General features: G+C 37.5%; 3 protein-coding genes, 3 long non-coding RNA genes and 1 pseudogene across 16 annotated transcripts in view; 4 read left to right on the top strand and 3 right to left on the bottom strand.

Annotated features, from left to right (window-relative positions):
• Positions 1-135,022: 135,022 nt before the first annotated feature.
• On the bottom strand, positions 135,023-506,892 carry LOC140522432 (uncharacterized). Its single transcript, XR_011973335.1, has 4 exons — positions 505,726-506,892; positions 269,324-269,372; positions 202,692-202,769; positions 135,023-137,511 (listed from the first exon to the last, which is right to left on the bottom strand). It is a non-coding gene; the product is annotated as an uncharacterized lncRNA (long non-coding RNA).
• On the top strand, positions 165,252-166,193 carry LOC140529139 (galectin-3-like). Its single transcript, XM_072647562.1, has one exon. The coding sequence runs from the start codon at positions 165,309-165,311 to the stop codon at positions 166,008-166,010; it is 702 nt and encodes a 233-aa protein (XP_072503663.1). The 5' UTR covers positions 165,252-165,308; the 3' UTR covers positions 166,011-166,193.
• On the top strand, positions 230,315-231,327 carry LOC140524095 (kallikrein-14 pseudogene; annotated as a pseudogene).
• A 13,452-nt stretch (positions 506,893-520,344) lies between the features above and the next one.
• Positions 520,345-526,604, top strand: ZP4 (zona pellucida glycoprotein 4). The gene is made up of 12 exons (XM_072637861.1): positions 520,345-520,570; positions 520,869-520,990; positions 521,070-521,172; positions 521,748-521,900; positions 522,742-522,929; positions 523,349-523,446; positions 523,693-523,823; positions 524,322-524,511; positions 524,592-524,739; positions 525,314-525,392; positions 525,864-525,968; positions 526,469-526,604. The coding sequence occupies exons 1-12, from the start codon at positions 520,405-520,407 to the stop codon at positions 526,567-526,569; spliced, it is 1,584 nt and encodes a 527-aa protein (XP_072493962.1). The 5' UTR covers positions 520,345-520,404; the 3' UTR covers positions 526,570-526,604.
• A 13,230-nt stretch (positions 526,605-539,834) lies between these two features.
• On the top strand, positions 539,835-565,434 carry LOC140522433 (uncharacterized). The gene is made up of 2 exons (XR_011973336.1): positions 539,835-540,009; positions 564,587-565,434. It is a non-coding gene; the product is annotated as an uncharacterized lncRNA (long non-coding RNA).
• LOC140522431 (uncharacterized) lies at positions 540,120-552,674 on the bottom strand. The gene is made up of 2 exons (XR_011973334.1): positions 552,156-552,674; positions 540,120-544,003 (listed from the first exon to the last, which is right to left on the bottom strand). It is a non-coding gene; the product is annotated as an uncharacterized lncRNA (long non-coding RNA).
• A 2,547-nt stretch (positions 565,435-567,981) lies between the features above and the next one.
• RYR2 (ryanodine receptor 2) overlaps positions 567,982-576,716 on the bottom strand; it is an 826,096-nt gene continuing 817,361 nt past the window's right edge. For all 11 annotated transcript variants that reach the window (XM_072637850.1, XM_072637853.1, XM_072637851.1 and 8 more), the window contains 5 exons: positions 576,341-576,497; positions 572,697-572,761; positions 571,683-571,783; positions 570,718-570,769; positions 567,982-569,350 (listed from right to left, as the gene is read on the bottom strand). In XM_072637850.1, coding sequence (XP_072493951.1) covers positions 569,255-569,350; positions 570,718-570,769; positions 571,683-571,783; positions 572,697-572,761; positions 576,341-576,497 — 471 coding nt within the window. In that variant the 3' untranslated portion in view covers positions 567,982-569,254. The remainder of the gene's footprint in view (positions 569,351-570,717; positions 570,770-571,682; positions 571,784-572,696; positions 572,762-576,340; positions 576,498-576,716) is intronic.

The following is a 576,716-nucleotide window of genomic DNA, read 5'->3' as shown; positions in this document are numbered from 1 at the left end:
AGCTGACCTCTGAAGAAATTCACTTGCAAAAATAGGAGTACCTTGTAACCACAGAGTTACCATTATCATTAATTTCCAGAGTTATCCTATTTAATCCAGAGGTCAAGCTATAGATATCAGCTCTCAAAGTTATCTTGTTACAGACATAACAGACCAAAAACACACCACTGAGAAACCCATTCCCCTGTTTCCAGTAGTGAATGAGGCCAAAGACCGAGGTTGTGAGTTATCACCAAACTAGCATATCTACCAGATAATCCATTACTTTCCAGGTATAAGCTTTAGTGTGATTCCTGTTAAACTGAAAGTTCTTTAAGGAGCTCTGCCCACTGTAACAGCATAACAATAAGCCTTTATTAATGACTTAAATATTGCTTGAACTAGTGAATTCATTCCAAATGATCCTCTGTCCCACGTCCTTGTGGGGTCCCTGAACCTCTCACTTTACTTTGAATATCTCTTTATTATTTATATGTCAAAATACATTTTGTGGTTCTTCACCTTTAATCCGTGATAAAACTTCAATTCATAGTTCTTACAAAATAAATGTTTTATTAAAAATTAATGTAATATACACCAGCAGGATATTTACATAATATGGGAAAATTTAGACCATTATTTGTCTGCCTAAGGGCTCCATCAACTAAGAGCTGTGAAATATCTCTTTGTTTCTATAGTTTCTCTAAGGGTAAGCCCACTTTCTCTTGGACTCTATAAGTTAATTGTGAGAAAGTACATCATATGTAGACTTCAGGGTGGATGTTTTGTGACAAATGTTAATATACTACCTCTGTAAGTACCCTTTACTAAGAACTGGTTAAGTCTATGTGACTAAATTATTCTTAACAGATAATCTATGGGGAACACACCAGTGGGGGCTTGAGTAAGTGGCATTATTCACCCCCCAGATTCCAAGTGACCCCTCTAGAACACTGAGGGGAAGATGTAGGGATGTGAAACTCATCTATGAGAGTGGGAAATGGAATAAGGACCCTCAGAGCTTACATGGGTTACAATCGGAATGGAATGGAATTGCAGTGGTAAAACCTACACCCAATGGTAGAGGAAGATTTACTCTAGTAGACAGATTGCTTATGGCTAGGAAACAATGCTGGTGTTGCCCATTAGGAGCTATGTGGAATTACAGGAGGATCCATGTAAGAGAGCAAAAACTGATTTCACTGCAGGGTACCATTCAAAAGTGCAAGAGTCATCGTTATGGAGTTCAATGCCTGACATTTTTAGAGTCAATGGGGAGCTGTGAGCGATAACACCTGCTAGGAGCAGCAGGAGAGAAATTTGTCTATTTGTGGCTGTGAAGATGCGTGTAGATCTTTGGGAGTAGAGTGCTCACTGGAGGATATCATTCTTTTCTGAAAGCTCTCCTGTGAGTTGTAATTTGTTTTCTTTGATCTTTCAATTAAACATACCTATTGGGTGCCTGCAAAGGATGAATATGGCGGAATGGCATTTGAACACTAGATGGTGTCACACAATGAGTTTTCAAAATGTGGGGCTATAAGACTATGAAAAGGCATGGAGACAAGAATGGAAACTTACTTGGGAAGAACAGTGAGAAGGCCATTTTGGTTGCACCATATAGTATGTGAATGGGAGTCATGTGTATTAAGACTAGAAAAACAGGTTAGACCCAGAATTTAAAGATTCTAAGTAACAAAGAGAGGCATTCAGACTTGATTCTTAAGAAAATAAGAATCTACTAGAACCTACTAGGAATATTACTTTGGCAGATATGTAGATAAATACTAGTTTTTGTAACTCTTTCATGCACTCTGTGTTCTAGATAACTTACTTTTCTTGATGTTCTCTGTACTGGACATTCTTTCGTTCTCTTCCAAATTTTTGCGTAGGCCACCCTTCCTTGACCAAAATGCATTCCTTCCTCACCTCTCCCCCTTAGAATCCCAAGCTCTTTTTGAAACAAAACTCAAGCAACTCCTACACAAAGTCTTTCCCAATTCCCTCAGCTTTTAGTACTGTCCTACACATACATAAATACACATACGCACACACTCCATAACTTTATAATTATCTTGCCTATGTTTTTATTTATCTGTATATGAGTTGTTGTTCAACATATTTTGCAGAAGCTAACCACTAGCTTGAGACTAAACCCAGCCCTTGGCCTGGTTCACCAGAAGACTTAAACGCAGAAGAAATTCTTTAGACAGTACAAAGGTGAGGTGAAATATGACATGCTAAGCCTGAAAGATCAACCTGCTTCATGTTTTGATAATCAATTTCTAACCTTTTGAGAAAGCATAACAATACTCCTAAGTCTTTCTTAATATATACTTGTGAATCTTCTATGTCAAGCATTTCTTTCATGTGGAGGGAATCAATAGTTATGCTATATCTAATTCCCACTGAGTACCTTTTTATTCCTTCCACTTAGGAAAAATCTAGACATTAGCTAAAACTAAACTTAAAGTCATTTTTCTCAGAGCTGTGGGGTAACAGATATATAGAGCCATAGAGTCCAAGACAGAAAGCCAGATACCTCACTTCAAAAAGACTCTATTCTCCAGGATTGAATGCTTGACTGACTCCAAAATATATGGTTCTCTAGTTAAACAGAGAAGGCCTAGTTCAGCGTCTGGTGCCCCATAAATGCTTGACAAATATTTGTTCCTTGAGGGTTTGATTTTAAACTAGCTGAGATGATCATCCAAAACAATAGCTGTTCTGAGGGACTAGTGAGCAGGAGGGAAGAGATATTATTTGACAGAATAGGGCACTCCTGGGTAGAAAAAAGCCAAATAAATCACCAAGAATTAAAATTACAAACACAATTAAATATCATAACAATACAAAAACAGTGCTTAGGGGCTGCTTTAGTTGTGTGTGTTGCACAGAATGGTTCCCTCTGATGGCTGAAAAAGTGTTACACAGATTTTAGCTAACAGACAAGCTGTTTCTGTGATCAAAGTTACAGTGCTCATTATCTTACATCTTCCTTCATGAGTCACAATCATGGTGGTGAAGGGAAATTCTATACCAGGGAAACTGAGTAGTGTTTTGGGAGAGGGGAACATTTTGAGAAGCCCCATCCAGTTTAGCCCATTTACAAATAATTAGAAGCAATATCTTTTTGTAACCAATTACGCTGATACCCTTTTAGATTAAGAGAGAGTTTACACTTTGGCAAGAGGTTTGGGAAGTTGAAGAAAACGCTGCAGTGAGCTTCCTTCTGGCTCCACCAGCTTCAAGATCAAGCCCCAGCTTTTCAAGACTTTCTGTTGACTTCCAAGTGTCTTGTAAACTCACTGCTCACGTCATAATGGATAAACAATGAATAAGAGAAGCAGATTTAGCACAATTCCTCTGGCTGGACTCCTATGCCAATGAAATGTTACACTCCTACATGAGTTATAAACTCTGTGGCACTGAGTTTGCAGAAGGAAATAAAAGAAGGAGATTTAATTTGCCTGAAGGCTCCTACAAGCTTGGTTCCCTTAAGAGTTTCTCAGAAGCCAGAAACAGTGAATATCACCTTAACCTTGGACTCTCCCTATGGCATTCATCACTTCATATAATTACTCTTGATTATATAAAATTTCTGGACTTTAAAAGCAATGAGGGGCCCATAAAACTGAGATGCACATAAAATGCAAAGGGGGATGAAATAAATGTAATTTGTAAGATAAAGTAGAAAAGTAATATTGTGGGATTTCAAAAAGATTTTGATTTCTTTCAAGGTTCTGGAACTTCAGGACAAGTCTCTATTCTAACCAGGTATGGCTTTTTGCAGAACCGTCCAAATCAACACCCACAAACAGTGTGCTCTTAAAATGTCAAAATGAATAAGCCACCACATTAAAAAATCAGACTTTCACTTAATTGAAATTTTCTTTACTTCTATACTAAGAAGCTTCTAAGTCTACTCCCATTCATTTTTAGAGAACTGATTTAAAACCTAAATCTAACTGAATTTTCAGAGAAGATTAAAGTAAATCATGATGGTTTAACCGGAATTATGCAATGCCCAGAAGCCACACAGAATTACTCAGTGTCTTACCTTCTTATACAAATGACCAGAATTAGCATTCTGAAGAACAATTCAAGCTTTCAGAAAACACAAAGATTCTAACTGATGGACAGCATTACATTTGTAAGCCTGTGAACCCAGAAACATTCCAGATTTGAGATTAAACTATAAAGGTTATCATCATTCCCATGTGAATCCTACATAAATGTCATCTACTCCTAACCTAGCCCCTCAGAAATCAATTCAAATGCTATTGTTTATAATACCAACCACTGAGGGAATAATGGAAAATAGATAAAAAAGTCTGTAGAAATATCTCCCTGAAACCTCCAAGGGTTTCAGAAACTTTGCACTATGGGGCTATGTGTGCAAATAGAAGTGTCTTTTTCAATAATTCCTTCAGGAAACCTCAAAGTGTGTTTCTCCAAATTATTTCTGGTTTTTGTTTCAGTTTCAGGATGGAGCAGCAACTGTCTTTTCATCATCAATGTGCACTGTCAGAGTTTCAAATAGAGGAATTAGTCTATAATTCTATTGGTACATGTAAGTCAGAGAACCTGACCCAAAAACATGATGGCAGCTCAACTTAGGGTGAAATCAGAAATGAGACCAAAGATATGGGGAGCCACACTGAGATGAACCATCTCTCTATTATGCCCTCAATTGTATCTCCTGACATAAAATTGACCTGGCCTGAACTATTATTCCCTTAACTGGTGTGTCCTCTGTTCACAAGCTCTTTTGTTTTGGTGCTCTGCAGAAACCCTCTTATCAGTGTGGTCTGGCCTTTTGTTCTGTGAATGTGGTAGGAAAACATACTCCACTAGGCTTAGAGTAATAGGACCCTAGGGTTTGAAACTAGCTTTGATGCTTACTCAACTTAATACTTGAATGTGACCTTGGGCAAGTCACTTAACTTTTCTTGGTTTCAGTTTCCTAGATTCAAGAAAGGATGAGAATAGACTGAACTCAAAAGTCTCTTCTAACACTTGAAACTGAATTTCTCAGGGTTGAGGAACCTGTGGCCTAGAGGTCACATGTGTTCCTCTAGGTCCTCAACTGCAGCCCTTTGAATATATCTAAACAGATTTATTCTTTGAAGTTTGGATTTAGTCAAAGGGCCACACTTGAGAATCTAGAGGGCTACATGTAGTCTCGAGACCACAGGTTCCTCATTCCTGGTGTAAATCCTAATTCAGACCCTAACTAAGAGGTTACCACACATCATTTTTGATGATTTCACTCACGATTAACAAATACCCTACTACTAGTGAGCTATGACATAACTAACTGTGTCCCTAAACAGACTACATTCAGCCAATAGTGACTAAGATGAAACATAAGTCAACAACATGCATGAGGATGCAGAGACAATAATTTTTTTTTCTAATAGATGGCTCACAATTCATGAGAAATGGATTGTCTTGATGCATTTGCTACTCAGGAGATAAACTGTTACCCTAGGCAGGAGGAAACAGGCATCCAGGACCAGAGACAGCACCTGGTCCCTCTCAGATTCTTTGACCAAATGAGAACAAGACATTTTGGAAACCCTGATGTAACATCAGCTGTTTATAGTCCTTTGTTTCTGAGGATTCTCCACAGCCTACACAGTACTACTACACTATACCCGCTTACCTGACCACTGTGGAGCCCTTCGTCCGTTACATGATCACTCAACTATCTTGACCCTGATTATGTTTAAGTTATTTATACTGCAGGGCAAATGATGATTGAAACTGAGGTGTTTTTTTTGAGGGGTCTACAATCACTTTAATCAAGTATCATTCACTTAGTTCAGGGGGAAAAATCAACACTCTGAACTTCAAAGAAAATACAGAGAAATCAAGATCAACATACATGGTTTCCAGCTGTCTAAAATAAGGAATATATATATATATATATATATTATAAAATGACAACTGTTTGACCATTACATACATACATAGTTACCAGAGAGAGAAGCACCACACACACACACACGTATGTATGTATGTATATGTATACATACACACACACACATATATATATAATATATGAGAGATCAATATTTATGTGCCTATACTAAGGATTTAGTGTCTACTAAGTTCTAGGCACTGTGTTAAGATCTGAAAATACAAAGAGAAAAATAATTCTTTCCCTCAAGGAACTTAAATTCTATCAGGACATATATACACAAGTTATATGTAAAATATATACAAAGAAGACAGCAATAGAATAATTAGTACTTTACGGAGAATATAGTGCTTTAATTTAGCTTTGAGAGAAACTAAGGATTTTAAGAAGAGCACCAAGCTTCTCGTAATCTTTGTATAGTCTCATAGTTCTAGAGATGATTAAAACCTTCCAGCCATTCTGCCCTGCCAAATGAAAACTGTGTGCTCTAAGAACACATCTCAGGAAGCTGACAGTATCATATCTGATTTGAAACACAGTTTTAGTAAGCTGATCATGAAGAAATGAAAAAGGAGATGTAGGTATGTGCTTTTGGTGGCAAACTACAGTCAACATCATAATTCCCACCTTGCCACAGGAATGCCACTGGAGTCTAATATCTACACTTCCCATTTGCAATTTTTAGAGATGGACAGTATAATGTTAGTTTCTCTGTATAGTGCAAATATAGACTATAATCTACACAAGAGCAAGAAAGATGTCTTACTTGTTGGTGCATCTCCTTCAATGTTTAACATAATGCTCTGCACATAGCATGTACCGCATAAATGTGTGTTGAATTGAGTATGACAAGATTTCTCTTGAAGAAGAAATCAGGGTGCAGATTACTGGACTATTTGTGTCTTCTTACAACACCATTCTGGATAACATTCCCTAGCATTATTTGTAAAGAGAATTTAGAATAAAGCATGAATGTCAACTTTCTTCACTCTTACTTCATACAGTTCTAGAAACAGAAGAAGTAAGATAAGAGAAAAACATTAAAAGGATCACTGGCAAAGAGGGCTTAAAAAAGTATGCTTGCTTAATGACATGATGGTTTACTTAGAAAACTACAGGGGGGCGGAGCCAAGATGGCGGAGTGAAAGCAACGACTCACCTAAGCTCCTGGAAAAACTCCTCTGGATATATCTGGGGGGAGAGTCTGACCAGACTTTGGAGGTGTAGAATCCAGTGGGAGACTTTGACAGATTCGGAGCCCAGGCTGGACTGGAAGGTCCACGGGAGGGATCTGTTCCGTGGGGGTAAGACCCCGGCGCACAGCGCAGCATGGTCGGCGCGGCAGGGCGGAGGGGACCAGAGGGGCCCGAGAGTGGCGGGCGAGACCAGCGGAGCAGGAGATAAGCCAGGCCGAGCCAACGATATCAGCGCAACAGCCTTTGAAATCTTCAGCCTAAAGACGGGACTTCAGTGGGTCACTACTTGAACATCCAGAAGCTGGGATGCCGGAGTGATCAGTAAGTGCTCTCCCCTCCCCCCCGATGACCGTGAGGGAACCATAAAATTCTTCCCCAGATTGATCCTGGATCAGTGGGAGCAGCAGAAGGGGGCGGGTGGTCTCATAACACCAGAGGCTGGAGAGGTGGCAAAGGGGAATTCTTCCTACCGTGGTGGAGGCTATCTGGAGGGACAGACGACCCAGGGCAGAGAAAAATTCCCACTGAGACCCAGGCAAGCCGCAGCCCGGGAGACGAGCCCCAGGAGGGGCGGGAACACGCATTAGCCTCTAGGCGTGTCCCAGCCCTCCAGGGGAAAAGGGAAGACAATAGGGAAGCTGGGATCACCATCCCTGGACCTTGCCTTTGCCTCAGGCCAGCTGAGGAGATATCCTGAGACCAGACCACACCTTCCACACACCTATCAAGCTAACTCCAGGGTTGATCTGGGAAACAACAACAACAACAACAACAACAAAAAAGCCTGCTTTTAGCCTAGACAAACATCAACTCAACTTAAAAGATCTGTATCTTCTGACTGAAAGAACCAAAAGCTACAACACTCAGCCAACATCATGAATAGGAAAAAGCAGACGAAAAGTGAAAAAACCATAGAATCTTTCTATGGGGATAAGGACCAAAACACAAACACCAAAGAGGTCAGAGCTGAGACTGTACTTCCATCTGAAACCTCAGATGGGACTATGAATTTCTCGCAAGCACAACTAGATTACCTGGAACGTCTGAAGAAGGATATAAAAGAAAAACTGGCCAATGATTTTAAAACCATAAAAAAAGAATTCACTGATGAGAACATCAATCTGAAAAAGAAAATTGAAGAAATGGAAAAGGAAGTTCAAAAATTAACTGGAGAGAATAATTCCCTAAAAGGAAGAGTTAATCAAACGGAAAAGGAAACTCAAAACCTAATAGGGAAAATTGATCAGATGGAAAAGGAAACCCAAAACCTAACTGGGAAAATTGGTCGAATGGAAAAAGAAGTACAAAAATTAAATGGAGAAAATAGCTCCTTAAAGGGAAAAATTGGCCAGATGGAAAAGGAGATGCGAAAGCTAACTGAAGAAAACAATACGATCAAGATTAGAATTGGGCAAGTAGAAACTAATGACTCAATGAGGCAACAAGAATCAGTCAAACAAAATCTAAAGAATGAAAAGATAGAAGAAAATCTAAAATATTTAATTGGAAAAACAACTGACCTGGAAAATAGATCCAGGAGAGAAAATCTAAGAATTATTGGCCTGCCAGAAACCCATGATGAAGAAAAGAGTCTGGACAATATCTTCCAGGAAATCATCAAGGAAAACTGCCCAGAAGTACTAGACTCAGAGGGCAAAATAGTCATCGAAAGAATCCACCGTTCCCCACCGGAAAGGGATCCCAAACTCAAAACCCCAAGAAATATAGTTGCCAAATTCCAGAGCTATCAAGTGAAGGAGAAAATACTACAAGCAGCCAGAAAGAAACAATTTAAATATCAAGGTCACACAGTCAGGATCACACAGGACCTTGCAGCTTCTACATTAAAAGATCGAAAGAATTGGAACCCAATATTCCGTAAGGCAAAGGAGTTGGGACTCCAACCGAGGATCAACTACCCAGCAAAGTTCAGCATAACATTTCAGGCAAGGAGAAAGTCATTCAACGAAATAAGGGATTTCCAGAGCTTCCTGACCAAAACACCAGAACTCAATAGACAATTTGATCTTCAAATGCAGGTCTCCAGAGAATCATAAAAAGGTAAACAGAGGGGCAAAAACAAAAACAAAAACTTGCAACTCAATCAGGGCAATCTGTTTACCTCCCTGTAAGGGAAGATGATACCTGTTAATCTTGAGAACTGTGCAGCTATTATGATAAAAGGGATATATGTAGAGGGAACGGGCATAAAGTAAATGATGTCATGTCAAAAATATGATTTAAGTATGAGAAGGGAATGTAATAGGAGGTGTGGAAAGGGGGAAGCAGAAAATGGCAAATTATATCACAGGAAGAAGTACAAAACCATAGTAGAGGGAAGGAGGGGAGGGAGATGAGCATTGTTTGAGAGGTACTCTCATCTGATTTGTTCAAAGGAGGGAACAATAACCTTAAGCAGATAATCCTAACTAGCTCTATAGGTAGTAGGAGGGGAAGGGGGAAGAAAGGGGAGGGTGGCTAAAAGGAAGGAAAGAAGCAATAAGAGTAAAGGGGAGTAAAGGGAGGGGGGCTAAAAGAAGGAGGGGAAGGCTGCAGGAGGAGGGGGAGAAAAGTGAATACTATTGAGGAGGGGAAGGGAGACGGGAGAGTTAAAAGCACAAATGGTGGGAAAGAGGGTGAAGGGAAATACACAGATTGTAATCATAACTGTGAATGTGAATGGGATGAACTCTCCCATAAAACGGAGACGGATAGCAGAATGGATTAAAAGCCATAATCCAACAATATGCTGCTTACAAGAAACACATTTGAAACGGGGGGATACACATAGGATAAAGGTCAAAGGATGGAGCAGAATATATTGTGCTTCAGCTCATGTAAGAAAGGCAGGAGTAGCAATCCTAATCTCAGACAAAGCAAAAGCAGAAATAGATCTAATCAAAAGGGATAAGGATGGAAACTATATCCTACTAAAAGGCACCATAGACAATGAAGCAATATCATTACTAAACATGTATGCTCCAAGTGGTATAGCATCCAGATTCTTAGAGGAGAGGTTGGGGGAGTTGAAGGAAGAAATTGATAGCAAAACTATACTAGTGGGGGACCTCAACCTCCCCCTCTCTGAACTAGATAAATCCAACCTTAAAATAAACAAAAAAGAGGTTAAGGAGGTAAATAAAACTCTGGATAAGGTAGATATGATAGATCTTTGGAGAAAATTAAATGGGAATAGAAAGGAATATACCTTTTTCTCAGCGGTACATGGAACATTTACAAAAATTGACCATGTACTGGGACATAAAAATCTCACAATCCAGTGCAGAAAGGTAGAGATAATCAATGCATCCTTTTCAGATCATAATGCATTAAAAATTACATGTAATAAAAGGCCATGGAAAGAGAAACCAAAAATCAATTGGAAACTAAATAATCTAATTCTAAAGAAGGATTGGGTTAAAGAAGAAATCATAGAAACAATCAACAACTTCATTCAAGAGAATGACAATAGTGAGACAACGTACCAAAACTTATGGGATACTGCAAAAGCAGTTATTAGGGGAAGTTTTATATCTCTGAATGCTTACATAAATAAAATAGAGAAAGAGGAGATCAATGACTTAGGCTTGCAGTTGAAAAAGCTAGAAAAAGAACAAATTGAAAATCCCCAAGTAAATACCAAATTAGAAATACTGAAAACCAAAGGAGAGATGAATAAAATTGAAATTAAGAAAACTATTGAATTAATAAATAAAAGCAATAGTTGGTTTTATGAAAAAACTAATAAAATTGATAAACCTTTGGTTAATCTGATCAAAAAAAAAGAAAGAAGAAAACCAAATTACTAACATTAAAAATGAAAGGGGTGAACTCACCTCCAATGAGGAGGAAATTAAAACAATAATTAGAAACTACTTTGCCCAACTTTATGCCCACAAATTCGACAATCTAAACGAGATGGATGAATATTTTAAAAAATACAAATTGCCCAGATTAACAGAAGAGGAAGTTGAATACTTAAACAACCCCATCTCAGAAAAAGAAATTGAACAAGCCATCAATGAACTCCCTAGGAAAAAATCTCCAGGGCCAGATGGATTCACAAGTGAATTCTATCAAACATTTAAAGAACAGTTAATTCCAATACTACATACACTATTCTTGAAAATTGGGGAAGAAGGAGTCCTCCCAAATTCTTTCTATGATACAAATATGGTTTTGATACCCAAACCAGGAAGAGACAAAACAGAGAAAGAAAATTATAGACCAATTTCCCTAATGAATATAGATGCAAAAATTTTAAATAAGATTCTAGCAAAACGAATACAGCATCTTATCACGAGATTAATACATTATGATCAGGTAGGATTCATACCAGGACTACAGGGCTGGTTCAATATTAGGAAAACTATTAGCATTATCGATCACATCAACAACAAAGCTAACAAAAACCACATGATTATCTCAATAGATGCAGAAAAAGCTTTTGACAAAATACAACATCCATTCCTACTAAAAACATTGGAGAATGTAGGAATAAAGGGAACTTTCCATAAAATAATAAGCAGTATCTATCTAAAACCTTCAGCAAGCATTATATGCAATAGGGATAAGCTAGATGCATTCCCAATAAGATCAGGGGTGAAACAAGGTTGTCCGTTATCACCACTATTATTCAATATGGTACTAGAAATGTTAGCTGTAGCAATTAGACAAGATAAAGATATTCAAGGAATTAGAATAGCCAAAGAAGAAACTAAGTTATCACTCTTTGCAGATGATATGATGATTTACCTAGAGAATCCCAGAGATTCAAGTAAAAAATTACTTGAATTAATAAACAACTTTGGCAAAGTTGCAGGGTACAAAATAAACCCACACAAATCCTCTGCATTCCTATATATTAGCAACAAAGTTCAACAGCAAGAGATAGAAAGAGAAATCCCATTTAAAGTTAGGGTAGACAGTATAAAATACTTAGGAGTCTACCTGCCAAAACAAACCCAGGGACTATATGAACACAATTACAAGACACTTTTTGCACAAATAAAGTCAGATTTAAGTAAGTGGAAAAACATTAGTTGCTCATGGGTAGGCTGGGCTAATATAATAAAAATGACAATTCTACCCAAATTAATATACTTATTTAGTGCCATACCAATTAAGCTATCAGACAATTACTTTCTAGAGCTGGATAAAATAATATCAAAATTCATTTGGAAAAACAAAAGGTCCAGAATATCAAAGGGACTAATGAAAAGAAATGCTTGGGAAGGTGGCCTAGCGCTACCAGACCTTAAACTGTACTATAAAGCAGCAATTATCAAAACCACTTGGTATTGGCTAAGAAACAGAGAGGTAGACAAGTGGAATAGACTTGGCACTCAAGATGCAGTAGGCAAGGAATATAGCAACCTTCTGTTTGATAAACCCAAGGACCCCAGCTTCTGGGATAAGAACTCATTGTTTGACAAAAATTGCTGGGAAAACTGGATAACAGTGTGGCGGAAATTAGACATAGACCCATACCTGACACCGTACACAAGAATAAAGTCCAAATGGGTACATGATTTAGGTATAAAGATTGATACCATGAATAAACTGGAGAAGCAAGGAATAGTGTATTTATCAGATCTATGGAGAAGGGAAGAATTCTTTACCAAAGGAGAGATAGAATGCATTATGAAATGCAAAATGGATAACTTTGAGTACATTAAACTGAGAAGTTTTTGCACAACCAAACCCAATGCAACCAAAATCCGGAGGGATGTAGTAAATTGGGAAAAAATTTTTACAGCTAAGCTTGGGGATAAAGGCCTCATTTCTAGAATATATAGAGAACTGACCCAAATGTATAATCATACAAGTCATTCCCCAATTGATAAATGGTCAAAGGATATGAACAGGCAATTTTCAGAGGAAGAAATTAAAGCTATCTATAATCATATGAAAAAATGCTCTAAATCACTATTGGTTAGAGAGATGCAAATCAAAACAACTCTGAGGTACCACATCACACCTATAAGATTGGCAAACATGACAGAACAAGAAAATGATAAATGCTGGAGAGGATGTGGGAGAGTTGGAATACTAATTCATTGTTGGTGGAGCCCACAGGGCTACAAAAATGTGCATACCCTTTGACCCAGCAATATCGCTACTAGGACTATATCCCCAAGAGATCATAAAAATGGGAAAGGGTCCCACATGTACAAAAATATTTATAGCAGCACTCTATGTAGTTGCCAAAAACTGGAAGTCAAGGGGATGTCCATCAATTGGGGAATGGCTGAATAAATTATGGTATATGAATGTAATGGAGTACTATTGTGCCATAAGAAATGATGAACAAGAAGACTTCAGAGAGGCCTGGAAGGACTTATATGACCTGATGCTGAGTGAAAGGAGCAGAACCAGGAGAACTTTATGCACAGCAACAACCACAGTGTGTGAGAGTTTTTTCTGGTAGACTTAGATTTTTGTAATAACACAAGAACTTCTGAAAAAAAAAAAAAATCCCAATGGTGGACCTCAAGGCAAAATGCCTTCCACACTCAGAGAGAGAAGTATGGAAGTCACTCACATAATGTAGCAGATCATGTTTGTGTATGTGTATCTGTTTGTGTATCATGTTCTGATTTGTTATACGGATTCTTTCATTTATCTTAGTCTGACTACATAGCATGACTATAGTGAAAATATACTCAATAGGAAAGTATATGTAGAATCTATACAGAATTGTATGCAGTCGTGGGGAGGGAGGGAGGTAGTGGGGGGTGGGTGGGGAGGGATAAAATCGCAATTGTATGGCAGTGATTGTTAAACATTAAAAAAATAAAAAAATTAAAAAAAAAAAAAAAGAAAACTACAAATATTTAGTAGATAAATAAACTGAAGCAACCTCAACACAATGCAAAATAATTCATAAAAAACCAGGGTTTTCATATAGCAATAACAAAGCCCCCCAAAAAGAGAAAGGGAAACACCTTTCAAAAAATTGCAAAATGACTACACAAACCACACAACATGAATGTAAGGAAATATTTTTGTTAAGCAAGAAAAGAAGAACATAAAGAATTCAGAGAAACATGGCAAGACTGCTACGAAGTGATCAAGCAGATATAGGAAAACAACACACACAATGAATATCACAACATAAATTGAAAGAACAATTGTAAGAATAAAACCTTGATTATAATAACTAACCTTGGCCATAGATAAGAGGAAAAAAATTAATCTGATTTCTTCACAAAGGTGAGGAACTATCAGTGTGGAATACTGTATATACAACTTTAGTCTCCCTCTTTTCAGAGCCAATAATATGTCTAAAGATATTCTTACAACCCTTCATCGATCCAGTCTAGGACAAAAGATACTTTGCTTAATAAAGGCTTAGTTTTAAGGTACTCATCGTTTCAAAGCAGAAGGAAAACATTCCTGAGGACAAAATATTCAGAAAAAGAATTTTTGTATGACTTTTCTTCTTTAAATGTGTGTGTGGTAGAAGGATATATGAAGAAAATAAGATATCAAAGTCTCTACTACCATTTTAGATATCAGGACTGCATTTGGATTATTCGATATGTGTCTCTGAACAGTGACCTGTGAACCACATTTAGTAACATCTTAAATAGATCTCCCCCCTTTAACAGTACCTATATTAATTTGGGCAAGTCACTTAACTTCATAGGGTCTCAGTTTCCACACCTGTAAAATGAAGTGGGCTAGGTGACATTTGAGGTTCCATCCAATTCACTTCTTCACCCATTGTCACCTCAACATAATTCTATTTTAGGCTACAACAAATAGCAGAATGCTGCACTTGGAGTCAGGAAGGCTGAAATTCAAATTGGGGTTTAAATATTACCCCAAATACTTGCCAGCTCTGTGCCACAAGACAAGTCATTTATCCTCTCTGGCTCTGTTTCTTCATCTATAAAATGAGGAGTTGGACTAAATGATCTCTAGGACAGATAAAAGTCCAAAATAATTATTTGTTCACTGATTTCAAGCAAGAAGCAGAGTAGACTTTCTTAGTATTTTCTCTGAACTAATTATTTTAACTGGTACAAAAATCTAAGCATTAAAAAAAGAGAGGGAAAATATACCAGTACACTCATTAATAAATCTACTATTTTTAGTTCTGTTAGGAAGAATAATCCTTTTGCTATCAATTAAAAGACTGAGACTTATTGGGCACCAAAGTGATAAACTCTGTATAAATTCCACTTAGGAAACACATGAGTATACAGTTCACAAAATTTGTGAAATTCAGATGTTTTATCTCTCCCCAATAGTGAGTAGTGATAGTTATAAACTAAGAAGTACAATTTAAACAAGAAAAAATATCATTAGAGTTTACAGGAGAACGGTAATTACTGCCCTTAACTAATGAATTTAACAAATTGTTCTCTTCTAGCAAACATTGGCCCATGTTCAGCCTACAGTCTGTTTACTATTATGGCTCTGTCACTTGTATTTAACTGGTATATATTGGGTTTACATTAATTCTTCTCCATTTCAGCAAATTTTTATCAGAAATTTGGTTTTCTGAAGAACCAAGACTAGGTAAAAAATAGATTCTAGACAAGTCTTCCTCTATGCCACATATGGAGATTGGCACAAAATAAACACAGGGCATTTTATTCACTGAGTGAACCTCCTCTTATCAGCTCCTTACTTTCTAACACAAAATCTCCTATTTGAAATCCAACTTTAAGAAACTCCTGTTTCTACCCATATGTAGCTAAATAGAATCAGTGTGTCAAGCTGCTTGTTTGATCCAGGCTCCTTATTATAACTGGTATTGATGCATTCAGTTCCAGGAAATGATCATGCTTTATTCACAGAGTCTGAAGACTTGACCAGATACCCTAGATGAAATAATATAAATATACTGACACTCTGGTCTGTTATATTCACAGCAAAGTGAAAATATCATTATATGGAGCATGTTATAAATCCTTCCAGAGCTCAATTTTGTACCTAACATAATAACTGCATTTTAAACATGGGAAAAACTGCTTTTTTTCATTTTAAGCCCCTAGAATCAATAATCATTGTAGAAAAACTGTAAAAAGAATAATAAGCCATCATACATTTCTAAAATGATTTTAGTGATATCTTCTCAAGTCACAAATCTATTCTTCCGTATTTCTGACTTGATTTTAATATTCAGTAGCAAGTAAATGTTAGAGATAGAGTAAGGAAGACCTGTGTTCATGTCTAAATGCTAATACATGTTGACTCTGTGACCCTGGGTACATCACTTTGCCTCCAGAGGCCCCTATATTACATTACCTTTGTAGATCTCTACTGGAAGAATTCCTTCTACCAAAGAAATGATAGGTCCAGACCACAAAAATATTAGCAGTAGAGTAAATCACATATTACAAAAACCATTACAATATTTTACCTATGGATTCACAAGGACTCCCTAGCTGTACTATTAGTCTTTGTCTTATATCAGCCTAAATTTAGGTACTTATTTGACTCCTGAGAAAAAAAGAAGCCTAAGAGGATAGAATATAATTCTGTGTTCTGGGAGAGAAACAGAGACATGCTGAATCCTAAATAATCACCAGATCATTGATATTTGTCTCTAAAATGAGTTTTAGTAATCACACTCCGAAAAAAGAGCATTCCCAGTTTATGAGAATTCCTAAAATTTGTAAGAATAATAATGAGGCAATATTGAGAAGAATACAGACAAAAAAAGAGAGAGAGGAAAAAATAAAATTTCCAAGCTGTCCTACACTTCTTTATCCTGCCTCCATAGACCTCATTTCATACCTCAGGTGCAGGTAAGTAACATTACATTTAAATATGAGTGAAAAGTATCAGCTGAACAAGTGAATATATTTGGCTTATACTTAGCCAAGCAGATCAAATAGTCTTTTGAATTAAATTTGAGGGAACACGGGAAAAAGTTCAGAAAAACAGCAACAAGTATAAAATGGAATACTCTCAAAGGCAAGTAGTATGAGACAAAAATGAGGATTACTGTGGAGGAAGGGCCCAGTAGTTCTCAGGAGAGAAAAAAAAGGAAGAGATTCAAAAACAATGCTTATAGTTTCTGGGAGCCAACATGGCAGTGTAAGAAGTAAATTGTCGACACTCTTCCATATTGACCTTGAAACAACCGTTAAAAAAGTGCCCCAAAACAAATCCTAGGAGAGCAGAACCAGCAAAAAATGGGGTAAAAAATCTTTGAGCCCAAGAAACTTGTAAAATTGTCAGGAAAGGTCAGTCTCACTGGGTAAAAGGAGAGTATAGTCCAAGAAAGGAAGCATCCCAGCAGGCCAGCAGCAAGTCTCACCTCAGCAAACTAATGGTAGATCCTGAGCCTCATTGCTTTGGAGTATGCAAACACCAACACCAGGACCCACACACACACACACACACACACACACACACACACACACACACACTCCTATGTGCTTCAGCATAGCCAGGGGAATGGGCAGACTCTTGCTCAGAGAACCTTGCTTCAACATATCCCTGAGGAAAGAGGCCACCTCCTAAGGTCAACCCTTTGTATGATTCAGCATAGTCCTAGGCAAACAGGTAAATACCAATCCTAGGGGTGCCTAAGCAAGTTCACAGCAGTCAACACTGGGCTCCTGCCATCTGTTTCAGCATGCCCCTGGGGCAAAGAGGCAACCACCAGCAGGCAAATAGTCATTCTTTGTAGCCCCAGAGAAACACAGAAACACCTCACAGGCCTCAGCACATGCCAGACACCACCACTAGGACCCCAGGCTCAGCACAAGGTAAGCTGCAGGACCCCTTTGGCCTCAAGTAGCAGCAGCCACCACTATAGCACCCCCTCAACACAGCACACAGAGGACAGTACCCCTTCCACCCCGGGAGTAGATCACAAATTTAAAAGACAGGGAAAAGAACAAAACAGATGAGCAAAACACAACACAAAAAGCAATCCAAACCAAAGGAAGATCAGAGAAGATCAAGACACAAACTCAAAAGAGAACAGCAATGTCAAAACACCTATGGGCAACACCCCAAAGCAAAAATGGAAAAATAAAGAAAGAATTCATGGAAGAACTCAAAAAGGAGATTAAAAAATCATACAAGAGCTGCAGAAGAAAAATTGGGGAAAGAAATGAGAGTGATACAAGAGAATTAGGGGGATAAGGAGTCAATAGTTTAGAAAAAGAAAATAACTGCTTAAAAAGTAGAATTATCCAAATAGAAAAGGAGATAGAGAAATTCACTGAAGAAATCAGTGACTTAAAGAGCACAGGTGGTCAAGTGGAAAAGAAAGTACAAATGTTAATTTAAAAACAATTCCTTGAATGTTAGAATTGGGTAAGTGGAAGTTAATGACTATGAGACATCAAGAGTCAACCAAACAAATTCAAAAGAATGAAAATATGGAAGAAAATGTAAAATACTCCATGAGGAAAAATAACTGATCTGGAAAATAGATCCTGGAGAGACAATGTCAAAATCATTGGACCAACTGAATCATTGGACTGCATGAAAGCCATTAATAAAAAGCTGGGTCTACATAGCATCATTCAAGAAATTATTAAGGAAAACTGTCCTGGTGTCCAAGAACCAGAGGGCAAAATACACATTGAAAAAATCCTCTGATCACCTCAAGCAAAAGAGAGCCTGAAACAAAAACCCCAAAGAAATTTTAGAACTATCACGTCAAAGAAAAAGTACTGCAAGTGGCCAGAAAGAAACAAAAATATTGGGGACCCACAATCAGGATTACACAGGATTTGGGAGCTGCAACATTAAAAGATTGGAAATCATAGAACATAATATTTCAGAAGGCACAGGAGGTAGGACTACAATCAAGAATCACTTAACTCGCAAAATTAAGCATAATACATCAAGGGAAAAAAAATGGGCATTTAACAAAATGAAAGGATTTTAAGCTCTCATAAGAAGACCAGAATTAAACCAAAAATGTGATCTCCAATATCAATATCCAAGAGAAGCGACAGAAGTAAAAGGGAGGAAAAACATAAGAGATTCAATGGAACTAAACTGTTTACATACCTACATGGGAATATGATACTTGTAATTCTTAAAAACTGAATCACTAATAATGCAGCTAAAAGGCTATATATGGATATAAGGTGAATCTGAAGGAATGACAAGAAAAATTAAGGGATGAGAAAGAGGAGTTACACTTGGCACAGAAGGAAGGGAAAGGTAGAATGGGGTAAATTATTTCACACATGTAGAGGCACAAAAGACCTAGTACAGTGAAGGGGAAGATGGGGCGGGGGAGGAGGTGATGGAAATCATTTGAACCTTACTCTCACCAGTATTGGTTCAAAGGGGGAATAATATGCATAATCAGTTGAATATAGAAATCTATCTTACCTGACAGGGCAGTAAGAGGGAAGGAAATTAAGTAAATTATATTACAATCCCTTTTCATCCCTTAATTAGTTTTTTTTTAATCATCACATCAAAGTCAACTTAAACCCACATGCTCTGTCTATGTGTATCACTTCTCACTGTCATAATAAAGATATAGTTCTCAAGAATTACAAGTTATCATCTTCTCATGTATGGATGTAAACAGTTTGCCCTTATTAATATGTGCTTTTTTTTTCCTTTCCTGTTTACCTTTTTATGCCTCTCTTGAGTCTAGTATTTGAAGATCAAATTTTCTTTTGAGCTCTGATCTGGAAGTCCCCTATTTCATTGAATATTCACCTTCTCCCCTAAAATATTACGTTCACTCTTGCTGGGTAGGTGATCCTTGGTTATAATCCAAGCTCCTTTGCCTTATGGAGTATTGTATTCCATGCCCTCAAGTCTTTTAATGTAGAAGCTGGAAGGTCCTGTGTAATCTTGACTTTGGTTCCACAATATTTGAATTGTTTCTTTCTGGCTGCTTGCAGTATTTTCTGCTTGACCCAATAGTTCTAGAATTTGCCCACAGTATTCTTTGGCTTGGGGGATCTCTTTGGGAGGTGATAGGTGGATTCTTTTGACGGCTATTTTAACCCACTGATTCTAGAACTTCAGAGCAGTTTTCCTTAATGATTTTTTGAAAGATGAGGTCCAGAATTTTTTTTTTGATCATAGCTTTTAAGTAGACCAATAATTCTTAAATTATGTCTCCTGGATCTATTGTCCAGGTTAGTTGTTTGTTCAATGAGTTATACATTTTGTTCTATTTTTTCATTATTTTGATTTTGTTTCACTGATTCTTGATGTTCCATAGGGTCATGAGCTTCCACTTCCCCAATCCTAATTGTTAACAAATTGTTTTCTGCAATTAGCCTTTGTACCTCCTTTTCCATTTGAACAATCCTACTTTTTAAGTAGTAGTTTTCTTCAGTGTATTTTTTTCCCAATTTTGTCAACTGTATTCTGAAATGAATTTTTTGGCTTTTCTTCTACTTCTCTTATCTGACTTTTTAAATCATTCTTGACCTCTTCCAAGAAGGCTTTTTGGGCTTAAGACAAGTTCATATTCCCCTTTGAGGTTTTGGACGTGGGTATAATGACAATCTTGTCCTCTCCTAAATTTCTGTTTTGATCTGCCCTGTCACCGTAATCTATCTCAAAGGTGATTGTTTTATTTTGCTGCTTTTTCCTTATGGAATTTGACTTTTTCCTGGTTTTTAAAGTTGATCTCTGCTTCTGGGCACAGGGGGTACTGTCCCATACTTCTTGTGTTGGCAACTAGGGACTCATTACTGGTTTTGTGTGCTAGGGCCTCAGGGGCTGGAAGCTGGAAGCTATAGAGATCTGGTAGCTTACCTGGTGCTGAGCTGGAGCCGATGATGGTGGTTGGTGTGTGCCAAGGTGAGGTTTTTTTTTTTTTTTACATTTCCACAGGTTTACACTGAAGCTTGTGGGAAGTGGGGGTGGAGCTGGTCTGGCCACTGAAAGTTACCGCTTCACTGGGGACTTCACTTGAACATAGGTAAGTTCAATTCCTAGTAGATACCTATCCACTAGTTCTTGTGGTGGTTCTCCTTGCTGGTGTCTACCAATTCCCCTGGTTGTACCAAGGGACTTGGGGGGGGGGGGGAGGGACAGTGTCCTAGTATTGACACTTGTCAGATCCACCACCCTGGGGCTCAGGAACTTCTGCTGGTTTTCTGGGGTGAAGCTTGCCACTGGCTTGCCCAAATGCCTTTCATGGTATACTAGTCCCTTTCAGCCACAGCAAAAGGGACCTTTCCTATTACTCTTCCCTAGCCTCCCTAGCTAAAAGACTGATGCACCCCACTTTCTGCTGGCTCCACTGCTCCAAGATTTTTCCAGGGGTGATACTTTCTGGGTTTTCAAGGTCAATAAGGGAGATTGAAAGTGACTTATAGCTTACTCTGCCATCTCGACTCCTGGAAGTCAAAATAGGTGACTTTCAAACACTTGGGTCTGAGAGCTCCAGAAGTTATTACTGCTTCCAATTCAGTCATTGTCAACGCCTGCTGCAACCAGGTCTGTGCTGGCCTGGCCTGGACTGGACTGCACTCCTCCCCCACCTAGGACCAAGGGACTCCTCTTGCTGACCTTCTAAGGTGTCTTTGAAGTTTGTGGACTGAGAAGGTTGGAAATCCACAACTACTTCCAATGATTCAGTCCCTGGAAGCCTGCTCCTACTTTGCTGGGGCAGGGTCTGCATTGGCACAGCCTGTGTTATAACACACTCTTCTCTCAACCTGGTGCAACAGACCTTTCTGGTCAAACTTTCAGGTTGTCTTGGACTGGAAATTTGTTTTACTCTGTATTTCCATGGGTTGTGCTGTTGTAAAATTTGTTCAGTCATTTTTTAAAAGTTTGTAAGAAGGAGGTTGAGGGAGAGCTGAGATGAGTCCCTGTCTTTATTCTGCCATCTTGGCTCCACCCCTAAAAATGACAATTCTGCTGAAATTTATTTACTTATCCAGTGCCATACCAAACTTCCAAGAAAAATTTTATAGAGCTATAAATTTTTTTTAAATTGATCTAGAAGAATAAAAAGTCAAGAATATCAAGGGAAATAATGAAAAAAAAATACAAAGGAAATACCCTAGCAATACCAGATCTCAAACTATATTATAAAGCACTAATCATCAAAACTATCTAGTACTGTCTAAGAAATAGAGTGGTGGATAAATGGAGTAGATTAGGTACACAAGACACAGCAGTCAGTGACCATAGTAACCTAATGTTTGGTAAACCCAAAGACCCCAGCTTTGTAGATAAGAACTCATTATTTGACAAAAACTGCTGGTAAAACTGGAAAAGAGTATGGTAGAAACCAGGTACAGACCAACAACTCACACCAAATATCAAGATAAAGTGAAAATAGGTACATGATTTAGACATAAAGGGTGACATCATAAGCAAATTAGGAAAACAAGGAATAGTCTCCCTAACAGATCTATGGAGAAAAGAAGAATTCATGAGCAAGCAAGTCAAAAAGATCATTACAAAATGTAAAACAGATAATTTTGATTACATTAAATTGAAAAGCTTTTGTACAAACAAAATCAATGCGACCAAGATTAGGAGGAAAGCATAAAGCTAGAAAACAATTTTTATAGCCAGTGTCTCTGATAATGCCTTCATTTCTCAAATACATAGAGAACTAACTTAAACTTATAAGAAAACAAGCCATTCCACAATTGATAAATGGCCAAAGGATATGAATAGGCAGTTTTCAGATGAAGAAATCAAAGTTATATAGAGGCATATGAGAAGGAATCTAAATCACTTTTGATTAGAGAAATGTTGAGATATCACCTTCCATCTCTCAGCTAGACTAGCATGACAAAAAAAGGAGAATGATGAATGTTGAAGGGTACGTGGGAGAATTTGGACTCTAATGCATTGTTGGTGAGGTTGTGAATTGATCCAACCATTCTGAAGAGCAATTTGGAATTATGCCCAAAGGGCTACCAAACTGTACATACCCTTTGATCCAAAAATACCACTACTAGTTCTGTATCCAAAAGAGATGATAAAAAAGGGAAAGGAACCTACATGTGCAGCAATATTTATAGCAACTCTTTTTGTGATGGCAAAATATTCAAAACTTAGGGAATGCCCATCAATTAAGGAATGGCTGAACAAGTTGTGGTATATGAATGTAATGAAATACTGTTGGGCAATAAGAAATGATGAACAGGCACATTTCAAAAAACCTGGAAAGACTTAAACAAACTGATGCTAAAGAAATGAGCAGAACCAGAAAAACATTGTACACGGTATCAGCAACATTGTGTGATAATCAACTATGAACGTCTCAGCTCTTCTCAGCAAGACAATTATCCAAGATAAGTTCAAAGAATTCACAAAGGAAAATGCTATCCCCACTCAGATAAAGAACTGATAGGCTCTGAATACAGATTAAAACATATTTTTTCACTTTATAATTTTTCATGTTTTATCACTTTTGATCTTTTTCTTCTTTCACAACTGTGACTAACAAGGAAATATTTTACATGATAGCTCATGTACAACCTACATCAAACTGCCTACCATTTTCAGAATAGGAGAGGGGAAGGAGGAAGGGAAAATATTTGGAACTCAAAATCTTTGAAAAATGAATGCTAAAAATTGTCTGGACTTGTAATTGGGGGAAAATACTATTTTTTTAAAAATGCTCATAATAGCCGGTAACTATATCAATGATATATGGTAATAAAGGTAACTTTACAAACCTTAGAGTACTATAGAAACATCAGCTGCCATTATCATCATTATTGACACAAAATAACAAATATATTACTTTACATATTGTATAGATATTATTTTTAATTATTTTTTCAAGGAATAAACATGTATTTTCTCCCTCCACCTGCCACCACTTCCTCTCCCTCAAAAAAAGGGTAATTTTTTTAACAAATATGTGTAGTCAATCAAAACAAATTCCCACATTTGTCATGTCCAAAAATGTGCATCTTATTCTGAATATTTAGTCCACACCGTTTCATCAGTCCATCAGTAGGTGGGAAGCAAGCTTCATCACAAGATTCAAAGAAAACTGGGAAGACCAGATCATTTCTGAATGCCCTTTAAGGGATGTCTATAAAGTGTTCAATTAACATTTCAAAGCAGCTGGTGAAAATTTTTTTTAAATGACAAATCTTTGTACTATTCTGAAAAATGCATGACACATTATTCAAAGAAGATGCATTTATGCAGTCTAGTTTAAAATGGTGTGTTGCACGTGGTACATATCTGGCAAATTTATTTTTCTAAAGAATCATTCCTTGTAGTCCATTGTATACTTGTGTTATGTTTCTTGCATTTCCAGTGCTTTGGTCAATTGCATTTTCACATTAACACCATCCAATAATGTATGTATAAATAACGTGTACCATCCTTTTACTATAAATCTTTTCTTTAGAATGAATAAAATATATAAAATCTATTTTTTATTGAAACTCTTCCATCAGCAAAATTAATGCACAGAGCTGTAAATAGTGGTTCACTGTGCTTGAAGTAAATTCATTTGGGATTGGGAGGGTTAAGACCAGCCCAGTATTGACAGAAGTAAAAACATTGCAACCACTGATCCAGTAGGGCCATAACATGGGGCAGCCTATCTCCTACAGAGTGAGATCATTTCCTCCATGGGGATTGGGAAAGAAAGTAGCCCTAGGAAATGTGATGTGTGTCTGGACACTGGTATAGGAGCCCTAATTTGTTCCATAGCATTCCCCAAGCAGTATACTGAATACAAAGAAGGAAGTGCACTCCTCCCCACCTTCCATCCCCAAAATAATGCAAAACTCTGTTTGCTCTAAGCCACTATGACTTTGTTACCATGACTAATTGTTTGACTCATATGTTCTTAATTGACACTATTGGGGTACAGTAGAACAACAATGGAGAATATTTTGCTTTTTAAATTTCTAAAATTCTTTTGCCTTAAACTGTGTTGTCCAGTAAGTCAATAAATCAATCTTTTGTTTTGTTTTTTTTTTTCTGAACAAATAGTTTAATTTGTTGCTCTTTGGAATTTTTTTTTACATTATTGAATGGTTACTGGTTTGATTTATAACATTAAGAATTATTGTAACATTCAGGGATTCAATATTATCATGGAAACTCCCATGTTAAGGAAGGAGGGCAATGGGTTTGACCTGCAGATAGAAAAAACTGGTTTAAAATCTTACATCTTTTTTAAAAAAAAAAATTATCTCTTTTAGCAACATTTTCTTTATCCATAAGATGGAAATTATAAGACATCCATTTCACAGGGTTATTGTGAAGTTCAGATTAGATCATGTATTAAGGACACTACTTTGCAAACGCTAAAGGACTATGTAATGTCATCTATTATCATTGAACACCAGATTAAATTTTTATACAAAAAGAGAAAAGATTGAAAAATAAATTTGGGAATCCTCACCATTTTCCTTGGTAATCTAATAATTAAATTTCATCATAAACAACATGGTCTACTCTCCCACAAGTGATATCCAAAACAATTACTGATTCCATGCATAAACATTCTTTCCATACACTTAAAGGCTTTGACATTACTTTTATTTTCCCCAACAAAATAAAACTAAGTAAAATTAAGATTCAATTACACCACTGAATCCTAGCAAATGATGACTGTCATCTATTAGCATGTTTTATGATAAGCTAATAACCTTTAAACAGCAATAAATATAAAGAAATATTATTATATAATAACATAGAACTAAAGAAATCAAACTATGAGGATCTCTATGAACTGAGGGAGAGGGAAATCAACAGAGTCAAGGAGGAAAAAATTTATAATATAACATTGTTAAAATGAACAACTTTGAAAGGCTTAAGAATTCTGATCAACATAATGACTGACAATTATTTCAGAGAAAAATTGATGAAGAATGCTATTTCCTGATAGAGATGTAATTGATTAGTTATGCATAAGGAAACAAGGACTTTTGGAAATGGGTTTTGAGACTATACATAACTGTTATAAGTGTTTTGGGTCTGTATGGTCCACCCTCCCCTCTACCAGCAGAGGTTGAGTAAGGAGTGCATAGGTGGGGAGGGTGGGGAGGAGAAAATATAAATGCTTGAAAAAATAAAATGTAACTTATTTTTAAAGTAAAGCCCTTGTGAATTCAGCATGTATGCCCAATTCAAGACCAGGCTGTTCCACTGAAGAAGAATTAACTTGGTTAATAAGATTTTGACCAAGATTGAATGTTACAAATTTACAGACTTTTTGAATTTTGAACTTGAAACAGACTGAAGGTATGTTACTAGGTATGCGACCCTGGGCAAGTCACTTACCCTATTTGCCTTAGTTTCCTCATCTGTAAAAATGAGCTAGAGAAGGAAATGGCAAACCATTCCGGTATGTTTGCCAAGAAAATTTCAAATGACATCACAAAGAGTCAGACACTACAGAAAAAACTGTTGAATAGCAACAACAAACTTACCAGTTGTTGTCAGTATTTTCAATTAAAGGAAGTTGTGTTCGTTTTAATTAAAGACAGGTTGTGTTATAAACAAAACTTCAGAATGGGCATTTAAATTTTTGTTATCAAAAATGGATTCTGGTTTTAGTAGAGAAAAAATGTTTACATCCATACTTAAACATTACTGCCAATGACTCTAAGACTTCTGAATGCCTTTTCTAGCACCACATTCACTTTAAATTCAACTCTGGGTAGTCATTTTGATGTCATTTTAAACACAGTACAAATAGTTATATGAAATAAAAAAGAAAAACGACATTTCTCCTCTCTTCGTCTATTTTATAAATAATTCAGAAGTCAACAATTTATCAAGAACTCAATGTATCATGATTTAGCACACCCCCCTCAACTCCCATCAGAATCTATGAACAGAGATGCTATTCATCATCTGATAGTGAGAAGCAAGTATTTGGACTTATTTTCACCTCTGGATAACTTTCACTCAATCTTACTGAACAATCAGTGTCATTAAATCAAGTATAAATTTAGAACAGGACTAAGTTTCTTAATTATTTGGTACTTACTCACTGATGGCCAGTGTTTAAAGATAGTAGATACCAATATCTTCAGTATTTCATATCAATATCTGCAGATAGCAGAAGGCAGCTTAATACAGAGGTAAAATTATAAAAGCTTGCTCATTTAATTATAGTAAGGCACAGAGTCTCACTTCACTATAGTCTACTGCAGAAGTATCAAATACCTGGTGCAGTGTGAACTGTAGTACTCTATGGTGCTCCCGCAACCAGATTAAAATATAATTGTGAAACATTTAACAAAGTAAATAAATACAATATGATGTAGATAATGTCAATATGTAGTTTCTAAGTCAATCTGCAGTCCAGAAAAATCCCTTTCTATTTCAGTTTGACACCATTGTTCTACTGAACTATAATAAGTATAATTTCATGATATATAATTTTATATAATATAATCATAATTTATATATTTAATTATAGATGATTTAATTTATGTACATCTTTAATTTATCAAAGTTTTTGAATCAGTTTATTTGTACCAAGACCCTTTATGTATAGACAAAGAACCTTCTCAATAAATTCTGTTTCATTATTACACACCTGAAATAAAGTATATTGCCCATCAGAGGGTTTGACTTTTCGTCCTCACTTATATACCTTAATGTACCACAAAGTCATGAAAGTCATATATCATGTCACAAAGTCATGTCATGAAGGAGAGAATTTTCTTCCATGGAAATATACATGTTCATTTTTACAAGTAGCTTTTAAGTCTTTTACTTGTAACCCCACTGTCTTGAAACTTAGCTGCCATCTTCTGTGCCTAGCCAAGCTATAGCTCTTCTCTGATGCATCCAAACAGCACACACTAAATGACAAGTAAAGATAGAAATGACAAGATTTAGCAACTGTCTGAATGGATGGAAGAGAGTGAGAGTGGAAGAATGATATTGACTTGGAGGACTGGGGAATGATGATACCCTAGAAGATGACAGTCACATTTGGATGAAGGGTGAGTTTGAGACAGGGAGAGAGGGAAGGTAGTAAGTTCTGATTTGGATGTTGAGTTTGAGCTATCTGTAGTACTTTCGATCCAAAATGTGGGCAGAAGCTAAAGAAAGAGGGAAAAGCCAGATTTTTTAGATCTGAGAATCATCTGCACAGAGATAATAATTGAAAGCCTGTGGGAGCTAATGAGATCACCAAGAGAGATAATGGAGAGGGAGAGTGAGGGGGTAGAGAGAAAGGAAAGGGGGAGGGAGAGGAAGAGAAGAGAGGAATGGGAAAGATGGAGAGAGGGGGGAGAGGTGAGACAGAGAAAAAGAGAGAAGAGAGGGAGAGAGACAGAGAAAGGGGAGAGAGAGGAAGGAAGGGAGGGCAGGCCAGAGGGTAGGGGAGGACAGAAGGGAGGGAAGACTTAGAGGATAACCAGAGGGCAATCCAGGAAATTTAACATCTTTAACCTTTTCTAGATATGGTAGAACATTCAATATTCACTAGCTGTGGATCTGTTCCAAGTAGAGTTTCAAATTTTTTTTTTAGATTTCAGCAGAATGAAAGTCATGTAAGGGCATGGGTGGTTTCGTTTTCATCATTGTGTCTCCAGTACCTATCATAGTGACTGGCATTTAGTAGATGCTTCATATATGTATATAAAGTGAAAAGGAATTTAGCCAAGTAAAACAAGCAATATTAAAATGAGGAAAGTATTTAAAGAAGTCAAGGGAAGTGGATTTGTTAAATATATATAGTGCTATTGAAAAAAAAATCTATAGACCCTATCTTCTCTCTCTCTCTCTTTGTAGCATGTTGCCTGGGACTCAGGTAACCTCTCCATCAGAGTAGGAGAGTGGGTGGAGAGTGGAAAAGAGCTGCCCCCCACCCTTAACACTGCCAGTAATATCAAATGCTCATTCATTTGCCAGATCAGATTTCTCACTTTCTGTGGGCATAATCATTTCCTGTACCTTCCTATGTACCATACAAAGCCTTGGGCTGTGATATCATAACTCCATCAAAATTTATTTAAAGTCTTCCTTAGTAGATTACATCTGCATGTTCCCATTTCTTAATTTTTCTTCTTGGCTAAACTCCTTGAAAATTCAATCCATATTTGTTGTTCAGTTGTTTTCAATCATGTCTGACTCTGTGTAACCCCATTCAGAGTTTTCTTGGCAAAGATACTGGAGTGGTTTGCCATTCTCCAGTTTATTTTACAGTTGGGGAAACTGAGGCAAACAGGATTAAGTAACTTTCCCAGGGTTACACAGCTAGTAAGCTGTGTGTAAGTAAGAAGAGTTCCTGATTCTCCAGGCCTTGTACTTTATCCACTGCACCACCTAGCGGCTCCCCATTCTACATTAAATGTCCCCATTTCCTCTCTCCTCACTCTGTTCTAAACTTGCAATTTGATTTCTAACCTCTATGTCAAACCAAAACAGCTCTCTCTAAAGATACTAAAGAGCTCTTAATTGTCAAACCTAATGACCTTTTCTCCTTTCTCATCCCGCTTGACCTCTCTGTAGTGTTTGACACTATTTTTAATACATTCTCCTTCTGGGTACTCTCTGCTTTTTAGATTTTCAGGGCTTTTCATTTTTGCTTTTTTTCCCCTACCTATCTGACGGTACCTTCTGGGTCTCCTTTGCTTGATCTTCACTCAAAACACCCTTAGTAACTATGGGTGTCCTAAATGGCTTTATACTGGGCCCTCTTCTCCTTCTTGACATTGCCTTACTTGGTGCTTTCATCAGCATACCTGGGCTCAAGTATTTCTCTGCTGATAATTCCTAGATCTCTACACTCCATATAGCCATCCCTGAGCTCAAGTCTTCCATTATAACTCCCTAATGGACAATTCAAACTGGGGTTCAATAAGCATATTAAACTCAATATGTCTAAAACAAAACTCAGTATCTTACTCCACAAGTCTGTGCCATTAAACTTCTGTTATCACTGGACACATCCTTACCTACAGTATACACACCTGAGACAGCTAGAGTATTCAGGTCTACAACATAATAAATAGAGCCAGAGACTCCCAGCAGGGGTAGAAGCAATCAATGAAATTAAAGAAAGGCTAAGAATTTCATGTCAAAGTACAAGCATTCAGCTAAAAATAACAGGACTTCTCTACTAGAATTTATGGCCCTAAAGTCCCTGGCTGTCACTTTTCTTTTGTGTCTTTTCCTTAAGCACAGGTGACTGACCAAACAGTAATTGTGGAATGGCTGCTTCTGGCCTTGAAACCTGTCTCGTTTAAGAGTTTGGGAGCTTCTAAGTGCAAACTGGCAGTAGAAAGGTGCTTTCTGGAACTTTACTCCTTCTCAGATGGAAAGGTGAGCATTTTATGGGACAATAAACCAGCATTTCTGGCTAGCTAAAAGATATGAACCTTGAATGACATACTCAGTACAGATCTGAGGTGAATGCGAGTGTTTGTTCAATGGTCCCGTAAATCTCCTGGAAGACTTTCCCATCTCCTCAGAGAATGGCGTGGGAGTGATGAATTACCATCTTATATTTTGAGAATTTGTCAGTACACATTTATGAGCCTTTCCTGTTTAGTCATTTCTTTTGTAGTAAAAGAAATAAATGGCTGTATTATGGGGCGGGGGGGGGGGGGAGAGGGAGAGAAACCATGGACTAGATACTAATGGGAGGGTCATCATTAGTTTTTCAAACTTTACCATTTGTCATCAGAATGACTTAAAGGCAGCAATTGCTGGACTTACCCTATAAACACAACACTATTTTTCCTATGTTATAGGGAGTAACTTTTATTTCTGTGTCTTCTTTCCCTCAGAAAAACTGTGGAGTTAATATCCATGAGACAGCTGCAGTGTTCTGGCCTACAAGATAATAGAGCCAGAGAATCCAAGCAGGGGTAGAAGCAATCAATGCAATTAAAGAAAGGCTAAGAATTTGTGTCAAAGTAGAGAGCAACAAGCCTTCAGCTAAAAATAACAGGACTTCTCTACTAGTATTTATGGCCCTAAGTTCCCTAAATGAGCCTTGTTATTTCTAGAAAGTATCCTGCAATTAAAGTCAATTGAGAATTTGGAACTGGGAAAGACTTGGGTAATAAGAGGCTAAGAGAGTCATAGCGGATATGAAAGGAATGGTGCTACAAATAGAAAATGAAGGCTAGGAAGAATCTCTTTGTTTCTTTAGATAGTACATCATCCTTATGGTAGAAAACCTGCTCCCAAATTAAGCCACACTGATTTTTGAGCCTTTTCCTACACTTGACTCTCCCAAAATAATCATTTATCATTTTTATAGTATTTCTCTTCAACGTGCCTCTTTATACTGCCTGGATTTTATCCTTGATAGGAAGAAATAGATCAAGTCATGGTGTCTTACAATTATCTCTTTTTATGTTCCTTTTTTCAATTACTTCAACTTTTGCAAAGCAAAATAGTTTATATTGATTTTCATATTCAAATGGATCATCTAGCAGAGCAATCATATTTATTTTCTATGTCCAGTGTTTTTGCTAATTCTCTGCCAGGGCTTCCTTTGAATTAATTTTAATTAACCAATATTATACTTATATTGCTTCATTCCTAACACTAATACTACTATTTCTTGAATCTATTATAATTCTCTGATGTCCCCACTCTTTCCCCATGATGATGGACCATTGTCTTTTAGAGTAATCCAACCAAGGGGCCCACCTATACGTAGCATCAGTGGACCAGGCTTGGTGACATGAAAGATATGCTGATAAAGATGGAGCTGGTCTTAGATCCAAGGGTAACATGCTTGTTTGTGATTCTGTAGTTGTAGGTTTTTACTAAAGACCCTGACCTGAGACAAGCAAAATAATATGAAGTGTTAACTTATATACATCCAGGCTTCATCTAGAACAATAGTCTTCAGGACAAAGTGGTCCCCAATGGTTCAGGTTAACCATATTAAGGGGATAACTTCCTACTGCTGAGCACAGCAAAGGCTTCCCTGGAGAAGGGGATCATACCTATGCTGACCATGGCAGAGTTTGGAATGTAGAAAACACAATTTTACTTCAAGCTCTCAAGAAAGCTGATTTGGAAGGAAGACTCTCATAAGAAATATGATGAGGAACAGATGTCCTGGCTGCAAAGGAAACACTTGACAGGGATCCAAGAGCAGGTTTTCCGGAATCTTTCTCTCAAATTTGCTCTCTTTCCTTCTGGTTGAATAGAAGAGCAAAAGTCTATCTCTGCTCTCACACGAACCATTCTCTACCTGGATGATAAAACAGGGATCCTCTTTGTTTCTGTTCTGTATTTCCTTCTCTCCTTGAAGACAACAAATTAAAGAGCTTTGTGGAAGTTCAGTCTCTGTCTGTACAGCAGAAATTCTTCTCATGACAGAAGAAAAAACATCTTTCTTTTTTTCTCTTTTCCCATGTCAGGATTTGGAAAGTTCATATGACCTCATGAGAAGCTATGCCTAACTGTGGCTAAGAATTATCCACTGCCATCCTCCTTTCAAAATTCAATGAATGCCTTATATTTACTTGGAATTCTACACTTATTATATAGGACTTATTTTTAATAGACTTGAATCTTTCAATCAATCAATTAAAAAGTGCTTGTTATGCACTAGTCTGTGCTAGGCACTGTGTTAAGTGCGAGGGATACCAAAAAAAAAAAGGAAAAATGCAAAGGAATATATTTTTATAAAGCCTAGAGATTCCCCCCTATAGTTTAAATATTTAACAGTTTGCCTAATCGTGGGATCATTGAGTTAGAGTTGAAGAAGACTTCAGAGGCCATCTAGTACAACTTTATAGATAGGAAAAGTGAGGGACAGGGAGGATAATTAACATTCCTGTGGTGAATATAAACCCCTCTCTCTAAAGAAAATTTGTTCATGTTTATTTAGTAGGTTGTAGATAACCAGGTATTCTTTGCCAGCACAATGGCTGGCAAAGATCCCTGGGCAAAAAGGAGCATTAGGTGCCACATTGATATCACCAAGGCATTTAAAGAAAAATAAAAAGACCACTAACATATCGCATATAGTTCCTTTATGTTGAATATGTAAAAAGACCCAGTCAAATATCATGCAGAATTTAAAAAACTGAGGAAGGATTGCATTCTGTGTCAACATATGGAATATAAACCCTGTGGAAAATAGCAAAATATTTTGCATTTATGATCTATGGTTTATTTGTTTGCTACTCTAAAAATAAATATTATTTCTTTCATTGGATTAGTTTTTAAAGCTTATTGATTTAAAAGTACAATTTTACTATGTTAGAGTGGAATCTCCCTCCCCATACCAATCAAGGAAATCTTCCACTTTATTACAGGATTTAGAACTGAAAGGAACATTAAAGAATTAGAGCCAACTCACTCACTTTACATACACACACACACACACACACACACACACACACACAAAATAAAACAATTCCTAAAGATAAGTGAATTGCCCAGGATCACCCAGTTAGCAAGTAACAGGATTGTGCTTTGAAATCAAGTCCCACAACATGAAATCTAGTGGTTTTGCCACTTCATGATAGTAGCTTACAAGTTAGTAGTTCTGCATGGGTTTGGCCTCCAGAAAAAAAAAAAAAAGCTTTCCCTTTAACTTTTCAGGAATAGTTCTATTTTAGAGTATTTAGAATAAAAACACTAATTAATTTGTACTCCAAGGCTGAATAATAGAATCTGCTTTTTTGCTCAAACATGATTTGGTTTTGGGCCAGACTGAAGTTCTGTATCTGAAAGCACTTACATTATGCCTTTGCAGGGACAATAAGATATCTCATATATAGTCTTTTAATGAAGTAGGAGGTGGATTCTAACAGAGGACTCATTTTATCATGGACGGGTTTCTTTGATCATTGGAATACCACAGAAACAGCATGGTACTTTGGGCTCCCACAGGTATTGCTAACCTGGGCCTTTCTCTTATCACCTTCTCTTCCAGAGTTATTTCAAAAATGGGGGTATGCTACAGCTTGACAATTTGAGCATGCGTGATACCCATCTAATGAGTATCCTTTCCAACAGAATGTAAACTTTAAATTCATAGCCAGAGTCTGAAAGAACTTCGTCTCCACAGTTCCCTTTAATAGAAAATGGCAGGACAAAACCTTTTGTAATGAGGTTCTGGATTGCCATTACTGCCTAAGTATAAAGGACATGGTTATTGTCGTTCAGCGGCAGTGCGCTAAATATGTGCTAAGAATTGATAAGACCCAAATACGAAAAGTACTGTCAGGGTAAATTGAAAGAGGATAATCAGACACAAGGCAGCAAAAAGAAATGGTTTAAGAACACATGGTAGCACAATTTAGACCAAGGTGACCTGAACATCAATAATGGGGAAAATCAGAGGGCTGTGCACTCAATGCTCACAACGCAATCAGAGCCGAAGGGACTCATTTAGAGTCAAAAGGCTTTGCTCCACATGAGGCTAAGATGCAGTGACTGAACAGCAAAAGCCTCAGAATTTGAGTGTCCAAAATGACTAGCTCATGGGCAGAGGAAAAAACAAAACCCTTATCATTAGAGGAAGCCTTTGGGACTGCAGAGGACAAGGTTTCTGTGTTTTTTGGTGGGTGGGGAGGTTTTTTGGTAAGCTTCATAACACCCCAGTGAGCAAGATAAGTATAATTTTACAGATGGATAAACTCAAACTCAGCTGGATAAACCAACCATCTTAATGCTTAGGGTGAGTCACTGGTTGGATTGAGAATACAACTCCGGGAATAGAGCTGAGAACTCATTTACATTTTGCAGCTTCATCTACCAAATAGTACTCCTCTTCTTCCCCTGATTGCCACCTTGATCTCAAACAGGGAGACATTTTCTGAGAAGATTAAGGATCTAGGCCCAGCCTCCCCTCCTGGTTTTCTGTTAAGGGTTGTGCTCACAAAGCCTTTCCCTGGTGAAAGGGGAAAACTTGTGTAATTGTCCCAATGGTCCCTGGTGTCCAAGATAGACAACAGTCTTCTATGTCCTTCCTCACTCACTATTTTGGACTGAAGCATCTTTGAGTGTAATGGGACCTTCATCACCATTAAATTGATAACATCTGAATCTGGATTCGTTAATCACTTTGTACGAATTTGTCACCTCTTTCTGTCCTCTAAAATTCCAAATGTTTTTATTGTTGTTTCTCTGTTTTCTTAAGGTAAATAAGTCCCATAGGCAGTAAGAGCAAAAACACATTGTAAACCAAAAAGATTTTATTTTTCTCCATCATTCAGTTTTCTCATAATGGCAGAGCTACTGTAACATAGGCTAGGGACAGACCCACACATTCCTATGGGAAACAGACCTGTGAGTTTTATCGATATAGAAAATACCCAGAAAAGAAACTTCCTCTACCAATGCAAGCCAGCATATCTATCATCTTAAAGAGAACGGCCTATAGCTCAGAGAGGTTAAGTCACTCACCCAGGATCACACAGACAATATGTGTCAGAGAGGAGACATTAATATAGGTCTTCTTGGATCTGAGGCCAATTCTCTATGCCTCACTTCCTCACTAATTTAACGTGTGTACATGTCTGTGTATATATGTGTATCTACATAGACACATATTTACCATTACATATATATGTGTATTTCAAATACACACATGCTAATTTAATGTGTATATACGTGTGTGTAAACACACATACATACACATATGGATGTTTATATACCCATACCACACAATGCAAACAATGAGTGTATATACATATATGTATACAAAATATTATATTGCCTATACCATACTGTTACATTATGTTACTATCATATTATATTGTGACATGTTAACTAGACTTATGATTTCATCAGTTAATCCGTATTGGTAACTCTTTCCATTCCTGTAGATCAGCAAATATCTGTAACTTGTAGCCCTCCATAGCAGCCTGGGGGCACCAAAAGGATAAGTGACTTTCTTGTGGACACCAAGTTAATATGTGTCAGAGACACCAGGACTTTAACACTTGACTTCCTGATGCCAAGGAAAGCTCCCATCTAGTATACTATGTTGCCTTGCTAGTTGTTTTTATCCACAGGGATGTTTAAAGTCACTTTGAGGAATTCATTTTTTCATGACTTCTTTTTACAGTGTCAACACTGAAAATTAGCACCCTGGTCTTATTGCACACCAATTCTTGCTCTTTCTCTATTATCCCTTTCTAATTTAAAATGAAAAACAAAACAACTGCATGTCATTTGACTATGTGTGTCATTTGCATGCTTTTTAAAGAAAGGTGAACAAACCTTATTTAAACTTAAATCCCATGATTTAAATGAACAATTCAATTTCTAAAGCAACTAGAAATACAAACTTCAGAAATAGGTGTTAAAATAGATCAGTGAAGTGGTTAAACATGCAGCTCACTGGCCTGGAAATAACACTCAATTCATTTTAGAAAGCTATGGTTCAACTCCAAATAATCATTTTAGATGTTCAGGAGCTGAAATAATGGGATGAATCACATTTATTAGAAGCCAAGTTGCTTAAATCACATACAGCGGAAGGAAATGTCCTTATATATTTTGCCTATCTTGTATTATTTAATTCCATAAACATTGATTAATCACCTACTATGTGGACAGCATAGTATTAATTGCTAGAGATGCAAAGATAAAACATGACATGATCATTATACTGAAGGAATTTACATTCTAGTGGGGAAAATGATATCCTAATAAATAAGTATCATACAAAGAGTATGATAAAAACAAAAGAGGAATTAAGATAAAATTTTCTGGGAAAATTTGAAGAGGAAGAGATCACTTTCAGTAAGTGAGGAAAGAGAAGGATTCATAGAGATGGTATATGAAATGGACTGTGAAGAAAGAGAAGGATTTTAACAGACAGATGAGAAGAGAGTGTGTTTCAGGCAAAGGAGATGATCTGCACAAATATAGAAGGCAAAAAAAAGGCAGAACCAGGTTGCTAAATAGCTAGTTAAGCAGTTTAATTTGGCTGAAATGTGGTGTTAAAAAGGGAATATATAAAATAAGACCCAAAAAAGTAGATGGGAGACAGATGACAAAATGCATTAAATGTCAAGCTAGGCAAATTATATTTGATCTTATTTAAAAGAGGGGACAGTGAAGGGCTGCTGAAGTTATGTATGTGAGCATGTATATATATGCATGTTAGAAAGGTAAGTAACACAATCAGAGTTTTATATTTTTGAGATTATTTGTGCAAGTACACAAAGGATGAAATATAAATGAGTAAATAGTACAGGCAGTAGATAATTAGAGCCTAAACTGGGGTAGTAGCAATGCTAGTGAAGGACAGGGGATAAGTGTAGGAGATATGCCTATGTAAGGGAAATGGCATTTGGAGGCTGATTGGATGTGGAAGGAAATGGAGAGAAAAGTACAAGATGACCAAGATTTAAAGCTTGGATGACTGGGAGGACAAGTAAGATTTGCACAAGATGCTCAGTTTTAGACATACTTTTCCCCTCCATATTAGCAAATGACTTCATCTCATAATTTATTGAAAAAATGAGACCATCCATTATGAGTTCACTCCTCTTCACATTGCCTAAAATCCCCTCAACATTATCCTCATTTAGTGTCTCACCCTTAGCTCCAATTTCAGAAGTGATAGCCTTTCTCCTCACTCAGATTAACCCTTCTGTTTTAGCCCCATCTTCTCCTATACCACCTGAGAACTTGCTCTTTCAATTATTCCTTCTCCCCATATTTTAAAATCTCTCCTTATCTAGTAGGCTTTTTTGCTGCTGCTAACAAACATGTCCAGATCTCTTTGAAACTTAAAAAAATAACTTCACATGATTCCACCATCCCTTCAAGCTATCATCCAAGAGCAGAGGTCGTTTCATTTTGTCTTTGTATCTTCAGTGCCTGGGAAATAACAGATGTTTAATAAATTCTTGTTGGATTGCATGCAGAGTTCAGTATGCTGGTGGGATATGCAAATGGCGCTATGAAACAAACAATGAAAGGAGAGACTGGAGCTCAGGGGGGAGAGATCAGAGCTCATTGTGAACAGGTTAAGTCATTTGCATAGAACACAATAATCACAGATGACAATAGAATTATTGATTGGGTGATTAATTGAAATCAACAAGCATTTATTGAAAACTTACTATGTGCTAGGTTCTGTGCTAAGCATTGGTGAAATAAAGGTCAAAAGAAAAAGAAGTTATAAAAAAAAAAACACAGAAGTGGATAAAATTACCAAAGAAAAAGGTATAGGGACATAAAAGACAAGGACCACAAGCAATGGAATATCCACTAGACTTAATAGGGATAGCCAGTAAGAGGAATATGAACCAGAGTGGGCCAGAGAGTTCAGATACTATGAGGAAACTTATGGAAAGCAATGGTCACTGAGAAGATGCCAGTGTCATAGATATATGACATTACAAATCAACGATTTGTAAAATAAGCAATAAAAGGAAATGAGGGATTTTGAATACCTGTCTGGCATGTTCTTAGATCTTCCATCTTCTTTTATACCAACTCATCTCTGTCACAAAATTCATCAGTAAATAGTGTTTCCAGCTATCAAAGACTTTGGTTGCTAGGTGAATGTTGCTATTTGAAGTTTTGCCACAGCTTTATATCTATGTTTAATAACCTTCCCAACATGATTTAAACTCCAAGCACAAGCACAAAGAGAAATTGGTAATTTGCTTTCTGGGGTGTGTAAATGGAAGCTAAGACCTCCCAACTGAACAGATTTCAAATACCAACTTCTATTCATGTTCAGTATCTTTAGATATTCCACTTTTTATGGGCTGGTCACAAAAATTCATTTCCTTGAATAAGTTAACCTGAAGCACAGGAAATCAAAGCTAATGATATAAGTATGCTTGAACAGGTCTCTAACTAGAGATAAAACTGTAACACATGCATAACTACCTAAAATAAAACCATTAATGAGAGTGACCTCTCACACAATGGAATTCATTCTCAGAAAAATTTTTATCTTTCACATTCTCATCTTATCAGAGAAAAAGAATCTCTGCTGCTCCCACAATTTCCTAGCAACTATTTTTTTTTTACCTTTTAAATGTTTCTTTTGTTATTATGAACTTAACAAACACATGCATTCAATATGCAAAGAACAAGAAAGAGGACTGTTTGCGAAATGTTCAACTTTTGTTGCAAAGTGCAAATTTACAAAAAAAACCTAATCTCCTTATCTTTCCTCTTGTGAACAAGAAAGGGCTTCAGCTATTATTGTGGCAAAGAGGACCACACATCACAAGGTGTTAATAAGCAGTTTGTCCCTTTTCTAAGTAAATTCAATAAAAAAGTTGCCATTACAACAATTATTAAACGTAAATATATATATTTGCTATAAATTTACTTAGCCATCATAGTTACGGGTTTTGCAACCTCCCATAGTGCCAATTTACCCTTACTGACTGCTAATTAAAAACAGGCTTTTGAATTCTCTTAAGTAGACTTAAAAAAAAAATCCCCAAATGGAATGTTAGGGGGAATAATCACACTCAGCAAATATAGTTAAATAGAGTATAGATTTAACTGAACCTCATCTTACTTCATGTCTTAAATTTTTCAGCATTTTTAAAGGATAAGGGAGAATCCTTTTTGTTCATAAGAGTTCATCTGCTACTTTACTTTTAAAATCTACTATGCAAAGTTTTTTTTGGTAACTACTTTTTTTAAAAAAGAAAAGCATCTATTTGCCTATTAATGAGTGGTTGAAATTATTAAGACAACTACTGAGCATCCAGCTTCATATCATAACCTTTAACAATAATTATATTATACGCAGACTGCCTTTGCTATTCTTATGCAACACTAGGATTAAAAAATGTAAGAATGTCCAATTAATTGAACATTTTTCTATAAATGGAAAGAGAGGAAAGAAGACAGCTTAAACCACACTGTCCAAAATGTAGGCAGCATCTAAGTTAAAAATGATTTTTATTAGAAAATTTTATTTGTTAATTGTGGAATTTAGAAAAATTATGTAACATGAAATAATATAATTAGGATCTCTAGTGAACCCACTATGTAGGAACCACCCTGAAACCCAGCATGTACTTTGGAGTAGATTATTTATTTTGCCATTTCAACTGCACATGGGAATAGGAGTAGGCACGTGATTTCCACTGACACAGGGAACTCCTAAAAAGGAAAGTCCCTCTGGCAATGAAGATTAGCACCTTCTCTCCTTCTAAGAAGAGTAAACATTGTGGAGGAAAGTCTACCAACTCGACCTCTCACTAACATGCCTAAGGAAGGCTAGGTATACTCACTGCAACAATAAAATATGCTGAGAAAGAGACAGGAGTTATATGCCAGGCAGGTCAAACCACCACCACTACCTCTCCTCAGATCTCAGTGGAGACAGGCTGGAACTCAGAGCCCAAGAGTCTTGGGAATAACAGTGACTCCCTATCTTGTTCTCTTCCAGACAACTGTAGGAACAGCCCACTCCGGATAATTAGTCTTATTTACAGGGGCTTTTTTTGTAAGTTAGATGCTTATAATTCTGCGTTAATATATATCCTATTCCTCTCTAGCTAAATATATAGTATTTAATAGAACAATTTAATTTATCCATATTAAATTTTATTTTATAGTTTCAAATGGTTACTCTGACCAGTCAAGGTCCTTCCATTTAACATGCTACCTATATCTCTCAACTTTATGGGATAAGCAAAGTTGATAAGCATATGAGCTATGCTTTTATTCAAGTCACTGATAAAAAAAAATATTAAGCATTATTGGACCAAACAGAAATTTCTAATACACTTCACTAGAAAACTTCCTCAGAGAGGACCTTGATTTATTAAACACTACTTTTGGAAACTGTCATTCAACAAATTTCAAATCCATATCACCACACACATCTTGAGAAAAATCTAGAACTTTTAAAGAGCTTTCTGTGAGACTAAAAGATACATTAAAACAAAATCAAATACTGAAAAAATAGAAGAATGTGAAATGTACTTATTGTCAAAAATAACCTATGTGAACTGATCTAACCATTCTGGAGAGCAATTTGAAACAATATCCAAAAAGCTATAAAATTGTAAATACTCTTTGATCTAGCAATACCACTACTAGGTCTGTATCTCAAAATAGATTTTTAAAAGGTCAGGTGGGAGAGGGGAACCTATTTGTATGAAAGTATTTACAACAGCTCTTTTTGTGGCAGTAAGGAATTGGAAACTGATGTTTGTTCATCAATTGGGAAATGGCTGAACAAGTTGTGGTATACGATCATAATGAAATACTATGGTATAAGAAATAACTAGCAGGATGATTTCAGAAAAACCTGAAAAGACTTACATGAATTGATGCAAAGTGAAGTCAGCAGAACCAAGAGAACAGTGTATACAGTAACAGTAATATTGTATGATGATCAATTGTGAATGCCTTAGCTATTCTGAATATTGCAAAGATCTATGACAATACCAAAGGACTCATCATGACAAATGATATCTATCTCCAGAGAAAGAACTGAAGGAATCTGAATGAGGATTGAAATATACCATTTTTTCACTTCATTTTTTTATGTTTTCTTTCACAACATGAATAATATGCATATATATATATATATGTTTTGCATGATTGAACATGTATAATCTATACCAAATTGTTTACCATCTCAGGCTGAAGGAAGAAGGAGAGAAATAATTTGGGACTACAATTTTTTAAATAAACATTAAAATTGTTTTTACATGTAATTGGGGAAAATATCCAAAAAAATAACTACCCTGGAAAATGGATCAAATAAAGATAATTTAAGAATCAACACTTTCCCTTAAACTATGATCAAAATCACCCCAAACAAACCTTAGGTACCATATATCAAAAAATCATACAAGAAAATTGCCTAGATATCTTAGAACTGGAGGTTAAAGTAAATATACCAAGAATCTACCAAATGTATGACAAAAAAAATGAAAATACCCAGAAAGTCACAATCAAAATTTAGAGTTTCTAGACCAAAGGAAAAAAAAACTGCAAACAAAAATGAAACAGTTCAAATAACAGGGAACTATGGTCAGGATCACATAGGACTTATGTGCTATAACTACTATAAAGGAGAAAACATCTTGGAATAAAACATATCAAAACACGAAAGACAAAAATTCACTGTCAAGGATAATTTCCCCTAGCAACTGTATAATATTCCAAGGGGGAAAAACACCTTTAAAAAGAGTAAAGACTTTCAAGCCTTATTAATAAGAAGACAAGAACTGAGAAGAATCTTTGAAATGCAAACTCAAGAAACAAGAGAAATCTAGAAAGGTAAATCTACGTGAGCAACTGGAAGGGGCTAAATGAGGAAGTGCTTACGTTTTAATAAAGCGAAAAGGGAGAGACAAGTGTCCTTTTTGGTCTTAGAGTCACAAAGGGAGAAAAGAAACATAAACAGAACTTATGGATTTCATTCCTCACCCCTATTATGTCAGTTTTAAGAGAGGAAAGAAAAAGGAAAAGAAAGGGAATAGACTAGGAAAAGTGAAAAAGAGAAAGGAACTTTTTAAAACCATTGTTGGGGTATATTATAGTAAAAGTATAAAACATGAAAGGTTTAAGGATATGGGCACTCATGAACCTCACTCATATGACCAAGCAAAGCATGACTAAATTTACACACTTGAAGGGCTTGGTTTAAGAATATATAAAATTCAACAGGGAAATAGGTGGTGCTACTTCAGCTGCTACTGTCACTGAGGAGGAGCAGGGGGAGGAACAGAAGGAGGATGAGGAGGAGGAGGGAGTGGTGGTGGTGATGGAGAAGGAGAAGGGGGAAAAAGAATTATCTATATTTCTTGTCTCTACTGTCCCTACTTTTGCTCATTCCTCATCCCTTTGCAATCTTGCTTCTGACTTCATAACTCAACTGCAATTTTTCCCTCCAATGTTACCAATGATCTCTTAGTTGTAAAAGGCAATAGTCTTTTCCTCAAGCTTCATGACCTCTCAGCTGCATCTGACATTACTGACCCACTCATTCCTCTTGATACTTGTTTTATGGCCCCACTCTGTGTTGGTTCCCCTGCTTGTGTTGCCATTCCTTCACTGTCCTCCTCAGTTTCATTATCCATATCCTCTCCCTAACTGTAGATGTCTCCCCCAGGCTCTGTCCTGATACTTCTTTTCTCTATACTCTCTGGGTTACTTAATCTGTTCCCATGGACTAAATTACCATCTCTCTGCAGACTCCTCAGAAGTCTATATATCCAGTCCCAGTTTCTCAAGCTTTAGGTCCATGTTACCAGTTCTCTAATGGACATTTCAAAGTGGATGTCTTAAAGCCCTCTCAAAATAAGCATGAACAAAATAGATCTTTTTTTATCTTTTCTCTCAAACCTACCCCTCTTCCAAATGTCCTTATTTCTCACAAAGAAACTACCATTCTTCCAGCTTCAAAGCCTCAGGATTATCTACTTTTTACTTTCTCTCCCCCCACAAATACAATCAGTTGCCAGTTCTCTCTCTTTGTATCCGAAGCACCTAACACAGTACCTGGAACATAGTAGGTCTTTCATAAATGCTTGTTTAGTAATGAATAATCCATTTTAGAGAACCATGACACTAAATTTTGTTTCCATGATGCCCAGAAGCTGAGTTAAATCTGTGACCAGATTTAATGAACCAGTTTGATTTTAACATTCAGAATGCATCAAGTTTAGATGCTAACTAAGTCTGGCTGCTAAGCTTGAAAAGCCAATTAGAGATATAATGCTCATTTCAATCACATATCAGTCTTCCAAGAGCCTGAGGCGAAAGACCTTCATGCAAAGCATTTGATCATTTGTACTTTAGCATCATTGCCAAACTCAGCTTTTATTTAATAGTGCGATAAAAATATCAAATGTTTAGTGACCCCCACTGTTATTCAACAATAATTAACATGTGTTCCTCCACTAAAGTCCTACTCCATTGCCTCATCTAGATATGGTGATGAGCCTGGGTCCTTCAATGCTAGGCCACTGGAAAATGAGAGCTCTGTTAAGCCTTGCCTCATCAGAAAGTCTTCAAGTGTAAACCCAAGGAGGGATTGTGTTGTTACGATCTCTACTGTTCAGAGAGGACCTTAAACAAAAAGTGGCCTATTTTCTTCCCCTCACAGCAATTAATAAACTTTGTATGCTAAAACATACAAAAGAGTTTTGGTCTGAATAAATGGATTAAATAAAATCACCAATAAGATAAAGGATATTGCATGAAATAGAAATAGAAATATTACTGCCATTTCTCTTGTCATCTTATTTGATTAACTGAGAAGGAAAGGGAAAAGTGATTCAAAGAACAATGCCTACTTTTATAACTTCAAGCTTCTCATTCAGCATTTAACATCTATAATAGTTAGCATTTACATACCACTTCTACATGTGCCAAAGAGGGGCAATAGATAGGGCTAAGCACGTTAAAATTTTCTCATTTGATCCTCACAACAACTCAGGGAAGTAGATGCTACTATTATCCTCATTTTACAAATAAAAAAGCTAAGGTGGGCAGAGGTTATATGACTTGACCAGAGTGGCAAAGCTAGAAAATTTCACCTCAGGGTAAAATTTGAACTCAGGTCTTCCTGACTCCATGCTTAATACTATAGCTGCTGTATAACACTCAAAGTTTTTCCATTTGTGCGTGGGGGGGGGGGGAGAGACATTTTATGCATATATATACACACATATGTGTATACATATATATATATTACATACATATATATCTCATCTATATCTATATATGTGTATATACAAATGTGCAACAGTTTCTAAAATTTAATCTCACTTATTGAGGTATTTCTGGGGGTTAATTGGAAGAACTTTCCAACTAATTTGGGCTAATGGAAAAAGACAGTTTTTAGAATGGTTGGATTAAAAAATAATGCTAAGGACAAAATGGAAATACTACCTAGAATTAAGACAAGGTTAATCTGGACAACAGGAAAAAATAGAAACTGAGGCAAGATGTAATTGTAATGTAAGTGTGTTGAAATATTCAACTATATTATCAGCTTGAAGATGAATGTATATGGAAAAGAGGGATTAGAGAATGTGAGTGCTGAATGGTTGCCTGAATAACTGATACATGTGTGAAATATATTTGGAGGGGAAATCACTTTGTAATTCTTGACAAGATTTTTGGAGCAGAAACTGAGAACAGTGTTCTGGTCTTTTTGGCAATTTTAGTTACTACTCCTCACGTCAACCTTCAACAAAAGTATAAACTGATGGACACCCCCCCCCTTCCTTTCTCCTTTTATCGAACTCCCCTCTCCCTTTTTTTACACATAGCACAGAAAACAGGACAATTTATCTCTGGACTAGGAAGACAGTAGCTGGTCCCAGTAACCTTGACAAGGGCACAATGTCTCTTCACCTCTGAGGATGCCTAGAACCAGACAATAAAATCAAAGCTAAACTATACTTTTGAGTTTGTGTTTCTGAACTGTCCCTAAGTTCAGAACTAAACAAAACTAACTGTGCTATTGTGACAAAGATTAAGAGAGAAAGAGAATCATATGGGACATCTATGTGGCAGAGCAAGGCTGTTCTGGGAAGTCTCTTGAGCCTGGTGACCTTTCCCTTTGTTTTGCTATGTGTGTTTCCTGTATTATTTATTTCCCTGGGGAGTCTTGGGTAGTGATGACACTATGTCACTAGTTTAGTAACGATTCTGTCCTTGATAACACCATCTGTATCCTTTCTTGTTCTCTAGGGAATGCTTGAGTTAGAGACTCCAAGGTTATGGAACCTTCACAATGTTCATCAGTCTTCTCTCTTTCCATGCTTCAAAGTCTAACAAGCTGGATTGTGCGAAAAAAAAAGGGGGGGAAGGTGTGGCTGACCCTTTTCCAGTTTTGTAGATTTTTTTATTACCTCTTTAAACATTGACAAGACTCTGTAATGTTAAAAAATGATCCATAATTCTGCTCAAAATTGTGTGATGACAAGAGTTGGCATACTATCATACCATATATAATCTTTGGCCTTGTTATATAATTAATAGACCAAAAAGTTGTGAATAGGAAATTCATATGAGAGAATTATAGAAATCGAACTGTAGAGATTTTGAAGAGGTTAACTAGCCATAATGTTAATCATGGTTCTAAACACATATCTGTGATTGAAGTAAAATGTAACATTTTAGCTTAATGTTCCCCATTAGACAATAGTTGGTTCAATAGAAAATGCACCAGGGGAGTAGAAAAGACACACATACGGAGGCTGCACCCACACAGTCCATAAAACACCTGTAGAGAGGGACTCTCCACAAATTTTGGAGCAGCAAAAGTGGAGAACAACAGAGTGAAGGAGATTTCCAGCCCAGGGTGACCTGAAAGACCCACAGGAAAGGTCAGTTGCACCAGGCACAGAGTGGAGCTTGGAGTGTGGAGCCCAGTCCAGCTTTGGCTACAAGCACAGTGGTGAACAGCCCTCTGGGGCGGAATCTCCAGTCGCGGAATCCCCAGTCCCAGCAGCAGAGGGTCTGCAGATCCCTCAACTCACAGGCGCCAAAGGTCAGTGTTGGGGTTTATTCAGCTGGCCAGGAAGGGAGAAGTGTCTTCACATCAGGCAAGCGGCAGGAGTTCTCAGGGCAGCCCCTACAGCAGCCTGAGACCATAGCTGGATCGTAAAAACCCCTGGGGGCACTGAAGAGCTGAGTCTTACCTCAGCTCTGTGTAGACACTCTGAGGCAGCTGGTCTTTGTCTCGCACTGAATGGAGGCTCTGCCCCAGCAGCTTGACTGAATCCCACCCCCCCAGTGCTAGCTTGGCAGAACTGAAGGTCAGGTGCCTGTGGAGAGGAAACGCTGCTAAGATTCTGGGCACAAAAATCCTTTCCTGCGCCCAGACCAGTACACACTTGATTGTGCCACCTTGGAGGAACTGATATCTTACAAGTCCCCAGAGTATGCCCTACTCTTGACAAAGGACCCAAAAATCAAGTAACTGGTTGGGAAAATGCCCCAAAAAGGGAAAAAAAAGTAAGACTATAGAAAGTTACTTTCTTGGTGAACAGATATCGCCTCCTATCCTTTCAGATGAGGAAGAAAAGGCACCAGATTTGAAGATGGAGTTTAACTCATTGCCTGAGCTAAAAATTCTAACACTTCCAGTTACTACCTATGCAAGGTTGGGCAACTCACATACCTTCTCTGGTCTTTGAAGATTTCACGTGTAAAGTGAGAGGGTCAGAGTAGATGACCTCTGAAATCCCTTCCTGCTGTAAATTTATCACATAGATACTATATTTTCAATTTACCAAAATGAATTTTGACTGCCCATGAGGGCGAACATCAATTGTTTAATATATTTCTAGCTGAGACTATCACTTGTAAAACAATTAGCCAAATATAAAATCCCGAACCTCTCCATTAGAAACACATATTTTTTCCCTTAATAATAGCATTTATGTAATGAAGAATTATATTAGTACCCATAACTTGTAAAATAAAGTGTTTTTGGTAAGTCAAGTAACCTGATATTGTATTCTTTGCCCATGAAATGTGACACATGATAGACTAATTCAACAAATAATTATACAGGGAAATAATCATGACTAACTGCTAGGTTTGTTTTCAGAAGATGAATTTTACTTTTTATTACAACTGTAGGGAGAAAAATAATAGAACTCATTCCTTGATTTGTTTTTCTTATTCCATTTGTCAAACCTGATTGGCTTAATTAGGACATTTCTAATTATACACATCAACATCTGTCTACCTCTCCCCCTTCCCCAATTTCCCATGCCAGTTTAAAAGACTATGTAAGTAAGGATTAATTAGGCTAGGGATTAATTAGATTTTGGATGAAGTACATTTGCTACTTAATGATGATGAGAAAGTAATGAGGCATCAAAAAAAAACAAAGGAATCCATACAGATCACTGGGTGTTTATTATCATGGAACATTTCCCATAGCTTTGGTTCATTTTCCATTAAAATCTAACTCTTGGAATATTGCGACTTTATCTTTGCTCTTCACAAGTTCTCAGTTATATAAATCTATATTAAAAGATCGGTGAGTCAGTCAAAGTTCATGGTACCCCCAATCTAATTTATTTCAAAAACCATTTATTATACTATACCACGCATACAGTGGGGTAATATTTAAACTACCATATAAATAAGAGGTAATGCATTATGTTGTAGCCTAGACTTGTCCAAAATACTTTTGCTTAGTTCCAGGAACTCAGATCTCTGTTTCTGAGTAGTTAATTCATAGAGTCATATATGGATTTTTAAAAAATTATTAATTTATTTGTTTTCAGTTTTCTACAATTATTTCCATAAGTCTTTAAATTTTCTCCCCCTCCCCCATTCCCTCCCAAGACAGCATGCAATCCTATATGGGCTCTACACATACATTTTCATTAAACAAATTTTTACATTAGTCATGTTGCATGGAAGAATTAAAATGAATGGGAAAAACCAAAACAAAACAAAATATAACATAAGAGAAAATATTCTGCTTCATTCTGCGTTCCAGTTCCATAGTTCTTTCTCTGGATGTGGATGGCATTTTGCCTCAAGAGTGCCTTGGGAATGTTTTAGGTCCTTGTATTTCTGTGAAGGGCTAAGTCTACCAGAAAAATTCCTCACACACTACAGTTGTTACTTTATACAATGTTCTTCTGGTTCTGTTCTTTTCATTCAGCATCAGTTCATTTAAGTTCTTTTAGGCCTCTCTGAAGTCTTCCTGTTCATCATTTCTCATAGCACAACAGTGTTCCATTACATTCACATACCACAACTTGTTCTGCTATTCTCCAATTTGTTGGGCATCCCCTCGATTTCCAGTTCTTGGCCACCACAAAGAGAGCCCCTATAAATGTTTTTGTACATGTGGGACCCTTTCCCATTTTTATATCTTGGAGAATACAGTCCTAGAAACAATATTTCTGGGTCAAAGAATATGCACATTTTTGTAACCCTTTGAGCATACTTCCAAATTGCTCTCCAGAATGGTTGGATGAGCTCACAGCTCCACCAACAACAGATTAGTGTTTCAACTCTCCAACATCTTCTCTTACATTTATCATCTTCCTGTTTTGTCATGTTAGACAATCTGATAGGTGTGATGTGGTACCTCAGAGTTGCTTTGATTTGCATCTCTCTAATCAATAGTGATTTAGAGCATTTTTTCATATGACCATAGATAGCTTTAATTTCTTCCTCTGAAAATTGCCTGTTCATATCCTTTGACCATTTATGAATTAGGGAATGACTTATACTCTTGTAAATTTGACTCAGTTCTCTATATATTTTAGAAATGAGCCCCTTATCACAGATACTAGTTGCAAAAATTCTTTCCCAATTTTCTGCTTACCTCCTAATCTTGGTTGCATTGGGTTTGTTTATGCAAAAGCTTTTCAGTTTAATATAATCAAAATCATCCGTGTTGTACTTCATAATGTTCTCTATCTCTTGCTTGTTGTCATATGTGAATTTTGAGCTGTATTGCCATCTAGTCCATACCCCTCATTTTACAGATAACCACCCTGGGTCCCATGATATAAAGTGACTTGCCTATGTTCACAGAGATGGGAACAGAGATAGGATTTGAACTCAAGTTCTCTGACTCCAAAGCCAATGTTCCTTCCAATGTACTGGACTGACTCTAATTCAATTGAATTGAACTATCTGCTATACCCTCAGAACAAAGACCATGTTCTACAGCAGAAGTGGCAAGCTCAAGGTAGGCCATAAGCTTCTGGACTACAAAAACACAAGTGCAAATGTTTAACAAAATAAATGAAAAGGCAAGACAACAAAGACAAAGCTAATTTTTAGTTTCCTGAGTTGATATGCTGCTACAGAGATTTGTTTCTATTTGAGCTTGACCTCATTTCCTTAGAGGACTCAATCCTTTTAGGTCTAGACTTCTTGGTCTGGAACCAATCATGTCCAAACTGGTGAATTTCCCATGTGCCTCTTTATATCTAAGCAGCCCCAGCCATTCTTCACTCTACTTCCCGTCCACAAGCTCTCCAACCACTTTGTTTCTTCTGCCATTCATATGAACACCCAGATTTCCATTTCTGGAAATTTTATCACATTAGTATCACCTACTGCTTTTCTAGTACTACTAGAAAAAGTATTCAAATCTGTTCCCTTATGACATCACACATTATTAAAACCCCCAAAACCTAAAATACCCCTCAAAGATACTATTCCCCTACACATGCTATTTCTTCCATTAGAATGCAAGATCTTTGGAGGCAAAAGGCTGCCTCTGCTTTTGCATTGTATCTCTAGTACTGAGCAAATAGCTTGGTATATAGTAAACATTTAACTAAGCATTTTTCATTCAATCAATCATTCATTCACTTACTCAAACATTCATTGATTCATGCTATATATAAGGCACGCTGCCAAGAGCTGGGGTTACAAAGACAAAAATGAAACAGGCCATGCCTTTCAGGAGCTTATAGTGTACCTTATCTCATCAACAAACAAAGATAAGGATATGATGTCATTTTCTCAGCAACATTGAGCCCTTTTTCTATAAATTACTTCTTTTTGTCATCCCTTATAGGCTAAGTTATAATTCTTATTCATGTCTATGTTGAGCTGACAGTTGATATCCTTTCCAACTCAGATTTTGTGCTTCTCTAATACGAAGAGACAGAAACCAAGATAAGGGTAGGCATTTGAAAAATGTTTGGTCCAACTCAAAGCAGACTCTCTCTTTAGAGCCTATAAAAGTACAAAACTACCAAGACTGAATTTCTTTTTTTAAAAAGTAATTTGGAATATAAGCTGCTTTGTTCTTTATGAAGTACTGGTTGATAAACTTTCCATATAATCCTCTGCTGTATTTATAATCTTTTCTTTATTACTTCAAAAAACTAATTAAAAATAGCTCAGAAGCAAACTAGCATAGATTTCCTATTAGTTTATTATAAACCATAGTATTTTTAAAGAAAATCTCTAAAGCCTGGGCATCATTTGGTGGAAATGTTGACATTTCTTAAGTGCTTTGGAAAACACCTTACTGGGTATTCCCAAAGGGCAAAAATGCCGAATGAAAATTCCACAGCCACGTAACTTCTGGCTTTACCTCTCTACACTCTTGAATTTCATATTGCAGAGCTTAAAAGCAGCTCTCTTTATTCACTGGATTAGTAGTAAATAACCTGTCTTACTGCTTCCTCTACCTTTCTGACAAGCCAAGTCAATAAACATTTCTTAAGTGCCTCCAACATATTAGATACCATGCAAAGACCTAGGGATAGATAGATAGAAAGGAAAAAAAGAAAAACAAAACAATCCTTGAACATATGTCTATTTTTAGTTTGATACTGTATCTGTTATGTTGGAGTTGTGACATTCAATTCCAATGATTTCTGATGCCAATTGTGACTTTTAGTTAGAAGAGTTTCTGAAGAGCCTCCAGAGTTTGCATTACAACTTTCTGGATTAGATTGGTCCTAGGTCTTCCTGGAAACCACAAATTACTCCTTGGTTGCACCTAGATATGTGTTGACTAGATTTTACAAATGGGAAATAGTGTGACACACAATAGGGAAAGTATTAGTTTGGGTTATCTCTTGTACTTATATAAATTTAATGTTCAGAAGTCTCAATTTCCTTATATTTAAAAAGAAAGAGTTGGACTAGATGATCTCTGAGTTTCCTTCCAGTTTCTAGATTTGGAATCTAAATCAGAAAACAGGATAATATGTCGAACAGAGACTAATCATTGAGTAAAACATTGGTAAAAATATACTCATTTTCCTGAAATCAGTATCATCTTGAAGAATCCGGGACTCTGATGTATATACAAAGCAATCTTTCACATTATCTTTTCAGTGTTTTGTCTGTTTAATTATCTTTGGAAACATTAAATCTATTAGAACTTATCACAGAAGCAAAAAATGACCAAGTCAAAATTGGAGAGGTCCTCAATGACCATCAGTTCCAACACCTTCCTGAAAAGGAGCATTTTCTATAAAAGCCATTCATGGCTGCCAGTGAGGAGAAAATCACTATGTCTTGAGACAGCCCATTGAATGTGTGTGTTGATATTATAGAGCATTAAGAAGGGTTTTGTTTTATCACAAAATCAAGCCTAAATATGTTTCTTTGGAGCATCAAACCATTATCTCTAGTTATATTCTCTGGAACCAAACAGAATGGTTCTAATATCTCTTCTAACTGACAGCCCTTCCCATATTTGAAGACAGCTACTATGCACCCCCTGAGGAAACTGAGATTAGGATAGCAAGTAGTTAATGGTAGGAATTGAATGAACTACATTGACTCTATCTTGGGACTCAAATCTGGAGCTGGCTCAGTTCCCTTTCTATTCCACTATGGATCTAGACCAAATTTTGTCTTGTGAGAAACCTTTATTCAGTTGTAGGAATTGGGGGGGGGGGGGGAATATATTACATTATTCGAATCTAGTCCTAAATGATTGGAGAAATGGACCACTTCTATCTACTACTTAGAGAACCTTAACCAAGGATCTAGGTTATGCCGATCAGAAACCTGGTCAGATCCAAAGACTGTTGTAAGGAGTTTTCTCATAATTGTCCATCTCAAGCAATCCTTAAGTCTTACCTGAAAACTGACCCATACCAATCAATCAGTTTTTTTCCTTGTACCTTTGATTGTTCACAAACCCTCTGGGCAGTCGGACACCTCTTTTTCTAAATTCAAGTAAGGGAACTTGTTCACTCTCTCTTCCTCCCAAACTTGGAGAGCCCCTAATCTTTCATCCAATTAGAAATCAGATTACTTGATGTTGCATATTGTTTCCCTTTAATTAATAATTATTTTAATGTATAAAAGTTTGTCTCCCCTAGGCTTAATAAATCCTTATACTTGGAAGATTGAACTTCTGTTTCCTAAATCATTTCATCTTTCACCTGCCACACTCCCAAGTCCTCTCCTTTCCAGGATAAATACTTTCCGTTCCTTCAACAAACCACTATAAGTCATCTTGAGTGACATACTCTGAAACAAAAGCTTTATCAATGTCTTTCCTAAAATAACTATTTGGAGTGAGGCCCTAATAATGCGGCCATGCAAATGTACACACACATACCCTTTACTTTGTTGGATCCGTTATCTAGTCAAAGTGATCAATCCTTTCAACAGTGCAAATGACAATCCATTCTCATCTTTTCATATCTTATATGACTGTCTATATCTTACATCTCTCTCTCCCTCTCCTTCCCTTCCTCTCTTCCTCTCTCTCTCTCTCTCTCTCTCTCTCTCTGTCTCTCTCTCTCTCTCTCTCTCTCTCACACACACACACACACACACACACACACACACACACACACACACACATCTTCTACTTTTTGCTTACTCAACATGATGAGGTCTGTTTTTTAGATCACAGATTTAGAATTACAAGGGACCTCAGAGGCCAGCTAGTCCAACCCTCTGATCACATGCATGCATGGGCATACACTGACACTTTTATAGATGAGAAAATTGAGACTCACAGAAGTTAAATGACTTCTGTAGTGAGCAAAATCAGTACAAGGATTTTAACCTAGATCTTCTGACTCTAGAGCCGCTGTGCCTTATAATGCACCATATTCATCTTGACTTTGTACATATACCAGAGAAATATATGGGCTGTTCATTAGTTATCCATTGTGCCCAATAAATCACTAGCTTGTGCCAGTCACATATTTTTCTGATAAAATCTTTTATGTCACTTTTACAGCAAAATTCATTGTTGGTAATAAGTTATAGCCCACGTATGCTCAATTTCCACCTCTCTATTGCATTACTGAAAAGCTATTGATATGTTTAAACAAGTGTTTTCAGTAAAAGATTAAGGTCATAATTCTATGATTATGTAGTCCTGATGCAGTCCTTCTTATGGTCTTACTTTTATTCAATAGTAGTCTTTTTTTCTTGTTATCATCGTCATCATCATAGCCAGCACTTACAAAATGGTCTTACAAAGGGCTCTAAAAATGTTATCTCATTTGATCATTAAAACAACCTTAGAAGGTAATTTTTTTTAATTTCCATTTTATAGATAAGGAAACAATCTCAGAGAGGTTAAGTGACTTGCCCAGGGTCATATGGAAAACACATGTGTAAGGCAGGATTTGAACCTATATTCCTGACTGTTGTTCAGTCATTTCAGACATGTCTAATTCTTCATGACTCCGTTTGGGGTTTTCTTGGCAAAGTTTCTAGAATCCATTGCCATTTCCTTTCCCAGCTCATTTTACAAATGAGGGTACTGAGACAAACAAGGTTAGGTGACCTGCCCAGGGTTGACAGTTAGTAAGCATCTGGGGCTGAATTTGAACTCAGGTACATGGGTCTTCCTGACCCAGTACTCTATCCACTGCACCACTAAGTTGCCCCTCTTCCTGACTACAAGTCCAGAATCTAGCACTCTATCCCATATACCATATATCTATAATATCTGTTCAACTATATATGCTTATGGACCAGATCAAAAAGGTAAAAGACCAAAACCATACATTATCCATCTGAAATCATAATCTAGACAATAAGCATTCCTCATCTATTTGATTCTTCCTCTGTGGGTACTTTAGGTCAAACTTTTTTAAGTAACTGTGGATCTCATTTAGAAGTCTTTGTGGTATTTTAAAATTAAATATAGTTAGCACAGTATCATCCACAAACAGCACAATCTGAAAGACCTCTTCAGCCGTAAGGAATGTGTCTCTCATTTAGACTGTATCAAACATCCTCCATGACAGCAGCAAACTCCTTTACCGAAATTATAACTCTGCATTTCATTTCTACCTCACTGAGATAATGGATCCAATCATGAAAAGCAAAAGTTGAGAATTAAATCTAAAGATGAAAATGACTGGATGACTATTTTGAAGCTATTAATATCATTCTTGGTTTTGAAGGCTTTATATTATATTTATGTCTTACTGGTTTTTCTCTCCTATCTCAGCTTTGAGAAATTGTCCATGCAGCTATCCTGTTACCATTCAACTAAATTTTTAGTTAAATCTAGGTGGGCATCTTCTCATTTATTTAAGTCTTATGGAAATAGTGGCAAACATTTAAATTCTTATTTCCCAAATTAAAAAAAAAATAACTCCCTGTGTAGCAGAGGGAAACTCATTCAGTCTTCTGTGGCTTCTAATTGCCATATAAAATGGTTTGAGCAGAATTTATGCTGTTTAATGGAGACATTTTCTGATATTTCATCATGGGCAGACTAAACATGTCACTACACTGAACTTGACAACTTGGACTTTTTTTCGCCTACATTAATTTTAATTGTCAAAATTTCATAGAAAAGAAACACTTATATTAGATGGATTTTTTAATACCTAGAAAAATTTTTAAATGAGATCTATGTTATGATATAGAAAGGGAAAGTCAAACTGCCTTTCAAAATGTAAACGAATTGTGTTACTTTTAAAAATACCCCTACCTTTGTTAAATGCTAAATAGATTAACTGAAGTTTAATTTGAACGTTCACTGATGTGTGGGTATACATATATGTTTTTGATGACCTAACAAGATAATACAACTGGAGAAGCTTTGTACAAGATGAACTTTGGGGGAAAAGGGGAAGGGAGTGTGGGGAGAGTATTTATAATAGCAGCAAAAGGATGACAATGCTAATGTTATTAAGATTACAATTTTACCTTTTAGGATTCAGAGCACAAGAGTTTTTCTCCTCACAGCCATAGGATTTAGCCTTCTCATCAACCTTTTCCCCTTCTTTCTTACAGTATGTCTCAAGAAAAAGTCAGAGTCTCCTAATAATTCAAAAGATTTAGTTTCTGGGGAAATCTCTGAGCCAATTAGGATTTCGTAAGATCTGATTCAGATCTTAGTTTGAATTAAAGAATCCAAAGGTTTGACATGTCTATTTGATGTAGGCTTCATGACTGAAAGCAAGTCCAGACAGACTATTAATGGTTCTTTATCCTATTCCTACTACTAAAAACTAACACTGGTCAAACATCAGATCATAGTGGTGGGTTCAGAAAAAAAAAAAGGTACCAAAGTTTATACAAGCATTCACTAACCATCTGGGAAATAGCATGGCAACCAAATCAGGAACATATCTATCTAGTATAGCCTAATATACTTCAGGAAAGTAATGGGTTGAGAAGTCAGAACAAAAACATACTACTTTGTATGTATATATTCTATGCACTAGTCCCACTGGCCTTCCCTCCTATCCTCTTACATTTTTAATGTATACCTACGGCTTTGTAGATTCATTCACAAACTTTCCATTTGAGATGTGAGTCCATTGGAGAGGGTTAACAAATATGCATGATCAACTTTGAAATCAACTGTTTAAGTTAGACAAAAGAGGATGCTACAGACATGCCTGATGAATGAAATGTGAAGTCTGCTTTCTAGCTACCTATGCAATTTATGTGGAGATAGTAAAACAAATAGAGCTCAGTTTTGATTTATGTGCACGTTACTTTCTAAAATTGCCATACAGATGGATGACAATTGGACCCTGAATCAGACATAAGTCACAACTTCCAACAAAAGCACTTTTGGTTGACTTCACAAATGGAATATGAATCTGAAAAGATGTTCTAGAGATTTCACTCATATTACAACTCTGTCCTGTGGATGGCTTAGATTGGTATCTCAATGAATAAGGTTGAGTTAAGAGATAGCAAGAAATAAATTGTGGAAACTTGGGTTTTAATGTATTCTTTATTATGCAAAGGAAGCTGTTTTGATGAAAAACATTCAAATTATTCCAACTGCAGGGCATAATAAAGAGAAAAGTTTTCTCTCTCTTAAAAAAACGTGCTTATATTAATTACTTTCAAGAGTTGCTTAAATTAGGTTTCAAAGAGACATTCTACTGTTTTTTACAAATACTGCTATTAACAGTCTTTATGTGGTCTACTCTAATCTCATAAATTACTAGCAACTATAATGATATAATAAAAACACTGTATAATTGCTTTCTCAACCTTTATAGCTGAAATCCAAGCAATTATAATTATATGATAATATAATTAAAATTGAATGATTGACTAGTGAACAATGATGTTAATTCTCTCCACCATTCCAGAATCATTCAATTGAAGTGTTATTATTAAGTCACAGAAGTGATCATTATCTCGTTGTCGTTGTAGGGGCTTTACCCCACCCTTGAAATGAATTCCTTTCTTACCTTCATCTCTTGGAATCCCTAGATCCTTCCAAATGTACCTCAAGCGTCACCTTCTACACAATGATCCTCACCATCACCCTCAATGCTAGTGTCTTCCTTCTCTAGTTCAAAAATTGCCTTGTATGTATTATTTTATTGGTTCTGATATTTGTACATGTTGTCTAAACAGAGGGAATGGAAACATTTATATTCCGAGTACATAACAGAGTATCTGGTACAGAACAGGTGCTTAATAAATGTTCTTTTAAGGATTAATGATTGACAGCTACAGAGGAGTCTTTTTCCTCTCTTCCTTCAAACAGTCCAGACAAACATCGGAAAAAATAGAACTCTAAAGAATTTATTCTCCTGAACTATTGGCAACTAATTCCAATGATCAACAACTCTTACTATCAGGAAATGTTTCTTTGTAACTTAACTGCTTTCTTTAGGTAGCAGATCATCCACTTTTAATGTGTCCAATTAAAATGGATACCCACTGGCCATCATTCCTTGCATAAATATATTTTCTGTACTGAAGGATCACTATCATATCAATAGGGCAGCTAGGTGGTAGAGTGGATACAGCACCAGGCCTGGAGTCAGAAAAATTCATCTTTCTGAGTTCAAATCTGACTTCAGATACTTGCTAGCTATATGGCCTTGGGCAAGTCATTCAACTGTGTTTGCCTCATTTCCTCATCTGTAAAATGATCTGGAGAAGGAAATGGCAAACCACTCAGTACCTTGCCATGAAAATCCCCAAGATGATCACAAAGAGTCAGACATAACTGAAATGAGTGAACAACATATTATATCAGCATTAACTCTTATATTTTCATGAATAATAATGTCCTTTATTTTACCTTTTCCTCACTCACAGTATATATGGTAAGTCTAGATCAGGTGTTCTTTCCCTTTCCCACTGGAGTCACTGGGGAAAATAAAAGCATAAAACCCAAGAGATATGCATGATCTTCTGAGTGGCTAGTAATTAAGACTGAAGGATACAAGGAAAAGAGCCTGGGCAGAGAAAGCATTGGCCACCCAGAAAGGAGAGAAGGACCAATGATATGCCATCTTGCATCTATCCTAGGGAAGCCCCACCCAGACACAGAAAACAAAGATTTGGTAACCAACCATCGAGGAACAATAGGAAGAAGGAAAGATAAAAAGAGAGGAAGACCACCAAGGCCCACCTTCTCACTATGAGTAGCAGAAAACAGCCTGGGAGCAACAGGTCAAACTGGGGAACATGAGGAAAAGTCTCTGCCAAAGAAGCCCTCAGAAATGACCCGAGAGGCATATATTTCATATGTCTTTGAGATGATTGGCTGCTTGTTTGTTGTAGAGGGGGCCAACTCTAAATCTAGTACTCTTCCCACACACCCTTAGCAGATGAGCAGAAATTTAAATAAGAAGACCAGTTTTCTAACCTGAAAAACGTGGACTATAGAAATGATAGAAATTAGAAAGAATGCCCAATTGAGAAGGGAAGTGACTTCAATATTAGTTTTCTTATTTCTTTCCATTCCTCTCTTCATATACTGTCATACACTCTTTATAGGATGACAGCGCCATGGTGTTAGAACTGGAAGGGGCCTTAGAAGGTCAGGTATCAAGTGTAACACTCTCTTTTTACAGATGAGGAACCTAGGGCACAGAGACACAAAGTAACTTGTCCAGGGCCACACAGCTAGGAAAGAAGGAAGGAAGGAAGGAAGGAAAAAAGGAAGGAAGGAAGGAAGAAGTGAAGGAAGGAAGGAATTAAAGAATTCTCTAATTACCATGTCTAAAAAATGTGTCTCATTTTGTGCAGTTAATTCATCACACTCTGTCACTAGGTAGGCAGCATTTTTCATCAGTCCTTTGGAATTAAGCTTCATCATTGCATTAAAACGTTATTGCTATGGCACAAACTGTTCTCCTGATTATGTTTATTTCCATCTGAATCAATTCATGCAAGTCTTCCCAGGTTTCTGTTTTCATTGCACTAATATATCATAATTTCTTCAGTAATTACCTAAATATTGGACACTCTTCTGTTCCCAGTTCTTTGTCACCACCAAAAAAGCTGCCATAATTTTTCCCCTTTATTTGCCCCTTTTCTTTGGTCTCTTTGGACCATAGGCCTCACAATAGTATTGCTGGTTCAAAGGGTTTGAACAACGTCATAACTTGGTACTGTGAACTAGTATAGACATTCTAGAAGGCAATGCAGAACTGTCATGATGATTTTCGATGTTCAGCAATTGTTTAGGTGAGAGTTTGTTAAAGAGAACATGACTGAGTAAAGATCCTAAAAATTGAGATTATCAAACATTGTCAAACAAGACTCCAACAATTGGTTATAAATTACCTATCAGAGGTCTCCAAGGAAAGGCTATGTGACATTTTCATAAGGATAAATATTAGATTATATACTGGATTCCATTTTGACATTTTGTGTTTCTTGGAACGAATCAAAATTATCATTCACTATTCCCCTATATGTATTTTCCACTCTTATTAGGAAAGTATTGTCACTTTCCCTAAGTTCCCACAGCAATGGTAGGCATGGTTCTAACATACTCCTAGTAACATGCTTAATAGGCACAGCATGTTCTTTGTCAGGATAGCAGCCAGTTCAATATCACAAGAGAACAATGTTATAACCCAATGTCAGGGACCATGTATTATTCATCTTTGTTTCCTCCAACACAGAAAAGAAATTTGATAAATGTCACTGAATTTTATTGAGTTAAATTGAATAATAGCCAAGTTGGTTTTATCCAAACAAAAAGAAAATTATTCTATTGAAGTGAGATACCCTGAACATAGAAGAGGAAGACAAAGCAAAGAGGAAAGGAAGGTATTGGAAGCAGTAAGAGGAGGATTAGTAGTAGTAGTCGTCGTCGTCGTCACATAATAGTATTATTTATAAAGCATTCTAAGATCTGCAAACATTTTTGTATAAATTATTTCAGTGGATCCTCACAACAACCCTGTAAGACAGGTGCTACTATTATCTGCAAACTAACATTGGACCTCATCATTCAACTCGCAGAGGTCTTTCTGAAGTTCCCAGTCATCTTTTTATTATTATTATCAAATCTAATAGCTTCTTCTCAGTCCATATTCTTCTTGACCTGTCTACATTACAGCACTGTTTTCTTTCTAGACACTCTCCCCTCTCTGAGTTTTGTTGACTGCACTCTCTTGGTTTTCCTCCTATCCATCTGACCTCTCTTTATATTTTTTACTGTATCTTCATTCATGTTATTTTCACCAACTGGATTTCCCACAAATTTCTAGCCAGACCTTTCTTCTCTTTTCTCTATATACTCCATCATTCAATCATCTCACTAGCTCCCGTGGCCTTAAATATCATCTCTATACAGATCATTCCCAGATCTATACATCTAGCCCTAACCTCTCTCCAGAGCTTCACATTTATGGCAGCTTCACTGCCTTTCAGACATTTCAAACTGGATATTGCATTAGTATCTTAAAGTTAACAGGTCCAAGCCAGCATTAATTGTTTTCTATCCCTAAACTCTCCTCTCTTCTGAACTTGCCTATAATGATTAATAAAACCATTATCTCTCCAATCACACAGGTTTGCAACTTTTCTGTCATCCTCACTCCTCTCTCCTGTTCACCCCTTATAAGGAATCAGTTGTAAAATCTTTTCATTTCTTTCTCTATAAAGTCTTTCACGTATGTCCCTCTCTCTACTCATACAGTAACCACCCAAGTTTAGCCTATAATCCCCTACTGATTGGACTATTACAAATGCTTTATAATTTTTCTCCCTGACTCTAAATTTCTCTCCACTAAGCTATCTTCCAGTTGATTGCCAAAGTGATTTTCCTTATAATCCCCTGCTTAATAAATTTCAGTAAATTCCTATTCTGAAGTTACTACTGTGAAGCACATAGATTGAACCACAACAGGTGCCTGCTCAAGTTCCACTTAAAGGCTGTGTTTTGGGCCCTCCTGGCTTCCAGAGAATGTTAGTGGTAACTGTTTCTCTTTAGAAAAGCAACCCTGAGGGTCATCCCCTCACAGCTTGATTTTTTTTCTTTTTCTAATTAAAGGGTCCATCCCTTGACTCACTTCTTAAAGAGGCCTATTCACTGAATGGGCATTACCTCACTCTAAGCGAGTGCCTGTAAAGGCCTTAGCCTAAAAGGGCTCCAGCGTCAAATAAAAAGTCCTTTGGCATTTAAAGCTTCTTACTATGCGATACTTCTTACTTTTCCAATTTTCATACATTCTACTCCCCTCCACACAATCTAGCTATATTGGTCTACTTGTTGTTCCTTGAATATAACACTTTTCCTAAATATATCTCTTTTCACTAGCTGCTTCCAATGACTAGAAGGCTCTCCCACCCAAATTCTGACTCATACAATCCTTAGTTTACCTTAATGTGAGGAGGCTCAAGATCCACATCCTCCAGGAATACTGGTACCCTCAGCTGCTAAGGCCATCCCTTGAAAGATTACCTTCACTTTACTTGGTACTCATATGTTGTCTCAGCCATGAAAATGTAAGCCCTCTTAGGAGCAGGGGCTACTTTTGCATTTTCTGTGTATCTCTAGTACTTAGCTCAATTCTTGTCATATAATGATTGCTTAATAAATACTTGGTGATACAGGTAGCAATTTTCTGAGGCAGGATTCGAATTCAGTTTGTTTTGATGTTAAGTCCAATATTCTATCCACAATTCTACTTAGTTATCCAGGAAGCCAGTTGTTTTATATGTCACAATAGATAACATAGTGCTGTGTACATAGTACTCAGTAAGGAATTAGTTTTCATAGTGAGAAAGAATGACCACTGAGTACTAACTGTATAGAATTGTGTCAAAATCTTGATGTTGTAGAAAATGGTCATATCATTTTTAAAAGATAATGATTCATATTTACAAAATGTATAGATTAATTTATTCTTACAGTTTCAAGCATCAAAGGATTCCTTTAAACTGAAGCTCCTTTGTGTTTGAAGTGCTTGAAGACTGTAATGGTAAGAGAATTCCACACACTGACAAAGGTAACAATTTTTTGTGCCTTTTATCTGTCATGGCTCTTGTTCATCTTTTATCATAAGTCCTCTATACTAGGTTTACTGAGGTAACCCATGACCCTCCTTTTGCTTTTTGTTAAATCCAGTGGTAGCAGTATAACATCCAAGTTGTCTGTATCTTGTCTCTCATTTTTATTATGGAAGAAGATTACCTCATTTACAGTCATACATTTCCTCTAAAAAGTCTTTAGCACCAGTTCTTGAATTCAAGTTTTCCTTGGTACTTGTGTTTGTCCATTTCTGAAGAGGACCCAGAGGAAAATGATGACATGGCTTGCAGTTGACTTTGATTTGAGTGAGGGAGAGCTGTGCAAGGTCAAAAGCCTCACTTTATCCTCCAGAGTCATCTGGACCCAGTGAACAGGTATTCATGAAGATAACTGGAGATGGCCCAGTATGCAATGGGAGTCCATGGCCCTTTTAGGCTAAGGCCTTTAAGATACTCACTTAGAGTGACATAATGGTCATTCAGTGAATAGACCTCTTTAAGAAGTGAGTCAAGGGATGGACTCTTTAATTAGAAAAAGAAAAAAATCAAGCTGTGAGGGGAAGATCCTCAGAGTTGCTGTTCCAAAGAGAAACAGTAACACTAACATTTGCTGGAAGCCAGAAGGGCCCAAAACACTACCATTAAGTGGAGCTTGAGCAGTGACCTGCTGTGGCTCAATCTACATGCTTCAGAGTGAACTGGGTTAAAGATTTGTGGAGGAGAGGAGAGAAGAGGAGAGGGAAAGGGAGGGGAAGGGAGGTAGGGGAGAGGGGTGAGGAATCACAGACTCTCAGAGTTGGGAGGGAACTTGGAGGACATCTGGTCAAAACAACATGTCAACAAGTTTCTCCACTATAATATACCTGAGAGATTGGCATTCATTCTTTGTTAGATTGACCTCTAATGGAGAGAAACCCATCGCTGGTCAAAACAGTCCACTCTTCTTTCAAACATTTCTGTTAGGAAGTGTACTTTACTTCAAGATTAATTTACCTCCATATATTTGAAGACAGTCTGCATGCTTCCTTACCTCCAGTCTCTTCTGCAGGCACAAAAACATTACAATTTATTCAATCAACTTTTATTATGACATTGTCAGCAATCTGATCTCATTGAATAGAGACTCCAGTTCAAATATGGCCTTTTAAAAACATGGCACCAAAATATGAACACAAAACTCCATGTGTTATATGACCAGGACAGAGTATAATGGTACTTTCACCTTAATTACAAAAAGTATTTCTCAATGTACCTTAAGAGTATATTATCTTTTTGAGCTACCAAGTCAAACAGTTGATTCATGTTAATATCACTACTGACTAAAATTACCAGATAATTTTCAGATAAGCTGCTGTGTACCTTGTACATGCTAAGAAAGTGTCATTTCCAGCTTTTAAAACCTGATAGATTGAGATTGTGGCAGTGTAGACTTCACCATAGCAAAGCTGAGCAGAAAGCCCCAGACAATCTAAAGCAACAGCAGAACTGTGGATTCTCAAACATATCAGCCCACAGTGGGAGTGCAGTGTGAGTGGGATAGACTTAGTGAAGACTCCTCAGATTGTAATTTTTCTCCCAGGGGTGAGGTAAGGCCTAAAGGCTCAAGGTTACAATATTTTTAGAATAGAATAGTTCCATATAAGGATATAAAACTGTGTAGTGTATTAGGGTCTCAATGATTGGACAAAACTCACATAATTCCTCGATGTCTTCATTTCAAAAGGGATTGGTTAGATTTCGTGTCTAGAATGTAAGACCATATTCTTAGCTAATGAGGATAATGGTCAGTGGGGGGAGGAGGGACTTGCATTAGGGTCTATATAAATCACTGTCCTGTTCTTTGTCTTCAGCTTCCCTACTCCTACAGGTGAGCCCCGCTTCTCGAGAATCGAATAAATCACTTTTCTGTCATCATTTTGAGAGGCCTCTGAGTAATTGATTTATGTAGGGACCTGAGCCATCCCACACAAGTGGAATTGAGAGAGAGAGAGCTCCGGAACCTCAGGTAATAGCAACAACCATTCCTAAGACTATCAGCCTGCAGATTAAATGTCTATAAATCACCTACTTGAACTTCCAGGAAGCAAGATGGTGGAGTACTGTGTAAATGCTCTACCTCTCCCCTTGTTGACCTTAAAAAAATCAAGAGAATATTTCCCCAGGAAAAATACTGGACCAGTGGAATGAGCCAAAGGGGTAAACAGTCTCTTAGCCCATGAGGCCAAGAAAATCTCAAAGCAGGTAGCAGGGGGTCCCTCTTACTGTGACTAAAGGGTACCAGTATAAGACTGGAGCTATCCCAGACAGCCCTGCCTCAGAGAACCAGGGGGTGATCCTGACCCCCAGGGAGGTAGAGCCTGAAATTGCCAACACCAGGACTCCAGGCATGCCTCAGCACAGCCAGGGGAATCAGAAAGACACCAGCACAGAGGGGGTTCACCAACCGCTGAGCTTGCCTACAGAGTAGTTCAGGAGAGGAGACCTCCTGTGGTCTCCTGTGGGTGAGGCCTCTCCCCCACACTTAACACAGCAAGCTCCAGGGTAACTCCTGGGAAACTCAGAAAGACTTTAGCTGGCCTCTGCTTAGGCACACCAGCCAGCTCAGCACCAGGTAAGCTGCAGCATTTTAGCTTCTAGCTGAAAGAACGAGAGGCCACAATATACAAAGACTCAAGTTCTAAGCACAAGAACCGTGGGACAGAGCTCCTGTGTCCCAGAAGCAGAGATCCACTTTAAAAGGCAGGAAAGGAGTGATCGTCATGAGCAAGAAGCCAATCAGAAAAGAAAAAACCATAGAATCTTTCTATGGGGACAAGGATCAAAACACAAATACCAAAGAGGTCAGCACTGAGACTGTATTCCCATCTGAAAGTTTAGAAGGGAATATGAATTGGTCTCAATCCAAAAGAGCATTCTTAGAAGGGCTCAAGAAGAATCTTAAAAGCCAAATTAGGAAAGTAGAAGAAAAACTGATCAATGATTTTTAAAATATGAAAAAAGGAATCATGGAAGAAATTAAAAGGAAAATTGGACAAATGGAAAAGGAAGAATAAAAAGTAACTGGAGAAAATAACTCCTGAAAAAGGAAAAATTGGACAAATGGAAAAGGAGATGCAAAAGTTAAGAAGAAAACAATCTATTAAAAATTAGAATTTTGCAAGTAGAAGCTAATGACTATGAGACATCAAGAATCTGTCAAACAGAATCTAAAGAATAAAAAAATGGAAGAAAATGTAAACTATCTCATTGGAAAAACAACTAACCTGGAAAAATAGATCTAGGAGAGAAAATCTAAGAATTATTGGTCTACCAGAAGGCCTAAATGAAAAAAGAGCCTGGAAAATATCTTCCAAAAAATCATCAAGGAAAACTGTCCAGAAGGCCTAGATCCAGAGAGCAAAATAGTCACTGAAAGAATTCACCATTCACCTCCTGAAAGGGATCTCAGATGAAAACACCAAGGAATACCATTGGTAAATTCTGGAACTATGAAGTGAAGGAGAAAATACTGCAGACAGTCAGAAAGAAACAATTCAAATATCAAGGAACTACAGTCAGGATCACACAGGACCTTGCAGCTTCTACATTAAAAGACTGAAGGGATTGGAATATGATATTCCATAAGGCAAAGGACCTTGGACCACAACCAAGGATCAGCAAAATGGAGCATAATATTTCAGACAAGGAGATGGACATTTAATGAAATAAAGGATTCCCAGACCTTCCTAATGAAAAGTCCAGAGCTCAGTAGAGAATTTGATCTTCAAACACAAGTCTCAAGAGATGAATAAAAAGTTAAACAGGGTGAAAAATTGTTTTATCCAATATGGGCAAACTGTTTACATCCCTACAAGGGAAGATGACACTTGTTAATCTTGACAATTGTATATTTACTGTGATATTTAAAAGGAATACAAATAGATAGCAGAAGTGGGTACAAATTAAATGATGTGATGATAAAAATGTGACTTAAGAGTACATAGGGCTCATAATAGGAGATGTGAAAAGAGAGAGACATAAAAAAGTAAATTACAAAACAGTAAGAGGCACAAAAACACATTATAGCAAAGGGAAAGAGGAGAGAGAGACATGAGCATGTTTTGAGTTACTCTCATCTGATTGGGTTCAAGGAAGGAACAACAAACTCAGTTAAGTATGGAAATATAACTAACTCTATAGGCAGTAGGAGGGGAAAGGGGAAAAAAGGGAGGGGAGGCTAAAAGGGAGGGAAGAAGTAGTAAGAGGAAAGGACAGCAAAAAGGGAGGGGGGCTGAAAGAAGGAAGAGAAGACTGAGGGAGGCGATAGTCAAAATTAAAACTCTATTGTGGAAGTGAAAGGAGAAGGGAGAACTAAAAACATAAACAGGAGGAAAGAGGATGGAGGGAAAGACAGAGCTAGCAATCATAACTGTGAATGTGAATGGAATGAACTCTTCCATAAAATGGAGGTAGATAGTAGAATGGATTAAAAACCCTAATTCAACAATATGTTGTTTATAAGAAACACATCTGAAACAGGGGAATACACACAGGATAAAGGTAAAAGGTTGGAGCAGAATATATTATGCATCAATCAGCTAATGTTAAAAAAAAATCAGGGGTAGCAATCCTAATCTCAGACAAAGCAAAAGCAGAAATAGATCTAATCAAAAGAGAAAAGGAAGGAAACTATATCCTGCTAAAGGCACCATAAATAATGAAGCAATATCATGATTAAACATATATGCTTCAAGTGGCATAGCATTCAAATTCTTAGAGAAGTTAAGGGAGTTACAGGAAGAAATAGACAGCAAAACTATACTAGTGAGGAACCTCAAGTGCCCCCTTTCTTAACTTGATAAATTTAACCTCAAACAAGAAGGAAATTAAGGAGCTGAATAAAACTCTGGATAAGGTAGATATGCTAGATCTCTGGAGAAAACTGAATGGGGATAGAAAGAAATATACCTTTTTCTCAGTGGTACATGGCACATATACAAAATCGACCATGTATTAGGGCATAAAAACCTCACAATCCAGTACAGAAAGACAGAGATAGGCAATGTATCCTTCTCAGATCATAATGCAATAAAAATTATATGTAATAAAAGGCTGTGGAAAGATAGATCAAAGATTAATTGGAAACTAAAGAATGAGTGGGTTAAACAACAAATCTTAGAAACAATCAACAACTTTATTCAAGAGAATGACAATAATGAGACAACCTACCAAAACTTATTGGATACTGCAAAAGCAGTTCTGAGGGGAAGTTTTAAGTCATTGAACACTTATATGAATAACATAGAGAAAGAGGAGATCAATGAATTAGGCATGCAGCTGAAAAAACTAGAAAAAGAACAAACTGAAAATCCTCAAGTAAATACCCAATTTACCAAAGGAGAGATTAATAAAACTGAAATTAAGAAAATTATTGAACTAATAAATAAATCTGAGAGTTGATTTCATGAAAAAACCAATAAAATTGATAATACTTTGGTCAATTTGATTAAAAAAACCAGATAGTTCTTCTACTTACCATTATGTTTTCATACCTGTTTTGGAATCTATGCAGCCCACTTGCAAGTTATGATGTATTCAATTTGGGATTTGCTTAATAGATTTTTTTAAAATTTCATTTATATTTTTAAGGACAAAGTTTTTTAGCTTGTATTTGCAAAATTAATGAAAGTTGATTCTACCTTGACTTGTTCTTTTTTCAGCCATTCTTTTCTTCTTATAGTTACTACTTTCTTTTTCTAAAAATTCACTAACTTTTTCTTTACAATATGTTCTAGAATACTACCAGGAAGCCAAAGTTAAGTTCACTGACCCATAATTCTCTTTTCTTTTTTGAAAATTGGGAGACACTCACCCTCCCACAACATTCCAGATCTCTGTGGCTTCAAAGTTCATTGACACATTGACAGTGTTAAAATTATGGTTATCTGCTAATTCTTTCAGTACCCAAGAATATATTTCATCTGTGTCTGGTGACTTTAAGTCATCATGAAAAACTAAGTGTTCCCTTACTGATTCTTACTCATTAGCTCCCTACTTACCATTTTGCTCTGTTCTGTCTAAAGACAATACTACTTAGTAGAGAAAACAGAAGCAAAAATTAATTGAGAATCTCTATCTTCTATTTTCAACAAGTATTAGTATCTTTCCATCCATCTAAGCAATGGGTGGTACAGGAAAATGGTAGACATGGAAGCAGAAACATGTGGGTTCAAATCTAGCCTCAGATATTTACTAGCTGTGTAATACTGGAAAAGTCACTTAACTTCTATCTGTCTCAGTTTCCTCACCTATAAAATGGAGATAAATAATATTACCACCACCACCCAGATCTGTGGTGAGTATAAATGAGATAATATTTGTAAATCACTCTGCAGTCTTAACATATTGAAAGATGTTGGCAATGTTTTGATCTCCTTCTGATCATTGATAATAGCTAACCATCAAAACAAAGTATTTTAATAATCTGTAGCTTTCTTCAGCTCATTTTGAGATTTAGCATTTCTGACATGATTCTTATACAACTATGATATGCTTCGGTGCTTTTCATCCTCAGTACATGTCCTTATTTTTTTTTAAATTGAAGTCAGTTGATGAACTCCCTATAAGTTCACATCCAGTTCTTTATCCCATTCCCTTTTTCCTCTTAGACAGCAAAACTTCTCTTGGTATCTTCATAATGTCTTTCCATGCAAACATTCATGAGTTAACTTTCCACTACAGAATTTCAGGCCCTGGAAACCTATCTGTCATTTCTATGAACCCTCTGAAATTTTCTGTCTCCAAATCTAGGGTAAATATCAAACAATCCCTGGCTTTTCACTCTTCTAATATAAATTTTATATGGAGTGATTGTTTCCCTCCAAAGGTACTGACACATATCAAGATTCCCTTCTGTCAGCTCCAATTCATCTTCCTTCTTTTGTTTCTACAATGAAACCAATGTTCCTCCTCTAACCAATGCCAGGACTGATGTGAAAGATTCCATTTAAAATATTCAATTTATATGCAACTTTTAAGAAACTTATCAATTGCCCAATTCAAGCTATACCTGTAGAGTTTTGTTTTGTTTTGGTAAAATTTTACTCAAATTTTACAAAGTAACTTGGACAAAACACTCAATATCCCTACAAATTCTGTTTTTCCATACAGAAACAGAGTTTATTAAGGCCTGTCATTCAACTATCAAATAGCAAGCAACTCCGTATTTTTTTTCTAATAAAAACACTGGTCACTTGAAACTTATTTTTGCATTATGATTACAAAAACATATTTATTTGACAACAATCTGATTATTCAATTTAATTTGTTTGTCACCTTTAATATAATTAGGTAATCATAGTGGTCTTCCCAGTAATTCTGTGAATCGTCTAATCATTTCCCATAACTTTTAACTCCATTAAAGTACAAAATTATATCTAATTTTATAATACAAGATGTGCTGATTTCTATCATTTGATTGACTGATTTAATGTTTTATGAGTTGTTTTGTGATTTTTTTTTAAATCAAGAATAAATTGACTCTCTCTTTTGGCCATATGTTTCAATCATTTCATTCTTGCTTTTCCTCTAGATTTCAATGAAATTCTCTAGATTTTAGGAAAAGGAATGAAGTTAGTTAGGAAAAACCTAGATTAAGATAATTTATTCTCTCATTCAGCCTCTATTTCTGATTTCTGAATTTTTCTCTTCACCAAATGTCTTATTTAATTATATCACTATGACTATCATTGTATTTCCTTCCAGATTGCTAATTCAGAAAATATCATCTATATGCCTGCCTCTCTCTGCCTGCCTGTCTGTCTGTCTGTCTGTCTGTCTGTCTGTCTCTCTCTCTCTCTCTCTCTCTCTCTCTCTCTCTCTCTCTCTCTCTGTCTCATTCACTCTTTTCTTCTCTTGGTTCATCACTCTTTCTACTTAATTCCACAGGGCTTATGAATTTCGGTGGCAGATCTTTGGGGGTCAGGAGTCATTCTTTCTCCTATTTCAAACAAATTACATATAATTTGTTGACTCTAATAAAAGTCAGATCTATGATAACAGAACTACATTAATAAGAACAAAAATTATTCCCCGATCATGAATGATGACTCATTATTTCAAGCATTTGTTAGTATAGGTTATTAGTATGTCAAGTCCTTGCCATAAAAATAAATAATAATAGTACAGATAAAACTGTTGTATACAGCCCTTTGACATTTGTTTTAAGAACTTTGATTTAGGATTAAGTAACAATTGATTGGGTGAAGGAACTGGGAATATTTTGCCTAGAGGAGAGAAGACTTAAGGGGATGATGTTAGCTGTACTCAAGTATTTGAAGAGATGACATATAGGAAAAGGACAGCATGTGTCCTGCTAGATTTTATAAGACAAAACTTAGAGCAATGGATAGTTGTGGAAGCAAGGAATATTTTAATTCAATGTAAATAAAAACTTCCCAATATTTAGAGTTATCCAAAAGGAAAATCATTTTGTTAAGTAGTAGACATTCTCTCACTGGAAGTTTTCAAGGGAAGCCGCAAAGCCACTTACTAAGGATGCTGTAGAGAGGGATTCTTTTTCAGGTATGGGCTGGAGTAGATAACTTCTGAGATTTCTTCCACATCTGTGATTCTTTTAACTGATCCTTCTCTCTGGTTTCTTTTTCCCCATCCAAATCAATACCAATACAATGTCACTTTATCAAACAAGCATTTTGCAGAATTTCACCTTTTCATCACTTTGTTGCTTATACTTTGTTTAAGAACTAAATAATTCAAGGCTGGAAAATGATATCTTAAAGTCCATCAGTAGTGCTTATTTGCTCATCTCATCAAATACAAATAGCTGTGGTCATTCCACTGATGATTAAGCCAACCATCTAAATCTCAGGGATAACAATGATACTATCTTTACCATGCTGTTTTAAAATCTCAAATGTTGTAAGGATTTGCATTTGGAAAATGAATTGGTTTATTCTGTGTAACTCTGGAGGGCACAAAAAAATGAAAAATTCCAAGATAATATATATTGAGATTCACATAAAAATATTTTAAAGACTAGAGCCTTCTAGAAATGAAACAATCTCAGAGATAAATTTTCATCCCTAAACTTGTTCAGCTACTTGTCATGGATGGTAATTACGAATTAGACAGATAATGTGCTTAGAAAACTTCCAAAGTCCATTCAAAATCTAAAATTTTATGATTCCAAGACTTCCAATTACTTCACTACCTCACTATATACAAAATTCCACTTTCTCATTACCTTTTCACAGGATGCAGGATTTTGCCCTTTGTTTGCTGTGCTCGGATAGATGAACTTAGTCATTTTATCTTTCCTCGTACCAGGCATCTGTATCATTTCTTGGTCATTTCCAAATCATACTGTTGTATAACCACACACACCATCCTCTGCTGAGAAGTAGGGATAGAATGTGTGAGAAATATAAAATGTATTCTGATAGGGAACTTATAGTGACTGAAACAGGGTTGTGATACTTTATAAGTTGATATTATTTAATTTCTATACAAATGTCCTTAATTTTTTTCTTTTCATATTCAATGCTGAGTTTTTAAGAAAGTGTTTTCTAAAATCTTAAACACTTTTTAAATTTTGAGTTCCAAATTCTCTCCTCTCATGCCCCAACCCCCTGCTTGAAAAAGCAAGCAATTTGATTGTAATTATACATGTAAGTCTGGTAAAACATATTTCAATATTAGCCATGTTGTAAAATAAAACAGACAAAAATATCAAGTAAAATAAACTTTTAAAAGTATGTTTCCCTCTGATTCAGAGTTCATCAGCTCTCTCTCTCTCTGAAGATTGATAACATTTTTTGTCAGGGATCCTTTGGAATTGTCTTACATCATTTTCCTGTTCAGAGTAACTAAACTGACATCTTTACAATACTGCTGTTACTTTATATAATGTTCTCCTGCTTCTGTTCACTTCAACTTGCATGAGTTCATATAAGTCTTCCCATGTTTTTCTGAAACCACTCCACTCATCATCTTTAAAGCACAATAATATTCCTTCACAATCACATACTAAACTTGTTCAGCCATTCCCCAACTAATAGGCATCCCCATGATTTCTATTTCTTTGCTACCACAAAAAGAGCTGCTATAAATATTTCTGTACAAATAGGCCCTTTCCTCTTTTCTTTGATCTCTTTGAGATATAAGCCTAGTAGTAGTGTTGCTGGATCAAAGGATATGCAATTTTACACTCTTTTGGGTATAGTTTCAAATTATTCTCCAGAATGGTGGTAATAGCTCACAACTCCACCAGCAGTGCATTAGTGCCCTGGTTTTTCGACATTACCTCTAGTTGCTTGTCATTTTCCTTTTCTGTCATGTTAGCCAATATGAGTGACATGAGAAAATAACCTCAGTTATTTTAATTTTTATTTCTCTAATCAGTAGTGATTTAAGCATTTTTATGTGACTATAAATAGCTTTGATTTCATCTGAAAATCACCTGTTCCTATTGATCATTTATCAGTTAGGGAATGGCTTTTTTTTTTTACAAATTCATCTCAGTTCCCTATATATTTGAGTAATAAAGTGTTTATCAGACAAAATTAGTGTAAAAAAAATTTACCAGTTTCCTATTTTACTTCTGATTTTGGATGTAGTTTTTGTGCAAAAGCTTTTTAATTTCATGCAATCACAATGAACCGTTTTATTTCCCATTGAGTGGGATAGGTTTAGTGAAGACTTCTCAGATTGTAATTCTTCTCCCAGGGGTGAGGTAAGGCCTAAAGGCTTGAGGTTACAATATTTTTAGAATAGAATAGTTCCATATAAGGATATAAAACTGTGTAGTGTATTAGGGTCTCAATGACTGGACAAAACTCACATAATTCCTCGATGTCTTCATTTCAAAAGGGATTGGTTAGATTTCGTGTCTAGAATGTAAGATCATATTCTCAGCTAATGAGGATAATGGTCAGTGGGGGGAGGAGGGACTTGCGTTAGGGTCTATATAAATCACTGTCCTGTTCTTTGTCTTCAGCTTCCCTACTCCTACAGGTGAGCCCCGCTTCTCGAGAATTGAATAAATCACTTTTCTGTCATCACTTTGAGAGGCCTCTGAGTAATTGATTTATGCAGGGACCTGAGCCATACCACACACCATGATCCTCTCTATCTCTTCTTTGATCATAAGCTCTTCCCCTATCCATACATCTGACAGGTATATTTTTTCATGCTCTCTTAATTTACTTACTTATTTTCAGACTTCTGATTCCCCCTCATAAAAACCTCAGAATCATAATCACTGTTATGTAGTGATACATCACCAAAAAGCCCCAATTTGATCTCTTTTAGACAGTCACTTCATTTTCTTTTTGCAGCTAAGAATTTCCCTTTAGGAAAACACTTCAGTAGGGTTACTCTGGGACCACTAGTGTGAAAAGTGTCCAATCCCTTTTCCCTCTTCTGATTAACACCTAATAATAATCACATCCTTATTTTGAATTCTTCCATGAAAAAGTCCACTTGAAAATTCTACTCATTTGCTTATGAAAATATTGCCTGAAGTTCCCTGAATTGGAAACTTCAATTCTGCAAAGGAAGGGGGCTCAGAGAACAGATGCAAATCCAAAAAATTTTATGGGGAGACTGTACCTCTTTTTTGTACTACTAAAGGAAATTCAAGTAATTCTCTCCAGGGAAATCTCACAGCAATAGAATATTATATACTTCCTTCTTAGAGGGATATGGGCTGTCATTTATTCTTCTGGTAGGAAAACTAGGAAGGACATCCTTATTCCCAAGCTCTGAAAACAATAACAATGAGAAAACAGAGCAGACTGAGTGTACAGATAACCATTCAACTATCCATTTACCACAACCAATCTGTTTGTTTGATGTCATGTAAATTAGTGCCAAACATCTGCCTGTGATTAAAACTTACTATTCATTCTGTTTTGATAACATCATATAGATAGATAGAGCTAAAGACAAATGAGAAAAATGTATTCTGGAAAAAAATTTTTAAACCATATTGACAAGTGTCTCTTATCATTGTTAAGGCCCAGGTCAATTTAATCATCACAAGGGGTTGCTCCTGTGTAATACGCTCCATGAGAATCTTCAGAAAAGCCTAGGGCTAACTTTCACGACAGTTAATATCTTGTGGGTTCCTCTTCCTTGCCTAGTACATTGGTGTCAAAGTTTAACACAAATAGGGACCACCAGTCTATACACAAGGATTCCAGCAGGCTCCAAATTGATTTAATTTTAAAGCAATACGATCCATATTTTATTGCATTTTCATTTATTTTGTTAAATATTTCCCAATTGCATTTTAATATGATTCAGGTCAGAGCATATTGTGAGCCATGTGTTTGATATCTTTAGCCTGGTACAAGCCTTGAAAAAAGGTGCTTAATGAATATTTTTAAAATATTTCCCAAATACCTAAGGAATTCTGGAGCAATAGAAAGTATGGTGAGCCCTTGGTTTGTTGATTTGTCATAAAGGATATCGCCTAAGAGATTCTCTGAGCTGTTAGCAATCATATTGATGCCAAGTATAATGCATCGTGTCCCTCCGTTGCTGTCTCAAGGTTTAAGTGATGCCAGCTATGAATAATGTAAAGCATGAGTGAAAGAAAAAAAATCACTCCCCCCTCCATTCAGAGAACCTCGTGAGATATCAAGTAAATGTTAGACAATGATTTTAAATGATTTTCATTTTAAACAGGAATTGATATTTGTGTGAAGATTAGAGAAGACTGCTAACTTCTGAAATAACAATATTTGACTTACAATTTAAAATTTCTTTAAGCTGTAGAATAGGATAGAGGATCATAACAATACAAGTTTGGAGCTAGAATGGAATTTAGCAGCCATCCAATCCAACACTCATTTTAAAGCTCAGAAATCTGAGAAACTAAGAGGTTAAGGGAGAAACTTGGAGTGACACATCTAATGTCATCATCAAGATGTACCTCGTTAAAAACTTAGCCCGTCACAGCAAAGCAAGGACCGAAAACTTTTCCAAAGGACTCATGATGCAAAATGCCATCCACATTCGGAGAAATAAGTATGGAGCCTGAACGCAGAATGGAATAGACTACTTTCTCCTTTGTTATGTTTCTTGTTTTTCTCATGGTTTCTCCCATTCATTTTAATTCTTCTATGCAACATGACTAATGTGAAAATGTGTTTAATAAGAATGTATGTGTGGAGCCCATATAAGACAGCATGCTATCTCAGTGAGGGAGGGGGAGAAAATTTAAAACTCAAGGAAGTGATTGTTGAAAACTGAAAACAAATAAATTAATAAACTTTGGGAAAAAAGAAAAAAAAGATGTACCCTATTATCATTTTGGTGAATTTTCTAATCTCTTAATTTTTACCCATTCTAAAATCTCAACAAAATGTCTTATAGTTTCCTTTAAGAAGTCATGGACAGATAAGAACTGTCTTTGTGAGTTCAAATCTTGCTTCAGACGTTTACTAGCTGTGTGACCTTAAACCAGTCTTTTTAACCCTGTTTTCTCACCTGTAAAATAAACTGGAGGAGGAAATGGCAAACCACTCCAGTATCTCTACCAAGAAAACCCCAAATGAGGTCACCAAGGGTCAGACAGGACTGAAAGAACTGAACAGCTAGGAAGTCACAGGCAACAGAGGTAAAAGTTAACTAAAGTCATTTCATTAATTGCTGACTATCAATTGTCTCCCTCTAAATGCACATTTCCACCCTCAGTAAAGTACTCTAGGTATAGTTTTTATCAGTTGGACTAGATAAAAGATTAAAGGTAGTCTTGCCACAGATTCTTAGGTTCCTCTAATAGCTCATTATGCCTTTTGGCCATTAATTCTTTCCTGAACCTCTACATCTATGCCTCTTTAACAATCTTTTTTCTGGGCAACCTTTTCCTCTAAGTTTACCCAATTCATTAGGGATGTAGCAATCAGGTCTGTCCCCCAGGGTTGTTTCTTAAGCCTCCCCAGCTGTGCTGCTCTGCTCAAGGCTGTTTAGGTGGATCCCTAAAGCATTTCCTCCAGACTGTAATTACCTGACTTTAGCTCATTATATATAATAGCTGCTGTACTATCCAGCATTCATCCATTCTTTATCTGTGTCCACCCAAAAGAGTTGTGCTATAACAAGCATTACTATGATGCTGACTGATTAAGTTCCAGGACTACATGCTTGGTGATATTGTCCTTCCAGTCACTAAACAGCCAATCAAATATTTATTGCATGCTTATTATTTGCCAGATATGGTGCCAGTTGTTGTGCCACTTTAGGTCTGAGATATGGAATGGCTCTTTGATCCTCTGCTAAAAGTCTCATTTTAATCACCTTCTAAAAGAATAACTAAAAAGCACAGTTAATTATTTGAAAAATAGGAAATCTCATAAATGGTGCATGTAGACCTTGAACTTCTACTAAACCACTGTAATAAATTTCATTTCAATATCTTAGAAGACTTGGGGACTGAGAGTTGCTGGCGGGGAGCAGCCTGGTGCTGCCATTTGTAAAGAAGAAAGAAAAGTTCTTGCTGCTACAGGAGGAACCGAGAAGGGGGGCTGCTGATCACACTTCCAACGTAAAATTTAGAGTGCCAGGGAGGAGGAATGATGTTGATATGAAAATGGTTTGTGGATACCGATTCAAGTCACAGTCCAAGATCAGGGTTAGTCCATAAGTTCAGGGTTATAGATGTAGGAGGCGGGATTGAGAAAGAAGTAGAGGCAGAGAGCAAGGTCAGTTTATCTCATCAAGAAACATGGATAGAATGGGGAGATGGAAGGCAAACAATGTAATTTGAAAATAGAGTCCAAGCCTGAACTATGGTTTTTGTGTTTCTACCAGATGCATCGAAGTGACTTGTCATTATATACCCATCTACCCACAATAGCTAAAGTACATGTTTTATGTATGCTTATATTTATATATTTTGTCTCTTCTCAGAGAATGTAAGCACTTTGAAGGCATGAACTGTTTCACTCTGTAATGCTACTGGTTATCGTTCAGTCATTTTTCAGTCATGTCTGACTTCATGACCTCACACAGCATTTTCTTGACAAAGATAACGGAGTACTTTGCCATTTCCTTCTCCAGCTCATTTTACAGATGGGGAAACTGAGGCAAACAGGATTGAGTAACTTGCCCAGGGTCACATAGCTAGTAAGTATCTGAGGCTGGATTTGAACTCCTGACTCTAGGCCAAAAACTGTCCTCTGTGCCACCTAGCTGCTCATATCTCCAGTGCTTGGCACATAATAAATTTTTATTTATTAATTATTTTGGCAACAATGTGAAGGATGGATATGAAAAGTGATAGGGAGTCAAATGAGTTTATTGAGTAGGGTACTGACATGGTTAGATCTCCAGTGTAGGAAAAGTAACTTGACAGCTGAGTAGAGGATGACCTAGAATGAGAAGAGTCTTGAGGAAGGGAGACCAGTCAGCAAAATATTGCAATAGTTCAGGCATGAGGTGAGGAAAGACTGACACAAGATGGTGGCAATATCAAAGAAGAGAATGGAGCATATACAAGAAATTTTATGGAGGTAAAATCTGTAGTACTCAGCAAAGGATTGGTTATGAGAGGGAATAGGTGAATATGACATTCAGGTTTCCTTCCTGAGTGACTAGGAAGATAGTGATGCTTTTGATAGTAACAGAGAAGTCTGAAAGAGGAGAGAATGTGAGGGGAAAGCTAATTTTGGACATGTTGCATGTAAAGACTCTACAAAACATCCATTTTGAGATGTCTTCGAGGCAGGTGGAGATATGAGTGTGGAGATTATGAATGGGTTAATATCAGTCAGCATAGAGATGATAACCATACAAGCCAAGTGAAACAGTATAAAGAGAGAAGAGTAGAGGGCCCAGGACAAGAGAAGAAACCCTGGGACAGTAGATGAGGGTCAAAGAAATATGAGAAGTGGAAGATTCAGAGAAGTTCTGAGAGGAAAAGAAAGGATTGAGTGATTCCTGCTCAGAGCAGAGATTGCAATTGGAGCTCTAGTCCTCCCTGAGAAGTCTCCTGGAAGGACATCAAAGGAAAAGGCAATAAACAGTGTTTACCTCCACTTGGTCAACCAAGCAGAGATGTTTCAGAACTCCCAAAGACAAACTGAAGAAAGAAGTGAGAAAGTTATGGAAGTGAGAGAGAAGGAAGGAGGATTACAGAAAGAGGAGGAATCAAGAAACCAGCCTAGAGATGATGAATCTCCATGTTGACCATAGGTGCCACTGTGACAGTTCCCCATGACCCAGAGAACAATGGGAGGGAACAGAATGCTGATGAAGAATTCACTCTGCTTTCTTGACCCCCTCAGTTTCTCCCAGGACTTCATGAAGACCTTAAAGATGCCCTTCTGGGTGCTGAGTTCCAACCTGTCTACCAGAGTGACAGCTCTGATGTTAATGATGGTGATGATTCTGATGAAAGCAATGAAAAGCATGGCAGCAGCCGTGACCCCAGTGACCATCAGAGCCATGATGATCAGGCCAATGATGTCTATGGCAATAACTATGTCAAAATTCAAGAACAAGGAATGCACACTGGTGACTTCCACCTTCACCACATGCAAGCTGAATTAGAAGACACATACACAAATGGTATAGAGAGAAGTGGAAAAGCTGGAGAAGTGCAAGAGGAAGACAAAGAAGAGCACAAAGAGAATGAAGCAATAGAAAGATCAGGAAGCCCTACTGCCAGGCTGCACTTCAGATGATGGTATGTCTACTTCAACTGACCCAGAGAGCAATGAATATGAAGGGAGTTTTGAGGAAGAATTTTCTGTGGCTACTTTGTCCCTCTCATTTGTTCCAGGACAATTAGATGATTCTGAAGATGACCTTACACATCCCAGTCACCAACCTGGCTACCAGGAGTCATTCTTTGGATGTATGAGGCCAGGAAGGTGTCCCAGCTGCTTCTGCCCTTTTGATCTTTCCCTTTGTAGGTTGAGCAGAGGGACTCCAAGTGCCACTTTCCAGTTCCAGTAGGAAACCCCAGACAGCCAATGTGCATTCAGTCTCAAGAGCCAGCCAGTGACCAGAGATGCTGCAAGAGGAGGATGGGGCATTTCCTCAGACTCTCTCCCTCTTTCTTTTCGGCTTTTCTTTCTCTCCAGTGGCTAGATGGGCATAAGGGAAGTCTTCACTCTAGGGAAGTCAGTGTAGCATAGTGCATCTGCCTATCCTCTCACTTCCTGAGGCAGCTTTTAAGACTATTAAAAATCCCATCTCACAACTGGGCAGAAATGAGAGGTTTGGGGCTTTATGTTGGTGGGGTTTTTGGTTTTCTTTTTGTTTTTGTTTTATTGTTGGCACTGTTGTAGTTATTGTGTGTGTGTGTTGGTCATTTGTGCTGACTTCTCTTTCACCCCTTAAAGAAAAAATCATTGGTAATCTGAGATGGCTCTCTGGGAGAGGATGGAGGAGGAATGTGGGGTAATAATCCTGGTGATGGAGAGAAACACTTCAATAAAATTTATTTAAAAAAAAACAAAAAGAAAAGAAAGGATTACGAGGAAGTTGACATGAGATGAAGTACAGTATAAATATAATATACATATATAATGTACATTATATATGTATATAGAGCATGTATATATAGATGTGTGTGTGCGTGTGTGTGTGTGTGTATATTCCCAAAAGGGAGTCAGTAATTTTGGGTGAATAGTAGCAGAACAATGGCCAATAACTGTATCAATCCTTTCTCCCAGACCTCTGAACCAGGGGGAGTAGGATAAGGAGCAGCATCCTCCATAGGACAGAGCTATAAGAGAACTGATGCTGTCACAGAAGAAATAAACTGCAGTAAAGGTGAAGAGATAAAAGAAGCATTCAAAGGAAAGTTCAACAATAAGAGGGAGTTCATTTGAAATAGAATGGAAGTTTTCTGGGACAATAAAAGGGTTTGGAAGGATAAAAGAGGTAGTGCATAAGGAGTATGACGGATAAACTGCATGGGCTGTGTTTAACATAAACTGTACACAGTGCATTGTTTATGGACCACTTACATGGCATAGTGGATAGAGTGTCTGGTCTGCAGTCAGGAAGATTCTCTTCTTTCTGAGTTCAAATCTGACCTCAGACACTTACAAGGTGTGTGGCCCTGAGTGAGTCACAGGTTAATCTTGTTTGCCTCAGTTTTCTCATCTGTAAAAATAAAAAAAGCTGGAAAAGGAATTGTGAAAGCAACCCAGAATCTTTGACAAGAAAGTCCCAAATGGGGTCAGAAAAAGAGTCAGACACAACTGAACAACAACTCAAAAAAGTATATAAAAGTTTAGGTGGAGAAAATAGGGTAATCATTGTGACACACATGGATGAAGTAGGTAGGAGGTTGGGAGATAAACTGGGAGAAAAATGTTAGTTTTTGGAAATGAGAGGATGGCATGAGCAGTGTTGAGTAGACCGAGTTTTAAAATTGGTAAGTATGAGATATAGAACAAATTAACCACATTAGTCCAGCTTGTAATTCTTGGGGTTTTTTTGGTGTGGGTTGACTCAAAACTTTAAATCCAGGTGGTATTGTGAATGAAGTAGTGATTTCTTTTGCAAAAGAATAACTAACCATAGCTCCCACAGATGGCTTACACTTCTTTGTCTCAGATCAACAAGCAATCAAAAAATTAAAAATGTCCTTCAAAAGGAAGTTGTCATTTTAAGCTTTAATTGAAAAAATATAGCACCTGGAGAACAAGGACAAGTGTGGTTTACTTTTTTGCTAGATTCTTCACATTATCAAGGAAAGAGGGGAGCTGGAGGAAGAGTTGAATCAAACAATTACATCCTTGTGAGGAGGTCAAGGAAAGGGTGTGGACAGTACAATGATCACTATACATGCTAAGGAAGCCAAGACTACTTCTGAAGTAGGGCAGAAACAAATAGCTTAGTGAAGACCAGTATCAGGAAATTACGATAATCTGGTTAGAAACTGTACTGAATCAGTATGTATAGTCTGACCACTCAACATGAATTAATTTTCTTTTTTCTACCAAGAAAAACAGTCTCAGGCCTCAGACGGATCTAAGGAAAATACTATTGAAAACTCATTAAAGTAAATGAAGAGGTGGAAAGAGGATTCGAAGTGCTCCTAACTAGGATTGGAGGAAATACATTCTAGGATAATGGCAAAATGCAACTATTTGATTGCCAAGGTACTGTTAATGATTGTTGAGAAATGATGGCTAATGGGTATGGGACGGAGAATAAAGAGATACAGATTAAAAGGATATAGGATATAGGATAAAAAAATATGTATCTCAAACAAGATAGTTTATGTGGAAAGACTAGAATAGTTCCTGGTACAGAGTAGGCATTATATAAATGCTTATTCTCTTCTTTTTCCTATCCTCTTCCTCTAAAGAGCACTGAATTGGGCGTCTGAGAACCTGAGTTAAAATGCCAACTCTTTCACTTGGCATAATAATTCATTCCCTTATATGAATGGTTAGAAGATGTATACATTGGGGGAAAAACATAAATATTATATACTTATATTTTGGCAGCATATCATACAAAATTTCTCAAGTTACTCTTGTGGACAAGATGAAAAATATATGTTTTTAAGCGTAGGCTTTTGCTGAAAAGAAGCAAGAGAGGAAGTAGTATAGAATATCTGAGGAGAGAAAGAAGACTTGAAAAAGCCACTGTGTGAGACAATCAAGGAAGAATAAAAGGATTATGATATGATGACGGTGGTGATAGTGGTGATGGTGATGATGCTGGTGTTGATGGTGATGGAATTAACAATGATAACATTTATAGAGGATTTTAAGGTTAAGAAAGTGCTTTAAAATATTATTTCATTTTACATTCACAATGATCCTGGGAGGTAGATTGTATGATCATTCTCATTTTCCACTTGAGGAAACTGGAGCAGACAGAGGTTAAGACGGTCACATAGCTAGTAAGTATTTGAGGTCAAATTTGAACTCAGGTTTTCCTGAATCTAGGACCAGTAGTATATGAATATGGAACTGACTGATGATTAGACTAAAAGAATAATAAGTAATAGATCAATATTAACCTGGAAGGATGATTCTATCTGAATATTCAATGGATCTTTTCTTTGGTCAACATTATGAGTAGCAATATGAAAGAAAACATCTGGAATTCTTTTCAAATTTATCAGTTCAAGATTTGTCGAGCATCAGCTTTATGGCTCTGGGCTAAGTGCTGGATAAAATGCAGAAACAAAACTTTTGCTCTCACAGGACTTACATTCTAATGGAGAGGTAAACAATTGGAAAATAAAAGGAGATATAACTTATACAAAAGTAAGCAAGGATACATAACAGAAGAGTAAAAAGTAATTTTAGAAGGGAGAAGGATCTAATAACTAGAAAGTCTAGAAAAGACTTGAGGTGTGATGTGAGGGAAGGTAGAGATTCTATTATTTGGAGGTGAAGAGAAAATACAGTCCAGACAATGGAATGACTTAAGCTAGATATAGATTTTGTCTTTGGGGGATAGTTAGCAGATGTATTCAACCAGAACAGAGTGGAAGAAATAGAATCTTATAAGAAACAAAACTAGAAATAGGAGAGGGAGCCAAATTGTGAAAGTCTTTAAATGACAGGCTGAGGATTTTGTATTTTCTCACCGAAACACTAGGGAGCAACTGAAGATGTTTTAGTAAGTGACATTCCAGTTGCATTTTAGGAATACCAATTCAGAAACTGCGTGAAAGACTGAGTGCAAAAAAAAAGAAAACTGTAGGAAGGGAGACTAACTAAGAGGTTATAGCAATACTCAAAATAAAAGATGATGGGAACCTGACAGGTTATAGGCTATGAGAAAACAGAAGAGGAAGGATACTTGAAAATATATAGAAATAAGATTGACCAACCTTAGTAGATGTTTAGATATTGCTACTAATGGAAAGTAAAGAGCCAAGAATATATCCAAATCTGAATGGTAGATAAGGGAAGTCATCAAAAAACTGGGGAATTCTGAAGGAGGAATGAGTTTGGGGAAAACCATGAGTTTAATTTTGGACATGTTGAATTTAAGATGCCTACACCCTATACAAGGGCAGATGTTCATGTGCCAGTTGATAATGAGGAAATGAATTTAAGGAGTGTATTAATTCTGAATAAGTAGATCAGAGAGTCATCTTCATAAACATAATAATGGAACTCGTAAGAACTGATCAGATTACCAAGGAATAAGTTGTAGAGAGAGAAGGGAAGAGGGTTCAGAACAGAAACATTTGTAATATTCATTATAAAGAATTATATAAAGAATCAGCTGAAGGATAAAAGGATTTTCTTGCAGTAGTGATGGACCAGTTGGAATTATATAAGATACACTTTAATCTAGTTGGCATGGTTGCATGAGAAAATCATGCAAAGCTGAGGTGAAATGGCTAGCACAAGGAACAATAAATCATAATTCAAAAAATACTTTGGTAGATTAAAATAATAGGCATGAACATTTCCCAGTTAATTTTAATCTACTTCTACCAGTCACCTCCTTCAAACATTGAGGTTAAGTGACTCAAAGGGTTATACTTAGAATCTCCTACAGTTTCCTAGAGCACTGAGTGATTTGCTTGTATATAGTACACCAAAGAAAGGAGTTAAACCCAGGTCTAACTGGGTTTAAGGCAACCTCACCATCTATTGCATCACACTGCTTCAGGGTGACCTGATAGAGCAAAATGCTAATTCAATCTTAGGCTGCATTAACAAAAATATGTTGTCAAGAATAAGGGAAGTGAGGATTGTTTTGTACTCTTGATCGTTCTGATCAAACAAATTCTGGAGTACTATAGTCAGTTCCAGGCTTGATGTTTTAGAAAGAACACCGAAAAAAGAGAGTTTATTTAGAGTGCAACCACAATGGCAAGGAGACTGATAACACCATACAAGGATCCATTGATGTATTTCCTGGAGCAAAGAAGATTGTTAGTGGGTAATGATGCCTGGCCTCAAGTATTTGAAGAGGTACATGTGGAAGGGTTTATATTTGCTCTAATATAGGAGGCAGAACTAATAGTGATGGGTAGAAATTATAAAGGAGATTTAGATTCAATATAAAGAAAGAAAAACCTTCTTAGCAATTAAAGCTATTCAGTCATGTAATGAAATTCTACCTCACTGAACCTCTGCAAACAGAGCTTGGATCAGATTATCTTCAAGGTCTCTTCAGGTGGTGCAATGAAGAGAGTGGAAGCTGGAGACAGAAAGCATTGTGTTCAAATTTAAACTCGGATACTTAATTGCTGTTTGACCGTAGACTTCTCATTTAATCCTCAACCTGCCTCAGTTTTCTTATCTGTAAAATGTGGATGATAATAATAAACTCTCTCTCTCTCTCTCTCTCTCTCTCTCTCTCTCTCTCTCTCTCTCTCTCTCTCTTTCTCTCTCTCTCTCTCTCTCTCTCTCTCTCGTTTGCAGAGAGGATAAATGAGATGATATTTGTAAAGCTCTTTGCAAAACTTAAACCACTATATAAACGCTAGGTACTAGTTATTCCAAGTCTGAGATTCTGAGGTTCTGCAAATGACATTATAATGCCTGAATCATGCTTTGACTTATTTTAGTTTTCTTGGCAGAGTAGTCCCATTTAAATACAAGTTGTCTAATTTAAACACAGATAGAAGATGCTTGGCTGTTAGAATACTTAGAATCACACTGACCAAAAATAAATATATTCTCAGGTATACTCAATCACTCCTTAACGAGTTAATATGATAAGAGACTTAATTGGCTTGCTCCATGCTGTGTTTCCTGAATTAGGAAAATAGTTCCTATTGTCAAATGCTCCTTGGTTTGTGCTCTGCATACAACCAGTTTGGCTGTCTAATTGTAGCAATACCCATTTCTTACTTATATGACCTTAAGATTTTGAGTGATTTGAATGGTTGGAAGAAAACAACAAACTAAAGTCAGCTGTCTATAATCCAAACTAATTGGAAGTGGAGTTATTAGGATAGAGTTCATTAATAATATATGAAATTTGTCTTGGTCCAAAGTAGGAAGAGAATTTAGAGTTACAAAAAATCTTAGAGATAATCTAGCCAGACACCATCATTTGACACGTGGGGAAATTATTAGGTAGGTCATAGGTTCATAAATGGAAAGCTGGATGGAACATTTATCTTGTTTAACTCCCTATTTTTCTAGAGGAAGAAACTGAGACTCAAAAAGGTTAGGCAATTTACCTGAAGTCACAGCAGGGAATAGGTAGCAGAGCACAAAAGTGGATCTAGATGCTCTGAGAACTCAGGGCCCCTAGCTGGCACATTACATAGAGTACTGGGCCTGGGGTCAGAAAGGTTGATTCTGGGCAAGTCCCTTAACCCTATTTACCTCAGTTTCCTTATCTGTAAAATGAGTTGGAGAAGGTAATGGAAAATGATCCCTAGTATCTTTGCCAAGCAAACTTCAAATGGGGTCACAAAACGTCAGACATGACTGAAAAATAACTAAACAATTTCTGATTAACTTTAAATCTGGTATTCTTTCCACTACAACAAAGTTGTTGAGAACCCAATCTTCCTGATTTGCAATCCACTGATTTTCCATGACACCAAACTGCCTCCTTCCTATAGCATTCTTCCATCAGAAGTACCAAAAATTATATCAAATTTACAGATTTTCCTTCCTCTGAAATTCTTTTATGGAAATGCAAGGTGGCAATAGAATAACCAATATGATAGAAACAATGAGAACAAATAACTCCACCAAGGCACAGGAAAAATAAATAACTAAATAATTGGCCTATGAATCAAGAGGTCTAATATCAGAGGAAAGGTGAGAGGAAGCAAATTAAATAATATGCAAAATGTTTAATCAGTTATTCTACAAATTTAAAAAACAGATCCTAATAATGCTCACCATTCTCATTTACAAACATGGAAATTATATCTGGCTGACTTATCCAACAGACAGGAAAGCAAAGAGAAAAAATAGTGTTTTTATTATTAAATACATGCTTAGGGTGACTAAGCAGCAAGGAAATATGATTCTCCAAGGAGATGACAGAGAAAACTTGGGCAATTCACAAATGATTTCTATGCTTTAATTTCCTTATCTATTAAAAAAATGAGGATAATAATTTTCCCTGTCCTACTAAAACACTTCAAAAGCCTTGTAGTTTCATTGGGGTAGATACTCCTTTCCTTGAAAATTAAAGCAGCCCCTTTCTATCTGAGTAGATGATAAAGGGTTTCAGTGCATTAAAAACAAAATTCAACAATTGATAAATGGTAAAAGGATATGAACAGGAAGTTTTCAGAAAAAGAAATCAAAGCTATCCATGGGCATATGCAAAGTGCTTTAAGTCACTTTTGATTAGAGAAATGCAAATTAAAACACCTCTTAAATACCACCTCACATCTATCATTGGACTGGCTAATATGACAAAAAAAAGGAAAATGCTAAATGTTGGAGAGGTTGTGGAAAATTTGGGACACTAAATACATTGTTGGTTGAGTTGTGAACTGATTTAACAATTCTGGAGAGCAATTTGGAACTATGCCAAAGGGTACCCAAACCATGCATATCCTTTGATCCCTCAATACAACTGCTAGGTCTATATCCCAAAGAGCTCATAAAAAGGGGGAAGTACCTACATGTGCAAAACTACTTATAACTACCCCTTTTCATGGTGGCAGAAATTGAGGGAATGCCCATCAGTTGGGGAATGACTGAACAAGCTGTAGTATATAGATGTAATGAAATACAATTGTGCAATAAAAAATGTCAAACAGGCAGATTTCAGATAAACCTGAAAAGACTTACACAAACTGATGTAAAGTGAAATGAGGAGAACCAGGAAAACATTGTATATAATGTCAGCAACATTATATGATGATCAACTACAAATGACTCAGCTCTTCTCAGCAGCACAAAGATCCAAGACAAATAATATGAATCACAAAGGAAAATGCTGTCTATATCCAGATAAAGAACAGATGGACCTTGAATACAGATTAAATATATTTTTTTTACTTTATTCATTTTTGTGGCTTTTTTCCCTTGTGATCTGTTTTTTTTCTTTCACAACTGTGACTAATATGGAAATATGTTTTACATGATGGCACATGTACAACCTATTTCAAATTGTCTACCATCTTCAGAAGAGGGGAGGGTTTGGAGGGGGGAGAAAATTTGAAACTCAAAATCATGTAAAAATGAAACCTAAAAATTGTTTGGACATGTAATTGGGGAAAAATAAAATATTGTTAAAAAGATAAAGACAAAATAGAAACAATTATCATCCAATAGGCAATCATTCAGAGATGAACTTGTCTGAGCTTGACTAGTCTGGTCTTGGATGACAGTCTTCACTGGAAGTAAAAAAGGAAGCATTTGTTATATAAAGAGTATTGACCTTGGAACATGAATGCAAAGGTTCTTATCCAAGCTTGGCACTTAATAAATATGTAACCTGAGCAAGAAAATTTAAGTCCTCTGAATCTTAGTTCCCAGATCTGCTAAAAATATGGATAATAATATTTGTATGGCATTACTCTTACATGGTATTGATTTAAGGAAAGTGCCTTGTAAACTATAACATACAACGGTAGTATGAGCTGAGTTATGAACTATCATACTTGAAGCCTTTCTGATTTGGTAGGCATTAATTCAGTCACTGTTTGTGTTACCGTGGGAATGTATGGTTCAAGCACTGGAGCCTATCAGAGACAGCCTTAGGCAAAACAATGAAATAGTTCAAGCTTATTGTCTGATCTTCCCAAATTCCCATCTCTGGCTCTTATCTTCAACCTCCATGATACATCAAGTCACCTTAGGATCATGGTCTCACTGTCAGACAACAAGTTAGCAGCTACTTAATGTTAAAGCATCGTGTGTGTTCCTCCTTCATTGCCAAAAAAGACCATGCCATCAGAAAAATGATTTGTGACTTGCACTTGACTTTGTTTTGAGAAGGGGAGGGCTGTGCAGGTCACCAGCCTCACTTCTCCAGAGCCATCTGAATCCAATGACCAGATGTTCATCAGGATGACTGGAGATGACTCAGGATGAGGTAATTGAGGTTAAGTGACTTGCCCAAGGTCACACAGCTTGGGAGTGTCAAGTATCTAAGGTGAGATTTGAACTCAGGTCCTCCTGACTCCTGCACTGGTGCTCTGTCTCCTGCACCACCTAGCTGCTCAATGTTAAAGTATAATTTCATATAGAAGGTGTTAGTTTGTTGGGAAAAGTAACCCATGAGTCCTTCAAAAGGGTACAGGAAGAAAAGTTACATGAGGGTAATTGCCAAGTTATTTTTTTGGTGACACCAAGCTATTTTTTGACATCTTCTTTTCCCTTCGTTTGCTAGTAAATGTTACTCTGTAAATGTAAAAGCATAAGTAACTAGGAGGAAGGAGCTGGGTGGCAATAGCTCTAATCATGCCAGAATAGTTAGCACAGACTCATGGGTAGGCAGGTGAAGAATATAAGAAAAAGAGGTCATTGTGCCCTAATGGCCACTCTGTAGGAGTGGCAAAGGAAGACCATGTCCCAAAACTAGAGAGGGAACTGGGAAGGGCAGAAAAGAGTATAAAAAAGAGCCCAAGGAAGAGACTTATATTCCTCAATATGGATACTAGCAGCTCGTCAGTTCAGGAAATGCCATCACAAAACTAGTCATTAACTTATAAGGGTTTAACAAATTAAGAGAGCTTTTGAATATAGAAGAATCATCAAAACTGAAAAGAATGTAACAGTAGAAAGATAGGCCTGAGAGTGACATCTCATAAGTATTTGTACTTCCAAATTAACGTGCAAAAGACCTAGGCTGACCTAGTGATTGGTACAAGGTTTTCAATGAAAATGTACAAAATCATTGAGCTTGAAAGCACTTTAAAACACCATCTAGTTGACTTTCTGTCTTCAGGCGGGTTAATGTGAGAATAGTGCAGGCAGTTCTAAGAATCTTTTCAATAGTTTGGATTGGATCATATTCAACAAAACAGACAGAAACATTAAGACAAAAAAGAATAAGGTATTTAATGTGGACTAGTAAGAACACTGCCTTTCAGAGAAAGTTCTAGCTCAATGTAAACAGGCAAATCAGTTAAAGGTAATTGTAGAAACAATCCTAACACCATAGAGGCATAAGCATTCCTGAACACATGGTGAAAGCAAATTACTTTTCCTGGATCTACTCGAGTTTTCTTACTTAATGCAAGAACATTGGCCTACTAGCTTCAAACTGTGGAGAAGAAGTGGTCAAAGAAAGCTACTGTAACCATGTGTTTTTCCAAGAAAGATGAGAACTACTGAAAGAGAATTCTTCCCAAAAGATCAATGGCCCCCAAAGAAAGCTGTGGCCTCTTGTATGGAGAAGGAAGGAAGGAAGGAAGGAAGGAAGGAAGGAAGGAAGGAAGGAAGGAAGGAAGGAAGGAAGGAAGGAAGGAAGGAAGGAAGGAAGGAAGGAAAGGGGGAAGGGAGGAAGGAGGGATGGAGGGAAAGGAAGTATGAAGAAGGAAGTAGGAAGCATTGATCTGCCAGTCAAAAAATATTTGGCCAGAGCAGTTTTTGTATGTTTCCTCTCTACTTGGTATCCCAAACGTCATAGTGTAGCATGACGCTACTAAAACTGCACTGAGGCAGGCTTTTTGGACAGCCTGTGTTTTCTGTGTAGGTAGGCCATATGAATGGCTCAATCTCTGTAATTAGCTCCTTGGCACCCCCTCATGATTGAATGTAAAAATTAAGCGTGCTGCATTGTAAGCTCTATGCTATCTTTCAGCAATCATTAGGGATGTTGCCCCTTTTTAAAAGTCACAGATTTTTGTGAAAAAGAAGACTTCCAACCCTGTAAACAACAGAGATTCATCTTCTCAATCCAGTCACAAAATCCATTTTTCTACTCACTTTGTCAAAATATGTTCTGGTGAAAATTGATGAGAACAGGTACAGGTAAAGAGATATTGATCCACAGTAAAAATGTATCCAAGTATAAATAAGCAAAGGCAGGAACCTGACTATATCTAAAGCATCTATGTCAGAGAAATGTTGATTTACTTCTTAAGTATCTCCTGACCTCACTCATCCTATCAGTGTCACCACCATGAACTTCATCTCCTATGTTCAAAACTTTATGTTTGACTCCTCCCTTTTTGTCACCTATCAATCAATTGCTAAAGTCTAGTCCATGATATACAAGCAATGTTTCTTAAATCTGTTCCCTGGCCTTCTTGCTGTTTTTTGAACATGACACTCTATCCAATTACTCTGAACAGTTTCACTGGCTATTACCACACCTGGAATGCTCTCTCCAGATCTCTGCTTCCTGGCTTCCATCAAGTCTCATCTAAAGTCTCACCTTCTACAAGAATAGTTTCCAGTCCTCCTTCATCTTAGTGCCTACCCTCTAAAACCACACCTAATGTATCCTGTCTATAATTTGTTTGTATATTGTTGTTCACATGTTAACTACTCCACTGAACCTGTGAGCTCCTTAATGGCAGAAACTTTTTTTTTTTGCCATTCTTTATATCCTCAGTTCTTAGCACATAACTAGTGTTTAATAAATATTACTTGACTCACTGACTGACAACTACCACAATACAGATTTGGGGGATGTTGAAAATGGGATTCACCACTTGAACAGGAGATCAACTGCATAGCTTTGGTTGTTTCTTTTCCATCTAAATATGTGATTCATTAAGCTCGCCATAAACATCCCAAACCCTACCCATCTTGCACCGTCCACTTCAAAATTTGGCTCTTCCTTGAGGCTGTCCTAGATTTACTAGCCCACAACGAGTCAACTTGCTGTCAACTCAGAGCACTTACCTTGAGTGACAGTTCTCAAATTGTGTTCCATAAAACTTTACCATCCTGGGCAATGTTAGTAGGAGTTCCGTGACAAAAATTAGACACTAGCAATATTTGCCCCCTTTAAAATGTTACCAATATTGTGTATTTATCAAAATAATTATCCTACTTGACCATTTTCAGTATTAAAAGTTGATACAATTTTCTCTATATTCATTCAAAATTTCCACTAGCCTTTTCTTTATTTCTAAGGTTCTTCATACGCTTAGATTCCTCAGATGAGCATTTCTGGGTTCCTCATATTTTCTAACCTAAAAGTCTTTTGCAGCCAAATTAGTGCAGGAAACATAGATAGGTACCATTTATTTGGTAATAAACCAAATGCTACCTTGTGATATCTTAAATATTACTGTCCTTATTGTTATTAGTAAATTCTTCCTGTGTCTATTGTGTCAATTGGTGGTGCAGCGGATAGAGCATTGGGCTTGGAATTAGGAAGGTGCATTTTCATGAGTTCATATCCAGTCTCAGACACTTATTATCTGTGTAAGCCTAGGCAAATCATTTGTTTGCCTCAATTTTCTCACCTGTAAAATGAGCTGGAGAAGGAAATGGCAAACCACTGTAGTGTCTCTACTAAAAAAAACACCAAACAGGGTCAGAAAAAGTTAGACATGACTGAAACGACTCAACAGCAACCCAACTGGATAGCAGCTTTCTTCAAGGAACTATCTATAATATATCTCATATCTGTTCCATATCATCAAGAGTAATTCCTCACATGTAGTCACCTCATGAGACATATCTTCTGAGTAACCTTAACTAGTGAAGGATCAATTTCCTAGAAAATTCACTTCTCAAGGCCCTTTTCTTTCCTTCATTTCCTGAACTATTTTGAGAGTCTAAGTACATTGATTATAAAGGCAGTAAGAAGAATTTTAATTTTCCTAGGCTACAAGAGAAAGAAACCATGAAGTTTGTGGAAAATTCTTTTCAAAGAACAAATAAATATGTCATTCCTATTCCTATCCACCTACTTCTTCTCCCTTAGAAAGTTCCTAAAGAATTGCAAAGGATTAGAATTTGCTTACATAGATACTTTTTTCAAAAATTTCCATAAAAGGGTGGTAGCTAAATATAGTTAATGAAGTCATTCTTTTTTGTCAAAATACATGCAGGCTTCCTACTGTACTCCCTTGTCAGTAAAAATGCCACAAAGCAATTAAACTTACCCCATATTAATTTTGATGTCAAATGATTTATAGCAAAATCATTCTGATTCTCAAAAATTAACAAAGGAAAAATAAAAACCAGCAAAATGTGCAATCATTCCTCCAAGCATTTTCATTGATCTAGTCTGCGTAGAGCTGGCTTGTTTAGGGAGCAAAAAGGGTTTGTTGAAACGGGAGGAACTGACTTTTTGACCTTAATCACCACTTGTCTATTCTCCTTACTAGAGAAAACAAATTGTATTGTCAAATTATTTTCTTCTGATGCTGGCAACATTCTCAAAAGACCCAAATTGGACATTTTTTAAAATTTCCTATTAAAGGTGTATTGCTGCTGAATAGAGCTGAGTTTCATATTAGCACATCTGTGCTATTATCTAAAGCTATAATCAAAGCCACAACTAGACTGGAGTCATCAGGGCTCAGTTCCAGGGCACATAAATTTAGAGAATGCTGACATTTTAAGTACAGCAGAAAGTCCATCCTAAGTTACCAGCAACAGAAACAGAGTGTAACATGTAATTGGGAAGAATAATTACTTAAAATAGGAAGCCATAGTAGTTTTAGAATGTATAGTCTGAGTATAGATTTGTTCCACTTCTGTCTTTGTAGCCCCACAATCTTCCATAGTATCTGACACATAAAAGATATATGCTTCCTTGCTTGACTGACTGACTGACTGACTGGCTGGCTGATAGCCCACACTACAGGTGAATTCCCCTTCCCCTGGGGAAAACTCCCCAGCATCGTTTGAGAACAGATTCTCAAATATGTTCTGAACTATGCATCCAGGCACAAAATTGGCTCTGACTGTAACAGAACTCACTATTCCCTACCCTCTCTCTAGCCTTTCCTTCTTCCTAACTTTCCTACTGATGTTAAGGGCCTGTAACTTCAACATCATCATCAAATCCTTATTCGAATTCACCTCACATATTTGATCTGTTGTCAGATTTTGTCACTCTTACCTTCAAAACATTTTTCAAGTACATTCCCTTCCCTCCATTCAGTCACCACAAGACTTGTGGTGTACAAGACTTGTACAAGACTTCACCATCTTTCTCTTAGCCTATTGAAAGAGTCAACTCATTGGTCTTTCTGCCCTCTTCCCCCTATCCCAATTCATCCTTCACTCAGTTGCCAGAATGATTTTCCTAAATGAACTTGATCATGTTACTTCTCCACACGTTCAATAAATTCAAGTTTGAGGACAGAAGGTACCAGTAAGGAGATATTGATTTGCAATGATAATTCTCCCAAGGATAAAGAAGCAGAGTCAGGATCCCCCATTCAGGTTGGATGAATGTCATTTATCTTTTTCAATATCTCCTTACTTCATCCATCTGATCAGTGTCATCACCATATCCCATGCTCAAAACTTTGTCATGGTTAATTCTTCCCTTTTCCTAATTATAGTCAATCAATTACTAAAATCTTGTCAATGATTTATTTGTTATTTTGTTGTTCAGTCATTTCAGTTGTATCTGATTCTTTATGGATTTTCTTGGTAGAGATGCAGGAGTGGTTTGTCATTTTCTTCTCCAATTCATTTTACAGATGAGGAAACTGAGGCAAACAGAATCAAGTAACTTGCTCAGTGTCACACAGCTAGTAAGTATCTGAGGCTGGATTTTAAAACTCATGAAGATGCATGCTTTTGATTCCAAGCCCAAAGTTCTATCCAGTGCACCACCTAGCTGGCCCTTGTCAATGATACATAGATAATATTTCTGATATTGTCCACTAACTTCCTTGCTGTTCCTGAAACATACCACTCCATCCCCTGACTGTGCGCATTTTCTCTGACTGCTTCCCACACTTGGAATGCTCTTTTTTCCCTTCACACACAAGAACCCTATTATGCCCAGGAACAAATATAAAGTCCTGTTTATCATTTGAAGACCTTCATGATCTGGTCCCTTCGTAACTTTGGAGTCACCTTTCACTTTGCTGCCCTCAGTGCATTCCACTGACACTGACTTACCTGCTAGTTCTCCCACTCAATACTCCATCTCCTGATTCTTTTGTGCTTGTGCACTGACTGAGCTGCATGTCTGGGATGCTCTCCCTCTTCATCACCATCTTTTTACTCCCTGACTTCCTTCAAGCCCTCCTTCCCACCTCAAATTCCACATTCCAAAGGAGGCCTTTCCTTTTCTCCTTTACTTCTGAGGCATCCCCTCTGAGGAAACCTTTCAGCTCCTCTGGCCATATCTTATATGTACATCATTATTTACATGTCTTCTTCATTTTCTAATGAGCTACTCTAGGGTAGGGAACATATTCTTTTGCCCTTCTTTGTATCTCTAGTGCTTAGCTCAGTTCCTATTACATAGTAAGTGCTTAATAAATTCTTTGGATTGACTGTTTTTATTATTATAGAATTACAGAGATAGAAGAGTACTCAGAAGTCACCTTGTCCCCTCCCAACCTAAAGCCTGACTCCTGTCTACAATATTCACAGTATTTGATTCCCCATTGTCAACTGAAAGACTTGTAGTGACGGGGAATGCATTACCCCTGAGTTGTGCTGCTTCATTTTTAGACAGCTCTCATTCTATACTCAATGTTGGGCTAATTCTCATACCCCATGCTGATTTCCAAGTTGAATTAGTCAAAACACATTCTCCCATTAGAAACAATGGAATTCTCCTTTGTTTTACTATTAAATGACTCCATTCTGGAAAATCAGTATGTTGTTTAGGAAGCATAAATTTAGCTACTTGACATTAGCATCCTATATTTTCTCTGCAACAGTTTGCATTGAGGATAATAATTGACAGGGTTCAATATAACTAATGGCTTTCTCTGAAAGTACTGTCTTTCTCCAGCAAATACATGAATCATACATTTCTTATAAATACTAGACTCAAAAGACTAAGTGAGTCCCTTTTCCAGGAGGCCTTTGCTAACCATCATCTTCCCTTTTCTCAAGCTGGTAATGACTTTCGGAATGGATAAAGAGATTCAGAATGGTATAGCAAAGTTGGGCTTTGGAGTCAGAAAGATCTGAGTTCCAATCCTCCCTTATATGTAGTAGCTGTGTAGCCCTGGGCAAGTCACTTCGTCTCTCTCAGCTTCAGTTTTTTCAGCTGTACAATGGGGATAATAATATCCAAAGTACTGATCTCACAAAGAACTAATGTTGACAGAGGCTGTATCTTATCCAAGGTTATGCAGATAATTAACATTAGAGCATGAATATAAAAGTACTCTATAAAACTCAGCACTTTGCTGACATTCTCCCGATGAGCTTATTATTGGCCAGTTTGGAGGGTTATGTTTTATATTATACATTATATTTAGGCATCTAGGATTCCCAATGGATAGAGTGCTTGAGCTGGAGTCAGGAAGATCTAAGATCAAATCTAGCCTTGGATATACACTTGTGTGGCCCTGAGTAAGTCACTTAACTTCTCCAGCCTGTTTCCACATGTATAAAATGAAAATTATAATAGCACTTATCTCAAAGAGTTGTTCTGCAAATTAAATAATATATTTGTTAAGCGGTTTGCAAAAATTTAAAGGGCCATATAAATGCTAGGTTTTATTAAGATTATAGTCATCATACCCTACTCCTATACTCTAATCTGTATGAAAATGACATCACTCAAACTAGTACAATTGCTGAGCATACAGTAGGTCTTAAACTAAATGTTCATTGAATGGAACTGCTCTTAAACTAAGCTTTTTTTTAAACTAAGGCAAATGACTGGATTAACAGTACTTTCCATTAGGCAGTCAGGAGTTCTTTAAGGTGATCTCAATATTTAAATTACACTAGTGTTGCATAGTAAAGAAGAAAGGGCACCCAGTTCAGTATCAGAGAACTAGGTTTAAATCTTCTGGCAGGCACTGACTGTCTATATGTCACCAGGAAGTTAGCTTTTTCTCTACAGAACTCAATTGCTTCATCTTTAAAATGAGGAATGAAAAGATAAGCCATCTGACCTCTAAGTTTTTTCTGAGATCTAAATATTATGAGGAAAGAAACAAATATTTATTAAGCACCAACTAAGTGCCAAAGCAGGTAGGTGGCACAGCAGGTAGAATGCTGAGTTCAAATCTGACATAAAATACTTACTGACTCTGTGACCCTGGACAGGTCACTTAACCCTATTTGCTTCAGTTTACTCATCTGTGAAATGAGCTGGAGAAGGAAATGGTAAACTGCTCCAGTATTTTTGCCAAGAAAACCCCAAATGGGGTCATGCAGAGTTGAAGAGGCCTATAAAACAACTGAACAAATGTCTAAGGTACTGTGCTAAGCACTTTACAGTTATTATCTCATTTGAGCTTCAAAAAAGTTGCTGTTATTAGCCCCACTTTACAATTGAGGGGAATAAAGTCAGAGGCTGTGATTTACCCAGAGTCATATAGCTAGGAAGTATGAATACTGGGTTTGAACTTCTCTTTCTAACTCCAGGTTCAGTGTTTTATCCACTAGGCCATGTTGGCACATCTCTATCTGACTTGTCTTATACTGTCCAGGCAAGGTATCCTAAGTAGCTAATTTTGATTTCTAGAAATTAGTTAATGGAATAATGATGGAGGTATGAGTATATACAGATACACAATGAATAATGTGGATAGGAGAAGGCAAGGGAGTGTGATACTTATTGCTGCTGCCAACTAACCTGTCCTCCTTGCTAAATTTCTAGCCACCCCCCAACAAAGGAAAAACAATATAGTAACTAGGGCACTTCTCCACATACCAGGAATCCCTGTGAGCCACTGGAAAAGGGTATAGTGGTCTGTTTCAACATAGATTGAGTAAGGCTCCAAAATCTTTTGGTCCATGGCAACTGACTTGCTGGACAGAGTCCTGTCCTAAAATCTCCTGGCTTTATAACTGTTTCCCATGTGATGACCTGTCATATGCACTCTTAAAAGGTCTTGGGACTAGATGCTCAGGGACAAACTGACATAGTCAGCAATAAACCACAGAGAGCAAGAAGTAGTTCTAGCATATCAGAGAAAGGCAGTGTGGGGTCATGAATAGAATTAGAAATGGACTTGCAGTTGAAATCAAATGGTATGTCAGTTCCTGACTGGTGCTTTGTGACTTAAAGGGAAAGAAGCAAAATTTTTGTATTCAGCAAGAAATGTTTAAATTTTCATGGAGCTGTGAAAAGAACATGCATTTAAAATAGGCAGAGTCAAGATAAGATGCCACAGGGCGTATCTTTCACACCCTACCCTTCATTAACCTCTGGAAGCCTCAGATTGCTCAAAATAGAAATAATTCATGTCCTATCTACCTCTCAGGGTTGCTAAGACAATCAAATGTGATATATTCATAACTGAACTTTGTTACCATAAATGTAAGCTATTATTATATGAGCTATAAACAGGGCAAAACAGAGGGCAGGTTCACATTATACTCTGAAGACCCTGTGAAATCAAAAAACTGAATTAGGAGCAAATCAAGAATTATAGGAATATCTCTACCACCCACTCAATTCATCCTGGTTCTGTTTCATCCCCACACCTTAATTTTCCACTGTCTCTGCTGTCCCAAAACCCAAACATTTAGTACCTAGAAATTCAAATTTTGGGGTGCCATGGGATTTTCTTTTCAATAAGACAATCTGAAATACATCTATTTTTCATCTTTATTTTCAATCTTCATAACAATAATAATAGTTAGCATTTATACAGCACTTTAAGGTTTACAAATCACTTTATAAATGTTATCTTATTTGAGTTTCAAGACAATCCTCTGATGTAAGCCCTATTATTATCCTCATTCCATAGAAGAAGAAACCAAAATTAATGGAAATTAAGTGGCAGAGGTGGCATTTGAATTTGAACTCTATTCTTGCTATTTCCAAGTCCAGTATTCTATCCACTAAGTCACATACCCTCCTACCTTTGAAAAAAGTTAGACTTACATACAGGAAAGATAGACAGTGAACCATATCAAATGGAGGTAATGTGATACATAGAACAAAGGATTTGGAAATTCATGACTTGGATTCCAATCCCACCTTTGCAATTTACTAATCTTATGACCCCCAATTACCTTTCTGTGCTTTAGTTTCATCTGTAAAATGAGAGGAATGGGCTAGATGGTCTCCCAAATCTCCCCCCGTTCCAAATCTGTGATCATTTGATTTGAGGTGGCTGAAGAACGTTTGCTGGTGGCTACCGTCTTCCTGACCTTTCTAAACTTAATATTTTAATAGAGTTGTGTGGGTCATGTTTAGAGTAGATTTTAGAGTAGGGCCTTAGATTTGGTTGCAATATTTTGCTTCAGTTTGGAGAGCAGAGATGTGCAGTCCTTGTTAGGGAAGAAACTGGAATATTTTAATTAAATGATAACATCATACTTCTTTGGGCTAAGCATTATCTTCTCCCTGAGGTCTACTTTTAAAATGCAAATTTCTTAGGAGGAGCACTACTCTAGCAGAGAGATTGCACGTGCTATAGAAAGACTAACTTCTTTAACTAATTTCCAGAGTTCTGTCCCTGTCATTTCAAAACTGTCTGGATGACCTTGAACTAGTGACTTACCTATTTTGAATCCAAATATCATAGCTACTTGACTGAATTATTGAGGATCAAAAGAAATAGTGAAAAAAGCATTCTTTAACTGTAAAGTGATAATGAATATGATCGGGGAAGGACCTGTGATTTCTGAGAGTGGAAAACCCTTCTGGGCAGTCAACAATATTTTTTGTGACTTACAGGATGAATGCATGCATAAATAAACCATAAAAATAATAACAAAATAAAAAATGGCCCTTATCCTCAAGGAGCTTGGATTCTAAAAGAGGGAGATAACGTACAATAGGGATGGTAGCCAATGAGGGATATTTTGATTCAGAAAGGTACTGGGGAATATAGTGACATAACCTTTCCAGTAACAATGGCTGACCACCATTGTCGCAGAATTTCTCAGTCAGGGAGGTCTCTGGGAGGATCTCACCTACCAGCACATCAGCAGACTAGAGGTCAAACAAACTGAGAAGTTATACTAAAGAGAAAAGACTTATTAGTGTACTAAGGATGAAAAGAAGCATGAGCTTCCTCAGAAAATGCTAGTTGGGTCTATAGCTGTATATCAGAGCAAGTTTTACATTATACAACAAGTAAATAGCTTCTCTCTCCATCTAAGAAAGCTAATTATTAGACCCAGCTTAGGTTTCTGCAATGGGAGGTGCAACACTTTGTTTTATCATAACCCTTAGCAGACAAAATGATGAAATACTTAAAATGTTAGATAGTCAACTAAAAAAAACTAGTTGACACAATTAACAACTTTAGCAAAGTAGCAGGATATAAAATAAACATGTTAATCATAAGCATTTCTATATATTAACAACAAAGCCCAATTGAAGAGACAAAAATGAAATTCCATTTAAAATACCTATAAAGAAGAGCCAAGAAGTAAAGAAAAGGTAGGGACTTGTCTGAGTTCTTCCCAAAACTCCTCTGAAAACTTTAAATAATGCCTCAAAACAAATTCTAGAACAAAAAAATTCACGAAATAACAGTGTGAAATAATTTTCCAGCCAAAGACAACTTACAGAGTCAGCAAAAAAGGTCTGTGGAACCAGGATAAGAGTGCAGCCAAGTTCAGCACAGGCTGCACCAGAATGGACTGGGCCCCCAAATCCAGCAGCAGGCCTTGGAAAATATTGAATCCATGCAGGCAGTAAGTGGTTTCAGGACCTCTCAGCCCACAGATGATAAAGGAATCAGGCAGCTGGTCAGAAGGAGATTATAGAGGTCCCTTTGCTGGGACTGGGAGAAGGACCCTGTTGCATTGTCCATATTTGGATATAGGTTATAATCTTGGGTTCTCAGTTCCAGGGCAAGGAGTAGCACTAGCACACTAGAACTTGTGACTACAGTGGAGCTATGACATTTGTCAGAGTTCCAATAAGGAAAAAGTGCTTTTGGTCACTCACAAACTAGAGCACAGGACAGGAGAGTAATAAACACCTCTCCTTAGATCATACCACCTTGGAAAAACCAAAAGAATTATACGTCTCCAGAATTATCTCTGAAAACAGTGTCACAAAACTCCTGAAGCTTGGGACAGTGTCCCCTCCACTGAGAAACAAAGCTGCAGTTTAGCATAGTTAAAAGTAAAAAAACAAAACAAAACAAAACAAAAACTGGAAAAAAGATTCTTATTATAGAAAGTTACTATGGTGATAGGGAAAAATCAAAACACAAATTCAGAAGACAACAAAGTAAAAATTGCTACATCAAAAGTCTCAAAATTATTTGAATTGGTCTCAAGCCATGAAAGAGTTCAAAAAGGATTTTTAAAATGAAGAGAGATAGAGGAAAAATTGGAGAAAGAAATTAGATTGATGCAAGAAAATCATGAAAAAAGAATCAAAAACTTTGTAAAGAAGGCAGAAAAAATACTGAAGAAAATTAAACCTTAAAAAACCAAAATGGACCAAATGGTAAAACATGCACAAAATCCCAATGTAGAGAAGAATGCTTTGAAAAGCAAAATTATCCAAATGGAAAAAAGGTATACAAAATTTAACTGAAAAGAAGAATTCCTTATAAAGCAGAATTGGTCAAGTGGGAAAATCTCACTGAAGAAAATAATTCCATAAAAATTAGATTTATGCAAGAGGAAACTAATGACTTTATGACATATCAAAAAAATAATAAAAAATTAAAAAGATGAAAAATAGAATAAAATGTAAAATATCTCATTGGAAAAACAAGTGACCTGGAAATAGATCTAAGAGAAATAGTTTAAAAATTATTGTACTACCTGAAAGTCATAATCAGAAAAAGAGCCTAGACCTCATTTTCTTGTTTTCCATTCTGAATTTAAGAAATAAAGAAATATAACACAGTAGAATAGAAAAAAGATGATTGTATGTGAAACTGCAAATTTTTTATGTATAACTTGCTATTCCTTTTAATATATAAAAGTTATCATGTAACTTTCCTTCATTTACATTTTTTCCATTAGTCCCTTTGATATTCTTGACTTTTTGTTCTTCCAAATGGATTTTGTTATTTTTTCTAATACAGTTAAAAAAATGGTAATTTAAATGAGATGTCATTGAATATATAAATTAATTTAAGCAAAATTCTCATTTTTATTTTATTGACCCTATCTACCCATGAATAATTAATATATCTGGAATTATTTAAATTTTATTTTATTTGTATAAAAAGGTTTTTTTAATAATTTTGTTCATTTAGTTCCTGGGTTTGTTTTGGTAGGTTTACTCCCAGGCATTTTATACTGTCAACAGTCATTTTAAATGGGATATCTCTTACTCTCTCTTCTTTCAAGGTTTTGCTTGTGATATATAGGAATGTTGATGATTTATTTGAATCAAACATCATCTTTCAAGAAATTATCAAGGAGAATAGCCCTGATATTCCAGAGTAGGGGATAAAATAGAAATTGAAGAATTCACCTATCACCTCCTGAAAGAGATCCTAAAATTAAAACTCCCAGGAATATTATAGCTAAATTTCAGAACTCCTAGTTCAAGGAGAAAATATTATAAACAGTCAAAAAGAAACAATTCAAATATTGTGAGACTACAATTAGGATAACACAAGATTTAGTAGTCTACATTAAAGGATAGGAAGGGTTGGAATATGATACTCCAGGGGTAAAAGAACTAGGATTACAGCCAAGAATTACCTACCCAGCAAAACTGAGTATAATGCTTCAGGAAGGGAGAGAATGGACATTCAATGAAATTGAAGTTTTCTAAACATAATGAAAAGTCCAGAGATGAATAGAAAATTTGATTTCCAAATACAAGAGTCAAGCAAAGCAGAAAAAGATAAACAGAAAGGAGAAATCAAAAGGGATTCAAAAACATTAAACTGTTTACATTCCTACATGGGAAAATATCATGTGTAATTCTTAAAAACTTTCTCATTGTTATGGCAGTTAAGAGCATACAGAGACAGAGTGCATATGTGTGTGTTGAATATGATGGGATAATTATCTTAAAAAATAAAATTAAGAGGTGAGAAAGAGGAATGCATTAGGAGAAGGGGAAAGGAGAAGAATGTGGTAAATTATCTGACATAAAAGAGGTACAAAAGTGTTTTACAGTGGAGGGAAAGGGGAAGGAGTGTGTGAACCTTACTCTCATTGGAATTGGCTCAAAGAAGAAATACCACAGTTGTGTATAGAAATCTATCTTACCCTACCAAAAAGTAGGAGAGGAAGGGCATAAGAGAAGAGGACAGGACTGATAAAAGGGACAATGGATTGGAGGAGGCAAAAGTCAGAGGAAAAATATTTTTCGGGATGAGCAGTGTGAAATTTGAGAAGGGATAGGATAAATGGGGAAAATCGGTTGGAATAAAATACATAGTAATCATAACTGTGTAAAAACTTTACGGTAATTTCTCTGATAAAGATCTTATTTCTCAAATATTAGAGAACTGTGTCAATTTATAGAAATAAGAACTATTACTCGATTAATAAATGGTCAAAGGATACAGACAGTTTTCAGATTAAGTGATCAAAGCTGTCTATAGTCATATAAAAAAGTGCTCTAAATCACTACTGATTAAAGAAATGCAAATTAAAACAACTCAGAGCTACCTCCCCATAGCTACCAGATTCACAGAAAATGAAAATGACAAATGTTGGAGGGGATGTGGGGAAAACTGATATATTAATGTACTGTTGGTGAAATTGCATATGGATTCAACCATTTTGGAGAGCAATTTTGAACTATCCCCAAAGGGCTATAAAACTATGCATATCCTTCGATCAAGCAATACTATGACCAAGTCTGTATCCAAAAGAGGTAAAAAAAAAAAATTTAAGAAAAGGAAAAATATCTATATGTATAAAAGCAGAACCAGGAGAACATTGTATATAGTAACAGCAATATTTTATGATTAACAATGGTGAATAACTTAGCTATTCATAGCAATACAATGATCCAAGACAATTCTAAACAACTTGTGATGAAAATGTTATCTATCTCAACAGAGCTCTTGACACTACCACATTCACTGTTCTACATGACAACTGCATTCCTAGATAGAAAGAAAGACAAAAAAATGAATGAATAACTAACATTTATATGGCACTTATTGGGTACTAAGTACATTACAATTATTATCTCATCTGATCCTCACAACAATCCTGGGAGGTAGGTATTATTATTTTCCCCATTTTTATAGGTGAAGAAACTGAGACAGAAGTTACACAATTTACCCAGGTTGACAGATCTAGGAAATGTTTAAAGCTGTCTCTGTACTCAGGTCTTTCTGACTCCAGGTCCAATGATTTATCCACTAGGACACACAGTTACCTGAGTTTCCTTATTTATAAAAAGGGGATGATATCACATGTAGGGCCGACCTCAAAGAGTTGTTGTGAAGATCAAATGAGGTAATCTATGTAAAGAACTTGGCATTTTTCTTCAATTTTTAACATTTTTATCTAAAGTTTTTAACTCCAAATTCTATCCATCCCTCTCTTCCTACCCTCCCCCCTCCCTGAGATGGTGAACAATTAAATATAGGTTATAGATGTGCAATTATGTAAAACATTTACATATTAGCCATTTTGTACAAGAAGACTTGAATTAAAAAAAAAAAGTTAAAAAACAGCATGCTTCAGTCTGTATTCAATCAATACCAGTTCTTACTCTGGGGAACAGACAGTATGCTTCATTGTTAGGCCCTTAATATTGTCTTAGCTCATTGTATTGCTGAGAATAGCTAAGTCATTCACAATTCTTTATCAAACAGTATTGCTGTTACTGTGTACAACATTCTCTTGGTTCTCTTCATTTCATTATGTATCAGTTCATATAAGTCTTTTCAGGTTTTTCTGAAACCATTCTGCTTGTCATTTTTTATAGAACAATAATATTCCATTACAATAATATACCACAGCTTGTTTAGCCATTCTCTAATTGATGATCACGCCTTCAATTTCAATTCTTAGCCGTCATTAAAAGAGGGGCTATAAATATTTTTGTACAAATATGTCTTTCCCCACATTTTTGGGAGGAATATAGACCTAATCAGGGACATAGACCTAATAGTCATCAGGGATATAGACCTTTGGGATGTAGACCTAATAATCAAATTGCTGGATCTAAGTTTGTGCACAGTTTTATAGCCCTTTGGGAGGAGTCAACTCTTAATAACCAGACAAAGAACTCTGTTGTCTGAAAACATTCAAATAGCAATACATAACTTCTCTGTTTTCAAAAATTTGTGATGAATGTTGAGGTATTTCCCCTTTCCTTACTCTCCCTTGAAAAGACTTGGGAAAATGAATGGTGTCTGCCAGAAAGCACAGCTGGCTGATGAGATAGTTAACTGGGACAGAACAAAACCTAAAAGGAAAGATCCAGAGGGAATAAAGTGGGGACATTAGGACAGAAAGAAAATTCTACAGGTGTTGTCCTTCCTTTGCCCAGGGGATAATGGCATTAAGCACTGAAGCATATTAGAGATGGGCACTTGAGTTACCAAAGAAGCTGTATGGAAAGAGAGGCATTGTGAGACAATGACAAGAAACACCAAGAATCTAAAGAGAAAGAATGAGAAAAAGAAAAAATGCCATCATCTCACCTCTCACTCTCCAAAATTAGCAGGCAAAGACAGAACTTTTAAGTTCCCTGGGAGGTGAGGGGTGAGAGAAAGGAAAGGATTCAGCCAGAGCAGCTCTTATATTTAGGACTAAAGGACTTATATTTAGGACTAAACTAAGAATTTTCATTGATTTTTGGGACTATTGGTTACTCATTCAATTAGCTCTACTTTGTTTCACTTCATTTAATAAAACTTTTTTTTTTTTTTTTGGTAACAGCATAAGCTACATGCTTACGAATGGGAAGTAGGTTGTACTACAAGGGGGTATTACTATGTGTAGAATTTGCTACATTTTTTTTTCCTATATGGGCTATTGGCCAAAGAAGTGAGAAAATTCCCAAAGTATAGGGCTGGATTTAAGAAAATCCAGTTTCAAATTCCAGCTATATTACCTACAAACCTGAGCAAGCCTCTTAACCTGTCTGGGCCTCAGTTTTGTCTTCTGTAAAACTGGAGGGGGTGACCTAGATGACCTCTAGAATCATGTCAGCTTCAAATCTAAGATCTTAAGCTATTTTTAAATGTGGATATGTTGTGTAACAGATGGACTGATTGCTTTTATAGTAAAGAAGGGCCGAGCTTATCAGGGTTCAGAGAACAGAATTACAGTACATACACTCTATTGTTAGCTATACACATGTTACTTAAATTCTCTAACTTGGTAACTAGTATTCCAAATTTAGAAGACAGTTTATAAATGAGAACAATGATAACTCTTCTATGCAACAGTTATTAAAAAGCTCAATCTGATTCCTGATTCAAGAAACAACAAGGGGTAATTTGGTAGACATTAATAAAATGAAGGAGTTCTCAAATTTAGATTCAGGGGACTGCATTGTGGAGCTTGTGGCTATTCATGCTACAAAGTATGAATCAGAACAGGACATGAAACAATTTCTTATGAATTTTCCAACCCTTCTGGTTGGACCTCCCAAATGTCATTAGAACTTCTCCAGCTGCTCAAAAGTCACTGAAAACATTTGGTGGTGGGACATCTGAACACTTAAACAGCATTGTTTGAACAAATCTCCCTGAATAGACAAGATGGCCCAGAAAGCAAACTGACAATTTCCAGGAGGCACCAATCACAGAGCTCACCCTCAGTCCTTATGGCAATAAATCCACAAAGAAACAAAGACCAATAAGGAAGGATTTTCCAAAGCTGACTTAAAAACAAAGATGTTATGAGACTTTGGAGTGACATAACCTGGGAAAAGAGGAGGTGGAATTGGCTAATCCCTTTATATGACTTCAGTATCAAATAAAATGTCTTACTTAAAAATGGCAATAGATGAAATAATGCAATGATTTGAAATGGATGGCTAAGGAAATGATATGGTTTATGGATAATATAGACCTTTTTTTTTCTTTGTTGCTGTTTTCACTGTAAGCAATGTTTTATTTTATAGGTAATATATAGCATTCTCTTAACTTTTATGTCCTTGTTGATAACTCCACACAAAGTGGAAGACTGATAGAACCATTTATAATGATAATGGAATAAGTAAAGAATTAGGCATTTCATGCCCATCTGGGGTCATGATAAACCTCTTGATAGGATAGATTGAATAGGATAAAGGTATGATGTCGGCACTCTTCACTTATTTACCCCTTCCCATTCAGACTACTGACCCAGAGAGAGATGAGAGAGTGGTTATGGGAAGTAGAAACCATATGGAACAGTACAGATATCACTACCAACTCCATTCAGAAGCAAAGTCTGTCAGCTAACATGACTCATGTACCTGCCAGTGCCATGAGCTACTGAGGATATCAGTCTAGTCAAAAGGTTCCTCCAAGCAAATAGGAAGCCAGGAATATAGAGCCTGTGAAAGCTGCAGAGTGGCAAGAACCATTTCTATCCACTGGGAGCAGGAAAACTGTAGTCATGAAACAGAAATAGCAAAAGCTCCTTCTGCTTTTATGAGTTTTCCACATATTCAAAAAATCTAAGAAGAAAATAAAAAGAAGAGTAGTCCTGCAGAGAACGTTAAGCCTAATTTTCTTTTCACTATATTCTATATAATCAAAGCATACTAAGTCTTTATACTGTTGAATTCAGGGAAAAGTAGCCTGAGAGAGTGAAATATTTGATGGGGTGGGGGCTCATTCAAATTTCATGCAACAGATTTCACATTTTTAAATTTTTAACAATATTCCATTTCGTTTCTCAGATTAAGTTGGAACCTAAACAAGAGTTTAATAGACATCCCTTTCACACTAACTGTGACATGTCAGCTGTCTATTTTGTGGAGAACAATCTTTTACTTTGTAGACTGGCTGCCCTCTAGTGGTCATCAGGAACACTACAGTCCATTATGAGTGGTCACTCCCTTAATCAAGCATATGACAGAGAGTAATTGAGAAAGATCTGACTGGTAGCTCAAGTAGGTGCCCCCGCTGGTAAGTAATGCAGATGTTCCATCCATTTAATTAAATTCTCACAGCATGTGAATAGGATCATAGATCTAAATCTTGAAACATCTTCAGAGGGCATCTAATCCTACTCCTAGCATCTTGTCTTCTTAAAAACTTAAGGAAGGAAACACTCAAGCTACACTCAGACTGTTACATATAAACTTATTTGCTCAACAAAAATTTTATAAAAGAATAGGAAATCATCCCCATCTTAAAATAACCATGTAATCAGAATTATTTTTAGTAAAAATATAATGTCTTTTGTTCAGTCATGTTCTACTCTTTGTAAAACCATTTTGGGTTTTCTTGGTAAGCATACTAGAATGGTTTACATTTCCTTCTCCAGCTCATTTTGCAGATGAGGAAACTGAGGCTGAGTTAAGTGACCTGCCCAAGACTACATGGCTAATAAGTGTCTCAATCCAGATTTAAACTCAGGAAGATGAATCTTCCTGATGCCAGGTCCAACTTTCTATCAATTATACCACTACCCTATTCATTCCAGGTTCTCTTTCATCCTTCATATGTTTGTTCTTTATCAATGGCATTTGTCTAAAAGTCTGTTAATATTATGGTTTTTTTTTTTACATCACCAGTCAATATATTTGTATTCATCTGACAATTCAGCTTTCTTCATTTTGCCTGAAATACTTCCCATATCTTTATACATGTATCAAATTTGCCACTTTTAAGGATACAGAGACATACCATTATACTGTTACAGCACAGCTTTTTCAGTCATTCCCTGACTGTTAGATATGTAGATATTTTTCCAGTTTTTCATTATTGTCAATGGGAAAGTTATAAATATACTTTCATACAAACTGGTCTTTTAAAAAATGCAACTGTAGGGTAAGATCCCAGTATAGGTTCATTGTACAAGAAGGGTTAGTCATTTTTTTTTCACTTGACACATACTGCCAGATTCCTCACCAAAAATTTACACCAGTTTTCAGTTCTCCTAGAAAGATACTAACATACCACAAAAATTAAATTACACTTTTAATTTGTCTTGCCAGTTTTTTGGGTACGTAGTACTATAATAGGTTATTTTAATTTGTTTTTTTGGTTATTAAAAACAGAATAGTTTTCCAAATTATTATTTACAATTTCTGCTTCTCCTTCCATAAACTGCCTTTTTAGACAAAAGGCAGCAGCAAGCATTTATTATCTACTAACTGTAGATGTTGTGTTATGATGCACTAGAGAGACAAATACAAGCGAAAAGAAAAATAGTCCCTTCCCTCCAAGACCTTAAATTATAATAGAGGAAGACAATGTGTAGAAAGGAGCCAACAAGCAGAAGAGTTATGTCATATAAAAACAGAGTGGCAAAGCCCAGAGACTCTGAAGCACAGGTGGGAGGAGAATGAAGTGAGGTTAGCCTGGGCCCATCCACAGAATGGTGTCCCCAGAAGGATTTCACCAGTGAGGAAAGGGGAATCAGCATGGCAGAAGGTGTTCTAGAAGGCCCCAGGGAGATGAGGGAAGTTCCTAAGAAAGGGGGCAGTTGAGTCAAGGTGGCAAAGTCTTTAGACTCAAAAGCAGAACTGGGAGGAGACTGAAACTTGGCTTGTCTGGACCTGTCTACAAATTAAAACTTCAGAAAGAATTCACCCATGGGAGAAGACTGGTCTAGTCATATCCTTAGACTAGAGAGTGTATGTTAACCTTGTAAATTTATATTAACTCCTTACAACAAATTTGTGGGAAATTTAGGGGCATGCTGCTTCTCACCCCCTTCCCCCATTGAGATATGAAATACTGTAGTAGGAGGAGGAGGGGGAGGAGAGGGAGGTTAAAGCAGTGGATTAAAGTATGTTTGCAAGCAAATGAAGTCCTTCTGGTTTACTTTCCCCAATCTCACACTTTCACTTGTGGTTTGGGATCCTCAGGAGGAGGCTGATTACTATTCCAGCTCCTTTGAGAGCAAGGGGTAATCTTTCAGGGCTATGCTTCCATCACTGTGGCTCCAAAGTCTCTACTGGTATGATCTGCACCAAAATCAGCTGGCTGTTGATTTAACAAATATTAGCTAAATCAATTAACTTTTAGCAAAAAGCATTTACTCAGATGATAGAGGGTCTTCTGCCCAAAAGAAGGTAAAGTTTGATGACTGAAAACCATCCTGAAATCCTAGGGCTTACTGGCTACACTTCTTTCTTAAGGAAAATGCCTTAGACCCAATTCACTCTAGCTCTCATTGATTGGACAACAATAGGTCGCTGTGCAAGTACCACTTAATGGTTATTCTTTGAGCCCAGATAGTTCAGAGTGAATGTAAATAGGTACTATTTCTCTTCTGTCCAGAAACCCTGAGGATTTTCCTCTCCCAGTTTGATTTTTTTTAATTAAAAGAGGTCATTCCTTGGTTCACTTCTTAAGCAGCCCTAATCACTGTAGTCAAAGTGAGAACTCAGAAAGACCTTAGTTTAAAAAGGCAAAGTCTCCCACTGCATCCTGGGCCATCTCTTCAGTCATCCTGATTTGTATCTGACTCCTGGACCCAGATGATGCTGGAGGAGAAAGTGAGACTGTTGACTTTGCACAGCCCTCTCTCACTTAAATCCAAGTCACTTGCAAGTCATGACATCATCTTCCTGATCTCATGGTCCTGTTTGAGAAAGGACCAACCACAAAAGAATGGAAAATTCCACATTTCACCGTATAGTCATAGCAGATTTTATGCCAATTTTTTTTTCAGAAAAGTGGGGTGCGACCATTATGTAAAGTTTTGTTTGTTTGTTTTAAAAATGTGCCAGTATTACTTAAATATCATTTATTACTAAACTGTATTGCTGGCAGATGAACTGTACAGGTTAGCTAACGCAGGAAGATGCAAGTCTCATCATATCATGTGACTTACTCATGGCATCTTCATTGAGTTGAGGGACAATACCATTAATATAGCAGCACTCTAAATAAACCATGCAAGTTGGCTTTCAAAAATATACTGACAATGTGCGTGCACTGAGAATTCTAGGCTCACAGCTCATAATGCATAAGAGATAAATACACATCCATATGCCATTGGTGAATACATTGTTGCCTTGTTTACCTTTTAAGGAACATGATGAACAAATTATACCATGTGATGAAAGGTTATAAATCAAATTTTAGCCTGGATAAGGTGTATCTAAAAGTGCATCTCTCAGGAACACTCCAGTGCCAAATAAGAATGTGCTTGGGTAAGAAACGGTTGCAGACCCATTCCAGGGTACCAGGCAGGGTGTGGGAACAGGTACCAACTGGTGCCAGTTTTATCACCCACTACCCAGTTCCAGGTCACAGATCCAAGGCAGACCAAGGAGGGCATCTGTACCCAAAGGAGACAAAAGAAATACTTGTGGGCCATGGGCAAGTTCAGAAGCAAGCAGCAACAATGCGATTCAAACCCCAGAAGCAGAATAGAGTTTCATTTCCAGCTACTAGCTGACTGTGAAACCCGTGTGTGTTCGTCCTTCGTTGCCAAAGAAGATCATGCCATCAGAGAAGTAATGACATGATTTACTTGACTTAGTTTTGAGTGAGGGAGAGCTGTGCAGGTCACCAGCCTCACTTCTCCTCCAGAGCCATTTGGATCCAGTGACCAGATATTCATCAGAATGACTGGAGATGACCCAGGATGAGCCAATTGGAGGTTAACTGACTTGCCCAAGATCACACAGCTAGTGAGTGTCAAACATCTGAGGTGAGATTTGAACTCAGGTCCTCCTGACTCCTGCACTAGTACTCTATCCACAGTACCACCTAGCTGCCCCACATGAAGCCCCTAGAGGAACAACAAGGTCAGGAATCCTAGAACAAAGGGAAGCCTACATCTCTGTTATTCTGACCCAGCCAATCTTTTCAGCTGGTTGACACAGGCTAAATCCAAAAACACTGTATTGTTACTTGGACCAAACCCCATGTCAGGAATCTGCAGAACTCATACCAGGGTGGCCAGCATTCAGACTTTGCCTTGGATTACACTATTTTAGGAGTGCTGAAAGGTGCTGAGCTGGCCCTTAAATTTTAGAATAACATAACAGTAAATAACCCAAAAAGGCAGCAATAGGACCAACCCAGACTTTACCTCCAAAGTTTATAAACTCCAGCCCTAAAATCAAGTATGAAAGTAAGAAGTAGGCTGGGAGAATGAGTAAACCAAAAAAAAAAAAAAATACTATTTTGATTACAGGAGTCCTCAAGACACCAACCCAAAAGAAAACAATGGCCCCAAAACATCTATAAGCAACGCCTCAAAGGAAAAAACAAAAAAAAACATAGCTTGGGCAAACATTCAACCAGAATTCCTGGAAGAGAAGAGGGAGCTGGAAGGAAGGAAGGAAGGAAGAAATTTAACAATTCTTTATAAATGGAATGAAGCTAAAGGAAAAAAAATTGAAAAGAAATGAAAGCTATGGAAGAAAAAAGTTGAAATGTAAATTAACTGCCTTACATGAGATATAAGACCTTGTCCTAACAACAAATTCCCTGCAAATTAGAATAGATCAAATAGAAGTCAATGAATCCGTGAGATAATCAGAATCAAAAAAGAAAAATATAAGAAAATATAAGTTATCTCACAGAAAAACAACTGAACTGGAAAGCAAATTAAAGAGAAAAAATTAAAAATTCCTGAACTATCTAAATGCCATGACCAAAAAAAGAAATTTTTGAAATACTGAAAAGAAATATATAAGAAATTTTCAAAGATAACTGCCCAGATAGCTTAGAAGCAGAGGGCAAAGCGGAAACAGAATACACTGGTCACCTCCTAAAAAGAACCCCAAAATGAAAACTCTCATGAACTTTATAGCCAAAATCAGAACTTCCAGATCAAAATAAAATACTCCAAGCAGCTGGAAAGTAATAAGGAGTCAGGATCACACATGGTTTAACAGTCACCACTAAGGGGAAGAAAGCTGGGAATACAATATTCAAGAAAGCAAAAGTATAACTTATCCAGGTAAAATCCTAGAGGGACAAAATGTAGCTTTGATGAAATAGCAGATTTCCAAGCATTCCTGATGAAAACACAAGAGATATATGTAAATTCTGAAGGTTAAAAAAAGAAGTTTAATGACAAGGGACTAAACAAGGGAAAACTGCTCACATTCTAATATGGGGAAAAGATAAGCTATATCCCATCTGAACATCATTAGGAGTTCGACAGGAAGTCAAATAAGACAAGACCTAGAAGCAGTGGATATTTGTGGAGCACAGTTCTGCCCACACCATGAAGAATTTTCAGGAACTCCTCACTGCCTTCTAGATGAAATACCTAAATTCCTCTGCTTAGCATTTATTTTACCATCCTGGATCCAGTCTGTCTTTTAAAATTGACTTCATATTACTTCTTCCTCACATAGCGGGATAACGGAAACTTGTAGAATAACTACAAGTTGTGGTAAAGAGGAAGAAAAGTTTTAGAAGGAAGTGGATGAAGAGATAGGAGGATTTGAATTCATTAACAATGAGAATTTCAGAGTTCTGGATCATGGAAGTAGGAAGGTTATCAGAGATAGTGATAACTAAGGTATGACCATTGTTGTCACAGGGTGTGGTAGACTCAAGATAAGTAATGACTTGAGTTTTGTTTTGTTTTTTTTAATTTGGAGACCATTGGTTGGGGAGACATTGCATCGATTTATCTCTATGTCAGTAGACAGATAGATACCTAGATGAACATTTAAGTTGTTTTTAATGAGATAAGACAAATAGAAAGAGATTTCTTTTTTTGTACATGAAATTGCAAATCTACTATGTATAATTTGCTATTCCTGTTAAATATATATATATATATGTATATAATAAAATTATCATGTAACTTTGGTGGTGATTGCTGCCATTCAGACGTTGCTATCTAAAAATATGAGAGTAGAAATAGGGGTAGGGATACAAAGGAAGACACTGAACCAGCCAGTCAATAAATATTTATTAGTGACATGCTATGTGTTAGGCTCTACCCTGAACCAGGTAGTTGGGGACTGAGTTCAACACTGCTTCAGACACTGGCTGTGTGACCCTGAGTAAATTACCTAAGCTATCTCAGTCTCACTTTCTTCATTTGTAAAGTGGAAACTTGTTATTTAATATGGGCAAACTACATCCCTATATGGGCATTACCTCCCTCCAAATGAGTACCTGAAAAGGCCAGCCTAAAAAGGCCAAGGTCTTCCACTGCATCCTGGGCCATCTCCAGTCATCCTGATGGATTGATGAATATCTGGTCCCTGGACCCAGATGGCTCAGGAGGAGAAAGTGAGGTTGGTGACCTTGCACAGCCCTCCCTCACTCAAATTAAAGTCAAGTACAAGTCATGCCATCATTTCTCTGATGTTGGGGTCTTCTTCAAAAATGAAGGATGAACACAGACTGTGAGTAGACCAAGCTTCCTGTGTGGGGATCCAGTTAGCTCATCCTCTCCCTTCTGTCTCCCTCTTGCCTTCCTTTGGGGCTTTGGGGTTTACGGGCTAGATGTCTTTCCTCTCCCCTCCCCTCCCCTCCCCTCCTCTCCCTCCCTCCCTCTCTTCCTTCCTCCCTCCTTTTCCTTCTCAAAACCTTAAACCCAATGCACTCTGAAGCCCATGAGACAGACAACAGTAGGTCCCTGCCCAAGCTCCATTTAATGGCTAGCTTAGAGTGATTGTCACTAGTAATAGTATCTGTTGATTTAGTTATTTTTCTTTTGTTCATTAAAAGGGCCATTCCTTACTTCTTAAAGAGGCCTATTCACTCAACGGGTGTTACCTACTCCCTTAAGTGAGTACCTGAAAAGGTCCACATAAAAAGGCCAAGGTCTCTCATTGCATCCTGGGCCACCTCCAGTCATCCTGGTCTGATCACTGTCTGATCACTGGACCCAGATGGCTCAGGAGGAGAAAGTGAAGTTGGTGACCCTGCACAGCCTTCCCTCACTCAAAACAAAGTTGAATGCAAGTCATGTCATCATTTCTCTGATGTCATGGTCTTCTTTGAAAATGAAGGACAAACACATAGGTAATAATTGTATCTACTTCACAAGGTTACTGTGAGGATCAAACAGGATAATATATGTAAAGTGCTCTGTAAATTTTAAAGCACAAAATAAATGTTACTTATTCTCATTGTTATCCATGGAGACTTGTAGAATATAGCAAAATTCTAGGCTAGACCACAGAAGGAGTGAACCTCAAAAGAAAAGAATTGTTGAGTTGAAGTAGCACAGGGTGGGACTGGAAGTGGTTGGAGAAGCAAAAAGTAGGTCTGCTTTTCCTCTTGGCCTTGTGCTCTGGGGAATATGAAAGGAATGTCCACTATTGACTGGAGAGATTAGAGGCAATGTGTGGTCAGGGGCAATTCCCCTTTTCTTATAGGACAACCAGATGAAAGGATGTAAGGGGAATAGCTATAGTTCCAATAAAGGAGAGTTAGTTGATGAGGTAGTTCTTTGATGGTCACAAAATCTTATTGATATCAGGAATATAGCCAGGTAAAGGGAAGCTGAGGAACTTCTACTTGGGGCTTAGTTTTGTTTTTGTGTGATTTTTCTCACTTGGAAGAGAAATGTGTTTCTCTGAAACTGATATGCCTTCTTCCTAGTTCTGTTCTCTGGAACAACGAAGAATATGACTAGCTCATCTTCTATATAACAACCTTCAAATTGGAAGGCAACTTTTCTCCCCTCTTCTCTGTTCCCAATATCCCATGAAGCTTTTATTCTCCTGGCTAAATATCTCCAGTTTTTTAATAGATGAATTGCTGATATGCTCCCAAGTTCTATGACTGTTCTAGCCACCTTCCAGGCTGTCCATGTCCTTCTTATGTGGTGCCTAAAAATTAAAAAATTGGTTTCTCTAGTTATAAGGACCACCACTAACCTGACCACTTTTTCTATATTTCTATGTGTCTAAGTGAAAAGGTTCAAAATCATGAATAATAAATGACCATCTCTTGTATATTGCTTTAAGATTTGTAAAAAATGTTAAATGTTATTTCACTTGATACTCACAAACTTAAAAGGTTGGTGCTGTTATAGATGAGGAAATTGAAACTCAAGTTAAATAATTTGTCCAATCATCCAGGGAAATTTGCCTGAAGCAAGATCTGAACCTCAGATCTTCCTACATTAAGTCCACTGCACTACCTATTAGAAATGGAGGAGAAAGTGAGGCTGGTGCCCTTACATAGCCCTCCCTCACTCAAAACAAAGTCAAGTGCAAGTCATGTCATCATTTCTCTGAGGTCATGGTCCTCTTTGAAAACAAAGGACGAACACAACCTGTGAGTAGACTGAGCTTCCTGAGTGGGACCCAGCTAGCTGGTTAGCCCAGTTTATACTCTCGATTCTGTCTCTCCTTCCCCTTCTTTTGGGGTTTACTGGCTAGATGTCCCTTCTCCCTTCTTCCCCCAAACCTTAAACCCAGCACACTCTGAAGCCCATAGGCTGGACAACAATAGGTCCCTGCCCAAGCTCCACTTAATGGCTGTCTTAAAATGATTATCAATAGTGACAGTTTTGGTTTCCCTCCTAGCTTGATTTAGTTATGTTTTCTTTTGTTCATTACAAGGGCCATTCCCAGACTACTTCTTAAAGGGATCTATTCACTCAATGGGCTTTACCTCCCTCTAAGTGAGTACCTGAAAAGTTCAGCCTAAAAAGGCCAAGGTCTCCCATTGCATCCTGGACTGTCTCCACTCATTGTGATAAATATCTGGTCACTGGACTCAGATGGCTCAGGAAGAGTAAGTGAGGCTGGTGACTTTGCACAGCCCTCCCTCACTCAAAACAAAGTTGAGTGAAAGTCATGTCTTTATTTTTCTGATGTCATGGTCTTCTTCAAAAATGAAGGATGAACACAATAATAACCTATTAGAGTAGACTGAATATTTTTCCCAATTCATAGTAATGCCATATTTTACTGGCCAGTTTTATTCTCTCCTCCCTTTCCTGTTATCTTCTCCCTATCTCTTGCTTTCCCCCCTTCTCTATCCCAGTCTATATAATGGCAGAATCTTTCTAGTAAGTTATTCATCTACACTCTTAATTTGGAACACCCCTTTCAAGGAAGTTTATTCTCTTCTTTGTTCCTTCTTCCTTCTGAAACAGTCTAAAATCTAATGTCTTATTTATAGGCTTTATACATATACACATATAAATTATTTATTCTATGACCCTTATGCAAGTAGGTTTTCTGAAAGATAAAAGCCTTGCTCTCAAAAACAAAATCCAGCCCTGACATACACACATAGGCACATATATATATATATATACACACACACACACACACACACACACACACACACACATATGTGTATTGTATGTGTGGTTTCATATTATACTCACAACAATCCCAACCCTTTGAAGTCTATTGGATAGGAATTAGTCCCATTTTACAGGTGAGGAAAGTGAAGGTCAGAAAGGTTTATTGTCTTGAAAATGGTCTCACAGGAAATAGTGGAAATAGGATTTGAATTCAGGTGCCTGACAACAGATCTAGCTAGCATTCCATCCACTCCATAGCTTGTTATCTACTTCTGTTCTATCCAGTCCGTTGGATTAAGGAATTAGTATAGTTCTTTCCCATACTTCTTCATATTTTGCTTGATGGACCCTCTGAGAAATCTTATTCCCAGAAATATTAGATCGATGTAGAATTATTCAAGGAGCTCCACATGCCTAATCAGGAAGACTGGGTTGAAACCAGGCCTTTTCATTTTCTACATGTTCATCCTAAGGCCTACATACATCATCCTTCTGGACCTATATCCCTATCTGTCTTCCCTGTCTAGAACTCCCCAAGAACTAAGACCTCTGGTAGAGTGGAACTGATCTTGACAACATCTCTGCCAAAAGAAGAGGGCCTCCTGGATCCCAACGCTCTCTGCCCACTTCCTATCCAAACCCACATCCATTCTGAGGCTCCCTGGCATATTCCCATCTCTAGAAAAATGTGACAGACAAACTAAAGTAATCCCCTTGAGTTGGTAGGACCCACTAGTCTCTTCTCCCACTGGTCAACCTCCAGTGCTCTTTCCCTGCTCTCTCAAAGCCCTTTAGGCAAAAGAAATACATGAAAGATCACACAAGTCCCTTCTTCAGAAACCGAGGTCAGTCAGGACCAAATTTCGAGATCATCATATCCTACTCTTCCTCTATACAAAAAGATTTCCTTCTATGCTTTCCCACTTGCCAAAATGTCATTTCTCTAACGGGGGAACATTGGTTCAAGCCCAAGAAATGTTAATTCAATTTTTTCCCCTCTTTTGTCTCGTCTGAGTCGCTCTCTGGTTCACTTTCAATTTCAGTGGAAATTGTAGACCAGGAATCATTTTCAAAGTTCTTTTCAGTTGTCTGTACATTCCTTGCTTGTTGGAGAGAATGCTGTGATGGAGGGTTATTTTGATTTTGGGACTGAGATTTAAGTTCACTTTGGGACTTAGACAACAGAGGCATACATTCATTTGGGAGCTTCATACTCTGGACTCTATGATGGTCACCAGTACCTGCTTTCTTGCTTGAGGCAATCAGAGCATTCAGAGTCTCAATGGAAACTGCACACAATTCATTATCCTTAAAGAGTTTTAAAAGAGTCCTAAGTCTCCTGGTGCAGCGAATTATTTGAGCCCTAGAAGATTCAGGAAAGGAAGATTTAGGTAAGACAGATTTGCCAGACAAAGATGGATTTGACCTTTGGAGCTTCTCAGTTGCAAAGAGTCCCAATGAAATAAAGTTTATGTTAAACACGAAGATGGTGAAAGAGGCTACAGTGCCATAGATAGATACAGCACAGAAAATAGCCAACGTAGTGACCTCCAATGGAAGAGGCAAAGGCTTCCAGTTAACTAAAAAGTAACTGACACTCATTATTTCCATGAAAAAAGTCAAAAGCACCAGGAATTTATTTACATCAGTGCCTAATATGATGAAGAAGATATTGATGATCAGGAAGGTTAAAGTCCCTAGTGTGATCCCTTTTGTGTTCCCAGTATCATTGAGGGATGCTGAAAATTGAAGCCAGGTCCAGGTTGCCCAGATAGCAGCATAGCAGAATGGCAAGAGTGATGAAAACCTTCTCCCTTTGTGGGCTTGGATACTGCACACATATAACTGAAACACTGCTCCAGGAGTCATGACAGAAGGGATTCTGACAGAATGTTTGGTGGAATGAATCAATGAACCCTGAATAGATGAGAGGGCAGCCAGGCCATTGCAGACATACAATGAGGTATTCAAAATATGGGAGCTGGTGGTTTCTGGGAATCCATTTGATTGGATAGACTGAATGATGAGGTTTTGAAAAGGCTTAAGGATCTCCTGAACTTTGGATGTCATTTGGGCCCCAGTGGGCATTAAATCCTCTTCCCTATCTGAGTTTGCTATACTAGTGCAAACAGCATAGAGGGAAATAAGAGCATAAAGGAAACAGATAATCCCAAAGAAAAAGTAATCTTCCTCGTTGGATAATTGGTGAATAGTAGTGAAAGTGAGAACAACAAAGAAAACATTTTGAATCAATTCTAAGAGACTCATACTGAGGGATATCAGGACCAAAATACAGGCAATAATGCAGCAAAACAACTTCCCAATCATTCCTTCCCTGGTCTTATTCACATTTTCTGATCCGATGATTATTGTCATCACGAACTGTTCCCAAGCTTGTATCTGCCAAAAGAGGCTATGGAAGCCAAATTTGGTGGTATGATAAGCATCATTATTCAAATAGTCAAAAAAGGAGGAGAAGAGCTGGCCAATGGAACAAGTAATGACCCACAAAGTGCCCCAATAGAATATATCCTTGGAGCCAAAGACATAGGAGGCCATAACCATAGATGAAATGGTGTCAAACAAATTGGCTAGATCCATTGGTTCAGCATACTTTATTTCTTCATCCCTTTTATTTAGTTTCTTAGAAGAGTTGTTGTTACTAGATCTAAAGACTAAGGTGTTAAACAGGGGATTCTGAAGCCTTCAATACAAGAAATTATCTCATTCATCAGGTAGATATCCAACTCTGGATCTCAGACATAACTAGAACCCCAACGGGCCAACCAATCCCATGGCTTCAACCAGAAGGGGAATTATGATGGTAACAAACACAAAGGGGATGACGTAATTCACAGTGACTGGGCACAAGGCCAAAACTACCCACATAAAGATATGGGCAACCAAGGCTGGTATCGATCATGAACTGGAGGAATAATAGGGGAGTTAACTAAAAGAAATACATGTCTTCATTGCCATTAGCAAGAAGAGAATAGGTTCTTGAAATCAAGTGGTCTCTCCATAGTTACTCCATACAGTGGCAAAAGTTAAAAAGGTCATTCTTCCTGGGTGATCACACCTCCAAAATGGAACAAGCTTTGTCAGTCTTTGGTCAGAATAAAATGAACTCTTTTTTGTTACTTTAAACTTCTGATTATTTCCTCCATCTAGGTGGCATCTGCTCCACCAAACATTAAACCTTGATAGGTGGCCAGGACTCTGTCTACCCTGTCGCAGTAGACCCTAAGACATTCAGACATCTGGAGAAAGATACTCTAGGATCTATCTCCTCACAAAAAGATTTTCCCTAAATATGCCTAAGCTTGTTTCTTCTACTTTTGGTGGCGGTCAAGTGTTCAGTCACATCCAGTTCTCTGACTCCAGAGACCATACTGTCCTTGGAGTTTTCTTGGCAAGGATACGGAAGTAGCTTGCCATTTCCTTCTCCAGTAGATTAAGGCAAATGGAGGTTAAGCGATATACCCATGGTCAAACAGCAAGTAAGTGTCTGAGGTCCGGTCTGAATTCAGACCTGTCTGATTCCAGCACTCTGTTCACTCTGTCCACTGAGCCACCCAGCTGCCTCCTTTTTTCTACTATAGGTGCCAGTCTCAGTGACTTAAGTTCTTTGTGTGTTTTTTCTCATTATTTTCTCCCATAACTTCCTTGTATCCAGGTATTCCTTTAGTCCTGTCATGGATTTTGAGTTGAATTCATTTTTTCATCTGAATTTTTAAGCTTCCACCACTTTGGAAGAATCTTTTTCGTTTTAAAAATCGTTGTCAGTGTTGCTTATATAATAGTTTTCTTTCAGGGTTTCTTGCGTGGGTCTCAGCGCTGCTTTTTGAGTTTGCTTTTACTGGTTGCTTTTCAGAGTCAGCTAGGTGATAACAGTAGATACAATGCTGGACCTGGAGTTAGGAAGACCTGAGTTTAAAACTAACCTTGAAACTTACTATCCATATGAAACTGGGCAAATAATTTAATCTCTTAGCTTCAGTTTTCTAAAGATTAGAGATCATAATAACACTTATTTTATCAGATTTAGAGTGGAGATCTGAGTTAAAATCCTGCCCCAAGTATTGACTTAGCTGTGTGACCCTGAGGTCTATTTGCATTAAAAGCAGAATGTAAATAATAATAATAGCTAGTTCCCAAAAATGTTGTATTAAATGAGATAGTAATTATAAAGTGCTTAGCACAGTGCTATTATATAGTATATAAGAGATGTTATATAAATATTAGCTATTACCATTATTACTACGTATCACTTCGCAGAGTACCTGGAACATACTAAGGATTTAATAAAAGCCTGTTCCCTGCCCTGCTGCGCATTTTTCCTGCTATTTTTCCCCTCTTTCTCTTAGATCATAATTTTTCAGAATGACATTTTGCTTATTTTGCTTATTGACTTTGGACCGAATTTTATGTTTCTTGCTTAATTTTCTATGCATTTGGGGGTTTGGGGGGCTATTTCTGTTGTTATTTTGAAAGGGGAGAATGGGAAAAAAACCCAAATGGGATCACAAGAAGTCAAATATGACTGAGAAAACTACTGAACAGAAAAACCCTCTAATCAGAGGGACTGAAGATGGTAATGATGGTAATAAAGAGTACCAAGGCTTATAGAATCTTGCGAGAGGATGATATGGTTTTCCCAATAAGCTTTCTGGCGTAGTGTAGCCAGGTCAGAAATGAGATACCTCAGCTTCTTAAATGGAGTTTCTGTTCTCAAGGTGTTTACAGTCAACTTGAGAATATACCCTGAGAAGAGCTAGAAGTAACGTACCCAACGAGACTGGTAGCAGCTGCCCAGCGGCAAAGAGTCCCAGATTGACCCCATTCAGTAAGCCCTACTTTGTAACACAGTCCCAGTCAAGCCCTATTCAGCAGTCACCATAAAGCATAGCCTGCCTGGTACTGTCTGGCACCAGCTGCCCAACCCAATACAGCAGCAGTGGAATCTGGGATGGAGTCGGTAGAAGTATCAAGATTCCTACTCTCTACTTGATTCAGACCAGCAACAGATCAGCCCTTCTCTGTGAGAATGTCCCTGGAATGAAAAACTCAGCCACAATACAAGTCCAGTCCGATGAAGACCCTATACTTGTGAAGAGTAAACTTTGTGAGGAGTCAGACTATTTAAACTGTGTACCTACTCATAAGGAGATGTGTGAGAACCATCTAAAAAGAGCAAGGATCTTGAGGACAGGTAGTTAAATAGTTGTGTGGCACCTTGGCAACCTATGTTCCCTCATGTATCTGATTACCATTGTGCTTTCAATTCAGGCTCTCTTTGCCCTGGTACTCTGGGTATGTTTGTGAGAGTGTGCCCCAGATATTTGGGGAATATCCTTTATAACTACAGTCCTTGCTATGCCATTTTAGTAAATGCCTCTCCTAAAGAATTGAGTTTACTATCTTATTAAGGGAAAGTATATGTAGCAGGGCAGTTAGGTGGCTCAGTGGATAGAGTGGTAGGCCTATAGTCAGAAAGATTCATTTTCCTGAGTTCAAATATGGCCTCAGACACTTATAGCTGTGTGACCGTGGGCAAGTCACTTAACCTTGTTTATCTCAGTTTTTCTTCTGTAAAATGAACTGGAAGAAGAAATAGCACACCACTCCAGTATCTTTGCCAAGGAAACCCCAAATGGGGTCAGAAAAAGAGTCAAAAACAATTGAAAATATACTGGGGGGCCCGGGTGACTGGTGTTAAGGAAGACTGATACCCACAGAACTACTTCTCCTAAAACTACAGAAGTAGTTAACAACCACCCCTCTGGGGACTCAATCTACCAATGGAAGTATGAAGTCAGCTAGTGATCCCTAGGGGTCTTTACAAAAAGATGAAATTAGATCATTTATTTTAAGCACTATATAAATGCCAGTTAATACAGACTCTTTCATAATGTGATACTGACAGATTCTAGAAAATCATCACAGATAAGATACCCGTCTCAGGAATAGGGACATGTTGTCTTTTAAAGGTTCTAGCTATATTTCTAAGTGCACTTTTTAGAGAGAAAGGACAAAGACATTGAATCAGAGACATCATAAAAAGGAATGGTGAAAATCTTGGGAGATATAACATCCAGATCATATTCAAGGTGAGTTTATCAGATTGTCAGAAAAGCACATAGAATAGCTGTTTTCGCCCTATAAAAAGTCAATCCAAGTGAAAGAGAAAAAAATAATACAAAAAAGAAACTCAGCCTATTGAACTAGATTCCGGTGCCATAACCTGAATGTTATCTTTGACAGGTCTCAAAATCTTTATCTACACCAATATCACTATACTGCCCTTCTGCAGTCTTTTCAGCTTTGAATCAGAAAATAAACACTTTTCAGTTCCTTCTTGCATTCTCTCACAGCTAAACTATTTTCCTGTGACCAGATCCATAGAAGACATAAAAATTCAGATTTGCTTTGTAATTTTAAAAAACCCTCCACAAATGAATAGCATGGAGTATGGTAATTATTTACAGGTGGTGTTCATTCTTCATTTTCAAAGGGAACCCATAATATCACAATGTTAATAGTAAAATAGTGGATAATGGGGGTTGTTTAGACTTGCATGTGAATTGGACTGAAGTGAGGCAGAGTTTTACAAAGTCATTAGCCTCACTCTCTCTTCCAGAGTCATCAAAGTCCAGTGGCGAGACACAAGTCAGGACAACTGTCCATGGCCCAGGATGCAGCGGATGATTCTGGTGTCTTCAATGTCTAACCAAGATCTAAGCCCTCCACAGTGTCTGCTTCAGCTACCTTCATGGCATTGGAACAAATTGTTCCCTTCCATCCATTTTGCCAGGGAAAGTCTTTCTATATTTGAGGTAAACATCTCCCTATCTCACCAAAGGGGTTGAAGCCTGTTGGTTAACCATATTCAGCTTATCAGCTGAAATGGTTTTACCCTGGGGAGTGGCTGTTGTATGTGCTCCAGCTTCTTGGAGCCATAGGTGAGAGTTGGGGAACCAACAGACACCAAAGGTGGATGAGCAGCCCTGAAAAGAATTTGGCAAGTCCTCACTCTAGAGGTACTAGTCCAGACCACTTCTAAATAACATAAGGGTTATCTTATTCACCAGATGCCTGACCAAACCATTCAAGTGATTACAAATGCTTTTTCATTTTATGAGTAATTTGAATCATAATTATGTTTCCCTTCCAAGTAAAAATTGGCAAAGGGAAATAAAATCAATGCTTCCTAGAAAAATGTCACAACAACTAGAATTCAAAATGTATGGCCATTTTTTGTCATGTATAAATGGTCACATAGTTATTATTGCCCAAATCATTGAATATTACAATAAAGAAATGTGTATATATGCTTATTTCAATTATTCTGTCATTAATTCCTTATCTCTAATGGAAATTTACATCAACTGAAAGATTCTAGGAAATCAACCCAAAACATATTACTGTAAAAGGCTACAGGATATAGCTGTTTTCAAAGTTTGGTCTGTGACTCCTGGGAATGACCAAATGTGACCAGAATCACCTCTGCAATACACATCTGTTGTTTGCTTCATAGTGCTATTTCAGTCTGTTCTGTCTACCAGACTTTAGTCCATTTGGCCATGGAGGCAACCTGGCATATGCAAACTGAAGACATAAGAAAAGGAAATGACTCAAATGAAGTTGGGCAGCAGAACTGAGGAGGTGGAGGGACAGAGCAGAAAAGTGCTGATTTTTCATCCATGAACTATATGCCTCTCCTAATTCTTGGGGCAGTAAGGTGGTATAGTGAATAGAGCGCTACACTTGGAGTCAGGAAGACCTGAGTTTAAATTCTACCTCGGATGCTTACTGGTTGTATGATCCTGGGTAAGCTACTTAATCTCTACTTGCCTCAGTTTCCTCAACTGTAAAATGGAAATAATGACAGCACTTAATTCACATGGTTGCTGTAAAGATCAAATGAGATAATATTTATAAAGCACTTGGCACAGTGCCTAGCACATAATTGGTATTATCAAAATGCCAGTTCCCTTCCTTTCCCCTTACTGTCCCCTGACTGGACAGGAGGTACATGCCCAAGAATTACAGAAACATGCTGAAACATTCCTCTCCCATCCCCTTTGCCTTACTACCAAAGACTCACATAGATAAGATGAGATAATTTTCTGAAGTCTTTATTTTCTAAAGAGAGATGATATCTCCCATCCATTGCCACTTGGAAAAAAAAGGGAGTAGTTATTTTATTTACAAAAATAATTTATCATTTATTTATTTACAAATAATTATTTACAAATCTGTTTCCTGCTTCTCAGGATCAATGTACCCTCATTCTACTTCTGACTATTTAATATCCCTCTTTTCCATTATTTCCACTCTTTAAGGGATCCCACCCTCAAAAATTACTTTGTCCCCTCAATCAAAATGCCCCTTCTCTCAGTGTATGTCAGGTGGCAGAATTTTCCCTAGTGGCTAGGAGACCCAGGTGGAACCTTAGACTCACAATTTCCAGCACAAATTAAAGAAGACTAACTTGGGGCCAGTTCTTAGCAGTGGGTAAATTGACCAGCTGTGGCCCTACTCCTACATTGAGACTGGGAATTTGCTTCTCAACGTCTCTGAGATCACACACTAAATGACATTTGGATTACGGCCCTTAACCACACTTCCCCAAGAAGCAATATCAATTAGCATTGGAGAACTCATGAAGGACATGATATTTAGTAAGTACTCGATCACAAGCTAGTCTTTACATTATACAAACTCATGGTAAAGGGGGGAAAAGATTAAGGAGTGTAAAACTCGTTATAAAATACATATAATCCACTGGTTTCTTACCCATGACAAACCCTGCCTTTACCTTCTTGATGATGTCATCTGGTCTGCTTAAACCTTTGGTTCACATTATTTAATGATTCACTGGGATCTAGAGGATAGAAGATTTTTTTATGTATGAACATAGAACTTAATGCAATGCTTAATAATAACAATAGCTTGCATTTATGTAGCTAGCTTTAAGGTTTGCAAGCACCTTTCAAGTATTCACTGACACAGGCAGTGGTTAAGTGGCCTACCCAGTTATACAGTTTGTGTCTGAGGTGGGATTTGAACTTGGGTCTTCCTGACTTCAAGTCCAATGCTGTATCCACTACACTACTATGAATGAGATAAAAGTTTTTCAAATGGATGACTCTCCTCCTCTCTTTGTACACACAACCAGGTCACCTGTACTCTTTACAAGACAAAGTATAATACCAGTCCATTTCTAAAATGTTGTCATGGGGCAGGGGGTTACATACACATCACAAAAAAGTAGAGTCTAGTCATTAGACATAAAATATTAGAATTCTTCAGAAGAACAATATAAATGTGTTTACTGGTGTTATTTCTCTTAGAGACACTGCTCTATAACTAGCTAGGAGAGGAAGCATGGTATGTAGGGCTATACTTAGAGTCAAGAACATCTGGATTCCAATCCAGCCTCAGACACTTACAAGTTGTGTGATCCTGGGCAAGTCACTTAACCTCTATCCACCTCAGTTCCTCAGCTGTAAATTGAGATGGTTGGATTTAATGATCTCTGAGGTACCTTCTAGTTCTAACCCCATGATCCTACAATAATTCCCAGCAAAGTCAGTAAATGGTCAAGTCAAGATTCATTACAGAGGCAAAGTCTGCTCAATTTTACAGTCAGGCAGCTTAGCCACCTCTGCATGAGAGGAGTAGTTACAGCTACAGGCAATGGAAAATTGCTCATAAGCTTTGATTCTTTGGTTCAAGAATATGACTTTTCCTACCACTGGGCAATCCACTTAAGACTATGACATTTCCACATCACTATCATTCCTTTTGGATTATAAGGAAAGCAAAATATGATTCTAATTATTCACATTCAGGAATAACTGCTGATGCTCCATCGACTCCTGCTGGAAAGAGATAAATTTCTGAGGAAGATAAGGAGAGGAGGGGAAGGGGGCAGGGAAGGCAAGGAGGAACTTAAAATATTCTAGTTAAAGAGAACATCTAATCTAATCTTCTCATTTCACGTTGGATAGTGTTGTATCACAGAAGTGACATGGTTGACCATGGCCATGTAATGGTAATATATTGTGTGTATATATGTATATGTATATGAATGTACACATATAGCATATGAGTATATACCCATATGTATGTGCGTGCATATGTGTGAAGGTGTGGGTGTGAGATGTGTGTATGTGTAGTTTGTGTCAGAATGATCAGACCATATAGAACCGGCACTTGCTGAGACAGTTCCATCCATCCTCCTTAAGTCTCCTCATTTTGCTACCAGATTTACAAAATTAAACTTCCCTCCCACCTACCTTCCAGGCTGCAATAAAAATTGTCCCCTCCCCTTTTTTTTCCTCTCCCCAGCTCATCTCTACGTTCAGAGTTATGAAATTTTTCACTGTGGAAATTGGCCTTTTCTTCTTCCTTCTCATCCTGGTACTGAGGCATATATGGGAGAAAGAGATTCCCCAAATATTTCTTATCAGTCCAAAAGCCCTAAATCTCCTCTTTTATTATTTAGGAAACTGAAAGAAAAACCATAATAACAAAAGCATTGTTAATATGAATAATATTAGCAGAATCCCAATACCGCAGTGAAGTAGACCATGAATTTGGCTTGCCAGTGGCCTTGTAGGTTTAGGTTGTCTCACTTATAAGAATACAAGCTCCTAGCAGACAGTGACTGTTCTACCTCTGTCTTGTTATTCTCTGTAGAGAGCACTTACTATCTAGTGATATATAGTGATCCTTAATGAATGTTTGTTCATTGGTTTGGGGTTATATCTATTAAATAGACAAGGAAACCGAAGCCCAGAGAGGTTGTTACTTGTCTAAGACAACACAGCTAGTAATTCCAGAGCTAAGAACAGAAAAGTAGTATGGTGTCTGGGATAGAATGCCAGACATGGAGTCAGGAAGACTTGGGTTTGGTTCTTGCCTCAGAAATTTACTAGCTATGTAACCCTGGACACAGGACCTGTTTCCTTATTTGTTGGACTCAGTGACTGTCAAGTTCCATTTCACCATTAAACTATGATGCTATGTTCTTCCCTTTGCCTAATACTAAGGTAAAATTATCATCTGCTCACAAGCTAATAGTAGCAGTGGTGGTGGTGGCAGCTACAGTAGGAACAGTAACATCAGTTTCAAATTACAGAAAAAGGACCATCCCTTCCCCTTTGAGATACTCCTTTTCATTTAAAAAAATTAGATTCACTGAATTATCTATAAAACACAGACTTTCATGGAAAAATAATCATGTAATAAAGAATGAAAGAAGAAAATCATTCCACAGTCTCTGTTCCCTCCCTAATGTTGGACTTGAAACAGGTTTCCATCATGATATTCTCTTACATTAAATGACTGCAAACAGAAAGCCAGATTTCCTCTTCCCTAAAATGCTGTGGTTCCTTAAAGATGATATTAATAAGGTAAAAGAATTGATTTTCCATATTTCAAAATGTCATATCATTTGTTTGGTGGTGACTGAAATTCTTCTTTGCTTAAGTAAAATGTTATTAGACAAGGATTACGCCTTATCTTATTTTACTGTTCACCTCCTAGAAAAAGAAGCCCTAATTAGTAGACAAACTATGCATGTGATAGCCAGGCCAGCTGGGAAGAGGGTTCTTGAGTGATTGAGTGATAACTATAAAGGGGCGTGTGTGGGGTTCAAGGAGAAAGCTGTGTGAAATGTGGGACTGTAGTCTAAATTCTGCCTTTTCTGCTGCTTCATAATGGTCAAGTTATTAATTAGGTACTGAACTCTGAGAGTACTGGAAATAAACCTAGCATCCACAGAGCTGCTTGGCCTCTACTGCCCAAGAAGATCAAGATTATATCCATTTATCCATATTTTAGTCAATCCTTTATCACATGGCTGAGTCAGAATGATATCATAGCAAAAGCTCTACACTAGGCATTTGGAGAAGTAAGGAGACCATGCACAGGTTTGAGCAAATCACTCCCTTGCTCAATAATTACCAATGGTTCCCTATTATATCTAGGGCATAATATAACCTCCCCTGGCATTTGAAGCCTTTCACAACCTTGGCTCTATAGAACAGCCAGAAGGTCATTCTTCTTGTTCACACAGGACACTCTAGCTCCCATTTCTGGCTTTTTGCCAACTGTTCTTCATGCCTGGAGTGTATTTCCTCCTCAACTTTCTGTCAAGGTGCAGCTCAAGTTATACCTTCTACATGGAGCCTTTCCTGAAAATACTTTCATCACTTCTACATCAGGTGATCAAATGTGAGCTCCCATGACTTCATGACAGCTTTTTTCTCCTCAGTGGGAAGTGGGTTTGAACAAATCAAACTGAAAATTTTCTGAATGGAAGATATTACATGGGTGGGCTTGTCTGCCAAGAAAACTGTAGTTTAGGGCTCAATTGCTTTCTTTTTCTTTTTTATGTTTGTTTTTGAGACTAAATCTCCCAATCTTGCCCAAGGTGGAAGTGCACCAAATAACAGTCCCGATCTCATTACTGATTGGCCCTGGAGCTTTAACCTATTCCTTCTTTCTATCCTAAACTGGTTTGTGTCTCCTTAGACAGCCTGGACCCCTTCTTCCCACTCCTCTCTGGGGTGAAGACACTGGAAGAGGGTTGACCTATCACAGATAACTCAGAAATCCTCAGATCCTCAGGTCAAGTGTTCTACCACCTTTAGTAACTCTCAGAATTACAAGTGTACATCACCATGCCTAACTGGAGTGAAATTTCAAGGAGTAACTATAGGAGTCCTTACGTATGGTCTTCCTTAGAATATGGAGCTAGATGCCCAGAGAACTGGATTCCAATCTTGGCACTGCATAACTCAATCCTTGTGCGATCTTAGGTAAACTGTATTCTACGGTGCTTCAATTTACTGACCTATGAACTGACTATGAACAGCTACCACAGTTCCTTTTAGAATTTTTGTATCATACAACTGCGCTTGGAAAAAAGCTATGTAAGTAGAAGATAACAACCCTTTTTATAAATGTCACTTAAAAACACCTTAGTTGATTATTACTGAAAATAATTACTGACTTAGAGGTTTTGAAAGAGGTAAATCTTTAATACACTTTCATGTTTTTAGCTGAATGCAAAATGTTAATTTCTCTTAGAATGGAAACTGATGATTTTCTGAGCTCTCCTAATTATTTACAGTTAGTAGTATTAAAATAGATATTTGAGTCTTTGGGGGGAAGAAAGAAAAGGTCAATCTTCCACCTCAGTGAGAAAACACAATGAATTAGCTCTAAGTATTGTGATCTGAATCTATTCTCACTTATACCATTAACCTTATCTTCTGTCCGTAAAGGACAAGGATGAGGAGAAAGGGGGGAAAAGTTCAATAAAGAAATAAAATTGTGAGAGTGTATGGCTCATTGGTGTGACCTCAGTACTGCTGAGCTTCCAATTATTTCAAGAAATGGATATTTGTCCATTTCTTTGTCGCCCCAAAGCCTCATATGTTGCTAATAAGAGAATGTGCCTCAAAACTCTCTGGGCCACATGGAAAAATGGGTGATTATTACAGCAGGAGTCTCCAAGGAAATAAAGCAGAAAGAGATTTCATCAAGGTGATTTGAAACCAAAAGAGTACAATTAAAACTCATCTACTTCTAGAAGATCTTATTTTAAAATTAGGTATCTTTATCCGACATGCTATTAGTCTAGGGAATTCACCTTGATATAAACATGCCACTGAGCAGATTCAACAGCTAATTTAAATACACTGATGCAATCAAAAGAATTTTTTTTAACCAAACTGATTTCATCTGTGTAGGGAGCTCTGGGTTAGGAGTTTAACTTATCAATTCCAATCAGTGGGACTTAAGTCTTAGAAATGTGCTTTGGACACAGAAGAATACTGAGTGGGGGTCAGAGGTCACGTAGCCAACCTGAAGCAAAGGTAAGACTGGAACAAGAATCCTTTTGATTTGCAGGCCTGCCCTCTTTCTACTACTCCATGGAGACTCTCGAGATTAAAAGTATCAAAAGACACATTTGCTTATTCAAAGTTTTCGGTCCAACTGCTGCCAGAAGAGATCAATCATAAGTCTACACTTTTCTATCAAGCGTTTAGTGGGCAAGTAGGTAGCTCAGTGGATAAAGTGCTGGACCTGGGGTCAAGAAGATCTGAGTTCAGATTTGGCCTCAGATACTTACTAACTGTGTGACCCTGTGCAAGTCAGTTAATCCCCATTTGCCTTAATACACTGGAGAAGGAAATGGCAAACCACTTCATTATCTTTGCCACGTCAAAAAAATGCTACAGACAGTATGACCCATGGGGTCACAAAGAATCAGAAATAACTAAAGACCAAAAGACAATTATATTCTTTTTTAAAATTAATTTTATTTATTTTCAGTGTTCTACAATCACTACTATATAACTTAGATTTTTTTCCCCTTCCATCTCCCCACCTTCACCCTCCCTCCTCGAGATGGCATACAATTTTATATAGGTTCTACACATACATTCCTATTAAATATATTTTCACTATGATCATGCTGTGTAGAAGAATTAAAATGCTTGAGAGAAATCATGTGGCAAACCAAAACGTAATACCAAAGAAAATGATCTATTACATTCTGCGATTGAATTCCATAGTTCTTTCTCTGTATGTGGAAGGCACTTTGCCTTAAAAGACCATTGGGGATTTTTTTAAGTCCTTGCATTGCAATGAAGTTCCAAGTCTACCAGAAAAAAACTCTTGCACACTGTGGTCATTGCTATGTATAAAGTTCACCTGGTTCTGCTCCTTTAACTCATCATCAGATCATATAAGTCTTCCCAGGCCTCTCTGAAGTCTTCCTGTTCATCATTTCTTATAGCACAATAGTATTCCATTACATTCATATACCATAATTTATTCAGCCCATTCCCCAGTTGATGGACATCCCCTTAATTTCCAGTTTTTGACCACCACAAAGAGTGCTGCTATAAATATTTTTGTACATGTGGGACCTTTTCTCATTTTTATGGTCTCTTGGGAATACAGTCCTAGAAGCAACATTGCCGCATCAAAGAGTATGCATATTTTTGTAGCCCTTTGGGTATAGTTCCAAATTGCTATACAGAATGATTGGATCAGCTCACAGATCCACCAACAATGAATTAGTGTTCCAACTCTCCCACATCCTCTCCAACATTTATCATCTTCCTGTTCTGTCATATTTACCAATCTGATAGGTGTGATGTGGTACCCCAGAGTTGTTTTGATTTGCATCTCTCTAATTAATAGTGATTTAGAGCATTTTTTTCATATAACTATATATATCTTTAATTTCTTCCTCTTAAAACTGCCTGTTCATATCCTTTGACCATTTATCAACTGGGGAATGACTTGTATTTTTGTACATTTGACTCAGTTCCCTATATATTTTAGAAATGATACCTTTATCATAGACACTAGCTGCAAAAATTCTTTCCCAGTTTTCTGTATCCCTCTGATTCTTGGTTGCATTGAGTTTGGTTGTGCAAAAACTTTTCCGTTTAATGTAATCAAAATTATCCATCTTACACTTCATAATGCTTTCTATCTCTTCTTTAGTCAAAAATTTTTCCCTTTTCCATAAATCTGATAAATACACTATTCCTTGCTCCACCAATTTGTCCATAGTATCTATCTTTATACCTAGATTGTGTACCCATTTGGACTTTATTCTTGTGTATGGTGTCAGGTATTGTTCTATGCCTAGTTTTCACCACACTATTATCCAGTTTTCCCAGCAATTTTTGTCAAACAGTGAGTTCTTATCGAAAAAGCTGGGGTCCTTGGGTTTAAACAGTTATATTCTTGGAGCTCCTGCATGTCTTATATATTTAGGTTTCACAGCATGTCTTACAACCAGCATGTTACTAGAGGAAGAATATAGGTAACAAAGAAAAAAGACAACCAGTGGGTGGGAGAGGACCTTATTTTTCTTTTCCAAATATATATTTAACATTAAAATTTGTTTTAAAAAAAGATAATCACTTCTCCTCATCACCATTTCAATGGATTTATATCTTAAGAGAAGAGCTAATGTAGATTCAATCAGACATCTCTATAATTTAGGCATACTAATTAAGAACTCCAAATACAAATTTTCATTGAGTTAAAAAGTTGGAAATAACTTTTTCTCCAAAGAATTTTTAGTATACTTGTTCACAAGTAACAGTAATCTAGTTTCAAAAATAAATTACCTTTTCAATTTAAGGGCTCAAGAAATCAAGGATTTGTTCAACTCTTTGGTCTAGTAATAAATTCATTCTTGTTTCAGATGAGTTATATTTTGCCAGGCCTAGTGGCCTGTGGGCTACCCGAGTCTTCCCTTACCTCTATCGGAGGTCTTCGGTTGGCCAAACCGGATGCTCGTATGAGAGAAAGGACGTTCCAGAGTCGAACAAGGGTTGAGCTTTATTTCAGGGTCTAGTTACAAGTGCAGGGGAATTCTTCCTTAGGAGGGAGCGAAGAATCTCCCAAGGAGGCAAAGATCTTACAATAAGAGATTGGAAGTAGAAGTGTAAGTGGGGAGAGAGGGCGAGGGGAGAAAAGAAAGAGGGAAAGCGGAGCCTTGTGTCCTGTCCGCTCCGCGCCCCTCCGCCCAAGAGAACTTTCAGGCTTTCCTGATCCTACTTAAACTCTCCAGCAGCATATTTTGCATCTGAATACCGTGCTGTTAGATAACAATAGTGTGCCCAGATCCGGGACAATCTCGAGGGCGGGGAGAACTCTCTCCCATCACGTTTCTCACGGAAAGAGGCGGAAATACACGAGATAGCTCGGTTCACCTTGATTCCCAGTCGTTTCCTGGGGGGTCTCGTGAGAACTCTAAGATTTAGAAGTTCCCACCTTTACCCGCCCGAGACTGTCCACCTGGAATTGAGCTTCCATCCCCAGCAATATTTATTATACATTATTGTGAAGTCTTGTTTGATTATTCAAAGCCTCTGTCTCTGAGTAGAACCAAGAAAAACGTTTATTTTCACTATTGTTACTTAGGCACAGTGTTACCACTCCACTCAATACCTGCTGCTTTGCCTGGCTCCAACTCCACAGAATAAGATGCCTCATCACCATCCTGCTAACTCTAGCCTTCACCAATACAACCTCCCTTAGCCTCCTCTCCCCTCTGACTGGACAGTTAGAGGGTTTATTACCAAACTCCTTCCAATGTCTTCCTCAATAAAAGATCTAAATTGATGTTTTCAGCTCATTCCACTGTGTATTTGCTGCTCTGCTTGGTTTCCCTCCTCCCACTCATTCCTGCCTGTTTGCAATTGTCTCTCCCCACCCTCCAATCAGCTTGTAACTTCCTTGAGGTCAAGGACTATTTTCCTTTTTATTATATCTCTATCCATTTAGTATGGAGCTTGGCAGTTAGTAGGAGTTCTTAAATATTTATTGGATTGGATTTATAGGACTTATGCAGATGAGCAGCATTACTCTACTATCTCAATTACTCAATTGTGGGAGGCACTGAATTCTTTTTTTTTTTTAATTAATTTATTTGGTTTCAGTTTTGAAGCACTGAATTCTTTAGTCTCTTTCTCATAAATGGAAATGACTGGATATCAAGTTCTAGAAGAAAGAGGTAAGGTAACTAGGATGGTGAAAATACTCAAATTTTTGTCATACAAGAACTCATTGGAAGAACTGCAAAAGTTTAGTCTGCAGAAGAGAAGAGCATTAGTGGGCGCCTCAATATTTTTGAAGATTTGTTCTATGAAGATGACTTAGACATGAAATCACAAAGGCAAAGACATTAGCGAAGTATAAATAGATCAGACTAAAATGGAAAATTTGAATTGAAGGAAAGTGGAGTATAAGGGTAGAAACATCCTTGGAACAAGACAATGCATATCCTCTGTTGCCAGACTAAGGCATTTGTACTTCAGGTGATGAGAAGACATTGATATCCATAGAAAGGTAATAGAGAATAACATTCATCACACAAACAGTTATTAAGCTTCTAGGTTGTGCAATGAAATGAGTTACGTACAAAGAAAGTTATAGATATCTAACGAGCTAATCACCTTTACCTATTTCTTCTCCATTGTTCTCCAGTCTTGTACGACATCCTGCAAAATCTTTCTTCACAATATCTATAACATCTATCCCTTCTATTTCAGTCTCACTGCTACTACAATTTACTACCTCATGCTTGAATAATTCCAGAAGTCTCTTAATTGACGTCTGCAGTCAAATTTCCATCTTCAATCATCCTGATGATTTTCTTTACTTAGACCTTTACCAGATTTTAAGTTCCTTCAGGGAAGAAACTGCAAGTACTAGTGTTGTCCTTGCTCATTGTTCTTCTCCTCCTCCTCCTCTTCCTCCTATTTTTCTGTTTCTCTCTTTTTTTCTAATACAGATTTATCTCTTTATATCTGAATATATAATCTCTATACATTAACTGTGTCACCTATATATTTAGATACGCATCTATATATTGCTCTGCCTAGATCCTTCCTCCCTTTTTCCTCCCCTACTTCCTTTCTTCCTTGTTTCCTTTCTATTCCTTTCTGAAAGCAAGCATTCCCTTCCTTTCCATTCCCTTCCTTTTACCTCACATTCTGAAAATTGGCAAAGGTGACAAAAAGTGGAGGCAGTCCATATTGGATAGACTCTGAGTAGTCAGGCATACAGAACAGGGGAACAATACATACATACTAAGAAATAATGTATATATGTATATATATATATGTATACACACACACACATATATATATGTATATATTAAAGAAGCATAATTTTTTTTTTTATGTTTAAGGAGAGAGCACTAACAATGGATAGAGGTAGGGGGTTGAGGAGATAAGTCTTGATACAAGCCAGGAATTCCAAGAGCCAAAATCACAAGATCATTTTGAAAGTAATACATAAATAATTAATTATTTTGAAAATAATATTTAAATTCACACTTTCGCTTTTGGGATATTTTCGTTTTTGTTTTTTTAACTTCTTGATTAATCTCTTGGTCACTTTCGCTGAATTAAAAATGTGTTATGGAAAATAGCTCTTTTATTTTTTTCCCCTGCACCATCAAGCAGTCACTCATACTTAAAATCCTGGTGCTACCTGTGGGCCTGTGACACTTTGTATGTCTAGACTAACTTTTACGTTCTAAGATGGTCAAGGGGGTAGATCCTCAAACCTCTAAAGCCTCTATGTATGGGTTAAAATAGAGGCTAGCAAGCAAGAAGTTACCACCACTGATTCTCTTTTTGATCCCCAGAACTGCTTCCATTTCTCACCAGCCCGGCACAGAGTGATGAAAACCAACACAAAAGTTCTGCTGTGATATTTTAAAAGTTCAAGATATATAGTTTCTAGGTAATTAGCTATTTTATTAATAATACTGGCATATTACCAATAGAATGGGTCAGTGACATTCTCAGATGCCAAAGATAAATCATGGTAGTGGGCTCACAGTTTATATGGCCTTGGAAGAATGGATGTTCCTGAGGGTGGCAATCAACCCTGATGGGTTAACAATTAATAAAAGAATATTATAATAAGAGGTGGGCTTATTCCAATGAGGATCTTAATCTACATGAAACTGAGCAACTAAATCTTTGTCAAAGAGATTTATCAATTTCCATATCACCCTTCTGACAAAAGGAAGAACCCACATTTTCCCAGACCTAAGTAAACACAATCAGCAGGAATCTACTCATTCACCCAAACTTAGTTTCTTTACTATCTTTGATTAGATCTTAGATTTGCGGGCTGAGTAAATCTTTGTGCAAGATTTCCCATGCTCGCTGATTTCTGGATGAGGAAATAGAAAGGAGGGGTGGGAATGCAATAGTTAGTTATTAAATACAAAAGAGAAATAATCATTTCTCTCTCTGGGGTACAGAGAATTTATGAATGGCTACAATGAGAAATACAAACACATATGTACATGTGTGCATGCATACGTGTGCACACACACACATACTCCATGAATGGTTATCAAACAAGACAAGGTGACAACTCTTTTTAAGTTTGACCCCATCAGTAGCTTGCTTTTAATAAAGACACTTAGAATCTTCCATAAGAAAACTGTTAAGAAGAACCAGCAGAGTCCCCTAATTCTCACAAGTTCTCATAGCACTGGATATGTTAGGCAGCTTCTGCAGTGTAGCCTCAACTAATTAATTTCAAATGTAAAGTTCCTGTCTGCAATGCCTATGTGATTTCAGTTGCTGGATAGCTCCTCATTTCCTGATCAGCTTATAGTCTATTTTACCTGCCTAATTCTCCCTATTCTTCTGCTAGAAAACTTGTACAGCCATCTACTGTCTAATGTATAAAGTTCAACTCTTGTAGCATGTCATTCAAGAATCTCTACAGACTAGCACTTCTTACTTTTGAAGTCATATCTCAGTAATGCACATTTCGAGATATGAACTGTACTTGAGAATCAGCATACAGCTTGAGAGAGCAACAAAGAAGGACACTTATGTGGCTGCCAGCTCATACCTCTGGAGAGCTTCCTTTTGTTGAATTGCAACATACTCACCACCTGCCTCCCTGTAATGCAAAGAGGAATGTGGTGCCATTGACCAAGAGGGAACATGGGAAGTCACTTATCTGGATGAATGCCCAAATATATCCACCCCAACAAACTATGTTCATCTATTGTTGAGGGCAGACGTCACAAAACAGATGATACAAGAAGTTTATCAAGAGACCTGATAATGTATTTATTTTAATATTTAATTTTTTTTCCAAACAATGAAGTTGTAAATGTTTGTTGTACCCTTAGAAAATCATGTCCCATTCTTACTAAACTTGCAATTATTTTATTTCTTACATGCAAATGCATAGTAAACTCTAGAATTTATTTCCTTACATAAGGAGTATGGGGTATGGAAAGCTTTAACAAAAGCCAAGGAGTTCATTGGTAAAAAGTGATTGGAAAACCTTAACTTTTGAGAAAGCAATGCGAGCATATAACAGAGCCATCTTTTCATTCTGTGAATATCAAAAAAACAAATGAGAAGTGACAGAGAGAGGAGGCAGAAAGGATTCTGGTTGCAGCTCAGCTGCAGTGGTAAACAGATCTGACTGTCACTGTGGGTATCAAGATGCTCTGATGTTGATCTTCCTAGAAAGGCAGTCAGGAAAGTAACTGGTTCTTAGGAATCTATAACCAATTTGCCACATCCAGATTGAACAAAAACTACTTACCTGGGAGTTACAGCATGGAGGATATATAGTCAGAAGAGCTAGGGTTAAATTCTGGCACTGATTCTTGTATTTGTGTAAACCTGGATAAAATGCAGTCTCTCTGCATCATTCTTCTCATCTATAAAATAAGAGAATTGGGCCACTGTAGTTCAATTCTAAAATTGCTTCCCACTCCTAAATCCTATGACTTAAGATCTTAGTGTCCAGATCAATGGAATCTGGGGACTGAACACATGGGATCCAAACAAGTTCAGAAAATAATGTAGATCCATTGATACCCTTAGAACTATCCATTCTGAGTTATGCAAAGTAAATAGAAGCCTTGACTATGTGGAAATTAGATGTAATGTCTCTATTTGCCTTTCGTGACATCAAATCGAATTTCACAATGTCTGAATTTTCATAATTATCTTCACTTCATTGTTGTTATTTTGAAATACATTTAGGGTAAGAACTGTCATGGAATAGCAGAGAGAATGCTGCAGTTAGGAAGTCTTGTATCAAAACTCATTGACAGGTAACACTATATCATACCACACTGATGAAATCACAAGTGCTTCAAACAGACGCATGATTAGGGTAGGAGATCCTTACCAATAGATCTCTCTCAGAGTATGTTGGTATTTTTTGAATGGCTCTAAATTTTATTTCATTTGCCTGAGTTTGAGCAGGATCAGTCTTACCATTCACATATCTTTGTTTGCAAACATAGATTACTAAATGGTACCCAATTCACACCTATTAATTTTTTGAAGTGTGTTTAATTGATTTTTTTCACTTCTCACCAGTTGCTTTGGAATTAAAAAGATGTACCCTACACTTATCTCAATTAGGCCTCATTAACTTTGTTTGTGGCCCTTTTCACTAATGAATTCTTATTTAAACCAAAATCCAAAGAATTAGCCCTTTAGCTCAGTGCCATTAGTGAATAAAATTGAGTAGACTCTCAATTCTTTACTTCATATTATTAATGAAAAGCCATATGGCTATGGTCCTGGGAGGTGATAGTTGTGGAACACCACTTGTTCCATGCTATGAGTATTAATGATTAAAAACCATTTGTTGCTTTCTAGAGGGTGACAAGGTATAATTCAGAATGTTGGGAGAATTCCCTAAATTGGGTAACTTAGTGTGTCCTGGGACTTTTATGATAAAGTTGCTGATTGCAAACAGAGAATAAATGCTTTGTTATCCAGCTCTTGTCTAGCTAGTGTGAGCTGTTCAGTTAAAAAAAGAAAAACCAATCATATTTTTCCTTACTGTAAAGTGTATTGAATATAGACATGAATGATGACCACTTTCTGCCCTAATAAGAGGAATCTAGTTTTAGAAAGTATTACTTTCTATCTCTCCAGATTTCTGAAGAACAGGCTACCATTAGGGGGTTTTTCAACAATGATTTTGCTGTTAGTATTTGATGGTTCTGAAGGTCACTGTCGAGTAAGACTCCTTTCCCTGGGCATTCTCCAAGAGAAGTCATCAATGACAGGTCTCCAATCTAGCTTCCAAAGTCTCATGACAAGAGAGGCAATAGATCAATGAACAATGCAAGTAAACAGAGCTTTTTAATCTCTTAAATTTAGAAGTGATAATTTTCTAAAGCATTAAGAAAAAATTAAGGGAGCCTCATTCTCCCTAGAGACTATATATAGCACCATCCAGTTCATGTGTATGACAGAATGATTGCATATCAATTGAAATGATAATTTTCCATAATGTTCTCAAGAGTTTTCATTGTATAGAAAATTGATCTCTTCCCATTCTCCACAAACTCTATTTTTAACAGGGAGAGAAGTGTAAGCATCATCCTATCTTGTAACCACCACATATTTCAGTTGTAAGAAGTTACCCTAAGATATATTTTACGAGAATTCTTTGCTTTATAAATAGTGTTGATTATTCTGTCACTCATGATTTAACTGCTCCAAATTGAGAGGTTGGAGATTTAATGGTTATTTGCATTATGTCTGTGATACTGAGATATTCCTAATGAAAAGACCATGTTTTCATGGAATTCAAAGATAAGCAATAAATATGCATCCAACAAAAGCAAATCACCCTTTAAGTGGGAGTAAAAAGCTGAACAGAAAATTCATTCATTTTTGTCCTCACCAAAAACTAACCATTTTGAAGAATAAAATAAGAGGTTGGATACAAAAGTTGGAGCTACACACAGCTGGGAAAATCCAGATGTTCCTTGCATTCAACAATTCACTTGAACAAACACCAATAAGCACCTGCTCTAGGCAAGACAAAACAGATGAGGACATAAAGTTAAAAAATAAACTGTTCCTTTCTTCAAAGGAAAAACATATGCACCAATAAGAAAATATGAGATAATTTTAAGAGGGAGAACAAACACTTAGAACTTGGTGTAGAAAAGGCTTCCTGTGGGAGGTGGTACTTAAGCTGAGTCATGAAAGAAGCCAAGGATTCAAATAGATGGAGGTGGGGAGAGAGTGCATTTCAGGCATGGAGAACAGCCTGCAGAAGTGTGGGAGAGAGAAGGCCAAGTTTGGGGAAGAGTACAAGTAGGCTAGATTGACTGAAAGAGTACATGAAGAGGAATAATGTGAAATAGATCTTATTTCTTCTGACATAGAATGTCATTTGCAAAAACCATCCTAATCCTTTCTTATACCTTTATTAAGAATGCCCTCAAAATGCAAAAAAAGATTATTTTCCTTTTTTTTTTTTTTTTTTTTTGCAAATATAGGAAAGTAAGCTTATATAGGTGGGCATTAATTATCTCTGTCAACTGCTCAGTAACAATAAAATTTAGGATATTTCCGAAGCCTTTGTTTGATTATTAATAACAATAACCATTCACATTTATATCATGTTTTAGAGTTTGCAAAATGTTTTATATATGTGTGTGGGATGGCGAGACCCCTACTCATCAGAGGTATCTCAAAGTATAAACAAAAAATCCTTTATTCGGTTCTTGCAAGAACCAGACTTCACCCTCCTCCAAGCAGATTGGAAGAGGGCAAGCATTTTACAGAAACAGATGCAAGGTTATATAGAAGAAAACCACAAAATCTCCCTTACCCTTTTGGTCAAGAGCCTTAGTGAGCAGTCTTTATTTTCAGAAATAAGGAAATGGGAGTTAGGGAAACTGGGGAGAGGGGTGACAGATGGTTTCACAACTTCAAGTTTCCCCATATCTTATGATTTTGATAAACTGAAATGCAGGCCTTATGTCTGCTTTAGTTTAGACTTAGGTCCCTGAGAAGTCTTCACTGACTTATCACATTCATATGTTATCTTATCTGAGTCTCAAAGCAACCCTGCAAGGTAGTTTTTATTATTTTCCCCATTTTATAGATGTGAAAAGTGGAAACAAAGAAGTCTGGCTTGCTCAGTCACATAGCTAGGTAAGTATCTGCAGTAGGATTTGAACTTGGCTCCAGGTCTAACACTCTATACCACCTAGGAGCCTTAGCAGAACCCACTACTTTTACAGATATTTTGAGAATAGATTTCTGCATGATCTGACAATTGTGTTTTCTACAGCACTGGCACCCTCAGTATATAGTTGATCTAATCTAACTCCTCTTCCTATCCTTGTTTTCTCTAGGATAGTTCTTACTCCATCAGTCAGTCAACTAGCATTATTAACCACTTACTATGTTTCATGCACTGTGCTAACTGCTAAGGATACAAAGAAAGGCAAAAGATTGTATCTGCTCTTAAAGAGATTACAGTCTAATGAGCAAGACAACAAGCCAACAGCTATGTACTTCCTCACAAAAGATAACAACCTCTTAAAGCAAAAAGGCACAGATAGCTACAAATAGTATATATACCCAATCCTGGAGATTTGGAATGTTTTTGTTCTGTAGGAGATGGACCTAAACAAATATTATTAGGAGTTGGAAAGATAGATAGTGGCTTAACATAGGCAATGATTGTAAATTAAATTGTGAATCTCACTGTTAATGAGATTCTGTCTGAAAAAATCAGTAAACGGAAGGCTGTAGATGGCTCAGTAACAAAATGATTCCATTATTTTGAAAACTGAAGCTCTGCCGCCTAGATTTATACAGGAACAGAAAATATCATCACTGTCCTTAAAATATCATGACATGTAGAATAAGACAGAGAAGAAAGCATAGGATGGGGGGGAAAGTGGACAGACACACTAGTTTGGAGACAAAGAGCCTGAGTTCAAATCCTGTCTCTGTAATGTTCTACCTGGGTGGTCAAAGGCACAGAGGTAGTCAAGGTCAGAGGTAGGAGCCGAACCCTAATTATGTAACATATGAAACCCTGTACTATGAAACCATGAATCTTATCTAATGTAAGTGAATTCTGATCTGACATGAGAAGTCGCTATTTTCTTCCCATGGTAAAAATTGACCCTCACCATTGTTGTTCTTTCAATATAATTCCATTGTTTCTTTAGAAACAAAAGTGCAGGGGAACTAATGTTTATTTAAACTGAGTACAAAATTGGGTTGTAATTCAGGGATTTCTCATGAGCAAGAGACTTCTCCTCCCATGGTCAAGCAAGATGAGTTAAAATTCCATTCTCATAAGGACATTTAAAATGGATGGTCAAAACGATATTAAAAAATGAAAGTCAAAATAAGCATAATACTGATTTCACTTCTTTAAAACTTCTTTCAGAAGTCAGTCATAAAGAAGATATATTCATTCCTTAACTAATATATCTAATTTACCTATGGTTTGCGGGGAGGCAAGAGAAGTTGATCCTACAATTGATTTTATTAGTTTATTATTTAGAGTGAATTCTTATTTCTACCATATTCTTACTTATATTAACCAAGCACCTCATCATTAGTTCATTTTTCCCCATCCAAATTTTTTTTCTATCAAATTTCTATTTTAAATATTTGAGAAATTTTATTTTATTTTATCCCCATTAAAAAAAAGTTATTTTTCAGTGAGATGCTGCTCTCCCTCTGTCCTTGAACTTCCATCCCAGGGAGACAAAAAATAGATCCCATCGCACTACCAAAAGTGGTATTAATCATTTGGGACATGAACATTCCTCATGATGCTCACCTTCATTCAATGAACTGTGGCATACTCCTATACAAAGAGCTGTCATAACATAAATATCTGCAATCAGCCCTTTGCATCCAGAAGGGGGGTAGGGTGGCTTTTTCGCTTAGGCCTAATATATTGTATGAGGTCAAGAAGATATTAAAAGTGATTTCACTTCCATTCATCCTGGTAAGTGTGGCAAAATGAAATGTGACAGGACTAATAAAGGCAAAGGATAAAATGCAATCACACTCAGCGAGGTCGACAAACCTCATCTGTATTTCTTTTTGACAGAGAACTGAAAATAACAGGTTGTATTGTTTCTCTAACAAGGTAGAACAGTAATTAAATGGATCCCTCCTGGTTTGCATTCAGTTTGTCAACGCTAAAATGAATTTCTTTTATGAATTTATTTTATGTGAGTGACCCATCTTAACACCTTAGGGCAGCGGAGTGTATACTGTAACTAGAGCAGTAGGCCTAGAATCTAAGAGATCTGATTTCAAATTTGCCCTCACATCCTTTCTAGCTGTGTGACCCTGGGCAATTCACTTTAGTTTCTATTTGCCTCAGTGTCTTCAACTGCAAAATGGGTATAATACCAGCACCTACCTACCTCAAAGGGTTGTTGTGAGAAAAATAATAAAAATAGCAGCTAGCATTTATATAACATCAACTAAGAATTTATTTATTTAGCACCTTCAGGCAATGAGCTATGTAGTTTATAATTTGTATTTAATTTGGCCCTCACAAACATCTTTGGAAATAGGTGCTTTTATTACCTCTATTTTACAATCAAGAAAACTAAGGTAGTTTACTTAACATTAAGTAAATGTTAAGTAACTTGCCCAAGATCACACAGCTAGAAAGTATCAGAGGCTGGATTTAATGATTCCATTATAAGCTGTGGCCACAAGGCATTAGGTAGATATAGTCTGGCACCCACATGACAAGTACATGCAGAAACAGATAAAATCATCACTCTGTAGACCATGGTCTTGATTAGCTGGAATGCCTGGGGAATGCAAAATGCTGATTAAATTGGACTTTCCAGTTAGTTAAGGATCTCACTTGCTCCAAATGTTTTGAGGAAAGCTTTATGAAACATATCTTCTCTTAGTGACATTCTTGACTTAGTAAAACAATCATTCTATCCCCTTGTCATCAACTTTGACCTAGAAATTATATCAAGAAGTCAGTGTAGTTCTCATTAGTATGTGAAAAGAGGGGAGAGAGGGGAGAAGAATGAAAGCCACAATAAACTAATAGGGGAGAGGGTAAGGAAGAATTTGGAGGGTTCTAAAAAAGGCAGGATAAAAGTCAAGTGATTTCAAAAAAGATCACTGAATACATAACTAATTCTCTTTAAGACCAAGATTCATTTATAGCAAGCACTTTAATTTTGCATAATAATCAAAACCGAAGGGTATTCTAAATAATCTAAAATATGTATTATAGCAAGAAATTGGCATTACATAGACATTTCGATTCTTGGGAGTTATGGTTCATACTAGCCATTGTCATTCAGCTAGTTTCCAGTTAAGAAAGTCTTAAGAAGATAGGATATACAAAAGGAGCCACTTCTGTCACTGGGTAGAAAACACATCCTTTACCTTTCATATATGTGTATATGTGTGTGTGTGTGTGTGTGTGTGTGTGTGTGTGTGTGTGTGTGTGTGTGTGTGTGTGTTTCCTTGAAAGATTAGGATAAGGTTTTGTAGACTTTAAAAATGCTTGGTCTTAAGAGACATATCCTACTTTTAAAAAAGCCAGAGACCCTAACCAATAGATTAGGCTTGATGAAAACATCTCAAAATCTTATCTGGTAAATTTCAAATCTGCAAATCTGCTAATTGCCAACATACTTTATCCCAGTATGGTTTACAAATTCACAGAATCTTCCCACACTTATCAAAAAAAATGGACAATGTTGATACTAAATGGTTTACTATACATCCCTCCTTTTACTGGTAAATTTCTTTATTTTTAAATTTTTTTATTAATATTATTTATTTTCAGTGTTCTACAATCACTACCATATAACTTAGATTTTTTTTTTACCCCTACCTCCCCACCCCCTCCCCAAGATGGCATACAATTTTATATAGGATCTACACATGCATTCCTATTAAATACATTTTCACTATAGTCATGCTGTGTAGAAGAATTATAATGAATGGGAGAAATCATATAACAAACCAAAACATAATACACACACAAAAAAATGATCTGCTATATTCTGCAGTTGAATTCCATAGTTCTTTCTCTGGATGTTGAAGAACTGGCAAATTTCTGAAGTATAAAAAGACATATGTGATAAAACTACTATATACTCCCAAAATAGAATAGGCCTAAGCCCTTCCTTTTCCCCTCCTCCAACAGAATTAGCTTCCCCTTAAAGGAGACAAAGTTTTTCCTGGGTCAGGTTCTAGCTTCCCTTGATGAATTTTCCTGATCACATAAATGCATTAATAAGTCCCAGCCATGTAGCGTCTAAGCCTCTCAGATTTGGAGGGTATCTATGACTACACACAAATGGTCATACCATGATGACTTGTCAAGCAGATACCTTTCCATGAGGAGGTGAAGCTTTCCTTATCTACCAAAGTTGAAGATAAGCACCACTGTATCTTTGTTACCTATCTTTGCTATGTTAGGGCAAAGTAAGCCTTTTTGTCAACTGTTCAATGACTTCTGATATGAGGGCAGCCTTTTATAATAAGTCATTCACAATCACCATGGGGTCATTTTGTCTGTTTAGGAAATATACATGGAGTATTAAGTGGCTTTTGGTCAGTGTGTGTTGTATCAAAACAAAATGTATCATTTCAAATTATTATCATTTTTTTAAAGCAACAAGATATAGTTAGAGTATCCACAGTGAATTCCACAATGAACACACAATGCTAAAGGATTTATGTGATAGTATTCAAGATATCTGTCTATATATTTTGATACTCAATAACCACCTTTCACTTCTTTCAGTACAGCTCAAACTCACAATTTCTTGCCTCTCTTTTCAATACATGAAGTTGGTTTTGTTTTTATTTTCCCTAAGTATGTGTTCATGTAATTATTGCATACTAAGTAGCATGCAAAATCAGAATGAGTAGTTTTTGTGTTACAAGTGCTCTCAAAAGGAAGCCTATTAAATATAATTCTACAATTTAATTTGTATGTGGCCTTAAAAGTTATAAATGGTCAACGGATTGGTTGGGGGATTGGGGAGGCACTTCATTTGCAACAGAATGCAAAAAAATTACCTTTTTGAGGGGGCAGAGTTTGGATTGTCTACCAACCTGTGAATAATTCAGAGCTTTCTTGCTCCTAACACAATGTCCTCCTGTGCCATGTGTATGCTTGTATATTTATGAGTAACCAAATCCTCCTTGCCACAGATCCTAAGTTTCTTCTTTGCATAGAAACAGCACATAATGAATAAAAAGCTGAACTTGATGTCAGGGAGACATGACTTTATATCCCTATTTTGAATGAATTAATGAACGACTAAAACTTTTATCAAGAATTTTCTATGTGCAAAGCACCGTGCTGAGTGCTAGGAAATACTAATGGAAAAGTAAGATGGTCTACACTTTCCAGAATCACATTTTAAAGGAGAAAACAACACATAGGTAAGGTTTCAACTGTGAGTCAGATGGAAAGGTCCCCTAGGGTTCAACAGAAAAGATGTTACTGTCTTTTTTTGAGTGTCATTTGCAATAATAAAATCATATCATTTTCTGATGCTGAATCATTTTGGAAGGACATTGGTGTCAAGAACTGTCTTTTCTGGGTCTTCAGTAACTGTGGCTGTAGCATTGGCATGAGTGATTGTAAGGCTTCTTCCCAAAGAGGCTGCTTCCCAGAATGATGACTGCAGGTACTAGGCTGGAAGCCTTGATTTATTTCCAAGGCTTTGGGGTTCAAGGTCATGAACAAGTACTAGCTGAGTGACTCTAATCAGGAAGGTCAATTAACCTCAATTTGATGACCTCTAAGCTTTAAGAATCTTTGCTCCTATGGATGATGACAGCTAGATAAATTTCAATAGAATTCCATGTCTGAGACAAGTTCAGTAAATCATACATGGAAGGGAGTTTCCATAGAAACACTTAATTCAACATATTTTGAGTATAAGTATTCTTTCTTTACTATCCCCCAAAGAGGATGAACCTTTTGTCTTATCTTGCCAGGTTGGAATAGACCTCCATGCCACTCTGCTCACCATTCCCCAACACAAGGATTCTCCCCCCTCTTCCAACACTCTTTTGTCTGTTGTCTTTCCCTATGCCCCATGTGAATATAAGTTGTTTGAAGGTAGAAACTGCCTTACTTCTACTTGCATCCCCGGTGCTTATCACAGTGCCTCTTCCTAAACTATAGTGATCACTTAACAAATGCTGCTACTCCGCAACAATAGCTAAATTAGTTAACCTCTCCTGGTCTTATTTCCCTCATCTGTAAAATGAGGAGGGTGGACTAGATTATTTCTGAGGCCCTTTCAAGCTTTGGATCTATATTTTACAGCCAAAGTTCTTAGCATGAGAGTCTATAAGATTTTTGTAACTATTTCAAATAATCAGTTTCCTTGGTAATCCTATGCACTTTATTTTATGCATTTAAAAACATTAATCTGAGAAAGGGTTTGTCAGAATGCCAAAGGAATCTATGACACAAAAAAGGTTAAGAAACCATGATCTACAGTAAATATGGCCTTTCAAGTGTCTAGTTTGAAAGTAGCAAGTACTGAGAATCTTTCTCCTCATTCCAATTTTGTTCCTAGCCAAGAGTCCTAAGAGAATACACAGGAGCTCATGGTGAGTCTGTAGCCTCCCTACTGAATCCCTCCATTTTGGGCCTGGCAAAAAACACTCCTAGATGATTTGCATAATCACATTCAGCTGCCTCATCAAGATTCTTTCGGAAGTAAAAAGAAAAGAAAAAGAAATAATCAAGGGAAATTTGAGCACCTTGTCAGTTTTGAACAACACAAGAGTGCTCACTCAGGTGGAAACACATCTCCCATGTGTCAGAAGGTAGCAGATAGAGATTTGTAGTTACTACCTCTAAACATGAGAATATCTGAATCTCTGAATTTGTGGTTGATACAACTGCTTTCTTGCAGGAAGGGAGTTTGCCAGAGTCCTCTCAAAGAAAATAGCCCAAGGGGAGAGGTCACCAGGTAGGCCCTTTATAGCCAACATTATGACTCACAAATAATTCTATCTTCTACCAGACCTGAAAACTCTGGAGGACTGTCCCTTTGCAAGTGGGCGAGTACTACCTATAAAATCAAAGGGAAACGAAAAGAACCGTGGAGAAGACATAGCAGAGAAATAATTGCTGCTGTGTTTAAGTTTTTGAATTGGCAAGCTCCTAGGTCAGAAAACCAAAGCTCAGAGAATTAAAAATCTTGCCTATGTTCATGTAGCTATGAAACAGAAGAGTCCACACTTACATTTTTAGTTTCTTATGTTCTGTACAACCATATGACATTGTCTCCTTGGTTAGCACCAGTAAGGGATAGAATGAAGAAACAGATTTCAAAAAAAGTAGGTTGATCTCTTTAGAGTTGGAACCTGTAAATAACAAAATGCTAAGAGAGAGAAAAGAAAATTTGGGAGGAGAAGATTGGAAAGTCCATATAAATCTGAATTTTTATTTAAGAAGCATCTTGGAGCAGTGGCTAGTGGTATAAGGAGGAAGAAATTCCCCATCCCTTGATCTTAGTGTAAATAACAACATGTTCTATGTTCTGATCAATCAAAGATATAAACTAGATATGATCAAAGTTTAACCATCTCCACAGAATTGGTTGAAAGGCCTCTATACATGAGAGGAGACATTCCAGCAAGAAAAGCTTTATGAGTGACTTGAAAGGCAGGTATTTTGTGTCTATGCCAGAAGAAAGCAAGAGAAGAGGGAAAGAAAGGCTGGAAGAAATGCCACATTCCAACCCCCATGCCCAGAAGATGACCTAGTGAACTTCAGAAGGTGGGTACAATTCACCATGGCCCATAGAACCCCTCATTCCTGTTAGTGGCTGACAATAGTATCTGTATCAATAACCCAGATACACACTGAGGACCAACTGGACACATTGAAGAAATGCAGCTTCAGAACCCAGCAGAATCCAGAAAGTCACACCTAAGTGGCACTTCACTAGGGTCCCACGAAGGGAGATAAGGACTGTAAGAAGCAAAAGCTGTGAGTTTATCCCTTTGCCACATGAGCCCCAGGACTGTATATAGGAGAATGCACTCCTCATTTGGGGAGATGTTTTTGTAGGAACTTTCCTTACATTAGTAAACAGTCTTTTCTAAAAGCTAATTGTCAGTCTGAAAATCTTTAGAAAACTCTCTAGTAGAAGTCAGTCATTAAACACTGATTAAGCACCTACTCTCTGTCAGGCACTAAGCTAAGCTTTAAGGATACAAAAACAGGCAAGAGACAATTCCTGCCTTCAAAAAGCTTGTAGTCTAACAGGAGAGTACATTTGTAAATATGTACAAGCAAACAATATACAAGATAAATAGGAAATAATTAATAGAGGGAAGTCGCTAAAGGTGGGGGGGGGGGGTTAGGAAAGGCTTCATGTAAAAGATGGGATTTTAGTTAAGACTTCAGGAAAGCCAGTAGGCAGACAAGAGGAGGGAAAGTGTTCTAGGCATGAGAGACAGACAGAGAAAATGCCTGAAGCTGGATGACATGGTCGGACCTGTGCTTTAGGAAAATCACTTTGGTGGCTGAATAGAGGATAAGTTGGAATGGGAAGAGACTTGAGGTAGGCAGACCCACCAGCAGGCAATTATTATAGGACAAGTATGATGTGATGAGGATAAGCTAGGGGCAGTATCAAATGGGAGAAGGGGACATATTTGATGGATATTTCAAAGGTAAAATCAACAGTCCTTGGTAACAGATTGGATGTAGGGAGTGAGGAGATAGTGAGGAGGCCAGGTTAACACTAGGTTTTGAGCCTGAGAAACTGGAAGGACAATGGTTTCCCCTGCAATTATACAAAAGATAGGAAGTGGGGGGGGGGGGGGAACTAGAAGGAAAGATAATGAGTTTGGTTTCATATATGTTGAGTTTAAAGTGTCTACTGGACATCCAGTTTGAGATATCTGAGAGGTTGGGGCAGGAAAGACATTTAAGAATCATCAGCATACAGAGGTGCTCTTGGATGAAAGCATTGGAAACCTTAGCTCCACAGGGTTACTCCTAGAACCCCGAGAGTAGTAGAAGTGGCCCTCTGGGTAGTAACCAGCTAATGTGATTTCAGACTGAACCCAGAATTCTTGCCTCAGAAAGCTATTCCAGAAAGGAGAAGGACCTAGATTCAAATCAGATACCGACTAGTTATATGGCCCTCATCAATTTATTTCTCAGTACCACCCAATAACTCTTTCAGACTAGATTTTTCTCATAGCAAGATATTTATATACTTGAAGTTAGATTATACAACAACCCTGATAACAATGACTTCATAATCAACATCCTCAATGACTGGTTTGTTCTGCTGACTCCTACCATCACACACACACACACACAGCAGAGAAGTGATCCTACTAAAAATAGAGCACAGCCACCTCAGGAGTCTTCCAACCAATCCAGATTGCAGGCATGCACTCCAAAGGGAGGACTGTCTAGAGGTGAAAGTGAGTTTGTTTCTAGCTGTTAGTGGTTATAAAAATGGAAATGAAAGGTTCCATGGTCCTTTTAAAAAAGCATATTGCCTTTTGATAAAATAAGTTAAAAGATTTAAAAAAATAGAGCACTTGAAAGAGTATTCTAATTTGTGAAATGATTTGAAAGGGAATGCCTACAAGAGAAACCAGAGGGTCTCTAAGAATTCCTACTTTAACTCAATTTGATTCAATTCAATCAACATTTATTAAGCACCTACCATATGTCAGGTCCTGTGCTAAGTGCTGCAGACACAAAAAGAGGCAAAAGACAGTCTCTGACCTCAAGGAGGTTACAATCTAATGGGGAAGACAACACGCGAATGCATATATATACAAAGCAAACTACATAGAGGATAAATAGGAAATAATTGAAAGACAGAAAGCACTGCGATTAAGAAGGGTTAGGGAAGATTTCCTGTAGAAGGGATCTTTTTAGTTATGACCTGTGATCCCAGAAATATAAAAGCCAACAGTAAAAGAAACCAAGGGATCACACAAACCAAAGATCAAAGGATCTGATTAGAGATCACAAATTAAAAAGATCTTCAAAGGCTATCTAATCAAAACATTCATTTTATCAATGAAGAAACTGAGTACTCAGCCAGTGTGACCTAGGTCACAACAATGATGTTATCAAAGGCAGGATTTGAATCCACACCCTCTGACTCAAATGTTCATGCTCTTTTTGTACCACTTTGCTTAGAGATCTAAAGAATACAAATCATAACTCGAATTTGTTTTGCTCTTAAAAGTTGTTTTCCTGACAACCTCTGGAAGAAACTAGAGAATCAGGAACCCCCAAACAAAATATGTAATCTTGAAAAAAGTATTCTGAACATCAATAATGGGGTAATTTGGAATATTATATTTTTGGTTCAACACAATTTCATTAATATAGCTTGAGATACAAAATTTAATACCCCAAATTGGAATTTCTTCAAAATCATGGGGAAGGTTATTTTTCAATTAATATTATTAATTTCAAATTAATTCGGCTGACTTCATCTGAGACTCCAAAATAAATGGTGTGGCTTAAAATTGTGTTTACATTTGAAAGAGAAATGATGGTTTCTCAAAACCTTTGGGCCATTTTAAACAGGGAATGAGTACAATTATACCCAAAGAAAGTAGGCAGCAACATTGGTTATAGACTTTAGTTAGAACAATAGTTAAATCTCTTACGTTCTCTCAAGGTGCCTGGAATCTAAATATGCAATATGCAAGAGAGTTTTTGCCTTCTTTAAAACCACTTTTAAAATTCCTCAGTCTCCAACTTTTCAATCAACATGTCAGAATTCATATTCCTCCTTGATTTTGAGATTCTGTTGATTAAGGCTAATTTAACCTTTCAGAAAATTCTTATTTTAGAGACAATCATGCCGTTAATATATAAATATTTGGGAAAGCTTGAAAGCAAAAATCATATTGCCAGAACTTTCTCTAAATCACCTTTGGAATTTATGATGGCTATTGCAGTATGTATTTTTTTCTTCTTTCTGCCTTTAATTTATATGCTAATATTTATGTTGTTACATATTCATAAATGCCTCGCTGAAATCCTCCCTTTTGCCATTAGTTTAAATGACTGCTTACTAAATTTGTTAAATTGATCCAAATCCTTCCCACACTTTATTTCATATGCATTTTCTTTAATTCTTGTGCTTTTTTGCATATGTATTGTATATATTATATTTAAATCTTAATTAAGTATTAGATTTCCATTTCCTGATGTCAGGTCTTTGCAAACACAAATGAATTGTTTGGGCCCAAGATATTTAGCCCATTCAGTTCTCAGTGACATTTATTCAGGTGTGGCAGATACTCAGTGGAGATCCCAAAGTACTCATCTAACTGCATCATTATGGATGGATCCACTGTCCCAAAAGCAGAACTGGAATGGATGAAAAATTCCATCTATAAATAACAAAAAATACATTTCCTTCCTTTCAGAAGGCTATCCTATCAAACTTCATTTACCTTCTAATCATGTGATTTATCACCATGTCTCACTTTACTTTCCACACAGAAATATTATTCAATACCTTGGCTTGGGTCTTTTCATCCTGGAACATCTTTCCTCCCTGCTGGCAACCTTCTCCCATGGTGAGTTCCTTTTAGCAGCCTCCATTTTAGGGACTGGTCCAGGCCAGTCATGCTTCATTTCCTTTTCAGATGTGCTTCTGACCACAGACTTCTCCACCATGCCCCCACAGGTGTATCTTCTTACCTTTTAGTGTCATGTACCCTCATTAGAATATAAAAATATGGTCCTTCTCTTTGCTTGTATTTGTATCCCCATTACTTATAACAGGGTCTCTCTTAGTTCTTGTTCAATTGTGTCCAACTCTTCATGACCTCATGGACCATAGCACAACACTGTCTCTGATGTTTTGTAAGCAAAGATACTACAGTGGATTAAGGCAAAAGCAAAGGTTAAGAATACAAGTCATTCTGCAATTGATAAATGGTTAAAGGATATGAACAGACAGTTTTCAGAGAAAGAAATTAAAGCTAGCTAGTCATATAAAAAAATGTTCAAAATCATATTGATTAGAGACATTCAAAACAACTCTGAGGTACCACATCACAACCATCAGATTGGCTAACATGAAAAAACAAGAAAATGATAAATGTTAGAGAAGATGTGGGAGAGTTGGAACACTAATTGATTGTTGATGGAGCTATGAACTGATTCAACAATTCTGGAGAGCAGTTTGGAACTATGCCCAAAGGTTTATAAAAATGTGCATACCCTTTGACCCAGCAATATTGCTTCTAGGTTGTATCCCAAAGAGATCATAAAAATGGGAAAAGGTCCCACATGTACAAAAATATTTATAGCAGCTCACTTTGTGGTGGCCAACAACTAGAAATCGAGGCTATGTCCATCAATTGGGGAATGGCTGAACAAGTTGGGGTATGTGAATGTAATGGAATACTATTGTGCTGTAAGAAATAATGAACAGACAGACTTCACAAAAACCTGGAAAGACTTATATAAACTGATGCTGAGTGAAAGGAGCAGAACCAAGAGAACGTTATACACAGTAACAGCCACAGTGTGCAAGGACTAATTAATGCAAGGACCTAAAACATTTCCAAAGGACTCACGATACAAAATGCCATCCACATCCAGAGAAAGAACTAGGGAGTTCAAATGCAGAATGAAGCAGACTATTTTCTTTTTTGTTATGTTTTGTTTTGTCTTTCTCATGGTTTCTCCCATTTGTTATAATCCTTCTATGCGATATGACTAGTGTGAAAACATTTTATAGGAATGTATGTGTAGAGCATATGTAAGATTGCATACTGTTTTGGGGAGAAAGGAGGGAGGAAGGGAGGAAAATTTAAAACTTATGGAAGTGAAGGTTGAAAACTGAAAACAAATAATAAATTTGGGGAAAAAAATGTAAAAAAAGAAGAAAAAACCACAGGTCAAGTGACTTACCCAGGGTCACATAACTAATAACTATCTGAAACTGGATTTGAACTTGGGTCTTCTTGACTCCAGATCCAGCCTTCTAACCACTGAACCATCCAGCTGCCTCCTCTGGCAGGTAGCAAGTGCTTAATAAATGCTTGTGGTCTTATGGCCAACCTCACAACTCTAACTGCCTTCCAGACATCTCAAATTAGATCAACATCATAAATTCAATATGTCCAAAATAGAATTCATCTTTCCCTCTAACCCGTCACCCCATCCCCACACACACCTTCTATCTTCCCTACTATTGTAGCAGGCAAAACTATCCCTCTAATCCCTCATGGTTACAACCTGCGAGTGATCCTGGTTTTCTCTTTCTCACATCCCAATACTCAATCTGTTGCCAAGGCATGTTGCTTTCACCTTGGCCATAAATAAATAAATCACTGCTTTGATATTACAACTACTCTGCTGCAGGTCCTGATCACTGGCCTCTTTGCTGTTCCTCAAAGAGGACACTCCAACTCTCACTTCTGGACATTTCCTCTGACTGTCGCTCATGCCTGGAATGCTCTCTCTCTTCTCATCTTTGCTTATTGGCTTTCTTGCTTTCCTTTAAGTCTCATCTTCTTGAGAAAGTCTTTTCCAACCCTTCTTAATTTTAATGCCTTCTCTCTCTTAATTATTCCCTATTTATCCTATTCATAACTTATTTTGTATATATTTGTTTGTATGTTATCTCTCCCAATAGATTGTAAGCTCCAAGGAAGGAACTATCTTTTTCCTCTTTTTTCCTTCCCAGTTCTTAGCACAATGTCTGGCACGTAACTTGCACTTAATAAATGTTTATTGATTGATTAATTGATTGAAGAAGAGAAATCATTTAAAGGTGGGTCATTTTGACTACAGTGAATCCAATTTCTCTTTTCTAAGCTTGCTTCCTTCTGCTGTACCACCTTCACATTATAGACTCAGTTGTTCTCTCTCCCTTTCTGACCATAAACTACTCTTAGGATATGGTTTTATATCAGTCATTTACACCCTAGTGAGAATTTGTGGCCAGGTCACATCTTCTAAGCATATTTGCATTTTAAAACTTATCTCTACTTGCTGTGTGTGGATTCTTAAACCTTACTAAATGCTTGTTGATTGATTAAGAAACTTTAGACAGAAGAAGAGAAATAGTACAAGTATTTACAGGACAGCAGGATACCTTCTTGACATAAATAAAGTCACAAAGCCCACCCAAAAGACTGGCCCCCTTGTTAAGTGACGCTTCCCTGTCTTGGGGCTATGGACAAAGTCTGAGTCCTGCCAGGTTTATATTACCTATGATTCAGGCCAATCCCCAATACTGTGATGAGAACATTCAAATCTTTTCAACATTCTGCTTTTACTTTAGTACATTCACTCTCTTTTCCTCCCCCTGCCCCTTAAGAAAATAAGCTCCTTGGAAAATATAAGCATTCCTAAATTCTCAGTGCACAAAGGAGGTGCTTCATAAATATTTATTGAATGGTATGTAGGTAGAACTGAATATGCATAGATCCACGCCGGAGATGAGGAGTCCAAACAACTATGAGAGGATGACTCACTGGATGGCTGGATGGAAAAAAGCATTTATTAAGCACTCACAGTCTACAAAGGTCTATACCAAGTGCAGAGGAAACAAAGAGATGTATAAGACAGTCCCTACGCTCAAGGAACATTCTAATGGGGAAAATAATACGTATGAAAAGTTTCTGTGGCAAGTCAGAAATATCCTATGGTCTTTAAGGTGCAGCAGCAAAGCAGAAAGATTTAAAATCATCTTTAAAGGCATTTCCACAGATGAAATCCTATAGTTTCTGATGTGGAACCATTTGAGAGCAGCAAGAATTTGGTTCTTTTCTGGGCGGTTGACTTGCAGAACTCACAGAAGCAATCGACAACCCTTTGGTTTCATAGCCCTGAACTGGCTCCAGCTGCTGGAGGTGGTGCTGGTCAGGGTTTGACCTGACTGACCCAGGTTGCCTCCTGCCTCTTCAGCTCTAATGGGGTTCCCTATAATTTCGAGAATTAAATATAAAAGCCTCTGATTTTTAAAGTCATTCACAATCTGACCCTTTCCTCCCTTTCTAGTCTCTTTATATTTTGTGTTCTTCCTATGGTTGCTGTAGTATGATTGTTTCAACCATATCTGACTGTGACCCCATTAGGAGTTTTCTTGGCAAAGACGCTGGAGTGATTTTGCCATTTCCTTCTCCAGTTCATTGTACAGAAGAGTAAACCGAGGCAAACAAGATTAAGTGACTTGCCCAGTTTCTGAGGCCAGATTTGAACTCAGGAAGGATGGGTCTTCCTGACTCCAGGCCTGGTGATCTATCCATTGAAGCATTAGCTGCCCTCACATATTTTACCATTTACAAAATTACAAAGATCCAGTCCTATCAATTCTAGCTTCAAAACCTCTCTAATATGGGTCCCCATTCTTTCTTCTGACACTGCCACCACCTTGGTGTAGGATCAAATCACCTTGTGTCAATTCTATTAAAACTGCTTTCTACCTGGTCTCCTCCTCCCAAATATCTCCTTATTCCGGTTCAACATCAACTCAACCATCAAAGTGATCTTCCTAAAACTCAAGTCTGACCATGATGCCTCCTATTCAACCAATTCCAATTTGGAGCAGCTAGGTGGCACAGAGGATAGAGTTTCAGGCCTGAAATCAGGAAGACCTGAGTACAAACTCAGCCTCCAACACTTACTAGTTTTGTGACCCTGGGCAAGGTACTGACCCTCTGTCTGCCTGTTTTCTCATCTATAAAATGGGGATAATAATAGCACCTACCTCCAAAAGTTGTTGTGAAGATCAAGTGAGAAAATAATTGTAGTTAGCATAGTGCCTAGCACATAAATAAAAAATATGTAAATGTTAATGATGATAATGATGACGATGATGATGAAGATGTTTGGCTTTTAAAGCCCTTCACAATCTGGCCCCTTCCTACCTTTCAAAGCTTTCCACACTTTCCAACCATTCTTTTTTCCCACCAGCTACTCTGCGTGGTTTCAACTCCTCCAACATCTTGCTTCATCCAGGATAATGTTTCCTCAGAAATATCATCATCATGGTGATTGCTTTACTGTTGGTACTCAACACTTCCTCAGTTGCTTCCCTCTTTGACTACAGGGCAGAACAAAAATCATCTCCCAAAACCACTCTTTAGAAGGCTCAAATTTCCAAGTCTTCATTTCCTGCCATATACTCTGTCTGTTTTTGACTCTAGCAACGTCCTATCTCCATGGTGGTTGCCTTCTGGCAAATTATCTGCCCAACGGGCATTTCCAGTTTTCTTTTGTGTATTGTTTTCTCCCATTAGATTATAATCTTCTTGAGGGCGGAGACTGCATTTGTTTCTTTATTTGTATCCCTACTCTTAGCATAGTACCTGATACACAGTAGGTCCTTAATAAATATCTTATTATTGATTGCCTCTTGACACTTTAGCTCCCTCCAGATACTCTGCCATGCAGCTACACTGGCCTACTTGCCCCTCCTCTCACAGAACCCTCCACCTCCCAAGTCCATACCTTTTCGTTGCTTTTCCTCATGCTCAGAGTACATTCTCTCCTTACCTCCACCTCCCATCTTTCTTCAGATCTTAGTAAAATCTCACTTTTTGAAAGTAGCCTTTCCCAGTTCTACTTAATACTAGTGCCTTCCCCTCAAGATTACCTACAAGTTAACCATTACATAGTTCATATCCCATATATACATATATATATATATGTACGTATATATAGTTGATTCATTGTTACACTGTATGGGCTAGGATAGTATAAACCTTTTAATTTTGTATTCCCAGTGCTTGACACAGTATCTGACACATAGTGAAAATTTAATAAATAACTCTTTGTTGACTTGCCTTGAATAATCTTGGTCCCAAAGAAGAGAAATGAAAAGAAACCTCCTGGGAGGTCAACAGATATGGAAGATTGCACATATATTCAGATTTTTCAATGTATTGGTGAGTTTTGCTGATTTGTTTTTTTCTTTTTCTTCTTTTCTTTTTCAAAAACATTGATCTCACAGGGAGGAATGGAAAAGAATATAGTTGGAAGTTTGAATAATATGAAAGCAAAGAGATAATAATGAGAAGATACTTCCTATGAGGTTGACATGTATGGACAACTGCACATATTTTCAGATATTTTTCAATGTGTTGATTGCCTTTGCTAATTTTTTTCTCCTTTCAAAAAATTATATGAGACAGATCTCAGAGAGGGAGAGGAAGGGGAAAATTTAAGTAAAAACAAAAAGAATCAATAATTTTTTTAAAAGAAAATTGTGTTTTCGTTGATACAAAACCTCATGCTGCTATTTTAAAATTACACTTCCACACAAGGAAGTAATCCAAAATACATTCACTCTCCCACTCTTCTTCACATCATCAGCTTTCGTTGCTTTTTTTCCCCCTCTCACGGATGACAGCAGAGTTTTTACAATGTCGTGTTCGTCAAACTGAACACGTTCTATCCTCCATCTCTTTTGCCTGCCAAAGCAAATAAAAAAGTGTCCTCCAAAATCAGATATGAGGACAAGGATGGTCTGAAGACCTGTGAATTAGCTGGATAAGGGAGAAGCTCTTAATGGCGACCCTGTAAATTTATATACATTTTTATAAAATCAGAAGGTTAGAGATCAATGGAACCTCAAAAATTATCTAATCTTATCCCTCCCTTTTTCTTTTTTTAACAAAAACAAGGACATTAAGCCCTAGGAAAGTAAAATCAATATTCAAGGTCACACAGAAAGTGAACAAGAAGGACAAAGATTCTTACTGGGACATTATGAATCCTAATCTCATGTTCTTTCTACTCTATCATATAATTTTTTTATTTTTAAATTTTTTTCCCACTTATATTACTTGATTTTCTTCTTTTTTAGGCCTAATTCTTCATAAAAATACTCCCCCCCCCCTCAACAATACTGAGGATTTATAAGGAGTAATGAGCATTATTTTAGTCAACTCATCTTGCAACCAATACAAGCACAATTAGCCCTTCCACATCACAACTTTACCCACTGAGGTTTCAATATATCATGGACTGGCAAAAGAAATGAAATGGGAACTTTTGGGAAGTTTTGCCAAAGCTATAGATGCCATCAAAGGTCTGTAGATGATATAGAATAAGTTTCAGGAAAAGCCTCCAATAGAAAGTGGGATTTGAGCTGGATCTTCAAGGAAGCCAGGGAAACTGAGGCAAAAGTGATGAGACAGAGCATCTCAGTTGTGGAAAACAGCCATTGCAAATTCACTGAGAGGGAAGGTGAAGCATTGTGTTCCACAAGTAGGCCTTCCTTCCTGAATCACACAATGTGTGAAGGATAATAAAGCATAAGAAGACCAGAAGAGAGGCATAATGAGGCAATTTGAATTCACTCCTGGGATTTGCTAATTAGATGCCCAAAGCTATTCATATACTACTTTGGACAAATCTGCTATTTCTACCTACATTGCCCATATAGAGAAATAGTCACATCAGGGTCCCATTTGTCATCACTTTCTTTTTTTGCCCTTTTCCCTCTAAAATTTAGAGACTATTGGGATTGCTCCATTATCTGAACTTTTCCAAGGTTCTGTTCTCTTTTTTGCTTCCTTCACCTTCATCCTCAAAAGATTGACCCCTTCAGACAGATGTAACCAATTTGTTTTGGCTGTAGTAACTCACACAGAACTGTGTACCAACATGTGGATGTTTGCAGTCTGCCCCAGTGGAGTGATTGCCCACAAGAATGAAATCCAAGATATTCTGAAAGATTGAAGTACTCTTATAAAGAACTTTGCTGACAGCTCCTTCAGGATATCTACTCAGCCACAGCACGCAAACAGCACTTACCCTACATCCATATGGTTGTGCCACATACTGGGAAGTCATCGATAAATATTTGCTGTTGTTAAGAACAAACTGCTGATACCCAATTTGGTCATTTTTTCTTTTTTCCTCTTTTTGGAACAGTGCCTGCTGCATCTGAAAGACACTCTCATGCAATGGTACTTTTGTTTAATGCTGCTTTCATGCAGTCACGTCTAAAATTGGCCAAAATGCTTGAAAACAACATTAGAAACAATCTGGTCCTGGCATAAAGAATGGCCCACATGTACACTTTCCCCAGCACATATGTCCTTTCCAGAGTATACATCTCTTATTAAAGTCAATCAGAGAACTGAGAATTGGATTCTATTATTTTACATAATATTTCCTTTAAATCCTGTAAGCATAAAAATGCCAATATAGATCAGTCAATATTTTTGTGAACATATTCTGTTAGTGTAAGTGCTACCCTAGACAAACCTAAGATGTAATAAATTGCTTTTCAGTACTCATATAGGTAGGAATAACGGTAAAAGTAGACCTACAAAGCAGAAGCATATGTCCACATGAAGTACAGAATTTCCCAAACAAACAGAAATGATCCTGAGAAGTTAATCTACTAGTGAATGTAATAAAAAGTGAGTTTGCCAAGTTCTTTCTGAATTCATAGCCTGATTTATTTTATATCTGCTAATAAGATCAGAGTTGGGAACCTGGAGATTGTCTACTCTGCCCGACTTACTTTATGAATGAAGAAACAGAGACCCATAAGGGCCTGTCCAAAGTCACAAACAAGGATACCCAGGAATCAAACCCAGATCCTCAGACTCCAAAGCCAGTGTTCTTTCCAATAGATCCCTAAGCTTTTTCAATGCCTGCTAACATTCATTTTGTATTAATTTGGATATAAAGATGGAATTATGTTAATTATGAATTCCATAATAACAATGTTCCTATTTCTAGTAGTCCAGGCTAGCTCTGTGCCCAGATTAAGAAATCTCTTATGTGACTTCTAAGACTGGCAGGGTCCATTTAAAGATTTCCCCTGGATTGGTTCTATCAGTCCATAGAATCACAGAATTTGAGAATTGGAAAGGATAGTATTGCCACTGATCCACATAACGCATGAAAGGAATCCCTACTATAACACTAACAGACAAAAGGTCATTCGGTATCTGCTTTAAGACTGCATGAGCAGGGATTCATCACCTCTCAAAGCAGCCCTTTCCACTGTGGAAAACTCTAATTGTTAGGAAAGTTTTCTTGACATCAGGTCTACATTGAACTCCTTTCACACATCTGTTAGAGTCAAACAGACCGAGTTAAATCCTTCTTCCACATGACAGTCCTTCAAATACCTGGAGACAGCTACCACGTGCCCCCTGAATTTTCTGTTCTAAATGTTGTTGAATCATGTCTGACTCTTTATGACCCCATTTGGGGAATTCTTGGCAAAGATACTGGAGCAGTTTGCCATTTCCTTCTATAAATAAGGAAACTAAGGAAAGCAGGGATAAGTGACTTGCTCAAGGTCATAGAGATAGCAAGTGTGTGAGGCCAGATTTAAACTCAGGAAGATGAGGAGAGAGAGAAAAGAGAGACTGGGGGAGAAAAAGGGAGAGGGAGAGAGAAATTTTGTCTTTCTGTTGACTTATTTTGAAATGACTTCTCAAGGGCAAAGACAACATTGTTCACATTGACAAATTTGGAACACTGGAGGTAAATGAACAGTATTTGATTTGCTTCTACTTTAGAACATATCTAAGCAGGTTAAGAGAGTCATTAAGGCACCTCAATCTTTCCTCATAGATTTCTTCATTTTTTTAACCCCTAACATCATCTTTTTGTTCCTCTATATGCCACCAATTTATCATTCAGTAATCAATGCCAGCATCCAAGAGCACCAACTCATAAGTCACTGCTGTCTCAGTGCCTGTGCCTCTACCACTGAAATGCACTACCTCTTCACTTCCATTTCAAAAATTTCCTCTTTTACTTCAATATGTAGTTCACTCATCACCTACTAGATAAAGTCATTCCTGCTCCCCACCAACTACTAGAGCCCTCTCTCCCTAACAACCTTGTCTTTAACTATTTTGTATTTATTCTGTATGTACATATATATATATATCCTTCTTGTCTATGCCATTAGAATGCAAACTCCTTGTAACAACTGTTCATTCTTTCTATAGTACTAAAACAATACCTAGCACATATCATAGCCACTTAATAAAAGCTTATTCAGTGACAAACCTGTACAGGTCAATGCTCATAAGGATTAACCTACCTTAATAGAAAGGGTCCCAAAAGTATTAGCACAGTTATAAACTTCCATAAACTTTTCAGATGCATGTTGCAAATACCTAAAAATATAACTTAAAAGTTCAATTATATATTAATTTATCTTGTACGTATTTAGTTTGGGGAATTATATATATTTTTTTATTTTAACTAGAGAAGGCACCTTCCTGTTATGCATAGCATGTGCAACAGTTTCTGGATGAGATTGTCTCAGGCTTGTAAATCAATTGAGAAAAGTCTTTTGGGGTGGCTACCTCAGTGATCTAATCTGACTCCATTAGACTGTTTCTTGTAAGGTCACATCAAAAGTGTTATGTATGCATCAAAACCTCTTTCTTTGCATGAACTTAAGGCTAAGAATACAAATATAGTTCTTTCAGTCACTGAAAAGCAGTTGATGGTTTTTACAAAGTTCAAAAAATCATCTAAAGAGATATAAAGCACAAGATGGTAGCTATGTTTAATTTTATTAAGAAATATCAGCATTTTAATATTGTGAATAATTAACTTTTCAAGTGATTTCTGTAAGCTTGCAACATTTATGTTTATGACATTAGGAAAGCTTTAAAATGCACTAAGACTCTTGGGACACTCTATTTACAAAAGATGATTACAGGGCTGAAAATATATTTCTTTATTGTTTTTTTGTTTGATGTTTACAAAATACCTTAGCACAATCAAACAAAAATCCTTTGAGGGGGGAAAGGAATCCTTTGGGGGAGCTAAAGAGATAGTATTACTTGATGAACCAAGATAATGTTTAACTGAGGATTCAGGGACAGTGACCAAAGAGAGTTTTGTGACTGGCATTCAGGTCTTCAAAATGACAGCTAAGTAATGGCACACTTTCCAGTTGATTAATTTTTGCTAGCTGTGACATCTGCTGTCATTTGAAAACTGTCCAGCCTGAACATCTGAAGCAGATGGGAGCAGCATGGAAGGTGTCAATTTGGTCTATAATTAATAAATATTTTCTCATCTCTTGTAAAAAAGGATCTCTGAGAGAAAGGTTTCCATTTCTTCTTGAAACGGTGCAACTCTGGATGGTGGTCATTCACCAACTGAATAACTTTCTCAAACCAAATACCCCATTTTTATTAGAATGTAAGTTCCTTGAAGGCAAGACCTATCCTCACTTTTGCTTGTGTATTTCTAGCACTTAGCACAGGGCTTGACACACAGGTAGGTACTTAACAAGCACTTTTTCATTCATTCATCTATTCATAATGATTTGAAGTTCCCTCCTCTGGGTCATGTTCCAATTTATCACTGTGTTTGTAATCCTGACAATTGATGACAGAAGAAAGCAGTTTACAGGCATACTAACAGCATGAGAAAGCCATTCTGGTATTAAATATCTGGCATGTATACGTAATCCATGAAATCTACCTGTGTTGTGAATGTCAGACATATTAACACGTTCAGTCTAAAGTATGGAACAAATGCAGAATAAAGTAGACTGTTTTCTCTGTGGTATGTTTTGTTTGGTTTTTCTCATGGTTTCTCCCATTCATTTTAATTCTTCTATGCATAATGACTAATGTGAAAATGTGTTTAATAAGAATGTATGTATAGAACCCATATAAGATTGTATGCCATCTTGGGGAGGGAGGGGGAAGAAAGGGAGAGAAAATTTAAGACGTGTGGAAGTGATTGTTGAAAACTGAAAACAAATAAATTAATTAAAAAATAAAAAAAGTATGGAACAAATAGTCAAGTTCTGCAATTGAAACATGGAAAACAAAAATATCTCCCCTTTGCTCTGTGTCTGAAATTTGTCATTTAATTTTGTTTTATGGGGTTAGAGCACTATGGTTTTTCAGTATTATATAGAACCTTTTTTAAAAAATTGATCATGTGACAAGGTTAAATGAGAGAATAGAAAAAAGGGGGACAGGGTAGGATAGGGGACAATATAGTTAGTCTTACACAACATGACTATTATGGAAGTCTTTTGCAAAATGACACATATATAGTCCGTATTGAACTGCTTGCCTTCTCAGTGGGGATGGGTGGGGAGGGAGGGAGGGAGAGAAGTTGGAATTCAAAGTATTAAAAAGGAATGTGGAGAATTGTTATTCATATAACTGGGAAATAAGAAATACAGGTAATGGGGTATAGAAATTCATCTTGCCCTACAAGAAAAGAGAAAAGATGGGGATAAGGGAAGGGTGGGGTGTGATAGAAGGGAGGACACATTGAGGGAAGGAGTGATCACAATGCAAAGTGTTACGGGGTGGGGGAAGGGGAGAGATGGAGAGAAAAATTGGAACTCAAAATTTTGTGGAAATGAATGTTGAAATCTAAAAATAAATAAATAAAACTATTTCTAAAAATCTATCATGTGCTAGGGAATAAAGAACTCAGAAATGAATACAGGAAGACAGTTGTTCAAAATGGAATGGGATGCCCTGGAGGCAAGATCCCTTATCAGTGGAGGAAAGGCTAGATGATCATTTGTGAATCATTGTTAAAGGAGCTAATTTTTCAGATAAATGGTCAATGAGACTCCTCATAACTCTGACATTCTATGACTCTGAGTTTCTTATAATATTAAGACAATCATAGAGCTAGAAGAATCACAATTTTCTCATTTTACAGATAGGGAGACTGAGGCCCAGAGAGCTTAAGTGATCATCAGTTCAAGGTCATATACCTAGTAACTGGAAGGGCCAGGATTCAAATTTTGAATGACTTCAAGTTCATGTACCAAGATACCTCCTGTTAATTCAACGTTTCTCAAATCTAACTTGGCAATTGAACATATTGGGGCTTGAAACCAAGGATGCTGGTCTGGGGAATACTCTCAGGCTAAATGGGGCAGCAGGTGGCTCAGTTGATAGAGTGGCAGGTCTGGAGTCAGAAAGACTCAAGTATGTGAGTTAAAATCCAAGCTCAAACACTTACTAGCTATGTGACACCAGGCAAATCATTTAAACCTGTTTGCCTCTGTTCCTCATGTAAAATGGACTGGAGAAAGAAATGGCAAAGAAAACCCCATATGAAGAGTCAGACATGACTGAAATGACTAAACAAATAGAACAAAAATAGGATTAATGAAAGAGAAGTCAGGGGAAAAATTTATACCAAATTGTACAGATGACTACTTTTTGATACACATATAATTACATCTTTCAAATTTTAGGTTAAAATAATCAGAAGACAGAAATCATCTCTTGGAACTCCTAGTCACATTCTCCAGAACACTGAGTTCCTTAAAACACATTTTAGGGAATGTTATGTTATTATCAGCAACTGATCACTTCATATGAACTCATTTGACTTTCCTATAGACAATTTATTCAAGTTTTGATGGAAATGAGGAAGAAGAAAGTGGTCAAAAATTGCTCTAAGATAGCAGAACTGAGTGTGACACTACAGTGAGCGGAACCAAGTACTCAAGCCAGGGAGGCAAGAAAGGGGACAAGAATGAGCCCCAAAGATCAACTTACTTAATGTCAAATGTTTCCTAGGACCATGAATATATGTTAAGAAAGCTGTGTATTATCAATACTTCTGGATGAGCACTTATGGAATGGCATATTATTAGAAACAGGACAGCCGAGACCTAGCCAGTGACCGCTCCAGCCACTTCGGGACAGAGATCGAAGCCGCTACACCAGGAAAATGGCTGATGGATTTTCTCTTAATGATGCCTTATACGGGTCTAGAAATCCAAACCCACAAGGTTGGCCACAAGGTTCGCCACAAGGTTCTTGGGGAAACCAACCCGCTGGTGCTGGAGCCTACCCAGGATATCCTGGGGCCTACCCTGGTGCAGGAACACCTGGGGCCTACCCTGGATCAGCAGCACCTGGAGCCTACCCTGGTGCAGGACAACCGAGTGCTCCTGGAGCTTATCCTTCAGGGCCCATGACTACTCCTAGTGGACTAATACCCTATGCGGGAGGCCCACTGACAGTGCCTTACGATCTTCCCTTGCCAGGAGGCATTGTTCCTCGCATGCTGATTACCATTATAGGCACAACAAAACCCAACGCAAACAAAATTGCTTTAGATTTCAAGAAAGGGAATGATGTGGCTTTCCACTTCAATCCTCACTTCAATAAGAACAACAGACGAGTAATTGTTTGTAATTCAAAATTCAACAATGCCTGGGGAAAGGAGGAAAGACACGCTATGTTCCCGTTTGATGCTGGTAAACCATTCAAAATTCAAGTTCTCATTGAGGCTGATAGTTTCAAGGTTGCTGTCAATGATGCCCACTTGTTGCAGTACAATCATCTAATGAGAAACTTCAATGAGATCAACAGGCTGGGCATTTCTGGTGATATTAACCTTACCAGTACCTCACATACCATGATATAAATTTAGAGGATCAGAAATATAAAAATATTGACAGGAATTTTCCTGTAAAACATATACTTAAGTGCTTCCTGCTTGTTATGGGAGAAATCTTAAAGGTACTCATACTCCATTTACTCTCTTTGTCATAGCCACACCAAATCTAATAAATGTTCTTTAAGTACAAAAAAAAAAAAAAAAAAGAAACAGGACAGCCTCAAACTCTTGGTATCAAATGATATCCAGACAACTCAATACCAAAGAACAAAGGGAGATGATCTATGGTGTGTGTGTTCATCCTTCATTGCCGAAGAAGACCATGCCATCAGAGAAATGACGACATGACTTGCACTTGACTTTGTTTTGAGTGAGGGAGGGTTGTGCAGGTCACTAGACTCACTTCTTCTCCAGAGTCATCTGATTCCAGTGACCAGATATTCATCAGGATGACTGGAGATGATCCAGGATGAGGCAATTGGGGTTAAGTGATTTGCCCAAGGTCACAAGCTAGTGAGTGTCAAGTGTCTGAGGTGAGAGTTGAACTCAGGTCCTCTTGACTCCTGCACTGGTACTCTATGCACTGCACCACCTACCTGCCCCCTGGTCTATGGTGCTGAGGTCATTAAAGTAATACCCAAGTCCAATCTACTTAATAATGTTTCAGATTTTATTGCAGAGATTTTGGGGTGATCCAGGATTCAATAAAATTAGGAGAATGGCATCTGCAAGTAGGAGGACTTGGCAAGCCTCACTACTGACAGGGAATATTAGTTTTGGGGGAACTTTATGTAGGATCTGTTCAATGATACTGGCAAACATATACCTCCTTATTTAACATCTCATGAATGTCAATTTTCAGCAATCTGTTAGACAATGATCTCCACAGTCATGTCTAGTAGAGAGTACATATTAATGTATGTACAGTATATACTTTGAGATTATTCAAGACTATATTATTTTTGTCTTCTGCCTCAAATATTTCATTACTTCAAATGAGAACAAGCTTCTTATTCTTGGAAGTATGCAAGCAGAAGTTAGACAACTACAAGACAGGGAAACTACCATGAACATGATTCATGCATTATTCAATAGGTTAGACTTGGTTTCTGTCCTTTGTGCTCAAAGAGGATCAAAATGACATTGCCATGTTGGGAGTCAAGGTGCAGTGTGTCCAGTTGTGGCTAATGAGATCTACATGAGCTTGGAAGGCTCTACCATAGACTAGAAACAAAAAGAGGACACAAACATTTGGATTGGAGTTTTCTCTAAATTTCCTCATCTTATGTTTATGTTGAGTTAAAGCAATTCTGCAATGCTCACAGAGCACAGCACTTTCTTTGATGCAGGCATGACATGATGGACAATCCTGTGCCATTGTCTCTCAGATCTCACTATCAATTCCAAATATCTTCAGAGAGACTTTGAGAGTGTTCTTGTACTGTTCCTTCAAATCTCCATATGAACACTTGCTTTGTGTGAGCTCTCCATAAATTAGTATTTTAGGAAAATGTGCAGTTGCCATTCAAACAAGACAGCCAGTCTATCAGAATTATGCTTTCTGCAATAGGGTTTGAATACTTAGCAGCTCTGCTCAAGAAAGGATATCAGTGTCTGGTACCTTATCTTGACAGGCGATCTTCAGAATCTTCCTAAGACAATTCAAAGAGAAGCAATTCAGTTTCCTGGCATGCTTTTGGTAGAGTCTCCAAGTTTCACAGGCAAACAACAAATGAGACCATCACAAATGCTCTGTAGACCTTTGGTTTGCCAGGCAGTCTAATACTGCTTCTCTTTCACACTTTCCTTCAGAGCCTCCCAACTGAATTAGCTCTGGCAAGGCATGAGTCAATCTCACTGTCTATTCATACATCCCTGGAAAGGAAACTGCAGAGGTAAGCGAACTTATAAGCAGCATTCAGGTTGAACAAAATGGCATCTAAATCCATTCTTCAATGCCTAGAGATCATAACTAAACACAAACAGTCTGTGCAATGTTTATGAAGTGTAAGAAAGGAAATAGTTTGGAATGAAATAAGAAAGCACCGTTACAAAAGCCAATCAATGCATTCTTTGCTTCTTTGAATTAGATTCAACAAATATTTGTGAAGCACCTGTTTATATGTGCTGGGTATTTGACATAGAAAGATAAAAAGTGATAGGTGCCTAAAGGAGCTTATAGTTTAAACAGGGAAGACATAACAGGGACACATTTCAGTATGATATAATTCAATAAGATAGAATGTGATGAGATTGGGGAGGGGAAAAATGCTCTACGAATATCTAAAGAAAGAAGGTCACTTCAGGAAGTCTTCTTGGATGAAGTGGCATGTTTCACTGCACTTTAAGGAATAAAAGAATTTCAAAATGTGAAGATAAGAATGAAGTGTGTTCCAGGTATAGGAGAATAATCCAAGTCAAAGCGTAGAATGGGGAGAGAACAGAATGAGACTGAAGAGCAGTTACTAGTCAAATCTTAGAGCAACAAAGAGAATTAGTAAGGAAACTAGAATGAATTAAGGCCGAAAAGTTAGATGTTGATGGGCCTGAGATGTAAAGATAAAGAATGACCATTTTTATCTCATAGACAAAAAATTAATATTTAATTTATATTACTATTTCTATTGATATATTATATATAACAAATATTAATGAATTAATATTTAATTTATAAATAAGGGAAGGATATGATCAGATCTTTCCACTAGGAAGTACCAGACAGGTTGGATTTTATTTTATTGTTTCATTAATAGTACAGAACGTTTGAAAAAGAAAGGAAGAATACATTCATTTTCTTTGAGGAAGATAGAAGCAGAAAGAAACAACAAAATGAAAACTGGTGTATATCTGTAGTTACAAAATGATAAATTATCCCTTAATAAGAGAAATCTTTACTAACATTTTCTCCTTATCTAAAATGCCCTGGTACAGGTAATTTAGCATGCTATAGCACAATTGCCAGTGTAACTATACCCTGTTTTCACCCTTCAACTTCCTATTCTTCAGATTTTGAAGTCTCCAAAATGTTATTTCCTATTGGTGTTCTTCATTCTGTTTACTGGTTAATGGGTTCATCTTTTCATCTCAGTGAATGATTTCATGGGGGAGTGCTGCTCTGTCTTTGAACTGGCCAGACAGAAGATGCCAAGGGTTTATGGGATGACATCACCTAGCCATTTCCCTAGGATATAGAAAATTTGGTCTAAGAGAAACTTCCATTCAGCCCCTTCTCCAGCTGACATACACATACATACAAGCATGCAAACATGTATGTACATACTAATCAGGACTTAAATGTTACTATATGTATATTACATATATAAACATGTGTGGGTATGCACATATATGAAATGTCTAAGTTTACTTCTCTATGATATACAATTCACAGTAAGAGTGATCTTGATTTGCTTCCCATCTGACTTTCTGAATATATCTGAAAGCATAGAGACTGGCTGTTTCTGTCCTTAAAAAAAGGAAAAGAAAGCTTCTCTGAAGGAGGTAAGAGGAGTTGGGAGAGAGAACAACTCAGAACAGTGAGTCATCCATGTAAATCACTCTACTAAGAGTACAGCCCATAAGAATATTGAGAATATTCATATAACAGTGCTGAAAAATAAAGAGATACTCGTCATTGTCTCATATCAAAGTCTTACTTCATTTTAATAGCCTTTTCCCATTCAATTTTCTCCTTTCTAAGAGCTAGGTAATAGCATAGCATTGGTCAGTGGAAGATTTTTAGCTTCTCATTGTATTATACAACCACCACATACTGAACTGAATGGCAAGCTGGAGAGGAAGATAAACAAGGCTGTAAGACCACCTTCAGAGAGGAGTCTTCAACATTCACTACAAGGAAGAACAGAAACCATCTCCTATTGTTCATTACATCAAGACTGAATTATCCCTCTGAACTGTTACTGCTGTAATGAGCTGAACATTGTACTTCAACTTCATTTATTTCAATGATACATCATGACTTCCAACAATATGATTTATTTTCATGAGGGGAAAGAAGGGAGAAAGATATGATTAATAAATTATTCCACTCCTCCCAAACCTAGAGCAAAGGATAGAATAATTGCTAGTGCAAAAATGGTCTCAGTTCAAATATCGTTGATACCTTTTGAAAATGGCTTAAAGACAATATAAAAAGGAATATACTTTTGAAAATGCGCCACAAAGCTATAGCTTCAACTTATGTATGCAAATTTAACCAAGAAATGAATTCAAAGATTTAAATGAAATTGGATCATTATCATGCTAATTCTGTGCAAATGAGCAGGGCTAACTCAGCCATGAACATCTGGTGCAATGATTCTTATACTGTTGTACTGCATATGCCTGTTTCTTTACCACTGAGTCATGGCATACCTGGTTGAAAAGTGCAAAATTCATTCAAACTGTTTATGTTCTACACCACAATTGCTGATAATTTGCTAACTGATTCAGTCCTCTGCAGTCTCTCCTTCCTATCAGCTTCAGCATCATTGGTTGCCTCTAAATTCACCTGGCACTTCCCAGTCAGTTTCAAATCATGCTGCCTCTATTCTGGCCCTGTTCTTCCCACCAGAACTCCGAAACCAAACTGGGTCAGAGAATCATTTGTAAACCATACTAATTCCACCTACCACCTACTCTCCCTGGTCCCTTAACTCTGTGTCTCCTACATGTGAACTTCTGAGTTCAAGCAAGGACTGTGGGGACATTACAAAAATCTTGGTACTCATAGGTATGTCTGTGGCCATCCTACAATTACCATTGCCAGTGGCCATCCTCACACTCAGAAAATGAAGCTAATATTATTCATCCCCTAGTTGAATTAACAACCTCTCTCTCCCACTCCTGCGTATTGCCTTTACTGGGTCATAGATTTCATCACATAGATACACTAAATAATTAGCAATTATAAAATAATGCACGGGGCATACCAACATGATAAATAAAACTATGGTCTATTGACTTTTCCTTGAAGAAAATTTCCAAAGGTTTTATTTCCACTGGAACCCTGAATTCGATAGGAACTACTAGGGTACTGAATATTGAAAAACTAAATCATGGACATCAAAATGCAGTCTCCATTTCTATATTATTTCTCTCAGTGGTTAGGTAAAGGGCAAGTAATCTGTCTTCATGCTTTTCCTTCCCCATGTGCCGTATAAAACTGGGGAATAGATAAAGGTAAAGATTTCATGCAGAACCAAGCTATTATTTAAGAATCCTGTTTATCTTACTTGAAAAGGCACCAAAGAGGAATTCTGGGGTCATTTGAGAGTAGATGTCATCAGGAGACCCCTATGTTGCCAACACAACGTACCCTTTGTATTCTGAATAATTACAGGACATTATAGCATGGAGGCTGCCTATGTCAATCCCCTTCATTTTACAGAAAACATTGAAAAGAGGTGAAATGACTTGTCTAAATCATAGCTAAAAAATAGCAAAACAAGGACTGAATCTCAGGTCTTTGGAGTTCATGAGTAAAATCCTTTTCATTACATCCATTTTCTCCTCCTCTAGCATTTTCCAAAATAGAATTATGTTGCAGAAAGTTAGCGTTAGAAGGGACCCCAAAGATCAGTTAGTAACCCACTCCCTTCATTTTACAGAGAACCAAACTGAGACTTAGAGAAGGTTATTAATAATTTGTACAAGGTCACAGAAGAGTAAAGTTATCTTCCTTCTTCCTTTCCTGTTATGACATCTACTCTTGAATAAGCCATATTTTTAGACTGCTATAACATTACTATAATTCCAATCATTTTTCAAATTTCATGTAGAATACTGAAAAAAATATTCTATTAAAAAAAGAAACATCTAACCAGTAAAACTTCATGTATAAGAAAGAATTCGAGGGTTGTTAGTACACCAAAAAAAATGCACAGTAGAACCTTAAAGAAAAGTACTTGACTTAAGAGGAAAAGCTAAAGGCTAAAAAAAAAAAAAAGTGCTATTTTATATACATTGAAACGGATTATTTTAAATGCAAATGGTTATTAAACAAATATAATTGAATTGTTTCTTAAGGTTTCCTATAGGGAAAGGGATTGGATCTGTGACTCCATCATATGGAGAACTTCCAGTGTGAAAATTCTTTACACTGATGCATATTAACACCTGCTCAGCAACTTATTGACTTAGAAAGTTGCCCAGGACACTGAGAGGTTAAGTAACTTGTCCAACTCACCTAGACAGTATATGTCAGTGGTAGGACTTGAACCCTAGGCCTCCTGACTCCGAAGACAGCTCACATATGCCCTTTATCATGCTTACTCTTAATGCAAATAAAACATTTAATTTTTTAGAAAAAAATGTTCATTCTTGATGTCATATTACGTTTTTTCATTCCCTAACACATCATATCCTAACATTGGACTTGGATTGGACATCCATAGAAAGGGCTATTTGATATATAAATCTCTGCACTTATGCTTAGACACATGAATGATGACATTAACATGGAATCTCAAAAACAAAGATCAAGGTCAACAGAACAGAGGGACACAGAAAGGTGGCTAGGTGATTGAAACTACTATCAAAATTCTGTACTAAGCCAATTTGGAAAATGTAGCATTAGTCTCTTATTATCTTATAAATAAAAGTCTGAACTTAAAGTAGCAAGAAAATCACTACAAAGATAATTCTTCTGGGGAAAATGGGAATCAGGGCCTTGATTAAATAGGAAGGGAGGTCATGTATAAATTGTATTTTGGTAACTTTGTTCTGCTTTTAATGAATTCAAGATTTTCTCTGAAACTATAACTTATCTTTGTTTAAAACACATTTTTCCAATGATATTTTATAGCTGAGCTATGGAATACCACAGTTGACAAAGAATTAAGTACATGAGTTACGGAAAAGGCAATGGAGAGGCAAATGGTAGGCATGAATAGCATATGATATATTACCAATGCAGAACTACATGGGATAATACCCATAAGATGCAATTAAAAATCTATGACTGGAAAAGGAGGCATAGAGAGAGTAATACATAAACAATGGACAACTCAAATACTGACACTGTCTACAGACAATGGATGACTTTGTGCAAATGTGTCTCATTTAAATCCCATTCACTTGCAAGACAGGACAAGACATCATGGCATAAGGTCACTGCTCCTCTTTGAAAATGAAAGATGAACAACAAGAGATCTAGAAGAAGTTCTCTAGGATGTGAAGTGGACCTCTCATGGAGACTTTATGGAAATAAATGGACAAGAATTTCATAGAAAGAAAACACAGATGAATCAAAATATAAAAGGAAAAATATATAAAATAAATTTTTAAGTGTGAACCAGCTCAGTGCTAGTGCAGATCCTTCAAAACTCCTTGAAAATTTATTTTCTTGTGCTCATGGAGGCATTAAAAAATATGCTTGATAAATTGGTAGTAATTGGTATACATAGCAATTTGCAGAGGTAGTGTCCCTAAGGCATTCTGTGGCAATTATATAGCTGAATTAAGGAGATGTCAAGTATAAAAAAACATAACAAACCATGACCTATTCCTCATCCTCCTACCTGATGTTTGCATGTCAATAACCTGTTCAAGCATTAGAAACACTAATCAGTTCAACTCAGCAATTAAAAACAGTTGAAATTATGAAGTGTGTTGTTGGGGAATAAGTGAATGATATGCCAGATTTTCAGCTTGGGTAACTCTCTTCAAGAATTCCCAAAATAGCTACATTTAGTCTGGTTTGAGAGGGAATATTTATAAAAATGAGTCTGCCTGTATATCCTCTGGTGATGAGCTAAGCACCTGGAGGTATTTGTGTATGTATGTCTGTATGTGTGTGTGCATGCACACGCATATGTGTATATACATGTGCGTACACATATACATGCATATACATATATAGGTATATATACACACATATAAATTACATTTCTGCTTTATAATTCCTTTATTCAATTCCATTTTGCTAGCATTTTTATGTGCTACTATGTGCCATTTAACAAATTAGGAATTATGGATACAGAGATAAAATAAGTGAAACAATTCTTTCCCTAAAGCAGCTTATATCATGATGAGAGGAAATACATTGAAAGACAAATAAATTTTAACTTTTATAACCTTAAAACTGCAGTGAGACTTTTGGGACATATACAAAATGAGTGCCAAGTAATTTTGAGGGGACCCACTGGGTTTCCAGTAGGTAAAAGTGAAGAAGGAGAACATTACAGTCATTTGTGAAATCAATAAACATATATAAAGTGCCTATTTATATTCCAGATGCTGCTAAGTACTGGGTGTACAAAAAGAAGCACAAGACAGTCCCTGCCTTTGAGGAACTTACAATCTAATGGGGAAGACAACATATGTGTATGTATGTATATGCATTATATATGTATATACCTACATATATATATATATGATACACATAGAGAGCTATAGACAGGATAAATAGGAGATAATTAAAAGAAAAATCACTGAAATTAAGAGGGGTTAAGGAAGAACTTCTATATAAGGTGAGATTTTAGTTGGGACTTAAAGGAAGCCAGGGGGATCAGTAGTTGGAGTAAAGGAGGGAGAACATTCTAGCTATGAGATACAACCAGAGAAAATTCATGGAACCAAGAGATGGGACCTCTTGTTTGTGGAACAGGCAAGCATCTGTGCAAAGGCAAAAATGCAGAAGGTTGAGTGTCATGTGTAGCAGGTGGGCACAGTAGCTGGAAAGTAAAATGATTGAAGGGAACAAATGAGGGGTCAGTGTGGAAATAGAGATTAGTGATAGAGACTGAAGGGCTTTAAATGCTGAATAGAAGTTTGTATTTTATCTTAAAGGCAAAGGGGAGTATATGATCTCTTTTGATCAGAGAAGTGACATAGTCAAACCTGTAATTTGAGAATATCAGTCTGGTAGCCATGAGGAAAATGAATTGGAAAGGGCAAAAATTGGAAGCATAAAAAACAATTAGGAGGCTACCACAATAATCCAGGTGAGAGATGATATGGACCTAAATTGAAATAATGGCAGTGTCAACAAGAGCAGGAAATGGATTTTGAGATATGCCATGAAGATAAAAACCAAGAAGTATTGGTGACTGACTCAATATTGAAGATGAAAGAAAAGGGAAAATTAAAGATGACTCCCAAGTTATAAAGCTTGGAAGACTTAAAGAATGATATTGCTCTCAACAGAAATCTAAGAGTTAGGAAAAAGTTATAGGCTTTAGCTTGGTTGAGCTGGATGGTTTCCTAACTTTTTACTCTTGAATCTATTTTCATGGTAGTTAAGCTAGTTATATCCAAGGGAATGTGATCAGAAGTGTTTTACGAAGACATGACAGGCTTAATTTCCTTTTCCTATACATTTGGGTCAGAGGATGTAATGGTAATTTAAAGAATGTAATGGTAATCTAAAGGGGAAGATCTTTCCCATTCATTAATAGGCCCATGTGACCTGTCTGTGTCACAGGGAAGTCTGAGTCACATGGAGCCTGTGGTGGGAGGAGCTTGCTGAATGGATAAAAAAGAAAAGGGTGGAGCAGGAAGAGGATAAGCTGGAACAGAGCTGAGAGGAAGTTGGTTAGACTAGTCAGAGATGGGAAAGACAGAGAAAGAAGGCATCTGGAGCAGCATCTAGCATGACTGGGAGAACTTGTTTGTGATTTTGCTTAAGGGAACCTGTTTAGGATTTGTTTAAGGGAGCTAGTTTGTGGGAAGTCTAACAGAGGGAAGGCTTGGGAATGGTGTTGTCCTCAGCATTATTACTGTGTATAGATTTTTTTTGTTGCTGAGATAGATTTGGCTTTTGGTGTTGGGATTCAGCTTTCTGGTGTTTGAATAAATATTTTGGTACCGTCTTCCGTGTGGAAAGTCTGTTATATTTTGGGATTCAGAACTGTGCTGGCATATCAAGTCAAATCTCCTATTGATTACCTCTTCTCCTTTAGACTTTTTAGTCAGTCAACAGCAATAGTGGCCTTTGTCTAAGCACGATTTATCCCACCAGGAGGAATTTACTTGGTAACTGAACATCAAAAGGAGAGGAACTGTCCATCAGCATAAATAAATTCTGGATAAGTAGGGGGTTTGTGGCTGCATTATGAGTAACTCCTATCCAAATCCATAGATATATCATTAGCTTTTACATGGCACTTAATGCCAAGGAACAGCACTGTACAGTATATGTATGAGAATGATGGTACCCAACCTTAGCTCTCCTATACTCTCTTCCTTCTAACTCCATCTTTCACATAAAAAAAGTCCAAATAGCCTAAAACAGCCACCACCACCCCAAACACTTCATTCTCTATTTCCAGAAAATTTACCAGAAGAATGATGCTCAGTAACAGCTACCATTTATATAATTCTTTTAGGATTGCAAAGTGCTTTACATATGTTATCTCATTTGAACCTCAGTATTTCCCCTACATGTAACTGATCTTCAGAAAATAAGAAGTGACCAACAGACTAAGAGAATGAAATCCAAACTTAATAATAGGATTTAGAGAATTTTATAAAGCTTCTTCCATACTCTGGACTTATATCCTGAAAGAAGTAACTTTATTAATCTTCTTCACAATCTCTCAAATAATGAAAATATCCACCTCACAGAGAGGCACTGTGTCCTTCCAAGGACTAATATTCAATTACAAACAGCTTCACAAATATGAAATACTAACTCAATCTTAATTTTTACTCATTCCTTTCTATCACAAAGATATCCATAGCCGTAACAATAAATTGGTTGCTACATAAGAAGATGCCTCCTTTCTTATGTGAGTAAGTGTTCAGGACTTTGATAAAGGTTTCAACACTCAGCATGATTAATTCAACCATTCTTGGAAAGTAGGAAAAAAAGTGAAAATTATTAATAATCAAACAACATATCTTGGCAAGATAATCTTATCTTGTGCCATGTCCTTGACCTATGACCCTAGAGAAGTGACTTGAGCTTCCCTTTGCTTTAAAATATGGAGAGATTCATTTTTCCTAGATAATCTAGACACATAGCTACTTGTAGGGAAGAGGATAAGCTGTGTAATATCTATAGACCCTTTTCCAGTCTAAAGTTCTATGATTTTAATGAATAATAAGGAATTTTCTTATAAGAGCTTTTATCTGACAAATACAATATGATTACTGGGTCCTAGAAATTTTGCTAAAGCAAAATGATATTGAATATATAATTGACCATTAATTTCTGTAGTCAATTCAACAGGCATTGGTCAGGGACTAGGCAACAGTTCAGAATTGCATAGAAACATGACATAGAAAACAGGTACTTCTCTATGAATTAAAAAAAATAGCAAGTCAATGTTTTAGGTAACAGGATATGTCATCCTTAATTGGATTTGAAATTTCAAATAATTAATGAGTATATATTAAGCACCTATGTGCCAGGCATACACCAGTACAAAGTATATAATAAATCTTACTCATAAGTTTATACTCTCATGAGGGAGAATATAATTTTAGGCATTTCTTCAGAAAACTACTATGTCATCCTATACTTTAAATATGTCCTATCCTTTATGTGAGTGTTAGTAGTTAGGAACTGAGCTCAGTTCTTTTGAATCCAGTAACAAACAATTATTAAGTTCTTACTACATGCAAGGCATTATGCTTAAACACATGGAACACAAAGAGAGATAAAAAACATGGTGCCTACCTTCAAGGAACTCACATTCTAATGGGAGGCACAAGAAGCAAACAACTATAGTAAATGCAAAAAAGATATATATTTACTGCGAAACAGAAGGTAATCTCACAGTCAAGACATTATCAGGATGGGGGCTGGGGAGAGACTGGGAAAGGCCATTTTAAAAAAGTAAAATTAGAGATGAATCTTGAAAGAAGGAGTAGCAAACGTGAGGTGGGAGAGCAATCAAGCCATTTGGAACAGCCAGTGAGGGATTTCAACATGATGGTAGTGGATTAATAATGAGATCAAGGTCTTCATATGGAAAGACCACAGACTAATATCCATTACTCTTCTCTTGGCCCTGACCCCGGGATGTGAAATAGTGATGATACCATGAATTCAAGGGAGATTTCGGCTAAGTCAGTCTGAATGTGTAGCACAGCCTCCTCAGAATACTTTCGGGATGAAAATATGAGACTACCTCTATAACAAAAGCAGGACCTCCTTAGGTGACCACAGATTCTTGAAATCTAAACTAGAGGTTCTTTCTCCCAAAAGGAACTACTTGTTAAAGCTCTAAACTTCACATATAAAGACACAATTCATTTGGGAAGTTTTCATTAGCACAAAGCCTCTTGGTAGCGATCCCAGATATATTCAACCCAGACACTGATTTAATTATTGACCATACATCTCTTTGATCTTTTCTCATACCCAATAATGGTTCAGAAGTATTACTTCTTTTCTGCCAAAAACTGCTCTGGATAATGAGTATCCATTTCCCAATTCTGCCTGAATTTCACAGTTACCGTAATATCTCCCAATATTCATGCATCTTCTACATGACCAAGTATCTCCACATTCAGGAGCCAGCCTGTACACTAACCCCAAATGTCCTGCTAACATAATTCACTTCTTACTAAAGAAATCTTTCTCTCTTTTCCCTTTCTAAGTTGCAGAGTATAGGCTTAAGTCCAGTTAATCATTTCCCAAAAGTATGTCATTTGTCACAAGGGGATCCAGAAAGAAAAATATTTATATGTCTCAGGAAAGTCTGCTTCTGTTACTAGAGAATCAATTCAGAACACACATTCTTGTGGTAGGAGACCAATAATATCATTTTAGCATTCAAAGGAGAATGCAAAAGTTAAATTAGGTAATCATCCATAGCAAATGATTTAAAAATAGGAGAAAACCTCAGAATGTGAAGATTTATCTGAATACTTACCAATGTAAATTTCAGAGTTTAATGGTTGTACAAATACCTCCCCTAGGACAAAAAGTAAATGGTGATAGTGTTAATCTTCCTCTCTTTAAAACTAAATAAGGCCACAGTCCAATACCTTGATCCATAGCTCCAGGAGTTGGAAAGTTGAACGAGACAATGAGAAGCCTGGGGACTCAGAAGACTGTATGTCCCTTCCAAATCCAGCTTCCATTCACTCTGAGAAAAAAGAACTCTTGTGCCTGATCTGAAAGGGTCCCTGGTCCAAAAAACCCCAAAGCACTATGCCTCAGAATGTCAGGACTGTACACTATCACATTTTCCCCTCCTTAGCAAAGTCTTATTAAAACTGAGAAACTTTTCCCCACTCAGGATTGACTTCTTTCTTCTTAAATAACAGCCTTTGACAATAAGTACTACATATATCATAACATTCTACCCCTCTTAAATAGATCACAATCTTTATCTTGAATTGATCTCAGTCCTTGTCATTTCATTTTCTTGGCCTCTGTGGTTGAGATGAAAACCTGGTAATAACACGTTTGTGCCAATATGATCCCCACGCCAGCTATGCCCAATGACCAAAGAACCTTCCAATCTATTTCTGCCATGGTCATCCAGTTCGGACAGAACCACCCAACATCTGTCCTCGGTCAGATCCCTCCTCCTCGAATCCTGCCCACGTTACTAAAAATGTTTCTTCTTCTTTTCCTGTAATTAGCCAATTCAGGTATCTCTCCCCTGACAAACATTCCGGTAATAACCGATATTATTCCTCTATCCTACTTGTCTGTCAGGTTTAACTGGCAGTTGTCCCTTGTTAAGGGCCATGCTCATGAATAAATCCTGGAAAGTTTTCCTAAGCAGTCACAAATAGACACTGTAGTTGCCTATAACAAACATAAGTATTTTTTTGCTGTACTGATTTGTAGTGAATGAAGTTCTATCATCTACTTGGTTACCAAGAGAATTACCCTCTTTTACCTTCCCTTCCCAGTCCTGGAACCATAAACAAAACAGTACTCTCTTTGCTACTTTGAAAAATGTGCCCATCTACTTCCCTTGGACTCAACAAGTTAAACCAGAGACTTTCTCAATGAAAGCACCCCTTTTTCCAGGTACCACTCCCCATTAAGTGTTGTTTCTCCCAATTAGAATGTTTAATAGAATATTTTTGTTTTATAAGAAAGGATAAATATGAAGAATTCAGAAAAGCATGGAAAGATACATGATCTGATGCAGAGTGAAATAAGCAGACCAGGAAAATATTACACACAATGACAATAAGCTTCTGGAGGGCAGGATCTTGTTTCATTTTGAATTTGTATCCCCAGGACTTAGAGTAATAAGTACTTAAGGAATGCTGCTTTTTATCTGTTCATTCTGACAACACTGTGCCCCCTCTGATTCCACAGAGGACTAAAATTCTGATAACAAAAGCAAAAGTAATGTTGATGAAAAAAACAGTTATATATACTCATTATATAAAATAACAAGAGAAATATTTTTGAATAAATTTTGCACCATTTATGGGCAGAATATTTGACTATAAATTAAGGAACACTTCAATTTATCCTATTAGTTCATAAAATATCAGTAAAAGCATAAGATTTCTTTGCTATACTTTTTTTACTTTTAAAAATGTTTAATCTTAATTGATACCTTTCACTTTCGTAACTGAATAGATCTCTCCCTTCCCCTACTCAGTCAACTCTGGCACACAAAGGAAAAAGAAACAAAGGAGGGGAAAAGAAAGCAGTTCAAGAAAACTAATGAACTTATCAAATGAATGTCAGAGTATATGTAATGTTCTGCAACCATACTCTCCTAACTTGGCAAAGAAGGCAAATAAATGCATTTTCCCCATCATTTTCAAGGGCAAATTTAGTTTTAATTAGCATTCCATTTCTTTTTTTTTAATCTCTGTTGTTACAATTATTGTGCATATTATTTTTCTGGCCTGCTTATTTCAGTGTGCATCAGTCCATACATCTTTCCATGCTTCTCTGAATTTTTCATATTTATCCTTCTTATAAAACAGTAATATTCTATTAAATTCATGTACCCCAATCTGCTTAGCATTTCTCCAATCAATAAACATCTATTTGATTTATACTCCTGATTCCAAAAATAAGATACCTTGTGAAAAATCATAACACAAGTATCAACTTTCGGTCTTTGACCTCCTAGATTTATAAAGTACACAGCAGTGAATCAAAAGGAATGAATATTTTAATTCCTTTCTTACCATAATTTCGATTTGTTTTCCAGAATGGATGGACCAATTTATAGCTTCCAGCAGCAGGGTATCAGAGTGCCTGTCTTTCTTGCCTCTTTACCATGACTTTTAAGACACACACAAAAGAGAGATGCAAGAAGAGGTAGCAGAATGAATACAAAATAGCACAATCCTAGAAGAACATCAGAATGCTAAAGCTCAGAAGTTGGAAATGAATGTAAAAAGAAAAAAGTTTCAAAAAATCCCACTTTATTTGGGGTAAGGAGAAAATCAACGCCTTTTCTCTCCTCACAGAATCCAGATAGATCCTCATCACCATTCTGTGGAGTACTGGTAGCTGCCTGTTTATTATTTCTGAGACTCACAAATCTTACCCTACGGTGATAGGTCAGTCTTAGCACATTCTGCTTGCACTAGTAACAGGGCTGGAGTTGTGGGCAGACAAGCTGGTTTTGATACCTGCCTTTGCTAGTTACTACTTAGATAAATCATTTGATCTCTCTGGGTCTTAGTTGTTTCATGGGTAAAATGATGAAATGGTCCTAGATCACCTCTAAGGTCAAATTATGCCCTCAATCTATGAGGTAAAAACAATGACAATTTCAGAAGTGCAGCATATATTGTATCCTAAGGCAATGTGAGCTCCTTGAAACCATTAGAGTCAGCCTAATTTTTTCAGCAGTAATCACTAGCCACCCTTTCACTCACTCATTAAATATCCCAGTTACTGCTGCATTTCCACAACAATAATAATGTTAGGATAGTACTTGCAATACCCTCCCTGCCCCAGAGGGGCTTGTGGAAATACAATGCTAACCTTACTCTTCAAGAATTCATGACTATGGGGTCAGAGCCAAGAAGGTGGAATAAAAGCAGGGACTTCCCTGAGCTTGCCCCCAAATCCCTTCAAATACCTGTAAAAATGACTGTAAATAAATTCTAGAGCTACAGAACCTGCTAACGACAGAGTGAAACAAATCACCAGCCCAAGAAAAAGTAGAAAGTCTACAGGAAAGGTCTACCACACCAGGCAGGGAGTAGAGCACAGTACACTGTTGGTCACACTAGCACAGATGGGTCAAACCAGGCCTCAGACTGAATCATTGGCAGCTGTGGCAGTTTCCAGATTTCTCAGCACACAAATGCTAAAAAGGTTAATGGGAAAACTCTGTGGGGCCTGGGTGAAAGAGGAGCATGTCATCTGGCCAGGTTCAGTCGCAAACCCCAGGGTGGTGGGGGTGAGGGCAGTGGAGGTGGTGACAGCCATAGCAGTAGCTGCTTCTGGAGCTCTGGGTCCACAGGTGGTGGGGGATTGAACAGCTAATAGAAAATCCCTAAAGCCTGGCACAGTACACCCATACCCATCCCAATAGAAGCAGAGTACTACCTTGACAAAGAGTTAGAAAGTCAAATATTTGACTGGGAAGATGAGTAAACATTGTAAATGAACTCAGACTATAGAATCTTATTTTGGAGATAAAGAAGGTCAAAGCATACATCCAGAAGAAGACAACAAAGTCAAAGGTCCTACATCCAAAACCTCCAAGAAAAATATGAATTGGGTACAGCTCATGGAAAGCTTCAAAAGGATTTTGAAAATCAAGGAGGAGAAGTAGAGGAAAAATTGAGAAGAGAAATGAAAGTGATGCAAGAAAATTGTAAAAACTAAGTGAACAGTTTGCTAGAGACCCCAAAAAAATACCAAAGAAAATAACATCTTAAGAAATAGACTAACCCAAATGGCAAAAGAAATTCAAAAAGCCAATGAGGAGAAGAATACCTTAAAAAGCAGAATTGGCCAAATGGAAAAGGAGGTCCAAAAGCTCACTGAAGAAAATAATTCCTTCAAATAGGAGAAAATATTGTAAGCAGTCAGAAAGAAACAATTTGAGTATTATGGAAATGCAATCAGGATAACACAAGAACTAGCAGCTTGTATATTAAGGGTTCAAAGGGCTTGGAATATGATATTCTGGAGATCAGAGGAGCTAGGATTAAAACTAAGAATTCACCTACCCAGCAAAATTGACTATAATCATTCAGGGGAAAAAGTGGACATTCAATGAAATAGAGAACTTACAAGCATTCTTGATGAAAAGACAAGAGCTGAGTAGAAATTTTGACTTTCAGATACAAGAATCAAAAGAAGCATGAAAAGGTAAATAGGAAAGATAAATCATAAGAGACTTATTAAAGTTGGACTGTTTACATTCCTACATGGAAAGATGCTATTTGTAACTCATGAGACCTTTCTCAGTATTAAGATAGTTGGAAGAGACAGACAGATAGACAGACAGATAGATAGATGGCACAGGGTGAATCGAATATGAAGGGATGGTATCTAAAAATAAAATTAAAGGATGAGAGAGGAATATATTTGGAGAAGGAGAAAAGGAGAGATAGAATGGGGTAAACTGTTTCACATAAAAGAGGCAAGAAAAAGGTTTCACAACAGAGGCGAAGATGGGATAGGTGAGAAGGAATGAGTGAACTTTACTCTCATCAGATTTAACTTAAGGAGGGAATAACAAACACACTCAATTGGGCATCTTACCCTGTAGGAAAGTAGGGGAGAAATGGAAAAGATGGGGGGATGATAGAAGGGTTGGCAGATTGGTAGTCAGAAGCAAACACTTTTGAAAAGGTACAAAGTCAAAGGAGAAAATAAAATAATTGGGGGGTGGGATAGATTGGAGGGAAATATAGTTAGTCTTTTACAACATGTCTATTATGGAAATGTTTTGCACAACTATACATCTATAACCTGTATTAAATTGCTTGCCTTCTCAATGGGGTGGGGGGGAAGAAGGGAGAGAATTTGGAACTCAAAGTTTTAAAAGCAAATGTTAAAAATTTGTTTTGACATGCAACTGGGAAATAAGATATACAGACAATGTGATATAGAAATCTATCTTGCCCTTCAATAAGGAAAGGGGAAGAGACTAAGGAGGGGGATAATAAAAGGGAAGCCAAACTGGAAGAAGAGTTAATTAGAATGCATGCCATCTTGGGGTGGGGGGAAGGGAGAGATGGGGAAAAAATTTGGAACTCAAAATCTTGTGGAAATGAATATTGAAAACTAAAAATAAATTAATTTTAAAAAAAGAATCCAGAACTTCTAGGCTTTATTCACTGAATGGATGTTGCCTTAGATAAACTAAGACCTGGGAAAGACCTTAGCTTAAAAAGGCCAAGATCTCCCACTGCATCTAGGGCCATCGCCAATTGTCCTGACCTATGTCTTGCCATTGGACTCCCATGACTCTGGAAGTGAGAGTGAAGCTGATGACTTTGCACAGCTCTGCCTCCCTTAAATCTAATTCACTTTCAAGTCAAGACATCACCTTCCTGGTGTCATTGATCCTCTTCAGCATGAAGGATGAGCCACAGCAATTCTTACCAGGAGCCTCAAACACAAAGCAAAGCTTCAGTAGTTAAGTGGTTCTCCTGTTTCTTATGTGCCACTACTTTTTCTTCTCTCAACATCCTGACACAGATCCTGATCCATCTTATCCCCTTATATTCTGACTTGTTTCCTCTTAAAGACTATTTTCAGACAGATTTGAGAGATGCATCTCCTCTAGGAGGCAGACAAACATATACTTTTTTGCACATATACTTGCTACTTGGCACTGGAAAATATAGAAACATAATGCAGGTCACTTGATATCCATGACCATGAAAAAGAAATTATCAGTTCTTTATCACTCTTGTTGCAAACTAGCACAAAAATTACTGGTTGTGGCCTGGGTGCTATATAGGAAACTCCAAAGCAAAAATAGACACACACACACACACATATACATACATATACATACACACACACACATATATGTATATGCACATACTTGCAATGGAGAGAAATAAGATATACATACAATGGGGTATATAGCAATCTATCTTGTCCTTCAAGAAAGTAAAGGGGAAGGGGACAAGGGGAGGAAACACATACAGTACCCATGCCATATGTATATGTAAATATGTAAATATCCTCTAGGTTTTCAGGCTTCTTCCTGGTCTTTTTCCCTTTGCCTGGCAGCCAAATTATCCAGCAATACCTGCCCAGGTACCATGTGATCTTGCAATGGCAAGTAAAATAGGATCTTTTGCTATTTTTGTTTTTGTATAATCAAGAAGTAAAATGCCTCTATTTGAGTGTGATTGAGGAGGATCTTTCTCACCCATTGTTGGGCCTGGGAAGATTTTTAAGAAGGTCCTTGCCTTTTGCTAATGAGACCCTGATTCTCAAGCAATGTGATGCCTTGGCTCTAAAAAGTGTACAAAGACTCTGAGGGTAAGGTTTTACTTTGGGGCTTAGTTTTGCTAAGAAGGTTTGAGTGCCAGATGAGGACTCTGGGAAGCTGCTCAGGAGCCCAGACTTTGAGAGCCCAGATGTAGTACTTCCCTCTCTGGTTATTGTGGTCAGATATCTGTACCTGTCTGTTGAATTATGATCAGGCAAAGGAAGCCATGTCTGTTGATTACTTTGGGGTTCAGGATGTTGACTACCCTGAACTGAGTAATATATGTACTTGACTAAATACATGTGCTTGATTAAAGTGATTGTTAACCCCTCAAAAGTTGCCTTTCCTTTTATGAGTGCATATTTAAGAACCTGTGATAGCTGGTGTATGTTGGGGTGCTTACTGATACAGACCTGAAATTAACATGTTTTCTCAGTGCCTTAATTGAAGTCTGTAACTGGCCTCCACTATAGAGTTTTCCTTAAGAAATCCAGTAGCTCATGATTTCTTGCTTCTTTTTTCCCCCTTCCTATCATGACTGATAAGACATCATCAGATGCTCTCAACTTGAACCTTCTTTTCTTACTGAGACAATCTGGAAGTAAGTCCTCTGGATTTAAAATTTGAGGACCTTGACTGAAAACTTCGGGCTCTAACACTTTGGGTCATTTAACCTCAATGGACATCAACTGATTCATCTGTGAAATGGGGAAGTGAACTAAATAATTTATGACGATCCTTTCACATCCAGAGCTACTATCATGTGATTATCTTCTGACACTAAGTAGTCACCCCTGAGCAAGGTGTGTGCATATGATTTTTTAAGCAGGTTTTTCTCCCTTTTTCAAATGCAGTAGCTTTTTTCTTCTAAATTAAAAAAATGCATATTTTGTGTTAATGCTACACTAAAGTGCCAAACTCCTTTACAAAGTAAATCTCCCAAATAAAAGTTTGACCATCAGAAAGTAGGCATGAGTCCACCTTTTTTTCATTAGTTGACATTTTTTTTCTCTGCCTTTATCTAGGAGTAATTTTGTCTGCCATTACCCTATAATGGATTTTTTAAATGATAGAGTGTTCCTTATCCTACTTAAAGGCAAACTCTTTTCATGATTTTTGAAGGCAAATGGATGCAATTAATTGCAACAGAATCAATTCAGTTCATTAAGGTAGAAGAGACAAGACATTTACATGGGAAGGCTCTGTTAGCAGCCTGAGTACATTTGTGCACTTTAAAACTGTGAAATGATATTTCATTAAAAATATTCTGTACTTCAGACTCTTTACTGATCCCAAATGGCCTTTCCCTGAGTTAGTCCAATTAGTGAGGTTTTATTATATTATGACAAAGAAATGACTTTTGGATAATGATACTGGGCATGATTCTCTTCCAGCCTAACCATCCAGCTTAACCATCTGGAGTGAGGAGCAGCTGGCAGGAGAAGTCACCATCTCTAGATAGTCTCTCTTGGCACTGCTAAAAAGGTAACAAACAAGGCATCTGGTGGATCACAAGATCCAGCTGTTACCGACATGTCACCTCTTGCCTTCAAAAGCAATTTATTCTCTGAAGGTGCCAGACTTATATTTGTACAGATGTAAAGAGGGTGGAAATGAAGAAAAAGTCACCAAGAATGATTCCAGAAAATGAACTAGCACAGGGAAGGGAGTTATAATTATTGACTCAAACATTCCCATTATGGAAGATGGTGGTGGGAAGTGGGAACATTTCTGATGCAAGGGAGATCTAAATTCAAATTCCTCATCTTCCAATAGACTATTTGTACGAACACAGAGGAAGTCACAGAAGAAGTTAGGCGTCACAGGGGATAGAGCACAGGACCTGGAGTCCCAGAAGACCTGATTTCAAATCCAGCCTCAGACATAACCAACTGTACAACCATAAGCAAGTTGTTTTTAAGTTTTGTTTGTCTCTGTTTCTTCAGCCTTAAAATGGGGACTATAGAAGCAAACATCTCCCAGAGTTGTTATGAGGATCAAATAAGGCAATTATTAAATGCTTAGCAGGATGGTTGGCATATAATAGTGCTTTGTAAATGCTTTACTGTTATTATTCACATGGCCTTTCTGAACTTCAGTTTTTTCATCTGTTAATTGAGGATAATAATAGCATCCATTCTGAGGTTGTGAGGTAACATACAAAAAGTGTTTTGTAATCCTTAGAAACCTAAGCACAAAAATGATGAGGAATAATTGGGTTCTTCTGAAATGAGGCACACATGCATTTCTGCACAACTTCTTACCCTACTAAGGGTAATGTTAAAATGTTAAAATTGTCTTACATGGAAGAAAAAGGACCAAGGGTGACCCTGACAGGGTCAGGAAAATCCATCAAAGGGAGTTATGAGTTTTATCAACATGGCCTGAGGATGATGCTATTTTGGTAACCAGGCAAACCAGAATTCTTTTGGTGGTGGAAGAAGGAAGCCTAGGCACCAAGCAGTAACAGAGGACAAGCCTGGATCCAAAGAAAAATAAACAAGAGCATTCAGCATAGACTGGAATCGCAGTCAAGGTGATAGAACCAGGAAACAATCTGAGGAAGGGATGGGGAAGACAAATACCCAGTACACAAGGCAAACTTTTTTGTATGTTCTTGTTAACAGAGAGACTCTGTGCCAACCATGTTTTCTAAAATGACCTGCCAGTCTCCCAGGATTCCAAGGATTGGACATCATCCTCTCATAATCTGGTTCTGCAGAAGTTTGAGGCTGATTTCATAGCTATTTAAATATTACTAAATTCCCTTATATCGAGTTTAATTGCATGTTTGTGTTCCTAAGAAAGCACTACTGTTGATGAGTACTAATCACTTGTTGGATGAGACAGACCTGATGCAACTCATTAATAGGCTTCATATTTTAATGCACACATTTCAAATTTTTGTTATTGTTCAGTCATCATCAGCCATGTGTGACTTCTTGATTTAATTTAGGACTTTCTTGGCAAAATTACTAGAGTGGTTTGCCATTTCCTTCTCCAGCTCATTTTACAGATAAGGAAACTGAGGCAAACAGGGTTAAGTTTTTATTGCTGTTGTTTAATGTAAAAGTCATTCAAAAGCAGCTTTGAAAGAGAAGTTTTGTTATGTTACTTAAAAAACTAGTGACTGAATATGGACAAACTGGCATTATGGAGCATGACTGTGACTTATACATTACCTCTCTGACCGTCTATATCTAATCTGTTGGCAAGGCTTGTCAGTTTCACCATTGCAACATCTCTCAAATATGTTACCTTCTCTCCTCTAATAGTGCCACCATTCTGTTGCAGTCTTGTTAACTAATACTTGAACTATTACAACAGCTTGCTATTGTGTCTGCCTACCTCATCCTCCTTTCAGCCACTAAGTGATCTGATCATGTCACCCCACATCCCCTAACTCAAACTTCAGTGGTTCCTAATTGCCTCCAGGACCAAACGCAAGATGCCATTCGAAGCCTTTCATAATGTAGCAGCCCACTACCTTTCCAATCTTCTTACACCTTATTCTCTGCCCCATATTCTTTGATACAGTAACACTAGTCTCTTCATAGTTCCTCAAACATGACATACCAATCTTTGGTTCCAGACATTTTCTCTGGATGTCTTTCAGACCTGGACCATTCTCCCACCCCATCTCCTCCTCCTTCCTTCCCTAGCTTCCCTTATTCCTTAATTAAAATTCTATCTTCTACAGGAAGCATTTCCCAGCCCCTCTTAATTCAAGTACCTTGCTTCTTTTACTCATTTCCAATTATTTCTGTAAATGGCTTCTTTGTCCACAAGTCCGCCTGCTCTCTACCCTTGTGAACTCTTTGAGGTCACTATCTTTTGCTTCTCTTTGCATCCCCAGAGCTTACTTAGCACAGTGTTGGGGTATAATAAATGTTTACTGACACGTTAAAACACTATCAAACAATTTCTTATATCTAGATTGCCAAAATGCAATCTTACTTGTATATTAGGAACCACAAGAACAATAGTTATTTTGCTGAAAATCTCTGTCACTGGTGACTCTTGGAAGAAAAACAATAAGAAAACACAGGGCTACAAATTCTTTCCTTCTAAATATGTCTTTCACAATAAGTGGGCACATTCCTTTCACTTCTCTCTTCAAATATGCAACATGTTGTATTTAGAATAAGAGAGAATATCATAGTTATTTTTCTTATGCGTGATATCTTTTCCTTCAAAAGCTTGTACTTTAGAAGTCATGAGAAAAAGGCATTTGATTTTTTGGCATTGATAAATTTTGTTTTAACCTTAGCTAATGTGTCCATGTATTCATATTATATGTGTTTGTAAATATTCTTAGAGTTCCATAACTAAGGAAGGGTGACTGAAAATTTTCATCAAAATTTAGGGGTTACTGATAACATTGACCCTCCTTGAACATGTTAGGGGAAAAAACTGCTTATAGCACCTAGTTAATGAGAATAATTGATTAAAATCATCAGTTAATCAGTTACAAAAAGTCCAGATGGCTGCTGGACTCCCCTTCTTTCACATACTGGTCTTGCTACAACCCAGGATCTCTGTATCGCTGCCCCCAACTGAATTTATCCTTAAAAGTTGATCTGAGGGCACTATTTAAGCTTCTTCCTCAAGATGTGGCTTCTGAAGTTTAATTCCAAGAGATAAAAATGCTAGTTATGGTTCTTTATATACATATATATTAAAAGCATAGCTAGGAAAAGAGTATAAAGGAGGCAGAGCCATTTGCATAACCAAGCCATCATGGTGACAGTGCCAAGCTAACAATCGCTGGCTGCTGCCTTCCCATATGCATCATTTATATTTAAAGATGTGATTTCTAAAGGGATGATTTTGAGCAGCTAATGATGGTGTTTCATGACTTGGGATGAGGCTCTTTAAATAACTAAAAATTTGCAAAGTCTAAAGTGGTTTATCTTTTTTTAAAAAAGAGTAATTCTGTTGAGTTGACTTCTTTTTCTTTTCTTCCCCCCACCCAACATTTTTAACATATGTGTTAAAGGTTAGACAGCAAAGCAATAGAAAATGAAAAAAAAAAATAAACCTATTTCATAGCAATTAAATAGGTAACTATTTCAAGATGACCACAAAACACCTTCCTAACATCTCTCCTCTGTGCTTCCTTCTCTCCTCTGACACTGCTACCATCCTGGTACAGGTGCTCAGCACCTCATGCCTGGACTGGTCCAGTAGCCTGCTGGTTGGGCTCACTGCCACAAGAATCTCCCCTCTCCAGTTCATTCTCCAATCAGATGCCAAAATGATTTTCCTAAAGTGAAGGTCTGACCATGTCACCCACATACATACACACTCAATACACTGCAGTGTCTTATTGCCTCCAGGACCAAATAATAATATCCTCTGTTTGGCATTCAAAATCTCTCCAACCTTTCCACCTTCCAAACTTCTTACACCTTATTCCTTCTCTCCCTCACCATTCTTCCCCCCCCCCTCCAACTCCCCACAACCCCACCTACCCTGAAATCCACTTACATTGGCCTCTTTACTATTTTTCCCACACACACAAGAATTTCCATATCTGACTCCAAGAATTTTCACTCCCCCATTCCTCAAATGCCATTATGCCTCCATGTCAACATTCTAACTTTCCTGGAATTCTTCAGGACGTAGCTAATTCCCACCTTGTACAAAATGCTTTTCTAAAATCTCCTTGATGTTAGTGACTTCCCTTTGAGATTATCTTAAATTTATCCTATAAATAGGTTTCCCATGCAGTTGTTTGTAAGCTGTCTCACCCCTTTCACAGTTGTATTGTGAGAGCAGGGACTGTCTTTTTCTTTGTACCCTCAATACTTAGCACTTGAACACAATTACAAAACACTTATTGCACAAATAAAGTCAGACCTAAGTAAGCAGAAAAACATCAGTTGCTCATGGGTACGCAGAGTTAATATAATAAAAATGATAATTCTACCTAAATTAATTTACTTATTCAGTGCCATACCAATCAAACTACCAGATAATTATTTTCTAGAGCTAGAAAAAGTAATATCAAAATTCATCTGAAAGAACAAAAGGTCCAGAATATCAAGGGAACTAATGAAAAGAAATGCTAGGGAAGGTGGCAGCCTATCTATCCCTAGCAGATCTCAAATTGTAATATAAAGCAGCAGTCATCAAAACCATTTGGTTCTGGGTAAGAAACATAGGGGTAGACCAGTGGATTATATTAGGTACTCAAGACACAGTAGTCAATGAATATAACAATCTACTGTTCGATAAACCCAAGTACCCCAGCTTCTGGGATAAGAACTCACAGTTTGACAAAAATTGCTGGGAAAACTGGATAACAGTGTGGTGGAAACTGGGCATAAACCAATGCTTGACACCATACACAAGAAAAAAATCCAAATGGATACATGACGTAGGTATAAATATTGATACTATAAACAAATTAGGGGAGCAAGAAATAGCGTATTTGTCAGATTTATGGAGAATTGAGAAATGTTTGACTAAACAAAAGATAGAGAACATCATAAAGTGCAAAATGCACAATTTTGATTACATTAAATTGAAAAGTCTTTACATAAACAAACCCAATGCAACCTAGATTAGGAAGGAAGTAGAAAACTGGGAAAGAATTTTTGCAACTAGTGTCTGTGATAAAGGCCTCATTTCTGAAATATATAGAGAAATGGGTCAATACAAGTCACTCCTCAGTTGATAAATGGTCAAAGGATATGAACAGGCAAGTTTCAGAGGAAGAAATTAAAGTTACCTATAGTCATATGAAAAAATGCTCTAAATCACTATTGATTAGAGAGATGTAAATCAAAACAACTCTGAGGTACCACATTATACCTCTCAGATTGGCTAACATGACAAAACATGAAGATGACAAATATTGGAGAAGATGTGGGAGAGTTGGAACACTAATTCATTGTTGGTGGAGCTGTGAGCTGATCCAACTATTCTGGAGAACAATTTGGAACTATGCCTAAAAGGCTATAAAAATGTGCATACCCTTTGACCCAGCAATATAGCTTCTAGGACTATATCCCAAAGAGATCATAAATATGGGAAAGGGTCCCACATGTACAAAAATATTTATAGCAGCTCTCTTTCTGATGGCCAAAAACTGGAAATTAAGGGGATGCCCATTAATTGAGGAATGGCTAAACAATGGAATACTTTTGTGCTATAAGAAATGATGAACAGACGGCTTCAGAAAAACCTGGAAAGACTTATATAGACTGATTGCTGAGTGAAAGGAGCAGAACCAGGAGAACTTTGTTCACAGCAACAACCACAGTGTGTGAGGAATTTTTGTGGTAGACTTAGTCTTTCATAGCAATGCAAGGACCTAAAAAATTCCCAATGGACTTTTAAGGCAAAATGCCTTCCACATCCAGAGAAAGAACTATGGAATTGGGTCGCAGAATGAAGCAGACCATTTTCTTTTGTATTATGCTTTGTTTTGTTGTGTTGTGTTTTATGATTTCTCCCATTCATTTTAATTCTTCTATTCAATATGACTAAGGTGAAAATGTATTTAATAGGAATGTATGTGTAGAACCTATATAAGATTGCACACTGTCTCAGGGAGGGAGGGGGGAAGGAGGGAGAAGTAGGAGGAAAAATCTTAAGATCTATGGAAGTGACTGTAGAACACTGAAAACAAATAAAATAATTTTAAAAAAGAAAATGAAGGACAAACACGACAACAACAACAAATGAGTAAGAAAATGTTACTTTTGACATTGGCATCTTACTCTCAATAAAAGAACATGACAATGACAAAAAAAACACTTAGCACAGTGCTGAAGCACAGTAAGTGTTTAATAAATGTTAATTGACTGATGAATGATTTAAATCTAATTATCGCTACTAGTCAACCTTCCAAAAAGGTCTCTTCCAATGCTTTCTTCCGAGTTGTTGAAGATTATGTTGGCAGAGCACAAGTTCTGGCAAATTCCACTAAGCTAATGAATGAGATTTTAAGGAAAGGCCCCAAAATGAGTTGTATATCTATCGTTAAGGACCAAGTTAGTTAACTTTGAAGAGGACTCCCACCAGAGAGCTAGCCAATGAATGACCACCTTTGGGGGCTATGGTGAATCATGAATCTACTTATAAAGGTATAGACAGCAACAAGCACAAGTGGAAGAATTCCATCCCCTGATGAAATCACTAATCCTTGAGGCAATGAAGCCAAAAAGAAAAAAAGCCTTATGATTTCATGATATATTTGAAATGAATTATTTGCTGCCAAAGAAGTTAGAAAAGATCTTTTCTGTTCAGCTTTAGAAAATTAGGGTCCAATCACATTTTACAAAAGTTACTTAAGAGTTTGACTGAAAAAAAAATTGAAGATCTTAGCAGTCTGGGAGTAAATGTGCCTAGGTTTAACTGCTGCTGTTCTCACAAATTTGTGCATGATTGTTGAGTTACAAAACTTTCTCTTCTTTTAACATATCATAGAAGGGTGTTATCACCTGTAATGCAGCCATACCTGAGTCAGTCACTTAGAATTTAAATAAATAACAATACCATGAACAATTATAAATAATAATAAAAGTGCCAGGCACCAGTGAAGGGGATAAAAAGAAAAGAAAAAAGAGATTAGCCTGTGCTCTCAGGAAACTCAAAATCTAATAAAAAAGAATAAAACAAAAAACAGGAAAGAGCCAGAAGGCGTTGTCAAGTATGCAGCTTGATCATACCACACATATCTGTCACTCGTGTGAACACTTCGTGTACAATGAACCTAAAACACCTCACCACCAAGCCCAAGTCTTCCCAGGAGGATACAGTGTACTGGAATATAAACAGACATACAAGGAAAGCTGCCCAGTTGACCAGACTCCCCAGAGCTTCATGGATATGCCACAAAGCAATCTCACCTTGCTCTCTACTATTCTTTCTTTCGATAGATGTAACTCATACTTACTAAGAGTATCTAATCCAGTGCCAGTTTAGAGAACACCAGCCTGAGGGCTGTCTGCCCCATTCCACTACGTCTCCACACGCTGTCTTTCACCCTCTGAGATGTTGCCTTCCTTCTCCACATCTGGATCATCAGCATCTGAACTGGGTTTCTAGGAACAAAGACCCGGATCCAGGGGAACGTCAACCCCAGAATGACACCCCCACTTTACCACCAGCTGTCTTGATGAGTAAATGAGTAATTACAAACACTCCTAGCCAACTATATTTAGCCATACTAAACCACGTATTCTTTTCTACACCTCATCCTGCTGTTTCATGTATTCCCTTCCTCCTCCTCTTGCTCTGGGCATAGTAAACAAATCAATACTACCACTGATTCAGGAAAAGGCCTTTATACTAACTGCCCTATGACTGTGAGTCCTCAGAACAAAGCACCCCTCCCTGGTCACCACTAGGAATAAGACCCTTCATGAAAAAGATTGTCTTACTTTTGTACTTGTATTTTGTACTCCCCAGGATATAAGGCCTGATATAAAGTAAGTGCATAATAAATGATTTTTTTCATACATTCATGCCACTGGAGCACAGGGTGAAAAAGAGGTTTTGGTCTTTGTAGCAATATTGGCATCAGCTGTAAATTCCTGAGTTTACAGCTCAACTATTCTCCCCCTCTGAATGTGCTTAATAGTGACAGATTTCTCTCAATTCTTCTTTCCTGTCTCTTTCTGTCTGGGCCAAGAGGACTATGGTCTATCTTTCTAAATGTACCTGAGGGGAATTTGGCTCATCCCAACAAGACTGTGGACATTTGGCTCCTGTGGGAGTTACTCACACACTGAATGTTTTGGGTTGATCACAGTCCCTCCTGTGAGCTACATAGTTTAACAAAAAGCCCTGTCTCCTCTAGAATTATGGGAACAGTGGCGTTGATGTTGCAGTCAGGGTACCCTAATCTCTATTTTCAAAAGTCCTACAAAAACAGGCTTATGTACACACTAAAACTAAGTGGCACAGTGGATAGAGGACTGGATCTGGAGCCAGGGAAATTATCCTTCCTGAGTTCAAATCTGGCCTCAGACACTTACTGGCTGTGAGACTCTGGGCAAGTCACTTAACCCTGTTACCTCAGTTCCCTTCTCTGTCAAATGAGCTGCAGAAGGAAATGGTAGACCACTCCAGTATTTTTGTCATGAAAACCCCAAATGAAGTCAGGAAAGACTGGGCATGACTAAAATGACTAAATGAATAAAAGATACCCTAGAGCATAGATAACCTTTTTTTCCTATCATGGAACCCTTACCCAGTCTCATGAAACCTATGCATCCTTTCTCAGAATAATGTTTATAAATACATAAAATACATAAGATTGTAAAGGAAATAAATTACATTGAATTAAGACAGATATCCTTTTTTTTTTAAGTTCATGGATTCTATGTCATGAAGCCCTGCTCTGGAAAATGGACATCTTAAAAGACACTGTCAAACATAGTGCTGGAAGAAAAAAAAAAAGATATTTAGACTTCATTTGTAAGAAAAGGATACACCAGCAAGCAGTAGAAGGAGTGACTGTATCTGGAGTGAGATGACCTAGGTTTGGGCTCAAGCTCTGCCACACACACCTATGGGATCTTGGGCAAGTCATTTAACACCTCAAACCTCTATGTACAAACCAGCTTATACAGGATGAACTGAAAATAATCAACAGGGGAAAGGCACTGGATTAAAAAGGACAGGACAAAACTTCCTGTACAAAATGATATTTTCAGTAGGGTTCGAAGGAAGCCAGGAGGTAGAGATGAGAATAAAGAGCATTCCATGCATGGAAGGACAATCAGTGAAAATGCCCGGTCAGGAGATGAAATGTTTTGTAAGAAGAATAGCAAAGAGACCAGTGTCATTGGAGCTCAGAATACTTGGAAGGAGCATTGTAAGATGTAAAAGATGGCAAAATGGAGGTGGGGGAAGGGCAAACTGTGCCTAACAGTAGTAGCAACCATTGGAGGGGGATATGAGCCCAGGTCGGCTGACTCTAAATACAACAATCTCAATAATACCAAAGGGTATCTCTAATTCTGTTCTCCTACAAGCCTCATGCCTTCTTGACGTAGCTGTAATATACATAGAGTAGACCAATGGGATGGGCCACTGAGATTTAAGAGAGTCTGTTGTGGCTGTTTGTCCTTCATTCTTGGAGAGGACCATGATGTCAGGAAGATGATTTCATGACTTGCAAGTGAATTGGATTTAAGTGAGGGAGGGCTGTGCAAAGCCACCAGCCTCACTTTATCCTCCTAAGCCATCTAGGTCCAGTAGCAAGATAGAGATGAGGACAATTGCAGGTGGCCCTTTAAGGCAGACTGACACACAGTCAGATCAACAAAACTCTCCAAGGATACTTGCAACACAAGCAGACACAAACATATAGGGAAGGCACCCAGTTGTCAATCTATCAGTGCTGCATATCTCTGCCACAATAAGGTTTCACCTGGATCTCTTACACTGTTTCCTGTCAAGAAATTAACTCTTCAGAGTCAGCATTAAAGTCAATTTAGAGGTCCAGAGGTCTAGGATCTCATATTCAATCTCATGGTAGGAGAGAGAGACTCCTGTCTTTATTAGTAATGCAGGCTTCAATCCCTGCCTTCCTATTCTCACAGCTCAACTGTCCTGACTTCTGGACTATGGTCATTGGTCATTATAGGGTTCAAGTTGACATTGACTTTCATCCAGAACAGTGGAATAATTTAGTTCCTACAACAGACTCGTTATATCAATCAAGATACCAAATAATACCCTCTTTTCACAACATGACTGTTATGGAAGTGTTTTGCATGACTACACATGTATAACCTATATCTAATTGCTTGCCTTCTTAATGAGGGTGGGTGAGAAGGGAGGAAGGAAGAGAATGTGGAACTTCAAGTTTTAAAAGTAAAGGTTAAAAATTGTTTTTATCTTTAACTGAGAAATAAGGTACATAGGCAATGAGGTATAGAAACTTATCTTGCCAATAGAAGGGAAGGGGACAAGAGAAGAGAGGGTGATAGAATGGAGGACAGATTGGGGAAGGGAAAATCAGAATACATGCTCTCTTTGGGGGGGAGGGGAGAGATGGGGAGAAAATTTGGAGCTCAAAATCTTGTGGAAGTATGTTGCAAACTAAAAACAAATTAATAAAATAGAAGGGGGAAAATCATCCTCTCGTTTCTCTCTTCCTCATAAATATTTCAGGCATTCTGAGGTCAGAAATGCATTTTTAACCTAATCCAATCTACAAAACTGCTTCTACTAAAGCCAATTTGTTTCACCAAGATATTTATTTTAGAATGATAATGGGACAATTGTGATGAAGAAAAAAAGAAAAGTGGGAGTTTCAATGTTTTAACCTCAAACTTAGAAATGAATAGAATTAAAGATCAGATAAATATATTGAATATTTATACTCCTTAGTACAGCTAGACAGCACTGTGGATGAAGCTTTAGACTTGATGTCTGAAAGATGTAGCCTCAGGACTTGCCCTCAGCTCTGGTCTCAGATACACTTACCAGCTGTATGACCCTAGATAAGTCACTTAACCTCTATCTACCTCAGTTTCCTCAATGATGAAATAGGGATTATAATAGCATAACAGCATAATGGCATCACAAGTTTGTTGCAAAGATCATATGAGATGTCTGTAAAGTGTTTAGCACATTTCCTGGCACATAGTAGGTACTTTAAAAATGCCCATTACTTTCCCTTCCTACCTTAGTACTTGGCCTTTAAGCATTCTTTTCTACATGACTATGTAAAAATATATTTACAAGTTGTGGACTTGTAATGCCCAATGCACCCCTGAGGACTACTGCTATGAATGATTTTATGGGTCTAATCACATAGTAATGAATTCTCTGTTCAGCAATAAACTAAACATTGTTCAGTAAAGTGAAGTATAACGTCCATAGCAACATCGTTAAGCAAAACATATCATCTAATACATATAGGTGTCTCATAATACTCAATATGCCATATGGGGCATAGCATATATCATTGCATCTCCAAAGTCAGGGGGTTCCAGGCTAGCATGATGCATCCTTAAGGGGTAGCAGAAAATACCACACCCTCTGCCCCTAATTCACTGTAGGAATAATCTCCTTTATCAATACACACAACCCAAGTAAAATTCTCATCTTGACTGACTTCCAAACCCCTCTGCTCCTCCTCCGTGGGCTCCTTCTCCATGGGCCCACCACTCCCAGCACTTGCCTTCATTCGCACACAGTCAGCTCTCTGCTCTTATTCCTTGTCTCAGCTCATGGGGAATGTTCCACTCCAAACTTGTCCCCAAACTCTTCTGCCCACTTCTCTCTCTCAGCTGTGCTTCTGACTGCTCTCTCTACTATAGATGATAGATAGATAGATAGATAAATAGATAGATAGATAGATAGATAGATAGATAGATAGATAGATAGATAGATAGATACTGTTTTTAATCAACAACTCGATTGATTCAATCAAAAACAAGACTCAATCAAAGGCAGTTGATTGGCTAAAACTCAATCCAGAAAAACATCACAAAATCCTACTTTGCTTAATGTTACAGGGCTCTTTCATTCTAGTTTCCATCATCAATTTTTTAATTCCAGCCATGCATTGTTTCTTGTTTAATGAAGACTGAGAGCAATGGTAATTACCCTAAACCTGCTCAAACCAATGAACAAAATCTCCAGACAGTTAAAACCTTAGGACAAAGAGACAAGGAGGCAAGAGGGATACACTGGAAGGATATTAAAAAAAAAAAAATAGTGTGCATTGCTACCACTTTATTTAAAGTGGATAATAAATTCACAAACTTAAAACAAATTCACACTTAAAGATTACTGGTAGTGCAGTCTTGAATATTCATGCAGAAGTCCAGTTTATCAAATTTATAACTGAATTGAAGACACTGATGAAAAGTCATTCATCAAATATATCCTATAGAAAATCTTTCCCCTTCAATAGTTGAATCATCATTTCACAACTTTTGCATTTACCAGAAATCGTTTACATACAATGAAAGGCATAAAGGATAGCAAGAATATGAATGGTTGGAAAAGTAGGTGGGGTGGGCAAGATGCAAAAGAAAGAGGTAAAAGATGGCGATAGCATTACACTGAAAACTTGGTCTTTGATCGCATCATTTTGAATGTTCCCACCAAGAATGAGGCCCATAAACCTATCCATTCCTGTCCATCCCATCCAATTTCTGATCCATATTCTTCCATAAATACAAACGAGAGGGGCAACCAAATATTCCAGATGCTTTCTTCATAAATACACACACACACACACATATACTTATCAGGGCTCTTTCATAATTCTAAACTCTTTGAGAATCAAGGCCCATCTTTTTAATGTCAATAATCTGCTAGTAGTACATGACCATTGAGTGTGAAAGTTTCTGAATAATTAAAAATGAACATCACACAAAGAAAAGATATTTGTGTATAAACACGTGTGTGTAAATATGTGTATATTTGATTGTACATATTTACATATGTGTATGTATATATACATATATATTTGTGCATGGTTACATAATAAATCAATAAACATTTATTAAATCTCTAGCCTGTGGCAGATACTGGCCTGTGCATATGATATTACAAAATTTAAAGTACCATAAAAATGACTACTATTATCATTATCTTCTGTTTTCTCCTTTATCCTTGTTTCTCTGAGAATCTTCACCAGAGTCACAGTTGGGAAAGTTATCTCTCTCCCTTCTTGTCTAATTTGCGTATGATATGACCTTTTACATTTAGGTCACATATCCTTTTGAATCTCATTATGATTTATAATGCGATCTGGTCCAACCTAATTTTCATCACTATTTATAAACATTTTAGAGATGGAGATTCTAAGGAACAAAATTAGTAACTATCTTGCCACAATACTTGAAGGAAATTAAGGAAAACATCAACTTGAACTAGCAAACTTTTATTGAGTACTATATACAAAACTCCCCATTAATGTCTTATTATAGAGCCTTTTCATGTCTGTGGCATACTTTTTCAGACTTTACCATGATGGAACAACTGCAAGTGAGGGTATATGATAAGTTATCACTTGTCCTTCATTCAGTAGCCAAGCTAGCTAAGTGGGAACAAGCTCAGCCCTGCAATCATGGTTATTAGGAGATGATTTTGCAGAAGGGTCAATCTAATTTAAAAAAAGAACATTTTCTAAGAGTTCTAGTCTGCTCTGCTAGAGAAAGCCCCCATACAAATGAAGTCATGAATTGCTGACATAGGGAAGCATGTGCTGGAGATCATACAGATGACAAAGACACAATCTCTGCTTCATGGAGCTTAGAATCTGCAAGAGGGAGATAACGTACACACAAAGGACTTACACAAAATAGAATTGCAGAAGGTCATCGTTAGAAGGGCCTAAAGAGGCCTATCGGATCCAACTGATACCTGAAAAAGAAACCCCATGTACAACTGACAGGAGGCATCCCTTCATAACCCCATTTGGGGTTTTCTTGGCAAAGATACTGGAGTGGTTGGCCATTTGTTTCTCTAGCTCATTTTACAGATGAAGAAACTGAGGTCAAAGTCACTTACCTAGGGTCACATAGCTAGTAAGCATCTGAGGCTGTATCTGAACTCAGGTCTTCCTGGTGCTGGGTCCACTGTACCACCTAGATGCCCTATGAACTATCTGATGTGATATTATTATTAGTCAGGCACTTATTAGGGAACTGTGACCCTCTCCACCTCCCAGTCCAAAGTGCTACTAATATATGGATTTTTTTCTTCAGAAATGAGATCTAGGGATAAACCGAGTGGGATTGGATCCATTCATCACTCATTTTGGACTAAAACTACAAATGAAAATCCCATTTGGGAGACATTCCTTTTCCTCAAGGATCATTTGTTCTAATCTTTCTTGTTGTATTTGAAGTGTAGCCACTTTTATAATCTCTAATTTTCATGCTAAAATATAAAAAGCTAGGATTTTTCCCTCTTTAAAAGTTATTACTAAAAGAAAACTTACTGGAAAACTTGCCCCCACTCAAAACAACTTTAGTTTCTTCCAGTCATTATTAAAATAATTATTAACAACTAGATTTGGTAGGCTGTGTATCCTAAAATAATGGCTTCTTCCCCAGGTTACCTGGGAAGTGTCTTAGATTAATTATGAGAAACTGCTCTCTGCAGACCTAATTTCTAGATAATGATAACCTGTGTTTGAGCCTACTGAAGATACTGAATGTGTGCCAAGACTGAATTTTCCCAAAAGACTCATCCACAATCCCATCCATATGTACCATGGTATTCCCAAACCCTTTAGATCAGATTGTAGGGCAAGACTTTGCTGACATGTCAAAAACCGAGCTTTGTTCTGTCTCTTTTTTTTCAACATAAGCATGAACTTTTTTGTCGAACATTCATCCTGCATCCCTCACACAGATGCTGTTACATGCATCAGTGTGTCAATGACTAATGTACGGTCTGGAAAGCTGCAGCCTTGGAGGAACATGCTCCTCACCTAGTAGTATGTGAGGAGTTCTTGGAAGTTTTCACCTCCTAGTCTTTATCTATTCATCCGTGATCCAGCTGGATCTAGAATATCCTTCAATAAATCCTGAGAAGACTATACATTTGTCCTATACTAAATTTTGTTGTCATTTCTCAGTAGCCCTGTGGAATACAATTCACCTCTATGAGCTTCCTCATCTGGAAATGATGGGGTTGCATTGGATAAAAGCTAAGGTCCTTTCTAGCTCTAAATCTCTGATTCTATGACCCAGGAGTCACTTTGACAACCTATCTCTTAAAATAGAAAGCATTTTCTACCATTTGTAAAAGAGGCTGATCAACTCTCCAACCTGTAGACTTATTCCCTCAAACTCGAGACAAGTGGACTCTCAAACTTCCATTTAAGACCTCTAGTGAGAGTAAACCCCCTACCTTCTGAGGCAACCCATTCTTTGGGAAGAGATATAATAGCTTTGGGGAGTTAGCAGTTTGAAGATGTTTTCCTTACAATAGGTCTAAATTTGATTTTTTAAGGCTTGTATTCATTGTTCCTAGTTCTATCCCCTGTAGCCAAGCAGAACATGTATAATGCATGTTCCAAATGAGTCCTATCAAATACTCGAAGATAGCTTTCATGTTCCCCAAGCCCTCTTTTCTCCAGGCTAAACATGCCCAGTTCTTTCCACTGAATCATATATTGCTAGACTCAAGGACCTTCTCTGTCCTCTACATAATCTTTAGCTTAACAGCATTCAATGTCAAATTCAATGTCAAAAATTGTCCACATTCTCACAAATGATATTTAGCCAGGGCAGAGATGTTTGTAATTTTCTTGCCTATAACAGAAGGATTTAAAGTTTCTTGTAGTTCTAAATTCTATGAACTAATTTATCTGTTTTTGTTTTATTTTAGAATGAAACACATCTATTCATTTAATTGATTCTTTTTTTTGGTTTCAATTAAATTCAACAGACATTTATTGAGTACATACCATATGTACATCTAACACCCCAATGTGGTATTAAAATCCATGGGTGGTTGATATTTTTCCTTTCGTTTTCTGACGTCTCTGAGAAAGAGAGAAAAGAAGGTAAGTTGAAATGTCCAAGACTTTTAACATTCAGGGAGCTGTTTAAGTTAGCTTAATGACATGATGAATAGGCACATTTAAAAAACAAAAACAGTGGCTGGTTTTATGGGAAATGATTCAGAAGCTGCCGGAGGAGAGCACAGGGTCAAATGACAGACGTGAAACTCAACATGGATGATGTGACTGTAGCATTATATGTGGTGGGAATTACCCTTCCTATGAGGTAAATGACCTCCTCCCACCCAGGGTCAGGGTCAACATTGGAGGACGTCAGAGACACTGGAAACACCTTCATCATAAGACTGTATGGGTGAGTCCTCAGACTATTGAACTTTTATCAGGAAATTAGCAAATGGCAGCCCTATGGGAGTCAGGGTCAAGGCCTGTCATCCAATTCATGAGAGTTTCAGTTTTCCCCCTTTACTAACTTTAAAATTGGTAGGGATGTTTGATGACCCTCATCTAAGAAATGAGCCCTGGAAAGATCTAGACCCTTGAGGAATGTGAACTAGAAAATACAGATGTTAGCAGAAGTAGATACATCCACTGAGAAAACTATATCCATTCTTTCCAAGAGCAGCTGGTTCAGCTGTTCTAAAGTTTTCATGTTGTGTCTTTTGGCTGTATTCAATAAATGTACTCAACTATAAAATGCTTTGTAGTCCTATTGGTCACATGAAGTAGGAAATATCAGAATCCCAGTGGAATGAAAGCACATGAGAACTCTTGATCAGCGATGGCCTTGCTTTTTCATCCCCTACCCTAGACAGAGAACCTGAGCAAGGCACCAAAAAGGGAAGCTCTATCCCTGGTGAAAGAACATTGTAGTTTAGGACTTTGTAGCGCCACTTGATGGCTTAGTCAGAGATTGCATGCACCACCCCTGGAAGGAGCATGGTTATTGGTATCCCTTCACCTACCAGCCTTTTCTCTCTGCTGCCAATGGAAAAAAAGATGATCCTTTGGAGGGATAGAGATAGGAGATCCTGCCTTTCCTACATATATCATTGTTCTTTGGATTTTGATACAATGTTAGGTCTGGAATAATGAGGAAAGACCTGAGTTCAAATACACCTCAAATACTTCTTAGCTATATGACCCTTGACAAGTCATTTAACCTCTCCTTCAGTTTCCTCATATGTAAAATGGAAATATAATCTACCTCACCAGGCTGTTGTGTAGCTGAAATGAGATAATATTTATAAAGTGCTTAACACGGTGTCTGGCACATAATAGGTACTTAATAAATGCTTTTTCCTGTCTCTTGATAACACCTTCCTATATATATATATATGTATATATATATATATATATATGTATGTATATGTATATACACACACATATACATACATATGTACATATGTGAGTGGGCTGTTCTTTGGATTTTGATTATTGACATAAAGATTTAATATTGTAAGTACAGGACTAAGAAGATTAATCATAGAACAAACTTCCTACATGAACACCTTCAAAGTGTTGTTCTTTCACCCAAACAAGACAGCAAACCATGGCAACATTATGTAGGAAAACCTAAAGGGAAAGTGCTATTTACAGAAAATGCAGGATACTTCGTGTTGTTGGAAAAGAGAACTGGGCTGGAAATCAGGACACCTGAGTTCTAACAGGTAATTCACCACTGAACATATGTGACTTTGGGCAAATTATCTAATCATCTAAAGTTCATTTTCTCATCTATAAAATGAAGTTTTTCAACCTGGTGATTGTTAATGTCCCTTCTAGATCTAATTTCTATGATCTATGATCTATGTATAGGAAATGATCTTATTTTTAAAGCAACAAGAGGATGAGAAAAAAACTGAAACTAGAAATCAAAAAACAAAGCAACTTAAAGAAAAGCAAGAGTTTTCTCTTATGGTTTTTTAAGATGACTAGAGGGAAAACAGCTGTTAAGAAACACAAAATGCTAATTATAATGTTTAGTTAAGAGGAATGATTATCAGAGAAAGTAAAAAAAAAATGGGGGAAGATTATAGCAATTTAAATTGAGTCACACAATGCTGGCATTCAGCAAAATCCAGTTTATCTTGTTTGCAGCAATCAGGGGGGTAAATAGAGAGAAAAGAAAATTGCTACCATGTTAGAAAACAAAACAGAAATGAAGAGTGTACTCAGCTATTGGCTCAAGAAAAGGTGGGCTGGGCCAGGTAAAATCAGTAAAACTTAAGTCTGTCTCCATTGCTCTACATAAGCACCTAAGTTCTTTGTGGTGAGTAATTTTTAATCATGTGGAAAACTAAAAAGCAAATCCTTTGGAAGACACTCATTAATAGGGGATGATAACTCATTTTTACAATGTAAGCACCATTTAGACATATTTTGTTACACAGGATTCTGAACTATAGGGATGGAAAAGTAACATCCTGCCTACTTAGCTGGACTCCCCTAGTTACTATTATCATCATTGATTTAGATCTTAGCACTTTCTAGTTATGTGGAATGGAGGGCAGAGTAGCAGGGTGTGATGAAGTTGTGTTATTGCAGATGGGTGGAACTAGAAACAAACAGATAATTGAATGATCATAATCATGATTATAATAATATCTAACATTTATAGAACCTAAGTGCCTGGTAGTATGTTAAGTGCTTTATGAATATTATTTCATATGAATCTCACAACATGAAAAAGTAGAGTCTATTATTAACTCCATTTTACAAAGGAGGAAACTGAGGCAAAGATTAAATAATTTGCCCAGGGTTATGCTTCTAGTGTCTGAAGCTATATTTGAACTCAGGTCTTTCTGACTCAAGAACAGGAAGAGGGGGAGGAAGAAGGGGGAAGAGGGGAAGGAGGGGGAGGAGAAGTTACTATTTTGAGAGGTCTACAATTTCATCAATGCAGGGAAACTACAAGTATGGAAACTCCTTCTACTTAGGCAGTCTGACAACTTATCTATAAACTACAGCCTTTAAAAGTTCTCTGGGGCACTAAGAGGTTCAGTGGCTTCTCTTCCCATGTTAAGCCACTTGGTACTTATCAGAGATAGCTTTAAAATCCAGGTCTGTCTGACAAGGCTACCTTCCATATACTGTGCCACGTTACCTCTTCATCATTATCATCATAAGTTACCCACCTTCACATACTGCTGAAAGTTTATAAAGTACTTCCCTCGAATCAATTCTATTAGGTAGACAGTATCAATTAGCATCACTATTTTATATGTAATAGTTGTGTGAGGACTGAAGGGCATTCTAGGATTTGTATTTTCAGAGGGGCAAGCATTCCCTTCTCATCACTGAGTATGACTTAAGACCATAGGAAACCTTGAACCAGAAGGTGGGAACTGAGTCACACCAAGGAGTTCTTATAGTGACACACATACATAATCTTCAAGAAATAGACCAAGAGGAATGACTTAGTACCTCAAGAGCTAAGCAGCAACAGCGGGGGACAGCCTCCCCAGCCTTGCTCAGTTCTTAATAAAGCTAAGCTGGAAAAAATTGATGGCAGCAATAAAAGGAGACCAGAAAGGAGAGATTTCAAGGAGTAGATCAAAGGATGACTGATGTGTGACAGAAGGCAAAGAATCAGAGACTTGTGGAATCCCTCCCCCTAATCCCCACAGGCATTCTAGATTTTCTTAGACTGGAGCTACCATTTATATCTACTTCTTACAGCACTGATAGAAGTCCTCCCCAAAAAATATGCTTTTCCCATTTTTTCCTCCTTGTACCTATGCAGTACCAGATGCTATACTGCCTGATTCTTAGCTAAATGCTTCCTATAATCTCATTTTTGCCTCAAATATAAAGAGGTCAGAGATTTCTGTCATTCTACAGTTGTATCCAACTCTTTGTAAGCAAATTTGGGATACTCCAGGCAAAGGTACTAGAGTGGTTAGCCATTTCCTTCTCCATTTCATTTTACAGATAAGGAAACTGGGACAAATAGGGTTAAGTGACTTACCCAGAGTCACACAGCTTGTAAGTATCTGAGGTCAAATTTAAACTGAGGCCTTACTAACTCCAAGACAGAAGGGTCTCCATCCACTTCACTACCTAGCTGCCCATCATATGTAGGCTAAAAAAGTGACCTGATTACTGGAAGAAGTCTTATTAAATCTACAGAGATATATGGGCTAGGTTTGAGAAGGGAGTGAAAAGTACCAACTAGTCATCTGTACTGGGTACAGTGATCCCCACAACTACCAATATTACAACTAGAGGAACAATCCGAGACTGGGAAGTGGTAAGTGATTTGTCTGGAGGTTAAAGAGCTAGTAAACCATACTGAAAAATTCAGAAGATTTATATACCAAAGAAATCTTAAAGTTTCCCTAGTCCCCCTTCATTTTACAAATGAAGAAACAGAAACCACAAAGCAGTGAAATTAGTAGCAGTCAGGAATCAAACCAAGATCCACTGACTACATGCCCAGTGTTTTGTTTTTCTGCTTCTCATGATATTGTCTCTAAGAAAAAGGGACATATGACTACAGATGGTGAGGATAGAATTCTGTTGCAACCTGGGCCTAACCTTCACAATTTCAAACTAGCCTCTTTTTCAAAGGAGCAGCACCTTAAAGCAGAGTCAGTGACTATTAAGATCTGGTACAGAACTCACAAGGCAACATTTGCAATTTTGCCTCTAACCCTGAAAAAAATAAACAAATTGATGAGCAGAATATAGAGAACCCAGCAAAGGGAAAATATTTTTGGGGGGGGAGGGGGTTCCAGAATTACTTACATGTGAGCTATAGACCTGAAGAAATAATGAGTATACACAGTGTATGGAATAACAATAATAGCAAGTACTTATGTAGTGAATTAAGATTTGCAAAGTGCTTTCCATATGTAGTCTCATTTGATTCTCACAATAACCCTGTAAGGCAAGTATTATCATTAACACCATTTTACAAAAGAAGAAAATAGGTTCAGAGAGATTTGTTTAATTACCTCTGCCAGAGCTCAGGTTTGAAACCAAATCTCACTTGTCCTCAAATGGTGAAGTGAAAAAAATAATGGTTCTGGAGTCAGTGGACTTAGATTCAAATAGCTCCTCTAATGTTTGTTATTGGTGTGACTTGGGGCAAGTTATTGCTTCACCTCAGTTTGTTCACTTGTAAATGAATTGGTTTTGTTTGGGGCGTTTTTGTTTTTTTTTTTTTAATTTAGGTCATTTAAAAATCCAGCAAATGCCATCACTCTCTCTGCCCTCTGCCTCTTTTTCCTTCTCTTCTCCCCCAACCAATATTCTCACATTCTCACATTCTCACATTCTCATTCATTCTCTCTCTCTCTCTCTCTCTCTCTCTCTCTCTCTCTCTCTCTCTCTCTCTCTCTCTCTCTCTCTCTCTCTCTGAGTGGAATAGTCCTAAATTCATCACCCCTTTCTTTCAAGCAATTAATTTTCCCAATTAGCCCTTATCCTATCTCACATTCCTCCCAAAAGGAAGAGGAAAATTTGTATGACCTTAGTAAACCTGAATTCCATCTGAATTTGGCTTTTTTCTTTCCACATACGGTTTAGCAAATATAATCTTTTACTTTTCTGCAGCTGAAAAGCATTTCTACTGATCAGAGTAGTGCTGAATACTAAGATGGCTGAGAAGGTAAAGAAATTGGAATTCTTTCTAGAAAGCTTCACATTTTCACCCAGAGAATGTTGCTGTGGTTACAACTTCTGTATGCAGCTTTGGGCACTGACATTGACGAATGAGCTGCTTTGTTACTTCAGGAAGACAGGCTATAAAGTTAAAAAGAAGATCCTGAACATTAGTCAACCCCTGAGCTTGGCTGTAACACTTTAATGTCCATATGATGTGCTTTCTGACTAAAAGGCCACACCATTAATTATGGTGGTCTTGCCCAGAGTTGTGTTTTCTACTACACTGTAAAATTTCTTTTGACATATGGACCATAACAGTTGGGAATAAAGTTGGGCTCTAACATATTTGGAGAAGGATATTTTTTCTAGCATCCCACATACCTTGTCTTGCAATATCAACTCTTAATTATCCTCTGTACTGGTGGTTTTGATGGAAATTGCAGGCTTTCCTGAATTCTACAAATACTCTAAGTTCTCATTTATCAGAAATCCAAATAACTGGAAATCTCAATTACTAGGACCTTCTTTTCTTAAGATTCAACAAAATTCTCTCTCAAGAAACAAATGACAACTAAACAAGGTATCAAAGATTTATTTTTAAGCTATTTATAAACTATGGTCAATAAAGTTTCAACAATCAGTGTGAAATTTGGAGTCAGTATATACAAATCTATCTATATAACTTTGTGTAAGACACTTCATCTCTCTGTCTCTGCTTCCTTATCTGTAAAATAAGGTGATAAAACTACATGACTTTTGAAGTCCATTCATGCAGCTGATTTACTATCATTTAAGAATACTGACAGCCCCATACAAAGAGAATTTATGCTCACTATTATGACTATGAAACACTACAAAATCCTGGAGTATGCCTTTATTCATCAAAGAACAAATAGAGTTCTGATCAGTGTAAAAGTTTGCATTAAGCATAAGTGATCCAAACCTAATCCTTGGGAAATTAGTAATCCATGTATGGTCACTTTCATTTAGCCAAAACAGTCTGTTTAATTAGAAGACCAGACCAAAATAGGCATACTGTACACAGAACCTCCAGAGGAGGTCCAATATGATGGACCTTGAGTTTAGCCTGTATAAGGAATGATTGAAGCAACAGGAGATGCTTATTTGTAATAATGGCTCACATATGAAGAATGACTTCAATTTTTAAAAGTGGCTTTCTCATGAGACCTCTAGGATTTAGGTAGTGCAAGTATTATTATCCCCATTATATAGATGAGAAAACTGAGATGATGAAAGCTTAGGAAACCATGACCATAAGTTAAAAAATTCCTGAAGTAGGAATATAATCCCATTCTCCTAACCACAAGTCTACAGTCCTGTGCACATTGTTTACAGATTAGATGATTTATAGTTATTTTCAGGATTATCATGAAAAAGATGGATTAGATTTGTTCCCCTTGGACAGAACTAAGAAAAATGAGTGGGAGGTTTCAGAGAGAAAAAAATGAAATTTAATGCTAAAAACAAAACTCTGCAAACAATCTGATGTATCCAAAAATGGAAAGGGCTGTCTCAGGTGGTAGCATTCTGATCACAAATATGTAACAAAATAATAGCAGATTAACCCTAAGAAGATAGGGCCAGTTCAGGGAAAAGGAAGAAGGAAAAAGAGAGAGAGAAAGGAAGGAAGGAAGGAAAAATGGAAAGAAGGAAGGAAAGTACATGGTAAATTCATTATATATTTAAAAGGAATAGCAAGTTGTACATATCAGATTTGTAGTTTCATATGCAATCATTTTTTATTATTCTACTTTGTTATGGAAATGTTTATTTTATTGCACAAATTAAAAATTAAATTAAAAAAAGAAGAGAAAAGAGACCCAGTAACAAAAGTCAACATGTAAAGAGTGGGATGGCAACAAAACTCATAACCTCAACTGTCTATACACAAATGTGTAGGATATGAGTAATAAGTAGACATCTTAATGCAAGCAGATAGACAGATACCTTGACTGGCCACAGGGTGTAATGGATAGAGGATTGACCAAGAAGTAAAGAAGGCATAAGCTCAAATTTTGCCTCTCCCACAACTAGTTATGTGATCAAGAGCAAGTCACTTAATTTCTCAGGGATGGGAACTAAGACTAAACTGACAGGTTAGTGGTGAATCAGATTAGGTGAAGGGAATTTACACCACAAGAGTAACCTACGTTGATAAAATCACAAGTCTGGACCAAACAAAAGAATGATTGAGAAGTGATGAAAGCAATTATGAAAAGGGTGGGTAGGAAGAATCCTAGGTCCTATATGAACTAATGCAGAGTTGAAGGGAAAAGAACTAGAACAATATCTTAGTAACAACAACACCGTAAAGAAAAACATCTCTGAATGAATTAATAACTCTAATCAACACAATGGTCAACCAAGAATCCAGAGGATTGTCTACTCACCTCCTTAGCACAACTCCTGGCAAATAGTAAATGTTCGATAAATGACTACTGACTTGTTACCATGCCCCCTGACAGAGGCAATGAACTCAAGGTGCAGAAGAAGATACAAGTTTCTGGAAATGGCACATGTGTGAATTTGTTTTGTTTGATTGTGCTTTATCTTTCACAATGGTCATGCATTTCTTTTTTTTTTTTTTTTTTTTTGCCTAATTGGGCAAGGGGAATAAAAGGGAAAGGAAGGAGAGAATTATTAATAACATTGTTTAGAAAAAAGGAAGAAAGAAAGAGTTACTGAATTTTTTTAAATGTGCAGAAGTGAACAGAAGAAAGTTAGGAAGGTAACAGAAGCAGGCCAGCTTTGAAAATAACATGTTGAATTTATTATCTCATTTTTTTTTTATTTTAAAGCAAGCTATTTGCAACAGGTTTTGCAGTTTCAAATATGATCCTCTTCTTCTGTTCTACTTTGTATATGAAAATGATCGTTTTTTTTATTGGTGTTTGTTAAGTTCATAAGTTAAGGTTATTTTTCAAAGAAAATCAGACAATTAATCAAGGCAATTAATGCCTTCAGTAACATAGTGGGACACAAAACAAATCCTTCCCTTCTCCCCATTTATCAGTATTTCTACATAGCAAAAATAAAAACAAGTAGGGAATGACAGATGACAGAAAGAGTGAGTCTATTCAAGATACATGCAAAATGCATACACTAATGGTTGTCAATTTACCAAGTTACATTCATAAATTAGAGATAATCTCAGATAGGCACTAACATTAAAAAAGTTTTAGGAAGGTTTCTTGTTAGAAGGGAGGATTTTAGGTGAGACCAGAAGGAATCCAAGGAAGGCAGGAGGAAGATGTGAAGAATGATGGAAGTTTAGGTATGGGAAACAACTTGCAAAAATATAGAAGCAAAAATATAGAATCCAGAGACAGAGTGTCTTTCGTAAGAAACAGCAAAAAGGGCCAGAATCATTGGATCATAGATTATATGGAATAGAATAAGGTGTAGGAAGATTTGAAAAGTAAGAAAGGACCAGGTTATAAGAGGCTTTGAGCCAGGAAGGATTCACGGAAGCAGGCAGTTGGCTAGTGTGAGTGAAAGAGCTAATTTATGATTTTGTTTAAGGGAACTGGTTTATGGGAAGCCCAGCATGGGGAAGGCGTGGGGATCGTGTTCTCTTCATTATTATTGTGTATAGATTTTTTTGTTACTATGATGGATTCGGTTCTCTGATGTCTGAATGAATGTTTTGGTTCTGTCTTCCCTTAGGACAGTCTGTTGTATTTCTCAATTCAGAATTGTGCCTGCATGTTCATGGCCACAACAGGTGCTGTGAATATAGCATTGCTGCTACAAAAAGAAGGAACAAAGGAAGGAAGGAAGCATTTATTATTTGCCTACTATGTGCCAGGCACTGCACTAAGAATTTTATAAAATATCAACTCATTTGATCCTCACAATAACCCCTGGAGGCAGGTATTATCATTATTGTCATTTTACAGTTGAAGAAATGAGGCAAACAGGTTAAATTACTTGTCTAGACTCACATAGCTGTTAAGGGTCTGAAGTTAAATTTGAACTCAGGTCAACCTGACTTCAAGCCAAGTGCTCCACCCACTGTTCCACTTAAGGGCTTAGTTATCTGAATAATTGGGAACAATTATCCATGGGAATTGATGAGATCAACAAATGAAAAGAGTGTAGAATGAAATGTCCAAATTTGTTGACATATTAAGTGCAGGACTTTAACAGTATCATCTTTTAGGATTTTAAATAGCTCAGCTGGAATTCCATCATCTCCACTAACCTTATTGTTAGCAATGTTTCCTAAAACTCATTTGACTTCATTCTCTAGGGTGTCTGGCTGTGGTTCAGTAACTACACCATCTTGGTTATCAGTGAGGTTAAGGTCCTTCTTATATAGCTCTTCTCTATATTCTTGCCATCTCCTCTTTATCTCCTCAATGTCTGTTAAGTCCCTACCATTTTTGTCTTTTATCATGCCCATTGTTTGATATCCCTAATTTTCTAGAAGAGATATCTTTTCTTCCCTATTCTACTGTTTTCTTCCATTTTTTTGTATTGTTCATTTAAGAAAACTTTATCTCTTCTTGCTCTGGAATTCAGCATTCAGTTGGGTATATCATTTTCTTTCTCCTTTGCCTTTTACTTTCCTTCTTTCCTCAGCTATTTGTAAAGCCTCATCAGACAGACATTTTGCTTTCTTATTCTTCTTTTTCTTTGAAATTTTTGTTATTGTTGTTGCCTCCAGTACAATAATCCTATAAACCTCTTTCCATATTTCTTCAGGCACTTTACCAGATATAATAACTTAAATCTATTCATTACTTCCACTTCATATTCATAAAGGATGTTATTTAGGTCATACCTGTATGGTCTGATGGCTTCCCCTTCTTTCTTTAATTTAATTCTGAATTTTGCAATAACTCATGATCTGAGCTACAGTCAGTTCCAGGTCTTGTCTTAATTGACTGTATACAGAATTTTTTCACCTTTGGCTGCAAAGTATGTAATCAGTCTGATTTTGATACTGATCATCTGGTGATGTCTACATGTAAAATCATCTTTTGGACTGTTGAAAAAGAATGTTTGCTATGACCAATGAGTTACCTTGACAAAACTCTAGTAGTCTCCACGCCAGTCATTTTGTATTCCAAGGACAAATTGGCCTGTTATTCCAATTATCTTTTGATTTTCTACTTCAGTATTCCAATTCCCTATGATGAAAGTGACATCTTTTTTTATGTTATTTCTAGAAAATGGAAAGCCTTTAGAGAACTGATCAACTTTGGCCTCTTAGATATCAGTAGTTGGAATACAGATTGCATTACTCTAATGTTGAATGGCTTGCCTTGGATTTGAACACACATCATTCTGTCATTTTTTAATATTGTACTTTAGTGCTGCTTTTCTCACCCTTTTATTGACTATTAGGACTACTTCATTTCTTCTAAGAGATTCTTGTCCACAGTAGTACATGTAATGATCACATGAATCAAATTCATTCCCATTCATTTATATTCAGTGATACCCAAGATGTTGATATTAAATCTTTCCATCTCCTGTTTGACCACTTCTAGCTTACCTTGGTTCCTAGATCTTTGTAATGGCAAGCAAAGTAGGGTCATTTGCTGTTTTTGTTTTAGTATCATCAAGTTCCTCTGATTGAATAATGTGATTAAAGAAGATCTTCCCCACCCATTAATGAGCCTGGGAAGATTTCTGAGAAGGCCTATACCTTTTGTTAATGAGGCCCTGGTTCTCAAGGTTTGTGATGCCCTGTGACTCTGAAAAATGCATAAGTACTCTGAAGTGATGTTTTACTTGGGGGCTTACTCATTAGAAATGTTTGTTTGGCCAGAGGAGACTCTGGGTAGTTGCTAAGGAGCCCCCTGACTTTGAAAACCCAAATGGTGATTCTCTCTTTGGTAACTATGTATGTACGGTCAGACATTTGCATCTGTCTGTTGATCTATGATGTATATATTGCTTATATCAGACAGTTGGAAGCCATGTCTATTTTCTCTGAAGTTCAGGGAGCTGACTTTTATCCCAGAACTAAGTGAATGATGTATGTGCTTGATTGAAGTGATTGTTGACCTCTTCAAAAGTTGCTTTCCTTTTAGAAAAGAAGATCTAAGAATCTGTACAGCAGACCTTCCTGTGTATGTCAAGGGGCTTGCTATTACAATTTTACATTCCAGATTCCTATGCAATGTTGATCTTTACAGCATCAGATTTTCCTTTTTTCACCAGAAACATTCACAGCTAAGCTTCCTTTTGGCTGTGGCTGAGCTGCTTTATTAGTACTTTAGCTACTTGGAGTTATTTTCTGCTCCTCCTCAATAGAATGTGGAACACCTTCCAACCTGAGGGGAGCATCTCCCAGTGTCATATTCTTTATCATTCCAACAAAGCTATTTTTTCTTTTTTTAAATTTTAGACAAATACTAAAACTTAAATACATAAAAAGAAAAGAAAAAGAAACATTATAAACTTAAATATGAAATAAGAAAAAAAATCATATGCACAGAACACAGAAGATTGAAAATATATAACAATGGCTTATCATTTCACATACATACATACATATATAAAAATATACTTTCCCTAAGAGATTCTACTCCTAATCTTGTTTTTATGTTTGTGCATCTTTTTCCTATCTCTCCTAACTCCTTTACTTTACTTCTACCTGCTACTTTACATTCCTATTACTTAATCTACCCCTACTCCAGCAATCCTTTCCTTATCTTCCCATTCCCCTAAATCTAAACACCCTTCTATACCCCTTCTTTTAACCTATTCCCTCACCCTCCCCTCTAAGGATCCTTCTTTTATCCTCTCCCCCCTCCCTATCTCCTTAGAGTTTTCTTTTTAAATTTAGAAGACTGTTATACTCTTCTGCATGTATATGTATTTTCCTCTCAAACCCATTTCCAGTAAAAGTAGGTTTCCAGAACTAAGAGCACCCTCCCCATCAAATTCCTCAGTATTGGTTCTTCCTTTTGTACCTCATTTGTATAAGATAATTACTCTTTCAGCTGTTTTTGAATGGTTTTACTTTTTAAAAGTCATATCATACTCAGGTCTAGCCCAATCTTTCTCATGAGCTACCTAATTACTAGTAGTCATCACAGACATAGGTTTTACATTTTCCATGCATAAAAGGTAAATATTCTATCTTTATTTAGCCCCTTTTGATTGGTCATTGGTATATACCTTATATTTCTCTAGGCTCATGTATGTCAAATCTTCTATTGAGTTCAGGATTTGGGGGGTTTTTTTGTTTTTTTTTTAACAGATCCCTGAAAGTTTGACAGTTGATCAAATCTCCATTTTTTCCTATTCAAAGCTATGCTTAGCTTTGCTGGGTGTGATATTTTTAGCCAGAACCCTAATGCTTTTGCTCTTCAATATACAGTGTTCTAAAACCTGTTATCCCCAATGCTAGGTCTTGTGTGATTCTAATTGTAGTACCATCATATGTAACTTGCTTTTTTCTTGTTGCTCATAATATTTTGTTCTTGTTTCAGAATTTCTTATATTCCTGTGGTTTTCCTTACAGGATGTCTTTCAGGTGGTGATCAGTGAATTTTTTCTATTTCTACTTTCCCCTCTTGTTCTAATGCTTCAGGACAATTTTCTTTAATTGTTTCTCATGGTATTATATCAAGATTCTTTTTTTTAAATCAGAACTTTCAGGTAGTCCAATTATTCCTATGTTTTCTTTTTTGATCTGTTCTCTACATTCATTGTTTTTCTTATGAGATGTTTCACATTCTCTTCCATTTGTTCATTCTTTCTGTGTGTGTGTGTGTGTGTACATACATATTTTGTTTCTTCATCCCTTAAAATTTTCTTGACTTCCCCTTACCAGTTCTAATTTTCAAGAACTGCTTTTCTTCCCTAAGATTATGAATCCCCTTTTCTAATTGGCTGACTTTCTTGTCATAATCTTATTTTCTTGTATAATTCCTATTTTTCTTTTTAATTTTTCTTCAATCTCTCTCATCTGATTTTTAAAGGCTTTTTTTAAGTTCTTCAATGAATTCTTTTTGGGCAGGTTACCATTTGACACTACTCTTTGAGCGGAAGAGGGTTTCTTTTCTTTAGTATCCTCCTCTAAAGGCACACTCCTATCTTATCTATTCCCATAATAACTTTCTGTGGTTGGATTCTTTCTCCGTTGTCTGTTCATTTTTTTTTTTTTGGAATAATTTAGTTTTTACAATCACCTCTAGTCCTGGGGTATGGAGGATGGTGCCTCTGGTGTCTGATCATGTTCAGCTCTCCCCTCTGACCTTGAACTCAAACCAAAACCTCCTGTCCCCTGTAAGTACCTACAGCAAGCAGCATCCCTGCCCTACTGCTTCTGTACTCACTAGTCATGTGCTGGTTCCTTCTCACCCCTGTTGCTCTCTGCAGCACAGCAGAGGTTCCCTAGCTCTTTCCCAGGTAAGATGCCCAACTCCCCTGACTCTCATGGGGGTAGAAGTTCTTATGATGGTCAAGGTACCTTCTCAAACCTGGTAAGCCCAGGGTGTGGCACTTGTTGCTTAAGCAGTTTGTCCTTCATTGTTAAAGCAGACCCTAGTCTGGAAGTTTTTTACTCTTATTATTTTTCTTCAGGTCTTCTCTGATTATCCCAAGAGAACCCTTATTTTGCCCCTACTCTTATTTGTTTTCACTGCTCTCTGTTTTCCTAGAGGCACTATTTTGTCTCTTTTGTGGAGGGAAATTTTGAGAGCTTGAAATTTTCTGACTTACTGCCATCTTCCCAGCTGAGCTATTTAAAAATCTCAAAAGGTGATGCTGTCAAAAGTGCTGAATTCAATATGCTAGCCACTTGGGAAACTTAACAGTGGCTAACAGATTGGAAAAAATCAATTTGCATCCCAATCCTAAAGAAAGACAATGTCAGAGAATGTTCAAATTACCAAACAACTGTACTCATTTCATATACCAATAATACTTAAAATTCTCCTATCTAGATTTCAGCAATATGTGAGCTGAGAATTACCAAAAGAATAATCCAGTTTTCTAAGAAGCAGAGGAACTAGAAACCAAATTATCAACATTTGCTGGATAATAAAGAAAGCAAGGGAGTTCCATAAAAAAACATGTACTTTTTCACAGACTACACTTAAACCCTTTACTCTGTGTGTCACAACAAAATGCTGCAAGTCCTCAGTAATGAGAGTATCAGATCACCTTACTTGTCATCTCCTGAGTAATTTGTATGCAAGCCAAGAACCAACAGTTAGAACCCAACACAGAACAACTTATTGGTTTATGATTGGAAAAGGAGTAAAACAAGACTGTATATTGTCACATCGTTTATTTAACTTATATGTGTACATCATGTGAAACACCAGTCAGGACAAATCAAAAAACTGAATTAAGGTAGCCAGGAGAAATATTAAGAATCTCTAACATGCAGACAATACTACTCTGATGGCAGAAAGTGCAGAATTAAGAAGCCTCTTGATAAGGGTAAAAGAGGAGAATATAAAGGCTGACTTGAAGCTACTTCAAAAAAACTAAGATCTTGGCAACTAGTCCCTTCACTGTCTCACAAATAGAGGGAGAAGAAATGGAAGCAGTGTCAGATTTTATATTCTTTGACTCAAAGATCGCTGCAGACTATGACTATAGCCATGGAATTAAAAAAGATGCTTGCTCCTTGGAAGGAAAAGTGTGGCAAATCTGGACAGCATACTAAAAAACAAAGATATCACCTTGCCAACAAAAGTCCCCATAGTCAAAATTATGTGTCTTTTTTTTTTCCAGTAGCAATGTATAGCTGTGAAAGTTGGCCTATAAGGGAAGCTGAGCTCCATAGAATCAAAGTTATCAAATTGTGGTGCTGGAGAAGACTTTTGAGAGTCCTTTGAATAGCAAGGAGACAAAATCAATCAATACTTAAAGAAATTAATTGAGGGTATTCATTGGAAGGTCAAATACTGAAGCTTAGATACTTTAGCCATATAATGAGATGGGACTCACTGGAAAAGACCCTGATTTTGGGAATGACTGAAGGCAAAAGGGAAGGCAGAAGATGAGATGGATAGATAATGTCATGGAAACAATGAACATGAGCTTGGACAGAGTTCAGGACCTAATGGAGGATAGTCATGAAATGTCAGAATGTCTGAAGAACAGTAAATGAAAATAGAAGAGGGTCCAGAACAAAGCCTTGAGGACCACCCATAGTTAGTAGTTGTGATCTGGATAAAGATCCAGCAAAGGAGCCTGAGAAAGAGCAGTTGAATAGATAGGAAAAAACCAGGGCAAAGCAGTGTCACAAAAAACTGTAGAAAAGAGAGTATCAAAGAGAAGAAATAATTGACAGTGTCATTGATTACATAGAGGTTAGAAAGGATAAGAATTGAGAAAAGGCATTTAGATTTGATATTAAGAAATCACTGGTAACTTTGAGGAGATCAATTTCATATGAAGTTGGAAACTAGATTACAAAGTTAAAAAGAAAATGAGAGGAAAGGAAGTAGAGTCACCTATTTGTAGATGGTCTTATGAATGAATTTAGGCACAAAAAAGAAGAGGTAAGATGATAGTCTGCAAGGATAGATGAGTCAAGAGAGGGTTTTTTTGAGAATTCAGGAGACATAGACATGTTTATAGGCAGCACAGAAGCAACCATTAGGCAGGGAGAAATTAAAGAGTAGTTCAAGAAAAGGGATGATAAAGTGAGCAGTGATGAGGAGAAGACAGGATAGAATGTGATCACTCATTCATGTAAAAGTCAGATGATAGTAGATTATGAGCAAATAAAGGAATTTTAGGGTGCCTGATCTAAGAAGTGGATCATTTGGGTGATGAAAAGATCAAGGCTATTACCATCTCTATGTGTGGCTGCAGTGAGGTAGAGTAGATCGCAGTAATAAGTTGAGGAACTTGGAAGTTAAGGTACTTACAGGAATTCTAATATGTGTATTTACATAAAGAGATACTGCTGTCATTGAAGAGTAAAATGTATGTATTGACATGGTTAACTTCTTATATTCACAGCCTTACTCCATGTACAGATAACCAACTAGAAATCACAAAATGAATCTATCTCAATTAGCACAAATACTGACAGATGTAAACGAAGTTCAAAATGAAAAAAAAAAAGAATGCTTAATATTGTACAGATAACTTTACTGTTAACTGACCAACTATTCCACATTTCCATAAGCTATTTTGGCTATTTGAGATTGCATATGCCCAATCTCATTATATTATCATAATTCATTTTTCTCAGGCCAGCACCTATACTCTTCACAACAAAATAATCAGAAGACAAATAGTAAGAAAAGTAGAAATTAAGAATGGATAGCAGAGTTGTAAATTATGATGCTTTAATCACTGTGCTGTCTGAATGTATATTCTTCTCCCTTAGTTATCGCTTCTTCTTCCTCAGTTGTTTCACTACAGTTACTGTACAATAAGCTAACCATAGTTCTAAGGTTGGTGTCTTTCTTCAGGCCTGAGGTTCTCAAAACTTTTAGTCTCAGGACTTCAACACTGAAAATTAATGATGATCTCAAATAGATTTTGTCCATGTGGGTTATATCTATCAATGTTTACCATATTAGAAATCAAAACATCTTAGGATTATTTTGTAAACAGTTTTGACCTTAGACTTCCTAAAAAGGTCTCAGAAAATCCCAGATGTCTTTGGTCACACTTTCAGAATCACTATTTTTGACTTTGAAACATATATTTACCTTTTGTTGCATAAGTCCCATTTGGCATTGCATTCCACAGCATTTTTCCTTCCTATTCTCAAAATAAATGACCATTTGGCTTCATAGGGCCACATTTAAAGTTATATAAGTAATGACAGTCCATTTAAAATAACTAGAAGTATAAGCACTTTTAGAGACAAATGAGAAAAATGCAGAGATAGAACTAAGGAAAACAAACAAACAAAAAATCCACCTCACTTTTAACTCTAAATTATTTACTCCAGAGTTCTGATAGTGCTTTTTGGGCTCATTTACTTGATTTTTAATACTAAATCATATTCCCCTGCCAAGACAATAATATGTTCTGAATAATCTAGATTCCCAGAACAATGGATATTTCTCACATTGATTAAAGACTCTCTTGTTTCATTCCTAATTAGATCCCAATGTGAAATCTTAAGGAAAATGATTCATAAACTTCACATGAAAGGTAAGGTTGAACTATAAATAGGAATTTTACTTATACTATTATTCTGTGAGTTTTTATGAATCAAAAGCACCTCCTTAAAGTATACAATGTGTCTAAATTCCTTCTTCTTCTTCCCTCTCCTCTTTATGTACTCAGAATTATAAAAATATATTATGTATGATATTTGATGTTGGAGTCTTCCACTTATCTTGGTTAGAACTTTGTTTAAAATAATTATTAAATATTATCTATTCATTATTCTTGAATCTGAATGCAGTATAACATATTTCATTCTGGAGTTTAATAAAAAAAATTTTAACAGAATTAATTTAGAAACAATAGAACAGAGTTTTTTGTAGCTTTAGCTGTTGATCATGTTTGGGGTTTTATGTACAGATTAACACACACACCACAGACATACACACACCACCTCTTTGACCTCACTTTAGCCCATTTATAGCAGAATGTAAGCTAATTGCAGGTATGGACTTCTTGCATTTCTGTTTGTAAATTCCCAGTGGTTAATACTAAATGAATGTCTACTGAGCTAAATTTGTTGTTGAATTGGCAAAAAGTAGATAATAGTTCCAGTTACCTACCAAATTATTTCATTTTACAGAAATACAAGTTTTCACTTGTACTGAGTTGGTTGGAATAATCATTAAATAGCATTTATGTAGCACTTTAAGATTTTCAAAATGATTTATAAGTATTATCTCATTTTACCCTCACATCCACCTTGGGAAGTAGATATTATTATTATCCCCAGGGGTTAAATGATTCATCCAGGGTCATAGAACTAGTAAATGTCTGAAGTAGATTTTGAACTCAGTTTTTCCTGACTCCAAGTATAACTATTCACTGTGACACCTAGTGAGACCTGACCTCACTAATTCACCTTAGACAAATGAGGATCTGTCCTTAGGAGAAAGAGATGCCACCTGCTCTTTGGCTATTTGCTGCTTCACACTTCATTACTATCTATGTAATTCAAAGTGGATGGGTTTTTGAGGGAGAGAATCAAATTGCAAAATGCTCCTCTCCCTTTTTTTTTGAGGATAGCACATTTCAGGTACAGACTAGGGATGACATCATTCTGGGTGTGGAGTATTCCACTTCCTCCTGTTCTCATCCTTCCCATAAACAACCAGGTCACACCTGAAAGTGCCAAGAAAGAAGTCCAACCAAACTGGAAATGCTGGTGGAAAGGTCCTTCTAATTAAAAGAGATATGGGGAAGAAGGAAGGTAATGCTGAAAACTCTCATTTGGGATGGCAGCAACAACAATAAAAAATAGTGAAAAGGAGAAGGGGAAGAAGAGAAGAAGGAGGGCAAAGGGAAGGACAAAGAGGAGGATGGAAAAAAGAAGACAGAGAATAAGTTGCTATATAAATAGGCACAGATATTAGGATCACCATCCTCAAAGTAAGATTTTAAATTCTTCCTCAAGAAGTGAAGATAAAAGGTGCGATAGAAAAGCAAGAAAGAGTTCACCATAATTATCTCTTATCCTAGTAGAATCTAACCAGAGCCATGAACCAATAAGGTAAGCAAGAGAGATAATTTGGATGGAGACAAAATACCGTCTGGTAAAAATATTCCCCCAGAAGAAAAATAAGAATAAAAGCATTGCTAGAATTATAGAAAGGCCAGACTGAAGTAGGTGATCAACAGGCTATGGAAATATACTTCTGCATTTCATATTCCTATATTACATATTTTCTTAAAAATTGGTAATTCAACAAATAGAATTTTAAAAATCTTCAGAAATACTGAAAGATGGCAGAGAGCCAGAGTTCCAGATTTCAAGTCCAAGATGAAGTGCTACAGACAAACTGATTTTCTGATTTAAAGCAAAAAGTTCTAACTTTTAAGATGACCTATACAGAACCCAAGGCTAAGTCACAATAGTATTCTTGATTAATATGGGCCACAGTTTCAAAATGATCAGAAAATTCATGCATTTTCCCATCTCTTGATAGAGAAATAACCAATAAAATGTGCTTAATGAGCCATGGACAATGGTTTGTATGGCTGTACTATTTTGTTACAAGAGAAGACTTCTTTCATTGAGGTGGAAGTTATGGGTAGTGATAGCAATAATACAGAAAAATAAAAACATTTGTGAATAATTTTCAAATATACAGAACAAAAAAGTTCAGAAAGAGACACAGAAATGTGAAGCAGTTATAACTACCACATTAAATTTGAAAAGTAGTTTTAAAACTAACTATATGTAGTCAAGATTTACCATTTCATATGCAGTCTTTCTTTCTATTCTTATTTATATAGGGAAACAGAGACAAAGAAATTTTAATTAAGAAATTACTATGCACCAGGCATTGTGCTAAGTATTAGGGATGCAAATCAAAGCAACCAAAGGCATTCTCAGCTCTCAAGGAGATTGCATGCTAATGGAAGACAATACAGAAAGGGAAGCTAGAAGAGGGGGCAAGAAACCATTGTGATGGCATGGTGTATAAATAGAGATGATTAGGAAGTCTAGGTCCCAGGAAGAATGAATGAATGAATGAAGTATCTATTAAGTACTTCATACATACAAAGTGCTAGAAATACAAACAGAAGAATTAGACAGTTTCTCCTCTCAATTCTAATGAATCAGAAAACATAGATAGAAGGTTTGAGCTGCAAGTTAATTGGGAAGATCCCATGGTCATCAGGGTGCAGCAGCAAAGTGGTAATAATGTCTCTGTGTTAATATCATTTCTATTGAAAAAAAATTATATCACTTTCTGATGTTGAATCCCTTGGCAGTGCCAAGCATGTGGGTGGCCAAAGCTCATTTAAGAAACTCCAGGATCTCAGGGACACAATCTGAGATTCTGGTGCTAAAGGAAGGAGGAAGATGAATAGGATGGCTGGAGAGCAGGTAGAATGAAGTAGAAATTGTTGGGATGTGTGCATGTTTGTTGATGTTTATCAAGATCATAAAAGGCATTTTTTATATTTTATGAATATGCCCTTTATAGTCTGTACTTCCCTACTTTTTTAGTCTTACTTTATACTTCTTTCTTACAACTTACTGTAAGATGCAGCCCAAGCAGATTAATTAGGGCAACCCAAAGAAAAAGTCTTGAAGATGCAGAAGCTGCAAAGATAAGGCTGAATATCATGAAAAACTTCCTCATCATTAGAACTAACCAAAAGTGGAATAGGTTGCCATTGAAGGTCTTGAAATAGAGGGTGGAAAAAAAATGCTCATTAAGTTTGTTGTAAATAAGGGGTTCTTGTCAATGGACTCCTCCTCAGAGTGTCCTTTTTAAATAAATAAAACACATGGGATTGTAGAAGAAACCCATCTTGTTTTAATAAAGTTAGAATTACAGTTTAAATACAGTTATCAAAAAAACCCTGTAAGTCATAGACTCCACCCCCACCCCAAAAGCTAAGAAGTTTTGTTGCAGAGGAAAGTCTGATTTGAATACTCAGAGCTCCTTTACAACGCTAAAATTCCAAGACTGTAGGTTAGGCCTACTCAACTATACAAGTGGTCCACCCAAGGAATTCCCAAGGCTGGTGGAAAATGTAAGGTTGTCACGGAGAAATCTTCTGCTTGTCACATGACCCACAGCAACCAACCATCATCAGTCTGTCTTCCAGTCTAATCTATCTGTGGCCCATAGAAGTTTACAAGTTGTGCAGATCTGCTCCAGATGATTCTATTATCTTTCTAATTGGAAATGATTGACCTTTTCCCATATTTTAAGTAATGCACTCTTTGTACTTTCCTTAAGTACTTATATTTAATTTTGTACTATAGGTATCAAGGGAGCTGTCCTTTTCTCCCTTGCTAGACCGTTACTACTTGCATGCAGGGATTATGCCTTATTTAACTTTATATCACCAGCTCCCTCCCCTAAGTTCCCAGAATTTGCACAATGATTTGTACTTCTTGTTGCTCAGTCCTGCCTGACTCTTCATGACCCCATTTGGGGTTTTCTTGGCAAAGATACTGGAGTGGTTTGCCATTTTCTTCTCCAGCTCATTTTATAGATGAGCAACTGAGGCAAACAGGATGAAAGGACTTGCCCAAGGGCACATAGTTAATACTGTCTAAGGCCAAATTTGAACTTAGAAAGATGAGTCTTCCTGACTCCAGGCCCAGCACTCTATCCACTAGCTTCCTGCTGCCTTATATTTAGCATAATTTAATAAAGAATCTTTGACTTGGGAAAATTCTAATACAGGGATGATACATTGCCAAGGTTGTACAACAAATTGAGCTAGCCAATATCTGCTACGGTTCTTAGTATCTCAAAACAAAACCCAAAAGTAGACCCCAAAATTAAGCAGATCAAGCATATTTTGGTTGATTCATAACAGAAATGGGAGAAAAAAATAAAACTTTTTAAGGGAAAAATGGGTATAATTATGAGAAATCTGTAATCATAATTGGGTTACTTTTTATCATGGTAAAATCTCTGCTAACCTCTTGTATCAGTAAGCACCCCAACAGACACAGGGGGACCTGCTACCACAGGTTCTTAGATATGCATTCATAAAAGGAAAGGCAACTTTTAAGGGGTTAACCGTCAGTTTAATCAAGCACAACACTCTGAACTTCAAAGAAAATACAGAGAAATTAAAAGTCAACAGACATGCTTCCAAAATGTCTGACCATTATTCAACAGGAGGTACAGCTGTCTGACCACAATTACCAGAGATGAAAGCACAAAATCTGAGTTCTCAAAGTTGGGGGGGGGGGGGAACCTCCCTGGTGGCTTCCCAGAGTCCTCATCTGGCACTCAAACCTTCTTACCAAAACTAAGCCCCCAAGGAAAACCTCAACTCAGAGTATTTATACCATTTTTAGAGCAAGAGGGTATCACAACCCTTTGACCCAGTGCTTCAATAGAAAAAACAAAAGGCACTTGGGACCCTCCTACAAAACAATTCCCCTAATCAGGCTTCCCAGAAGGGCAGGCCCATCAATGGGTGAGAATGATCTTTAATCACATTAAAATAGTTAACAATACAAAAACACTTTCTAGTTAAAGAAACTCTTGTTTCTACACTTTACTCCTTGTGAAGATGTTTGATTGATAAAAGGCAGGATTCAATCAGTGTCACTTGATCATACTAAAACTAAAACAGCAAAAGATCCTGTTTTGATTGCCATCATACCTCTGATGGGGTTCAGACTCCAGGAGCCTCCTTGAGCTCCCCTTGAATCTTCCCACTTAATCTGGCCTTTGTTACTCAAATCTAATCTTCCAATTTGTTCCAGAAGTCTCAGGAAGCCCACGGGCTTTTCATTATCATTCTAATCAGGTCTCTGTTGCACCCCCCACCTTTGATCCCATCAAAACCCCATTCCCCAGGCTACCGACCACTCCCATCAAGACCTGGATCCATCCACATACTGCCCCTATCAAGATCTCTGGATTGCCCCACCTGTTTCCCACCTAGGTGCCCCCTAGTCTGTCTTGTGATAGCCTGTGATAGCCTCCAGCTGTTTCCAGTCTTTGACCCTCCTTGGATTCCCTCCTTGGACTTCTCCTCAAGACCCTTCCTAAACCCCTCCTCCCATCACCCTGGACTACCAGACACCCCCCCTCCCCCATCCCTCCTATACTCTTTTCTGTATTTAAGTTCCATCTTGCCTCCATGAAGGCGCTCAGATCCAATCCAGCTCAGACCCTGTCTAGCTGGGATTCTATCTGGCCCGCTTGTGAATACAAGCGTTACAAATACTTAGGCTCCTTAAGAGGCAACCCAATTTGGCGAATCTTTAATGAACTTTGTTTTCTTTGGCTTTAAGAAGGCTTGAGTCAAATTCATTCGAGCACGACCCGGACTGTCGGTATTTTGGGGTCCCCTATCACCCCTGAACCTCTTCACCTCCTGACTATAGTTTTGTGCTGCTTATTGGGAAACAATTTTTAAATTTTACTATTGCTTTTCAAATTTGATGTTCATTTCTGATTTACTCCACCTTCCTTCCCTTTTTCTTCCAGTGAGAATAAATAAAAGGTTTCAACTAAATTAACTAAATCTACAGTCTTTAATGTCCTCCACCTCAGGTTGTCTTAGCATTCTAACAAGTGAAGGGCGTGAAGGAAGCAATGACAATATTTATTCCTTTCTGGCAACTGCCAAGGTGGTATTTAGCATTTTCAATGTTCATTTCCAGCAGTCAATGGTTTTCATTGCCAGGGATTTTTTGTCTTTGCAAAATGGAAAGAAGTTTGATAACTCAAGGCCCGTTGTTGCCAAGAAAAGAGATCAAGAGAGATAAGCCCCTATGAAATTAAATCACTGGCTTTCACCTCTGCTAAACCCTTCATCTGGATTCTCAGAAACAATTTTGAGGAATTTCTTCTGCAGATATCTGTCTAAAATGAGATTAAGCGGTAGAGGCTCCTGACAATTATTTACCCCCAACAGCTGTTTTCTCTTTGTCGGATTCAGACACTTGCACCTGTTTTTGGAAGATGAAAATTAATCCAGTAAAAGGCATAGTTAGAGGTCTCAGTTCCTGGTAAGAAGCTTTCACCTGAGAAACAAAAAGTCATTTATTTTTGCTTTTCTGATTTATCCCCATATCCCTAGGGAGGGATATAAATACTCAGAGAAATCTCAGTTTAAAGGAACATCTAGAGGGCATGATCTTCCACCTAGATTTGACACTATCTCTACCCACCAGCCAGTAAACAACAAAAGACTCTATTGCTTTAGTCCTCTGAGCCTTAGGTGTTTGAATTTCCCCATATGTAAAGTAGAGATAATAACACCTGTCCATTAACTGGTTGACAGATGAATTTTTATCAGGAATCAGTCCACTTCTCCCTTTCAGGCTTAGGAAAGCATGATTAAACTCTTGAATATGGAGAGGAAGTGAACATCTGTATAACACCTTCCTATGGAGGCAATACTCTTCCTTCCACCTAGACTGAAGGATCCTTCCACACTGACTGCTTCTAGGCAACAACGCTCAGACTCTGAGGATTCTCTCCTAAAAGAGATATTTGCTGAATGCTGGGCAAAGGAGTAACTACTACTCCAGAAGGTGATGTCTTTGGAGGATGCAGAGGGTGGAAACGGGATTGGGCATGGGGTACTGGGGTTGTGTATGAGGGGAGAGTAACCTGATGATCTGCCTTACCCATAAAATATTTAAAACCAGACTAACGAGTCCCCCATCACCAATTTATTTGAACAACATAACTCTCCCCTCTCAAGTGTGGACCTGCTAACTGATTCCTTTTGAGAGATACAGATAACTTGAGTAGCTTGAGCTGCCCTTAAAATGATTTGTTTGCTAAAGAAGAGGATGGATTCTAATCAGAACCTTATGTATTGGCCTATTAAAAAAAAAAAAAATTACAGGTCACCTTCAGCTTTTTTTTTTTAATTTTATTTACATCACTATTAAGGGGACAGACCAGAACACAGCAGAGCAGACCTGGCTTAGGGGTGGAGTGGAGAGGGTTAGGGTATAAAGTCGATGCAATTATATGTTTAATTATATGTCCTGAAAGGGAAACTGTTGGGCAGCGTATACTGCCAGAGACAATGTATACCCAACCTAGATTAAAACACTTTTATTTCCCATTGTTACCCCCTTTTGGCCTTCCTTTCACTTGTCAAATTTTTACAAAAAAGCTCTTTTACATACCTCTATTTTCTCGACTACTCTTTAACTCTCAAAGATCATAGGATGTTGGTTCTAAGACTGAGATACCTAAGAGGTCAGCTAATCCAACCAACTCATTTTACAGGTAAGGAACCTGAGGCCCAGAGAAATTATGTGACTTGTCCATGCTTACACATCTGGTAGGCAGAAGAGATGGAATTTGAACCCAAGACCTCTGAATCCAGGGTGAGTACTTTATCCATTCTTCCATGTGGCCCTCTCAATTTCTGGTCTCTCATTTTGCTAAAATTTAACTCTCAGAGGTCATCAGTAATCTCCTAATTACCAAATACAAAGGCCTATTCTCAGTCCTCATTCTCCTTGACCTATTTGAACTACTTTATACTATTAAACATTCCTCATTCTTGAAAATCTTTATGTATTACATTATTCTGGTTCTCCTCTGAATACTCTGATGTACTTTTTTTTTCTTCTTCTCTAATTCCTATTCATCTTGACCCTCACTAAATGTGAATATTTTCCACGATTTTGTATAAGTATTCTCTCTTCTCTTTGATCTTTTCTTTCTTCACAGTTTCTCCCTCAAAGATTCTATCCACTCTAAATTTCATTACAACATCTTTGCAGATGAGATCTATACATACATATATATGTATATATATGATGTTACATATATATTTATATAAGATATATATTATATATTATAATAATGGGATTTTTGAGTTATCATTTCCAGTTCCTCTTGGAAATTGGATATTTCCTCTTCATCCTATTCCCAATAAGAACTGTTTCTAAAACCCTGTTTCAAAACTAATAGTCTTGCCTGCTTTTCCCAAATAACCTCTACCACCCTAAAGTTTTCCTACTTTTGTTAGTACAGCCATTGTTTTGAAATGTCCATCACCATTGGCTTCTCCCTCTTCCTCACATTTCATAGCCAATACCAAGTCCTGATATCATTTTGTTCAAAATGTTTCTCATAGTTATTACCATATCTTGAACATGTTCCACATTTTCTCACCTTCATATTGTTGTTCATACTATTCTCCATATCAGAAATGCACTTCCCTTACTTTTAGTCTATACGATTCCTAGCCCTAGTTGAAAGCCAAAATCAAATTGCACTTCTTTATGGAAGATTTCTCTGCCACCACCTTAGCTGGAAAAGACCTCTTCCTCTTCTGAACACATTGTACAATTTTTAGAATCTTAAAATCATCAACTTGTATAACTTTAAAAAAAAAGATCTTAGAAGTTATCGAGTTCTACTTTATGTTCCGGTCAGAATTTCTTTGGCAGCATTACCGAGGGAGATCCAGCTTCTTTTTGAATTCCTCTTCCTTTCTTTTCAAGACAGGCCATTCTATTTATAAACAGCTCTTGTTGACCCCAAGCTTCCCTTGGAAGCAAAGGCTGTTTTTAGCATAAGTATTTTATCAGTGTGTGGTTATATTTACTCTATTGCCTCCAAAAAACTAAAGATAAGAATCACACAGAAGGAACCTATGGGAAATGTGAGCAAGCTGCCATACACAGCCAAAGAGGAAGTCCAGAGAAGAGGAGTAAAGAACATCACCAAGAAATTTTCTGAGAGAAAAAGAAGATGGGTGGATGGGTAGGTGACAAGAAAAAGTAATTGACAAGAACAAGTAATGATTTATGAACAGCCAGAGTGATCCACTAGGACTCCTGCTTGTCAAGTGAAAGGAAGGAGGCCATGAGCTCATTGAATGGAATCCCTACGGTGAACTTTTGGGAGGATATAGACAAGTCACACAGGGTAGATAAATGTGGATAGGTTGTGTTCTATTTCACTGATAACTACTGAATCAATAATACCCCAGAACCCTTTGAATTCTAATTGGCAGAAAATAGTGCTTTATGATCTAGGATCATTTGATAATTTGATAATCATCTGATAATATGATCTTTATTGTTTTCATTTTGGTCAGGGTTTATGCCTTCCCTCTTTGACTCTTAAGAGATTTCAGGGAAAAAATCCTGCCTTATGTGTTTACATTTCCCTCTCCCCAAGAGCCTAGCACAATACCTTGAACTTAATAAATATTTGATAAATAAACCAATCAATAAAACATTTATTACATGCCATTTTTGAGAAAAGCACTGTGCTAAGAGGCAAAAAAGATTCCATGCCGTCAAGAAGCATGCGATCTGAGACAAGAGGAAGATACCTTCTCCTGGACCAGTCCTTCTGCCCTTTCTCCCTGTGGGGACTTCGGGCTCTCGACCACCTCTTATCTGCTTGTACTTCGTTCTTCATTCAGCCTCCACATCCTCTATCCTGTTAGGGGCACTATCTGTCTGCCTGTGGTACTCTGTCTATCTCACTCCATCGATTTCTGTATCTGCATTTCTGAGTAGAATTGTTTCTGTTAGCCAATTTTTTTTTTTTATCTACTTGTCCTCAGACCTTCCCAACCCCAATTAGACAACTCTTAAGAAATGTTCTTTTTCTTCTTAACACTGCCTCTTCTGTGGGTCACTGCCACAGCCAATGCAGAGAGGAATGAAGAAAAAATCATTGGTGGTTATACGTGTATTCCCAACTCCCAGCCCTGGCAGGCGGCACTCTTAGCCAATCGGCAATTCCGCTGTGGGGGTGTCCTGCTGTCCAATGATTGGGTCCTCACCGCAGCTCACTGTAACCACTGGAACCTTCGCGTGGTCTTGGGAAAGCACAATATTAGACGCCTGGAGCCCTCTCAGCAGTCAGTTGGGGTGGAGCGTCGAGTTCCCCACCCCTCCTATAGCCCCAGAACCAGCAACAATGACCTCATGCTCCTCTATCTAGAGAAGCCAGTGAAGTTGACCAACCAAGTAAAACCCATTCAGCTGGCAAAAAATTGTGCCAATCCTGGCACAGACTGCCTGGTGTCCAGCTGGGGTACTGTGTCCAGTCCTTTCGCCAAATATCCCAGCACCCTCCAGTGTCTAAAGATCAGTATCTTTTCTGAGGAAAGCTGCAAAAATGCTTACTACGGAAAAGCCATCACTCCTGGTATGGTGTGTGCTGGGGACAAGAAAGGTGGCAAGGATTCCTGCCAGGGTGACTCTGGAGGCCCCTTGGTGTGCAATGGGGTCTTGCAGGGTCTGGTATCTTGGGGCATGGAACACTGCACCCTGCCTGGGTATCCTGGTGTTTATACCAACCTGTGCCGTTACCGGACCTGGATCTTAAATGAAATGCAGAAGAATTGATGAGCTGCCTCAGCCCCACACCCCTACAATGTAACCTCCCCCTCCCCCAAGGACAGGACTTAGCCTGCCTGATTTCCCTACCATGGGCCTCTAGAAGACCCAGATTTCCTAGACCCATTTCTAGTCTAGATTTGGATGGATGGGAAGAGAATCAAAAGGATTTAGAGATGTAAATAACCTGAAATAGCAGGTCTGAAAAGGACCTTTTAGAAAAACCATATACTTGAATTTTTACAAATGGGGAAACTGAGGGTAAGAGTGACTTCCTAATGTCATATAGCTGGGGTGTAACAATTCAAGACTAGTGTTCTCTGCCTGATCTTGGGGTCTGAAGGCAGATCTATCCTCAACTTCCCAGGTATCCTGGCTCCTTTCATGAATCCACTGCCTTGCTCAGGTATCGAGAGTGATAGGTAACTTAGCAGGTCCCTCTTGGTCACTCCTCCCCCAACAATTTTAGATTAATAAAACCTATGAGACTTTCATGATTGGAATGTGAAAAAAAAAAAAGAAGCATGCGATCTAATTGTAATCTAATTGATTACCAATCTAACTGTTGGGTGATTTGAAAACTGGGTTAGAGAATAGTTTTTAATAATTTAATAATAAGTTTTAATAATGATTTTATATTGCATGGAGCCAAGATGAGAGTATAGGCAAAAACAAAGCTGAACTCTACCAACATTTCCCTCCAAACACTTTTAAAATAACTCCTTAAATCAAATTCTGGAACAGAAGAACCAAAAGCACAAAGGTCAGAATGGGACATTTTTCCAGCCAAAGACAATTTGGGAAATTAGCAGGAGAGATCTATGACACCAAGTTGGGAAATATCCCAGAACTCAGCAGCAGTTCCACTGGTAGGCCTGGAGATTGCAGTATCAGTGTTAGCAGAAGCAGCTTTGGGAACTCTTAGCCCAGAGACAGTAACAGAGTCTGAAAGAGACTTCTAGGGGACCCTTTTCTGGTAACCCCCTTTGGGTGCAGCTGGTGCTTACTGGCAGTTCTAGGCCATAGTTCCAGAGTGGAGATGACTGCTTGTAGTGGGTCATAATAAAGTAGGGACCCTGGGCTCAGTTCCAAGGCATAGAGGAGTAGTGTTTGCAATTCCAGGAGAGCAGGGGCTCTTCCTGGGTAAAGGCTAGAGAACAGCACTAGGAAAGCAGTGACCATACCTCTCCCCAGATCACACCACCTTGGAAACACTGACAACTTGCACACCCTCAGAACTATATACCCTTAGAAAATAGTAGCATGGAAAGACCTGAAGCTTGGAATAGTGTCTCCTCATCCCCAGAAGAGCAGACTCCAACTTAACCATACAGTTCATAGTTAATAGATAGGCTAGAAAAATGAGCAAGCAACAAACAAAGAACTTAACCATAGAAAGTTGCTATGGTGGTAAAAAAGATGAAGACAAAGAAGACAACAAAGGGAGAACAGCTACAAACATATCCTCACAGGAAAATGCTAATTGGACTCAAGTGCAACAATAATTCCTGGAAGAGTTAAAGAAAGAGATAGTTCTAGCTAGGGGGAAAAATGAGAAAAGAAATGAGAGTGATGCAATAAAATTATGAGAAGACAATTAACGTCACAGCAAAAGAGACACAAAAAATACTGAAGAAAATTACACCTTAAAAAACAAAAATGGCAATAGAGGAACAAAAATTCACTGAAGAAAAGAAATCCTTAAAAAGCAGAATAGGCCAAATGGAAAAAGAGATATAAAAGCTCAATGAAGAAAACAATTTGTTAAAAACCAGAACTGGTCAAGTGGAAGATAATGACTTCATAGGCTATCAAGAAACAATAAAATAAAGGGAAAAGAATGAGAAGAAATGGAAGAAAATGTGAAATATCTTTTTGGAAAGACAACTGATAGGGAGCAAAATAGATGAAGGAGACATTAATAGACTACCTGAAAGCCATGGCAAAAAAAGAGCTGGGACATCATATTTCAAGAAATTATCAAGGAAAACTGCCTTGATATCTTAGATTCATAGGGTAAAATAGAAATTTAAAGAATCCATTGATTATCTCCTGAAAGAGATCCCAAAATTAAAACTTCCAGGAATATTATAGCCAAATTTCAGAGCTCACTGGTCAAGGAGAAAATATTTCAAGCAACCAGAAAGGAACAAATCAAATATTGTGGAACCACAAGATTTATCAACTTCCATGTTAGAGGAGCAGCAAAGGAGCTAGGATTACAACCAAGAATAACGTACCCAGAAAAACTGAATATAATCCTGAAGACTTTCAAGCATTCCAGATAAAAAAAGACCAGAGTTAAATAGAAAATTCAACATTCAAACAGAAGACACAAGAGAAGTATGAAAAGGTAAACATGAAAGAGTAATCATAAGGGACTCAATAAGGTTAAACCACATACGTTCCTGCAAGAGAAGCTGATATATGTAACTCCTAAGACCTTTATCATTAGTAGGGCAGTTAAAAAAAAGAAACTACATAGAAAGAGGACATGAGTGTGAATAGATTATTTTGTTTTAAATTTATTTATTTATTTAACTTTTAACATTCATTTTCACAAAATTTTGGGTTCCAAATTTTCTCCCCTTTTGTCCCCTCCCCCCACCCCAAAACACCAAACGTTCTAATTGCCCCTGTCTGCCAATCTGCCCTCCCTCCCTTTGGAAGGCAAGCAATTCAATATAGGCCAAATCTGTGTAGTTTTGCAAATGACTTCCATAATAGTAGTGTTATGTAAGAACTAATTATATTTCCCTCCATCCTATCCTGTCCCCCATTACTTCTGTTCTCTCTTTTGATCCTGTCTCTCCCCATGAGTGTTGATCTCAAATTGCTCCGTCCTCCCCATGCTCTCCCTTCCATCATCTCCCCCACCCTGCTTATCCCCTTATCCCCCATTTTCCTGTATTGTAAGATAGGTTTACATACCAAAATGAGTGTGCATTTTATTCCTTCCTTTAGTGGAATGTGATGAGACTAAACTTCATGTTTTTCTCTCACCTCCTCTCTTTATCCCTCCACTAATAAATCTTTTGCTTGCCTCTTTTATGAGCGATAATTTGCCCCATTCCATTTCTCCCTTTCTCCTCCCAATATATTTCTCTCTCGCTGCTTGATTTCATTTTTTTAAGATATGATCCCATCCTCTTCAATTCACTCTGTGCACTCTGTCTCTATGTGTGTGTGCATGTGCGTGTGCATGTGTGTGTGTGTAATCCCACCCAGTACCCAGATACTGAATAGTTTCAAGAGTTACAAATATTGTCTTTCCATGTAGGAATGTAAACAGTTCAACTTTAGTAAAGTCCCTTATGACTTCTCTTTGCAATTTACTTTTTCATGCTTCTCTTCATTCTTGTGTTTAAAAGTCAAATTTTCTTTTCAGCTCTGGTCTTTTCATCAAGAATGCTTGAAAGTCCTCTATTTCATTGCAAGACCAATTTTTCCCCTGAAGTATTATACTCAGTTTTGCTGGGTAGGTGATTCTTGGTTTTAGTCCTAGTTCCTTTGACTTCTGGAATATCCTATTCCATGCCCTTCGATCCCTTAATGTGGAAGCTGCTAGATCTTGTGTTATCCTGATTGTATTTCCACAATACTTGAATTGTTTCTTTCTAGCTGCTTGCAATATTTTCTCCTTGACTTGGGAACTCTGGAATTTGGCCACATTGCTCCTAGGAGTTTCTCTTTTTGGATCTCTTTCAGGCGGTGTTCTGTGGATTCCTTGAATACTTATTTTGCCCTCTGGTTCTAGAATCTCAGGGCTGTTTTCCTTGATAATTTCATGAAAGATGATGTCTAGGTTTTTTTTTGATCATGGCTTTCAGGTAGTCCCATAATTTTTAAATTGTCTCTCCTGGATCTATTCTCCAGGTCAGTTGTTTTTCCAATGAGATATTTCACATTATCTTCCATTTTTTCATTCTTTTGGTTTTGTTTTGTGATTTCTTGGTTTCTCATAAAGTCATTAGCCTCCATCTGTTCGATTCTAATTTTGAAAGAACTATTTTCTTCAGTGAGCTTTTGAATCTCCTTTTCCATTTGGCTAATTCTGCTTTTGAAAGCATTCTTCTCCTCATTGGCTTTTTGAACCTCTTTTGCCAATTGAGTTAGCCTATCTTTCAAGGTGTTATTTTCTTCAGCATTTTTTTTGGGTCTCCTTTAGCAGGGTGTTTACTTGTTTTTCATGCTTTGCTTGCATGTCACTCAATTCTCTTCCCAGTTTTTCCTTCACCTCTCTAACCTGATTTTCAAAATCCTTTTTGAGCTCTTCCATGGCCTGAGCCCATTGGGTGGGCTGGGATACAGAAGCCTTGACTTCTGCGGTTTTTCCTGATGGTAAGCATTGTTCTTCCTCATCAGAAAGGAAGGGAGGAAATGCCTATTCACCAAGAAAGTAGCCTTCTATAGTCTTATTTTTTTTCCCTTTTCTGGGCATTTTCCCAGCCAGTGACTTGACTTCTGAGTGTCCTCTCCACCCCCACCTTGCCTCCAGATCCACCCAGTCAGCACTTGGGGTCTGAGAATCAAATGCTGCTTCCCAGCCTCAGGGCTTTGGGCGGGGGCAGGGCTGCTGTTCAGTGTGAGATTAAGTTCAGGTGCTCAGGTCAGGGCAGGGCTGCCTCATGGCTCCGTTCCCTCAGGGGGTTTATGCAGAGACCTTCAACAATGGATCCAGGCTCCTGCCTGCTTGGGGAGCCCTGGTCTACTCCCGCCTCTGCCACTGCCCCCCGAGGGGGCCCGAGTCATGTGGGCACCCCACTCCCCTCTCAACCCGCCAAAGAGACCCTCTCACCGACCCCCGTCACCTGTGGGTGGAGGGACCCGCGTGGCTGCTGGAGATTCTGTCCCTGAAGCCTGCTCGTATCTTCTCCCCTCGGCGCTGCGCCGCCGAGGCAGGGCTGGGCTCCGCTCTGGTCCGGGGCACAAGGGACCCTCTGCAAGAGGTTTTACGGCTCTCTGGAGCAGAAATCTCATCCGCTCCCTTCTGTGGCTTCTGTTGCTCCAGAATTCACCAGTGGTTCTTTTCTTCACAGGTATTTTATGGGCAGTGGGTTCGGAGGTAGCGTATGTGCGTCTTTCTACTCTGCCATCTTGGCTCCGCCCCGTGTGAATGGATTATGTTGGCATGATCTCTTTTTTAAAACATGAAGTGGTGAGAAAAAGAGATGAACTGGAAAAGACAGAGGTAGAATGGGAATTTTTTTACACATGGAAGAAATACATAAAGAAATTTTATAGTATAAAGGAAAATGAGGAGTTGGGCAATGTTCTAAGCTCACTCTCATCATAATTGGCTCAAAGAGGGAACAATACACACGCACACATACACACACACACACACACACACACACACACACACACTTCATTTAAGTGGAGACATTTATTTCACCCAATAAGGAAATAGGAGGGTAAGATAGTAAGTGATATCACAAGGAGATGAAAAAAGGTAGTGCAGATTAAGGAAAAGAGTAGTCAGAATCAAAACAGACTTTTGAGGAGGGACAGGATAAAGATAGAGAGGGAAGAATAAACAGAAGAAAATAGGATAGAGGGAAATACACAATTAGTAATTGTAACTCTGAATTTGAATGGGATAAGCTCACTCATAAAATGGAAGCAGATATCTGAATGGATTAGAAACCAGAATCCAACAATGTTATTTACAAGAGACACATATAAAAAGGAAAAACACAGAGTTAAAAATAAAATGCTGGAGCAGAATCTATTATGCTTCAGTTGAAGTAAAAAAATGGGAGAGGGGGCAGATATGAGCTCAGATAAAGTAAAAATTAATTTAATTAAAAGAGATAATCTGGAAAACTACCTTTTGCTAAAAGATACCATAGATAATGAATATCAAAAATTTTAAGGATAATTTTTCTGATCAAACCTCTATTTTTCAAACATATAGGGAACTGAGTTAAATTTATAAAAATAAGAGGCATCCCCCAATTGACAAATGGTCATAAGATATGGACAAGCAGCTTTCAAAAGAAGAAATCAAAACTATCTGTAGCCATATGAAAAATCACTATTGATCAGAGAAATGCAAATTAAAATAACTCAAAAATGCTAAATGCTGGAGAGGATGGTATACTAATGAACTGTTGGTGGAGTTGTGAACTGGTTCAGCCACTCTGGAAAACTATTTGTAACTGTGCCCAAAGGGCTATGAAACGATGCATATTCTAAGATCCAGCAATACCACTACTAGGTCTGTACCCTAAAGAAATCAAAGAAAAAGAAAAAAATGACATATATCATAGCAGTCCTTTCTGCTGTGACAAAGAACTGGAAGTTGAAGGGATACTCTTCAATTGAGGAATGGCTGGACAAGTTATGGAATATGGAGTCCTATTGTACTATAAGAAATGACTGGAGGGAGTGCTTTCAGAAAAAAAATGAGAAGACCTATATGAACTGAAGTAAAATGAAGTGAAAAGAAATGGGAGATTACTATGCCAATAACAGTAAAGTTGGTAATGAAGATCAACATTGAAAGATGATGTAATGCAAATCAATCAATACTGATCTATACAATAATCCAAGACAACTCCAAAGGGCTCATGATGGAAAAAATGCTATCTACATCCAGGGAGAAAATTGATGAATTATGAGTGCAAATTGGCATATAATTTTCTCACTTTATTTTGCTTTTTTGTGAAATGGAAATATGTTTGAAATGGAGGGGGAAAGACCTATTTTGGCTTTTTAAATATATAACCCCTTTGCTGGCTCAAAGATAAAAATAAATCATGTGAAACAATAGCAATTTATGTGAAACTAGAGCAATTTCACTGTGAACAGGCTTTGTAAAGGCATGATTTCCTGTGGAATCATTGAAGCTGGCCTTAGAGTCACAAACAGCTGACCTAATTGGCATTACATTGTCCCTCTGAAATCCATTAGCTGGAAAGATTCATTTCTAAATGTGTTTGTAGACGTTTACTATACCTAAGTGTGGAGTTTTCCACTATCTTCAGATTCACCATTTTCCTTTTATTGTACTAATAAAAGTCACCATTAGAACTTTATGGTCAAATAAATGATGTAGAAATCCTGGCATTTGTTTACTTAAGAGAGCCTATAGAAACTGAGGTTATTAGAAACTGTTAACAGTTTAAGTAACTCTACTTAAATACCGTAAAGTAAATACTGTGTTCTGGGACCTTTTTCGTAGGACCGTAAAAGTATTTTGCTGAAAATATTTTTTCTCAACTTTATTTTTTACTCTATTACTGCCCTATTATAATGATCATATTCCTAACTTGACCTCCCTAGAAAATGTCAGACCAAAAGATGCAATAATTTGTCCAAGGTCACAAAGCAGGTTGCTGATTTTCACCAGGAATTCTGAACCCTTAAAAAATAAAGAAATTCTGGGTGCTGTTTTTTTTTTTTTCCACCCATTGACAAGCAGTAGTCATGCAAGTGACAGCTTGGAAACACAATCATTTGCAAAGGTCCCCTCCCTCTCTTTTTCATGCAATTTGCATGATCATTTGCATAGAGACATGAATTATGCATCAGTCAATTCTCTTTGTATGCTCACATATATTTGTACTTCAAATAGCTGGTCTATCTGTTCATCTGCTCACCATTTCAGGATTTTTCCCTCTCTACCTGTATACATGTCTTTTCTGTCCTCTTATTATTTCTCCTGAAATACCTATCTCTCTCCTGGTATATCCCTCAGCACAGAAGCAAATTACAGGGGACCTTGTACCATATTTTCTAGTGTTTCATCTTCTTAAAGGAAAGAACATTTTAATGAAATGTTATGCAAACATTGCAAAATGCCATTATAGTCCAGAATCATCATCTGTCTAGTCTGTTCCTGATAGCAGAAGCAAGGACACAAGGGTAACCATCATCTCTAAAGATTGAGCTAAAAAGGTGAGCAATGCACTGACCCATCCTGAACTTCCCTTAAAAACCAATAATACACATATCACCTGTTCATTATTTGAAGCTTCTTGAATGCATTGTGTTTGGATTTTTAATAATTATTGTGCTCCATGGTTACAGCGCTTCTGAACCACAGGTGGATTGATAAAATAAGTATTATGAAGCATGTCCAATTAAGCATGAAGGAATGGGTGAACTAGTCTGTTCAATCTATTCTTTATCACTAGAACATGGTCTCCTTTGATAATGATAGGGTGTCCACTGGTAATCAAACACTAAATTCAAGGGGTTTTTGTTGAAATAAACTATATTTTACTTTAGTAAAAAAACAAAAAACAAAAAAAAAACATAAATCTGAGTTCTTTGGAATTTTTCAAAGCACTAAATGAGAATTAAGTTGATGTCAAATGCAATGTATGCTTATATACACCTCCTTTAATAGGAATCTTTACCCCAGTTACTGCAAGGTAATGAAGCAGATCTCTCTCCAAGTAGTAGGAGTAGTACTTTGAGCAGTGTGGATGATTGTTGTGTGTCTGTGGAAAGGGGACCTGGGGGCACACTCCCAGAATTATTTCTTTGATTGGCAATTATGTTTAGTGCAACCCTCTGTTATAAATGGCTCATTTTGAGCATGAAAATAAAATAATGACCCTGTAGATCCACATAGTTCCCTCCTCTGCTGTTTATGGGAATTTATGTTAAATGAAACATTAAGAGTAAGTACACTCATAAATACTCTGAGTCCCCCAGTTAGGAAAATTAGTAAGATTTCAGGGAATTTAACTGCCTGCCTTAATTTTCATTCAGATTTTTCTCTAGTTAATCCCTGACCTTTACATGATTGAGGCAAAATTCAGTCCAGTTGAAACTTTGAGGTAAAGAAGCAAGTACAGAAGCCAATATAGTACAATGTCTATTAATAGAAAGGAGCATTCAGGAAAGATCTGACTGTTTCTTGAACTTCCCTCAGTCCTTGGGAAAATGGGTAGAGTTAGTGGCATGAATTATCTTCTCCAAAATACCTACAGGGTAAAGAGACATCCTCAATCTCTCTTTTTTCTGCCAGAGTTCAGTCCTATTTTCTCTTTCTCCTTTTGCTGACTGCTTCTGCGCTTCCAATGATTTCCATACCATCTCTTGATGTTCCCTGCTGAACCCTACAGATTTCTTTGGCTCATATTGGATGCATATCTTATAGGTGACCTACAAGATGTGATTAAACTGATGTGACCCTCAGCCAACCTGAACACACCTATTGAGTAATAGAGCTATCTAGGAATTGCTTATACTTAGTCTAAAGTCTATGACTATGACAGATTGATCTGGAAAGATATTTTCTCCCCTAGATTACCTATTGGGTATAGCATCACTTGCCTTAAGTGGGGTGAGACAATTCACTTACTGATTCAATTACTTCATTCTTAACACTAGAAAGCATAAACCTGCATGTGAAGACTCTCAGAGTTCACTTCATGTGTGTGCACAGGAAAACCAAGTACAGATCTTTTGCGTACAACTAGAAACAGATAAGTAAATAATGAATCCCTATAGGGATCATATGTATTTAAATATTCACTATTCAAAATGATAATTATGTAAAATATGACAGTTGGTTCCAGCATAATAAAATATACAGTGTGAATTCAAATTGTGAAACCATTTCTCAGATTCATCATTTTTCATTTGCACTAATCAGGACCAAGCTGTAAGTCAGATTTTTGTTTGTTTGTTTGTTTTGGTTTGGTTTTTTTATTGCATTTCTTTTTTTATTTCTTTTTTAGTTTTCAACACTCATTTCCACAAGATTTTGAGTTTCAAATTTTCTCCCCATCTCTCCCCTCTACCCACCCAGAGATGGCATTCATTCTTACTGCCTCTTCCCTGAATTTGTCCTCCCTTTTGTCATCCCCCCTTGTCCCCTTCCCCTTTACTTTCTTGAAGGGCAAAATAGATTTCTATACCCCACTGCCTGTATGTCTTATTTCCCAGTTACATGTAAAAACAATTTTTTAACATTTGTTTTTAAAACTTTGAGTACCAAATTATCTCTCTCTTCTTTCCTCCACACCCACCCTTGTTGAGAAAGCAAGCAATTCAATATAGGTTTATGCATGTGTCGTTATGCAAAAACTTCCATAATAGGTATGTTTTGAAAGACTAATTATATTTCCCTCCATCTATCTCACCCCCAGTTGTTCAACTCATTCTTTCTCACTTCTCCCCCTCTTCCTCTCCATTGTGAAACCTTTTTCTTGCCTCTTTTATGGAAGATAATTTACCGCATTCTATCTCTTGATTTCTCCTTCTCTCAATATATTCCTCTCTCACCCATTATTTTTTAAATATCATCCCTTTATATTCAACTCACCCTGTGTCCTCTATCTATCTATCTCCTCCAACTACCCCAATACTGAGAAAGGTCTCATTAGTTACAAATATCATCTTTCTAAGTAGGAATATAAACAGTTCAACTTTAATAAGTCTCTTAGGATTTCTCTTTCCTGTTTACCTTTTCATACTTCTCTTGATTCTTGTATTTGAAAGTCAAATTTTCTATTCATTTCTGGTCTTTTCATCAAGAATGCTTGAAAGCTGAACAGCATGCACTTTCTAGAGCACTGCTGTCAAGGCGAGACCTGTAAAAAGTGGCTGTAAACAAATTCTGGAGCTGCAGAACTCACAGAATGATGGAGTGAAGCAAATCTCCTGCCCAAGACAGCCTAGAAGGTCACCAGGAAGTGTCTTGTGCCACACAAGGAGCAGTCCTGTGTGGGGTGGGCCAACACAGACAGGACCTGAGCCAGCTTTGGGAAGACTGAATCTGTCACACCTGTAGCAGTTTCCAGACTTCAGTTCCCCAAAACACCAAGGAAAAATTGGAAGGTGAGCGGAAAAGGCCTGTGGTACCAGTGTGGGAGAGTGGAGTGGTCCAGCCCCAGGGCAGCAGAGAGGGGAGGGAGCTGAGGAACCCACAGCAGCCACAGCAGCAGCAGCAGGGGCAGAGACTGGGACTCTTTCTGGAGTTCTAGGTCCATAGATTGTGGGGGAATTGAGCAACTGTCAGTATATCCCCCAGCCCCATCAGAAGTAGAGATCTACCTTTACAAAGAGGTCAAAAGTCAAGGAGATGGCTGGGGAAGTGAGCAAAAACCAAAAAAAGAATCAGACTATAGAATCTTACTTTGGTGACAAAAAAGGCCAAAAGATGCAAACAGAAGACAACAAAGTCAAAGCTCCTCCATCCAAAGCCTCCAAGAAAAATATGAATTGGTCTCAGGCCATGGAAGAGCTCTAAAAAGATTTTGAAAATCAAGTAAGAGAAGTAGAGCAAAAATTAGGAAGAGAAGTAATAGTGATGCAAGAAATTATGAAAAATGAGTCAACTGCTTGCTAAAGGAGACATAAAAAAATGCTGAAGAAAATACCACTACAAAAAACAGACTAACTCAAATGACAAAAGAGATCCAAAAAGTCAATGAGGAGAAGAATACTCTAAAAAGCAGAATTGCCCAGATGGAAAAGGAAGTCCCAAAGCTCACTGAAGAAAATAATTCCTTAAAGATTAGAATGGAGCAGGTGGAAGCTGATGACTATGAAAAATCAAGAAATTATAAAACAAAACCAAAGGAATAAAAAAATAGCAGACAATGTGAAATATATCATTGTAAAAAAAAAAGGACCTGGAAAATAGATCCAGGAGAGACAATTTAAAAATTATGGAACTACCTGAAAGCCATGATAAAAAAAAAAAAGCCTAGACATCATCTTTCAAGAAATTATCAAGGAAAACTGCCATGATATTCTAGAACCAAAGAGTAAAATAAATATTGAAAGAATCCACCAATCACTTCCTGAAAGAGATCCCAAAAGGCAAATTCCTAGGGATATTGTAGTCATATTTCAAAGTTTCCAGATCAAGAAGAAAATATTGCAAGCAGCCAAAAAGGAACAATTCGAGTATTGTGGAAATACAATCAGGATAACACATGATCTAGCAGCTTCTACATTAAGGTATCAAAGGGCTTGGAATACGATATCCCAGAAGTCAAAGGAACTAGGATTAAAACCAAGAATCACCTACCCAGCAAAACTGAGTATAATATTTCAGGGGGGGAAATGATCATTCAATGAAATAGAGGATTTTCAAGAATTCTTAATGAAAGGACCAGAGCTGAATAGAAAATTTGTTTTTCAAACACAAGAATCAAGAGAAACATGAAAACATTAACAGGAAAGAGAAATCATAAGAGACTTAATAAAGTTGAACTGTTTAAATTCCTACATGGAAAGATAATATTTATAACTCTTGAGACTTTTCTCAATACTAGGGTAGTTGGAGGGATTATATACATATGGACAGAGGGCACAAGGTGAGTTGAATAGAAAGGGATGATGTCTAAAAAATAAAATTGAAGGGTGAGAGAGGAATATATTGGGAGGAGAAAGGGAAAATAGAATGAAGCAAATTATCTCACATAAAAGAGGCAAGAAAAAGCTTTTTCAATGGAAGGGAAGAGCGGGGAGATGAGAGAGAAAAAGTGAACCTTACTCAACACATTTGGTTTAAGGAGGGAATAACATGCATTCTCAATTTGCTATGAAACTCTGTCTTACACTATAGGAAAGTAGGGGAGAAGGGGAGAAGCAGGTGATGGGCTGATGATACAAGGGAGGGCAAATTGGAGGAGGCTGTAATTAGAAGTAAATACTTTTGAAGAGGGATAGGGTCAAAAGAAAGAATAGAATAAATAGGGGCAGGATAGGATGGAGGTAAATATAGCTAGTCTTCCACAACATGACTTTTATGGAAATCTTTTGCATATGTTTAACATATATCAAATTGCTTGCCTTCTCAATGGGGATGGGTGAGGAGGTAGGAAGGGAAAGAAGATGGAACTCAGGGTTTTAAAAACAAATGTTAAAAATTGTTTTTACATGCCACTGGGAAATAAGATACACAGGCAATGGGATATAGAAATCTATCTTGTCCTCCAACAAAATAGAAGGTATGGGGATAAGAGAAAGGAGGGGTATGAAAGAAGGGAGGGAAGATTGGGGTAAGGGGTAATTAGAATGCACAGTGACTTGGGGTGGGTGGAAGGAAGAGATCGGGAGAAAATTTGGAACTCAAAATCTTGCAGAAATGAATGTTGAAAACCAAAAATAAATAAATTAGGGGGGTGGAGCCAAGATGGCAGAGTGAAAGCAACAACTCACCTAAGCTCCTGGACAAACTCCCCTGGATACCTCTGAAAGGAGAATCTGACCAAACTTTGGAGGTGCGGAATCCAGTGGGTGACAGACTTTGACGGATTCAGAGCCCAAGTTAGACTGGAAGGTCCACAGGAAGGATCTGTTCCGCGGGGGTCAGCCCCCAGCAGCACAGCGCAGCGTGGTCAGCACAGCAGGGCGGAAGGGACCTGAGAAGCCTGAGAGCGGTGGGCAGGACCAGCGGAGCAGGAGACAAGCCAAACCAAGCCGGTGAGAGCCGCTGAGCACCAGATATCAGCGCAGCAGCCCTTGAAACCTTCAGCCTGAAGACTAAACTTCACTAAGTCACCTACTTGAACTTCCGGGAGCCAGGATGGTGGAGTGATCAGTAAATGCTCTCTCCTCCCCCCTGATGACCATGAAAGAACCATAAAATATTTCCCCAGAAAAATCCTGGATCAGCGGGAACAGCAGAAGGGGGCAAATAGTCTCATAACACCAGAGGCTAGGAAAATAGCAAAGGGGGATTCTTCCTACTGTGGCGGAGGTGATCCAGAAGGACAGAGGACCCAGGGCAGAGAAAATTTGCACTGAGACCCAGGCAAGCCTCAGCACCAGGAGAGGAGCCCCAGGAGGGGTGGGAACACGCATTAGCATCTAACGTGTGCCTCAGCACTCCAGGGGAAATGGGAAGACAATAAGGAAGCTGGGATCACCATCCCCTAAGCTTGCCTTTCCTTCAATTCAGCTGAGAAGATCTCCTGTGACCAGACCATTCCTCCCACACACTTAACAAGCTAACCCCAGGGTTGATCTGGGAAACAAAAAACAAAAACCTGCTTTTAGCTTTTTCACACATCAGCTCAACACAAAGTTCTGTACCTTCTGACTGAAAGAACCAGAAGCTACAACACTCAGCCAACATCATGAATAGGAAAAAGCAGACAAAAAGTGAAAAAACCACAGAATCTTTCTATGGGGATAAAGACCAAAACACAAACACCAAAGAGGTCAGAGCTGAGACTGTACTTCCATCTGAAACTTCAGAAGGGACTATGAACCTCTTGCAAGCACAACTAGCTTTCCTGGAACAGCTGAAGAAGGAAATAGAAGAAAAACTGGCCAATGATTTTAAAATTATAAAAAAAGAATTAAAAATAAATAAATTAGTTTTAAAAAAAAAAGAATGCTGGAAAGTCCTCTATTTCAATGAATATCCATTTTTTCCCTTGAATGATTATACTCAGTGTTGCTGGGTAGGTGATTTTTGGTTTTAATTCTAGCTCCTCTGATGTCCGGGATATCATATTCTAACCCCTTCAATCCCTTAATGTAGAAGCTGCTCGATTTTTTTGTTATCCTGATTGTGTTTCCACAATATTCAAATTGTTTCTTTCTGGTAGCTTACAATATTTTCCACTTGACCTGAGAACTCTGGAATTTGGCTACAATATTCCTAGGAGCTTTCTTTTTGGGATATCTTTCCAGAGGTGATCAGCAGATTCTTCTCATTTCTATTTTACCTTCTGGTTCTAGAATATCAGGGCAGTTTTCCTTGATAATTTCTTGAAAGATGATGTCTAGGGTTTTTTTGATCATGGCTTTCAGGTAGTCCCATAATTTTTGGATTTTATCTCTCCTGGATCTATTTTCCAGATCAGTGGTTTTTCCAATGAAATATTTCACATTATCTTCTTTTTTTTTTCATTCTTTTGGTTCTCTTTTATAATTTCATGATTTCTCATAAAGTATTTAGCTTCCATTTGTTCCATTCTGAACTATTTTCTTCAGTGAGCATTTGGACCTCCTTTTCCATATGTCATTTGGGCAATTCTGCTTTTTATGGCATTTTTCTCCTCACTGGCTATTTTGCCATTTGGGTTAGTCTATTTTTTTAAGGTGTTAATTTATTCAGTATTTTTTGGGGTCTCTGTTAGCAAGCTGTTGATTCGGTTTTCATGATTTTCTTGCATCCCTTTCATTTCTCTTCCCAATTTTTCCTCTACTTCTCTTACTTGATTTTCCAAATCCTTTTTGAGCTCCTCCATGACCTGGAAAGAATTTGTAGTTTTGTTGGAGGCTTTGGATGTAGGAGCTTTGACTTTGTCTTCTTTTGGTTGTATATTTTGATCTTCTTGGTCATCAAAGTAAATTCTATAGTTTGATTTCTTTTACAATGTTTAGTCATCTTCTCAACCAAATACCTGACTTTCTAACTCTCTGTTAAGGTACAACTGTACTTCCAGTGGCAGTGGGAGTATGGATGAGTATACTGTCCCAAGTTTCAGGAATTTTGTATGAGCTGCTCAATCTCCCACAGTCTGTGGGCCCAGAACTCTGGAAGCAGCCTCTGCTGCTGTTGCTTCTTCACCACTGCTGGCACCCCCACTGCCCTGGAGCTGAGGCCAGACCCGACCAGAAGGCTCCTTTCACCCAGGTCCCACAGAATTTTCCCACTGACTTTTTTTGTGTTTGTGGGTTGAGAAGTTTAGGAATTTCCACAGCTGCCAATGATTCAGTCCCTTGAGACCTGTTCCAGCTCATCTGTGTTGGTGCTGCCCACTCCAGACTTTGCTCTCATCCCTGCCTGGTGCAATAGACCCTTCCTGTCAACTTTCCTGTCATTTTGTGGGTTCTGTAGCTCTAGAATTTGTTTAGAGTCATTTTTACAGGTATTCCAAGGGCTTTGAGGAAGAACTTAGGGAAGTCCCCATTTTTACTCTACCATCTTAGCTCCACTACCTGTAAGTCAATTTTTAATAGTGAATGGAGAGCATATCCTTGACCTGGGTTCTGGTCCTGATGCCCATAAAGCAATATCAACATCTTCATGGACTGGGAAGGTGCTAAATCCTGAACAGATTTTGTATCTGTGTCATCAAAGTGTTCCAATTATGTCTCACAAGAAACAGAATATTTAAGAAGTTCGAAGCACCCAGAGCTGGGAGAATATTGGAGAAAATAAATTATATTGTGGAAGTATCTATGTTCACAAAAACTTTAACATTTTATTGTTCTCAGGTATCAATTCATAAGAATTTACAATATTGCCATGACTTTCTTAAAAATTGTAAAACCATAACTATCTCTATTTTTAGCAACTATTCCAGAAAAAGGTACTATATTCATTTTGACATTCCAGATGATTTAATAATTCAGATTTACACTGAAATTTCAAAACTGAGCAACGTATATATTTTAAAGAAACCACTTTTGTTCTTTTTTAAAAAAAAATATATGATCAGAGGTTATCTGTTATTGTCAGTTGAACTCAGAAGTAAGCCTCAGTTTGACTGGACCTATTTCCATATTCAGCTACAGCACTGAGTATTTCAAACAGTAAGTAGCATGATATTGTAACCTGGGTATAGACTCCTGGGCAATCTGTAAAGTGTCATTTCACCAAAAGGGAGTTAAACATAACTATAAGAAGTTACACTTGAAAGTTAATACCAAGTGAATGACTAATCTACTGCACAATTACTAGCATTGAGTGTATGATAATTTTAACTACAGGTCTAAGCTGGTTAAGCAGCAAGCAAGGATAATTACAGATATCCAGAGTAGTTGCATAGCCAGTTAAAGAAAGAAAAAATATGCAAATGAAAGGAAAACCAAGTACCCCAGGTCCTCTGTCAAGTTGTAAGGGAAGACAGGAAATTGTCAAGAGGGGTCATAAATGGTTCTTAGTAATAGCAGAAAGACTGGAGTTCAGACAACAAATGCAGCATTACACCAAAACTTCCTAGAAAGGTAAAGGGTTGGAGGATGGAGGGAGGGGCAGGATAGAAGTGATAATCCCCGAAGATAATGGGATACAATAAGATAGAGTCCAGGGGTGGGGAATGTGTGGTCACATGTGGCCTTCTAGGTCCTCAAGTACAGCCTTTTGACTGAATCTGAAATTTACAGAACAAATCCCCACCCTGGATAGACTATGGCAGTGCCCACACAAGACTATGATAACTGGTTAATGAGGAAAACACTGAGTCAACCATTTTGTTTTGCACTTTATGACAAGCACCTGAATCTTTATTATTATATAAATATCATTTATATTTATTATATTATTATTATGTAAACATTACTATATAAATATCATTTCAATATGTTAATGTTATGGAAGAAACTGTAAATGAATACTGTCAGATACAAAAAGAATCATGCATTATTCAAGTGAGTAATCCTGGGCATTAGAAAAACAAAGTCATTTTTATTTTCAGTGACCACATACTCTTAGTGAAAAGTAGAGATGGTTGGAGTAAGCTATCTATACTTATAATTTTAACAAAAAATAGTTTTCTCATCACTAACTTTCCATCTGAGATTTTTCTTTTGAATTCTAAGGGATAAATTCACAACTTGTTTAACCCATTTAATAGAGAGTAGCAATGGTGTAAAACACTAAAAAATGTGACTGTTGAAATTGAAGGGCTACTGAAGTAATTTCTGAGATAGAAGAATGAAAAAGAATAAATTTGCCAAAGATAAGTGGAGGAAAAAAACATTAAAAGTGCTTATGGAATTCATTTCGAAAAGCACTTAAATACCAAAATTATACTTAGCACTGGAGACCCAGTGATAAAAATATAACAGTCTTTGTTCTCAATGAACATATATTCTATTAGAGGAAAAGAACATATATATAGTAAATTAAATAGAAAAACAAATATGCAGAAAAATTTCTGCAGGAGGGGACTAGCAAGTGGGTAGATTAGGATGTTTCCTACAAGAGAAGGCAATTTAATTGAAGGAAGACCAGGATTCTAAAATATGGAAGTGAGGAAGGAGGGCATTCCAGGAATGAGAAATAGCCTTGTAAGGCACAGAGATATGATACATGATGGGATGTTATGTATGGGGAATAGCAAACAGACCAGTTTGGCTAGAATGCAGAATTCTTGGAGAGCACTTTGCAGTAAGCTTAGAAAGGTAGTCCTGAAATACCTTTTCATCAAGAAATCCAAAATGTCTGAGACAATTATTTTAATCATTTTGTTAATGTCTCTTATATTATGGATGAATGACAAAGGGTAACTGCAGAAAATGGTACAGAATAACAATGCCTTCTCTTTTATAGAGAAGACCAACTAACTATTGTAACTCTATGACATATCACATTAAAATGTGAAACTGAAAAATAAAAGGTAGTGTTCATACTTTAATTAATTTTTTTAAAATTCACCTCTAAGGGTAATTTATAGTTAACATTTCAATTAACAAGGAAAATTCAATGTAAGAACACCAGAGCTAAAACAATAATTTTAAGAGTCTCTCAGTGGACCATTAGACATTAATGGGGTTTATGTGAGTGCTTAAGAATCTCATGCTTTGTGCTGAATGGAGAACAAAATATACCAGGAATTGGCTGGAGTGGACATAGTCATTCACAAAGTGGCAAGACCACAGATTCTGAAGTTCACAGAATCAAGACTTCTTTTAGAAAGATTGAGCTAATCATAGACCACAGGATTCACATGACAGATCCATGTGAGTTGTTGCTACCATAGGCAATCCAAAGTTATATTGCTGACATACTAAGACTTCACTCATGAAGACAAGGCTATGTTCTCTCACTGGATGTGGGTCTCAATAAGAGAAGTTCCTATCGTCCTAGAGTTCAGCTAGGTCACTTTCTAATAGATTGGTAAGGGACCCTTCAACCTCTTCTTTTGGGCCCCAACCTCCTTTTTCTTCATTTCAGTTTTCTGCGAGGAATTACTTGGAATGTATCTATTAAGCTGTCAAACTGAGCAATCCTGAAATATTTTGAGCAAACGTTCATGAAATGCAAACAAAAAGCTTGAGAGGGACTTTTGTGATTTTTAAAAGTCACTTTTATGAAGTATATCCAATAGTGATGTAAGAGGCTGGAGAATATGCAGCAAACAGAAAATCTGGGTTAAAATCCTGCCTCAGAAACTCACTAGTTAGCTGGCCACGTCACTTAAGATCCCTTTGACTCAATTTCTTCCTCTACAAAGTAAAGAGGTTAGACTTGATGGCTTCTAATGCCCTTTCAAGGTCGAAGTCTGTCATTTTTCTGATCATTTCTATGGAAATGCATCTAATCCTGTGGATAAAATCTATTTTTGTTCATAAGTCAAGTTAATTTGTTTCAGAGACATAATTGGCAATTGAGTATCAATTGGAGATATTATTTTAGGTCATCAAAATTGGAAAACAATGACACAATATGAATATGTAAATCTTTATGCATAATAAGAATGGAGAGGGAAGGGATCTGCGATTTCATTGGTATAGGGAACTCCTAGTAAGTGAAAACCCTCTAGCAATGCATATCAAGCCCCTTTTCAATTTAGCTTATCCAGTGCCTGGAGAGATTAAGAGTTTAAGAGACTTACGGTTATTAAACCTGAATGTGTCAGAAATGGAATTTGAACCCATTTTCTTGATGCTGAAGCCAGTTCTCTATCCATTATGCTAAGCTGCTGATGTAATTTTATTTTCTATAAATACACCCATATGTTCTTAGAAACTATATGATGACAATACTAAATACAAGAGACAAAAGAGAATGTGCCATTTATTATACAGCAAAAGCTAAAGCTATTGAAAATTTTCCAACTATAAGTTTGAAAGTCATTTGCAGGCTTTTTAATAAAGATGCAGATGTGCTCTTGTCCTTAATATCATGAACACTCCCCCAGTTCTTTTAGATTCACATTAAATAGACCTTTTTTTTAAAGGAATCATTCTGATATAGCACTTCTGTTTACAAAATCAAAGTTGTTAAAGTGTACTATTAGAAAGGCAACATTCCTGTATATTTACTATTGAACAGTAAATTATTTAGAATTTCAGTTATCAGACTTGGGTGGAAAAAAGTAAAATAATTCAACTTTAGGAGGAAAATCAGCCTTGTTCCAACTTTGACAATAGAATCTTCACATGCCACTGAGTTTCAAAAATATGATAATTTTAAGGGTGTAACAATGAAACTTTGACAATGGAAATAATGCTGGGTTGAGGAGAGGAGGGCTCATTAAACTTCCGGATTCACCACACTCTGAATCTTTATTATTTAAGTTAGAATAATTTTACCTACAGTACATCAAATACCTGTTTTTATTTTTTTATACAGGGTTCTGTGGTTTGGGGAAGCTCTTTCATTGTCATGGAAGAATTACTGAGTAAAGGATTTGAGAGACAGTCAGCCAAGATATAGTGGGATCTATTCATCAATATTCAAATGAATCTGTAATTTCATTGATTCAGGAGTTTATGTCCTATTTAATCCTATTTTTTCTATTGTAATTTGTATATGGAAATCCTTATTTTATTGGATTTTTAATAAGTTCAGAATTCTTTAATTGAAAAACACCATAGCTCTTAAAAATAACCACGGTAAATCATGCACTTAATGCTTAGTTTGATTTCTGCATCACGACATCCTCATAACTCAAATGCTACAAAATAGGGAACCAATGTACAGAGGCAGAGAGTCTTATAATTGCTCTGTAGATTCACTTAAGAAGTAATATTAAATCCAGTTTTCAAACATCAAGAAATTAGATAGAATGGTGGATGCAATCTAATATAGAGGATGATGGCTAGAAAAAAATTAGGGCAATGAAAGAAATCAAGATATTCCACTAGGTTCTTTAAATATGTGTGAGAAGGGTCTCACTTTAATTGTTAACAAAGAATTAGGAAACATAGTTAAACTCACTTTTCACCTACAGTACATTTACATATTATGACTTGCTGTTTAAATAGCTGTCAATCTCAGAAATAGAATAATATCAAGTCACTTGATTGATATAGCTGCATAGATCTTTGTTCTACCACTTCCACCAAGTGGGCATTCTTATTAAAAAATCTGCCAATTTTAGCTAAGAACTAGTACGTTTTAATAAAAGACCTGTCAGGTCCAAGATGAGATTGATCAATTCTAACAAAAATCAGTTAATTACAAGGGAAGATTGTTCAATGATAAGGAAACACTAGTACATAATTCACAAGGCCTTGTCACTTTTAATGGTGGACCAATTACTTCCACGCTCCAGAACTTTTCTGTTTTGAAAAGCTCAATGTAGTACTAATTGTCAGGTGTAAAGCTTTTTATTAACTCATATATAGTCCAAAGTACAGATCCTAATGAAATAAAGTCCAGATGACTAAGGTTAGTAGTGACATAGATCTTATTTCATTCTTTATCACAACATAAGCAATTAAATGAATTATCTATTTGTGTTCTTCCTGTACAGTCTACTCCATTTCCTATGGCTATTCTTTTTGCTAGCTGTTTGTCTGGCTAACTATTTGCATAGATTGCATTTTGATCTGAACTTTAGTGAGCTCTTACTTTTAATTCAATACTCTTAATTTCTAAAGTTTACCTGGTCTCTGATTATCCTTATCCCGGATTTAGGAAGGGTATATAGATGATGGACTCATCATAAGCAAGGGATTTAAGAGAATGGTTTAAGACAAGGTCAGCATCACTGCTCATATCTGAACACAACTTCCTTTGGTTTAGCATGCCCCTCAGTTCTCAGGATTCAGAAACACACACACACACAATCCAATGTGATATGAAGTACTAATCAATTACAGTGAGGAATAATTATTTGTGATAAAGGACAAGCAGGAATTGGGGGGGGGGGGTTAAACCAATTCAAGTTAGTTATTAATAGCAGAGACTAAATCAGTTCAACATTAAATTCAAGAAGACAATTTAATCATGTCTTCATGATTATGTAATTATAACACCAATGAGAATACAAAGAGGTTTAGAAAGAAATACAAACAGGATAGTTGGTTAGTGCCAGTTAGATTTAATATATACTTCTTTTTAAAAAATGAGTAATAAATTCTATTTTGCATATAATCCTATTTTATGTTCTTTGTATAATGAAATGTCCACCTTTGTCAAGTTCATGATAAAATTTAATTATAAAGAAACAGAATTAGTTACAATAGAAGACAAGGCTATGACAAGGAGAAAGGGAAATGTGCAATCAATCAGTTAAGTGTGGAGTAATTGGAAGAGCATAGATTTAGAAATCAAAAACTCTTGGTTCTGGATGAAGTTGTGTCAATTACTTGTGTGACCTTGGGAGACATACAACTTCTCCAGGTGTCAATCATTTGGTTTTTGGCTTCCTCTGGCTTCCTCTTTTGATCTATAAAATGAGTGATTAAAGGTCCCTTTCCATTTTTTCCTTTCCAAATTCCATTATGGAATAGAATAACAGTCTCAATGACCTCAAGGACAAAGAAGGTTAAAATGAATGCAGATCTTTTTTGGTTATTATCAATCAACAAGTATTTGAGCACCACTAGGTACTAAACACTGTTCTATGAACCATGAATGAAAAGAGAAAAAAATGAAATAATCCTAAGTCTCAAGGGGATTACACTCTGAAAAGGGAAGATAACCTGTACATGGATTATATACACAAAATAAATCCAAGGTCCTCACAGAAACGGAGCACCAACATCTTTGTGTACAAGACCTACATCATGAAAGAAGACTGGGATTCTATGACACAGAGTTTAGGACAGAATGCACTTCAGGAGTGGGGGATAGCCAGAATGAAGGCATGAAGACAGGCAAAAGGATGCTTCAAGAGAGGAACAGAGAGAAAGCCAGTTTAGGTTGACCATAATAGGAAGAGTAATATTGCATAAATAAGTTGAAAATATTCCAATATATATATTGGAATCGGGTTTTGAAGGGATTTAAAAGCCAAACAGACAGTTTTAACCCTATCCTAGAAGTGATAGGAAGAAACCAAGTTTACTGTGTAGGGGAATAAAAAGGAGATCATTTTTTAATAGACAACAAGTACTTAAATACCCTCTTAAATGAATCTATGATGCAGAATATAATCCAGCCACACCTGCCCACTATATGTTATCTTTGTCCATGTCATTCTAAAAGATAGCACAGAGGGTCCATCCAATATTCTAGAGGCCTTCCTTACTTTCTCCCTCATATTCTGGGGTTACCAGTTAGTAATGATTGTCCACCTGTAATCCTTCACTCTTAGAGCATGACCAGCCTAACATCTCTTCCTGCCATATAATTCCTTGCTGACACTCTTTATTCCTCTTCCTCCTCCTCTAATTCTTCTTCTTCTAATTCTAATTGTTCTCCTTCAATTTCTTCTTCTTCCTTACTTATTAGTTATGTTACAACCTGCTTATCCCCACCATATGGCTCTCCACTGTCCTCTGTGTGATTCTATTTTTTAGTTCTTTAGAAGCTATTGTATTCCATGACTAGCTTCCATATACTGGAATAAGACAGGAAAAGTGTATTGAAAACATGGACCTTTGCCTTCAAGGGAAGCACTATGCCAGACATCTTGGTAAGTAAGCATTATATAATGAATTGAGGTTACAAAGACCAAATGAAATAGTCCCTGCTTTCAAAGATCTTCTGTTCAATCAAGGGAAAGAAAATATGACTAACTTTGCACAAATACAAATTGGAATTTAATCCCGGACAAGAGTTGCATGCATAATGAAGAAAATTGGCCTGATCCGAGCTTTGGCAACCAGACTAAGAACTGGCCTGAGGTCAACATAAATTTCATTGAAACTTATGGATCTTTCAATTAGCATTTACCAACTTTGGCATGAAACTAAGCTTGAGTCTGGCTAGAACCTCAGAATGCAAGGTGAGTACATTAAAATGGAAAAGGGATGCTTGAAGGCAAGGAGGTGTTCATCTCATAGTGATGTTTTATTCTTGTGTGCCAATTTGCAGTCAGTAATTTGGTCAATCTAAAGAAGCTCCCCATGACATAGATGAGCATAACTGTCAAGAAAAGAGAAAACTGGAACATGCTTAATATCACCCAACATTAGTCAGAATGAGTCCACCCTCTCTTCATTCAACTGCATTCCATTACCTCCAAGTGTTAGAGTGTAATTGGAATGTGATTGAAATTATATATAATACAGTCACCAACTGCAAAGTCTAAATTTCATCTAGATTTTTTTCTACTTCTTTCTCAAATTGAGAAACATTTACTAGTCACTTACTATCCACTCTTTTATCCCAATTTCAAAGGTAGTTAGATCTATAGATCTCTCCTATGAGCTTTCTAAGCAATCCAATTGCCTTAAAGTACCTTGAAAGGTTTAACTAGCAGAAATCTCTTTCTCTTTTTAAAAATAAATTCTTATTTGTATCTTTTGTTTTGGTATTCATTTATCAATGCATTTTTTCCCTTCTACCCTCCCAGAGACCTATCTTTTATAATTAAGGATAAGAAAGAAGAAAAAAACACAATTCTACATAAAGTTCACCAAAAAAGTCTGACATTTGCCATATCTGATGACATTTTCTAAATATTCATTCTTCTTGAATGTCTGCAGCCTTAGTCACTGTCACTCATCCTTTTCTCCTGAACACTCTCCTCTCTAGGTTTTCATGAAACTGTTTTGTTATCTTAGAATAATAATTTATTAAGACATTATTAACCATTAAAATGGAAGATCAAATGCATGAAGATTAGTAAAACAGACCTTGAAGAAAAGAGCACCAGAATGAGTCATTATTGATAAGGGGGGAAAAGGATAAAGAAAAGTCAAGAGAATCAGGTGATGCCTAGAAAGACATACCTCAGTATATGCCACAATTTAGGTCACAGGCATACAGGGTCCACATAAAATAGTAGTCTGAAGAGGAACAACACATGGGAAAAGGAGGATATGAAAGACAGAATAAAGGGACACCATAGTTACTTATTTTCCAACTTCTTTGTTTTGTCTATGCATACAATAGTTCCAACTGGGAGCTACATTAAATTGTAGACCAGTTAATGAAATTTTAGCAAGTTAGCTATAAAGTGAAACCTTCATTATTCTAGGATCCAAGAAAGAATCAGTAGAGATTCCAAGACAGATGCTAACAGAATTTTGTTTTCCTTCTTATGTTTGGAAGAATCTGAAAAGTTCTACATTTCCAACTTATCAAATTTCTTTTGAAGAGTCAACTTTTGAACAATTTTTAGATATGTCTTCCCATTTCTTCAATGAAAAAATATTATCCTGAAGATGGTGGAGTAGAAAGAAGCACATACTCTAGCTCTTCCCCTATAGCCCATAAAATATCTGTAAAGAATGACTCTCAATAAATTCTAGAGCTGCAGAAGCCACAGAATGATGAACTGGAGGAGATTTCCAGCCCAGGGTGACCTGGAAGGCCAATGTGAAAGGTCTGTCACACTGGATGCAGAACACAGCACAGCACAGCCTGGGCACCAGGAGGAGCAATATCAGAACAGGCCTTGGGGGCAGAATCGCCAGCAGCAGTGGAAGTTCTCAGATCTCTCAACCCACAGGTGACAAAGGCAGCTTCAAGGGTCAGTGAGAGGGCTTTTTTACCTCAGTGACAAGGGAGCAGGGTCCTCCCCTAGACCCAGCCCCAGGTGGCTGCAGTGATGACAGCAGGCAGCAGCCATCCTCCATTGTTAGAGCACTCAGAAAGCCCCTAGGGGAATTAAACAGCTGATCTGAATCACAAACATGAGCCAGGCCAGGGAGTAAATGCCTCTCCCTTGATTGTGACACCTTGGAGGAACTGAGAACCTACAGGTACCCAGAGTATACCTTACTCTTGACAAAGGACCCAAAAATCAAGTAGCTGGTTGGGAAAATGCCAAGAAAAGGGAAAAAAAATAAGACTATTGAAGATTACTTTCTTGGTATATAGGTATTTTCTCCCATCCTTTCAGATGAGGAAGAACAATGCTCTCAGGGGAAGACATAAAAGTCAAGGCTTCTGCTTCCCAAAGATCCAAAATAAACATGCAATGGTCTCAGGCCATGGAAGAGCTCAAAAAGGATTTTGAAAATCAAGTAAGAGATGTGGAGGAAAATTGGGAAGAGAAATGAGAGAGATGCAAGAAAATCATGAAAAGCAAGTCAACAGCTTGCTGAAGAAGACCCCAAAAAATGCTGAAGAAAATAACACCTTTAAAAATAGGCTAACTCAACTGGCAAAAGAGATCCAAAAAGCCAATGAGGAGAAGAATGCTTTAAAAAGCAGACTTAGCCAAATGGAAAAAGAGTTTCAAAAGCTCATTGAAGAAAATATTTCTTTAAAAATTAGGATGGAACAAATGGAAGCTAATGACTTTATGAGAAACCAAGAAATTATAAAACAAAACCAAAATAATGAAAAAACATAAGATAATGTGAAATATCTCACTGGAAAAACAACTGACCTGGAAAATAGATCCAGGAGAGACAATTTAAAAATTATGGGGCTACCTGAAAGCCATGATCAAAAAAAGAACCTAGACATCATCTTTCATGAAATTATCAAGGAAAACTGCCCTGATATTCTAGAACCAGAAACCAAAATAAATACTGAAAAAATCTACCAATCACCTCTTGAAAGAGATCCAAAAAGAGAAACTCCTAGGAACATTGTAGCCAGATTCCAGAGTTCCCAGGTCAAGGAGAAAATATTGAAATCAGCTAAAAAGGAACAACTTGAGTATTGTGGAAATACAGTCAGGATAACACAATCAGGATATATCCTACACTGAATTGCTTGCCTTCTCAGTGGTGATGGGTGAGAAGGGAGGGAGGAAAAGAAGTTGGAACTCAAAGTTTTAGGAACAAATGTTGAGAATTGTTTTTGCATACAACTGGGAAATAAGAAATACAGATAATAAAGTATAGAAATTTATCCTGCCTACAGGACAAGAGAGAAGATGAGGATAAGCGAAAGGAGGAATCTTAGAAAGGAGGGAAGACTGGTGGAAGGGGTAATCAGAATGCAAGGCATTTTGGGGTGAGGGGAGAAGAGAGGGAACAAAATTTGGAACTCAAAAATTCATGGAAGTAAATGTTAACAACTTTAAATAAGAAAAAGAAAGAAAAGATATTATCCTAAAGGAGAAATGCTAGAAACCTCAAGTAAAACCAAGTAGATTAATCACAAAATATTTAATAAAGAAGTGGGTCAATTTAATAGTCAACAGTGACATGCTTTCCAAAAACAGTTTTGGGAGACTGGTCAATTGCCTTAATGGGCATATGACATTTCTACAGTATGATTAATTCCCTTTTTGTTCTGAAGTGCCATACTCAAGTAAATATCAATGACTTCAATTAATCTTCTGGTTATTAGTAGCATGTGCATTTTTGAAGTCATATATACTACATATCTATATTAACTTTGCTTCCTAATTTTTATAATGCGGTTAAATACTAGAAGATTCCCCACAAACTAATGTTTCAATTTTATTTTACCGCAGTAACAAATCATGATTAAGATCTCATTACTGGAAAATGGAGCCAGCCTGTCTCTAATCCTAGAAGTATTGAAGCCTAAGTAAATACAATGATATATGTACTGCCATTAATTGTGGGACACTTTTTCTTCAAACTCCTTAAAATTTAGGGAAACTGAGAGTAAAATATTTCCCATTTTTGTTTCAGCTTCACTTCCCAGAAAACTAGGCCAGGTCACCAATCTGTCTGCCATCTTTGACCTCTTCAACACCTGAACCAGCACCCTTCACACTAGATCTGTGACCTGAATCTCCATATTGTGGCTTTCTGATCCTTAGTTCCTTAGTCTCTGGAGGGAAGATCATTCAATTCACCTTTGGATATTTTGCCCTGGAGTCCAACTCAATGAACTGGTGCCTGAGTCTACACAAAGTAGTCCATTTGGTCTCTATACACTAACTAGTCATAGACAGTTTAGCTTAAACTATTGACTAAAATCCTTTTACTGTTCTCCCACTCTTTTTTCTTTATCATCTGCCAGATAATATTACCCCCACCTTCTTATCAGAAAAACATCCCTGTCCCTGATCACCAATTTCTCACATTAGAATATATGGTTTTTGAGGGTAGGTCCTCTCTGATTTAAAAAAAAAAAAATGTGTGCCCAAAACTTAGTACAGTACCTACCTCATAGTAACCATTTAACAGATGTTTCTTTTCATTTATTCTTATATTATTCATTAGTTCATCATGGATTTTACTTACTAATGATAAATTACTAACAATTATTATAAATTTTTTAAAATAATAAATTTTCTAAAATGATGGGAAAACGAAGGTAACAAATATTGAAGAGGATCATTGACTTAAGCAGGAAGAAACCTTAGAGTCATGATTAAATAACAGAACAGAAATTTTTAAAATCAGAGATCAACAAAATTGAACAAATAGATTTAATTAATCAATAAAATTAGAAGTTTTAAAAAATTTATAAAATAAACCATTAGCTAAGGAAAGAAGAAAGCCAAATACCCTATTTCAAGTATAAAAAATGAGGATTCACACATAAAAAAAGAGGATTAAAGGAAGTGATTAAAATTATTTTTCTCAATTATATGTTTAATAACATTGACAATTTAAATTAAATGAATAGATACTTGCAAAAATATAAAATGCACAAAATAACAGAACAAGAGAAAGAAAAATTGACCAAGTCTTAGGGGGAAAAGAAATTGAAAAACCCACATATGAGCTTTCAAAGAGAAAAAAATTTAGGACCAAATGCATTTACAAATAATTCTAAGACACCTAAAGAATAACTGCAATAAATAATAATAAAGAATTGACTTCCAGGAGTCATAATAGCAGACTAAACTGTAAGGACTCTCACTCTCCCCTTGTTTACTTTGAAAAACACAGAGAATATTGCCTCAGGAAAAATCCTAGAATAGTGAAATCAGCCGAAGGGCACAGCAGTCTATCAGTTCAGGAGACTAGGAAGATCTATGAGAAGAGTACCTCATGCTGTGGCTGAAGGGGTCCAGTGCAAGACTGGAGGCAACCTAGCAAGCTTCACCTCAGTGGATCAGGAGGACATCCTGAGCCCCAGGAGGATGGAGCTGGTAAGCACCAACACCAGGACCACCTTAGTACAACCTGGGGAATTGGGTAAATACCAGCCCAGACAGAGGTTCACTAGCCACTGAGCCTGCCTGTGCTGTAGCTCAGCCCTAGGGGAGGAGGAGAACGCCTGCAGCCAGACCAATCCTCTCCCACACCTCAAAGAGTGATCTTCAGCATAACCCTGGGAAAACTCAGACTTCACCTGGCATCTGCCTTGGCACACTCCAGCCACCTCAGCACCAAGCTGCAGCAGTATATAGCTTCAAGGTAAAAGAAACACAGGCCACAACAAAGCCAGTAACCAGGCCTCAAGTTCTCAGCACAAGAAATGTGGGATAGAGTTCCCTGTGACCCAGAAGCAGAGCTCCACTTTAAAAGCCAGAAAAAAAAACAATCACCATGAGCAAGAAGCAAATAAGAAAAGCATAGAAACTTAATATGGGGACAGAGAAGACCACAATAAAAAATTAAGAAGAGGACAGCACTGGCGATATACCCCCATCTAAACCTCAAAAGGGAATATGAACTGATCTCAAACCCAAAAATCATTCTTGGAACAATTCAAGAAGGATTTTAAAAGCTAAATTAGAGAGGTAGAAGAAAAATTGGCAAATGATTTTAAAAATACAATTGCCAAAATGAAAAACAGAATTCACTGAAGAGAAGAGCTCCTTAAAGAGGAAAATTGGTCAAATTGATAAAGAAGCACAAAACCTAACTGGGAAAATTAGTCAGATAGAAAAGGGAGTACAAAAGTTAACTGAAGAAAGCAATTTGTTAAAAATTAGAATTGGGCAAGTAGAAGCTAATGACTCCATGAGACATCAAGAATCAGTCAAACACAATCAAAGGAATGAAAAAAATAGAAGAAAATGCAAAATATCTCATTGGAAAAACCACTGACCTGGAAAATAGATCCAGGAGAGAAAACCTAAGAATCATTGGTCTCCCAGAAATCCATGATGAAGAAAAAGAGCCTGGGCAATATCTTCCAAGAAATCATCAGAGAAAACTGCCCTGAGGTCCTAGATCCAAAGGGCAAAATAGTCATCAAAAGAATCCACTGATCACTTCCTGAAAGAGATCCCAAATTGAAAATGTCAAGGAATATTGTTGCCAAATTCCAGAACTATATAGGTAAGGAGAAAATAATGCAAGCAGAAAGAAAGAAACAATTCAAATATTGAGAAACTACAGTCAGGATCACACAGGATCTAGCAGTTTCTATATTAAAAGATTGGAGAATTGGGAATATGATATTTTGTAAGGCAAAGGAATTTGGACTACAATCAAGGATCAATTACCCAGAAAAACTGAACATAATCTTTGAGACAAGGAGATGGACATTCAATGAAATAAGGAATTTCCATACCTTCCTGATGAAAAGGCCAGAATTCAATAGAAAACTTGATCTTCAAATACAAGACTCAAGAAAGGCATAAAAAGGTAAACAGGAGAAAAAAATTAAGTAAAAGAACATGATATTCAGTGTGGGCAAACTGTTTACATCTCCATATGGGAGGATGTTTCTTGCTAATCTGGAGAATTGTATATTTATTATGACATTTAAACAGGATATACATAGATAGAGGGAATGAGTATAAATTAATTGAAGTGATGATAAAAAAGTAATTAAAAGGTATGAAGGGATTGTCACAGGAGAAGAGAAAAAAGGAGGCAAAAAAAGGTAAATAACATTACATGAAGAGGCACAAAAACATACTATAGTAGAGGGAAAAAGGGGAGGGAGAGGAACATTGTTTGAGCTTTACTCTCATCAGATTTGGTTTGAGGAGGGAACAATATACTCAGTTAAGTATAGAAATCCAACTTGCCCTATAAGCAGTAGGAGGCGAAAGGGGAAAGAAAAGGGGGAGGAGGTCAAATAAAGGAATAAGTAGTAAGGGAAAAGGGAAATAAAAGGGATGGAGATAAAAGGGAGGGAAGATTGAGGGAGGTGGTGGTTAAAAGTAAAACTTGTTTGAGGAGTGGAAGGGAGAAATAAAAGCATTAATGGGGGGAGGAAACAGGATGGAGAGAAAGACAGAGATAGTAATCATAACTTTGAATGATGGCAGATTGGAGTACAAACCATAATCCTATAATATATTATTTACAAGAAACACACTTTAAACAGAGAAATACACACAGGGTAAAGGTAAAAGGTTGGAGCAGAATATATTATGGTCCAGCTAATGTAAAAAAAGGAGGGGTAGTGATCCTAATCTCAGATAAAGCAAAAATAGATCTAATCAAAACACATAAGGAAGAATACTACATCCTGCTAAAAGGCGCCATAAACAATGAAGTAATATCATTACTAAACAAAAATGCACCAAGTGGTATAACATCCAAATTCTTAGAGAAGAAGTTAAGGAAGAAATAGACAGCAAACCAAACTAGTAGGGGACCTCAACCTCCCTCCTCTGAACTTGATAAACCTAACCTCAGAATAAACAATAAACAAGTTAAGGAGGTGAATAGAATTCTGAATAAGGTAGATATGATAGGCGTCTGGAGAAAATTGAATGGGAATTAAAAGGAATATACCCTTTTCTCAGTAGTATATGACACATACACAAAAACTGACCATGTACTAGGGCATAAAATCCTTACAATCCAATGCAGAATGGCAGTGATAGTCAATGCATCCTTTTCAGATTATGATGCAATAAAAACTATATGTAATATGGGGCCATGGAAAGACAGACCAAAAGTTAACTAGAAACTAAATAATCTAATCCTAAAGAATGAGTGAGTCAAACAAAAAATCATAGAAATAATCAACAACTCCATTCAAGAGAATGACAATAATGAGACAACTTACTAAAACTTATAGGATGCTACAAAAGCAGTTCTTAGGGAAAGTCTTATATTTTTGAATGCTTACATGAATAAAAGAGAAAGAGTAGATCAGTGAATTGGGCATGCAACTGAAAAAGCTAGAAAAAAAAATTGAAAATCCCCAAATAAATACCAAATTAGAAATACTGAAAACCAAAAGAGAGATTAAGAAAATAGAAATTAAGAAAACTATTGAACTAATAAATGAAATTGAGTTGGCTTTTGAAAAAAACAATAAAATACATAAACCTTTTGTCAATTTAATTTTAAAAAGGAAGAAAACCAAATTATCAATATCAAAAATGAAAAGGGTGAACTCGCTTTCAATAAAGAGGAAATTAAAACAATAATTAGAAATTTCTTTGCCCAACTGCATGCCCATAAATTTGACAATCTAAGTGAATATTTTTAAAATCATAAACTGCCCAGATTAACAGAAGAGGAAGTTAAATAACCCCATCTCAAAAAAGAAATTGAACAAACTCCCTATAAAAAAATCTCCAGAGCCAGATGGATTTACAAGTGAATTATATCAAACATGTAAAGAACAGTTAATTCCAATTTGGGGAAATTGGCAAAGAAGAAATCCTATCAAATTCTTTTTATGATACAAATATGGTTTTTATTCCTAATCTGGGAAGAGCCAAAACAGAGAAAGATAATTATAGACCAATTTCCCTAAGGAATATAGAAGCAAAAAATTTAAATAAGATGTTACCAAAAAGATTACAGCAACTTATCAAGAGAAAAATACAATATGATCAGGTAGGATTTACACTAGGAATGCAGGGCTGGTTCAATATTAGGAAAACATCAGCATTACTGATCATATTAACAACAAAACAAACAGAAACCATATGATTATCTTAATAAATACAGCAAAAGCTTTTGACAAAATACAACACCCATTCCTTTTGAAAGCACTGTGGAACACAGGAATAAATGGAGCTTTCCTTAAAATGATAAGTACTACCTACCTATAACCATCAAGAAGCATTATATGTAATGGGGATGAGCTAAATGCATTTCTAAAACAACCAACAGTGAAACAAGGATGTCCATTATCACCAATGTTATTCAATATGGAACTAGATATGTTAGCTTTAGCAATAAAAGAAAAAAATTGAAGGAATTAGAATAGGCAAAGAAGAAACTAAGTTATAGAGATATACTAGAGAAAAAAGTAAAAAACTACTTGAAATAACAAATGTTGGCAAAGTTGCAGGATACAAAATAAACCCACATAAATCACCTGCATTTCTATATATATTACTAAAAAAAAAAAAAAAAAAAAAAAAAAAAAAAAGCCCAACAGCAAGAGATAGAGAAATCCTATTTAAAGTTACAGTAGACACTTTAAAATATTTGGGAATTGACCTGCCAAAACAAATTCAAGGATTATATGAACACAATTAAACAGATAAACTCAGATCCAAGTTTTTGGAAAAACATCAGTTGCTCTTGAGTAGGCTGAGTTAATATAAAAATGACAATTCTACCTAAATTAATTTACTTATTCAGTGCCACACCAAAGTACCGGATAATTATTTCCTGGAGCTAGAAAAAATAATATCAAAATTCATCTGGAAGAACAAATGGTCTAGAATATCAAGGGAATTAATAAAAAGAAATAATAGGGAAAATGGACTAGCCATATTAGATCTCAAATTGTATTATAAAGCAGCAATCCTCCAAACCAGTTGAGACTGGCTAAGAAATAGAGGTGTAGATCAGTGGAATAGGTTAGGTACACAAGACTCAGTAGTCAGAGATGATAGCAGTCTACTGTTTGATAAACCCATGTACCCCAGCTTCTAATAAAAGAACTCACTGACAAAACCTGCTGAGAAAACTGGAAAATAGTGTGGTGGAAGCTAGGCATAGACCAATTCCTGACACCATACAACAGAATAAAGCCCAAATGGGTATACGATCTAGGTATAAAGGCTGACACTATAAACAAATTAGGGGATCAAGGAATAGTTTTTGTCAGATTTATGGAGAATGGAGAAATTTATGACCAAACAAGTGATAGAGAACATTATGAAATGCAAAATGGATAATTTTGATTACATTAAATTGAAAAGGTTTTGCACAAACAAAGGCAATGCAAACAACATTAGGAGGGAAGCAGAAAAGTGGGAAAGAATTTTTATAACTAGTTTCTATGATAAAAGCCTCATTTCAAAAATATATAAAGAACTGAGTCACATTTACAAGAATTCAAGTATTTTCCCAATTGATAAATGTTCAAAGGATATGAACAGGCAGTTTTCAGAGGAAGAAACTAAAGATTTCTATAGTCCTATGAAAAAATGCTCTAAATCACTATTTATTAGAAAAATGCAAATCAAAACAACTCTGAGGTACCACATCACACCTATCACATTGGCTAACACGACAAAATAGGAAGATGATAAAAGATAGAAGATGTGGGAGAGTTAGAACACTAATTCCTCATTGATGGAGCTATGAGATGATCTAACCATCCTGGAGAGCAATTTGGAAATATGCCCAAAGGGCTATAAGAATATTCATACCCCTTCACCCAGCAATACCACTACTAGGTCTGTGTCCCAAAAAGATTATGAAAATGGGAAAAGGTCCCACATGTACAAAAACATTTGTAGCTGTTCTTTTTGTGGTGACCAAGAACCAGAAATAAAGGGAATGCCCATCAATTGGGGAATACGTGAACAAGTTGTGTCATATGAATTTAATGGAATACTATTGTGCTATAAGAAATGACAAACAGGAGGACTTCACAAAAATCTGGAGACTTATATGAACTGATACTGCATCAAATGCACAGAATCAGAAGAATATTATACACAGTAACAGCCATAGTGTATGAGAACTGTTTCTGATAGACTTAGCCTTTCACAGCAATGTAATAGCCCAAAACATTTCCAAAGCACTCTTGATGCAAAATACCATCCACATCTAGAGAAAGAGCTATAGAACTGGAATGCAGAAGGAAGTGGAATATTTTCTTTTCTGTTATGTTTTGTTTTGTTTGAGTTTTTCTCATGGTTTCTCCCATTCATTTTAATTCTTCTATGCAACATTACCAATGTTAAGATACCTTTAATAAGAATGCATGTGTAGAAAAACCATAAAAGATTGCATGCCATCTTTTAGATGGAAAAGGGAGAGGGGGAAGAAGGAGAGAGGGGGAGAAAATTTAGACCATATGGAAGAGATTGTTGAAAACTGAAAACAAATGAATAAATAAAAAAGAATAATTTATTTTAATGTTAAGCCACTTGAAAAATAGGAAAGGAAAGGATTCTACAAAGTTCCTTCTACAATACAAATATTATCTAGATATCTAAGCAGGGGAGAATAAAAACAGGGAGAAGCAAATTATACAATATCCCTAATGTATATTGATAAAAAAAATTTAAAGAAAATGTTACCCAAGGAGCTATAGCAACATATTATGAAAATTATAAACAGACCAGATTCGATTTATACCAGGAATGCAGTGCTGGTTCAATAATAGGGAAAAATAGACATATATCATATTAATAAAAAAAGGAATCTCACATTATTATATTAATAGATATGAGGAAAGCTTTTAACAAGATACACACCCATTCTGATTTTTAAAAAATAATATTAACATATTTGAATAAATTGATTTTCCCTTAATATAATTAGTATCCATTTAAAACCAAGAGTTATGATTACGTGAAATGGGCATAGACTATACTACCTTCCAATAAGGTTCAAATAAGTAAAGCTAGAATCTGCATTATTACTGCTACTATTGGATATCATATTAGAATCCTGGTTATAGAAATAAAGGTAAGAAAAGATAATTGAGGAAATCAGCACAAGCAAATGAGAATACAAATCACTGCTTTTGGGTAGGCCGCGCTAATATAATAAAAATGACAATTCTACCCAAATTAATATACTTATTTAGTGCCATACCAATTAAACTATCAGACAATTACTTTCTAGAGCTGGACAAAATAATATCAAAATTCATTTGGAAAAACAAAAGGTCCAGAATATCAAAGGGACTAATGAAAAGAAATGCTTGGGAAGGTGGCCTAGTGCTACCAGACCTCAAACTGTACTATAAAGCAGCAATTATCAAAACCACTTGGTATTGGCTAAGAAACAGAGAGGTAGACAAGTGGAATAGACTTGGCACTCAAGACACAGTGGGCAAGGAATATAGCAACCTTCTGTTTGATAAACCCAAGGACCCCAGCTTCTGGGATAAGAACTCATTGTTTGACAAAAATTGCTGGGAAAACTGGATAACAGTGTGGTGGAAATTAGGCATAGACCCATACCTGACACCGTACACAAGAATAAAGTCCAAATGGGTACATGATTTAGGTATAAAGATTGATACCATGAATAAACTGGAGAAGCAAGGAATAGTGTATTTATCAGATCTATGGAGAAGGGAAGAATTCTTTACTAAAGGAGAGATAGAATGCATTATGAAATGCAAAATGGATAACTTTGATTACATTAAACTGAGAAGTTTTTGCACAACCAAACCCAATGCAACCAAAATCCGGAGGGATGTAGTAAATTGGGAAAGAATTTTTACAGCTAAGCTCGGGGATAAAGGCCTCATTTCTAGAATATATAGAGAACTGATCCAAATGTATAATCATACAAGTCATTCCCCAATTGATAAATGGTCAAAGGATATGAACAGGCAATTTTCAGAGGAAGAAATTAAAGATATCTATAATCATATGAAAAAATGCTCTAAATCACTATTGGTTAGAGAGATGCAAATCAAAACAACTCTGAGGTACCACATCACACCTATAAGATTGGCAAACATGACAGAACAAGAAAATGATAAATGCTGGAGAGGATGTGAGAAAGTTGGAACACTAATTCATTGTTGGTGGAGCTGCGAGCGCATCCAACCATTCTGGAGAGCAATTTGGAACTATGCCCAAAGGGCTACAAAAATGTGCATACCCTTTGACCCAGCAATATCGCTACTAGGACTATATCCCCAAGAGATCATAAAAATGGGAAAGGGTCCCACATGTACAAAAATATTTATAGCAGCACTCTATGTAGTTGCCAAAAACTGGAAGTCAAGGGGATGTCCATCAATTGGGGAATGGCTGAATAAATTATGGTATATGAATGTAATGGAGTATTATTGTGCCATAAGAAATGATGAACAAGAAGACTTCAGAGAGGCCTGGAAGGACTTATATGACCTGATGCTGAGTGAAAGCAGCAGAACCAGGAGAACTCTGTGCACAGCAACGACCACAGTGTGCGAGAGTTTTTTCTGGTAGACTTGGAATTTTGTAATAACGCAAAAACTTCTTATAAAAAAAAAAAAATCCCAAAGGTGGTTCTCAAGGCAAAATACCTTCCACACTCAGAGAAAGAAATATGGAAGTCATTCGCAAAATGTAGCAGATCATGTTTGTGTATGTGTATGTGTTTGTGTATCATGTTTTGATTTGTTATATGATTTCTTTCATTTATTTTAGTCTGACTACATAGCATGACTATAGTGAAAATATACTCAATAGGAAAGTATATGTAGAACCTATACAGAATTGTATGCAGTTGTGGGGAGGGAGGGGGATAGTGGGAGGTAGGTGTGGGGGGGATAAAATCTCAATTGTATGGCAGTGATTGTTAAACATTAAAAAATAATAATAAAATAAATAAATAAATAAATAAATGAAAAAAGAGAAAAAATTTTTGAATGCTACCAACAAAACCCATTAAAATGATAAATTTCACTTAAAATAATTACAGACTATATAAAACATTCAGGAGTTTACTAAGATACACAAAAAAGCTATATTAATGTAAATATAAAGCATTCTATAGGATTAAAGGAAGATCTAAATAATTAGGGAAACATTAACTTTTCATACGTGAGCTGAGCCAATATAATAAAAGTTACAAGGTTACAAAAATTAATTTACCTGTTCAAAACCATGCCAATCAAACCACTAAATAATTACTTTATGTAGCCCAAAACAACCAAAACAAGACAAAATTCATCTCGAATAACAAAAGATAAAAAATCTTAGGGAAATAAAGGGGGGTTGGGGGGGTGAGAAGGAAAAGCTAACAGTACTAGGTCTCAAACTATATTATCAAGCAATACATCAAAATGATTTGGTATTTGTTAGGTGATAGAGAAGGTGATCATTGTAACACCTTGGGTATATAATATTCAAAAGCCTATGAACAGACTCACCTGATGCTTGAAAAGCTTGACCAGAGGTAGTTGCGTAAGACCTTACTCTCTAAAAAAAAAAAAAATTGCAGGGTTAACAGGTCAACAATTGGGCAGAAACTAAACAAAAATCATCCCATAATTTACAAGCTCTAAATGGACATGTGACTTGAAAACAAAGAGTAACATCATAAAGAAATTAGAGGAGTAAGGAAGAAATTACCTTTCAGATGCACAGACAGGGGAAATGTAACTAATCAAACCAGGGAAACAAAAGATTACCAAAGATAACGAGACCAATTATGATTGCATAAAATTGAGGTTTTCACTCCAACAAAATCAATGCAGCTATAATCAGAAGGAAAAAGGGAAAAAGGAAAAAAAAACTTTCACAGCAAATTTCTTTATTAAAATTTTCATTTCTAAGACACACACTTATAAGATATATCTCATTTATAAGGTATTTAAGATAACGTTCTAATTTATAAGAGACATATATATTTATAACAGTAAGAATCATTACCAAATCAATAAATGTTCAAGCAATTTTCAAAGAAATCCAAGCTATCAATAGTCACATTTTTTAAAGTCTCAGATCACAGAGAAATTAAAATTATGGCAATTCTAAAACTTTACTCACAATCATTAGACTGTCAAAACTGACAATAAAGGGAAATCACTGGTGGGTTTGTGAAAAAACAAGCACATTAATAAATGATTGGTAGAACAGTGAATTGTCATAGCAACTCTGCAAAGCAATTTAGATCTATGTGCAAAAAGCCACTACATTGTGTGTACTCTTTGATCCAGGGTTACCACTACTCAGCCTTCATTTGCAAGTAAAAAGGAAAGGATTCACATATATAAAAATTATCAACAACTATTTTTATAATAGCAAAGAAACAGGGATAAAGGAATGGGTGTCCATTAGTTGTGGAATAACTGAATAAATTATATGGATATAATTAAATACTACTATGCCATAAAAATATGGAAATGGAGGGTTTCCATGAAACCTCGAAAGTTTGCATGAACTGATACAAAATGGATCAAACAAAACTAGAATAATTTATGCAATATAAATATACAATACAAAAATAGGCAACTCTGAAAGACTTGAGAACTGCAAACCATGCACAGCCTTGGATCTAGCAATGGCACTTCTAGGTCTGTATTTCAAAGAGTTCATAAAAAAGGTAAAAGGACCCACATATATAAAAATATTTATAGCAACTCTTTTGGTGGTGGTGAAGAATTAGAAATTGAAGGGATGCCCTTCAATTGGGGAATAGCTGAACAAGTTGTGGTATATGAATATAATAGAATGCTATTGTTCCATAAGAAATGGTGAACAGGCAGACTTCAGCGAAACCTGGAAAGACTTGCATGAACTGATGCTAAGTGAAGTGAGCAGATCCAGAACCCTGCACAGTAAGAGCAACATTCTGGAATGACCGACTTAGACTTAACTCTTCTGAGCATTGCAATGATCTAAGACATTTCCAAGAGATTCATGATGGGAAATGCTATCCACATCCAACGAAGGAACTATGGAGTCTGAATACATATCGAAGCACATGATTTTCTCTTTTGTTGTTTTTTGCTTTTTCCTTCTTATGGTTTTTCCCTTTGTTCTGATTCTTTCACAATATAACTAATGTGGAAATATGTTTAATATGAGCATACATGGATAGCCTATATCAGATTGCCTGTCTTCTTGGAGATGGGGGAATGGAGGGAGGGGGTAAAAATTTAGAAGTCAAAACCTTATAAAAGTGAATGCTGAAAACTAAAAATTAATTAATTAATTAAAAAGGAAAAAGAAAGATTTAATTACCTGCCCAAGGGCACAGAAAGAATAAGTGGCAAAGCTAGCACTTTACTTGGTGGCCTGTTGTGAAAGCTTTCCAGTAGATTTCCCTGCCTCAAAAACTCTCTTTACTCCAGTGCATCCTCCACTGAGCTATCAAGCTGAATTCTTCAAATGCATGTCTGATCAGATCATACTTACTTCCCCTCCATTCAATAAACACCAGGAGTTCCCTATTATCTCTGAGATCAAACTGCTTTAAAACCCATTCTCTACCATGATCCTGCACTGGATGCCTTCATCTCTTCCCTCCTCTGTCTTTTCAGTTTCTTGTGTCATGTTGTCCCAAGGGAGCCTGTCCCTTTCAGCTCCTTGAAGGCAGGGACTTTCTAGAATTCTTTTTATGTTTGCATTCTCAGTCTGCAGCACTTGTGCAAATTTGTTATTGTTCAGTCATTTCAGTTGTCCAACTCTTCATGACCCCATTTGGGTTTTTCCTGACAATGGTACTGGAGTGGTTGGCCATTTCCTTCTCTAGCTCATTTTACAGATGAGAGAACAGACAAACAGGATTAAGTGACTTGCCCAGGGTCACACAGCTGGTAAGTGTCTGAGGCCAGATTTGAACTCACTGAAATGAGTTTTCCTGACTCCAGGACCAGCACTCTATCTATTGCACCACCTAGCTATCCTATATAAAGGATAGAGTGTAGAGTGATATTAACTAATTTTCTGAAGATATGTCTAGAATTACATCCTCTCTCATCAGAATATAAGCTTCTAGTGAATAGGAGTTGCTTTATGCTTTGTACTTGTATGTACCTGGCACACAGTAAGGGCATAATAAATTCTTGATGACTTGACTATCACTTTCTGACTATTCCTTCCTACCTTTCCAGTCTCCATATGCTATGTTCCCTTCCACATATTTCTCAGTTCAGATGCACTGGTTTCCTTGATGTTCATCACATATACTCCATGTCTCAACTCCAGACATTTTCACTGGCTGTCCCCTCTGTCTGGAATGTCATTCCTTATGATCTCTTGCTCCTGACTTCATGTCCGAGTTAAAATTGTACTTCGTGTAGAAAGTCTTAATTAATTCACCTTAATGCTAGTATCTTCCCTGTATAATTAACTCCTATAGATACACACATACATATATACATTTTATATGGTTTGTACAAAGTCATTTACACATTATCTTCCTCTATTAGACTGTAAGATCCTTGAGGTCAAGTAGTATTCCTTTATTTGCATCCTCAGGACTTAGCACAGTACCTGACACAGTCATATACATAGTCATAATAACTGCTTGGTGACTTGACTGACTCCAAATACAGTGTTATTTTTGACAATGCCACAAAATGTCTTAGACATATAGTAAAAAAATTAATTTAGAAACACATATAACTATATAATTTACTTTTTACAGTAACATACCTTCTAGAATTTTTAGTAAAATTGATTTCATATTTATATTTACATCTTTTATCTGACCTCATTCTGTTTCTACTTCTTAATCATCCATCTCTAACAAAATCTTCTGAAGAAATTGACAATACTGTGACATTTTTAGAATAGTGCTTTAGGGAGGATTCAATGAATATAATTATATTACCTTTGTGCCTTCAAGATTGAACATTTCAAGGGGATATTTTAGCTTATTATTCTGCAAGTATAATTAATTCCAATAACACTGAAGTCAAAATTCTTGCTGAAAGTCTGAACCTTTTATTTCATTTTCATTGTAGTTCTCAGTATCTTTTTTATTGTATCATTCTTTTCCAATTTAAATGAAAAATGAAGTCAAATATTGTCTTAGGATATTCATTCACAAAATTGACCTGATTATCTGAGGGCAGAGATTGTGCAACTAATTTATGGAGGAATTGCACATGTTAATTGAGGGCAGACTCTGGCCCTTCTCATATTCATATTCCTTTATGCTCATGGTACAGGTAGCCTAGTCACTGGAAAGATTTATACTTACTAGTTCTTAGGAAGAAAAGAAAAACTGACTTCTATTGATCCCATTTAGAATCTTGTAACTATAGAAAAGAATCTTTTGTAAACCATTTTCACCCTTATTTATTGTGTGATCAGTCTCTTCTCATCCTTCATCACCCCAAGGAGCTTAGAACCTCCAAAGCCTGTATCTCTCTCCCCCATAACACACACACACACACACACACACACACACACACACACACACACACACTATACAATTTATTTCTTCTGAATTCCCCATTATGGTAGAGAGCATTACAATCTCTCTAGCCACCTAGGCTAGAAACCTCAATGTCTTCCTTGGCTCTTCATTCTCACCCCATAGATGCAAACTGTTGCCAGATCTTATGATATCTACCTTGACAACATCTATCATCTGTGCCCCCTTCTCTCCAGTCACATAACCATCAAGCTATGTCAGGACCTCATATTTCTCCCTTGTACTATTATAATAGCCTTCTGATTTGTCTCTCTATTTTATCTCTCCCCACTGCAATCCATCTTCCTCTCAGCTGCCAAGATGATTGTTCTAAAGCATAGATCTGACTGTGTCAAATCCCTGCTCAATGAGTTCCTGGGACTCTGTATTACCTCCAAGATCAAATATCAGTCCTTTTGTTGGGTATTTAAAGTCCTTCATAACCTGATCACCTTCCAGTCTCCTTTTTCCCTTTAGCCTCCTCCATTCACTCTATAATTCAGGCACACTGGAAGTTTCTTGAATGAGACACTCAGTCTCCAGTCTCTGTGCCTTTACCTTGCCTGTCCCTTATGCTGGGGAGGCTCTTCCCCTTGACCTTTGTTCCTTGATTTTTTCTGGCTTCCTTTAAGACTCATCATGTTTCACCTTTTTTCAGGAAGTTTTTTCATCTTTCCTCTATTCCCCAAGCTGCTACTGATTTCTCTCTGAGATAACCTTCCATATTCTCTGTATATATCTCATATGCAACTAGCTATTTTGTAAAAATAGCTTTGCCTTCTCCTCCATTAGAATGTAAGTTCCTTCAGGGCAAGGACCGCTTTCATCTTTCTTTGTGTTCCCCAAATTTGAATACTGCCTGGCACAGAGTAAATACTTGACAAATATTTCTTACTGGTGTTGCAATTTATCACTTTCTTTATACTGGTAAAGAGCACTTAAAAGTTAGAACAAAGAGACAAAGCAGTTGGAGGTATGTGGTTCATCTCTTTCATGTAGACTGCTATTATGCACCAGTATTTAAAAGAAACTCATTAAATAATGCTCTTGAAGAACATAAATTATGAGATGTCACATAATTCAAAGATTTATACAAATAAAGATAGATGTAAAGCAATAATAGGGGACCCTATAAAGAAGAAAATCAATAACATTCCATTACTTTACTTTTAGAACATATCATTGCAACTGATTTATAGCTCCCAGCATCACACTGGTACTCACTGGTCAAGCTGGAATTCCAATCCAGGTCCTCTGAGTTAAAGCAAACATCACTTTTACTCTGGTCATATGCAAAGGATAGTGATTTTTCCTCCTTTAGCCAATTCTTAAGGATGGGCTACATAATTAGAAGTATCAGGAAGGAAAAGTAGAGAAACACCATAAACTTTTAACTTTATATCAAAAAAGAATCAACCTTTTCCTAGAGATGATCCAAGCTCTTCTTGTGATTCACAAAGAACCAGAAACTTCTCACTTTCTGGAATCTAAAATCAAAATTCCAACTATCTCAGCTAAACTTTCAATCTCCTCAGTTTTCATCAATGCCCTTCCTGAACTCAGATCCATCTTAAGTAAAACTGTTCTTCAGGCCTAGAATTATATGCACATAGGTTGTCTCCATATATCATCAGTATATGTATCTTTTAATAGTAGTTTGCCCAGGTTCTGTAGAGTGGACAATGTTCTCATGCCTTCCCAGTCACCAGTGGAGTGAAACAGGGCTGTGTGCTTGCTCTCATGCTTTTAAGCACGATATTTTCAGCCATGTTGTCAAATGCTTTCAGTGAGGATGAACATGGCATCAAGATCAACTACTGTACTGATGGTGAGCTCTTCAATTCGAAAAGGCCAAGACCAAAGTGGAGGGAGTGCTGGTGCATGATTTTCTGTTTGCAGATGATTGTGTTCTCAATGCAGCCTCTGAAGCTGAGATGCAACAAAGTAGGGATCAATTCTCTGCTGCCTGTGCTAATCTTGGTCTAATAATTACTCCGCGAAAACACGGTGCTCCGTCAGCCACTACTACACCATCCATACATGGAACCATCAGTTACAACAAATGGAGAAGTTTTGAATGCTGTGGATATATTTGCTTATCTTGGTACCGTACTTTTCAGGGATGTCTACATTGACAATAAGGTTGGCACATGCATTGTCAGAGCTAGCTCAGTGTTTGAGAGGCTCTGAAGAAAAGAAGAGGTTGGGAAAGAAGAGATATTAGACTGATTACCAAACTGAAGGCCTACAGAGCCATTGTGCTGACCTCATTGTTGTATGCCTGTGAAACATGGACAGTGTACAAGTGCCATGCCAGGAAACTGAATCGCTTCTATTTGGACTGTCTTAGGAAGATTCTGAAGATGACCTGGAAGGATAAGGTACCAGACACTGAGGTCCTTGTTCAGACTAAACTGCCAATATTCAAACTATGCTTCAGAGAGTTCAGCTTCAATGGGCTGGCCATACTTTTTAAATGCAAAATGTATGTTTGCCAAAAAGACTAATTTATGTAGAACGCACATGGGGCAGGAGATCACATGGTGGTCAGAAGGAGCAATACAAGGACACTCTCAAGGTCTTTCTCAAGAACTTTGGATTTGACTGTGTGACATAGGAGACAGTGGCACAGGACCACTCAGCATGACATGCCTACATCAGAAAAGGTACTGTGCTCTATGAGAAAAGCAAAATTGAAACAGCACAAAGGAAACACAGAATTGCACAAATTTGGAGTAACCACTCCAAATGTTCACACAAACTATCTGTGCCCAATCCATGGTAGAGCTCATATTGGTCTGATCAGCCACAGTCGCACACAGTGAAACTTCACATTATCATGGTGATGTCACTGTGGTCCTCTTCGAGAACAAAGGACAACAACCAACCAGCAATTAAAAACTATGTCATTGTGATACACACTTTGCAAATAATATTTCATTTGATCTTCACAACCACCCTGGGAAATAGGTGCTATTATTATCTCCATTTTCCAAGTGAAGAAATTGAGGCAAACAGAGGTTAAGTGACTTGCCCAGGGTCACACAGTTCTTAAGCATTTGAGGTCAAATTTGAACTCTTGTCTTCTTGACTCTCCTTCTATCCACTGTGCCACCTCACTGCATGTACTTTGAATTCTACCATTAGAGAGTCATTCCTTTGTGTGTGTGTGTGTGTGTGTGTGTGTATGTGTGTGTGTGTATTCATCCTTCATTGCCAAAGAAGATCATGCCATCAGAGAAATAGTGACATGACTTGCACTTGATTTTGTTTTGAGTGAGGGAGGGCTGTGCAGGTCACCAGCCTCACCTCTCCTCCAGAGCCATCTGAATCCAGTGACCAGATATTCATCAGGATGACTGGAAATGACCCAGGATGAGGCAATTGGGGTTAAGTGACTTGCCCAAGGTCACAGGCTAGTGAGTGTCGTGTCTGAGGTGAGATTTGAACTCAGGTCCTCCTGACTCCTGCACTGCTGCTTTATCCACTGTACCTCCTAGCTGCCCTCATTCCTTTGTATTTAAGAGCAAGAGGTCTCTAGAGTGCCCCTATTAAAATACAACGTGCTCCTCAGGATCATAACACCCTAAGCTATTATTAAATCAACTAATCACTTATGAGTATTTAGTGGAGTTCTAGCTTAGGATAAAACACTGCAGGAACTACATTCTCTAGTTCGGAAGAGAAGGCAGGAAGGAGAGACAGATAAAATGGATGAAAGTCAAAAGCACATCACATGCATTTTGTCTGTTGGGTCCTGGTACTTAGCCAGAGTGCTTTGCAGACCATAAACACACAATAGATATTTGTTTGGAAATGGAAAAATCTAAACAAAAGATGAAGAAAGCAAAATTATCTTGATAGGATTCTATAAAGCCCCTGTTTTTTTGACTAATGCTGAAAAGTGAAATCAGTAACCCTGATGCAGTCAGATCTCAGTTGGTGGTGCTAAGTATTTAAAAATGTTGCATTCTGAAATGACAAAAAAGGAACAGTACTTTTTAAAAACCATATGGAGTAATTCAATTCCCAGATGCTTTCTGGATACCTTTTCCCTTTCTCCCACATGTCAGCCCCAGAATTTTGCTTCTTTTAATCCGATTGCCTAATTCAGGAAATTAAGGCTGCAAGTAAAGAGATTAACTCAGAATTTAGAACCTTCTGAAATACAATTCCTACATAGTATTTACAAGTGATTTTACAAGATCATAAAGATATATTTCACTGTCCTTGAATGAACTTTAATATTTAACTAAATAACACATTTTGAAATATATCCTGACTTAACAGACTACTACTTTGTTTCCTAAATACTTGTTATAGTTAGTGTCAAGTATATGAGATCACATAAACCCTTAGAGAGTTCAGACACTTTTTTTTTCAGGATTGAATTCAACAAATATTTATTAAATACTTGCTATGTGCAAGGCATTGTGCTTGAAACCATCGCATTAATTTTTAAAGTTCCTATTGGATTTTTAAAAAGTGATATTATTTGCTAACTTTATTTTTGAACTCCAGAAACTCCCCCCACGTATGAACTTCATTGTATCCTGAGCCCCAAATCATGCTCTTCCACCAGAAGCCTTTCCCAACCCATCCTAATTCTTGTGTCTTCCCTCTTAGTCATTTCCTGTTTCTCCAGTCTATATCTGGGTTTTTGTATAGTTGTGTGAATGTTGTCTCCCTAACTAGATGAGGGCAGGAAATTTTTGTCTGTTTGTTTGACTTTCTCTGCATCCCCAACATTAAGCACAGGGCCTGACACATAGCAGAAGCCCGATAATCCTTACTGAACAATTGACTATTCTCAGTGTGGGGGAAGCTCTTATTGGCTAGTTTGCAAATGGACCTTAATAAATGTATATGAAAATGTGTTTCTCTTCATTCATATACAGATGAGTCTCTTGGCTCATTGTCACTGTCATAGCCAAGACTATTTGAATCATGGAGGCCATGGGGTCAAAGACATTTTAAAGAGTATAAGGGCCAACACTCTTCTTCTACAAATGGGGCAAAGTTATAGAAAGATCATATCTCCAATAAAATTTTAATGATAGCAGTATTCTTGACTCATTCAACCTAAGCAATATTGGCATACCTTGCATAAAGTTGTCCAGACTAATGTCATTTTCTGAAGGCATCATTAATATAGTATTCTCAAACTCTACCAAATAGTAGCAAAAACTTGTTTTAACATTATTTATCTAATTACCCATCCATTCATGACCTTCATATGGAATGAACCCCCTATAATATCTATTCACCTTGATTTTTTTGTAACCACTTAGTAGCAGTAGGTAGGACATGCTTGTACTATTTTACAAGCTGTTGTTACATGGAATCTGAGAAACTTCCCCTGTCCCAGTGCTTCTTTCCCCCTCCCCATATATACTCACCTAGGTGGTATGAAATAGTAGGTAGAATACCAAACATGGTATCAGGAAATAAGGGGTTCAAATCCTGCCTCATCTACTTATAAGCTATGTGACTGTAGGCAAAAACTTTAACTTCTCTATGCCTCAGTTTCCTCATTTATAAAATAAGAGGATTTCAATCAATGGCCTTTGTATCCCTTATAACTCTAAATCTCTTACACTATGATACTATGACCATACCTATTCCTCTATGTCCACCATGTCTGTAAAACTCCAGCTGAACTGGTGAAGACAAAATCTCCTCAATTCACCTCTGGAATTCCTACCTGTCTCACCTCTATCACCTCCTTCAAGTCTTAAACTTGCATCTATCACTGAACCCTATATATGAGAAACTTTATTGATTCAATATTCAGGTGCTTTCCATCCAATGGAACAACATCTAACAAGCTTGTTGTTAGCATATTCTTCAATCTCTCTTCTGCCCTCATTTTGATTTTCAAAGGATTACAATAAACCTGACATAAAACAACTTAATTAACCAGCTTATTTCTCTCAAAATTCCTGTTGTGACCAGCGACACTGTTCTTTCCTTATCAACAAGAAGGCAATGGAATATAATTTGTTCTACCAGTTGGCACGCAATTTACCTCAAATAGAAACTCTCATTTCAATGTTCCTTGAAGGTTCTTCCAATTTTTGTTTTGGAAGAATTTGTTGTGAAATACTTTAGCACAGTCAGAATTTTTCAAGATGAATGTCAGTTTTCAAATTAACAATTTCCCAAAGAACACTGTGGCTTTGTTAAAAATTTAAGTTGGTTACTTTAAAATAGACCCACTCCTGTCAAAATGCTCTTGTGAGAGGCGAGGAGGAAAACTGAAGTGGGAAAGAGTGTATTTTAAAGTGACAGCTTCACAGTGCCTCAGTGCTTTAACTGGAATGATTAATTGGAGATTCAAACCTGCTGTAATCTAGGCATATTCTTATATAACTCTCTAAGCAACTTGTTCCCATATCTCCCATTCCCTTAGGCTACATGAATCCAGAAAAATTCGATTAGGTATTAGTTGGAAAGAAAACCTAGACTGTCCACAGAATTTTTATCACATGAAATTCCTCCTATTTTAAAACTATAATAGGACTGTGGGTTTTTTTAAGGTCAAAACATGGTTTTTGCAATAAGCATGTTGAAATGACTCCCAGTATTTTGTGAAGATCACTATCCTGGAGGTTAGGGCACCTGACTTCTAGGAACCTACCTCACCACTACATAATCCTCAGTAAAATTAAATTCAACATGTATTCATTATGCAAGTACTTGGTCAGTTCAATTTGCCCTGTGACTCAGTTGGTAGTTTGGTCTATATAAATGCTAAGGTCCTTGGTATAATGTAACTTCTTGATCTCTCCCAGAGCCTTGGATATAATAGCTACCTAATAAAGTTTGTTGACTGAATGAAAGAATAAATCATGCCATTTTAGAAAATTAGTTTCTTATTTTAATGATTCATGAGTTATCAGTCTATTATTCCATTGACATTTCACCAAATATAACCTTCTACTTCTAACCTTTACATCTTGTCCTGTTCAGTCTTTTAAGTCTTGTCCAAGGCATGATTCCATTTAGGGTTTTCTTGGCAAAGGCATTGGAATGGTTTGCATTTTATTCTCCAGGTTTTTTTATAGATGAAGAAACTGAGGTAAACAGGGTTAAGTGACTTGCCCAGGGTCACACAGCTAGTACATGTCAGAGGCCAGATTTGAACTCAGGTCTTCCTGACTTCAGGCCCGGCACTCTATTCTCTGTGGCACCTAGCCACCCTGCCCTTTAGATATTCCTGCCAATAATTTTTTTTTCCACTCTAGGGCATATGAGTATCTACAGTGAAATATCACAAATCTGAGATTTACAAGGCAGAGGTCCACTGCTCATACAAAAGCTGAGTAAAATTTTTCAGATTATATGGCAAGAGGAAGTTATTCCCTGGGAGTTCAAAGAATCCTCCTTAATAGATTGATCCGTCACCTGGAATGTGATCATCTACCTGAGAGCCAGTGAGTTCAACCCCCTCATTTTACAGATGGGGAAGTTGAGACACAGAAAACTCAACTGATATGCCTGGATCACACAGCTTATAAGTATTTGAGGTGATATTTGATCTCCAATTCCACTGTCCATTCCACTACATCATGTAAGTTTATAATCCACTACAGAGACTTATAAACTCTCTGCACATGGTTGGCAATTAACAAAGAGTTTTGATTTTGAATTTTTTGGATACGTAGCATGTTATCCAAAAAGAGTATACTCTCAGTTAAATAATTCATTCCTTCAAAGTCCTACTACTTTCCCAGCATTTCTAGGAACTAGAATATATATTAGGATGAGTAGAAATCACTTAACCTATCTAAGCTTCATTTTCCTCACCTGTAAAATGATGGGGTTAGAACACATGATATATAAAGGTTCCTTCTTGGACAGAACATTTTTTGATCTTGGGATTCTTTCAGTCTAATGTTGTACACAGAAACGTTACAACAATAGAAGGTAGAATGTAAATTGTAATAGAGCTATCAAGAACTTTAGCAGGTTAGGAGAGAGTAATGTGTTTTTGTAGGTACATACATATAGACACACATATGTGCGTATATGTATACGTGTCCCTATGAATATAAGTATGCCCAAACGATTATGCAAATATGCATGTCTGTAGAGGTTTATCTGGTGATATTTGGTCACATAATTTCTAAAAATCTTTATCTATCTGCTTTCTAAGGTCTAGTAGATCTTTTAATATTTCTCAAGATAGAATATCTTCCTTAAGAATGATAATCAATACAATAACAAGCCACAGTTCCAGAGGACTCATGATGAAACATGCTTCCCACCCCCTGATGGGGAGGTGATAGACTCTGGATGTAGACAGACACATAAGCATTTTTTTAACATGGCCAATGAGAAAATCAGTTTTGCTTTACTATGCATACTTGTTATAAGTTTTGTTTTCCTTTTTCCCAAGGGTTGAGAGGGAGAGAAAACTAAAAATTTTTGTTTGATGAAAAAAAATTGATTTAATTTTTTAAAATATAGAATGTATGCATCTAAGTGTACTACTTTTATGAGAAATCACATTGATATGTGAGGCTCATCGCCTCATTTTAAAAAATTAACAAGAAAAGCTATTGATAAGTGCTAAATGAATTTATTATGGGAATGAATATAACATTAATATTTGTGACTGAGAGGAAAAGGAGAAGGGAAAACACAAGAAAGGAGTGTCATGGGTAGTTAGAGGAAATATAGAAACGTAAAGAAAGACAGAAGGGTAGAAGAGATGGTAAGGAGGGAAGGCAAAAGAAAGTCAATCAACAAACATGTATTAATTGGTTTCTATGTGCCAGGTACTAAACACTAGGAATAGCCTGCCCTCAAGGAGTTTGCTTTCTGTTGAGGGGATTCTACATATGCATGGATAAGAAAAAATATGACATATCAAAAAATAAATACAAGATGATTTCTGAGGGTGGATAGAAACTAAGATTGGGGAATCAGGAAAGGTCTCTTGAAGAAGGTAGTGTAACACTTAATTTATGAGTTCCTAAAAAGAGGATGGAAGAATTTCCAAAACAAGTTTCATCTATTTCATCTTCATTCAAGAAATGACTTTGCACAGAAATGGAATTCTAACATAGGAAAATTATTTCCCTATTAAGATTAGAGATTAGATTTCTCATCTCTAATATTTAAAGGTTGATCTAGAGGTTCTCAAATTTCAAAATTATAGTATTATGAATGATATGTGTTAATAGAAGAGAGGCATTATTCATAATAGTGGTTCCCAAACTTTGTCTCAGATCTCCTTTATATTCTTAACAATTATTGAGGACTCCAAAGAGTTTTTGTTTATGTGAGTTATGTTTATGAATATTTGCTCTATTAAAAATTAAAGCTTAACAATTTTAAAAATATTTGTTTTTTAATTCATTACAAAGCAGTAATAGATCAATTGTGTGCTAGCCCAAATAGCATATTTTACAACAAATAACTAATTTTCCAAAACAAAAAAAAAAATCAGTGAGAACAGGGGAACTGTTTTAGATTCTTTCAAATCTCTTTAATATTTGAACCTAAAAGAAGACAACACATTTTGGTTGAAGTATATCAAGAAAATTCAGTCTGACACAGATATGTAGTTGGGAAAGGGAAGAGTGTTTTAACAGCCTTCCCAAATAATTGTTGACATTATTTTTAAATACTACACCAAAATTCAACAAGTCATAGTTTTTCAAAGGTTAGTTGCAATGCAAAAATCTGAAACCATATAAACGTTTTGTACTTTGTTACATTGAAATTGACTGTTGTATCTTGCTCTTTGACTGAATCCTTTACCTTTGCATAATTCTTTAATATCATCCAGCAGTCATTTGGAAAATATTGGTTCACTGAGGAATTGACTAGATACCTTCTGAGGTTCCTTACAACTGCAAATTTATGCTCCTATGGCATTTCTCTTTCATAAGGCTTCAAATATTTTAGGGTAGTTGGCTGTTGTCTTTTGTTCTCGAAGAGGACCAATATGACATCACTATTGGAGTCAAGGTATAATGTGCTTGACTATGTTCACATCAAAGAAAGCACTACGCTCAATGAGCAAAGCAGAATTCCAGTAGTTCAAAAGAAACACGAGATGCATAAACTTAGAATCATCTTCACTCCAAATGTTTAAGTAGACGATTTATGCTTGATCTGTAGTAAAGGCTTCCAAGTTCATACTGGTCTGATCAGTCACAGCTAGACACACTGTACCTTGACTCCAACACAATGATGTCATTTTTGGTCCTCTTTGAGAAAAAAGGACAACAACCAGCCAATCCAATGTTCAAAGCCTTATGAAAGAAAAAGACTATAAGAACGTAAATTTAATCATTGACATTTCTATATAGTAAAACAAATCCCAGTAGCAAGAGACAGAGAGATTCTTTTTAAAGTAACCGTAGACAATATAAAATATTCAGGAGTCTACCTGCCAAGACAAACTCAGGAACTATATGAACACAATTACAAAACACTTTTCATGCTAATAAAGTCAGATCTAAATAATTGGAAAAATATCAGTAGCTCATGGGTAGACCAAGCTAATATGATAGACATAACAGTTATAGCTAAATTAATTTACTTATTTGGTGCCATGCCTATCAAACTAAGAAAAATTACTTTACAGAACTAGAAAAAATAATAACAAAATTCATTTGGAAGAATAAAGTTACAGAAATTCAAGGGAATTAATGAAAAGAAATGCAAGGGAAGGTGACCTAGTCATACCAGATCTAAAACTGCACTATAAAATAGCCATCATCAAAACTACTTGGTACTAGCTAAGACAGTCATGGATCAGTAGAATAGGTTAGGTACACAAAACAAAGTAGTCAATGACTATAGTAATCTACTGGTTGATAAACCCAAAGACTCCAACTTCGGGGATAAGAACTCACTATTGGACAAAAATTGCAGGGAAAACTGGAAAAAAGTAAGGCAGAAACTAGGCGTAGACCAACATCTTACACTACATACCAAGATAAGGTCAAAATGGCTTAGCAATTTAGACATAAAGGGTGAAACTATAAGCAAATTAGAAAAGCAAAGAATAGTTTACCTGTCAGATCTATAAAGAAGGGAAGAATTTATTACCAAACAAGAGAGAGAGAACATTAGGAAATGCAAAATGAATAATTTAGATTCCATTAAATTTAAAAGGTTTTGCCCAAACAAAGTCATTGCAACCAAGATTAGAAGGGAAGCAGAAAACTGGAAAACATGTTTTTATAGCCAGTGTCTCTGATAAAGGCCTCATTTCTAAAATGTATAGAAAAATGAGTCAAATTTATAAGAATACAAGTAATTTCCCAATTGATAAATGGTCAAAGGAAATGAACAGGAAGTTTTCAGAGGAAGAAATTAAAACTATCCATAGTCACATGAAAAAATGTTCTAAATCATTACTAATCAGATAAATGCAAATTAAATCAACTCTGAAACAAATTAAACAACCTCATACCTATCAGATTGGTTAATGTGATGGAAAAGTAAGATGATAGATGTTAGAGAAGATGTGGGAAAATTGGAACACTAACATATTGTTGGTGGAGTTGTGAACTGATCCAACCATTCTGGAGAACAATTTGGAACCATGCCCAAAGGGCTATAAAACTGTGCATAGCCTTTGATCCAGCAATATCACTACTAGGTCTATATTCCAAAGAGATCATAAAAATAGGAAAAGGACTCATATGTACAAAAATATTTATAGAAGGTTTTTTTGTGGTAGCAAAATATTGGAAATTGAAGGGATGCCCATCATTTGGGGAATGGCTTATCATGTTGTGGTATATGAGTGTAATAGAATACTACTGTTCTACAAGAAATGGTACAGGTGTATATCAGAAAAATCTGGAAAGGTTTATATGAACTAATGGTGAGTGAAGTGAGCAGTAGCAGGAGAATATTGTACATAGCAGCGACATTGTGAGACAACCAACTTTGTTCAGCTTAATTCTTCTGAGCAATGCAATGACCTAAGACAATTTAAAGAACTGTGATGTCTGAATGCAGATCAATGCATAGTATTTTCTCTTTTTTTTGTTGCTTTTATTTTTTCTTTCTCATGGTTTTTTTCCCTTTTGTTTTGATACTTCTTTCACAATATGACTAATGTGGAAATTTATTTAATATGATCATACATGTATAGCCTATATCAGATTGTATATTGTCTTGGGGAGAGAGGAGAGAAAGGAGAGGGGAGAATTTAGAACTCAAAATCTTGTAAAAGTGAAGTTGAAAACTAAAAAATAAATATTTAAAAAGAACATACATTTAAAATTGTAAGGAACCTCAGAGGGTACCTAGTTCACTCCTCCTATTTACAGAGAAGGAAAATGGGACACATATAGCTCTAAGTGACTTGCCCAATATCACACAGGTAGCAAGTGTCAGTTATAGGATCTGAACCCAGGTCCTCTTACTCTGTATCCATACTCTTCTCTCATAAAATGCTATTCATTACAGAAATATTCAGTAGAAAAGTTCATTATAAAATTACACCTAATCTACATGGTTTACCTCCCCTCCCCTCAAGGACCACACAGCTTCCTATTACAAACTATTTACTGTGACATTAAAAACTTCATAACACCTTTCAATTTATTTTCTACATTCTTATTCTTCCTTAATTTTTAACTTGTGCCACCTTGAAATCTTGGAAGATTTGTTTAAAAAAACTTTTTAAAAGACAATTTTTATAACAATGTTTAAAATAACAGAGTGTTTAAAGTATTTAGTTGTTGCACATCAGTCAACATGTGTATATGTACGTGTGGAACAGTAATGATGTTTCTTTGTGGAGTTTTATTTGCTTAAATAAAGTCGAGCTTGGTACGTTCAGCTAAACTTAAGTAGTTGTTTGTTTGCTTGCTTAATTTAACCTATTTTCAACTTCAAATTACCTGCCTACTTTGCAAATGGTTCAGCCTGAAAGATGAAATTCAAAATGCATGCACAGACTGCAAGGAAAAATTTTTAAATAAATTTCTATGTTTTATTTGCAGTTCCAAATTCTGTCCCTTCCTTCACAAGAAATGACACCCATTATTCATAGGAACTCATGCAAAATATTTCCATATTAACCATGCTACAAAAAGAAAAGCAAGAGAAATAAAATTAAAAAAAATGTTTCAATCCATACTCTGAGTTCATCAGTATAGGAAAAAAAACAATTTTAAACCTCTCTCTGATTCTGCCAACAGCAATATAGAAATTGTCTTTAATTCTCTTCAGTTCCATAAATGCTTTACTATATACAAGAGACTGTGCAATAATAATGAACAAGGCAAGTGAATCTAGGAAAAATCACCTGTGCGCCCTAGGTAAGGTTTGAAAATTGTTACCCCTTGCTGCAAGCTGATACAACCATTCCAGAGTGCAATTTGAAACTATGCCCAAAGAGCTATAAAAATGTGCATACCCTTTGATCTAGCAATGCCACTTCCAGGGCTGTATCTCAAAGAGATTATAGAAATGGGAAAAGGACCCACATGTACAAAAATGGTTGTAGCAGCTCTTTTTGTGGTGACCAAGAAAATCAAGGGGATGCCCACCAATTGGGGAATGGCTGAACAAATTTTGGTATATGGATGTAATGGAGTACTATTGTGCTATAAGAAATGATGAGCAGGCTGACTTCAGAAAAACTTGGAAAGACTTATATGAACGATGTTGAGTGAAGTGAGCAGAGCCAGGAGAACATCATATACAGTAACAGCCACATTGTACCATGACTGACTTTGATAGACTTAGCTCTTCTCAGCAACACTGAGAATTCCAAAAGACTCATGATGGAAAATGCCATCCATATATAGACAAAAAAAAATGGAGTCCGAATGCAGATAGAGGCATACAATTTGCTCTTGTTTTGTTTTGTTTTTTTCTTTCTTTTGGTTCCTCCCATACATTCTAATTCTCCTATACAACATGACGAATGTGAAAGTGTGTTTAATAAGAATGAATATGTAGAGCCTATACTGGATTGCACTCTGTCTTGGGGAGGGGGTAAGGTAGGAAGAAGGAGAGGGAGGCAAAGAAAATTTAAAACTTAGAGTAGTAAATCTTGCAAATTAAAAATAAATAAATAGATTTGTAATAAAAAAAAAGAAAGAAAAGAAAGACAACATGTTCCACCTGTATCCACCTGAGAAATAAATGAAGGCATGTTGGGTTCATCTCCCGTGCCAAATTTATAGGTGATACATAGGTAAGAAATATGCAGTATGGGCAACGATGGAAGGGATGTTATCAGCATCAGAGGAAACTTGCAAACTGATAGAACTGCAAATCAATTTGAGTATTTGAGCCCCCAAAAATCACTTTTATAGAAAGTAGTATTGATAAGCATTTTATTTCCCCCCATTCCCAAATATATAGCATATTTTAGAAAGCTGTCTACTTTGCTCACCCTAGTCCTGATTATGAAGGCATGGTTCCCCCATAGGAATTTCCAATCTAGTATAAAAGATAAGGTATATGCACAAACAAATACAGACCTCAGAGAGATCAAAGAAAGACTTAAAGGACCTACAAGTAAACTAATATTTACAATGGATCTTTTTTTGTAGTGACAAAGAACTAGAAACTAAGGAGGTTGCTGCCCATCAATTGAGGAACTGTAGAACAAATTATGACACATGAGAAATATATTTGATGATGAAAGGGACAGTTTTATTAAAACTTGGAAAGATTTGCATAAACCGATACAGAGTAAAGTAAGCAGAACCAAGAGAATAATTTATACAATAACAAAACTAAAAACAAACAATTTTGAAGACTTAAGAACTCTGATCAACACAATGACTAAGCATGATCCTGAGGATCACTGTCATCCACTTGTTGTCAAAGAGATAATAGATTCAGGACATGGGAAGACACATACATTTGAGGGGCATGGTCAATGTGGGAATTTATTTGGCTTGACTGTCAATGCATATCTGTTGAAAGTGTGTGTGTTTTTTTCTTTTTTTCCCAATGGAGGGCAAAAGTCAGAGGAAGAGAAAATAGATTTTTGTTCATTAAAAAATCAATTTAAGAATCAGCCAAGTAGTTTTCAAGTATAAGACAGAATGCCACAACTGTTACAGCAAATGTACAAGATAGGTGTTTTGGAAACCTTAGAAAGGGGTGAAATTCCAATTATGATGAAATCTTAGGTAACATTTGAGTTGAGTCTCAAAAGATAACATGATTCCTTTAGGCAAAGATTGGTGGAAGTAAGGGAATATTAAGAAGAAAATAATGGTGGGCAAAAGGATGGAAATGTAGAAATATGATATATGAAATGGCAGATTGCCATTCCACTGGGCTAACATACAGCATGAATGAAGGAGCATATCTGTAAAGTTCCTTTGATACAAAGCAGACCATTGAAATCTAATGTCAGTGGAATACATTTGCCAAATCATTGCATGGAAAGGATTAACCATACACATATCTGTGGGCTTAGAGTCAATTAAGTAGACTTAGTCTATCCTGTATTCTGATCAAATGTGAAATGAACAGATTTCTGATACCTTAATACAACATACATGAGGAGATTCAAGTGAAAGTTATAATTAAATTTAGGGGCTTAGAGAAGTAAGGGATAGCTGTTCGATGGCAAATTTGAACATTAAAGTTGGAGGTTAGGGCAATGAGCATATGAAAGGTAAGTAACATCAGAACATGGTAATATATATATGTATATGTGTGTATATGTATATATATATATGTACGTACGTATGTATGTATATGTATATATATGTACGTACGTATGTATGTATGTATGTATTTATATAAAACTTCAGCCTTGCAACAATTTGTGCCTTCTCTCCCCAGCTACACTACAGAATTGTAAATATTGGGAGCCCCATCTTCTGTTTCTTTCATGTACCCCATGTTGATCATCACAATGCTAAGCACAAAAACGGGCTGAGCTATTGATTGTTGAATTGAGTTGAGTAGTGTGGCCAAAGAGGAAAGGACCAGTTTGAAAACAAAAATTGGGCCAGCCATGAAATTCTCCTGGAGAAGGAAGGCACAAAAGAGACAAGGCAAGTAAAATCCCACTTTCTATAAGAAGCATTCCCAAGTCTCCCTCAATACTAGTGCCTTCTCTCAAAAACTGTCCCTTACCCAACATATGTTTGCATATGTATACTTACTTGCATGCTATTTCCCACATAAGACCTCATGTTTCTTGAGGCCAGGGAATATTAGAGCCTGGCACAGAGACTTTGGTGAATATTGACTTGATTTAGTTAGTATATACATGAATCTTCCTGACCAAAGGAAAGAGTCTACCTTTCTCTTCTCCTTTCTTACCTTTACTCATGTAGTTATATTTTCTAGCTAACCTAAAACATTTTTTTTTTATTTTTCTACTTTCTGGGAGAACTTCATGACTTGTCAAACTCCCTCTTTAAATGGGTCCTTCTCTCTCTGGTCACACCTGACTATTCAATTCATCAATTAGACAGAAAGAGAGGTAGAAAGAGGGGAACAGAATCTAACAAGGAATAAAATTTGGAAAAATATTAAGGGTCAGACTATTGAAATTCAGGTCTTCCCTGACTAATAGATAAACTCCCTATTCTGACTCAGTCTTCTGACCTCTTCCTGACATAAATTTCAGTAACTGTGGGTCTAGCAGATGAATTCTAATTAACTATAGGAAACAATCTTGGTTCCAGAGAACTGAATGGAAAACACATTTACCTCTTCTCAGAAATACAGTATAGGACTCTAGATGTGGAACTTGGTATATGCCCTTTAGACAAAGTAATTATTTTGGCTGGTTTGAATTACATGTTTCTCTTGTTATGAAAGACATTTTGAATTTGGAGAGAATGGGTAGGTTTAAATTCAAATCACTGAAGTATCAGAAAAAAAAAGGAAACCCTAAAACTTTTAAAAATAATAACAGCTGTGGACTTAGGATTCTCTCTCCTGACACCATCCAAGAGCAAATGCAAAATATTGTTTGGCTTTCAAAACCCTTCACAACCTAACCCTCCTTTCTTTCTGGTAGACAAGACTTCCTCACACCAACATGATTCTCATGAAAGACTTTCTGCACCCATATCTTCCAAGGAGAAGTGGAAAGACAAAACGTACCTGAGGCAGAGTCTAAATTCCTACTGCACGGAAGTCAAGAGCCCAAGCTGCTATAAAATCACCGCTGTCCAACCATGAACAAACTGATTCTCTATGTTGAATGGGCCATAGTACACCATCAGCCTCTGGGAGAAAAGGCAAGACTTAGAGAAGGATGCTCCTTCACATGGAAGCAGCCCTAAGGATGGAATCAAAATGAAGGAGGACCTATAAAGAATGAAACAAATTTGATACAGAAAAAAGAGCACTTCACCTCGTGTTACCTTTCCAGTCCTTCTCACTCTGATTACTAACCTCCTTGGCTTCTTTTAAGCCTCAAGTAAAACCCTACCTTCTGCAGGAAGGCTTCCCCAATCTTTCCTAATTCCAGTGTCTTCCCTCTGTTAATAATGTTCTATTTATCCTGAATATAGCTTGCTTTGTAGACATTGGTTAGCATGCTGTCTCCTCCATTAGACTATAAGCTCCTTGAGAGTAGGAACTGTCTTCTGCCTCTTTTTGTGTATACCATCAGAAAGAAAACACACACACACACACACACACACACACACACACACACTAATTTCGTGCAAATGAATTTGTTGGGTTTTTTGTATCTCCACTGCTTCTTAGCTCAGTGCTTGGCACATAGTGGGCATTTAATAAATATTCACTGATTGATTGCTATCAAGTGCAGCAGGTATTTTAAAAGTGGTTCATTGAACTAAATGCAAAATTTTTGAAATGTCCAAGATTCAAGTTCATACACAATCTCCACCTCTCTTGAGACTTTAGCTTGAGGGGAATGTTATCAGACTGCTAAAATGAATCTCTCCAAAAATGTTCTAGTTTTGGCTTGCTATTCATTTTCCTCATAATGCTTTGCTGAGTTGTGTGCTACCTAAACAGCAGAGTTGCTTAGGAGCTACAATTACTAGTACATCTCTTAGAAAAAGCTAGAAGCAAACAGCGGGGAGAAAGGATAGGGTTATTCCTTCCAATTGGTCTTAAGATGAAAGTCTGCCCCAGCTACCAGCATAAAACATGACGGAGAAAATTTCATGAGACAAAAGTGAGCTGAATTGTCCCACAACTGGCACATAGAAACAGGAAGACAACAGGGCAAACTTCATGGAGTTCCCCAACACAATGTCCAAAATACATGTCAGACATTCTCATACAGGGACTGTCTCCCTTTTTCTTATTTGAATCCCCATTGCTCAGTACAGGGCCTGGCACATAGGTGGCACTTGAAAACTATTTACTGAATTGACTGATGCTTGGTGATTATTTCAGCTAGTCAATAAGTTTTCTTAAGTGCCTCTGATGTTCCTGGCACTGTTCTAAGAGCTACAGGAGATACAGGAGGCACTGAATGGTGTAGGGTCAATATGTATCAGAAGCAGAATTTGAACTAGAGTCTTCTTAATTTGAAGGTAGGTTCCTTACCCACTACACCAGCCAATGCAACCGATTCAACAAAGAACACAGACCTGCGGAACTAGCTTAGACAAATGGCTTAACAGAAAGGAAAATTGTTCTGCTAAACGTCAAGCCTAACAGATAGAATATCATCTAGAAATTATGCAAAGGATCTAAAAGAAAGGCAGCTGTATATACCTTACTTTCCATTCTATTTCCTAAAGAATCTGTTACTGGGAAATTGTTCGTTGTGAACATTGTCCTAAGGTCTTTTCAAACATAATTTCTTTTATCCTCACAACAATCTTGCAAGGTAGGTGCCTTTATTATCTCTATGTTACGCTTATGGCTGAAGTTAAATGACTTGCCCAGGGTCACATAACTAGTAAGTATCTGAGACCAAATGAAACTTGAGGCTTTCTTATCATAGTGCCTGACACATAGTAGGTGCTTAATAAATACATATTGATTGACAACTGATTGATTCTTGACTCCAGGTATAGTGCTCTGTCCATTGTCCCACCTAAATGCCTTACTAGACCCCTCAGTTTAATAATATGGAGAATAGGTAAATCTACAGCAAGGTTCCAATCAGTGAGAATAATTTGCAGTGCACATTTCCATTGGACTGCAATCAATTACCAAATCTTACATAATTGTAACTTTGAATAGTACCAGTTCTAATAATGTGACCACTTCAGGAGACTCATATTTACATTAATCAGAACCTAAATGTACAAAAATTAAGAAGTAGAATTGCACAACAGTTTTAATGGACAGATTGTTCCAAAAGTTTTAGTATAATTTTACACTATACTGATATTGTTAATAACAGCAACAGCAGAAATAGTGTTTTTTCTGTATTGTGTATGCCTAATAAAAAAGGTAGAAGCTAAAAAGTTACTCTCTGATTTTGTGACGATAAATAATAATTATAACCTAACTTGATCTTGGTCCAGATGTAAACAGCTCTGAAGAGTTTCCTCCCTTTCTCATCTCCTGGAGTAATACCACACCCTTCCTACAAAGAGAGAGTATATGTGTTGCCTTTATACTGTAATTAGACTTAAGAAAATCAAGCTCTCATATCAAAACATATCCCTCCTGAGCACAATCAAAGAACAATTAAGTTAAAAGCTTAACTATAGCTCATCAGACACATGAAACCAGCACAGAAAGGAATCTCATTGGCAAACAGTCCCAATGACTGGTCTTTTCATTGTTCCTCCACTCCAAGGTCTATGTAACATACTGCCTACCATTAATGGGATTTCTAATTTTTCTACTTCTTAGAAATATATGGGAGTCAAGCAATTACCAAAAGGATAATTTAAGTGTGTGTGTGTGTGTGTGTGTGTGTATGTGATCTTTTAAAGATACAGACTGGATCATATGATAATTATTGCTACTCTGTCTTTAGCTGTCCCCCTGTCCTCTGATACTGGAAAGATTCCAGCCATTTCAGAGGATCACAGATTTAGAATTGAAAGGGTTCCTAAAGGTTAACTAGGGCAACCCCTTTACTTTAGAGATAAAGAAACTGAAAGCAAGTTTAGGGGAAGAAAGTGGCCAAAAGCAACATAGGCAATCAAAGGATTTAAACCCAGATTCTTTGACTCCAGAGCCAGTGGTCTTTCTGCTGTTTTACACTTTCAATTACTCACAGACATTGGGATTATAATAGATACAAGGTTCAGAAGCCATCTAGTCCAACACCTTCATTTTACAGATGAGAGGATGGAGGAGCAGAGAAGGTTAAATGATTTTCCCAAAGTGACACAGGTATTAAGTATTAAAGGGAAGATCTGAACCCAGGGCCCTTGACTCAAGTCAGTACAGCACCTTCCACCATTCCATATCAAGATGTTCATGATCTGCCTTGAAATGAGTTTTTTAAAAAACTACCGATGTGATTTAGCATTCTCAACCAATTTTCTTTTCTACCACTTTCATTGTACAACAGGGATGAAAATTGTTATCTAGACACTGTGAGTAGCAGCTAGTTCAACACCTTGTGACTAATAAAGGATGGGACCCAGGAACACTAAATTTGATGAGAGTCCAAAAAAGTTGGTGAGTTAGTCACTATTTGCCCAATGCTTTGCAATGCTAAGGTCACTTCTGTTGAGACCACAACTAGTCCTCTACCTCTTACGTTACATGAAACTAGTAAGAAGTTGTTAGCCTGTTGTCTTTGTTTCACAATTGATAAGCAGTATAGAATTTAAGCATCTTTGATTTGTAAGTAATGTGAACCTAGATGCGAGCACTTTCCCATCTTAGCCTGTGTCCAAGCTATTCATCTAGTTCCTTTATAAGCCTCATTACTAATATATGAAAGACAATGTGATCCAGGGGACAGACCAGTGTATCTGGAGGACAAGATCTGGGTTCAAATCCTGACTCTGCCTCTTACTACCTGAGAGCCATTGGGGGAAGTCACTTCTCTACACCTCAGACTCTTCATCTGGAAATAGCAATAATTAGTTGCCTATCTCATAAGGTTATAAGATCTTTATAAATTTCAAAATTATGGGCAAATCAGAATTATTATGACAATGTATATTTTTTATTAATACTGACTAGTCCATGCAAATATCAATAGAGATTCCAAAAAAGTAGTCCTGAGCAAGAAATTGAACAAACATAGCCATCTACGCTTGCCTGTAGTAGAAAGCAAGACTGTGGCACCAATGAGACACTCATGTTATGCTGCATCTTCTTTATGTAAATTATCCATTCTGTCCTAATATAAAATGCAAACATTCACATTGTCTTTTAAGATAGTTGAAATAAACACATTTTCTTTACTTGAAGTCTGTTCACTATTTATACAGGCATGGTCTAGGAACTATGTTAAGAAAGTAACTAAGGAAATAAGAAAGATCTAGCTGCTAAGCTTATAACCCAAGAATATCAGAGATAGAAAGGTTCTCCATATCAAAATATTTCTCAGAATATTTTGGGGGACAAGGAAATGACTAAATGATTTATGTTGCACGACTATAATGGAAATATTAATGTGCCATAAGAAACAATAAATATGAAGATTACGGAGAAGCATTGGGAGAGTTACATGAACTGATTCAGATTCAAGGAAAGAGAACCAGGAATATATGACTACATGAATGCAGGAATACATAGCTACAATAATATAAATGGAAAGAACAGGAAAAAATTAATGCCGTATAATAATGACCAAGTAATACTGAAAAAAGAGAATGTCTCCCTTCTTTGCAAAGGTGCACTAGGAGGGTAGAGGATTGAACATGCTGTCAAAATGTTTTGATATGTTGATTATATTTGCTGAATTGCTTTTTTTCTCTCTCTTTTTAGGTTGTTTGTTAAAAGGGATCATTCTGTGGGGAGAGAAAGGAAGAAGGAGGAACATATTTGGAAATTAGGATGACAGGAAAGGAAAAGGTATCAAATTTTCATCAAGGAAAAGAAAAGGCCCCTGTACTGGGGGTAAAATATGATATTTTTAAAGCAGTAAAATATGATATTTTTAAAGACTTAGAAGTATACTTTCAGTAAGGCTTCTTTTCAGGTCTTAAATATATATATATGTGTGTGTGTGTGTGTGTGTGTGCACACACACCTCAGACTCTTCTTCATCTGTAAAATGGAAATAACAATAATTAGTTGCCTATCTCATAAGGTTGCAAGAACTTTATAAATTTCAAAATTTGGGGTAAATGAATTATTATGACAATGTAAATTTTATATATATAAAATGTATACACACACACCTCCAAACTGGTATATTTTCAACATTCAGGGGCTGTTCAAGATATTACCTTTGTGTGTTGAAATTTCAGTAAAAATAAAATGATACTATTTAACAGACAATGAGTGATTGAGTCAAAATATTTGACTTCAGCTCTGTATGTTTTTGGAAAAAATTTTACAGAATCTAAAATTATAACTGTCTGAATCAGGAACCAACCTGAGAGAGAAAAAAAGAAATACTGTTCTGCCCCCTCCCTCCCTTAGAAAAACAGCCCCACCTCTGTCCCAAAGGAGTTTAAATACTGATAGATCTGAATCTGGTTTCAAAGATTAATGCAATGGGCATTTGCATGGGAAATATTTAACTCTGACAAAAGAACACAGGATGCAGAATGCAGGAAGTAACCTGACTCACAGAATTCATTTTCTTATCTGGAAACATTAACCTTAAAAATAAACATCTATTAAGAGCAGCAGGCATTTTCCCATGAGTAAGCATATGACAAAAGGGAATCATTTCCAAGGTAATCATAAATATCCATGAATGTGCTAGATTCAGTTCATACCAGATCAGAGAGCAGATTGTTAAAATTTCAGACTGAGCATTTATACCCTAAAAATCAAAAAACACTAAAAATCAGGGTTTAACTTACTGATCTGCTGACATAAACTTAATAAAGTGATGAGAAAACATTAATAATGAAGATAAAACTAGAAAGTTTGTCTTGTTTTTCAGAGAGATGGCTGTTAAACATTTTCTAGCATACAATTGCAAATATTTGACGTTAGATGTTCACAACTAAAACTTCTGTTTTATGATCTTCAAAGCTGTCAAGAAATCATAAAGGTGTATATGACTCCCATCCCCATGTTCCCTTACACAAACTTTTGATGATTATTTTTTATGACTTTGTACTTCTAATACAGCAAGATTTAGTCCTATCACTATTCTACTCAAGCCTCATGAATCTATATGCCTTCTTCCTTCTTTGAGGGGAGACTATGGGAGATGTCACTTCATTAGTTTTATGGGTGGGAGTGGGGAAGTGAAGAGCGGGCAAGTGGAAAGGTTGAATTTTAAATCCACCTTGATTATTTTAAAAGATGCCACTCCTACTGTTTGACAAAAACAGCTGGAAAAACTGTAAAACAATAGGGCAAAAATTAGGTATAGATCAACATCTCATATCATACACCAAGATAATGTCAAAATGAGTATATGATTTAGACATAAAGGGTGACACCATAAGCAAATTAGAAGAGCAAAGAATAGTCTACCTGTCAGATCAATGGAGAAGGGAAGAATTCATGACCATGCAAGAGTAAGAGAGCATTACAAAATGTAAAATAGATATTTTTGATTATATTAACTTAAAAAGTTTTTATACAACCAAAACCAATGCAAGATTAGAAGGAAAGGAGAAAGTTGGGAAACAATCTTTACAGCAAGTGTCGCTGATAAAAGTCTCCTTTCTCAAATATATAGAGAATTGAATCAAATTTATAAGAATATAAGCCATTCTCCAAATGAGAAATGATCAAAGGATATGAGCAGGTAGTTTTCAGAAGAAATCAAAGTTATCTAAAGACAAATGAAGAAGTACTCTAAATCACTTTTGATTAGAGAAATGCAACTTGAAATAACTCTCAGGTACCATCTCACACCTATCAGATTGGCTAATAAGACAAAAAAGAAAAATGATAAAAGTTGGAAGAGGATCTGAAAAAATTGGGACACTAATGCACTGTTGGTGGAGTTGTGAATTGATTGTGAATTGGAAAGCAATTTGGAACTATGCACAAAAGGGCTATAAAATAGTATATTTGATCCAACAATATCACTACTAGGTCTGTATCCCAAAGAGATCATTTAAAAGGGATGAAGACTTACATGTGCAAAAATATTTATAACAGTATTTTTTGTGGTGGCAAAATATTGGAAATTGAGAAAGTGGAAATTAATTGACCTATAAAAAATTGTTCTTACAACCACCATGACAAAGAACAACTACGATTGTTATTGGGGAGATTAGTCCTAACAATTAGTAGGACTTAATCTGTGCCAGTTAACCATTTCATTAATGTTTATGCCCATCTACATTTTTACCTCAAAAGGGAAATTATTTATCCATTCTTAATAAATAAGGTAAATAAAAGTCAGACATTTTATAAAAGGAACAGTAAGTCAATAGATGGGTCAATTAGAGTGTATTTGTATCTAGTCTCTGAAAATAGACTGTTCATTAACACTCCTAAGGAAAGTCCAAATCAGATTAAAATGTAATGGAGAAATATTTAACAAAATAAATAAAAATATGATAGAATATAGACAAATGTTAATATGTGATTTTCTAAGTCAATATGTGTCTGTAGGGATCCTTACATAATTTGAGTTTAACACCACTGTTGTAGAAGGTATGATCATGCTCAATACCAGTTACAGAATAATGGCATTTTGATTGGTCTAGAAAGAAGACAGTGGAAAACTCTCAGCGCTAACAGTTGGGTATAGAAGGAGAAAATCAATATAGTCCTGGCTTTCTATGAACTTACTCTCTAATAAAGGGAGAAAATAAACAAAATTCAGGTAGAAAGGCCCAATGCTCCTTTTTGCCAAAGAAGGTGGTAACCCATCTTCTTTAATATTAATGCCATTGTTCAAATTGTAACAATTTCTGATGTCAACCCATGTGAAAGAACCAAGGACTTTGGTAGCAAGACTTTGTTTTCTGATTCTTCAGTAGCTATGGCTGCTGACAAGGTGGGAACTTCAGCTCCTGCAGAGGCTGCTACAAGGATAATGGTATTAGGGACTAGGCTGTTAATAGGGCTGATGACCTGGGTGACATCTCAGTTGCTGAGTTGTTTGGTTAAGCTTTCCATCAGGGGCAGCAGGTCAGCAATTACTGCTGGTGGCTATGGAAGGCACTTTCTTCACAAAGTCTTCTCCCTTTGATAAGGGCTATCAAGATAGAACTGGAAACAGAACTGAGAAACAAGGGGTGAGAAAACACTATGACTAGTGCTCTTGAACTCTGGGCTGTCTTATGTAGACTTCTACATGGTAAGTTCATAGTGAACAAATTATGGGGATTCTGCTTTTGATGTGGAGGAGGAAAAGGAAGGGTCTTCCCTTCCCAGATCGATTCTTTTGTGAAGGCAACCTAGGTCATCTTTTGCCTTAATTCATACCTAGCCTTTAATCAGTTAATGGTCCTTGCCTCAGACAAACTGAGACCTCCAAAAGCCCTTAGTTTAAAAAGGTCAAGGTGTCCCACTGTACCCTGGGCCACTTGTCTTGACCTATGTCTCGCCACTCCAATGACTCTGAGGCTGATGACATGGTGCAGCTCTGCTTCACTTAAATCCAGTTCATTTACAAGTCAAGATATCACCCTACTGGAGTCATTGAAGGATGAACAACAACTTTTTTATACTTATTTCACAGAAGCAAGCTACTAGACTACTACTAAACATCCCCTGGTGGCACTGTCAGAGATGAAATGCTCAGCTATTTGGAACATCAATCTAGTCACACAATGATAGATTTAGAGGTAGAAAAGATATTAGAAGCCATCCAGTCCAACCTCCGTATTTTATATATGAGGAGGCTAAGGCACAGACAGGTTAAATGTTGTGCAAAAGGTCACAAGGGTATAGAAATCGAAGAGTCAGGATTTGAACCCATCTTTTACTTCGACACCAGCACGCCTTCCATTGCATCACATTGTCTTCCAAATGCCTGGTCTGATGCACCGTGGCATTTGTTAAGTTTCTGTGTTCTGACATATGGGCCATATTGCTTGCCTTTTAAAAATGCTGCATGCTTACTGAAAAAAAAAAATACTTATTTTCCTCTCTCAATCTGCCACTGATTGAGGACGATTAGTTAAAATGTCATGTTGGCTCTAACTGCTGCACAGTTTTATACTTAAAATCTCCAGAAAATAAATGTGCTAAAGGTATCAATTATGGGGATTGATTATGCCTTCTTGGACAATAGGAATTCATTTCCAAAGTTGAAATGGCAGACGGTGAGATACCAGGCAGGATAAGAAAGATAGATTCAGCTTTCCCATGCATTTTAAAATGTACTTAAAAGGTTTTTAGATGACTGAATTTAGCCATCTTTCTGATCAAGCAATTTTTTTAAAAGTCAGGGAAAAGAAATAAGCACCTTTCAACAATCTTGTTCTGAAATATTATTTCACAACTCAGTTCACAACCTACTGATTCCTGCAGGCTAGGGTGATGCCAGTATGTTGGCCCACGACGTTGACTGAAGAAAGTGTCAGAACCACTTATTATGTCAGCAAATCAAAAGCTAAGTTAAGCAAACCCCATCAAATTCCCCATAGCAATGACAAAGTTGTGATTATCCACATGAGACTATCCTTCAACTTCTACAACCTTTCCCTACAATCTCTAAATAAAACTGATTCACCTTCAGGTGCACAGAATATAACATCTGGGACGGTTCAGGGAAGAGAACAGGGATTCTTTCCTCCCAGTGCTTTCTTTGTGGAAAGGAAGGTTAAATGCTTTTCTTAAGACAAAATGCTGCTTCCAACAAGAGCAAAGTGTGTACCCAAATGTTGATAATCATCAACATTTTAAAATTCTGGCATCATCCCAGAGGCTTTTGCTACTTAAACAAAACAGCAGCTAAGGTTAGTAGGGTCTTTCATTAGAACAAGGTTAATGTGTCAAAACAAAGGGGAGGAATTTGTATGATGGGGGGATAGACTTGCCTATCAGGATAGAAGTCAGTATCTGAAAGACTTCTCAGAAAAGTCCATTAAAGCAAGAATTCTTAACCTGTGGACCATGTACATGATTTCAGGGGATCTGTGAAGTTAGATGAGGAAGAATAAATTTTACATCTTTATTTTCATTAACCTCTAACTGAAACCTAAATTACTTAAAAAACATTACTCTGAGAAGAGGACTATAGGCTTCACCAGATTGCCAAATGTATCAAATACACACACACACACACACACACACACACACACACACCTCTGCATTAATGTTTACATGTGGAACATTTTTATCAAGCATATGCTATTTGTTCTCACTAGGAGCCCAGAAGAGTTTTGGTGAGCTCTAAGATATACACGTTAATAAAACTCACCTGGAATGGAGACTACAGAATAATAGACTTCTAGAAGGGAGAAAAACCTGAAAAGTCATTTTACAAACCAATCTAAGAGATTAAGTAGCTTTGTTAAGGTCACATAAGTATTTGATAGAAGAGCCAAGACAAGAAACTAAGTTTTCTGACTTCTACTCAGCGTTCTTTCTACTGAGTGATTGTTGTTGTTCATTTGATTCAGTTGTGTCTGACTATTGCTGATCTCATTTTGGGTTTTCTTAACAAAAATATTGAAGTAATTTTGCACTTCCTTCTTCAGTTTATTTTATAGATGAGGAAACTAAGGAACAGGGAGGTTAAATGACTTATCTAAGGTCATACAGTGTGAAAAGTTAATGCACCTAAGGTTTGGAGAACTAACTATGGGGCTAGAATAATTTTAGCCCAGCTGATGAAACCACTAACCTTAAAATGATTGGAAATAATACTTTAAAATAACATACTCTATTTTTAAAGTTTTTTTATACCTTGGAATATTTTATATGTAACCAACTTCTTAGATCCCCGGTGCAATTTTCCCACCATTGATACAGTACCCATCAAATCTACTTCTTCTCATCAGAAGTATAAACAATCTTTTTTATTTATTTTAACCATTCTAAATACTTTTCACCATTATCTTTGACCCATAAGCTCTCAGTTCTTCCTTTCTCACTGACTTTAGTACTAGCTTGTATGTTTAAACTCTACCTCATCTTCTACAATTTTTGACAATTTTAATACCTATGCGAATGATCTGACTTCATAGTTCTTTCCCTTTTCCAGTTCTACTATTTTTTATCTCTCTTCCACATCAGTCACCCACCAAGTCCAACCTGTACTTTATCATCATATGGAATTTCCCATGACCTGTGAGACTTTGAACTAATTATCCCAAGACTCCCACTACACAATTCTCATCCTCACCCCTTCCACTCTCCATCACTCATTGGAATTGCTTTCTCTTCACTGGGGTCTTGAAATTTTGAACTCCTTTCAGTTTTTTGTCACATTACCATTTCAGTGACATGGCCAGCACTTCAATATGGCCCTCACAAAATCAGAAAATATCAGAGCTGGAAAGGACCTTGTTCAACCCATATCTGAACAAGGAGCCTTTATCCAATGTAATCCATAAGCAGTAATCTGGGTTTTTCATGAAAACTTCCAATGAAGGAGAACTCACTCTCTCCAAAAGTAGCCCATTTGACTTTATAGCTACATATTATATGATATATATGTTATATATATTTAATAATTACAGCTACATATTATATGTTACAGTTACATATTATATGACATATATTATATAATATGTAGCTATCATTATTTAACTATTCCTTCCTTAACCACTACCAACCACTTACACCATCTACATTATACCATCAAACACAAATTTTCCTTCTTGCAATTTCCACAAATCAGTCTTAGTTTTGATCCATATGGTTAAATAGACCACTCTTCTGTGGAACAACCATTCAAATTTTTGAAGATAGCTATCGCATCCCTGACCCCTGGTCTGCTCTTCAACACGATAACCACCCCAATTCCTTCAGCAAATATTTTTATGGTATAAAGTAAAAGCCTTCATCCCATGCTAACTGCCCTTCTCTGGATAGTTCCCAACTTACCTATCAATGCTCTTCCTAATAGGTCATGCCAAAAATTGATTAAATTATTTTGGATACTATTTTAAACCTTCACTTTCCTTAAGGCCCTGAATTCATCCAAATGTTCCCACTTCTGGAGATGACCTTACCTCCTCCTTTCCTCAGAGGATAAATCTAGCATGAGGGCCCCATTTGCCAACTTACTATTTTAAAATAGTTCTCTATATACCCATCACCTATCCTCTCTTGATTCCATTATGTTTCCTCCCCACAGCCTTAGACCATATTTGTATATTTTTTTTTTTATTTTACAGGATTCCTAGCAAAATGATAGATGCCTGGCCATCTGCACTGGAGAGACAGAAAGACAGATTTAAATATGTTCACATTTTAGAAATGTAATGAACAGTTTGCATACCTGTGTTTGGAAAGTAAAATTGATAGTCTTATGCAGAATTTTTAAATGCTCAGTTGTTAATAGTTTCCTTTGAGATTTTCCCTTAACTATGATATCTTCAACAACTCAATTGCACATCAATGTGGGTTGAAATGTTGCCATTCCATGTTCACTGACTTGAAATGTACTGGGTTCAGGGGAAAATATTTAACAGGCTCACACAAAAGCTTCAGTTATTCTAGGGACTCTCCATCAGCTAAAGGGGATATCCCTTGGTACTCACAGATATAGTTCTTGAACACCAGCAGACAGGCTATTATGCTTGCTGACAAAAGAGAAAACTAGAATTCTATTTTATTCTAAACAGTTTTAATTAGGCTTTTTTTCATTAAATATTTTCATTGTGGATTTTTAGTTTGGCATTAAGATACTGCCAGCAATGCTCATAGGCACTAGTTTATTCTCTGCCAAAATATAAAACTGAAATTGATTTAGACACTGTGTAATGTATATAGATTATGTATATCAATCAATCTAATTAGACAATAATTTTTCTAGAAACTGACCAATGCAAATATATGTGTGTATATGCATAGATGTATATATACATCTATGTATATATGTACATATACATAATATAAATCAAATACTTAAGTTGAATATATGCATTCTGATAACTTCTTCTCTAAATAGAATGATCCTGGGTCATAACCATCATATAATAATAAATTAACATCTTACCAAAAGTAATGAATGAATCATGACATGAAAGGCACTCAATAAAATCCAACAACTCGATGAACATTTTCTGAGCACATACTAAGTACAAGGCACTAAGCTTTATTTCAGAATACTCTCCATTTTATACTGTATTACAAATGGACCATTCACATTTCCCTGATTCCATACTTTTAGTCACATTATTCTTTTCCTCTAGATTATGCCCATTTTCCCCATCTTCACATATTGGTATCCTGTCATCCTTTTGCTTTTCCTGGTCCAACTCCCCAAAACAGTAATAAAAATTCTAAAATTTTCTCATATTTTGTAACTTTCCTCTGTATTTATAATATTATAATCTTTATATAACAACTTATGTATAGAATTTCAAAAAGAAGTTTAACCAATGAAAATCAATTACCATAACAAGGAGACCAAAAGAGCCTATAAAACATTTTGAATCAGTAACCAATTAACTTATTTGACAAGCAGAGAGATATGAAAACAAAAAAGGACCTCAATTCAACATATAAACACATTTGTAAAATCTTATGAAGAGGGATAATGGATAATTTTGAGTCGTTAAACAAGGAGATTCAGCGGAGAGTAAAACAATTCAAAGAAAATTTGACAAGAGACTCAAGTGAGCAAAGCCATCCCACAATCACTTAAAGATAAAAAAGAAAGAACAATGAAAATGGAGAAAAAATAAACATGATCTGCTAAGATTTCTACCTAGAAAGACTATGAGCTGGTCATGTGGTCAGAACAGGGGAGGGATATTTTCTGGACAGCTCCTGTGGTCAACTATTATCTTTGCATGTCAAGAGAAATCAAAGAAGACCTGCAGAGCAATCAGCGCTGATGAATGTATGGGAAAATACGAATAAAAGAATAGTTTATATGCCCTGAGGGAGCAGTTCAACTCCAACTACTTACCATGTATTTTTATCACTTTGATGTTTTCTGTGTAAGTGAAAAGGGCCAAACAATTTGATGAGCATATTACTCCCCCTATAGAGTATGAAAAGGGTACAAAAATAATGCCTGATTGGTTTCCAGCGACTAGTCTGAGAACTGAGAATTTGGCCAAGAGGACTAGCTGTTTGAGATTCCTGGGAAGATAGTCTTTTATGGAAAGAGTTGTCCCCTTTGCCCTACGATTCAAAGGTAAGATAACAGATCGGTCCATTCCTGTTTTGCTCATCCTGTGTTTAGAGGATAGACAAGAATGCAGCAGGATAGACCTGGGCTCTGGTGGGAAGAGAGAAGAAGTATGTACATGCACCCAGCTTTCTCTTCCCCTATTCCTCCAAGAACAGGTAATGACTGTCCTGGAGAAAAATCATAAAGTTACACATGCTTTTCCACTGCTTTCTCACCCCATTGATCTAAGATAATAGTTCTTGATAGTGGACTTTCTCAGTCCTAAAAATCGTAGCATAAAGGACAAATATGCAGTATCTTGCCCAAAGCACACAGAGAAGTAGCCATATTACCTGAGAGAAAATGTTCTTGAACCCCAGTTTCTTGTGTAGAAGAGGAGATTTTTATTTCCCGGGTAGCATCAACCCAGAATCTAGCCCCATGGCCAGAGAAGAGGAACTTCTAGGAGAAAGCCTTAAGAATAATCCTCTGAAGTCAAGAGTTTAAGGAGACAGAAGGGAATATCCTGAATAAAATCCCCTTGGGAAAAAAGGAACAAAATCCACCAAATGAGGCAGAAGATGACCTGTATTTCCCTCCTTTCTATTACTGTGAAAGATTCAGTCACTGAAGGTCTTATTGGGAGGGGACTGCCTGTTCAACAACTTCTAAGAGTGTTTGCTTTGGAGCAGTAGGGAAGTTTGGAACTGTGTGTCACAAGTCTTGGAGGAGTTGTATAAGACTGCCCAGCAAGCAGCCCTGAGCTCAGTTCCCTTACAAAGAAATCTTACTAAACACTAAATGAGTTCTTTTTAGTATGCGCATTAGTTTTCTCTGAGTCTTTTCAAACGTACTACACTCTCTGGGGATAAAATAAAAGAAGGCTGCCCCACATCCCATATTCACTTGCTATCTCGAGTACTTATGGAGCAGTTAGGTACCCTGTTATCCACATTTGTGACCCAAACTTGGGTTCAGAATATCCCAGAGTAAAATCTGAGTGAGATCACTAAGCCAAAGAGAGAGTGTCCTTTTTTGAAGAGGCCTCAAGAATCAATCCTAATTCATGTCAGCCAAATCTTAGGAAGTCTTGAGCTATGTGCTACATCTATTACTATTACCTAAATGTTTATTTTATTTTGTTGCTATTAGCATTATTTTGGCTTGAAAATAAATATAAAAATTCAGGGATGTTGTGAGATTCAAATGTATTTTAAGTACAAGTCCTGTATATGACAACAGATCACATGTATGTAATGTTTTTCATTTCATAAAGCATTTTCTTGATATCTATCCACTACTTCCCTTTTACAGATAAGAAAAGTGAGGCTCAAAGTGGTTAAATGAATTATCTCATCATATACCAAGAAACCACTGAGTCAGTACTAGAATTCCAACCCTATCCCTAACTCCTTGTTTTAGATTCTTTCCATTTGTGAGTAATCATTATCAATTTAAGAAATCAATCTCACTTCAGGTAACATACTAAACTAGAAAAATGTGGCTTCTATATTTTTAATATTTATTCTGAAGCACAAGGCTTAAAACAATAAGATCAGGTTCTGCAAATTACATTGAACTAGCAAGTCATAATCACAGAAATAAAGGAAATGACGCACTATGGTTACTGTGTTCCTCATCCAAACTAATTCCTTAGCAATGAAATGCTAATAGCTTAAGTGTACTTCATTAGAACTGGGTTGTTGACTGTCTACAATGGAGTCATTGAATTATAGAACCAAAATAACTCCTTATCAAAAAGGACACAAGGTAGACAAGCAATTCCCAGGAAAGCTTAACTCATGAGCAATATGTTGTTAAAGTAGAAACACAACTGTCTGAGGAACCAGGGCTGCTTTTAAGTAACTGCCATTATGGAATTGACTTATTTCGCTAGGATATTAACCAAAATGGTACCCTAAATTTTGGGGTAGAGGACCAATAGTCATGTATAACTCAATCTTCACTTCTAAAATATTAAGATGGCAAGAAAAAATGAGAGCCTTTCCTAAGGCAATAATTGTAATAGCAGATAGAGGAATATATTATTCCCTTCTCTCAGAAAGACAATAAAACAAAGAGTGAGAATGTGAGTTCTAAGGCTATCAAAATCCTGTTTAGAGTCAATCATCTATACAGTTTTTATTTAAACTAATGATTTAGTTTTAAAAATGCTTTATTCCCTTACAGGATTAGCATCCACACTCATTTTTCAGTATTTCTTCTCTACCTACTCTGTCATTTATCCTACCCTCAAGGTAGAGATTGCTATCATATTTTGGCAGAAAGAGTCGTAAAAGACATCAGTGGCTGAAACATGCTATGTACCAAATGCAAAATACAAGAGCACAGTATAAATGCATTCTAACAATAGGCATGGAGAAAGCATGGGTTGACTTTGAGATTTTGCAGGAAGGTAGAATCATGACCTTTCATTATGGGACAATTCAGATGAAAGCAGAGTTCTTCTAAGAGCCCTAGAATATATTTTTTAAAGCCCTCTATTCTTAAAGGGGTGGTAAGGTTAGGGAGAGGTGCCAAGTCTGGGTGGGACAAGGGAAAATTCTAAGAATGTTTAAGTCAGGAACTGGTATGAAGAAGACTCAAAAGAAAACAAGGAAATCAACAGAAATAGGACCTCTGGGTCAGGAAGACCTTTACAAGGAGAAAAATAAAGCTCAAGAGAGTTACAGAGGAATTCTGGGGACCAGGCTAAGTGAAGGATGATTTCCTATCTGGTGGGCTTAATGTTGTTCTGATCCACAAAACTTGCTCGTGCCTTCGACCTTTGTTATAAGCAACAGAGGTGAAGTCGGATGGAAAAATCAGTCTATGAATGAGGAAGTTTCTCTTATTCTTACCAAATATTTAATTCTTTTTCTGAAACATTAATATTTCAAAACATATCCAGTTACTGGCTCTTCTGGCCACTTTTTCTTTTGACCCCTTAAACACTTTTTACTTTTAATATTTCTATTATCCCAGGGCATCTTTACCTTCTAGATAGCAAGGCTTGGTTTTCTCTCTTTATCTTTTTCTTTTAATAAGACCTCATAAATAGGAAAGAATAGGTTTGCCTGACTGTCTATTTATAAAACATTTTTTAAAAGAACATGGAATTTATAACTAAAAGTATGGTAAATTTTGAGGTAAAGATACATTAAAGACAATCTAGTCTTATCTTCTCAGTTTAGAGATGAAAAATATAGTCCTAAGTCCAAATACAGTATACTTTCCATAATACCATGGCCCAAGAGACTACCTACTCTCTCTCTCTGTCTCTCTCTGTCTGTCTCTGTCTGTCTGTCTGTCTGTCTCTCTCTCTCTCTCTCTCTCTCTCTCTCTCTCTCTCTCTCTCTCTCTCACACACACACACACACACACACACACACACACACACACACACACATACACACATACACACCCCTACTCGAATTCTATCAACCCACCCCAGACCCAGATAGATTAAGTGATCATTTTGATTTGAGGGGACCTGGAAAACCTAATTCACCCCATTATCACCAGGGAACTCTCCCATTTGAATCTGAAATTCTATCATAAGAGATTAGTTTATTTTGGTTGCATCACCAGTCCCTTGTTAAAATGAAAGTACTTTCTGGGGGATTTTCACTTTCCCAAGAGACTTCTGTATAAGATCCTAATCAAATAAAAACATTATCAAGTATTAACATTTTAATGAGAATGAATTTAGCATAGGATTTAAAGATGAAAAAAACTTCAACATCCAACCCTCACAGAAAAGGAAGTAGAGAACACTGAAAGTGAAATGATTTCCTCAAAGGTACACAGGTGGCAGGCAGATCTGAACTTCAAGTCAATGTTCTTTGTCAACAAATTCATTGCCTTTCCCCTTACATTGTTCTCCCACATGGAAGCTAGGGGAGAGATGGACCCTAAAGAAACAGTGTGCAATTAAGTTTTGCTAGGGCACACTGACCAGAACAGGCAGACCAAGGTTAGTTGGCTCTGGGAGGAGCCCTGGGCAGCAGGATGAACCTTGAAAGTATGGTCTGGAAGTTCTCACAAAGCCATAGAGGAAGCAGAATTCACTGAAGACAAATCACCTACTTCACAGTTTTATGCAGGAGCCAGCTATGAGTCTGAGTTCACTTTCTCTGTTCCCACTCATTTATTTTTAAATCAAGGTAGGATGGAGGGCAATGTAACAAAGAGAAACAAAATAGCAAGGTAAGGGAGAACAGGCATGATGCCATTCTGCATGGCCTTGTTCTACCCTGTTTTCATTCCAAGTTCAGACCAACTAAGGAAGAAGGTGACAATATACTTCTGTTTTCTTAATCATGAATCTACAATAATGAGAAAAGGCTTTTTCTTCACCTCAGAGCTTGGAAGCAGAAGGGAACTTGATGTATTTCAAATGATACTCCTCTGATCTTCCTGATGGAGGAGAACAGCTAAGGAGCCAGTCTAGGAGAGGAACACCAAGTCTTGTTTCAAACTTTTCCTGGCTCAGGGCCTCTGTGTAGATCACTTAACCTTTCAGCCTTTCTGGCTCTAAGACCAGGAAACACTGAAGATCTACATTAGCATATGAAATTTCCTCACTAGGAATTCACTACACCAAACAAACAAATATTTAAAACAAAGAAATATTGAAAATAAGAAGTGTTTAAAGGGTTAGTTCACTATATCATAGGTCCAGATTTAAAACAAACAAAATTCTTCAGATGAGTGACTGTTTCTATGTTGATATTTTCTATTTTTTTCCTATGCCTCTTTGGTAGTTCACGTATTGACAAGGATTATAAAAGAGAGATTTAAAATCCCTTTTCTTTACTTGTCACATCAGATGTTTTAAGAGACAGTGTAAATGTGGCATCCTTTGTGTTACTACTGACCACTCAGTTGGTGCTGCAGTGAATGACCCTCACCCTTGTGAAGTCTGACCTCAATCCATAAATTTCAACTTAAAAAAAGCACATCACCCATTGAGAATTACCAAATTAATGAGATGCACAAGTGACAAAATCTTCGTCATCCCAAGGGCTACAGCAGGTTTAATGAGACAAAATGTATCACTGGAAACTACACAACACTCTTCCCTCCTCTCCCTCCTTCCTTTCTTCAAAATTTATATTTATAGACTATGTCATAAAAATATAGTGATTTTTTACCAGTGCATCATAGGAGTAATGCCTTTTTTCCCACTGTGTATTACTGTGAAATTAAATTATATTGGGTTTGATATAAATGGGGATCTCTGTTAGTTAATAAGATCTGAGCACTTTGGAATCTCAGAGGCGAAAGGCACCTTGAAGATTCATCTTTCCATCCTCCAGACTTTACATATCTTTGGTCATTGTTTGTAATTGGACTTGTGATTTCAAAACTATAAGGAGCTCCTGGAATAATATAGATCAATACTTTCTCTGAAACTGGCATAATGCCATATGATATTAGATCAGTTCTCTCCAAAGACTGAGAAGTTAAGTGACCATTCCAGCCAGTGTGTGCCCAAGATGGGACTTGAACCCTGGTCAACTTGACCACAAGACCAGCTTCCTATTCAATACAGCACAGATGTCTACACAATAACGATAGCTTATATTTGTGTAGCCTTTCAAGGTTTATAAGCCCCTTTACACACAATATCTTACTTGATTCTCACAACAGCCTCACAAGGGAAGGGCTACCCCACTTGATAAAAGAAGGGCTGAAAGCTCAAAGCAGTTATATGACCTACCCAGTGTTACACAGCTAACAAGTGGTTAAGGCAGAATTGGAACTCAGGTCTTCCTTATACTAACTCCAGAGTTCTATCTATTGTGCCAAGATAATCACAGATAAGAAATGATGCCATTAAAATTTTTTTTTGTTTTTTTTTCAGTGAGAGTTCACATTCAGTTTCATCCCTGTGGAATAGGAAAAGGGTTTCTGAGGGACCTACATTGATGTGAGTTCAAATTAACTTTCACTGCATCCCAATATTCAACTCCAGTCCCACCATAGAAACCAGAGGCTATTTCAACTCCTGCTTTAACAAGCACTCCATTTCTACCACAGGAGTCCCTAGAGGTTATCCAGCTATTGTTTAAAGACATCTAGTGACAGGGGGCTTACTATGTACAGAAAAGCCCATTCCGTGAGTACATAGCCCTAATATTAGGAAATTTATCCTTGCCTCAAGCTGGAATTTGCCTGTTTATCCCTTCTGTCCCTTGAGTCTGGTTTTTGGCCCTGTGATTGACAGAACGAGTCTATTTCTTTAAATTCCTGTCAGTATCATCTATAGTTACAAGCACTCATTTGTACAACTGGTTCAGTAAATGCAAAGTGGTATTTCAAGGAGGAAATTGCAAATGTTTTATAATCATTCAGTCAGTCAGCTACAAATATTTATTGGGCAAAAATTATGCATGAATCACCAGAAAAGCACAGATTTAGAAGGGAACTTATAGCTCATCTAGTTCAACCAAACGATATTACAGATGAGAAAACTGAGGCTAGGGGGGAATCAAATAACTTGCCAAAGGTCACATAGTACTAAGTAGGATTCAGATTTAAGTCTTCTGATTCCAAATGCACTGTGCCAGTTTGCTTCCAATGTTAAGCTGCATAAAAAATTAAAAAGAAATATAAAGTATGTAGACTATTGCTCCTGACCCATTACATTCTGATTAGGATAAAAGATGTGTGAGCTGGCAAACTGATAGAATACGCATGACAAAATACATTAAAAGGTCCATTTTGTGGCGGATATTTATACAACTTTACCCTTCCCCACCACTGAGACCAACCAATGGATAATCAATTCTCTGGTTTTCAACTTCCAGGCTTTGGACAAGCTTAATGTAGAGAAGCACTAGCTTTATTATAAGAAGTTTGCGTAACTATCACATCCAGTGTTTTCTATTGTCAGCCCTTTTTAATTTCCATCTTCCTTTTCTTTTCACATAATTATTTCATCTGTGAATATTTGATGGCATTTTGCAAGAAGCCATTTTCAAAAGTACTTGCAAAATATTCCTCTGAGTTTAATAACCTTAATGGCACTGGGCTATTTTTTTAATACAGAATGACACACAGCTCCACTACTAATCTAAAGCAGATTTATTTATTTATTTAGCTTCATCCCTTGAGATTTATGTAAGAAGAATCTCATAAATGTCTGTCACTTTCATATGCTTTAAATAATTCAAACAGCTCAATTTAACTCAGAAAGCCCAGGCAGTGGTTGAAATAGGTTTTCCCCCACTGTGATATCTTTGCCACTTTTAATTTATTGAATATCTTCATAAAGAATGGCATGATATTACACAAAGACATTATTTTAAAATATATGATAATTGTTTTACATGTGTACTCACCTATCAATGAAGAGACTATTCCCCTGGGAAATTGTTCTTTTTTATAGATGAACCCCTTCTTTTAGGACGTAATTCTAGTAAAGTCCTATCATATGAGCATTTAACATGTTAATTTATGGTGAATAAGGAAGAAGCAGACATGCTAACATACATAGTTGCACACACAGAACCATCTGACACCAGCACCAGAATGGGGAAGTGGGTGTGCCATCTACTATATGTCAAAGCCGGTGCTTTTGCTCTACACAGCTATGGGGTAATTCCTGTGAAAGGTCCTTTGTGAGTCCTAGGTCCATTTAGTCCTCAGACCTTAATATTTTATCCCAGCTTCACTGGGCAGGTAGAGCTAGGGAATAATAAGGAAGGTGCAGGGAAGCTCCCAGGCCCACTTCACAGGAGAGAAACAAATTTCACCTTATGGGCTTACTTTAGAACCTAACTTTTCTTCCTCTCCCTCCGCGCGCGTGCACACACACACACACACACACACACACACCTCTTTGAAAGATATGATCCTACTATATGAAGTTTTTCTTTAGTGAATTTCTCATTTAAAAGGATAAAGCATCTCCATGAGTGAATAAATTATTCCTAGGTAGCAATTTCTTCCCCAAGAGAAATTTTTCAATGAAAGTTTGTATTAAGTACCTAAAATATGACTCAAGAACTGAAAGGAACATATGCATAATATCAGAAGATAAGTGCATTTGAGAGAAGCTAATTCCAGCTCTACCACTTAGTGCCTTGTATGGAAAATAGTCAAGTCACCTCAACTCTCTAGGACTCAGTTTGTTCATCTGTCAAATGAAAAGATTAGATTAGATGAGCTCTAAGTTCTCTTAGGGCAGTTAGGTGGTGCAGCAGAAAGAGTGTCAGGACTGAAGAGGAGTGTTCCTGAGTTCAAATCTAGCCTCAGAGACTTACCAACAGTACTGTAATCCTGGACAAATTTACTCTGTTTGCCTCAGTTTTGTCAGCCATAAAATGAAATGAAGAAGAATATGTCAAACTACTCCAGAATCTTTGCCAAGGAAACCCCACACAGATTCACAAAAATTCAGACATGACAAATAGCTCCAAGGGCAAGGGCAAGCAAAGTAGGATCTTTTTGCAAATTTTTGCTTATACCAAGAAGTATAATGCCTCTGAATAATGTGATTAAGGAGGATCTTTCCTACTCATTGATGGGCCTGCCCATTGAGGGAAGCTTGATTAGAGGAGTTGTTTTGTAGGAGGGTTCCAAGTACCTTTTGTTTTTTTTTAGTGAGGCACTGGATCAGAGGGTTATGCCCTCTGGCTTAGAAAAGCGTATAAATACTCTGGGGGTGAGGTTTTACTTTGGGGCTTAGTTTTTGGAAGAAGGTTTGTGTGCCAGATGAGATTCTGGGAAGCCATTAAGCAGACTCCCCCTCTTCTCCCCCTTTGAAAATCCAGATGTTGGTGCTTCCCTCTCTGATAAAGATGTATGTACATTAATGGTCAGGCAGTTTGGAAGTGCTGTCTGATGATTTTTGATTTCTCTGAAATTTTGATTTTGATTTTCTCTGATACCTGTGCTTGATTAAAGTGATTGTTAACCCCTCAAAAGTTGCCTTTCCTTTTAGAGAAACAGATCAAAAAACCTGTGATAGTAGGACCCCCTCTGGATGTTGGGGTGCTTACTGATACAACTTCCCAGGCTGAGAGTAAACAGGGAGGAAAACTGTGGTTGAAATTGTGGTTCACTCAAAGAAGGGCCAGAAGCATGCAGTCAGTTGTAATAGAATATGAGCTCAGTTACCATGGATACAGATTTCTGAGCCAATGGGCCACAAGTGGGAAACAGTATTTGGACCAGATGTACAAATCAGCACCATAGTCTAGCATGCAAATGGAAGAAGTAATTAATCTGAAATGCAAGCACAGAGGTTCAACTAAACTGCCTGTTAATATAATAAGCTTTATGAGCTTGGGCATGTCACAATCTCTCTGTCTGTTTTCTCAACTGTAAAATGAGAGTTAGAAGAGATGGTCTCTGTGGTCCTGTCCATATCTAGATCTATAGCACTATGGCCCTAAGTTATGGCCTTTGGTCAGAAAAAGGGTACCTTCCAGAGAGTTATCTCTTAAAATAATGAAACAAAAAGGGATAGAAAAAAAAAAAGTCCAGCAAAATCAACACATGAATAGTTGAAAGGTCAATCCATTATATTTATGTACCACAAGTTACTTAGCCATTCCGAATCAATGTGCATTTATTCTGTTTCTTGGTTTTTGTTGTTACAAAAAGGCTGCTGTAAATATTTTGGTGTAGATGGGAGCTTTCTTTCCATCCTCCTAGGGGTAAATGATGTCTGGCCATGAAATCCCTAAGTGAAAGAATATGTACATCCTACTCACTTTCTTAACATAATTTCATTATCCAAAAGGACAACATAGAAGTGTGTGGTGAGTCTGAAAATTTTGCAATACATGATAAACAAGGAAATATGGTCCAGAGAAGACACTCTCTCCTAAGACTCTCTGGACTCAGGTCAAAAGCTGCTGGTATATAAAATGGATAGACAGAAGTCTTCCTCAAGTTTTCCAAATGAAGAAAGAAATATTTGTAAAAAGAAATTCTGAAGAATGAAAATAAAGGATATAATCAAAGAAATGCATGAGCAAAAGAGAACTGGAGTTGGTCAAATGGCAAGAATGAGAAATTGATGATGGAAAGCCTGTGTGCTCCAGTGATATCCTTACTGTGAAGGAGGGCCACCATCAAAGTGGATGAACTCTCTGTGGTGAAATTTATCAAAGGACAGAAAAAATTTGAATAGAATGGGCAGCCATAGATTGTTGGTTTAAACCTATGTAGTGAGAGGGACTACTCACTAGAATGACATCACAGAACTACTTACATATTTCAATTCAAAAAAATTTTTTTCAGTATAAGAGTAATATGTTGTCCACCCTTCTCCATATATACTGTATTCATGACAATCATAATAAAAATTAATAATAGTAATAATTATTATTAAATACTTTTAAACAGTTTCAGGTTATTATCATAACTACAGGATAATCATCTTGGTGTTTTTGCCAACTTCCAATGAAACATCCATAGTTACCATCAAATCCAAGAGTCAGCCTCCAAGGAAAAGAATAGTCTTTTGTGAACTAAAAGAGTGTGTTTAATTGAATTATTCTAATTTGGGAAAGGAATGAGAACATTATCAATACCAGTTGCATTTCCTTGATGAGAAAGAAGGGAATAGTTAGAACTGAAGGATTACATAAGAGAAGGAAAGGGAATAAGCATTTATATAGTGCCTCCTATGTGCCAAATGATTGTTACAATAACCCTGGAAGGTAGGTATTATGCCCATTTTACAGCTGAGGAAACCTAGGCAAAGAGGTTAAGTGACTTGCCAAAGGTCACACAGCTAAGAAGTGTGTGAGGCTAGCTTTGAACCCAGATCTTCCTGACTCCATGCCAAACATTCTATCCACTGAGCCACCTGTAATGATATGGACAGACTCTCTGAGGCTGAAAGTTGCAGAGTAAGTTTGGACTTGCCTTGGTAGAAAATGATTCCTACATCCAGGAATTCCCAATACCAATAAAATCACAGGCCTAGTTGCTATCATTATTCCTAGAGAAAGACTCCCCCTCAATCTACCATTCAGAAAGCAGGTTTTCTGATTGGTTGAAAGGGATCTTGCAGCTCCAAAATAAACTAATGAGGTATCTGAGACTGGGAAGATTTCTAATTAACTTATCATTTCTATATCATGTTATATCTGTATTTCTCCAATCTCCTTTACCTTGTGGAAGGGTGAGGATCTAGAAAATACATCTGTATTCACTACAATATGAGAAGACAAAAGGAAGGAAAGAAACAGACATGGACACCAAGTTATTGTAGCAGTAGTAGAAGAAAGATGTCTAGGGTTTGGATGCAAAAGATATCTAAACAAAAGGAATAAAACTGAGAGGTAGAGGGGACTCAGTATAGTGAAAAAAAGGTTCACTGATAAGGAAGGTGATATACCATGGGCTTTTAACTTTTTTTTTGTCTTATGAACCCTTTTGGTAGTCCTGTGAAGCCTACAGACCACTTTTCAAAATGTGATTTTTAAATGCATAAAACACATAAGAAAAGAAACACATTGAAATACAGTTATGAAAATTTTTTGTATAAAGATCACAGAACCAATAAACCTTGTTTTATAAAATAAAGGCAAAAACCCTGAGGCTGAAGGTAAAATCTCTTAGATATAGGGCCAATAGAGAAAAGACTTTGTGCCCTCATAATGCTAAGCTAGGCTAAGACTCAGTGCTAGATTTTTGCACAGCCTCTTCCCACAGCTACAATTCAGTGATCCAAAAGGGGACCCACACCATGCTCAATAAAGAAGAAAATGATTGTAAGAGCTAAAGAATAAGATATAGCACTTTTCAGCATGATACATGTGAGTCAGCAAGGCAAAGAGCTGCTAAAAAGCTTTCTCATAAAAGCAACACACAGCAAGAGAATAACTTGTAAAGCCTTTTTATTTTATTTTTATTTCCTAACATAAAAAAATCAATCTCTTTTTTAAAAAGTCCTTTATAGTGAACAAAAAAGTCTTTATCAGAACAACACACTTTCAGCAGAAGTTCAAAACAAACCTGTGCCAACATGATAACAAAAAAAAAAGCAAAAAAAGAAAGAAGCATCCAAGAAAACATTTTGGGTGGGTTGGGTTTTGTTGGGTATTTTGTTTGTTTGTTTCATTCAATTGCACTGATGTATGTCCAAATAAAGCCCTGAATTTCTAGTCAGCATAGCTTTTGAAGTCCTTAACATTATTAACTGTGATACTGTTGGTCACAGTTTAGGGATAAATCTTTTCTTCCAAGTTAACAGGGTAAATTAAACTCTAAAGAGTCATTCCCAGAATCAGATCATATCATCCAGCACTTGGTTTATGTGCTCTATCTGACATTCTATCTCCTTTTACTTTTTTAATAAAGCAAAAAGCTCAGCCTCCGCAGGGAAATATTGCTGTAATCCAGTGAAAAGGACTTACAAATCTTTTACCTTGCTCCTGTTTTCTATAGATAGTTTCATTTGTTTTTTTCAGGAACACTCAAATTCCCTCAAGCAACTCACAGTAGTATAAGTTCACCTATCCAGTTGTCTTCAAGTCTTAAGATAGCATTGTAAGTAGTTCCATATCAACAGGCATGCTGTCATCAAAACCACAGGCACCTGATTCTCCCAAAACTGGTTGACCAAATGCAATGGTAATTTAAATGGGAAGATCTTTCCCATTGAGTGGGATAGGTTTAGTGAAGACTTCTCAGATTATAATTCTTCTCCCAGGGGTGAGGTAAGACCTAGAGGCTCAAAGTTACAATATTTTTAGAATAGAATAGTTCCATATAAGGATATAAAACTGTGTAGTGTATTAGAGTCTCAATGATTGGATAAAACTTACATAATTCCTCAATGTCTTCATTTCAAAAGGGATTGGTTAGATTTCGTGTCTAGAATGTAAGATCATATTCTCAGCTAATGAGGTTAATGGTCAGTGGAGGAGGAGGGACTTGCGTTAGGGTCTATATAAATCACTGCCTTTTCTTTGTCTTTGTCTTTCCTACTCCTACAGGATAGCCCCGCTTCTCGAGAATCAAATAGGTCACTTTTCTGTCATCACTTTGAGAGGCCTCTGAGTAACTGATTTATGTAGGGACCTGAGCCATCCCACACACCATCCATTAATAGACCCATGTGACCTGCCTGTGTCACATGGAAGCCTGAGTCACATAAGATTGTGGTGGCAGGAGCTTGCTGAATGGGTGGAACAGGAAGAGTGGAATAGGAAGAGGTGGAGCTAGAGCAGAGCTGGCTTTCTCTTGTCTGAATAAATATTTTGGTTCTGTCTTTTATGTGGAGAGTCTGTTGCACCAGGATATTCAAGGTCGCAGTAGGCCCTGTAAATATCGTGATGGTGCTACATCAAGAACAACTACGAGTCAACCAGATGTCCAGTGGATAGAGAGGACTAGATTTGGAGTCAGGAAGCTCTGAGTTCAAATCCAACTTCAGATACTTATTAGCTAGGAAAGACACACTCTGTCTGCCTTAGTTGTCACATTTATAAAGTGGGGATAATAAATAACACTTTCCTCCCAGGGTTGATGTGAATATAAAATGAGATATTTGTAAAGTACTTTGCAAACTATAAAAACAAATAATGGCTGGATAGTTAAGTTCTTTTTTTTAACCAGACTTGTAATTTTATTAATATAGGAAGCTATTAGTGAGGACCTTCCTCTACCAATACAGACTAGCACCTTCTCTGGAATTTATGCTCTTAGAGAATAGCCAAGAACACTGGAAAGTTAAGTGACTTATCTAAGGTCACACAGTAAATATATGTCAGAGGCAGGTCTCAAAACTAGTTCTTTATCCCCATAAGGACAGCTCACTATCTATACCACACTGCTTCTCAATACCTAGCTAATATTAAGAAATACATTCCTACATTCTGAGGAGAAAACAGTTAAGGTAAAAAATGTTTCTGAACCAGCAAATTTGTCCCTTACCATCATAATCATGAGCAATAAGTCATTTATAAAAATGATGAAATTGAGAGGAAAGATGGTCAATGCCTAAAGCTCTGGATTCATAGCTCTCCTTTTTGGTCACCAAACTAAGGAGGTCTAATCAGTTTTGAAGACCTTAAGATCAAATAACTCTGAATAGATGACCTTTCCCTCCAGCTAAAACTAGGAATAAACTACTATGATGAAAAAGGAGAGGGCAAGGGATGGTTAATGGGGGGGGAGCAAAGAAAGAGAAAGGGAGAGGGAAGGGAGAGAGAAGAAAAGAAAAACAGGGAGGAGGAGGGAGGAAGAGGCAGATAGGAGAGGGAGGGAGAGGGAAAGAGAAGGAGAAAAGGAGGAAAAAAGAGAGAGAAGACAAAGACAGAAACAGAGAGCAAAAGAGAGACAGAGGATGGGGAGATAGGAAAGAGGGAAGAAAGAAAGAGAAAAAGGAAGGGAAGACAGAAGAAGCAGAAAAAGGATGACAAGGAGAATAAGGAGAGCAAGAACAGAAAGATTTAAAGATCTCATGATAATATAAATGCAGGATAAGTTGAGATCTATTGAACACATGGAATGCTAGGGGAAATTCCTAACTCAAGAGAAACAAGAAAATATGTAAAAGTGACTCCTATATGATGAAAATAAAATCCTTAGCCATAATCCTAAAAAGTTAAGATACACAATTATTCTCGAAAAGATGGCACAATATCAATAAGCAATAGCTCTTGTAGGACCATCTTCACATAATCCCACCTGCCCTACTCAATTCCTAGACCAAAAAGAGAAAAAAGGAAAAAAGAAAGGGTAATACCTGTTGTTCAATTTCAACCCAACAGAATAAAACTATTTACTCCTGTCCACAAAAAAAATGAACAGTCCATCATACCCTTCATTTACATATCCTTCTTAAGTGAGATAAGAAAAAAGAGAACTCTGGCTGTCTGCTTGATCTGAGCAAAAGAGAAGCCAAGAGGCTGCCATTCTCTGTTCCAACTTGAAAGGATAAGAACAAGGTCATAATAAAAATTTCCAAAGACATGGATCTTGAAAACCTATCTATTACTGGTCAAGTCAATAATGTTTATAGTCAGTCTCAAAAGATGACAGATTTAATGATGAAAGATAACTCAAAAGTCAACTAGTCCAACCACCTCACTTTCACAGGAACACAATGAGCTGAGAAAGGTGAGGCAGCTTCCCCATAGTAGTACAGTTAGAGGGAAAGGGGTGATTTGAAACCAAGTCCTCTGACTCCAAAGCCACTGTTCTTCCCCCAAGGGTAAGACAGTATCTTATCTCCTGCATCCCAAGTTCTGTTCATTGGACATGGTGTCCTTTATACAAAGAAAGTATTTGTTTTGAAAGTAAGGGGGTACAATTCTATTATCAGTCTAATCCAGATGACTCTTTGTGGATCACTCCTTTGCAGGCTGGTATAAATTAAAGGGTAAGTAATTCTACACTACCTTTCCTCTGGCTCATTCAAACATCTATAAAGAGCCATCCATAAAAGTAGCTTTGCCAATGCAAAGGAAACCTGAAATGAGGAATTGTCATGCCATAGGGAACGCTTTCAAATATTTTTAATGCCTGGGTTTTTTTTTTAAATGGTACAAAATTCCATTTGTGATATTTCATCACTGATGTCAAGACATGTTTTCTATAGTCAAACACAAAACCTCCTCTATGTCAATAATACACACAAGGGGTGTGATTTTCAAATGTGGGTTGGAAAGTGCTTTTCAAACCCTGCCTGGAGCTGATAAATGTTTCAGGCTTGACATAGAAATATAAATAATCCTTTATAGATAGAAGCAATATTTTTACAATCTTAGAAATGTACTTTCCATGATCATGGACAAAGTCCTACCTGCAGAGGAAATGTCAAAATTCCCTCTGTTTGGACTTTGTACTTCTTTCTAAGAAGTTGCCAATTTAGTCAGTCTTGAAGAACTGTGATAATCCCCTATAGCTACACAGCTTTGCAAGCAAGAAGAGATCTTTGGGGATGGTTCTCAAAGCACTGAAAAGTGCCACCTTTCATAGACACTGCTGGTTCGTACTCCTGTAATTCACTATGAGACGAAAGGGCAAGAAAGATCATTGGGACAGCTATTGTAGCATTTCTCTGCATGCCATCACCGACAGGATACTTTCTAGATAAACTCTGGTGTAATAGAGTCAACTTCAGAAGCCTGAGTCCAGAAGTCATAGATGAAAATAATTTTTATCACTTTTAGAAATACCAGGTATGTTCCCAAGCTGTAATATTTAGCACCATAGGCTCACTCCCTCTACCTTAGTCAACTGGAGAAAAGTGAATAGAATTACTTTAAGATAACTGCATCATCTGTCTCATCCATCTAATTTACATAATAATTCCAGAATTACGCCCCTCCCTCTGGTTAAAGTACTAGAGGTAAGACCTTGAACAAGTCACTTGACTCTCTGAGGCACAATTTACTCAGCTGTAAAAGTAGGGATAATACTTGCATGACTTAGCTAGTATCATAAGATAATTATCCTTTTAAAGAATCTTAGTCCAGAGGTATCAAACACTGCTACAATACTCTTAAGTGTGGCCCAAAGCAGATTGAAATGCAATTTGAAAATACTTAATAAAATAGATAAAAATATAATAAAACATGGATAATATTACATATAAAAACTGTCAAAATGTGATCCACACAGATCCTTACATACAGTTTAATGGCCTCTATTTGTGCTTGACACCACTGATCTAATCCCACCCTCTCATTTTATAAATGAAGAAACTAAGCTGAAGTGACATGCACAAGGTCAAAGAAAAGAGCCAGGATTCAAGTCCATGTTTTTGTTTTTTTTAAAAAAGCTTATTCAGTTTAATTCCATTTTCAGTTCCAAATTCCTTCCCTTACTCTTTCCCCCAGCCATTAGGGTAAAAAATATAATACCCTTATATATATGAAGTCATGCAGAACATTTCCACATTAGCCATGTTCAAAAAAAAGAAAAGAAAAAGAGGGAAATAATGTCACTTAAACTGCACTCTGAGTCCATCACTTCTCTGCCTGGAATAGATGACATTTTTGATCATGAGCCCTTTAAAATTGTGGCAGATTATTATGTTGATCAGAGGTACTAAGTTTTTCACAATTATCTTTATAATATTGCTGTTAACTGTGTGAATTCTCCTGGTTCTGCTCACCTTACTTTGGATCAGTTCATGTAAGTCTTTCCAAGTTTTATCATTGCTAATAGCATAATGGTATTCCATCACCTTCATATACAATAAACTGTTTATCCATTTCCCAATTGATAGATATCCCCTCAGTTTCCAATTATTTGTCACCACAAAAAGAATTACTATGAATATTTTTGTACATATAAACCTGTTTCCTTTTTTCTTTAATTTCTTTGGGGTATAGATATATCAGTGATATTGCTAACCAAGTATATGTTTTTCAATTAAAAACCGACTGCTCGTTCAAACCCTCACAAATGTAGTTGTAGGGAAAGAAAGAAAGGGAAGGAGGAAGAAACTATATACTAGCAAGACAAACTTCCAACTTAAAGAGCACTGGACATGAAATCAGAGGACCTAGATTAGAATCCTGGTTCAGCAAGTCACTGAAATTCTCTAGGCCTGTTTCTCTGAATGTAAAAATAAGATAGGTTGGCTCTCTGATCTACATCATCCCTTTTAGGTCTAGATCTATGATCTTAAAAATACCTTCCTTCTCTTAGTAAATAGATGAATGAGTACAGAAACAGAATATGGTATACACTATTAAAAGGTGGCTAAGTCATTAATAAAACAGAAGAGAAAGTAGGTAAAGGAGAAATATCTGGTTTTCAAACTGATGACTCCAATTAAACTTTTAAATGAATACATTTAATTATTTAATCTAAAATCTCGGACTCGAAGAGTTCAGTGTAGCCCCAAATTGGGAGGGTCATATGTAATCAGAAACTAAGACAGTAAATTCACAAACTAAGAGCTGAAAAGGACCTTAGAGGCTAACTAAAGTCAACCCTCTTATATTATAGATAAGGAAGGTGAAACTCAAGAGATTGTACAAAGTTCACACAGGAAATAAGCATTAGAGGTTAGAAACCTTTTGATTCCAGAGTCAATACTTTCTCCACTATGTAATACTGATCACCCCTTCACTTCATATTTTATGCTAGACATCAGGAAATTCTTTGACTAAGCTTGTTTCCTCATTACTTTGCAATAATCCTATGAGTAAATTCCAAGGAAATTTCTTATATATTAATTCTCTTTACCTAATCTAGAACTCTTTAGTTTATTTTAATTAGGCCAAATACTTCTTAATTTAATGCTAATCACCATTTACTCTTTATTTAGCTATTCATTGATAATCACATTTCTGTCATCTTTTCATTTCACTGAAACTTATTTTACCTCCTTCTTCTTCTTCTTCTCTTCCTGTCCTTGTACACATGTGCACAAAATAGAAAATAGATCATTATCATAAATGGACTGCCATCTTCAAAACAGTAAGAAGTTTGAAAGCAGTTGTGTTTGTCCTTCGTTTTTGAAGAGGACCATGACATCAACGAAATGATGACATGACTTGCACTTGACTTTGATTTGAGGGAGTGAGGGCTGTGCAAGGTCACCACTCTTACTTTCCCCTCCAGAGTCATCTGGATCCAGTGACCAGATATTCATCGGGATGACTAGAGATGGCTCAAGATCCAATGGGAGACCCTGGGTCTTTCTGGCTAAGGCCTTTTCAGGTACTGACTTAGAGTGAGGTAATGCTCATTCAGTGAATAGACTTCTTTAAGGAGTAGTCAAGGGATGGCCCCTTTAATTAGAAAAACCAAAAAATTAAGCTGGGAGGGCAAGATCCTCAGGGTTACTGTTCCAAAGAGAAATAGTTACCAATGATATTCTAAGCCAGGAGAGCCCAAAAAAAGCCATCAAGTGGAGCTTGGGCAAGGAAGGAAGGAAGGAAGGAAGGAAGGAAGGAAGGAAGGAAGGAAGGAAGGAAGGAAGGAAGGAAGGAAGGAAGGAAGGAAGGAAGGAAGGAAGGAAAGAAGGAAGGAAGGAAGGAAATCTAACCAGTAAACCCTACGTTAACTGGGCAGCTTCTGGCCATGAAAATTTATGTTTCTCAAACTTTTTTAAACATCACACAACATAGTCACGAACTCATTTTTCTGAAACAATTTCTGTTGCAGAAAGTCCTTCCTTTATTTTCAGAGGCTTCCCTCTCTCACCATCCCTCATCTGAAGAGAATGACCCACTCAGAGATATATGAAATTGGCCAACTGCCTCTTTCTTTCCTTTTGAAAATACACAAAACATACCAACTGGATTTGAAGATCTAGTTTTTTCTCTCTCCTCAGACTAACAGAATCTATGGAAATACAGAAACAAATTTGGAAACAAAAGTGGGATAGACACTGAGCTTAGGGTTAGATTGGAATACACCATTGCTAGGAAGTCCCGTGGAAGTTAGGCTGCTCAAGAAGCAAGAAAGATACTAACCTGGCAAGACAGGACTAAGGACTCTAGACACCTTGAAGCAATTCTACAATACTTAGTCCAAGCCCAGGAGATTTGCAACTGACAGAAGATATGAAGAACCTGATTATGTGAACCTGGAACAAAGAAGGATCACTTAAATTTTTGAAGGAAAGTAGTATGATGGTATTAGTGAGTACCTCCATTTTCACTGAGGCTTACAAATCATCAAAATGTCAACAAGATCAATAAGAAATTCAGTATGTACTCCTTGACCTTAGGGATTTGGGGACACTCCTTCCAGGAAAGTTCTATAGAGGCACTGAAAATAAGGGTAGGGAACTATCTAAAAATGGTTTTACTACAATTATTCACATAAATTAATCAATTTTGAAAGCATTTATTAAGCCCTTCTATAACTGACAGCTTTCTTCCATCTTATATATCAATGTTACATGTTGTTTCAGTCATGTCCAACTCCTTATGACTCTATTTGGGGTTTTCTTGGAAAAGAGAATGGAATAGTTTGCCCTTTCCTTCTGCTGCTCATTTCACAGACAAGGAAACTGAGGTAAGCAGGGCTAAGTGATTTGGTCAGGGTCACGGAGATAATAAGTGTCTGAGGGTGGATTTGAACTGAGGAATAAGAGTCTTCCTGACTTCAGGCCAGAACTCTATCCACTGTGCCACCTAGCTGTGCTCTATGTTACATGACAGGGATACAAAGCAATGAAATATTTCTTGTTTTCACCAAATTTGTCATCTATCTGTGGAAAGAATGTTTATACATAAGATGATAATAAAATATATACAGCAAATTCAAGGAATTGGAGTGAGAGAGTGTTCCCAAGAGCATAGGTGAAGAGGTGTGTGAAAATCAGGAAAGGCCTCATGTGGGAGGTGGTGATTCAGCTAAGTTTTGAAAGAGTTTAGGGACTATAAGAGATAGAAGTAAAGAGGAAAAACATTCCACACATAGGGGAGTCAGATGTCTAAAGACAGGAGAGGGAATGAACAAGCATTCTCTCAACATTTGTTCAGATTCTGAGCTTAAATTGGATGCCATCAATCATTTGGGTAGCTCCAATTTGTCCTAGTTTGCGAAGGCTGCTTTTTAAGTGGCAGGGACCACTGCTTCCATGTTCCCCAATGCTTGTAGAATTATAAAGCTTGTTTGAGGTACATCAGACAGACTGAGGCTGGTTGCTCTGTTTAATCTTGAAGCACTATTGTGAATTCAATTTATAATACCAAAAAAAACAAGTGGGATCTAATAGACCTGCCCTTGAGAGTGCGTACACACACACTAATAGACCAATATTCCCATACAGATATATGACAAAATTATCCCTCTAAAATCTAAAAACCTGCTGCCTCTTCACTAATGGTAAGATACCCTTTAGTCACTGAAGGCTAAATGACAAAACAAAGATACTTCCTAAAATGAGAAGAACATCCTAACCTGCTGCTTCTCAAATTAAAGTGGTGAGAAGACACTACAGACAAAAAATGTCCTCCTGTGAACTGAGAAGCAAACTGGAACTGCTGTTTATTTTAAATTTGTTTTCAATGGATTACAGGCAAATATTCAGCAGCAGGCAATGGGAGAAAAAGGACATTTTCTTCTCAGTTCAAGTCCTCTATAATACAGATCCTTAAACTGAGGCCCATACCCCAAAGGGTCTGTAAAAAGATTTCAGAGAGTCTCTAAACTGTGATGGGACCAAAAAAAAAATCTTTATGTAACACAGACCACTCTGACCCCTACCGTCAATCAACCAGTTATGTTACATTTCACTCCTCCTCCGAAGTTCTCTACTACTCATAAAGGGAATTTGGGTGGACCTAGACCAGAGGTGGGAAACCTGCTGCCTGGGGGCCTCACATGGCATTCTAGGTCCTCACGTGGTCTTGTGACTGAGTCTAAGTTTTACAAAACTAATCCTTTTATTAAGGGGATGCATTCTGTGAAGTTTGGATTCAGGCAAAGGGCTGTACTTGAGGACCTAAAGGGCTACAGGTGAACTTGAGGCTGCAAGTTCACCACCCCTGGTCTAGACTCCATGCAAATGTCTCCAAGCACTACTAACTGTTCCCTCAAATAATGGAGGAGGCTTCTCTATATCCCCTGATTCCATATAACCACTGATTTTTTTTAATTAGCTTTTACAAAGAAATGTTTATTTCAAGAGGTTTAATCAAAATTATTTGTTACAGAATATGTGGGAGGCAGAATTACACCCCACCCTACTTAGTACCAGCTCAGTCTCTGTGGTGGGCATTAGATTCATAGTTTAGTTGGGTTCTATTGAATGAAACCATCAGAAGGTTATCTGATCTTGACCACATGGTTGCAGCAAGTTTGAACCAGGTGGGCATAGTCTTGTGGGATCTCTGAAAAGCCCCAACTCCCTCCAAGCTGGAGCCCACTGTTTTGACTAGATATCACCACTCCCAAAGCCTCCCCAGCCTGCTAGATGAACTTTTGTTATGTAACAGAGTCCAGAGGCTGGGCATGCCAAAGAGACTTCCTCCAGGTTGAAGAATATTTAAACCCTGCCCACTCTGTCCCTCGCACTGCAGTACTTCTGCAAGGTGTCTTAAATCACTATTCCCTTCCCTCCATTAAAGACCCCTGTGGGAACTTTGGTAATCCTCTTTATTTAGAGTAGACAGTTCCCATAGGGCACAGCTGCAGTTCCAATGTCAAACTCCCCTTCAGGCTTGGGTCCCAGGCACCCTGGTGTTTCAGGCTTCACTGCTGAATTAATTGACTGCTCTATCCCACCTATAATCCTGGCTTCAGAGTTGTCCTGGCTCAAACTCCTGATCCATGAAGATCACCTCCAGAACCTGAAACTGAGGAAGACAAATACAAAATAGAAACCAACACACCCCCCCTACATTTTTCAGAGCAAAGATGAAAGAGAGGGAGCAACTGAAGGACACACTTCAATATTTCAGTTCATGCATGGTGTCTATGCAGTAGGTGTCTAGGATATTCACCCTTCAGACACAGATAAGAGTGTGACACACACACACACACACACACACACACACACACACACACACACACACACACACACACACACACACACACACACACCAGAAAGAGGGTTGGGGAGAGGGAAAGAGGGACCAAATGGATCTCACCAGTATTAAAGACTGAGACAGTCAGTCAAAGGAGGCTCTCCCCCACCTAGCCAGTTGAAGACAAAGAGGCCTCCAAGTTAGACAATCTGGAAATGCTTAAAAGGCCCCTCAAGGATGCCTCCATATAAGGACTAGCATGCCTTCAAAAACCAATATTACATTTATTTTCACCAACTTCTATCTGAAATTTAACACTTTTTTCCATTATTTAAAAACATTATTTTAATATGCACCAGGCAGCTAAAGAAATCCATGACATTAAAAATATAAGAACCTCAGCTCTAAAGTTACTGCTAAATAACACAGAATTCATATTTCAAGGCACCACTTAAAAAAAAATATTGCAGCATTAGAGTATTTCATTCAGTCCCCAATTATTCCTCTGCAAATCCTGCATGACTTCAGTTTTAAGAGCATTGGTAACAATCCATAGGGATGAATAACACAAAAACTATTTTCAGTATTTAACATTTAATAACATACTTCCATAAGCATTCACAGAACAAAGGCCATAGGTAGATTTGGCTATTTAAAAACCTGACACATAATTTGCTTGAAAAATAGTCATTTACTGCTCATTTCATTGGATGTTTTGATAATATTTGCAAGCTAGAAAACTGAAAAATCATGATTTTCATAATGATTCCTCTACATTTTTCTTCACTGGAGGCAATATTTAGTTAGCAGTGGCCCTTACTATCCTCAGGCAAGTACTGCTGCTCAGGAGTAAAATGGGAAACATGATATTTTTTTCCTCTTCAACTCTAAAGGACAATATATATGGATGATTACTTTGTCTCTCATAATAAAAGCATTTATTAAAAATAACTAGAATGTAATAATAATAATAGCTAGTATTTGTGTACTTCTTGAAGGTTTGTAAAGCACTTTGTATGTATTATCACACTTGACCCACATACTACAACTTTGTGAGACAAGTGCTACTGTTAACTTGATTTAAGGGATGAGTAAAATGAGCCTGGGAAGGATTAAGTGACTTTTCCTAGTCACACAGCTGTGGTGTTTGTCCTTTGTTCTCAAAGAGGACCATGACCTGCAGTTGACTTTGATTTGAGTGGGGGAGGGCTGTGCAAGGTCACCAACCTCACTTTCTTCTCTTGAGCCACTTGGGTCCACTGGCCAGATATTTATCAGGATAACTGGAGGTGGCCCAGGATGCAAAGTGAGACCCTGGTCCTTTCAGGCTGAGGTCTTACCACATTCTCACTTTGAGTGAGATACACCCATTCAATGAACAGGACTCTTTATGTAGTCGCTCAAGTAGTTACCCCTTTAATCCAAAATAATAATTAATAATAATCAAAGTGGGAGGGGAAGACCTTCAGAGTTGCTGGGTAAAAGAGAAGTCGTTATTATTTAGTAATTACACAGCTATTTACTGTTTGAAGCAGCATTCAAACTGAAGTCTTCCTGACTCCAAATCCAGCTTTCTAATACTGTGCCACCTAGAAGCTATGTGAGAAGCCAGTTTTAGGTTTCTAAAAAGCTTGATAACCTCAAATCCCTTAAAATAATCATGGTTAGGGTTGTTAAAGGCAGCTAGGCAGCCAGATAGAGTGATGGATAGAATAACAGACCCAGAGTTAGGAAGACTTGAGTTCAAATCTAATCTGAGATACTGTGAGGCCAAGCAAAGTAGGATCTTTGGCTGTTTTTGTTTTACTAAGTATAATGCCTCTATTTGAATGTGATTAAAGAAGATCTCCCATTGAGGGAAGCTTGATTAGGGAAGCTGTTTTGTAGGAGGGTCCCAAGTACCTTTTGTTTTTTCTATTGAGGCACTGGGTCAGGGGGTCATGCCCTCTGGCTCTGAAAAGTGTACAAATACCCTGAGGGTGATGTTTTACTTTGGGGCTTACTGAATAGAAGTATTTGTTTGACCAGAAGAGAATTCTGGGAAGACACTAAGGAGCCCCTTGCCTTGGAAAACCTAGATGTCCATGCTTCCCTCTCTGGTAACTCTGGTCAGACCTGTCTGTTGAATTGTGATGTATGCATTGATTATGGTCAGACACAGGAAGTCATGTCTGTTGATCTTTGATTTCTCTGTATTTTCTCTGAAGTTCAGGCTGCTGACTTTTTCTCCTGAACTAACTGAATGATGCATGTGCTTGATTAAAGTGATTGTTAACCCCTCAAAAGTTGCCTTTTCTTCTAGAGAAGCAGATAAAAGAACCTGTGATAGCAGGTCCCCCTGTGTATGTTGGGGTGCTTACTCTTACATACCATTATTAGCTGATGACATTAGGCAAGTCACTTAACCTCCTTTTGCTTCAGTCTCTTCATCTGTAAAATGGTGCTAAAAATACCACTTTTCTTCCAGAGTTGCGAAGATAAAATGAGTCCATATTTGTAAAGTGCTTCACAAACCTAAAGGTTCTGTACAAATGTCAGCTGTGCTATTGTTGTATTTTTTGTTGCTAAAAAGTAAAATGAGCTGTGAACCCCTTTTTTGGAGGTCTTTGGGGGAAAAACTGGATGACATCTTGTCAGGTACTTTGTAGTAGAAAAGCCAGGGTATATTGGACTAGATGACTGCCAAAGCCCATTCTAACCCTCAGATTCTGTTATAATCAAACAGAATTCCAGCTATTTGTATATTACAATCACATGCTTTCATGGAAAGAGTAACATATCTGGAATTGGAGAACCTGTATCTCAGGCAGCTAGTGGCATAGTGGTTAGAGTACAGCACCTGGAGTAAGGAGGACTTGAATTCAAATCTGACTTCCAACACTACTAGCTGAGCAAGTCACTTAGCCCTGTTTGCCTTAGTTTCTTCATCCGTAAAAATGAGCTGGAGAAGAAAATGGCAAACCACCCCAGTATCTTTGCCAAGAAAATTCTATATGGGACTCATGAAGAGTCTGAAAGGACTGAAACAACAGAACGACAACAATGAACCTGTACCTAAATCCACTACTTGCTACTGGTGAGTAATACCTACAAGGAAAATAACTTAAACCTTTCTGGCCCTCAGTTTCCTCATCTATAAAATGAAAGTGTTCTACTAAATGACCTCTAAGGTTGAGTCTAAAAATATAATCCTATGTTCTGACTACAAGGAGCATAATTTCCTGGATGGGACACCCAATCTAAAGTCAGGAAACTGGCTTCCCATACTGCCTGAGACATTTACTAGCTCTCCAGGCTGCATCTCTTTCTCTCTCTCTCTCTCTCTCTCTCTCTCTCTCTCTCTCTCTCTCTCTCTCTCTGAGTTTCTCTACAGTGCCCCAGAAACCTCTTCAACCTAGAAGATAATTCTACCCCTAGACTTCATAAACAGTAAAGTACCCTCTATTCTCCTCTGATGGGCTGCTTTCTCCCAGAACCTCCATTTTAAGAAGGAGGGACACATAATAGACTTCTAGGAGCCAAGATGGCAGAGTAAACAGTAAATTTCTGTCGCTCTCCGTATTCACCTTGAAATAACCATAAAATAATGCCCCAGAGCAAATCCTGGAATAGCAGAACCAGCAGGAAGATTAGATGGAGCAGTCTTTTAGCCCAGGAGACTTGGAGGATCAGGAAGAAAGATTCATCTTACATAGGTACAAAGGGAGTGCATTCTAGGACAGGAAGCATCCCAGTAAGTCAGCAGCAAGCCCCACCTCAAACCAGTGGGAAATCCTGAGTGGTGGATCAGGCAAATGCCTGGGCATACCCAAGAGAACTAGCAGACTCCAGCTCAGAGAACCATCATGTTCTTTTGTATAACCCTGGATGGGTAGGTGTCCAGCTGCAGCCAAAACTCCATGTGTCTCAGCATAGCCCAAAGCAGATGAACATCTTCCTGTGGCTAGATGTCTGCGTGCTTCAGCATTGTCTAGGGCAAACAGGCATGCTCTAGAAGCCAGACCTCTACATGCTATAGTGTAGGCCAAGGAAATGCAGAAAAACCCCACCTGGCCTCAGAACACAGCAGATACTACCACTAGGACCCCAGTACAGCACCAGGTAACCTTCCAGACCCCTAGAGCCTCCATCAGCACAAGCCACCCCCAACCATACCCTTCAACACAGCACCAGACACAAGGGTCCCCTGTGGGCCTCAGGGAAATAATCCCAGCAGCAGGTTAACAGCCAGGCTCTAGAACTACTGGCACAAGAAGCCTGAGATAGAGCCCCTTCCATCCTGGGAACAGATATCAAATTTAAAAGAAAGGGGAAAGGCCAAAAAAAAAAAAAAGATGAGCAAAAAGGAACAAAAAAGAATCTGACAACAGAAAGCTACTATGGTGACAGAGAAGACCAAGACACAACCCCAGAAGAGGAAAACAATGTCAAAACATGTATGGACTAAACCCCAAGATAAATAGAAGTAGTCTCAAGCCCCAGATTAATTCATGGAAGAGTTCAAAAAAAGAAAACTTAAAAATCATATAAGAGAAGTAGAAGAAAAATTGGGGAAAGAAATGAGAGTGATACAAGAGAATTACCAAAAAAAAAAAAAAAAGACAACAACTTGGAAAAGTGGTGAAAAAGTAGAATTGGCCAAATGGAACAGGGGATACAAAAAGGCACTCAACAAAACAGCTCCTTAAAGAGTACAATTGGCCAAATGGAAAAGAAAATACAAAAGCTAATTGAGGAAAACAAAACCTTAAAGTTAAGAGTTGGCAAGTGGAAGCTAATGACTCTATGAGACATCACAAATCAATCAAATTCAAAAGAATGAAAAAAATGTAAAATAATTCATGAGAAAAACAACTGACCTAGAAAATAGATCCAGGAGAGACAATATCAGAATCATATGACTGAAAGTCATAATTGAAACAAAGACCTGGACAACATCTTTCAAGAAATTATCAAGGAAAACTTCCCTGCTGTTCTGGAATCCACCAATCACCCCAGGAAAGAGACACCAAAATAAAAACCCCAAAGAACATTATAGCCAAATTTCAGAACTATCAGGTCAAGGAAAGCATTTTACAAATGGCCAGAAAGAAACAATTCAAATATTGGGCTGTCAGAATCAGGATCACGCAGTACTTGACAGTTACAGATTAAAGAATCAGAGGTCATAGGACATGATATTCCAGACGGTAAAGAAGCAAGGAGTATAATCAAGAATCACTTGCCTGGCAAAATTAAGCATAATACATCAAAGGTTGAAATGGTCACTCAATACAATAGGATTTCAAGCATTCATAAAGAGAAGAGCATAACTCAACCAAAAATTTTACTTCTAATATCAAGACTCAAGAGAAGCATAAACAGGTAAAAAAGGGGAAAGAAAACATAAGGGGATTCAGGAGAGCAAAACTGTTTACATACCTACATGGGAAGATGATACTTGTAACTAAAAATTGTTTCGCTAACAGTACATATAGAAGGAATATACATAGACAGAGTGTGTAAGATGAATCCAAGGGAATGACATAAAAAAAATAAGGGATGACAAAGAGGAGTACTGAAGGAAGGGAGTACAGAATGGGTACAGAAGGAAGGGAGAGGTAGAATGGGGTAAATAATCTCACATGAAGAGGAGAGAAAAACCTATTGCAGTGGAAGGGAAGATGGGAGGGTGCGTGATGGCCATTGCTTGACCCTTACTTTCATCAGTACTGTCTTAAAGAGGGAATAAAATGGACAATCTGTTGAATATAAAATCTATCTTACGCAATGGAGAAGTAGGAGGAGAAGAGATTGAGTAAAGGGGTGTGGGAGAGGAGACTGACAGAAGGGAGAGCAGATCGGGGAGGTGGTAGACAGAAGCAAAACACTAGTGGAGAGGGAAAGGGTGAAAGGAGAGAGAAGATAGACAGGAGAAAGAACAGGATGGAAGGAAATAAATAGGTAGCAATCATAACTGTGATTGTGAATGGGATGAACTCTCCCATAAAACAGAAACAGATAGCAGAGTGGATCAACAGCCAGAATCCAACAATATGTTACTTACAAGAAACACACTTGAAGCAGAGAGACACACAGAGTCAAGGCAAGGGGATGCTGGAACAGAATCTATTATGCTGCAGCTGAAGTGAAAAAAAAAAAGCGGGGATAGAAATCCCGTTAGACAAAGTAAAAGCAAAAATAGACCCAATTAAAAGAGATAAGGAAGGAAACTAACATTTTGTTTAAAAGGTACCATAGACAATGAAGCAATCAAATTAGAAAAGCAAGGAATAGTCTACTTGTCAGATCTTTGGGGAGAGGAAGAACTCATGACCATACAAGAGATAGAGAGAATTACAAAATTTAAAATAGATCATTTTAATCATATTATATTGAAAAGCTTCTGTACAAACAAAACCAATGCAACCAAGATTAGAAGGAAAGTTGGGAAACAATCTTTACAGCAAGCATCTCTGATAAAGGCTTCATTTCTCAAATATATAGAGAACTGAGTCAAATTTATAAGAATACAAGCCATTCCCCAATTGAGAAATAGTAAAGGGATATGAACAGGAAGTTTTCAGATGAAGAAATCAAAGTTAGCTATAGACATATGAAGAAGTGCTTTAAATCACTTTTAATTAGAGAAATGCAACTTGAAAAAATTCTGAGACACCACCTCCTTTCTATCAGATTGGCTAATACGACAAAAAGGGAAAATGATAAATGTTGGAGAGGATGTGAGGAAATCAGGAGAATAACGCACATTAGTAGAGTTGAGAAACCATCCAACTATTCTGGAGAGCAATTTGGAAATGTCCAAAGGACAACCAAACTGTGTATACTCTTTGATCCAGCAACACCACTACTAGGTCTGTATTCCCCAACAAAGGAAAAGAATTTACATGTGCAAAGTTATTTATAGCAACCCTTTTCATGGTGACAAAATATCAGAAATTGAGAGGATGCCCATCAATTGGGAAATGACTGAAAAAGCTATGGTATATGATTGTAATGGAATACTATTGTACAATAAGAAATGATGAACAGGAAGATTTCAGAAAAACCTGGAAAGACTTATACAAACTGATGCAAAGTGAAATGAGCAGAACCAGGAAAACATTGTACACATTGTCAACAAAAATGTGTGATCATCAACTATGAATGATTCAGCTTTTCTCAGCAACACAATAATCTAAGACAAGTACAAAGGATTCAGGAAGGAAAATGCTATACATAAAGAGCAAATGAACTCTGAATGTAGATCGAAGCATATTTTTTCACTTATTTTTTTCTTTCTCATGTTTTTTTTCCTTTTGATCTGTTTCTTCTTCCACAACACTGATGAATATGGAAATATGTTTTACATGATAGCATATGTATAAACTAAATCAAACTGCCTACCATTTTCGGAAGAGAGGAGGAGAGAGAGGGGAAAACATTTGGAACTCAAAATCTTGTAAAAGTGAATGCTAAAAATTTTCTTGAAATGCAATTGTAGGAAAAAATAAAATACTATTTAAAGAATAAAAAAATAAGGAGGGACAAGTCAACGATATCTTCATTCCTCTCCAGTTTGCACTTCTGATTCTGCTTAACTTTCTCCACAATGACCCTGCCCAAACTACTTTTATTTCACCCTCCTCTCATTTTCAGCTCCCTTCTACATGTGCTTTCCTTCATGAGAATATAATCCCTTTCTGCCTATTTTTATATATTTATATATAAATCTGTTTATATATACATGCACATATATACACATAATTTATGTAGATATATATAAATCTATTTTGCATATAAAATCTATCTATACATTCTTTATGCCTCTATTTATATTTCTGCTGCTTAACACAGTGTCTACCACATAGTATGTGCTTTAATAGGTACTTGTAAACTTGTCCTCTTCTTTATCTCACCTTCCTCATTGGAAAATGGTGGTCTGTAACTTCCTTTCATGCTCTAAATCTAAGACCCTATGATCCCATGATAATATGACCTTTCGGCTCCTTTTCCTTGATTATCATCCCACCTAGAAGAAGTGAATCTACCTTTCTGAGACACAATGAACAATATAATTCAGGGGGCTGCTATCTCTTCCTGTTGCTCCCTGTCACAAAGTTCTTTCTTTTTCTAAAGGTCTTTATTGCTTCCAATTGTTAAGATGCATTTTTGAAATTATTTCAGTAAAGGTGCTAAATATAGCAATTTCATTAAGCAAGAAAGAGTGACTTCTATTAAAAAATGCTTAAATTTATTAACTCCAATATTCAGTTAGAGATAGAATTTAGAGCCCTAGGCTAATGCTATACAAAAATTACTTTAGAGGCAAACAAAAAAGGATAACAAATATAATAAGAGCTTTTTCCTCCATAATTTTGACTAGGTTCAGTTGGAGGTTTTCTTTCCTTTTTTCCCCCTGCCACTACCGTAAGCTTCATTTTCAATCAAGATAAGGTCAGATTGAAGTACCTAAGAAAGAGAGAAAAAGATAAAACATTTGAAAATTGATACTGCAGATCGAAAGGCTAAAAGAAGGAACCATATTAATGAAAACTAAAAAGGACAGAGATGGTATCAACAAGCAGTGAAAGGAAGATATGATGAGCTGTGTGGGGTTTGCAGGGATCAGATGATGAGGGCAGAAAGCAAATTGGGTTCACTTTCAAAAAGAGCAGATTGAACCAGTGATTGCTAGAGTGTGATGTGCATTAATGAGATAAAAGCTCCTGAATCATTTCACAACACTCAGAGAAGAGTCATGAGAAAGGAGGAAAAATTGAATTCAATTCAACAAATACCAACTGAGAATCCACTAAGCTTAAGGACCTGTGCCAGGCACTGGAGATACAAAGATGAAAAATAATGGTCCCTATCCTAGTTGACCTTGAAATCTAGAGATGGGGTCAGGGTGGGGGACCAGGGTTACTCTAGTGAATTTGGAGTGCTGAACTTGGGCTCATAGGACCTGAATCTAAATCTTACCTCTGCCCATGTGACCTTGGGCAAGGCATCAGATTTCCCTTTCAACTCTAGTATGGTCCTGCTAGGCTATGAAAAGGTAAATAACTACAATACAAACTAGGACATGTTTAAGCACATAGGATAAATTCTACACAACAGTGTGAACCATTACAAAATCCTAGAATCGGATAACAGAAAGGGGCTTCATCAGACATCTAATCTAGCTCAAACCTGAAAAATATTTCCACTGTAGCCTTTAAGGAGGGAGAACCCATCATTTCTCAAGGTAGCCTGTTACACTTTAAGACACTTTTTAATTTTTAGGAATTTTTTTTCTCCCTAATATCAAGCTTAAATTGATATCTTTTTTTTTTTAATTTTTAACATTTATTTTCACACAATTTTGGGTTACAAATTTTCTCCCCTTTTATCCCCTCCCCCCCCCAAACCCAAGCTTTCTAATTGCCCCTGTGACCTATCTGCTCTCTCCTCTATCCTCCTTCCCTGCCCTTGTCTCCATCTTCTCTTTTGTCCTGTAGGACCAGATAGCTTTCTTTACCCCTTAACCTGTATTTCTTGTTACCCAGTGGTAAGAACATTACATTTGGTCCTAACACTTTGAGTTCTAACCTCTTTAGCTCCCTCCCTCTCCACCCCTTCCCCTTGGAAGACAGGCAGTTCACTATAGGCCATATCTGTTTAGTTTTGCAAATGATTTCCATACTAGTTGTGTTGTATAGGACTAATTATATTTCCCTCCATCCTATCCTGTCCCCCTTTACTTCTATTCTCTTATGATCCTTTCCCTCCCCATGAGTGTCGACCTCGGATTGCATTCTCCTCCCCATGCCCTCTCCTCCATCCTCCCCCCCACCCTGCTTGTGCCCCTGTCCCCCACTCTCCTGTATTATGAGATAGGTTTTCCTATCAAAATGAGTGTGCATTATATTCTTTCCTTTAGTGGAATGTGATGAGAGTAGACCTCATATTTTTCTCTTGCCTCCCCTCTTTATCCCACCACTAATAAGTCTTTTGCTTGCCTCTTTTATGAGAGATAATTTGCCCCATATAACTTCTCCCTTTCTCCTCCCAATATTTCTCTCTCACTGCTTGATTTCATTTTTTTTTTAATATATGATCCCATCCTCTTCAATTCACTCTGTGCACTCTGTCTCTATGTATGTGTGCGTGTGTGCATGTGTGTGTGTGTGTACTCCCACCCAGTCCCCAGATACTGAAATGTTTCAAGAGTTATAAATATTGTCTTTCCATGTAGGAATGTAAACAGTTTAACTTTAGTAAGTCCCTTATGATTTCTCTTTGCTGTTTGCCTTTTCATGGTTCTCTTCATTCTTGTGTTAGAAAGTCAAATTTTCTTTCCAGCTCTGGTCTTTTCATCAGGAAAATTTGAAAGTCTTCTATTTCATTGAAAGACCATTTTTTCTCCTGAAGTATTATACTCAGTTTTGCTAGGTAGGTGATTCTTGGCTTCAGTCCTAGTTCCTTTGACTTCCGGAATATCCTATTCCATTCCCTTCTATCCCTCAATGTAGAGGGTGCCAGATCTTGTGCTATCCTGATTGTATTTCCACAATACTTGAATTGTTTCTTTCTAGCTGCTTGCAATATTTTCTCTTTCACCTGGGAATTCTGGAATTTGGCCACAATGCTCCTAAGAGTTTCTCTTTTTGGATCTCTTTCATGCAGTGTTCTGCGGATTCCTTGAATATTTATTTTGCCTTCTGGTTCTAGAATCTCAGGGCAGTTTTCCTTGATAATTTCATGGAAGATGATGTCTAGGCTCTTCTTTTGATCATGGTTTTCAGGTAGTCCCAGAATTTTTACATTGTCTCTCCTGATTCTATTTTCCAGGTCAGTTGTTTTTCCAATAAGATATTTCATATTATCTTCCATTTTTCGAATCTGCGCGGTATGTTCTGAGATATCTGTCTTTCTCGAAAAGTCCTTAGCGTCCATCCGTACCATTCCAGTTTTGAAAGATATTTTCTTCAGTGAGCTTTTCAATCTCCTTTTCCATTTGGTTAATTCTGCTTTTGAAAGCATTCTTCTCCTAATTGGCCCCTTGCACCCCCCCCCTTGCCAGCTGAGTTAGGCTAGTTCTCAAGGTGCCAATTTCTTCAAGATTTTTTTGGTTCTCCTTTAGCAGGGAGCTGATCTGCTTTTCATGCTTCTCCGTCATCCCTCTCATTTCCCTTCCCAGTCTTTCCTCCACCTCTCTAACTTGATTTTCAAAATTCCTCTTGAGCTCTTCCATGGCCCGAGCCCATTGGGTGGGCTGGGACACAGAATCCTTGATTTCTGTGTCTTTGCCTGATGGCAAGCATTGTTCCTCCCCATCAGAAAGGAAGGGAGGAAGTGTCTTTTCTCCGGTAAAGTACCCTTCAATAGTTTTATTTCTTTTCCCTTTTCTTGGCATTTTCTCCAACCAGTGGCCTGACCTCTGAATGTTCTCCTCACACCCACCTCGCCTCCTGGTCCTCCCAGCCAGCGTTTGGGGACTGAGATTCAAATGCTGCTTCCCGCCTTAGGATTTTTGGCGGGGGCAGGGCTGCTATTCAGTGTGAGAATTAAGTTCAGGTGGTCAGGGGCAGGGCCGCCTCTCAGGCATAGTTCCCTCTGGGGGTTTATGCACAGACCTTCCACAATGGATCCAGGCTCCTGCCCGTTTGGGGAGCCCCTGTCCGCAGCCGCCTCTCAGCCCCCACCTCCCGGGGGGGCCCGAGCCTTGGGGGCACCCCACTCCCCTCTCAACCCACCAAAGAGACTCTCTCGCCCACCCCCGTCAGTCACCTGTTGTTGGGGGGGCCCGTGCCGCCGCTGAAGATCCCGCCTCCGGAGCCCTCTCAGATCTGTGCCTCTTGGAACCGTGGCCGCCGCCGCCGCCGCCACAGGTCCGGGCTGGGCTCCGCGTCTGCAGCGCGAGGGACCTTTTGCGAGAGGTTTGCAGTTTCCTCTGTGGGTAGGGGGACCCGCGTGGCCGCTGGAGATCCCGTCCCCGTAGCCCTCTCGGATCTCCTCCCCTCAGTGTCACGGCCGCGGCAGGGCTGCACTCCGCTCCCCGTCCTGGCGCCCAGTCCGTGGAGCGAAGGACCCCCCGCGAGAGGTCTGCAGGTCTCTCTGGGGCAGGAATCTCCCTCGCTCCAATACTCCGTGGTCTCTGGGTGTAGAATTCGCCCTGGCTTGGTCCCCTGTAGCCGTTCTGTGGTTTGTGTGTTTGGAGCTATGTGTATGTGCGTCTTTCTACTTCGCCATCTTGGCTCCGCCCCTTAAATTGATATCTTTGCAACTTTTACCCATTGCCCCTGGTTCTGTGCCCTTGGACCAAACAGACCTTAACAATCCCTCTTCCACATGACCTTCAAATACTTGAAGATAGCTACTATGCATCATGCTGGGTTGTCGTCTTCTCTTCCTTCAGCTAAACATTCCTGCTTCCTTCAAGCTCACAATCTAAGGCACAGGGATGGGGGAACCAACATGTAAACAACATTTTTTGGTTACCACACCTCACCACTGAGGTTTGTTGAGCTTGCAATGCATTAAAACCCCAAGGTCTCTTTCAAAACTGCCATCAAACCATTCCTTCCATCTATCTGTACCTGTGAAGCTGAGGTTTTGGCACTTCAGTTTAAAGCTTTATATTTATCATTATTGAATTTCATCTGATTCGATTCAGAAAAATATGCTGGCCTTTCTCTCCCTCTCCCTCAACTGCTAGTTCCTTCTCTCTAAGAAAAAACCATCTATTTATTATATATCTAACTCTATATCTATGGAGAAATAGAAATGGGTTTTATAGATATAGATGTACATATACATATAATATATATGACAGAAATAGAGATAGGGAGAGGAAGAAAGAAAAGGAGATAGATACCTATGTATATAGATATAGATAGATAGATAGATATAGATATAGACATATTATATACACATAATTGTTTACATGTTGTCTTCCCCCACTAGAAACTGAGCTACTTGAGAATAAGGACAATTTTTTTTGTCTTTATTTGAATTCCTAATGCTTGGCATAGTGTCTGATACACAGCAAACACTTAATAAATGCTTGTTGACCTGAATGAATATTTGAAATATAAAAACATTAAGTGGCTACAAAGTGCAAAGCACTGGAAATACAAATAGAAAAGCAAGGCAGTCCCCATTCTCAAATACCTAACTTGCCAATAACAGGAACCCACATATATGGTGTCAGGTTCTCATTTTGAGTTTCTATGTGGGCATGACCTGCTACTCCATTTAAACATTAAGCTTCTTGGATGAGAGACTAGGGTTAGATCTAACACTACTTACATACTTGCCAAAGTGTTTACCATAGATCTGGGCATATAGTAGGCATTCACTATAAAGTCACTGAAGAAAAACTAGTTCAATTGAATTGTTTACTGAGAATACAAATACTGATAACTTGACCCAGGTTCTCAGAAATACAGTTATATGAGTAAATGTATTATTTTCAAAGTGTCAGCAATAATATCTTTTTTTAAAAAATAATCATAAATAAGAAGCAGAACCAAGATGGCAGACTGGTAGGAAGTTATATAATTGAACTCTACTCCACAAAATTCCTAAAAACAAATCTAGAAAATTTCCCAGGATGAATCCTGTTGGGGAAATCCAGAAAGGTCATAGTAACTAATTTGTCCTACCACTTCAACAAAACAAAACTGACCGACATGTTTTGGAGTAGAGATGGAGATGAGGTAAGAGTAGAAGCTCACTGGGCACATAGCACTCTAGCCAGAGAGAGGCTGTGTATATGAGTATGAGGAGGTCCCCAAACCATACCAGAGCACCACCAGACCTATATGAGAGCACAACAGAGACAGGTACAAACTGGCAGCTTTGCAGTACATTACTCAGTTCTAGGAAATATAGCCAAGTTAGCCTAAGAAGCAAACCTGTATCCAGGATAGTTTCTCAGATAGGGTGGCCTTGGATGGTATACCAAAAAAGGAGAAAGTTCAGAGAAAGGAGCAGGTTGTGCATCCAAGTTCAGGAGGACAATAGAGTTTCAGTTTCAGCATCTAGCCCAGACCACATAGAAGTAACCAGGGCAGGAATCCCAGACTAAAAAAAAAGTCTACAGTTCTATCACTCTGAACCAAGAAACTTTTCTAGCTGCTTGATAGGGGCCAAGTCCAGTAGCAATATGTTATTGTCCAAGCTGAAACCCAGGTCCGAAACTTGCAAAGCTCAGATGGGGGTGGGGGGTGGGTAGGGAAGCAATCAGGCTTTGCCCTAGATTAGATCATTTTGGAAGCACAAAAAAGTTTGCAGGTTCCCAGCTTCTCTCTGAGACTGTGGAATAACACAATATTCACTACCTCAAAGAAAGCAGGAAAAAGACTAGCCCAGACTTTCCCTCCAGAATTTCCAGAGTCCAGCCTGAATATCAAGTCTGAAATCAGGAAGAAGCTTGGAAGAAGGGGGAGGGGGGAAATTCCACCATAAAGAGTTATTATGGTGCCAGGGAAGCTCCAGGTACAAAACCAGAAGACAGGAATGGCTCAAACTATCTACAAGCAAAGCACAAACAAAAATTCAACTAGAATTCTTGAAAGAGATGAAGAATTTTTAAGAGATAACTTTTTTTTATAAATGAAATGAGAGTGCTGAAAGAATAATGGGAGGGAAAATAAGAGCTGTAGAAGAAATGGAAAGGGAATTAATAACTTGGCATAAGTACAAAACTACGCCTAAGTAACAAATGCCTAAAAACCAGAATGGACCAAAGAAAAATGACTCTCTAAAACAACAAAAAAATTAAAAACAAAGTGAAAAGACTGAAAAATAAATAAGAGGAAATGTAAAGTATCTCACAGAAAAAACAACTTGACCTAGAAAAGACAATGAAGAGAAAAAAACCTAAAAATTATTGAACTATCTGAATGGTGCATGAAAGAGAGAGAGAGGGGAAGGAGGAAGGGAGAGAGAATAATCCAGCTATCTTAGTTCAAGAAATCTTCTATGAAAACTGCCCAGATCTTGTAGAATCTCAGGGCAAGGTAGAAATAAAAAAATTCCACCAGTCAGCCCTAGAAAGAAATCTCAAAATGAAAACTTCCAGGACCATTATAAACAAAACCTAGAGTTTCAAGGTCAATGAAAAAATATTACAAGGAGTCAAACCAAGTACCAAGGAACTACAGTAAGTATCACATGTGATTTAGTACCCACCACAATAAAAGAGTGGAGAACTTGGAATATGATATTCAGGAAGGCAAAGTACATATTCTTACAGCCAAAAATAATTTACTTGGCAAAACCGAGTACAATATTATTTGGTGGGGTAGGGGTAGGTGGAATGAATCACTGATGCAATAGAGGACTTCCACACAATCCTCTTGAAAAGAATAGAGTGAGAGAGGATTCTGGGAAGATGGTAGAGGAGGTCAGAAAATTCCAGGCTTTCAAGATTTCCCCCACAAAAGAGTTAAAATAGTACCGTAGGGAGAGCAAAGTGTGGGTGAGACAAATAAGAATGTGGGCACAACCTGGGTCTTCCTGGGACAATTTGAGAAGATACAAAGAAAAACCCCAGGACTAGGTTTGGTCTCTGTGAAGAATAAATACCTCAAGGCTAGGTTCCATTTTAACTATTAAGTGGCAAAGTCTAGGGGTTAGCTGGTTTGAGAGGCTGCCTCACCCCCAGCTAGAGGAACTTTCACCCCTGGAGATAGTGAAGAGAGTTGGGTGTTTGAGGTCCAGGAATATTGAGGAAACCTCTGCTGATAAGGAATGCCCAAACCAGTTGTGCTGTGGACAGCAGGGGGTGGGGAGGAGAACAAGAAGCAACCAGCACATGCCAGGTGGGTGCAGAAGCAGGGGGCAGAAACCCCCTAGCTGCAGGTACTTACAGAAAGTTGGAGGTTTGGCTTTGGTTCCAGGCAGGTGGGGAGAACTGAAGATCTGGGGCAAGAAGCACCATTTCCCATAACCCAGGGCTAGAGGTGATTACAAAAATTAAGCTATTACCACAAAAAAAAAAAAAAAAAAAAAGCACAGGCAAAGGAGAATGAATCCAACCATAGAAAGCTATTATGGCAATACAGATGACCAGGGTTCATCTTCAGAGGAGGATATTGATGTAAAGAAACCCCCAAAGAGTAACATCAAATGGTCACTTGCCCAAAAAGAATTCTTAGAAGATCATCAAAAAGAGTTTAAAGACCAAATGACAGAGATGGAGGAAAAACTAAAGAAAAAATAAGTATAATCCAAGAAAACAAGAAGGTTATAAAAGGAAAGTCAACCAGCTAGAAAAGGAAATTCAGAATCTTAAGGAAGAAAATGACACCTTGAAAATTAGAATTTGGTAACGTGAAACCAGTGAAATTATAAGAAATAAAGAAATAATTAACCAAAATATGAATAATGAAAAAATAGATGACAAAATGAAGTATCTTATAAGAAAAACAACAGATTTGGAGAATAGATCAAGAAGAGAAAATATAAAAATCATTGAACTAACTGAGTTATGATAAAAAAGAAGAATCTTGAAATAATTAAAGAAAATTGTCCTGAAGCATTACAGCAGGTGGGGGGGAGGGAGGGGTAGAAATAGAAAAAATCCATCAATCACCGCTTAAAAGAAAACCTGTAAGGAAAAACTCATAGGAATATCATAGTTAAATTCTGAAATGCCCAGTTAAAAGATAAAATATTAAAAGCATCAAGATTAAAACAATTTAAATATGGTGGTGCCACAATTAGACTCACACAAGACCTAGCAGCAGAGACATTAAAGGACCACAGGTCTTATAACATAATATGTTAAAGAGAGAAAGAATTGGGGCTCCAGCCAAAAATATCACCCTACAAGGTTAAGTATGAAATGAAAAATAAATTTGGACATTTGATAAACTCTCAGACTTTCAAGACTTTATTTTTAAAAATCCTGAATTTAATTGAAGATTTGACATACAAGAACCAAGAGAATTATAAGGCATATACCAAAGACTGAGTATAAGGGATTCATGAGGACAGACTGTTAACTTAAACTTTTTATATATAAAATGTAAAATATATGTCTAAGATTCTTATTAATAATAGGGTAAAGCACATAAGTAATATTGGGAAAAACCTGAGTAGGATATGAATTTGAAAAGTAAAACCATTTAGGAATAGCTAAAAAGAGTAATTATTTTATACAAATGAGGTACAAGAGGAAGAATTGATACAGAGCGGGGGAGGAGAGCAGGTGATTCTGTTCATGACCTTGATAATGAGAGGGTTCAGAGGGGACACACATATCAACCTACATTCATTGGGAATAGGTTTAAGAGGGAATAATACACATCTATATTTAGAAGAGTACAAAAGTCTTCTAAATTCAGAAGAAATAAAACAGTAGGGATAAAAAGAGAGGGGAGAGGACAAGGTAGAGATCTTTAGAGGGGAGGGGCAGGGAATAGATAAAAGGGGGTATAGAAGGGTGTTTAGATTTATGGGAATGGGAGAATAGGGGAGGGATTCTTGGAGGGGGGTAGATAAATAATAGGAGAGCAAAGTAGGGGGTAGAAGTAAAATAGAGGTGGGAGGAGGAATAGGATACAAGAGATATGCACAAACATAAAAAACAAGATCAAGAGTAGACTTATGTTTGGGAAAGTATATGTGTGTGTGTGTATATGTATATACATGTATGTATATATATATACAGTTATAGAGAACCATATCTAAACTTTATTACAGCCTTCTAGGGGGTTGGAAGGAGGGGAAAAATAACAAAGTAAAAAAAGTGCACAGCAGAGAAAGAACTTAGAAGGAAGCAAAGAAAAGATGAGCAGTTTTCAACAAAGCATTGTTTATCACACAGGCTTTCTTGAAATAAAAAATTATTGTTACACAATTTGAATCCTCTCTTATGTTCTGCTATGCACATGAAATGCTTTTTTCTTTGTATTTAAATTCCAGTATTTAAGTCTATAATATGTTTTTGGCTCTTTTGTCTATTCTATATTTGTGTTCCTGGGTTAGAGTCTAAAATAATTTTTTTTTTTTAAAGAAAGAAAAGAATACAGAGAAACTTTGAAGTTCGAACACAGGAGTGAAGAGAAATATAAAAAGATAAACATGAATACACAATAATAAAGGACTAAACAAGGGCACATTACTTACATTAAATATTAAAATATGGAGAGATGATATATGTGTCCCCTCTGAAGTCTATCATCATGAAGGTCATCAACAGAATCTAATTAGATGAGGCCTGGGATGAGTGGTTCTCTTATATCTCGAAGTTTTTATAAAAATGTGTGTGTATACAAATATATACATATATATATATATATATATTCCCCAGTTACATATTAAAACAATATTTAGTATTTTTAAAGTTTTGAGTTCCAAATTCTATCCCTGCTTCCCCTTTCCTTCCTCTTCCCCCAACCTGACACACTATGTTTTGATGATCTTAAGACTGGAAAAAGAAGGGAGGAAGAATACACAGTAGGGAAAGAGAAAGTGAAAGAAGAGATAGAGAAAATCATCTCACACAATCAGGGTATAAAGTGAGAGACATCTATGTAAATAGAGATGCCCTAGGGGGTGGTGATAGTGACTGATACTTGAATCTCCCTTTCATCTAAACTGGTGAAAAGAATGAAGAACAAACACAAACACATGGAGTTGGGTACAGAAAGACATTTCACTCAACAGGGAAATAAGAGGGAAAGAGAATAAGGGGAAAGTGAGAGGCAAAAAGGGTGGGTATATTCAGAAAGTGACTAATCTTAAGCAGAACAAACTCTAAAGATGTACAAAATATTTATAGCAGCTCTTTTTGAGGGGTCAAAGAATGGGTATCTGAGCAGCATCCATAAACTGGGAAACAAATGAGCAAGTTAGGGTATGTAAATGTGACAGATTACTATTGTGTTATAAAAAATTATGAAGGATGGGTTTCAGAGAAACCTAAAGAAGACTTCTATGAACTGATACAAAGTGAAATAAACAGTATCAGGAGAACAGTTTATAGAAGGAAAATAATACAAAGTAAGCAATTTTACAAGAATTAGGAACTCTCATCAGAAAAATGGCAAGACAATTCCAGACTAGCTTTGATGAAACATGCTACCCACCTACCTTCTGAAACAGATGTGAAGCACTCAGAGTGCAGAGTCCAAACATTGTTTTGGACATGGCCAATATGAAAATTTGTTTTGATTTATGATATATGTAATCAATGATAGGTTTTTTTATTCTTAGTTGAAGAGGGAATGAGAAGGTAAGAAAGTAAATATTTGCTGATGGAAACAAACAAAATATTTTTTTAAAAAAATCTAGCTTGAGGCTTTAAAGACCAGAAAAGAATTGTCATGATTTTTCAGTGGTTCTCTTTTGAGTCACCAAGAGCCTATCACTAGGGAAATGGTGAGTATGAACCATTTAATTCGGTATCATAATACTTTATTCTGCATTTTTAAGGCATCTTGATTAGTTAATCACTGGAATACAAGGCTCTTCTGCAGCACAAAACTAGTTTCCACTAGAGAAAACTACATGATCAACAGTGATATTATGGTGCAGATATTGCTAGAGAGAGCAGGACCAAATAAGCACTCCACTTATATGTAGACCGCTAGATCCCCAACAACTGATTAGATAAATGTCAGAATCCAATGGAAAGCTTCTTTACTTTCTAAGTACTTGTTGTTCACTTGTTTCGATTGTATCAGACTCTTTGTGACCCCATTTGGGTTTTTCTTGGCAAACATACTAGAATGGTTTGTTATTTCCTTCTCCATTCTACAGATGAGGAAACTGAGGCAAATGGGATTAAGTGACTTGACCAGGATCAAACAGCTAGTAAGTGTCAGACTAGATTTAAACTCAGGAAGATAAGTATTCCTGACTCCAGGTCTGGTGATCTATCCACTATACCACTGAGCTGCCTCCAAGTATAATATAGTCAAAATGCTGGTAAATAGTCATATTTCAACAGTAAAGACATTGAGTACTGAGATAGAAATCAAATATTTCTATAGAATGCATATCTAGTCCCAAAATAAGTATTTTCAAAGATCCTACTAACTAGCCCCAAAATGCAGAACCCCATGTCAATTTCCCATTCTAACAGACTATGTAGTCATTTACATGTTGTGCAGTCTATTAGAATGGGAGCACCTTGAGGACAGGGACAATTTGTTTTGCCTTTTGATATCCTCAGCATACATTAGTTCTTGTCACATAATAAATACTTAAATGTTTGTTGATTAAATAGTATAACTGAATTAACAATCTAAATAACACTTTCCCCACTCCCCACCTTCCCTAAAAACTCTTCATTGGTATCAAAGGAATTTTATATGGGAACCTGCATTTTGGGGCTAGTTAGTAGGAAAGTTGCATGAAAAAATGGGAATGATAAAGACAAAAATGGTAGGGACTTAACAGAAGTAGAAGAGATTAAGAAGAGGTAGTAAGAATACACAGAAGAAATATACAATAAAGATATGAACATCACAGATCTAAATAGAGCCAGACATCCTGGAGAATGAAATCAAGTGGACCTTAGGAAGCACTGCTAACAGTATGGCTAGTGGAGGTGGTGGAATTCTATCTGAGCTGTTTAAAACCTTAAAAGATGATGCTGTTAAAGTGCTGCACTCAATATGCCAGCGAATTTAGAAAACTGGACAGTGGTCACCAGACTTGGAAAAGATCAGTTTACATTCCAATCCTAATGAAGGGCAATGTCAAAAAATGTTCAAATTCCTGAACTGTGCTCATTTTACATGCCAGGAAAGTTATGCTTAAGATTCTGCAAGTTAGGCTAGAATTAATAGAAGAGCAGGCTGGTTTTCAAAGAGAGGGAGGAAATTGCCAGTGTTTACTGGATTATGGAGAAAGCAAGAGAGTTCCAGAAAAACAGCTACTTCTGCTTCATTAACTACACTAAGGCCTTGGACTGTGTGGATCACAACAAAATGTGGCAAGTGCTCAAAGAGATGGGAGTACTAGATCATCTTACTGTCTCGTGAGGAACCTTTGCAGGGCAAGAAGCAGTAATTAGAATGAAACATGGAACAACTGATTGATTTAACATTGGAAAAGTAGTAAGAGAAGGCTGTATGTTGTCACCTTATTCATTTAACTTGTATGAAATGCCAGTCTGGTAGAATTCCTTATTTACCTATTATTACAAATAATTTATTTAATATTATAATTAATTGATCTTTAAACGTACACCTGTAAAAACAAACACAGGAACTATAGAAACAAAAGTGTACAAACAAAATCAGATTTAAATAACTGGAGAAATATTAGTTGTTCATGAGTAGGCAGGGTCAATGTAATAAAAATGACAATTTTACCTGAACTAATTTACATATTCAATGATATCCCAATTAAGTTTTTAAAAAATTTACTGAATTAGAAAAAATACTAACAAAATGCATTTAGAAAAACAAAAAGTCAAGCATATCAAAGGAAAAATGAAAAAAAGTGTGAAGGAAGGAGATTTAGTAGTATCAGATCTCAAATTGAATTATAATACAGTAATTATCAAAATATCTGGTGCTGGCTAAAAACAAAAAGATAGATCAGTGAAATAAAATGGACGTACAATTTATAGCAGCAAATAAACATTTAAAAAGCCTTATATTTGACATGTGTAAAGACAAGATTTTGGGATAAGAATTCATTATTTGGTTAAAAAAAAAAAAAAACATTGAGAAAACTAGAAAGCAACATGACAGAACCTGGACATGGACTAGTGTCTCCCATCATTTACCAATATAAGATAAAAATGCATACATGATCTAGATATAAAGACAGATTTTACAGGAAAATGAGAACACAGAACATGTCATTTATCAGACTTATGGATAGATGGACAATTTATGAATAAACATGAGACAGAAAGCAAAATTAGTTGTAATTTTAATTACATTTAACACAAAATTTGTACAAATAAAACAAATAAAGCCAAGATTAGAAGGAAAGCAGAAAATTGGGGGATTATTTTATAGAGAGTTTATCAGACAAAGGTCTCATATCTAAACTATATAAAGAATTTTGCCAAATCTATAAGAATAAGAATCATTCTTCAATTAATAAATGATTATAAAGTAACTTATAGTCATATAAATGCTCTAAATCATTACTGAATAGAGAAATATAGATTAAAATAACCTTGAGATATTTTGCACCTACCAGATTGGCTAAAACAATTGAAGAGGAAAGTGACAATTGTTGGAGAGGATATGGAAAAATTGGAACACTAATGTATTGATGGTAGAATTGTAAAATGATTCAACTATTTTAGAGAATGATCTGGAATTATCACCAAAGAGTTATTAAACTACCTATGGCCTTTTTGACTCAACAACACCACTATTTAGTCTTGCTAATCGAGGGTTTCACTGTAGATAAGAGCATTCACAAGAAACCCAACGGAGCAACCAGTTTCCCCAGAAATGCTACACATAGAAGAGGATATTAGGGTCCCAATGTATCAAAGTTGTGTGTTACTTTGGTCATAGTGAGTCCTCATATGAATGTCTCACTCTCATAATATTCCAAGTTTGTGCCTACTTTTTCATAGGCCCTCTGTGTATATGTGGGACTCACTAAACTTAGGTTTAGGGGGAAGAGGAGAATGTTTTGTAGCTATTGTTCTAACTGTGCCACCTTAATAAATGGCTTTGCTAAAAACTCATCATACTGATTGATAATTAATGGGATATATACAAGTCTGGAATCATGAGCTATAATTTTAGCAGTAATCATCCACAGGGAAGCATAGATCCTTGAGACTAGGAGCTGTCCTCTGGCGAAGGAGTACTGCACAGAAACATTCTTTCTACATCACTCACTGCTTGATTCTCTGAAATGCTAGACAAAGTTGTTGGTGAGTGAGAAGAATTCCGACCTGTAATCACCAGCAGCAACATTTATATATTCATTCATATTTACATATCAGGGACTGACTATGTTTACACAGGATGTTATATAAAAAAGACTAGACCCTTCATATAGGTATTATTTTAGTAAAAAGCAATATAAAATAGAAATAAAATTCCTCCAGGTTCATAAGTTCTAACCTTGAAAATGATTACTTCATTATTTTTATAAATCCCAAATTCTCATTTTTTTTTCTTTTTCCCTAAGAATGAAACTCTAGATTTAGCTGCTTCTATCTCATCTCTCTATTAGGGAGGGGAAAAAAGTTTTCCCTTTATTCCACACCAGCAGCAAACTTTGTTCCAGATGGCAGTGTCTAAGCTAAGGAAACAGTGTATTTAATGAATTTTAAAATTAAACTGGAGAGATGTGCTTTGACAGTTGTAGCAGGAGAATATAATTCTGAAAATGTATTTTTTCCACTAGAAGTTTCTATTACTTAATATAATTTTTATTTACCATGTCAAACTTTTCCGTTTTCATTTTCCACAAGGAAAAGAAAACTATTTTTTTCTTCTTTCTGTCTGCAGTATTTTAAATATGAAAAGCTTCAGTCACATTAAGTTTAGTGATGGGTGCTATCCACCACAGTTCCAATGCAGCGTGCATGACACAAAACATGACTACTTATACCTTTTTTATTGATGTCTATGAATCCATCCCTGTAAGAAGTATTGCCAGGTTTTTCCATATTTCTTTGAGGAATCACTATAGAAAGAAATTATAGGAAGAAGAGGAAGTTTTTCAACCAAATTAAGGAAGAAGTATTGAAAGAGATGAGGATTGCCATGCCATCCTCAAATGAGTGGGGCTGGGTATGAGAAGGGGTGGAATGGGAAAGTCCTGCTCAGACACTGGACTTGAATAACCTATTTCCCCCTCTTCTCCTACACCTCTAAGAAGAGGAAGACTAATGGGTTCTGCCCATTCTTCCCACTTCCTTTGTTATCTTTTTCCTCTACCCCACTGATATTCAATACTCTCAATTGACTCTAGTTGAATAAAACCACCTGTTTTATTCCTTTACCCATTCTTAACCTTTTCTGCAGTAACCCAAGTTGCACGATTTCCTCTCCTATCCCCTTCCCCTCTCAATGTAACACAGGGCTGATGCTTTATACCTAGGAGGGAGATCTACAGCCTAAATTAATGTCTAATCGTGTTATTAAAATCAAGGATGCCCTCTCTTTCTACCTCCCATTCCACTTCTACTTTATATGGATAAAGAAAATATTTCAGAACACATTTCTTAGACAGAATCCTAGCAGCCAAATCTTATTCCAGTCAAAATATTAACCCAAAATAAGTCCCTAAGGACTCATAATTCCCAATAACATATACAGAAAGCTAATCTCTACAGGACATAGACAAGACTAGAGAATTCTGTCCTGTACTAGCAACCATAGCCCCTGACCTAAAATAAAGGTCATGCAATCCCTTACCACCTGCAGGGAAATCATCCCACAAATGACAGACCTGAAAAATTCCCACATGCTGCCAAACACCCACAGAAAAGATGTTCTGAGAAATCTAAACATACAGAAGAGGCGAGTTTGCAGAACGATAGCCAGCAAGTCATTGAACCATAACTTTAAATATGGGTCAGATTCATTTTTCCATGTTTTATTGGATTACATTTCTAAATAGTCCATACTGAGTCTTCACAGTGGGTTCCTCATATAGAATGGGCATCCATTCACATTTTTACAAATTAAATATAAACTATAAATTAGGAAGCACTACTGTCTACAAGAAGTAAAAAACAAAACTAGAGAATGGATAAACACAAAAAAATGAGAAATATGGACCTTAACCTAAAACCTAGCCATGTTTAAATATCAACGGTTCATTGATCTCATCCAGCACTGTCCTGCCTTAATACTTTTGCTCAGACTTGACATCTATGCCTGGAATCCCCTCCATCTCATTCTTTCCAACCTGAATAGGTCCATGCCTTCTCTACTCTGACCATCCTCATTATAAGTACCTTCTCCCTATAAGTAACTTGGATTCTGCCCCTGGTCCCTGGCTATGATAGTGAGTTTTTGTCTTGTCTTACTAGGGCCTAGGCCTCCACACCACTTCCAGATCTGCTCCATCCTCACTACTCACCATCTCCCCTTTGTTTTTTTTTTCTCCTACTACTAGAAAATAAACTTCTTTCAACTATCTTGCATGCTTTTACTTATATCCATAGAGTTTAGCACAGTGTCTAGCAGAGAGTAAGTACTCAATGAATATTTTGTCTGTCTAGCTAGCTAGCTAGCTAGTTATTTGTCCTGCTACTGAAATCCTACTCTTCCTTTAAGGCCAAGATCAGAAGCCACAAGCTTTGGGTAGCCTCCTTTCCTCCTCTGAGTTCAAAATATTGTCTCAAGTTTTCTTTGAGTACTTTGTCTAGTTCTTACTTTTGATCTCTTTCCATTCTAGTTTGTAGCATACTTATTTGTTCATACTTAACACCTCTCCCATAAGATTTTACTTTCCTCAAAGACAGGGACTAGGTTATTAAAAAAAATTATTGTGTGGTAAGACTTAGCACAAGGTCTTGCCCATAGCAGTTGCATTCTTGAGTCTTGATTGGGTTGAATTGAACTGAGTTGAATCATTGTAAAAACGAAGCAGATTCAGTGTTCTGGGTATAAGGGGAAAAAAGCATCAGCAGCACCTTGACTTTGCATTGCTATAGCAAGTAGAAAGCAAGAAAAAAGTAGGCATGGTCTGAGCCACACCCAGTAAATGAGAAAGAAGCTGTTCTATAATTCCCAGAGTCATAAATATTAGAATGGGAGAAAAATTCAAGGACTTCTGTGTGTAAAAAGTTACATCATAAATCAAAATTAGAGAAACATAGAAAAAAATATCTATTACTCTATGGATAAAAGAAAAGTTCATGACCAGACAAAGAATATAGAGGATCACAGAAGATAAAATGGACAGTTATGACTACAAAAAAAATTTAAAATTTTGCACAATTAAATCTGATAAATCTAAGATTAAAAGAGAAATAAATAAATGATTTTTAAAAAGTTCAGCCAGTCTCTCTGGTAAAGGTGTCATTTCTCACGTACATAAAGGAACTGATTTAAATATATAAGAAGAAAAGCCATTACCCAACTGATAAATGCTGTAAGGATATGAACAGGTAGTTGTCAAGGGAAGGAATTCAGGCTATCTAGTGTCAAACGATAAAAAAGTTCCAAATCACTACTAATTAATCAATCCTGAGATTACAACTCATGCCTATTAGAGGAATGAAGCTGATAAAGAGGGAAAATGGTAAATGTGGGAAAAGTCACATTGTTACAAAGTATATGTGTACATTGTATAATATGTACGTATGTTTGTGTAATAGCCTGTTTGATTTATGTATACATGTTATATGTGTGCTGTGGGTAGTTATGTATGTATATATATATGTGTGTGTGTGTGTGTGTGTGTGTGTGTGTGTGTGTGTGTGTGTGTGTATTTTGGGGAAGGCGGGGAATATGTCCCAGGATTATAGGAGGAAATATTCCTGACCTCCAAAAAGTCATTATACAAAACTACTTAAACGCATTCAAATTATCGAGTCGTATAGCTAATACCCTAGTAAATACTATTTCAACTGAAGACAAGTTTAACATTCAAGTAGAAACTACACAACCTGTGAGTAGACCAAGTTGCTTAAATGGGGACCTAGTTAGCTGGGTAACTTCTTTGCTTTTCCTTTTCCCTTTCCTTTTCTTGGCTCCTCTACAGCCTTGGATCCCTTGCACTCTGAAGCCCATGGATTGAACAGGGAAGGGTCCCTGCCCAACCTCCACTCAATGTTTGGTTTTGGACCCTCCTGGCTTAGAATGAACATCAATAGTAACAATTTCTCTTCGAAACAACAACCTGAGATTCCTGCCCCTCCCGGAGTGATTTATCCATTTATTTTCTTTTCTGTTAAAGGGGCCATTCCCCTGACTACCTTTTAAAGAGGCCTATTCACTGAACAGGCATTATCTCACTTTAAGTGAGTACCTGAAAAGGCCTTAGCGTAAAAAGTCAAGCTCTCCCGTTGTACCCTGGGCTGGCTCCAGTCATCCTGATGAATATCTGGTCACTGGATCCAGATGACTCAGGAGGAAAAAGTGACCTTGCACAGTCCTCCCTCACTGAAAACAAAGTCAAGTGCAAGTCAAGTCATCATTTCTCTGATGTCAATAATGGTCCTCTTCAAAAAAGAAGGACCCACACACAGCACACAACCTCTTCTTTTACAATGACTATCCTTATCACCTCATACTTTCTCTTCATGTTTAGATTGATGGGTATCTTGGTGAATTAATGAATACATTTCCCCTCAAATCGTACTTGACAATGAAAATACATCTAAGCATATGTGCCATCTTAGCCACTTAAAAGATCCTCAGAAATAATCAACTTTGCATTCAGGCCTTGCTATTGTCACTGACAGCACAGTATATAATGAATGCTTAACTTCCTGTCCTATCAGTCAGCATAATGTTACCTTACTCCACATGATCCAGTCTTTCTTTTACTGTTTCTCATTCCCTCAAATTTTAGTGTATGCCACCTGCAGAAATAATTATTCTTATAGGTCTTGGTTTTAAAAGAAAACCAAATTAGTTCTCTGAGGTAAGCAACTTGAAAGAAGTTTGACTTCCTCCTATTTCCAGCTAAGAAAAGAAGTAACTCTAGTAATCAATGCAACCACTGAACAGAGGGATCCAGAAGACAGATAGTGTATCCTGTAGAGCTCTAAAGGTAACTTTTTAGAAGACCTGTAAATATCTTCTGGAAGAAGGTGAGTTTGCTTTAACTGGCCAAATAGAACCAGAAGAATAAAGATAAGGTCACCTGGTCTCCTTTGACAAAAGAGGATATTGTCTTCATGTTAATTTCCATACATATGCATACTGCAATAGTTTTAACTGTCGTATATACATATTTATACACACTTTGCAGACCCTTTACCCACCCTTCCAGAGTTGGATTATAATTTCACTCTTAATATTTTCTAGTCAACTCTTCATTTTAGATCAGCAACTCCACTTGGTTTCAATTCCAGGGATCATCATGCCTCCCCCAGGACAAGTTTATCATCTAAAATCTCATCACCATGCAGATTGACTCAGTTTTTGATACTCAAAACCTTCTCTACTCCCTCAGATGTCTCTCATCTCTGAATGAAGGGCTGGAAAGTGGAGCAATAAACTCCTCCAAAGCTTCCATTTTCCATCTGTGGTTCTGCTTGGTTTCTATTCCACAAAACATCTTGTCCTCAAGATAGTCACCCTTTGGTCCCTTTCTCCTTTGAACTACCCTTGGTGTACTGTCTTCCCCCAATAGATTGTAAATTATTTGAAGACAGAGACTTTCTTTTTCTTATTTGTATCTCCAACACAAAATGGGTCCTTAATAAATGTTTATTGAATTAAATTGGTTATTATATACTGGAAGCAGGGATAATAGACTTGTCCCAGATGTAAGAATCAGAAAAAAATTAGTCTCAGATTCATCATCTAAATAGCTATAAAATCATTGGCATTTGCTTAACTTCTCTGAGCCTCACTTTATTCATTTGTAAAAATGGGCTTATTTAATAATACTTGAACCTACCTTACAAATCTGTCACCATTTCAGAGTCATAGATACTAACTCCAAGTTTTAACCTTGCTTGAGTTAAGACTATCAGCAACCAGCCTTCAGGAAAGGGTGGTCCTGCAGGAGTAGGTGGTCACCAAAAGCCCCCAGCACTAATATTATCTCCCTAGTGCAAATCTCATCTCTCTATGATGCTGTAATAGGGAAGGATCTGAGGTGGCACTAACCCCATCTCCTCATTGACATGTGTACCAATTGGGACCATCTTGCCTTTATATGGAAATTGTTACTCCTGTCCATAAAAGTGGCATGCAGTTTGAATTTTCAGTGGCAACATCCAACACAGATACCCAGTGCTACCTTTTGTCTTATTTTCCTGAGTTTGTCTTTTTACTCAGAGAAAAGCCAAAGATTTTATTTTAACATAAAGCTATTATGAGAAAAGTATTGAAAGCATTATAAATGTGGAACTTAGTTAACTATAAGCTTCCTATTTTTCATTTTCCTATTAACAGAATAACATTTCTAAGTCACTGTCAATTTAATCACCCTGATCATTTTGCAGACAGAAGTTGCCTTTAGGTAAGGTATTTCTTACTCATTTTTGTATAGCTCAGAGCCTTATGCAGTTACCTTAAACTTGGTAGAAGCTCATTTAATGTCTGTTGAATTAATTCAATTCAAAACAAAAAATGATTCAGTTCTTTTCCTCATGTTTGCAAATAATGCACAGTCCACAGGGCGGCTGCCATTAAAGTTGCCATAAGTGCTCAACCATAATTGTTTTGGAGAAACAGGAGACATTAGACATATTCTCATCTTTTTCCCACTTTCTCTTTTTAATTGACTTGTTTTGTTTTTATATTACAAACATTTATAAATTATTCTCACTTATGAGAGTTCTCTTATAACGAAGTAAAACAGTTAGACAAAACTAATAATACAGTGACCTAAACTGAAAGTTAATGCGATGTTTCACATCAGTAGAAACCTTCACCTCTCTATTAAAAATAATAATAATAATAAATCAAATTTCTCTCACTCCTCTCATCCCACATTAGAAAAATCTAATTTCTTATAAATTATATGGCTGAGCAAAAAAAAATCTTCCTGATTGCTATACCCAAAAATTTGTGTCTCATTCCATACTCTAAATTCACCACCTCCCTGTAATATATGTCATGTTTTATCATTGGTCCTCTGGAAACACAAATGGTCATTCATCATAGTTCTTACAGCTTTTTTAAGCTGTTTATTTTTAATGTTGTTATAGTATACATTGTGCTACTTTTTAAAACCATTTTCATACAGTAAATAGGTGAAAACAAAGCAAAGATAAGATCAATGAACTAAATTGTAGAAGTGGAAATAGATCTAAGGACTAAATGACAATCCATGCTTCTGTATAATATCACTTATTCTAAATCTCTCTGGGCTTCTGTTTCTCCAGCTGTAAAAATTGAATTAGTTGTCTTTATGGCATATTCCAGTTCTAAATATTATGATCCCATATTTCACCTTCACAGAATCACAGACTTTCAGTTAGAAGGGGTCTCTGTAGCAATCTTGCCCAACCCACACCCAAAAAGGACTCTACCCTACAACACACCCAACATGAATATAGGACCAAAATACTAAAATTTATAGCATTGCTAAAAATTAGAAGACTAGTAGGTTATATCACCTTCAGAGGTATGGATAATTAATTCTTAACTAAATACCTTAGCTTAATAATTCTTAACTAAATAAAGAATTAGAGGCCATCAAACATATAAAACAGATCATTCTGATTACACAAAATTGAAAAGCTTTTGCTGATCAAAACAGATGAAAACAGGATAAGAAGGAAAGAGGTTGACTGGGGAAAAAACTTCCTGATATCTGCTCTCTCTGATAAGGGTCTGATATCCCAGATTAATAGACAACTAATAGGTATATATCAGACCAAAAGTTATTTTGACCGATAAATAAAAGCTCAAAGGTGATGAACAAATATCTCAAAACCAGAATTGCAAACCACTACCACGTGAAAGAGTATTCTAGATCACTAATAGTAAGAGAAATTCAAGTGACATTATAGCCCATAACTTGGCAATGTTAAATCAATGTTAAAAAAGTTGTGGAAATATAGAAAGACTGCTATGTTTTGGAGGGAGATGTGACTTAGGAAAAACTTCTGTGAAAAACAATTTGAAATGGTGCAAAGTGGCTAAAATGTCCATGCATTTTAACCCAGAGATTCCACTATGAGACATACTCCCAATAGGTGATCAAAGGCAAAAAAAATAAAACCATACATATACCTCAAAATATCAATATCAACAGTTTCTGTAGTTACAATGAAATGGAAACAAAGTAGCTGTCTATTAATTAAGGAGTGTTTAAACAAACCGAAGCACAATAATGTAATGAAATATTACTGTGCTGTAAGAAACAGCGAACATGAATACGAGAAGCATGGAAAGACATATATGAATTGATACAAAGTGAATGCAAACAGAACCAGAAAAGAGATGAGAAAAGTAACTTTTACCCAGCATCACAAAGGAATGAGCAGAGTTGGAACTCAAACCCATGTTTTTTGTTTTTAACCCCAAAGTCTTTGTGGCCTTTGTTGTGGTTCAGTCATGTCTAACTCTTCATGACCGCTGTTGGACTTTTCTTGGCAAAAATACTGGAGTGGTTTGCCATTTTCTTCTCCAGCTCATTTTACAAATGAGGAACTGAGGCAAACAGGGTTAAGTGACTTGCCCAAGCTCACATGAATAGCAAGTGTCTGAGGCCAGATCTGAACTCAGGAAAATGAGTCTTTCTGATTCACGGCCCTGCTCTATCTACTGTGCCACCTAGCTGTCCCAAAATAGTAGGAAAATCATAATAACCAACATGCATATGGTACTTTAAGATTTGCAAAGTACTTTACAGATATTATTTCATGCAATATTCACAACAACCCTGAGAAACAGGGTTATTATACCCATTTACAGATAGAGAAGAGTTAAATGACTTGGAGCATTCCAGAGTCAATAATTGCCTGAAATCAGATTCAATCCAGAGTTTCTTGACTCTACACCATGCTACCACCTAAAATGGTTTGGCTCTTCTGAGACCTCAGCCAAAGGCTAAAATAATCAATCAATCAAAAAACAAACATTCATTAGCGTGCCAGGTACTGTGCATGCAAAAAGAAGTGAAAGACAATACCTACCCTGAAAGACCTCACGAAAGCTAGAAGAACTTCAAGTCAGAGATTTTTACTGTATGTAGACAAGAAACACTTTAGAAAGGGATGGGAGTGGGTTCAGGGAACGTATGAAGAAGGAGAAATGGGAAGCTACCTCTGTCACCTAGGAAACTGGATCCAGATTGAAAAGAATATGTCACAGCTTCTTTCTGATCTGACTACAGAGAAAAGAGGAAGTGAAAAGCCAAGGCCCCTTGAGAGAGACTGGGAAGGAGGAAACAGTGACACACTTAGATGGTTCAAATCCCTTTATGCCCTTTGTTAGAATGAATGCAGAAGGGTGAAGGCTGTGACCTGTGTCCTCCCATGCTTCTAAGAACCAAAAGCAGCCTGAGGATTTATGAACACAAAGCTTTCTAAAGCCTGCAGGGTAACAATGAGGTGTTTTTTTCTCATTTGGAACTTCGGGTAGGTGAGCAAGAATTAAAACTGTGGGCTAGATAAAGCTAAGCAGTGATGGATACAAAAGTATTACTCAAAGCATGAAACATTTATTTTTGAGCCTATTGAAATACAGAGGACTATTCTAATAGTAAATAGTATTTATATGTCACTTTAAGGTTTGCAAAGCATTTTACATATGTCAGTGTCTCATTTGATCCTCACTACAACTGTGAGGGAGATAGCATTATTTCCATTTTACAGATAAATAAATTGAGATTGGGCACTTAGGTGGTACAGTGGATGGAGTGCCTGCACTGGAGTGAGGAAGACTCATCTTCCTGAGTTCAAAACTGGTCTCAGACACTTCCCAGCTGTGTGACCCTGGGCAAGTCACTTAATTCTGCTTGCCTTAATTTCCTCATCTGTAAAATGAGCTAGAGAAGGAAATGGCAAACCACTACAGTATTTTTGCCAAAAAAATTCCAAATGTGGTCATGAAGAGTCTCACACACACCCATACACACACAACACACACACACACACACACACACACACACACACACACACACACACACACACACACACACAGAGGAAGAGTACACACAACTGGAAAACAACTGCCCAACAAACATAAACTGAGTTTGAGAGATGTTAAGTGATTTCCCCAGGGTCATAGAGCTAATAAGTGACTGAAGCAGGATATAAACTTAAGTCTTTCTGACTCCAAATGCAATACTTCATTCACTGTGCCATCTTCGTAGGATATACAAATGTGAGAGCTACAATTCTAGCTTCCTTGCGCTGACTTCCCTTTGCACTAACCCTCTTCCATAACTTCATTTACCCATCTGTGACCTCTTAGGAAAGTTTCCTGGAAGATGTAGTATTTCACCTGGATTTTAAAACATGGTCAAAAAGTCAACAGCTAAAGAGGAGGGATATTCCAGGCTAAGGTAATGCCTGAGCAAAGGTACAGAGATCTGAGAATATGAATTTGAGGGCATATAGTTATCCAGGTGGGTTATTTTAGAGTCTCTAGATAGTATATGATAAAGCTTGAAGGGTAGGACACTATCTTATGGTATTGAATACCAAGCACAGGAATTTTTTTTTTTTTTCACTTTATTCAGTAGATAATAGGGAGCCAACTGTAAAATTTTAATTGGAGGTATAACTTGATCACATCTTTTCAAGGGTAATATTTACCAGAAAGACAAAAAATTGTAATGATAATTTGAAGTAGAAAATCTTTCCTATTCATTAATAGGCCCATTAAGTCACATGGAGCCTGTGGTAGGAGGAGTTTGCTGAATGGGTGGAGCAGGGAGAGGCAGAGCTACAGAAGAGCTGAAAGTCAGTCTTGAGAGCAGTCAGAACTAGAAAGGATGCAGGCCCCTGGGTAGTGTGAGTGATTTGGGGATTGTTTGTGATTTTGTTGAAGAGAGCCTGCTTGTGATGAGTGTAACGGACCTGGTTCATGGGAAGCCTACGAGGGGGAAGGCTTGGGGATGGTGTCGTCCTCTGCATTGTTATTGTGTATAGATTTTTGTTGCTGTGAGGGATTGGGGTCTGAATAAATGTTTTGGTTCTGCCTTCAATGTGGAGAGTCTGTGGTACTTTGTGATGCTGAATTATGATTCTGAATTGCACAGTGACATTCATGGCTGCTGTGGGCGCTGTGAATATTGCATTGGCACTACAATTAGACAAAAGGAAGTTAAGGCTCAGCTGAAGAGCTACCTCCTCCTTGAAGTCTCTACTGCTCCCAACCCCCACAGTCCTTAACCAAAAGTATTTTCTCCCTCTTCCAATTTTGCTAGAGCATTGTGTGGTTGCCTACTTTGTCCCCACCATGCCCTAACATAAATTATACTTATATATTTTATTTCCCTCTAACTGCTAGTAGAAAGTACAATTATTATCCTTTCCGCATCACAGGGCATTAGATTAGGGGAGAGGTGCCCCTAAGATCTGGAAAAGTCACATAAAAATCTTTGATTTTCCCTTCATATCAGAGAAGTCTGAATTTTTTTTTTCTTTTTCTTTTATGGAGGGTTTATAGTACCTTATTGTAAAATTTGGCTTAAGTATTTGGTCATAGGCATTCTTTTCACAAACTTTTAACTTTTTACTTATATTAACTTTTAAAAGAAATTATGTATATTTATGGTATTAAAACATAAAATATGTTGACACTATACAATACTATACATATATTTTATACATTTCTGAATTGTTTCTAGACTTTTTCTGTGTCATTTGTTAGCCTTTGCATGTTGCCTGCAGTTTCTGCAAAACTCCCCAAAATTCCCAGTTAATTTCTTATGACAACCTGACAATATCTCAAAATCATGATGGAAAAAGTTGTGATGTGGAAGGGATAATTGTAAACTTCTTAAGGACCAGAATTGTGCCATTCTTATCTTTAATCAACAGATACTGTGTCAAGAACAGTTCCTTCCCCACAGTAGGCATTTATTAAGTATCCCTTGAATTTACTGTTCTCTTTCATATGATTCTCTTTTTAATGGAAATTCATCACACAATAGATAACTCTTCTGCTGGTTCCTGAAGGTGGTATTTGTCACAAGATCAGAGATGAAGAGCTCTAATATGGAAGAACATTTTGTAAACTTTGAAATATTAGTTCCCTGTCCTTTACCAGCCTGAGGGAGAGCACGTCTTACAATTCTGGAGTTGAAAGAGTACTGGATTTGGAGTCCAGGGACCTGGGTTCAAAGCCTATCTCCACTACTTAATCTTTGACTATAGAGGAATCCCAGTTTCTTTATCTGTAAAACATGGAGGTCTACAATCCTGTGATCTTACTTCTAATGTAGTCAGAATTACAGACCAAAAAATACCTAGTAAAAGTCAGGTAGCAGTTGATTGAGAGTTTGACAACTATAGGTTCAGACAAATTTTATTATCTTGCCAATAGTTTTGAAAAATGAATGGTCAGAGTAGCTGCGATCATAATCTTAAATTTTCTTCTTGATGACAATATGAAATACGGATGGAAGAAGAACTGGAAATGGAATAAATACTGAAATCTCACAAGAATAACAATGATGATGAAGATGATGAAGATAATGATGATGATAAGCATTAATATAGTGCTTTAAGATTTGCAAGCACTTTACAAGTATGATCTTATTTTTAACCTCATAACAGCCCTGGGAGGAAGGTACCATTTTTGTCATCATTTTACAGATAGGGAAACTGAGGCAGGTAGAGATTAAATGACTTACTCAGGGTCACACACCTAGTGAATAAGATTATATTTCAACTCAGATCATCTAGGCTCCAAGTCCAGTGCTCTATCCACTATGTCACCTTCCTGCCTATCATATATTCATATACTTATAATTCTCTCCCCCTTCTCCTGTTCTTCCCCCATCCTTACTCCCCTCTTTTCTCTCTCTTCTTCTCTTGACAGAGAGAGAGAGAGAGAGAGAGAGAGAGAGAGAGAGAGAGTGTGTGTGTGTGTGTGTGTGTGTGTGTGTGTGTGTGTGTGTGTGTGTGTAGTGCTTGGATAAGTGCCTTAACTGCCTTTCTCTTTGAAAATTTAATCAGAGAAGGAATTAGGTCTAGGGACTTCATCATTCTTATGGCTTACCTTTTCTAGGTGGACTAGAAATTGAAGAGCTGAAAAGTGCTAAACTCGTAAATGGAGTTATAGTTTGAACCCCCAAATGAAGCATCTAGTATAGAAACAATCATTTCCTTCATATCCTCATGCATACATAACAGTCACTCACAATCAATAACTTCATTTTCCAATCAAATACCTATATGGTTTCAAATGCAGTTTATACTTTCTTCCCAAATCTGTTCTCAACAAAACCTGAAGACAACTTATATCTAGTGTTATTTTTTTTTATTTTATTTTTTTTAATGTTCTACAATCACTACCATAAAATTAAGATTTTAACTCCTCCACACCTACCCCCCACAACCCCCCTCCCTCCCCAAGACGGCTTATAATTCTGTATAGGTTCTACATATACTTTCCTATTGAATACATTTTCACTATAGTCATGCTATGTAGACGAACTAAAATAAATGGAAGAAATCATATAACAAATCAAAACATAATACACAAACACACACACACACACACACACACACACAAACATGATCCGCTACATGCTGTGAATGAATTCCATAGTCCTTTCCCTGAGTGTGGAAGGCATTTTGCCTTAGAAAACCATTGGGATTTTTTTTTTTTTTAAGTTCTTGCATTATTACAAAGTTCCAAGTCTACCAGAAAAAACTTTCACACGCTGTGGTCGTTGCTGTGCACAAAGTTCTCCTGGTTCTGCCCCTTTCACTCAGCATCAGATCATATAAGTCCTTCCAGGCCTCCCTGAAGTCTTCGTGCTCATCATTTCTTATGGTGCAATAGTACTCCATTACATTCATATACCATAATTTATTCAGCCATTCCCCAATTAATGGGCATCCCCTTGACTTCCAGTTTTTGGCAACTACAAAGAGTGCTGCTATAAATATTTTTGTGCATGTGGGACCCTTTCCCATTTTTATGATCTCTTGGGGGAAACAGTCCTAGTAGCGATATTGCTGAGTCAAAGGGTATGCACATTTTTGTAGTCCTTTGGGCATAGTTCAAAACCGCTCTCCAGAATGGTTGGATGAGCTCACAGCTCCACCAACAATGAATTAGTGTTCTAACTCTCCCACGTCCTCTCCAGCATTTATCATTTTCTTGTTCTGTCATGTTTGCCAATCTTATAGGTATGATGTGGTACCTCAGAGTTGTTTTGATTTGCATCTCTCTAATCAAAAGTGATTTAGAGCATTTTTTCATATGATTATAGATATCTTTAATTTCTTCCTCTGAAAATTATCTGTTCATATCTTTGACCATTGATCAATTGGGGAAACTAGTATTATTTTTCAGTGGGTATTAAATATGTTTTTTCTTTCAAAGATATCTCCTGTCAAGACTTCATCTGTTACTAAGAGATAAAGTATGCTCTTGACCAACACAGTATATGTATCTCTCTTCTGGGAATAGATGCAATTCAAAATATTTGATTAGAAAGTGAACCTCTAAAAGCAAACTGTACTGTTCCATGAATTCTACCATTAAATCAAAAAGTATTTCACGTCTCAGCTCCCACTAGTAACCCCATCAAAAAAATCTACCAAAAGTAGCTGAAAATTTTTGTTGGAGATGAAAACACAGGACAAAATAATGCAGTTGAGAGTCCTGGATTTGCAGTCAAAACCTGGATTTGAATCAGGACATTGCCATTTACTTACTGGGTAAACTTGGACAAATCACAAACTCTCTGGGTCCCACTGGTCTCCTCTGTAAAATAAGGAAATAGTACTAAATATTCATTAAGCTACCTTCCAGCTCTAAATAAACGAATCTAATGGGAGAACTGCCTTTGCCTGCCCTCAACTCAGAAGAAGCTTCTTGTAGACTCCATCTTCTTTGATTCTCATTGGAAGGTAGGTTTCTCCTCAAGACTGGCTCTTGCCTGAACTCATTCCCACTAACTTCCTGTCATATTGTTCCATATGCTTTTAAGAGTCACTTAGTAGCAAATAATTTCTTGGGCAATGGTGATTATTTCTGATTGTGCTACTTTCTGTAGTCTCCTTTCCATGGACCCATTCTCAGACCATTACACCCAAATGAAATCTTGCACTCCATCCCTGACTCAGACTAGTAAGTCTTTTTCCATTATCTTGTCTGGAAACTAGACCTCCAAGCCCCAGAGATAGTCTCTTCATACTTGTACCCCACAAAGGTTGATTCTCTCACTCCCTTCCCCACACCCACTTACACATACTCTTCCCCATTTCAAAAATAAGCTTCTTGAGATCAAGGGATGTTATGGCTGCTTTTATTTTTAATACCAATGTTTATCACAATGCCAGAAATGTAATAAACATTTTTTAAAATGTTCTATCTAAAACTCAACCCAGTTCAATCAAAGAATCTGTTCCACTTCATGAAGGGATCATCAGGTGACTTTCCATTTTTATATTTAAAAATACTAATTATCAGATTTTTGGTTTCAATAAGTAGGTCCCCAGTTTTCAAAGACCAAGTCTCTTATACTAAAGTGACTATAATCTCATAGGAAACAGGATACTACAGCACCTAACTAAGGTTTGCCTGCGGAACAGTATAGTTTCTACCCAAACTCTGGGTTTTCTTCAACACTTATTTTCCTGACTTCTGATAACTACTAAACATACTGTCCCTCCTTCTACCACCTGTAGCAGCAAGCACCCAGACACATGTAGGATGGCCTGATAGCACAGGTTCTTAGATCTGCTTTTCTATAAGGAAAGCAACTTTAATTACACATACCTGCCCCCAAAGAAGATGGCCCTGAGAGTGGCCTCGTCTCTGTGAGCAACGACCAGGCCTGAGGCCCCCAGGTCCCTGGCCTGGCTCACAGCTGCCCCCATGCCCCTGCCTAGGCTCCCCTCCTTTACTCATGGCTGCTGCCTCCAGAGCCTCTGCACCAGCGCCCAGCAACTCACAGTTCAAAAATTCACAGACTCGCATGAATGGATAACAACTGAAAATGGTATTGGAACAGTGGGAATCAGCAATTTTGGGAGATATAGTTTACTGTAGTCTTCCAGAAGTTGGAACAAAATTGAACAAACAAGATAAGTTTGGAGCTTTGGAAAGTGTGAAAGCTGCTAGTGAACTTTATTCTCCTCTCTCAGGAGAAATAACTGAAATTAATGTAGCTCTTGCAGAAGACCCAGGACTTGTCAACACATCTTGTTATGAAGATGACTCTGAGCAACCCTTCAGAACTTGATGAACTGATGAGTGAGGATGCATATGAGAGATACATAAAATCTACTGAGGATTGAACACTGGACCCCCAAATAAATTAACATAAGAATACAGCCCAGTATAGTTTTGTTCTAAATTAGGGATATATGGAAGATTAGCAACTTTAGCACTTCTGAAACAACACCATGGCATGGAAAAAGATCTTAACTACTCAAAAATGACTGGATAAAAATGCCTTTTACTATTTGCACCTTTTGCACAACTTTTTCCTTGTAATTTCAAATTAGTGTCTGTCTAGTTCTGAATTCATTGCATCATGTGTGGCAAAAATGAATTCTAAGACCATGTCCTTCAGAGCTAGAATTTTATCTGTAAAAAGCCTTGAATTAGTAATGGTATAATGGCCAACTCCATCTACCACCAGTTTTGTTCAAAATACATTTGGTTTTCTATCCATGGGAATAATTTACTGAGATTGGTTAGCTGGCTAGTGTCAAAAGCAGTACAATATCAACTTAATTTTAATAAACTGTTTGGCTGAAGCTATTTTATACAGATGAGGCTTCAACTTTGCAGCAAAATAGGTAATGAAATGTAATAAACTTTTTAAAAACCTTAAAAAAATAATTACACATACCAATAGAGAAAAAATAAGCAGAAGAAATAAAAACCAACAGATAGGGCTTCTAACTGTCTAACCATAAGCAATACATATATCACAGATCAACAGACAGTTCCAACTGCCTGACCATTACATACATACATACAAAGTTACCAAAGAGAGAAGCACCAGCATCTGGATTTTCAAAGTGAGGGGTGGGGGTGTTGGCAAACAGACAAACTCCTTAATGGCTACCCAGAGTCTCATCTGGCCCACAAACCTTCTTCCAAAAAGTAAGCCCCCAAAGTAAAACCTCATCTCAGAGGATATATACACTTTTCAGAGCTGAAGGGCATGACCCTTGTGATCTAGTGCCTCATTGGCAATTAAGAAAAGGTATGGACCTTCCTACAAAACAAGCCCCCCCCAATCAAGCTTCCTTTAATGGGCTCCATCTCAGGCCTATTAATGGGCAGGGAAGATCTTTTAATTCCCATTAACATTATATCCCCTTCTCTCTGAGACCATGAAGATCTCTTTCAGAATAGAAAATCTCCTGATTGTATATTCATTGTTTTTAGAACTCTTTGTTGTTGTTGTTGAATCATTTCAATCAAGTCTAACTAGTGTTTGTGACAGCATTTGGATTTTCTTGTCAGAGATACTGGATAGTGTGTGTGTGTGTGTGTGTGTGTGTGCGTGTGTATACACATGTCACTTCAGCACTGACCACCTGAGGAGACTTCCAGAGAAGCCATTTAAGTATATTTCTGTCTTTCCTTTGCTGTTTGCAAGCACAATAACTGCAACAGTGCAAGTAAAATCGATATGGAGAAGCAATGCTTCTCTGGACAAATATAATGGATGGTGTTAGCAATATACCATAAAAGTTAAAGCATGCACTCCTCACTTTTTGTGAATCATCAATAAATTAACTTTTTTGAGGGGAAGATATTTTGAACAGAGTCTTGTTTTAGTGTTTATTATGAAGTGATTGTTGTTTCAAAACAAAATATACCAATGAAACAAGAGAAGTAGCCAACCTTGAATCCCATGCATTGTTCTCATTGAAACTTGATGAACCTGTTTCCCAGGATGCATCATGGTGGGCCCTATCTCTGATTACCATGCTACTAACTAGAGTTACTTTTTTGGCATGATAACTAGGGTAACCAAGGGAACTATATTAAGGTAGGGAGCAGGTAAGGTGACCTCACAAGTGATTGCAATAGAATGAGATATAATTTAAGGTACTTTTAAAAGGTCAGTAATGACTGCCTCTATATGTAATCTAACTGCAGAACCCTAAAACTTTGAGATATATCTTGATTAGCACAGAGAGGGATAGGCCCAAATGAACCTAGAGTACACAAAGAAGAGTACATTCACAATTGTTTGGGTTACATGGGTTTTGTGTGTGTGTGTGTGTGTGTGTGCCTGTCACTTGTGCACTGACCACCTGAGAAGACAGCCAGAGAAGCCATATAAGTATATCTCTATCTTGCTTCTTTTACAAATCTGGCATACTGTTGATTTACTTGGTATCTATCCAAGAAATGGGATTCTGGTCCCTATCTTTGAGATGATATAATACAAATTCAGCCTTGGACCATATATCTATAAATGTACTATGAAGCTTCTTTCTCTTGACGCCAGAATTTCTGACTTTACAGCTACATTTTTTTGTATTTTTTTCATCAGATCTGTAATTTCTTTGACATGGGGAACTCCCAAAAGGAAAATTCCCTCTACTAATACAAAGTAGTACCAAGTCTGCAATGTATAGAGTTGCTTAGGACACTGAAAGGTTAAGTGACAGTTGCCAAGATTCACACTGTGGAATTTGGATCCATTTCTTCCTAATTCCAAGGAATCTTGGAATTCTATTTACTATGCTACTGTGATTTCTACCATGAAAATCAATCTCTTCCCTTATCACTCTAGAGGGATTGGTACGTTTCAGAAGGTTGTGGAACAGACATATAAGCTGCCAACTGAGGGTTTTAATGGACTGGAAGTTCAATATCATTCAGCACCGTGATACGGCAGCCAAAAAGAGCTAATGCAACTTTGGACTACACATTAGGAGGTATAGGGCTTCCAGAAAAATTGAGATGGCCATCCCACCATATTTTGCCCTTGTCATGTTTATCTGGAGTTTTATGCTCAATTCTAGGTATCAGAATTTAACTAAAGTTTCCAGAAGAGGACAACCAGGAGGGTGTGGGACCTTCTGTTTGTGCCATATGAGGATTGTTTGAAAGCACTGGACGTACTTAGCCTGGGGAAAATAAGACTCTGGAGAAACATGACAGCTATGTATTTAAAGGGTTATCACACAGAGGATATATTAAATTTGTTGGTGCGACCCCACAAGAAAGGACAGAGAGCAATGGATGGAAAGTTTCAAAGAGAATAATTTAGGCTTGATGTCAGGAAATCTTTGTGATGTTCAGAGCTATCCAAAGGTGAATGGCTTTTCTTGCAAAGTAGTGGCTTGTTCCTCTTAAGTTGATACTGGATGATTACCCGTTAGGTATGCAGGGATTCTTCCATTTAGTGACTGAGCTACACAGTCACTGGATTCCCTTCCAACTTTCCAATTCCACTATTTCTGAGAAAAAGGTAATAGCTATCACACGACAAGGATAGCCTACTCATCTACCTGTGCTTTTGCCACAGGCCTATCTGGTCCCAACCTTGCCTGGGCCAGAAATAGGATTCCCACCTATCTTTAAATACCAAAGATGTCTATCTTCCTTGGTCAATGCAAACTCATTCACATTTAAACTCATTCAACCTGATCGTTTTAAGGCACAAATGGCTTATGCTTAGCACAGTGCCTAGCACATAATAGATATTTAATAAATGTTTAGTAACTGATTGATTAATGTTATGTTATGCTATGGGAAAGTTGAGAGAAATGGAACTATTCCTGTTTAGATGACTCGAATACTGGAATGAATGAATGAATGAGTGAATGAATGAATGAATGAATGAAACAATGTATTAAGTCCTTACTATTGAAAGAAGAGAACCTGATTTTGGGAGGTTACATGCATTTTATTTTATTTTTTATTTTTATTTTTTTTTATTAATTTATTTAACTTTTAACATTCATTTTCACAAAATTTTGGGTTCCACATTTTCTCCCCATTTGTCCCCTCCCCCCACCCCAAAACACCGAGCATTCTAATTGCCTCTGTCTGCCAATCTGCCCTCCCTCCCTTCCCACCCCTTCCCTTTGGAAGGCAAGCAATTCAATATAGGCCAGATCTGTGTAGTTTTGCAAATGACTTCCATAATAGTCGTGTTGTGTAAGAACTAATTATATTTCCCTCCATCCTATCCTGTCCCCCATTACTTCTGTTCTCTCTTTTGATCCTGACCCTCCCCATGAGTGTTGACCTCAAATTGCTCCCTCCTCCCCGTGCCCTCCCTTCCATCATCCCCCCCACCCTGCTTATCCCCTTATCCCTCACTTTCCTGTATTGTAAGATAGATTTTCATACCAAAATGACTGTGCATTTTATTCCTTCCTTTAGTGGAACGTGATGGGAGTAAACTTCATGTTTTTCTCTCACCTCCCCTCTTTTTCCCTTCACTAAAAAGTCTTTTGCTTGCCTCTTTTATGAGAGATAATTTGCCCCACTCCATTTCTCCCTTTCTCCTCCCAATATATTTCTCTCTCACTGCTTGATTTCATTTTTTTTTTAAGATATGATCCCCTCCTCTTCAGCTCACTCTGTGCACTCTGTCTCTATGTGTGTGTGCGTGTGCGTGTGCATGTGTGTGTGTGTTATCCCACCCTGTACCCAGATGCTGAATAGTTTCAAGAGTTACAAATATTGTCTTTCCATGTAGGAATGTAAACAGCCCAACTTTTGTAAAGTCCCCTATGACTTCCCTTTGCTATTTACTTTTTCATGCTTCTCTTCATTCCTGTGTTTGAAAGTCAAATTTTCTTTTCAGCTCTGGTCTTTTCATCAAGAATGCTCGAAAGTCCTCCACCTCATTGAAAGACCAATTTTTCCCCTGAAGTATTATATTCAGTTTTGCTGGGTAGGTGATTCCTGGTTTTAGTCCTAGTTCCTTTGACTTCTGGAATATCCTATTCTACGCCCTTCGATCCCTTAATGTTGAAGCTGCTAGATCTTGTGTTATCCTGATTGTACCTCCACAATACTTGAATTGTTTCTCTCCAGCTGCTTGCAATATTTTCTCCTTGATCTGGGAACTCCGGAATTTGGCCACAATGTTCCCAGGAGTTTCTCTTTTTGGATCTCTTTCAGGCGGTGATCTGTGGATTCCTTGAATACTTATTTTGCCCTCTGGTTCTAGAATCTCAGGGCAGTCCTCCTTGATAATTTCATGAAAGATGATGTCCAGGCTCTTTTCCTGATCCTGGCTTTCAGGTAGTCCCACAATTTTTAAATTGTCTCTCCTGGATCTATTCTCCAGGTCAGTTGTTTTTCCCATGAGATATTTCACATGATCTTCCATCTTTTCATTCTTTTGGTTTTGTTTTGTGATTTCTTGGTTTCTCATAAAGTCATTAGCCTCCATCTGTTCCATTCTAATTTTGAAAGAATTATTTTCTTCAGTGAGCTTTTGAATCTCCTTTTCCATCTGGCTAATTCTGCTTTTGAAAGCATTCTTCTCCTCATTGGCTTCTTGAACCTCTTTTGCCAATTGAGTTAGCCTATTTTTCAAGGTGTTATTTTCTTCAGCATTTTTTTGGGTCTCCTTTAGCAGGGAGCTGATCTGCTGTTCATGCTTTTCTTTCATCTCTCTCATTTCTCTTCCCAGTTTTTTTTCCACCTCTCTAACTTGATTTTGTATGAGCCCTTCTATGGCCTGAGCCCATTGAGTGGGCTGGGATATAGAGGCCTTGACTTCTGTGTCTTTGCCTGATAGTAAGCATTGTTCTTCCTCATCAGAAAGGATGGGAGGAAATGCCTGTTCACCAAGAAAGTAACCTTCTATAGTCTTATTTCTTTTCCCTTTTCTGGGCATTTTCCCAGCCAGTGATTTGACTTCTGAATATTCTCTTCACACCCACTTCACCTCCGGATCCTCCCAGCCAGCTCTTGGGGTTTGAGATTCAAATGCTGCTTGCCAGCCTCAGGGCTTTTGGCGGGGGCAGGGCTGCTATTCAGTGTGTGATTAAGTTCAGGTGCTCAGGTTGGGGCAGGACCACCTCACGGGCTCAGTTCCCTCAGGGGGTTTATGCAGAGACCTTCAACAATGGATCCAGGCTCCTGCCTGCTTGGGGAGCCCCGTCTGCTCCCGTCTCCGCTGTTGCCTCCCGAGGGGTCCTGAGTTATGGGGGCACCCCACTCCCCTCTCGACCCACCAAAGAGACCCTCTCACCGACCCCTGTCACCTGTGGGTGGAGGGACCTGCGTGGCCGCTGGAGATTCCGTCCCTGAAGCCCGCTCGGATCTTTTCCTCTCAGTGCCGCGGCCGCGGCAGGGCTGTACTCAGCTCCCAGTCCTGGCGCCCAGTCCGCAGCGTGAAGGACCTTTTGCAAGAGGTTTGCAGGTCTCTCTGGAACAGAAATCTCCCTCGCTCCAATGTTCTGTGGCCTCTGGATGCAGAATTCGCCGTGAGTTACTTTTTTGTAGATGTTCTATGGGTTGTGGGTTCGGAGCTATGTGTATGTGTGTCTTTCTACTCCACCATCTTGGCTCCGCCCCGGTTACATGCATTTTAAAGAAGTGGGATTAGATTGGTTCTGTTTGACCTGAAAGGACAGAACCAGGAACAATGAAAGAAAATTGCCAGAGAAGTAAACTCAGGTTTGAGTATGGGAAAATAAAGTTCCAGAAATACAATTAACTAAAAGTAGTCTGCCTTCAGAGATGATAGACACTCCCTCCTTGGAGGTCATTCAGCAGAAGTTAGGTAAGCACTTAACAAGTATGTCATAGAGGGGATTACTTTTGAATATGGGTTTGACTAAATTGCCTCTAATATATCTTCCTGCTTGCAAATTCATGATTCCAATTCTGTGATCCCGTGTCTCATACTTCAAGCCGGCAAGTTCTCCTTGAATTTCTTCTTACCAGCAATAAGAATGGTACATATCCATGAAGGTGAATCCTGAGATGATAAAATTGAGGAAGATGTTGGATTATAGGTAGAAATGGAAACAATGGTGCTATTTAGTAGATTGGAAGAGTCATGGGCCCAAAGACTGCACATCAATCAAGGAGCAAGCATTTATAAAGCCCTTACTATCATAGGTATTGAGGATACAAAGAAAAACAGAAAATAATTCCTGTCCTCAAGATTTCATTCTATCAGAAAAAATCACATATACATAAATTCATAAATAATAATATACAGAATACATAGAAAGTAAAGGTAAAATTATTTTAACATAATTGGGGAAAAATAAAATATTTTTAATAAATAAATACAGGTTAAAGTAGGAAAACAAAGGTAGATAATCTGAGGAAAATCTAGGAGCTGTGTAAACAAGGGAAAGCATCATGTAAAAGGTGGTGCTTATACTGAATTTTTAAAGGATTCCAGGAAGAGAGAAAGGAGTGCATTCAAGTCACAGAAACAGTAAGTATAAGGGCAGGGAAATTAGAGAATCAAGTATTAGGTATGTGGAACAGTAAGAAGGCCAGAAAGGCTGGACAAGAGAGTATTTATAGGGAAATAATATATAGAAAAAAAAATGTAGCAGTGAATAACTTTAATATCAAAGAGAAGATTTTATTTTGGTTCCCAGAAGTAATAGGGAGTCACTAGAGGTTATTTAGGAGGGGCGAATGATATGATCAGAATTATCCCTCTAGAAATCACTTTGGCAATTGTATGGAGGATGAATTGGAAAAGGGAGTTTTAAGTCAGGGAGAACAAATTGAAATTATTGTAAGTGTCTAGGTGAGAGGTGATGAAGGCCTGAATTATCATGGTTGTCATGTGAATAAAGTCCTGGACAGATTCAAAAGGTGTTGTGGAGGTAGAAATGCCAAGATGTGACAACTGATTAGACAAATGCCTTGAAAAAGGAACAGGGAAATGCTAACACTAGGTTGCAAATCTCAGGGATTAGAAGGGTAGTGATATTCTTGACAAAAATAGGGAAGTTCAGAAAAATGGTAGGGATTGGTCAGAAAGGTAATGAGCTCTGTTTGGGTCATTTTTGGATATTAATTAGTTTGAGATATCTATGAGAATCAAGTTTGAAATGCCTAACAGATGGCTAGCTAGTGATGTGGAAAGGGACTGGGACTAGGTATGTACACATGTATGTACATACATACACACACACAAAATGCCCAAAGTCCTAGAGCATATTAGTAGAATATGGAAGATGTTGACAGGGAATTTTAAGATGGAGAAAGCCATGAGAAAGAAGGAAATTCATGGTGAATGGCCTCTATTTTCTCAATAAAATATGAGGCAAAATCCTCAGCTAAATGGATGGAGATGGGGTAGGGGGGAATGGAGGAACCTTGAGAAAAGAAGAGAAGGTATGGAACAGTTTTGGCGGAGAGTGGGATAGCAAATATTACAGAGTAATAGAAACATTGAAATTGACTAAGAATGTCCAAGCCATTGCCCCAGTTGGACTCCAACAAAAGTACCCAGAGGAACCTTGGGAGGAATATACTATTTACCTATTACATTACCGGGCTGATTGCAATTGGTGTCACTGACATTCCTAACATCTGGAGGCTGCATTTAGCTATAATACTTAAGACAGTAAGGGGCTAATTATCATCACCTGTATAGTCAGGTTAGCCAAAAACTTGCAGCCTTGAGGAAATGTTCAAATTAGCGATGAGAGAAGGATAGATTTCAAAAAAAATATATTTAACAATTTAGGAAGTTTTTCACTGAAGTTGTTTGGGGTAACTGTCACTTTTCTATTCTTTTATTAGTGTACTCTACCTGTGCATTGATCTCTTGTGAAGACAACTGGGACAGGTGGGGAGGGGAGCACCATGACTCTGGCTATATCTCTTCTATTTTGTGTATCTGGAGTACACCCTGTTGTGCTCCCTGTTAGTTAGCTTACCAGAAGGGCAAATCCATGATAAAACTACAATTTAGGTTTAACTGTAAGCTGTGCATCTGAATAAGAATTTCTTACCTCCCCATAGACATTTGCCTGAGAGAAAACCAGATGTTAAACATTTGTATTTAAATATATTATCTTCCCTACCAGATTTTCTACTCTTTGAGGGCATGGACCATGTATATGGAACATTACACATAGTAGGTATTTTTAAAAAGCTGTCACTTATCTCAAGTCTCTCTCTCTCTCTCTCTCTCGCTCTCTCGCTCTCTCTCTGCCTTTTAAAATAGAAGCATGTCCCAGCTCCTGACAGAGATTAATATGCAGAATGAGACATATTTTGGGGGGCATGGCCAATTTGGAAATGTCTTGCTTAACATATTTATTATTATAAGGATTTTGTTCCTCTCCCTGCCCCCTTTTTTTCTCCAGGTAGGAGGGGGTTGAGGTGAAAGATAGAAACAATAAATGCTTGATAATTGATTTTTTTAATTCAAAAAATATAGTCATCAAAAGGAAAAAGTAGATGCACAACTAAAAAACAAAAGAGTCAGTTATGAAGATCATCAATAACATAATCCACTGAGTAAGTTACGGTGTCAAAGAATCTAATTTTCCCCTTTCCTTCAGGAAAGGCATTAATCATCATACTTTCCTAGAGAGAAACGCAAGGAAAATTTCCCTCTTTCCCTGTCCTAAATTTTCTTTTTAAAGCAAGGATTATTTCCTGCAAGCTAGCATTTCTGAAGTATCCAGTAAAGGGTCTTCATTGCACTAATTCAAAATAAATCCCAGAGCAGTCAGAGTATGCCAGAGGAGAGATAGCAAGGCATTGCCAAAACAGCATTGGACTTGGGAGTCAGAAAACTCTGACAGGAGATCTGGCTTTGCAATATTGTAACTGTGTCATCTTCAATTAAGTGTTTAGAAGGTGTCAAGCACTGTGCCTGGTGCTAGGGATACAAAGACAAAAATAAATCAGTTCCTTCCCCCAAAGCTTACATTCTATCAAGGAAGATAATGTATAAATACATACATACATACAAAACAAAGACAAGGTAAGATATGTGTGTTTATGTATTTTATTTTTGAGAGGCAATAGCAACTTGAAAGAACTAGAAAAAGTTTCCTTTTCTAAGCTTTGAAGGAAACTAGAGAGTCTATGAAGTTGAGATAAGAAAAGAAAGTGTATTTCAAGGATGGGGCAGAGTTTGTACAAAGGCACCAAGGACAGAGATGGAGTATTGTGTCAGAGGAACTTCAAAGCCAGTTTGATTGGACTGAAGAGAGAACGACAAGGAGTAATGTATAATAGGGCTGGAAGGTAAATGGAAGGCAGATTTTGAGGAGTTTTAAAATGCTAAACAGAGATTTCATATTTTACCATTAGAGGTAATAGGGAACTACAGGAGTTTTTGGAGTAAGGGAATGACATGGTCACTAGGAAAATCAATCAGTAAACACTTATTAAGCACCTACTATGTGTCAAGCAATGTGCTAAGCACCAGGGATTAAAAATTTTTTAAAAGAAGCAACTCAGTTGCTACCCTCAAAGAGCTTGCAATTGAATGGGGAAGATAATAGGCAAACAAACACGTACAAAAAAACCTATGTAAAAAGGATAAATAGATATAATTAAAAGAGAAAACATTAGAATTAAGAGGGGTTAGGAAAAGTTTCCTGTGGTGATATTTTAGTTGGGAGGCAAAGAAAGCTGGAAGGTCTGTAATCAGAGCAAAGGAGGGAGAACATTTCAGTTATGGGGGTCAGCCCCTAGCTAAGAGACAAGACTCTCTTGCTTATGAAAAAGCCAGGAGGCCAATTTTACTGAACTGAAGAGTATGTGGTGGGGAGTAAGGTGTAAAAAGACTGGAAAGCTACTAAGGGGTTATGTATGAACCTTAAATTAGTGAGGAGATAAAAACTTGAACAAATTACTTCTCTGAGTCTCAATTCTTTTACATGTAAAATGAGGATGATAATACTGGCCCTTTTCCTACTCTGCAGGACTGCTTTTAAGACATTTCTATGTAAATGAATATTATTATCATAAACAGTGCCATAAAGAGTCAGTCATACCCATTCCCAACTTCTGCCCACAACCTGTTTGTTGAAGAGATAGAGGAGCCTCTGTCAAAACTACTCCAAAGGCAGTGGAGCTATTTCACACTTTATTCAAGAATATGCCAGCTGCCCAACAGGAAGTGATGTAGGAGGGCTCCTTTTCCAAAAGGAAGTGGAGATTGGGCCTCATTTAACCCTGCATTTTATTCTTTCTCATTTGCACTTCCCCTCAGCAAGTTGAAGTGTAAACATCCTTAATGATGTTAGTGGATAAATGGAATCTGGCATATATACTGACAAAAAAAAATCCCACCAGAACATAACGCATTCTATTGTTTTCTAAAGATAACATTTATTTTCCCACCAGGAATAATAATAGCAAGCATCCAAATGTTTGTTTCAATGAAGAGTTGCACTCCTCATTGAATCCTCGGCTACATGAAAAAAATTACATATACAGTATTACATTACACACGCTACATGTAGCATTCTCTGTGAAACAAAGTGCGGTTACCCAGCTGCATAATTCTTGATGGGAAGAATTGTTTATATGTAATATAACTGCCTATGAATAATCCCATTGCCCATGGGGAATGAACTTTACCATTATTACTATTATTATTCTTGCTCTAATGTTGAATATTTATTTCTGAATTTAGTTAATAGCCATCAAAAATACTTCCTTGGAAATATGCAGGATTTATTCCAGCATGTCTCAACTGAATGCATCCTGGACCTCTGTCTCATTTCCAGTCACTCTACATTAAGCAATGGTGAAATATTTGAGGCTTTGAAGTGACAGCAGATCCCAGCAGAGGAAGCTAGGAATACATTACAAACAATTCTCTATCCCTTTCAAAAGGAAAATCTTAATAAACAAATCTATTGCTTTATTCAATGAGGATTTATTAAGCACCTACAATATGAGGCAGCCCCAGTCTTACAGTTCACATGCATTAGTCTTTTGCAGACAAGAACTGAATCTTATTTCTTCTCTTTCCTCTAAAAATGTGCAGCCCAGTGTTGGACCCAGGGTAAGTACCCAAACATTTTATAAGGGAGAGTAAGAAATTCTCAGATCTTCCCATCCTCAAATCTCCAAAACATCTTCCCAAGCTTGAGTGTCACATACCAACATAATGATACTTTGGTGTTTACTATATATCTTTATCTTTGCAAGTGTGAGTTGCCTTTTTATTATTTGTATAGCTCAGTGTAATGGTAATTTAAATGGGGAGATCTTGCCCATTCATTAATAGGCCCATGTGACCTTACTTGGGTCACATGGAGCCTATGGTAGAAGGAGTTTGCTGAATGGGTGGGGCATGAAGAGGCACAGCTAGAGCAGAGCTGAGAGAAAATTTGGTCAGAACAGTCAGAACTGAAGGATGCATGACAGCAGGCAGCTGGCTAGCATGAGTGAGAGAGCTTGTTTGTGATTTTGTTTCAGAGAGCTGGTTTGTGGGAAGCCCAGCAGGGGGAAAGCTTGAGAATGGTGTTGTCCTCTGCATTGTTACTGTGTATAGATGTTTTTGTTACTATTATGAATGTGGCTTTCTGGTGTCTGAATAAATGTTTTGGATCTGTTTTCCATGTGGAGAGTCTGTGGTATTTTGTGATTCAGAACTGTGCCAGGATATTCTAGGCACTGTGAATATTGCATTGGCACTAAACTAAGCACCTAGCACACAGATGCTTAATAAATGTTTGTTGTTTGATCTTATCCTCTTAGGGTGTCAACTGCTCCATGAGAGTCACTATGGAATATTGCAAAGAGAACTGGAAATAGGATAGATCTTGGTTTGAATGTGGTTGTTTGTCCTTCCTTCCTGAACGGGATCAAAGACATTATGAGGGTGAAGTTTTGACTTGGGTGTGAATTGGATTTAAGTGTAAAGTTGTCAGCCTCATTCTGTTCTTCAGAATTCCCAAAGTCCAGTGACAAGACAAAAATCAAGACAGTAGGTGACGATCCAGAATGCAGTAGATATCCTGCTTCCTCCATTACTTACCTGTGTAACCTCAAGTAAGCTACTTAATCTCTCCAAACCTGTTTCCTTATTAGTACAATAAGGTGGCTGGTGTAGATGACTTCTGAAGTCACTGCTAGGAGGGCTACCTAGAAGCCTATGCTCTCTCTTCCAGTGACACCTTACTAGATTTCTGACCATGGACCAGCGACCTAATCTCTCTGAGCCCCAATTTCCTAATCTGTATAATGGAGGTAATAATACTTTTAGTACCTACTTCACAAGATTAGAAAAATCAAATTATATACTATGCTTAAACTATCCTATAAATGTCAGGTACTATTTTAATTCCCTGACCACTTTTTATTATTATTTAGTATCACCAGTTATTATACACTTTTTATTTGCAAAGAGCTAGGCTAGGTATTAGTGAAAATATAAAGAGGAGCAAGCTAGGTTTGTGTCCTCAGGGAGCTTATACCTTATTTGGACTCAGGAGATATGGACACAGATAACTACAATTAAAAAATAGAATGCAATAAATACTATAGGAATGGTTCAGATAAGATGATCCAAGAGCTCAGGGAAGGGATAAGATGCCTTTCAACTCAGAGGACTCAATAAAGTTTTGTGAAAGTAGTTTTTGAGGAAATACTTGAAGGATGACCAAGATTTCAACAGATAAACCATGAAAGAAAAGAATTGTTCCATTTTATGGAATGAAGTGAACAAATGAATCAGTGTTGGGAAAATGTCATATGACATTAGAGAAAGGAAAGGTTGGCTAGAGCAAAAAATACATCAGTAATAGGAAATAAAACCAGAAAGATAGATCAGTACACAATTATTGTAGGCCTTGTGAGCCATTCTAGCCAATCTAAATATTTAGATTTCATCCTGTTGGCCAAAGAGGAATCACTGAAGGTTACTGAGCAGAACTTTGCATTTAGGAAGGTCATTCAGTCACACTGGTTTAGAGATAAGTGGGAGAAATGTTCATTTTCTAAGAAGCTCAGTTAATTCTTTGGAGAAAATAAAAACATGGGGAGTGAAATCTAGTGCTATTGGCAAAGAATTAATTCATTTTGGCAGATGGTTTGTGATTTCTCTGTCAGGAATAGATTTATGAATAGGAAAAGTAGACATCTTCCTGCACAGTGATTTAATGGGCACTGAAAAAAAACTTGCCCACCATGGTTCCTTCCTAATTACATGTGCATTAGAAGAGGTACAGTAGAAAGAACAATTGATTTAGGGTATCAGAGATTTGGGGTTGAAACCACATCTTTATTTTTTACTGCATATTTTATACTGGGTAGTCACTTCATTTTCTGGGTTTCTTTCCTCATATATTAAATGAGAATATTGGACTAATTGATTTTCAGTGTCTCAGATCTAAATCCTAAGGATTTCTTACTACTAGAACTTCTCCTTTAGGTTGGCAAAGAAAGGATGTAGTGCTATCTACTTTTGAATTGTACATGCCTTAATTAGGAGCTCTCCTCAAATCTTCTTTCTTGAGCATATTACCTAAAAGCTTATTTATCAGAATATATAAGTTAATGGGAGGGCTTAGTCCTTAGAGCAAGAGTTCTTAGGTTTTTTTTTTTTTTAATTTTTTTATTTTTTTAATGTTTAACAATCACTGCCATACAATTGCGATTTTATCCCTCCCCACCCACCCCCCACTACCTCCCTCCCTCCCCACGACTGCATACAATTCTGTATAGATTCTACATATACTTTCCTATTGAGTATATTTTCACTATAGTCATGCTATGTAGTCAGACTAAGATAAATGAAAGAGTCCGTATAACAAATCAGAACATGATACACAAACAGATACACATACACAAACATGATCTGCTACATTATGTGAGAAACTTCCATATTTCTCTCTCTGAGTGTGGAAGGCATTTTGCCTTGAGGTCCACCATTGGGATTTTTTTTTTTTTTCAGAAGTTCTTGTGTTATTACAAAAATCTAAGTCTACCAGAAAAAACTCTCACACACTGTGGTTGTTGCTGTGCATAAAGTTCTCCTGGTTCTGCTCCTTTCACTCAGCATCAGGTCATATAAGTCCTTCCAGGCCTCTCTGAAGTCTTCTTGTTCATCATTTCTTATGGCACAATAGTACTCCATTACATTCATATACCATAATTTATTCAGCCATTCCCCAATTGATGGACATCCCCCTGACTTCCAGTTTTTGGCAACTACATAGAGTGCTGCTATAAATATTTTTGTACGTGTGGGACCCTTTCCCATTTTTATGATCTCTTGGGGATATAGTCCTAGTAGCGATATTGCTGGGTCAAAGGGTATGCACATTTTTGTAGCCCTTTGGGCATAGTTCCAAATTGCTCTCCAGAATGGTTGGATGCGCTCACAGCTCCACCAACAATGAATTAGTGTTCCAACTCTCCCACATCCTCTCCAGCATTTATCATTTTCTTGTTCTGTCACGTTTGCCAATCTTATAGGTGTGATGTGGTACCTCAGAGTTGTTTTGATTTGCATCTCTCTAACCAATAGTGATTTAGAGCATTTTTTCATATGATTATAGATAGCTTTAATTTCTTCCTCTGAAAATTGCCTGTTCATATCCTTTGACCATTTATCAATTGGGGAATGACTTGTATGATTATACATTTGGGTCAGTTCTCTATATATTCTAGAAATGAGGCCTTTATCCCCGAGCTTAGCTGTAAAAATTTTTTCCCAATTTACTACATCCCTCCGGATTTTGGTTGCATTGGGTTTGGTTGTGCAAAAACTTCTCAGTTTAATGTAATCAAAGTTATCCATTTTGCATTTCATAATGCATTCTATCTCTCCTTTAGTAAAGAATTCTTCCCTTCTCCATAGATCTGATAAATACACTATTCCTTGCTTCTCCAGTTTATTCATGGTATCAATCTTTATACCTAAATCATGTACCCATTTGGACTTTATTCTTGTGTACGGTGTCAGGTATGGGTCTATGCCTAATTTCCACCACACTGTTATCCAGTTTTCCCAGCAATTTTTATCAAACAATGAGTTCTTATCCCAGAAGCTGGGGTCCTTGGGTTTATCAAACAGAAGGTTGCTATATTCCTTGCCTACTGCATCTTGAGTGCCAAGTCTATTCCACTTGTCTACCTCTCTGTTTCTTAGCCAATACCAAGTGGTTTTGATAATTGCTGCTTTATAGTACAGTTTAAGGTCTGGTAGCGCTAGGCCACCTTCCCAGGCATTTCTTTTCATTAGTCCCTTTGATATTCTGGACCTTTTGTTTTTCCAAATGAATTTTGATATTATTTTATCCAGCTCTAGAAAGTAATTGTCTGATAGTTTAATTGGTATGGCACTAAATAAGTATAATAATTTGGGTAGAATTGTCATTTTTATTATATTAGCACGGCCTACCCATGAGCAACTAATGTTTTTCCACTTACTTAAATCTGACTTTATTTGTGCAAAAAGTGTCTTGTAATTGTGTTCATATAGTCCCTGGGTTTGTTTTGGCAGGTAGACTCCTAAGTATTTTATACTGTCTACCCTAACTTTAAATGGGATTTCTCTTTCTATCTCTTGCTGTTGAACTTTGTTGCTAATATATAGGAATGTAGAAGATTTGTGTGGGTTTATTTTGTACCCTGCAACTTTGCCAAAGTTGTTTATTAATTCAAGTAATTTTTTACTTGAATCTCTGGGATTCTCTAGGTAAATCATCATATCATCTGCAAAGAGTGATAACTTAGTTTCTTCTTTGGCTATTCTAATTCCTTGAATATCTTTATCTTGTCTAATTGCTACAGCTAACATTTCTAGTACCATATTGAATAATAGTGGTGATAATGGACAACCTTGTTTCACCCCTGATCTTATTGGGAATGCATCTAGCTTATCCCCATTGCATATAATGCTTGCTGAAGGTTTTAGATAGATACTGCTTATTATTTTATGGAAAGTTCCCTTTATTCCTACGTTCTCCAATGTTTTTAGTAGGAATGGATGTTGTATTTTGTCAAAAGCTTTTTCTGCATCTATTGAGATAATCATGTGGTTTTTGTTAGCTTTGTTGTTGATGTGATCGATAATGCTAATAGTTTTCCTAATATTGAACCAGCCCTCTAGTCCTGGTGTGAATCCTACCTGATCATAATGTATTAATCTCGTGATAAGATGCTGTATTCGTTTTGCTAAAATCTTATTTAAAATTTTTGCATCTATATTCATTAGGGAAATTGGTCTATAATTTTCTTTCTCTGTTTTGTCTCTTCCTGGTTTGGGTATCAAAACCATATTTGTATCATAGAAAGAATTTGGGAGGACTCCTTCTTCCCCAATTTTCAAGAATAGTGTATGTAGTATTGGAATTAACTGTTCTTTAAATGTTTGATAGAATTCACTTGTGAATCCATCTGGCCCTGGAGATTTTTTCCTAGGGAGTTCATTGATGGCTTGTTCAATTTCTTTTTCTGAGATGGGGTTGTTTAAGTATTCAACTTCCTCTTCTGTTAATCTGGGCAATTTGTATTTTTTAAAATATTCATCCATCTCATTTAGATTGTCGAATTTGTGGGCATAAAGTTGGGCAAAGTAGTTTCTAATTATTGTTTTAATTTCCTCCTCATTGGAGGTGAGTTCACCCCTTTCATTTTTAATGTTAGTAATTTGGTTTTCTTCTTTCTTTTTTTTGATCAGATTAACCAAAGGTTTATCAATTTTATTAGTTTTTTCATAAAACCAACTATTGGTTTTATTTATTAATTCAATAGTTTTCTTTATTTCAATTTTATTAATCTCTCCTTTGGTTTTCAGTATTTCTAATTTGGTATTTACTTGGGGATTTTCAATTTGTTCTTTTTCTAGCTTTTTCAACTGCAAGCCTAAGTCATTGATCTCCTCTTTCTCTATTTTATTTATGTAAGCATTCAGAGATATAAAACTTCCCCTAATAACTGCTTTTGCAGTGTCCCATAAGTTTTGGTATGTTGTCTCACTATTGTCATTCTCTTGAATGAAGTTGTTGATTGTTTCTATGATTTCTTCTTTAACCCAATCCTTCTTTAGAATTAGATTATTTAGTTTCCAATTGATTTTTGGTTTCTCTTTCCATGGCCTTTTATTACATGTAATTTTTAATGCATTATGATCTGAAAAGGATGCATTGATTATCTCTACCTTTCTGCACTGGATTGTGAGATTTTTATGTCCTAGTACATGGTCAATTTTTGTAAATGTTCCATGTACCGCTGAGAAAAAGGTATATTCCTTTCTATTCCCATTTAATTTTCTCCAAAGATCTATCATATCTACCTTATCCAGAGTTTTATTTACCTCCTTAACCTCTTTCTTGTTTATTTTGAGGTTGGATTTATCTAGTTCAGAGAGGGGGAGGTTGAGGTCCCCCACTAGTATAGTTTTGCTATCAATTTCTTCCTTCAACTCCCCCAACCTCTCCTCTAAGAATCTGGATGCTATACCACTTGGAGCATACATGTTTAGTAATGATATTGCTTCATTGTCTATGGTGCCTTTTAGTAGGATATAGTTTCCATCCTTATCCCTTTTGATTAGATCTATTTCTGCTTTTGCTTTGTCTGAGATTAGGATTGCTACTCCTGCCTTTCTTACATGAGCTGAGGCACAATATATTCTGCTCCATCCTTTGACCTTTATCCTATGTGTATCCCCCCGTTTCAAATGTGTTTCTTGTAAGCAGCATATTGTTGGATTATGGCTTTTAATCCATTCTGCTATCCGTCTCCGTTTTATGGGAGAGTTCATCCCATTCACATTCACAGTTATGATTACAATCTGTGTATTTCCCTCCACCCTCTTTCCCACCATTTGTGCTTTTAACTCTCCCGTCTCCCTTCCCCTCCTCAATAGTATTCACTTTTCTCCCCCTCCTCCTGCAGCCTTCCCCTCCTTCTTTTAGCCCCCCTCCCTTTTAGTCCCCTTTACTCTTATTGCTTCTTTCCTCCCTTTTAGCCACCCTCCCCTTTCTTCCCCCTTCCCCTCCTACTACCTATAGAGCTAGTTAGGATTATCTGCTTAAGATTATTGTTCCCTCCTTTGAACAAATCAGATGAGAGTACCTCTCAAACAATGCTCATCTCCCTCCCCTCCTTCCCTCTACTATAGTTTTGTGCTTCTTCCTGTGATATAATTTGCCATTTTCTGCTTCCCCCTTTCCACACCTCCTATTACATTCCCTTCTCATACTTAAATCATATTTTTGACATGACATCATTTACTTTATGCCCGTTCCCTCTACATATATCCCTTTTATCATAATAGCTGCACAGTTCTCAAGATTAACAGGTATCATCTTCCCTTATAGGGAGGTAAACAGATTGCCCTAATTGAGTTGCAAGTTTTTGTTTTTGTTTTTTCCCCCTCTGTTTACCTTTTTATGATTCTCTGGAGACCTGCATTTGAAGATCAAATTGTCTATTGAGTTCTGGTGTTTTGGTCAGGAAGCTCTGGAAATCCCTTATTTCGTTGAATGACTTTCTCCTTGCCTGAAATGTTATGCTGAACTTTGCTGGGTAGTTGATCCTTGGTTGGAGTCCCAACTCCTTTGCCTTACGCAATATTGGGTTCCAATTCTTTCGATCTTTTAATGTAGAAGCTGCAAGGTCCTGTGTGATCCTGACTGTGTGACCTTGATATTTAAATTGTTTCTTTCTGGCTGCTTGTAGTATTTTCTCCTTCGCTTGATAGCTCTGGAATTTGGCAACTATATTTCTTGGGGTTTTGAGTTTGGGATCCCTTTCCGGTGGGGAACGGTGGATTCTTTCGATGACTATTTTGCCCTCTGAGTCTAGTACTTCTGGGCAGTTTTCCTTGATGATTTCCTGGAAGATATTGTCCAGACTCTTTTCTTCATCATGGGTTTCTGGCAGGCCAATAATTCTTAGATTTTCTCTCCTGGATCTATTTTCCAGGTCAGTTGTTTTTCCAATTAAATATTTTAGATTTTCTTCTATCTTTTCATTCTTTAGATTTTGTTTGACTGATTCTTGTTGCCTCATTGAGTCATTAGTTTCTACTTGCCCAATTCTAATCTTGATCGTATTGTTTTCTTCAGTTAGCTTTCGCATCTCCTTTTCCATCTGGCCAATTTTTCCCTTTAAGGAGCTATTTTCTCCATTTAATTTTTGTACTTCTTTTTCCATTCGACCAATTTTCCCAGTTAGGTTTTGGGTTTCCTTTTCCATCTGATCAATTTTCCCTATTAGGTTTTGAGTTTCCTTTTCCGTTTGATTAACTCTTCCTTTTAGGGAATTATTCTCTCCAGTTAATTTTTGAACTTCCTTTTCCATTTCTTCAATTTTCTTTTTCAGATTGATGTTCTCATCAGTGAATTCTTTTTTTATAGTTTTAAAATCATTGGCCAGTTTTTCTTTTATATCCTTCTTCAGACGTTCCAGGTAATCTAGTTGTGCTTGCGAGAAATTCATAGTCCCATCTGAGGTTTCAGATGGAAGTACAGTCTCAGCTCTGACCTCTTTGGTGTTTGTGTTTTGGTCCTTATCCCCATAGAAAGATTCTATGGTTTTTTCACTTTTCGTCTGCTTTTTCCGATTCATGATGTTGGCTGAGTGTTGTAGCTTTTGGTTCTTTCAGTCAGAAGATACAGATCTTTTAAGTTGAGTTGATGTTTGTCTAGGCTAAAAGCAGGCTTTTTTGTTGTTGTTGTTGTTGTTGTTGTTGTTGTTTCCCAGATCAACCCTGGGGTTAGCTTGATAGGTGTGTGGGAGGTGTGGTCTGGTCTCAGGCTATCTCCTCAGCTGGCCTGAGGCAAAGGCAAGGTCCGGGGATGGTGATCCCAGCTTCCCTATTGTCTTCCCTTTCCCCTGGAGGGCTGGGGCACGCCTAGAGGCTAATGCGTGTTCCCGCCCCTCCTGGGGCTCGTCTCCCAGGCTGAGGCTTGCTTGGGTCTCAGTGCGAATTTTCTCTGCCCTGGGTCGTCTGTCCCTCCAGATAGCCTCCACCACGGTGGGAAGAATCCCCCTTTGCCACTTTTCCAGCCTGTGGTGTTATGAGACCACCCGCCCCCTTCTGCTGTTCCCACTGATCCAGGATTAATCTGGGGAAGAATTTTATGGTTCCCTCACGGTCATCGGGGGGGAGGGGAGAGCACTTACTGATCACTCCGGCATCCCAGCTCCTGGATGTTCAAGTAGTGACCCACTGAAGTCCCGTCTTTAGGCTGAAGATTTCAAAGGCTGTTGCGCTGATATCGTTGGCTCGGCCTGGCTTATCTCCTGCTCCGCTGGTCTCGCCCGCCACTCTCGGGCCCCTCGGGTCGCCTCCGCCCTGCCGCGCCGACCGCGCTGCGCTGTGCGCCGGGGTCTTACCCCCGCGGAACAGATCCCTCCCGTGGACCTTCCAGTCCAGCCTGGGCTCCGAATCTGTCAAAGTCCGTCTCCCACTGGATTCTACACCTCCAAAGTCTGGTCAGACTCTCCCCCCAGAGATATCCAAAGGAGTTTTTCCAGGAGCTTAGGTGAGTCGTTGCTTTCACTCCGCCATCTTGGCTCCGCCAAGAGTTCTTAGGTTTTTTGTGTTATGAACCTTTTGGGTTTTTGGTGAAGTCCATGAACCCCTTCTCAGAATAATGCTACTGAATTCATAAAATAAAGTATATTAGATCATGAAGGAAACCAACTATATTGAAACATAGCTATCAAAATAGTTTTAAAACCACAATCAATCAATCCATAAACATATATTAAGCACCTACTATGTGCCAGGCACTGTGCTAAAGTTCACAGACCTTGGGTAAAGAATTCCTGCTAGAGCATATTTCATTTAACCTTTATAGGTGGGTTATACAGAGCATACTCAGATATTGTCCATTTCCAATTCAGTCCATTGAACTTTGGGTAATCCATTTCAAGTTAGGGATGAATAAGGAGTCCACATGAAGGTGAAAAAACATCTAATTATATTAGAAGCTAGAAGGATGGTTAACTCAATAGAGGCAGAGTGTGAATATATAAAGCTTGAAAGTTCACCATCTTGTGAACTCTCTTCCCTAGTGGATTTGAGTGAGAAAGAACTGCTGTAATTCAACAGATTAAAGGAAGAGTAGATGATGGCTGAGTTTTTCCTCACTTCATCCAAATTTAATTTGCCACATTCCTATCAAAATGTACAATACTCAGTTATACAAGTGATTTCTTTTTCTCAGATTGTTTCACTCTAAAATGTAGACAGGTAAAAAAAATAGAGTGACTTTGTGAGTTCTGGTCAGCAAAGTTATTTGGAATCTGCCTCAGTGATGTCTTATTGAATAGTAAAATCCTTTTCCTAGACTATATATTTGCATGAGAGAGAAGGATAAAAAGCACCATCAAGACTTTTTAAAGGTTTCTTTTGACAGGGAGCCAAGATGGTGGAGTGGAAGGACAAACCTGTAGAAGCTCTCCCCCTATAGCCCATAAAATAACTGTAAAAAATGACTCTAAACAAATTCTACAGCAGCAGAAGCCATAAAATGGAAGAGTGAAAGAGATTTCCAGTCCAAGACAACCTAGAAGGCCAACAGGAAAGGTCTATCAAACCTGACTCGGAGCAGAGTGCAGCCCAGCCTTGGCCTCACAGCACAGCATGGACAGGACTGGAGCAGGCTTCAGGGCACAGAATCATGGGTAGCAGCTGTGGTTCTCAGATTTCTCAACCCTCAAATGCCAAAGACAGCTTCAAACATCCTGAGCAGAAAAGCTTCAATAGCTCCCAGACCAGAGAGCAGGCCAGGAGAGGGGTAAACTCCTCTAACTGGATTGTGCCACCTTGGAGTAACCAAGAACTTACAAGTTCCCAGAGTATACCTTGCTCTTGACAAAGGACTCAAAAGTCAAGTAACTGGCTGGGAAAATGCCCAAAAAGGGGGAAAAATAAGAGTACTTTCTTGGTGAACAGATATTTTCTTCCATCCTTTCCTATGAGGAAGAACAATGCTTACCATCAAAGGAAGACCTAAAGGTCAAGGCTTCTGCAACTAAAACCTCCAAAATAAATAAGCAATGGTCTCAAACCATGGAAGAGCTCAAAAAGGATTTTGAAAGTCAAGTAAGAGATGTGGAGGAAAAATTGGGAAGAGAAATGAGAGCGATGTAAGAAAACCATGAAAAGTGAGTCAACAGCTTGCTAAAGAAGACCCCCCCCCCCAAAAAAAAGTGCTGAAGAAAATAACACCTTTAGATTAAATAGACTAACCAAAATGGCAAGAGAAGTCCAAAAAAGCCAATGAGGAGAAGAATGCTTTAAAAAGCAGAATTAGCCAAATAGAAAAGGAGGTTCAAAAGCTCACTGAAGAAAATAGCTCTTCAAAAATTAGAATGGAGCAGATGGAAGCTAATGACTTTAATGAGAAACCAAGAAATTACTAAACAAAACCAAAAGAATGAAAAATAGAAGACAATGTGAAATATCTCATTGGAAAAACAACTGACCTGGAAAACAGATCCAGAAGAAACAATTTAAATATTATGGGAATACCTGAAAGCCATGATCAAAAAAAGAGCCTAGACATTCTCTTTCATAAAATAATCAAGGAAAACTGCCCTGATATTCTAGAACCAGAAAGTAAAATAAATATTGAAAGAATCCGCTGATCATCTCCTGAAAGAGATCCAAAAAGAAAAACTTCTTGAAATGTTGTAGCCAAATTCCAGAGTTCCCATGTCAAGGACAAAATATTGCAAGCTGCCAGAAAGAAACAATTTGAGTACTGTGGAAATACAATCAGGATAACAGAAGATCTATCAGCTTCTATATTAAGGGTTCAAAGGGCTTGGAATATGATATTCTAGAAGTCAAAGGAACTAGGATTAAAACCAAGAATCACCTACCTAGAAAAAGTGAGTATAATACTTCAGGGGGAAAAAATGGTCATTCAATGAAATAGAGGACTTTCAAGCATTCCTGAAGAAAAGATCAGAGTTGAATAGAAAATTTGACTTCCAAACACAAGAATCAAGAGAAGCACAAAAAGGTAAACAGGAAAGAAAAATCATAAGAGATTTACTAAAGCTGAACTGTTCATATTCCTACATGGAAAGAAAATATTTGTAGCTCTTGAAACTTTTCTCACTATTTGGGTAACTGGAGAGATTATATATCTACATACATACATACATATATATATATATATGTAGACAGAGGGCACAGAGTGAGTTGAAAAGAAGGGATGATATCTAAAAAAAAGAAAATTAAGGGGTGGAGGAGAAAGGGAGAAATGGAATGGGGCAAATTATCTCTCATAAAAGAGGCAAGAAAAAGTTTTTTCAATGGATGGGAAAAGGGGGGAGGAGAAAGGGGAAAAGTGAAGCTTACTCTCATCACCTTTGACTTAAGAGAGAATAACATGCATACTCAATTTGGTATGAAAATCTATCTTACACTACAGGAAAGTAAGGGAGAAGGGGATCAGTGGGGTGTGGGGGGGGATGATAAAAGGGAGGGCAAATGGGAGGAGGGAACAATTAGAAGTAAAAACTTTTGGGGGGGACAAGGTCAAAAGAGAGAATAAAGGGGGGGCAGGATAGGATGGAGGGAAATATAGTTAGTCTCTCACAACATGACTATTAGGGAAGTGTATTGCATAACTATACATGTATCGCCTATATTGATTTGCTTGTCTTCTCAGTGGGGATGGTTGGGGAGGGAGGAAGAGAGAGACTTTGGACCTCAAAATTTTAGGAATGAATATTGAGAATTGTTTTTGCATGCAACTAGGAAATAAGAAATACAGGTAATGAGGTATGGAAATCTATCTTGCCCTACAAGAAAGGAGAGAGGATGTTATAAGGGAAGGGAGGGGTATGATAGAAGGGAGGGTAGATTGGTGGAAGGGGTAATCAGAATGCATGGTGTCTTGGGGTGGAGGGAGGGGAGAGATGGGGAGAAAATTTAGAACTCAAAATCTTGTGGAAATGAATGTTGAAAACTAAAAATAAACAAAAGGAATTAGTTATAAAAAAAAATAAAGGTTTTTTTCCAAACATCTCTACCATTTACCACTTTCTTTCCATTCCCATTGTAACTGCCTCCGTCTATATTCATATCATTCCTTCTTCCAGACAGCCTCCCTGATTTCATCTAACTTTTCCAATTCATCTCATATACTATTGCCATATTTTTCTCAAAGTAGACCTTTCATCATTTTATATATCTCAAAAAATTCAACTGACTTTCTCTTTCTAGCTATAAAAAGTCTAAACTCCTCTGACCTGACTTTCAAGGTACTCCAAACTCTGGTCTTGTCTTGTTATCTTTATCCTACCCAACTCTATCATACTAGCTGTGTGCACTAGTTAGCTGGTCTTTTTACTATTCAATGGATGTAGTATGACCTAGGTACCTTCTGTTGTGTTATTCTTCTTCTCAGAATTGTTTTTTTCCCTAGAAATAGTGTTCATATGTTCAAGTTATGAAGAGATCCATTCAAGATGTAGCTGTAATTAGTATCTTTCATAGATCCTGACTATATTTGCTCATATGACGTCTCCATATTCAGGGCTAGAAAGCCATCGCTCCATACCAATAGTTTTATCAGTCTTTCATACCTGATATTTGTTATATCAGCTTTACATACCTGATAAGCGTATCATACCTTTCATACCTTCAGAAGGCAGCTGATGGTGCAGTGGATATGAACCAGAAAGACCTGAGTTCTAATCAAAAGCCTCAGATACCAGTTGTATGATTATGGGCAAGTCACAAATTCTGTTTGCCTCAGTTTCCTGAATGATAAAATGGGAATAATAATAGCAGCACCTACCTTGCATGGTTGTTGTGAAGATCAGTGCCTGGCATATATTTACTATTCAGTCATGTTCAACTCTTCATGACCCCATTTGGGGTTTTCTTGGCAAAGACACTGGAATAGTTTGCTATTTCCTTCTCTAGTTCATTTTACAGATGAGGAAATTGAGGCACACAGGGTTAAACTCAAGGTCACACAGCTAGTAAATGTCTAAGGCCAGATTTGAACTCATGTCCTCACCTGCAGGTCCAGCACTCTATCCACTTTTAGTAGCTGTCCCTTAGCATATGGTAGGCAAAATATTAGAGCTTATTCCCTTCCCTTTTCTGAGAACTCAACTTCAATAACTAAATGTGGGGTAGAAAAGTTAAACAATTGCTGTGCCTGCAACCTCCCTCCCTGCTTCTCTCTAGAAAGTCTAGACACTACCACTTCTTCAGAAAATCCACTCAGGGCACCATTTACCCTGCCCTCCCTCTTGAACTTTGCACCCACTATTCATGACAAGACATCTAGAACTAAAAGAGACTTTAGAGTCCCTATAGACCAAGCCCCTCATTTTACACAAGGAAACAGACCCAGGAAAGTTCAATAACCTGCCCAAGGTCACACAGGTTCTGTGACTGTAGAACCAGTACTCTTCCCACTTTTAACACACTACAGATATTCTGCACCTGCCTTCAAAAGCAGTATGCAATGTCTTTTCTTTGCTTCACTTATTAAAGTCTCTGATATATTTTTTGGCTCATCCAATATCTCCATCAAAATTGGAGTGTTATTACCATTTGTGGTGCTGAGTCTAGATAGCACTCTCTGCAAGCACAATTAGACTTTGAGCCTGTTGGGTTTTCTTCTGTGAGAGGTCTTGGCAAAATGGGAAACTCAGGTAATTTTTTTTCGGTTGTCAAAGGACTGACTCATTAGGATGCTTGTTGATTGATTGATGAATGCATACCTATACCAAACACTTGGGTTGTGGAAATGACTGTTAAAGAGTCATAATAAGCTCACTGAAAAGTCCAGACAGGTACAGAACACTGGGTCAAAAGTTCAGGAGGGTAGTCAGTGCAATGGTGCCCAGTGAGAGTTTTCTGAGGTAATGAAATCTTCCAGATTTCCTAGAGAAATATCAGGGAAGGGAGATGCATAGAAAGTAATCACAAATTCTCTCTACCTCAGACACTTGTTACTGTCCCTATGGACAGGAGGAAAAAGAATTTTTACAGGAGAAAGGTAGAATTTTATCAGTTGTGGCAAAAACATATAAAGTAGTAGAATGTTCCTTTTTTCCCCAATCATAGTCATGTCATCGCAAGTATGGACAGAGATCCCAAGCCCCTACCTAGGACATATCCTAATTTCAACTGCACTACCTAAGTGCAGTTATATTACTCTATATATTACTATATAAGTAGATCCTTTATATAGGAAGTTATCTGCATTCTTAGGAGATACTGTTGCACTAGAAGGAGAGTAGAAATTGAACCCTGGGCTATAATAGGTTACTAAAGAGCTTCAAAGACATATACTTGATAGATTTCATATATTTAAAAATGGGAAATCTGTCTGCTACAATGCATGAATGCTACTGTAGAACCACTTTGTGAGTACAGAATGCTGCTAAGGACCCTCCACCTAAAGTTTTAAATTATAAGCTGAGGAAAGGTGAGAAGTGTTCAGCAAGGGACAGTAGCAAGAGAAATATATATATTATGGAAAATGCAGTTTAAAGGCACTATAACTTTAAAGTACATGGACCCTGTTCTGATTGCTCAAGAGCTCAATGGGACCTAAGATGATAAACTGTTATTGGCACAACTGCAGCTGTCGGAGCAGCAGGACCAGCCTCTCATTTACTCAGAATTGATCAAATTGATCAGAGAAGAATAATAGAACATACATTCTCTCATTCTCTCTCTCTCTCTCTCTCTCTCTCTCTCTCTCTCTCTCTCTCTCTCTCTCTCACACACACACACACACACACACACACACACACACACACACACACACACACACACACTACACCACCACCACCATATTCAATCTGTTGCCAAGGCTTGCTGATTTCACCTCTGCCATATCTCTCTTGTTCTATCCTCTGAAACCACTACCACTGTGGTGCAGGCCCTCTTTACCTCATCTCTGGATTACTACAACAGTCTTCTGGTGGGAGTGCCTGACTCAAGTATCTCTCCACCCTAATCTATCCCCCATTCATCCACCAAAGGGATTTATCTAAATCACAGACACAACCAGAAGTTGAACCCTCTCTGCTTGGTCATCTGTAAAATGAGAAAATTGGATCAGATGATCTCTAAAATCCCTTCTAGCACTAACAAACATTCTGTGATTCTCTGCTAAGTTTATACTGTAAGAGATTGAAGTCAGAAAGAATTCTGAACCTTTCATAAAGAAGACACTGTATAGATCTGTCCAAACTAAACCCAGCATAAATCAACAGATACACAAGCAAAAGGGACTCTTGTCATTTCATCCCCCTCTCTTTATTGTGTCCAAATTCCCCTTCCTATAAATCAGTGACAATATTAGTCACTGACCAAAATAATCAGAAAAATCAATTTAACAGGGCTTAAAGTTTTGTTGTTCTTGGTCTTTTGTAAAAGGGAAAATGCCTGTGGGGAGTTGGGGACAGATTTGTTTCACATCTTAAACATTGCCCTGAATTCTCAGATTAGTACAGACTATCGTATACATTTGAAAGGGTGGTTTACTCATTTATTCATTGAAAAACAATCTAAAATATTATGAAATACATGGTATTCACCAATTTTGCATTAGTATTTTACTTTAGACTTTTACAGAGGGAAAATAATATATCAAAGAGTCCTCTAGACAGTACTGTAACTCTCAACTCTCCCCAAAAGGTAGTTGTCTATCTTACTGTTGCAGCTCTCCAGGGAAGAAATTCTACAATCCCTCTTCATAAGAGCCTTGTCAGTCTGAGCTCAATTTTCTTTTCCTTTACAGTAAAAAGTCACCAAAAGTAACACAGCAGAGCTGACGAGTTTAACTACAAGATGTGGCAAATCATAGATTGGCCAGATGCCTGTCTTTTAGTCACAGCCAAGGTCTTAACAAAATAAGGTATCTTGAAGGATAGTATTACATGTCACACCTTTAACTTACCATATGCATTTACCTATCAAAGGCTTGTCAGGCAGCAGGTAACAAATGGAGCAACTCTCTCCCTCCTAGGATCACGTATCTTCTGCTTCCATCTGTCAGGCTCTGTATTCCCTTACCGCCTGACTCTTAACTTTCCCGTCAATTCAGATCAGAGTTTGTATAACTGCAAGGGATACAAAGGATAGGGAAAAGCTGAAACTTCTATTTCCTGGACTCACATCTTGTTTGAGCCATTTTGAGCCATTCTGCAAATTCCATCTCTCCAACACATACATGAACACACACATATACATACACACATACACATACACCATCATTTCCCTTGTTTTACAATGATTCACACTATTATTGCCAAGTGCTCACATTCATCCTCAGTGTTATTAAAAAGAGAAAGGACCTATGGCCTCAAGGCCAAAGGTGGCCCCCTCTAAGACCTCAAGTGTGGCCCTTTGACTGAATTCAAACTTCACAGAACAGATCCTCTTAATAAAAGGATCTGTTCTGTAAAACTTGAATTCAGTCAAAACACTGAACCCAAGGACCTAGAAGGTCCCATGTGGCCTTGAGAACACAGGTTCCCCACCCCTGGTATAGGAAATTCCTAGGGGAAGAAACTTTTTCCCAATGCTGGTCAGCTTGTACACTCTAACTCACAGTCTTAAAGCCTAGTACACTGAGAGGTTAAGTGAGTCGCATAAAGATAAAGCTGAACCTCTTCCTACTGACTCCATCTATTCTGCATTCAAATCATATTAGCCCATCTGCTATTTCTCATGCAGAATGCTCCATCTCCTCTCTCTGAGTCTTTGAACTAACTATAGCCTATGTTCTCTGCTTAGAATCCATGTAATTCTTCAAGACTCAGGAGAAAAAGATCCCAAGTGCCACCTTTTGTAGGAAGTATCCCTCCATCCAGAAACACCTTCCCCTCTAAGATTACCTAATATCTTAATATCTCATTTACACTGTATACATCTACATATTTACATATCGTCTCCCTCATTAGCATGTAAAGGGGCAGCTAGTTGGCAAAGTAGATAGAGTGATAGGCATGGTGTCAGAAAGACTCGTCGTCCTAAGTTCAAATCTGGCCTCAGACACTTATAAGTTGTGTGACCCTGGGCAAGTAACTTAACCCTGTTTGCCTCAGTTTCCTCACCCATAAAAAGAGCTAGAGAAGGAGATAGTAAACTACTGCAGTGTCTCTGCCAAGAGAACACCAAATGGTTTCTCTTCCAACAAAGAGTGGGACAGGATTGAAAACCACTAAACCACAATTAGCACATAAGTTGCTTCCTTAATTCAGGGAGCATTAAACTTTTGTCTTTGGATTCCTAGAGCTTAATACTTTAGTACATAATACTTTGTGCCTGGCACAAAGGAGCCATGGGAAAATATACGTGTTGGCTCTACAGGGACTATTTATATAAAATCTCAATACCTTTCCCCTCCACCTCCCAAGACAGTTTTCTCAGATGTGAGACTCTTAAATTAAAGGGAAAGTATAGACCCAAACTGATAAAAGTAGTTCCTTATCTGGAGCTTTCTACCCCACAGACCAGTGAATTCATAGGTTCAATTCCACTCCCCTCCCAAAAAGAGAAACCTATTTAAGTAAAAAAGTATTCTTGAATAGTCATTTTGGTATACCATTACTATGGATTATAATAACCAATAATGCACAAGCCAAAACTATTTACAGTTTTCATGTATGAGGAGCATTGATCAATTTATATACACAGGTAATTCTTCTATCCCTTAACTATAATTACTATTCTTTAATTTATATTCATTTCTTATCAAAAGCATTTAAAATGTGTATGATTATTGTGTTTTGCAGTTTATAAAAGTTAATCAGGCTCATGTGATAATTTTTTTTTATTTAACTTTTAACATTCATTTTCACAAAATTATGGGTTACAAATTTTCTCCCCTTTTATCCCCTCCCCCCCCCAAACACCAAGCATTCTAATTGCCCCTGTGACCAATCTACTCTCTCTTCTATCATCCCTCTCTGCCCTTGTCTCCGTCTTCTCTTTTGTCCTGTAGGGCCAGATAACTTTCTATACCCCTTTACCTGTATTTCTTATTTCCTAGTGGTAAGAACATTACAGTTGATCCTAACACTTTGATTTCCAACTTCTTTACCTCCCTCCCTCTCCACCCCTTCCCTTTGGAAGGCAAGCAATTCAATATAGGCCAAATCTGTGTAGTTTTGCAAATGATTTCCATAATAGTTGTGTTGTATAGGACTAACTATATTTCCCTCCATCCTATCCTGTCCCCCATTACTTCTATTCTCTTTTGATCCTATCCCTCCCCATGAGTGTCGACCTCGAATTGCATTCTCCTCCCCATGCCCTCCCTTCTGTCATCCCCCCCACCCTGCTTGTCCCCTTGTCCCCCACTTTCCTGTATTGTGAGATAGGTTTTCCTACCAAAATGAGTGTGCATTTTATTCTTTCCTTTAGTGGAATGTGATGAGAGTAAACTTCATGTTTTTCTCTCACCTCCCCTCTTTATCCCTCCACTAATGAGTCTTTTGCTTGCCTCTTTTATGAGAGATAATTTGCCCCATTCCATTTCTCCCTTTCTCCTCTCAATATATTTCTCTCTCACTGCTTGATTTCATTTTTTTTTAAGATATGATCCCATCCTCTTCAATTCACTCTGTGCACTCTGCCTCTATGTATGTGTGCGTGTGTGCATGTGTGTGTGTGTGTACTCCCTCCCAGTACCCAGATACTGAAATGTTTCAAGAGTTACAAATATTGTCTTTCCATGTAGGAATGTAAACAGTTCAGCTTTAGTAAGTCCCTTATGACTTCTCTTTGCTGTTCACCTTTTCATGCTTCTCTTCATTCTTGTGTTTGAAAGTCAAATTTTCTTTTCAGCTCTGGACGTTTCATCAATAAAATTTGAAAATCCTCTATTTCATTGAAAGACTATTTTTTCCCCTGAAGTATTATACTCAGTTTTGCTGGGTAGGTGATTCTTGGTTTTAGTCCTAGTTCCTTTGACTTCTGGAATATCCTATTCCATGCCCTTTGATTCCTTAATGTAGAGGCTGCTAGATCTTGTGTCATCCTGATTGTATTTCCACAATACTTGAATTGTTTCTTTCTAGCTGCTTGCAATATTTTCTCCTTGACCTGGGAACTCTGGAATTTGGCCACAATGTTCCTAGGAGTTTCTCTTTTTGGATCTCTTTCATGCGGTGTTCTGTGGATTCCTTGAATATTTATTTTTGCCCTCTGGTTCTAGAATCTCAGGGCAGTTTTCCTTGATAATTTCATGGAAGATGATGTCTAGGCTCTTCTTTTGATCATGGCTTTCAGTTAGTCCCAAAATTTTTAAATTGTCTCTCCTGAATCTATTTTCCAGGTCAGTTGTTTTTCCAATGAGATATTTCACATTATCTTCCATTTTTCCATTCTTCTCTCTTTGTTCTGTGATATCATGCTTTCTCACAAAGTCCTTAGCCTCCATCTGTGCCATTCTAGTTTTGAAAGAACTATTTTCTTCAGTGAGCTTTTGAATCTCCTTTTCCATTTGGCTAATTCTGCTTTTGAAAGCATTCTTCTCCTCATTGGCTTTTTGAGCCTCTTTTGCCAATTGAGTTAGGCTAGTTTTCAAGGTGTTAATTTCTTCAACATTTTTTTGGGTCTCCTTTAGCAGGGAGCTGATCTGCTTTTCATGCTTTTCTTTCATCTCTCTCATTTCTCTTCCCAGTTTTTCCTCCACCTCTCTAACTTGATTTTCAAAATTCTTTTTGAGCTCTTCCATGGCCTGAGCCCATTGGGTGGGCTGGGACACAGAAACCTTGATTTCTGTGTCTTTGCCTGATGGTAAGCATTGTTCTTCCTCATCAGAAAGGAAGGGAGGAAATGCCTGTTCTCCAAGAAAGTAACCTTCTATAGTCTTATTTCTTTTCCCTTTTCTAGGCATTTTCCCAGCCAGTGACTTGACCTCTGAATATTCTCCTCACACCCACCTCGCCTCCTGATCCTCCCAGCCAGCGTTTGGGGACTGAGATTCAAATGCTGCTTCCAGCCTTAGGGCTTTTGGCGGGGGCAGGGCTGCTATTCAGTGCGAGAATTAAGTTCAGGTGGTCAGGTTGGGGCAGGGCCACCTCTCAGGCTCAGTTCCCTCAGGGGGTTTATGCACAGACCTTCCACAATGGATCCAGGCTCCCGCCTGCTTGGGGAGCCCCTGTCTGCAGCCGCCTCTCAGCTTCTACCTCCTGGGGGGGCCCGAATCATGGGGGCACCCTACTCCCCTCTTGACCCACCAAAGAGACTCTCTCACCGACCCCCGTCACCTGTGGGCGGAGGGACTTGTGTGGCCGCTGGAGATCCGGTTCCCGAAGCCCGCTCGCATCTTTTCCTCTCGGTGCCGTGGCCGCAGCAGGGCTGCCCTCAGCTCCCAGTCCCTGTGCTCAGTCTGCAGCGCGAAGGACCCCCCACGAGAGGTTTGCAGGTCCCTCCGGAACAGAAATCTCCCTTGCTCCAATATTCCGTGGCCTCTGGGTGCAGAATTCGCTGTGAATTACTCCCCTGTAACCGTTCTGTGGGTTGTGGGTTCGGAGCTACGAGTATGTGCGTCTTTCTACTCCGCCATCTTGGCTCCATCCCCCTCATGTGATAATTTAAGACCAAGTAGGTGATTATACACAGAGACATGTAAGAAATATGATGCCACAAAAAATGTATAATGAAAGTTCAGAAGGTTTAATATGCAATTAATCCTTACTTATAGGGGGTGAAAAGACAATAAATGAATACAATTTTACCATTATAAAAATTTTGACATGGGAAAGATAATTTGCCCAGCAGAACACAAAACATCAAAGAGGACTCTGGCTTCCATTCTCTCATCTTACGTTGAGTACAACTGTTTCCTACTATAAAGCGATATTTACATAGAGAGATCAATAGACATACTGAGAGGTAGACCAATACACTGAATATAGATGGATCTCATAGAATATAGAGATCCTGTATCTTTATATGTATGTGGGTGTGTATATGTATATGTGCATGTATAATCAGGTAAACTATTGTGTTATTTTATGTTGTCCTTCAAAGAACTTGCTATCACACAATCTTCAAAAAAACACAGAACATCCCATTTATAAAGTACTTCAATGAGTATCTCATCAAATCCATACCAGAAAAGAAAACCCACTACAACACATCCTGCAAAAGGTAATCTGGTCTCTGTTTGGAGTGTTCCTTCTACTGAAATATACATTTGCTTATCCAGTTAATACGGAGCTCTGAGGGAAAAAATGGAATCAAAGGACAGAAACACATATCTCAGCTCTGCTATACACTACCCGAACGACCAGGTAAAATCACTTAGTCTCTCTGGGCTTCAATTTTTTCATGTGTAAAATAAAGGAGAAAGATTGGGTCCCTCAGAGTTAAGAAATCCTATAATTCTATGAAAAGATTACAGTTATTCCTTCCACATCAGGACTTTCCTCATCATGGTTTTTGATGTATCCACAGATCAGCATAAAAAATTAAATGGGAATTTTGGGGGAGTTTTGCAAAAGTCACAGAAAACATGCAAAGGCCAGCAGATGATACAGTCTATGACCAAATACTTATCCCAAATTTTGCAATAAAGTACTATAAATACCCCATAAGAGAAAAAGAAAAAATTCAGACTTCTTCTCTGGAAAAAATGTAATGTGAATTTTCCATATTCTGGGGGTGCTGCACCCCTGACCCCGCCCCCCCCCCCCCTCCACATTGTGGAAGTGACAAAAGACAGGAGAAAACAATGTCTTAAGAAGAGCATTAGGTCATGAGTCAGAAGGCTTTGGTTTTAATTCTGTCGCTTGTAAACTGCAATTATCACCAGCTTATGATATATTTTATATATCTTTATGTATGTACATATAGTGTATATACATTGCATATATTGTACGTTGCATATTGTATGTGTATATACATATATGTATATATCATGTGTGTGTGTTGTACATTGCTGTTCATTTGATAGTTCCCTTGGAATTAATATTTCTCTTTTCTATAAGTTATCTTATGAGGCAGGTGCACTAGACACAGAGTAATATGGTAACTCGTAGAAAACAGACATATTAATCTTGGAGGTACTCTCAAATTCTCATAATTCTCTCTCTCATTAGACTATGAGTTCACTGAGAGCAAGGACTGTTTGGGAAGGTTTGTTGGTATTTTTCATGTTTTTTTGCATGTATATGTTAATAGTTTTTTTTAATGGTTTCTCCAGCCCTATCATGGAAAAGATACTGAGTGGCATAGGTTTAGTGAAGACTTCTCAGATTGTAATTCTTCTCCCAGGGGTGAGGTAAGACCTAGAGGCTCAAGGTTACAATATTTTTAGAGTAGAATAGTTCCATATAAGGATATAAAACTGTGTAGTATATTAGGGTCTCAATGATTGGATAAAGCTTACATAATTCCTCGATGTCTTCATTTCAAAAGGGGTTGGTTAGATTTTGTGTCTAGAATGTAAGATCATATTCTCAGCTAATGAGGATAATGGTCAGTGGGGGAGGAGGGATTTGCGTTAGGGTCTATATAAATCACTGCCTTTTCTTTGTCTTTGGCTTTCCTACTCCTACAGGATAGCCCCGCTTCTCGAGAATCAAATAAATCACTTTTCTGTCATCACTTTGAGAGGCCTCTGAGTAATTGATTTATGTAGGGACCTGAGCCATCCCACACAATACTCAGGAAACAGCACTTGACTTGGTTAAACACATACACATACACACACATACATACACACACACACACACACACACACACACACACACACTCAGATACACAAAACTCTCCATATAGATCAGCAGGGCAGAGTGTGGTGAGTCCCAGAGCCATGGGATATCTGCCAAGTCTGACAGACATTTACTCCAAAAGAGATGACCTATGTTATATCCTTAAATGACTAGTCATCTTAATTTGGGACTTAATGCCCTAAGCCAAACCAATTGCTAGACAGCTTCCTTATCTTTTAGAGAAAGAACTAGCCTGGGTCTATGTTGTAGGGAACCCTTATGAATATAACCACTACAACTGCCATTTTCATAAATTTTAAACAGATCTGCTTTCTTCATCTGTGTAGTGGTCATGAAACCAAGAAGAATAAAATAGGAGCAAAAGAGAGGCCAAGAAAAAAAAAAAGAGTAGTAAGACAATTTCAGAGGCACTTTTAGATGGGGTTGGAGAAAAGGGTTCCTAGAAGAAATGGTGCTTAAATCAGGTTTTAAAAGACTTATAGACTGTTCAAGCTGACAGAACCTAAGTGGTCATGTGGTTTAATTCCCATATTCAAAAAGATGAGGAAAGTGAGACTCAGAGAGTTGGAGTGATTTGTTAAAGATAACATAAAAAGGGTTTCTTTCAAAGTCTTGCAACTAAACTCTATGGAAGCATTTTTTGAAAACTTCTTTTTAGTTTCTCTAGAAACATTTCTAAATAGTACTTATCCCTAAAGCAATTTTCAAAATCTTTGGAAAATTTTCAAAAGATGAGGCAAGATAAAAGGGTTTTATTAGGGAATTAGAGAAAAACCTATTTAAGCAACTCAGGTTTGGTTGACCTCACTGCTTCCCCACTCACAGGAAGTGATTATTTCTGAGACCCACCTTTATCCACTGAGAAAGGAATTAAAATATCAGTGAAAAGGAGGAAGTTCCTTTGTTTAGCTCCAATAGTGATGGGAGTAGTCCAGAAGGGAATGGGTTGGTGATTTGGTTACTCAACAAATTTTGAAATGTTAATAGTAAATGTATTATGCATCATTCCATGTCCAAAATTCCTCCAACTGTTAACTGAAATCTTCTTGGGGAAGAGAGAAGAGCATGGAGGACTATGCTAGTTTTGTATATCTTTCTCTCTCAAAGCTAGAATCACACTGTTTCAATCAGATGAACCTAAATCGCAATAACTCTATTATCCAATTTTTCTTCTTTTTGAGAAAGTGGGAAAATAGATTTCAAAGGTCTCTGAGGAATTCCTGTTTAAAAAAGCAAAAACAGAAAACCTCTGTCAATGCAGATCAACAACTGTTATAAAATTTATAATTTTAGAGTGTTGTCTGGTACATTGAGATAGTAAACATCTTGAACAGGGCAATTGAGTCAGTATATATCATAGGTAGAACTTCAACCAAGATCTTCCTGACTACAAAGGCTGCTCTCTAACCACTACACTACTGTACTCCTATAGTCCCAAATATTCCAGCATGATTACTGTCACTCTACTTTTCTTATAAATACTCTACAATCCTATATAAGATATTTATGTTCACCATGAATCTAATTTGTCTCCCATAAGACTGTTTGGTTGCTAAGTGGCACAGTTGGATAGAGCTCTGGGCTTGGGAGCAGGAAGATTCATTTTCATGAGTTGAAATCTGGCCCCAGATACTTCTTAGCTGTGTGACTTTGGGCAAGCCACTTAACTCTGGTTGTCTCAGTTTTCTCATCTATAAAATGAGCTAGAGAAGGAAATGGCAAACCACTCCAGTGTCTTCGGTAAGAAAACCCTAAAGGGAGTCACAAAGAGTTAGACAAGTCTGAAATGACTCAACAGCAACAAAAATGAGACTGTCACTGAGCACAGAGAGATTCCTAAAAGATGATGAGGCCTTCCAGATGTTCTTGTCTACAGATAGTATTATGATACTGAATCCTAGCTTAATGCAGAGCTTCTTGAGATTCATAATCTAACTACTCAAACAAGAAAACTAAGCTATGAAGCATCTTATTGTCCTTACCTACATGCCTACGTGTCTATGTATGAATATAAAAGGATGGACATAACCAGTGGACAATTAACTAGGCCAAATATTGAAAAGGAGGAAGAAAGAACACTAGGAAATTTTGCCTTTAGGAACCTGTGCAGGTCTTTTAAATGAGCCAAGAATTCTCCTTGAAACAAAGGTCCATCTTTTTTATTCAATTTTATTTAATTTCAGTTCCCAATTCTCTCCTGCCCCTTTCTTTCCCCCCATATATTGAATAGGTAAAGAAAAACTGAACCAACAACAAACATATCTAGTTGTGTAAAACAAATTTCTGCCTTAGCCATATTCTCCCATGAGCCCCCCGCCCCAAAAAAAAGAATAAAATAAAATATGCTTCAACCTGCTTTCTTAATCTATCAGTTCTCTCTGGAGGTTACCTGGAGCAGGATTCATAATGAATCATCTTTGGATATAAGATAAGATTTTCCCTGTATAATAAATAATTCTTGGTGATCTTTACCTTGAAAGACATTTGAAAAGATTCATTATCTTAACAATAGGCAAGACATTTAAAACACACACACACACACACACACACACACACACATTTTAATTGTCATAGAACCCTGGAATTTGAGTTAGAAGGAACTTCGGAAATAATATAGTCAAAATGCTCCTTTTTCTGGGTAAGGCAACTGAAGCCCAGAAAGGATAAATTACTTACTCTTCACCAAACAGTTAGTAAGAAAATATAGAATTGAAACCCAGGTTTTCTAATTCCCAATCAAGTATTCTTTCAATTATATCATAATATTCCCTCTGCTCCATCATTAACACCGCCTGTCTAAACGCTAAATCCAAAGCCCTTGTCTCAGTTTCTAGTATCTTCAATTATGCCCTGATAGGAAGTAAGGCACCTTCAAGGCAAGGACTGTATTTGTATCCCCAGCACCAAATACAGTGTCTGGTACATGGTAGACACTTAATAAGTATTTGTCAATTGATGGGCACTTAGCAAATATTTGTCAACTGATTGACAGATTTCTGTAGCACTTGAAACTGCAACCCAATTTTGACTTTTGGTTTAGCTGAATTTTCCTGGGATTTTCTTTCTTACTATTTCCTCATTCTCCCTCAAGCCCCAAAATGTTGATTTCACATAGACCTTGTAACTCCAGTAAGAAGTTAACTAAGATTTCAATTACGGAGCTCATCTACTCCTATGATGACTTTAAAATTTATTTCTCTAGCCCTGTCCTTTGTTCTGAACTGACATTACATTTTAAACTGTCTGATAAGACACATCAGCACCTAGATGTCCCACAGGCAATTCAAAATCAACATGTCCAAGTTACGTCTCTCTAAACCTCCAAATGCCCCCATTATCCATTCCCAATAAAATTTGGTCCTGGTTAACGTACTTGAACCACTGTAATTGCCTCCAACTAGTCCTCCTGACCCTACTCTCTTTTCTTCCCAATCCATCCTACCCTATTAAGGCAGGATAATCTTCCTTAAAAACAGTCCAGATTTCAAGCCTTCAACTGTTTCTCATTGCCTACGGAGAAAAGTACAAATTCCATGGTCTGAGCTTAACCTACCTTTAAAGGTTTATCCAATACCATTGCCCTCACCAAAAACTGCAGCTAAATTGGAATTCTTCCTGTGCAAGATTCTCAGTTATGTCAGTAATCACTTTGTTCCTTTTACTTGGAATCCCTTTCTCCCATCTCTGCAATGCCTCAGGGTTCTGTCCAAATACTGTCTCATCCATGAAGCAATTCCTGATTTTCCCTTAGCTAGAAAGAATCTCTCCAATGCAAATTTTTTTTCCAAAGTATTTTAATGCCTTATCATTCCACTTTGCATGACAGTACACTGTATGCACATCCTAGGTCTCTTAACATATTATAAATCTGATAAGGGCAATGACTGTGTCACATAGGTGTTGCAGAAAGATGCCACTCAAAAATATTTTTGAATTTAATTAAATGTACCCACCACTATTTATGCATTGTCTGTTATTCTGCCTGTTGAATAAAAAATGACAGTAGGTGATTTTTTCAGAAAATTAAACATCTTAGTTTGAGGAAAAGCTAGAAAGAATGTTAAGAATTATTGTTTATGCAGAAGACTGTATCACTGAAGTTGTAGTGAATATATTATCAGTATGATGCTCTTTTCTCACTTTTTATTGTCCAACTGCAATTAAATCCATTTATATCATGTTGCCACCAGTGACATCTCATTTTTTCAGAACTGTTGGAAAATATCCCCCGTGGTAAAATTAGTGAATATCTTAACCTTCAGATTACCTTATCAATATTCCTTACTTACCTTCATTTGAAGTAGTTTATTAAGTTTACCCTCAGGATAAGCCTAGAGTTGAAACAGCATTTTGCAAATGACTTAATTGCTTTTTTAAAAAATCTATTTTTTACAAATGTGATTTAGGGACTAGAAAATTGGATGTAAATAAGGTCACAAGTTTTAGTAATGGCCAGAGCTCAGCTCTGCCATTTAACTACGTAAGAACTGCTTCCTCTTTCAGAAATTTCTTATCTTTCTGTTTCAATGAATATGCTTCATTTCACAGCTCTAATAAATCTGCTGGTCACTTTTTCTGGTAGCAAAAACAAGAACAAAAACCTTAAAACAAAATGGATACCCATAGATTGGGGAATGAATGAACAAAGTGTAGTTTGCCTATATGTACGGAATAGTATTGTACCATAAGAAATGGCAAATAGGGAATGCAAAGAAACACAGAATACTTATATGAACTGATCCAGAATTAAGTAAACGAATCTAGGAGAATGATATACATGATCAATCAACCAATAAGCCTTTAGTAAGTTCTTAATATATTTCAAAACTGTCACTTGATAAAGCATAAAAAGCAAAAGCAGTTCCTGCTTTTTACACTTTATTTTTAGTGTTCAACATTCATTTCCACAAGATTCTGAGTTCCAAATTTTCTTCCCATCTTTCCCCTCCCCCAACTCCAGGATGGCATGCATTCTGATTACCCCTTGCCCCAGTCTGCCCTCCCTTTTGTCATCCCTTCCCCTTTACTTTCTTTGAAGGGCAAGACAGAATTCTATACCCCATTCCTGTATCTTTTATCTCCCAGTTGCATGCAAAAAAAAAAATTTTAATATTTGTTTTGAAAATTTTGAGTTCCAAATTCTCTCCCTTCTTTCCTCCCCACCCATCCTCATTGAGAAGGCAAGCAATTCAATACAGTTTATGGATACGTAGTTATGAAAAACACTTCCATAATAGTCTTGTTGTAAAAAACTCACTGTATTTCCCTCCATCCTATGCCACCCCCAATTATTCTATTTTCTCTTTTGACCCTGTCCCTTTTTAAAAGTGTTTGCTTCTGACTACCCTCTTCCCTAATCTGCCCTCTATTTCATCATCCTCCCCTCTCATCCTCTTCCCCCCTACTTTCCTGTAGGATAAGATACCCTATTGAGTGTGTATATTATTGCCTCCTTAAGCCAAATCTGAAGAGAGTAAGGTTCATTCATTCCTTCTCACCTCTTACCTTTTCCCCTCCATTGTGAAACCTTTTTCTTGCCTCTTTTATATACGATAGTTTACCCCATTCTATCTCTCCCTTTCTCCTTCTCCCAATATATTCCTCTCTCACCCCTTAATTTTATTTTTTATATTATCCCTCCATATTCAACTAATCCTGTGCCCTCCATCCATCCATCCATCTATCTATCTATCCATCTATCTATCATCTATTTCCTAACTACCCTAACACTGAGAAAGATCTCATGAATTATAAATATCATATTTCCATGAAGGAATGTAAACAGTTCAACTTTAATAAGTCTCTTGTAATTTCTCTTTTCTGTACCTTTTCATACTTCTCTTGATTCTTGTATTTGAAAGTCAAATTTTCTGTTCAACTCTGGTCTTTTCATTAAAAATGCTTGAAAGTCATCTATTTCACTGAAATTCCATTTTTTTCCCCTGAAAGATTATGCTCAGTTTTGTTGGGTAGGTGATTCTTGGTTTTAATCACAGTTCCTCTGATGTCCAGAATACCATATTCCAAGCCCTTTGATACCTTAATGCAGAAGCTGCTAGATCTTGTGTTATCTTGATTGTATTTCCATAATACTTGAATCGTTTCTTTCCGGCTGATTGCAATATTTTCTCCTTGACCTGGGAGCTCTGGAATTTGACTACAATATTCCTAGGAATTTTCCTTTTAGGATCCCTTTCCAGAGGTGTTCAATGGGTTCATTCAATTTTTTTTTTAACCCTCTGGTTCTAGAATATCAGGGAAATTTTCCTTCATAATTTTTTGAAAGATGATGTCTAGGTTCTTTTTTTTTTTTTTTTTTTTTGGATCATGACTTTCAGGTAGTCCAATAATTTTTAAATTGTATCTCCTGGATCTATTTTCTAGTCAGTAGTTTTTTCAATGAGATATTTCACATTGTCTTCTATTTTTTCATTCTTTTGGCTCTGTTTTATAATTTCTTGATTTCTTATAAAGTCATTAGATTCTATCTGCTCCATTCTAATCTTTAAGGAATTATTTTCTTCAGTGAGCTTTTCCATCTGGCCAATTCTGCCTTTTAAGGCATTCTTCTACTCATTGGCTTTTTGGACTAATTTTGCCATGTGGCTTGGTGTATTTTTTAAGGTCTTGCTTTCCTCAGTATTTTGGGGGGTCTCTTTTAGCAAGCTGTTGACTTGATTTTAATGATTTTCTTGCATCACTCTCATTTTTCTTCCCATTATTTTCCTCTACTTCTCTTACTTGATTTTCAAAATCCTTTCTGAGCTCTTCCATGGCCTGAGACCAATTCATATTTTTCTCGGAGGCTTTTGATGTATGAGCTTTGACTTTGTTGTCTTCTTCTGGTTGTATGTTTTGTCCTTATTCATCTCCAAAGTAAGATTCTATAGTCTGGGTTCTTTTATGATGTTTATTCATCTTCCCAGTCAAATACTTGACTTTCTAAGTCTTTGTCAATGTAGAACTGTGCTTCCAGTGGGGGTGGGCTTGGAGGTAGGGGTGGGTATACTGTCCCAGGCTTCAGGAATTTTGTATTAGTTGCTAGATTCCCCACCATCTGTGGGCCCACACCTCCAGGAACCAGTCTGTGCTGCTGCTGCAGACCATCACCACCACTACCACCACCACCCTGGGGCTAGGGCCAGACCAGCCAGACTGTACTCCTCTTTAACCCAGGTCCCATAGAGTTTTCCCTCTGACGTTTTTGGTGTTTGTGGGTTGAGAAGTCTGGAAACAGCCACAGATGCCAATGATTAAGTCCCCTGAGGGTTGCTCCAGCAGGAGCGTAGTGTGGTCCATCCCAAACTGTGCTTCTCTGCCTGCCCAGTGCAGTAGACCCTTCCTGTCGACTTTCCATGTTGTCTTGGGCTGGGTATTTGTTGTACTTTGTCATTTTGTGAGTTCTGTAGCCTATAATTTGTTTGGAGTCATTTTTTTACAAGTATTTGGAAGGCTTTGAAGGAGAGCTCAGGGAAGTCCCTGCTTTTACTCCGCCATCTTGGCTCCACTCCTCAGTCCCTGCTTTCAAGGAACATATGCTCTAATGACTAGAATAACGTAAAGAAAAAACACTCTAAAGAAATTTAATGCTAAGTAATTGTAATGGTCAATCTTGGCCCCACAGAAAAAAATGAGGAAATGTACATTCTTTCTTTTCAGAGAGAGATGGAAGACTATAGTCCTAAAGTATGTTGCATATGCTCTTAAACACAATCACTGGGCTGGTTTTCCTTAACTTTTTCTTGTGTTATAAGGGAAGGCTCATGAGGATGTCTCTGTAAATATATGACAAAATAAAATTATAAAACAATTACATCATCATCATCATCATCATCCTAGGAATCAAAGACATTGTAGTCAAGGAGGTAGGACAGTAGGCTGGCCTTACTTGAAATTGTCATTGTGATCAGCTTAACAAAGTAGACAATGGAGCTTCTATACCTTGTACCTTGAGAAGGCTGGATATATTGGAAAAAATGAGAAACACCAATAGCCCACCTTATGGAAATCCTTCAGCACAGATAGCATTGACCATAAAAAGTGACTAAACCACAAAGTTCACCTGAAATGGACTAAAAAAATGGACACTTGCATTATACACCAATAATATTACATCATAACAAAACTAGAAACAGATCTTACTTTAAAAGTTATTAGAACTACAGAAAACTCAATGATCGTCCATGATTCCAGAGAATCAATGAGGAAACAAATTATCCATCATCTGATGAAAAGGTGATGCATTCAGGGTGAAAAGTAACACCTATATTTTTTTTTGAACATGGCCAATGAAGGAACTTGACTTTTTTGACTATGTAGATTTGTTACAAAGATTTTTTTCTTTTTTTTCTTTTTTTTTTTTTTACCACTAACAGAGTGAGGAGTAGGAAGAAGAGAAAATAGATTTGCTAATTTTTTTTAAAGTATATGTATATCCAAAACGATGAGAGAATGTAAACAGTGTGGCAATTATTTTTTTTAAAGGGCAATTGAGGCTTAGCATGGTTAAGTAACTTAGCCATAGTCACATTGTTAGAGCTGTTAGAAATGAGTTTTTGTTAGAGATTGTTTTTGTTAGAGACGAGTTTTGAACCTACCCTAGTCTGATATTGTGGGCCTTAGAATCGATAGAATCTGGTTGGGGGGAAGATTCTTGGTACAAGGGTGGGGGGAACTCTTTCAATCAGATGATCTTTTATCTATGGCCATCCAGGGAAAAAATATTTTCCTCCAAAAGGCAAGCAAGTTAAAATTTAAGGCATGTTAAGACTAAGTGAGGCTTAGGGATGATACAAGTATAAGGGCCCTAGTGGAAAAAAAAAACAAACTGGGGAGGTTCTTCTTGACATTCTCCCTCCATATGTGATTATATAATACAGTCCCTGGGCAGGCAAAGAAGCACATAGCATGAAAACACTGATGGAGGGGATAATTGTCTGGGACCCTAAGGACAAAATATTTTGCTTCCTTAGGGCTCAATATATGATTATCAGGCAGGCCTCTAGGCAATTCTCAGTCTACCAAAATAAGTATTTGAAGGCTTCTGATTGCTACATAACAAAACCACCAGAGCAAGATGACATTAACATAGGTGCTGATTGTCAATTAGTATTTTGAGAAGTTGCCATCTAATTTCCTATGACAAGTTGAAATGCCTGAGCCCATCCTTTCTGAAGAACTGTGCTGGGTGAAGAATTTAAGCTGTGGGTGTAGTCAGTGCTTCTAGTATCTGAAATCAGTGGTGTGTGGCAACTACGTTATGAACGTGCTCTGAAATCCTAAACCTCCCTTTCTCTCAAGGTAGAAGGAGCCCCTATTCTAACCTGAAGTCTCCCTTTGTAACAAACTCTGATTAAGCACCTACTGTATGTCAAATTAGGCCCTGGGAATAGGGAATATCTCTCTCTTTCTCAGTCCTTTTTTTTTTCCTCTTTTATGCTTTCTCCCTAGACAAAACTCTTTCCCCAGGTTTTAATCATTGCTTCCATGCACTTGATTCCTCTAGGTCCATCTTTTTCTGGTGACCCAAGTCGGCAGCATTCTACTAGAATAGACACACAGCAATGTCCTTGTTGCTAAGTCAAAATCAACACATGCAAAATACAGTTTATCTTTTCCCCAAAATCTGGCCCTTCTAGTTTCGCTGTTTCCCATAGTTCACCATTCCCTAAGGCTCTCCTGTGCAGAACCTTGATTGAGGATGTGTTTCCACCTTCCCTCATACTACTTCTTTCTATATATTTTAGCCTTTAAGCAGATTAGTCACCAGCCACTGTACATCCCAGTTGGTTTACTGAACCTGAGTTGATGTCCAGTCTCAGATATTTCCTCGCTATGTGACCCTGAGCAAGTCATTTAACCTCTGTCTGCCTTGTTTCCTCATCTGTAAAAGGGGTTAACAGTAGCAACTACCCCCTAGGGTTGCTGTAAGAATAAGATGAGATAATGTTTATAAAGTGTTTTGCTTTTTTCAAGGATGATCTTACACTGTCAATTCTACTTCCCCTACATCTCTCCTTCTGTCTATTGCTCTATTTCCTTGGCACAGGTCTCTCATTAACAACATCCATCCTCACCATTGCAATAATCTCTGACAGATCTAACCATCTTTTGTTCATCATCAGAAACTGATGTGATTTTATCAGTGAAATGGTATTTTAAAAGATGCATCTCCAATCATATTCTAAAGATCATGGGACCTTTTTTATCGGACTTGCTGCTGAAACCTCCTAGATGTGCTGAGAAAATAAGCAAAGACTGTCAGCTTTTCTATTCTTGTCCCCAACCCTTACTACTGAGCTTTGCATATATTAAGCACTTAATAAATGCTTTTCATTAATCCATTCATTCATGCCTCCTTTCTCCTTTCCAATTCATCTTTGAAATTGTTGTCAGAATTATCTTCTTTAGGACTGGTCATGTCAATCCTCTACTCAAAGTCCTTTAGCTATCTTTCTATGATCCCCTTAGAGACTACCAACCAGTGTATCTTGTATATATCTTATTTGTACATAGCTGTTTGTATATTGTCTCTTCCATTGGACTCTGAGTTCATCCAGAGAAGACGCTGCTTTTCTTCTTGTTACTTCTGCTGATGTTTTCTTTTTTGCCTTTCTTTGTGTCTCCATTGCTTAGCACAGTGCCTAGCACATAGTAGGTACTTAATAAATGCTACCTAACTAAGCAACTTGAACTTCAAGTTCCAATTCTTTGCCTGGAATTCAAGGCTCTTATAAACTGGGTACCATCCTATCTTTTGAGCCTTCCCCCATACTATTCCTTTCTATATATTGTGCCCTTGAATCAGATAAATCACCAACCACTGTACATATCAGCTGGTTTAGCGAACCTGAGTCAGGAAGACTTGGGTTGAAATCCAGCCTCAGACATTTCCTACCAGCATGATCCTCGGCAAGTCATTTAACCTCTCTCTGTCTGCCTTGGTTTCCTCATTGGTAAAAGGGGTTAATAATAGCAACTGCCTCCTAGGGCTGTCATGAAAACAAGATGAGATAATGTTGATAAAGGTCTTTGCAAGTCTTAAAGAGCTATACAAATGATAACAATATTATTAATACAATTATTTTCCCATCCCCTTTGCTTTTAAATATGCTATTCTATCATCTCTTCAGCAAGTCCACCTTTTCCTTTCTTTTTGTGTTTTCCTGAAGGGAGCACCTTTGAGAATATGCTAAACTTCATACACAAAGACCAAGTAGTTATACAATAATAAACAACTTGTGGAGATTTAGTGTCCTCTGGACAACGGGAGCCATCTGTCCAAAGATTAGCCAAAAATGATGTCAGCACACTCTTTGCTTCTCTCCATCAAGGATCTCCAGCAATACAACTTCTACATCAGCCAGAGAAGAGATCAGAAGGGGCTTGGGCTAAAGGACAGGAATGCATATTATTGAAGCTACTTGCTGCCTGGACCAGAGATCATACATAATTCATAGGACTGAATCCTGTCTGGCTGTGGAAGGTCTCCTGGCCCACCATACCCCCATCACCAAGTGCCTCAAATGGCCCACTGTACTTGGGCTGACTGACCCCAACGTGATTCCTCCAATTCCTTGGCTGTCTTTTTAACAAGCACCTTGCTGCCAAACAACTGCCACTGCTTACATAAAAGATCTACTCCCAAACACCCCCTCCCAAACCATCACTCTTTGATGTTGTCTTTTAGAATGAAGGCTTCTTGAGGGCAAGCACTATATTTTCTTTTGTATTTGTAATCTTAGCACTCAGCAGAGTGTTTCAAAACATGGTAAATGCTTAATAAATGCTTTTTCATTTACACATGGATTCATGCGTGCATCTAGTTTACAAGTTCACAAGTATTATCATTTACTCTGGTATAAAACATTCAGGCTGGGATAGAAATCAGCCTTTAGGTGAAAAAAATATTTTTTTCCTTTCCAAGTTCATGTGTATGTGCAGACCCGGGTGTTGCTGGTTTCTCAAACTCAAAGGCCTCATCCTTCTCATTTTTGTCCTGGTCCCTCAGCTGAAAAACATCACAGTCAAACAAAATTGACTTCTCTTTAGAGCAGAATTACATCCTAGGAAGCTTCATGGTAGGTAATTTTTTCTTCTCATTGGTGTTTCAAAGCTTTCTTTAGACTCTCCTGGGCCCCTTGAAAACAGACAGAAGCCTGAATCAGCAGACTCTGAGAAGGACATCGGCTGAAGGTTATTAGCGAAACTGCTCCCATTTGCTACGCAATCCCCAAAGCTGAACCACAATGACCACAATGTTGGTGACTAAAGAGAGGTAGCCCTAGAAGCCTAGTAGGAAGGGAGCAGAGCCTTGAAAAGCCCTGAAAGGAAGCTGATGGGGAAAGATAGGCAGAAACAAAGCACAAACCCCCTTCCTTCCTTTGATACTTGTAAAACCCCTTGTTTCTGCAAAAGCATAAATGGATCATTTTATTTCCGTAAATATCTAACTTATCTACTATTTGTGCTAACTCAGCTGAACACTGTTTTATTAGAGCCAGTAATTTCATGGAAGACTCACAGTTAGACTTCTGCATTGTTATTTCTAGACTCAATTCCCTTTGATTCTTAGATTTTTGTCCTGGGGAGTTGGGTTTGGATTTGTAAACAATTCAAGAGTTTATAGCATAATTCTTGAATTTTCTTGTTTCAAGTATTCTTTAAACTCTTAAAAATCATCGAAAGAGCTTTTGTTTGTGTGGGTTATATTTACAATATTAGAAATTAAACTTCATATTATGCAAAGGGTTTTCTTGATTTTGATCATTTTACTCTGGATCAGTTCATGTAAGGCTTTCTGTGCCTCTCTGCATTTATCATTTTAATCATTTCATACAGCACAGTAATATTCCCCTAAAATCACGTACCATAATTTGTCTAGTCATTCCCCAAGTGATGGGCATCTATTTTATTTCCATTTCTTTGCTACTACAAAAAGTACTGATTTAAATATTTTGGTGTACATGTGGACTTTGATCATATCTATGACCTCTTTGGGGTAATATGCCTAGTCGTGGAATCTCTGGGTCAAAGGCTACGCACATTTTAGTCACTTCTTTCATACAGTTCCAGGTTTCTTTCCAAAATGGTTTCCAAAACTGATTCACAGCTCTATTAACCATACAACATTATGCTATCTTTCTACAACCTCTCAACATTGACTATCCCACCTTTTCTCATTTTTGCCCATTTGTTAGTTGTAATATAAAATCTCAGGGTAGTTTTGATTTGTATTTCTCTTATTATTAGTGATTTGGAGAGTTCTTTCATGTAGTTATTAATAGTTTGTTCATCTTCCCTCTACAATTGTATTCATATCCTTTGACCCCTTATCTTTTGGGGAATGTTGGAGAATAGCCTTTTGATGGACATATATACATGTGTGTTCTAAAAGTCTCAATGTAATTTTAAATAATTAAGGTTTAAACCTTCATTAAGACTTTTGGCACACTGTTGTGTTGGCTCACCCACACACCTTTATTTGTATGTATGTATGTATATATGTATATATATGTATATGTATGTGTGTGTGTGTGTGTGTATATATATATATATATATATATATATATATGTATAAAACAAGCCCTTATCTGAGAATTTTGATACAAAGGTTTTTCCCCAAAGAATAGATAACTTTCTGTGTAAAATGGGTTTATGAAATGAAATATATAGATCATTCGGTAACATCCTCAAAAATGATTACTTAGGTGTCTCATGAAAAGGAAAGAAAGGAAAAAAATCTTCAAGGATCACAAGGTCATGGACTGAAAGTTAGAAGGGACCTTAGAAGCTATCTTTTCCCAACCTCTCATTTTATAGATAAGGAACCAAGGCCCAAATCAGTCAAATGAGTTGTCACAGATTAAATATAGAGCTAGGTTTCAAACCTGGGTTGTCGGATCTCAAATCAGTATGCTTATAAGTTTACTATTCATTCAAATCCCACTATACACTCATTTGCTTTTCCTTTCCGCCAATATATATCTGAATTTTTTAAAGATGTAAAATAAAATAGCCATTTTTAACTGAACTTCCTTTTGTGAAAGCAGTCAATGGTAAGTGAGACCTGTTCTAACTCAGTCAGAGTTGGCCAGATATTGTTTTTTTATCTGTCTGACTCTAATGGGAAAATTTGGTTTCAAAGGTAAAAAGGGCACTGATTCCTCTGAACCTGGGGTGACTCAAAAGAGCATGATGTGTGTCTTCCAGGAAGGAGAATACAAGACAGCTAAACCTTCTCAGTAGAGGCCAAATCATGTGACAGCCCCAGAGGAACTCTCACAGCTGCCAACCCAGAGCTTTATGGAATCTGTCAAGAAATTAATGCTGCCCTGAAGAAAAAAAAGTCTTACAACTTTCACAACTTGGCACCCACATCTTTAGATGGACCATCTGCCCCTTCTATATGGTTCTATTGAAATCAGCTGCCTTTAAAGATGAAAAAAAAATGACAAAGTGAAAAGACAGATGAAAGAAAATGCTTTGGTTCTGGTGGAATACAGTATTTCAGAAAAACTAATGCTGTTAAAACAGAACCCAAATCTACCTTCTGTACAAGAACAACAAAAAAAGAGAATACAATCTTTTCCCCAAATAGTCAAATAGACTGCCAGTATGCTGGTGCATAAAACCTTCCATAATACAGCAGCCATCCCCGCCTAAAAAGTGAAAAGCCTCCAACAAAGACAAAAAAAAAGCAAAGTCACTAGATAAGTCATCGGAGCTGATTGCAGCTTTCTAACTGGAATCCCCATGACAGTAAACCTTGTTGTTCACCCCTGCCTGTTGTCAGCTCATCTTACTTCAGAAAGAACCTTAGTTCTGGAGTCACAAGACTCCAGTTCAAATCCCACCTCTGACATTTACTAGCTGTGTGACCTTGAGCAAGTTACAACCTTCTTGGATGTCAGTTTTTTCAACTGTAAAATGAAGAGATTGGATAATATAGATTCAAAACCATTCTAGCTTTACAGCTGTAATTCTAGACAACATGGACAAGACCTGACTATCCCAAGCCCTGACATCTCTTTCCACTTCATGAGTTCATCTAGTATCCTCTCAACTGAGAATTATATGAATATGTACGGGACTGAACAATGCTCCCCCAATCTTGTGTGGCTCTTAGCCCCTAACTACTGGTCTCCTACCCCAAAATGTTCAACTGTTCTAGGAACAAACTAGAAGAACCTAACACTTGGGGGGGGGTGCAGGATGGAGGTGAGGGGATGGCACAGGGTGCAGAGAGAGTAACCAATGTGACCCTATCCCATTTTGAGATTTTGCCAACTGGTGTTAATTGAAATGGAACCTCTCTGCCAATTAGCAACTCACTTAGAATCCACTCATATACTTGCTTTAGGCTATTGTCTTTTGCTGACCCTGGCAAGGGTGAAATTAATGAGGAACAGGCAAAAATATATTTAGCATTGATGTTAAACAGAATCTCTCCAAAATCAATTAGACTCTTAAACAGAATAGAGCTGTTAACTTTCTGAAAGAACCTTGAGTTATATCCAATTTGGCTGGGAGGGTTTTTGTTCTTCATTTTTCATGGCCTTGCAAAATGCAATTAAAAACTGAGACCCTGTTCCGCATCTGCCACAATTATGGGCAGATGGGGAATGGAAAAAGATAACAAGCATTTATGCACACCAAAACAAAACACACACACAAAAATGAATGACAGTATTTACAGCCCCAACAAGGCATGACCTTTGCTCAAGGCATTCTTACAGATCCACTACCATTAAGCTTTGACCACATTATTTTTCTCCTCACCAGCAGACAAGAATTGATTGATATACTCTTATTTGATATTCCCCTAGTTATAAATAACTTGTAACCAAGTGGGCTGTAATAATGATTTTGGAAGTGGAAATTCCATTTCTCTAAAATACAATATTCATTTTAAGTGCCTACCCTAGACATTAGGCTTTAAATCAGTATTTAAACAGATTATGCAACATTCTCAATGTTTAAGATTCCAGTCCTCCTGCTGGAAGAGGAACACAATTCCCACATATAGCCTCTTCCTCCCCAGTGGCTTCAATCCTTCCCTCTCTATTGACTCTTTTACATCTGCCTTGAAATACAAGTCTCCCAGATTTCGTGAGGCACTATAGTATATTAGCCACTAGGCTTAGTGTCTGGACAATCTGGGTTCAAATTCCATCTTAGATAAACACTTAATGGTAGGCCTTAAGGAAGTCACTTAACTTCCCTGGATCCCAGTCTACAATGAGGATGACAGTACTCACCTCACAGCTTTGTTGTAAGGACCAAATTAGATAGGGTAAAGCATTGATGCGTAAATGTGAACTATTATCTTAGAAAGAGCTTCATTTAATGCTACATTCCTTCTAGCTATTTCCATCCCACTTTTTCTGACTAGGTACCTCCATTTCATCCTTATTTATTCCCAGTTCTCTGTCTGCATAGTCTTCTGCCTCTACCACTCCCCTGAAACTATTGTTGGAAATGGAAGGATGAAAAATTAAAGCATCAAGCTTCATGACAAGGAATGAGGTATGGTAAGAAAAGAATTTCCCTATGAGTTCCTGGCCCTTTCATGCTTTTCCTAGCTCTCTTGTTGACTCTTTGAACCTCTCACTGTCTCAGTAGCCTTCCCACTCAGGAAGATGGCTTCTCCCCTGAAGCCCATTCCTGTGATTGATGGGTTTCTCTAGAAACTCCATGTTGAGAAAGTTGTTGGACCAGCCAGGCTCACTCCATCACTCCTCTCCCTGCATCCTTCCTGTCTCTTCAGATTTTTCCATCTTATCCCCTTGGCTTCCTTTTCCTGCTGCCTCTGGCTTTTCAGCTCCTCTTTTAGGAGTTGTCTTCCCCATTAGAATATGAGGTCCTTGAGGACAGGGACTGTCTTTCTTTTTGCTTGCATTTATATTCCTAACTAGCCAACTGGCATTCAGAAAAGGGTCTGGAATTAGTATGGGCTTAATAGATATTCTACCTAGCTATCTGTTATGGGCTAAGTGAGATTCAGAGCTAGGTAGTTTCAGTCTTAGGAAGACTAGTTCAAGTCTTGCTTTGACAAATACTGGTTCTATAAGGCTAGGCAAATCACTTAATCTCTCAGTTCCCCCAGGAAATCCGTAAGACCATAAATAGCATAGCAGGTGCCCATCTGCTTTAACAAAGGCAATTTTCAGGTCTGATTCACCCCTTGTTCTCTTGCCTTAAAAAAAAGGGAAATCAATTTCTCCAAGACTAGAGCTCACTCTACAAGCTAGCAATCCTCTTATTTCTACAGGTACAGACCCTGTCCCAAGCTTCTAGGACCTAAGGCTCTACCCTACCTGCAGTACAACAAAAAAGGTAAATGTCAAGATTCAGACATCCTGAACATAACTGACATTTATATGTCAGGCACTGTGCTAAACACTTTTCTCTTCTGATCCTCACAATTCTAAATGACAGGAGTATTATTATCCACATTTTACAAATGAGTAAACTGAGACAAACAAAGGTTGAATGACTTGTCCCAGTTCACATAACTAGTAAGTCCCTGAGGTCAAATTTGAACTCAGGTCTCTCTGACTTCCAGCCTAGAGTTCTAGCCACTGTTCCAAGATCTATCTAAATGCAGTGACTTTTCTTCCACCTGAGGTAGCAACTCCCACCCCAGCATATAGACAGAACAGCTTTACTCCTAAAAAATTGTACATTCAATAAAGATTTCCTTTGTCATTTAACTTTCTTCTCTTCTTTGTCCAGGAATGGACTGCTTGTTAATTTGCAATCTTACGAATCACAACAAATATCTAAATGGACATCACCACAGCCTACTCTCCTTTCAAAGCATGTGCCAAGTCCTGCCACCTGTTGGCAACCATCTTACCTTTCTCCCATTTTGTCATATGAAGCTTATTCCCAGAGGTCAAGCAAAACTGGCCTCTTCTTTTCCAAACTGCCTAAATATTGCAAGATTCCGACATGTAATTTAATGATGATTCCCATCTTCCTCCACCAAAAAGCCCTAATACATATGTAACTTACTCATTAGTAATTGAATGGGGAGCATTCTTAACAGGGAAACCCTATAGCCTGATATTTCTTGATTATATTACTTTATCCTTGATTCTCCAATAATCATAAAAAGATTGATTTGTAGCTAACAGGGACCTTGGAGGCCATCTAGTCCAAATCTTCATTGTTATCAATGAGGAACTGAGACCCAAGGAGGTTAAGTGATGTCTAAAGTGTTTGGTCTTTCTCTGCTCTTGTGTCTCCATACTCACTTCCGGAAGTAGCTCATCCTTTTGTAAGACCTCAGTTATCATCTCTATGCTAAGGATCCCCAATCTACCTGTGTAACCTTGATATCTCAGACACATTAATGCTAACCTTCTACAGGATATGGTCTCTCTTTCACTCATTGTGATGTCTAAGGTCAAAGAGGTAGCAGGAAGCAGAACAAGCAATCAAATCTATATCCTCTAACTCCAAATTGCTTGGTCTTTCCACCACACCAGGCTGTTTACCATCAACTCATTAACACAAACATTGATGAACATTTATATTCATTTAGAATAACCACACAGAATAACACACTAGAAAACAAATCACAATCACATAATCATATGACCATAGACCTAAACACAGAAGGGATTTGAGAGGTTATCTATTCTAACTCCTTCATTTCACAAATGAATAAACGGAGGTCTAGGAAGGTTAAGTGACTTGCCTAGGGTCACACTGGTGGTAAGGTATAGAGGTGGAACTTGAATCCCAGTCTTCTGAATCCAGAGCCAGCATTCATTCCATTGTACTCTGCCCCACAAGCTAGGAAACATTTCAGCACGAGTTTAAACCTAACAGATGAAAAGCTGCATTCATTTCCTCACTTGCCAGCTGGCTCCTTTTCTGTCCTCTGAGTTCAACAAGCTTGGAAATGTCATCATATTTGATTTTTTCCACTCCATCATCCCCCATACCCCACTAGTTACCAAATTCTGGTCATTTTGTTTGTTCAGTTATCAGTAGCAATGATAGTTTGCATGTATAAATAGGCTATTTCAATCTCAGTCCTTATCTCATGCCAATTTACATGGCTTTCAGGATGCCCTGCTTTCCATATACCTTTAGAATGGTTTTGTACAACATAGAAATGAGCTTCGGGGCACCTCCGCAGTTACAAGAAGATCCACAGTGTCAACCCAGAGTGGGATTTACATGTAGTGTCTGGCCATATGGTCCTATTTTAATGGGTAGACATTAGATTAGCCTTCAGGAGGACAGCTTCACTTATTTACATGTACCAGTGCCAGTAAAATGTGTTTGGAAAGGGTGAATGGTGATTAACACTAGTTTCTGGGCACAAAAATGTGCTTAGGAGTAATTAGGGTCAGCTATGTGAATTAAATGTCCCTTCAATGTCATTTGTAGACTCAAAAACAAGTACCCATTTCAACAACTCTGTTAAAGCCAATTACTTTACTGTTATTGTTTCCTGCAAGGGAGATCTCCTTGTCAACGGAAGTCTGGTTAACTTAGTTTTCCAAGTAGAAGAAGGTCAATTTTGAGGCAGAGAGATAAGTTTATTCTTCAAAGCTAAGCAATTCATATAAACATATCTAGGAGGCCAAAAACAGAAACAGAAACCATTCCCCAGTTCCTCCTAACCTTACCCAAAACTTTGCCATTCTTTAAATTACTTTAAAAGGGATGAGTCAGACAGCTATTAATGCCTATAAACTCAATCACTCAGACTTTCTAGTTACTTCAGGGAAATTAAAGCACTCAATTCTCACTTAAAAGTACAGCTGACTTCTAAAAACTTACATCAAGAAATTCTTTTCTTCCACTATAGATGGGCAAATAGAGTCATTTTCACTTCCCAAATCTACTTCTGATTTGGATATTTGCACTGATTAAATTAACCAGGCAGGAAGAATCAGAAGGAAAAAGAAGACTCAATGAGATAGCAAAGAAGAAAAGATTAGTGAAAGAGCTGCATAGTTTGAGCTATTGGAAATTTAGAAAAGCAGCAGCCATCCTGAAAGACTCTTGAGATACATAAACCAAAACTCTGGCTGACTACTTGTGAGACACTGGACAATTGTCTCAGTACAGTAGTAAGAGCACTTGGCTTTGGAATCAGAGGACCTACATTCAAATCCTACCTTTGTAACTTAGCTTGAGCAAGTCACTTAAAGTCTATGAGCTTTGGTTTTCCCATTTATAAAGTCCACAGGTGAGTCAATAAACATTTATTAAGTACTTGGTGTATGCTAAGTGCTAGGGATACAGAGGGAGGCAAAACACAGTCTCCTTCAGAAAGTTCATAGTGTCATGAGACACCACATGCAAACAGCTGTGTACAAACCAGATATATACACGATAAATTGTAGATAATTAACAGAGTCAAAGCAATAGAATTAAGATAGATTGAGAAAGGCATCCCATAGAAAGTAGGATTTTAGATGGCACTTGAAGAAAGCCATGAGAGCTGAGAAGCAGAGATAAGAAGAGAAATAATAGAACTTTCATAGAAGTGTTAAAAGGAAAGTTCTTTGCAAACATATAGGACTAAACAAATATCAATAACAATAATTATTACTACTGTCTTTGACCAGGAACATGGTATTGATAATCAATATTGTGTACAACTCTTGCAGGAGAAGGCTATCATAATCTGGAGTGGGTGGACAACTCAGCAAACCACAGGGAGAAGGTTGGACCTGACCATCCAGGTAGATTAACTGACTGGGCAAAGATTAGGGGCTAGAATATGAGATTAAACTATTCAGAGAATGGCCTCACAGGGGCACAATTCTGGTACTAACTCAGATTATTTGTAGTTCTAACCAATCACCAGAAGTAGAAGAGATCAAGCAAAAGAAAAGTACAATTAGCTACAGGTCCAAAGTGAGTGTAAGATACAGATGGTCTAAGTAAGCATTATCAGCAGGGAAGGTAATTGACAAACGTCCAGGAAGCAAGCAGTTGACAGTGGTCCAGGAAAGCAGACAGTCAGCCTCAGGTAGTTCTTGCAGCAAGTACCAAGGATCCATTCATGAGGAGTCTAGGAATCTAGTACTTTGAAAGAGAAGTGCTTAGTGACAGGTAACCCACCAAGGTAGGAACCCTGAGGAATAGGAGGTACTATCTGATCAGAACCCATCCCATCACTGCCACACTATTTAATGTTTATGTGGTTTAACGCTGACATAGCTTAAATTGATTTTAAAAAATAGGAGGTACAATTCAAATTTGAACTTCCTAGGCTGACAGATTGAAGATTAGAAATGCATGTTTAAAAAGGAGGAACTAACAAAGCATATCGTATATTTCCTCAATGTAAGGACAGTATTAGTCTCAGAGACTTGGGAAAGAGGTAATTTACAGGTAGAATTGTATTGCATAGGTTTTAAAAAATTAGATGGATAAAGGAGCAGGGATCCAAGCATGTCCTTGGAGTAAGCATTTGGGGCATTATAGGAGAGCAAAACCCCAAAAGAAGTGAAAGAGGAAAAAGAAAATAGAATAGATATTTCTGGTATTTCAGTTTTCCTTAATTAAAATGACACGGTAGGGATGAAAGAATGAAGAAAGGGGGATTGATGTAATATCAGTAAAGGAAGGAAGAGGAAAAGAAAAAAAGATATTTTTAAAGGGAAGTTTCTTGGCAAAGATTGGCTATTTGGGGATATAAACATCTGATGAGGGGTTTGGTAATGAGAACTCTCATTATAAACTTAATGGCATGAATTCAAACGCATCTTTATGCTGACTCAAATATCACATAGTAAATAATTTATATGTAATTAAGACTTTTATATTATCTAATTTGTGATTTGGGGGGAGGGGAAGTCTAATAGGAGAAAAGATGCTTTGTGATTATCATATTGAATAGGTTAAGAAATTTAAGGTAGGGAAGACTTCAAAGTTATTCCTTATGCACCCATTAGGCAACTTTGGTTGCCTACCCTTTTGTCTATCAATCATAGGTGTCATAAGCTGGATATATACCTACAAACTCACTACAGTGACCTAAGCCTAGTCTGCTATTTCCTTAGTATGTGACTGTAGGATATTTTAGGGCAAATGTGGTAAAAAAGAAAGTTCAAGTTGCTTCAGGCATGAGAAAAGCACAATTTTGTTTAGCTGCAGTATGTGGTACAAAGAGCCCTAGAATGTGAGTCGGAGAAACTTGGCTTGAATCCCAGCTCTAGCATTTACTAGTTGTGTGACCATAGGCAAATAATTCCTCCTCTCTGAGCCTCAGTTCCCTCATCTGTAAAATAAAGGCATCAGATTAGATGATCTCTAAGGTCACTTCTAGCTCTAAATCCTGTGTGATTCTGAGCAAATCAATTACCATACCCGGGCCTCAGCTTCCACATCTGTAAAATGAAAGACTTATACTAAACAATTAAGGTGACTTCCAGCTATAGCATTCCATTATTTATGAGTCTGTGAGCTGACCCCGGAGAGCCTAGAACCTAATATATGGTCCATATATCATAAAACTAAGTGCAAAAAATGCAACCAGGCCCATGTGATCCCGTTATGAGGTGGCAACAAGATCCTTGGATGTATTAAAGAGGAAGCAATGAGACAGAGCTAATGATGATGGGCTATCTACCCTTGGTGACCTTTAAAAGTCAGTGAGGAAAGTAAGACAAGAAAAAAAAAAAATAAGGAACATAGCTCCTGAGGAGATGAGCAGAAGACACACAGAACAGAAGGTGAGATCTTGAGAAGCCACATGGGATTCAGAGAAGTACTAACATATGCAACCACCACAAAGACAGTGACCAGGATACAGAGGTTATTTGGAATGATCAAAGAAGAGGGGCTCCTACCACCACAGACCCCAAGGTAGTCAGCCTGTAGCTCCTTTCTCCCCTTGGACTCTCTCATGAAAGCATGAAATCTTTCCTTCTAGCCACAAAGTCTGTTTACCTTAATTTATTGAGATACTTAATTTTTTCTTTATAAACATAGTTAACCAATATTCTTTTCCAATTTGGATTTACTTATTAGGAATTCAATTAGAAGGAGGGAACTGAGTGGAGGTGGAGCAGGGAATATGATGGGACAGAGTAATAGTGAGAGGAAGTGAAACTCTGTGTGTGTGTGTGTGTGTGTGTGTGTGTGTGTGTGTGTGTGTGTGTGTGTGTAAGAGAGAGACAGAGACAGAGAGAGAAAGCATGTTTAACAAAAATTTTCTGAGGCAATGACTTAACAGTAGGAAGACAGCAATAAACAGATGTGATTAAACAAACCTACTCACCACCCTGTCCCATCACTACCACACTACTTAATGTTAATGTGTTAATTAGCATTAATTAACACTAATATGGCTTAAAATGATAAAAAAAAAATTGGAGGTATAATTCAAGTTTCAGCTTTCTAGGTTGACAGATTGATAGGTAGAAATGCATGTCTAAAAAGGAATACATGTATGTGAGCATTTGGCCAGTGGTGATGGGGAAGAGGTAGAAATTCAAAAATTTAAAAGAGGGAAATAGCATCATAGGAATTAGATACGGCAAAGATCTTAGATGTCATATACTGTAGTTCAAACTTCTCTTTTACTTATGAGAAAAATTGAGGTCCCGAGATGCTAAGTGACTTACCGAGGGCCACAAAGCTGGCAAAGTCAGGATTTAAACTTAAGTCCTCTGATTCAAGATTCAGCATTTTTTCTATTGCGCTTCACTACTTCTTTTAAAAGGGTGAGTTTAACAAGTAAATTATATAGAAATATAGTCATAAAATATAAATATGACAGGAGGATATTAGGAATGGACTCTCATTGGCTAGTCGCACATTACATTCACATTTTCAGTCTTCAAAAAATTGAAAAAGTTTGGGGAAATACATAATCTGGTATGAAATGCATAAGAAAAATTAAGAGTCAGATGCATAGACATATAGGAGCTTTGGGGCTAGATCAAGACTGAAATCCTACAAGAAGCAGGTGATTTCACAACATGTTATAATTACCAAGGAGTTGAAGGCATGTGAATTACTAACTTTAATTATAATATATCAGTTGACACTCAAAGAAAGATAATGCAAAACAAACATCTAGCTTTCAAGGAAGCAACATAATTCACGGTAAGTAGTTCAAAAGCAAGCAATTTCTGTAAAAATTGATCATAGAATGTAAGTTCCCTGAAGACAGAATATTCACAATTTGTCCTTGTGTCTATAGCTTCTAGCCACAGTACCTCACACATACTAAGCACTTAAGAAAATGGTTATTGATTTGAATTATATTGAACTACCAGGAATATTTTTAAGGAGAATGAAAATCAACTGTTAACTTATCTTGGGACCTGAAAATATGGATGTCAAGAGAAGCATACTGGTAACAAGCAGAATATATTCTGCTTGTCTTCCTTTGTGAACTGTGCTATAAATACATGCTTGTCTTTAAAGCAGAGAGGAAAATGAAAATACTTAAAGAATTCCTCTCTGGTTTTGAGCTTTATTAAAAAATAAGAAGCATTCTTAGGTGCAGTTGAAGAAATAATCTTGAAAAAAAAGACTTTGATAAGGCATTGGGGTATCAAATTCACTGTCATGATCTTGCTAAATGAAATAATAAAAATTCACAGAGACAGCACTTTCCAAAACACTTTTGTCATGACAACCTATGAAGTCACAGTGTTAGAGTCTGCCCCATGACACATACCGGCTCCATGACCATGAGCCAATAGCTTCCTGGTACCTGAGGCGGTGGCTGATAAGCATTCATGGAGGGATTTTCTTTATGAGTCCACGCATAGATAGAAACATATCTACCATAAAAATTCTTTGAGGTATGTAATACAATACTGGTATCTCCATTTTGCAAAAAGGGAAATGGAAACTAGCCCAGCATCGTACAACTATAAAGCAATAGTCAGAAGTCAAGCTCAGGTCTCTCGATCAAGTGCAACACTTTCTACCTTAGCATATTGTCCCTCAATAAAATAAAATAGTACACCAACCTAAAAAGAAAACCAAAAATAAAGCTCTCACATCACAACTCAATGATCATGTAGTATTAAGTGTTCCTATGATTAATTTACAAATGAGACACATAAAAGAAAGATGTTTTGCATTATTCAAGCTATGCGATAGATATGAAGCCTTTCTCATAGAATGGGGATAATGTGAAGCTTTAGAATAAGAGTCATTCTGTTCTTCAGAAAAGAAAGTAAAAGATATGGGCACTAGCAAGGGAGAGGAATCCTGTGGCCATCCCCAAGAAGGAGAAATATAAACAATAATTAGGAATTTCAAACTGAGGGAAATGGAGGCAATCCTATGTTCCACACAGTCCATATGGAGCTTTTATCTTACTGAGAAATTTATCATACCTATAACGGAGAGACTGGCAAGGATGATCAAAGCAATGAAGCACGGCCACCACTGATGGATGTAAATGAGATACAGTCCGGAGAAATATGGTCTATTTCTCTAGTGACTTCAGTGTCAGAGGTAGGGAACTTAAGGATCTGGAAATAGAGGTGGCATTTTATTCTCACTCTTCAATTAAAGTTATAATAGGAACTAAAGAGTTAAATCAACAGTGATTCTGAAAGAGACAAGAGCATACCAGGATGATGTCAGAAGATATGATTTGACATTCAAATCTTAGTTTATTATTTGAGAGTAATTGATTCCTGGTAAGGGATAAAGAGGCACCTCAAAATACCTCAGGAATATGTGTTTGGCAGAAGGAAAAGGAGAGAAGAGACAGACACAGACAGAAACAGAGACATGGAGAGAAACAGAGAGAGTCAGAGGAACAGACCAAGAGAGACAGAAAGTTAAAAATAAAGCAAGGCAGACTTGAGATTTTAACATAAAGAGGAAGTTTTGACCTACCAGGAATCACTGAAATTGGAGAGAAAAGAGTCATAATTGGAATACAGCCATTGAAGGATATACCTTCTTCAAAAAAAAATAGATATACGGGAAGGGAAAGAATGATTAAAGCAATAGAAGGTTAAGAATGAAATAACTGGTGAATGTGTTAACAGAAAGCATTTTTGCAGAAAAGTGAAAAGAGAGAACAGGAGCTCTATTGTTCCTTTCTGTTCCAAGTAAAATCTCACCTACAAAAATCCTTTCCTGATCCTCCTCAATGCCAATGGCTTCCCACTAAGATTATCTCCAATTAATCTTGTGTGTGTGTGTGTGTGTATGTGTGTAAAATATATACATCTCTCTCTACATATATATATGTGTAAATGTGTGTGTATGTAGTGTATGTATATCTTGTTTGTACATAGCTGTCCACATATTGTCCCCCCAACTAAGCTGTGAGCTTCTTGAGGGCAGGGACTATTTCTTTCAACCTTTCTTTGTATCCCCAGAACTTAGCACACTGCCTGGTATATGGTAAGTTCTTGTTGACTTGACTATTACATGAGTATACTATGGATAACCTCATCATATGAGGATGTGGGTAAGGGTTCCTAATACAGATTTTTAAACTGACCCAGAATCAAGTCATAATAGTGATAGAGAATTTAAAGCACCCAGAAAATCAGGGGAAATAGAAGGATAAATCCATATCCAAAGACCCTAAGAGAGAACAAAAGCCTACATGAATCTTGATCCCTTTTCAGATATGAGTTTCTGGAACAAGTCTCTCCTCTACTATTCCTTCTAAAAATAGATTCTGATCTTATAATTACAAATAATCCAGAGAATAACCATAATAATTTATTTATATATAGCATATTAAAGTTTCACAAAAACCCTATAAAGTAGATAGAAAGTGAGTATTATTACCCTGACTTTACAGATGAGGAAACTGACAAGTGGAGGTTAAGGGTAGCCCATGGTCACATAGCAAGCACATGTTAGAGCCAGGATTTGACCCATATCTCCTTGAAAAAATATACTAGATGATTTCTGAATCCTATCATCTGTAGAATGGCTGAACAAACTGCAGTATATGAATATAAAGGAATATTAATGGGCAGTGAGAAATAATATCCATGAGAAATTCAAAGAAACATGGGCAGATTTGTATAAATCAATTCAGAATGAATCAAGTAGAATTAGAAGGACAATTCACACAATGACTTTTTGTTGTTCTGTCATTTCAGTTATGTTCAACCCTTTTGGCAAAGATATGCGGGTGATTTGCCATTTCCTTCTTCCATTCGTTGTATGGATGAGGAAACTGAAACAAACAGGATTAAGTGACTTGTCCAGGGTTACACAGCTAGTGAATGTCTGGGGTCAGGTTTGAACTTAGGGAGTTGAGTCTTCCTGATTCCATGCCCATTGCTCTATGCACTGCACCACCTATCAATGTAATAAAATTTAATAGTCAAGGAAGGCAGAATGGTGGTAGAGTAGAAATATCACCATCTCTTGAATCAAAGGCTAGGTCAAAGCCCACACTTCCTGTGTGATCGCAGACAAGTCACTTAATATCCCTGGCCCCTTAGGGTCCAGGGTGTTGGACCTCAGAGCTTCCTTCTAGGTCTCAATCTTTTCTCCTTTGATGATCCTAAGAAGAAGTAGAACTCAGAAAAATTGTAATAAGCTGCTTTGGTCCTAGATAACAAATAATGAAACCTATCTCTTCCCTCCTCAGAGAGATATGGGAATTTGATGGGCAGAAATTGCATACATCTTGAAAGACAGTCAAACATCAAACTGCATCAGTTATTTTTTGTTTAACTGATTTTCCTCGTTACCAAGGGAAGGTTTTGCCACACGCCCCAAATTTTCCCCTCGTCTGAACATTATCCTTCCTGGCATTTAGGTTTGCATCTGCATCAACCTTAACTCCTCACTCGGACTCATAGCACACATTTCACTCAGTTACCAGAATGGTCATTTTTTACCTCTCTCTCCTCACTTCACTACCCTCATCATCTATGAGCTGGACTTTGTCAATGGCCTCCTAAATGAGATCCTTGCCTTATCTCTCCCCATAAAGCACATGTGGCCTTGTCACTTCCCTGCTCAATAAACTCCAGTAGTTCCCTATTGCCCTTAAATCCCTATTGACATTAAATACAAACTCTTCTTTGGCATCTGATGCCTTTCATAACCTGGCCCCAAACTGTCATTGTCCTTATTATGCGTTGCTCCCTTTCATATTCTCTGTGGTTCAGTCAAACTGGTCTTCTTACTAAACCTCAAACATGACATTCTGTCTTCCATGTCTACACTTTTACACTGAATGTTCCTCAGGGTTGGAATGCAATTCCTCTTCAATTCCACCTCTTAAGACCCCCCAGTCTCCTTTCAATATGAACTATTTTCTTCATGAAACGTTTCCTGATGCCCCAAAATGCTACTGCCTCTTCCCTCCAAAAAAGTTTTTTTTTACCTTCTATTTTGTATATATTTATACATTATTTTTACATATCTTTATATATACATATATGTACATACTGTCTCCTCAATAAAATACAAGCTTCTCAAAGGCAGAGATTATTTTTTTTTATTTCTAGCGACTAGAACATAATAGGTACTTCATAAATGCTTTTTAGTGAAGGTATTTGCAGAAAACACTGCTGCTAAACAGAAAGCTCTCTAGCTCTTAGCTAAGACTGAAAGAGAATGCCAAAAATAATAACAGAAAAGTGATGAGCTAATGCTTGAACCCCAAAATGTTTTTAAAAGCATGTTTTGAAGTATGTTCAGACCAAAACCAAGCCATGGATAGGTTTATTGCTTGGGTAAGGTGGGTTAAGGAGACCCTATGGACCAGGAGAATGGGGTGCCTACTCCCCCTAAGAGGATGCTGATGCAATGGTATATTGAAGAAGACAGGAGGAAGCAGAATCACTCTTCTCCTATTTTGTCTTCCTCTCCCTCCAGGAAGAGAAGCCCAAGATAAGTAAGGAGTTTATTAAACAAAGGCACCTAATCATTTTAAATGAGTTCAAGCCTCCAGGTCAAGACAAAGTACATATTAGAGTACTAAAAGAGCTTATGGAGGTGATCATGGGAACCTTTTCTCCCATCCTGATCATAAGCTATTAGATGTCAAAGGAGTCATAGCATAATAAATAACCTTGTCTTTGCTCATCTGTACACAAGTTATATGTCTTCGTACATGCTTCCAGGAGGTCAACTCTTTGAGGGCAATCAAGGACTATTCCTTTTTATTTTATTTTTTAACTTTGTTTCACAAGAACTTAACACATTTCCTTGTAGGTAGTAGGGACTTAATTTTTAGTTAAATTGAAGAAGCTTAAATTCTTAGTAATACCAGAGTTCCAACTCAAACCCATATATCAACCAAAGAATAAACAGCAATTAAGTGACTACTACATCCCAAGCGTTGGAGCAAATACTGGATATACAAGTACAAAGAATTCAACAATCCCTTTTTCCAAAGAGCTTATGTTCTAATGGGGGGGTAGGGGCATGAGACAGCAAGTACATCTAAAATATGTATACAAAATAAATGTTAGCTTAATAAATGCTAATATCTAACACAAAAATAATTACATATAAGATAACTTGGGGGAAAGCACACTAGCAGTTGAGGAAACTGGAAAATGCAAAATTTTGAAAGAAATTAATTATTTTCTCTCATATTTCCTGTGCTCCAGCCAAACTGAACTAGCAACCTTCAGCAGAACACAGTCTGAGGAATGTTGTTTAGTCATTTCAGCTGCATTGACTTTTCATGACCCCATTTGGGGTTTTCTTGGCAAAAACATTGGAGTGCTTTGCCATTTCCTCCATCTTGCTTTATGGATGAGGGAACTGAGACAAATAGGGTTAAATGACTTGCACAAGGTCACACAGCTAATAAGTATCTGAGGTCAAATTTCAACTCAGTAAGGTAGTCTTCTTGACTCCAGTCCCTGAACACTATCGACTCTACCACCAAGCTGCCCAGCCTGAGGAATAAATGCTTTTAAAATTCCTTTTAGTCATGGTTCAGTTTGTTTCCAGTCAGAGATTATTAAGCACAAACACTTATTTTTCTTCTCATCCATCTAAAAAGTCAGAGTACATTGATTTCTAAAATACACCCCAATGTTACAGATACAGTACTGCTGAATAGTACAGACAAGCCCAAAGCTTTTGGATTTCCCAACTTGGTTTTTCAGGGACTTAGAGTCATTGGAGCAGATTATTTGGTTATGTGATAGTGGTCAGTTACATTATGGCAGTTCTAATCTTCCCAAGTACCTAGGGATCTTGGAGTCACAAAACTGGGGGACAGAAACCATCTACCCAACATCCATTATCCTGGGGTTATCCATTTGGAAGGCTGTATATCCTAGCCCAGGGAAAGATGCTCAAGAATCTTTCCAATTTGTGAATTTGCTTCTCCTTACCACCCCAGGCCACCCTATTTATCATTAGCAATTTCTTGGGAGGCATAATTTACTAGACACCCAGCCTCATCTTGGGAGTCAATTTCTAATCTTTCCCCTGCTTGATCTCCTTTGTTCAAACAATTGATATATCTCCTGCAATATCTTAGGAGGAGGAGAAGGGAAGGGAGGGAACAAGAATTTATTAAGCACCTACAGTGTTCCAGGCACAAATATCTCATTTGATCCTAACAACCTTAGGAAGTGGGTGCTATTGTTATCCCCATTTTACAGTTGAGGAAACTGAGGCAGACTGAGAGTAAATGACTTACACAGGATCACACAGCTAGTAAGTATCTGAGGGCAGATTTGAACACAGATGTTCCTGATCTTGATCCCCATCTCACCACTCACCTCCACTTTAATTTATGCTCTCTATACGTCTTGCCAGACCAACTATAATAGCTTCCTAACTAGTTTCTCTGCTACTTGTTTACATCTCCTGCATAGCTTCCAAAACAATCTTCTGAATACATACATACGATCAAAAACCTTCAGTCACTCTCCAGGATAAAATAACTCTACCAAAATTTAGCCTAGCACTCAAGGCATTCTACAATTTAGTTCCAACATACTATCCGACCTTTATTTCATGCTGTTCCCCTTCGGGAACCCTAAATTCTTGACAAACTGGACCACTAGTCATTCCCAATTGACCTACCTTCCTACCAACACCACCACTACTAGGCATTCTTGCAGGAGCACATTCCATCCAGGATGGTTAAAATCTTCTTTATCCTTCTACCTCAGAAGTCACCTTTTCATTTAAGATTTCCTGATTCCCTCAGCTGAAAGTGATTTTTTCCCTTCATTTCTCACACTAATTTGTCAACACCTCTCCTTTGAACTTTCCACATATTGCTTAGCATCAGAATCTTATTGGATTGTCCTCTTGTTTCACTCACCACCTTTATGACTTCTCAGACCATAGATCCCTTCCCTGCCCAGCAATCCCTCATACACAGTGTCCCTTATTGGAATATAACCTCCTTAAAGAATTTAAGGACTCTCATGCGTTTGCATTTATATCTCTAGTGCTTAACACATTTCTGGGAATATGGTTGATGCTTAAAAGCTTTTCATTCATTGTCCCATAATTATCTATATTATTTCTTATCTTCTCACCCCAATTTTTCTTTTAATCTTTGTATCTTTAGCACCCATAACCATGAGTACATACATAGTAGGCACTTAAGAAATAATTTTTAATTTGGATTAAATGCATTTCTCTCCTCAGAATGACATATCTTCAGTATCTCAATTTCTCTGTTTCTCACTTCCCCATCATTCCCTATCCACTCCAGTTGGATCTCCCTACCTTTCCCAGGCTGGAAGTACGGTGATTATTCACAGACCAGATCTCATTATTGATCAGCATAGAAGCTCTTATCTAATGTTTCCAACCTGGGCCAAGTCATACCTCCTCAGGCAGCCTAGTGATTATCTACTCCAGGGGACTCATTTTATGGGTGTGGGATTTAGTGTGGACATGAGAATGGATGGATGAAAACAGTTTGTCCCAACTACCATGAAGGCAGCTTGAAGCAGACACTATGGAGCACTTAGAACCTGGTCAGATCCCAAAGATATCAAAGTAACCCACTGCATCTCAGGCCATCTTCAATCATCTTGACTATTTGTCTTGCCACTGGACTTCAATGACTCTAGAAGAGAGTGAGGCTGACAGGTTTGTGAAACTGCTTCACTTAAATCCAATTTACACAGAAATCAAGACACCACCCCATGATGTATGTCATTGGTCCTCTTTGAAAACAAAGGGCAAACAACAGTGTAGACACCCAATCAGTTTGAGCTCATCCAGTTCAAAAGTTCTAAACTCAAGTGATATACCAGTTTCCCAGTAACCCCTAGGGCTCTTAGCATCTCTTAAAAGTCTCATTACCGAGGTCACAAAGCTTCAAGAGGTAAGGCAATTAGAAGATTTGAAACCCAATTGCTTATGTATAGACTATCTACTTTATCCAAGCCCAGAAAATGAGAATAATGGACTGAGAGTTTTTCATTCCAACACAAGATGATGCAATAACAGCAGGGAGATTCATCAAGCTTCCTGGCAATGCCAACTGATTTTATTTACTACAAAATGCTTTCAATTCCAGTTGGCCTCACTGGGGGAAAAATTCATCTTACAAAATCTGCTGTTTTCCTATGTCTAGCTTAGAAGACAAGTTTTCTCCTCAAGAGAAAGATTGAACTTTCCTAGATTGCAAAATATTTCATTATAACTGAAAAAAAGGTTTTCTCCTTGAAAGGAAAGGGGTAAAAGTGACAAGTAGCTATAATATTATAGAATCAGTGGCAAAATCATACCTGATTTTTCAGAGTTTAGCTCTAAGTAAAAACACAGGGGGCCTAGTCACTTAAGAAATTATGTGAATTTTCTTTCATCAAAGGCCATGAAATTGGCATGTTTTTAAAGTAATCTTCTATTAGTGGTTAAAAATGTCCATTTTTTTAATCTTTTTTTTTAATTTTTAGTTCCAAATTCTCTCCCTCCTTCCATCCATTGAGAAGGCAAGAAATATGATACCCATTATGTACATGGTCATGCAAAATATATTTTCCCACTAGCCATGTTACAAAAAAAGCAAGAAAAATAAAGGAAAATATGCTTCAATCTGCACTTAGAGAAATGTCCATTGCTATTAAAAATAATATCTCACCAATGTTTATCTTCAGTGCCTGGAGAGACCAAAAAATTAAATTTCTTTCCATCATTAAAATTGAAAATGACCAAATATTTAGTGTGTTTTTTGAAGTGAAAACTATGATTTTTATTATCAACTATCAGCCATGTTCTTTCTCATGAAGGTTTTTCCTCTGATTAATAATCGCATCTGTCTTTAGAGTTATATTTGCATTTGGTGTAAGACTTTGAGATATGCTGGAGTTTTGAAATATTTTTGCTTTAATCTTCATTCTCTTCTAACATGGGTACCTATTTTGTCTGATGACAGCATCACAGAAAGGATCTCAGACAACATATGGTCCAATATATGGTCTCAGAGATGACATGGCTTCCCCTGTGACATTTCAGACAAGCGGTCATCCAGCCACTCCTTGGCAAGGTAGCCCCTATTTCCAAAGATGGTCCATCTTATTTTTATATAATGGACACTTTTAGAAAGTGTTTCCTTGTCCCAAGCCTAAATGTGATTCTCTGCAACTTCCCCCCATTGCCCCTAATGCAGCCCTCAGGGGCCAAGCAGAATTCTACTCCTAACCCTGGTCCTTTTTTGCTGAATAGAGAGGGAGAGGTTATGCAGTCATGACAAATTGAAGTTATCTGGTCTCAACTGATCCCTCACTGCTGCAAAGGAATTCTTTTATTCTTCCCTTATAGACAATTATGTTCCTCTCAGCAACCAGTCCAAACCCACCCATCTCTCTTCAAGCTCCCTACACTAATCCTACTTTCTTTCTTCAGTGATTTCATCACCCCCCCACTAAGAAAAACCATGGATATTTGCTCATTTGCTCTGCCGTACATCCAATTTTCTCTTCATTTCTGTCTTTTTAGACAAGTCTGTAAACATTCATTGAGTGCTTACTGTGTGCCAGGCACTGGAGATACAAAGAAAGGCAAAGCACAGTCCCTGCTCTCAAGGCACTCACGGACTAGTGGGAGAGACAACATGAAAACAACTATGTACAAAAAAAGCTATATGCAACATGGATTGGAGATGACCAAAAGAGGGAAGGCATTAGCATTAAGGGGACAAGGACAAGCTTTTTGTAGAATATGGAATTTTAACTTGAGTCTAGACACCTAAGCGGTACAGTGGACAGAGTGCTAGGCATAGAATCAGGAAAACCTGAATTCAAATCCAGTTTCAAATATTTATCAGCTGTATGACCCTGGATAAGTCACTCTACCTGCCTCAGTTTTCTCTACTATAAAGTGGGGATAATAGCATCTACCTTGCAGAACTATTATGAGGATCAAATGAGGCATATATAAAGTACAGTGTCTGGTATATAGTAGGCCCTATGTAAATGTTTATTTCCTTTCTTCCATCCTTCCATCTTGAAGGAAGTCAGGGAAGCTAGGAGGCAGAGAAGGTAAGAGAATTCTAGCCACTGAGGACAGTCCATGAAAATGGCCAGAGTTAGGAAGAGTTACTTATGCAAGGAACAGCCAGGAGGGCAATGTCACTGATTTGCAGAATACATTATAAGGACTGAGGTGTAACAAGACTGGAAATGTGGAAAGTGATCAAGATATAAAGGTCTTCAAATAAACCAACAGAACTTTATATTTGATTCTGGAGGTGATAATGAGGTGACATGGTCATATCTGTAGATTAGGAAGATCAATTTGACAATTGAATGGTAGATGGACTGGAGGAAGGACAGGCTTGATGGGATATCAACCAGTATGCTATTATAGCAATAGTCCAGACATGAGGTGATGAGGGAGTAGACCAGGGTGCTAACAGTGTCAGAAAAGAAATGGGACCATATGCAAGAGATGCTACCATGGCAAAAAACAACAGGACTTTGAAACAGGTTGGATATAGAGGGTGAGAAAGAGTGGGGAGCTGAAAAACAAAATTAGGCTATCCGTCTAGGTGAGTAAGATGATGAACTAAGACAATTCCCAAGGAACCATGATTAAAAATGCTGAGAGGGAGAGAGACAGGGACAGAGACAGAGAGAGAGACAGACAGAGAGACAGAGACAGACAGAGAGAGAGAAAGAGAGAGAGAGAGAACTTTGAAACACTGAAAGCAGTTTTTCAAAACTTTATCTTTTTTTGTCTTTTCTCTTTTGCCACATGATTAATAATGGAAATTTGTTTTGCATGACTTCACTTGTGTAATTGATATCAAATTGCTTGCCTTCTCAGAGGGCAGAGAAAGGCAGGGGGAGGGAGAGAATTTGGAACTCCAAAAAATTTTCAGTTGTTAAAAAAAATTTATATGCAACTAGAAAGTATCTAACAAAATAAAAATAGGTTTTAAAAAGAGAGCAATCCTTGGTAACTTTGGAGAGAACAGTTTCAGTTAAATGACAAGGTCAGAAACCAGACTGTATAGAGTTAAGTTTAAACCCTCTCTTTCTTACCCTTGATTTAGCTATTATTATTGATTATTGTTGTTAATGTTATATTTCCTTGCTCTCTCTTTCGGGAGTTTACCCATTCAGTCATGTTAATATCATATTCCTTTTCTATCTAGTGGCTACTTTTACCTTCCTGATGTCTACAAAGATGCACAGATTTTCCTCATCCTTAAACAATCTTCACTTGAATGGACTGTGTACAAGCAACAATATTTTAAGACGTGAAGGACTTAGCTATTCTCAGAAATACAAAGAGCCGAGACAACTCTGAAGGATTTATGAAAAATGCTATCCATCCCCAGAAAAAGAACTGATAGTGTCTGAATACAGATTGAAGCATACTTGTTTTTACTTTCTTGATTTTTCTAGAGTTTTTTTCGTGACTATTATGGAAATGCTTTGTATGACTACACATGTATAACCTATACTGAATTGCGTGCCTTCTCAATAAGGGGGGGGGGTGAGAAGGGATGAAGGGAGAGAATTTGGAACTCAGTTTTCAAAATGAATATTAAAAATTATTTTTACATATAGCTGGAAAAATAAAATCAATTTTTTAAAAATCTTCACTTGACTCTGTCAAATTTTCTTCCTTTATCTCTCTCTCTTCCTTTTTACTGCCAAACGTCTGGAAACAGTCATCAACAATCAGTCTCTTCTCTCTCATTTCTTAACCCCTTGCCATCTAACTTTGAATCACTTTTTCAGTTTTATTAATGATTTCTTAAATGCTAAATCCAATGTACTTTCCTCAGTCTTCATCTTCTTTGACCTCTCTCCTGCTTTTGACAGAGCAGAACACCTCCTGAGTACTGTCTCTTCCTTTAGCCTCCATGGCACTTGCTTGCCCTTGGTTTCCTTCCCATGCCCCTGACCATTCCTTCTCAGTCTCACATACTAGATCCTCTTCTACTCCCTAAGTGTGGCCATCCACTAAGGTTTCATCCTACATCCCCTTCTTACGTACCTAAATGCTGTCTACCTTGGTGATCGCATGCACTTCCATGGGTGCAGTTATCATATTTATGCAGACAACTCATATACATATAGACACACGATTAGGTTAGAAGGTAATTTCCTCCCTGAGAGTAGGGATTGTTTCAATTCTTTTATTTCTTTCCTTGAAGTTTAACAACAGCCTATTGGAACATAGTATGGATTTAATAAACACTTGTTAACTAGTCATATGGAAAGAAGCTCCCTGTTGCTTCTCCAGATACTATGTATTCATCTAAAATATCTTAAATTTCCTTCAGTCAAAATTATAATCATCATAACACATCTAAAACATACCTCATCTTCCCACCCAAAACAACCTTCATCCAATTTCTTGTTTAACACTGTTTTTTACTTTCACCTAAGGTACTTCTCTGACACCTAGATTCATAAACTTGATATCATCAGTATCCCTACCTTGCAAGCACAAGAACTTCCAGAATGCACAACATTAGATATGTTGAAGAAAATCTCTGTGAATCTAGATGTGAAGGTGATCGAGTAGTTGACAGTGCTGGAAAAAAAAGAAAGCAGAAAAATGGAAGATGGGTAGAGTTTGAGAGGGACTAATGTATTCACTATTTTGAGACAGTGTGGCAATGCCAGTTCCTCCAACTTGTTTCTTCCCTAGCACTTATATCCAGAAAGACATATGAGAATCATCAATTATGATGGCAGTCCAGACATGTGACTGCTGCAGTATAAACTGAATCTAGTATGAGTGAGATAGTACCCTGTAGAGAAATTTTCCATTCCCCAGGGTTCTGAGCCAAAAGGAAAGGTACTAATTGAGTGTCCCCATACCTGGTAGCTAAACAGGAAACCCTTTTATCCACTTTCATGCCAGAAAATCATTGGCTGCCATTATGGCCATTGTCCATACTAACATGTTCCTCTCTTTGCTGAGTCTTCTCCTTTCCCTTTTTCTGCTCTAATTTTCCCTCCCTGATAAGCAAAATTTTTCTTACTTATGTAATTACTTGGAAAGTGCTGGAGGTGGGAGGTAGAACAGATCTAGAATGAAAGCAATTGATGCTTCCATAACTCAGATCAGAAGTGGGCCTTAGATGGGGAAGTGGCCATCAGACAGGAGTTTTCTAATGGAGAGCTAGCTGTGAACATTTTCTAAATTGATATGAAGTCATAACCAGGAGAAATAAAGACATTAGGAAGTGATTTATAATTCAAACCTGAATTCCCCTGGACCTGTTGTTCCTTAACAAACTCAATCACCAAAGTGAGGAAGGTCCTGTACCTGGGTTCTCCTCTTCCCATCTCTCCAAACAATGCTCCATATCCTTGACTCTTTCCTCTTCCCTACCTCTGTATCTAGTCAGCTACAAAGTCTTTTTTAGTTTACTTCCACAAGAACTCGAACATCCTGATTAATGAGTGGGTAAGAAGTAAGCAAACCTATAACACTGAGGAGGATCCAGACCACGCTTCACATCCCATCCAGTTCAGTCATTCAATAGGAAACCAGGGTCTGCCTGGTCATCTAGCCATCTGCCCTGCCATATTGTGTGATAAAGCTGCTCCTCTCCCAACTTCCCACCTTTTGTTTTCAGAAAAGTCATTAAATCAATATAACCATTGCTACTAGGAAGGTCATGATTACTGATTGCCCCACATGTGCACTTAGAATACCTATGACTTCCCAATCCAAAGATCCCTTCCTCAAACACCATTTCTCTACATGTGTTTCATCCCTCATTCAAGGCAGGGACTATCTCAACTTGTATTTTTATCCACAAGGCCCAGTATAATGTCTGAGATGCACAGTAGGTGCTAAATAAATGTTTGTTTGTTTTTTTAAATCTCATCTTCATCTTTTCCAAATCTAATATCTCCCATCTATATCATCCATCTTTCTAAGGAACTTCCAAAATTATCTTCCTAAAACACAATCTCATGAGTTGAAAAACCATTAATGACTCCCTATTGCCTCAGGATTAAAATGTAACTGTCTCAAGTTGGCATTTGAGTCCCTCCACAATCTGGCCCTAACCTTTCAGCTTCATGTATCATTATTTCCCTTTATGCATGCTATATATCCCAGAAAAACTGAAATGGGGAGCTCTAGGTTCAGTAATTTATCTCCTACCTCCATGCCTTTGCACAAGCTCTCCACGGTACCTGGAATGCACTCCATCTTCATTGCTGACTCTCAGAATTCTAGTGATCCTTCAAGGGTCTATGAAGTCTCACTTCTCCAATGAAATCTTCTCTGATTAAAAATACCATTTGCTAATGTTCTCTTCCTTCTTAAATTACCTTATATTTGCTTATATTTGTTCACATTGTATACGTCAAATAGAACATAAGTCTCTAGAGCACAGGGTCTGCTTTAGTTTTTGTCTTGATATCCCTACCTTTGGGGATTATTGGTCTATATTAACATAACAGTTTTTTTTGCTCTTTTAGATGCCATCCTAAAAGCAAGAGTAGCAAATAGGACAACTATGAAATTCATATCTAAAGTTTCACTTATCTCTTTAAATTTTGCTTCATTTTATTGCCTTCTGCTTTTTCAGGACCACAAGGTACCTGTTGTATTGTGAATAAGCATACTTAGTGCTTAAATCCTCTAATAGCTTGCATTTTGTGTATTATGTCTCCAAATGAGATCTTGCTTTGCAAGATCTTCACTGTAGTCTTTTTGTGAAAGGTTAGATGTGAACAAGGGTGTGCTCGTAAATGTTTAACAAGCATCTCTCCAGTAAAAAGTATGCACAACATACACTTTCCATCACTTCCTTAGGTCTAGAAATCAACAAAACAATAAAGCAATCCCTAATTTGCAGCATTGGCTAATTTCTGAAGTATAAATGTTCACAATGAAAATTTAACTACTGGAAAGTCAATATGAGTAAACTGGAACACAGATCTGGGTGAGTATAGGTAACCATGAGTCATTCTAGGGTTCTATTCACAGGACCAAAGATTTAGAAACGGCGTGGTCTCTGAAGATTTGAAAATTATTGATGAACAAACAAGTTCAGAGAAGGAAAGGAACTTCCCCTAAATCACACAACTAGCAAATAACAGAGCCAAGATTTAAAACTAGGCAGAGGCTAGTCAAGGTAGCTGTGTTTGGCTGTGAGAGCTGGACTACGAAGGAAGCTAAGCTTCACTGAACCAACTCTTTCAAATTGTGGTGCAGGAGAGGACTTTTGAGAGTCCCTTGGACAACAAGGAGATCAAATCAGTCAATACTAAAAGAAATTCAAACTATTCATTGGAAGATCAAATACTGAAGCTGAAGCTTAAATACTATGATCACATAATGAGAAGAAGGGACTCATTGCAAAAGATGTTGAGGTTGGGAAAGATTGAAGGCAGAAGGAAAAGGGAACAGCAGAGGATGAAATGCTTAGATAGTGTCATGGAAATAATGAACATGAACTTGGACAACTTCAAGAGACAATGAAGGATAGAAAGACCCATGGGGTCATGAAGAATCAGACATGACTAAGCTACCGAACAACAACAAAGAAGTGAGGTGGACAGAGGACAGGGTGCCAGAACTGTAGTAAGGAAGACCAGAATTCAAATCTTAATTCAGACACTTGATAACTGTGTAACCCTGGGCAAGTCACTTAACCCTGTATACCTCAGTTTTCTCATCTATAAAATGAGCTGGAGAAGGAAATGGCAAACCACTCCAGCATCTTTGCTAAGAAAACCCCAAATAGGATCACACAGAGTCAGACACAGCTGACAGAATCCATTAACAACTTTATTCCAAACCTAAAAATAATAATAATAGCTCCTTTTTTCATAGTACTTAATATGTGCTAAGCACATTACAACTGTTACCTCACTTAATCCTAAAACCCCAGGAGGTAGATGTCATCTCCATTTTACAGATGAGCAAACAGAGACAAACGGACCTAGCACTCAACCTTTATAAAGAAAAGATGAAAACTTCTTTCACAACGTCACAAAGCAAACTTATTATGGGGTGAGAAAATAGAAGCTATTTTTCACCAGTTCTCTTAAAGAGAATGCTTCAGGGAGGTGGAGCCAAGATGGCAGAGTAGAAAGACGCACATACACATAGCTCCGAACCCACAACCCACAGATTGGCTACAGGGGAGCAACTCACAGTGAATTCTGCACCCAGAGACCACGGAATATTGGAGCGAGGGAGATTTCTGTTCCGGAGAGACCTGCAAACCTCTTGAGGGGGGTCCTTCGCGCTGCGGACTGGGCGCTGGGACTGGGAGCAGAGGGCAGCCCTGCAGCGGCCGCGGCACCAAGAGGAAAAGATCCGAGCGGGCTTCGGGGACGGGATCTCCAGCGGCCATGCGGGTCCCTCCACCCACAGAGGGACCTGCAAACCTCTTGCAAAAGGTCCGTCGCGCTGCCCACGTGGAGCCCAGCCCAGCCCAGACCTGCTGAGGCCACGGCACCAAGAGAAACAGACCCGAGCAGGCTTCAGGGACAAGATCTCCAGCTGCCACACAAGTCCCTCCGCCCACAGGTGACGGGAGTCAGTGAGAGAGTCTCTTTGGCGGGTCGAGAGGGGAGTGGGGTGCCCCGATGATTCGGGCCCCCCCGGGAGGTAGAAGCTGAGAGGTGGCTGCAGACAGGGGCTCCCCAAGCAGGCGGGAGCCTGGATCCATTGTGGAAGGTCTGTGCATAAACCCCCTGAGGGAACTGAGCCTGAGAGGTGGCCCTGCCCCAACCTGACCACCTGAACTTAATTCTCACACTGAATAGCAGCCCTGCCCCCGCCAAAAGCCCTAAGGCTGGAAGCAGCATTTGAATCTCAGTCCCCAAACGCTGGCTGGGAGGATCAGGAGGCGAGGTGGGTGTGAGGAGAATATTCAGAGGTCAAGTCACTGGCTGGGAAAATGCCTAGAAAAGGGAAAAGAAATAAGACTATAGAAGGTTACTTTCTTGGAGAACAGGCATTTCCTCCCTTCCTTTCTGATGAGGAAGAACAATGCTTACCATCAGGCAAAGACACAGAAATCAAGGTTTCTGTGTCCCAGCCCACCCAATGGGCTCAGGCCATGGAAGAGCTCAAAAAGAATTTTGAAAATCAAGTTAGAGAGGTGGAGGAAAAACTGGGAAGAGAAATGAGAGAGATGAAAGAAAAGCATGAAAAGCAGATCAGCTCCCTGCTAAAGGAGACCCAAAAAAATGTTGAAGAAATTAACACCTTGAAAACTAGCCTAACTCAATTGGCAAAAGAGGCTCAAAAAGCCAATGAGGAGAAGAATGCTTTCAAAAGCAGAATTAGCCAAATGGAAAAGGAGATTCAAAAGCTCACTGAAGAAAATAGTTCTTTCAAAACTAGAATGGCACAGATGGAGGCTAAGGACTTTGTGAGAAAGCATGATATCACAGAACAAAGAGAGAAGAATGGAAAAATGGAAGATAATGTGAAATATCTCATTGGAAAAACAACTGACCTGGAAAATAGAGCCAGGAGAGACAATTTAAAAATTTTGGGACTACCTGAAAGCCATGATCAAAAGAAGAGCCTAGACATCATCTTCCATGAAATTATCAAGGAAAACTGCCCTGAGATTCTAGAACCAGAGGGCAAAATAAATATTCAAGGAATCCGCAGAACACCGCTTGAAAGAGATCCTAAAAGAGAAACTCCTAGGAACATTGTGGCCAAATTCCAGAGTTCCCAGGTCAAGGAGAAAATATTGCAAGCAGCTAGAAAGAAACAATTCAAGTATTGTGGAAATACAATCAGGATGACACAAGATCTAGCAGCCTCTACATTAAGGAATCAAAGGGCATGGAATAGGATATTCCAGAAGTCAAAGGAACTAGGACTAAAACCAAGAATCACCTACCCAGCAAAACTGAGTATAATACTTCAGGAGAAAAAATGGTCTTTCAACGAAATAGAGGATTTTCAAATTTTATTGATGAAAAGTCCAGAGCTGAAAAGAAAATTTGACTTTCAAACACAAGAATGAAGAGAATCATGAAAAGGTGAACAGCAAAGAGAAGTCATAAGGGACTTACTAAAGTTGAACTGTTTACATTCCTACATGGAAAGACAATATTTGTAACTCTTGAAACATTTCAGTATCTGGGTACTGGGTGGGAGTACACACACACACATGCACACACGCACACATACATAGAGACAGAGTGCACAGAGTGAATTGAAGAGGATGGGATCATATCTTAAAAAAAAAATGAAATCAAGCAGTGAGAGAGAAATATTGGGAGGAGAAAGGGAGAAATTGAATGGGGCAAATTATCTCTCATAAAAGAGGCAAGCAAAAGACTCATTAGTGGAGGGATAAAGAGGGGAGGTGAGAGAAAAACATGAAGTCTACTCTCATCACATTCCACTAAAGGAAAGAATAAAATGCACACTCATTTTGATAGGAAAACCTATCTCACAATACAGGAGAATGGGGGACAAGGGCACAAGCAGGGTGGGGGGGATGATAGAGGTGAGGGCATGGGGAGGAGAATGCAATTCGAGGTCGACACTCATGGGGTGGGAAAGGATCAAAAGAGAATAGAAGTAATGGGGGACAGGATAGGATGGAGGGAAATATAGTTAGTCCTATACAACACAACTAGTATGGAAATCATTTGCAAAACTACACAGATTTGGCCTATATTGAATTGCTTGCCTTCCAAAGGGAAGGGGTGGAGAGGGAGGGAGCTAAAGAAGTTGGAACTCAAAGGGTTAGGATCAACTGTAATGTTCTTACCACTAGGAAATAAGAAATACAGGTTAAGGGGTAAAGAAAGCTATCTGGCCCTACAGGACAAAAGAGAAGACGGAGACAAGGGCAGAGAGGGATGATAGAAGAGAGAGCAGATTGGTCACAGGGGCAATTAGAATGCTTGGGTCTGGGGGGGAGGGGATAAAAGGGGAGAAAATTTATAACCCAAAATGTTGTGAAAATAAATGTTAAAAGTTAAATAAAAATTAGAAAAAAAAAAAAAGAGAATGCTTCCTCCTCTAGTGAGTCTTTCCCATTACAGTGACTTTTCCATTCATGTTATAGGAAAGATTCATTCTTTCAATTATGAGTCAAAGTTGTCTTCCAACTATGATTGCATAATCCCAAAGAAACAATAATAATAACAGATGATATTTATATAGTCCTTGAGGGTTGGCAGGGTATTTACTAGCATTATCTCACTTGAATATTAATGCATACATGCATATATATATATATATATATATATATATATATGTATATATATATATATACACATAAATACAAATGTAAATTGTATCTAAAAAAATCTATACACGTGTGTGCACATTATCTTACAGTTTCTTAAAATTGTACTTTTTTCATTAAAAAGAGATGTATAATTCAACAGCATTTCATTCATTCTGTTCAGCTTGATCGGTCACTGAAGAAACTGTCATCAAAGTAGCAATGTTCTTCTCAACTTGAATAATTTCCCTAAAAGAGTTTGATGGGCTTGAGGTTTAACTTTTTTTTAGATACCAGATGTTTTGCTTTCATACAAGCAAAAATCAAACCATTTTCATTGGTTTCCACTGACATTTTAAATTTCTGATTCTCTAGAAGTAACTCCAGAATTCTTAGAATTCTGTCTTTTTAGAGCTATACTATGTGAATTAGGTTCATTAGTGTTTGAGAATGGGAAATTATTACTCGTGAGACTAATTTTTAGAAGTAAATATAAATGTGTAGATATCTATATGTACATGCGTGTGTATGTGTACACATATACATATACACAAACGCAATGTGTGTATAGTTGTTCATTCGGTCACGTCCAACTCTTTATGACCCTGTGCCAACACTGTCCAGGGGGTTTTCCTGGCACAGACTTACCATTTCCTTCTCCAGTGGACTAGCACAAACAGAGGTTAAGTGACTTGCCTAGGGTCACACAACTCATAAGTGTTGGAGGTCAGATTTGAACTGTCTGTGTGTATTTGTGTGTGTGTGTACATATGTGCATACTTATGTGTGTGTCTATCTGTATGGATGTGTATATGTGTATGTGTATATACATATACATATGCATAGACACACAGAGATTTTTTTTCCCCATTAAAGTTAGGGAAATAATGTCCCTTTTTCCTGTAGTATAAAAGTCTGTTTTTTTCTACACAGCAGTAAATGGTATCTTGGAAAACTGAAAGGACTCATATGCCTTGTTGTAGCTCCTAAAGATATCACCAAGTGGTTTGGGAATGAGGACAAGGGAAAAGTCATTTTCAGAATAAAAAGAAAAAATGGAATATAGCCACTGATGATGTCTGTCCTCATTAGGAACATCAAAAGTATATTTTAAAAACCAATAATTAGTCTTGGGATCAGAATAATGGACACAAGCCCAGTTTATATCACTTTGCTACATACACAAAGCACCAATTAATTTAACCATGACTAATTTTTTTTTTCATGGATTGATTGGATGTTTGAATCAAAACGATTGGGTGTTTTGGCATGGTATAAACTTCCTGAGTGTCTCTGGCCTTCCAATCTATATAAAATGGAAACCCTTATATTTTCCACTCTCATACATAACAACCATAATATAAGGAATGAGGTGATGATGTCTACGGGGTGTTATACTCATCAAGATTATTTGCAATATGAAATAAGGTATTTGGAAATCTAGAGATACCAGGGTTCTCTGTTTTAGTGCTTACCTGATTTATTTTTACTTTGCTACGATATTATATCACTCCCTTCCCCAACAGAAAACTCTCTTCTAACAAAGAATTACAATCAATGAATGAAACTAGTGAAAAGTCATTTATTAATTGCTTGCTGTATGCAATGTATGATATTAAGCACTAGGGATACAAAGAGAAAAGCAAAGGCAGGCCCTGCTCTCATGGGGGAGACAACATACATAGAGGGTTTCCAGTGCAAGTCAGATAGAAAGGTCCCATAATCTTTAGTGATCACTCACAAAACAGATACTATATTATATTTAATATCATTGCCACTGACAAAATCATATTTGTTATTGTTCAGTCTTGTAGTCTTCTTCCCTCTGGTTGGAAGACTGCAGGGCAGAGCACATTTTATTTTTGTTGTATCCAACTCTTCATGACCCCATTTGTGGTTTTCTTGACAAAGTCTCTGGAATGGTTTCCCATTTCCTTCTCTGACTCATTTTACAGATGAGGAAACTGAGGGAAACAGGGTGAAGTGACTTGCTCAGGGACACAGTCATTAAGCGTCTGAAGCCAGATCTGCACTCAGGTATTACTGACTCCAGGTCTGGTCCTCTATCCACTGAGCCACTTAACTGCCTCCAAACCATATCAGGTTTGAATAAAGAACTATTTGACAGGGTCAATGAGTTTGTTGACAAGAACTTTATTTTGGGGGTCTTCAGAAGCATTGACCTTCATAGCCAGGCCATATGGTTTCCAGGATGATGGCCACAAGAACTGAACTTGAAACAGGACTAGGGGCCCAGGATGTGCTGCCAATACCGCAGTCAGGGTCCTAGGCTGTCTCCTTAAGGATCTGATGAGTGGTGGTTGAGTTGGTAGCATAACAAACCAACCAAATAACAAACACTGACCCCAGCTGACAGTATATGTTTTATTCCATACCTGTGGGCTACCACTTCTCTCTAGAGAGAACAGATGTTTATTTTATCATCAGTTACCTGCAATCAAAATTGGTCATAGGATGGTAGCTACAGAGTGAGAAAGTCATCCATTCCAACCTCTCCCTTTGCAGATCAAGAATCTGAGGCCCAGACCAGTGAAATGATTTGCCCAAAGTTTTGCAGGTATTACTGAACCTAGGTCTCCTAACTCCAGATACAGTGTCTCTTCCATATGCTATGCAGTGTACGATGATGCAATTTAGATAGATGAAATAATGGATATAATGATAGATTTTGGTGTCAGAAAGACCCCAGTTCAAATCTTGTCTCAGACCCTTCCTACTTGGGGGACTCTGGGTAAGTCACTTAATCTCTTTTTGCCTCAACTCCCTCACCTGTAAAAGAAAGAGGTTGGATTTCATGGCTTGTAAGGTCCCTTCCAGCCCTAAATCTCTGATCTTTTATTTGAGTTCTAATACCAATTAGCAATGCCTTTCTTTTCATTGTTTCTTGGCTCTATTTATTTCACTCTGTATAAATTGATATGTCTTCCCACATTTTTTTTGGAATTTTCCACATTTGCCATTCTTTAAGTCAGTTTTATCAAGATTCTCTCAACTCGTTGCTCCTATCGCAGTTGACAGAGGCACTGTAGCATGACTTCAATCATTCTGCAAAGCTTATAACTCCACTAATGACCATCCTCAAATTCATTTTTCCATGTTTCAACACCATTAGTAAACATCCGTCACAGGCCCTTTAGAAAATACATGAAAGGACAAAAGACACTACTGTGAGAGGTTTATATAAAATGTCAGGAAGAAGGCATTAAAAAGAGTTGGTAGAAGCCATTAAAAGCAGTTTACATATGACTTTTTTATTTCAAAGTACTTTCACATATGCCAGCTTACCTGAGCCTCACATACCTCTCTGGGGTAAGTAGGACAGGTATAACAGATGAGTAAATGGAGGTGAATACAGCCTTGCCTAAAGCTGCATGGCTAGTCAATGGGCAAAACCAACGCATACACCCAGGTCCTTGGATTCTTATTGCACTGTTCATCCAAAATGCCACACTGCACTAAACTGCTTACTCAATAAGGTCTTGGCATCTTTTCTGGAGGTTTTGCAAAATCGAATAGATTGACATCTGTCTAGAATGAATTACTGATGCTTAGATCTGAGGACAGCAGGTAGACCAGGTGATTTTACATGGTCTGTTTTAGCCTTCAAACATTTTGATTAAGCTATTATGTAAAACAGATAATATGCATCTCCTGCTCTGTAAGCCTTGAAATTACAGACTTTGGTCCCCAGCTGCCGGGGGTGGGAAGTGGAGCTATAATGATGTAACTCATCAATCGGTATAACTTAATCACAGTTGCAATACTGCCCTTGGGAAAAAGGAAGGGGTAATAATTTCTGGCAGCTCTGCTGAAAAACTTTCCCTTCTATCAGCTTGAATAATTCATGTGGGATATGTACCATCTTCTTTTGGTTCTGGAATTGTTATGTGATGACCACAGATGTCTTGGGCAACTGGGAGTTACTAATAATTACTCATTTACAATACAGTGAAACCAACTGCCAGTTGAACAGAAAATGGGAATATGGCAACTCCTACTTCTCACTCTGCCTTAAAACATAAGTATACTAATGACTCATTCCAAATGCATCATTGGGGTTTCTTTGAGGTTTTACACAGCCAAACTTCCTCACTCCACTTTGCATCTCTTGTTCTGCCTGGACTCAACTCCACAGAGCAAGAGAAGCTCATCAATTCTAAATTCACCGCTATGCTGCTAACTCAAGCTTCAATTGACACTATCACTTATACTCCTCTCCCCTCTGATTGGAGGGCTGGAGAATGCTGAACACTTTGGTTTGGTTTAGTCACTTTTCAGTTGTGTCCAATTCTTTATGACCCCTTTTGGAGTTTTCTTGGCAAAGGCACTGGAGTGGTTTGCCATTCCTTCTCCAACTTGTTTTACAGATGAGGAAACTGAAGTAAACAGGGTGAAGAGATTTGCCCAGTGTCACACAGCTAGTTAGTATCTGAGGCCAAATTTGAACTCATGAAGATAGGTCTTCCTGACTCTAGGCCCAGCACTCTATCCACTGAGTCACCACATAGTGGTGCTTAATAAATGCTTATGGATTATTGGACTGGATCCTCAGGCAGATAGGAATTCATCCTATATTTGTAGAAAAAAATCCACAAGGTCTTTTTCTAATCTGTGTCCAAATTGAAAAGCTCCATTAGGACATTTTGATGTGTCAATAAATGCTGGATAAAAGTTTTCCTTAAGTTTCCTTAAGATTCCCAAAGTGTGTTTCCTTGTCTTATCCAGACTATACCACAGTAAGTCTAGGAGCCTCTTGCTTGAAGGTTGTGAACAAGAGTAGGTCTCGTGGGATGCTGGGAAAGAGCATTAATGAGCAGGACTGCCATGCAGATTGCTTTTCAGCAAAGGCTCTAAGCAGTCCATGGCCATGAGAAGCAAGAATGTGAAAGAGCAAGCTCTCTCTTGTTTCTTTTTGCACAGATCAAAGGCACACATGCACAGGGTGGAATAATGGATCACAAAGCATTTTGTCCTTCAGCCATTCCATACCCCCAATAGTCATTATAATCAGTGGTTTCATCTTTGAGCATGAAAGACAACTAAAAATAGCAGTCTTTGGGGAACTAGCTAAGCAAAGGCATAACAAAAACTGACAACTGAGTGTTCTGGATATGAGAACCTAAGATATACAGGGAGGGAAAGGGAGAAAACAAAAGAATCATATTTAATATGTGAGAAGCTCAATAGAGCATGTGCAGAAAGGTCAATCAGGTGAAGGACTAAAGTTAAACTAATTCAACACTGTCCAAAGAAGACAATGAAAAGGGGTTAGATTGGGTGTTAGGAGATATGAGTTCAAATCCTAGCTTTGTCACTTACCACTTGTGTGATTTCCTGGGCCTCAATTTTATTATCTATTAAATAAGAGGAATTAACTAGAATAGAGGTAGAGAACGTGCAGCCTCAAGGCCTCTCAAGGTTGCACATTCCCCACCCCAGGACTAGAGGGCCTGGAAGAATACTTTAGCTTTAAATTGTTAATTCTATGATTTAACTCTCCTTGCTAGTACATTCCTTCAGAGACAATAATAATAACCACAGTACTAATAACTAACTCTTAGATATCACTTTAAAATTTGCAATATGCTTTACTATTTTATTTTGTTTTGAACTTAAAAAAATAAAACATGCCTTTCCATCACATAAGAAAATAGACAAAAACGATGATTGTACATGAAACTGCACATCTACTATGCACAACCTGCTATTCCTTTGAAATATAATAAGATTATCATATAACTTGTTTTTTTTCTTTTCTCTTCTCCCCCTTGCCCTAGAGATGACTGTCACTGGACCTAAGAGTGTGTGTGTGTGTCTGTCTATGTATGTGTGTGCGTAAAATCATCCTTTGCATAATTTTACTTATCAATTCTTTCTCTGGATGTAGATAACATCTTCCTCCATATGTCCTTTGTAGGTAATTTTTGGATATTTATAATAGTTTAAATTACTAAGCCACTCAAAGTTGTTCTTAAAATAATTACTGTTACTGTATACAACATTCTGTTGGTTTTTCTCATATAGCTCTTCATTATTTTGTACAAGTCTATCCGTGCTTTTCTAAGATCATTGAGCTCATCATTCCTTATAGCTCACTGGCATTCCATCACAATCATGTACCACAGTTTGGTCAGTCATTCACCAATGGACCAGGATCACTATCATTTCCAGTTCCTTGCCACCACAAAGAGCGCCGCTATAAATATTTTAGAACATGTAGGTCCTTTTTTCCCTAATCATTTTTGGAAATAGTGGGTCAAATAGTAGTGGGTCAAAGTGTATAGGCAGTTTAATAATGCTTTTAGAATGTTTTACAAACATTATCTAATTTTGTCCTCATAACAATCCTGGAAGGCAGATGCCTATTTTACAGATGAAGAAACTATGGCAGGTAGAGGTTAAACAACTTGGCTAGGGTTAAACAGTTAGAAAGTGTCTGAGACTGGAATTGAGCTGAAGTCTTCCTTACTTCAAGTCCAACACTCTATACACTGCACCAGTTAGCTGCCTAGGAAGATCCCCTTCCATCGACTTGGCATATTTCTTATAGGTAAATCGTTGCTTGCATGTTGTTTTCCCCAGAAGATTGTTAGATCCTTAAGGGCAGGATCGTCATTTTGCCTCTCTTTGCATCCCCAGCACTTAGCACTGTGTCTGGCACATAGTTAATTGATTGGTTGGTTATGGTCCTTTGTTCTCAAAGAGAACCAAAATGACATCACTCTGTTGGAGTCAAGGTACAGTGTGTCCAACTGAGGCCAATTACACCAATACAAGCTTGAAAGGTTCTACCACAGTTTGGGCATAAATACTCATATAAACAGTGGGAGTGAAGATGTCTCTAAATTTGAGTATCTTACATAGGAAGCCCTAAATGAATGCCTAAATCAGCATGGATTAATATTAAGTAGCACTATACATAAAGGTACTGTGCTAAATGCTAGAGAAGATACTGAGATAAATAAGATATAGTCAAAATCTTTAAAGATTTAGTCTACGAGAGGGATGGATACACATAGACAGAAATCTCAAATATCCAATAATACATGATAAATCAGTGCAATTCAGCAATCATTTATTGAGTGCTTACTAAGTACCATTGTGCTAAAACACCAGAAATACTAAGCCTCAGTCAGTTAATAAGCATTTCTTCTGTACTTACTATGTGTCAGACATAGTGCAGTAGCAGCTGCAGCAGTTTCCAGACTTCTCAGTCCCAAAACACCAAAAACAATTTAAAATGACAGTAGTGGTGACAGCTGCAGGTGGCAGCAGCAATAGAAGAAGCAGCAGCAGCATCTGCTTCCAGAGCTCTCAACCCACAGATGATAAGTTAATCAGAGGGGGATTTCCGGGATCTCTTTGCTTGCACTGAGGCAGAATTCTCTTGCTTTGCCCATGCTTTGATCTCAGTCGCAGTCCCGGGTGGCAGCTGTGGGGTGAGGAGGAGTGCTGGCATGGCAGAGCTTGTGACTACAGTGGAGAGGGAATTCTCCTGACAGTTCCAAGGCAGAAAAGAGTGCTTGAGGTCACTCACAGAGCAGAGCATAGGCCAAGAGAGGAGTAAACATCTCTCTTTTGAACATACAACCCTAGAAGAACTAAAAATTCACAGATCCCTAGAAGTAAATCTGAAAACAGCTGCATAAAACCCCTAAAGCTTTGAATATTACACCCTCCTCTCTTCCCTCCCACACACACTGGAAGCAGATTCCTACATTGACAAAGAGCTTAAAAGTCAAGTAATTGGCTGCAAAAATGATTAAACAGTGAAGAAAATATAAGACTATAGAATCTTACTTTGGTGACAAGGAAGAGCAAAACATACAACCAAAAGAAGACAATAAAGTCAAACCCCCTGCATCCAAAGCCTCCAAGAAAATTATGAATTGATCTTAGGGCATGGAAGAGCTCAAACAGGATTTTGAAAATTAAATAAGAGAAATAAAGGAAAAATTGGTAAGAGAAATTGAGAGTGAGGCAAGAAAATCATGAAACACTAGTTAACAGCTTGCTAAAGGAGACCCAAAAAATGCTGAAAAAGTAATACTTTAAAAAATAGACTAACCCAAATGGCAAAAGAGGTCCAAAAAAACCAATGAGGAGAAGAGGAGAATGAGGAGAAGAATGCCTTAAAAAGTCGTATTGGTTAAAATTAGAATGGAACAAACGGAAGTTAGTGGCTTTATGAGAAATCAAGGAATTATAAAGCAAAACCAAAAGAAGAAAAAAATAGAAGACAATATGAAATATCTCATTTGAAAAACAACTGACTTGAAAACAGATCCAAGAGAGAAAATTTAAAAATTAGTGGGTGACCTGATAGATGTAAGGACAAATGGGAGGAGGGGGTAATCAGAAGCAAACATTTTTGAGGAGGGACAGGGTCAAAGGAGAAAATAGAATAAATTTGGGATGGGATAGGATGGAGGGAAATATAGTCTTTCACAACATGACTCTTATGGAAGTGTTTTGCATGATTACACATGTATAACCTATATCGAATTGCTTGCCTTCCCAATGGGGGTAGGTGGGAAGGGAGAGAATGTGGAATTCAAAGTTTTAAAAATGAACATCAAAAATTGTTTTTACAATAAATAAGACATTTGAAGATGGCGGAGTGAAAGCAACGACTCACCTAAGCTCCTGGACAAACTCCTCTGGATATCTCTGAAAGGAGAATCTGAACAAACTTTGGAGGTGTGGAATCCAGTGGGTGACAGACTTTGACAGATTCGGAGCCCAGGTTAGACTGGAAGGTCCACGGGAAGGATCTGTTCCGCGGGGGTGAGCCCCCAGTGCACAGCGCAGCGTGGTCAGCGCAGCGGCGCGGAAGGGACCTGAGAAGCCCAAGAGTGGTGGGCGAAACCAGCGGAGCAGGAGACAAGCCAAACCGAGCCAGTGAGAGCCGCTGAGCGCCAGATATCAGCGCAGCAGCCCTTGAAATAAATAAGACATTTATTGGGAAATAAAATATACAGGCAATGGCGTATAGAAATCTATCTTGCCCTGCAGGAAAATAGAAGGGAAGCAGATAAAAGAAAGGGAGTGTGTGATAAAAGGGAGGACAGATTGGGGGACGGGATAATCAGAATGCACACCATCTTGGAGCAAGAGGAGGGGAAAGATGGGGAGAAAATCTGGAATTCAAAATCTTGTGAAAGTAAATGTTGAAAACTTAAAATGAACTAATTTTTTTTAAAAAAGAATATAAGCCACAGAGTTAAGAAAACCAGTTTCACATCACAGCCCCAATAGTATGTGACTAAAGAAAGTCATAACCTCAGGGAGCTTCAGTTTTCCCGTCTGTAAAATGGGAATCATAATAACACTTATTATTATCATTCATGGCCCTTCATAGGGTCATCATGATAAAAGGCGGATGTGTTATAGTGCTAGTTGGACTTGAGAGCATCTAAAGATCCTTTCAATTCTGAAATTATGTGATTCTGTGAAAGTTCACTGTAAATCCTAAAAGGCTATAGGCATGAGACACATATAGGTACAAAATCTAGTCCTATATGGGGTCAAAAGGGACAAAAAAAAGCTATCAGCAAAGAGGAAAGCAGTAAGGCTTCATGAACATATTATGTCTCTTAAAAATTGCAAATTCGACACCTACAAAGTATAATTCATCTTCCCTGCCTCTTCTCTAAACTTCACTATTTCCATTGAGGTCATAAGCATGAGTCTATTCATCTTGATTTACAAACTTAGACTCATCCTTGCTTTCCTTTCCCTTATCTTCAACCTTGCCAATCAGCTGCCAAGGTTTGTTGTTTCTGTTACCATTGCATCTCTCATCTTCTCTCCACTGACATGTAAAGTTTAGGCTCTCATCTCCTCTCATCTGATGCACTACAATAGTCTCCTTAATTATTTTCCTTATTTCCATTTCAAAATGTTTTATTACTTCCTTGCACTCTCTAACGTATCCTCCACACAGCTACCAAAATAATCTTCTTCCTGCATAGCTCTAACACGCTCTTGTTCAAGAATATTCAGAGGCTCACTATTGTCTACAGGAAAGAGAGACGAGAGAGAGAGAGAGAGAGAGAGAGAGAGAGAGAGAGAGAGAGAGAGAGAGAGAGAGAGAGAGAGAGAGAAGAAAGAGATAATTTATTAGGTACTTACCATGTGCCAGGCATTATGCCTAGCACTGGAGATAAAAATATAAGTAAGGCATTTTTGACCTCGTGGAGCTTATATTCTACTAAGGAGGACAATATCTAAGAAAATATGGCTAGAGAAGGGCCCAATAGGGCAAGACAGCTGACAAGGAGAAGTTGAAGATTGTAATCAGTGGTGGAGTGCTGAACTCCACCTGAAATATTCTTTGAGACAAGGAGTCACCAATGAGGAGACTGGAGAAATTGGGGCAGAAGTTTCTCTTGGGTGGCAAGGAGAAACAACATAGCACTCATCGTATGGCAGGCAGTTAATAAAGATTAAGTTTAGCAAAATTTGTTGAGAATCTGCCTTTACTTCCTATTCTAAGAGGTTTATTATATGATCAGTGAAGCTACTATTTCTTGAATAATGTTCTAACTATAAACAAAATTTCTGTAGAAAGGATAGATGGATTAAGACAGTTAAAATATGAATCACATAACGGAGCAAAGAATCAGCTCCATTTTCATTCATGTAATGTACTCACTTGGTTCTCAGGCATCAAAGCAGAATTCACTTTGTTCATGTGGATCTTCCTATTAAGATATTCATAAGGGTGCATAATTAAACTGTAACAATACCCAAGATACCATCCAAGAGTTTCAAGATCAGCAGCCTAAATATCCTCTGTGGAGACACTGTCGAGTGACATCCTAATGACTTGGTCAAAGTATTAACACACACTGGGCCAAATAGTTATGGATTAATATCTCCCTATACAAACAATGAGAAGAAAAGAATGTACCAGCAGTCACCTGCACTGCCCATCATTTTCACATAATGAAAAACTAGCTCCAGAAGGGCAGAAAGACCACAGTGCAGCATTAGCCAGCCCAGATTAGAATACTTTCATTGTGACTTCTTTCTAGTGCTCTGGACATGATGATCTTTAATGCCTGAGCTTCAACAATCAACACAGAAATGACTGATAGCTTGCCTTTTTAATTTAGGACTTCCTTGGATTGTCATTGGGATTCTTTGCAGCATAATATCATCTTCAAAAACCCTTTAACTCACTTCATCCTTTAGCTAGTTATGCCTGAGACTCTGAAGCAAGTCTCTCCCCTCCCAATTCCCCTCACCCATCTTGCCTCCTCCAACAACTGCATCGTCTTTTAGGAGCTCCAGACTGGAATCACAAGTTTATTGCCCTAAAGGACATTTGAGAAAAGATTTTAGAAAAATGGACAGAGGGATAGAGTAGGAAATGATTTGTGTGAGCATTAAACTATGCCTCCAACTAGGTGATTTGACAGGTAAGGACCTTGTCATTTTCAACATTCAATCTTTGTGATAAAACCCCTCCAAATTGTCCATAAAATTATATATTCAGTGTATAAAGCACAAAATAGCTCCAAACCAGCTGCCAGACCCATCAAATGTAACTCATGAAGCTCCGCTCTGCATGATCAGTTTGCTCATGGAGGCAGTGTTAGCATTCAGTTTAGTTTCTTCCACTGCAGTCTTCGAAGACACACTAGAGAATGTAATCATCAATGGTCCTTAAAGGGGGTGGCAAAGAGAGAGCATTGCTTAGTAACATTTCTGGCAGACATTTACTGAATGACTTCAAGATTGGGGTTCATCTTAGGATAGACCCAGCAGGGAACATTCACTCTGAATTGCCCTAGCACCCGGTGGGAAGGGTGAGTGGACCTGTCATCCTCTGTCACAACAAGGTGGTGGCCAGGGACATGGGGATTTCTTGAGCACTCTATGGGTAATGATTGTTTTCCTCTCTCTGTATCCCCAGTGCCTATATCAGTGCCAGACACATAGTAGGTGCTTAATAAATGTTTGCTGATCCATTAATGTCATCTCCTCAAATTTCCGTCAATTCTGGATTTAGAAGGCTGCATATCACTACAAGCAGGCCAAGGTGCAGGGTGATGGTTAAGAAGACAGTCAGCTGTCTCATCATGGAAATCGTCAAAGGCTTTGCAGAGATAATTTGTAAAAGATGCGTGTTTATGTCTGGGGTCTGGGTCAGACTAGACAGCCTCTTCCAACTCTGATTCTTTGAACCATGCAATACCAATGGGTCTTAGCTTCTCATTGAACAAAGAACACCCTCAGGCATACTTTGCTTATTCTGAAACTGATATGTTGACTGTTGAATGAGAATGACTGAACAAATAATTACATATGAACACAATGGAATATTATTGCAAAATAAGAAATGACAAATAGGAAGAATTCAGAAAAACCTGGGAAGACATTATGAGCTAATACAGTGAAATCAACAGAATGTACACATGATGACCACCTCCTTCAATAAACTCAGTAGCTCCAAAAATCAACTATAAACTTCTATGTTTGACATTCAAAGTTCTTCACAAACTAGACAGTTCTTACCTTCCCAATCTTCTTACATCTTACTTCTTCCACACATTCAATAAGCTGGTCATGTAGACCCACTCTCTATCCTCTCACAGGAAACTCCATCTCTCCATGATTTTGTATTGGCATGTCTCCCATTGCCTACACTTCTCTCCATACTCACACCTACCTCTTAGAATACCTTACATCCTTCAAGACTCAGCTCAAATACAACATTCAGCTTCAAACCTTTCCCAACTCTGCCCCCCCAGCTCCTAATGCCTTCCCCTCCAAGATTACTCTATTTCTCTCCTCCTCCTCCTCTCTGTCTTCCTCTCTGTCCTCCTCCTCTCTCTCCCTCTCTTAAAAAACATATTGTCTCCCTCATTAGATTGTAAAGCTCCTTACCAACGGGGATTGTTATTGCCTCCCCCAGCATTTAGCACAGTAGGTGCTTTATAAAGCCTACTCACTGATTGAATGAGTAAGGGAAATATCTTGCTTCTCTATTTATAGCCCCAGGTTTTAAAATAGAGCTTTGCATATAATAAATACTTAACTTATTTTTTTTATTCCTTCCTTAATTTTAGAAACATAGATTGGGACCAAGTTATGAATTGCTGCAGTACCTAAACAGAGGAACTTACATTTTATTCTAAAGGAAAGAGAGAACCATAGAGGGTAACATGGTCAGACTTAGACTTTAGGAGATCACTTTGGCAACAGCACACATTGTGGTCCTTGTTATCCATAATTTGCATATGTGACTGGTTGGCTCCATGGGTTAGTACTTGATATTAAAGAGGTTAGTTGGCTCTGCTTGGTTTAATGGTCACAGTCAACACTCAAACTCTGGCCAGCTGGGCTGCCAATCCATGATACTATTTGCAAAGAATCTTTGGGTGAGTTCCTCACCATCACAAGAAAAATTCTATGCAACAGAGCAAATATACACATTATTTCTTCTCTATTTCCCACAGAACCAGAATAATTTTGAGCATACACTATGGTACTTTTCTATTGCTGGGCTTTTTAAGTGAAGAAATGCCCAGCACTTTGGATGGATCCCCTATGACAAGCTTATGAAAGGTCATGGATAAGAATAACACAGGATGAGGGGACAGGAATGGTTTTGGGAAGAACAATATTGAAAGGCTCATAGCAGCATAGGTTAAAAATCAGAAGGACCCTTAGAGGTCAAGTCCAATCCCTTCATTTTAGATGAGGAAACAGGCCCAGAGAGGTGAAGAAACTTTCCCAAAGCCACACCACTAGTTAAACATTTGAGTCAGGATTTGAATCCAAGTCTTCCTGATGCCCAAGACAAGTGTGCTATCCACTATGCTATGAAACATTCACGTTAATGAGAAATGGATCCATTTGAGTATTTGACCATTTTGAATATTGCCACCAATGCAGATTTTAATCCTTCCATACCTATTATGTTAGGTGACCCATGTCCAAGTTGCCTCCTACATCCTTGCATTAATAAAGCATTTTTGATTATTTTTAACATAATTTTGCTTGTTAATGGAAAGATCTTTCCCCTCTATTAATGGGCCTGAGAAGATTTGTAGGAAGGCCCATAACTTTTGTTAATCATTTCTCAAGGATTGTGATGCCCTCTGGCTCTAGAAAGTGTATAAAGACTCTGAGGTACAGTTTCACGTGGGGGCTTACTGAATGGAAGTGTTTGTCCAGATGAGACTCTGGGAAGTCACTAAGGAGACCCAGGGCTTTGAAAACCCAGACGTTGGTGCTTCCCCCTCTGGTAACTATACATGTATTGCTTACTGTCATACAGCTTGGAAGTGCTGTCTGTTGATTTAGATTTCTCTGTATTTTCTCTGAAGTTCAGGGTGCTGTTTCCCCTGAACTAAGTGAATGATATATGTGCTTGATGAAAGGAGATTGTTAACCCCTCAAAAGTTGCCTTTCCTTTTAGAAAGGCAGATCAAAGAATCTGTGATAACAGGCCCCCCTGTGTATGTCAGGGTACTTACTGTTACAAGCCTCCAAAAAAGATATGCCCAAAACATCAAAAGGTTTCTTCCTATTCTTAGAATAAGAATGATGGCTTACATTCACATATTCATATGTGAATATATATGGCTTATTATGTACTTTGCTAAGCACTTTACAAGTATTATCTTATTTGATCTTCACAATAACCTGGTAACGTAGGTACTATTATTATCCCCATCTTGCATACGTGGAAACGAAGACAAACAGAGGTTAAGTGACTTGCCTACAGTCATCTAGCTGAGTGCCTGAGGGCATATTTTAATCCTGACTTCAGGCCCAGCACTCTACATGTCACCAATTATTAATGTCTCAAGAATATCCACATACCCTTCTGGCTACCTGCTATCTCCATCCCTGATTCATAATCAGCTCATCTTTTCTGGGTCACATAGGCATTTGATAATGCCTTTAATACTATTCCCCATATTTCTTTCTATTACTCTTTGAGGTATTTTTAATTTTAAAACTCTTCTGAGTTTGTGGTATCCACAGTTAGTGTTCAATAAATACTTGTTCAGCTAAACTTTTCTTTGAAGGGCAGCATCAAGAAACCTGTTCAAATGTGATGTCCTTCATTGGCACCTCCATCAGTATCTGATGAGATACTGCTGACATTCACTGGAAGATGGAATTTTTATCCTTGGGGTATGGGAATTCCAGAGGCTGACAGCTGTTTATAACTTCTAGCCTTGTGATGGTTCACTTTTCTCTAATTCTTTAGAGTTACAGAGAGCTTTTCTCACAACATCTTTATAAGACAGGCAGGTACTGTAGTATGCATAGTTGTTCACCCTTCATTTCAAAGAAGACCAATGACATCATAGGGTGCTATCTTGACTTATGCATGAATTGGATTTAAGTAAAGCAGACTTGCACAAAGTCATCAGCCCCATCTTCTCTTCCAGAATCACTGAAGTCCAGTGACAAGACAAAAGTCAAAATGATGATGGCCCAGGAAACAGCGAATATCCTTGGCATCTTCCGTATCTGATGCATGTCACAGCATCACCTCTCTGATGTCATAGTCCTCATCGAGAACCAAGAGCAGCAGCAGCAAGTTCTAAGAGAATTCCAGATTAAGAAACTGAGGCTCAGATGAAGTAATTCCTTATCCAACCAAATCAACTTACTTATCCAACACTGCACAGAAAGCTGGCCATGGTACTTCTATCTTCTTCCTACCTTAGCTTCCTCTAGCTAAGTCTAGAACTGTGGTGGCATGTGAGACCCAAGACATCCTTTCCTGCCTAACAATGATGGATGTCAACCACTGAAATGCATTCTTGATATTATAAACTCACTCTATTGTAATTCTGAGAGAAGTCTTGAAGATGTATCTATAACTACCCTCTGAACCAAAAGACTAAATGTCTAGTATGCAGAATTATTGATAACAGGGGGAAAAGATTTTTTTTCTGTTTGGAGAATGCAAACATTTCCCATCGTATGTAATTTAAATATGTTGTCCACATAAAGAGCATACAAGATACATATCTTTTGACATGGAAACTTTAGCATAGAAAGATCATAGGAGATGAGCTATCCAACTTGTAAGGAAGTTTCCTGAGGCAATAAAAAGTTAAATGATTTGCCCAGAGTCCCATAGACAGTGAACATCCTAGGAGGGAATTGAAATCCATTCCTTCTAACTCCAAAGCACACTATATCCCCACAGCATGCTGTCTGTAAGATCATAAAGTGTAAAGGAAATGAAGCTGGAATAATCCAGGTAACAGAGTGGATAGAGCTGTGGGTCTGGAGTCAGGAAGACCTATTATTCAGGAACTTATTAGCTGTATGACCCCGGACAAATCACTTAACCTCTAACTCATTTTCCTCAACTTTTAAATTGGAGGGGCAGCTAAGTGGCAGAGTGGATAGAGCACTGGTCCTGGAATCAGGAGGACCTGAGGATCTAGTCTCAGACACGTGACACTTACTAGCTGTGTGACCCTGGGCAAGTCACTTAACCCTGATTGTTTCACTGGAAAAAAAAATTTAAATGGAAATCATAACATCTACTCCATAGAATTGTTATGAGGATCATTCCTCATATCTGGCAGGTGCTTAATAAATGCTTGTTCTCTTCCCCTGATAGACACTGGTCAAAGCAGGCATTTGTCATTCCAATAAAATCATAAGTCTATTTGATTCCCTACAAGAAACCAATCTAAAATCTATGTCCATATTAGGGCTGTCTCAGAAGATAGCTTCCTCAGTTTTAAGTAGTTTATTTCAATTTCTGTTGGCAAAAGGGGAAGAAATAATCAAGAAACTGTATAACTCCTGTTTAAGACACATGGTTTCTCTTCTATGTCCTGCTGAGTTAGAAAGCAAAGAGAAATGAGTATAGCCTGGAATATTTTAATAATAAAACTAGATATGTTTCTGAAAGAAGGATCCCTCCGATTAAATAGGAACTTCAAAGATTCATTTTGGCTGCGGGAAATAAAAATAATTGAAAATTAAAGGTGAGGGCTTTAAGTTGCTGAAATGGGAAGCAGCTTGGGATCAAGCATGAGTTCAGTGTTTTGCCTTCTAAGAAATCAAGATGAGAGAAGCCTATTGAAGGGGACAATTTGGAATTAAACACAGCAGCCATCATTCCTGTATGTGATTTTTTTAAAAATCTGCTCCAGGACATTGTTACAGTCACCTAGAAGGAACCATCTAAGAAATGATTCTTAATGAAAAAGAGCAAGCAGAGAACAAATTTTACTGTTAAATTCAACAGTGCACCAACAGTGATTTCCAGATAATTGGTGATGTAGGGTTAGAGGAAGAGAGGATTTAATTGGAAGACTCAAGAGCACATTTTCAGAGTCCTAAGTCTTGAAGTAAGCCTTTCAAATTCTTTTTGCATTGTCTACTGTGACTGACAGTTTGTCCTGATCTAAATCTTGCCACTGGACCCAGATGGCTCTGAAGGAGAAAGTGAGGCTAATGACTTTGCATAGCCTTCTCTCTCTTAAATCCAATTCACTTTTAAGTCATGGCATCACCTTCCTGATGTCATGGTCCTTGTTGAGAATGAAGGACAAACAACAACTGTATCTAACAGTATTATTTGTGTAATTCAAGTCTTGTTTCTTTCAAGAAGTGTTCCTGATCTCCACGAACTCCTCCATATCTCAATGATCTCCCCCTTTTCAGATTTCCTATGCCCCTCACAATCAAGTCACATAATTGAGCACTTATTTATAGATGGCATTTCATTGTTTTTCATATTATTTAAGGTGCGTTGGTCTTCAGAATTGAAGTCCAGAGCACTGGGTAAAAATCCAATTTTAACCGTTACTAGCTGTAGTACCATGGCAGAGGGTAGTGGTGTCTAATAGAAATGAGACCCATTAATTTATACATAAGGATCCCTGTGACTGCATATTGACTTAGTTTTAAAATGCAATATTAACTACAATACCTCTATGCTTAATAATCCGTACACCAATGAAATCACAAGTTTGGCCCTTACCCCTATAAGTAAATAGTAGACAGTCATTGCCCTTGAGAATCTGCAATCACATTAGAGAAAATCTTGTAGGAAACAATTATGATGCGGTATCTGATGAGCAGAAGACAACATACTATACGTGAGATTAGTCAGGAAAAGGTTTCTTGGGGAAAGAAGAGTTTTGAAGTGAGTCTAAGTATAATGGGCACGTGTTGGCAAGAAGAAAAAAAGATCTGAGAATTGAGGTAAGCAAAGATACAGATGTAAGAATTAGCAAATTGAGCATCCCTCTACCTTTTAAGCATTTGCTCTTAGGATGCCCCCTCCATGGATTCTATGCTTTAATTAAACTAATTATTCCATGTACATTTCAGATGGCTCAGCAGATAAAGAAGTAGACATGAACTCAAGAAGACCTGAAGCCAAATTCAGCCTCAGACTCTTACCAGCTTTGTAACCCTGGGCTAGCTGCTTAACCTCTGTTTATCTCAGTTTCCTCAAATGTAAAATGGGGACAATAAAAGCATCATCTTCACAGGGTTATTAGGAGAATCAAATGACATCTGTAAAGGGTTTACCACAGTGAGCATTTAATAAAGCTTGTTCCCTTCCCCTCCTCCAATCAGATGTACATATCTTTTGTAAGTTGGCCATCCTAGTCAACCTAGCCTATTGACTACTATCAGCTAATAGATTTGAATGGCAGTCATCAGCATTCCTAGTCAGAGCCTGAGATGTTAATTTCCCAACTGGGGCTTTGACGAAAATATAGGAAAGGTACAGACTACAGAGAGCTAAGACCTGTGGTTCATGTAGGTGTTGGAACATGGGAGAAAATCCAAGGTTTGTTTACTTAGAGTGGGGTAATGGGGCAAGGGGTGGTTGGAGGGTTCTTAAAGGAACCATATATATTTTTTTTTCTCTTCAGAACTTGAAAAAATATTTTTATACATTCTTTATCTGTTCTTCCTATCATTTAGGTTTCTCCTTCAAGCCTAACTTCTGTCTTTGTGTCAAATAATCTCAAAGGTCATCTGCTGGTATCATGTTAGGGTCAAAATTATTATGTGACATAGAGGAATCTTTATCTTATAGACATGGATTTTTAAAAATTGTTTATATTTTACACAGTTAGCCAGGGCATTTGGCCTGAATCTGCTAATCAAGGTCTAATTGCTTTTCCACTGATGGCTTGTAATAGACTCGGACTGAAAAAATAATAATAAAATTCATTTAGAGGAACAAAAGGTCAAGCATCTCCAAGGGAATAATGAGAAGAAGCACACAGAAGGAGATCTAATAGTAACAAATATCAACCTATACTACAAACTAATGATCATCGAAACTACAGGAATTATTTAAGAAATAGACACCAATCTGTGAAATATATTAGGTAGGCAACATACAGACATAGAGAAGTAAATCATCCTAGTAGCTAGTAACCCCCAAACCTGAGCTACCTAGGTAAGAACTCACTATAAAAAACTTCTAGGAAACTAGAAAGCACATGCCCAAAATGAAGTATATACCAACATCTTCATACCATATCTAAGATAAGGTCAAAATGGTTACCTGACTTGGATGTAAACATCAACAAAATGAAAAACTTAGAAGATCAAGGAAGGTCTCTTTCCGCATGCGCACACACACATAAAGAATTGATTCAAATTTATAAGAATAAGGATCATTCCCCAACTGATAAATGTTAAAGAATATGAATAGGCAATTAATTAGTTTTGTAAACAAGAAAACCAACCCATCAATAGCTATATTTAAAAAATTGTCCATCACTAATAATTAAAGAAATACAAATTAAAACAACTTTATGATTCCATCTCAAATCCATCACATAAGTGAAATTGACAAAAAAGGAAAATGATAAATGTCAGAGGGCTATGGGAAAGCAGATACATAAGGTATCTTTGGTGGAGCTCTGAGTACATACAGCCATGCTGGAAAGCAATTTGGAACTATGCTCCAAAATTACTAAACTCTACATACCTTTTGACTCTTTCCTACTACTACTACTACTACTACTACTACTACTACTACTACTACTACTACTACTACCAATACTAATACTACTAGTACTACTACTACTATATCCTAAAGAGATCAAAGAAAGAGGAAAAGGATGCATATGTACTATATAGAGATATATAGATAGACATGGATAGATGATAGACAGATAGACAGACAGATAGATAAATGTGTATATGTCTATACAGCACCTCTTTTTGTAGTAGCAAGGAAATAAAAATTTGGGGAATTCCTATCAATTGGAGAATGACTGAACAAATTATGTATGGAATGGAATGGTGTATTATTGCGCCATAAGAAGTTATAAAAGGGGTTTCTGTGAAACTTAGAAAGACTTGTATGAACGGATGCAGTGTGAACACAAACAAGGGAGCAATTTATATAACAGCAACAACAACATAATAAATATCCTTGAAAGATTTGACTAGTTCCATAATCAACCATGATTTCAGAGGACTCATGATGAAAAATGCTACCCTTCTCCTGAAAGAGAAGCGGACTCAGGGTGCAGATAAGACACTTTTTTATAAATATGGCCAAGATGGAAATTTATTTTGCTTAACTATGCATGTTTACTACAAGGTGTTCTTTTTAAATTAAATTTTGTTTATAATGGTGGGAGGGATAGAAAATATTTTGTTCATTGAAAAGAATAAAATTTAGTTTTTAAAAAATAAGTTTTGGATCAAAATTAATTACTATTGTGTTTTTCTTCTCTTCCCAAGCTTCATTTCAAAAGGATTTGGGGAAATACTCCCTTCCTCCCCATCCTTTTCTCCACAAACTAACAGAATAGTCCTTGAGTTAATTATTCCATCCACAGAGAATCCTTGTCTCACTTCTCCCTAGCATTAGGAGTGTAATGGAATGCGAACAGTGACATCTACTGGTTTCCCAGTCAAGAATGAACACTTCAGGAACCAGAATTCTCTCCATGTATCAATTCTCTTTGCCACAGAAGGATGACTGACCCTCCAAGAGACAAATAAGAAAGAGTATATGGCATAAAGACAACTTTGTAAGAGACACTAAAAAACATTTTCTGCCTCCCCATAACAATACAGAGACAAGAATACTAAAGAATGTTCCAACTGTCCCCATATCCCCTCCCTGGGGACAGGTGCATTGAGGCACCTGCAACATTGAAAATGCTACTAATTGTAGAAGCAGTTGGCCTACATCCCCTTTATTTGAGGACACAGATGGCTGGTTGCAGTCACAAGGAGCAAATTAGCAATTAGCCAATCATGCTCCCAATTAGTTGTGTGCTCAAGTAATTGCATTTGCCCAATTGTGTCAGGAAAAATGACGGCCCTTTGGAAGAGTTGACCCTACATTTTTCCAAATGACTCTGGAAAATGATAAATGAGAAGAGCTAGCTATCTAATAATGATCTCAAAGAGAGAGACAGCTATTGGTAAAGTTGCTGTCCAATTTCTGATTAGTTTAGCATCTTGTATTTAGGTCTATTTTCTACACCTTTGAAAGGTATATAAATCTCTCTGCTCTGGCCAGAGTGAAAGTGATTTATGCCACGTTATGCTATTTGGCAACTCACCATATAATTTATGCAATTTGTTGAAGTGCGTTATATGAAAGCGATGAAATTATATTGATTATTGTTTATACTTTATTAGCTGGGAGAAGGAGCAGGGAATAAGCATTTATGTACCATGTTCTATGTGCCAGATAGTGTAAGTGCTTTACAAATACTATCTTATTTGATCCTTACAATAACCATGAAAGATAAGTTCTATTATCCCCATTTTCCAGTTGAGAAAACTGATGCAAAAAAAAGTTAAGTGACTTCCCCTGAGTCACTCAACCAGTAGGTGTCAGAGGCTGAATTGGAACCTAGGTCTTCCAGACTTCAGGCCCAGCTCTTTATCCACTGCACCTTCTCGCTACCAGTAGTAGTAGCAGCAGCAGCAGCTACAGCAGTAGTAGTAGTATTAGCCACAACCACAGGGTTAATCTCACGCATATTTATAGACCATATATGCACATATACATGTACATATAAAATAAAGGTAGCAACTAAAGTCCTACCTACCCTGGTATATTGTGGATGGTATGGATGAGAAACCATACTAATGATTTCATACTAATTGGAGGTAAATAGATTTAAATCTGGAAGTGACCTCAGAAGCCATCAAGTTCAACCCCCTTATTTCTACAGATGGAGAAACTGAGACAAGAAGAAATTTAAGGACTTGCCCGGAGTCACAAGGCTAGTATCTGAGGTAGGATTTGAACATAGATTACTCAGACTCCAAGATCCATGTGCTATCCACTGCAATATGTTGCTTCTCCAATTAAAAAACATTATGACAGGCTAACAATATGCCAGGGACTAGTAAGTACTACGGATACAAAGGCAAAAGTGAAACAGTCCCTGCCTTCAAGAAGCTTACATTCTAAGGAAGGAGTCTGTTACATGCACTAACTAGATTTAGCAGCTAAAAAGTTTCTGATTTAAGATAGAAGATGGGCAATCTGTCACCTGAAAAGGAATTGTGCTAATTACAGAGGCTTTCATCACCAAAAACTCACAAAGCAGGTAATGCCTTTTTAGCTCCAGCAAACTAACAAAATAGACTAGCAAGATGTGAATGGGTTCAAATCTATGCTAATAGGGCATATGCCCACAAGGAAGAATTACAGAATACTTGAAATATTTAACAATTAAAGTATCATCCCCTGTAGTTGAGAAAACCTAATAAACAAAAATCTGAATTTGCAAAGTGGATAAATGAGGGGTGATTATTTGCATTACAAAAGGATTCTTAACTTCACAGAGGTGAAAAGTCCATATGAGGTGCCTTTTGATGGACAGAATCCCTAATGCATTAGAAATGGAATTCAATTCGCTAAAATTTCATTTTAAACATAATTTTCTCAGAGGCACAGATAAATCAGAGTATAACTGTGCAAATACCAAAGATGATTTTACATTGCTATTTCTGGTGTGCTTTGAAGGAAAGAGATTGTAATTTTACACACACACTGTCAGACTCAGTTGATATGGTTAGTTTTGCTGAACTGTTTATAAAATGGATGCCAAGTAAAGTGATCAGAAGCAGAAGACAATTTATGAACTAACAAAGACAAACATCTTAGAAAAATCTAAGAATTCTGTTTGGTGTGATGGGCGGTCACGATTCCTATTTTTCCCAAATGTCAGGGAAGAAAAGGAGAGAAAAGTAATGTTATTTTTAAGTACAATTTTAAAATACAAAGAAAAGAAAATCAAGATGATATAAAAATCAAAAGATATGATAAAATTTCTTAAAGGAAGTATATAAAAATAATAGAAACATCAAAAGAGTGCCTGGAATACCAGAAATAATAATCCAAATGTATCATGATCCCTTCAGATCACATGTGGAGTATCGTGCTTGGTTACACAGAGTAGCAACCACATTTTAGGAAAAACCTTAACATGAAGGCCATTTCAAAAGGAAAACAATCAAAAAAGCAAGAGGATGGAAAAATAGGCTATAAGGATTGGTTTAAAGAAATTTAAGTGTTTTATCTCAAAAAGGGAATACTGTGGGAATTTTGGTAGTTGTCTATATTTTAAATAAGTCCATGTGGAAAAGGAAATAAACTTGTTTGTCTTGTCCCTAGAGGGCAAGAGTAGGAAAAAATGGATGAACATAGCAGAGGGATAAATTCAGGGTGAATATAAGGGGGAGAAACCTGGTAATAAAATACCTGGTAATAAAATAAAGCTGTTATAAGGAGAAGTGAGCTATAACAACGAAAATAATAATAGCTAGCAGTTACAGAGTGCTTTCAGTTTGCAAAGCATTTTACAGGTTTATGTTTAATCCTCCAAACAACTTGGGAAGTAGGATTTTTCATTATCTCTGTTTATGGAGGAAGACACTGAAGCTTATGAGGAAAATAAAGCTCATTAAATTGTGAGCTTTACAGGGCAGTGGATTCCCCAGCACTTCACAGTGCTTAGAATATAGTAGGTGCTTAATACATGTTTACTAATTGACTCAGAAGTTAAAATTATTTACTTAGGGTCACACAGCTACCTGAGGCAGGATCTGAATTCTTATTTTCCTGATTCTAAGTTCAGTACTTTATCCACTGTGACACTTGGCTGTCTCATGACAAAGTAGCTTTTCCCACACTAAAGAACTTCAAAAGTAATTGGAATTCTACCAACTGGTGATGTATTGGGAGGGACTCCTGTCCAGGTGTAGTTTGGACTAGATAGCCTCTGTGGTCACTTCCAGCTCTGAAATTCTCTCATTTTGTTATATATAGGCATGCATACATACATACATATACATATATACATACATACTTATTTGTATGTATGTATGTGTATTTATACATATATATTCCATAAACAATTTACATCTCTAGTAGGTGTCTATCTATGCTATATTTGGGGCAGCTAGGTGGTACAGTGGATAAAGTACCAGTGCAAGAGTCAGGAGGACCTGAGTTCAAATCTTATCTCAGACCCTTGACACTCACTAGCTGTGACCTTGGGCGAGTCACTTAACCCCAATTGCCTCATCCTGGGTCATCTCCAGTCATCCTGATGAATATCTGATCACTGGATTCAGATGGCTCTGGAGGAAAAGTGAGACTGGTGACCTGCACAGCCCTCAACTGCAAGTCATATCATTATTTCTCTGATGGCATGGTCTTTGGCAACGAAGGATGAATACACACACACACACACACACACACACACACACACACACATACATACACACACACACACATCTATGCTATTCAAAACTTGAATTTCTGATCACTCATCTACCTTCATTTTTACTTAATGTTCATAGAGCACTGGACTTGGAGTAAAGAAGACTTGAGTTCAAATTCCATCTCAGACACTCTTTACTAACTGTATAACCCCATGCAAGTCACTAAGCTTTCGGCTTTAGTTTCCTCATCTGCAAAATAGAGATAAGAGCAGTGACAACCAAGAAAGGTGGTTATGATGCTCAAATGAGATACACATGTAAAGAGCATTTTGCAGACCTTAAAGTCCTTATATAAATATTAGGTGGTGCCATGGATAGAGCACCAGGCCTATAGTCAGGAAGACTCTACTTCCGGAGTTCAAATCTGGCCTCCTACTCTTACTCACCAGCTGTGCGACCCTGGGCTATTCACTTAATCCTGTTTGCCCCAGTTCTTTATCTGTAAAATGAGCTGGAGGAGGAAATCGCAAACTACCTGCCTTCTTGGGCTGTGGGGAGGACCCTGAGTAAGTGTGTCTTTCTAGTCTACCATCTTGGCTCCCTACCTGCCTTCTTTGCAAAAAAAAAAAAAAGAAAGAAAGAAAGAAAGAAAAAACCAAATGGGGTCATAAAGAGTTGGACACAACTAAAAACAAAATGCTAGTATTATATTGTAGAGCCAGGACTTTGTGTTACTATAACAGTGAAATATACTGGTATACAAAACAAAGTGGAAGGAAGCTCAGAAGGGAACAGACAAGCAGGGCAGTGTTGCTACTACCATGCTAAAATTAATACATGCATAAGAGTAGGGGTTTCCATTCCACTCCATTTCGTGCCATCATGAAAGGCCCAACTAGATGTATTTAAATAAATACATGTACATTTAAATAATACATGTAAATAAGTTTACTCAATCAAGAGTACAAGTCTCTAATCGATTTGGGAGGAGCAAAATGATTTGATGATTGGATGAAGACAGATGATATCTCACATGAAAAGTCTTGAGATTGGCTGAAAAAGTAAGAGGCAACCCTGGGCCTAAGTATAACATGGCAAGCAAGGTTAGAATTAAGGCTTCCTGAAGCAGTCCTATTGAGTGATGGTCAAATCCAAGGGTGAAAGGTTTTCCATATTAGTCATTTTGTGCAAGAAGATGGAAGGAAGGAAGGAAGGAAGGAAGGAAGGAAGGAAGGAAGGAAGGAAGGAAGGAAGGAAGGAAGGAAGGAAGGAAGGAAGGAAGGAAGGAAGGAAGGGAGGGAGGGAGGGAGGGAGGGAGGGAAGGCAGGGAGGGAGGGAGGGAGATCTAGCCAGTAAACCCCAAGTTAACTGGGCAGCTTCTGGCCATCAAATTTTACCTTCCTTTAGAGAGGAGAGGGAGAGGACAAGCTGAGTTACCCAACTGTCTGGGTTTCCATTCAGGCAGCTCAGTCTACTCACAGGTTGTGTTTGTCCTTCATTTTCAAAGAGGACCATGACATCAGGTCTCCTGCAGAGCCATCTAGGTCCAATAGCCAGATACTCAACTTCTTAAAAAGGTCTACTCACTAAACAGGCATTACCACACTCAAAGAGAGAACCTGAAAAGGCCTTAGCCTAAAAGGGCCAGGGTCTCCCACTGCATCCTGGGCCATTCAAATCATCCTGATGAATATCTGGCCACTGGACCCAAATGGCTCTGGAAGAGAAAGTAAGGCTGGAGACCTTACACAGTCCTCTCTTACTCAAATCAAAGTCAACTGGAAGTCATGTCATCATTTCCCTGATGCCATGGTCCTCTTCAATAACAAAGGACAAACACAACTTTTTCTATACTTTCTCAATAAATCCCTTTTCTAAAAGCTAGTTAAGTCTGGCTGATAATTAATGGATACCATACCAGTGGATGTTTGTGAGTGACAGCATTAGAAGCCACACATGTTCAGTGTTACCCTTGGAATCATGATGAGAAAAGTGGCCAGCTGCCTACTAGGGACCTGGCCCACTACTGAAAAAAGAGTGCAAATTGGGAAAGTAGTCCTGGTATGAGAGCCACATATACCTTTTTTTTTTTTTTTAAACAAATCCATGCATCATAGAGATTCATTACTTCATCTGCAATCCTCTTTTTTACTTTTACAAATGTTTATGTTTGGTGGTTTTTAAGGTTATAATACAAAAAAAATTTACAAATAAAATATGATGACAATATGATTTGCCATGAAAAGTCTGTCCCCAAATAAATAAGTTTTTTTATCTTACTTTTCTTCTTGCCATCAACTATGCAACTCCTTTTAGTTATCCATTTCTTAGAACTGCACTGGGAAAACTAATAAATAGTATTTGTAGGACTTGGATATTCCTAAACAAATGCCATCCAGTAATTGGCACCAAATGAAACCTAGCATTTGGTAATAGGCAATTTAAAAAAATGGCAATAGTTTGTTTAATGAAATGCCTAAAAGAATATGCTTCTCCCTAAATGAACTGCAAACAATCCTCCTGAGATCTGTAAACACATGAGAAAAAAAGGAATTTGAAACAGAATCTCCCTAGTACAATGACTACCTATCTGAGAGCTATTACAGTTCCATATGTGCACTTCATATTCTAACTATCCCTGTAATCTTTAGCATTCTATTAATATATAGCATTTTACAGTTTTGCTTCCCCAACTACAATGTGATCTCGGCGAGGGCAGGTGCCACATCTTCTACTTGCTATACTGCCTGCTGCATTTTACACTGCCCTTTAAATGTAGAAGTCATCCCACATTTAAGCATGGCTTAAATCCATTGAAATAGCTTCCTTTCCATTGCCTCTACCAGCCCTTGCTGCCTTCATCACAGCATGCCTGGAGAACTATGCCTCTATTCTACAGACTGATTTCTGAAGGCATAGCTCAGCACACTCAGCTAAATGCTCCCCATTGCCTCCTAAATAAAGTTCAACTTCACAGACAAACATTGAAGGTTTCTTTGGCATGGCTTCACCCTTTCTCTCCAAGCTAATCTTATATTACTTTCTTTCACATGCTCTAGGCTAAATGTCAGAATCATCCGTTTAATCCAACAAGAATGTATTAGGACCACTGTACTCAAAGGCACTAGGCTAGAAGTCAAGGATACAAAGACCCTCTAAAGGAGGCAATGCTGAATCATCTCCGTGGGAATGTCTCTACCATGCCACAAAAAACTTTTTGCCTGAGAAGCTCACTCCATCCTTGGATTATTTTTCATATTCAAAGTATTCTCTGTCTCTGAGGACTCACCTTCTGATTAGCCAGAAGCATCCATTTAAGGAGGAGACCTAGGCCAAAGATGGCCTCCCTCTCCAAGCTGTACTGCTGACTCATCTCCACAGAACTTTCTCTACGAGGCCTCCTTTACTCTTTTTCTCATCCTTTTTACGTGTCATCTTCCCCTCTTAGAATGTATGCTCCTTGAGAGCAGGGACCATCTGTATGTTTCCATTTCTATTTTTAGTGTTTAGCACAGTGCCTAGCACACAGAAAGAGACTGATAAATATTTCATGACTGACATTCCACCATGGTAGATGGATATAACTACATTTCCCCTGAGAAATATAATCCAATCCCAAATTCAGGCATCTATTATTCAGACTAAATGTGCCAGCAAATGACCACGTCTTTTGAGAAAGATCTCTATGAAACATTAATATGTGTTATACCTAATATCACTGATCCCCTTTCCTAGTCTTAATTCCATTAAAATTATGATAATTGTATACTCACATTTACAAAAAATCAATGAATAACCAAGAAAACATCTTAATTCTGATTCTTTTTGCAGTACATTTCTGTCTCATGGCCACAAAGTTATGTTTTCCCAAAATATCAACTCCTCTCCCATCTTATACCACCATCCTACCCCCATCCCCACCCCCCAAAACACATGAAGTCAAAGTCTTATGTGTCCTGCAGTATTTTTGGCAGAAATTTTACATTTTAAGCACAAGATGAGTCAGAAAGCATTTGGAATCGTGTCTGTCTTAAAGTTAAAAAATTATTTTTTGGTTGAATGGTTTGCAGCTCAAGAGGTATGGTGATAACACAGCAGCAGTCACCCTAAAAACAGAAATACTACCAAGTTTATTTGCAGACACCATGCCCACATTTATTTAAAAAGAAACCTTCCATGGCCCCAAGGAGTGTTTTAAATATGCATGTGAGAAAATAGCTATAACATATGTGGCAATTAATAAGATAACTGAGGAAACGAGCAACTAACTTAATAAATACTAGGAGGCCCTAGATATTTCAAAGCTCATCTAAAGACCTCCAGTTATGCAAATGTCAATTAGTTACCTTACTGTTGTGAACAGTCACAACAAAAAATGTTCAGGCCACTGAGTCAAAGATAAATGAATATTTAGCATCTCGGCTGTTGAAACAAACCTAAAGGGCAGATAAAAATCCTTTAGACTGTTGTCATCTCCTGATGCTTTAATGGCCAAGGGACTAGATGAGAACAGAGAAGTCCTAAAAACAATGTATTGGTACCTCCCCACTAGATGTGCCTTTTTCTCAGTAGATACAGCATTAGACCTGGCAACAAGAAGACCTGAGTTCAAATTCTGCCTCAGAAACTTACTAGCTATGTGGACAAGCATACGGTAGGAGTAACTAGGGATAGGGATTTGTCAAAGGATTTGAGAGTAGGTAATAGGGTTGACTGAATGGATTGATTCTAGGGTCAAGACACGGAAGGTAATAAAGTGAAGTCAAAACAAAGACAAAAGATTCACACAAACTAAGTAACTGGTATTATAAAATACATTGAGTAATAATTTCTATTTTCACAAATACATTTTTCCCTACATCATTTCCAACACAATACTACTCTATGATTCCAAGATGATATTATTATTTCTGCAAACACCTCTGTTACAAGTTGTTTGGGGTATTTTCATTCCTTTTAGAGTTACATCATATAAGAATGGTCTCTTACATGTCACTTTCAGGGAAACAGACTTTTTTTAAAAATTTATTTACTTAAGTTTTCAACATTCATTTCCACAAAATTTTGAGTTCCAAATTTTCTCCCCATTTCACCCCTTACCCCACCCCAAAAAGCCAAGCATTGTAATTACCCCTATCACCATTCTGCCCTCACTTCTAACATCCTACCCTTCCCTTATCCTCATCTTCTCTTCTGTCCTGTAGGGCAAGATTAATTTCTACACCCCATTACCTGTATTTCTTATTTCCTAGTTGTGTGCAAGAACAATACTCAACAATTGTTCCTAAAACTTAGAGTTCCAACTTCTCTTCCTCCCTCCCTCCCCACTCATCCCCATTGGGAAGACAAGCAATTCAATATAGACCATATCTGTGTAGTTTTGCAAATGACTTCCATAATAGTCATGTTGCGTAAGACTAATTATATTTCCTTCCATCTTATACTGCCCCCCATTTCTTCTATTTTCTCTTTTGACCTTGTCCCTCCCCAAGAGTGCTGACTTCTAATTGTTCCCTTCTCCCATTGTCCTCCCTTCCATTATCCCCCCCCACCCTGCTTATCCCCTTCTCCCCCACTTTCCTGTATTGTAAGATAGGTTTTCATACCAAAATGGGTGTGCATTTTATTCCTTTCTTTAGTCAAATATGATGAGTGTAAGCTTCATGTTTTTTCTCTCACCTCCCCTCTTTTTCCCTCCACTGAAAAGTCTTTTACTTGCCTCTTTTATGAGAGAGAATTTGTCCCATTCCATTTCTCCTCCCAATATATTCCTCTTTCACCCCTTAATTTCATTTTTTTAAGATATGATCCCATCCTATTCAACTCACCCTGTGCTCTGTGTGTGTGTGTGTGTGTGTGTGTGTGTGTGTGTGTGTGTGTGTGTAATTCCACCAACTACCCAGGCACTGAAAAAAGTTTCAAGAGTTACAAATATTGTCTTTCCATGTAGGAATATAAACAGTTCAACTTTAGTAAATCCCTTATGATTTCTCTTTGCTGTTTATCTTTTCATGTTTCTCTTGATTCTTGTGTTTGAAAGTCAAATTTTCTTTACAGCTCTGGTGTTTTCATCAAAAATGCTTGAAAGCCCTCTATTTCATTGAAAGACCATTTTTTCCCCTGAAGTATTATACTCAGTTTTGCTGGGTAGGTGATTCTTGGTTTTAGTCCTAGTTCTTTTTACTTCTGGAATATCATATTCCATGCCCTTCAATCCTTTATAGAAGATGCTAGATCTTGTGTTTCCCTGCTACTGCATCTGGAAATTTTGCTCCCCAAGGCCTCATGGCCGAGGCTGGGCTGTGCTCCACTCTGTGTCTGGTGTGACAGACATTTCTTGTTGGCCTTTCAGGTTACTCTGGGTTGAAAATCTCCTCCACTCTTGTTCTGTGGCTTCTACTGCTCTAGAATTTGTTGAGAGTCTTTCTTTACAGGTGTTTTATGGGCTTGGGGAAGAGCTAGGATATGTGCCTCTTTCTACTCTGCCATCTTGGCTCCGCCCCCTAAATAGACTTTTTTAGCAGTTATTTCTGGGGGGGAAAATTTGGTGCATGATTTTCTCATGTTAATCTCATTTTGTTATAAAATCAAGAGTGGTTTGTAAGATCATGAATTAGTCTAAGTAACAAAATGAAATATATGTGTGTGTGCATGTATATAATATACAGAAAATTCAGATATTTTTGTTAAATTCATCTTTCATTTTTACATAACTTTAATTTCTCAATGCATTTCTCCCCACCCTCTCTTATCATTTAACCAATCAAAAATCACTTATTAATACATCTACTATGTGGTAGACACTGGGCATACAAGGAAAGAAAGAAAATGAAACTCTCACTCAGAAAATCATCCTCTATAATAGAAAAAAAGTTTAAAAAAACCAGTTCCCCAAAATTAATACATTAATCCAGTCTGACAGCATATGCACAAAATTGTCAAATCTTCAATGAAAAGATAGTAAGTAGTTCAGGGATTTCTTTTTCCTCCTACTAAATACTGACTTAACTATGAAATCTGCCTTGGGTCAGGACTCAGGTTAATTAGTATCTCTAATTCTAGATAAAATGGGAGCTCTGTAAGCAGTTTACATTTTTTGCTTCATCATAAAAATAAGTTACTGTTCTTTCTGTTGAGACATCAGCATAGATTAATTGGATCTAAAGCAGAGCCTTGGCTTCTGGGTCAAGAATAGCCAAGTGAAAAGAACAAGCAGGAATAGCAGGTTTGAATTGGAAATGAAGAGATTAGAAATGGGAAGAAGACAAGTTAGGAACACAGAAGGTCAATAAACATTTGTTCTGAATTTATTGGAATTCAAGGTCAGAAACAAAGGCAATCAAAACTAGGAAGAGTAAGGAGAAATGTTACAGTCTAGACTCAAACGGACAGAGAGATTGAAAGGCAAACACATGATTCCCTGGGGCTTTTCTTTGGGTCACTGCACTTTCCTCAGAGGTTAACCCTTGGGTATCCAGTTCCCTTATTTTTTACCCCAAGTAGGTTGAATGGTCCAAAATGCTACAAAATACTTCCTAACTTTTCCGCTATAATAATATTAAAGAATGAATGGTCATGACCAGTCTTAATCATTTGCCGCACTTATAACCACATAGCTACTATAGTATAAATGATACCTTTGTGTGCAATGTTTCCTAGGTAGGTAGTAGATGGAGCCCTGAACTAGGAACTTAGTAAGTATGGCCTCAGATATTTACAAGCTGTGTGACCCTAGGCAAGTTACTTAACATCTCAGTTTCTTCATCTATAAAATAGGAATAATTATAGCTCCTATCTCCAAGGTCATTGTAAAAACCAAATTATGTAATATTTGTAAAGTACTACATAAATTTTAAAGCCCTAGACAAATACTAGTGATGAGGGTGAGGAGGAGGAGGATGTGGTGGTGGAATGAATTGGGCTTGGAGTCAAGTCATTGCTTAGCCAACTACTAGCTGTATGATCTGACTGGTACAAATTCTTCCCTTTACCCATCTGTTAAAATTGAATCTAATAATATTTTTTCCAATGCTTTTTGATAAAATGGTTGAGCAGAAGTTTGTATTTGAGCCTATCTTTACTCCACTGCTCTAAAACAGCTAGAAACAAACCAAATAAACTAGAATTATAGAATCATACATTTGAAGGGAGAGAGGATCTCAGAGGTCACCTACTCCAAGTCCCTCATTTTTGCAGATGAGAAAAATGGGATCCAGGGAAATTAAATTACTCATCAAAGGTCATAAAAGTAATGTGTTAGAGATGGTGTTTAAACCTGACTCTTCTATCTCTAGAGTCAGCATCCTTTACACCAAAAGAAAACTAAAAGGAACACTAAAAAGAGGAAAGAAATCTCTAGGAAGGGGGTAGAGAGCACAAAGCATCTGAAAAAATAATAAAGAAAAACTCCAAATACTATGGGGTAAGAAAATTATAGATTAAAATTCCAGAAGGATAGCAATTCTCTGATTCTAGAGCCATTGAAGAGAAAATGAAATGAACATAAGAATCCCCAGAATGGTTGGCAGGTCTAATAAAAGAAATGAAGGAAGAGATAAGGAATAAAATTTAAGCTCTTAATAAAAGAATCAAAAGAAAAGCATATGGCTTATAATAGAAACTGGAAAACTTTAGCAATGTAGTAGCAAACAGTCAAAAAAGAGAAAAAAGAGATCATAGATTTAGTGCTGTAAGGGACCTCAGAGATTAATTTAGTCGACCTTTTATTTTGCATATAAGGAAAATGAGATTTAGAGATTTAAGTGATTAAATTGCTTTTCTTTCTGTTAAATCCTATAATAGTAGCTTTGTTTTCTTTTTTTTTTAATGCAGAATTAACCCCAGAGACCTGCAGCTTGTATTCCTTAAAGTGTTTAGCATATAATAGATGCTATATGAAGGCTTATTCCCTCCTTTTCTACCTCTTTTTTCTATTCCTTCCCAGTACAGAACCTCTATTTTTATAAGCAACTGCAGTTCCTCTCATTAATATTACCATCCTTTCTCTATCCCCACATTCAAAGATTCCTTTTTTAAATTGTACTTTTATTAATACAACCTTAGTTTTTGGTTTTATTTTTTTTATAAGAGTTGAACCTAGTCTTTCGGCTTCAAATCCAACATCTTTTCCACTAGACCACTCAAGAAAAGAATCTATGTGAGGTTGAAATATAGAGTCTGAGGATGTGAGGACTTGAGATAAGATTAGAGAAGTAGGCTGGAGTCAAAACTATTTTCATATTAATACAAATATATTGTTTGCATATTAATATACTCTCCCTTTTCCAACTCCATATCTGTATGAGGTCAAATTGTCTTCATAAGGGGCAGAGCCAAGATGGCGGAGTAGAAAGATGCACATACACATAGCTCCGAACCCACAACCCATAGAACATCTGTAAAAAGGAACTCACGGCGAATTCTGGAGCAGCAGAGGCCACAGAACAGTGGAGCGAAGGAGATTTCTGTTCCAGAGGGACCTGCAAACCTCTCACAAAAGGTCCTTCGCGCCACGGACTGGGCGCCACGGACTGGGAGCCGAGCACAGCCCTGCCGTGGCTGCGGCACCGAGAGTAGCAGATCCGAGTAGGCTTCAGGGACGGAATCTCCAGCGGCCACGCGGGTCCCTACACCCACAGGTGACAGGGGTCGGTGAGAGGGTCTCTTTGGCGGGTCGAGAGGGGAGTGGGGTGCCCCCATAACTCAGGCCCCCTCGGGAAGCAACAGCGGAGGCGGGACCAGACAGGGGCTCCCCAAGCAGGCAGGAGCCCAGATCCATTGTTGAAAGTCTCTGCATAAACCCCCTGAGGGAACTGAGCCTGAGAGGTGGCCCTGCCCCCACCTGAGCACCTGAACTTAATCTCACACTGAATAGCAGCCCTGCCCCCACCCAAAGCCCTGAGGCTGGGAAGCAGCATTTGAATCTCAGACCCCAAGAGCTGGCTGGGAGGATCAGGAGGCAAAGTGGGTGTGAAGAGAATATTCAGAAGTCAAGTCACTGGCTGGGAAAATGCCCAGAAAAGGAAAAAGAAATAAAACTATAGAAGGTTACTTGCTTGGAGAACAGGCATTTCCTCCCTTTTTTTCTGATGAGGAAGAACAATGCTTACCATTGGGGAAAGACACAGAAGTCAAGGCTTCTGTATCCCAGCCCACTCAATGGGCTCAGGCCATGGAAGAGCTCAAAAAGAATTTTGAAAATCAAGTTAGAGAGGTGGAGGAAAAGCTGGGAAGAGAAATGAGAGACATGCAGTCAAAGCATGAACAGCAGGTCAGCACCCTGCTAAAGGAGACCCAAAAAAATGCTGAAGAAAATAACACCTTGAAAAATAGGCTACCTCAATTGGCAAAAGAGGTTCAAAAAGCCAATGAGGAGAAGAATGCTTTCAAAAGCAGAATTAGCCAAATGGAAAAGGAGGTTCAAAAGCTCACTGAAGAAAATAGTTCTTTCAAAATTAAAATGGAACAGATTTAGGCTAATGACTTTATGAGAAACCAAAAAATCACAAACCAGAAACAAAAGAATGAAAAAATGGAAAAGAATGTGAAATATCTCATTGGAGAAACTACTGACCTGGAAAATAGATCCAGGAGAGACAATTTAAAAATTATGGGACTACCTGAAAGCCAGGATCAAAAAAAAGAGCCTAGACATCATCTTTCATGAAATTATCAAGGAAAACTGCCCTGAGATTCTAGAACCAGAGGGCAAAATAAATATTCAAGGAATCCACAGAACACTGCCTGAAAGAGATCCAAAAAGAGAAACTCCTAGGAACATTGTGGCCAAATTCCAGAGTTCCCAGGTCAAGGAGAAAATATTGCAAGCAGCTAGGAAGAAACAATTCAAGTATTGTGGAAATACAATCAGGATAACACAAGATCTAGCAGCTTCTACATTAAGGGATCGAAGGGTGTGGAATAGGATATTCCAGAAGTCAAAGGAACTAGGACTAAAACCCAGAATCACCTACCCAGCAAAACTGAGTATAATACTTCAAGGGAAAAATTGGTCTTTCAATGAAATAGAGGACTTTCAAGCATTCTTGATGAAAAGACCAGAGCTGAAAAGAAAATTTGACTTTCAAACACAAGAATGAAGAGAACCATGAAAAGGTGAACAGCAAAGAGAAGTCATAAGGGACTTACTAACTGTTTACATTCCTACATGGAAATACAATATTTGTAACTCTTGAAACTTTTCAGTATCTGGGTACTGGGTGGGATTACACACACGCACATGCACACACACACACACACATAGAGACAGAGTGCACAGAGTGAATTGAAGAGGATGGGATCATATCTTTAAAAAATGAAATCAAGCAGTGAGAGAGAAATATATTGGGAGGAGAAAAGGAGAAATTGAATGGGGCAAATTATCTCTCATAAAAGAGGCAAGCAAAAGACTTATTAGTGGAGGGATAAAGAGGGGAGGTGAGAGAAAAACATGAAGTTTATTCTCCTCACATTCCACTAAAGGAAGGAATAAAATGCACACTCATTTTGGTATGAAAACCTATCTTACAATACAGGAAAGTGGGGGAGAAGGGGATAAGCAGGGTGGGGGGAATGATGGAAGGGAGGGCATGGGGAGGAGGGAGCAATTTAAGGTCGACACTCATGGGGAGGGACAGGATCAAAAGAGAATAGAAGTAATGGGGGACAGGATAGGATGGAGGGAAATACAGTTAGTCTTATACAACACAACTATTATGGAAGTCATTTGCAAAACTACACAGATTTGGCATATATTGAATTGTTTGCCTTCTAAAGGGAAGGGGTGGGGAGGGAGGGAAGTAAAGAAGTTGGAACTCAAAGTGTTAGGAACAACTGTTGAGTAATGTTCTTTCCACTAGGAAATAAGAAATACAGGTAAAGGGGTATAGAAAGTTATCTGGCCCTACAGGACAAAAGAGAAGATGGAGACAAGCGCAGAGGGGGATGATAGAAGAGAGAGCAGATTGGGCATAGGGGCAATTAGAATGCTTGGTGTTTGGGGGGGAGGGGACAAAAGGGGAGAAAATTTGTAACCCAAAATTTTGTTAAAATGAATGTTTAATTAATTAATTAATTAATTTTTAAAAAATTGTCTTCATATACTTCTGCCAAAACAACTTATTGCAACAGAATGAATGCAAAAACAGATATGCAAACCCAGATGTCTACTATGAAGATATCTGCAAAAATATGTGCAAATAACAACACTCTTCTTACTAATTTTTGTCCTAGAAAAAATAGTTATTTTCACAAAAATATTTAACATAAAATTTTTATTTTTTTAATGAATGAATAAACATATTTTAAAATGTTACCAATTTTAACTTCTAACTTTAACTTCTAACATAGTAAATATCAATAGATACAACCCACATAAACCAAAACTCTTTGGGGTCCTCAATAATCTGAATCAGAAGGGGTTCTGAGAACCAAAAGTTTGAGAACCACCGAGTTAAACAAACTGATTAACATGCTAGTATTCACTGTCCTCTAAATACATCTGGTGCTTTTTCACCTTGCTGCCGTTGCTCACAGCAGATGGGAGCATGGCACAGTGGAAAGAGTGCTGGGTTTGTTATCAGAGAGTCCGTCTGGGTTTTATCCCCAGCTCAGCCCCTTAGCGTCTGTGTGACTTCAAGTAAGTCACTTACCCTTAGCTAAGACACAGTTTCTTCATATGTGAAATGAGGGACATGGGGCTAAAATTGCCTCTAAGTTCCTTTGCAGCTCTAAATCAATGCTCCTAGATTCTTCTGAAATTCCCACTCCTTCTTTATTAAAACTTTATTCATCTTTCAAAGTCCCATTCAAATTTCAGTTCCTCTACAATCTTGTACAGTGTTTTTTCCCTCCTCTTCACCTCTAAGACACTTATGGTCTATTCCAACCTCTTGGCATGGGGTGGGTTATACAGATGTGGGAAATAAAGAAAGAATTCTATTTCCACAGGGTTAAAACTCCTCCTAGCTTTGAGTGATAGCAGCTAATCAGAGTTGGGACTTTAGTATGGTCAGGTAAAAGGTCAGAAACTTGTGCACAGGCTTGACAAGCTAGTTGAGGGGAAGCCTATCAGAGAGAACATGAAGTGAGGTGTTCAGGAGACTTCATTTAGCCAATAAATGGTGAGGCGGCAGATTTGAATTGGAATAATATAAAGGGCTTGCTTTGGTTTGAACAAATTGTAGTCTTCCTATAGCCTTCCTTGAGAGCTACCCATTCGGGGGGGAATGAACGTAAAAATTAATAAAAGCTTTCCTGATTTCACAACAAATACTGTTTTTCATTTAAGATAAGCACATTTCTCATACAGGAAATAATCACACAAGATGGGTGGGGCAGAGATGTGTCGTTATCTGCTTCACTGAAACACCCAAATCAATAGGATCACAAAGGCATTTGAGCAGAATATTTGGTTCCTTGTATGCTCAGTCTCTTTCATCCCCATTGCCATTACCTTAACTCTCCCTCTAGAAATTACTTTGTGTTTAAGCGTAAGCTCCTTTGGGGCCGGAATGGCTTTGTGTACAAAGTCTATTACAGTGTTTTATGTAGAGCATGTTCTTGATAATGCTTATAAAACCAAACTGAACAGAGAACAGGCACATCTTTTACTTCCTTGTATCTTCAAACACTGCTGGCCACATGAGTGTTCAATGTTTGTTCACTACTGGCCCTTATATAAATGCTTCCTTTCTAAAGTAATGTTGAATGTGCTCAATGACCTAGTTTATTCTCCCAATAATTCTATAAAACAAAGAACGGCATAGTGGATAGAGACTAGTCATGGAGCTAAAATGTCTGGGGTAAATTCCCACCTCTGACACATACTGACTGTGTGACCTTGGGCAGGTCACTTGATCTTTTAGCAAATTCTTTAAAACTGTAGCACATGTTGGTAGAGGGAATATTCTGCATGGATGAAATCATAGATCCAGTTTAAAAAAGAAGAATAAATCTATGAAATACATGCATTGTGGCATTCCCTCTTTAGTGTGGTATAGACGGTTAAAAATCTTGACTTTAACTCCTGGTTTCATTCTATTTCTGTTAGATCACAGGTCCTATTTTTCAGGCCCCACTGGGGAAAAATAAAGTGGTATGTGGAATAAATATAAAACAGTAAAATCCTTAAGCTTTTTTCCCAAACCTTTCACTTCAGATAGGTGTCTCTTTATGGTTTTATCAGGAAATTCCTCTTGGGGTCCATAATATTCAATCTTACTGCTAGTAACTATACAACTTCTATCACAGGTCTATCTATCTTCTATAACTTCTATCTATAAAGTCTATCATAGACTTTTGAAGTGAAGGACTTTAGCAATACTTGGAAATCACATAAAGGAGAAGGTTTGAGATAGAGGCCTAGACTTGGTTCTCTGAGGGGGGAGGAGAAGGGATACTGGAGAAAAGTGATGATGTAAAAAAAAAGATATCAATAAAAACATATTTTGAAAAAAATTAATCTTAGAGTAGCAATTATACAAAAATAGATTCCTTGGACACTTTTCTTAAGAGTATCAATTATTAATTTATCAGTTTTGACCCCAGCCATAGGATCATAAGATAAAAGATATGAAACTAAAAAGATGTCCTAGACCACCAACCTCCTCTTTCTACAGTCTAGGAAACTGAGGCTGAGAGAAGTTAAAGTGATTTGTCCAAGGTCATACAGATAACGTCAAAGGAAGGATTGGAGCCCAAGGTCTTCTGATGTCAGAGATAGTGCTGTACTACACCACCTCCTTCAGGAGTAAAAATATCCTTTTATGACCTCAAGAACAACAGTATTCTTTGTTATACGCCGCTTTCTCTGAAGACCATTTTTACCCCTGTGTTTGTAAGCAGAATCAAATTAGAGAAAGCCCAAAGTCGATTTTTTCTTGTCCAACACTGTTGGATATCAAAAGATTTTTTAAACAAGAACATGCATGAAATAGTTAGCATTTATGTCACACTAAAGTTTACAAAGCACTTTACAAATATTATCTCAATTTATCCTCATAACAGTCCTGGCAGGTAGGTACTACTATCATGCCCATTTTATAGATGGGGAAACTGAGGCAAACGGAGGCTTGTTTTTTTTGTTGTTTTTTTTTTTCCTTTTTAAGCAACTTGCCCAGGACCACATAGCTGGTAAGTATCTGAGTCCATATTTGAACTCTGGTTCTCCTGATTCCAGGGGTCCAGTGATCTATCCAGTGGGCCACCAAGTTGCCTTTGAGTGCTAAAAGCAAAAAGAAATACAAGTAAAAACAGAAGAAGCACCACTCAGTAAATGGACAACAGACCCTAGACCAGAGAGTTGAATGGTAGTCCCAGATTATTGTGTCATCTTGAGATAGCAACTTTTCTAGCAGCAGGAATAAGCACACTGAGCACTCATTCTTTAATCAAGTCAAGGTATTAAGTGCCTGCTATGTACCAGGCACTGTGCTAACATCTGGGATATCAAAGGAAAGGAAAAAATTTTTTAAATGAACAAACCACAGTCTTTGCTCTCAGGGAGCTCACCATCTAATGGGAGAGACAATATGCAGGCAACTATGCACAAACAAGGTATGTATAGGATGAAATAGGACAATATATCAATTTATATGCCTCAATTTAAATATGTTAATTTCTACATCTCCGTAGAGAGAAAGAGAGAGAGAGAGATGAAGAGAGAAAGAGACAGACAGAGAGAGAGAGTGCCAAGGCACAGTGGGCAGAGGTTTGCCCTCAAAACCAGGAAAACCATGACTGCAAAACTTCTTCTGATATGATCTAGCTGAATGTCCATGAAGCAAGTCATTTAATGACCTCTAAAGTCCCTTTCTATAATCCTATGATAGGGTGGCTTGGATAGAGTACCAGGAGTGGAGTCAGGAATTACCTGAGTTCAAGTCTGGCCTCATATACTTACTAGCTGTGTGACCCTGGGCAAGTCACCTGACTCCATTTGCCTCAGTTTCCCCAATTATAAAATGACCTGGACAAGGAAATGGCAAACCAATCCAGTGTCTTTGCCAAGAAAACCCCAAATGGATCACAAAAGAGTCAGATACAACTGAAATGACTCAACAACAATATGATCCTATGATAAAAGAAGAGAATAGGGTGAGCTTGGATTGTGGTGCAACTGAGTGTCACAGAAATGAGAATACAAGGGGGGCAGAGTCAATATGGTAGAGTAGAAGCAGCAACCTGCCTGAGCTCTCCCCCCAAACCCCTCAAAATACCTGTACAAAACTACTCTAAACAAATTCTAGAGCAGCAGTAGCCACAAAATTACAGTGAAACCTATTTTCAGGTCAAGACAATCTGGAGGGCTGACAGGAAGGGTCTATTGCTCTGGACTTGGAGCAGAGTACAGCCTTAGGCCATGCTGGCACAGACAGGACTGGAGCAGGCCTCAGGGTGCTGAATCAATGGCAACTGTAGCAGTTTCCAGACTTTTCAACCCACAAACACCAAAGACAACTTCAAAGGTCAGAGAGAAAGCTGTCTCACCTGGATGAGAGAGAAACATGGTCTGGCCTTGGGTCCTGGCCCCAGGGTGGTGGCAGCCACTGCTTCAGAAGCTGCTGTTTCTTCTGGAGCTCTCAACCTATAGACGATGGGGGAATCAAGTGGCTAATATGGGTCTCAGTCCTGGATGGCAGTCCTGAGGGTAAGAGGAGTTCTGGCCTGGTAGAGCTGGTAGCGGCTGTAGAGAGGGAATCCTACTTGAAGTTTCAGGGCAGAAAAGAGTGATTGTGGTTGCTCACTGACCAGAGTGCAGGCTAGGAGAGGAGTAAACACCTCTCCTTTTATCATACCACTTTGGAGGAACTGAAAATTTACAGGACCCTAGAGATATCTTTGAAAACCGCTGCACAAACCCCTGAAATATGGGGCAGTACACCCTCCACCTAACAAAGAGATCAAAAGTTAAGTAATTGACTGGAAAAATGAGCAAAAAGGGGGAAAAGTAACACTGTGGAAGGTTACTTCTTGGTGAAAAAGTATTTTTTTATGACAAGGAAGATCAAAGCACACAACTGGAGGAAGAGAGCAAGGTCAAGGCTCCTACATCCAAACCCTCCAAAAAAAAATGAAATGATCTCAGGCCATGGAAGAGCTCAAAAAGGATTTTGAAAATCAAGTAAGAGAAATGGAGGAAAAATTGGGAAGGGAAATGAGAGTGATGAAAGCAAAACATGAAAAATGAATCAAAAGCTTGCTAAAGGAGACCCAAAAAATGCTGAAGAAAATAACACTTAAAAAAATAAGCTAACACAAATGACAAAAGAGGTCAAAAAAGTCAATGAGAATAAGATTGCCTTAAGAAGAAGAATTGGCCAAATGGAAAAGGAGATCCAAAAGCTCACTGAAGGAAAGAATTCCTTTAAAAATAGAATGGAGCAAATGAAAGCTAATGACTTTATGAGAAATCAAGAAATTATGAAACAAAACCAAAAGAATGAAAAAATAGAAGATATGAAATATCTCACTGGAAAAACAACTGACCTGGAAAATACATTCAAGAGAGATAATTTGAAAGTTTATTGATCTACCTGAAAACCATGATCAAAAAAAAGGTTAGACATGATCTTTCAAGAAAGATCGAGGAAAACTGCCTTTAATATTCTAGGACCAGAGGGTAAAATAGAAATGGAAAGAATTCATCACCTACCTCCTGAAAGAGATCCCAAAAGGAAAATTTCTAGGAATGTTATAGCTAAATTCCAGAGTTCTAGGGTCAAGGTGAAAATATGACAAACAACCAGAAAGAAACAATTCAAGTATTAAGGAAACACAATCAGGATAACACAGGATTTAGCAGCTTCTACACTAAGGAATCAGAGGGCTTGGAATATGATATTCCAAAGGTCAAAGGAGCTAGAATTAAAACCAAGAATCGCCTACTCACCAAATTGAGTATAATACTTCAGGGGGGAAATGGAATTTCAATGAAATAGAGGACTTTCAAGCATTCTTGTTGAAAAGACCAGAGCTAAATAGAAAATTTGACTTTCAAATACAAGAACCAAGAGAAACTTGAAAAAATAAACAGGAAAGAGAGTCCATAAGGGACTCTTTAAAGTTGAACTGTTTACACTCCTACATGAAAAGATGATATTTGTAACTCATGAGACCTTTCTTATTATATATATGATATATATATGTACATATGCATATATATCTTTTATATAATATATATGTATGTATATGTGTGTATGTATATATAAGCATTGTATGTTATATATGTATATATGTGTATGTGTATATGTCTATATATATACAAGTATATATGTGTGTGTATAGATATATGTATATCTATATATCTATATGTGTATATGTATGTATATGTATATTGTATGTATATATATTATATATGTATATATGGACAGAGGGCACAGGGTGAGCTGAGTATGAAGGGAGGATACCTAAAAAATAAAATTAAGTTTTGAGAGGAATCTACTGGAAGAAAGAGAAAGAGAGAGGTAGAATGTAATAAACCATCTCACATAAAAATGGTAAAAAAGAGCTCCTACAATGGAGGGGAACAGGAGGGGATGTAAGAGGGAATAAATGAGTCTTACTCTCATTGGATTTGGCTTAAGGAGGGAATAATATGCATTAAATTGGATATGGAAATCTATCTTACCCTGCAAGAAGGTAAGGGGGAAGGGGATAGGAGAGGGAGAATAATAGAAGGGAAGACAGATTGAGGGAAGGGGTAATCAGAAGCAAACACTGTTGCAGGAGGACAGGTCAAGGGAGAGAATGGAATAAATGGAGAACAGGACAGGATAGAGAGAAATGTGGTTAGTCTTTCACAACATGACTGTTATGGAAGTGTTTTGCATAGCTATATATGTATGACCTATATAGAATTGCTTGCTTTCTCAATGACGGTGAGTGGGGAGGGAGGAAAGGAGAAAATGTGGAACTCAAAGCTTTAAAAACGAATGTTAAAAATTGTTTTTGCACGCAACTTGGAAATAAGTTGTACAAGTAATGGGGTATAGAACTCTATTTTGCCCAACAGGAAAATAGCGGGGAGGGGGATGGGAAAAGGGGGGAATAGTGATAGAAGGGAGAGCAGATTGGGGAAAGGGATGGTTGGGGTACATTTTGTCCTGGGTTAGTGGGGAAGGAAGAGATGGAGAAAAAATTCAGAATTCAAAATCTTGTGGAAGTGAATGATGAAAATTGAAAATAAACAAATTGCATTTTTTTAAAAAAAGAAATGAGAGTACAGGAGGAATTGGCAGTCTGTAAGTCAACAAACAGTTATTTAGTGTCTAAGGGATGCCCACATGGGTTATTTAAATGTTGCTCTTAGGAATACATTGATAGATATTTTAGATATCTCTGAAATTTTGTCCACCTCTCTCCAAGGAGACTTAGATTCTTGTCTGGATGGGAAGAGAAGAGGCCACAAGGACCCGTTTTGTTTTCCTACAAGAGTGAGGAGTTCTAGACTAGAATTACATCTCCCTCTCTTTATAATTCCTCTTACAAATATCACTGGTCTAGAGGAATGATTTTTTTTTAGGTTCAAGATGCTTTCCTGGCTGACATCCCTCAGAGAAGAAGAAGTAACACCCACTGACTTCTTCCCACCAAATTCTAGTTACACAAAAGACCATCATAAATAGTGAATAGTAAGTTAAATCATTTATCCGAGAAGATAGCCAAAAAATATCTGAGAAGTGATAAATTAATAGAAAATCCACAGGATGAATCAGTTCTTTAGATGGGAGTAAACTGAGAATTCATTCAACAAATGAGGTCTCAATCTCAGCTGAGGAGAAATTCCCCGGAGTCTCTTAGCGAGGCAGGCTGGGAATTAGGGACATGTTGAAGAGATAGCTTTCTTCTAGATTTCTGCCAGCTTCACAAAATCTCTCCTCAGAGTAGGTCCCAAAGAGATTCTTGAATCACTTGCACTCCCTCTCAAAGTAGGAATAAATACATCTCTCCAAAACTCTCATGTTAACTCTGTCTCTCAAACACGCACAAGGAAAGTCATCATTCTCTCTACCAAGCTGGAATTATGCCTAATGGGCAGCATGTAACACACCTCAGGAAATTTGGAAACCTGACTTGTAAGGGGTTACTATATGCCAGGCACTGTACTTAAGTGCTAGCGATTCAAAGAAAGGCAAAAGCATGGTCCCTGCTGTTCAAGGAATTCACATTCTAATGGAGGAGGTAACAGAAAAATATCTACCTATCCATCTATCCGTCCGTCCGTCCATCCATCCATCCATCCATCTATCCATCTATCCATCCAGGATGAAGAATGCAAAAGGTAGAAAAGTAGATTGTGGAGAAATGTATTAGTGAAATAGATTAGTCACAGAGCAGATGATTAGTGAGCTAGTTGTTCCCAAGGTAACAATAGGAAAAAGAGTGCTATGATATGACTAAAAGAAACTCCCGATCCAAGTCCTACAGGTTCCTACTCCTGAGGCTGCTAGGGAAGAGAAAGGTGGTATAGTGGACTCAGTCCATAAAAACATGAACATTATATGTTTGGGCATACATCTACTATACTCAAACCTCCACAAGGACAAGGATGTTGCTTCATTCTTTGTATACACAGTAATACAGCACTTTGCACATAGGGGCCACTCAATCTATAACTATCAGTGGAGAGTGAAAAAATGTGAACAAAAAAAAATAAATCCCACTTTGAGATATTACTAGTAGAAGAACATAAATTATGCAACATCATCATGAAATTACCAACTATGACCAGCAACTAAAAACTCTTCAAGGGTAGGTGCTATATTTCTCTAATCAAATACTTTCTGTTTATTCTTTTCAAAATTTAACAACAGATGTTTGGAGTTTGTAGTAAAATTGTCCAACTAATGTTAACATTAAGAGGTTAGTTGTCTACAGGAGCATGTCCCTAATGATTTCTTCTCTGTTGAGTACCACGTGATAGCCAAAAGAAAGATCACTCAGTAAGAAGGGTCCTTGCAGATGGTAGATAAAAGAAATTCTTTGAACAACTCAAAGGAAAAAATTCCTTAGAATTTTTGAGAAAATATCACAAAAAATAGAAAAAAGTTGGAATAACGTTAGAAATTGATGTTCCTTGTCAGAATGTAACATATATTTTTAGGAAATTCAAAGGCTTTGTCAAGGCTACTCTCAGGGTTTTAATAGGCTTTTAGAAAAAAGATCTAATTGGATTCATATCTTATTAGAAGATTTTAAAGACTTTATAAAAGTTTAAGGTATTTTCTGTTCCACAAAATTCTACTTTAAAGGAGCAATTCTCCAAGGAAAAGTTAGATAAAGGAGCATATTAAAGTTTGGGGGGTGGGAGGGAATGTCTGATACTCTTCTTCGGTTTATAATGGTCCCATTTCAAACTGCAGGTTTAAATTGCATGTCTGAAAAGGGATCAGTACTTATAGAATTAAATGATTCTTTCTGTCTTCAATTCTTCAAACATTTATTAAGCACCTAATATATGCAAGGTCTTTTAAAAAATTAAATAGTATTTTATTTTTCCCCAATTACATATTAAGACAAGGTAACAGATTATAAAATTGCAGAATAGTCACCTATTTACTTTGGTAGAGGGAGTCCCCTTATCAGAAGTTCCCTATGCCACCAAAATCCCAAGAAGGGAGAGAAAGATCAGATCCTTATACAGAAGACTCTTCCAGTAGGTATAGCAAATCCTGAAATACAATGCTAGCCCTTTTCAGAATCTGAATTAACTCTTTCAGGTCACTATGGTAACAAGTTTCAGCACTCAATTATTTCTTATTTTCAAAAAAATCATAGAAAGGTAGTTACACGTTTCTTTAATATCATATTAAGATAGTCCATTGACTTTAAAAAAAAAGTTAATTGATTCATTTTGTTTGCTATCAAAATAACGATTTTCAGATATGTATGCCCTCCGTCCTTTCCTTCTTAACAATAACATCTCCCCCTCCACCTTCTTGGTGGTGGAAAGAGTGCTGGAGTTGGAATCAGGAAGACTGAATTCAAATCCTCCCTCTAACATGTAGCAGCTGTGTGTGAACAGCTATAAAGCATAAAAATGTAACCTCTCTGAGGGCCACTTTCTTCATATGGATAAAAAGAGGTAGCATCAGGTGGTCCCTAAGATCTCTTCTACAGGCCCCATTTTTGGTTGCAAGTATGAAGATTACTGTGGAGGTAATGATATTGTTTTTCAGTTGTGTCAGATTCTTCATGACCTCATTTGGGATTTTCTTGGCAAAGATACCGGAGTGGTTTGCTATTTCTTTCTCCAGTTCATTTTACAGATGAAGAAACTGAGGCAAACAGGGTTAGTTGACTTTTCAAGGGTCACACAGCTAGTATCTGAGGTCAGATTTGAATTCAGGTCTTCTTGATTCTAGGTCCAGCGCTTTATCCACTGTGCCACTCAGAACTAAATACAAGATAGCATTTATTATACTGTATGTATTGATTCCATCTGTGCACTGTAGAACTCATATTATGAACTGTCCAAATGAGTCACAGACATGTTTTTATGAGGAGCCCTCAAATGACTTTTCCTTCAGACAGATATAAGAGAAATTTTAAATGAGAGCCACCAAGCAAGTCAACAAGGTATCAGGTATCAGCCAAAAATTAAACGCAAATTTTTACTATAAACCAAAGTGGGCTGAGAACCCGAATTAATTTGCTGATTTATGGTGGAATTGCAAGATGGGGTTTTAATTCTCCACCCACTTTGATGTAGATAGAGAGATGGAGTCACAGAAAAGAAAGATTTAAAACAAAAAAAAACCCTAGGTTTTTCAATCAAGAATTTGGCATTTCAGAGGCAAGCATTCTCTTCTCGTAAACGGCAATTTTTAGCTGTAAACCAAATTCAATTCTACAAGCATTTATTAAGCAAGCAAGGCATTTAGGAGACAAGGAAAAGCAATTCCTGCATTCGGACAGCTTACATTCTACTAAAATTGAAAGAACCCACAAAAGCGACTTTTTTCCCCCAGTTAGGCATCCTAAAAAAAAAGAGAAGGAAAAGAAGAAAACTTTCTTATCATTATAGAACACATGGAAGGAAGTATGTCAGAAGTTTCAAGGCATTTTCTCTTACTAGGATTTTTCTGTCAAATCACTACTATAAAAAGGTGTGTTGATAAGTATTTGCCTGGAAGGAGTACGGCAAAACTCAGATGAAAATTGAATTTAATGGGTAAAAAAATAAAAATAATCAAATGTTATTGAGAATCAAATATATGGATTTTGACAAAATGTAACTCCTTCCTAATAAACGACCAACAAAACAGCACCACTGATATAATCAAGTACTAACCTTGATGCAGTGCTCATTATAGGCAGTCTTCACTTTTTAGTACTTCCCATTTCACTGGCTCCATGTACACCTGACACTCTTTCAGAAAGGATTTCTACTTCAAGGAGTTTTGCTCCAGCTGTTGATCTGAGTGACAGAGAGAAAGAGGCAGCTAGAGAAGGTAGCAGGCAGGAGCTCCAGAGTTCTTGAAGCTGACTTTACTATTATAATGGTCATTTCTTATGATCAACAAGATAAAGAAACATCTGGTGTTTCTCCCTCCTTCTAATCTGTCCCTCACTCCTATCCTCAGGCTGTCCGTGGGAAGCATTGATTGACTATGTGCCATGTACTGGGTTGAGTTCTGAAAATAAAAAGACTACTTTTCAACCTCCATGGTAGCCATTGGTGCTCTTAGGGGTAACAGGGAAACAAAGGAAAGAAAATTAATAATAGAACCAGATTCTCCAAACCCTCACAGCCCTTTGTACATTTGTTTAAAAGTATTAATGACTGTTTTTAAGGTAATTATTCTCACTATATAAAACTATAAGATGAATGATTTTGTTTCTTCGTATAACAAGCATGCTAATCAAAAAAAGAGTTTTTAAAATAAAAAAACATCCTTGATTAAGAAGGTAGGGGGTGAGCTCCTTCCCTCCTTAGAGGCCATAGAATCATAAATTTAGTACCCTAATTAGATGTCATCAGGTACAACCCCTTCATTTAACAGATGAGGGAACTGAAAGTGAGAGAGGTCAAGTGACCTGACCTTATATCACCCAGTGAGTGTCTGAGGAAGGAAGGAAGGAAGGAAGGAACGAACGAAGGAACGAAGGAAGGAAGGAAGGAAGGATTTATTAAGCACCTACTATGTGCAAGGCACTGTGCCAAGTGCTTTATAAATATTTCATTTAATTCTCCCAACAACCCTGAGAGGTAGGGGCTATTATATCCATTTTACATTTGAGGAAACTGAGGCAGGAGGAGGTTAAGGGACTTGCCCCAGGGTCACCCAACTTATTAAGTATCTGAGGAAGGATTTGAACTCAAGTCTTCCCAACTCCAAGTCCAGGACTTTATTCACTAATCCAGGTTTTCAAGAGAAAGCTGACTGATGACTAGTTTGGGTATGTTTCAGTGGAAAGGCCTAAGACTATCTAACTAAGGCCCCTTACAACTCTAAAATTCTAAGAGTCTGTGATATTAATTTTAGTATAATTTTATAATTGCTATTGCTGAAATTTTCACATTCTGTGCTTGTATTTTCTTTTATTTAGGTTTTCAGCATTCATTTCCACAAAATTTTGAGTTCCAAATTTTCTCCCCATCTCTCCCCTCCCCCCATCCCAAAATGCTGAGTATTCTGATTATCCCTTCCACCACTCTTCTTACACCCCTCCCTTCCCCTATCCCCATCTTCCCTTTTGTCCTGTAGGGCAAGACAAATTTCTATACCCCATTAAGTGTATTTCTTATTTCCCAGTTGTACACAATTCTCAACATTTGTTCCTAAAACTTTGAGTTCCAACTTCTCTTCCTTCCTCCCTCCCCACCCATTCCCAAACAATTCAATAAAGGCTAAATATGCATAGTTTTGCAAATGACTTCCATAATAGTCATGTTGTGTAAGACTGACTATATTTCCTTCCATCCTATCCTGCCCCCCATTTCTTCTATTCTCTCTTTTGGCCTTATCCCTCCCCAAGAGTGTTTACTTCTAATTGCTCCCTCCTCCCATTTGCCCTGTCTTCCATCATCCCCCCTACACTGCTTATCCCCTTCTCCCCTACTTTCCTGTAGTATAAGATAGGTTTTCATACCAAATTTAGTGTGCATGTTATTCCTTCCTTGAGCCAAATGTGATGAGAGTAAACTTCACTTTTTCCCCCCTTTTCTCCTCTATTGAAAAAGCTTTTTCTTACCTCTTTCATGAGAAATAATTTGCCCCATTCCCTTTCTCCTCCCAATATATTTCTCTTTCAGCCCTTAATTTTATTTTTAGATATGATGCCTTCCTATTCAACTCACCCTGTGCTCTGTGTGTGTGTGTGTGTGTGTGTGTGTGTGTATGTGAATAATTCCACCAACTACCCAGATACTGAAAAAAGTTTCAAGAGTTACAAATATTATCTTTCCATGTAGGAACGTAAACAGTTCAGCTTTAGTAAGTCCTTTATTATTTCTCTTTCCTGTTTACTTTTTCATGCTTCTCTTGTTTCTTGTGTTTGAAAGTCAAATTTTCTTTCCAGCTCTGGTCTTTTCATCAAGAATGCTTGAAAGTCCTCTATTTCATTAAAATGACCGTTTTCCCCCTGAAGTATTATACTCAGTTTTGCTGGGTAGGTGATTCTTGGTTTTAGTCCTAGTTCCTTTAATTCTGGAATATCATATTCCATGCCCTTTAATGTAGAAGCTGCTAGATCTTGTGTTATCCTGATGGTATTTCCATAATATTCAAATTGTTTCTTTCTAGCTGCTTGCAATATTTTCTCCTTGACCTGGGAACTCTGGAATTTGGCCACAATGTTCCTAGGAGTTTCTCTTTTTGGATCTCTTTCAGTAGGTGATCAGTGGATCCTTTCAACATTTATTTTGGCCTCTGGTTCTAGAATATCAGGGCAGTTTTCTTTGATAATTTCATGAAAGTTGACCTCTAGGCTCTTTTTTTGATCATGGCTTTCAGGAAGTCCTATGATTTTTAAATTGTCTCTTCTCAATCTATTTTCCAGGTCAGTTGTTTTTCCAATGATATATTTCACATTATCTTCCATTTTTGTATTCTTTTGGTTTTGTTTTGTAATTTCTTGATTTTTCATAAAGTCATTAGCTTCTATCTGTTCCATTCTAATTTTGAAAGAACTATTTTCTTCAGTGAGCTTTTGAACCTCCTTTTCCATTTGGCTAATTCTGCTTTGTAAAGCATTCTTCTCCTCGTTGGCTTTTTGAACCTCTTTTGCCAATTGAGTTATCCTATTTTTAAAGGTGTTATTTTCTTCAGCATTTTTTGGGTCTCCTTTAGCAAGCTGTTGACTTGCTTTTCATGATTTTCTTGCATTGCTCTCATTTCTCTTCCCAATTTTTCCTCCACCTCTCTTATTTGATTTTCAAAATCCTTTTTGAGCTCTTCCATGACCTGAGACCATTGCATATTTATTTTGGATGTTTGAGATGCAGAAGCCTTGACTTTTGTGTCTTCTCCTGGTGGTAAGCATTTTTCTTTCTCATTAGAAAGGATGGGAGAAAATACCTGTTCACCAAGAAAGTAACCTACTATAGTCTTATTTTTCCCCTTTTTTGTACATTTTCCCAGCCAGTTACTTGACTTTTGAGTCCTTTGTCAAGAGTAGGGTATACTCTGAGGACCTGTAAGATCTTAGTTCCTCCAAGGTGGCACAATGAAGCCTGCACGCTGGTCTGGCAGCAACCAGAAACTTTTCTGCCCAGAATCTGCCAGTAGCAAAGTTCCCTCTCCATAACCACTGCCTCCAGTTAAGCCACAGCAGCACTCAGGGCTGAGATGAAGATCAGCTGCTCAATTCCCCCAGGGGCTTTAGGTGGAGGGGCAGGGCCACCACTCAGGGTTGAGGTTTAGATCAGTTGTTCAATTCCCCAGGGAGCTTTAGGGGGAGGTCTCCAACAATGGGCACTGGCTGCTGCCTGCTGAAGCCAATGCAGGCGCCCACACCCATTACTGTTGCTGTAGTGGCTGCCTCTGCTGCCATCTGGGGCCGGAGCTAGGGGGGATCCTGCTCCCTTCTTTCCCAGCTGAAAAAGCCTTCTCACTGACTTTTGAAACTTCCTTTGGCAACTGTGGTTTGAGGGGTTGGGGAACCTCTGCTGTTCCTAGGGATTCTCCCCCCAAGGCCTGCTCTGGTCCAGCTCCTCCCAGTGCTGTGTTGTTGAGAGTCATTCTTTACAGGTATTTTATGGGCTGTCAGTACTTGTATTTTCTAATACATTAGAGCCTATGATAATCATTGTACGTGTTATGTTTACATTTGTTTTATAGGACTTACAGCACAATGTTACTTTAAAGAATATTAACAGGTTTGGGGTTTGTTAGTCATAGTTTTGGTTTATTTGCCTCTAAGTTCCTGGTTAAGAGCAAAACCTTTAATAAACACAGTCCTTATGAGAAAATACCATCACCTTTATGGCTATCACTTTTACAATGCAGTTTCTAGGCAGTGAAAAGTAGGAACTGCCTTTCTGGCAGTTATAAAAAAGCATGGTCTCCCCCTGGTTATCTGACATGATCTCCCATATCCACCCACCCTAGTTCTTGAGCTCAGTAAAGCTTATCTGCTGACTTCAGTCTGTATCCAAGAAAAGTCAGTAGTATTATGTTTTAATCACCTCCATTCCATTCCACTTGACCCATATATAACTTAGACAGTAAGAGAACAGCCTGAGTAGCAAAGGTTTAGGTGAAAAAGACAAAAGGACAAAAGAATGGGGGGGGGAGAGGGGGAGAGGGGGAGAGAGAAATTAAAAGACTTCAAGAAAGATGCTTTAAAGAGGAACTCTAAATTCTTAGGACACTAAATATATGATTCATCTCACTGAATTTATATTCTAGAAATAGCTTAGTCCAACCCCCTTATTTTACAAATGGAGGAAAACTGAGGGAGAGAGGTTAAATTTTTTTTGTCTACAATCACAGATTGTAACAGAATTGGGATACGAAGCCAGATTACCTGATTTAAAACCCAGTATTATGTCTGATCTTCCAAATCAGAATATCAAGGATGGTTATTTATTTATTTGCTGCTAGATAAGAGAGACAATGGATTAGAACACAGAGATCTGACCTTGTAGTTAGAAAGACCTAGGGTCAAGAAAGACCTGACCTCTGACACTTCCCACCAGAGCCTAGAGAAGTCCTTACCTTCTCAACAATCTGGAAAAATCTCTAAGACTGTAAATTGTACCTTAAGTATGCTCTAAATTGATAAATAGGGATGTTCTTCCCTAGGCCAGTGAAATCATATATGACCAATCCCTATTACCTGAAGAGTTTTTTAATTTCATCTGTGCAGGCATTACCACACATACAAGTACTCCTTGCATTTTTAAAATAAAAATCCCTCCATACTTTCTCATCCTGAGTAATCCTCATTCATGTTTTTTTTTCCTAAATCTTCTATAAAGCATCTACTTTTTCGGTGAGAAACTTGGCTCTTATTAAAAGTTGTTTATGGCTATGAAATCATTGCTTATCCAAAGTGATGTGTTTTATACCTAGGGGGGAGGAAGTAAAAAGAGTCTGGTGTTACCATGAATTTTGCCACTGTCCATGCAAAAATCCTTTGTTACCCCAATTCATAAATTTTAATATCAAAGGTTCTAGGCTCTCAAGTAAATGTCACACCAACCTTTCAGGATCTTTTTATTGCAGAGTCAGAGAAGGACTTCAGAGACCATCTATTCCAACCCATACTTGAAAAAGAATTTCTTTTAATAACATCCTTGACAAGCAGTCATCCAACATTTGCTTTAAGACCTCTGATGAGAGGGAAATCCACTACCTCTACATTGGGTACTAAGCTAATACTAATTGTGAAGAAGGTTTTGTGAGAACAGGCTAAGATCTGTATATCCTCAACTTTTACCCATCACTCCTAGTTCCATCCTTTGAGCCAAGCAAGCCAAATTCAATCCCTCTTCTACGAGATAGTCCTCCAAATACCAGAAGATACCTAGCATCTCTCTTTCTCTCTCCCCCCGCCCCTAAAACACTTCCTACACCTTTGGCTGAACTCCACAGAATTAACAACAGTCAGCCTGATTGACACCTTTCAAGGAGCAATTCCCCAAGTTTCCTTTTCCCTCTGAAGATACAGAGTGTCTGTTGGCCTCCATCTCTCTACAAGAAATCCAGCAGTATTATGGTAATCACCCACAGTCCCTCTGTATTTCAATGAACCCACTCAATTCCATTTTCTTTTCTCAACTGCTCATCAGTTCCAGGCATGCAACCTGCCTGCTGAGTGGGTGTTAGGGAATGAAAAGAAGCCAAGTCAAGTTCAGCAGCCTTATATTATGAAGCACACTATGATTCAGGAAGCATTTTATTATTTTTTTTAAAACTTCAGACATTGCAAGAATGTGCTTAATTGTGATAAGAAAAGTCTTCTGTCTGGTCTCAAAAAACCTCAAGGTAAAATTACCTTCCCTGCATGAGAGGAGCTTTTTAAAGTCCAAGTGTTAATAAGGCTATAACACCTCTGTACTCCTTCTACATTAACAATATAAAAAAAGAAAAGAAAGGAGAGCCCACCTTTTTCTCCACTGTCAGATTTTGAAGCAAATTTGGTATGTCTCACAACATTAACCAGAAAAATAGACCAGAGTCCTCTGACCAGTTTCTCTGCAAGAAGGCAGATAGAAACTATCAGTTGTCATTAAATTTCCGACAGCTTCCCTCCAGATCTAGAAAAATTAGACCCCCAAAAATGGGGAAGAGGAAGAATTCCTGCAAACACAATGGCCTTGAGGTCATATGAACTAAGATTCCCACCTCAGTATGACAGCTAGTCTCAGAGACACTTTCAAATACATTCTATCAGCAACTGACCTTTCCAAAGATTTGTTATACAATTAGTATGGTCATTATTTTTCTGATTAATTATTTAAGATACTTCTGTTAAATCCAGCAATTGATCTGCCTATGTTCATTATTTTTAATCACCCAGAAAAAGCTCTTGAAGCAATTAATAGCATAATAAGCCCTGAATCAGGAAACCTCCCTCTAAAAGGACTGGAAAATTGGGTCCATTGTTTAAAACTCCTTTGTCTCCTTCTGGACCCTGTAATGAGGACATGACTGGAAATGTTTGCCACCAGCTCCATTTCCTTGGTAACCGACAATGGTCCTGAAAAATGCAGAATTATGACTTCACTTTGGGTTCAAGCACCAAAGAGAAATAAGTGCTCATGTCTTGGGAGACTACTTATTAAAATTCAGATCTATGACAAGATAACAAAGGAAACAAGAAATAACTGGCCAAGAAAATTGCTTTTGTTATTCACATCCTGTTCTTTCCTGTTTTCATAGGAAATTTTACTTTCAGGCCCAAGGATTGCATGGGGCGATTTCTGATTAAAACTCAACAAAACTGCAGGAGAAAATGTTGTGGGGGGAGGGCAGGAAAGCAAAATAGGAAAGTAGTCAGATAATCTGTAGGAGGCTTAGCTTAGTTTAAATGATGTCTGTAAATTTAGGCAGAGCTTATTTCCCAACCAGAGCCAGGACTGGACAAAATTATACAGTAGGCAAAGTGTGTCTAACGTCCGAGCTGGAAGAAAGCATTAAATCCAAACCCCATCATTTTCTAGATGAGGGTCTAAGGCCCAAAAAGTAAAGTGACTTGCACAAGATCACACAACTATGTACTGGCAAAAGATGAGGCTTAGTATTACAGAATTTCAGAATTAAAAGGGATCTCCCAAGATACTCAGACTCAGTCTAAGGGACATCTTCTCCTGATGCACACCCCTCCATCCACTTCATTGTACTTTTGCCCCAAAGTTCCTTCCCTTTATCTAGTTTGTGTCAATTTTGTATATTACCTGTATTTGTACATGTTGCCCCCCTCAGCTAGAATATAAGCTTCTTCAGGGCAGCAGGCACTTTCACTTCTGTCTTTGTATCCTCATCATTCAGCATTCCAGGAGACACATAGGAGGAACAGTGCTGAGTCATGAGGATACAAAGACAGAAGTGAAATAGTGCATGCATAAATCTCACTTATATTCACCTAAACAAAAGGTTTGTACTTGTACCAAAGTATGGTGCAAACCATAAAGTGTCATTTAAATGCTAAGTACTGTTCTTATTAAAGATAGTTATTATGTCCCAGTAAGTGTTCTCTTTTACAAGCTAAATACTCACAGTTCTTTCAACTGATCTGTGTATTGCCAGGTTTTAAGTCCTACAGCATGGAGTAGCAGAAAAAATACTAGACTTGCTATCAAAGGACCTGGGCTCAAATTCTAACTCTGTATCTATCCTTCTGTCCCTAGACAAGTTAGTTTCTCTCTGAATCTGTCTCCTCATCTAGACGATGAATATAGGTTAGAGATTTTCTAAGTTCTTCTAGCTCCAAATCTAAGATCTTGGTCACTTTCTTCTAGATACAATGAAGAATGCCATTGCCTTTCCTAAAATGCAGGAGTAAGAAGAATAGTCCAGATACAGTTTGACCTGGAAAGGAAATAATAAGATGCTCTCTGCCTCATTTTAGAAGCATGAAGGTGGTGCAGTGGACAGAGTACTGGACCTTAAGTCAGAAAGACTCATCTCCCTGAATTCAAATCTGGCCTCGTACACTTGCTAGCTATGTGACCCTGGGCAAGTCACTTAACTCTGATTGCTGCAATTCCTCATCTGTCAAATAAGGAGAAGAAAATGGCAAACGACTCCAATATCTTTGCAAGAAAACCCCAAACTGGGTCAGAAAGAGTTGAACACAGTCGAAATGACTGAATGACAACAGCTTCCATTAATGCAATCTAAAAATCACATTAACCAATTTTTGGGCAGTTATCTTATACTGTTGATTCACACTGAGTTTGCGGCCCACTAAATCCCCATCCCCTTCATTTGCCATGAGAATTGCTTCCAAGCAATATTTCCCCCATCTTTTCTTCTTCAGTTGATTGAAAAAAAAAGGAATAGCCCTCTATATTCATTACATATTAGACTTCATCTAATGAGATTCAACCTATCTTCCTAGCTTGTTGAGAACTTTTTGAATCACAATTCTGTCTTCCCAAAAGTTATCTATCCTTCCCACTTCTTGTTCAAAAATTTGATAAGCATGACATCTGTCTCAATCCAAGCCACTGACAAAAATTGTTGAGGAAAACAGTAACCTGAAAAGATCTCTGAGTCACTCTACTGAAAACGTCCTTCCAGTCTGACATAGACGACTCTAGGGGTTTGGCTGTTAAATCAGCTCCCAAACCTACCCAACTGTTCCATGGAAGAAAACTTTCAGCACTTTATGATTTAGGTTTCAAGTGTCTGAGACATTTACAAGCATTGCTACTTTAGTGAGGTTGAAGTGGCAGAGTTACCCCCTGCAAACTGAAACTCTTCCAAGCCTAGAATGCTGCATTTTATAGTACTCTGAAACAAAGAAAAAATTCCCCAGTCAAGATTAAGCTAAAATTCAGAGTTTAGATAACAGTGTTGGATTTATCAAGTACCATGAGCATAGTTTGAAACCTGGAGAACCATTTCCCTCATGTAAGGCTAGTCGCCACTACATAAAGCTAATATCTGATAAGGAATACTTTCGAAGTCTTCAAAGTTCATCATAATTCTGCCCCTGGAAATAGGAGGGGAGGGATCACCTTTTGCCTTTTTTTATATCCTCAATGCTTAGCACAGTGGCTGGCACATGGGGAGCACTTAATAAACGCTTATTGAATTGAAACAAATGATTGGCTCATAATTATGCCTTTAAAAAAAGGAAAAGAAAAATGATACTCTATAACAATGAACTAGGGGTGTGGAGGTAGGATTCCAGCCCTGGTCTAGGAAACCTCACCTCTTCTGTGTGGCTCCTAGAACTGCCCCATGCTAGCAGGACACAAAGAGATACAGGGACTACAAACCACAGGTCTTGATGAGTCGTCATATTAGATCGGTCAGAAGAAAACCTTTAACAGAATAAAAGGACAACATCCACCACTGCTGCTATATTTCTGTCTGCATCCCAGGCACCCAACAGATAATAAAATAAACAGAGAAATAAATAATCTTATACCTCCCCTCTTGTCCCTTCAGCTTTCAAGGACGTAAAAAATGCTTGTTCAGTTGATGCACCTCATTTTTAAGGAAGGGAACTGCAGATTTCCTTTTTCACCATCTACTCTAGCTTTGCTGCTACTCTGTGTCTAGGAGGAATATGTTTACCTCTCCTGTTCTCCTCTTCTGCCCTACAGAGCTTCCAAATACTCCTCACCTCCAGTCCTGATTGCTAGCATTCTCTCCTCCCATACAGGGAGAAATATAATCCCTGGGGTCTTTGTAGCCAGTATGAGATCCACCAAAGAGTTGCTATACTAAATAATTCAACCGAATCAAGATTGAGATGAGGAAAGAAGTCTGGACTATTCAAACAGACTTCTGCCCTTGTGCAATGATTCCTCTAATTCTATCTTCAAAAAGATCAGAGTTCTTTCCTGAACTTTGACTTCTTTTCCCTTTAGAAATTGGTTAGCCTTTTGAAAAGGATATTACAAAAGGATTTCCAGAGAAGACACTGCTTCTTTGGCTTTTGGTAAAGCACTGACAAACTTTATTTTATTCAGACGGATAATGGCTTTAGAGTAGGACAATAAAAAAAATAACTGAAACCTTTTATCTCAGCTCTGGAATTTCAGGATCTAATTTCAAGTCCCTTGTTTAGGGATACAGTACTTCAGCCTTTGAAACTTGCTGCCTAGTCAAAGCTATTTACCAGTGACACAGTTAGATCACAAGCTGACACACGGCTCTCTGGGAAATGCAGTTCAGAGAATCTTTCCCAACAAGTAAGGCAGCTTTAGTCCTGAGTATTGTACTCCACTCCCTCCAACTTCTGGTTTAACTTTAGTTTATGGCTAGAACTTTGCCCAGCTCTTTGAAGGAAAATCTGAACCCTTATCTAGGACCAGTGGAAAGCCTCCTCAGCTCCACTTCCACAAAATCTCAGTACCAATCCCCAGCTCCAGCTCACCTCTTTCAGTGCTTCCACAAAAATTTAGGGTTCAGAAAGCTAGATCCTTGGATTCCTCCATAAGGCTTCATAAAAGTACAAATCTCCTACTATCATGTACTCCTGCCATTGCTTATATGGATGGAGAATCCCCTCTCTACCTCTTTACTGAATTTTGCAAGAGGTAAGTAGGTTCTTGAAAACAGAAAGCATCCTCAAGATCCAGGTCCTTGCCCCATAGCTTGTTCTCTTATCAATTAACTCTAGGATCAGTTCCACTATTTTTAATTTTTCAGTCTTTTTGAAGTGGAGTACAATGGCTCATCATTTTCCTCAGTCTTTCGCATACAAATAGATAATTTAAAATCTAAACTAAAAAACATCAAAATACAAACTACAAATGAGCTATATCAATGACCTTTCCATTCATCAAGGAAGAAGGCAGCTCAGTGGATCAGAGATTCCCTGGAGTTCTAAAAGAGAGGGGCTGTCCTGGATGAGAAAAGGAGATTTAGGGGAATGATGACAAGAGTTTGAAATATAGAGAAGAGAGAGCACATGGTGAAATGACTGTTTTCTTGGTAAAATATGAAGACTGAGAAAAGGTAAAAAGGTAATGTGGAAGGTTGGCAGAGAGAAGAAAAGATCTGGAGCAGTTTCTGTGGAGAATGCAACAAAATGCCTTACTAAAAACATTGTCTGCACACCAGGAAGTCCCACCTGAGATTAAAAGGAAGAAATTTAAAGACCTCCTAGGGAACCTGAGTTGATTAAAATCTACCACAAGTTTGTGCACTCAGCTGTGCATCCTTAATTCATCTCAATTTTCAGCAGAAATGAGATGCCACCATTGCCTTTTTGATATTGAGCCAAATTAGAAACAGATGCAGCTGCTCCTCCCTTAATGTGTAAACATCTGGTGTTGTAGGGGCAGCTAGGTGGTGCAGTGGATAAAGCACCAGTGCAGGAGCCAGGAGGACCTGAGTTCAAATCTCAGCTCAGATACTAGACACTTACTAGCTGTGTGACCTTGGGAAAGTCATTTAACCCCAATTGCCTCATCCTGTGTAATCTCCAGTCATTCTGATCAATATCTGGTCACTGGATTCAGATGACTCTGGAGGAGAAGTGAGGCTGGTGACCTGCACAGCCCTCCCTCACTCAAAACAAAGTCAAGTGCAAGTCGTATCACCATTTCTCTGATGGCATGGTCTTCTTTGGCAACAAAGGACTAACACACACCCAAAAAACATGTCGTGTTGTAATTAACAGATTCCCATACCCTTCAACATTTCTGAACTCAGAAGACTAGAGGAAGAAGCTGGCTCTCCACCCCAGATCAGTTAAGTGAGTCCTTGTCAAGTAGTTTAATTGACCTCAAAGCAATTATATACTAAATAGACTTTGAACAAGGTAGAAGATTTCTCCGACACCCTGATGAAACTTTAGGACACTTGCATTAAGACAAGTAAGCCATAGTAGATGCAACCCTTTTGTCCATTCTATATAAATGGCAAACTGTTAAATGAAGGGGAAAACATCCTGATGTAATTCTTGCTTCATTTAGCTCAGATAAAAATGTTAATGTCCCAAACCAAGGAGAAACTAGCCTCTTTTAAGTAGGAAATATCTTCTCTATGTTCAGTGAACAATCCAATTTGCTTCAAACACTGTGTTTGCCCTTAATTTCGTTTCCTCACATTTTCAGAGAAAAACAAGACTTTTGCACCACTTCCAAATGGGCTGCATTTTGTTCATAAAAGACCTTCTTCCAGACCCTTTGAATTACTCCATTTATGCTTTTGTAAAAGTTCATTCCGATTCAATGGTTTCAGAAAAGATTTCTCCCTGACAACAGTTGATAACGTTTGATATCACAAAACATGAGAATATATACAGCTTTTGTCTTCAAAGACCACAAGGTTGAAGTCCTGGAAATTCTTTTTAACCCTACCTTTGGAAGACTCTGAGCACTCACCACACATTTTCAGGGACTACCAGCTCTAATGTATTAGATCGAGGAACAGAAAAGAGATGACCATGTGTTTGAAAAGGTGGAAAAAATGGAATGTTAAAAGCTCTTCCATTAAGAATAATTTTTAAACATCCATCTAGATTCAGAAGCACTTTACACACTTTTCTATTCTAACCTGATGAAAGCACAGAAAAGGCAAATTAGCTACTTACCAATAGGTGATTCCTCTTAAATGATCAGGATTTAATTGGCCATAAATACGGTGCCATCCTTTCAGTGTGTCCTCTAGTGTCCATTTTTCCTCTTAAATTATCAGCACAATTCAGTAGGCCATAAATATGATGGCATCAGGTTTTTCATAATCTGTTCCCATAATCTACCATAGAGGGAGTTTTCACATAATCACTAATGCACAGCACCCTGTCAAAAAAAAAAATTATCCAGGAGAATTATATGCACACACATAGGTAAAGCTCTCCCAGCAGGTGATGTTCTTAGTCTTGGCTGTCTTGTGGCTTAGCTTGAGTCCCTCAGCTCCTGGGGGGGGGGGGAGATTTAGAGGTCATCCGGGTAATGAGGAGTCTCCAGCTGCCCTAGTGTCTCCCTCTTCCACTTTGACTTTCCTTGTTCCCCAACATCTTTGGATTCCCAGAGAAAAGTAGGGTCTCTTCTTCCACTCTCTCAGTCCAAGGGCAACTTCCCCAGCATGGGGAGGGGAGGGACTTCACAGCTGTTTTGTATTGACTTTTGATTGCACATTCTTCTATCAGCCCTCCCTTCAGGGGAATGTAAACACCTTGAAAGTCGGGCTTATTGGTTTTGTTTTTTTGTTTGGTTGGTTGGGTTTTTTTTGGCTGTGTCCCTAGTGCTGTGTCCCTAGGTGACCATCAAATTAATGCTTGTGGACTTTTTTTTGTTTTTGTATGCCTAGCACCTCATGTAAAGAGCCCTTGTCGAATTGAAATTAGTGTAACAAAAAGGGCAACTATGGCAAGGGATAAAACTGTAAACTTTCCTCTCCCAGTGCTGAAAAATGAAATTTTAGAAAGTCAAAGAACATTTAAGATCTTCAATCTAATCCCCTTATTTTATAGCAGTGTGGAAAGGGGAGAAGGGGCAGAGAGGTTGTGTCCTACCCAGATTGCTGCAACTAGAATTCAAGTCTCCAAACTCCCCATTTACTGATTCACCAAACTATGCTGTTTCTTGCACCTGTTAGTGGAATTACTTTCTGCTACTTAAGGGTACCTCTAGTGCTCAACACAAAAAAATACACCCAATGATCCCATCCCTTCTTGCTTCTCACAACATCAAGGTGTCACTTGAACACAGGGAAGAGGACCCACTGTGAAAACAGAAGAGCTTTGGGCAAATTAATCATTTAAAAAATTAAGGAAATGCCATTCCAGTCAAATGATATTTAAATTAGCCAATCCCCATAATGGTTTGGCGTGCCTGTCCGCTCATTTCAGACCACTGCTAAATTATTTATGCTCTGAAGCACGAACAGCAGCACACTAGATAAATCCACAAACAAGTAAGAGTTTCTTTACACAGTTGCAGAAATGTCAATCTGCCACCTCATTTAACAGCAGGGAGGAAAGCTGCAGATGGGATGGGTGGAAGGCAAACAGTCATTTTACCACTTGGGATAAGGCTTGGAACCTCTCCCAGAGGGACATTTTTCTTTTTTTGTAGTTGGACATGTGTGTGAAGGAGGAGGATGTTATGGATCTGTGGAAAATGGGAAGAGGAAAACATCTTTCCTGATCCTAAAGGCAATAGAGTTATTACTATCCGGACCTCTCTCTGTGTTTATCTTTTTTTTTTCTCTTCAATTTTTGGCTTTTCTTTTCCTCTAGTATTTTCTCCCTCCTCACCTTTCTGCCCTGTTTTCCCTTGCTTAAAAAGAAAAAGGTCTTTCTGCTTCTAGAGGCATAGAATCATAGATTTAGAGACTGGAGTGATCTTAGAGGATATTGATTCCAACCCTTTTATATTACAGGTGAGGAAACAGGCTCAGAGAGGTTAAGTAACTTGCCCAGGGTCTGACAGCTAGTAAGCATCTGAAGTTTTATTTCAGTAAAGTTCTTCCTGACTGGTCCAGACTCCCATAGCTATTATGGACTGGAAGTAAGACTTGAACCCGATCAGGTCTTCCTGATTGCAAGGTTAGCGCTTTATTCACTACACCCAGGTATGAACTGGGAGCCAGAGCCAGCTCACACTGGAGCCAATTGTTAAATTTTCAATTCAAATATTTACATGTAAGACATTAGGAAATACAGAAAGCAATGGAGAAAATGTTAATAATACAGGTTAAAATTTAAATTATGTCATGTGAAAACATTTTCCCCCAGAGAGCCAGTTTAAATAATTTTTATAATAATTTTAAATAATTTTTTTTCTCTGGAGAGTCAGTTAAACATTCACCAACACATTCCTAACCATAACACAGTGCCTGTTTATATTAATAAAATCACTTCATAAATGCATCTGCTTGAATTTCTATAACATTGTAATTATTAAGCGGACTGTCTCACAGTGTAACAGAAAGAACTTTATCCTTGGAGTTAGATCTCAGATCTGACACAGTTGCTGTGTGACCTTAGACAACTCATTTTTCTTATGTTAGCTATAATTTTTTCATCTGTACACTGTAGGAGTAGGACTCTTAAAATCCCTTCCAATTCTAATTAATTTGATTAAATTAATTAATTAAAAGTACTTTTAAAAAACATCATGTTAACCCTGTGATGTAAGTGGGGCAAGTATTATTCATCTGATTTTTACAGATGAGAAAACTGAAGCTCAGACTAGTTAAGCAACTTAAAGGAAAGTAGAATTTAGATCTGGAAGGTACTTTAGATGTCTAATCTAAATCCACTGATGGACAGATAAATGTTTAAAAACTGTCTCTCAAAAACAACATGCTCTTATACATTTAAATTTTAATCTACTTTATTAACATTTTTTCCAAAACTGTCTTAAGTCTACACAATCAACAAAGCAATAAACCAAGCTCTGATTCTCAGGTATTTCCAAGGTATAAATGAACACACAGAAAATTTGACAATCAGTTTTCAAACCTCTGTGTCTAAAGCTCTCATTTTATAGATGAAGAAAGTGCAGAAACTAAAGCCCAGGTTCTCAGATTCCCAGATCAGTTCTGTTTGTATCACATTGACTCCCAACAAGCAATTACCTGTCTAGATCCCCAGAATCCCCGTGCCTTGGAATAAAGGGAAGTACACAGATAGTTTCAGTTGTAATGTGTTGGCATACAGGGGCAGAGGTAAAATGACCAGCTGTCTCAACCTTAGGTAGAAAGAGTTAGATTTGATAAGTCTGGCATGTTCTTCATTTTATGCTTGAAGAAAGCAATTGAGAGTATTTATGAGAACCATCCTGTGTTATTAAAAAGATGATTGCTTCAGCCTTTCTAAAATGTATTGTAATATTCATTTTTCACAAATGGCAACTTTAATATACCCTCTGATAAATCCTACTAACCTTTCAATCACTCCAACATCAATGAGCAGGATTTTAATAAGCGTGACCCTTCATATCTCCTACAGATTGTGTCCATTCATTATCCAACGTCTTAGTCAATTCAGATCTCTGCTTCCATTCTGCCTCCAGCTGTTACCCAAATTAGTCCTTGAAAAATGTTCTAATCAATTCTGGAGAATTTCATGCAATAGACTAAGTTACTGTATACCAAAGGAAGGGAGATGGGGGCAGATGTTTTCTTTCAGTAGAAATGAGGAAACAGCTGATCCCCATTCTCAAGCAGTACTAATGGATTGAAAATCTAGCTGAGTCAGCTTCCATCATATTATACGCTGGGATTTCTCTAAGCACAAAATCATATCATGCAAAGTCATGTTCTGAGTGTCTCTGAATATGTTGCCAAATAGAATGGAGTGACAGAACCATAGAACCTCAGGTTAGAAGGCACCCTGGTTCTCTCCTTTTTAACATTCCTGAAAGATGGTCATCAAGTCTATTGAAAAGCCTGCAGAAACAATGGACTCTATCTCATCGTGCAAACCATTCCATTTAGGGACCATTTCTAATTGTTTAGAAAGCTCTTCCTAAAAGATATGACAATAGAGGTGTAGAACTAGTGTTGTGGAATAATGCATGCAGGACTTGTTTGATCTGACGGTTAGTTTTGTCGAAGTGGGGTTTTTGGCAAGGGGTGCAGACCAGAGTATGGAAGGGAAAGTTGTTTAAAATGATGGCTCCATGAGAAGGGAAGTTGGGGAGATTAGATTGAGAAATAGAAGCGATTTAAAACAAAAGCTATCCATCAAAATTTTTTAAAAGAAATAAAGTAATTCCTAGAACTGAACTTAAATTTGACTCTCTCGGTAGTCTCAGAGGGAAGTAGATGTTCTTGGAGGAAGGGGAGAGGGGCAGAATGGGAAAAAATAGTAGGTTATTGGTAAAGAATTGCTTGTCTTAAACCTAGCACAATAACTGGCTTATGGTAGGTACTTAATAAAATACTTGCTGATTGATCATTTCCCACCAGGCTGCACTCCTCTGGCCATCATGCCTCTTCACTGGTACCTTCCCCCAACCCTTTTACTTTCTTTTTATGTGTTCTTTTCCCCCATTAGCTTATGAGCTCTTTTAGAGCAGGGACTGTCTTGTCTTTCTTTGTATTGGCAGCACTAAGCTCAGTGCCTGGCACATAGCAGGTGCTTAATGAATGTTTATTGAATTGACTGGTTCATTGGAACTGGAATGATTTTTCCAACTATTAAAGATATAAGGAAAGTGAAGAAATAGAAAAAATAGAGAGGGAAGGCATGAGGAATGCTTTAGGGCAGTTTGTACCCAAGGTAGATGTGACCAAGCAGAATTAAAGTTATTCAACTTTTAAGTAGCTTCTTTTGTCTCAAACATTGGGAGAAAGGAAGAGTAAATCAACTTTTCAATAGTTCTTAAGTGAAATGAACCAAAATGCTTTAAATAACTTCTATACTAGTTAAGGTATCATCATCAATAGATATGTTACATACTTGTTAAGCACACCTTAAAGAACATTTAGATGAAGATCAATGGAAGGAGGAACAGAGATATCTTATTAGTGGAGTATAATACAGATCACCTGGACTAAAGAACTAGCTAAATCCAGGAAACAAGATTGACACTGAGGTACAGTACAGTACTAATAAGAGATAAATTATATGGACATCTGCTAGAGCGGCTAATAACCTCTTGACTTGACTTGGTGATCATTTCATCTTTCCAAAGGTTGAGGAGGAAATGAGGATATTTGATTCTGTATCTGATTCTCATTTACAGGGAGGGACTGGTAGCTGGAGTGAAAATTATCGCAATCCTGCTGAAAATTATAGCTTGGGACTTGGGCATTCCCACCCAATTTTATGACAAAAAAAAATAAGGAAAGCTGGCTTATTATTTGACATGCACTTTAGATTTTGGTAAAGTAGATTTCAAAGGATTAAAAAGCTAGACAAGATTCCATGTATTAAATTGCTACAGAGAAAGTCAGTCCTAGAAGAGATGGGAAACTCTCAAAAGTAAAATTACAAAGATAAACAATTCTGCGAGTGCAGGGAAAATTGGAGTTTTAATGTGACTAATATGGTTGCATAGGGAACTCGCCAACCAAATTAGATTTTTTTAAGAACCATATCAAAGATGGAAAGTCAGAATAGATCACTTCTTAGCCTTTCTTAGTCTCATCTGTAAAATAGGGATAATAATAAGACCTACCTAGTGAGGTTATTATGAGGATAAAATGTGATAATGTGAAAAGCCCTTTTGTTTTTCTTTGCATCCCTAGCACTTAGCACAATGCCTGGCACATGAGAGGCCCTTCATAAATGGTAATTGACTAACTGATTAAGACATGCAGTGATATCCAAAAGGCAATAAAGAATGAGAGAGGTGCCACATGCCCTGTTATGAGAGAAATATCTCCTCTTTGATTTCATGATCTGGGTTATTGCTGCCAAAACAAATCTACTATAATGCAGAAATTAAGAAATAAAAACCTGGGTTTTATTATGCTTAAGCACAGGTTCAAGTGAAGAAAAATAACTCTGAACTCTGGACTGGAGTTTCTGGCAGGCTTTTATAGAGAAAATTGTATCAGACAAAGAAATAAATTATTTTGCATATTGCAATCTTGCAATAGACAAACTGCCGGCTTATAGATTAAACTATATTTAGAGTATTCACAATACAATGACTTGAGAGGGGAGATTTATTTACATGCCTACAGAGTCTGCAACAGGAGAATCCTCCCACAAAGAACTAAATCACTTTGGAAAGTTCAAGCCTACCTTCACCTTTTCTATATGAGGAATGTCAAAGGGCTCTTCCCTTAATTCTATCCTTCTACGTCAGATTTTAGCCAATCAGCCAAATATCTTTGAGAAAAGGCATAATAAAAGATTCCCATCACAGGCTAGAGTAGGGCAAATATTAAAGTTTCCCAAAAAAGAGAACAATGGTAAAATATTGGTTTACATTTTCCTTCCTAATATGCTTTCTTCCAAGTGCTTGGTTTTTCCTTGAAATTGTGCTTATCCTTCTTTCTCTATTATTCTCTTTGTTGCTTTATCTGCTAGTGACATAGATTTTTATTCAGTTTTTCTCTCTTGACCTTGGTCTTTCCACTCTTTTCTTTTCCTCTTCAACCTCTGGATTCTGCTCTTCCTTCACTCTCTGACTCCTTCCCCTTCTAATGCTGCCTAAACTCTCAGGCTAGTTTGCTGGGACTGCTCAGCCTGCTCATTTTAGGGTATATTGTAAAGGTTGTTGTCCTAAGTAATTTTTTGGAGGGGAAGGGTGCAAAAGGGCTGGCTTTAGCTGAGTTTCAAGAATCCTTTTTTTTTTAGGCCTAACAGCAGTTGCACCATAATGTCATGCTCTGATTGGCATAAGCCTCTTTTTCTTTACTGTACTGTCCTAGTCTTCTGACTGACCTCCAACCTCCATCCAGTCACTGCCCTTCTATTTCACATAGGCAGAATCTAAGTCTGTCTCTTCTCATGAGGTTAGATGTTTCAGGCTAAATTGTTGCCATGGGTAACAGGTTCTTAACCTTGGGTCCACAGACTTCTGTCTAGATAGATATCAGAATTTCTGTGAATTTGGGTTGGAAAAAAAATGACATCTTTATGTAAGTGATAATCTCTTGTAAATCCCATGTATTTTATTTCATGCACTTAAACATACTATTCCAAGGAGGGGCTCACAGACTTCACCAGATTGCTGAAAAAAGGATCAGAAGCCTTGCTATAAGGAACCCCTTCAAATGAACCCTGAGTCATTTGGGGATAAGAAATTAGGTGAGGTAGTAGATAGAGTACAAGAATTGGAGTCAGAAAGACCTGAAATCAAATCCAACCTCAAATGCTTATTAGCCCATAGAGACCTTGAGCAAATCACTTAATTCTGTTTACCACACTTTTCTCATCTATAAAAGAGGGCTAATGACAGCAGCTACTTCTCATGGTTACTGTAAAAACAAAATGAGATAATATTTGTAAGGTGTTTAGCATAGCATGTGGCACAAAATGGCAATGTGATGGTGATGATTCCAATGGAATCTCTAGGAATTTAAATTGTCTGATGTTAACTCATTCACTAACCTTTAACTGACATTTAACATTTCCTTCAATTGCTTAAAAACATTATTCTGAAAAGGTGTCCTTAACAGCAAAAAAAAAAAAAAAGAGTTAAGAATCCCTTTCTTAGATACCATCTCATCCATTAACTTCAAAGACACCACACTCTTTTAATTACTTCTTCTAAGTCTCTAAGTACATCTTAGAAATATACCTCCCTTTTCTCTTTTCCTACCAAAGTGTGTTCCTTAAGGACATGATTTTGGGCTTCTTTCCTCTCTACTTTCTCTTCCTTAACAACTTCATTCACTCCCACAATTTCAATTATCACCTATGATTCCCAAATGTAAGCATCTAATTAAGACTTCTCTTTCTGAGCTCCAACATCTACACCTGGATGACCAATTGGGATCCCAAAATCAACATGTCCAAAGTTGAGTTTATTGTCTCTTCCTCTCTGCTCTCCAAATCTTGCATTCACTGTCAGTGGTACCACCATTTGTTCAGTCTCCCATGTTTGCAATCTTGAGATCATCTTTGATTTTATTTTCTTTAAGGCCTTGTATCCCCTCAGTTATCATACCCTGTCAATTCTATCTCTACAATCTCTCTTGCACCCGAGGCCTGCCATCACCTTAATGAGGATACTCTATAACACGCAGTTTTGCTCTCTTCTCCTTCCAACCTCTTCTTCATACCAAACTATGTCAACTTTATCTGATGCTACTTCTATCATGCACTCCAAACTCCAGCCAAATGGCACAGTTCTGTTACCTGAACATGCTCCCAAGTTTTCCCCAAGCCTAGAATATTCTCCTTCTCCACCCTTATCTGTTGAATTCTTATATATTATCCTGCAAAATCCAACCAAAAGCCTTCCTTGAGTACTCCAGTTGGTAAATGGACTTGACACTATAACTTTTTATATATCTCTTTAATGTACTGATCATGTAAAATTGTGTATTATAGTTATTTGTGTTCATTGAATTGAACTGGATTGGAAGCTCTTTGCAAAAAGGAACTCCATTCCCAGAGCCTAGCAAAATGCTTTGTACAAAGTCAGCACTTAATAAATGTTTATTGCATAAACGAATGACTACTGTAATTCTCTAATACCCTGCTGAGTGACAGTGAATAAAACCTTTAAATCTGCCTGTAAATGAAGGATAAATGTTCTCACCTATCACACTGGGATGTTGCTAATATTATTGGATTCATCATAAGATCATAGAGCCTGTAGTATTTCATACCCTGTTTGTATGTAATCTTAAAAGAAATGTTCAAAAAAAGATTAAGATGCTGAGATTAAAGCCCATGAGAGGGTTTCAGAATTCAAACAGCTTTTTACTTTAAAGATAATAGGGGTCACTCATTTCATCTCTTAAGTTTGGAGTCCGTCTGATTAAAAGATACATTTTTGGTCCTGATATTGAGTTTCATATTTGAGTGCCAGTATTCTCAGAGGATTTAGCACAGGAGCAAGAAAGAAATCACTGGATCCTAGCCACAGCTGGGTTTTCAAAGGGATAAAACATTTGACCCCTCCTTGCTGCTCTGTGACGGATACTGACTCCTGGTCTGCCATGCAGACATGCTGATTGCACTAGTGAAGTGCTATCTCTTTATGAGCTCATTTTATCCTCTTACTGTAAACACACGTCTTCATCAGAGAGTACATTATTTAGATGTCAGCTATGCCTCAGAGTCCCCACCTCAAAGGTAGCGTGTTTCTGCACAGATTTTCCATCTTTATCTCTCTCACTCCTACCTAGTAAGGAATAAAAGCTAACATTTGTGTAGGATTTAAGGTTTGCCATATTAGTGTATCTGATCCTCATAATCATCCTGTGAAGTAAATACTAGAGGTATCCTTATCTCCATTTTATTCATGGAAAAGCCAAGGTGCAGAGTTAAGCAACTTGTCAATGCGGATGCCACTAACTAGTAAGCATCAGACAGGATATGAACGAAGTTTTCTCCTGATTCCCAGTCCTAGGTTCTTTGCATTATACCACACTTCTCAGTAATAAGCTTCCTGCTCCACCTCCAGGCCTCAAATAACATTTTTTTTTGCCTCTTCTTAATGCTTTCATCATGCTCAATAATACACTAAATTATTTCTGTTGTGTCTTATGCACAGCACATCTTTCTGAGTTCAAATCTTGCCTCAGACACTTACTAGCCATATGACACTGAGCAACTCAGTCACTTAATCCTGTTCACCTCAGTTTCCTCATCTGTAAAATGAGCTGGAGAAGGAAATGGAAAACCACTGCAGTATTTTTGCCAAGAAAACCCCAAAAGGGATCCCAAAAAGTTGGACACAACTGAAAAGTAACTAAACAACAAATCATATCTTACATTCCTATTGGAAGGTAAATTCAATGAGGGCTGAACAATCTCTTAGGTGGCACTCTCCATCTCCACATGTACACTCTACCACACACACCAGTAGAGTAATGAGTACATAATAGTGCTTAATTCCTTAACACAAGTGTGCTGAATTGAACTGAAAGTCACCCAAAGCTTGGAATTCTACGTGTGAACTTGAGCAAGTCCCAGAGCCTATTTCATGGGTATGCTGGTGAATGTTTAACAGTTGGGTTCTGGGGAAGCAGGGAGGATTTATGCACATACTTTCAAGATTAATATTCATTATTAATACTTTAAGTCTAAACAATCAACAAAACAAAAATCAAGCCCTGATGTTGAAGTCCTGATTGAGAAGGTTCATTTCCAAGGTGAAAATTCTCACAATGAAGATCTAATCATCTTCTTTCAAACCTGTCAGAACTGGCTAAAATACATCCCTGACCTATTTGCTTATTTTTTTAAACTGAAGGAATTGGACAAGATGACCTCTGAACTCCCTTTTACCTCTAAAGCTATAATGCTAAATCAGGCAGGGTGGTGGAGTGATTAGAAAACCAGTGATAGAGCCAGTCCTGCCTCTGTCACATCATAATTATATTAGCTAACACAGCACTCTTTAATTTTCCATGTGCTTTACATATGTTCTACTTGAGCATCACAACAATCCTGGGAAATTATTATTATCATCTCTATTTCTCAAGGGTTCAGAGAGGTTTAAGAACTTGCTCGGGTGCACACAGTCAATAAGCTTGTAGGAACTGAAGCCAAGTTTTCCTCCCTCAAAGATCAGAGTCTTTATCTACCATATCAGCTGTCTCTCTGTCTCATCTGCACATGGTCTATGGATAGAACTATAATTAAGTGATAATTAGTCATAATGGATCATGAAGGCTAAGAATCTACATCAATGAAGAGTCTAGAAAGCAAATTTCAGCTTCATGAACATGAACGCTCTTAGAGAAGAAATGGTTGTTCAGGAGGCAACTGATTTGATGGAAGAACAATTCCTGATGTATTGGAAAAGGGATCATTATATTTGCTAAAACTCCCCACTCCCCACCAGATTGCTCTCCTCTGAACTTTTCTACTGTGCCCCCAAAACATCTTCAGCCCTGGAACTCTCACCTCAGAAGTATCCTCCTGGCCCTTGGGGCTCCTCTTTCTAACACTATGGCTTTTCCAAGAATTTTTATTTAAGAAGGGTGACCAGTACAGCCACCTCTTCATTTCCCATGAGGTCACACTTCTCATGACTTCTCCCTTACTTCTTCTAGTCCTTTTTCTGTTTTTTAATGTATAGGCTTCACCATTAAAATTTAAACTCCTCAAGGGCGGAGGTTGGCTTTTTTTGTTGGTTTTGGGGTTTTTTTTTGTTTTTTGGGTTTTTGCTTATTAATACTCCTAGTGCTTGGTACAGTGCCTGGCCCATGGGAAGTATTTAATAAATGCTTTAAAACTTTTAACTTTGCTCATGGAGTATAACTAACTGAAATGCTCAGAGCAGAATTTTTGGATGATAATTAGTCAATTTAGGACAATAAATATAAATACACAAAAATGCATAAAAAATGTCACACTAGGTTAGTACTCAGAATGAAAGAGATATTCTGTCCTGGAAGAACTGCATCTGGAGTAAGGTATTCAGATTTAAGTAATATGATTGGGGGAAGGGAACATTATGAAACAACCACTGAGTCGTAGGTTTACATTTAGAAGGGATCTTGGAAATTGCACAGTCCAACCTCTTCATGTGAGGAAATGGAATTCCATTAAGGTTAAACAACTTTAGCAAGGCCTCGGGGGTGTTTAAGCTGGGTATCCCAATCTTGGACTTCAGAATCCAAGACCAGGAGTTTTTCCATTACTCCATGATGGTTACCATACAAAGACTGGTTAAATAAATTGGCAGAGTTGAGCCTGGAGAATAGAAAAGCAATGTTCAAATATTTGAATGGTCCTATAAAACAGGGATCAGAATTCTTCTATATGATTGTAGGATAGAGAACTAAAAAGTTCCAGTGAGGAAGAGTTCAGCTCAAACGAAGAAACATTTCCTAAAGTTAGAGTTATTCCAATCTAAAGTGGGAGCACCTTTAAAAAAAAATGAATTTCACATCCCTGGAGGTTGGCTGACCACTTTTATAGGATTTTGTTGAAAGGGATTAATGCTTTAGGCAGAAGATAGATCAAATGACTCCACAGCCAACCTTAGAAATGCATTATTCTTTAATTCATCTAATGGACCATTTGGCTCAGCCTTCTATCTTCAACAGTAACCCAGAGAGACATTTTGTAGTAGTTCAAGGCTGCTACATCCTTCATGGTATGACTCTGTCATAGATTGTAGATGTACTCTGATCATTCCTTGCAATAGCTTCTTGAATGACTGAGTTTGGCACAGTGACCTAAGAGGAATAGTTGAGACCTACCTCCACAAAATCCCTCCTCATATCTGACCCCTTTTCTCTATTTATACACCACCTTTTACTTTTAGGCAATGACTACCTCTTTCCTAGACTACTGCCACTGCCTCCTAATTTGTCTCCCTGCCACAAATCTTTCCTCACTCTAGGCCTTCCTCCACACAGCTTCCCAAGTAATTTTCCTTAACTATAGATCTGACCAGGTCCCTTCCCTACTCAACAAATTTCAATGGCTCCCTATTGTCATTAAGATGTAATATAAATTCTGCTTAGCTTTTAAAGCCCTTCACAACCTGGCTCCAACCTATCTTTACATCCTCATTATGCATTATTTCCCTTCCCACATTCTATAATCTAACAAATTGTCCTTCTATTTCCCATGCAAGACGCTCTATCTCATTTTGCAGTAAAGAAAGCAAAGGGAAGGGAATAGGCAGGGAGAGATAAAAGGGAGGGCAGACTGAGGGAAGGAGCAAGCAGAATGCCTGCCATAGCAGGGTTGGGGAGTAGAGAATCGGGGAGAAAATTTGGAACTCAAAATCTTGTGGAAATGAATGTTGAAAACTAAAACTAAATTAATTAATTTTTAAAACAATGTAAATGAAAAGATCACTAAAAAAAGAAACTGAATAATTAAAACACCAGTGATGGCCCTGGAGAATATATGCTGAAACATACCTCCCTTGCATGGCAGGGAGTCAAGGAACTGACTACTAGAGAAGACACACACATATACATACACACATGTATACATAAGCACACTATATAATATATTCTAGTGTGTGTATATATGTATACTACATGTATATGTGTATACATACAAATAGACATACATACACACATGTTTATATTTGAATACCATCACCATCTTGGGTCTTCTTGCATGTTTGTATTTATTTGTTACAAGGGCAGGTTCCGTCTAAAAAGTGGAGAAATAGCATAAAGCAGTTGACAAAGTACTCAACGTGGAGTCATACAGAAAATATGGGCTCATATTCTGCCTCAGACACTTACTTATTAGGTAACTGATCCTAGGTAAGTAACTTGAGTTCTTTCAGGCTCAGTTTCCTCATTAGTAAAATTGAAATAATAATAGTCTTTACCTCATAGAGTTGTCGTGAGGCTCAAATGCAAGACACTATCTCAAAAATCTACTCCTTCATTTATATTTACCTCATAGAATCCCTCTCTTCTGTCAAGATATAGGTCAAGTACCACTTGCCACACAAAACCTTTCCTGATGGCCACAACAGCTAACCCTCTCCCTTACTAGCTCCCCTGTATTTAATGATTTTTCAGTTGCCTCTGACTCTTTGTGACCTCATTTGGGGTTTACTTGGCAAAGATACTGGAAGTGGCTTGCTATTTCAGATAAGGAAACTGAGGTCAACAGGATTAAGTGACTTACCCAGGCTCACACAGTAAGTGTCTGTGGCCAGATTTGAACTCGGGAAGATTTCTACCTGATTCCTAGCTAAGCTTTCTGTCCACTTCGCCACCTAGCCACCAAGTGTTGAACTGCTTTATGTTTATCTTGTACAGTTCTGTTTCTTTTCATTCTGTCGCTTTCAACATATGTGTATGTTGTCCCCACAATCTTTGTCTTTGCCTTCTTGAAGTCTAGTGTCTAGCACATGTTAGGTGCTTAGTAAATGCTTATTAATTGACTAGAAATCACAATGTGTGACTAAGCAAAATTCTGTTATTGTCTCTGCATCTAATATCTAAATGATGAGAAGCCGGCTCCTAAATCTGAAAAACAACTAATCTAGTAGGGATGAATTCAAACCTAGGGAAAGAATGAAGGACGTGCCACAGAGAACAAGTAGGGAGGCAGGATTAGCCTTGGTAAGCAACTGAAGCCCTAATCCAAGCTTCTATCCCCTGACCATGCAAGGAAAACCAGTAGGGCAAACCAGATCATCAGTGCTGCGTATGAACCAGCACAAGGACTTGACCTTACCCAGCAAAGAACGTCTCTGGTTCCGAATGGGCGTAACCACTAAAATCTTGTCTAAAGTTTCAAACCCAGATTCCACCTGAGCAGGGCTTGCTCATGGAAGACTACTCCAGATATGAGGATAACTTAACAGAGATTCATTGAGACTTGGGAAGACATTTCAGCAATAAAGGTGGAGTGTTTTGGCTTAAAGGTGAAATGAGTGACTTCTCATTAGAATAAATGATGCACTAAACAGCATTAGGAAAGTCCTTAATAGGAACTAGAGAATTTCTCCATGTCATTAAATATCTGGAAGGATGGATTGTGAAACATGTGGCCACACCCAGCTGTTGCCTTGGGGAGGCAACCACAGGTCTTAGGAAATGAGAGGCCTCAGAGGTTTCCCAGCTGATTTCTGTTGAGGTGTGCACCTGGTGCATGGCCTCTCATCTGGGTACAAAAAGCCCTTCTGAAGGTAAGGAAAGTTTGAGGAGTGAGGAGAATAAAACAAGAGAGCTGCAGCAGACCAGCACTAAAATGCTGTGGATTTTCTTTCTTACCATCTTATCTTTCTTTTGCAGGAGCCTGGGAGAGACCGAAGACTTGAACCATCCTGGAACACTCTCTTGTGGACTAAGGAGTTTTCAGTTTACACTACCTCTTCTAAGTCACTATGGAAAAAATCCTGGAATGATAGCTTGGGGTAAGGATGAATGAGCAAAAAACACTTAGTAGTCAGGCTAGGGTAAAAAAAAAAATCTTTCCTTTTGATCCAGAAGTATGTGATCTTCTCCTTTCTCTACCATCCCTCCCTTCCCAACTCTCAAGGGTAATTTAAAATTCTAAAGGAAATGGATGAATATGCCAACTCTAGACTCACCTAAAGGACTTCTGATGTCCTTCATCCCTTTCTCTTCTAACCTCTCTGGCATTGGAACTCTTGCGAACCTCTTCTATTAACAGACTTTCACATACTAACTTTTGAGCTGCTTCCTTTTCAGACAACAAAGGGATGCTACACTCACTACAGAACGATTCAGTCTGTGGGACTTGGATCACCTACAGCTCTCTTGAGTCCATCCACCTTGAAGCTTCCTATTCTGGATGTTACGTTACTGAATGGGTAAGTGAGGTCAGTCTAGAGCAAAGCCTTTAATGTTCTTTGCTATTTATTTACTGTTCCGGCCTGCCTGTCTCTCCAGGACACCTATTACATGATGCCTATTGGAGTCTCAGGCCTAGATGCTGATGGAAGTAAGACTGTTCACAAGGTGAAGGTGCTCAAGTGTTCATTCGCTCTCCCAGGTACAGTTTTTGGTAGATCTGCGTTTAAAGGGACAAAGATAAGCTAATTCTGCTTGAGGTAATAAAAGGTCTACTTTATTTGTTCCCTTACTGCTCTTAATGTTAAAAAAATATATATTTAAAAAAATGTCAGCTGTGGATTCTGGAAGCCTGACCTTATGGATAAGAGTCAAAAACTTTGCTCCATGAGAGATGACATGTTGAAGTTGGAGGGTACAATATTGTTCTCCAGGATCCAAAATAATCCCTGTGTAGATTTGGCAGAGAAAGGAAAAATAATCTGTCTAGACTCCTTGAGAGTACATTGCTTTCCCCATCCTTAATCTCTGCCAGAAAAGCAGAGAGATCAGTGTGTTCTTGTATTTAATAGAGGCAGCCTGTAATTTTGTCTGCTCTGGGGCCTAGTGCTTTCATATCAGGTGATGACAGGGTTTTCATAAGCCCCCCCAAGTGTTTCCTGAATGAAAGAGAACGATAGAAAATATACCTGTTGTTAATTTAACAGGAACCATTCTAAGCATTCCTTAGATTGTGGTCTAAAGCTCTGACCTGTATAACTTCTCCTCCCTCTGAAGCCCTAGATGCTGCAGGTCTTGACCTGTGTGATGTCAAAACTGAGGATAGGCTGTCCTGTGCTGTTTCATCCATCACTAAAGGAGACTGTGAGGACCTAGGCTGTTGCTATCACTCTGAGGATGAAGTAAATCCTTGCTACTATGGAAACACAGGTATGTGATGACCCTCTGTTTCTTTTCTTTCCCTTCTGGTCACTAGCTACAACCAGCTAGGAAGAGAACAATGCTTGTGACTTCATCCAGTCTGACTTGTGGCATAATATTTGTTTGGGGACAGAAAAGGGTACAAAACTCACATTTCTACATTCTCTGATGACATGAACTACTTCAGTCTTCTTATTTGATTCTGAACCCTAAAAGAGATTTTTGCTAGTTTCTTTCTTCTTTCATTCTTTGGGGAAGATAAAAGTTCTTTGAAGGCAAAGAATGTCCTGTTCTATTTTTGTTCCCAGTGCTTGGCACGTAGTCAACATTTAGTAAACTCTTTATCAAGTGAATTTCCTTACAAGTTATTGACAAGTACTCCAACCTAAAAAAATGTTAATTTAAGCTTACCTATTTTGTAGAGTAAAACATGTAATTTTGAGGTATTTAGGGTTGGTTTAGATGAGAACCTGTTCTTCTACACCAAACCAAAGTATGTTGTGGAGATTACCCTTCAAGGAGTTAATCCCCATTTTTTTAAAAAATCTTATTTGACTTTTATATCTTCATCTTCTTTTACATCATCTTCACATACGCATAACCTTCCTTAACAAAGATTGAAGGAGGCAAGCAATGGGTCATTAAAAATGTGTCACTCATGTGTGCGTGCACGCGCACACACACACACACACACACACACCCCTTAATCACCCCATTCTCTCTTGAACTAGTTTACCAGCTCACTCAGGAAGGCAGAAGACGTACAAAATCAACTATTATTTTAGGCATTGTTCCTCTGGCTAGACCAAGAATGAGTCTCTGATTTGACTTCTCATCACTTTGTTTTCAGTGACTGCCCAGTGTACTCCTGATGGCCAATTGTCCATTGCTGTTTCTCACAACGTGACTCGGCCATCGTTGCTTTTGGATTCCATACGTTTGGTTTCTGGACTAGATGATAAATGTGATCCTGTGGAAAAAAGTAATGCCTTTGTCCTGTTCCAGTTCCCACTCTCTTCCTGTGGCACCATCGTACAGGTGAGAGGGTAAACCTGTGACCAGGCTAGTTCTGTAGTCCAGGTAAGAAAACCTCAATGAAGTGCACAGGATGCACTGAACCAGATCAAAAACAAAACTATGTGGCCCCAAAATTGTCTTATGGATACCTTTGCTCAAATCCAAAGAGTGGCAGATGGAGATTAGAAAAACACTTGGGACAGGTTTTCTGAATTGAAACACTGCTAAAAATAAATAAATAAACAAATAAAAGCATAAATTCTAAGGACTTGACTTGGCTTTTCCCTTTTATGTTTTTTAATTTTTTTAATCTAATTTTGAAGCAAGACTGACCAAATTGGGTCTCTGCAAGTATTAAAAAATTTCAAAGCAAATTCTGACATAAGCCAGCCAGTAAACATTTGAGAGTAAATATAAATGGCTTTACCCATTAATTTCAGATGATTGGAAACCAGGCAATATATAAGAATGAACTATTGGCATCCAGGGATGTGAGAAACTGGACCCGTGGGTTAATTACTAGGGATAGCATCTTCAGGTATGATCTTTGCTTAACTACCAACCTACTTTTGTTTTGGCAAATATGAAAGTGTTTTTACTGATACAATAATCAATTTCAGGAGTATATTTCTGCCCAACCCTCCCTCTATCATAACCCCTAAACTTTTGGGATTGGGAAATAAATGAATCCTTCCCATAGGGAATCCATTTTTAGAATATTTACAGATCCTTCCATAGCAGAGAGTAACCTGTCACTGGCTAAAGCCTGTCTTCTTCCATTTAGGCTTCACATCAGCTGTAGCTACTCTGTAAGAGATGAGATTCTCCCAGCTAGTATCCAGGTCTTCACCCTCCCCCCACCACTTCCTGTTACCAAGCCAGGGCCTCTGGCTCTGGCACTGCAAATTGCTAAAGGTAAGGTCACCTTTGTGGGTAAAACAAGTTTTGTTTCTCCTACCTGAAGGATTGAGAAGCTCTGCATTCAGCCTGGGGCATGAGATTTCCTACAGCTTGGATAACCTACATACAAGATAAACTTCTGCCTCAAAATAATCTCTGTGCTTTTGCATTAAACCTTCTAGCTTTTGGTACTTTCATCAAGGCATTTTGTAACCATCTTTCTTGACTCTTTAGTGTCATTTATGTCAACCCTTAAAGTTTACAAAGCACCTGACATATCCTATCTCATAGGATCCTCACAGCAACCTGGAGAGCAGGTGCTGTTTTCCCCATTTTACAGAATATAAAAGTAAGGTTGAGAAAAGTTGAACAATTCTCCTAGGTTCCTACAGCTAGGAAGTTCTTGAGGCAAGATTTGGACTTGGGTCATCTTGACTCCAAGTAGAGTACTCTATCCACTATAAGACTTGACTTCCTCTCTTTACCAAATCAAGTTTTGACTGTTGATTACAGAAGAAAACTATAGTTCCTACTTTGTGGACACTGATTACCCAGTAACAAAGCTACTTCGGGAGCCAATTCACGTGGAGGTTCGAATCCTACGAAGAACAGACGCAAACCTGGTTCTGCTTCTGCACCATTGTTGGGCAACCCCAAATACCAATCCTTTGCATCCAATACAATGGCCCATCCTAGTGAAGGGGTAAGTGGCTCCTTGAAGACTTCAGTCTTACAAGTGTGGGAGGGAAAGCATCTATCCTGACCCTTTCAAATCTCCTTTAGATGCCCCTATGAAGGAGACAACTACAGGACAAAGATGGTGTCAATGTCGAGAAATTCAACACTACGGTTTCCTTCTCACTACAAGCGTTTCATCATTCATACCTTTGCCTTTGTGGATTCTGCTTTTAAGAAGTCACTCATGGGACTGGTAGGATGTCTTTCTCTCTTGCACATGACCTTGAATGCAAGAACATCTAACCTCATGCTTTACTTTTCAAAACAGAGCATAATGACAACCAATAAACTGCAGCTAGATAAAATGTCTGATTAGCAAAGGAATCTTCCTATTCTTCTAACCCATCAGTGTTTTTACATAAATATATATTTATATATATATTTGTACGTATTTACATACATAATATATACGGATATATAGAGAAATGGATATTCGACAGGTAGAGACGTATAATCACTTTGGACCCATAATTTTTATTTATTGGAGTGTTTATCTTGCAGTATAAAGCCCACAAGCACATTCTAAACATAAAATCTTCTTTTCTCTAGCTCAGTCCTTGGCAAAGAGGTATTTCAATGATCTTATTTCTCTATTCAAATAGTATCTTAGCTTTTGGAGGACCTAAATTATCTCTAAGGCATCTCAATGTACATAACCAGCCTTCTTTAGCAACTCCTTGCTACTTTCACTGGTAAGAGAAGTCTAAAAAGACAGTCTTCAACTGGTATAATCTTGGATCTCTCTCTCTCTCTCTCTCTCTCTCTAGGTGTATTTACACTGCAGTGCCTCAGTCTGCCAGCCCTCCAGGTCAGACTCCTGCACAGTAACCTGCCCTGTGGGAACTAGTAAGTATCTAGAGCCATCTCCTTACCATTATTGCTATAAATGCTTATTTAAAGCAATTGAGTATTTCAGAAGAATGAGCTAGGTGTCTAGATATAGGCCTTGCCTTAAATAGCCCACACATCTTTTACTGAATCTCAAATGACTGACACAAAGCCAAAATCAAAGATCGCCATTTACTCTTGGTATATAGCTCCCAGTGCATACATTCTCAGTGCTAGCCGACATCTACCAGATGTAAATCTATGTACCAGTGGGTGACAGTGGCACTTAGTTGTAGCCAACATCTGCCTATACTTCTGCAATCCCTTATATAAATCTGCTCTGCTTCCTGTATCTTATCCCACCCTAGTTATAGTTTAAAGGCAACAGACTTAAACCTTCTGTACTAGTATTTAACTGGACTGTCTAGGTTGTTTCTATACTAAACACTATATTAACACTTTTTTTTTTTTAATCCCCTGTTCCCTTAGGAAAAAGAAGAAGCTCTGAGACCCATCCTTGGAACAAGACTTCACATGTTTCTGGCAAGGGGCCTATATTTTTCCTTCAAGTTGCTGAGAGCTCTCCTCAATCAGGTGAGGATCAACTCCATTGTTTCTTTCTCTGATTTTTCTACTTTGAAAACCTAGACTTGGATTTGTATCTCAGATCATGTTCACATGTCTAGAACTTAGCACAGTGCTTTACCCATAATGGGTACCCATAATACCCATAATGTTAATAATGGATTTTTCACTCATTACATTCAGATAATTTGTCTCTCCAGCCAGCTTCTATCTAGCTCACTTGTTCTATCTTGCCTGTATGTTTTGAAAGACAAGACAGTTGATTTAAGATTGTAGTAATTGTCAAATCTTGAACCCAGAAGTAGGGAAGAAAAGGACATTTAGTCATAACTGAGAGATTTCTTATGTTCCCCCGCCCATTCTCACTTATAATCTGGGGACAAGCTGTTTGCTTCTGAAGGATGTAGCTCCACATGCAACACGAAGGGAGAATTGTCTCTAAAATCACTGCCATCCATTTAAGTGCCTTTAACTGGTACCAGTACAGGTTCTAACAATTTCTTCCACAGATTCAGGCCTGGACATAAGAACACTCTGGCATATCTTGTCTGGAATACTAATCATGGCAGCCTTGTTGGTATCCTTCCTAGCACTGAGGAAACTGAAATAAGAGATTCTAACAATAAATACTTTTTCGTGATTAAATTCTGATCTTTATTGCTTAATTGTAGGACTCTTTTGGGCTAATATGCCTGAACCACTGTGCTATCCTACCTCAACTCTTAGCTTTCCCTCGGTTTTGTAATGGGACTACTCCTACAATGGAATAATTCTTTAATTTTCTCTATGCCAAGAATAGACCCACTTTAGGACACCCTGGGCTAGTCTATTCACTACTCAGCTTGCTCATAAAGATGTAAAAGCAAAGCCTCTTCAAAAATTAGCCAGACAACATTCTGAGCTTCTTGGATCTGCCCTGCCAATTCTTATATTTAACATGGAAAAAGCACTTGTTCCTCCTCAATATGGGGCTATATGGTATCTTTGGGTGGGGAGGGGGTGGAATATAGAAGAGGAGGGCATACCTTGTTCTAAAATAGGCTTCAGATAAGTAGCATGTACCTGAGAGCAAAGGGTCAGACTGAAGAAAGCCTGTTAGCAAAGCAGGAACCTTTTGTGTGTGTGTGTGTGATAAAAATTCTCTTTAACATCTGGTAAAATAGGGCAAAAAAATTAAAAAAAAAAGGCAGAGGGAGGGAAGGAAAAAAAATCACTCAGAACACAGCACTGCAGGAGCCAAGGAGTTAACAATAAGCCCTCTACCAGGCTGTCTTCATTTAAAAGTGCAAGGATATGTTTGAGACCATAAATAAGAAATGGAAAGGAAAACCTTTTGCAAACTTCTGAGGGAGAAATGTCTCTACTTTTGTCCTTGATCCCATCTCCTATAATTCTACAGCTTTAATCATTCCCTTCCTTTCTGTTCTTTAGTCTCTTTATTGCCTCCCAGCCCTCCTATCCTCAAATCTCACTGGACTCTGCCATATCCTTAAACTCTCCTTCCATGTGTCCCATTAAGACAGTGGGAATTTCCTATGGAAAAACTCTATGCACTTCCATTCTTAGTTACTTGAGCTTTTACCTTCCTACTGATCAGGAAACTGCTCCTGCTGAGTCCTAGGTGATATCTTAATTGCTCTCAGCCCTCCTTTTTAGCTCGGTCTGTACCATTCCCTACTAACCCCTCTCTCCTCTCTATATTTTTGCAGTAATCACCTCTTTGTGATTATCTTTTTTTGGTTTTGCTGGATCACCTTGGCTTGCTTTATGTATGCATGTACACTGGGGTTCTTGCCTAAGTCCCTGCTCTCCTATCTCATGATAGTTGGTTTTACAAAGTACTTCATAAACGTTACATCCTCGTAACAGGGGGAAACCTAGGTGCTGTTTTGAAATGACCAAAATAAAATATATTGGGTTACAAAAGAAACCAATCATAATTAAATTTCAGTTAGATTGAACTATATAAAGCATATTTTTTTAAGTTCATGGACTATTTTTCACTTAAGTCTTCTTTACAAAACAACTAATATGGAAATGTTTTGCATAACTGTACGTATAACTTAAATTTGATTGCTTGACCTCTCAGGGACAGAGGAAGGGAAGGATAGAATTTGGAATTCAAAGATCATTTTTAAAAATTTTTTTAAAAAAGGAAAAAAATTAATGGATCCCATATTAGGAATCTTTCCTAACTTCTTTCTATTTAAAAGAATCATTGTCCTTTCATCCTTCAATCTTCAATTCAGTCTTTCTTGATACTTTTCCTAGTACTCCCACATTGATAATTACCAAATCTTGTCAATTCTCACATCTGTCCCCTTTACTTACTTGCAAAACCTCCCTATATTGTATCAGGCTCACTCCTTTCACTTGAACTACTCCAATAATTATCTCTTTGACTTCAGTCTTTCCTGTCACCAAAATATCTTCTGCATAGCTGTCAATCAATTGCCAAATTCATAACAGCATAGGCCTTACCATGGCAATTTCCTAATCAAAAAGCTTCTGTTTCCTCTATGATGAAAAACTAACTCCTCATTTTCCATTTAAACCCATTCTTAATCTGGTTTAACCTTTCTTTCCATACTTCACTTTACCCTCATTACACATTTTTGCAACATTCAACTCATAAATAACATTTTCAGGCAGGAGACACAGGAGCAGGTTCACCCTTGATCTGGGCAGACAGCAAGACAGCATCATGGATATAAGGGGTTAATTTCTTCATTCTTAAAGGTGGTTACTGATAATGGAAGCACCAACTCCTACAGCATCCATAAGTTTTGATGGGGGCCAATCAGAACAGGCACAGCACTTACATTCCCTACTTACTGACCAGTGTTCACTTAATTTATGGAGGAGCACACAAAGAAGGCAATTTGCCAGTAATAGCCTCACAAGTTTACATTAACTTACATAACTTTATGATTATAATATGATGTGCAAGTGTGGTGAGATTTTTTGCAAGACTTGAGCCAGGGAACTAGTAAATTATTTATGGTCGTGGATCCTGGGAATTAGTATCATAAAAAGAAAATAAATTCACCTTATATGCAAACATTAACAAAAACATCATTTTCCATCTTTTGTATCCATGCCTTTGCATGTGTCTGATGTTCCCCATATCTAGGGTACTCTCCTTTCTTACCTCTATTTCTTGAATTTTTTGTTGTTGTTGAGTTGAGTCTGATTCTTTGTCTCTACATTTGAGGTTTTCTTGGCAAAGATCCTTGAGTGGTTTGGCATTTCCTTCTCCAGCTCATTTTACAGAAAAGGAAACTGAGGCAAAGTGGGTTAAGTGACTTGCCCAGGGTGACACAGTAAATGGTTGAGGCTAGATTTGAACTCATGATGATGAATCTTCCTGATTTCAGGCTAAACACTCTGTCCACTGTGCCACCTAGCAGTCTCCTTAAAATTTTTAATTCCACTTAAGAACCAACTCACATGCCATCTCCTACATGAAGACCTTTTTGGATATCTGTTTCTCTCTTGAGTTGATAGTGCTCCCCACCCTCCATTTCTCCCCCCTGCCATCCCACCAAAAAAATTATGTATTCATTATGTATTATCTTAATATATGTTTTCCCAGCAGATTATATGTTCCATGAGGATAGGGATGATTTTCACACTTGCTTTCATTCTCTCAGCTCCAAGCATAGCACTTGCCATAGAGTAGGCATTTGATAAAGGAACGTTAAAGGGAAATCATACTGGTAACTGAAATATCCATTGCTGGGGAGGAGCCAAGATGGTAGAGTAAAAGCAGATATTTGCTAGAGTTCTCCTTCCAAACCCAATCAAATATCTGCAAAAAAATGGCTTTAAATAAGTTCTGGAGTCATAGAACCCACAGAATGAAAGAGTGAGGCAAATCTCCAGCCCAAGATAGCCTGGAAGGTTGATGGGAAATGTCTATAATGCTGGGCTGGGAGGAGAACAAAGTCCAGTGTGGGCTCCAGTGCACCAGCACTGATGGGACCTGAGAAGGCTTTGGGAGACAGAATGTCTGGTACCTGTAGTGGTTTCCAGACTCCACAACCCCAAAACACTGAGGACAAATTGGAAGGTCAGTGGAAAAAAAGATCTCTCAGACCTGTGTGAAAGAGTAGAGTGGTCCAATCCCTACCTCCAGGACAGCAGAGGGGGTAGAGGAGCCTGTGGCAGCCAAAGCAGGGGCAGAAGCTGTTTCTGGAGCTCTAGGCCCACAGATTGTTGGGGGCATCAAGAAGCTGACAGTAAACCCCCCACCCTCACTGGAAGCAGAGAACTACTTTGACAACTTAAAATTCAGGTAATTTGGCTAGGGAGATGAGCAAAAACAGGGGCAAAAAACCAGACTATAGGATCTTACTTTGGTGACAAGGAAGATCAAAACATACGATCAGAAGAAGACAACAAAGTAAAAATTCCTACATCCAAAGCCTCCAAGAACAATAAGAATTAGTCTCAAGCCATGGAAGAGCTCAAAAAGGATTTTGAAAATCAAATAAGAGAAGTAGAGGAAAAATTGGGAAGAGAAATGAGAGTGATGCAACAAAATCATGAAAAATGAGTCAACTGCTTGCTAAAGAGGACTCAAAAATGCTGAAGAAAATAACACCTTAAAAATTAGACTACCTCAAATGGCAAAAGTAGTCCAAAAAGACAATAAGGAAAGTAAAGTCTTAAAAAGCAAAATTGGCCAAATGGAAAGGGAGGTGCAAAAGCTGACTGTAAAAAATAATTCCTTTAAAACTAGAATGGAGCAGATGGAAGCTAATGACTTTATGAAAAATCAAGAAACTATAAAACAAAACCAAAATAATGAAAAAATAGCAGACAACGTGAAATATCTCATTGGAAAGGCAACTGATCTGGAAAATAGATCCAGGAGAAACAATTTAAAAATTAGTGGATTACCTGAAAGCCGTGATCAAAAAGAGAGCCCAGACATCATCTTTCAAGAAATTATCAAGGAAAACTTCCCTGATATTCTACAGCCAGAGGGCAAAATAGATACTGAAAGAATCCATTGATTGGTTCCTGAAAGAGATCTCAAAAGGAAAACTCCTAGGAATATTGTAGCCAAATTCCAGTCCTCCCAGATCATGGAAAAAATATTACAAAGCATCCAGAAAGAAACAATTTGAGTATTGTGGAAACACAATCAGGATAACACAAGATCTAGCAACTTCTACATTAAGGGATCGAAGGGCTTGAAATATGATATTCCAGGGGTCAAAGGAACTAGGATTAAAACCAAAAATCACCTATCCAGAAAAACTGAGTATACTCCTTCAGGGGGGAAAGTGGTCATTCAATGAAATGGAGGACTTGCAAACATTCTTGATGAAAAGACCAGAGCTAAATAGAAAATTTGATTTTAAAATACAAATATAGAAAGAAGCATGAAAAGGTAAACAGGAAAGAGAAATCATAAGGGACTTACTAAAGTTGAACTGTTTACAAGATCATATTTCTAACTCTTGAGACTTTTCTCAGTATTAGGGCAGTTGTGGGAATTTTATATACAAATATACATATATATGTATATATGTATATATATATATGTGTGTGTGTGTGTGTGTGTGTGTGTGTGTGTGTGTGTGTGTGTGTGTAGAGAGAGAGAGACAGAGACAGACAGAGGACACAGGGTAAGTTGAATATGAAGGGATGATATCTAAAAAAGTAAAATTAAGGGGTGAGAGGAATATATTGGAAGGAGAAAGGGAGAAATAGAATAGGGGTAAATTATCTCTTACATAAAAGAGGCAAGAAAAAGCTTTTTCAGTGAAGCAGAAGAGGGGGAGGTGAGAGGGAAAGAGTGAACCTTACTCTCATTGAATTTGCACACTTACTTTGGTATGAAAATTTATCTTACACTACAGGAAAGCAAGGAGGAAGGGAATAAGGGGGGATATGATAGAAGGGAGGGCAAATGAAAGGAGGGGTAATAAAAAATAAAAACTTCTGAGGAGAGACAGGGTCAAAAGAAAGAATAGAAAAAATGAGGGTCAGGATAAGATGAAGGGAAAATATAGTTAGTCTTTCACAACATGACTGCTATGGAATTGTTTTCACCTGTATAACCTATATTGAGTTGTTTGCCTTCTCAAGGGGGCAGGTGGGGAGAGAGGAAGGGAGAGAAGTTATAACTCAAAGTTTTAAAAAATAATGTTAAAAATTGTTTTCACCTGTAGGAAATAAGACATACAGGCAACTGGGTAAAGAAATCTATCTTGCCCTACAAGAAAATAGAGGGGAAAGGGATGAGAGAAGGGAGAGGTATAATAGAAGGGAGGGCAGATTGGGGAAAGGGGTAATCAGAAAGCATGCTGAAACCTGACTCTCTTTAGCTAACACTACATTCTCACCCCAAGCACTATTGATCCACTTCTTATGACCCTGATAAAACAGGAATAATCATATTCCTTGCTTCTAGTTGCCACTTACAAATTCTCTATCACTCTGTAATCTCATCATGAGGCTTATGACATCACCTTATTCAGATCTGATGGCTGTGGTACTATGAGCTTCCAGATTCTTCTTTTTTTTTTTTTTTTTAAGTTCGTTACTTAGCTTCCCTTCCATCCCAGACCCTGCCCTCTGTTCCAAACAAAGGCAATTATTTTCAGGAACTCTGTGCTTAGACCTAAGAAATAAATCATTCTTGAGGTTTCATTATAAGTGTAGAAGTCTATCTCTTTTTATTAAAAAGTCAAAGGATAACTTACAGAAAATGGAAAGTTATTTTTCATTGGTTGCATTGGTCTATCTAAATGGGTTATCTTAGCTACCTATTGCTGAGGCAAATAAAAGAGGTATTTAAATTACAACTAGACTTGTTATAGTTTTAGGCTGCAGCTCAAATCCAACATATCAGTACCTGATTTAATAGAAGAGGAAAAATTAATTTCCAGAAACTTTGCATTTCGTGATATTCTCTTTATCCAATGACATGAATTCCTAGGAAACTCAATTAGCCATCACTTGACTGCATTTATCTTAGTACCAGATAGCATTACCACTGGGGAATAGTTTTCTGAACCTGTCAATTTCCTTACCCTGAGCAAGAGACTCTGCCTTCCTGGCCTGCTTTGCTTGGTTATTGAAGTAGAATGAGTGGTACAGTAACTTATTTGGGCAGAGATTCTTTTAACCTGATGTAAACTTAATAGAATTTGTGCTTTTGGTTAAGAAGGAAGACAAAAAAGCATTAGGTTATTACTACAGTGGCATTTACCATTGCTTCGAGTTTTTAAAATATATTTAATTATTTGATAAAGCAATAATATTCAAGTTTAGATACCTAACCTTAGGTATCATTATTTCAAAATGCTTTGGATATTAATCTCACAGGAATATTATTTTCTACTGTTAGGTAAGACTATTTCCTCACTCCCTTAATTAAAGAGTCCAATCTGTTTCAGATACTCAGAACTCTACAGAGTTCATGGGATTTACATAATTAAGGAAAAGAAGACAGATATGGCTCTTTCACTGACTTGGAATATATGTGCCTCTTTCCATGACTGAGAGGAAATTCATCCAAATGCTGATTACAGAATGAAGTATTCTTCTCTTACAGATCAAACCATTTTATGTTGGGCCCCTGTTATTATTTCCAACATAAATCCTTTGTTCCAGCCATGCTAGTCTCATCACTAGCTATTGCCTTAAATTCTACTCTTTTCCTTTTCCTCCTTCTCTCTTTTGCCACCACACTCAACTTCAAAGAGCATTGGATTTTGAAGTCCAGCTAAAATTTCAGATTTAGTGCTTAATATCTATATAGCTTTGGGTAAGTCGCTGGGCTTCATTTTCCTCCTATGTAAAAATGAATGTTGAACTTGTTCTCTAAGGATCACCTAGTTTTAAATTGTGCAGTCTTCTAGTCTGTCACCCCTGTAGAAAAATGTCTTTGCCATAGCAGATAATAGCTATAGTCAACTTTTGCTGCTTTTCAGGATGTGTGCCAACATGACTGCTTTAAGCAGAGTCATAACTATGGTTAAGGGACAGTGTCTTTGCTCCAAGGTGTCAGCATCTGGGGGGAGGGGTATTTCCTCCCTGTGGCAATCCCCTGTCCTCATGATCATCTACTGATCCTGATCGTATGCCAAGATAAAGGATGACTAGCTGGGGAAACGCTTAGAGAAAGCTGAAGAATGCACAGAAAAGAGAGAGATGATAAAGGCAAATACCACTTATTAAGTCCCTAATATGTATTTACTTTAAAAAAACACTAAGACAAGGCTGGAGGTTCTTGGAAAGCAAAGAAAGGAGATAAATGATAAAGGCAGTCAGCTGGGTCTGTTAAGCATCTACTGTGTGCTAGCCATGCCGTAAATAATGGAGAGACACTAAAGCTGAAATAACAGTTGGACCAATCTAGCCTTGGCTTGATAGCAACATGTTGAACTGTTTCTAATCAAATGCAGAAGAATAATATAGTGCTTGGCACATAGTTTGGTACCTAACAAATGTTTATTGAATTGAATTTATACTGATGGACGATAGATGCATTAATGATCACCAAGCTGACACTAGATTGGAGATTTTCTTATAGTTTATGGAGTACATGACTCAGGAGCTCAGATTTCTTCTGAATCTTTGCACTCCAATCACTGACAGCTTAGTGACACCTGTGCCACCAGACCTAAGAAAATAAAATAGATTCTAGTTATGCCATTTTTATGTTTAAGTTCTGTATTCTCTTGGACAAATCACTTACTGCTTCTCAGCTTTTCTTACACAGAGGCAGATAGATGGTGCAGTGGATAGAGTGCCAGTCTCAAACACTTACTAGCTTTGTTAGCCTGGGCAAGTCACTTAACTTCTATGTGCCTCAGATTCCTCATCTACCTCCCAGGCTTGCTATGAGGATAAAATGAGATAACACTTTTTAAAGTACCTTGAAAACCTTAATCACTATATAAATGTCATTATTATTATTATTTGTAATATGAGAAGTGGACAAGATGAGATCACATCCAGTGGTAACCTTCTATAGTTCATTATGACCGCTGAAAACAAGCACAACTTCCTTATTCATTTCCGTATTGTACACAGCTCTCCCTTTTCCCCAGAATTGATCCCTATGGAACACATATTAATCATCATCTAGGTTCCCCATGTGTTTCTTGGTTATATTTGTCATATACAAAGCCAAAGGAAATGGAATTGATGTATTTGTTCCAAACTAAATTATCTGAATACTATACCTAGTCTAGAGATTAAGCACTAGATTAGTTTACTTTCAAACAAATCCTGTCAGTAATGAGCAGCTTTCTCAATCTGAAATGGCTAGAAAGGTAGATAGCACAGGAATGGAATTCAAAATTATTCCTATCTAGAGACATGCCCCATCTATTTACATGTCAGGGCTGTAATGCTCCAGGAACCTTGAATAATGAGTTTATAATAGAGTACAATTGCTAAACAGGAAGGAAAAAAGGAAGGAAGGAAGGGAGGAAGGGGGAAGGAAAAGTCTGGACCTAAACTGGACATCAGAAAAACAGTGGCAAGCTATAACTAGTAGTGTCTAATGCTATATATATGACATGACAACATTCATACCTGAAAAATCAAGGAACATTAGCCTTCCACATTTCTTACATCAAAATGGGTTGGCCCATAAGTGTTGGAAAGTATTTCTAAGGTCTTGGGGTTCAGTTATGAGTTTCAAGGGGACTAAAATCACAGAAGCTTTCAGTTACAAACAGGCCTAGGACTTTTGCTTGTGATATTCCCATGAATGAGTTCAGACTGAGATCTTAGTATTAAGGTCACCAGGGCCACAGCAGGATTGGGAGATTGGAAATGTATCAGGGCACAATAGAAATAACTCAGTCAGAAGACCTGTCTATCTTTGCTGCTTTCTAGTTGCATAACCTTTGGCCAATCACTTTACCTTCAGGGCCTCTGTAAAATGAAAATCACAATCCTTGATGTAGGACTTCTTAAGACAAGGAGCTTTATCATTTGTAAAGCATTATATAAATGGAAGCTGTTATAATTATAGACAATGTCAATAATTAGTGCTTAAATAAGAAGTCAACATTGACTGCTAATCAGTCAAAAAGGTCATTAGCTTCTCTACAGCCCATAGACAGAACATGAAGGTAGAGAAGACCATAGATTTATTATGTCTTGGGATTAAAATTTTAGGCCTTAAACTGTTCTTTATAATATTGCCATGGAACTATGCCAAAAAGGATGTGAGATCCAAGTAAGACTTCACTGTGACAACTCTGGTTGCTCTATGATAAGAGTTTCAAAGAAATCAGGTCTGCTGGGATATACTGTAAGTTTCTTGCAGTTTTAGGTACAGAGTACAACAAATGAATGGACAATCATAATCCTGCGTCACAAGTTCTGTGACTGCTACAAACTTGACAAATTCTTCTGACCTTTTCCCTGTTCTTTCAGGCTTCCATGTGGTAAATGTCCTAATGATGAGGGCTGGAAAGGGTGTGTGAGACCCCCACAGAGATCAGGGTACCAGAGACAGGTCATCTGGAGAAAAATTCACGAATGCAAGCATTGTTGAAGTCAAGGTAAAGTTTTATTGTGTTTTTCAGCAGACAAGAGTTCTTAGGGAACCTGCAACCTTAAAGGGGTACAGGGAAAGTTTATATAGGATATTCTGTGGTATCACTTGTGCCAAATATGTCAACTGGGTGTTTTGGGGTGGGATTAGGGAGTGGTTAAGGAGTGGTCAGTTCTTAAAGGAACATGCACTTTTGGTATCTACTGCAGAGGTATTTTACCCAAAATTCATCTGGAAATAACCCAAGGTAGGGCTACCTGGAGGTGTGGTTTTGGCCTGAAACATCACTAAGTCAACCAACGGTCAGGGCTGACCAGGAAAAACCAGGCTTCTCTCGTCAATGTCTTCTTGGACAAGATTAATGTAAGGGAGTATAGGTATGTCTGAGTCTAGAATACATATGATTGGTCAGTGAGTAGCAAATGTCGTTATGACCCAGTACACAGCCAGTTCAGTACACAGCTGGTTCTAACTAATGAGTTCTGTAGGTGCAGTTGGCTACTGTAGCAGAAAGGGAGATAACGGTTGTTGCTAGGGCAGGCTGTGTCCTCAGGCTGGGGAGAAACTGCCTGAGATAGTATTTTGAGGCTAGGGAGAAATGTGATTTTTAAAGAGAAATGTAATTTTAGAATTGGGGCCCAATTACATGCACCCAAGCGCCCCATCACTAAGAAAGACGGATTTTGGAATACTGATGATGAAATTCCAGTCAGGTTTTCTGGAATGATGATAGAGTTTTGTTTAACAAATAAATGATTGCTAAACTAAAATTGTGGAGAAATTATGCCTGTATCATTAGAATAGCTTCCTGTGATGAAAACAAAAAAAACTCAAAAAATATGGGTGTTGTAGGTACCTTCATGGATTTGTAATTTCACGTATTAATTGTTTGAGATGGTAGGAGTAGTACCTTGAACTGATTGAGTTATGAAAGTGTTTATCTTGAGGATGGTCTGTTTGCATGTTTCCATTCTGAAACTGGGAAGGTAAGATTACCAAATGCCCATAAAATAATTTTTCTTCTTGCCTTTGGGCATACAAGGAGAACTGATTATTTTGTCATAGTGTAGTGTAGTGTATGTCTGGGAGGAAGAATATAGTACAGTTTTTTAAAATTAATTTATTTATTTTAAGTTTTCAACATTCCTTTCCACAAAATTTTGAGTTCCAAATTTTCTCCCCTTCTCTCCCCTCCCCCACCCCAAAATGCCAAGCATTCTAATTACCCCTACAACCAATCTGCCTTCCCTTTTAACATTCCTCCCTTCCCTTATCCCCTCTTTTGTCCTGTAGGGCAAGATAAATTTCTATACCTCATAACCTGTATTTCTTATTTCCCAGTTGTATGCAAGAACAATACTCAACAGGTATTCCTAAAACTTTGAGTTCCAACTTCTCTTCTTTCCTCCCTCCCCACCCATCCCCACTGGGAAGCCAAGCAATTCAACATAGGCTATGTATGTGTAGTTTTCCAAATGACTTCCATAATAGTCATGTTGTGTAAGAGTAACTGTATTTCCCTCTATCCTATCCTGGCCCCCATTTCTTGTATTCTCTCTTTTGACCTTGTCCCTCCCCAAGAGTGTTGACTTCTAATTGCTCCCTCCTCCCATTTGTTCTCCCTTCCATCATCCCCCCACTTTGCTTCTCCCCCACTTTCCTGTATTGTAAGATAGGTTTTCATACCAAAATGAGTGTGCATTTTATTCATTCCTTGAACCAAATGTGATGAGAGTAATCATCACGTTTTCCCTCTTACCACCCTTCTTTTTCCCTCCATTGAAAAGTTTTTTGCTTGCTTCTTTTATGAGAGATAATTTGCCCCATTCCATTTCTCCCTTAGTCGTCCCCATATATTGGTCTCTCACCCCTTAATTTCATTTTCCTATTCAACTCACCCTGTGCTCTCTATCTATATCTGTCTGTGCTTGTGTGTGTGTGTGTGTGTGTGTGTGTGTGTGTGTGTGTGTGTAATCCCACCAGCTACCCAGATACTGAAAAAAGTTTCAAGAGTTATAAATATTCTCTTTCCATGTAGGAATGTAAACAGTTCAATTTTAGTAAGTCCCTTATGATTTCTCTTTCCTGTTTACCTTTTCATGCTTCTCTTGATTCTTATGTTTGAAAGTCAAATTTTCTTTTCAGCTCTGGTCTTTTCATCAAGAATGCTTGAAAGTCCTCTGTTTCATTGAAAGACCACTTTTTCCCCTGAAGTATTATACTCAGTTTTGCTGGGTAGGTGATTCTTGGTTTTAGTCCTAGTTCCTTTGACTTCTGGAATATCATATTCCATGCCCTTCAGTCCTTTAATGTAGAAGCTGCTAGATCTTGTGTTATCCTAATTGCATTTCCACAGTACTCAAAATGTTTCTTTCTAGCTACTTGCAATATTTTCTCCTTGACCAGGGAACTCTGGAATTTGGCCACAGTGTTCCTAGGAGTTTCTCTTTTTGGATCTCTTTCAGTAGGTGACTGGTGGATCCTTTCAATATTTATTTTGCCCTCTGGTTCTAGAATATCAAGGCAGTGTTCTTTGATAATTTCATGAAAGATGATGTCTAGGCTCTTTTTTTGATCATGGCTTTCAGGTAGTCCCATAATTTTTAAATTGTCTCTCCTGGATCTATTTTCCAGGTCAGTTGTTTTTCCAATGAGATATTTCACATTCTCTTCCATTTTTTCATTCTTTTGTTTTTGTTTTGTGATTTCTTGGTTTCTCATAAAGTCATTAGCCTCCATCTGTTCCATTCTAATTTTTAGAGAACTATTTTCTTCAGTGAGCTTTTGACCCTCCTTTTCCATTTGGCTAAGTTTGCTTTTTAAAGCATTCTTCTCCTCATTGGCTTTTTGAACCTCTTTTGCCAATTGAGTTAGCCTATTTTTCAAGGTGTTATTTTCTTCAGCATTTTTTTGGGTCTCCTTTAGCAGGTAGTTGACTCGCTTTTCATGATTTTCTTGCATCTCTCTCATTTCTCTCCCCAGTTTTTCCTCCACTTCTCTTACTTGATTTCCAAAATCCTTTTTGAGCTCTTCCATGGCCTGAGACCACTGTATGCTTATTTTGGATGTTTGGGATACAGAAACCTTGACTTTTATGTCTTTCCCTGATGGGGTAAGCATTGTTCTTCCTCATCAGAAAGGATGGGAGAATATATCTGTTCACCAAGAAAGTAACCTTCTGTAGTCTTATTTTTTCCCCCTTTTTTGGGCATTTTCCCAACCAGTTACTTGACTTTTGGTTGCTTTGTCAAGAGGAGGGTATACTCTGGGGATCTGTAAGATCTTAGTTCCTCCAACGTGGCACAAACGTCTACACTGGTCTGGGAGCAACAGAGAAACTTTTGTGCCCAGAATCTGTGAGTAGTAGAGTTTCCTCTCCACAGCCACCTGGCCTCCAGTTCCACCAAGCCAGCCCTGGGGGCTGAGGGGTTTTACGATCCAACAATGGATGTGGGCTGCTGTGGGAGCTGCTGCCACCTGATGAACTTCTGCCACCACCACCTGAGGCCACAGGTATGGGAAGCCCTCCCCAGTCCCGCCCCTCTCCTTTCTTGGCCAGCTGAAAAAACTCTCACTGATCTTTGATACCTATGGGTTAAGGGATCTGGAAACTGTCACTACTGTTGCTGGGGATTCTGCCCCTGAGGCCTGCTCAGTTCCTCCTCCTGGCGCAGCTGGTCCTGGCTCTGTGTCTGGTGAGACAGACCTTTCCTGTTGGCCTTTCAGGTCACCCTGGCTGGAAATCTCCTCCACTCTGTTGTTCTGTGGCTTCTGTTGCTCTAGAATTTGTTGAGAGTCTTTCTTTACAGGTATTTTATGGGCTGTGGGGGAAGAGCCATCTTGGCTGCACCCCCCTACAGTATAATTTAATTGAAGCATGAAGCACATGAAACAGTGATATGAGATAAATCTGGAATGGTAGAGGCCCTGAATGTCACATAAAAGAGTTAAAAATTTGTTCAAAACGATAGTATAAAAATCCATGGTAACAGCAGTACCTTATTTCCACCCCATTCGCTTTTCTCCAATGTTTGTTATCTGTGAACAAATCAGTGTAGAGAGGACTGCACATTTATTATGTCTTAGGGTTAAAATTCCAGGCTTTAAACTGTCCTTTATAATATTGCTATAGAACTATGCTGAAAAGGGGAAGATCAAGTAAGACTTCCTTGTCGGGACTCTGGCTGCCTGGCTGGATTTTCCTGCATGTCTGTGTATTTCACAGACAATGTGCAGTCACAGAATGCAGATTAACTTTTAAAAAAGGAATTCCTTATAATTCTTTGTGGAAAAGAAATCTGACTCCAAATACAAAGCTGAAACCTTTGGCTAAATGGAATACATACTTCCTTCTCCTCAGGAAAGTGATTCACTTTCATGGATATTTACCCCATGTCCTCGTAGCTCAGCTGTTTCAGGCAGAAAGAGAATGGAATGCAAACAGATCAATGCTTTTACCAGTAAGCAACCAATGGCTATACCCTGGACAACTCTTACAAACTCCTACAAATTCCTTGAGGGCTGCATCAATTTTCTCTATATACTTCTATTTAGATACTGGGCAGAGTAAGTGGTCTGCAAACACTGGACACGAAATGACTCAGACTCTATTATATCACTAGGTATAGGAAGAGCACACAAATGAGTATTTGCCAGGACAGTGTTTCAGGAAGCAAAATGACTTTTCTATGGTCCCTTGAAGCTAATGGAGATAGGGCTGACCTTTGGCCAATGGAATGAATATGCTTATGGAGACAAACTCTATTGCTTTGAATTATATTTCTAAGATCTTTAATTCTCTCCTTTCTACTATTTCTGCTTGTCCTTACTTACTAGTCTGCTTGCCTTACTTGTCTTACTGTCCTAGGCAGTTCCTAGGACAAGGGAATGAGCTCCCAATATTCCCGGTTGCTGAGATAACAAGAAAAGGAAAGAGGCAGAACTCTCTTCAAAACAAATCAGTTAATTGTCCAGTTAAAGGGAAGCCAGTCACATTTAAATGCTGGGGGTCAACTCATTCTGCACTTACTGTGTGGACAAGTTGAACATAATCTTTTGGAGTGGGTAGATACAGACAAGGAAAATACATTGATTTAGTACCTGAATGACTCAATGTACTTATTTGAGAAGCTAATCACATTGACATTTGCAGCTACATAGTTCAGTGGATAGGATACAGAGCATGGAGTTGGGAAGACTCATCTTCCTAAGTTCAAATCTGGCCTCAGACACTAACTAGCTACGTGACCCTAGGTAAGTCACTTAACCCTGTTTACCTCAATTTCCTCTTCTGCAAAATGAGCTGGAAAAGGAAATGGTAAACTCCTGTAGTATCTTTGCTAAGAAAATCCCAAATGGGGTCATGAAGAGTCAGCTGAAATGAGTGAACAACACTAGTTGAAGAACAAAATCTGCTTCTCATTAGAACACCTACCCCCACTCTCTAGCTCCTTTCTTTTTTTTATTATGGATTTCTTTTATCCAGGATTTTAGTATATGTTATTTTCAATATCTGTAACCCCTTTTAATTTCTCCATGAGCTTCCAAAATATAAATGAAGGAGTGAAGATAGTGAATGAATCTGGGATTTAATTGAAAGAGGATGATGAACTTTTATTAGTGCAAGTTAGCACCTTCTCTGTACTTATGAGAGCACAGAGAGGTTAATTGATTAACCTCTCTGTGAGAGGTTCACAGAGCCAGTATGTGTCAGTAGCAGGACATGAACTCAAGGTTCCCTAACCTCTAGAACATCGCTCTGACCACTATTTCAGGCTGCCTCTCTCTTCCCAAAGTAAAAAAAAAAAAGTAAGGATTTCATTTAATAGTAAAATTTAATCAAAATATGACACATCTCAGTCAAGAATTGCTCTGTGGAAAGCTTCTTAGAATATATTGCGAGAAAATGACAAAAAGCAACAACAGTAATCTCATTGACATTCGAATAAATATCTACTTTCTGCTCACATTGCAATTGGCCCCATACAGAACGCAGAATTAGTTATTACCTATGCATGCCTGGTCACCTTATCTCAGGGGTAGACAGGGCTAGAGACAACAAAGGGAAGAAAACTGCAGACTACCAGCAGTGAAAGGGATTTGGGAAATTAATTTAATCTGTTGTTTTCCAATGAAAATAGCTAAAAGAAAAGAGCACGACTATAAAGAAACAAAGCCAGACTGATGACTGACTTTGAGGGAAAAGACTCCCTTTCCATCCGACCCTACCCCACCATCACCTCAATAACTCAGGAAAGTAGGGATATCAGGAAGAAATAAAGATGACTAGGTGAGAATGCATCTGGAACTCAACTGAGCACTCAGCCCTTCCAAGGATTACCAAAGGAGGTTATGGAAATTCCATTCCTGAAAATCTCTGGAGAAAGAACAGATCAGTATCTGTCTCAGATGTTGAAAATAGTCATTCATCTGATGGCAGAAGATCATCCTACTCAATCTGAGGTCCTGACTCAGTCCAGGACTGGGGGTGGAGGGGTGAGGAGCAGTAGTTTCCTCCTAGGCTGACTTCAACGTGTATTATGATTACATTTGCCTTGGGAAATGATGGGTCTAGATCAGGGACTTCATTAGCACAGAGAACTTCCGGTATAAAAACTCCCTTCACTGAGATATAGATCACAAACTCATTTGCAATTTATACCCAAAGACAGTTAATTGTCTAAGACTGCTTAGTGACTTTCCCAGGATCACACAACTCATGGAAAGCTCAAATGCCTTGAGCCACCTTGTCCCAGAAGGACCATCAATGACATCTAAATCCCCTTCCCCCTCGATTCTCCAGTCATTCCCCTATTCTCCCCATCATGTCAGAGGCAGGATCTGAACCTAGGACTACATGTCAGGAGTGATTTCATCCACTACACAGTTCTGCTTTTCGTTATTGTGAAAGAGCACTGTAATTCACCTGCCTTTGTCTTTCTCTCTTTTTTCTGAACTATCCTTGTAGTGTGAAACTGCAACTTCCATGGTTTAGTATCAGTGACTCTAATCACTTAAAACAGTTTTCCCCTTCTGGGATGGGTATTTTGAAATGAATCAACAGACATTTATTGAGTCATACTATATCCCAGGCACTGTACTAGGCACTGGGGATACAAAGACTGAACTGAAACAGGGAGTTCTTCTATCAATATGAAAATCAATATGTGCATATTACATATAATATGTACATAAATATGTATATACAGAATATATACAAAGTCAATACCAGGTGTTTATCTTCTAGAACATATTGAAAGTATTGGTGGGTGAGAGAAAGTTTCTTCCATCTTCAAGGACCACAAGCAAATTGATGGGGCCAGAGAAGGCTGATACTGTGCTGTAGACAGCAGCTGAGGATATTACAGTGAAAATACCGAAAAGACAATTTCATTTCAGTTCTTCTCCTTCTTCATTTGTCTCTTTCCATTCTCTTCAGATGCAGCAATTTCATAATTTACTGTGAAAATCTTTCCAAATAATTTTCAGCATGGCAGAAGAAAAAACCCTGTTCAGAAATGAAATCATATACTGTCACATTCTTCCCTTAATGAATACAATGGTTCCTTCATCTCTCCCTTTTAATTTTCTGTAGTAAATGCATTAGTGTTGCTGCGGCTTGTACAGTGTTAGAGGAGAGGGGACAGAGAAAAAGAAACCCTGAAAGCTCCCTCCCCTCCCCAACTTCTACATAATCAATCTTATTTTTTAAAACAAGTAGAATTTAAAAAAGAAGTCTACCACAGAGCAAGACTATCAATAACAGGTCAAAGTCCTTCCCCTTCAGACATTTACTGCAACCCCTCCCCGAAACATGACTCAGCACCAGTCCATAAGACTGATCCCTGGTCCATCTTCCACGCTTCATATTCCCAGTGCCTGGCCCCATTTGACCCAGCTAAAAACCCAGCCTGCTTCATGTATTTGGGAATATCTAATTCCTTCCTACACCCCAGCTAATTGCCCTGTGTCCTTCTTCTCTGACTACCCCTTCTTATTGTGAGGATCTACCCCCATAAAACTAGTTTGCTTCACTTTCTGACCATCCTTGTCTACCTGTGATTGGGAACAGCCTTTCTCCTCCCCCCATTGCCCATCATTGGCACTGTATCAGGAATCAACGGGGAGTGTCTTTTTGACACAACCTAACTGAGCACAGCCTGGCCTTTTCCTGGCAACTCTGAGACCTGCTTGAACCCCTCATCACCTGAAGACGACCAAAAACTTGGACTGGCCAAGTGGAGAGAATGATTTGAGTCACTCTGGACTGACATACCAACAACTCTCTGGAACACTCTATGCATTAACCCAAATTCCTCCTGCTGTGTGAGCAGTCACAAGACTAGATTAAGATTGTACAGACATTCTGAGTCAGGGGCACTTCCTTGCTTCATGCCTTTATAGGGCCCCTCACCTAAACCCAAAGAGAGCTCAGTTCTGACTGAAGCTCCAAATGCATGAGAAAAATGAAAGCACACATACAACCTTACTGTGTTTGTCTTTCTTAGACCAAACTCTGGAGGCTGACCCAACACAGAATGTCCACGCATGAGCCAGTTATCCTGACTCTCAGAAACAGTTCTCCAGTATGTTCCCATGAGTATCCCCCTCTTAGGTGATATGCCAAATCCCATGACATCTAGTTCCACATATCGCTGGGGTACGTTGTGGGTTGGCAACACTGCTCTGCACTTTTAATGCAAAGCATACGTTAAGCTTACATACAAGGCCCTCAGCTAAGGACTGAGGATTTTTAAAAACTGGACCTGGGCATTTCATTATTTCCAGTGAGGAACTTCTTCCAAAAGCAGAACTACCAACTCTTCTGCCACTTCCACTATTTGTTGTATGGAGCCCTAAGTGGTTAAAGTGACTTGGCAGGTGTCACTCAAACAGTATGTGCGTGAGGCCATACTTGAATACCATTTTTGGTGACTTAGTGGGGTGCTCTTATTACTCTCACAAAGAGAAGAAAATGAAACAATAGAAGTAGAGTGTATTAGCATTAACTTAACCTGCTTCATGCAGGCATACATGATAATAAATGTGTGTATGGAGAAGGAGGGAGGCAAATCCTACACCTACTTAACATCTGATCAGTTGTATTCTTAAATATGGTTCAAGGTGTTGAGGCTAGAGAATGTGTGGTTTTGATTTGTTTTGATCTCTTTATATCCCCAGGGTTTAACATAGTACTAATAAATGATTGTTAATTTGCTGATTTATTGACAGAAAAGTGAGAGTTCTTTGGACTCCTTACCCAGTCCTCCTTGATATTCATGCCTTCCCTCGGAGACTATCCACAATTTATCCTGGGTATACCGACTTTGTACCTAGAAGTTTGCATGTGTCCCCCATTAGACTGTGGGATCCTTGAGAACAAGGACTATTGTTTTGTATTTATTTTGGCCTTTCTTTGTGTCCTCATTGCTTAGCATAATGTCTGGCCCAGAGTAGGAACTTAATAAATCCTAGTTCACCAACTTAATCACCTACCAACCTATAGTGGAGCATAGTGAAAGCACAAGACTTGGAAAGAGAAAGATCTGAATTGAAATCCTGCCACTGACACTAATTTCATATGTAATTCTAGGTGTCACTTAACCTCTGAGTCTCATATTCTTATTTGAATTGAAATAAATATTGAAATTGAAATATTAAAAATTGAAATTGAAATAAAAACAATACTTACCTCCTAAGCATGTTGCGAAGGTGAAAGGAGAAAACAAATGCCAAGTGTTCCATGAACCTCAAAATGTTGGGTAATTATTAGATATTACTGTAATGTTATTAATTTAGGAGGAATGAGAAGATATAAGCCACATTGGGAACAAAGGTAGAATGAAGAGAGGTGCCAAAAATCTATTTGTGTTGGGGAAACTAATTACAGAAGGATTGAGAACGCAATTTATAAATAATTACAGAAAATGCATGTAGACTTTTGGGTTCAGATTCCTATGACATTAGGCAACTCCCCTCACCTGTCTGGACTCTTCTAGTTTGAAGGGACTTCAAAAATTATCTAATCCAACCCATATCTGAATTAGAAACCTTTCTACAACATTTCTAATAAGTGCACATTTGTTGTTTGCTCAAAGCCTATCAACTAATCAATCAATAAACCAACATTTATTAAGTGTTGAAGTTTGTTAAGTGTTACATAGCTCAACCAGGCACTATGCTGGGTAGACACTGGGGATACCAAGCAAAAATCTTCATTGTCCTTACTTTCTCCATTACTTTCTAATGGAGAAGACAGTATGTTAGGTATATAGAAGATATACACAAAGTAGGTACAAGATAAACTTAAAGAGAAAGGCATTGATAATTGGAGGCTGGGAAATACCTCCTTCAGGAGGTATCATTTAAGGTGAATCTTAAGCAAGTCAAAGATCCTAAAAGATGTAGATGAGGAAGGGAAGCATTTTAGGCATAGGAGACATTCGATGTAAAAACATGGAGACAGAGATGGGGTGTGCATAGTATGTGTGAGGAATAGCCATCAGGCCATTATGGTTAGATTCCCCTATGGAGGGGAATAATGTATAAGAAAAGTAGAAAGAAAGGAAGGGGCTGAAGGAGTTTATATTTTATCTTAGAAGTGATAGAGAACCACTAGAGTATATTTAATATGTGTGTGTATGTATATGTGTGTGTGTACATGTGTATCTATACATGTATGTGAGAGAGACAGAGACAGAGAAAGAGACAGACAGAGAGACACTGTCATATCTATGCTTTAGGAAAATCACTATGCCCCAAGGCAGCACATTTCTCTTTTGGATAGCTCTAATTCTTAGCAAGCTCCTTTATTTTTTTTTAACATCAAGCCCAAATTCACCTCTTTGCAGCTTCCATCCCAAGTCAACAAATGTTTAAGTGCTTACTAGGCACTTACTTAGGCACTGTGCTATGTACGGGGGATACAAAGAAAGGGAAGAAATATTTGTCCCTCTCAAGGAACTCATAGTACAACAGAGGAGACAAAATGCAAAAAATAAAAATGTACAAATAAGATATAGACATGTCTGTGTATATACATGCATATATGTGTGAATGTGTTTATGTATATAAATATCATATATATGTAATAGAGATAATCTCTAAGGGAAGGCAATAAGATTAAGGAGAATTGTGAAAAGTTTCTTGCAGAAGATGACATTTTATCTGAGACTTGACAAAAGCCAGGGAATCCAGGAGGTAAAGGGGCAGAGAGGAGAGTTCCAGACATGGGGGATAGCCAGTAAAAATGTTCAGATTCAAGATATAACAGTGTTTTATGTGATAAGCAGCAAACAAGTCAGTGTCATTGGATCACAGGGCATAAGTAGGAGAGTAAGGTGGAAGAAGACTGGAAAGATAGAAAGGAGTCAAGTTACAAAGGGCTTTAAAAGTCATAGTTGTTCCCTCTGGAGTCAGGCAGAGCAAACCTATTCCTTGTTTCATGGGATATGACCTTCCCTCCCTCATTCACCTGGTTGCCCTCTGTATAGCGATAGTTTTTTTGTACCCTTCTGAAAGAAGCAACCCTAATTGGAGTTTATCAAACACAGGGCAACCATTTGTCAGGTATGCAATAGATTCTTAATCATGTTATAGGCATCCAAAACAAAACACAATATTCAGATGTGGTCTGATCAGGACCAAGTAAAGTGGGACTTTCATATCCCTACTCCTTCTATCAAAGCCTTTTTTTTAATGGGGAAGAGAAAGGAATAAGGATTTATATAGCAACTACTATGTGCCAAGAATTCTGCTAAGCACTTTTAAAAATATTATCTCATTCGATACTTTAACAACCCTGCAAGGTAGATGCTTTATATTATCTACATTTCACAGTGGAAGAAACTGAGGCAAATAGATATTGAGGGACTTGTCCAGGATCACACAGCTAGTGTCTGAGGCTGAACTCAGGTATTCCTGACTCCAGGTCCAGCCCACTATCCATTGCACCACAAAGCCCTCTAATACAATCCAAGAAGACTGAAATAGCTTTTTGGATTCCACAACACCTTGCGTGTTGCTGGAGAGCACATTAAAACTCACAAATCCTTTTCAAATAAACTAGAACATCTGTTCTAATCATGTCTCCTTCTACTTGGCATTTGTGGCATTGATTTTTTAAACCCAAATGTAAGTATTTGTATTGAGCCCTGTATGTATGTATGAGTATATGTACAGTGTTCTTAACTGTGGAATTTACATAGAACCATTTATGACTTTCTAGCTGTGCACATGAGATAGTATTTAAAGTCAGAAGTATAGTACCCTCTAGTCCAAACCCTTCTAACTTTTCCACAAGGCAAAGCATACCTACAGCATATTTCTTGTCTGCCACCAAGACTAGTAACCTCCTCAAAAAGGAAAGAAGTTTCATCTGGCCCATTCTTGATGAAGCCAGACTATCTCTTTAAGATCACTGCTTCGATTTCAAGCTCCTTGACCTACAGTTTTTAGTCTCCATCCCTTTCCCTTTTTTGAAAGTTGCAGCAACATTTGCTTTTCTCCCCAATCCTGCGATACCTCTCCTGTTTTCTAAGATTTTTCAAAGATCACTAATACTAACGCATCTGCCAGTTCTTTAGTTCCCAAGGATGGGCAGCAATTTCTTGCCCAAATAGGTTTCTTCTGGAGGTATTATTTGTACCCACATGAATCACCAAAAGTGGGAAGTAACCATCTCATATCCCAGTGGGCTCAGGACAACTTCTATTCCTAACATTCTATGACTCATTTCTTAGAAGGACACATTCATTCAGCCTGTAGAACTGTAATTGGGTGGATGGAGAGGGCAGATCAGTAGTGTTATAAACACACCTAAATTGCCACTGATTCTTAGCTACAACATTTTCTAACCCAATTCCATGGATCAATATAAATCACTAACCAACACCTCCTCCTAGCTTAGTGGTACAGTGGATAGAGCAATGAGTCTGGAGTCAAAAAGCCTTGAGTTCACAATGCCTGGTGCATATTAGGCACTTAATAAATGCTTCCCTCCTTCCTTCTTTCTCAGTTAAACTGCTCATTAGAATTTCTTATCAAACGAGGAAGTGTCTATCACTTCTCATTTTAAAGTTAATTCCTTTGAAACAGAGAATGAAGCACAATTTCCTTTGCTCTGGAGGGAAGCTGAAGACTATATAGATACATAATTGGATAAGTTCACTGTATTGACTGATTTTGTTACAAGGAGAGCTTCGTGGTAGGGAGATAGTTCATAATGGACATGACAAAAAAGGTATCAATAAAACCTTCTGAAATTAAAAAAAAAACAAAAAAGTTATTCCCTCCAACCTGAAGATTCCCATTTGTACTAACTAGAATTTGAAAATCCATATACTCCTGGGATTGCTTTTCTGTTACCATCTGTTTGTTGTGTTGGAATTGATATGGAATCATTTCTGTGTATTGTTAGAGATTTATTTGTCACACACATCTGGTTGGGGGACTGGTCTTTGTAGGCTTTAGCTCAAGACTTAATTAGATTTGACAAATCTAAGGTTTCATGTTACCTTGATTCCTGGCTTGTGATGTAATAGAGCTGGCTGCTTCTACTGTTCCATATAGAACCCAAGGGTGGATTGGATGTTCATCATGATGGATAGAGCACCAACTGCCTTGGGATGCAATTAAGTTATAGTCTTCTTGAAAGCTGATTTCATGAAACAAAGTTGGTGACTTACTGAGGGCTTAATGTTGATTCATATTGGAAGAGAATGGTAACATGCTTTTGGATGCATAGCCTGGACATTGCTAAAAATGTGATACTTATCCAGCTTCCTCATATTTGCAGGAATATGCATTAAAGTGAAGGACATCAACTCTCCTGAGAGGCAGCAAGAGATAGCATTCCAGCTATAATTCCTATGTATATTTCATCTGTTCTTTTTGCTTTTAGATGAAAGCATATTGGAAATGGCTTTGACTTTTTGAACTTCAAAAGATCAGTATGGTGAGGCACCAGATTTCTGGGAGACAGAAATTTGCTCAAAGTCAGTTGGCGGAGTGATGTCTTGACCCAGACAATAGGGAGCCAATTTGTTCATTGTTTATACTGAATTCAGAAGTGAACTTGGTGGAGACAAATACTATATACAAACTACTTCAAGTTTAAGTCCACTCAGGAGCCAAAATAGTAGAGTTATAGGGAATACCACACCCAAACTCTCCTGCTACAAAACTTCCCCAGACAGACCTAGAAAATGCATTATACTGAATCCTAATGGGGAATTCCAGAAACAAAGTCACAGTGACTGATTTGCTGAGCTCAGATAAACAGAGGAAGACAGACCTAGAGAGGTCTTCAGAAACTGAGGAATAGTTAGGCCAGGAGTATTCCAGCACCCAGGGAGAGGCTGAACAAGAGGAGGTCCCAGATCCATACTGGGGTACCTCAGTGGGGACAAGTGCCAACTAACAGCTTTGTTGTCCACTACCTAGTTCTGAGTCATAGATACAGAATGGACTGAGAAAGTGACTTGTGCAAGTGGTAAGGAGAGGGTAGTAAGGGGTTTGGTGTTCTCAGGTAGGGAGTCCCTGGCACCTACTGAGTTAAAAGCAAGTAGCAGTAGTGTGGCTCAGATACCAGACACAAGCTATAACTCAGACCCTAAAGAGATTCTACCATTGATCTGTGTGCCTAATCATGAGTAGCCAAATGACCTATCATAAAAAGATTTAGACTAGGTCTACTGCACATTCACATTATCTAACCTGAACTGAATTGTCCTGCATCCTTCTTGCTGTATGGAAAAAAATTTATTTAGAAAGAAAAGACCTTCCCTAAATCTTTTCTATGTTCTTAATCACATTTTTCCTGGTATATGTATTTGTACATATGCAGTTTACTCCCAATCAAGTTAAGAGTAGGTCTGTGTCATATCTGTTTATAGCTCCTGTAGCATAGCTGGTAGAGAGATGGATTTAGCAAGAGATGAATGGGTTCAGACCTTGCCTCTGACACACACAGTCTGTGTTACTCTGAGTTGCTTAATCTCTCAGTGTCCCAGAAAATTCTCTAAGATTTGTAGCTATACATTGATGGTAGAGATTTCCTTCACAGGAAGCTTTCAATAGTGGTAAAATCACAGGTCCAGGCAAAAAAAAAAATGTATATGTATTTATGTTAAATACTTGTGATAAAAAAATATTATGTGATACAGTCTATTCTGGGCCAGGCCTGCTTCAGGTCAGTTCAGCAGTTTATTCTTGGTCCTGGAATATAATGGAAAACTCCTGAACCACAAAAAAATTCAATAAAAGTTAATTTACTTAAAGATGATAGTTTTTAAAAGGCATACAGGTAGATGTTGCTCCCTTTTGCCTCTACACTCACCACAGTCAGAGGAAGATTTTGACTCTCATGACAGCAGGAATTCTGCCAAATCTAAAGAAGATCAATTACCCATCAGCTGGGCTTTTTATGCCTCAGGTGACTGGGAAGCCACACCAGTGGCTCAACTTTGGACCAATTTAATCCTGAGATTGCACTCCTTCATCTCTTAAAGCCTACAGAATAGATTCTCCTTTAATCTAAACTAGAATATGACTAAACATATAGAATAATCAAACAGCCCCCAAGAGAAAATGTCATAATATTGAGCTGTAACAAGAAAAAACAATTCAGAATTGAAAAGGAATATCAGGAATCTACTTACCTATCCAACAAAGACCAAGAAGTTCAGTCTTGGTATTTGCTCAGTGGGAGGTGTCTGCTTGAAATCCAAGTGGAGATGTTGAACAAGAAGAGCAGTTTGCAAGAGAAAATAAAAATCCAAATAATAAGGTTGTGTTGGGAGGCATCTGCACTATACCAGGTTTTTAGCTTCTCTAAAGATGTGATCACCTTCCTGCTCTAAATTCTCATCAGGGAGCTTTTAAAACAATAGCTTTTATATTTTATTCGAGCGGATACACTAGAAGGCAAATGTACATCATTTGAATGTGAAATCACAGGAGTCCAGAAGAACAAGTTAGAGGCTTTCAATTCCAGGAGCCAATTATAATGAAAAGTAAATAGAAAGGTTCTTAAAACTTCCCTTATGTACCAAAGGAAAGAATGTGTGTGTGTTTATCCTTCGTTGCCAAAGAAGACCATGCCATCAGAGAAATGGTAACATGACTTGCACTTGACTTTGCTTTGAGTGGGAGAGGGCTGTGCAGGTCACCAGCCTTGCTTCTCCTTCAGAGCCATCTGAATCCAGTGACCATTCATTAGGATGACTGGAGATGACCCAGGATGAGGCAATTGAGGTTAAGTGAGTCTCAGGTTGCATGCAGTTTATTGGCATCTTTTTCTATGATTTAGAAACTCCTGTAATAATGATACCTATTAGGCACCTGGGCATTGTAGCAATTTTCCCCCCTTGATTGAAATCATTCATGGAAAAATACTGAGGAGATTTCAAAGCATTGTTCTTCCATGCACTTACAACCCAGTTCAGTATTTCAATTCCTTAAGAATTTATTAAGCATCTGCTTTGTACCAGACACTAGGCAAAGCTTTAGAGAAACAAAAAAAAAGAAAACAAAAGTAGATTGTCTTCAAGGAGTTTACAATCCATTGTGGAAAATAGAGCATATATGCAAATAATCAAATATAAGATTTTATTTATATATATATATATAGGAAGAGAGAGAGAGAGAGAGAGAGAGAGAGAGAGAGAGAGAGAGAGAGAGAGAGAGAGAGAGAGAGAGAGAGAGAGAGAGAATAGATATAAAATAAATTGGGCTGCACTAGCCACTGGAACAGTCAGGAAAGTCTGGAAGGACTGGCTGGCCTTGAGTTGAATTTTGAAGAGAGGAAGAGATTCTGAAAGGCAGGGGTAAGGATGAGGCATGATTGCCTTTGCAAAAGCATAGAAGTGGGAGGTAGAATATAACATTTAAGACAAATCAGATAGGCCAGTCAGGGAAAAAAAAAACAACATCGTGAGAGATGATTCATTTTGGACCCCTACTCAAAACTCTTATCAGTACTAGTTCAGTATGATTGCATAAGAGGTAATGATTATTAGCAATTACTTTACTGTACTCATCTAGTAATATATATTTAGTCTGCCATCGAACAATAGGTATAAGAAAAAATATATTAATCCGCATTTTATATAAATCACATAGGAACATCTAGTTAAAATAGGTTCTTTTCAAAGTGCCCATATAATAGGTCTCAAACTTTAATGTAACGTTCACTACTTGTTTACCAGTTCTGACGCTTACTTTTGTAACTGTGAGAATGCTAACAGATATCTCCATCCTGTTTTGCTCAAATTCCATGACCAGACCAAACATGGGTGGCATGGTATGGAAAGTCCCTCCAGTCTGTTTTCGGAAAGTATGTATGATTTGTACCATCTCACCTTGCTTAACATGAGGAGGGCCCCAACCATTTTATGATCAACTAGTCAATGGAGATATTCCCTGCTTTAGCCAACCTGTGACCTCCTGCTGATATACCATTTCTATCTGATGTGTAATTTTTGGCCCACAAAGCAAAATGATCAACCAATGGGATTCTGTACTTTGTGTAGCCTCTCTAGAATGTTCAAGTATTAAATCTTGTATCTAGCCCTATAAAAATAAGGCCCTGGAAGAAGGGGACATCTCAGATGATGAGGAAGGTCTGGGGTCCACATCATTAGAGGGAGCTAGGTCCCTTTAATAAAGTTGATTTGGAGTTCTGCCTCAGTTTCTCTTTTTGTCATTTGGGATGACTTTGTCCCCACAACATAGAATTCATGACGAGGAGTCACGAAAATTCAGCTTAGAGAGCCAGGATGGAGGTAGATTGTGAAGGGCTTTAAATGCCAGAGGAACCTGTATTTTATCCAAGAGTTCAAATCTGGCCCCATATACTTACTAGCTGTGTGATTCTGGGCAAGCCACTTATCCCTGTTTACCTCAGTTTCCTCATTTGTAAAATGAGCCAGAGAAGGAAATGGCAAACCACTCCAGTTTCTCTGCCAAGAAAACCCTAAATAGGGTTACAAAAAATTAGACATGATTGACAAACAACTAAACAACAAAAAAATCACTTAACCTCTCTCAATGTGTTATCTGAAAAATAAGGATTTCCCTTCTAGTTATAAATCTATAACTCTTTGGTTTTATGCAACCACATATTAGCTTCTACAATATACACTGATTGAGGGAAAGGATTTTTAAATTCTCCTCTCTGTCCTTAACACTTAGTATGGTGCCTGGCAAGTAGTAGGTGCTCAAATATGCTTTTTGATAGATTTGGTTGACTAATTAGAATCCCTGGTTTCCCTCTAAGGTCTGGTCAAATACCCCTCTTTTCATAAAACCTTTCTTTTTTTAAAAAAAGAAAAGGTCATTTTAAAATTGTATTTTCCTAAATTATTTCTAACCTTCTCATCCATTGAGAAGAAAACAAAAGCTTATTACAGATATGTATAGTTATGAAAAACTAATTTCTGCATTAGCCATATACCCCCCCCCCCACACACACACACACACAAAAGGACAAGAAAAAGATATGTTTCAACTGGCACTTTCCATCAGTTTTATATCTGGAGGTACATGGTATGTTTCATCAGGAGTCTTTTAGAATTGTGATTGGTCATTATGTTGATCAGAGTTATGGTCTTTCACAGTTGATTATTTTTACAATATTTCTGTTACCATATAAATTTTTCTCTTGGTTCTGATTGTTTCACTTTCTATCAGTTCATATAGTTCTTCCCAAAGTTTTCAGAAACCATCCCCTTCATCATTTCTTACTGCAAATAGTATTCCATCATATTCATGTACCATAACTTATTAAGCCATTCTCCAATTAATGGGCATCCCTTTCAATTCTTTGCCACCACTAAAAGAACTACTATAAATATTTTTGTACATAGAGGACATTTTCCTCTTAAGGGATTAGACCTAGTAGTAGAATTACTGGGTCAAAGAGTATGCACAATTTGATAGCCTTTTGTGCAAAGTTCCAAATTTTTCTTCATAATGATTGGACCAGTTCATAGCTTCATGCATTAATATAAATTTTTTCCCCCAAATCTACTTCAGCATTTATCATTTCCCTTTTTTGGTTATATTAGCCAATATAAGAGGCATGAACTGGTACCTCAGAGTTATTTTAATTTGTATTTCTTTAATTATTAAGTTATTAAAGTGATTCAGAGCACTTTTTTGATGTGGTTACTGAGGGACTGAATTTCTTCTTCTAAAAGCTGCCTATTCATATCATTTAACCATTTATCAATTGGAGAATGATTTTTACTCTTGTAAATTTGACTCAGTTCTCTATATATTTTAGAAAATTGACCTTTCTCAGAGAGACTTGATAAAATTCCCTCCACCCATCCAGTTCCCTACCTTTCTCCTAACTTTTGCTGCATTGGTTTGTGAGAAAACTTTTTATTTCATATGATCAAAATTATCCTTTACCTCCTGTGAACCTCTCTATTTTTTTTGTTGGGTTATGAATTTTTCCTCTGTCATAGACCTGACAGGTTATTCATTCCATTCTCCACTAATATGTTTATGTCATCCTTTATATCTAAGTCATGTATCCATTTTGAGTTGATTTTGGTATACAGTGTTAGATGTTAGTGATTGCTGCTTTATTTTTGAGTTTTCCCAACCTTTTTTTAATAGTCTGTTCTTGCCCCAGCAGCTAAGATTTAAGGTTTACCAAGAACTAAGTTAATGTGCTCATTTGCTTCTTAATATTATGTACCTAATCTGTTCCACTGATCAAACTCTCTTTCTCACTCAGTGCCAAGTTTTGATGATTAAAGCTTTGTACTATAGTCTAAGATCTGATATTGTTGGTTCCCTTCTCTTCTGATTTTTTTCACTGATTCCTTTAATGTTCTTTGTTCTTCCAGATTAATTTTGTTTTTATTTTTTAGCTCCATAAAGTAATTCTTTGGTAGTTTGACTAGCATAATAATAAATATGTAAATTAAATACGTAGTGTTATCATTTCTAAAATATTGGCCCAACATACCCATGAGAAATAAATATTTATCTAACTATTTAGATCCTTCTTTATTTCTCTGTAGAGTCTTTGTAATTGTGTTCATATAGTTCCTGTGTATGTCTTGGCAGGTGGACTACCAAATATCTTATACTGTCTGCAGTTATTTTAAATGACATTTCTCTATCTTTTCCTGTTGAGTTCATTGGCAATATACAGAAATGCTCATGATTTGTGTAGGTTATTTTATATATTGTAACTTTGGTGAAGTTGTTAATAGTTTTGATTAGATTTTAGAGTTTTCTAAGTAAACTATTATGTCATCTGTAAAAAGTGATAGTTTTATTTTCTTATTACCTGTATTTGTTCCTTTCATTTCTTTTTCTTGTCACATTGCTATAGTTAGTATTTCTAGTACAATATGGAATAGCAATGGTCACAATGGATACCCTTTCTTCCTTCCTAATCTTATTGGAAAGGCTCTAGTTTATCCATATTGTAGATAATCCTTGCTTTTGGTGTTATATGGATGCTACTTATATAAGTATTTGAGGAAAGTTTCATTTATTCCAGTGATTTCCAGTGTTTTAACTGGAATGGCTATTGAACTTTTTCAAGAGCTTTTGCTGCATCTGTTGAAACAATTGTATAATATGATTTTTATTTTTGTTGTTTCATTTCTTTTGTTGTTGCTGCTTTTATTATTAAACAGTCAGTTATGCACATAATTTCCCTAAGATTGAGCCAACCCTGCATTCTATATAAATCTGGTTAGTTTTCTTGCTAGGATTTTATTTACATTTTTAACATCAATATTCATTAGAGAAATTGGTCTATGCTAGTTTTCTTTCTCTGTTTTGACTCTCCTTCATTTAAGTATCTAGACCAAATTTATGTCATAGGAGTAATTTGGCAGAACTCCTTTATGTGTTTTTGCAAATAATTTATGTAGTAATGGAATTGTTTAGGTGTTTGGTAGAATTCACTTGTAAATCTATCTGGTCTTGAATTTTTTTTTTCCCTTTGGGAATTAATATGAAGAATTCCTTTGACATTCACTCTAGTAGTCTTTTCCACTATACCACACTACAAGCAGTAGTACATGGCTGTAATTTGGAGGAAAGATAAGGGCTGGATAAATAGATCTAAGGCTGTGTTCTACAATTTCCAATATTGAAAGATGACGGAAAAAGAATTAGGAGCCTCAGGAGATGACAGGGTAACATCTTTTCTCAGATGGTGAAGGTGAGCAAAAAATAATATTATCATTACCAATATAATATGGAGTTAGTAATACAGCACTTTAAAGTGTGTTAATCACCTTTTCCATATGTTATCTCATTTAATTTCATTTGAAATTCACAAAAACTCAGTGAAGTAAGTGCTATTATCAGCATCATGTTACAGGTGAGGAAATGCAGATTGAAGAAGATTAACAGTGACTTGTCCACATCTTGGAAGTATCTGAGGCAGGATTCAAACTCATGTATTCCTGACTCAAAGTCCAATGCTTTACCTACTATACCATGTCAGAATGTATATTCATTTCAACTTTTGCAGAAGACAGCCCACAGAGTATCAATAAGAGAGGCAATATGGACTGCCACTGTTTGAGTGTAATGAAAGTATGTATGTGGCCTTTTTGTGGGACTGTAAAAACAGGAATAAATGATTTGGATGAATAAAGTTTCACCAGATGAGAACTGAAGAGATCTAACTCAATGAGGCTTTATTTTCTCCTAGAGCTTACTGATAAGCATGCCCTCAAAAAAGAATGTAGTGGGTGGACAGAAGGGAAGCATTAGGAGCAGCAGTCTGTATCAAAGAGAGGAGGATCTTACAGTATTTGTAAGTTACTTTTATCTATTTTGTATGTTTCATTAATGTGTGTGTGTGTGTGTTAGTGTGTGCGTTTCCTTATTAGAAAAATACGAAGCTTCTTGAGATCAGGAACAGTTTCAGTTTTGTCTTTGTATACCAAGAACCTTGTAAAGTGCCTGGAGCATAATACATACTTAATAAATACTTGCTGGGTGGAGTGACTGACCTTTGAGTAGGTATATAGGTACTTTTCAGAATGCAAGTTTAGGATAGAGTTCAAAGGAACCATGAATACAAAAAAAGAGAATTCAAAGACAGTTCAAAGAATTTTGTCATTTTTGATGAGGTAAGAACCCTCTCAAGCACTTCTAAGCTCAATTTAGTGATGCTAACCTTGCCTACTTTTGTTTTTGAATGTGCTTCAGCGGTAGCCAGATTCTGATCATCACTGATTTGTATACAATGCAGAAAATAGCATTTTTGAGTGGCACCAGATATTCCTGTGGATTTTGAAATATTTAGAGGTATTTTTATAAACATGATGAATTTGTTAATTTTAAGAACTTTTAGACATTTTTGAAAATAAAAGTATGTTTAGTATCTACGTAAGGTTGAAGATATGCAAAGTGACAATCATTTTAGTCAAAATGGAACAACCACACATATAATTCTTCCAGGATTTTCCTGGTTATATGACCGAATAAATGAGTAGACTACAGCTAATTCATTTGGCTAAAATACTTTGTTGTACTAGTCCTAAAATATAGAGACATACAACCTGAGTAGCCCTGAAGAGTAAGAAGTTAATGACAGACTTAAGCACTCTTCTTCTGCCTAGAATGTTTTTTTTTTACAAATTGGAGGACAGAGAAATAACTTTGAGCTGGGGGGAATAAGGAAAGAATTCTTTGACAAGGTAATCATGACTTGTATGTTGACAGAAGGGAGAAACTTCAGTAGATGAAGAGAAAGAAAGTGGAGACCTCTCTTGGAGACAGAAAGTAGGACAAAAATATGTGTCAGTGAACAGTCTTGTGTAAGGAAAAAGGATCAAGGAAGAAAGTGAAACAAGTTGATAAATAAGTGGAACAATTAGTATGAGAAAGGAAGGAAACTAAGTATGTCCATCAAAGCAGTTAAGAAAAGTTGAAGTCCCCAAAGCAGTTTATCACAGCATTTCTCCAGAAAAACAAAGAACTGAAGATCTCAGTTTCGGGATATATGGAGAAGCAGAAGAATGTTCAGTGCTTGTACAAAATGTGTGATATTTGAATTTCTTCCACAGTCAAAATATTTGCCATCATTGCTTCAACTAAAAGTTTATCTTTTTAGAAGAGAATGTAAAGGGGCTTCAGGGGTGGGGAACTTGCAGCCTCAAGGCCATATGTAGCCCTCTAGGTCCTCAAGTGTGGCCCTTTGACTGAATCCAAACTTCACAGAACAAATCCCCTTAATAAAAGGATTTCCTCTATAAAATCTGGACTCAGTCCAAAGGCCATATCCAAGGAACTAGAAGCTTGAAGGTTCCCCAACCCTGGGCTTAACAATTACCTCTGAATTCTCCAGATTTTCAGTTAGAAAGAAGTGTTCTTTAACAGGGGAGGGGGAATTTTTTAAAAATAAAAGTAAATGTTAAAGGATGCCCAGGAGGAATATAGACTTGTCTAAGGAGCTTGGTCTGCAGAAAAATGTGAAAAATGTGAACTAAGAGACATGAGACTTCCCCAAAAGTAGAGAGTTGGACCCTCTGCAAGAAAGCCAGCTGGTGTCCTCCAAGAAATGTGGGATAAGACTTTTGAAAATGGGGCAGACTCCTAATCAAACAAGCAAACGCTACTAGAACTCTCCTTCCCACTCTTTGAGGAAGAGTAGGGCTCTGCCCCTTTAAAACTTGTTTACCCTGACAGTGCTTTAAGGCCCAAACTCTACAGCCAGCTTTGGCTGTAGGGGTTGCCTCAACAAATCCATTTACATCCTGGATCCACTCACCACCATAGAACTCTGAGAACTTTCCACCATCCTGATGCTCTTCCTTATTTGGTGTACCCTGAGACTCCTCTTGACTTCAGTGAAACAACCCCAACGTGGCAGTACCTAATTGGACTATGACATGGCCATTCCCACCCAGCTTTGCATTTTTATTTGTCTGTTTGTTTCTGTCTTTATAATGTGTGCAGCCTAACTCCAAAGGGAACACAGTTCCAACTACAGCTCCGGCATGCCTGTGGCGAGCTTTAGAGAAATAAAGCATGCATACAACCTCATTCTCTTGTCTTTCATAGACAAAACTGTGGGGCTGACGGAATATACAGAGCTTATCACAGGAGACATATTCCATTCAGGGCCAGAAGAAAAAGAGACAATATGGAAACCTTTCTTTAAAAAAATTGCTAGCATTTATATAGCTTTTTGAAGTTTGCAAAGTACTTTATAATTTCTTTCAGCCCTCTAAGTCAGGTGTTATTATTATCTCAGTTTTACAGATGAGAAAACTAAGGCTGAGGAAAATTAAGTGACTTGTCCAGGATTATAGCTAGTTAATATCAACAGCAGGATTTGTTCCCCTCCCCCACTTGATGATTTAAAAAGAATTTGTCTCTCCCACAACTTCCCCATGGAACAAATTTTTTTAAAACCTCACAACAATAACCCTATAAAACAAATCCTTCAATACATATGTACATAGTAAAGGAAAGAAAATTTTTACATTAGAGATGTCCAAAAATATATATTTCTTTCTGCATTCTGCATTCATCAATTCTCTCAGGAGGTGAGTTTCTTATTTCATCTTAATTCTTTTGGACTCATGGTTTGTGATTGTTTTGATCAGAGTTCAAAAGTCTTTCAAAGTTGCTTTTTGGAAAGCATTACTAAAGATTAAGGATTCCTGGACAAAACAAACTGGATAATAACAACAAAACAAAGTATTGGGGATTAGGTGGTATTTTCATCACTGCTACTGACTGAAAGCAAGGGCTTCAAAAGAGAAAGGTAGATTTTGGAAAGGAATAGCTACTTACAAAGCAATTTCCTGAGAATAGGATTTGTATTTCTGAAGCATAATTTTAAATAGTGAAACATTAAGTTTCTTGGCAGATAAAACAAAAGACCCATGTGAATGCAAACATGCAGAAGATGGAAGAAAGTGCAAGAGAGGATGAATACAAATGCTTGGTCCGGTCTCTTTATTGCTGGACCTGCTAAAGCTCAGAATGAGCCTAGCAGGGAAAGCAAAAGAAAATAAAAAGATGTTTTAAAGCTACACTGGTGAAAAGAGGGGGATCAAAGAAAGGAAAGGAACTATTTATTGAATGAATGTTGAAGAGTCTGATCATAGCAAAACTCAATTGATTTATTACTTCCACTATCTGGAGACTATACGTTTTTGAATAGTTAAGACTGCACTCAAATTATCAGAATGACATCACAGGACTGCCTCATATCAAACTTGTAATAAAATAAAAACCTTTTTCCTCTATTTGATCTTTTTCTTTGCACAGTCTAACCCCACAAATAATCCTCTCCCATCCTGTGCTTGTGCAGCTACTTTGTTGCACAAGTACTAGTAATTTGTTGCAAAGTATTTCATGAAGTCCTAGATGATATCCTGGTGAATATAACAGCTGTCATTCTTAAAGTGATTTATGGTTTGCAATGCACAATGACTTCATTTGAGTCTCACAACTATGCTATGAAGTATTATTAGTGTCACCAATGTACAGATGTGGAAAATAAAGCTCATAGAGGTTTGGACTTGCCCAAAATCACACAACTAATACGTACCAGAGGCAGGATATGAACCTATTTTTCTGCTGACTTTCAGCCCACTAGTCTTTGAACTACAGTAGCTATTCTAAGAGGCTGAAATAAGAGCTCAATGATGGTAGTGCCTCTACCACAACTATATTCAACAAATATTAGTTAGTTGTCTCATATCAACTTACAGGGAAGTCTTTAGTGGCATGCTGTGGGTCTTGGCCCTGTGCCATTCAACATCTACTTCAGTGTATTGGATAAATACACTAAGGACATGTTCATCCAATTTCCAGATGACATACGTTTAGAGGGATAATTAATTACAGAGATGGCTGTATACAAAATGATACAAAATGATCTTTATAGGTTGAAAGAATGGTTTACTATTACAAGATTAAATTTGACTGAATAAATACAAAAAGACTTTCCTTTTAAATAGTTTAATTAGAGTACTCGAAACTTTTTTGGCTGGAAAAAGTTTTTCTCACTTAAACTTGTCCAAATCATATACTAGCACAGATAGTACTTAGCTTTATTTTGGGGGTGGTGTGTGGGAAGGGTGGTGGTAAGGCATTTGGGATTGTGACTTGCCCAAGGTCACACAGCTAATAAAACCAGTCTTGAACTCAGGTCTTCCTGACTCCAAGGCTGGTGCTCTATCCAATATACCATCTAGCTGCCCCCTTTTATGAAGTTTTGGTAAAACTTTAGGATAATACTTAACTATTTTTATATTTGTTCAGAAACAGTCAAAATTCTTGTAAGTTTTCAACTGTTTCACTTGGCTAGGACTTTTACCATGATGATGCTCAGAATGTTACGAATGTTAATAAATTCCTACAAAGTCATGTATCTGTACCTTAGCTATAAACGTCTGACGCAAATGTCTTTCTTTGTGCTAGGGTCAGAAAGAATGTGTAATTTAAAAAATTATACATTCCATTACAGAGGAGGTCATGAGAATTGTTGGTTATTTCCTTACCCAAGATTGTAAGCTCCTTGGGGGCAGAGGCAAGCTTTTTCATTGTTTTTATACTTTCAATACCTAGACCAACGCTGTCCACAAAGAAGGCTCTTAGTAAATGCTTTATGAGTTGAATCTCTACATATATTTTGAAACTAATTGTAATCCCTCCAATGGTATCTCTCGTCTCTATTGAGATATGATTCTGTGAAAATCCCTTTGATTTTTGACATTTCTTTCTGTACTTAAATTCCAGTGGTCAATTTAGGATCGAAAAAGTTGCTTCTGTTTATGTTTACATTTTTTTTTCCATGAATGGGACAGGTATTTATTGCCTACACACAATAGAAATGTTAAACACAAAACACAAATGTGCAGAGATAGCTAAGTAAACAACAGCAATAATTACTATTATACTTTGCCAGCTGGTTGAGATTTCAATGTTATCAGAACATAAAGCAGTTTGCAGGACTGCTGAATAGACATTGTTTGAGTTCCAGGACTTGAGCTCTTCAGGTTCTAGGACTCTAGTCATCACTGTCTAGGAAGTAGAGACTTCCACTGCTGCCATTCAGCTCTATCCGATGTTTGCAGGACGTCACAAGGTTACCTCCAAGCCTGGACAAATCCATCTCAGGATTAATAATGTTTGTCATCTAGGATCAGGCAAAGAAATGCAAACACCAAAGAAGTGCCAGGCCCGTGCTTAAGCAGGACCTATATTTTCGCTGCTCTATGCTCTCTGTAATTTACCCTTTCTGCTAGAGTCTCAGGAAGTGAGAAGCCTCCCCCAGACCCATCCAGCATGGGAAAGTTCCTAGTGATATGGAGAGCTGAAGAAGTCTGCACTTAAATCTTATAATCTAACTTGAGACATTTTGAACTGATTTCCTGTAAGCACAAATTTTGCTTAACTGTGGTAGTACATCAGAAACTATAGATCCTAGCCTGATTGTTTCAAGGTAAGAATATTTGCTTGAATCTGTAACTGTAGACATTTCTGTTCCTTTTCTACTTCATCCTAAATCCTGGTTATGTAAAGATGCTAAAAAGCCTTAGACATTAAATGAAATTTCGTTGATTAGTTAAAGGGTTAATTATAATCAATATTTGCTCAATAATTAGGAATGTTTTACTGCTAAATATTACTACTGACTAGACACTGATATGAAAGATATTTTCTCTAGTACCATCATACTTTAATATATGATACCATGGTTCCTAGAGACATGGGATGATGAAGTTTTGGAAATTTTTTCAGAGTAAACCACACAAGTTTAAACTTTCACTGCAAAGGAGAAAAATGGATGGTGTTCTTGGTCAGCATATAATTGCAGGTAAAGGAGAGGACTAATCGGCCTGAGTGTCATTCCTACCTACTTTCAGGTGACTTAGAACCATTCTTTCAGGAACAGAAAGAAGTCCTCATCAAAAAGAACATCCACTTTCTCCTTCTGAGTAGAGATAAGGGAACAACAGGTTTAAAAATTAAGTTAAAAGATGATTCTACCATTACAAAGGCCTAGGAAACGTGCCTTTGTTGACCTCAAGCAGCAATCCTTACCCTAACACCATTCTCTTTCTTACTTATCCTTTAGTATATACTGTCATCCCAGTTCTAGAGATCCATTCTGGAAAACCTAAAAGACTCATCTGAGAAGACTGCAGAGAACAAACTAAAACTGAAACCTTACTTCACTTAAATCTTTGACCCAGGTGAACTAGAAATTGTACAGTAAATGAAAAATAACAGTACAAAATAGGAGGCCCAAATCTTGCTACAGCTTTTAGACACTGGATTTTCAAGGGACTATTATTGCATTTGATATACAGAAGAGGACAGATTGGAATTCACTCCATGCAGTGCTGAGGCTGGGCTGTGGTACTACCTGGGAAACAGTCCAGTGCCAAGGGACTCTGACACTTCAGGATGATGAATAAAATCCTTTTATTAGCAGACGACTCAGTGGATCTAAAAAAAGGGTGACCATCCTTTGCCTTTCTTTTCTTTTTGTCTATGGATCATATCAGGACTATTTGAGGCTATCCCTGAGAAAAATGGCAAAATGCAAGCACATGGTAGTTAACCATGATAGTTAACCTACGTTTAGGAATTCTTGAACCTGGCCTTTGGGCCTCTGGCGCGCGCGTGTGTGTGTGTGTGTGTGTGTGTGTAGGTGACCAAATAATGAGGGTAAGGTACATGTGTTCAGCCTTGGAAACAACCTTGAGTTCCGGGTCATTTGCTTAGAGCTAATTGTTGACAAAGGAGTTTTGCCTTTGGAGAAGATGACTCCCTCACAACAGGGAAGAAATCAACCACTCTTAGGCATTGTCAGAAGAACCGGAGCTGGAGGGCATTATTTGGATAGTGTTTAGCAGTGTCAAAATATAAAATATCTGTTTAATAGTCATGAAAACTAATTTGTATTTTGAAGTTTATGGAGAACATAACAATAGTTATAAAACTATTTTAAGAGTGTCAATGTACATTGTCTTTGCGTTTTTATTTTTTTTTTAAATAGAACTAGTTGCCTCATATTTGATTCATACTTTACATTGAGTACTTTTCCACTACCTGCTTTGGGGAGACCCTGGGCTAAGTCTACGCTTTAAGTAATTCTATTACTATACTGTACTGTACCCTAGGACACGTGGCTAGGGTACAAACAAAAAGTGTGAAAAAGAACCTAAACCTCTTGAAGCCAGGCTCCCATCCCATGCCTTGGCCCAAAACAGAGAGGGCCCCACCAGCAGCAACAATTGTAGCATACGTTATAGGATGGAACTGGTTAATTTTATTCAACTCTAAGTTGAATGACCTCCACGAAAAAAACCACACAAACTCCTGTTTAGAATACTGGGCAGTTTGTCAACAAGCAGTTGTGAAATGATTACTATGTGGCAGGCATTGTGCTAACCCTTGGGGATAGAAAGGCAAAAACAGTCTTTGTTCTTAAGGAATTCACATTTTAATGGGGATAGATAAATGTGAAAATAGAGTAGGCATATACAAAATCTACACAGAGTAGATGTAAGATAATTTCAGAGAGGAAGGCACTACTAGCTGGGGTAACTAGAAAAGGCCTTCTGTAGAATTTAAGATTTGAGCTGAGGCAGGCTTCTCTTAAGGAAGTCAGGGGTAAAAAGAGGGGAAAGTGAGGGGCCAAAGAATTCTGGATATGCATAATAGCGAATGCAAAGGCATGGATTTGGAAGATGGAATGTCATATGCAAAAAATTGTAAGACTAATGTGGTTGAATCATGGAGTGCATGGGGGGAGGGAGAGGGAGTAAAGTTTAACAATCCTGGAAATGTATGGAGGGACCAGATTATTAAGAGCTTTGAATGCCAAACAGAGGTTATACTTAATCCTGAAAGTAAGAGGTAGTTACTGGAATTTATTGAGTAGGGGGATGACATAAGCAGACTTAGACTTGAGAAAAATCACTTTGGCAGCTGATTGGATTGGGGAAGTGAAAAACTTAAGAAGGAAGACAGATCAGAAGGCTATTATGATAGCTATAGACAGAGATGATAAGGGTCTGAAACTGGGTGATAGCTATGAGAAAGGAGAGAAGGGGATACAGAGAGGAGATGTTGTGAAGGTAGAAATGTCAAATCTGGCAATGGATAGGATATGTGGGATGACAAAGAGCAATGACTGAGCAGACGGTAGTACTATTGACAGTAGTAAGGAAGTTGGGAAGAGGGGAGGTTTTTGGTGGAAATATGAGTTCTGTTTTGGCCATATTATCTTTAAGAGGTCTATTGGAGATCCAGTTCAAGATGTCAAAAAAGCAATTGTTAATGTAAGATTGGTGTTCAGGAGAGAGGGAGACTAGGCAGAGGTTCTGGTATAGAACATGCTATTGCTTCCTCCCCACTTCTATCACTGTCCCCACAATCCCTATTCCTACCCTACAGTGCGCAGTTATTATTTCACAGTTTAATCAGGCAAATCCAAGATTACTCATTGAGTGTGTAACAACTTACCCTTGAGGCAAGTAGGTGGTACAATGGATAAAGTGCCAGGCCTGGCATCCAGAAGACATGAGTTCAAATCAGACCTCAGACACTTACTAGCTCTGAAACCCAGACATGTCACTAAACTTCTGTCTGCCTTTAGTTCCTCATTTGTAAAATGAAGAAAATAATAGTTCCTACTTCCCAGGATTGTTATGAGGATCAAATGAGATCATGAATGTAAATAATAATAATTGTAAAAGCACTTTGCACAGTTCCTGGGACACAGTAAGCACTACATAAATGTTAGCTATTATTATGCTGTAATAAGTGCTAACTTTCACATTGGGGCATAAAATGGCTAATAAGAAGAAGAATGGAATGCATATAGCAAAGAAACCAAAGAACTAGTCTTCTTTCATAGTGTTCACTTTAAAATTGTGGGCTGTGTATTCATTAGTCCTTAAGTTTTTAATCAGAGACAGAAAAAAATTAAGACAACATGTAATGTTGCAACATTTAAATCTGGGATTGTGTTGCTAAAGTATGTTTTTCCTATACTGAACTCTCCTAAACAAATGACCACATTATAAATGTTATATACTGGGGCAGTGGTCCTTCGAAAGGCCCACACAATCACTCATTATCTGAGAAGAAAAAGCAGGTAAGACAGAACATGACTGGGAATGAGAAGCAATTTCCAGGGTCAAGTAATGCTGCACTTTTAGACTGTATTATTTCTACTGTCTGAGATAATTGTGTAGGATGGATGGATTGGAACATAAAAAGAGACATATGTAACAATGATCTTAACCATCTATCCCTCCAGCACTACTCAGAAGCAAAGACTTGTAACAGTGGTCTTCCCTGGCTATAAACAATCAATTATGAAAAATCTAAAGATTAAAATACACAATATAGCTAGGAATATTCAAAATCCATTCCCAGAACAAGTCCCCAATACATTAAAAAAGTTTTGAGAGTGTCCTTCCTTCATGTGAAACAGAGAAGGAAGAGTGAGCCAAGTTAGTTAAATAGTTTAATCAGAGCAGTTTTACAATTCTAAAATTAACAGGCAGATTTGGTAATAAAAGAGCTCCAATGTTAGCAAAATGATCTTACTTCCATTCTGAATCTTTCTTTTTATTTGTAAATATTGGCATTACAATTTAAAAGGACTCAAAATGGAGTGATGTATATACATCATCATCATCATCATCCCATGTTCTGTGATGCAACTGATGAAATCCCTGAATGGATATTGCTTCAGCTTGGATTTAAAAAAATGGCCTGACACAAAGAAAGTCCTTATTCCACAACTGATCACAGGTGGCAAAAAAAAAAAGGGAAAAAATTCAAAACTACTGTCAAGTTCATAATGTATCACATTATTGGCTGATGACACTGGCTCCAAATGTACAATAAAGCCCACAACACTTTATTACTATGAATATAATTATTGTGAAAATTCTCTCACGTTGATCAACTTGCTTCTGAAGCTTCTCTTTGTTTAAACTTGCATAATAAACATGCAATGAATTATTTCTTTTGAAAGTGTGTTTTTGTAGTCTTTTTGTTTTCATACAAAGATTTCATAAAGTTGCAGTGCTGCATCAGAGCATTACCAAAAAAAGACAAGAGCAAATGGGGAGGGTCAAAGTGAATATGGCTGAATGAGAATCACTGACACCACAGGCCTGTTAAAAAAGTGCACAAACTTCTTTTGCTAGCCTCCCCAACCAAACTAATAAAAAGAAAGAAAATAAAAACAACTCACAAAATAAATCTAAATGAGAAGGGACGACATAAAGAAAATAAAGATGCTTTTTTCATGCACTCATCTTCTGCATAGCTCAACCCACATATAGTAAGGCACTATTTCCCATCATGACTGGTGTCCACAAGAATCCATTACAGTGCTCCAGTGCTTTGTGAACTATAGATAGTTCCTTCCAGATGATGAAATAAAGAGACTGAATGAGTGTGGATGTCTTGTAGCCCAAAGAGTCTTCTGGCAGTCTCAGAAGAAAAAAACTCTCTATATGTTATGCATGGTTGTAGAGAGTATCTGGAATGATGTTTTCTTCCAGAGTTATTTCTGTGTGTATATGTATATGAATTTGGATTATTCTTCAGTCTATGTTCTCAAAGAAAATACATAGGGTGGGGGGAAAAGCGCAGTCAGATCTTCACAAAGAAAGCTTCAGGGTTTCCTGAAAGCAAAGAACTTCAGTGATCTACAAAACTGACTTGAGAGAGAGTAATGGATCAGTTTTCAAGAGTTGAATACATTCTGACTTTAATTGAGCTGGTCTTCATATTGTTTTCGGAAGCAGTCACCTGCTGGGAAAAACTCCCAACACCTTTCTTGATACATCTTCCATACATAAGATTCCTAAAAGAATTTAAAAGGAAATGATTAATATTATAACTTCACTCAAATTGCTGAACGTGTAAGGCTAAAATAAATTTCAGGTTTTAGGTTGCCTGTATCTCATGTAATTAAGAGATGGAGATTTCACAATTCATTAATAATTTTCCTTACCTAACTACAACATATTTATGTATATCAAGTTTTTAAATAAACATTACACCATCAAATAATGAAAAAATGGCAGTTTCAAGCATCCTACTATTTAACATATGCATATCCCTGAAAAGAAATGTATTATCTCCAAGGAACTGTCTTACTGACCATAAATTAATACTGTAAAACAATTCTTTTATTAGAGCAATCTTTGTGTGTTTTTAAACTTTCACTCTTTATTTTATCACAATTACTTAAAATTCAAATTGAATCACAAAAGAAAGAGATCCAAATTTATGTGAGGAAAATTTCAAATGGCACAAAAAACTATCTTGAATATTTTCCAATTATTCCTCAATTTAATTATTTCAACTTGATTCTCCCTTTATGATGATCTCAGTATTCTTAAAGACAAGTTACATTAGATATCAATTATAAGTATATAATTCTCTCATAGCAGGCACTGGTAATCTCAATAGCCTGAGTATTTTCAGTTGAACATACTGAATTTGTTTACCCTATTTCAATCAAAGTCACTGTGATCCACTATCACACACAAAAGACCAACTTCTATACTTTAATGATCCATGATTACATCCGTGATGAGAATATTTGAACTTATCTAGGTTGGTCCTCAAACAAAAGGCATGGAGTACTTCTCCAGGTCGACATGGGAAGATTTCCAGCTTAGTGAACTCGTTTGTGTCCCACTCGCAGAGCTCTTGAGAACCCAAGGTCATTCTCACATTATATTGAAGCACTGGAAAAGGACTTGATGTATATAGTTCCACCAATGATAACAGGAATTTATCTTTAGCATAGATTGAGGCTCAGATCAGTCCTTAATTTAGCCTTTCTATGCTTAATACACATATTTAGTTCCCAAATTGAGAGTTTTATATATATAATGCATATCCACCAGTTTGGAATAGTGGTGAAAGAGGGAGGGAGGGAAGGAGAGAAAGAAGGAGGAGAGAGAGAGACAGAGACAGAAAGTGTCTCTGGGGCCAGGGAGGCAATGTTTATAGCCGCCTTCTGACTTGGCTGTATTATCCTGGCTGGACAAGTCATATAACCTCTTGGCCGTGGTAACACGCTATGAGTAAAAAGTTGCAAAGTTGGTGCAAACTCTCATTGAAAGAGGGAGTTTCCTCATCTGAGAATACCCTAAACCACCTAAATAATAAAGTCAGCCTCTATCTTGACCGTCATACACTGATGTGATGGTTACCTACCTGTCCTGTGTGCTCTGTTTCATCTTTGTTTATGAGATACATCAGAAAAAATCTACAAACAGAAAGAGTTGTATGTCAGAGAAATGGATTGAAGCAAATAGTGATACACATTGTAATTGTTCAATTACAACAGGTACTGGGGAAAAATCCAAAAAGTCAATTTTCCTTAGGTAGTGTTTTAAAGGTTGATAAACATCACCAAATGCCAAAATATAGCCATATATGTACTTCTACTTGATATGAAAATTGGCTCAGAAACCTGGTAAGAATAACATTTTTTCCACTTTTTCTTTTCATTTTATCTGGTCCCAGATGCCTTCAAATCTTCTCTTCATAAAGAAGTCATATTAATGAAAAAACATTGGTGACACTTCCCTATTTGCCTAGCAGGTTCCTCTTTTTAAAGTATTTGACACATTTTTTTCAGGCATGAGTATCCCTTTTTAATATAAAATTAGTTCATGGACCCCCACGATGACTCTGGCTCACATAATTCAAGATAAGGGGCAGGATTCATACTGTAAAGGAAATCTCTCCCCAAGGATAGTGAAAGGAGCCAGCATTCTCAGCACAATGAGCCAATGCACACCAGGGTTTCTACCCTTTCCCATTTCTTTTTCTAAGAAAGTATCATTCAAATTAAGAGCCACACTGCCAAACATCTGTGTGTGTGTGTGTATGTATGTATATATGTGTGTGTGAATATATGTTATACACATTTGTGTACATGTGTCTACATATATGTGTGTAGATATGTATATGTGTTTATAAGTATAAATTTAAGGGAACCCAAAACATAGAGAACAACTTTATTTTTCTTGGGCTGAATTATTCAGTGCCAGAGTATACACTCTATAAACAAAGAAGAATCTCTCTTCTTCCCTGATGGTCCTTCTTTGAAGAGACTGAGGAATAAGTTGCTGGAGACCAGGAGAGATGGAAGAGTCTGTGGCTGGTACACTTACAGATAATTAGCCAAGTTGTGCTCCTGTAGTGTATGTGTTTCAAAACCATGTGGCACTGTATCGAAATAATCATTGCCTATCCCACAGATGAAGCACTTAGTCTAAAAGACAAAAAGAAATGTTCAAAATGTTAAGAGAATTCACCTAAAAAGGTAGAAACAAGCATCCTATGAAGTCACCATTTGTCTACAGTTTTGCTATATGCCATGTTCAGTACATGGTAATGAAAAAGGTTGTATTTCATAGACTAATTCTGAGTAGTTCCAACACATGAAGAAAAATGTAAATGACCATCTTTAAGGAAGAACATATTTTCTCATAAGGATGGCCAAACCAAATCAAACTATAATTTATTTTCTCTGCTCCTCTCAACCTTGGAACAATATTAGAAATAAATTTCAAAAACTGTTACCAAGTAACCTTTTATCATCCTCTTCCAGGCCAATAGAAGCAACTAGTGGAGGCAGTGCCCTGTAGACTGTTTTGCAGGGTTGTCAATCCCTAAGAACTCTTGACTGATAGACTGATGGAATCTAAGTATCTAAATCTTAAATATGGCTGAAGTTTCTTTATTTTTTTTAAATATTAGATTCCCACACACGTCCTTATTTGACCTTGGATGTCCAGGACTACATACCTTTCTTCCACATTAAGAACTTGAAGTGTAATTATGATGCCCTGGAATTTGAGTAACTGAAAAAAATCTGCCTTCTAGTACCCAACTACTACTTACTTTAGGATAATTTACACTTACAAATTTCAGAGAATTAGGCACAGCTAGCTTTACTATGGCATATCTACTGTAGATGGCATCTACATAGATGTACACAGATCTTCTGTAGATGGCATATCAGTCATTACTTTTGCTCTCCTTTTTAGAAACTAAGGTCAATGAGAGAGTAAAACAAAACTGTCATATTTTTCCTTCCTTATATTCATGCTTCTTTCACTAATGAAAAGACAAGAAAGAAACAACCTACAAATATAAAGAAACATAGCAATCTAATTTCTTACCTCCATATCTTCTTTAACTTGTTCTTGCTGGTCTCTTAATTCACCAAAGGCATCAATAATTAAACCTGGCAGTAAATAAGGATAATGTTTAACTTTCATCAACAATAATGAAATGAGTTTTTAAGGTGATATTCCCACAAAAAAATGACCAAATGCAAAGTATTTTCTGAAAATACATCTATTATTTAGGTAAGTGACTGAAATATTATTTGTTAATAGTACCACAAGAATATGTAATATATTTCCTTAGGGTTTATACCTAGAGAATTTGAAATTTAATTTTTAAAGGTAAACATTTAATAAACAGTCATAAGGCACCTCTGTGGCACAGAGGGCAGAGGACTGGACTGGGAATCAGGAAGTCTGTGAGGTGCCAGGTAAGTCACTTACCTTTGTTCAACCTCAGTTTCTTCAACTGTAAAGGGAATAATTACAATACCTACTTCCTAAAGTTATTGTGACAATCAAATGAGATATTTGTAAAAGCACACTGCAAACCTTTAAATGCTACATAATTGCTGTTATTGTTGTCAAAGAAATTAAATTTTAACTTAACTGATTTTTTAACTTAAGAACTAAACTTTACTTAAAAAAACATATTTTGAAAAGGAGTCCTTTTATTCAAATCTTCTCCATTTCCTTCTTCCTAAAATACAGGTCCAATGCCTTGTTAAGTCTCGATTTGTTTATTTATTTATTTGGCAAAACATCTTTTTTTCCAATTGGACACTGTTCCTCTTTGCTCTGCACTTTGTCAAGAAGATCTGGTGGTAGAGTTTAAGGACTAGAGATCAGAAGCACATCCTTTTCAAATTTAGCATTTTAACTTTTTTGTCTTCAATCATTCATTCAATCAAGAAACATTTATTAACTGACCACCTTATGTCAGGCACTGTATAGACACTGAAGGTAGGACAAAATGACACAGTTCAAGTTCCCATCCTCAACAAATATAGTCTGATGTTGGGACATTATCTTAATACGTAGGTATGTACAAAAAATAAACAAAATAGATATTAGATAACCTTGTGGGGCCAAAATCTGGATGAGAAAGGCTGGATACATAGGTCTGGGAATCATTTGTGTGGAAATAATTAAATGCATGGGAGTTCATGAGATCATTAAGTAAGAAAGTTGAAAGAAGCAAGTCAGGATAGAGAGACTTGGGAAATAACATAGTTTAGGAGTGTGATGTGGATGATGACCCAAGAAAGGAGAGTAAGAAGAGGCAATCAGATAACTAGATAGTGCAGTGGATATAGCACTGGGCATGGAGTTAGGAAGATTCCTTTTCATGAGTTCAAATCCAGCCTTAGACACTTGTGTGACCCTAGGCAAATCACTTAACCCTGTTTGCCTCAGTTTCTCATCGTTAAAAAAAATGAACTGGGGAAGAAACTGGCAAATCACTCTAGTAGCTCTGCCAAGAAAACCCCAACTGGTCAAGGAGAGTTGGAAATAACTGAAAAATGACTGAACAACAAACGTCACAGAAACACAGAAAGGAGAATGTATCTAAAAGGAAAGGGTAATCAGCAGTGTCAAATAGTGCACAGAGATCAAGAAAGTTGAATTTAATCACTGGTAACTTTGGAGAAAGAAGTATTGGTTAAATAAAAAGACTGGAAGCCAGACTGCAAAGTGCTTATAAGACAGTTAAAGAAAATCAATGAGTGTAGCCATTTTTTGAGGGAATTTGCTGAGGAATGAAAGGGAAACATTAGACTATAGCTAATGGGGATGGTAGGGTTTTATGAGGGTTTTTTAAGGATGAGAAGAACCTGACCTTGTTTCTAACTAGCAGGAAATGAAGCAATAGATAGGGAGAAATAAATTGATAATTAGCCCAACAAAAATGTACATGAGAAGGCTGGAGAAGATATATGTGAAGAAGAGTTATTGTTGGTGAAGAGAAACCCTTTTAATTTTCTTTTTCTATACCAACCACAGCCCAAGACTACACACTATAGGCTGAGCCAAGGAAAACAAAGTGGCCAGAGAAGTCAAAGGGGAAAAATTATCTGCTTGATTCTTTCCTGACCTGTCTACAACTTCCTGTGGAAGACTCTTGGGTGCAGGGGGGAGGGTATATAGCCTGCCTAATAATGAAAGGAACTGTGCTCCTCCATGTTGCAGGACCACCTGAGCTAGTAAGATGATGCTGAGGAAGGTCCGGAAAAGGGTTGAAGAGGTACTGACCAAGACCATATAGAGCTTCTTTCTTCTGGAGCAAAGCCTGAAGTAGGTGGCAGAGGGGAAGTGCATCAGGAGTGGAAGAAAGAAGCAGTAGTGGCTGGGGTAACCAAGAGCCTCATGCCTAAGATCCTGGGGGACTCCACCTCCTGGGCAGCATCATCACAGTGAAAGAATTGCTGGCACATGGTGGGGATGTGCTTTAGCACATCTGGCACATCCTGCATACACACATATGACTAGTACATTTGCTGCTTCTACCAGAGAAGCTATATTAATGCACTCTTTCAGTGTGTAGGGGATATATACTTCATTAAGTTTCTCCTATACTGTACTACATTTTATCCTAATAATGATAAAAATAGATAACATTTACATAGTGTTTTAAGATTTGGAGAGTATTTGATAAATATTATCTCATTTGATCCTCATAACAATCCTGAGAGGTAGGAACTATTATTATCCACATTTTACAGATAAGAAGGTGGGGCAGACATAGATTAAGTGACTCAGTTAAGTCAATGAGACTGCATTTGAACTCTGGTCTTCTTAACTTGCCACTTCTTAACTAGTCACTAAGCTACCTAGCTGCCTCTAAAAGCCTAAAACTATGAGTTTTCAAAAGTGTAAAAGTCTATAAGGAGAAATCAAGGAAAGGGAATTCATGGTCTAATCTGGCATATATCCTTGGGTTTCAAGGATTATAGATAACAACTGTAATTTTATAATCTATTTCATTACTGAGAAAAAAATAATTTTGATATAGTGGAATAAAGATCACTACAAGTCAAAACTGGGTTCAAATTCAGTCTGCCACATACTGACTGCATGGTCTTGGGCAATCCCTTCACTGCTGCAAACTTCAATTCCTGCACTTAAAAATGCGATAATAATGTGCTACCTATTTTGAAAGGTTGTTGTGAGTAGAAATTGCTTAAAAGTCTTAAAGAAAAATTAGCAATTTTTACTAGTGATACTTGCAACTTCTCACTTTAAAAAAAATAATAGCTTGTTTAGCTAAAAATCTAAATCAGCAATAATAAGTATTGTCTTCTTGCTGCACAAAAATCTTCCATACTCTTTCACGTTTCACCAACTGAGCCAATCAGAAAAAGTAGCTGGGATTCTGTGGCCTAACTCCAGTTCTATTTTCTCACATTTATGACCTTAGTCCCATAGAAACATATTGATGAGGTATTACTGTAGAAAATCTGCAGAGAAAACATAGAATAAGATATCTGATCTAGTATGTATACCTTGAATAGAACCTTTTTAAGGGTAATATACATTTTATTCACAAAGAATATATAGAAAGATAGATGACTTTGCCAGAAATATCTTACAAGCCTTACCCAAACAAAGCATGTTTTAATGGATTTCTTAATGATGAAATTCAAAGATAATCTTCAGTTTCAGTATAGATGAAGTACAGGGGGAACATAGACACATACCTTGTATGATGGCCAGAAGAATGACAATTACAAAAAAGAAGAAGGTGATATCAAAGATGATTCGATAGATCTCATATTCATCTCCCGCTGGATCTTCAATTTCATCCCCAATACCACCACCAGCACGTACCCCGACATACATATGGAACATATAGCACTGGAAAACACAAGGACAATTGACATTTATGTAGCGCTTTACAATCGCAAAATGCTTTACACTAATTATGTCACTGGAGTTGCTAAAGAGGATTTAAATATTGTAGTTCTTTTTCTAGGGTCAGAATTAGGATGTGAACCTGTCACGCTAACTCCAAATACAGCATTCTATTAATTACGCCTCCCTATCTCTTACGACAAAAGACCATCTGATTCCATA

The sequence above is a fragment of the Notamacropus eugenii genome, chromosome 2 (genome assembly GCF_028372415.1).
Source record: "Notamacropus eugenii isolate mMacEug1 chromosome 2, mMacEug1.pri_v2, whole genome shotgun sequence".
Classification (NCBI taxonomy): Eukaryota; Metazoa; Chordata; class Mammalia; order Diprotodontia; family Macropodidae; genus Notamacropus; species Notamacropus eugenii.
Note: the sequence above shows the minus strand (reverse complement) of the source record. Positions and strands in the feature narration are given on the sequence as shown.

Bases quoted from the DNA above. Each gene is read 5' to 3' on its own strand.
- LOC140529139 (XM_072647562.1), top strand. From the start codon at position 165,309: ATGGCTGATGGATTTTCTCTTAATGATGCCTTATACGGGTCTAGAAAT.
- ZP4 (XM_072637861.1), top strand. From the start codon at position 520,405: ATGCTGTGGATTTTCTTTCTTACCATCTTATCTTTCTTTTGCAGGAGC. The intron at 524,740-525,313 runs GTAGGATGTCTT...CTCTCTCTCTAG, and splicing joins AGAAGTCACTCATGGGACTG to GTGTATTTACACTGCAGTGC. The intron at 525,393-525,863 runs GTAAGTATCTAG...CTGTTCCCTTAG, and splicing joins AACCTGCCCTGTGGGAACTA to GAAAAAGAAGAAGCTCTGAG.